At 35.4% G+C, this 576,716-nt stretch overlaps 2 protein-coding genes, 1 non-coding gene and 2 pseudogenes across 4 annotated transcripts; 4 read left to right on the top strand and 1 right to left on the bottom strand.

Moving 5' to 3' along the window:
* Window positions 1-36,704: 36,704 nt before the first annotated feature.
* LOC105716919 (transportin-3-like) lies at window positions 36,705-44,732 on the top strand (annotated as a pseudogene).
* A 529-nt stretch (window positions 44,733-45,261) lies between these two features.
* On the top strand, window positions 45,262-45,846 carry LOC105716936 (RNA polymerase II subunit A C-terminal domain phosphatase SSU72-like). Its single transcript, XM_064384712.1, has one exon. The coding sequence runs from the start codon at window positions 45,262-45,264 to the stop codon at window positions 45,844-45,846; it is 585 nt and encodes a 194-aa protein (XP_064240782.1).
* A 177,067-nt stretch (window positions 45,847-222,913) lies between these two features.
* On the top strand, window positions 222,914-504,425 carry HTR2C (5-hydroxytryptamine receptor 2C). 2 transcript variants are annotated; one of them, XM_012451777.2, is made up of 5 exons: window positions 222,914-222,969; window positions 328,978-329,083; window positions 333,333-333,646; window positions 435,567-435,767; window positions 500,953-504,425. In XM_012451777.2, the coding sequence occupies exons 2-5, from the start codon at window positions 329,049-329,051 to the stop codon at window positions 501,777-501,779; spliced, it is 1,377 nt and encodes a 458-aa protein (XP_012307200.1). In that variant the 5' UTR covers window positions 222,914-222,969; window positions 328,978-329,048; the 3' UTR covers window positions 501,780-504,425. The 2 variants fall into 2 exon arrangements, with proteins under 2 accessions (XP_012307200.1, XP_012307201.1); XM_012451778.2 differs by having other exon boundaries at window positions 222,946-222,969; window positions 328,982-329,083.
* On the top strand, window positions 239,130-239,256 carry LOC135269384 (small nucleolar RNA SNORA35). Its single transcript, XR_010337673.1, has one exon. It is a non-coding gene; the product is annotated as a small nucleolar RNA SNORA35 (small nucleolar RNA).
* LOC105716906 (heat shock cognate 71 kDa protein-like) lies at window positions 359,999-361,917 on the bottom strand (annotated as a pseudogene).
* Window positions 504,426-576,716: the final 72,291 nt, after the last annotated feature.

The raw sequence follows: 576,716 nt of genomic DNA, 5'->3' as shown, positions 1-576,716 counted from the left end.
CTATTTTTGCTTTTGTTGCTTGTGCTTTTAAGGTCATATCCAAAAAATCAGGGCCTACACCAATGCCAAAAATCTTTTTCCCTATGTTTTCTTCTAGTAATTTTATAGTTTTTGGTCTTAAATTTAAGTCTTTAATCCATTTTGAGTTTATTTTTGTATATGTTGCAAGGGTCTAATTTCATTCTTCTGAAAGTGGATATCTAGTTGTCCTAACACCCTTTACTGAAGAGACTATCCTTTCACCATTGTGTGTTCCTAACACCTTTGTCAAAAATCAATTGACTTAAGTGTGGATTTATTTCTGGGCTCTCCATTCTGTTTCATGGATCTATACATTTGTTTTTAATGCCATTATCATACTGTTTTGATTAATATAACTTGGTAATAGATTTTGAATCAGGCAGTATGATGCCTCCAGCTTTGTTCTATTTGCTCAAATTTGTTTTGGCTATTTGGATCTTTTGCAGTTCCATATACATTTTAGGATTGTTTTTTCTATTGCTGTAAAAAATACCATTGGGATTTTTCTGTTTCTTTCTTTCTTTTTTGGGGGGGCGGGCGATGGAGTTTCACTCTTGTTGCCCAGGCTGGAGTGCAATGGTGTGATATCGGTTCACTGCAACCTCCACCTCCTGGATTCAAGTGATTCTCCTTCCTCAGCCTCCTGAGTAGCTGGGATTAGAGGCATGTGCCACCATGCCCCGCTAATTTTTTTTTTTGTGTGTGTATTTTTAGTAGAGATGGGGTTTCTCCATGTTAGTCAGGCTGGCCTCGAACTCCCAACCTCAGGTGATCCATCTGCCTCAGCCTCCCAAAGTACTGGGATTACAGGTGTAAGCCACTGTGCCCAGTTACCATTGGAATTTTTATAGGAATTGCATTGAATCTGTGGAAAGCTTTGGGTAGTATAGATATTTTAATAATATGAATTCTTCCAATCCATAAACACAGGATATTTTTCCATTTCTTTGTGTCTGTTTCAATTTATTTCATCAAAATTGAATAGTTTTCAATGTATAGACCTTTTACCTTTTGAGTTAAACTTATTCCTAAGTATTTTACTTTTCTGATGCTATTGTACGTAGAACTGTTTTCTTAACTGCTTTTGGATACTTCATTGTTTGTGTATAGAAATGCAACAGATTTTGTATGCTAACTTTATATCCTGAAACTTTACTGACTTAGTTCTACCATTTCTTTTTTGGTGGAGTATTTATGGTTTTCTATATATAACACCATGTCATCTGCAAACAGAGACAGTTTTACATCTTCCTTTCTGATTTGGATGTCTTTCATTTCTTTTTCTTGCCTAATTGCTCTGATTAGAACTTCTAGTACCATGTTGAATAGGAGTGGTGAGAGTAGGTTTTTTGTATCAATCCTGATATTACAGGAAAAACTTTCATGTTTTCACCATTGAGAAAGATGTTGGCTGTAGGCTTGTTATACAGGGTTTTTATTATATTGAAGTACATTCCTTCTCTACCTAATTTGTTGAGAGTATTTTCATGAACAGATATGGAATTTAATCAAATGCCTTTTCTGCCTCTATTGAGGTCATCATGTGATTTGTATCTTTCATTCTGTTAATGTATTCACTGGGTTGGGCCTGTTTACAGGCTTTATGGGGACAGGCGTGGAGCCTGAGTTCATGGAGGGGTGCCTGAAGCCTTTTTCCATGGGGTTTGGCCTATAATCTGGGCCAGTGAAAGCCATCTTGCACTGGGTATGCCTGGAAGCTGGGTTCATGGGTGCTATCCTGAGCCCTGGAGTTGCAGTGGCCAGCCTGGAGCCTAAGGCCAAGGGAACCAACCTGGCACTGAGGTAAGCCTGAAGCCTGGGACCACAGGAGTAAGCCTGGAGCCTGAGTATTCAGGGGCTGGCCTACTCTTGGGGTGGGTCTGGATCCTGGGTCTCCTGGGGCAAGCTTGAATCCTGAAGCTTGAGACCATCCTCGGCTGGGGCAGGCCTAGAGCCTTGAGCCACAGGGGCCAGCTTGGAGCCTGAGGCTGAGGGGGCTGGCTTGGTGCTGGGTATCATTAAGACAGGCCTGGTACTAAAGTTTGCAGTAACATTGGATGCTCACTTCACTCTCTTTTCCCCATGGGGAGATGATATGGTTTGGCTGTGTCCCCACCCAAATCTCACCTTGAATTGTAGCTCCCATAATTCCCACGTGTTATGGGAGAGACTCAGTGGGAGATAATTGAATCATGAGGGTGATTTTCACCATACCGTTCTCATGGTAATTATTAAGTCTCACAAGATCTGATGGTTTTATAAGGGGAAGCCCCTTTTGCTTGGTTCTCTCTTTGCCTGCCACCAAACACGTAAGACTTGAATTTGCTTCTCCTTGCTTTCCACCATGATTGTGAAGCCTCCCTAACCATGTGGAACTGTGAATCCATTAAACATCTTTGTCTTTATAAATTACCCAGTCCCAGGTATGTCTTTATCAGCAGCGTGAAAACAGACTAATATAGGAGAGTATCTCTCTCCATGCTGTGCTGCCTACACTTGGGGGAAAGGTGATGTGGGCAGTCTGAAACTGTCCTTCTTACCCTCTTCAATGCATTTTTTCCTATTTATTTGTTTCTTCTAGGTGTTGTAATCTCTCATCTGTATTCCTTAGCGTCTATGAAGGTGTTTTCATGTGTGGATAATTGTTCAAATTGAATCCTATTCCACCATCTTGCTGATATCACTTCTGAGGTTGTCTATTCACAAAAACCACACCAATAACATGTTTACATTTTAGGGAGCATCTGGTTATACTGCAAGCCTAAAATTGTGTGTTTAGTAGCCTCACTACACTATCTTCTGAGTAGGTAATTGAGTATCAATGACTAAGACTGTATTTATATCAATGCCTGTGACAAGTCTATCTGCCAATTTTGCAATATGGAGACAAAGTTGTGATATTTACTCTACACAGGGAAAAAAAAAGGAGGGTAATGTTTTCATGCTAAATTACTGTCATATTAGCAAGCCACTGTATTTGTATCCTTATAATGAAATAGGCTCATCCTCCTTTTTGTGCTCCTGCTATACTTTATTCCAGACTCATGCAAAATAGTATAAATATAAGGTCCATCTGTGGTGATACCTCTCTTGTTCTTCCAAATGAAAGGCCACTGAAGAATGTAATGTGGGTATGGAGACTACGTGATATTTATTACTGTCTTCTGCCTTTGTTATAGATGCTATTTAACTTTCCTTCAAATGAATAATATTTCTTACATATCAACTCTATCTTCACAGTTGTGTCATGCACTTTCTAGGGTTTCTGACAGAAGGATGCTGAAAAGATCATGAAATCCAAGGTGGTATTTCCTCTCATGATGAAAGATTGTATATGTAGTTAATGACACACCACAGGTATAATTAAGAAAACATAGCCTCTCAATGAGAGTTATCACAGAGAGGTGGCATTTTTCCAAGGTAATAGCACTCATGCCATTTATTCAGATAACCCATCTGGATCCATCTTTCCTTAACAGTTAGTGCCCTGTAAAACTGGCATATTTTATAATGGATGGGCACAATGCCATACAAACATATGGACAAAACTGTAGCTAAGCCAGAGATGCGTAACTGGTAATTTGTCCAATAAGCCTGGATTTCTGCTAGAATTTCCAATACAATTGTCTTCTACTAGTTTATGTTTCGAATCAAAAGAATGGCAGTTTTATAGCCTCAGAATTCAAGTTTAAACTCAGAGGCTAGTAAAGTTAATAGACGGAGAGAGAGAGATCATATAAATACATTTCTATGTGAGTGTCAACTTAAATCTGAGAATGAAAAAGTCAAGTTCACAGGGAAAAAACGATCTTTGCCTTATATGGTGGCCAATTTTTCTTCAACTTTAGTATATAGTTAAGCCTTATCCATTCACATGCTTCTTTGAAACCCCAATTTAAGTGTTACATTTAGGTAAAATTCTTCCACTCACTCAATTGCAAGCTGCAAAGGAAAATAGGCTTTTAGAAAACTGTTCAGCTTGCAAATGAATTATATGCAACAAAAGATTCACAAAACTTGTAAGAGACACCTGCAAAAATGAGAAACTCAAGATTATGGCTTCCTGCTTTCCAATCTCTTCTAAAGTAATACCACACACACATTAAAAAAAAAAAAATGGTGAAGAATGTATATACAACTCATTTTCTGATGTTATTGAAGTAGTTGTTTCCTATCCCCACTGACCAGATATTTTGATTCAGTTAGTACAGGTGGGGGTAATTATATTATGTTTCAGGAAACTTCATTGTTCACACGCTTGAATTATTTTTGAAGAATATTGTCAAATAAGATTGATTTCAATATTTAAAAAATGTTTACTTGGGGTTTCTTACTGGCCCTTCAGTAGCAAATCCAATAATATTTTTACCTTTTTAGAAAGAATTTCCCATGTTTTCTGTGTGCCCTTGTCAAAAGTCCCAAGGAGACTGAGCGTAATAAAATAATTTTTATCTTTAAACTGCATTTTAATTAATTTCTCCTTTAGAGAAGTTTCAATTTGTCTCTTTTGGCCTGTGTGACTTCACATAAATGGTTTATGCCATACTGTTTAATTTTCAATTTATTATTTTGTTATGGCTTTAAATTAGGATTAATAGGGAAGAAAATCCACAGATATCATTTTTATGGTTTATATAAAGATATGAGGGTCAGAATCTGATCTTAGGCTCTCTAGAACCATTCAACCTGAGGAATAGACTGTGAAATTCTTGATTGACAGTCTATTTGCAGACAGCACAAACAGAAGAAATGAAACAGCCAAATGACAGGCATATATTCAAAACATTTTAGACCACACATTTAAAAAAATTTTAAATACTATATTTTGCTTTTCACCATCATACTAAAAATTTAAGCTATAAATTATAAATTAACTCGTCAGTCACAATAGAGCAATAATACAATTGGTCCAAGCATTGTGTTGGCAAATAATGATTTAATAATATATTTTGATTAATAATTTTATTCTATATTTGTCTTCCTGACTTTTCTATATCAACTCAGAAGGTTTTTAAATTTATTTTTATTTTATATCTTTATTTTTGAGCCAGAGTCTCACTCTGTTTTCCAAGCTGGAGTGAAATGGTGCAATCTCAGCTCATTTCAACTTCCACCTCCCAGGTTCAAGCGATTCACTTGCCTCAGCCTCCAGAGTTGTTGGGACTACAGGCATGCATCACCACGCCCAGCTAATTTTGTATTTTTAGTAGAGACAGGGTTTCATCATGTTGGCCAGGCTCATCTTGAACTCCTGGCCTCAAGAAATCCATCTGTCTCAGTCTCAAAAAGTGCTGGGATTACAGGCATGAGCTACCATGTCCAGCAGAGATTTTATTTATTTTTATTATTAAATTTGACATATATTTCTTAGAGTTCAGATTTTATCTGGGAAATGTCTTTGATAAATAAAGCATTCACAAAGCATAATGAAATTACCATACTTCTGAAACTACATGATTTAAGCATTTAGAAATAAGAGAACTGAAGGAAGAGAGTCAAGGTTTTTTTTTTTTTCTTATTTATGTAGGTATTTCACCACAAAATTCTGAGGCTAGGAATCACTTTAGGCTTGTTTGTTTGCTTTTTAATTCTTTCCTTCTGAGGCTACCATCTTCATCAAATATTGCAAACTTATTTGGTATCTAGTGAATTTCCTACTAGAGATCTCAAACAACTTGATGCCATGCCATATATTTTGTGCTGAGGTTCCACAAAATGAATATAGTTTAGACATAGTGTCAAGGGTCTTTGAGTGGTATGTTGCAATTGCCTTCTTGAGATGCATAAAACATACAATAGGAATGTTCATTATACTTGTTCTTCAGTTTATAGGCACTTCCAATATTGTTAGCCCCTTACTTTATCTCTTTTGCCATTAACTTATTTTGTATCCAGGTTAATTTCCATAGACTGTCACTTGATTATCTTTACCATATTTTCAACTTCCTTTCTTCTTTATACTTGCACTGTATTCACTGGCAAGAAGCCAATTTTGCCAGGACTACCAAATGTACTTATGCAGGTAGTTCAGAGGTTGTGTGGTTCAGACCACCAAAGGCCCTAACACAGTCCCTAACCCATATTCATTTTGTGGAACCACAGCACAAAATATATGGCATGGTATCAAGTTGTTTGAGGTGTTGAGTAGGAAATTCACTAGATACCAAGTAAGCTCAAGACATCTGATGAAAATGCCATTTTAAAAGTCCAGCCTCTGCAAAAGAAACAGTCAATAGAGTGAATCGGCAACCAACACAATGGGAAAAAATCTTTGCAGCCTACCCGTCTGACAAAGGGCTGATATCCAGAATTTACAATGAACTAAAAAAGATTTACAAGAAAAAAACAAACAAGCCCATTCAAAAATGGGCGAAGGATATGAACAGATACTTTACAAAAGAAGACATACATGAGGCCAACAAACATATGAAAAAATGCTCATCATCACTGGTCATTAGAGAAATGCAAGTCAAAACTACATTGAGATACCATCTCACGCCAGTTAGAATGGCGATCATTAAAAAATCTGGAGAAAACAGATGCTGGAGAGGATGTGGAGAAATAGGAACACTTTTACACTGTTGGTGGGAGTGTAAATTAGTTCAACCACTGTGGAAAGCAGTGTGGCAATTCCTCAAGGACCTAGAAATAGATATTCCATATGACCCAGCAATCCCATTACTGGGCATATATCCAAAGGATTATAAATCGTTCTACTATAAGGACACATGCACCCGAATGTTCATTGCAGCACAGTTTACAATAGCAAAGACCTGGAACCAGCCCAAATGCCCATCGATGATAGACTGGACAGGAAACATGTGGCACATATACACCATGGAATATTATGCAGCCATTAAAAACGAGGAGTTCACATCCTTCGTAGGGACAAGGATGAACCTGGAAAACATCATTCTCAGCAAACTGACACAAGAACACAAAATCAAACACCACATGTTCTCACTCATAGGCGGGTGTTGAACAATGAGAACACATGGACACAGGGAGGGGAGAACACACTGGAGTCTGTTGGGGGGAGGGGGGGACAGCAGGGGGTGGGGAGTTGGGGAGGGATAGCATGGGGAGAAATGCCAGATATAGGTGAAGGGGAGGGAGGCAGCAAATCATACTGCCACGTATGCACCTATGCAACAACCTTGCATGTTTTTCACATGTACCCCAAAACCTAAAATGCAATAAAAATAAAATAAAATAAAATTAAATTAAAAAAAGTCCAGCCTCTGAAGAATTATTTGCCGCACTTGTACCCGGGTCTAACTTTGTACTCTGTACTATCAACTGATTACTGAACATGAGACAAAACTCACACCAGCATACCAACTGCCGCCAATACAGATTTACAGTCTCCAACTTAAAGAGAGGCACAATAACAACAAATAATCTTTTTACGTTCACCGAACTTTCTCTCCCATTCTCCAGTGTCTATTTTCCATGCTGTTCAAATTTCTGCTTTACCATCTATTTCCCTCCCTTTGATCAGATAAATGTAAATTTTTCTTCGTTAAGAAAATACAAGAAAGGTGTTGCATTAAGGTGTTGCCATCAGTTCTGGAATATTATGTGTATATTTTTCTCCTCCCCACTTTTTAGAATCAAAGCAATACCCTGCATCCTTTGTAACAATAATCTTTCCACCAATAATCTGCCTCCTATTTCCCCTCCTCATTTCAGCAACCTATCTTTATTATCCTCCCTCCTTGATCTTCAGCCTCTTCCATTTTGGCTCCTTCTCATCACCATTTATATCTTCTTAAACCCCTTTCCATGTAAAAAAAAACAAAAAATCAATTAAACAAACAAACAGAAACCTTTCATACTTTCCATGTATCTCACACTTGTAACAACCAAACCTCATGAATGGGTTATCTAGTCTCATGATCTTCATTCACTTACTTCTTCCTTATTCTGGGAAGTCTTTCCTTAAACTCCACTACCCTCCGGCTCCAACCACTTCTACAAAATTGCTTGTGCAAAGGTCACCTAGAAATTTTTCATTGTGTACCTAATGAATACTTCTCTGTATTTACCTTATTTGATGTCTCTGTTTCCTCTGTCAATGCTGATCATTCCCTTCTTCTCACATTGACTTCTTTAGATTCTATGATCACTTTATCCTAGTTTTTCTTCTCTAGCTGCTTACTCACGTTCTTTCAGAGGCTCCTTATTTCCTCTCTGCCTGTTAAATACTATTGTATTCAAAAATTTTTTCTAAGTCCTCTTTTTTATTCTGCACATTCTCTCTGAGCTATATCATCCATTTCCGTACCTTGAATATACTGATGATGCCTACATCTATAACTGCAGCCTACATATCTGTCTTCTGTTACAGAGGCAAAAATGCACATCTCTCAAATGGACATGTTCACTTCAGTGCTTCACAGATGGGTAACATGTCATATGGCTCATATTAAACTCCTTCAACTCGGGCTTCCCATTAGGATCCTCCTTCATTTTAATAAAATGAACAGGGTCTTAAGCCAACCAGTAACCCCCATGAGAAACTTGGCTTCTTTGTCTTCCTCATCCTTCCTCCATAATAGTTCACCAAGCAGTCATTTGTCCTGTTTAATATCTATATAATCAGTCTCTAACTTTCTTCCATTGCTTCCAATGCCTTAATATACTTGTTTCAGCCTGAATTATGCCACCAGTCTTTTCCTCTATATCCACCGTTGCCCCCAGCTTTTCCCCTGTCAGCCAAGGTCAGCATTTTTCTTTTTTAATTGAGACAGGATCTCACTCCAGTCCAGGCGCATGCCACCACACCCAGCTAATTATTAAAACATTTTTTGGTAGAGACGGGGTCTCGCTATATTGCCCAGGTTGATCTCAGACTCCTGGGGTCAAGCAATGCATCTGGCTAGGCCTCCCAAAATGCTGGGATTACAGGTGTGAGCCACTGCACCTGGCTCAAGGTCAGCATTTTAAAATAGCATTTTAATAAGACTCCTTATTCCTCAGTTCCTTAGACTTGCTGCACTCTCTCTCATCTCCAGGTCTTTGTTATTCCCTCTATCTGGAACACTATTAACCACCACCATTCCTTCCTCCATTCCTAGCTAATGCCTTGTCATCCTTCAGAGCTCACATTTTCTGGGAAGTCTTTCCTGAATCTCAAAGTATGCTTCAGAGGTTTCTCTTAGCACTTATCTCATTTACAGCACTTAACACCACAATTTTAATTATCTATTTAATTGTAAAATTTTCTGTTTATCTCTCTCAGATTTCACATGGTTTTTGGTCTGTGTCTACCTCTCCAGTCTCTTGGCCCACATTCTCAGCAGAGAGGTCTATGTCCTAGCTACTCAGACATTCTTTCATTTCCTGGATCATTACGCTCCCAACCATGCCTGAGTCTATGCCCTCGATATTCTTATGGCTCCCAATTTTCCCCACTCCCATTTTCCTAGTTTATTCCTTCTTATCCTTCATTTATGGTGATAAACTTCACTTCCACAAGAAACCCACCAGATTGTCACTGACCACACTGTTTTGCCTTTATAGCATTTTTCAGAGTTTAAAGTTATATGTATCTACGATTTATTTAACTATTGTCTATATAGTACATAAAACAAAGTTCCAAGAGATCTCTAGTCCCCATCATGTAAATTGATTAATTAATGAGAAATTACATATAATCCATGTCTGCAGAAATATTCTGTTTAATAAGTAAATATGATCAAATAAGGGTGACATGCTAAACTCCAATCAAGCATAAATACCATTCTACAGATTAACACATCACCTGTGAAAAATGTACATGTTTCTGAGGGAATAAATGCATAGGACAAAACCTTTTTTTTTTTTTTTTGAGGCAGAGTTTCACTCTACCACCCAGGCAGTAGTACAGTGGCACGATCTCGGCTCACTGCAGCCTCTGCCTCTCAGTTTCAAGCAATTCTCCCACCTCAGCCTCCCAAGTAGCTGGGATTACAGGTGCTCGCCACCACGCCTGGCTAATTTTTGTATTTTTAGTACATATGGGGTTTCGTCCTGTTGGCCAGGCTGGTCTCGAAATCCTGACCTCAGGTGATCTGCCTGACTCAGACACCCAAAGTGCTGGAATTACAGGCATGAGCCACCATGCCTCACTCATGGGACAAAAACATTTTCACAAAAGTTAAAAAGGAGACAAGAGCGTCCAGGTCATATATGTAGTACTTAAAGAGACCACCACTAAGTAGAGCATCAAAGTGTATTTTCTTATTTGTAAAATGAGAAACATACTAGCACCTATCTCATAGGATAGCAGTGGAGATTAATGAGTACTTTGCATAATGCATGTAACTACATAAGCAATCAGTAAGTGTTATGCACTCCATTTTCTTCAATGAATATTAATTGGAGTGAGTCAAGCAACATAATGGAATCAGACACTCAAGATAAGTAAAAAGGAAACTCCAAAGTATGGTGAGAAGATGCTGGATAAAAACTCCAGCATCTGAATTTGGGACTCACTTCGAATGCTGAAAGCAAATCCTGGGGACTTAAGTCATCTCCTCAAAATCCTACTGTGCTTCCAGACTTGATTATCTTCAGATAGGGCTCATTCAAGGGAAGTCAGGATAAATACTTGACATTTCTCTTTACACTTCCATTTTCAGGATGGTACAAATGGGAACAACTCAGACCAAGGATCAGGCTTTTTTAAACTAGGCTTTGCCTTGAAGAATTTCATAATCTTACTAGATAGGGCTTCATTTTGGTCACACTTCTTGTATTTTTAAGTAGCCTCTAGCAGTGGGAAGTAGTCTTAATGAATGTCTGACACCATATGGTTGTACATGTGTGTATATACCAGATTACATATACAGGTGTTATTGTATTATGCCTTGCTTTTCACTTATTGCCATTTGGAGAGCTTTCTATATGAGTGTATAGAATTCTGCTTCATTTTGTAAATAGATATATATTATTCTATTGTAATGATGAATTTTAACTTAAATTAGTATAACCTCATCACTATCAATAGATCATTAACAGTGCTTTGCTATTTCAAACAATGTTGCAGTGAACATACTGGTAACCATATCTTGCCATACTTTTGTGAGTATAATCAAAGAGTAGATTCTAAGCAATAAATTTGCCGGGTCAAAGGTATACATACACATATATCTTTAAATTTTTAAGTGCACTTAGTAGCTGCTTGTTGAATGAATATACGGTGACATTCACTCAAGCAGAGAGCAGTTCTTACCAAACAACCGAGCTTGCTGGTGCTTTGATCTGGAATGATTATGGAATACATATATCAAAATATTTTGATGTGGAGGTGGGAAGACTTCTACATTTGGCTCACTTTAGGGTAAGTTTTCTTTTTACAGTTTGTAAATTTACATAAATGGTATGTGTAACTGACTACCCAGAAATAGTTCAAGCTCAATACTGCTTGATTAATCTGCTATTATTGAAAATGTTTCACTACCTCTAACTTCACCTACTTTTTAATATTTTCTTTACCCTTCCTGGGGCCTGTATGACTAAAGGAAAAAGAAGATTCTATATAAATTTGAACATCAGCTCAGTTCTTAACAGTTTTCATGACTTATTTTTGAAAGAATGCTTCACCACCCACACACACTTCATCCCTATATTTACTGATGCTCCCAAAATCTGAGCATCTTCATTGAATGTCATGAGAGAATTTCTTGTACAATTTGCATAGTCTACATTCTCAAAGTTATATGTCATTTGACTAGGTTGAAATAATTTGAAAAAGTTAGAAAGCAGATAGAAAGTTAGCAAACCTATCTATTCAAAGAAACAGTACATCGGGGCAACTGTGTTTTTGTAGCACATTCTATTTAACTAGAAGTTAATTCTGACAGACTGCCAGGAGAGAGAAACAAAGAAACGTTACAAGAGGGTAAATAAAAGATCTGAATCTCATATCAAAACAATCTGCTAATAAACACCGAGTCTCTAGAGCAAAGCAAATGAGGTCACTTTCTGCCATGGTTTGAATGCGTAGCCTCCAAAATTTAGGTGTTGCCAACGTGATGGCATCAAGGGATAAGGCCTTGTAAAGGTGATTAGGCCCTGAGGGCTCCTCTCTGTCTTTAATGGGATTAAGGCTCTTATAAAAGTGACTTCACACAGCATTCAGCCTCCTGGACCTTCCACCTTCTGCTGTGTGAGAAAACAGCATTTGTTCCCCTCTAGAGGATGAAGCAATAAGGAACCATCTTAGAAGCAGAGAGCAGTTCTTACCAGACAACTGAACCTGCTGGTGCTTTGGTCTAGAACTTCCCAGCCTCCAGAACTGTGGGAGATTAGTTTCTGTTCTTTATGAATTACCCAGTCTCAGCTATTCTGTTATAACAGCACAAACAAAGACACCTTCCCTTTTTCCATGTATAATATCATGGTGCCCTTGGTGATTTCTTTTACATTTCAAGGCTAACCTTAATTTTCCTTTGAGTCTGATTTCACTGAGAATGGTGAGTGTTTGGGGCATAGAAATAATGAGGTAACATTTATTGGGGAAAAGCTCTGTGATGTTCTCTGAGTTCTGTCTCCCTTTGGCACATGGGTACATCCTGTATAGCAATCCTACCCATCCTTACTGAGTATTATTGACAGTTTGTGCCTTCTACCACTATGGGTTTCTTGAGGAAAACAGGCTCTAAGTGTCTGCTTCCCCCAATTAGAGAGGGTGTAAGTCTGCAATTTTTCACTTTAGCCACTAGATGGCAAATGTGCAACAGTAAGCCAAAATGCGCCTGGGTTTTCAAAATCCCCCAAGGGAATTCTAATAGTTCGAGGATTAAGGCAATGAGAAGTGAAATATTGGTGTTTTAAGGCATAAGGTAATGACTGTCTCAGTGAAATAGGGGGTAAATTTAACACAACCCAATGCAAACATAATGAAGACATCTCCTTGGCAATTTGTTAACACATTCTTATTGACAAGCATTCAGATTCTCTCATTGCTTGAGAAAACTGCCTGAATTTCAGAGTATAATTAGTGGTTTAGAACAAAAGTCATATACTGCGAGTGAGTAATGGAGTTTCTCTTGGTTGTATTTCCAGGTTCATTTATGAGCTACTTGTGCAGACCAAAATGGTCTCATCAGGCTAGATATACTTAGATTTCTAGATTTGTTATAATTCTTAAAGATTTCTTAAGAATGTCTAACTTGTTTATATATCTTCATTTCATTAGACCCAGTAATTCCACAGCTGGGAGACTATTCTGAGAAAAAAGATGCCAATTACAGAAAAGATATTTACAATCTGATCTTTAAAGTGTTATGATATCTAAACATCAGAAACAACTGAATTGTCTAATACTAGGGGAAAGGTTAAGAAAAATGTTGCTGTTTCCATGCAATGGAATTTAATGCTTCTATTTAAAATAATGTCCAGTAAATTTTCTAGTAATACAGAACATCTTTATAGTGTAAAAGATTAGAAAACAAGATTTAAACTGTCTATCTGGTATATTTAAAAATAATATGCTTAGAAGAATGACTAGAGGAAAATACACTAAAACATTATTCATCATCTCTGAGGGATGAGCCCGTTAATTATTTTTTCTTCTTTCTCTTTTTCCTTATTTCTCAAATGGTCTATAATTTTTCTACATGTTCTATCATGAACATGTATTATTTTTAGCCTGAAAAATAAAGCAAATATGCAAAAAGGGGAAATGTATTTTAAAGGCAGTTCAGCACGTTGAGGACAGAATCAAAATATGACAGAAGTTGCACATTTAAATTTTTCTCTAATGATCTGTTCTTAGGGGTGATAACTGAGGAAAGAGGGGACATAAAGAAGTGGCATCTTGAGGTAACTAACTTCCACCTGTTCAAGCAAAGTTGAATTCTTCCTCTTGGCAAGAGTAGTCGTCGCTCTCTCCAGATATATGTGAGTTTATTGCTAGATAAATCATTTCTTTCACTTTTTTTTTTAGGAGACAGTCTTGCTCTGTTGCCCAGGCTGGAGTGCAGTGGTACAATTATGGCTGCAGCCTCAAGCAATCATCCTACCTCAGCCTCCTTGAGTAGGTGGGACTACAGGCACACACCACCATGCCAGGCTATATTTTTTAAAATTTTTTGTAGAGATAGAGTCTCCTTATGTTGCCCAGTCTGGTCTTGAACTCCTGACCTCAAGTGATGCTCCCACCTCAGCCTCTCAAAGTGCTGGATTACGGGCATGAGCCACCATGCCCAGACTATTTCTAGATAAATCTGAATTGGTATGGAATAAGAGGTAGAGTGTCATCGCCCTTTAAATTATTGTTATAAACTTGTACTTTCATTGCAAATGAGTGAACAATTATATTTGTTTTTTCTTATTATGTCTTTGTCTTGTAATCTCCTTTCATTTATTAATTCATTTAAAATAATTATTAAGCACCTACAGACAGTCAGACATCGTGCTAAGTACTGAGGACACACTAGTGAATGAAATAATCCTTGAGGGACAATGATAATAAACAAATAACCAAACATATATATAATTTGGAAGAAAGGTAAGTTATTTTTATATATATTTTTAAAAATTCACATTAAATGTATTCCAGTTGAGAAAAAAAAATTATTTTATGCAATTTCAAAATTCTAAGCAACCATTCAATCTAATTCTTTATATATATATTGATTAAATTGAGTTTATGATGTTTGATGTTTAATGGAGTTATTCAACATTGTCAACTTAATATAAACAATTTGCTACTATGATTTTTAAATTATTATTATAATTCCAGGCATTTTCCTGGAATTATCTTTATGATTCTCTTAAGAATGTATTAAACGATACACAGCTTTCTTGAATAAACAATACCCCAAAGTAGCTGGTTCAATAAACTACAGGTCTACAGTCTGTTATCCATGATTCCAATATCCAAAAATACTCTGAAAACTGAGTTGTATTTATTAAGCGTTTGGTGGAAAAAGCAGATGTTACCTCAATTAATCTGACTACAAAACCTGATCTGGGCTGATGTGAGGGTGATTATATTTTTATCTACCCCATTAATATATTCATACATTTTGCTCCAGAAATATTTATTTGATTAATGTGGTACTGTCCCAGAGCTGATGGATGATATTATATAATATACAGCATATATACCCATTACCTTTCTAAAATTCAAGAAAGCCTAAATTGTGGAAGCACCTATCCCCAAGAGTTTCAGATAAGTACTTAAGGACCTAATGTCATCTTCATAAGTCCATTCGAACCCTCCTCCACTTATTCAAGTCATAAAACGAGTCATACAGTGTACCAGCATTAGCAAATAAGTTGCTGTGCATTGTCCTAAGCAATTCATAACACTTTTGGTATTTTATTGCCTTGGATAATAATGGAAAGGTGAGATAGCAGATAAAAAGCTGGTTTCACAATACAGAATTGAAGAAGCCACCAAAAATTCAATAGATAAAGGGCACAAAAGGCTTAAACAAGTTCATAAAAAAGATGTACCAGTTACTTTAAACATACAAAACTTCCTAACTCCACACATAATAAGGGAAATGTAAATCAAAGCTTTCAAATACCATTTTTTACATCTCAGTTTGGCAAAAATTCAAAAGCTTGATAAGTTGTTTGGAAGGTTATGGGAAAATATTTACTGCTATACATTGCCAATGGGAATGCAAAATGGTACAAACCCTATGGTGGAGAATCCAGTAATATCTATCAAAATTAAATATGCATTTAGCCTTTAAATTGCCAATCTTCTAGGCTTTAGTCAACTAATGTTGGGGGAAAGGCATACACAAATTTATTAATGGTGGCATTATGTATGATCACAACATACCCAAAGCAACCTAAATGCCCACACTTGGGAGATTACTTGAATGAAATATAGTACATTGAAGCTATGAAAAAATAGGAAAATAACAATTAACTAATATTGAGTAACATCCAGAATATGTGATTAAGTGAAAAAAGCAAAGTGTACATAGCATATATTACATTTTGTGCAAGGATGAAGTGATAATATGAATGTATGTGTGTGTGTGTCCTTACTTTTGCAAAAACAGATACAGGAAAAATAAACCAGAAACTAAGTAAATTGGCATCTACAGCAGATGGGTGGTGATGATGTAAAAGTAATGGAGAAGAGAGTGAGATTTCTCAGACTATTCCGTGTGTATATAGTTTTGGTTTTCAAACCATATTAATGTTTTGTGCATTTAATAAATAAAACTTAATTAGCAAGAGTAATAAAAGTTAAAATTAAACTCTAAGATAAGCAAATTGATTTAATTACTAATCAAATTGATAACAAAACCACATACATGGAGAACTAATCTAAGCAACATTTGAACATAGTGCCCTGATTATCCTCACTGGGATATATTCTAAAGACATAAAGAACTGTAAAGACACTGCCCTGACCCTCCACAGCAAAGCAAGACCCAGTCTGAAAAGAAAAAAAAAAAAATTGAAAAAAAGCATTTTACAAACAGCATCATAATAATTGCTTTAATCAACAATATTAAAAATCATCAATGAGCAAAGGCTTGAGGAAAAAGACAGTCACATAGTCTAAAAGTATCATGTGAAAAATTAGTTACTAATTCCAAAGAAGAGAGATACCTCTACAAGAAAAATCTGCTGGGCACTGCATTAACCAAGCGATCTAAATTTAAACTACCAATAAAGGAATAAAATTACTTTGTTTTGTGATGTACTAAAGAGGACAAAACATCATCTATGTGGTATTTCTGTCACGTTTAACCTAAACCCAATCATGAAAAAAACAATGAGACTAGTCCAAATTGATAGATGTTATGCCAAACAGTTGGCCTGAACGCCTCAAAAACATCAGTTTTGTGAAAGAAAGAGAAAATGGCTGGGCATGGTGGCTCACACTTGTAATCCCAAGATTTTGGGAGGCTGAGACAAGAGGCTATGCTGAGCCCAGGAGTTCAAGACTAGCCTGAGCAACATAATGAGACCATGTTTTTACAAAAAAATCAAAAAATTAGCCAGGCATACTGTCTTGTGCCTGTAGTTCCAGCTACTCGGGAGGCTGATGCAGGAAGAGTGTTTGAACACAGGAAGTTGAGGCTGCACTGACCATCATCACATCACTGCACTCCAGCCTGGGTGACAGAGTGAGACCCTGTCTCAAAAAGAAAAAACAGAGAGAGAAAATAATGGTTGGAAGGCTATTCTAGATTAAAGAGTTTAAGTAAGTATGATAAACAACTGTACTTCATGATCTATGATTGGATACTGGATTAAGAAATAAAGATCTATAAAAGACAATGCTGGGACAATTGATAAAGTATAGTTATGGATTGTATATTAGATAACAGTATCATATCAATGTTAAAATTTCTGAATGTGAAAATTGCATTGTGATTATGTAGGAGAATGCCTTTTTTTTTTTCTTTATTTTGGTTGTATTTCAACCAGATATTTTATTGGTCTGGCAACTGCAAAATATACAAGTTTCTGAAAGGTATCTCCTGTTTGAAATTAGCATAGCTTTATGTCCCAGGTCATTAATTCAGGCAAGTACACAGAACACAGAGAAGTCATAAGTCACACATAGGTGGCTCCCAAACCAATTAACAACTAAACCTAATCTATACAGTTTTCTATTTGTCAGGATCCCTTATACATATTATAGCACATCTGCTATCAAAATAATAAAAAAAATAAATTTCAAGTACTACTAACGAAAATATTATTGGTGTGGTTCCAAACAGTTTTTCTTCTTTCCCAAAATCAAGAGCTTTGCCTGTGGTCTCAGGACAGAATAGGGAGAGGGGGAGACTCACTCAAAATAAACATGCAAAGTTGAAAATATTGGTCCCAGCTATTTTTTTGTGGGGTGGGGAGTTGGTAAGAATCAGTAGACACCAAAATTTCATGACTGTAGCTCAAACCCACCTCCCACCCAATGTCCCTTCAAAAGGCAGATCACTGGCTTGCAAATTAGGCAGTCTGCTCCTTTCTACAATATCTCCCCTCCCTGTACAGATTCATGTTCCCCCTCTCCCTATCTAGGCCCTTCCCAAACTAAAATACTGTGTTAGGCCAAGGAGAATGTCTTTGTTCTTAAAAGATACATAGTAAAGAATTTGGGCGTGAATTTTCATAAAATACAATACTCAACTTGCAAAGTAAGCACTAAATACACAAGCAGGGGGAGAAAAAGACATATATAGAGGGAATGAGAATGCAGGAAAGACAGGGGGCATAAATGTGGAATCATTTTCCATTAATAACTGATAAATCTAGGGGAAGGGTATGTGGTAGTTTATTATATTATCTTTGCAACTTTTGTATAGGCTCAAAATTTTGCAAAATAAAAAGTGGTGGCAGGAAAATATAGGTAGGAGATATATGTATTATGCTGAGTAGCCTCACTACCAAATGGTATATTACAATTAAAGCAAGGCTCAGGCTGCATTCTGCCACACCAAAAAACATTAACAATCAGGCAAAAAAAATGTTATGCAACTTGTTCTCCCATGTTCTTTGAGGTCCTCATCAACTATTTTCTTAGCCACTGGCACTTTGCATGAAAGTTTTACTTGGAAATGAGTGCACAAACATACTGATGGCACAATCAGCAGGTCTTCTAATCACATCAGACAATAAGTATTAGGTATGGGGGATGTGGGTGAAGGGTTGGCATCAGTTCAAATATTGTCTTGGACATGGTAGAGGATGGAAGGTGGGAAAGGAAAGAAGCATGAGAAACTATCTAATGGGTACAATGTACACTATTTGGGTGATGGTTACACTAATAGCCTGGACTTCACCAGTATGCAATGTATCCATTTAACAAAGCTGCACTTGTACCCTTTAAATCTATTTTTAAAAAGTAAATAAAACCAGGGACTTAACTCTAAGTAGTTTGAAGTTGTTAGTTGGCTGAGTTCACCAGATCCTCATACACAAAACTGTGGTTTCTAGCCAACCACAAAATTTGGACTATTTTAATTTCAACAATGAAAAATTATTTTGTATTCTAATTAAAGAACCCTATTTTGTACATTTACATAGAAATATGTGAAGAACTTGGAGCATGTCCTTGGAATTATAACTACTCACCATAGAAATGTGGATCCCTGAATAAGAGTACTTCAAATGTTAATTAGCTCTACCTTGGTTACAAATTAATATTGACCATGCCTATGTCTTTATCACATTGTATTAGTATATACCAAAATGTTTTAAAATAAATTACAGACAAATTAATGTAGGCTCAATGTCTTTCTTTCTGCAAATAATTATATTTTTAAGTACAATATTTGCTGACCTTGGTTGTTCATATTCATGAATTTATTTATTTATTTATTTATTCATTCATTCATGAATCCACTCAGTCAATATTTAACACATTCATTCAGTGGTTGTTATGTACTAAATATTGTTCTACATTTTAAAGAGGCTACAGATGGAGATCAGACATAGTGCTTGCCATCAAACTAATGGCTGATACTGAGGTGTTGATATAGTTTGGCTGTGTCCCCACCCAAATTTCATCTTGAATTATAGCTACAATAATTCCCACGTGTTGTGAAAGGGACCTAGTGGGAGGTAATTGAATTATGGGGATGGGTTTTTCTCATGCTGTTCCCATGATAGTGAATAAGTCTCATGAGATCTGATGGTTTTATAAAGGGGAGTTCCCCTGCACATGCTTTTTTTTTTTTTTTTTTGCCTGCTGCCACATAAGACGTGACTTTGCCTTCCACCATGATTGTGAGGCCTCCTCAGTCATGTGGAACTGTGAGTCAATTAAACCTCTTTCCTTTTTAAATTATGCAGTCTCAGGTATGTCTTTATTAACAGTGTGAGAATGGACTAATACAGATATATAATGTCCCAAGCCCTAGAAAGAGTCAGGGAATGTTTCACAGAAAAAGTGAGCTTTGCTCTGATTCTTCAAGGATAGGAAGACAGGCAACAGGTGGATAAGGTGAGGAAAGCATACCAGGAAAAGGAAATTTGATGGGCAAAGGCACGATAACAAAAAAAGGGTGTGGCAAATTCCAAGAAAGTTGAATAGTTTGATGTGGTTGGAACATATGCTGCATTAAAATAGGTTAGAAAAATAAATTGGGGTCAAATTGTGATTTTCCTTTTTGTGTCATCTTAAATCACTTCATAACTTTCTCAAACAAATATTTTGAAAATTGCCTGTTTATAAGAATCACCTGGAATTTCTAGAAAAGACAGATTCCTGTGCCCTGGCCATGGAAATTATGTTTAAGAAGTCTAGAATGAGCCTTTGGCAAGTGCTACTTTTAGCTGACTCCCCACACATGTGGAGACTCACAATAGGGCAAGTTTGAGAAATTATATTTTATACCAATTTTATCCCATCTTTTTCTACCTGATATACTGGGCTTCCACACGATATCTGACTTGAGAAATAAACATGAGTCCACTGATTTTTGTATTATTATATTTTAATTTTGTTTCTGAAATCAGTGCTTTAGACATTAGAAGGGGAATGCAACATACAAATTCATGTTTTAGAAATATATTTGGCAACAGTGTGAAGGATATATTGGATACAGAAAAATAGAGCAAAGAGCCATCTTAAGAACCCTCTATAATAGATTAGGTAGAACATAATGAGGTCTTCAGGTCACTTGTTAGCAGTCGGGGAGAGGATGAGAGGATAGATTTAGAGTATTTTATAAGGTAGAATGGATAGGACTAGCTTTGAGTGTAGTGAGGTGTGAGTGAGAAGATTTTGAGATGACTCCTAGAATTTTAGTTGGGTGATCAGGTGGATGGTGAATCCACTAACTGTGAAAATGAAAATGAGGCAAAGTGGAAAGTTCTATATGACAGCTCAATTTGAAGTGACTCCAGTACATATAGGTAAAGTTTTCCCATGGGAAGAAAGTTGAAAATAAAGGTCTGAAACTCAGGACAGAGGGGCTAAAAATAAACAAATTTGTTGGTCATTCATTTCTAGGACAAGTGTTCTTAAACTAGTATTGAGAGTATATAAAAAACTTCTGCAAATGTATGCAAAATTGTATGTGTGTGTGTGTGCATATATATAATCTTGCTTTCTTTGTAGTTACATAATTTGATTTAAAAAACCATGAATATCAGATAAAAATTGTGTGTGTGTGTGTGTGTGTGCATATATATAATCTTGCTTTCTTTGTAGTTACATAATTTGATTTAAAAAACCATGAATATCAGATAAAAATTGTGTGTGTGTGTGTGTGTGTGCACGCGTACTCACAGATTTTTCTGGGGAGATGGACCTAGATTTCATCAGATTTTTAAAAATTCCTTATCTCCAAACAAACATGAACTAATCAGTGATTCATAAACTTGCACAAAGTTGATCATTGTTTGGACTTGGGTTATTTTGTCCTTGCTTTGGGGTGTGAGAACTCACTTGGACTTTCCCCCATGATGTAATATATATTTATAATATTACACAAGTAAGAAATGATTTTTTGTATAAAAATCACATTATTAGTAGTATAATCCTTGGGGATTTCTTCCTATGTGTTTTGAATTTCTGAGATTACTTGGAAGAAAATTTAAGGATTAACTTATTTGACTGGTTCCTCAAATTAAAGAAAAACTCAGTATTCTAATTTACTAATTAATCTAAATTTCAAAGAGGTGTGCTTAGAGTGGGCTTACTCATAACTTAGAAAAGAGTAGAAGAGCTTACTTTATTTCATATTTTAACCTATGAATAAAAATGCGTTTCTGAAAATAGATGTTTTCCATCTTCCTTTATTGAAGAGACTTCTTTGTTGGGAAATTTTTATTCTTTGATCTGTTTGTTATGATTATTATTTTCATTATTCTTTGAGACAAGGTCTCACTTTGTTGCCCAGGCTGGAGTGCAGTGGCACAATCTTGGCTCACTACATCCTCAACCTCCCTGGGCTCAGGTGAATCTGTTTGTTACTTAAACTGCTATTTTCACCTTCATTGTCAGTTCACTACAAGCAATATTTTATAATAAGCTTAAATACATTTAAAGCTCAATGTTTATATTTAATAGTAAAAAACGGGAATATAATACAATTTCCAGTCTTCAAATATTGAAGAGAGTACCAGTTTCTGTTAATATGAAGTAAGCACACTTCACTCTGGCTCCCCGCACTGAATGCAAATAAAATCCCTGGGCAGATTGAGTGGAGTAGCTACTGGGGCATCTGAAAACTAAATGGCACCAAAAAGATTGTGGTAAGAAGTAGGAACTGAAATAATAAATGATGTGGCACTGAGTTACTTTTTTTTTTTTTTTCATTCCTATATATCCTGACTTCGACTCATGCAGTCTGTGTCCTGGAACTGCACCAAATGCAGACAGAAAGAAGTCCAAGGGAAGCCATCTCTTTCTGGTCTGAGTTAGGAAAGAAAATGACTAAGGTACAAGAGTGGATTGTATTATCTATATTTTTACCTCCAGGCCTAGCCTGTAAGCAAGCTTCATTCCTGGTGCTGCAACCCTATGGTAGGGTGCAACAGCAGGCAGGCAGGCAGACACCTAAAACTCTGTGGAAGGAAAATCTTACCAGAAGAATGGTGGCCCAAGGAGTGCGGGGATAAATTCTGTTGCTTACTTTCTCTTTTTACTTTCCTATCACTTGGCCCCAGAGACAGAGACAGATGCAGGAAGTTTGTGAGAAAGCAGAGAAAGAGAAAACTGTGGCTTTCTAGTGAGATGACCAAAAAACATGGCTTTGTCAGATGGAGAACATGGGAGAGACGAGGGAGAAGGAGAAGCTCAAGAATGGGATCCCACAAAGTCGCCAATCAATTCTAGACTCATATTCAAATTGTGCACATATTGATATAATAATACATAGCATACTAAAGGTCTCAGACTGATCCTGGGTGGTACACGTAGTGGAAAGATCTGAATATCCCTGCTAAAGCTTTCAAAACTGAATATATATTGGAACCCCAGTGAAGTGAAGGCAAGTTGAAACATAAGGCCTGTACATAATTGGCTCAATTATTTAAAAAAAATCTTCATATAATTTATTTAAATACTTCAAATCTTATAATATCAAAAATGCCCAAAATGCAATCTAAAATTACTAAATATACAAAGGTTATGAAATTCTGACAAATTCTCCAGAGAAAACACAATAAACAGACATCAACTCTGAGATGACTCAAATGTTGTAATTATTCAACAAACACTTTATAGCAGCTATTATAACCATACTCCATAAAGTAAGTGCAAATAGTCTTAAGAGGGATGGAAAGACAGAAAGTCTCAGAAGAGAAATAAAAGACAAAATATCAAATGTATCCTTTAGAACTGAAAAACACAGCAAGAAAAATAAAAATATTACCAAACAGGGTCAATAGCAAAAACCAAAAATAGCCACCTATTTTTCCATGTAATGGTGGGATCTGAAAAACTGCTCCTCTATAAAGGCATTTAAGGCGCAGGCAAAAATTATCAAAATTAACTATTTCAGAACTCTGAAAAATAGAGAAAGATTTGCATCAATCTAAGGTGTATTTATATAAGAAAAATTACCAAGTTCATCTTGGTAAGAATAATTTTGTGCCATTTTAACATGCCTCTTTTCAATCTCCTTCTCCCCAATTCTGTGGTAGCATTGAAAACCAACAGTCTTGTAATTATGGTAGCTATGACAATCAGTAGCCTAGAAACCACTGGAGAGGGGAATATTGAGTTTGGTGCTCCCCAACAGGTCGCATTCCTAGAGAACTGTTATTATTTGACCTGTGTGGCAGTTCCCTCGTGCTCTCACTCACAGGAGTTCTATCTATGTTACCTAACTCAAGGATTACTCAGGGCAAACAGCCCTTTCCCTGAAAGCATATGCTGAAAGCAATCAGAGATAATTTTCTAACATCACAGCTGCCTGACATGGTGATAATAGGGCAAATAAGGACAGATTTTTAAAACTTTAAAAAACAGGGGCAGTGGCTTATGCCCATAATTCCATCACTTTGGTAGGCCAAGGCAGGCCGGTCACTTGAGATCAAGAGTTTGAGACCAGCCTGGCCAACATAGTGAAACCTTGTCTATACTAAACATACAAAAAAATTAGCCAAGCATGTTGGTACATGCCTGTAGTCCCAGCTACTCAGGAGGAAGAGGCAGGAGGATCACTTGAACCTGGGAGTCAGAGGTTACAGTGAGCCAAGATCATGTCACTGTACTCCAGCCTGGGTGACAGAGCGAGACTCCCTCCAAAAAAAAATAAATAACAAAAACAAACAAACAAAACTTTAAAACTTGGGGAATGAGATGTAAGGAGCTTTGAAAAATTCCAAAATATTCTTAGGACCCTAGAAGACCATGCACATATGCTGGGCTGTGCACATGTTCAAGGAATACCTGAAAAGACCCAAATCTCTTACCTCTGACTGACCTTGAGGCTCTTCACAAGCAGTAAGTAAAAGTTAAGGGAAGGAGGCAAGATTCCTGCCTGGGAATTTGAAAGATCCTGCAACACACACACAGCCACTTAGCAATTAGTTGGGGGTAGATACGCTGGTTCTAACCATTTAAAGAAATCTCTACCCAATCACTAGATAGCTATGAAACTAAGCAAAGATTCCAGTAGCTACACGAGAAAAAAAACATAAACTTTACAGAGTTAGTCTAGGAATGTCACCAAAAAAACCCACAAACAACAATGAAGCTAAAAACAAATATCCAAAACAACAAACCCTGGAAGGGAGGGATGTGAATTACAGAATTGCTATTATTATGTTATTTATTATACACAATTTCAACAATAAAAAATTCACGAGACATGTAAAAGACAGGAAAATAAGTCTCAGACACGGGGGAAAAGCATAATATGTATTAACTGTCTCTGAGGAGGCCCAGAAGTTTTACTGACTAGTCAAATTTAAATCAGCTTTAAATATATTCCAAGAACTGAAAAGCAGCATTTATAAAGAACTAAATAGGTACATGAGAAGGGTAACTGACCAAAGAGAGTATATCAATGAAGAAATACAAATTATAAGAAATCAATCAAATGAAAATTATTGGGACAAAAATTATAATAACCGAAATGGAAAAATACATCAGAGGGGTTCAAGAGTAGATCTGAGTTTACAGAAGAAAGAATCAACGAACTCAAAAACATCAATTGAGAATACCTACACAGAAGAAAAGGAGGAAGAAAAAGTGAAGAAAAATGAATAGAGCCCCAGAGAACTGGGGGACACCATTAAGCATATCATCATGCACATAACGGAAAGAGAGAAAAGAAAGGAGGAGAAGAAAAATATTTCAAGGCCCCCAAATTTTCCCAAATTTGTTGGAAATCATTAATCTGCACAAGCAAGCTCATGTGAACTTAAAGTACTATGTGAGTGTTTTTATCACGAACTTGTGTTGAACTTTGTCAAATGCTTTTTCTACATCTATTGAGATATCATGTGAGTTTTGTTTTCTAAAAAAAATTGTAAGATGATTCACATTTTACACGTTAAATCAAATGTGCATTTCTGTTTTTAATGTTTTCATTTTTAATTTTTGTGAGTACATAGAGTAGATAAAGACAATGTGGTACGTATACACAATGCAGTACTACTCAGTCACAAAATAAAATGATATCCAATCATTTGCAACAACATGGATGGAACTGGAGATCATTATGTTAAGTAAAATAAGCCAGACACAGACAGACAAACATTGCATGTTCTCATTTATCTGTGGGATCTAAAAATCAAAACAACTGAACTCATGAACATAAGGAGTACAAGGATGGTTACCAGAGGCTGGGAATGGTAGTTGGCAGCTGGGAGGAAAGGTGGGGATGGTTAATGGGTGCAAAAAAAAAATAGAATGAAAAAGACATAGAATTTGAGTGCAAGGTGTCTATAGTCAATGACTCTGCATTTCTAAGATAAATACCACTTGAGCATGGACTCACATGTTCTTACCAAGATTTAGTAGATTTTTTAAATTGATATTTTCCCTACTTCCTGTATTACCACAAGATGATTTCCATAGACTTTAAATGGTTATTGTTTTTAAAAAATAATTTTTAAAGTTAAGAATGTTTTGCTGGGAGGAAAGACTGTAGAGCTCCTTATGCACCATTTTGTCTCAGTTGATTTCAATTCAATGGAGAAAGGAGAGCCTTATCCACAAATGGTGTTGGAAAAATTGAACATCCATATGCAAATAAAGTGAATCTCAAGCTATACCTCACATCTTACACAAAAATTAACTGAAAATGAATTCTAGATAAAAATGTAAAACAAAAAATTCTAGGGCTGGGTGCGGTGGCTCACTCCTGTAATTCTAGCACTTTGGGAGGCCAAGGCGGGCGGATCACAAGGTCAGGAGATCGAGACCATCCTGGCCAACATGGTGAAACCCCATCTCTACTAAAAATACAAAAAAAGAAAAATTAGCTGGGCATGGTGGCACATGCCTGTAGTCCCAGCTACTTGGAGGCTGAGGCAGGAGAGTTGCTTGAACCCAGGAGGTGGAGATTGCAGTGAGCCAAGATCATACCACTGCACTACAGCCTGGGCGACAGTGCAAGACTCCGTCGCAAAATAAAAAAAAAAAAAAAAACTCTAACACTGTTAAAAGAAACTGCATAAGAAAATATTTATGACTTTGGGTTAGGTAGAGTTCTTAAATATGGCTGCAAAAGCCATATTTAGACTTTGTCAAAAATTAATCTTATTTTTCCAGCAAAAAGACACTTTTAAGGAGTTGAAATGACAAGCCAGCGTCTTAAAGAAAATATTTGTGAACCTCATATCAAACAAAAGACTTTTATTTGGCATATGTAAACAACTCTCAACAGTCAATGTTTAGAAAACAAATAAACCAATAAAATAATGTGAAGATGATGTAAACATATATTTCGCTAATAAGCTATACAGATGACAAGGAAGCACAAGAATAGAAGTTCAATGTGATTCGTCCTCCAAGAAATGCAAATTAAATTCAAATGTGATATCACTACACGTTTATCAGAATGGAAAAAAAAAATCTGAAAATGCTTAATTCTTGTGAAGATGCAGAGCAACTAGAAGACTTTTACATTGCTGGTAGGAATGCAAAATGGTACAGCCATTCTGGAAAGGAACTTCTTGTAAACTGAAATGCACAATTACTGAGTGACACATAAATGGTACTCTAAGTATTTACATTAGAGAAACAAAAACTTGTGTTTACATAAACCATGTATCAGTGTTGAGAGTGGGAAGAACTTGGACCTTTCATACACTGATGGTAGGAATGTAAGAGGGAGCAGCCACTTTGGAAAATAGTATGACGGTTTCTCACAAATTTAAAGAATTATTACTTTTTCCAACAATCCACTCCTAAATATAAAACCAAGAGAAATGAAACTATGTCCATATAGAAACTGTACACAAATGTTCATAGTAGCTTGATACATAATCAACAAACTAGGAACAATGTAAATGTCCTTTAAAAGGTAAACAGAATGGAGAAACAAGCAGCAGTATGGCAATTAAAAGGTCTGAACTATTATCTATAAAACAACATGAATAAATCTCAAAGATATTATGCTGAGTGAGAGAACCCAGTTTCAAAGAGTTATATATTTTCTATGAATCCATTTATATGACATTTCAGAAAAGCCAAAACTATAGTAACAGAAAGCAGATCAATGGTTTCCGGGGCTTAAGGGCGAGAAAAGTCTTTGATTACAAAGGGGCTGCATAAGGGAAGTTTTTGACGTGATGAAACTATCTTGTATACTAATTGTTATGGTGATTACAAAATACATTCATATATTAAATTCAGAACTATACAACAAAAGTTGTTCTATAGTATAATTTTTTAATGTTTTAAGCAATAATTCTAAATTTTAACTGGTGTATTAAGCACATTGGAGGGGAAAATTCTATAAATCTGAATTATACTAATAGATAATTTACATACTGGATTGTGTCAACAAAACTAATAATGTTTCCAATATGCTGAAATATCATACATTAAACATGCAAAAGATATTTTTCTATAATTGTACATGATCCCAAGAGGATTATTTCAGATTTTATTCTTGCTTTGTGTTGTCTTGTTCTTATGCAGTAAAGTTGAAACTGAAGACATTCTGCCCATTGACATCTGATAATAGGTTTTCATAAGCAGTTGTGCCCCACCTTAGACAATCGAGATATGGAAAAGTATCGCAAGTACAAAGCCAACTAACATGAATTTTTAGTTAAGGAAATAATTTTTAAAGCTAAATTAGTGAAAAGTACAAACCAGGTACAGAAGAAGTTGCTGGAGATGTTTTACAGTGTGGAGAAGAACTTCTAATTCTAGAGAAGTGATTCTCAAGAGGGAAGGGCTGCAAGAGGAAGAGAAGAGAGAGATGAGGGGGACATATCAAAATCTTGGGGTTGGGGACATGTTCACTTTGAAAACACAAAGCAAGTTCTAAATTATCTTTGTTTTGTTATAAATTTGAAATTTTCAAATAAAACAGTATAGGTATGAGATTTTTCTGCATGGATTCTAGGGCATGTCTTTGGTAAACAGAGTCAGCTCCATTATCTCTCATTCTGAACAGTAGTAAAGCATCATAGGTCAGCCCCATGGTGTTACAAAGTCCATGGCAACAACAAAGATTTGTTCAGCATGCTCTATTTCCTAAGGTACTTAGCAATTTTTTAAAAAAAATTAACAAGGAATGAGAAAAGAAAGATAATTTTCATTGGCAAGAAAGATAATTTTCATTGGGATAAATTCAGTTAAATAGAAGTTGGCTTCTTCAGCATTCTTAATGGACTTTTCACTCTGAAAATATGAATATTTGTATTGGCATTCAAACATCATATTGCCACAAAATCAAGCTGATGAGAGGGCGGTGGCCACAAAATGCAGATCTCAGGCCCTGTCCCCATTAATTCTGATTTTGCAGTTCTGAGATGGAGTCTGTGATGAGGGTCTAAGAAACTTACCATTTTAAAAGATTCTTCTATGATTCTTATGTAGATAGCTAGCAGACCACAATTTTAGAAACACACATTTAGAGAGTAGTTGCTCATTTTATAAAACAATTGCTACTTGTCACATATTTTTATTAGATTCCTTTAAAGAACAAACTTTCTTTTGAAATTTCAAAATAATTACATGTATTAATTATATTAATTATATGTATTGCCCCTACATATACATACTTGTCTTTCCAAATAAAGGTCCAATTCAGTACAGCTTTTGAGGTTGCATGAATATTATTTTGTAGCCATTGAGCTTACTTGTGACTTTGGAGCCCTTAGCAAAATATAAATCTCCCTTCCTCATTATAAAATCCTATTGATATAATTACCTCCTTCTTCATTTTACCCTGTGGTTTAGCATTCTAGCCTTCATGTCAATCATTCTTCGTTTTTTCATAATTATAAAAACTTTTCTATTATGATAAACTAATTTAATTAATTCTTGTTATTTAATAAAATACAATAAATTCAGAGGCTGGGAAGGGTAGTGGGAAAGTGGAGGGGAGATGGGGATGGTTAATGAGTACAAAAAGTAGTTAGAATTAAATAAGACCTAGTATCTGATAGCACAACAGGGTGGCTATAATCAATAATAACAATTGTACATTTAAAAATAATGAAAAGAGTATAATTGGATTGTTAGTAACACAAAGGATAACTGCTTGAGGGGATGGATACCCCACTCTCCATGATATAATTATTGTGCATTGCATGCCTGTATCAAAACATTTCATGTAACCCATAAATATGCATACCTACTATGTACCCACAAAAATTAAAACGATAAACTAAATGTGAGTACAAATAAGTTCTGTCAACAGACAAAATTTCAACAAATTTAGTTTAAAGATTTAATTGGCTTTTACTTGTGATTCTAGAATAAGGCAACACCTCAGTCTATAAAATGAAATATATATTCCAAGGAGCTGCACAGAGGAGGTTGGTTTTATAGGAAGAAGCAGCTGAAAAAAGCAAAAACAGAATAAAAAGTGGATTGATCGTTTCTAAGTTACTTTCCTTATGGAGTTAAAAATAGGGATCTTTCTTTTTATGCTGACTCAAGTTAATTAGACTCACCTGGCTTTTTCTCTTTTATTAAACCGGCCCATTTCAAAGTTTAGTTTGGTTACATGGCACTCAGCACAGGTGACTCCATTCTGGTTTGGTCTGGTCTGCTTGGACCTAGAGCAGGAGCCCAGTCCAAAACAATGACCTCCCACAAACTGTGAAATCAGTGAAGTCACAGATCTTTTCTGGTGTCCGGTTTTTATATATTTCTGTATTGGGATGGATCACTTCTGACAAATTTTCCATCTATAAATTTCTCATTCTTTAATTTGTTTTGGACAAAGTTAAACTGTTCCTTCAAACTTTTTATTCAAAGTGTTATTATATAACTGTAAACAAGGTACAGTATTTACTAAAAAAATTATTATTTTTGAACTCTCTGAGATGATAATCTACAGTCTAAAATAGCCAAAACAAAATAAGAATTCAAACCTACTAATCATATAAAATCTAATACATACAAATTTATATAAAAGTCCCATTTCCCTCATCTCGTAAAGCTTATTTGCTGCCCTTAACAAATCTTTTTAAGAATCAACCAAGTGAGAAATAATATTATATTGGTATAAGTCTGCCCCAAGGCTGAACCATTTATTAATTTTCTTTACAATAAATAACAAAAATTCCTTCTGTTGTCAGCGGAACTCTTATTCAAACACAGGATTTGAGCTGTGGGATTAGAGCTATCAATGCTGCCTCCAGGAAATTACCATGATCTTGAAGTTCTGGTGAACTGTTTCCTGAAGATACTGCCTCAAAGTGTTGATGTAGTTACCAAGGCAAGAAAAATGTTTACTATTTTGAGGAAATTTTCTAGAAACAAAATGTATTTTCCTTTTGAGTCTATAAACTCTTCAAGAATATAGTTTAAAATTCTGATCAACATACCTACCAATGTCAGAGTTAGAGAAGATCCAGGAAAGAACCTTTAAAGTGACAGAGGGTCTGGAGGGACATCCATTACAGTTAGACTAAAACAAATGTGACTCTTCCAAGCTGATGGCTGAGAGGAGAAACATAAATTTTTGAAATGAATAAAATGATGAGCTCTCTCAGAAGTGAGGACTAATTCTTGAAGCATGAAAGAAGTAAAAATAATAGCTAGCGTTTATGGACTGCTTGCTGTGTGCCACTTATTTTTCTAACAATTTATTTTCTTATTTAATCTTTGCAGGAATCTTAGGAGGTAGATTCCATTATTATAGTCACTTTAAAGGTTAAGGACCTAAACCACAGACATGCTTAAGTAAATTGTTTGAGGTCAGAAAACAAGCCGCAAAGCCAGAATATAACCTAAAAATTCTGTTTCCAGAATGGGTGTGTTGCAGCACTATACTATACTGCATATTACTAATAGATACAAATAAATACTATGTTACTCATTATTTACCTATTCACTCAGCAAAAACCTCTGAGCTTATACTATGTACTGGGAACTGTGCTTGGTGCTAAGGATATAGAGATGAACAAATTAAATTAAGAGAAGGAGACAAATAAATCAATGAAAACTTTCATGATGGCTTGATACAGTCTATGGAGGAAAGGGAAGGTACAGCTTCTTCCTTAAACTGAAAATTATTAGTTCTCTAAAACTGGGACTAAATGCGCCTACGTGGAGAAGGAAGAGTGGTAGGAAAAATGATTAGAGAGATAGAGTAATCATTATCATAAAGGGTAGTATGAGAGTTTAATAAATGTGGACATTATCTTATTGTTTACAGGGGACCAATGGGGAGGAGTTTAAGCAGGGATCGTATTTGTATTTTAGAATGATTACTCTCACTGCTGTTGTATGGAGAAAAGTTTGGAGGGGGCCAAGGGGAAGTAGGAAAAGCAGTAAGGAAGATGTTAATGTTGTCTAACAAGAGATAATAGTGGCCATTAATAAGACAGGAGCAATAAGAATGAAGAGGAAGGTAGATGAATTACAAACATATAAAAGGTAAAATTCACAGGGCTTAATTAGGTGAATGTGCTTGACATAATGCTGTAGTGCTTGGGTGGCATTAGGCTTCAAAAGAAGGAGCACAGGTAAAGGGGGAAGGGGCGTGTGTATGTGTGTGTGTGTTTGTGTGTGTTGTGGGTAAGGTGGAAAAATAAAGAGATCACTTTGTAACATTAGGTCTCAGTTATATGAGATAAGCAGGTCTATATACTGGTCTGTATTTTTGCTACAGATACAGCTTTTGGAGCCATCACATATGAATGAGTGTGGTTGAGTTTCCTCAAGAAGAATGCATAGAGGATACTGTCAAAACTCTTACCCTTAAGACAGTGGTTTGCAAACTTAGCTGAGTCTCAGAATCATTCTGAGATTAGAAAAAAAGAATGTACATTCCCACAACTTGAGATACTGATTTAGTCCATCTGATGTAGGACCCAGGAATCTTCACTTTAATGGGTACCTTAAATGATGCTAGTGCAAGTGAATTGCAAAATACAATTTGAGAAAAACTAAATAGAAAGCTTAATGTGTAAAGGAATAAAGAATCATTAAGTGTACTAAATGAGAGATATTTTGCTTATTTGCAGTCACATTGTTCTGTCTATGTCCATTCTTTGGAAAACCCACGGAAATGCTATTACATATGACTTACATTTAGTATTCCAGCTAACTCTTCAAAAGAAAATGTAATTCATATTGATATTACAGAATTAATTCCTGTGATTATTCTTTGATACTAAGTAATTAAATTCAGAAGTAATCGCTGTTAGGGCAAATAAGCTATAGAAAAGTCTGTTCGGACTTAAACTGTAGTTTTCTTACATTGTACCATTACAGCACCAACAAAACAATTTTCCATCTACTGATAAAAGTACTTTATAGATCTACTTCCAGGTAGTTCTGAATTTTTTCAAACTGAAGTCAAATTTAAACAAAGCCATCTTACAAGAATTTGTTTTTTAAATTTGATGGACATTGCCATCAAGTGTTATATTAACATGACTCTATTGACAAAATCAAGTATATGATAAGAAGGTATCAAAAATATTACTGATTCAATTTAGTCCAGCACCACCTGACAATCCTGGAAAACATGAGAAACAAGGAACATTAATTGCTGTTCACACACAGTGACTTATTATTTCTGTTGTACTTGAAGTTCTAAATGTACAATGTAGAAAGATGGCAAGGGGAAAAATAGGCCTAATGTTTATTTTAAATCTGAGTAATTACCTCGTTGGATTATATATTATAGCATTTGTTGTAGGCAGACTTAGAAGCTCACAAAAGATATATATTTAGTGTATTATTTTGCCTCATGTTAAAATTTGCCATTAGAAACAGTTCTTTTATTTTGCTTTACAAATGTGAAATTGATGTATATTAATACTTCTTGGATTTATCTCTAAGTTATATTTTGTGACTAATACTTTATAATAGAAGCTCTTACAAGGATCTTAACAGAAAATACCATTTTGAATTAAGAAAATGCACAGATGATTATAAAGAAAGATACCGCATTGACATTTCTTCCTTTGTAACAATTTGCCACACTGATAATATAATCATTTACTGTGCAAGTAGGCCTTATGCAATATCATTAAGGTGAATATTTGGAATAAAATCTAGGGGGAGAAAAGAAAGTGTGTGGTGAAGCAATATGCGAAATGTCAGGCTATTTATTCATTTTCCTTATAAAGGTAACCAATTTTAAATGGAAACTTTCTTAAGAATGCTTAAAAAGAAACTTGCCGTTTGAACAAACTAAAAGCCTAGATAATCATGGTACTTGCTGGAAACTTAGAAAACTAACTGAATCATTTAATTATTTTGTTTCAATTAATTTATCACAAAAGAATAAATAAGCTAAAAAGTGGGAATCTGATGACAGATCAGAGTGGGACAGAGTTGAAAAGAAATTGAGTTGATGGTGAGGGACAGAGTCCTGTGTTCCCACAGAAACTTTCATTGTGCTCATTATAGTAACTTCTGTTGGTTTTGGATTCTCTTGTTTTCCAGGACTTGGAAGAAGAAGTACAAACAGCCACTCAACAGGATAAATGGAGACATGTAACCTAGGAAACCCTAAAATGTTCTAGTGGGGCCTGGAATCAGTTGGACAGCAACACTAATAAGCTAAAGGAGGAGAGAAATGTTTATGTTCTAAGTGACAAAAAATAGTTTACATAGCATGCATATATGTGAGCATTGACAGGCATAAAAATTTGCATATGCATCCCTAAGAGCACTTACAAAACAGCATATACATATAAGTGAAAATACTTTAACAGAGCACTTCCTGATAGAGTAAAAAAAAAAAAAATAGACAAGGACAGATAAGAAGTGCAATATAGTAAAGATTTCCTCTTGCCTTTTATAGGTCAAAACCTCACCCAACAATTGTTCAGATTATGCATTTCCATAAAAGATAATGGCAATGATATTTATAATCTGTTGCTTCACAATATGTTTCAACGTCAGGGTTATTCATTTGTAGTCCTTAAAATGTGTTATCAATTTAATAGACTAAAAAACTTCAAGACATTTTTAAAAAGATTAGCATGAACGGTAAAATACAGGGAAGTCTAATTTGCTATGTTTAATTTAAACATTATCACAGAAAAAAATAAGTAATAATGTTGAGTGACACTGAAAACCTATTTGATAAAATTGCAAATCAATTCTTAGTTAAAAGCAGTGAAGTTTTTCACAGATTAGAAGGAATCTGTCTTGACATAATAAAATATATATTCTAAACATAAAATAAACAATAACTTACATAAGAAGAACTACAACCACTCCCATTAAGTCAAGAGAAGAGAAAAGATAATGCAATACAGTGGCAGTTTTATTATTGGATATTAATATATAATATGCTAGAGATTCTTTCCAACATATTAAGATTAAATAAATAAATAAGAGGTATAACTATCAATTATCATTAGTTGCAGATAATATGACTGCATACCAGGAAAACACACATAAAAAAAGAGCCATTAATTTATTGAAGTACTATGTATAAATTAAATATGAAAGATCAAAAGCTTTTCCATATATCAAAAATAAAATTTATAAAATACGACAAATAAAAATAATCTACTTCACTTTAAATACACAAACATACACACACAGAGGACAGTTTCAAGATATTAAACTATAATGTGCTAGACTCATGACAGAGACCCAACAAGATTACAAATATGAAATAAGTATATTTGAAACTAAAAATGACAAGAGTCAGGAAATATATATGTGTATATATATATTTTTTTTTTGAGACGAAGTCTCACTCTGTCACCCAGACTGGAGGGCAGTGGCACAATCTTAGTTCACTGCAACCTCTGCCTTCCAGTTCAAGCGATTCTCCTGCCTCAGTCTCCCAAGTAGCTGGGACTACAGACAGGTTAGTGCTACCACACACAGCTAATTTTTGTATTTTTAGTAGAGACGGGGTTTCACCATGCTGACCAGGATGGTCTTCATCTCTTGACCTTGTGATTCACCCACCTCAGCCTCACAAGGAACTGGGATTAAAGGCATGAGCCACCATGCCTGGCCAGGAAATATTTTTAAGAATAATACAAATTAGTGGCAGGCTTTCAAAACAAACCATAAAAGGGAAGAAAATACTTAAAACAATATTGTTGCAAGAACAAAACTCTGGAATGGAGTAGAAAGGCCCCAAACAGACGAAATTACATGCAAGTTTGTAATATATGCTAAAAGTAGCCTAAAATCAGTGGGGAAAGGGAGGATCATTTAGTATGTGGTGCTGGAAAAACTAAATATAAGACAAAGAGTAAAACCCTTCATAATATCATATATTCAGACAACTTACAGGTAGAATAAAAAGATGAAGATTTAACAATAAAAACTGTAAAGAACCAGAAAATATTGGTAAATATTTATATATAAAGAAGAGGGCAATGGACTTTCTAAGTATGGCTTTAAAAGCAAATCAATGAAAAAAATGACAGACGGATTACAGTATATGAACATGCTAAGCAGCTTTGTGATGTATGTCCAGAAAAGAAAATCAGCAAGACATAAATGCAAATGACTAATGGGGAAATATTTGCATAGCACAAGGTTGCTATGTATTGTACATGCAAAGCACTATCATATTATTATTATAAATACAAGAGAGAAAAATGTAACTCAACGAAAAAATGTCCAAAAGCCATTTACATATAATTTAAAAAAAGAAAAAAATACAGAAGACCAAAAAATGGTATAAACTTGCTTGATTCATTGTTTCTCAAATACAAATTAAAACAGACTGAATAATTGCCTTTCACCATTATATGGGTGGAAGGATGAGGAAGTAGGTTATCGGATATGCTGCTGATTCCAGTATAAATTGGTATGCACTTGCTGTGGAACAGTTTGGCCATATGCATAAAAATTATATATGGTCATTGATTGAACAATTCTACAACTAGAAATTTACTATAAATAAATAATTCTATTAAAAAGACAACTTTAAACAATGTGGTTGTTTGTACATTTATTATTAAATTTTAGTAATTCTTTATGTGTTCTGGAAATAAGTTTTTGTAAGATACAGCTTTTGCAGGGCAGATCCAAGATGGCCGAATAGGAACAGCTCTGGAGTGCAGTTCCCCGTGAGAACAACACAGAGGGTGAGTGATCACTGCATTTCCAAAGGAGTTATTACTGCCCACAGACCAGGAGACTTCCGGGCTGAAAAGAGCCAAGAGTTTCCAGTATGGCTGTTTCAGCCGGTGCAGTGGGTCGCTACACAAATCTGAGCATCCATTTCAAGTGGCGCCTGGAACACCTGGGAGACAGAGACACCCATTCAGCTGAAAAAAAGGAGGCTGAAACAAGGAGCCAGGTAATTTGGCTTGGAAAGACCAGCAATCTGAAATACTCTGGATTGGGAGTTTCACAGCAAGTACAGCTGGACCCGAGATGGTCCAGCTCTGTGGGGGGAAGGGCATCTGCCATTACAGAGGCAGTCCACCACTACTAAGGCAGTCCACCATTACCGAGGAAGTCCGCCAATACTGAGGTAGTCTGCCATTACAGAGGCAGACCGCCATTACCGAGGCAGTTCTAACTATACCTCCATAAACAAACCACAAGGAAGTTCACATGGCAGCTGGGCAGAGCCCATGGCAGCTCAGCAATGCCTCTGCTGGAAGACTGTGACTAGGCTACATCCTAGCTGGGCAAGGCATCTCTGAAAAAAGGCAGTGGCACATCAGGAACTTACAAATAAAGCCCCACCTTCCCAGGACAGAACACTTGGGGTTAAAGGTGGTTATGAGTTCCGCTGCAGCAGACTTAAACATACCTGCCCAGCAGCTCTGAACTAAACAACGGAGCTCACAGCTCAGCACTTGAGATCCTATAAGGGTCAGACTGTCTCCTCAAGCAGGGTCTGAAGTGGACCTCCAGCAGTCCTATAGCAGAGAGTCCTGACTGTAAGAAGGAAAACTAAAAAACAGTAATAAATAACTTCATCATCAACAAAAAGGACATCCACTCAGAGACCCCATCCAAAAGTCACCAACTACAAAGACCACAGGTAGATAAATCCACAAAGATTGGAAGAAACCAGGGCAAAAAGGATGAAAACACCCAAAACCAGAATGCCTCAGTTGGCACTGATTCCTCTCTAAAACATCCCTATCGAGTGTTTCTCTGGCCTCTCCATAACTATATTTAGTAACTGGATGACAGAGCAGGAGCATCGCCATCTTGGACAAGCCTCTCATTCTAAAAGTCCACCTTAATAAAAAAAACTATCTGAATCCAAAGGACATCAGCCTAATGCCTAAGCTCAGCATGACCATAAACCACAAATAACATCTCCAACCAGCAACATTCCAAACTCCTCCCCTACCAGAGACATGCTAGCCCCTCCCGCTCTGGCTGGAAAGATGTCTCCCCCAAGATAACCTCCCCCCCTCCCAAAGAGATTCCAACCCTGTCATAAACTTCTCCACACACATAAACATTCCAAGCTTGTGATTAGCCCCGTCACCCTAAAACCAATATATACTCTTAGTCTGTAAGAGAAAGTGCTCCTGACTGAATTCAGCCAGGAGTGCCTCTCAGGTTTTAACTAAAAATCCTAAGGGCAGCCAGAGAGAAAGGCTGGGTTACCTACAAAGGGAAGCCCATCAGACTCACAGCAGATCTCTCAGCAGAAACCCTACAAGCCAGAAGAGAGTGGGGACCAATATTCAACATCCTTAAAGAAAAGAACTTTCAATCCAGAATTTCATATCCAGCCAAACTAAGTTTCATAAGTGAAGGAAAAATAAAATCCTTTGCTAACAAGCAAGTACTCAGAGATTTCATCACCACCAGGCCTGCTTTACAAGAGCTCCTGAAAGAGGCACTAAACATAGAAAGGAACAACCAGTACCAGCCACTCCAAAAATATACCAAATGGTAAAGAGCATTGACACAATGAAGAAACTGCATCAACTAATGGGCAAACAACCAGCTAGCATCAAAATGGCAGGATCAAATTCACACATAACAATATTAACCTTAAATGTAAACGGGCTAAATGCCCCAATCAAAAGACACAGACTGGCAAACTGGATAAAAAGTCAAAACCCTTCAGTGTGCTGTATCCAGGAAACCCATCTCACGTTCAAGGACACACATTGCCTCAAAATAAAGGGATGGAGGAAGATTTACCAAGCAAAAGGACAGCAAAAAAAAGCAGGAGTTGCAATCCTAGTCTCCAATAAAATAGACTTTAAACCAACAAAGATCAAAAGAGACAAAGAATGGCATTACATAATGGTAAAAGGATCAATGCAACAAGAAGAGCTAACGATCCTAAATATACATGAACCAAATACAGGAGTACCCAGATACATAAAGCAAGTTCTTAACAATCTACAAAGAGACTTAGACTACCACACAATAATAGTGGGAGATTTTGACACTCCACTGTCAATATTAGTCAGATCAACGAGACAGAAAATTAACAAGGATATCCAGAACTTGAACTCAGATCTGGACCAAAAAATCCTAATAGACATCTACAGAATTCTCCACCTCAAATCCACAGAATATACATTCTTCTCAGCACCACATCACACCTACTCTAGAATTGACCACATAATTGGAAGTAAATCACTCCTCAGCAAATGCAAAAGAATGGAAATCATAACAAACAGTCTCTCAGACCACAGTGCCATTACATTTGAACTCAGGATTAAGAACCACACACTTTTCAAAAGAAGACATATATAAGGCCAACAAACATATGAAAAAATGCTCATCATCACCGATCATTAGAGAAATGCAAATCAAAACTACTTTGAAATACCATCTCATGCCAGTTAGAATGGCAATCATTAAAAAATCTGAAGACAACAGATGCTGGAGAGGATGTGGAGAAATGGGAACACTTTTACACTGTTGGTGGTATTATAAATTAGTTCAACCATTGTGGAAGACAGTGTGGCAATTCCTCAAGGACCAAGAAATAGAAATTCCATTTGACCCAGCAATCCCATTACTGGGTATATATCCAAAAGGATTATAAATCATTCTATCATAAAGACACATGCACACGTATGTTAATTGCAGCTCTGTTTACAATAGCAAAGACTTGGAACCAACCCAAATGCCCATCTATGATAAACTGGACAGAGAAAATGTGGCACATATACACCATGGAATATTATGCAGCCATAAAAAACGATGAGTTCATGTCCTTTGTAGGGACACAGATGAATCTGGAAACCATCATTCTCAGCAAACTGACACAAGAACAGAAAATCAAACACCACATGTTCTCATTCATAGGCACGTGTTGAATATTGAAAACACATGGACACAGGGAAGGGAGCATCACACACTGAGATCTATTGGAGGGGAGTAGGGGAGGGACAGTGGGGGGTGGGGAGTTGGGGAGTAATAACATGGGGAGAAATGCCAGATATAGGTGATGGGGATGGAGGCAGCAAAACACATTGCCATGTATGTACCTATGCAACAATCCTGCATGTTCTTCACATGTACCCTAGACCCTAAAGTGCAATAAAATATGTATGTATATTTGTAAAATTAAAAACCAAGTAAAGCACATACAACAACTTTGACACTCATATAATCTTATTACTCAAAACATGAAAACACTTACCAGGGCATATGATATCTTATATGACTTGACAGTTGTTCACCTCTAGGAACTCATCTGTGCACCTCTTTCCCTACTACGCTCCAGTCACACTGGCCTTTTCTTCTTTTTGCCCAAATTCACATAGCACATTCCCATCTCAGAAAATTTGCTCATACTCTTCTTTCTACCTAAATACTCTCTCCCCACACTTCACCTGCCTGGCTCCCCGTCATCTTTCTGGCTTCATCTTGAAAGTTACTTCCCATAAAGAGGCATTTTCTGACCATCTAATCTAAACTGAATCATTGCACCTATTTCATTCCCTCCTAGAATATATTTACATCTTTATTTGCAAGCTTATTTGTTTAATGTCTGTCTCCTTTACTAGAGTGTAGTATTAACTGAGGTAAAAAACCAAGTTTTTTTTAAAACTATACTTTAAGGTCTGGGGTGCATGTGCAGAATATGCAGGTTTTTACATAGGTATACACGTGCCATGTTTGCTGCACCCATCAACCCGTCATCTACATTAGGTATTTTTCCTAATGCTATCTCTCCTTCCCCGAGACCCCCACCCCACAACAGGCACTGGTGTGTGATGTTCCCCTCCATGTGTCCATGTATTCTTATTGTTCAACTTCCACTTATGAGTGAGAACATGTGGTGTTTGGTTTTCTGTTCTTTTTAAATTGTATTCTTAGAACTTTGAAAATTATCTGGTACAAGGCACATTCTCAATAAATGATGGCTGAAATAGAAAGACATACTTCAAAGAAATAAATAAATATACTACCTTTTATACAAGCCAGAGAGGGGGTATACTCCAGAAAAATAATCTAAAAGGTACACAATAATTTTTTGTTATCAGAATTGGTCAGATCCTAATTAAATATCAGAGCCATAAGAAACAACTGTGACATCTGAGGCAGGCAGCAACAAATTCAATCAACTCTACAGAAAAAGGTACTATGAGAAAAAAGAAATAGAGGAGGAAAAAAGAGGAATCAAGGAAGCCCTAAAACATTAGCCTTTCTGCCCTTGACATAGGGTGTCTGGCTTTTTCATCATTACTGGCTGCCATGAAGTCTGGCTTAGGGCCGGAGACAACCTCACCACTGTGCTAGTGCAACTAGAGAATCCTGATTGAGGGAAAGGTGATGCTTCTTTAGGCAATAAGCTTAGTATGTACATTTACTTTTTTTAAAAATAGGTGATTTCTAAAGCAGTTTTAAGTTTACAGTAGGAAAAAAGAGCAGAAAGTACGCAGTTCCCTATACCTCCTTACTTTCTTGTCAGTTTTCCCAATTATTTACATTTTGCACTGGTGTGGTCCATTTGTTACAATTGGTGGGCCAATATTGATTGTACATAGTTCCAGTGTGTGAATCAATGTTTATATTTTAAATTGTGGTAAAATATAGATAAAATTTCCCATTTTAACCAGTTTTAAGTGTACAGTTCGGTGACATGAAGTACATTCACATAATTGTGCATACACGACCTCCACCCATCTCCACAATCTTTTCATCTTACAAAACTGAAACTCTGCACTCATTAAATAACTCCTCTTTCCTCACAAACACCATTCTACTCCTGTCTCTATGAATTTGACTACTTTAGGTTCGTCAAATATGTGGATTCATACAATGTTTGTCTTTTGTGATTGTCTTATCTCACTTACCATAATGTCTTCAATGTTCATCCATGTTGTAACATGTATCAGAATTTCCTTTGTTTTTATAGCTGAATAATACTACTCTGTATGTAAATACCACATTTTGTTTATACATTCATTCACTAATGGACATGTGATATGCTTCTACCTCTTGGCTATTGTGAAGAAAGCTGCTAGGGACACGGCTGTACAAATATCTGTTTGAGTCCTTGCTTTCAATTGTTTTGGGTATATACCCAGAAGTGGAATTGCTGGATCATATATTATTTCTATTTTTAATTTTTTGAGGAATGGTCACGCCATTTTCCATAGTGGCTGCATCATTTTACATTTCCAAGAGCACTGCACAAGGGTTTAAATTTCTCCACATCCTTGCAGTCTTCACTTATTTTCTGTTTGTAAAAACATATATATGTTATATATATATTTTTTTAATATACACACACATACATACATATCAAAGCCATGATGGGATACCACTTCACACACACTAGGATGGGTTTTATATATAGATATAATATATATATAAATGTATAAAAATTTTATATATAAAATATATCTCTATATAAAAGAGTCACGCTAGTGGGTGTGAAGTGATATCTCATTATGGTTTTGATTTGCATTTGCTTAGTGATTAATGGTGCTGAAAATCTTTTCATTTATTTATTTCCTATTTGTATATTTGCTTTGGAGAAATGTCTATTCAAGTCCCTTGCCTATTTTTAAATCCAGTTGTTATTGTTTCTGTTTTTGAGGTATAGGAGTTCTTGATATTCATTCTGGATATTAATCTCTTCTCAGATATATGATTTGTGAATACTCTCCCCAAGTGTGTGGGTTGACGTTTTGCTCTTTTGATAGTGTCGTTCATGCACAAAAGTTTTTAATTTTATATAATTCAATTTCTCTATTTTTTTCTTCTGCTGCCTGTCCAAGAAATCATTGTCAAATACAATGTCATGAAGCTCTTCATCTATGTCTTCTTTAAGAATTTTATAGTTTTAACTCCTATTTTACGTCTGTGATCCATTTTGAATTAATTTTTATATGGTATAGGGTAAGAGTCCAATTTCATTCTCTTGTGTGATTATACATATTTTTAAAAACCATTTTAGCCCTCTGTACTTTAATGGCCTTAAGCGACATATTTTGTTTGTGTTTTGAGACAAGGTCTCACTCTGTTGCCCGTGTTGGAGTGCGTTGGTGCAATCACGGCTCGCTGTAGCCTCGACCTCCCAAGTTCAAGTGATCCTGCCACCTCAGCCTTCCGAGTAGCTGGGACCATAGGTGCCCGACACCACACCCCACGCCTGGCTAGTTTTTTGTATTTTTAGTAGAGACAGTGTTTCACCATGTTGCCCAGGCTGGTCTAGCATCACGATGCTCAGGCGATCTGTCGGCCCTGGCCTCCCAAAGTGCTGAGAGTACAGACTTAAGCAACTTTTTGATAACTCGGCCTAAGTTACAGCTCTGCATCTGAGATTTATTTCCAAACAACCTAACTTTGAAGATGAAGAGAGCCATGAGGAAACACAAATGATATATAGTTTGATAGTTGGTAATTTGAAGGAAAAATTCTAACAATTGGAGTTTTCAAAAGCAGAAGAGAGAGTTTGGGCATTAATCTGGAATTTGATTTTGCAAGGTGTTTTTTCAGTTGAGTTTTCCTTTTTTATCTTCTCAAAATTATTTTTCCTTTTAGAAATAAGTTTTCCAGGAAACCACCTCCCCTCCCACCACTCTGGGCAGGTCACAGCCATCTGTTTTTAAACCTCCCTGAATTTTCCTCACACCCCCAAACAGGAACACCTCAGGGTGGCCTTCAGAAGGGTGGAGTCTCACTCTGGTGGCGGTGAAGGGCCCTCTGACACCACGGAGGTTTCTGATTGTGGGGCACAGTCTGGTTTTTGTTTTCTTCCAGTCTTTTAATTAGAAATGACAAACCTGCATGACAGGCACAGTGTAGAAGTGTGGGCTATCGAAGCAACCTGCTGCGGCCCAGCAAACTTGGGTACATTCCTCAGCACTAGTGATTTGCTTGTGGAAGTGTGTAAGTTGTGTGTCATGGTGACAGGCTCCCACGGTTGTATCTATTGGCAAACCCTTTAAGGATTTCTCTAACCATTGACACTGTGCTCTTAGATCGACTTGCAGTGGTATTTAGACATAGCAATTCTATTGTGGAAAACAGACTCATCGGTGCCGAAAAGTCATACAGAAGTATAGCCTGTTTTATGCGAGACTCTAAATAAGCACGGGGCTCATAATCAGATTGCAAAGTATTGTTGCAGGTGCCTGCACTTTGCTGCTTACTGTGTAGGCAAAGGATCTGCTGTGCTGCTGCAACCACTAGAATGATGTACGTGGCATACATTCACACAGATGGTGAATCTGTGTGAATGTGTGCCACATACATCAGCATTCCTGTTTCCTATACCTTGGCATTATCCTCATGGATGAGTATGGCATGGAAGAAGCCTGTCAGAAGGGACCACTAGACATGCTCCAGGCACTATGCATCCCCACCTTTCAGCTCCTACAACAGCAGAATGGTCTCCAGAATCACTCTGACACTGCAGATGACCTGTTCAGGCTATCCACCAGGTAAACTCAGTATAGCCCCATAACTTTGCTGAGGAGCCAAGTAGTCATCCCTATCTTAGTTGGCCATTGCCTCTAATAGCCTGGACTACTGGGATGCCTATAGTAACCTCATGAGGCTCCTATAAGAGCTAATCGTTGCAAGAGTAGCCAATGATCACGAAGAGTTTGAATTATGAAAAGAACTGATTGGACAGGAGGTGGACTGGCTTGGACAGCAGCTGGACTGGCTTGGACAGCAGCTTGTCAGCCAGCTACTCCAGACATGCCGCTTTTGTCTCCCCACCCCATACCTAGATGTGGCCGAAGTGCTCTGGGAGAACATGTAGGTGGACAGACTGACTTTTTGGTGGTGGTTATAGATAAAACCATTTTGTAATGGTTATCGACTCACCGCAACCTCCACCTTATGAGTTCAAGCGATTCTCCTGCCTCAGTCTCTCGAGAAGCTGGTATTATAGGCATGCACCACCGTGCCCAGCTAATTTTGTATTTTTAGTAGAGACGGGATTTCACACTCCTGACCTCAGGTAATCTGTCCGCTTTGGCCTCCCAAAGTGCTGGCATTATAGGCGTGAGCCACCGCCCCGGGAGGGGAGAAAGGAAAATAAATAAATAAATAAATATGGCTGGGCTGCACCTTGTGGAGAGTGGGCTTGGCTACGCAGGCGCCAGACACCAACCGTAACCGAATGTGTTGCCCAGGCCTGCATGCCCATTTACACATGGCCGGGCACACGGGGCGTGTGAGGAGTTGCCACGCATACGTCACGCCACATACGACGTTGCCTGAGACACGGTCGCCATCTTTGGTTGACATTTCGCTGGTACTGAGGCGCTGTGGTCGGTAGAAACTTAAGTGTGAGTGTCCTGGGTTGTGCCGTTGCAACTATGTCATCGTTACCGCTGCGGGTGGCAGTGGTGTGTTCGAATAACCAGAACCGTAGCATGGAGGCACACAACATCCTCAACAAACGAGGATTCAGCGTCCGGTCCTTTGGAACAGCAACTCATGTGAAGCTTCTAGGACCAATACCTAACAAGCCGAATATTTATGATTTCGAAACCACATATGATGAGATGTACGAAGATCTTCTCATGAAAGACAAAGAATTCTATACACAGAATGGTATTCTGTTTATGTTAGACAGAAATAAGAGAATCAAGCTCCGGCCAGAAAGATTCCAGAATTGCAAAGATGTGTTTGATCTGATCATCACTTGTGAAGAGAAAGTTTATGACCAGGTGGTGGAAGATCTGAATTCCAGAGAACAGACTACCTGCCAGCCAGTGCATGTGGTGAATGTGGACATCCCTGACAGCCAGGAAGACGCCATCCTAGGGGCATTCCGCATCTGCGAGCTCTGCCAGTGTATCTGGCAGTTAAAGGATGTCGAGAATGAAATTGATGACCTGCTGCAGGCGTTCGAGGCGAAGACTGGCCAGACCTTCCTGCACACAGTCTGCTTCTACTGATGTGCCAAGCCTGGAGCCCGCCGCTGGTACCACTTGCTGCTGCTGCCACCACCACCATGGCCAACGTCACCACTGCTGCTGCCGCGACTGTTTCCTTTGCCGCCACAGGCCTCTTGAAGCCATCGTGTTGAACTTACTTTCGTTCATACTTTTTACTTGCTGACATTTGTTTTTACCTTTATGTATTTGGCTGATGGACCATAATATTACCCAATGAAATTGTACTTGTAAAATGAGAGGAGATAGATAAATTCCAAGTTTCTTCTATCCCACTTTCAGTTATGAGGAGGATTTTGATTATAAAGTGTTGTTGTTGCTTTCCTTTAACCAATGACTTTGGGAAGAGCTGCCAGGCCTTCTTACGCACGGACTTCCTCACCCCAATTTTTGAGTTGTTAGTTGTCTTTTTTTTTTTTTTCTGAGACAGGGTCTCATTTTGTCACCCAGGCTGGGGTGCAGTGGCAAAATCTCAGTTCAATGTAGCCTCAATCTCTGAGACTCAAGGGATCTTCCCATCTCAGCTCCTAAAGTAGCTGGGACTACAGGCGCGTGTCACCACGCTAAGCTAATTTTTTTCTACTTTTTAGGTAGAGACAGGTCCTGAACTCCTGGCCTCAAGTGATCCTCCCACCTCAGCCTCCCAAAGTGCTGGGATTACAGGCGTAAGCCACCATGCCTGGTCTGCTTTATATATTTTGCATATACAGTCCTTTATCAGATATGTGTTCTGCAAAGATTTTCCCTCCGGCCGTCACTTGTATTTTCATTTCCTTCATAGATTCTATAGCAGAAAACAAGTTTTAATTTTAATAAACTCAAAATTTCCAATTGTTTCACTTGTGTGTCATGCTTTTGGTGTTGTATCTAAAAGCTACTGCCAAACCAAGGTCATCCAGATGTTCTTATATGTTAACTAAAATACCATTCTTATGTGTTTTATACTTTCTATTATTTTCTAAAGAAAATGCTTTGGTACTTACTCTGGAGATTGAATTGAGAGTGTATGTGAGTTGTTGCCTTATACAATACATCACTTTGAAATTCAGTTATATATAAAGGTATGACGTGAGTGTAATCATATAATTACAAATATATTTGTAGGTCTATAATGACATATATCTGTACTGACTGATAGTTCTATATACATATATTTTTACAAGGTGATCAAAATTTTAGAACCAATTATCAAGAAAAACTTTAAAATTATCTGATTTCAAGATATATAGGTCCAGCATATTCATAACACTTATATGGTGACACAGAATATGAAATAATCACATAAGGTAGCTATACAACAATTGTTGAAATTGTTATATCAAAGAAACTAAGTTATCAAATAGATCTTAGTTTTATTGTTTTCACTGTCCTCCAAACTAAAATTTGTAACACCTTTGGCTTAGTAGGAAAAAATCATCTCTTGGGTGTAAGACTGTAATGGTTAATACTGAGAGTCAACTTGATTGGATTGAAGGATACAAAGTAGTGATCCTTAGTGTGTCTGTGAGGGTGTTGCCAAAGGAGATTAACATTTGAGTCAGTGGGCTGGGAAAGGCAGACCTATTCCTTATTTATTTATTTATTTATTTATTTATTTATTTACTTTGAGACAGAGTCTTACTCTGTCGCCAGGCTGGAGTGCAGTGGTGCAATATCGGCTCACTGCAACCTCCGCCTCCTGGATTCAAGGGATTCTTCTGCCTCAGCCTCCCAAGTAGCTGGTACCAGAGGCGTGTGCCACCATGCCCAGCTAATTTTTGTATTTTTAGTAGAGATGGGGTTTCACCATGTTGGCCAGGAAGGTCTCGATCTCTTGACCTCATGATCCGCCCACCTCGGCCTCTCAAAGTGAGAAATGCCTGATGGAGGCAGCAGTGGAGGGGGATGGAGACAGCAAACCACCATGGCATGTGTGTACCTATGCAACAATCCTGCAGGGTGCAGGACATGCACATGTACCCCAGAGCCCAAATACAATTAAAAAAAAAAGAAATAATGAGTAATAGGAAAAATTACTATTTTGAAATTAATATTTTCTCTATTACTCTTTAATTTATAAATATTAATTTTCCCTATTACTCTTTATGTAAGATAGCATATTTTAGTTGTAGAATGAAATATTAAAACGTGTTGAAGCTTGAAGCCAGTTATACTAAAAATAAAATTGACATACTATTTATTTATCTTTTAATAGCTCATACTCAGATAAATATTATTAAGAAAAATGAATTTTATTTCAAATGGTAGAAGAAAAGGAGGATTGTGTTTTACACATAAAGACAAGTAAGAGCTACTTTTACATCTGGGTCATTCATGCAAATTCCCACGATCAAAATAACCAAAAATAATTAAAATGGGCTTTATGGTCATAAAGTTAAAGTCTAAAATGTGGGCCATCATTCACCATTTTAAAAGGCAAAACTGCATAATCTCAAATTGCTATGTCACTTCTTCATTCTACTGGTGACTCCAAGGTAGATTTTGCTCTCTTTGTCAACCTAAATTTGCAGACAGTTTTCCTCTGCAGCCGTCTATCAACTTAATGGTCCAGATGTTGGTGAATTTTTCCTGATTTAAGTCAGTATGCCACTTTTAACAGAAACTTTATTACCATAACATTGATTATTCTGCAAATATTCAGTCCAAATATTTCTATTTGGCAGTTTTTGTGAATCTTCAGGTAGATTTTTTTCCTTTTAAATTATTTTGCTATTGTCAAGGTTTTTGAATAGTTAGAAATGAATTTGAAGTAATACTATAGGGTTATGTACCAGCTAAAGATGTGGTATTTACTGAACCCTTTTGCTAGCGATTCTTAAAATACATTTTATTCCTCACTGTCAATTTCACCACTAACTTTGCAACATTTAATTATGTCATCTAAATATTCTCTGGTTGGAACTACAATTGAAATTTTCTTTTCTTTTAGGGAGGATAATAAGTGTTGTTTAGATGCCTTGAAGTTTCATAGTCTGATCTGATTATAAAATGGAAAATGCTTTTATTTCCTTTATGAGCATGATGAAAACATTTTGAAAACTGGAAAAAATGTAATCAAAATGGATCGTTCAGGATATAATTGGATTCAAAGAACAATAGGAAAGCTCACCTATTGTTAATATAACATCAAGAAAGTTCCCCAACTGATAAGGAAACATTTTGTATCTTTGTAGCTAAAGTGATTTGCTGCTTAGCTGGAAAGCAGCATTTTTGGGGGTTTTTTTGTTCTTTTTTTTTAACCAATATTTTGTTGCCCAAATCTGCCTTCTTCCCATGAGATAGGTCATGTAGTAATTTATGCCACCCAGAAGAATAGATAGAACCAATATTCTGTCTGAAAGCCACTGACTTAAGAGAATACCCATCCCTTGCTCTTTGGGATTTGAAGCAGGAATCACAATAGTTAATATAAATAAATAAATAAAAACCCTTATAGGAATTTTTATAAGAGCAGACAAGAAAAGAAAAAAACGTGAAATTATACTGGGTTGCAAAAACTTAACTGCTGGTCAATTGACTAGGAATGGATTTAGGCTTATTCTTTTTCTTTCTTCTATGTCTCACGTCATTAGATAACTACATATGATGTAAAAAGCACTGATACAAAGTAAGTTGACGATAGAAACTCTTGGAGATAACTTGAAAACTCTAAATAGCATTTAAATCAGCAGGCCCTAATGATTGGTGACTAAGGATTCTAAAGGCAATGGTGCATGTTATTGCAAATCTCTTTGCTGCTATTTTGAGAAAGTTGCTCAGAACAAAACTGCCAGAAGTCTGAGATAGAGCTCAGTGCCCAATTTTACTGAAAGGATGATCTTGGAAAATTGTAGACCTGTTAGCATAACTTCAGTACCTAGGATGATAGTGGAAAAAGTCATTATACTATCAACTTGAATATCCTACAGGGGCACAAAATGCTGAATAATGAGCAACATGATTTCACAAAGAACAAATAACGTCAGCACATTTCATTTCTTTCTCTACCAAAGTAATATCATTTATAGAGAGGGAGGAAAAATCATTATGTGCCTGCAAACACCATTTAAGTTTTTCCATCTAACCAAGTCTTAATTTTCCCTATGCTTTTTTCTCTAAGGCTAGTCTTTAGAGTAGATAGTTATGGTGCTATTTTAGAAACGTTGGGGCAATTTTGCTGCTCTCCAAAACAATTAATATTTGGTTCTTTCCCTTTAAACTTGAGACTTTTTGACACTACCCACAAGCTCTGTGACTTTGAAAAAGTTACTAAACTTCTCTGAGTTTATTTCCATATCTGTAAAAGCTGAAGTTCCTTTTTAGTTCTCTGGATCTATTACTGAAAAGAGGTATTATATTCAAGATAACATTTCAAGTTGATTCATTAAATACAAGAGGCTTATTAAAGGAAAGTGTAAAGTTATACAAATACTGTGACACAAACACAAATGAATAGAAGTAAAATTATGATGAAGATGATGATGATGACAATGAATAATAGCTAACATGATGTAATGTTCACTATGTGTCAGGCATTATTTCGAGTTTTTACATATTAACATTAAAAAGACAAAAGACAAAGAAAATTACTTAAGTGGAGAGAATGTGCAACCTACACAATTTAAGAATATAATAATTGAAACTAGTGACAGAAGTAAGCAAAATCCACTATGAAATCTGTCTATACTTGGCTTGACTAAATCTTTACTACTGAACTACATTTAGTTTAGGATTCTGTGGTTGAAAAAGAATGCAGGTGTTATACAGTTGTTGTTTTAGAGGACTTCAACTAAAAGGAACTAAATATATCTAAGAGGCTGTAAAGAAATTTAAGCCATGATTTTTCTTTGAGGGGAGGAGAGAGGGAGACAGGAAAGTGTCTACTTGCTTTGTAAAAATAGCCTAGGGCAGACTAAATAAAATAGGGAAAATGTTAACCAATTAATTCAGTAAATATTCATTTCCTATCTAATACTGCTTGCTATTGTGTTAGAAAAAAACTCCATGGCCATATCTCTGCTAACCAAGAGTTTGTATTTTGACTAGGAAGACAAAAATAACATAATCATCTAAGGCTGCATAAGATGCATTTATGATCCAGTGCTAAAATGAATAGTGCAGACAATAAATGAGATCAGTATCTAGAGAAGAGAGCAATGAAGGTAGGCCAAGCCATATGTATTTTCCCTAAAGGTTAGATTTTCCTTACTCTCTGCTTCCTTCGCCTTGCTCATAGAAGTCCTCTGCGTTGACAGAACCTCTGGAAAACCTTCTCTGAACAGCTATGCCCTCTCCAGTCCCCACAACAATGCACACATACAATTGGCTTAGGTGCCCATTCTATACTCCTTCAGCATCTTGCACGTGTCTGCAACTCAGTTCTTCTCACTCTGCATTATAACTGCCTATTTCCTTGTCTGTGCCCCTCAATAAAATGTGAGTTCCATGAGAGTAGGCACCAGTTTTTATTTATTGCTCTGTCATCTAGTGCATGGCTTAGTATATATCAGGAAATTAATTAATATTTGAGGAGTGCCAACAGCGTTTTTTCGATTACATCTTGATAACAAAAAGTTGCCAACAAATTTCTCTCTAAATTCTCCAACAGATAAGACTAATTAGTCTGAGATCCTGCCACGACAAATTCATGAAAACATTTATGATCATTTATGTACATTCCAATCTCTTCAGGTTTATTTCTTACCTCTCTTTTCTTCTTACCATATGCCACAGTCACAAAGAACTATTTGTGGTTCTCTTCAATGTTCTTTGTTCTCTCTAATCTCTCAGGTTTATGCATATACTTTCAGAATACACTCTTCTTTCTCACCTGTTCCTGCTGGCCCTGTCCCTGCCACCTTCTTCATCTGGTTATCTCCAACTTATCTATTAAGTCTCTTTCAGCTCACCAACCTGAGGAAATCTTTTCTTGACAATTCAATCTCCAGTCCTTACACTGGGTTGATTGGGTTCATTTTGGTGCCCCTGCTCCATGTTCCAATGCATATGCTACCCATCTCTTAATAAATTATGTGAGTTTCTTGAGCTTCCTTGTTCATTCCTTTACAAGCAATGCTTAGTGAAGGATTTGACACAAAATAAACTCACCATAAATATTGGGAGATGGAATGAATGAATGGGATTTGAAAGCTTTGTGGAGGTGTTGAATATAGCTAAAAAATATTGATGCATTAATATACACCAGTATCCATTCTGTGTACTCATATATTAAATCATGAAGTCATCTCAAAGGCATTATAGAATAAGTTACTCTTATTATCTCAATTTTGCAAATAAAGAAGTGGAGGCACTGAAATCTAAGTAATTTGTCCAAAGTTATACACAGCTGTCAAGTAACAAAGAAAATGCTATTAAGTACTACATCACATTGTCTTTGTACTTACGTTTTACACTGGTCCATCAAAGATGAAACAGATTGGGAATGAGAGAATCAAGGCAGAAAAGTGCTACAGATGAGCAAGTATATGTAAGCTGAATAATAGCATTTAATATGCAAAAACAAAAAACGATTGGGAGAATAATCTGATATTGTTTGGAATGTTTGTATTGGGAAGTAGTGGAAGACAGACTTGGATAGATAAGTAGGTAGGTTGTAGATAGGATATAACATCAAAATATAGAGTTTAGACTAGAGTACACAAGAAGGGGTAAGAACACAGTGTGTTCTTGAGTAAGTGAATAACATAATAGAACCAATTTTGGGAGGGGTAAAACAAGGGGATGTGCATAACCAACAAGATTGGGGAAAACTGCCAGCTAGTTGGGGTTTTCAGCTCAGCATTACCCTGGTAATGTCACCAATGTTCAAGGTCTAGTTCTTATACCAAAAGGTTTATAAAAATCTATGTGCCCCAAAGCTTATAAGATTCTTATGTGACTTATTCAAACAAAATAATTAGCAACTAAATTTTGAGCACCATCTCTATAACAGTCATTGTATCAGATTTTGGGAAACAGTGATGAAGGAAAGATGTGGTTGCTGTCCCCATGGAGTATACTAGGTTAACTGTAATCTGCATAAAGTGATATGTGTCATAAAAGTGGAAGAAGAGATCAATGTAAAAGATATGGGAGTTCGTTACTGGTCTATGATACCAAAGGAAAATGCCTGGAAGAGGTTACAAAGAAGCAGAGAATCAAAGAATGACTAGAATTTGGTTAGACAAGGGTGAAAAGGAGGAACTCTAAGCAGAAAAACATAACACATAGAAAGTACTTGAGATGGGAGAGATCATATCACGTTCAAAGATTTGAAAGCTGCTCTGTATGGCTGGAGCAGAGAAGGAAAGTGACACGAGATGATGTTACAGAGGAAGACATTGAGAATAATTTATTTTTATGCTAAATGTTATCAGAAATTAATGAAGGGCTTTAAACAGTTCAGTGATCAGTTCATATGATTTGATTAATTTAAAAAAAAAAAAACCCTTGTCCAGTTTCCCCTTCCAACAGATTGATAGACTAGATGAACTGCCTGGCCCTCAAATTCATACTAACTAAAAATGCTGAATTAATTTTTTTCTGTGTGTATTGGTAAGAAACATGGAATACACAGTTTAAAAAAGTCAAAAATTAAGAAAAGTAGGAAACTAAAAAAAGTGAGTGAAGCACATTCTCTCCACTTAAGCAATTTTCTTTGTCTTTTGTGTTTTTAATGTTAATATGTAAAAATTCTAATGTCTGACACATAGTGAACATTACATCATGTTAGCTATTATTCATGTCATCATCATCATCTTCATCATAATTTTTTTCTATTCATAATACTTTACATGGATGAACCTGGAAACCATCATTCTCAGCAAACTGACACAGGAACAGAAAATCAAACACCGCATGTTCTCACTCATAGGTGGGTGTTGAACAATGAGAACACATGAACACAGGGAGGGAGCATCACACACTGGGGTCTGTCGGGGGGAAATAGGGAGGGACAGCGGGGGGTGGGGAGTTGGGGAGATAGCATGGGGAGAAATGCCAGATATAGGTGATGCGGAGGAAGGCAGCAAATCACACTGCCATGTGTGTACCTATGCAACAATCTTGCATGTTCTTCACATGTACCCCAAAACCTAAAATGCAGTAAAATAAATAAATAAATAAAAAGAAACTACCTTTGCCTACCAGGTGGACCTAGGTGGGCCCATATGACTCTTCTCAACAATCAAATGTAAGATTGAATGATATGTCACTTTTATTCTTTATCAGTTAGGAGTCGGTATGTCTTTTCTGCACCCTCTATACTTTCTTCTCCTCATCTTCTAGCCACGTTTTGAGGATCCCAGAGGCAAGCCATGGAAAGAGCCTTAGTTGTTTAATCAATAGCCAAGATATTGCCAAAGAGGAAAAATCTATAATGATCATAAACATAAAATAAGGCTTTTTAGTCTTAGTGCAAGAATAGATAAGTTAACTAAAATAATCGAGCAGAGATTTTAGAAACAGATGTATCTGTGACTGAAAATATTTTATGAAAATCCTGTCAGTAGGAAAGAAAAACAGATTTCACAATATGTAGTTGAGACCTTTGGTTAAATATGTGGGAAAAAAATGAATTGGACCTCTACATCATGCGATATACTAAAATTAGTTCTAAACTACAAAATATTCGTAATTCTAAACCAGGAAGCATTTTAACACAATATAGAAGAATATCTTTATTACCATGTGAGAAGTAATAATTTCTTAAATGTGACACAAATCTTAATAATTTCATAAAGTAAAAATCTAATAAATTCAGCCACATTAAAATTAAGAACAGCTATTCAAAATACAACATAAAGAGAGAAAAAAAAGACAAGACAAAAAAGAGAGCCAAGTATTTACAATATATATGAAGGAATTAATGTCATATATATGCATATATATATACATATATATATAGAATTCCTTTGAATTAAGCAAAAGACAAAGCTAGAAGAAAAAAATAATGAACAAAAGACCTTAACAAGCACCTTATGGAATAGGAAACCCAAATAGCCAATAAACATATGAAAATATGCTTAGTCTCAGCATTAATTAGAGAATATTGCTAAATACAAATTTAATGAAATAATATTTTATACTATCAAGATTGGCAAAATTAAGAAATCTCTTAATATCAAATGCTGACTAACATATGGGTCAGTGGGAACTCAAATACCCCTGGTGAATGTTGCTATGGTCTGAATGTTTCTTGCCTAAATTCATTATGTTGAAACCTAATCTCCAATGTGGTATTACAAGGTGGGAATGTTAGAAGGTGATTAAGTCAGGAGGTCTCTGTCCTCATGAATGCAATTAGTGCCTTTAGAAAAGAAACCTGAAGGAGCTTATTAGGCCCTTTGCCCTTCTACCATGTGAGGACACAGCTAGAAAGCACCATCTTTGTAGCATAGAGCAAGCCCTCACCAAGGGCTTGATCTTGGCAACAAGATGGAAGTACCAACACTTAATCTGTTGATGCCTTGTTCTTGGACTTCCCAGCTTCCAGAATTGTGAAAATAAATTTATGCCTTTTGTAAATTACCCAGTCTAGTGTTTTCTTATAAAAGAATGAATGGACTGAGACAGATGTATAAACAGGCACAACAGCATTGAATATCTATATAAGACGCTCATACTACTATAAAACAATTCCTCTTCTAGGAATATATCCTATTTTTTCCCTTTTTTTCACTTCCATAATCTAAGCAAAGTAGGAATATAACATAGAATAAGGGTTTCTGATCTTAAAATCCATAGTTAGAATGTAAAGGCCATGTGAACTTGAATGGGAAAAAATTGCTTCTTTATTTTTAGTCCTTAAATGAAATCTACCATTTACTTTATTTATTTCATTTGTTTATGAATGTAGGCAACAAACCACAGCGGTCTTAGCAGTACCAGTGACTTTGTCACCAAAGAAACAAAAATATTTTTGTATCACATTACAACTATTGAAGATAACTGAGTGCAAATGTCCTTTAATTACTACTTCAAAACCAGGGAAGTTATTCGACCTATCCCTAGATCTTGTTATTTAATGGATTAATAAAGAAAGATATTTAATACTATATAAAAATTTAACATTTTTATAACCATATTTTAGTATAATTGGTGTCTTTTATAGTCCTGTTATTTTATTTTATGCATTTAAAAACTTAATCTGAAAAGGAAGCGAGTAAGTTTTACCAGATTTCCAAAAAAAGTCCCTGGTGCAGTTAAAAACCCCATTCTATAAAACCTCGTACGCAAAATGCACAAAACAGGACTGTTTAAAATAGAAAAAAAATATTTGTGACCCAAACGCCTATCAACAGTAGAATGTACAAATGCCTTGTGATATTTTCATACTGTATATGAGTATTTTGCTGCAGTGAAAATGAATGATTTATAATTACACACAACAACATGGATGAATTTCAGGAGAGCAAAAAATGGAAGTTACAGAAGAATGTATAGTATATGATTCTATGTGAAAAAAATAAAAAAACAAGCAACCTAAGCAACGAACATGTAGTGAAACTATAATGAATGAAAGGGGACAATAAGCGCAAATATCAAGCTAGTGAGTTACTTAGAGTCAGAAAGAAAAGTATGGGATCAGAGGAAAAAACATTAGAAACAATGTTCTTTATCTTAACCTGGGTGGTAGGCACATAGATGATTATTTGCCTTAATCAACTTGGGCTTCTATAACAAAATACTATAAATTGGATATTTTAAAAAGCAAACATTTATATCTCAAAGTTCAAGAGGCTGGGAAGTCTGAGATCTGGATACCAACATGGTCAATTCTGGTGAGAGTGCTCTTCCAGGTTGCAGAAAGTGGGCTTCTCCATGCATACTTACATGGCAGAAAAAGTGAGCAAGCTCGCTGGGGCCCTTTTTACAAGGGCACTAATCCCACCATTCATGAGGGTTCTACCCTCATTGCCTAATTTTCTCTTAAAAGTCCCACCTTCTAATACCATAACTCTGTAGGTTAGGATTTCAATATATGAATTTTTGGGGAACATAGCCATTCATTGTATAATATAATCATAGAATGATTACAATTTCCACGGATTTCTTTTTCTTTTTCTGTTCAATGTTTACTAAAAGCAATTTTTAAATGTACATAGTTCTGTCTGCTTTGTGGAGAATAGAATGAATGAGATCCATAGTAGAAATGGTCAGCCTTTTAAGGAAGATGCTGTGGTTTGGGCAAAGGTTTGGGTAGTAAGGAGGCATAGAGAGAAGTGGTCACATTCAGGCTATGTCTTAGAAGTAGAAGGTGGAGGTTGGTGTTAAAGGAAAGAAGAAAAAAAGGAGAATTTGCTGAGAAAATTTGTGGAGGTACAGCTGTTGCATATATGGGAGATACAGTACAAGGAATATGTTTAAAAGAGAAATGAAGAGCTCTGTTTCAGATCTAAAATTTTGAGCAGTCGATGAGACATCCTAGCAGAAATATCACTAGGCAGTTGCTATTTGGTATTTGTTACATAAACAGAAACAGAAGAATCATACATTATTCAGCCAGAAAATAACCCTGAGTTCATTTTCCACTCTAAATTTGAAAAAAAAAGAAAGAAATCCTGTTATTTCTTAATGTACATACCTCTCCAATGATTATAGATAAGTTTGGGAATTGCCAGCAGCAATTATTTCTTTTAGGAATATCTCTATTTTTCTTCCCAGTAAAATGCCAAATCAAGGGATACTTCCATTTGAGATTTTCTCTCTTGAATGAATTTATTGTTTTTTATTTTTTAATTTTTTAACTTTTATTTTTAAATTTTAAACTGACAAATTATGCTTCTATATATTTATGGAGTATAAAATGATGCTATAATTTCTTTTTCATTATGAGTTATGCTTAGCTTTTTAAAATTATTTTTTATTTATTTAAATTTATTATTGCTTTTACCTTTTTATTGAGGTATATAAACAGTAGAGCGTATTAATCTTCAAAGGTATAATGCAATCATCATATGTATACACTATGCTATCACAGCTTCCATGAAGACCTTGGAAATTTCTGTCATCTCAGAAGGTTTGCTCTCAGGTTTCTTGCTTAACTCCAACCTGCAACCCAATCCCCTCCAACCAACCCCCATTCCCAGGGTAACTGCTATTCTGGTACCTTTGTCTAGGTCTTGGTTTTGCCTTCTTTTGAATCTTACAAAAATGGGATTATACAGTATATAGTCTTTTTTGCCTGGCTTCTTCTTTTGTTCTGCCCAACATCCATATTGTTACATGCACCAGTACTTTATTTTTACTGTGTAGAGATTGGTGTTATGATTTCCAAATACGTGTGGAATAATTACATCAAGTGAATTAATATATCCATCACCTCAAATAGTTATTTTTTGTGGTGAGATCATTTGAAATTTGCTCTCAGCAATTTTGATATGTACAATACATTAATATTTACTGTATTCACCATGATGTGCAATATATCTCAATGTAAGGGAAAAGAAATCTTATTTATCTATCATCTCCCACTCCCCTAGCCTCTGCTAGCCACCGTTCTCTTCTGCTTCTTTGAGTTTGATTGTTTTTGTGGAGAAAAGGGAAAGTTTGTACATTGAGTGAATTTAATTTATTTACTGCCTTTATTTAGAACGCCCCATTTCCTCCTCTCTAACTTCCAGTGCTACTTCACATTCTAGTGAGGTTACAGTATCTAATTTATAATACCTTATATTGGGGTTGGGCTTTAGAGATTACAATGAGCTTTCACACACATTACTTCATTTACACCTTCTACTATTTCTTTGAGATAGTTTGGAAAAGTGTTATTATTCCTATTTTTAATATGAAGCAATCAAGACACCTGGCTCTAATGTGTTGCCTAAGGTCATATTTACTAAGTGGCAAGGCATAAACTCAACCCAACGTCTGCTGACTCCCTGTGAACTTGTGTTTATTTTATATCTTATACTGGTATGCACGTTGAGAAAAAACACCAGTTCTTGTCTCCTGGGTAATTATACTCCAAAGACATTTGCTCTAAGTTTTTAGATTTGCATAATGAAATTAGCAATTAGAATGCTTGCTCCAGGTAACTAACCTAACATCACCAACATTGCAATTAAAATGAAAAGGGGGGCTATAGTTACTCAGGATTTTTTTCTTAAAATAATTTCAAAACACTCCCCTATATATTATTTGCTACCTATAACACTCTTATAAGCTGCCATGGCAGATAACAATATTATCATTTAGTAAATAAAAAAATGAAGCCAGAAAAAGGTGAAGCTAGCTTCAAATCAACTACTAATAGATCCCCATGATTCCCAAGATCTAGACATTTTGCTAGACTCTACTGTTATTTATGATGGAAATTTTCTTTGCAAAATTCCTACATCATGTTAAAAATTACACTGAAACAAAAGTATATTCTAGGTGTTTTAAGCAAAATGTTAATGCTTAAATAGACAGCTATGCTAAATAAATTATCAATTGATATATTCAATATGAAGAGCATTGTCATAGGTAATAACTCCTCAAATAATAGAGTATATTTTAATGTGTTAACCAAATATAAAATAATTTTTATTTTATTTTTTTCAAGAAGCATTTTTGTCCCCATGCTACAGTTGCTTTACAGATAATCTCATCAAGAAAACCTTAATTAAAACACTTCCCTGCTTAAGCTTCTTCCAACTAACCTCTGGTAGCCTGAGTTTGAAATACTGTTTTGAGTGGTTATTTAGGGTGGAAATGACAGAGAACTTTCTTTCTTTCTTTTTTTGCCTTAGATATCACTCCCATGTTTTAAGTTAAATTTTCTTTTTTTTTTTTAATTTTTTTATTGTATTTTAGGTTTTGGGGTACATGTGAAGAACATGCAAGATTGTTGCATATGTACACACGTGGCAGTGTGATTTGCTGCCTTCCTCCCCTTCACCTATATCTGGCATTTCTCCCCATGCTATCTCTCCCCAACTCCCCACCCCCCGCTGTCCCCTCCCCTATTTCCCCCCAACAGACCCCAGTGTGTAGTGCTCCCCTCCCTGTGTCCATGTGTTCTCATTGTTCAACACCCGCCTATGAGTGAGAACATGCAGTGTTTGATTTTCTGTTCTTGTGTCAGTTTGCTGAGAATGATGGTTTCCAGGTTCATCCATGTCCCTACAAAGGACACGAAGTCATCCTTTTTGATGGCTGCATAATATTCCATGGTGTATATGTACCACATTTTCCCTGTCCAGTCTATCATCGATGGGCATTTAGGTTGGTTCCAGGTCTTTGCTATTGTAAACTGTGCTGCAATGAACATTCGTGAGCATGTGTCCTTATAGTAGAACGATTTATAATCCTTTGGATATATACCCAGTAATGGGATTGCAGATAAACTTATTCAGAATAAGGCTTTTGAATTCCAGGTAGAAAAAGATACGATGAAACTTTATGCATTTATATATCAAGAAATATCAGGGAATTCTGATGCTTTAAGATTAATTTGGAACAAATTTTATTATTTGGAACTGGGAGATTCAAGAAAGCCAATATACTGTGGCATATCTCTGGGAAATCTTTTAAACTTTACTTTTAGAGTGTGAAAATTTTATTATGAATGTTATTTTTTTCTGGGCCAGAAAAGCTGTCTTTTCCTGGCTTTGGTGACATTTATATACCTTAGAACTAACCAGTATTATTAATAAAGAAACAAAAATACTTTTTCCAGTATGACACTTTTTTTCCTTTGCTTTTTGGTGGTATGCAAACTGCAAGCTATTTAATATACTCAAAATTCTGTTAGTAAAAGCTATCATTAGCATTTTGAATGCCTTTAAAAATCCTGTGCAGTCTGATGGTGTATGTATGAGATTATAATAAAGTAAAAGAAATTAATAATGTCTTTCTATTCATAGGCACTATATCTACAATGACAACTACAGGTGGGTAAATAATCATGAAATAGTTTTATTTAAGCAGGCAGAACATTTTGATATGGAGCCTGAGAAACAAATAATAACCTCAGTTCCTCCAATGTTGTGCTAGGTATGAAAGGTGACACTATAGGATAAGACGCCTTGCTGGGAAATTCCAATTATTATTGAAGTGTACAAAAATGCATTTTTCCTTACTGGTTATAAAAATAAACTTGAGCTATCCCATGGCTTAAAAAGGAAGATGTAGAAAAAAGTCAAGTTTTCAACTTTAATATTAAAGTTAGGCTGGATATATAATATTAAAGTTAGGCTTATACCTGTAATCTCAACACTTTGTGAGGACGAGGCAGAAGGATCACTTGAGGCCAGGAGTTCGAGAACAGCTTGGGCAACATGAGGAGACCCTTGACTCTACATAAAATAAAATAAAAAAATTAGCTGGGTGTCGTGGCATGCACCTGTAGTCCCAGCTACTCTGAGAGGATAACTTGAGCTCAGGAAGTGGAGGTTGCAGTGAGCCCAGATCATGTCACTGTACTCCAGCCTGGGTGACAGAGCAAGATATTGTTTGTCTCTCTCTCTCTTTCTCTCTCTCTCTCTATATATATATATAAAATATACACACATAAATATATATAATTTAATACATACTTATCACACATATATAATTATATAATTATATTTATGTATATATATTATACATATATTTCATATATTTATACACACCACAATTTCTTTACCCATTCATCCATCAAGGGACACATATGTTGTTTCCATATCTTGGCTCCTGCAACAAGAATGGAAGCACAGATAACTCTACCAGGTACTGGTTTCATTTCCTCTGGGAATACATCCAGAAATGGGATTGCTAGATTATATGGAAGTTCTATTTTTATATTTGGAGGAACCTCCATGCTGTTTTCCATATTGGCTGCACCACTTACATTCCCACCAACGAGGGTTCCATTTATTTTCACATCCTTTCCAACACTTACTATTTCTTGTCTTTTTGATAACCATCCTAACAGGTGTGAGGTGGTATCTCATTGTGGTTTTGATTTGCATTTCTCTGATGATTAGTGATGCTGAGCCACATTGTTTACATGTGGCCATTTTTATGTCTTTGAAAATTATTCAGCCTTAATAAAGAAGGAACTCCTGCCTTTGTGACAACATAGATGAACCTACAGGACATTATGCTAAGTGAAATGAGCCAGAAACAAACAAAACAAATGCTGCATTTCACTTATATATGAAATCTTAAAAAGCTGACTACATAGAAACAGAGAATATATAGTAGTTACCAGGGGTGGGGGAAATAGAAAGATATTGATCAAAGAGATCAAAGTTGCAATTATGTAGAATGAAGAAGTCTAGAGATCTAATGTGGAGCATGAAAGCTATAGTTAAAAATATTTCATCCAGGAAATTTGCTGAGGAGATTTTAGGTATTGTTATCAGAAAAATAAAAAGATAACAATGTAAGGAGAAGGGTAAGTGAATTTACTTGTCTGTAGTAATTATTTCACTATGTAGATCAAAGCATCATATTTTACACTTGAAAATATATATACAATTAACTTTTTTTAGAATTTAACTTTAAAGATAAATTTAAAGTGTCATACTCCAAATATATGCATATAAGTAGAAGGGAAGATAATTCAATATTATTTTGCTACTAAATCAGTGTAGGTTCCTCACAAGGCTAAAAAACAGCAAAGTCAAAATGAAATGGTAGAATTCAATCCACCAGAAGATACGGAAAAATTCCCTCACTATGACCAAGGAATATATGGGTACAAATGTATACTGTCAGCAAAATCGAAATGTTTTGAAAAAAGGGAGTATTACCAAACAGTACTTACCTTAAGAAATAACATCAGTGCTGTCATCTTTTTAGACAAAAGGGCTATTTCTCTAAACTATTTCATTTTTTTTTTTTTAACAAGAGAGTGGAATAAAAACAAACAACTGCAGCCATTTCAGTTACTTAAAAGAATACTTCTCTTCTGTCTCCTGTTATTTTATTGGGACGTTTAATTAAATGCTACAATCCTAAAATGGATATTATCATAAGTCTCATTCTAGTGACAGATACTATAGGCTATATAAGTAGATATCATGATCAGTTGTAGACCTTCTTGCTTTGATGGCATACTTAATTCTGATTATGCAAATTGTAATGGCTACATTTTTGCATAATGTAGTTGGAAAAATACATGGTATCATATTTATCTATCGTGATACCATATTCTCCCTTTGAGTATGCAAATACTGAGTAAATGGCAGTGATTTTCCTGCTTAGGTTTGTTTCCTGTTTTATAAATGTAGTATGCTTCTTTTTCCAAATAGGTAAAAATTTAACAGTTCATAGTTACTTGTAATGATGTCAGAAATTTTTTCCCTCTGTCATGTGAGTCACCCTTTTTAATTTAAAAAGTAAGCGGTTTTATCTCAAAAAATAGAATAGCTCAAGGTGCATAATAAGTAGCATTAGCTTGAAGAAAAACATGGCAGTTATAACACCCAGATAACTTGTATTTTCCAAGACAAATTTGGTATACACTTTTTTTGGCAGAAGCATGTTTTCTTTTCTTTTGTAATCATAGAAACAAAGTTGGTGTCCCACTGCTATCAATGCTGGGAGGAAGAAAAATCTAAGAATATTTATAACGAAACAGTATTTTAAGGCTTTTCTTATGCACATTGTGGGTTTCATTTTATGAAAATGTAGAATTTGTTGACCTTTGCATTTGATTGCTGGTGTTTTCATTAAAATTGAAACCTTCAATTCTTATAGAGCTATTTCATAATATCACTGGTTGGAACTTAGATGTGATTATGTCATTGTCTCTCTAAACTTAACACCTACAAAACAGAAAAGTTCAATATAATAATATTCACCTCTCTATCGAATATAATTGACTTTTTCTGACATCAGCATGGCAAAGAGTAATCATTTTTCTTTTGATGTATTTCTATGTAATAAATCTATTTATTTGCAGCTCATCATGCAAGCCAGGAGAGAAATTAAATTTCATTCCTTCTTCAGACATGAATATGCAGATTTGATAGTGGCCACATTTGAGAACAAGTAGACCTCTTTAACATAATAGTTTTACAGTCAGCTCTTTGAAACAAAGTGTTTTCTTCTTCCTTATTTTTCTGACAAAATAGAACTTTCAAATAGTTAAAATAATAATTCATACACATATAAAATTAACACATGACAAATACTTGATTAAAATCATTCACTATTGTGGGAACCAACAAGGTGGCAAACTGATTCTAAGAGAATCTGGAGAGGTAGGTTTTTATAAGCAAATTAATAACAGAAAGCTAGGATATGATCATTAAATTAGAAACAAAACTAGTCAATGCTCTTCAAGATTCATAAAAATAAACTTGGGGGAGTTATTTCTTATCGAAGAGAAGTAATTTTTATACCTGCCAGGTATACCAAGTTTACTTGTTACATGTAGCTTTACTAAATAGGGGAGCTTCCTTTTTTTTTTTTTAAATGAACTGCAACTAGAAAAGAGATAAATTCGGGAACTTTAAGCTATAGCAAGCAGTGAGTCAAACTACATACCCTAAATAATCCTGTAGTGGGCCTGAAAATTATTGCCTATATAATATTGCAAAGACATTCTGTCACTTTCCTTTTGCCTTATTTTCTAGTATTGGGTTAAGTTGCTTAACAATTCTCTCTACATACAAAGCTTGAACAAAATATCAGAAGACAAATTCTCCACATTTAAAATACATTTGACTTTCCAAATGTTCACAAATATGTCATTCTAACCATGGCTTTCTAAACAATCTATTTGGTCCAACAAGTGAAGTAGGGACAGCTTCCTTGAAAGAAACATAAAGGAAATGGGTAGCTGAATATGATACACAATAATGTGAGCAAAAAGGTCAGGCTAATAAAGTGTGTCCCCTCCTTCAAATTCAGTATAATTTGTTGTTTTCTTTGTGGTGTAACATGTGTTGTTGACTGCAGAAAAGTTAACCTATAAATATAGAGCTCAGACATTCCTTCAACAGAAAATAAACTTTGGCAAGGTTCAGAAAGAAATGAATAGTATGACCTTTTACCAAAAAGTCACTGCAAAGTTCGATCTTTCCTAACAGATTTTCAGAAAGCATACCCATAGTTTGAAATATTTCAATCCCATGCTTCCCTAGTCCCTAACACACCTCTCTTCTTCCTCACAGTTTCCGTTAAAGAAACATAGGAACTCACAAAGGCAAGAATTTTGTCTTTATTTATGTGCTCCCAGGACCTACAACCAAAGCTTGATCCATAATAGGTACTCAGCAAATGTATAGGAATGGATTGATGTGAGGGTGGATGAAAATAGGAATCATAGACATTGATAGTTCTTTCCCATGCTGAAGTCAGCCTTTTCTCCTCTGAGTTCAGACAGGTGAGAGTCCCATCTTCTTTTTTGCCATATGTAGCTATATTAAATATAAAGAGTATGTTGCCTAATCAACACACATTCATGATTGTCCTTCCTTCCTTCTTTCTTTCCTTCCTTCCTTCCCTCCATCCTTCCTTCCCTCCTTGCTTCCTTCCTTCCTTCCCTCTTTCCTTCCTTCCTTCCTTTTACTCTCTTTCTTTGCAATGCGAGGCCTTCATCCCCAAGAAATAATAAATCTGATCCCAAATAATAACTCATAACACAAACTTTAAGTTCTAACGGTTTTAATGGGAAGGAAAGGAGAAGACAGAACAAAGAATGGAGATACTAGCATTCTAAAATGCAGAGAGAGGAAACACTCTTCTAGTCATGTTGGGGACTATATAGGAAATGCAGTTGTGGAGCTCTGATGAGAAGCCACCTATATACAATTTGCCAAAGACTGACTTTGACTCTCTATGTCAAGCTGATTTTACAAGGACAACTATTACAAATTATTATTGACGGTACATGGTATCCAGAATACATAGCAGCATATTTTACTTGAGAAACTTCAAACATACACAATTTTTAATCCCTTCTGCAGAATCCTAATGTTTGAGATTGCAGACATAGAAAATAAAAGAACCAAATGAAAAGATTTGTACCACGTGTATGGAAAAAAACAAACAAACAAAACCTTATCTACCTTGGATAATGAATTCAAGTATGAAGTTTTTTGTTTGTTTGTTTGAGATGGAATCTTGCTTTGTTTCCCAGGCTGGAGTGCAGTGGTGCAATCTCAGCTCACTGCAACCTCCGTTTCCCAGGTTCAAGTGATTATCCTGTCTCAGCTTCCTGAGTAGCTGGGGTTACAGGCACGTGTCACCGCACTCTGATAATTTTTGTATTTTTAGTAGAGATAGGGTTTCACCATGTTGGCCAGGCTGGTCTCCAACTGCTGACCTCAAGTAATCCACCCACCTCAGCCTCCCAAAGTGCTGGGATTACAGGTGTGAACCACCGCACCCGGCAGAGGTTTTTTTTTTTAATTAGTCAAGTAGTACACATTGCTAACTCTCTGACATCTGGTTCTCTTGTACTTCTGGGTACACAGAGGACTATATGCTCCCTTAAAGTGAAGTGTGATCATGCAGACAGTTTTGACCAATGAAACATGAATGAAAGTAACATGTCATTGTTAGGAGCATTTAGGAGCTGGTGCATGACTTTCAAGTTCATTTTCCTTTTCCACAGAATCATAGAAACATGCAAATACACATGCTGGTAAGATTGAAGCAGTCTGGAATAATAAGCCCTTCACCTTCAGGAAAGCCGCCCTGCAGAATTTTCCAGGCCAACAGTGGACTTCACGTAAATGAAAATAAAATTCAATAAGCTGCTGAAATTCTGAAGTAAATTGTTACCACAGCATAACTTAGCCCGACCTGACTAATGTAGAGAACATGATGTAGAAATAAAGACATGAAGGCAAATTTGCCCAGCTATGTGGTTAGAAAGATTGATACCCTTTTATTAATGTGAAAGTATGGTAAACATGTCAGTGTCTTCCATCTGAGATTTTCATTTTTTTTTTTTTTTTAGTTAAAAAGAATTTATTAGACAAACACACCAATAGATTGAATCTAAGGGTTTGGTTGGAACACCACTGGGCCATTTAAAGCAGCAGAAGCCCAAAGCCACTAGATACAAAGCCAAGCCACATTTCCTGAAAATTTGTGGAAATAAGAAGAGTCCTGCCCTATTCCCTCTCTTTTACTGACGTCTGTGATTCTGATACCTGAGAGGACTGGAAGGAAATGTTTCCCACTTTTTACAAAAATTCAACTTCTTTGTTACAGAGGAATTGTAACACTTGAATTACCTGTTAATACAAATGGAATATTGCCTTTGAGAAACCAACAGTTATTGAAGAAGTATTTCACAACTTGTAAAATGAATAAAATAATATTCTCTGGTAAACTGCATTTTTTAGTCTCACCTGGTACCAACTGTCTGAAAGTTGTAATGGGTTGTTTGGAGAACATTCTTCTTCTTTAGAATAGAATAAGAGTCTAATTAGCAAATAATAGATAATTATATAATATGTACACTCAAACCTTATGAGAGTCGAATGAACATTGTCTTCAGTTAATTTTGGAAGAAAGGGGAATATTTTCAGTCATTTCTGAAAATAGAACTGAATATTTCAAGATCAAAATTGGAATGTGTCATAATCACAAACAGTGTGCTTCACTTTTAAGCCATTAGTCATTAAACTTAATTGTTAATGTCATAGGCTACCAAGAAATAGCAACGAATATGATGTCTATATAGACCTCAGCTGGCCTCAAGTAATCAAAAGAAAATGAGAATGAAATGCACATGGCATGGTTGGAATCTCTGGGTTTCTGAGATGTGGTTACAAGATTATATTACACAGAAAACTAAAAGAAGAGTTTTCAGGGAAAACTAGCAAGGTAATTTCACAGAAGTAATTTTTTTAAAGGAGATAATAAAAGCAGCGGTTAAAATGCATGTCTATGTATTAGGTTCCTGAAGTAGAATCCATTATGAACATGATAGTTCTTCCTATCCAACAAATATTGTTTTCACAGCCCCTGACAACCTTCTGCTTGTTCAACGCCATGGAGAATCTATTTGGAACAAGAATTGCTTTCCAGTCAGAATCCTGGATGCAGATATAAAAATGTTGAGCTTGTGTTTTTAAAAATTAGCCCAATTGTCCACGTGTAGTGTGTGCAGGTAGAGCAGCTCTCCCCCAGCTTGGTTCACTGTTGGGAGCCCAAAAATCTCTGGGATAGGCATATTAGCCAGGACTGAAGTTTTAAAGTGTCAAATACTGCAAATCAAAGTAGGCAGTTTCACATAGAGACTTAATGATATTAGTTAAGCCATCACTTCCTTCATTATAATTTTTATGCCTTTGGGGCCACTGTGTGGTTCGGTTCAAACTGTTCTCAGAACTTGCAGTGCAGCAGACCCGTGTCTACTTTAGCAGTAAGTCTAGCTACAAAGCCAAATCATATTTCCTAGCACAAACTTCTGGCCTACTCAGAAAAACAAGGTGCCCCCAGCAAAGAGAGATTTTCTTGAGTATTACCTAGCAAAACTGTCTTTGAGGACTGCCTCGCAGTGGGAGTCTTGATTTTGCTTCAAGTTCCATTGCTGGGTAATTTTTTGGGGAAATGTAACATCTGTTTAGCAGAGTATCTCTCTGAGTATTTAAAAACCTTTTGACACATCGAAGAGCCAGAATTTCTGTCTGCAAGCATGGGAAATGGAACAATATGAATTAAGGGATTCACTGAATCAAGGAAAATTGTAGATTCAGGAAGGGGGAAAATAGGATGATAAAAAAAAGAGTAGAATAATGGCACAATTTCCCTTCCTAGCAAGAATGATTTCAAATCAACATTGTAAATGAAATCGTGCAACTATTTTCAATTCAATTAAAACAAATATTTATGAAATTTTTTTGTATGTATCACCAACTGAGCTACGTAATGATATCCCACTGCCAAAATAACTCATGTGACCAGGGACAATTATTTTCCAAAAAAAAATTCAGTTAGGTTATTTCAAATTTAATATAGAAAAATTCATCCTTTTTGGTGATATAATTCTATGAAATTTGGCAAAGGTATATACTCATATAACCACCCCCACAATTAAGGTTTAGAATACATTCATCACCCAAAAAGTCTCCTCATGCTGTTTTGTAATCAGTTCCCTCCCTCCACCTCCAGCTCCTGGCAAAAACTGACCCTTTGCTGTCCCTATAGTTTTGCCTTTTCGTGAATATATCATAAATGTTATCATATGGTATGCAGCCTTTTGGATCAGGCTTCTTTCCATATACCAAAATATTCTTCGATTCAACCACATTGTTGCATATGCCAATAATTTGTTACTTTTTGTTGCTGAGGAATATTCCATTGTATAGATACATGCCAATGTGTTTATCCATTCACCAGTTGATGCACATTGGGTTGTTCTTAGTTTTTTAGGTAATTATGAATAAAGCTGCTTTATATAAACATTTAAGTAGATATCTTCACATTACCATATGCTTTCCGTTCTCTTGAGTAAATATCTAGGAGTAGGATTGCTTCATCATACAATTAGTATGTGCTTAATTTTATTCAAAACTGCCAAATTGTTTTCCAAAGAGAATTTCCTATTTTCCATAAAGAGTAATGCCTGAAAATTCCATTTATTCCACAAACTCACCAGAACTTAGTATTGTCAGTTTGTTAAACATTTTTGCTTATTGTTGTTGTTGTTTTTGTTAGCTATCCTAACAGTTGTATATAGTTGTATCTCTTAGTACCATTAATTTCCATTAATCCATTGCTAATGGTGGTGAACGTCTATTCATGTGCTTTTTGCTATGATTATCTCTACTTGGTATAATGTTTAAGTATTTGCCCATTTTTGATAACAACTTTACTGACATGCAATACATATATCCAGTCAGGCATGGTGTCTCATGACTATAATTCCAGCTATTTGGAAGGCCAAGGTGGAATTTGAGACCAGCGTGGGCACTATAGAGGGACTCTCTCTAATATATATATATATATATATATATATAAAATCCAGGCATGGTGGCACATGCTTGTACGCCCAGATACCTAGGAGACTGAAGTGGAAGGCTCACTTGAGCCCAGGAGTTAGAGACTGCAGTGAACTATGATCACATCATTGCACTTCAATGCAGCTGACAGAGTGAGACCCTGTGTCTAAGAAAATAAATATTCACATATCATATAATTTATTCATCTATGGTATACAATTCAATGATTTTTAGTATATTCAGGTTGTGCAACCATCACCATAAACACTTTTAGAATATTTTCATCATCTCAGAAAGAAATCTGGTATCCTTTAGCTATCACTCTACAATACTTCCACAACCCTAGCCCTAAGCAACCACTAATCTACTTCTTGTCTTCATTTATTTACCTATTCTGGACATATTTAATATAATTGGAATCATATAATATGTATGGTCTTTTGTAACTAGCTATTTTCATTTAATCTAGTGTTTTCAAGGTTAATCCACATTGTAGCATGCATAGCTACTTCATTCCCTTTCATGGTTACTGTTCCTGTGTATGAATATACCATGTTTTGTTTATCTGTTCATCAGTTGATGGACATGTGGGTTGTTTTAAGTTTTGGGCTGTTATAAATAATGCTGCTATAAGCATTCATGTACACATTTTTGTATAGACATAATATTTTCAATTATCTTGTGTACATGGTTAGGAGTGGTAGCTCTATGTTTAACTTACTGAGGAACTACCAAACTGATTTCCAAAGCAGCTGCACCATTTTACATCCCCAACAGAAATGAAAGATTGTTGGAATGTTCACACATTTTCTCCAACACTTGCTAATTTCCTTATTCTTAAATTATAGTCATCCAAGTGGATGTGAAGCAGTATCTCTGTGGTTTTTATTTGCATTTCCCTGATGACTAATAATGTTAAGCATATTTTAATGTATCTATTGGTCACTTGCATATCTTAGTTGGAGAAATGCCTATTTAAATCATTTTAAAGTTTATTAATAGAGTGATATGCTTTTATATTACTGAGTTGAAGAGTTCCTTAGTTATTGCAGATACAAATCATATATATGATTTGCAAATATTTTCTTTCATTCTGTGGGTTGTTTTTACTTTCTTCATAGTGTCCTCTGAAGCAAAAAAGTTTTTAAATTTAAATTTTCTCAAATTTAATTTTGATGAAATCCAATTTATCTCTTTTTTCTTTTGTCGTTTGTGCTTTTGGTGTCATATTTAATAAATCATTGCCAAATCCTAGGTCATGAAGATTTACCCCTATTTTTTTCTAAGAGTTTTATAGTTTTGCCTCTTGGATTTAGATCTTCGATGAATTTTGAGCTAATTTTTCTTTACATTGTGAGATAAAGTTCCAAATATATTCATTTGCTTATGGGTATTCAGATGTCCCAGCACTGTTGTTAAAAAGATCATTATTTCCTCATTGAATAGTCCTAGTATTTTCAACAAAAACCAATTAACCACAGATATATTGTGTGCCAGCTGTCCCCAAAACCATCTTCAATCTTTATGATTTTCTAGAAGAGATTATAGGACTCAGAAGCCCTACTATACTCATGTTTACAGTTTATTACAGTGAAAGGATACAGATTAAAATTGGCAGAGATTAAACACTCATGGGGTGAAGTCCAGGAGAAACCAGGATCAGGCTCCCCTATGTCCTCTCCCTGCAGAATCACACAGAGAGCTTAATTATCTCAGCAATAATATGTGACAACACATGTAAAGTGTTGTCAGCCAGGAAAGGTCACCTGAGCATTGGCATCCAGAGTCTGTATTGAGGATCAGTCATGTAAGCATGCAGCACTTTTATGACTGACTTCAACTATGCAGACTCCAGGTACAAGAGCAAAAACCAACATTCACCATATATCACACTGTTAGCATAAACTGTCTGTTCAAACTGCCAACATACATCTTCTAGGAGTCAGTAAAGTGGCAGTCCTGAAGACAGGCAAATTTGGGGACTATTTGAAGTTTGAGCAACCCAGGCATTCTGAGTTAACACTTTCCCTTATACACAGGTTTATTTCTATAGTCTCATTTCTATCACACTCATCTATGCCCATCTTTATACTACCATCACATTGTTTTGATTACTGTTGCTTTGCAGTAAGTTGTGAAATCAAGAAATGCAAGTCTTTCAATTTTTTCAATTTTTTTCTTCTAGTTCAATATTTTTTGGCTATTCTGGATCCCTTCAGTTTTTATATGAATTTTAGAAGCGAATTTTTAATGTACACAAAAACCCCAGCTGAAATTCAGAAAGGAAATTGCACTAATCTGTGGATCAACTTACGGAGTACTATCATCTTAAAAATATTAAGTCTTCTCATCCATGACTGCATGATTTTTTTCCATTTTTTATATGTTTAATTTCTTACTTTTTTTAGTTTTCAAAGTATGTGATTTTTTTATTTTTTAGTAAACTCTCTCCTCAGGATTTTATTATTTTTGACACTACAGTAAATGGAATTAAGTTTCATTTTCAGATCATTGCTACTGTATAGAAATAAATTTGATTTGGGAATATTAATCTTATATCTTGCAATGTTCATGAAGTTGTATAGTAGATCTAATAGTTTTATAATGGAATTCTCAGGATTTTCTATATACATTATCATGTCATCTGTGAATAGAAAGTTTTACTTCTTCCTTTTCACTCTGGATGCCTTTTATTGCATTTTCTTCTCTAATTGTACTAGCTAGTACTTCCAATACAATGTTCAATAGTAACGGTGAGAGCACACATCCTTTTCTTTGTCCTGACCTTAATGGGACAGCATCTAGAATTTCACCATTAAATATGATGTCAGCTTTGAGTTTTTCACTGATGTCCTATGTCAGGTTGAAGAAATAACCCTCTTGATAATTTACTGAATGATTTTATCATGAGGGGGTGTTGGATTTTGTTATGCATCTGTTGAGATGATCATATGTCTTTGTCTGTTCCTTTTTTTTTCTTTTTTCTTTTTCTTCTCCTTTTTTATCTGCTATAACAGAATACCACAGACTAGGAAATCTATAATGAACAGAAATTTGTTGGATCATAATTCTGGAGGCTGAGAAGTCCAAGATCGAGGAACCACCATCTCGTGAGGGTCTTCTTGCTGCATCATTCCATGGCAGAAGGGCAAAGAGCAAAAAGAGGGCAAGAGAGAGAAATAGGGGGCTAAATTCATCCTTTTATAAGGAACCCACTACTGGAATAATAATTCCTCTCTCACAATAACATCATTAATCTATTCATGAGGACAGAGCTTCCTGGCCTAATCACCTCTTAAACGTCCCAACTTTTAATACTGTTACAATGTCTGTTAAATTTCAACATGAGTTTGAGAAGGGACTCACGTTCAAACCATAACATTATGTGGTTTTTGGACATTATTCTCTTGATGTGGTATATTGACACATTTTCATATACGGAGCCAACTTTTCATTTCTGAGGCAATTGGGTTGTATAATCGTTATGCTGGATAATATGCTTCATTTATTTAGGTTTTGCCAATCTTCTCTGTTGTTTCTCTATCCTCTGTTTCATTAATTCTAATTGTATTGTTTATTATTGATTTTCTTCTTTTTGCTTTAGATTTTACTTGCTATTGTTACAAGTCTACTTTAAAAGATTCCGTACTTCGCTATTGTTAGGTAGAGTGTTCCATTATTGTCAACTAGATTAAATTCATTGATAGTATACTGCAGATTTTCAACATTTTTTTCTATCAATTTTTGAGAGAGAATATTCAACTTTTCAATTATAGTTGTGGATATATCAATTTGTCCTTTTGGATGTATCAATTTTTGTATTATGTATTTAGAAGCTCTCTTATTAGGTACTTATATTTTAGAATTTTAATTTCTTAGGAAATCAATCCATTTGTCATTATGTAATATGCTTCATTCTCCCTATCAGTCTCACTGTACTGATTTCTACTGTCTGATACTAATGTATCTACTACAGTTTTCTTTGGAGTAGAATTTGAATGTTATATCATCTTCTATGCTTTTACTTTTAGCCTATTCATGATTTTAACTTCCCAGGTACTTTCATGCAGATTGCATGAACTTAGGTCTTACAGTTTATCTACTCTCACAATCTCTAACTTTTAAAGTACTTAAGCCATTTCTTTTAAGCTAATAATTAATATGCTTGGATTTAGATCTAGTATTTGTCTAGCTGTTTTCTATTTATGTTGTTTTCTTTATTCCTTTTTTCTTTTTTTTTTCCCCCTTGTCTGGAAAAAATTAGTAGCTTTTTTAAAATTTTTCTTTCATCTGTACCATTAGCTTATTATATTTATACATCTTTTCTAATTTTCTATAGTTGCCCTATGGGTTGCAATATACTTCTTTAATATGTCATAGTCTGACTTCAAATAATATGTCACTTCATGTATAGTGTAAGAAACTTAAGATGAAATCCAATTTTTTCCTCTCTTCTCTTGTTTTTTGTTGCCATACACTTTACTTCTATATGTAATTAACCTCACAGTACATAGTTACTATTTTGCTTTAGAATATTTATTATCCTCTCAAATGATTAAAAATAAGAAAACAATGTCTTTCATATTTACCATTTTTACCATTTTTGCAGCTCTTCAATTCATTGTTTCATTCAAAGTTTCTGTCTGGTATTCCTCTGTCTGAAAACTGTCCTTAGCACTTTCTTTTGTAGCACAGGTCTACAGGTAGTGAATAGTCTTAGATTTTGTTTGTTTGTTTGTTTTGAGGCAGAGTCTCACACTGTCGCCCAGACTGGAGTACAATGGCAGGATCTCAGCTCACTGCAATCTCTGCCTCTTGGATTCAAGAAATTCTCCTGCCTCAGCCTCCCGAGTAGCTGGGACCCCAGGCATGCGCCACCACACCCAGCTAAGGTCAGGATGGTCTCAATCTCCTGACCTTGTGATCCTCCCGCCTCAGCCTCCGAAAGTGCTGGGATTACAGGTGTGAGCCACTACGCCTGGCCAGATTTTGTATTTTAAAACACTGATTTGTTTAATCATTTTGAAAAACATTTTAACTGGGTGTCAAATTCTGAGTTGACAGTGTTTTATTTCTTTCAGCTCATTGGAAATGTCAGTCAGTTTTCTCCAACATGCATATTTTCTGACAAGAAGTCTACTATAGCCTTTATCTATTTGCATTGAAAATAGTTCCTTTTCTCCAATTGCCTTCAAGGTTTTTGTTTTGTTTTGTTTTGTTTTCCATTTTTTAGCATTTTAAGTATGATATGTTTAGATGTGGTATTTTGTTCTCATTCTTAATTGTCTAATACATTCTTTTCTGAGATTCTTGGATTTGTGGTTTGATACCATTCGTAATTTGGAGGCAATTGTATCTCATTATTTCTTTAAATGCTTTCTGCCATGTTCCTTCTCCCTTCTTTGTTAAAACTGTTGCCATTGTGCCATAGTTTTTAGATACTCTATTATGTTTTCTCTTTCTTTCTTTCTTTTTTTGACAGAGTCTTGCTCCAATACCAAGCTGAAGTGCAGTGGCACAATATCGGTTCACTGCAACCTCTGCCACCTGGGTTCAAGCGATTTCCCTGCCTCAGCCTCCCGAGTAGCTGGGACTACAGGCACGCACCACCACGCCCGGCTAATGTTTTGTATTTTAGTAGAGACAGGGTTTCACCATGTTGGCCAGGATGGTCTGGATCTCCTGACCTCGTGATCCGCCCACCTCAGCCTCCCAAAGAGCCAGAATTACAGGCGTGAGCCACCGCACCCGACCTTCTCTTTCTTTTTTCTCTGTTTCAGTTTGGGTAATCTGCATGGAACTATCTTCAGGTTCATACAGTTTTTCTTGACTGTGTCGAGCCTACTGATGAGCTTATTGAAGACATTCTTCATCTCTCATATTGTCTTTTTTATTTCTAAGATTTACATTTGACATGTTTTCTATAGTTTCCATCTCTGCTGAATTTCTCCACTTGTGCATGCAATTATTCACCTTTTCCACTAGCTCATTTAATATATTACAGTTAATTTAATGTTCCTGTCTCAAAGTTCTAGCATTTATGTCTCCTCTGCATCTGGTTCTGTTGATTGATTTGTTTCATTTTTTTTTAAACTTAATGCCCAACATCATATATAGAACAGAAGAGACTGAGGTAAATGTTATTCACTCCCAGGAATGGGCATGTTTTTTCTTTCTTTCTTTTTTTTATTATAATAAACTGCATTTCTACTGCACATTTCAGAGTTTAAGTTTAATCATTCTCAAATAATCTCTTTTTCTACCTTAAATTTGAAGTTAAAAAACTCTTTTTTTTTAGAAAAAGAAAGAAAAAAAGGAAGAAAGAAAGAGAGAAAGAAAAAAAGCATGAAGGAGAGGAAGAAAAAGGAAGAGAAAGAGGGAGAAAGAACGGGAGTATTGCTTTATTGCCCAGGGTAGAATGCAGTCTAAAAGTGGGAATTGAAAACCTCTTTTATGCCAATAATTGTGCTTAACAATGGAGACGGGAAGGAATAAGGAAAGAAAATAACAAACAAACAGCCAACCAATATTTCATTTAAACCCATGAAATGCTATGCAATTATTGAGGAGTGATTTACTTCCAATTATGTAGTCACTTTTGGAATAGGTGTGATGTGGTACTGATAAGAATGTATGTTTTGTGTATTTGAAGTGGAGAGTTCTATAAATGTTTATTAAGTCTACTTGTTCCGGGTCTGAGTTCAAGTCCTGGATATCCTTGTTAATTTTCTGTCTCGTTGATCTGTCTAATATTGACAATGTGATGTTACAGTCTCCCACTATTATTGTGTGGGAGTCCAAGTCTCTTTATAAGTCATTAAGAACTTGTCTTATGATGTATCTGGGTGCTCCTGTATTGGGTGTGTATATATTTAGGATCGTTAGCTCTTCTTGTTGCATTGATCCTTTTACCATTATGTAATGTCCTTCTTTGTCTCTTTTGATCTTTGTTGCTTTAAAGTCTATTTTATCAGAGGTGAGAATTGCAACTCCTCCTTTTTATTTATTTATTTATTTTTGCTCTCCGTTTGGTTGGTAAATCTTCCTCTGTCCCTTTGTTTTGACTCTTTGTGTATCGTTGCATGTGAGATGGGTCTGGTTTTTCTTTTATTAGGCTATTAGTGCAGGGGGGTTGAAAAATCTAGTCAGGAACATATCTATGTTTGGGTTTTTCTGCTGCTGTTGTTTTCTGCAACACGCACAGCATAAAATTCCTTTGGTAATGGACTGCCATAGATTTATGCCTAGGCTGAAGACAGATTTGGCAGTGGGTATTTTTCTCTGTTGGTGCCCAATCCTAAGTTTACAACTATGTCTGCCTACTTGGTGCATGGAATGGCTCTCTCTTTAGCTCTTGCTACTCCCTAGCAATAGGTGGCTATAATTTAATAATAAGTGATAGGTTTATAGTGAAGGGTTCTAGGAAGTGGAGTCTGTGGTCCTGATCTGGACTTATACTTAAGTAGCTGCAGTGTGCCTGGGCCCGAAAGGTGGAGATTTCTCAGCGTTCACGCCCTTAATTCTCATTCCAGAAAGCCAAACTCTGCTTTGTACTTGAATTAGGTCGTATGCAGGAGAAACTCTCCTGTCTCCTGCCTCTCACTCAGTGGCAGGAGGCATCTAATGGTATTGGTATAGGCTCCTGTGCCCAGAATTGTTTCATGCTATAAGAAATTATTTCTTTTAATTCTACACTTCCATTAGCCACAACACAAAAGTTTTCCTGCCATTTCCCTATTAGCTTAAAGCTTCTTTTGGATTAAACAGAGTTAGGAGTGACATCAGTGAAAATGCCAGAGTAAGAACCTCTGACAATATTTTTCTGCTCAAAAACAAAAATGGCAAAAGTTGTCAGAAACAATGTTTTTAGAACTCTGGAAATTAATCAAATCTTTGCAGCAATCTGGGAGCATTTACTCTCAATAAAAACAACTTAATCTAGTAAGAAGAGTGAGCTGGGCAGTAATCTCATTTAAGTTTGTTATTGTGGAGAGTTCACATTATCAGGGCCCCATTTACCTCATCAAAAATAATAGTGCTTGCACTAGACTATACCATCTTTAACAGCACGATTGTATAACCAATGACTCTATTTCTAACAGAAAGAATTACAGTACTCATGGCTTTGCAAAGAGAAAGACAGTTGCTGTCTATATGTATCATTAATGTCATTTGACATCTGTTGTTGTCAATTTGTAAACCCAGTTTTCTAACTCACTAGCAAAAATATTCATAGTAAAAATGTTGAATTATTAAAATAGTTTCTGTGAATTAAAACTCCTAGTTGCTTTGCTTAATTCTTTACATATAATTTTATCTCAAGCGGAAGCAAGGCTATTAAAACTTTGTAACATAGCATACACCAACTAAAGGATATTTGATATATTTTGCCTAAATTAATGTTGAGATATTAGACAACTCTTTGTAGACAGACATTTGCAAGTTTACTAAATTTCTGCAATATATCAAATAACTTTTTGTTACAGGAATAGAAATGCATTTAGCCAATTTTGGCATTGCATAACATATCTTCTTATTGTTACCATCTCTCTTTCCCTCCTATGCTTCATTACTTCAGGAAGGAATCAATGTCATAACTGAATTGTAAAATGGAGAGAATTGAGTTCCCATTTCTTCCCAAATATTTCAGCTCATTCACATTATTTTAAAAATCAGTGTACAAACTTATTTGACGTCTAACTTTAAAATTATTTTAGCAATCCCTCTAAAATTAATATAAATATTAAAACTCCATCATGGAATAATTCCAGAGAAAAGTAATCACAAAGTAAAGAATTAGAAAAGCATCTACTCTTACAAAATAGAGTAAAACAAAGGAATCACATGGGAACATTGTAGTTCTCAGCAAATATTTTAGCAGAAACAACCACTGTATATGTATATACAACATACACACACACACACACACACATGCACAGAGAAAATTGACTAGAATTTGCCTTTAGCAATTTTAAAATTATATATATATATTATTAACATACAAATACACATATTTTTACATAGTGAAAAATAATTACACTTTAGAATCACTGGTTCAACTAAAAGTAATCAGTATTTTTATCCTTTTCTCAGTTAATGAATACTTTAAAATCTATGCATACGGGAGGTAACCCCAAACCATACATATTCTGGCATAGTCCCAGTTTTTACCACTGGATTCACAAGACTTTTATTTCAAAGAAATAAATTCCAGCCTCATCCAGAGGGAAAGAAATCACATGCAGTAGAATAAAAAACAAAGGAACTTATAAATTTAACAGCTAGATTTATTGTTTGAAGAAATGCAACTACAGATAAATATAGTATGCTTGCTTTTCAAAGGAACTACTTGGGGTTGTCAGCTAAAATATAGGATGTACAGACAAACTTTAATTTCAAATAAAAAGATGAAAATAATAGTATAAGTATGTTTCATGCCTTGTTTGGGACACATACTAAAAAAAATTTTCATTGTTTATTCTTAAACTGAAATTTAACTGGTCATCCTGCATTTCTATTTGACAAATCCAACAACCCTAAACCTACCCCAAGTGTATAAATAGGTGAATAACTATATCTTGATTTGTACTTGCTAAAATATTTTCCCATAATAAAAAGTAGTGCTGAAAATATTCCCAATTATAGCAGATTATATCAATGAGAATCCATTTACGGGAGAGTTATAGGAGACTGCATTTATTCATCACAAGATTTCCCCAAAGATTTCGGTTTTTCTTTTCTTTCTGCCATTTTCAGAAAACAGGTAAGTTATCCAGGAACAATTGGCCACATTGGCTTGTTGAATACACGGTAGATTTAGGAGAAAATATTCTAGTTTCTTAGAGAGCAGAGCAATTACACAAATGGTGTCCTTGGGTGACCATGTGAATTAAATACTTTGACATTCAAGTTGTGGCTTTTTTTCTTCTTTCCTATGGCAATTAAGCTGATTTGCAAAACAAAAAGAAATCCTACTTAAAGAGTTTAATATTAATATATTAGTCCTTCCTAAGCTGCCTCAAATCCTGTTACATATTTCTATAGATCTACACTGTAGGAGACTCATTTTTAAAAAAATATTGCCAAATGTTCTCAATATTAATTTTAAGATACTTGAAGTTATTCATTCTCATTCAGCATTCACTCAGAAGCAGCTCCCCTTTCATTTCTCAACAACTTCAAAGTTAATTTTATTTATTTATTTATTTATTTTTTGCTTAAAATGTTGAAAACTTGGCAAGAGTGTAAAAGCAAAGAGAGAACAGAGACTTTCAGTTTATATGCTGATCTCCCTAAAAGGGGCTGAATTTTGTCAACTTTTCTTTACCGTTTGCTTTTTGGAAGACTAGAGTGCTCACTGAGTCCCTTTTACAAATGAAATGTGGGGCCTTTAAAAGCAGCAGGAATAAGAGACCATTATAGGTTCCAAAGGGCAGTTGCAAGGCTGTACAGTCAGGTTAGCAGAAGATGAAGGTGGAAATTGGGACAACCAGAAGTCTAGGCAGGTAGCCTTCAGAAAAAAATCTAGAGGTAAAGGAGCTGTCTGTTTCCAGCAGGAGAAATAACAGAGTTTGCAACAAGTTTAAATGCTGAAAACCTGGAAAGTGTGCTTAATGGTGACAGTATCTCTTTTGTCTATACCTCTACCTCCCATTCTATCATTCCCTTTCTCTTTCTATTCTCCGCGTTGCCCTCACCTTGCTTTCTATTTGATGCCCTTACTTATTTTTTTCCTACAACTTGGCCATAGCTTTAAGTTAAAAGAGTACCAGCACCTTTCTGCAGTAATTTTGCTTAGCTTTCCCAGGAACATTTGGTTTATCAGACCTTTATGGAGGAGCAAATAAGACAGAACTAGATCACACTTGACACACGATTCCTCGCTGAGTTTAAAACAGAATCTTAGAATCTTACTTTTGATATTTCAATCTTGATTTATCCACAGTACAAGTTTGCCAAGTTATCCTGAGGTTCACTTGCCAGATTGTAAAACGTAATTTTGTACTCAATTTGGGAATTAATTTGGGTAAGATGTGGGTTACAAATGAGAATTTCTTGCATGTATTTATGTCATGCATTGTCATACATGTTGCTTAATATAACTTTTGAGTACAAAATACTATGTTACCCTATTTACACAAACTTCCACACCATACTTTGAAAATGACCTTTTTGTGATGTTGATCTGTTTTCATTTCCTTTTTCTAGAGCTAAAGCTTTACATTAACCAGATAAAATAAATTAAAATAGGCATTAACTGTGTACATTTTAAATGTGCATTAAATGTAAATGTTGGAAAGGTTGATTAAAATTTAAGCATTCACAGGAAAACTATTATTGTATGGAATGAAAAAGTAGAGCTCAGGTTTTCACTGAAAAGGATCAGTGATTTTCCAATGATTTTCTGTTCCATGTTCTACCTCTTTGCTAATGCCTAGAAGATGGCTGTGACTAGATGGAGATTTAGCTATTTCCCTGGTTACTAACTACACTTAGTTTTCTACTTCTTATCTGTTTTCAAGGTGTTTATGTTCTTCTTTCATAGATAATTTTTATGTTTACCATTTTATTTGATTTATGCAAGTAAGTCCAACTATTCTTTTTTCTTCCTATGAACAAAGAATGTACAAAATTCAGCTTTCTATTTGTGCATGTCAAGACAAATGCTAGAAATTGTGAGGCACCTCAAAGGCTATTTTGACCCTAAATATCACTTACTCACATTTGCCACTGAATCTAAATGTTTTTATTTTTTCATCCCTTGTAAGCTAAGACATTGAGTTGATTGAAATAGCCATGTTATCAGGGACTTGTTCACACAGTTACTCATTATCACCTCAGTGCCAAGAGTATCTTATTTCAGCAACCCAGGAGAGCTTTAAGAGAATAAAGTAGAGGGAAGGAGTGTGAATCTTGTTAGAGGGAAATGCTCCAGTAGGATATTGCAAAGAGGGGAGGTTATAAAAATTCCTCTCTCCAGTCATCTAATCTTATTACTTCAGAATTAAGATGAGTATCCTTCTTACCATTACAACTATTAAAGCATTCAATATATAGTGCCAGTGGCTACTTCCTTCCTCTTGAAGATATAATGACAGCAATCTCTTTCTCTATTTTTTATCCCCCATCAAGCCCACATGTCTTCATTTACTATAAACTAACAAACTGTATACAGTAGGAAAAACAAAACAATACCAAATTGAATGTGAGCAAAGCAAATTTATCTAAGAGAGATGATCTTAAAAATGGAGACAATGCATGATGAGAAAATCTTATTAGGATAAATAAATAGCAAGTATGGTATATATATCTAGTCTCCCAGTGAATCAACTTGAAGTTTCGGATAAGATTTTTTACCCTCAGCAAAGAATGGGTGAAAATATTGTGAGCTGATTCTAGTGACGATTCCTGCCACTAGAAGGACACAGGAAATGACTTTAGAGGGTTACAGAGGAAGGATGTTGCTTGATCTACACAGAGAAGAGAAGCAAAGAAAGAAGTAATAAGAAGGTCACAGAGAACAAGACAGTATCCCTCTTATTCCTGATTCAAGAAGGAATAAGAACTAGAAGAAGGAAAGAGGAACAGAATGTACAGAAATCACCATATCAAATTTTTGCTGAAATAAAAAGAAATAAAAGTGGTCAATTCAGTATAAAAAGCAACAGATTAAAAAGGAACTTGCAGCATTAAAATTTGTATATTAAAATATAAAATAGTATATTACAATGTTTATTTTGTTCATTTTCTAATTCTCATTTAATTCTGCAAGAGCATGCTTTCCTTAAAAAGTCATTTGTATCTTGGATGCTTCTTTAATGCTCTGGTACACGGGGAGGGAAGAAATGAAAAGATCCATCACCTTTTATAGCTAAAAAAAATAATGTTTACTAGTAAGTAAAGGATTTAATAACTACTAATGTTTATTAGAAGTAATTTATGTCTGGTAGGTTTCAGAACCAAACATACAGGGGAACACTAGAAGACAAAGGAGAAAAATCCATTTTGTGGTTGACAGAAATAAAACTGATTACTGTGAAAAAAATCGTTCAGCAAAAGTCTTAACACATTTAAAAACAAAATTGTTCTGAAAAGAGAGGCAAGATAGGGCAGGAAAGTTGAATCATGACATGCCCCACCTAAAACCCTTTAGTGGCTCAACATATTGGGCTGTGCATGACTTGGCCCTTATCTACCTCTCTAAATTTATATCTTGCTGCTCTTTCTCCTCCCACTCAACACTCCACCTCCAATACCTTTGTACAAGTTGCTATCTTATTTTGCTCCTCTCCCTTTTCCAACTCAAAGCTGGTTAAAATTTATTTATTCTTCAGATACTAGTTAGCAACATGCTGAAATTGATTTGCCTCCTATTACACCGTTAGGATAGAAAGGGAGGGAGATAGATAGATAGATAGATAGATAATATAGGTGTTAATTATACAGTATATTTAATTAATCAGGCATACAATTATTATACAAACATGCCAATTTATCAGATAGAAAACAGCTTTGGAAAAACAATTTCTTTTTTAATTTTAATTTTTATAGAGATGGGGTCTTGCTATATTGCCCAGGCTAACCTCAAATGATCCTCCTGCCTCAGCCTCTCAAAGTGCTAGGATTACAGGCATGAGCCACAATACCCGGTCTGAAGAAACCATTTCTTATTTACTCTTGCTATCTGACAGAATGAAACAGTACAGATGGGATGAACATATATTTTAAACAAAATAACAATATTATTGTGTTCTCGTTGGAGTTTGTCATTCAATATTGTCATTGAATATTTTCACTATTCCATACAAAATACTATAGAAAGTTCATTGGGGAGCAGGTATGGTCTCATATTCAAGCTCCTGTACAAAGTACATGGTAATGACGTGGCTGACTCAAATGGCTTGAACATAGTCATCTTTGAATAGACAGCTGCAGAAGATACGCAATGCAACTTCTTTCTGGATAATTTCATGTGTTAAAAATAAATGATTCAGAGGTCCCTACCACTGAGTTGGATGATACTTTATTACTAAGTACTTAATACAGGCAGACCATTTTAATCTCTTTACACAAAACTGACCATGAAGATTTGGAACAATTTGCAATTAGAAGCAAATAGTTTAATAAGAATAAAACTGTTTTTTGAACAAAATAAGCACCAGACAGTGCTAAACATTTTTTAAGGAAGGCATGACATATGTGTATAAACTTTGTTTATTTTATCCACTTTTTTCCACAGTGTATATCATATAGTGTTATTCAATCGTATTTGTTAAATGAATGAATGATGATTGATTGTCATAGAAATTAGGAACCTATAGATATAAAAACCTGCCCAAGATCACACAGCTAGTAAGTAGGGGACTACAGTCATGTTTCATGCTCAAAATATTCTAGATTTTTTCCCAAAATGCTTCACTATGCTGCCTTCCTATTATGTGGTCGTCAGATAATAATAATAAATTGGTGTATTGTCTTAATTGTATACAATATTTCATTTAAAATATGCTTGTGTATGCTAAAATGATCAAATCTTCTTTGCCTGTCACTATTAACACTTCATTATAATTATTCCTTAGACAGTATAACCAGAGAGCATATAATAGATTATAATTTATCATTCAGGAGACGGGTCAAATGGATGACATTATAAGCTTTCATGTGTCTCAAAAAACACTTTTACTGTCACCAAAATACATTTAAGAGTGTGTTTTTGGAGTCAATGGTCCTGTAGAAACATAGCTATTTATATCCTCTACATAAGGGAAAATGATCAAATGCACAATCAATCCACATACATCATTTACTAGATATTTAATTATTGCTTCACTTGAAGTACCGATTAATGCTGTGTAAATAAAGGTTAAACAGCCACACTGACTACCATTGATTTCAGCAACAAAATAACATTCAACAAACAACTGAGTGATTGTTATGTGTGTGCCAGATACTGACTCTACTTGGCACTTTATATCCCTCAGCTCTGTAATTTTCATAGCAATTTTAAAAAAGTAGATACTATTATTGTCATCTCTATTTTCAAGATTAGGAGTTTCAGACTCAGAGAGGTTAAGTGACTTGCTTAAGATCAAACAACTAAATTGTAGAATCAAAGTGGAATTTAGTAAAATTCTTTGGCTACATGAACATACGTTTTTAAAAAAATTATAGCCACTACTCCCATTATAATCTGAGCTCAGGTTGAGAGGCCAGATAAAGAAAAACATGTATATAAAGCTGGTTTTTGATACCTTAATATTATTTGCTGAAATTTTAGACTCATTTATACTATTTAAATTTTGCTCTAAGCAAGGGCTTATGAATTAATTACTCCTTAATATATTTGTTCTTCCTAATTGTAGCATTGTTTGTTTGCTTGTTTTGTTTTGTTTCCTAAGGGCAGGGTAACCAGACTAACTGGGAGATAGGGTTTGATATTTTTATATATTTAGCTGAAAGATACAATAAACAAATATACGAGTTCTAAATATACAAATCCCATGTAAAGTAGAACAAAGAAATTATATTAAGCTATCATGTACAAATTCAAATTAATCTATCATTTTACTTAGAGTACAAGACAAGATCAAATTTTGGCACAGACACTAAAAAGTTCTACTGATGACTCCCAGCGAAAGTGTATTGTTTTCATTTATGTCTAAATTTCCTCCTGAAAGGTAAGAAATGTTTTAATCAATTGTGTTTTAATGAGAGTTTTGTTTCCATCAAGATGTTCACAAACGCTTAATTTAAGAGATAATTTAAAATTATACTGGAAGGAAATAAAATGATTATATTAAACTGAGAAGTGTTATTTGAGTTTTTGGATATCTACAGTGTATCTGGTCTTTTAGACTTTTAGATACTACTGGGCATAGATACAAGGAAAAGAAAATCAGTATGTCAAAGACTATGCCTGCACTCTCATGTTCATTGCAACACTACTCACAATAGCCAAGATATGAAATCAACCTAAATGTCCATCAATGGATGAATGGATAAAGAAAATGTGGTATGTATACACTATGTAATACTATTTGGCCATAAAAAAGAAGGAAATCTTGTCATTTGCAACAACATGGATGAATCTGGAAGATATAATGTTAAGTAAAATAAGTAAGGCACAGAAATGCAAATACTTAGGGATCTCACTCATATATGTGTAAGGTTTGTTCTCGCCGAGTTTAAAGTGAAGAAACTGAGGCCAGCACAAGAAGATCCCGGACGAGGTTCTGTGGCCTGACAGGAGGGGCCGGAGAAGTCGCACGGACTCCTCTCAGACATGGGGTTTTATAGGGAGTGAAATAGCTTGATTGGTTGTGGGAGAGCAAGACTGTCACTGGGTAGAATTACAAGCCTTCAGCTAGGACTTGGCTTGCCGTTGGTTAGAATTACTCGGCTGCCATTGGCTAGAAAGGCTCGGCTGCTATTGGTTAGAAAGACTTGGCTGCTATTGGCTAGAAAGAGGCTAGGGTTGCAGCACCTTGTTTGCATACTGGGCTTTTTAAGGGAAGGTCAGGCTGTGCAAGCATGGGAGAAGGGAACATACCTGAGCATGTCTGAGCTTGCCTGAGCTCATCCGGGCTTTGGAAAAAAAGGGGGGGGTGTCTGCGTCCACGCTCCTGGCGAGGCTACTGGCCTTACAATATGGAATCTAAAATCGTTAATTTCATAGAAGCAGAGTAGAATGGTGGTTACCAGAGGCTGGGATTGTAATAGGGGAGTGTCAGTTGGGGAAATGTTAGTCAAAGGATACATAATTACAGATAGATAGGAGGAATAAGTTCAAGAGCTCTATTGTATCAGTCCTCAACCATTTTGGCACCAGGCACTGGTTTCATGGAAGACAATTTTTCCACAGATGGATGTGGGAAAGATGGTTTCAGGATGAAACTGTCCCACCTTAGATCATCAGGTATTAGTTAGATTGTCATAAGGAGCAGGCAACCTAGATCCCTCAGATGCCAACTTCACAATAGGGTTCGTGCTCCTATGAAAATCTAATGTCACCACTGATCTGAAAGGAGGCAGGTCTCAAGTGGTAATGCTTGCTTGCCCACCGCTCACCTCCTGCTGTGTGGCCTGGTTCCTAACAGGCTACCAATCCGTACCAGTCTGCAGCCCAGTGGTTGAAGACCCCTGTTCTATTGTACTGCATGGTGACTATAGTGAATGACAATATATTATATTCTCAGAAAATGCAAAGAGAGTGGATGTTAAGGGTTCTGACAACAAAGGAGAACTACATCAGGCAATGCATTTGTTACCTAGCTAAATTTAACCATTCTACCATATATATACATTTCAAGACATCATGTTGTACACAATAAATACATACAACTTGTATGTCAGTTTAAAAAAATAATTTTAAAAATAAATATATTTAGAAATTGATCCAGTTCTGATACTTTGCCTCTGTACAAATTTGACCAAGTTCGTTTTACTCACTGAGCCTTAATTTCCTTATCTGATAAATGTGGATAATAAAAGAACCTACATTACTCATCAGTTTTGAGGATTAGTGATCATAAAATGGTGCTTAGCACACTGTTTCAACCATAGTAAGCAATATATAAATGGTAGCTAGTCTTATTAGTAGACACAAAGTGTTTACAAACACTATTTAATTCCATTGCATGTGTGTCTGTATGTTTAACTCTATACAGGAGGTTCTCCTGCTTTACATTACCATTTAATAATATAATAGTGAATCAGTTAGCTTTTGGTGTGTAACAAACAACGTCAAGATCTCAGTGACAAACAATAATAAGCACTAATTCATGCATCTGACACTAGGCTGGGAAGTTCTACTTGTCTGGATTTGCTCATCTGTCTGTGGGTTAGCTGGCTGGTCACTAACACAAGTGGGGTGGGTAGGATGTGTGAGCTCTGCTCCCTGACTCCTTTCCTCCAGTATATGGATTAGCAAACCAAACTCAGTGTACTACCTGCTTTTGTAACTAACATTTCATTGGAATACAGACCTTCCCATTTTTTAGAGTATCGTGTATGGTTGTTTTTGTACCATAACAGCAGAGTGAAGTCATTGCAACAGAGAACATATGATCCATAAAGCCTAAAATATTTATTACCTGGCCCTTTCCCAAAAAAGTTTGTCAACCACTACTCTAAAAGGCTAAGCCCAGGTATACCCTCCTGCTGATAATAAAGAAGGAAAAAGTAAGCATCAATCCATACATCCTTTTTTAGCCCTGTTTGTGTCCCATTGGCTAATGCCCAATTGACCAGAGAAAATCACAAGCCTGAGACAAGAGTCAAGTGGCAAGGCACTGCAGTAACATAGTAAGGAAATGGACACAGAAGGTGAAATGATTGGGGCCAATAATGCAATCTACCCCAACTAATTTTCATAGTATTTTTAGGAATATTCACAAGTGAGTACATATTTGAAACTTGCTACTTTCTCCTACTTTCAGCAACACTTTGTGTACATAAGGAAGCAATAATCTCCCCTGGTAGTTGACAAACTTTTTTATCAAGGGACCATATGACCCCTATTACAACTACTCAAATCTATTGTAACATTGAAGGAGCCATAGACCATTTGTAAACAAATGGATGTGGCTGTATTCTAATAAAGCCTTATTCACAAAACAGACAGGCCATAGTTTACCTACTCCTAGTCTACCCCATATAGAGAATAAGAAAATTGGGGCACAAAGTACTTAGACCAGTCGCCCAGGATCACACAGCTAATAGATGATTAAACAGGATCAAGAGCTACAGTCACAAAGTGGCCAACTCAGCAGATGTAATTAATATGCTTGGTCCACACAAAGTTATAAAAAGATTTGAACTATTTGGCAACATGCAAAAATTGGGAGAATTCACATAAATACCTGGCTGTCAAGTTTTCTTAAAGATTGGAACGTACAAAAGTATTGGACTCATATTCTCACAATACAACAATTGGTTAGAGCCAAGTAACTGCCATCCCATTAGACGTACTCTCAGTTTCACCATTTTTGTGACCCTGCATTTGGCCCAAGTTATCCATTTACATGATTTCTCTGGCCCCTGTGGGCGTATAAATTTACTGCCATAGCCTTGGAGCCCAGGCACCCTAATTTTCTAGTTCCAGATCTTTTCTTCTTGACTACTTTATCTGGCCAAGCCACTCGGATATGGTGAGTTTTAGGTTTTAAAACTTGGTTTTAAATTTTAAGAACTCCTTTGGCTATGAAGAAGTATTTTCCTCCTCTATGGATTTCTGGAGATGATCAGATTTTCTGATTTAATTAGTTTAGAATCCATAAAGATGTGTTTCAGAGAAGTGATTTGTGACCAAATCTCTCCTTTATTACAGTAGAAAGTATAATTTGCAGTGTCTACTAGATGATTTTAAACTGTGGATTGTCTTTAATAAATATTTCTTAGCACCTGAGCTAGAAATATTGGAAGAGAAAGTGAAAAAAAAAAGTGATTTAAGAGCAAGTGCTCTTTGCATACACTTCTGTGCCTATCTTATTAAAATTTTATGGTCATTATTAAATGAATTTTAGGCTTGAGAATTATTTGGTGCCAAGACAGTTGATAGATTCATATTCACAGAGATTCCTTGTCTTCATTTGAAAATAGGTGAAAGCAATGACATCCTTAGAAAATTCTACCTTGTGCACTGAGATTTGTACATGATAGGTATCTTCTGCTAAGTAGCTTCCTTTGTTCAGGAGTTCTTAACAAGCACTTGATTATGATTAAAGATAGTTCGCCATACACATTTACATCGTACAACAAATACCTGTAATAACAACTCCCAAAGGCTTGTACTGGATCCCATATTACAGACTGAAGGTCGTACCTGTGGGAAAGAAAAGAAAATGGAATGAAACTATCATTAATTAGCTTGTATTATAATAGCAGTCAGCATGCTAGGTGCTTTACAGATCTTTAGCTTAATTTAGTCCACAAAACAACCCATTTGAATAGGCACCTTTATAATTCCCGTTTCACAGTGGAGGTAACTGAAGTTCAGTGTGCATAAGTAATCTGCCCAAAGCCATGCTAAGTGGCAAAGTAGAATTTTTAAAATTTATTTTAACTTAGATGCAAGGGATATATGTATAGGTTTGTTACATGGGTATGTTGCACCCAGATAGTGAGCATAGTACCCAATAGACAGTTTTTCAACTCACATACCTCTCTTTACCTTCCCGCATCTAATAGGCCACAGTGTCTATTGTTCCCATGTTTATGTGTATGTGTAGAGCTGGATTTTTCATGCAGGCCTGTCAGGTTACTGTGTAGTGTGTTACTTGGGGATAGAATAATTGTAATGGATGTGTCTGGTAGGCAAAAACTAAAAAATATAGTGATGGCTTTGTATTTAGCTAGCTAGCTCAACAAGATCAGAGCAAGGCCCAATCAGGGCTAAAGGTAATGGTCAAAGATAAAATAAGGAAAGCTACTATAAGGCTTCCATATTACAAAAAGGTATCTCTTTGTCATTATACACAGAATGAGGCTAGTGCCGTTATGCTAACTCTGGCAGTCAAATTAAAAATTCTTGCTTTGGGAGGTTTGTTCACAGAAGTGTTCCCAATTTGCAGAATTCTAATAAAAGGCTTTCAAACATTCATCAGTCCAGTCTAAGCTATTGTGGCATTCTTTTTGTCAAGGATTTTGAGTGAGATTATTTGCCTGTGGTTATTAAGGCACTTGTAGAGGCATAAAAAGTAAGCTCTCTTGAAAAAGGATTTAACTCATTAAATTCTGTTCTTCCTGACATACACACTTGGATTGTTCTGTCCTCTCCTCAGAGAAAATTGATGCATATTCCCCTTGCCCTGCAAAACTACTGGTAATTGTGCTGACAGAAAATTTCTAAGAATGCCTCTTGGCGTGATATAAGGTGAATTCTTACATAAAAATAAATAGAAGATATTTTCCAAAGAGCGATTTAAGCGGTTGAGTGCAATTTGCAACAAGATTTTGTACACACAGTTGCATGTCTAATTCAGCATGAATATTGCATGTGGAAAGCATCAGATGTTCAAAAAAGATTTTGTGCACAGACCAACATTCTCATCACCACCCATTTTGTCATTGGTGTTAATGACCCTAAAGGTGGGCATATAGCTTGAGGTATACTTCTTGTTGCATCAAATTCTTCCTTAACATTTAAAACAGTTGCTCTATAAAAACAGTGGAAGGTCGCTTGATTAGCTAGCTATATTCAAATGGTGATTATCATCCAACTTTTTATTTTTGTTTTGTCTACCTATGTCTTTCTTCTTCATTGTATACTGATTATTTTTAATATTTCTGTAACTCATTTTCTATGTTTCCTGATCCTTTCCAAGTTACTTTTATTACATTAATAATATCAGAAGAGTAAAGCAAAGCAACAGAGCGTACATACAACAGAGATTTACATATGTAAGTTTTACACTGCCTACTTGAGGCCATCTTAGTTAACTGATACCAGTTTGTTGTTGTTTTTGTACATGAAACTTGAAATAGAAGAAAAACTCAAATCTTAATAATACACTGAAATTAGGATGCTTGGATATTTTTGCATATGTGACATAATTAAAACCTGGAACCTTAGCTACAAGGGAGACTGGAAATGTAACACAATTTTCCAGCATCTGCCATTCAAGAAGATACTTTAAGAGTTGAAACAGTTATTGAATAAATCAGCAGTCTACCATATCTGCTATATCAAAAGGCTGGAAAAAAAACTTACCACAGTTCCAGTTTTAAAAAATTGAGGAATGGAGGTTACTTTAAGAAGGGGTTTAATACTTATAAATAATTTAAGCATACAAATGAGTTATTTAATAAATCACTATTAAAGCGCTGGAACATTTTGGACATACACTTAATTGCTGTTCATAAGAACTCAATATTCAAATAATATTTATTGAACAATTACATTATTAAAGGAATTGCGTGAGAGTGGTTAGACATGGTTCCTGTCCTTGAGAAATTTACATTCTAACAGCTAATATAAGAGCTAGGAACAATTAATAATACAAAGTAAAATGTGCATGTATTGATGGAGTGTTAACTGCATTAGTGAGGACTCAGGAAAAGTTTCAGGAAGCATATGGCATTTGAACTTGGCCTTAAAGAATGTGTAAGGCAAAGAAAAGTCAAATTATTACTTGTAATTTTATAGCATTTCTTCAGTCTACAGAATACATTTACATGTATTTTCTCATTCCACTTTCACAGCAATTACCTCATATAACTAGTGAAATGTTTTCCCTGTTCCATAGATAAGGAAATTGAAGTTCAGACCACACATCTGCGAAGCAGCAGAGATGAAAAATGAACTCGTCTGTTTCATGCCAATCCTACTGATGGACAATATCACATTGGCACTACCGCAAGGATTTAGAAACATAGGAATAAAGGAATGGGTATTTCAGGTAAAGAAAGCAGTATGAACAAAATTACATTGGAATGAAAGTTGTTATTCATTAGAGACTGCAAGCAATTTAGTTTGGCTGGATTGTAAGGGACACAAAGTAAAGAGACAAGCTAGGAACAGTGGGTGGAGGATAATTGTGAATATCAAACTAAAGCATCTGTAGGCATTAAGCATACGATTAAACTTTTAGAAAGACATGATTACTGCAGTGATTTATACAAAATCATGCATCAATTTGTAGGATTGAAATGCAGTGTGTGAACGACCGGAAGACAGAATAGGAAGAAATAGGATCTCATAATTGCCTAGGAAAGAGCAATGAGTGTAAATTAGTCTGGTTGAATTATGAATCAAGACTTTCATCTGTAGCAACATGATTAACTAGATGCTTTGACACACACCTTAGCAATCGCCAAAATACAGAGGTGATGGATAAAATCTAATAAATATATTTTTCAAATCAACACATAGCTGAGCTCATAGCAAAGTAAGGAAAATGCCCAGGGATTAAAACTGAAGTGACAGCTAGAAATAAAAAATGATACACCGAAGTTGAACCTGCTAGACCCCTGGGAGTATTTGCCAATCTTGTTAACTATAAGGCTTGTTTTTTTAATAATCCACTACCTAGGAATAGGTGACACATTCTTGGGCTCATAGAAGGTATAGAGCTGGAACTGAATCTCCTCATACCTCAAAACCTGAAACAACTCAGTGAACGAGTAGATTGGGGAAAAAATCTACCTAATGGCAAAGGCAAACAAGGAAATTAAACTTAGCTCTGAGTACATAAGAGCTCCCTGAGAGAAATATCTTATCAATAGGACTAACCGTATCTGGTTTTAGGGTTTTAATTTATAATAGTTGCATGATCCAGGAAATCATAAACTGAGAAATTAATTTAGCTTAATCCTTGGTTGGTAGTAAACTGGGGTGTCTTTCAGAATCAAGCACACATTTATGGAGGTATGGACCCTCACACCAGGATTTCCAGGATTCCCAGGATTCCACAGATAAAGTCACAATTGATCATGCATTCATAATCCAAAATTATCAAACATATGATACAACTTAAGGCAGTGGCAGTGGTTGAGACAGTAACTGCAACATGATTTTTGCTTCTGCATAAATTTCCTCATGCATACACACACTCACACAGCAACTAGGCTCATAACAAGAGTAATCCATAGACAACAAATCCAGGTGATAAGGTATCACCTCAAAATCAAGAATATGAGTGAATGGGGCCAAATCATTTAGCAGTAAAACCCACAAGGGAGTAGCAGTTGTGTGGGAGACATTAAAGGCAACATTTGGCAAACTCAAGATCTGGAAAACATAGAAATCACCAAAAAATGCTCACTCTCAGAAGAATGCTTCTGTATTCAAACTGGAGCACTCTGAAGATAGCTGTGACAACAACAGTTGAAACTGAGAGGGGCCTTTGCAGGTTTCAATGTAATCAATACAAGGAAACCGAAAGGTGCTAGGGTGTCCTGTGCGCTCAAGGCTTTGGAAATGCTCAATGAAAGAACTCTCCCAGAAGACTGTAACCCTACACAAAAAAGAAACTACTGGGAGTAGAAGACAAAAGTATCATGTGAGAGGAGTTAGACATGGACACAGAACATTCATATAATAGTGAAGAAAAAGGAAAAGAACCGGCAGTGCATACTACTGAACGCAGTGAGCTTTTATTACCTTGCAATATAACAGAAGAGGAATTCCTAGGGCAATGAAGCTAGGGAAGCTACTCCGACCCACTCCAAGAGCCTCCGTTGTGAAAGTGTAAGAAACCCCATGTCACTTAAGCATGGGCGAGAAAAAAGGAGGGTGATTGAGCCCTGTATAAAGATATGGTAAGAAAAAAAAAGGATAATGATCCACAAAACACACTAAGAAAATGATGACATATGAGAAAAAAATTTGGCCACAAAGCTGATGAACCTACTATTTCAAGCTAAATGCAATTATGAAAAAAATTAGAGCAGAACAACACACATGAGAATTAGAAAAGTTAATAAAGGAGGTAGCTAGCCTGCTGTAGCTGACAAAGCTCAAGTAAGAATTTTACAAATTAAAAAATTAAGAAAGATCACAAGGAACACAAAAGAACTAGAGAGAAGAAAGTGAAAGCAAAGACAAACATATATGAAGAAATATTTTTTCTTTATTTTTGAAAGTGATGCATACTGACAATAGATGAAGAAAATGCAACATATATGCAAAAGGAGAGTTAGCTGCATGTTCTCACTCTTAAGTGGATGTTGAACAATGAGAACACATGGACACAGGGAGGGTAACATCACACGCCGGGGCCTGTTGTGGGGTGGGGGGACTAGGGGAGGGATAGCAGGGGGTAGGGTGATTGGGGAGAGATAGCATTAGGAGAAATACCTAATGTAGATGACAGGGATGGGGACGGGGTGGGGGTGATGGATGCAGCAACCCATCATGGCATGTGCATACCTATGTAACAATCCTGCATGATCTGCACATGTATCTCAGAACTTAAAATATTTTTTAGAAAAGAAGTGTTAGAAGCATAAGAGCAAACAGAAAACTATAAATACTAAAAACCATAACCAAGAGTACTTTCCTGAAGTTAAACAAGATTTGAAGTTACAAGTTACTTGAGATAATCAACCCTGAGTGACTAATGTAAAGGTATATTCTAGCAAAAGTTTCATCTATTGAAAATAAAACATCTTTTGGGAATACAGGTAAAAATACCAACCAAATGGGTTTTAAAAATTATATTAGCATTAAACTTGTTGACTACAATACTTTAAACCAGAAGTTCCTAAAGTAATTTAAGAAATTCAAAGAATTTAAGAAACACCATACAAATTGTGGTGAATATGCAAGAATTCAGGGAATACTACACCTACAAGTTTTTCCTGGATAATCTACTGAAGAATAAGCTTCACACTACCAAAAGCAATATTAAAATGGTTGTGAGCATTAAATATATTCAGTTATATGACTAACATTGAATAATGGGGATAAAGACAAATGGATATATGTAAATGATATTGACTCTTCCAATTACTATATATTGCAACTATTTAAAATGGTGAGGAGAAGTAGATTCAATGTTTAATTTAGGGATATAGCTGAAATTTAGATGATCGGGGAAAGGAGATGAAAAGAAAAGGATTTTACCTATTTTTAATAGTGCTTATTGTAAGAAACAAATAGAAGAAAGTATCTTGAAAGAAGAGACTAAAGATAGTATATAAGGGAATAATCTAATGGCAATTATTCAAACAAAAAGTAAAATCTTCATAAATACCAGCATTAACACCTAAGGGGGGAGAGAGAGGGAGAGAAAGAAGTGGGACAGAGGGTACAAAAAACTGTCTAGAGAAAAACTTTAGAGCTTGATAAAGAACAGAATCAAGACTAAATAATAACAGTTATTAATAAATACAAATAATCATGACTCACAAATTAAAGGAACACTATATTTTAGATTGACTAAAAAGTAGTATCAAACCTACACTTTATACAAAGACACATCTAACCATAAAGAAATCAAAAGGTTAAAAACAAAAGGTGCCAGTTTTCATACCTAACAAAAGTAAAAGAGAGTAAGAGTCAAGAACTTGATAGCTAATGAGCTAGAATTCAGACTAAAACATGAGACAAATAAACAATTAAATCACTAAGTTTACAACTCAGAATGATGAGGCATGAATATCTGTGCATAGAATATAAAAGCAACATTTTCTATAAATAGGAACTATAGTTGGTACAAAGAAAAATAAACACAAACAAACTAATACTAGGATGTATTAGTATGCCAATATCCAATTCATATGAAATGGGCACAAATTTAGAAAGTACAAAGAAGACGTAAACAGCATAATCAATATCATATAGGTAAATATTATCCCTTGTGCCCTGAATTATAGAGAACCTTTTGGCGTGCTTATAAAACATTTGTGAAAACTGACTGCATGTTAGAGTACCTTTAAAATGTCAATAATTCGAAATAATCAAAATGTTACAGACAGAATTCTCTGTTGTCATAAAACAAAAAAATAACAAAATATGTATTTTAATTACCTAAAAATGTTTAAAAACATGCCAGTAAACAATTCTTAGGTCAAAGTAGAAATATAAAACAATAATTGGAGAATTTCTTGTAAATTGCAATAATGAAATACAGGAAAAGCAATTATCAGAGGAAAATTATGCAATTCAATACCTATATAAACAGAACTGAAAAATAAAAATTAATAAATTACTTAAATGTTAAAAGACCAGAGCAAAAAATAAAAAATAAACCAAAAGAAAAAATAAGAAAATAATGATAAAATCAGATATTAATAAGTTAGAAGATAGAAAACTGTAGAAATCATACATAAAAAGCAAGCAAGCAAGCTAGTTCATTGGAAAAAATTCCAAAAGATTGATCCATCACCAGGTGACCTAATAAAGCAGAGAAAGGAGCCACAAGTGCACATAAGCAGAAATGACAAGTGGAAAATAACTATCAATTATTTTACGTAAGACTGTTTTGCACATATCTATGCAATTCCATTTTAAAGTCTAGAAACATAAATAATTCCTTAAAAATATAGTTTATAAAGTTTGAGTAAAAATAAAAATACTATACAGACCATTTTTCATAGACAAATAGAAACAGTTGTAAAGAATTCACCTGCAATAAAGCACTAGACCTATATGACTTCCCAGGGGAAGTTCCATTAAGACCTTTTAAAGATCTGTTCATCTTAATGCTTCCAAAACTATTGAAGAGCATGTAAAAGGAAAAAAAATCCAAATTCATTTTATGTAGCAACTATAATATTAATATCCAAATGAAAACTATAGTCTGCTATCACTTATAAATATTTGATGCAAAATTCTTAAATAAAACATTAGCAAACAGAATCCAGAAACACATTGAAAAGTAACACCTTATTTGGGATTACATAACTAATTGGGGTTTATTTAAGAATGTGGTTTGTAGTTTAACATGAAGAGATAATTTACACAATTGTCATATTAATAGAATTAGAAAGAAAAAAGCACTATCATCTTTATAAGAAACCTAAAATCTATATCACTGAATTCAGCAGCCATTAATTTGAAGTATTTCTTGTTTGTTTGTTTTGAAACACAGTCTCACTCCATCACCCAGGCTGGAGTGCACTGGCACAATCTCAGCTCACTGCAACCTCTGCCTCCCAGGTACAAGCAATTCTCATGCCTCAGCCTCCCAAGTGGCCAGACTTACAGGTTCATGCCATCACATCTGGCTAGTTGTTGTATTTTTAGTAGAGATGGGGTTTTGCTATGTTGGCCAGGCTGGTCTCAAATTCATGACCTGAAGTGATCCACCTACCTTGGCCTTCCAAAATCCTGGGATTACAGGCATGAGCCACTGTGCAGAGCCAATTTTTGAAAATACTAAATTAATCTGTAAATCAATGAATACTTTAACACACATGGCATCAGTCCCCAAATCAGTGTATTTCTCAATTGGTAAACACCAGCGACATCCCCCCTAAAGTACGTTCACTATCTGCAGCACTACTCACTTAGCATTAGATGCATTAGCCAATGTAGTTGTAAAACAGAAAGCAATTGCTATGTCTGAATCATACTGCAGCTTTTTTTTTTTTAAGTTTCAATGATAGAATTGGATCCATTTTCTTCACACATTAGACCAGGATAAATTCCAAATAGCTCTGATATCTATTTATTAAAAATGAGTCAGGCTCAGTGGTTCATACCTGTCCTTTCCCCAATGTATATATCCAAAAGAAAGAAAATCTGTATATCAAAGAGATATCTGCACTTTCATGTTTATTACAGTGCTATTCACAAAGGCCAAGATATAAAATCAACCTACATGTCCACCAATGGATGAATTGATAAAGAAAATGTGGCATATATACACAATGAAAAATTAGTCAGCCATAAAAAGAATGAAATCCTGTCATTTGCAACAAAATGGTGCTATAATCACTCACATATTACTGATATTGAGTAATGATGCTATAAACTAGGTGAAGAAGAATTTGACAATATCTAGCAAAATTACATATATGCATTTTCCTATTGAACCAAGAATGCCACTTCTAAGAGACAGCCCCAAAATATACTGCCAAATATATGAAAAGGCATGTACAAGGCTATTCACTTAAACATTACTTGTAGTATCAATGAACTGGATGCAACTCAAATTCCATTAATAAGTAATTGACTGAATAAAGTGTGATACATACACACAATGGAGTGCTACACAGAGTTTGAAATTGAAATGAAGATTTCTTTTTTACTAAAGAGTGATCCCAACAATATAATATTGAGAGAAACAGAGAGAGAAAAAGAAGAAAAGAATAAATAGATGAAGGGAGAGAGAGCAGAAGGAAGAAGGAAAAGAGAAAGAAAAGTAAGAAAGAAAGAAAGGGAGAAAGGAAGGGGAGGAGACACAGATATGATATACTACATTTGAGAATGGAGACAGTAGATATAGGTAATAGATGCATTAGGATTAGATTAATCAAAGTTCAATGATATGGAGATACTAAAAAAATCCTAAATTTATTTTTGAAAAAGATTACCTAGAAAGACTGGAGGAGAGAATAGGAAGGGCTCAGATATGAAAGTTAAATCTCTCAGAATGTACCCTCATTTAGAGTTTTGACTTGGGAATCATTTAATTCTTTTTTCATAACTGAAGGAAAAACTAAATAAAAAGTTAAAAAAGAAATTCTTATGTCTTTTTTTATAATTGAAGGAAAAACTAAATAAAAAGTTAAAGAAATTCTTATAAGTCAAAAACAAACTAAAATAATGAGGCTAATTATATATCAAATGGATGTCCTCACCTACACAGGGAAAAATAATTTCAAGCAACCTTACAAAACAGTATTTTGAATGTAGATCCCTATATATGAAAGGAAAAAAATAAAAAATCTTCAACTATTTTTAGCTGTCTTACTGTTGATTATTATGTTAGTATTACTGCTTTGAATCTGTTGTATATTATAGAATAAAGCAAATAAGCAATGCTATCCTGGGTGACAGAGTGAGATTCTGTCTCAGAAAAATAAATAAATACACACATACAGTCACACACATACATACACATGCATACACAAGCACACACACACACACACACACACATATATATATATATACATATATATATATATATGTATATATATATATATACTTTCTAGCTCTTTTCACTGAAAGAGACCAGAAGAAATGGCAGTGCTGTAGTAATGAACACCCCTAGATCCCGGATTGTGGTATTCAAAGACCATCTTTTATTAAAAGAGTTCCTGGAAGAAATGGTGTTTACAGATCTGAGGAATAAAATATGCAAAATAAGCCCAAATGACTTGTCCAGCTAGAAAATTAGGAATTTTTTTTTTTTTTTTTTTGAGAGAGAGTATTGCTCTGTTGCCCACGCTGGAGTGCAGTGGCACAATCTCAGCTCACTGCAACCTCTGCCTCCCAGGTTCAAGTGATTCTCCCACCTCAGCCTCCCCAATAGCTGGGACTACAGGCGTGTACCACCATCCCCAGCTAATTTTTGTATTTTTCGGAGAGACACGGTTTCACCATGTTGGGCAGGCCAGTCTCGAACTCCTGATCTCAGTTGACCCAGCTGCCTCAGCCTCTCAAAGTGCTGGGATTACAGGCATGAGCCATCATGCCTGGCCTTGGAAGTTAGGAAATTTTGAAAGACTACTGGTGTTGCTTCAATAAGACACTGTCCTGAGATGAGACAATTAGTTTATCTCAGGGGATAATGACAATTAGTCAAAATACAGCAAATAAGTAAAAGTCCATGTGTTCATACTTATACATTTAAAAATGATTATTGATCATTTTAGGAGATTGTTGAGTCACCAACGCATTATTTTGAAAATTGGCAGAAAGGAAAGAAGCATTTAGCCTGCCTTTCACATGCTAACAATTTCAAAAGAGTGAGACCATTAATGAGGGAAAGAAGTTTCTCTTTACAGATGAATTCCAGCTAATGAATTCAGAAGAAACAAAATTTTAAAAATCACTATTTTGCAATACCTAATGAAATAATGGATATGGGCAATAACCATAAATGACTGCTATAATCTTTTGTTGAAATGTTGACTGCAAACTTTATATTGGTGTTACAGGTTGAGTTGTATTCCCTCCAAATTCGTATCTTGAAGACTTAGTGCTCAGTATGTAGCAGAATGAGCTCTTATTTGGAGTTAAGGTTGTTGCAGATGTAATTAGTTAGATGAGCTCATAGTGGAGTAGCATGAATCCCTAATCCAATATGACTGGTGTCCTTATAAAGAGGGGAAGTTTGGAAATTTGGAGAGACACATACAGGGAGAACACTATGTGAAGGTGAAGGCACAGATTGGGGTGATGTCTCTACAAGACAAAAAATACTCAAGATTTCCAGAAAACCATCAGAAGCTAGGCAAAATGCTTGAAACAGATTTTTTTCTCACAGCCCTCAGAGGGAAACAAGCCTGCTGGCAACTTAATCTTGGACTTAATTATCAACCAAGAATTTATACTCATAAACCACTGTTGAAAATGAGTGTCAAATAAAGAGATTTTCAAACAAAGAAAAAGTGATATATATTATTCATAGTAATGTGCTGATAAATTTTTAACCACTGCCTGTGGAGAAGGGAAGTGTTACCAATATATAGGTCACTGAACACAGATTTGCATTAATACACCATTTTTGTAGTATTTCCAACATACAGATAAAATAGATAAAAACTATCTCAAGACCATAGATAATAAAAATGTAGTAAAATAATTCAGAAGATTAAGTTTTAAATATTTATTATCTTTCTTTTAAATACAATTGATTTAGTTGCAAGTATATCTAACTTGAGTTTTAATAATGGCTGTGTTTTACAACCAGCTTGCAAAATTGCTGAAAAGCTACTAGTTGGCTCTTGTTAACTGATACACACCAGCTCATGCACAACACCAGTTATTACCAAGAAACGTTTAGTAGAGGAACGTGTAGAGAATGTTAATCCTCTCCAAAGTTAGTTCTAAGATACAAAAGGAATGGTTTGCAAAGAAATTGATAGCCATATGAGAACATGTAGACAAATATGGATAATTTTGCCTACATTAGTGGATAACAAAACAAGACACAATCCAAAATCAAGCTCACAATAATAATATAAAAGATTTGAGAAGTGAAATTCCTTAAAATTTTCTAGTTCTTGTGTAATTCTGGAGAAGAGAGACATTAGATTTTGATATGTGTTTCATGTTAAACTTCTAATAAAAACTATTATAAAGAAACAGAATATATAACTGTTAAACCAATAAAGATGAAAAGTTAACTGAGCAAACAAACAAAATAGCTTGATCAAGGCATGGAAGGAGACCAAAATAAGCAGAGAAATGTATGCTAAATAGAAAAGACAAATTTTCACAACCTATAAAATCCAATGATGACAGTAATCACAACAAATATAATTGGAATGAACAAACCAACTTTTAAAAAGTATGCATTCTTAGACTGGGCTTTGTAAAAATGTAGCTATATGCTATTTGCAACAGACTTACTTAAAACATAAGGACATGGAAAGAACCAAATTTAATGAATGGAAAAATATATACCAGATAAATGCTTCTGAAGGAAACTCAAAGTAGTTAGGTTAATCTCTCTGTACCTAAGTGTTCTCATATTGGAAGCACACTTAAAAAAACAATTATCTTATAAGGTTGTATTGAAAAATTTCATTGAATTAATATATAAAAGCACTTACAGTATAGCCTGTAATATAGTGAATGTTTGATAAATTTAGATATCATTATTATTCTGTCACACACATTGAACACTTTCAAAAATTAGTCATGTATCTTAACATATATCAAGTAACCCATATCATAAACCATCTTAACTACAATGCAATTTAAATACCACTGCTAAAACATCCCATATTTGGGGGACATTTAATTACAGTAACAATAACATATTTCTAACTAATCCATGAATAAGAGAAGAAATCATCATGAGAATTTTGAAAATGCACAAAACTCAAACATGAAAAATAATGAAAGATAAAACTCACTGAATGCAACAAAGATTATATTTACGGAAACTTGCAACTTCAAATACTTTTATTAGGAAAAGAGAAAGGCTAAAACTAATTAACTAAACAATTAGAAGTTGGGACAAGAAAAATAAGCAAACCTAAAAGTGTCACTAGAAGAAAATGAAGGTAAGAGCAGACATCAGAGAAATAGAAAACAAAAAGACACAATTGAAAGAATTAACACAACCAAAAAAATGTTCATGAAAAAGCATAATGAAGTAGATAAACCTCCAACAAGATCAATCTAGTGAAAAAGGGACCTAGCTACATTTAAGGTAGAGATTTAAAATATTAACATAATGCTATAGAAGTATGTCAATGAATTTGAAAATTTAAATAAAATAGGCAATGTTTTAAATATTAACATTTTAGTTAAATAACACACAATGTAAAAATAAAAAGTTAATATTTATTTAAATATATATATATATTTAACATAACAGTAAGTGCAGAAACAACCAGTTCAGAGCTCAAAAGGCAGCTCAGAGGCATTATCAGAGACGCAGGGCTGTATCCTTCCATTCTAACATCCTTGTATATGGCTACCGTCAGCTCATCATTGAAAATGGAGTTCTAGTCGTCTGGTCTAGTTTCAGGCCAGCAGATGGAGAAAAAGCAGAAGAAGCCAAAGAAAGGCTTTCTCTCTCCTAAACTAGCTCTCTTAAAGAAGTCATCCTGAAAGTACCATGCTGCACTCTGATTTGCATTTCACTGGCCAAAATCTAGTCACTTGGCTACAAGGAAGAATGGGAAAATGTCCTTTGTTCAAGGTTGCACCGTGTTCATTTGTATATTGGAGTTCTGTTACTTAAGTGGAAGGAAAGTATGAATGATTATTAGAAACTATAACACTTAAAAAGGAAAAAATAGACTTAAAATAGGAAGTTTAACAGATCTAGCCGGGCGCATGCAGTGGCTCACACCTGTAATCCTAGCACTTTGGGAGGCTGAGGCAGGCAGATAATTTGAGGTCAGGAGTTCCAGACCAGCCTGGCCAACATAGCGAAACCCTGTCTCTCCTAAAAATACAAAAATTAGCTGGATATGGTGGTGCACTCCTGTAGTCCCTGCTACTCAGGAGGCTGAGGCAGCAGAATTGTTTGAACCCAAAAGACAGTAGTGAGCTAAGATCGCACTTCTGCACTCCAGCCTGGGTGACAGAGCAAGACTCCATCTCAAAAAAAAAAAAAAAAAGAAAGAAAGAAAGTTTAACAGATATCCATTCCATTAAATAAGCTAAATCAGTAGTTTAAAATCATTTTCCCCAAAAATACGCACACATGAAATACATACACTAGCTCTAGATAGCTTTACATAGAGTTCTACCTAACACCTAAGATAAAAAATTAAAATTTTTACCCATTATAACAGATAAGAGAAAAAGCAAACCTCCTTCTCAACTCATTTTACAAGGTTAATATAACTTCATACTGAAACCAAAATACAGGGACTGCATAGAAAAGGGAAATTACAGGTTAATCACACCAAATAAAGATATAACTATTCTAAATAAAATATTAATAAGCTGAATACAGCTTTATTTTTATATGTGTATATATATATATTTATCTACATGTTACATGTCAACTTAACTCTAGAAATAATAATAAATGGCATTAGACAATAATATACCAAACTGCCACATTAAAGAAAAATATGTTCACGATTAGGAGAAAACTCATTTGATATAAATCATTTAACAGGAATACAATAGATCTTGGCAAAGCAGAAATCAAAGGAAATGTGAAAGGTACACTACAAGCAAAAGATTTTAGGGGATGGGAAAAATGGGGAGATGTTAGTCAAAAAAAACAAGCTTTCAGTTAAATGAGTAAACTCTAAAAAGCTAATATACAACATGATGACTATAGTTAATAATACTGTATTGTTTGATGAAATTTACTAATAAGGCAGTTTTAGTGGCCACGTATACACACACACACACACACACACACACACACACACAAACGATCAGCGATAATATTTGTGCTAATTTGACTATGATAATCAGAACACAATGTATACACATATAGATCATCACATTGTATACCTTGGATAGGTACATTTTTGTTAGTTAAATATTTTTATTTTATTTCCAATTTTTAAGTTCAGTTGTACATGTGCAGGATGTGTGGATTTGTTACATAGGTAAATGTGTGCCATGGTGGTTTGCTGCACAAGTCATCCCATCGCCTAGGTATTTAGTGCAGCATCTATTAGCTACTTTTTCTGATGCTCTCCCTCCTCACCCCACCCACCCTCCAACAGGCCCCATTGTGTGTTGTTCCCCCACCACCACCCATGTATCCATGTGTTTTCATCATTCAGCTCCCATTTATGAGTGAGAATATATGGTATTTGGTTTTCTGTACCTGTGTTAATTTGCTGAGGATAACAACTTCCAGTTCCATCCATGTCCCTGCAAAGGACACAATCTCATTCATTTTTATGGCTGCATAGTATTCTATGGTGTATATGTACCACATTTCTGTATCCAGTCTTATCATTGATGGGCATTTAAGGTGATTCTATGTCTTTGCTATTGCAAATAGTGTTGCAATATACACACAGGTGCATGTATCTTTATAATAGAATGATTTATATATTCCTTTGTGTCTATGCCCAGTAATGAAATTGCTGGTCAAATGGTATTTCTGCTTCTAGGTTTTTGAGGAATCGCCATACTGTCTTCCATAATGATCAAACTAATTTACACTCCCGTCTACATTGTAATAGCATTCCTTTTGCTCCACAACCTTGCCAGGATCTGCAGTTTTTTGACCTTTTATAATAGCCATTTTGATTAGTGTGAGAGAGTATCTCATTGTGGTTTTGATTTGCATTTCTCTAATAATCAGTGATGTTGAGCTTTTTTTCATGTTTGTTGGCCACATGTATGTTTTTTTTCTGAGAAGTGTCTGTTTATGTCATTTGCCCACTTTTTAGTGGGATTGTTTTTTCCTTGTAAGTTTGTTTAAGTTCCTTATAGATACTGGATATTAATTAGACCTTTATCAGATGCATAGATTGCAAAAATTTTCTCCCTTTCTGTAGGTTGTCTGTTCACTCTGATGATAGTTTCTTTTGCTGTGCAGAAGCTGTTTAGTTTCATTAGATCCCATTGTCAATTTTTGCTTTGTTGCAATTGTTTTTGATGTCTTCATTATGAAATCTTTCCCATGCCTCTGTCCTGAATGGTATTGCCTAGATTTTCTTTTAGGGTTTTTATAGTTTCGGGTTTTACATTTAAGCCTTTAATCGATCTTGAGTTGATTTTTGTATAAGACGTAAGGAAGGGGCCCAGTTTCAATTTTCTGGATATGGCTTGCCAGTTCTCCCAGCACCATTTATTAAATAGGGAATCCTTTTCCCATTGCTTGTTTTTGTCAGGTTTGTGGAAGCTCAGATAGTTGTAGGTGTGCAATCTTATTTCTGGGTTATATATTCTATTCCATTGGTCTGTGTGTCTGTTCTTGTACCAGTACCATGCTGTTTTGGTTACTGTAGCCTTGCAGTATATAATAGTTTGAAGTTACTTAATGTGAAGCCTCCAGCTTTATTCTTTTTCCTTAGGATCGTTTTGGCTATTTGGGCTCTTTTTTGGTTCCATATAATTCTCAAAATAGTTTTTTCAGATTCTGTGAAGAATGTCAATGGTACTTTAATGAGGCTAGCATTGAATCTATAAATTGCTTTGGGTAGTTTGGCCATTTTTACAATATTGATTTTTTTTAAAAAAAAAAAAGAAAGAAAATTCGTTTACTATTGAGTTTTACAAAATAATAAAGATTTCAGAAGAACTGGCTCTCAAAAACAAACAGGTATTTTAAGAAATGCAAAATTATCACAATTACAGTCAGGTTTTTCATGGTAGAGAGACAAGTTTTCTTGTACAATTATGAATGGACTTCACAATTCAGTATTGTCAATTTTGGAATAAAGACATGTGTCACAGTGTTCATAGCAAAATTGCTTTAAATTTTAAGAACTAAGAAAAAACACTTAAATGTCCATCAATAGGGGAAGAAACAAGTTATGATTGTATTCATGCAATGGAATATTATGCAGCAATATAAATATTACACAATTATACCTACCAATACAAATGCCAAAAACAGAAAAAAGCAAATTGCATAAAAACTCATAATAGATTCACTTAAACTAATTTTAAAAACATTTGTAGTAGCATTATTTGGAGATGTATATATGTAGTACAAGCATAAAAATAAATACAAAATTCAGGATTTTTTTTGAAGGACAGCGGCAATTGAGAGGAATAAAGGGGAATGTGACTGGAGAGTAGAGGGTACACAAGTGTTTCAACAGTATTTGTACTGTATTATATATTTTTTAACTTTTTTAATTTTTATGAGTTCATAGTAGGTATATATATTTATGGGGTACACAAGATGTTTTGATACAGACATGCAATGTGTAATAATCACAACATGGACAATGGGGTATTCATCTGCTCAAGTATTTATCCTTTGTGCTACAAGCAATCCGATTATACTCTAATTTTAGTTATTTGAAAATGTATAATTTAATTATTGACTATATCACCCTGTTGTGCTATCAAATACTAAGTCTTAATCATGCTAACTATTTTTTTGTATCCATTAACCATCGCCACCTCTCCCTAACACCCCAACAACTACCCATCCCAGCCTCTGGTAACCATCCTTCTTCTCTCTATGTCCATAAGTTCAACTGTTTTGATTTTTAAATCCAACATGTAAGTGAAAACATGTGATGTCTGTCTTTCTGTGCCTGGCTTATTTCACTTAACATAATGATCTCCGGTTTCATCCATGCTGTTGCAAATGACTAGATTTCATTCATTTTTATGGTTCAATATTACTCCATTGTATATATGTACCACATTTTCTTTACTCATTCATCTGTTGATGGACACTTACGTTACTTCCAAATCTTGCCTATTGTGACCAGAGTGGCAACAAACTTGAAAGTGTACTGTATTATATTTTAAGCTCCTTAGTTGGAACTCGGATGCTCATTACATTATTCTTCATGCCTTTTTGTATGTACAAAACATACATAATGTATTCTTATTTGCAAAATGAAGTGTAAATTGTGAGATTTTGATATAAGGGATAGGATTAAGAATAAGCTGTTGGATTTGGCCAGGTCACTGCTTATCTTTCAGAAAGTAATTTCCACAGAATTATAGTTAGAGGCCAGATTTTAAAGGTCAAAGAAATGTCTTCAAGGCAAGGAAGTAAAAGCATTGAGTGCATTTTAGTATTTCTAGAAGTTTGCTCCAAAAGTATCTATACAATTAGAGGGTAGGAAAGTCAAGGTATGGATTTTTAAAGCTAGAGATTGTAGATGTAAGCTGAAGAAAACAAACAAATATTTGAGTAGGAAATAGTCCATATCCTTAGAGTGATATTTGATGGGCCCAGATAGTGGATTCATTCAATACGGTGGAAGTTTCACCTTGAGAAAGAGTAGAGCTTCTACTCTGAATGTCTAACAGTAGAGACAAGAGAATAAAGATACAGACACAGACACTGATTACAATTGTTGAGCATCACATATTTAAAAAATAAAAATAATAAAAAATAAAAAAATAAAAACTTCTGGGGATGAAGGGACCAATCTTTAAAGGAGTAAATTAATAACATTTATCAAACAGTCAAAATATGACTATTGTATACATGCAAATACAAACACACAGGCTATATTTATGGGTCTACTTGTTTCTTAAAATGATAAAACTTCTCATATAGCACAATCTATAATGAGATTATAAATCCTTTATAATGAGAGTATAAGTCCTTTTCCTTAATACAAGCATAAAAATTATTTCTCTTAGATAACTTTATTCAGACAAAAATGTATGTTGGTATTTAAATAATGCCATAGTACTTGTGGTACCGTGCACACTTCCTATTAAATGTAAGGTCCTTGGAAGACTCTGCGTTCGTTTTGAGATTTTTGCCACTAGATGGTGATGCTGAGAAACAAGGACTTCAATAAGGTCTCTGATAACAAGCACTTTCCTTCAGGGGATTTTCATCAGATTATGAACTGTTTATCCCTGTTACAATAAATATTGCTCTGGCTTTACTATCCAATTATTAAGTAGCCAATTCTATGAAGGGAATAATAATAAGCCACCCCAAAATATGTCACTTTGACATAAGGATTATTTTGAGCTGAAAGCAATTAAGAAGCAACAAACACAGAGCCCCTTGACCTCCCTCATCTGCCTAAAAGCAGAAGGTAAATTTCACTTTATAAAGATATTCTTCCTTCCTTCTCCAATGCAAGTAGAGTAGCGACCTTTATCATGGGAGGTAGAAAGCCAGCACTGAGATGGGTCCACATAAACAAACCTTATTAAAATAATTCTTATCTTCCATTAGTTCCCCCTTATATTTACCTTCCCACAGTTTTCCAGCCCTATAAGTTTAAATCTCTTTTCCTTTATTTTGTCACTACTTCACAATTTATCATCCTTTGTTAAAATGATATATAAATTCCTGGGTTCAATCACTTCTGTGAGTCTTCACTTCTTTTCCACAAAGGCCCCCATGCATGTAAAAATTAAAATGTTAACATTAAATAAAAGTTGTAGGCCTTTTCTTCTGTTAATCTGTCTTTTGTCAGTTTAATTTATAGGCCCTAGCAGAAGAGCATATTTCCTTTCCAAATGTATACTAACAGGAGAAAATATTTGTAAAAGTTCTTGGGCATTGTGACTCTTCTGAATTTTATTTTGAGTACTCTTTGGTTATTGACCCATTCCTTCCCAGGGGTAGCCATAATTTTCCTTTGTCTATATATTTTGTGCCATTTGTCATAAGAAGAAGAATTACATGGTGGAACACAGGCAGAGGCCCTATAAGCCTGCTGTTCAAACTGGTCTCATAAGACTGGTGAATTTGTGGTTTAGACCAGTGTCCATTTGGACACTGTGGGTCACCAATTAATAAATAATTGAGATTCTCCTTCTGTCTAGTTTTATGTCCTTAGAGTTAGACTCAGACCCAGTAAAATCAATCTCTCTCTCTCTCTCTTTTTCTGATTTTCTGCCTGCCAGGGGTATAGGTTGTCAGGCCTGCATGTACAGGAGGCCGGACATCAGGCTAGGGGCCCAAGACACATGCCTACTCATTGTGCCAGCTCTCAGGGGATTTTGTCTAAATAAAGAATATCAGTGCATAGGGGCCCTTGTAATCTCTCTCCTCATTGTCTTATTAGTGTTGAGAAAGTTCCATTTCAGTGTTGCCTGACCAGTATCAGAGATTAGCTGGTCCATGATTACAGGCATCTGACTTTCATGGAAGACTGGAGATACACATTTTCACAAACACCATTCATACTGCCCATGGCAATGGGAATCTTAGCTTTCTTTCTTTCTGGAGTGACTTTGAGTCATGGGAGTACATCTTTTACACACTCTTCGAGGACTTATTTTGCATCCATGGTTAATCCATAAAGGGCTCATTGGTTTTAAGTCATAAAAATGCTTTTTGGTTTTGGTTTTGAGTCACATTGGAATAGATATACCTTTAAAAAAGAAAAAACTTGGGGGGTGGTTGTGGAAGGGTCAGAAGAGTGTCATGGTTGTCCTGAAAAACTCTCTTAACAAGCTAAGGAGGCAGAGATCAGACTTGGAACAAAAATTAAGAATTACAAAAATCACCCTGGCTTACAGGGCATACAAATTACTTATGTAAATGCTGACAGGTAGAAAATAACTGGCCAGGCCAGGTGCAGTGGCTCATTCCTGTAATACCAGTACTTTGGGAGGCCAAGGCGGGTGGATCATCTGAGGTCCAGAGTTCAAGACCAGCCTGGCCAACATAATGAAACCCCATCTCTACTAAAAATACAAAAAATAGCCAGCCATGGTGGCAGGTGCATATAATTCCTGTTACTTGGGAGGCTGAGACAAGAGAATTGCTTGAACCCAGAAGGTGGAGGTTTCAGTGAGCCGAGATCACACCATTGCACTCCAGCCTGGGTGACAGAGCAAGACTTCATCTGAAAACAAACAAATAAAACAAAACAATAACAACAAAAAAAGAAAATAACTTTGGCCGAGGCAGGTAAATACTGGAAAAGATTGCTGAAAGAGAATGATGGAGCTCTCACCATTAAAATATAATCTCAAAGAATAACTATTCATATAAGGTATTAGCTATTGATGGATTATTTGGGATATTTAATATTCAGAATATTTCATACTTGTATGAATATTAAAGACAGCAAGGAAAAACTAAATGATCTTTTAATTTCTTTTTCAGTACCATGATTAATACATCTACAAAGCTTTGTGCTCCGAAAAGCCCAGAATAGGCAAGTAGTCCATTAAAAGTTCCAGGAAGATATTTTCAAAATTTAATGACTTGAGGGAAAATATTGAGCCTTTGAATTAAATCAAACTGTGGCTGCCTCTAAGACAAATATACTTTACTTTTTATTAATCTTGCAATCTATTTTCGTCCTCCACAACAATGTAGTCCAGCAACTTCTATTTCTTAGCCCAACTGGAGATGGCATTACGTGTTACTCTGCATTGCTATAATGGAATACCTGAGATTGGGTAATTTATAAAGAAAAGAAGTCTCTTTGGCTCACAGTTCTACAGGCTGTACATGAAGCACAGTGCTGGCATCTGCTTCCAGTGAGGGCCTCAGGAAGCTTACAATCATGGTGAAAGGTGAAAGAGAGCCAGAATGTCACATGGTGAGAGAGGGAGCAAGAGAGAGAAGGAGGAGGTGCCAGTCTCTTAAACAACCAGATGCTGTGTGAACTTACAAAGTGAGAACTCATTCATTATCACAAGGACAGCACCAAGCCATTTATGAAGTATCCACCCTCATGACTCAAACACCTCCCACTAGGTCCACCTCCAGCACTGGAGGTCACATTTCAACATGTGATTTGGAGGGGAGAAAATATCCAAACCAAATCAACATTATCTTTAAACAATTCCCATATAAATGCAACATAGAATTTGGAGTACTTACTAAAATAATGTTGCAAAGCTCCAGACTACTGCTACTCCAAATCAAAAATTTACCTCTATGATTTAAAATTTCTATTTAAAATTTCATAGTATTTCTCTTAAAGCTTTATCAAAACCTGGCTTTAAAAGAGAAAGCTTCATTGATGTTTGTTTCCAAGCTTATGAACATAGTTTCTATATTTTTTAAAGAAATGTAAATTTTCTCAGCCTTGAGCAAGTAGAGTGAGATTTCTCTTACTTAATTAGATTGAATTTTAAAGGTGGGCCCAGTAGAAATTACTAATTTTCCCGAATCACATGATCTATAATCGTGGTAGCTGATACCAGATAATACAAGGACCAATACTACATTTCCAGTCAACTGAAGATAATATCAGGAGTTGGGATGAAGTCTGCACGTCGATACGTTTTTCTGTTACAAACTTTGTGATGATGATGATGTTGAAGACCGTTATAATGATGATAATAAAACTAACTGCCATTCATTAAGCACATTATTCATGTATCAGGCACTGTGCAAGATGCTTTACATCTGCTTTTTCACATATGTGGGTGCTCTCTCTCACATCACAACAGTACCCGTCAGCATTTTGTCTGACTTTTAGTAGAAAGCTCATAACATATTTTTTGCCCACATTATTCACATCGGCGTTATTGATATAAGGTGGGTCTATCACATTCTATGCAAATAAATTATCTCATAAGAATTAGCCTCAAATCAGCCTTTTAGCATCATCCAGAATTGATCTTTAAAAAAATCCAGCTTCGTAATATAATTTTCGTAGGAAAAATTCATCTGTTTAAAGTGCACAATTCACTAGTTTTCAGTATATTTTCAGAGCTGTGCAACTGTACCATAATCTAATTTGGGAATGTTTTCATCACCCCAAAAAGAAACTCCATCTGTACCCATTAACTATCCCTCTCCATTTTCCCCAACAATCCCCCATCCCTAGGTAACGATTAATTCACTGTATATACAGGTCGGCCTTTTCTGGACATTTCATATAAATTGAATCATACAATATGAAATCTCTTGTGACTGACTTCTTTCACTTAGCACAATATTTTCAATGTTCGTGTGTGCTGGAGGATATATCAATGCCTCATTCTTTTTATTGCTGGAGAATATTCCATTGTATGGATAGGCCATATTTTGGTTGCATTTACATTAACATACTTTTTTTCCAACTTGGTCTGTGTGACTTTTCGAACTTCAAGTGAAAGGTGGATGGTTTCAAGACAATTAAACAGAAAAATGCAGGTCCAACTCAGGAATGATGATGTTAGTTAATAGTTATGGTACTTTTCAAGGTGTAACAAAGAATACAATTGGAAGATTATGTGGGACTAAAATATTAACACTTTTTATTAACCTACTCATCTTCTAATTTCCTTTTCCTTTCTAGATAGCATGGGGATTGATATTACTAAATGTATATATACGTAAACACACACACACACACATATAGTATTACATTGGCATTCTCAAATATATGTATTTCATGTGCATATATATATTATTACTATGTATATATTTGGTAATACCAATCACATTACATATATACACACACACATGTAATCATTTTAAGAGAGCACTATATAAATCGCCATTTAAATATGTAAATTCATTGGAATGTTTTACATGAATATGACTCTTAGCTTGATACTTTAAGTTTTGATTTTTGAACTGCTGGTAAACTTGGTGTTAAAGGTTTTCCTGGGTGACAGTATCATATAAAACATCTTATAATCTGTATTGAGTGAATAACATTTTAATTTCAAATGAAATTACATATAAATGAAATAAATATATAACAGGTGCAAAGTTTGCAGCATAAATTGAAAAATAAGTGGTGTTATTTTCTGCTTAGACTGTAGCGTCCTAAAAAGAGATAAGAAGACACAGAGGTAAGTTTAAAAAATGTTTTTTAAAGTTTGTGGCTTTTTTCAAAAATTGTTGTAATCAACACCATGCTCTTTTTACCAAACTTCATATTAGACTGGAAAGTGATATACAGGTATGCCTTGAAGATATTGCATGTTTGGTTCCAGATAACTGCAAAAAGGTGAGTCACACAATTCTTTTGGTTTCCCAATGCATATAAAAGTTATGTTTACACTATACTGTAGTCTATTAAGCATGTAATAGCATCATGCCTTAAAAAATGTGCATACCTTAATTTAAAAATACTTTATTGAAGACATACAAATGGCCAATAAGCCATATGTATGAAAAAATACTCAACATCACTAGTCATCAGAGAAATGTGAATTAAAAATACAATGACCTGTTATCTGATGCCAGTTAAAATGGCTTTTATCCAAAAGACAAGCAATAACTAATGCTGGCAAAGATGTGGAGAAAGATGAATTATCCTACACTGTTGGTGGGAATGTAAATTAGTATAACCACTATTGAGAACAGTTTGGAAGTTTCTCAAAAAATTAAAAATAGAGTTACCTTATCGTCCAGTAATCCCGCTGTTGGATGTATATCCAAAAGAAAAAATCAGTGCAAGGAAGAGGTAGCTGCACTCCCACGGTTTTGTTTGTTTGTTCTGTTTTTGAGACAGGGTCTCACTCGCACCCAGGCTAGAGTGCAGTGGCCTGATCAAAGCTCGCTGCAGCCTAAACTTCCTGGACACGGGTGATTCTGCTGCCTCAGCCTCTCAAGTAGCTGGAACCACAGGTGCTCACCTCCATGTCTGGCTAATTTTTGTGTTTTTTGTAGGGATGGGGTTTCACCATGTTGCCCAGGCTGGTCTCAAATTCCTGGGCTGAAGCCATCTGCCCACCTCAGGATCCCAAAGTGCTGGAATTACAGGTGTGAGCCACAGCACCCGGCCCTGCACTCCTACGTTTATTGCAGCATTATTCACATTAGACAAGATATAGAAACAACCCAAGTTTCCATCACGAATGAATAGCTTTAAAAAATGTGGTACATATACACAATGAAATATTATTCAGCCATAAAATAGAATGAAATCCTGTCATCATGTTCTTAATGGCATCTAGAATAGTGTTTCTAGAAGATTTGCAATTTACTTTGTCCAGGTTTATCAGAGAAATCACTATCTATTGCAGCAACAGCCTTACAAAAGTATTTCTTAAATAATAATACTTAAAATTCAAAATGACTCATTGCTTTACGGGCTTCAGAATGAATGTTGTGTTCACAGGCATGAAAATAACATTAATCTAGCACATTTCCATCACAGCTCTTTAGTAACCAGGTGCATTGTGAATAAGCAGTAATATTTTGAAAGGAATCATTTTCTGAGCAGAAGGTCCCAACAGTGAGCTTAAATTATTCAGTAAACAATGTTGTGAACAGATAAGCTGTCTTTCAGGCTTTCTTGTTCCATTTACAGAGCACAAGCAGAGTAGATTTAGCATACTTCTTCAGTACCCTAAGATTTTCAGAATGATAAACAAGCATTAGCTTCAATTTACAGTCACTAGCTGCATTAGCCCCTTACAGTGACTTACGGTCACTAGCTACATTAGCCCCTAACAAGAGTCAGCCTGTCCTTTGAAGCTGACTTCTCCTCTATAGCTATGGAAATCCTAGATGGCATCTTCTTGCAATAGAAAGTTGTTTTGTCTACACTAGAAATAGGTTGTTTAGTGTAGCCACTTTCATCAAGTATCATAGTTAAATCTTCTGGATAACTTGCTGCAGCTTCTACATCAGCACTTGCTGCTTCACCTTGGATTTTTATGTTATAGAGATGGCTTGTTTTCTAAACCACATGGACCAACCTCTGCTAGCTTCAGATGTTTCTTCCGCAGCTTCCTCACCTCTCTCAGCCTTCATAGAATTGAAGACAGTTTGGGTCTTGCCCTGGATTAGGCTTTGGCTTAATGGAATATTGCGGCTGATTTGATCTTCTATCCAGACTGCTCACACTTTCTCCAGATCGGCAATAAGGCAGTTTCACTTTCTCATCATTCATGTGTTCACTGGAATGACACTTTTAATTTCCTTCAGGAACTTTTTGTTTGCATTTACAATTTGGGTAACTGGTGCAAGGGGCCTAGCTTTGGGCCTATCTCAGTTTCCAACATGCCTTCCTCACTAAGCTTAGTAATTTCCAGCTGCTGATTTAAAGTGAAAGATGCACACTCCTCCTTTCAGTTGAAAACTTAGAGGCTACCGTGGGGTTATTAATTGGCCTAAATTCAATATTGTTGTGTCGCAGGAAATAAGGATGCCTGAGGACAGGGGGGGAAAGGGAATAGGCAGTCAGTGGGGTGGTCAGAACACACACAACATTTAAGTCTATTGTCTTGTTTAGGCACGGTTTGTAGCACCCCAAAAGAATTAGAATAGTATAAGATCAATGATCACAGATCACCATAACAGGTATAATCATCATGAAACAATTTGAAATATTGTGGGAATTACCAAAATGTGACAGAGACACGAAGAGAGCACACACTGTTAGAAAAATAGCACGAATAGACTTGCTTGACAGAGTTGCCAAAAACCTTCAATTTGTAAAGACTCAGGATCTGCAAAGTATAATAAAGTGAAGTGCAATAAACCGGGCTGTGCCTGTATTAGAAAAGTACATGCAAATATAAAGTAACAAAAGCAACATTAAATAAAATTATTTGAAATTATGTAAATTTCAAACCAAAAGTTACACACAAAGAAATATGTGGGCAAAGCATTGTGAAAAAAATAGCTGTACAGATTAACACTACAGTAGGTGCTTGGAGGAAACACAACACATGAATAATCTGTTTTATTTTCCTATGATGTTTATTTTCTTATGTGTTAAAAAAAAGTCTTGTTGAATTCAATTTAAGAACTTCTTTTTTGAGACAGAATTTTGCTCTTATTGCCCAGGCTGGAGTGCAATGGCATGATCTCGACTCACCGCAACCCCCGCCTCCTAGGTTCAAGTGGTTCTCCTGTCTCAGCCTCCTGAGTAGCTGGGATTACAGATGCCCACCACCATGCCCTGCTAATTTTTGTATTTTTAGTAGAGATAGGGTTTCACCATGTTGGCCAGGCTCATCTGGAACTCCTGACCTCAGGCAATCCACTTGCCTCAGCCTCCCAAAGTGCTGGGATTACAGGCGTGAGCCACTCCACCTGGCCTCAGTTTAAGAACTGCTACTATGTCCTTAGGAAAGTCATTCTTTCTATAAATGAGGTTCATTTCTCCCATATGTATTAAACAGCTGATATCGTTCACACCCTTTTGGCTATATATTGGTTTTGGGGACTGGGTGACTAATATTGTTTTAAAATATGATTATATCTAAACCACATAGAAGGTTTGGTTTTAACTTTGCTTTATATCTCAATACATCACCAAAGTATATAAGTCTTATCATGTTTCTTTGTTTCAATTCTCAAAATTATAACTTAATTATTTCCAATATCTTTCATATATTTAAAATTCTTCAAAGTACTTTATCACCACAGGTATGCATTTTTAGATTAAATAAACACAATCTTCTAGGACAGTGTTTTTCAAACTTAGCTGCACATTGTCAACATCTGGAAAGCCTTAAGAATTCAGATGTCTTAGTCACACTCCTAGAAGGTTTTATATAATTCATGTAAAGTGTAGTCTGTCATCAGGATTTTTCATAGTACCTTAGGTGTTCTATTGTACAACCAAAGCTCAGAACCACTGTTCTAAAATTTTACATTAAAAAGTCAAGTTTCTGCAGCAACTTTATGACTAGCAAGATATGACATAACAATATTGTCCTACTAAGTCTTATATTTTGGAGACCCACCAAAAATAGGAATTGAAGATGACAGAGTAAATCTTGTCTGCATGTGATCTAGTCGTTTTGCTAGAAGACCCAAAATTTCAATCTAACAATAGAAGTGAAGGTTGTTGTTGTTGTTCAATTAGCTATAATTAAAATACTTTTAAAAGACAGAAAATTCTGCATCATTATTCAACAATGTGAAGCTGTTTATTAGCACATTCTTGCTTTAGATTCATAGGGCAAAATTTTAGAAGCTCATTACTTCCCCTATGCCATCTGGATAAGTGCCACCAGAAGGGATGTGGGTGGCAGTGATAATATGACTTAAATAGAAAATTTCAAGTGGCAGGTAACTAAATCAAACTAAATCTTCCCAGAGTCTCATTTTTATTGAAATAGAGCTATATTAACTGAAGCATAATAATAAACTCTAATAATTTTATGCTAGAGAATGGCATACAGTTTTAAAAATTAATTGTATTTTTATTTTAAAAATATTTTCTCGAAGTACTTAATAAATTTGCTTACAAATAAAGGGCTTATAATAAAAAGTAACAGATTCTTGCTCACCGATGATAAGCACTTTAATTGTTCTTTTGTTGGTTGCTTACATGCTTCTTAATTTGTCCAATTTGATAGATAAGGATTCCGTGTATTTTAAAAGAAAAGCAAACATATATGCAGAAGTTAGTTGCATTTCCAAAATACTTTAATTGCCAGCAATTACTGCTTAAATGTAACACTAACTCTATTTCTAAACTAGCGAAGAAGACATCTTGATTTCAAACTGACTTTTCTATGAAAAACTCTACTTCTGTATATCTTATTGCATCTTTTTGAATTATTGAAAGCATATATTTCTTCTGCTCTTGAAAGAAGTCTTTTGTTTACCATAGGCTTTCTCTTCTGCTAACTGGTGCTTAATTCTTATCTTATAATTAAGTAGCTATCCTCTAATGTACAGCATGATGACTACGGTTAATAGTAATGTATAGTTTTCTTGAAATTTACTGAGTATAATCTTAAGTATCCTAAACACACACTCACACACACACACACATACACACACAGAGAGAGTAACTGTGTGGTGATGAGTGTGTTAATGAATTCAGTGTAGTAATCATTACACAATGTATGCATATATCAAATCATTATGTTGTACATTTTGAATATATATAGTTTTTATTTGTCAATAGTACTTCAGTAAAGACAGGGGAATAAAGTAACTATCATTTGTTTATTTACCTAATGTAGAAACTGTCTTTTGCTTCTTATAGCTTACCAAAATCCAGTGGTGAGATAACTGTGGTTCACTTTCCATATGATGATTATTGTTTTCTCTAATAAGAGATCATTTTCCCCACTCCGGAGGTTTGGTTCTTTCTCTTCCAATAAGATATCACTACTAGGTTTGTACTGCTTAATTAATCCACATAGAAAAGTCATCTCTCCACAAGTTTAGCAAGATTTACATTCTTTTCACACTTTCCCTTAGCATATGGTCTAAAAAAGTTTCCAAATTATAAATATTGATCAATTATGTGTTCCTGTGTCATGATCAGCATGAATTTTTTTGTTTCACACATACATGCACACACATACCCCATATATGTGTATGTGATATTCAGTAAAAGTCAAAACATTTTGAAACCCAATATTCCAGAACATAAACTTTAAAAAGCATGTAAACAAGGAATCCATTTTTCTAATGTTATAACCATTTTTTTGCAAGAGTCAATCAAGAAAAAAATCTGCAAGAGAAGAAGAAACAACGTAATCCAGTAGAGCTATAGCCAAGTAGAGGAAAAAGGATTAAACTTTAATCCCTGCAAATATATGAAAATAGTGACGGTGACAAAGAAAATAGGATGAAAAAAATTAAAACCCATGAATACTGTCCACCACAAAACTAGGTTAAAAACTTTTCAGCAAATACCTAAAAATGAGTTGTTAGAAACAGACTACCAACAGCTTCAAGGCCCACATGGTATCACTGCAGAAAAATGTAAAGGCAAGCAAAAGAGCATATCGCAGACTTGAAAGCAGGAGAAATCCCAATCACTATAGGTTCTCACTAGAAAGTATAATGGGAAAATTTGAAAACAGGCATTAAAATTGGGAGAGATTTTTGTGCACTCTTATTCATATACTTTATAAAGGCAAAATGTCTTTCATAAGATCAGAAGGTTTTGTGACAGTTTAAACCTGAAAAACTATTAGAAAAAAAGAAAAAAAAAACAGCTGAATCTTTCCTGGGGACAAAGCTTCACACAGAAGAAAACCCTTCCTGTAGTGGTAGTGGGATGTAGAATGATGCAGATGCTTTAGAAAATAATTTGACAATTCCTAAGTAAGTTAAATGTGCAGTTCCACTCTGCTATAAACACAAAAGAATTAAAAATGTTCTAGAGACAACAGATGCTGGAGAGGATGTGGAGAAAGAGGAACACTTTTACACTGTTGGTGGGAGTGTAAATTAGTTCAACCATTGTGGAAGACAGTGTGGCGATTCCTCAAGGACCTAGAAATAGAAATTCCATTTGACCCAGCAATCCCATTACTGGGTATATACCCAAAGGATTATAAATCATTCTATTATAAAGACACATGCACATGTATGTTCATTGCGGCACTGTTTACAATAGCAAAGACTTGGAACCAACCCAAATGTCCATCGATGATAGACTGGACAGGAAAAATGTGGCACATATACACCATGGAATATTATGCAGCCATTAAAAACGAGGAGTTCACATCCTTCGTTGGGACATGGATGAACCTGGAAAACATCATTCTCAGCAAACTGACACAAGAACAGAAAATCAAACACCGCATGTTCTCATTCATAGGCAGGTGTTGAACAATGAGAACACATGGATGCAGGGAGGGGAGCACTACATACTGGGGTCTGTTGGGGGGGAGTGGGGGGGACAGAGCGGGAGTGGGGAGTTGGGGAGGGATAGCATGGGGAGAAATGCCAAATATAGGTGAAGGGGAGGAAGGCAGCAAATCACACTGCCACGTATGCACCTATGCAACAACCTTGCATGATTTTCACATGTACCCCAAAACCTAAAATGCAATAAAAAAAACCTTAAAAAATTTAAAAAAAATAAAAGAAAATGTATGTCTATACAAAAACTTGCACATAAATATTCATAGCAGCATTATTCATAATAGTCAATAAGTTAAAATAACTCAAATGTCCATCAGCTGATGAAAGTATAAACAAAATGTACTATAGCCACACAATGGAATATTATTCCATCATAAAATGGAATGAAGAAGTGCTTATACTTAAACAATTTGGTTAAACCTTGAAAACATTATGCTAACTGTAAGGAGTCAGACACAAAATGTCATACGTTGTATGTATCCATTAATATGAAATATCTAAAACAGGCAAATAAGTAGAGACTTGAAGAAGATTGGTTATTTCCAGAGGCTAGGAGGAAGAATGAATAGAAATGACTACTAAAAGGGATAGGGTTTTTTTTTTTTGAAATGATGAAAATATTCTGGAATTAATAGCGGTCATGGTAGAACATCTTTTTCAGTTTACTAAAAGCTACTGTATTGTTCACTTTAAAAGGGTGAATTTTATAGTGTGTGAATTACATCTCAGTAAATATACCAAGAAAGAAGACACTTCAATAAAATTATTTTAGAACATGAAAGATTCAAAAAATAAATATATCTTAGACAAAAATAATAAAGCCATAATAAAGAGAAGAAATAATGTTAACTTTGGCCTACCACTCACTCCTTATACGAAAATCAACTCAAAATTGATCACAGATTAAAAGGTAAAGTAGAAACTATAAAATTTTATATATATATATGAAAATACTGAGGACTGAGGACCATGCATAAATTTCTTAGACTTGACACCAAATGTATGATCCACAAAAGGGAAACTTGATAAATTATACCTCATGAAGATTCAAAATGTTTGTTTTTAAAAAGATAGAAAGATGAAAAAAAACTAAAAAATGGGAAAAAAAACATTTTCAAATGACATAGCCAACAGAAGACTAGTATTTCAAAAATATAAAATGTCTCAAAATTCAATAGTTTAAAAAATATAGAAAAAGAAAAAGAATAAAAGACATACATATGTTTTGCTGGAAAGTATATACAGATGCCACGTAAGCACATGAACATCAATATAGCCATTAGGAAAGTGCAAATCAAAACCACCATGAGATATCACTATATGGCTATCAGAATAGCTAAAATGAAAATAGTGAAAATACCAAATACTGGTGAGGATGTGAAGAAATTGGACCCATCTGCTGGTAGGAATGTAAAATGTTACAGCTACTGTGGAAAATAGTTTGACAGTTTCTCAAAAAACAAAACATACAACTACTATATGACCCAGAAAATGCACTCCTGGGCATTTATCCCAGAGAAATAAAAACTTATGTTCACACAGAAATCTGTACATAAATATTTATAGTAGTTTTAGTCACAATAGCCAAAAACTGTAAATAACCCAGATGTCCTTCAATTGGTGAATGAATAAACAAACTCTTTTACATCCGTATTTTAGAATACATACTATAATAGAAATGAATGAACTATTGATACAGTCAACATCTTGGATGAGTCTCCAAAAAATTTTACTTAGTAAACGAAAAAGTCAATCCCAAAAGCTTACTCACTGTGTAATTCAATTTCTATAGCATGCATTCTTGAAATGACAAAACTGTATAAATGTAGGACAGATTTATAGTTGTCAGGGTTAATTAGGAGTTGGAGGTGAGAGGGTAAATGGGTGTTGCTATAAAAAAGTACAACAAGAGGGATCCTGTGCTGATGGAAATGTTCTGGATCTTAATTGTATTAATGTCAATATTCTGGCTGTGATATTATACTATAGCTTTGTAAGATATTACTAGTGGAAGAAACTGGATAAAGGATACACAAGATCTCTCTCAATTGTTTCTTAAAACTGCATGTATCTACTAATTACCTCAAAATAAAATATATAATTTTTTAAGTGTTAAAAGACATTTTTTCAATGGCATTGTGTGAGCTTTATTTGCACATGGATTCAAACAAACTCTAAATCAAAAATAAATTTATGTCAGTGGCATGTCAGAATTCAAATACTGATTAGGCATTTTATTATATTAAGGGGTTATTTAAAATGTTTAGTTGTGATAATTGCCTTTATTTGGTGTTCAAAAAAGTTTTTATCTTTAGGGATTCATACTGAAATGTTTATGGATATAAAGATATAATACCTATGATTTGCTTCAGAATAATATGAGATGGTAGGGAATAAATGAGAGACAAAACAAGGCTTACCATGAGCTAATGATCGCTCAATCAGTACAATGAGTACTTGAGGGATTAATAAAATATTCTACTTTTTTGTTTGTTAAAACTTGTCCGTAATAAAAAGACACAGTTTTAATGAACTAAGCAAAACATTTCATTTCTAAAATCCAGAGGGTTTTAAAATTAATCGTTTATTAGGCTTTATTGTACAGCCAATGAGTCTTGCGCAAAATCAAGAACATACACTAGACAAAAAAAAAGAAATTTTATAAGAAAGTTGCTTGTAAAGTACAGTCTCCTCCCTGTGTCTTGTATGTATCATATCAGTTTCAACTGTGCATAACTTGTTTTCCCAGCCTCTTATATTATCCTTCTTGCCAAGTATCCAATTAGCAAAATTCTATTGTTCTGCATTCATCATGATAATAAATGATTATGTCTATTCATAAACTTCATAATTAGTTTAATATTAAATTCACAACAACAATAAGCTATACTGGAACTTTTTCCTTAAAGAGCACACTGGCTTGAAAGCAGTGTGCTTTATGTTCCTAAGGTTATGGAGGTACCCAGGTTTAAGCCACTCTGAATCATTCAGATCTTATTCTTCTTCACAGGCTCAGGAAATCTGCCACCCTATCACACTGAGAAGGTTAGCTAAATTAGCTATTCTAAGGAGGTAAACCTACCAACAATATAGGGGGAATAAGGCAATAAAAGGTTACTCGTAGTGAAAATGCCAATGTGACATTTTCATTACAGAGCCAAATTCAACTGAATCCTGTTTCAAATACTGAAGTAGAGAAATGCATAATTTTATCTTAATGAAGTTTGTACACTTGGCTAAGAACATTTATCAAGATGTGAATCCTCTCTTTTTTGTTTTGTATTTTGTTTTGTTCGAGAAGGAGTCTCACTCTGTCACCCAGGCTGGAGTGCATTGGTGCAATCTTGGCTCACTACAACCTTTGCCTCTTGGGACTAAAGTAACTCTCCAACCTCAGCCTCCCGAGTAGCTGGGACCACAGGTGTGAGACGCCACACCTGGCTAATTTTTTGTATTTTTGATAGAGACAGGATTTTGCCGTGTTGCCCGGGCTGATCTCGAACTCCTGAGCTCAAGTGTTCCACATGTCTCAGCCTCCCAAAGTGCTGGGATTACAGGTGTGAGCCACCACACCTGGCTCAAATCCTCTATTGCTTTAATAAGGTAACATAGCTCTGCATTTGGGGTTAGTGATTCCTCCAGAATGGTTAGAACTTTTGAAAATTTTGAGATACTCTAGTCATATTTCCATAGATAAATTTAATTTCTAGATATTTTTTGCATTGTGGTACAATGATGAATGAAGTCTTCCAAATATTTTATATTCTAAAAGACATCAACCTTGCCAGACATTTAGGAATGAGTGCCAAAGAATGTTAAAAACCTGGACACAGATTCTATGAAGAAAAGCCCAATAAGAGTAAACATAGAATATAAAAGGTAAAAGGTCTTTATGTTTCCCAAGTAAAAGGTGGACCCTGGAATAGTTAGTGACCTCTACTAGGGTAAAGAAATTCATATTATTAATGAAATCTGGAGAGAGTTAGCTAAAGAATCATTGCCAATTGAAGAAGTTAGCTGATTCCTTGTAGGAAAGACAAAAAAGAAATACACTGAGTTTGTGAAATGAGCTCACAAAAGATCAGTAAAGAAGATATAGAGTAAAGTATGTATATCTCTTTCTCTCAAAAGATAATGTTGGCTTACACATATGTCACACTTTGAAGGTTCTCAAGAAGGCAGTCTTGATAATTCACTTATTTCTAATTATTCATATTCTTTCAATGGGTTTTTGCCATCTCTGTTCAATGTTCTCCTGCCATCCCCCAATTGTGTAATATAGTGTAAAAGATGTATTAAATTAAACAAATAAAAATTTGAAAGATATTTAGCAACGGTGTATTTTGGTTCTAAGCAGATGTACATCCATTTAATGAGTTTTCAGTACTTGGGCATGTTAGGTTATTCTGCAATGGATTTAGGTATCTGTGGGTTCTTGTAACCCAATTACTATAGTCAAAATTGTATAATTTGGTTAAAAGTCTTCCTCTGCATAGGGCAATAAATTTTATGGCATCCAATTCATCCCATGCAACATTATCAAAGCAAAAAAAATCTGATCAATCAATGTATCAGTTTGTTGTACTTCAGATTCTGTGTAAACCCTTTTACTGCAGTGTGCAATAGTTTAAAAAAAGATTTCATAGATTTTGGACTTGTTTCAAATCATCTACATAAACATGACAAAAGTTAATCCATGGATTAAGGTACAAATCTTTTTAGCAAATCATCCATTCCCCTTTGATTAATTTCTTCAGTAATGGATATTTTAGTCTGTAGCTTTCGGTTACAGTGAATATCAATATCTACGATTTTGCTCCTAAATCTTTTCTTGCATCAACTGTGACTCTGTCAGAGAACTGAATAAAAATGAAAAAGGTAAGTAATACATGAATATAATTGAACAGAATCTGTTGCAAGGGTCACCTGAGATCCATCTCAACTCCTGAGAGAGGCAGTGCAGGCTGATGTGAGAGCATTGACTTCAGTGTCAACATCCCAGCGTTCTACCCCGGGGATTTTTACCAACAGTTTTGTGACCCTAAGCCAATGACCTTACCTTTCAAGACTCGAGGTTCTACATGTAGGAAATAAGAGACCTTGATTTCCAAACCCTAACATTCTGTAAATATGAGAATATTATGTTTTCCAGTATGTGATCTGGTAATTCTAAGAAAATATAACATTAAAAAATTGTAAGGCACTATCATTGGTATCATCTTTATGCTTGAACATTCTAACCTGAAAATCCATCTTAAAGATCTACTGCATGATTGCATACATTATAGAGGAAAAAAAAAAGAAGACCCTTCAGAGAAGATTAATTAGTGGAATATAGTATATACACATATAATACAGATATACACATGTATATATACGTATATAAATGCATTTCTAGTACAGAACAAATGATAAATATCATGAGACAAGTAGAAATAAAATCTTTTGGAAATACAAGGAAGTTATTACTTTTGACTAGCAAGATGGATAAGAACTTCATGGAAAAGGTATTTGAGTTGGATCTTGAAAGATTTTATAGCTGGCAAAAAATAAAGAAGATAGAGGGAACTGGATAAATAGAAGATGACTGGTGGGAAAGTGAGGCCTACCCTGCAGGTGCAGTTTAGTGCACTGAAATTATTACAATGATAAGAAACTGGAGGCAGGGAGATTAGTTATTTTTTTATAAAAAGCATTAGGTTTTGTTCTGTAGATTTTAACTTAGCTTTCCTACAGAGCATACTCAATTATTCTTGATACTCCCGTGTTAGTCTTTTCTTTATTTGTACATATTTCTCCACATTACTTAAATGAACTCTGCTTGAGATACATACATTCATTATTATATAAATAAACTTGATTTTTTTCCATTTATTCTTTCAATAACAAAATGTCATGGGTAAAATGAGATAAATACATGAAGGCAATTTGAAAAGCAGAACTGCTTTATAGAAACAAAGTATAGTGATCTATTTTCTATGATAAAAATTGTCTTTCTACATTGTCATGTGGAGTGTTACTTAGTCAAGTGTGTAGTTGGAAACGATTTCTGTTGTTCATATTTTAAACTTTATTAGCCCTCTTAGTTTAATCAATACATAGTGGCAAAGATTTTTTTAAAGCACTTTGCAACCTAGGAGTCCTGGTCCTTCTTCCTCCTAGCATAGAAAAAAGTCTTCTTCACCTGAAGTGAAGCAGGCCACCCAAAATATTAGAGGAAAGCAACCACTGACTGAAGTTTAAACAATATCGTACACACAGTTAACTACACTTGGTCTTGGAGTCTGTCAGACCTAGATGTCAAGGAGATCTTCTCGTATCCCATTATTCCTAGTCCCACAGTCCTTTTGGAGAAATAGCATTCTATGCTATCCACTAAGAATGAGCCTATCCTAAGGCATGTTCACTTTTACCCTACTCTTTTTTATTTAATTTTTTTATTGATTTACAATAATTGTATATATTTAAGAGTACATGTGATAGTTTTATTTTTTCTGTTTTTTAAATGTAAATTTAAGGGGTACACATGCAGTTTTGTTGCATGGATATATTGCATAGTGGTGAAGTTTGGGTTTTTAGTGAAACCATCACTTGAATAGTGTACATTGTACCTATTTAGTAATTTCTCATGCCCCACTTCCTCCCCACCCTCTCACCTTTCTGGGTTTCCAACGTCTATTATCCTATAGTCTAAAACTGAACTAATATTGTTTTCTTTACTCTGGTTGCGAAGTCAAAGATTTTTGTAGGAGAATATGACAAATGTCATTTTCTCAAATGCTAACAATATTTGCTGTAAGTGTATGTGTATAAATGCGTGTAGATGAGGTAGATGGCCTTCTTGGATCACCTCTTCCCTGCCAATTAACTCTAAAACCTTGTATCTGTTTTTCAAACAGTTCAACTTCAAAATTCTGAACAAGTTTATCTGATGAAAAAAGCAGTACATTCAGCACAAAAGGAAAACAAAATGATCTGGAGAATGCGGTTATCTATACAGAATGGATATTAATTTCAGGACCCCAAAGCCATTTGATGCTACAAAGCACAGATATTGAAAGAGCAGAGTCTTCCAGAAGAAGCCACTTGAGTGGTTTTCATTTTTGACTTGTTTGAACACCCACACTTTCAAGAACAAATGCTCTAAATCTTTGAATATTTCTAAGTGTTTGGAAGTTCACAAGCTTACAGCCAGGATGGTCTGGGTCTGAATTTAGGTCAGGGCCTCTTTTTGAGAGACAATTCATCTTCTACATCTCCTTTGTGCTGTTTTGCCAGAACTTAGAACTGATAAAGTGCACAGAATTTTAAGCCACAAATATTACAGAGTTGTTTCTGAGAAACTCAGATATCTTCTTTAAAATTGCTGGCTCCTCTAGCATAGATGGTGTTCATTGTACTGAGATGAGTACTCACTGCTCTATGGATTTATTAGAAGAGCTCCAGAGTGCTACATTAGTTAGCACTTTAGAAATGATTTAATTACACCTCAGTATTCTTCTCAGGTACCTGTGGCATTTTTTAAATGTCTTAGCCACAGAAACAAGTACTCACTGAATGTCAGCTAAGTGAAAAGCATTGATCCAAATATTGAACTAGAATGATCCAAGATGAGCTTGAGATGTGGTCTTTCCCCAGGAATTTACACTCTGAGTGAGATAATGAGGCACAGATATCTGAGAGAATATCTGTAATTCCAGTAATACATGCTAAATATCTAGATGAATACTAACCATATGTTCTATTGGCACTCCAAGGAGATAAAAATAATACTCCATAAAGCTGAAGAAGGCTTCAAGGAGAAAGAAAAGTCTAAGATGAGCATTGTAGGATTTGTAAAGGCCACAGATAGAGAGATGAGTGATCTTAGTGGACGGTAATTGTGACAAGCAGTCTCTAAAATGGCCCTCACTGATCCCCACCTTCTGGTACTCATACTTTCATGTTATTCCTTTCCCTTAAGTGTGGGGAACACTTATTGGCTTGCTTCTATTTAATAGAATATGGCAGATGTGATGGTATACCACTTCCAAGAATAGGCTGCAGTGTGGTTTCCACCCTGGAGATGTCCACTCTTGCTTATCTGTCTATTTCAAAAACCTTGCTCTAGGAAAAGTTACATTTTTTTTTGTGAGAAGGCCCACGCAGCAAGAAACTTATACCTGCAGACAATAGCCAATGAGTCCCTAAAGCCTAGTAACAGCTGCAGAAGTGAACTTGAAGCAGATATGCTCTCAGTTGACCCATGAGATGACTGCAGCCTGGCCAACACCTGGATTACAGCCTTTCAAGAGACACTGAGCCAAAGGTGACCAGCTAAGCTATGCTCAGATTCCTGGCCCACAGAAAAAGAGCTAATAAACATTCATTGTTGTAAGTTTTAAGCTTTGGGATAATTTATTATGCAGGAATAGATAAAAAAAATATAGGATTAGACTTGTAATAGTTTAAACCAAAGTTCAGAAGTTTAAGAAAAAATAAAACGAATCTCTGTAACTAGGCTTGGCACAGTGAGAATATCAGTTTTTTGCTTTCTTTTGCTTTTTCTTATTTTTTTTAAGTGGGTACGTCCATGTAAGAGAATAATACAAAGCAGAGATAATTTTCTTTGTCCTAAGGACCAACATAAGAAAATAAATTGGCAACTTAAGCAGTTTAAAGGTTGCAAATTTTAATAAGTAAATACCAATTTTGTAAGCACCTAGAGAAATAACAAAATCAAGTTTGTTAGAAGTCACAGAAACAAAAAAAAGAAAAAAGTTTTACTATTTTTAATGCAACTTTATTTGTGTTCATTAAAGAAAAACTTAGTTTTCTTCTCTTTATCTGAAAAAATAGCAAACCATATTTTGTTTTATATTGATTATTTTTTGCTAGCACTCACAAAAGAACAGAAAAATGAAATGCTTGACATTTGCTTCTTCAATGCTGCTGCTTAAAGAAATTAAACAACCAGGCGCAGGACAAGAATAAAATGAAAAAGAAGGCTTTTTTACTAAGCTGAGTTAACCTGTTGAATAAAATTTCTTAGGCAGTCAAGAATTCTCTAGTACATGCCCAGCACCAGAGCCCAAGATGCAGATTATATCTGATTTATAAAACATAACTTCAGGAAGGGTGATTCCATTAAAATTCCTGATATATTTGCCAAAGTTTAGACTCTGTGATTCCTGGGAGAAGTCCAGGGAAGGCAGGTATTTACCAAATCTTATTTTTGTATCTTACTACTTGCTGATGGTGCCACGTTTTCCTAACTTCAGTTACAGCACATTGATTTTTATGTTTTGAACTATCTAATCCTCACAGACAGAACAGCATGACAGAAATTCAATTACATTTCAAATTGATGATATACTCTGGGCCAAAGAGTTAGAACCATGTCTTGGTTGCCTCAGAAGCAGCACATCACTAGGAATGTAGAAGAGTTAAGAAAGGGTCTTCCATGTTGAAAGAATATGTCCCACTAGTTTAGAGATACTTTGGCCAAATTTAAGACTGGAATAAGGGTGGTTTATATCTTAGTTCATCCAGAACTGCTGTTGTAATTATTAAAAAAAAACTTTAGCTCATTCATCACCAAATACATGCTCCACTAATGGACCCACTTATTGCTAAAACTTAGAAACTAGTAAAGCATCACTTTTACTCTTCCTCCCTACCAGTGTTAAATATCATTGCCACCTGGTGCCCTGGCATGTGTTATTCTCAGTTCTACCTCCAATTCTAGGTACTTATCCTTCTTTCAGTCCCCAGGTAAAGCAAATAGCCCAAAGATAAATAAAATACTGTTATAAGGCAACATTTCCTTTTTCTTTATTTTTTTCCTTAAAACTGAGTTCTGCAATCCTTACCCATAAACACTATATATTTCCTGCAAACTAGAACATGCTGTGGATATTCAGAATAGTTATTGGGTTAAAACTGCATATATAAAATGCAAGTTTAACTCAATAACTAAGGCATACCTGTCTATCTCTATATGACAGGTATGCCTTATATCACTACCCACCTCATCCGATATCATCCTTGAGAATGAACAAAAAGAATAAAAAGTCCCTATCTTTGTATTTATATACCTATTGTCACCATGACATTTCAGTAATGGTAATTCCCTTCTTATTACTGTGATGAAACCCATAATATAATAGAAAGTTAGAGTTTTGAGGTTTTGCTATCTAATACCTTCCTTCAAAAAAGGTCAAGTAACCTTTCTAAGGTTACAGAGAAAAAGTCTGAGTTATCTGGTTCCCAGTCTAGGGCTCATTTAATTACATCATTTTCCATCACAAAATATTTAGCAGTTAACTAATTTAGAATTCATGAAAATTTCAGGCTACGTATTATTCCATTAACAACTCTCAGCCTGACTTCCCTCAGGCTACTTAGTAAATGAAAATACTTGCTGTTTTTCTCATTTATTCATGCATTGATGCCACAAATATTCATTAATCCACAATCTATGAGACAAAAATTATGTTTGTGATACAGAAATGAGTAAAGCATACTCCCCTGTCCTATGTATCTTTCCTGATAAATAAAATGGTTGCTTCATTTAATTTTTTGCCACCAGCTTTTTAAGCTACTCTAATAAGAGGAAGCCAAACACCTAAACATAGGGATTTTAGAAGTTCACAGAATATTATTTTTCTTAATCCACTTTAAGTGGCTTCCTCTTGATAGAGGAGCTAATGTCAGACTAACCGAGACACTATGAGGGAGGCAGAAAAATATAAACAGCTATGTGTAGGCCTCAGAGAGACATAAAAAGCTAAAACTTGAAGGATAACATTCTAGAGAGAAGAAAAACACATTAAGGTGATCTGTGCATTCTTAGTAAATGTTTCCCTTAAGACATTTTCCAGTTAACTGTGTGGTACTTATGGAGGCTTAACAAGATGCTAGATTATGTGTCATTAGCACTGATATTTGAGATTGTATCAATAGTGTCAAGTAAGAAGATAAACAGTAAGGACTGAAAGGAATCAATAAAAGCTGAGAACCTCCCAAATTTAACAAAAGACATAAACATAGATTCCAAAACCTAACTGAATCTCCAAAAAGGCTACTACATGCTTCCACCCCTGGCTCCCATAGCTGCACATGAATGCACACTTTTAGTTTAACCCTGGAGGTGCCCATACACATGGAAACAACCTAAGCCCGGTCACCAGCCCAGATGGCTTCTGTAATGGTGTACATGCAAGCTGACAGACCCCAGTGTCATATTTGCACCCATAGTCAGGCCCAACCCTTGCCTTTGACCTCAGTCTTCATGACCATGCACAAGCCTATAGCTGGCCTCTGCTGCCATGGATGTGCCTGCAGATGACTTCTGGAATGAAGCATGTGCACTCAACTGACTCTGGCCTCCACTATAACTGGACCAGACACCTATCACTAGACAAAGAAATACAGCTGATAATCCCCCTAACAACCTTACCAAACTCTGAAGCCCCCCACAGCTCTTACAACCAAGGTCTATGCAGGTATCAACATCAGAGACCCCAGTTGCTTAAGCTGACAAAACTCAGTGCCCTACCCCTAGAACTGGAGCCACTGTGCACACCCATACTTGGTGCCTCACACAAGTAGAAACACTACCACAGCATTCCCCAGTATGTCTCTCCTCCACTACTTCTCAGGTGAAGATTTTTCTTAATCAGAGTCAGTCCATAAAGTCTGGAAGAAACAATTGCTTCTTCATATTCACAGACACTTGCATAAAAATACAAGGTTCACAAAGAATCAGAAAAACATGACACCACCAAAATCACAATAAACTTTTAGTAACTGATTCTAAAGAATTGGGAATATACAAATTGCCTGACAAAGAAATCAAAATAATTGTTCTAAAGAAACTTAGAAAATTATAAGACAATACAGATTTTAAAAGTAATGTAGACAGAAAAACAATGCAAGAAAAAAAATAAGAAGCTAAACAGAGATTGAAAAAATTACAAAATAAAAATTTTGAGGCTGAAGAATACAATGACTGAACTTTAAAAAATGCAACAGCAAGCTTCAATAGGAGACTAGATCAAGTACAAAAATAATTAGTGAACTTAAAGACAGATCATTTGAAATCATTCAGAGAAGAAAAAAATAAAAAATAATGAAGAAAGCCTATGAGATCTATGGAATAACATAAAGAGAGCCAATTTTCACATACTAGGAATTATAGAAGCAGAAGACAAAAAGAAAAGAACAGAAAATTTATTTAAAGAAACAATGGTTGAAACCTCCTTAAATCTAAGAAAAGATACCTTAAGGTACACAAAGCTTGGAAGTCTCCAATCGAATTCAACACAAAGAAGAGTTTACCAATACAAATTATTAACAAATTAACAAACATCAAAGACAAATAATTCAAAGGAGGAAGAGAAAAGAAGCATACTAAATACAAGAGAGCCTCAATATGGCTATCAGCAGGTTTCTCAGCAGAAATCTGGCAGACCAGGAGAGCTTGGGATGATTTATTCAAAGTGATGAAAGAAAAAGAAAAAAAAACTGACAACCAAGTGTACTTTACCCAGAAAAGTACATTTAAAAGTAAATGTACTGCCATTCAAAAGTACTGCCATTCAAAAGTACTGCCATTCAAAAGTAAAAAACGTGGAATAAAGACTTTCCAAGACAAACAAAAGCTGAGGGAGTTCATCACCACTAGATCTGTCTTAGAGGAAATGCTAAAGGTAGTTTTTTAAGCTGAAAGAAAAGGATGCTAACTAGTAACATAAAAGTATAAGAATCATTGCAAAAGTAAGCACATAGTAAAACTTAAAATATTATAGTACTATAATTATGTTCTATCAATCTAGTATAGAGGTGAAAAGATAAATCTATTAAAAGCAACTATAACTACAATAATGTATTAAGGAATACACTTTATATAGTGACTTAAAGTGTGGCATCAAAACAAAATGGTGAAAGGGGAGTAACAATGTAGGGTTTTATGCAATCAAATTTAAGTTGTTATAAGCTTAAAATAGCCTACTTTGAGAAAAAAAAATGTTTTATGTAAGTTTCATGGTAATCACAAGGCAAGAACCTATTGTAGACACACAAAAGATAGAAAGAAAGGAATAAAAATACACTACTACAGAAAATTGTCAAACCACAAAAAAACGATAGCAAGAGAGGAAGAGAGAAACAAAGAATCTACAAAATAGCCAGAAAAGAGTTAAATGCCAGAAGCAAGTCCTTACCTATCAATAATTATCTTGAATATAAATGGATTATATTCTTCACTCAAAAGCCATGAAGTAGCTGAACAGATTTTAAAAAACCAACACCCAACTTTATACTGCCTACGAGGGACTCATTTTATCTTTAATGACACATAAATCCTAAACATGAAGGGAAAGAAAAAGATATTCCATACAAATAGAAACCTAAAGAGAGAAGAGGTAGCTATACTTATATCAGACAAAATAGAATTTAAGGCAAATAATGTTAAAAGAGACAAATAAAGTAGTTACATAATAATAAAGAGGTCAATTCATCAAGAGGATGTAACAATTGTAAATCTATATGCACCCAATATCAGAGCCTCTAAATATATAATGCAAATAATGAGAGATCTAAAGGGAGATATAGGCACAGAAAGACAAATACTGCATAATCTCACTCATATGTAGAATATAAAAAAGTTATTCTTACAGAAGTAGAGATTATAATGGTGGTTACCAGAAGCTGCAGTAGTTACAGGTAAGTGGGGTTTGGGGAGATATCGATCAAAGGATACATAGTTACAGTTATATAGGAAGAATAAATACAAGAGCTCTATTATACAGCATGGTGACTATAGTGAATGACAATATATTGTATTCTTAAATAATGCAAAAAGAATAAGTGTTAAGTGTTCCTGACATGAAAATATAACTGTAAGGTAATGCATTTGTTAGTTAGCTAGATTTAACCATTCCACAATATATATTTACTTCAAAACATTTTATTTTCCATGATGAATGCATAATATTTTATGTCAGGTTTTTAAAAATAGTAAAAAAAAATACACAATGGTAAAAAAGCATATTCTCTTAGATAAATGATATTGGGAAAACTGGATTTCCACATATAGAGAATAAAATTGGATCCTTATCTCAGAATATATACAAATGTCAACTTAAAATGTATTGAAGAATTAACTTCTTCCTAGTTCAGTCTTGGAAGGGTGTATGTGTCCAGGAATTTATCCATTTCTTCTAGATTTTCCAGTTTATTTGCATAGAGGTGTTTATAGTATTCTCTCATGGTTGTTTGTATTTCTGTGGAGTCAGTGGTGGTATCCTCCTTATCATTTCTGATTGTGTTTATTTGCATTTTCTCTCTTTTCTTTTTTGTTAGTCTCACTAGTAGTCTATTTTATTGATTAAAAAAACAGCTCCTAGATTCATTCATTTTTTTAAAGGGTTTTTCGTGTCTCTATCTCCTTCAGTTCTGCTCTGAGCTTAGTTATTTCTTGTCTTCTGGAGCTCTGGAATTTGTTTGCTCTTGGTTCTCTGGTTCTTTTTGTTGTGATGAGTTGATTTGAGCTATTTCTAGGTTTTGGGTGTGGGCATTTAGTGCTATAAATTTCCTTCTTAATACTGCTTTAGCTGCATCCCAGAGATTCTGGTATTTTGTCTCTCTGTTCTCATTGATTTCAAAGAACTTCCTGATATATGCCTTAATTTTATTATTTACCCAGGGGTAATTCAGGAGCAGGTTGTTCAATTTCCATGTAGTTGTGTGGTTTAGAGGGGGCTTCTTAATCTTGAGCTCTAATTTGATTGCACTGTGATCTGAGAGACTGTTATGATTTCAATTCTTTTGCATTTGCTAAGGAGTTCTTTACTTCCAACATCACTGATCATTAGAGAAATGCAAATCAAAACCATAATGAGATACCATCTCATGCCAGTCAGAATGGCAATTATTAAAAAGTCAAGAAACAACAGATGCTGGCAAGGTTGCAGATAAATAGGAACACTCTTACACTGTTGGTGGGAAGGTAAATTAGTTCAACCATTGTGGAAGACAGTGTGGCAATTCCTCAAAGATTTAGAACCAGAAATACCATTTGACCCAGCAATCCCACTACTAGGTATATACCCAAAGGAATATAAATCATTCTATTATAAAGATACATGTACATGTATGTTCATTGCAGCATTATTCATGATAGCAAAAACATGGAATCAACCCAAATGCCCATCAATAATAGACTAGATAAAGAAAATGTGGTACATATACACCATGGAATACTATGCAGCCATAAAAAGGAATGAGATCATGTCCTTTGCAGGGACATAGATGAAGCTGGAAGCCACTATCCTCAGCAAACTAACACAGGAACAGAAAATCAAAGACCCCTTGTTCTCATAAGTGGGAGCTGAACAATGAGAACACATGGACACAGGGAGGGGAACAATACTTACTGGGGCCTGTTGGGGGAGGGTGGAGGAAGGGGAGCATTAGGGAAAAGAGCTAATGCATGTTGGGCTTAATACCTAGGCAATGGGTTGATAGGTGCAGCAAATCACCATGGTATACATTTACCTATGTAACAAACCTGCACATCCTGCACATGTACCCCAGAACAAAAAAAGGAAAAAAAAAGAATTAAATATAAGATCTGAAACTGTAAAACTCATAGAAGAAAACATAGGGGATGGTGAACCACAGTAAAACCATGAACTAACTCATGCCTGTAATCTCAACAATTTGAAAAGCTGAGGTGGGCAGGTGGCTTGAGCCCAGGAGTTTGAGACCAGCCTGGACAACATGGCAAAATCCTGCCTCAGTAAAAAAAATATATAAAAAAAATTAGCTGGGAATGGTAGTGCACGCCTGTAGTCCCAGCTACTTGGAAGGTTGAGGTGGGAGGATCACCTGAGTCTGGGGAGGTCTAGGCTGCATTGAGCTGTGATCATGCCACTCCACTTCAGTCTGGGAGACAGAGTGAGACTCTGTCTCAAAAATATAAATAACAAATAAATAAATAAATAAGAAAACATAGAGAACAAGTTCCACAGCATTGGTCTTGGCAATGATTTCTTGACTATGACCCCAGAATCACAAACAACAAAAGCAAAAATAGATAAGTTGGGACTACATCAAACTAAAAAGCTTCTTGATGGTCAAGGGTATAATTAAAAGAGTGAAAAGGCAACCTATGAAATGGAAGAAAATATTTGCAAACCGTGTATCTAGTAAACAGTTAATATCCAAATCATATAAGGAACTCCTTCAAATTAATAGCAATTAAACAGCCTGATTTAAAAATGAACAAAGGACTTTAATAGACATTTCTCCAAAGAAGACATATATAATGGACAATAGTTATATAAAAAGATGCTCAACATCATTTATCATCAGAGATATGCAAATCAAAACCATAATGACATATAACCTTGCACTTGCTAGGATAACCATTATCAAAACAACAGAAAATAACAAGTGTTAGAGAAAATTGAAACCCTAGTGATGAGAATGTAAAATTGTGCAGCTGCTATGGCAAACAGCATAAAGGTTCCTCAAAATACTGAAAATAAAACTACTGTATGTTCCAGTGATTGCACTTTTGCATATAGATCCAAAAGAATTGAAATTAGTATCTTGAAGAAATATTTGCAGTCTCATGTTCATTGTAGTGATACTTACAATAGCTAAGATATGGAAACAACCTATATGTTCGTCAATGAATGTATAAAGCCAATATGGGCAGGGTGCAGTGGCTCATGCCTGTAATTCCAACACTTTGAGAGGCTGAAACTGGTGGATCACCTGAGGTGGGAGTTCAAAGCCAGCCTGACTGACATGGAGAAACCCCATCTCTACTAAAAATACAAAATTAGCCAGGCATGGTGGCACATGCCTGTAATCCCAGCTACTCGGGAGGCTGAGTCAGGAGAATTGCCTGAACTCAGAAGGCGGAGGTTGCGGCGAGTCGAGAATGTGCCATTACACTCCAGCCTGGGCAACAAGAGCGAAACTCCATCTCAAAAAAAAAAAAAGTGGCATATACATACAATGAAATATTATTCAGTCTTTAAAAAGAAGAAAATTCTGATACATCATGCTGCAACATAGATGGACCTTGAAGACAGCATCCTACATGAAATAAGCTAGTCACAGAAGGACAAATACCACATGATTCCACTTTTTTGAGGCATCTAATTTAGTCAAATTCATAGAAGCAGAAAAATAAACATAAAACAACCAAAACAGAAAGTAGAATGGCCTGCCAGAGGCTAGGGAGAGGGAGAAATGGAAAGTTGCTGTTTAATGGTATAGAGTTTTAGTTATGGAAAACAAAAAGATTTAGTGGTCTGCTGTACAATATTGTGCTCACAGTTAACAATACTGTACTGTAGACTTAAACATTTATAGAGGGTAGAACTCATACTGTGTGTGGTTTATTTTTTTTTTAACCACAATAGAAAAAAAAAAAAAAGATGTCACTTATTAAACCATCCTAAGGCCTATAGAGCTATTGCCAAAATTTTTTATTGAACACCTACAGTATATTAAAACCCATCAAAGAGATTTGCAGAGTTTTTCTACTCATTTTAAGAGTGTTTGAATATCTCTCAGCTGGTTTTAAATTATTTTTTTAATTTTAAAAAAATATTGTAACGCTAAACTGTGATGAAAGTAATCATTTTTCTAACCTAGCATATTTTAGAGTATAATTCACCCGTCAATCTGAATTTATGCCTTCAAGATTTTAGTAAATAATCTGCAAAAGCATCTTGTTATTGCCACATGTGAAAGAGGATTATTACTTCCTAAAAGATGCTTAAAACATTTTTGGCTCCACTAAGTGGAATTTATATCTTTGGAATCTCCATTGCTCTTAATTGAAAACTCCACTTTATTAGAATGGTTTTAAATGCTAAATCCCAAACATGGTTAACCCTGATAAATTCATTTACTGAGAATATAAGATTAAAGAATTTTCTCCTCCTTTTGCACTTATATCTCAATTTATTTGGTTTTGGCTGTAACGGTTTAAAATAATAGGCATTTCATTGACTTTGCTGTTAATTTATTCCAATCTCTAAAATCCTTAACTTCTGACATTATATCACATTGTCCTATTCAGTTGGAAATGGTTTTTTGGAAATGCTCTAAACAAGATGAGCCTGTATCAAAGAAGTAAGTAAAAAATTAGAGTTGAGTATTGATTGAGATATCTGCTTCATGTCCATTAGGAATAATTCACCTTTGGAAGATTCTCTGAATTTCTGGATTTGTATCTCTTATAGAGCTAAATACATTTCTTATCCTTGAATGGATTATAATACTAACTCATAGATATGGTTAAAATGTTTTGTGACTATTTTAGTCAGATTCCAAGGAGGAACCTTAAAGTACAGGAAGAGATTAGACAAAACAAAGAAAGAAAAGAAACAGGATTAGATCACAAGACAATTCTACACCCAACCAATGAATATGCAAGTAGATGTTGACTTTTTAGTTTATGTATATTTTATATCTAACCTGATCTAATTGTGTTTACCATAGTATAATAAGATATAATTGTCCCTATAGCAAGACCTTTGAAATTGTAATTATTCCCAAATGCTAGTGTATGAACTAACATTTTGTCATTCTATGGTGAAGTTTTAAAAAAGTTAACATGCAGGATTTGTTACTGGTAACAGTCTGAGTTAGACAATTGGGGAAACTGAAGCCCAGTGACATCAATTTATGTGCCCAAAGTATGTAGCCACCAATTTATGTGCCCAGAGTGTGTAGCCAACGAGTTAAGTCTGTTGATTCCGAGATTCCTACAGATTTTTGATACTTACATTGCTGTCAAAAAGTTACAAATATAGTCCATTCGCTTGAGTAATTGTTATTAATGATAGTATATTGCTTGGCAATGGAAGAATAATGGAAAACTATTTTCCAAAAGTATAATTACTTCTTTCAAAAAGATGCATATGTCACTTGCTACAAAAATTTAAGTCATATTGATTGAATTGTATAAGGTTGAAGTATGATTAATCAGAAAGCATTAAAAATTAATCTATAGAAATTAGTGGGGGGGAGTTTGTACAAACCCAATACACTTCATTTTGTCTCTGCTTTGAAAATTTTTGCAGATTGAATTGTGAGTTTATGTTGATTAATCGGCAAACCACAAATTCTTTCTATAGGCAAGGCTGTATTCCACCCATGCTGATTTTTGAAATGCTGACAGGTCAGTCCTACACTTCATTTTGGGTAATAGAAGGCTAAGAAAGTCAATTAACAGTACCACTCACAGGAAAAGTGGGCAGCAAGGTTGACTGGCTGTGAGAGGGCCAAATTTATTCAAATGGAATACATTTAACAGCATTTTTGACTAAGGAAGAAAAACGTAATCCCAATTTTTAAAATAATTATATGAATTGGAAGAGAGCACTACCATGCCCTGCTAGGCAAATAGTACAGAGAATTCAATATTCCCAGGTGTTCCCAATTGCAGCCTTTTAAAATTGGGCATTATTTTTGTTCTATCAATAATGGCAGCCTATGACTAGCAGTTGACCTTCAGTACACTTTCTCCTGGACCTTCGTACTGGGAGGGAATATGTTCCCATAAACACCCGTGTTATGCATAGTGTTGATAGTAATTTCACTGATAGAACACTGTAATTGTAGAAGGAAGAAAGCCTAATAGATACATACATGTGACTGCTCTAGGGACCAGAAGTTCTCAGAAGAGTCTTAGTGTAGTTGAATAGATACAATCTTGCAACTGGAAATGTCAATTGGATAATGGTGGACCTGTTCATTCATTTCTAGTAAACCAGAATGCAATATCAAAGAGAGATTTCCTGTAAAACAGTGCTTTGAAATCAGATTGTTGATTTTAGGAACTTATTACCATGGCATTTACCTAACTCTTTCACTTAAGAAGCTAGTTAAAATAGCGTAAAGTATAGTGGATCCCACAATTAGATTGATTTTGACATAACCATGTCCAAGATTTTGTGGTAGCAGAACAAATTGTGTCTCTATTCATTTCTAGCCTGGCACAAAATAAAAACATATGTTACAAACAAAATTAAAGGAGAAAAACTTTTGCTTGCATATATTGTGTGGTCTAAAGCACACTTTGTAGAATATTAAATTTGAGCTACCTGTGACCTCATTTTGAAATATGCAGAAGAAAACAGTGGCATGGATACTGCCAAAATAATCATTTATTATTTTTAAGCAGTTACTTATTTTCATTGGAGGGATATTTTTAAAGATTTTTTTTTTGTTTGTTTATTTTTAATTTCAGTGTCTTACACCTCATCACTGTTTCCAGTTTATACATGGTTATGAACCAAATGGTTACAGTAATTACCAAAAGTCAGAGAAAAAATATCAAAGGTCTGGGGAAAATTGGCCTTAGGAACTGAACAGATTGCGTTTTCATTTTCTTACATATATGGAAAAGTTGGCTACATAAAATAGCCAGATTACACAAATATTTTACTGTTAAAGAAAAAGAAGAGCAACAGGTTCTCTCTTTTCTCTTTTCTCTCTCTGTCTCTTTTCTCCACCCCTATCTCCATCTCTGTCTCTCTTTTTATCTTTCTCTCTGTCTCTATCACACACACACATGTACATGAACACACACAGATGCTCATTACTCTTGATCTCACTCAAGGATCAACAACTTATAAGAATGAATTTTATAATTCCAATAGATATGGAATATTTATGAATTAATAATTCTAATTAATATCATTTGCTATTTGTCTTTGGTAATGGAGAACTTAACCAAAGTTCTTGGGATTTTTTTAAAAAACCAGTGTTAGAAAATTAGTTCATATTATATCGTATACATTTCCATGAAATACAAGGTAATCATATTTTTTGTTAATATTTCAGATATAGTTAAGTTTGATCCCACAGGATGCTGGTATCTTACATGTTACACTTTCCAAGTACATGATCCAAATGTGATTTCTATGGAATTGCTTACTTTTGGTGGCTCACTTGAATGAATGCTTATGGTAGATAACAATTTCCCTTCTAGTGAACAAAAATAACTACTGCTCATAAATCAGATTGTCTACAGCTTTACTTTATCTAGAGGTAGTATATTATCTGAATCCGATACCGCTGCAAGAAAAATCCAAACTGTTCTGTTTCTAAATTAAGTGTGTCATGGTTATTTTAGACTGTGCCCTGGCTGTAATTTCAAGAGCATCAGATCTATATGATGGCAAATAATTATTTTGGAGGAAATATTTACAGTTTTAAAGAGATTTTGATAATCAGCCTATAAATGTGGATGTGGTTTCATAAAATACATGCTATATTAAGAGGAATGTCTCAAAAATTTTACCTGGTATGATTGTCATTAGGCCAAGTCATGCTTATGTTCTGAAATATTTTGTTTTTTCCCCATGTGAAGAAACAAAAATGAGAAAATTAGATTGCCCAGATAAAACAATTTTGTTAGGAAATGTTGACTTTATATTGAAAAAAAATCATATAAATTCAGATTTCAGTACTTAATCTATGGATTAACCCTTGTTGTAAATATTACCAACTGAGCTCAGAGAATCTTGATTTTTAAATCGTATTTGGGATTATTATACTAATGGCAAACATAGGTGAAAATGAAAAGAGATGAATTGAAAAGAGAAATGTCCTGGAGTGTCATCTGAACTTGTCATTAATGTTTTGAAATATATAGCTTGATTTATATAGCAAAACATTGGTATGCAGGAAAAAAAACATCACCCAAAGAAGAAGTCATAACAACTCAAGTCAGAGCTATAGGCAAGGAGGAGAAATGGAAAATTAGCCATCTTACAAATAATTAATATAGACAGCCTTGAAATTAATATGGATTCAGGGATTACTATTGTTCTTATCAAAAATTAGCAGGTAGAAGTAAAGTATGTCAATATATTTTTCAAAGCAACTCTAGTTTTCTAACCACAATTTTCATTTTTCCCAAGCTCTATATTTCCATTTGTTTGAAATAGCTTTGGCACTGTTTCTGACAAGGTGTCTGTGATTTGTGTGTGTGTGTGTGTGTTGTTGTGGCCAGGAGTTGGGGAGGAAAATGAGAAAGAATGTGTATGTGTGTGTGAGAGAGAGAGAGTGAGAGAGAGAGAGAGAGAGAGTGTGTGTGTGTGTGTGTGTGTGTGTGAATGTTTTGTTTTGTTTCCGGAATCCCTCAGTGTGGGTTGGCAGCCACAGATCCAAATTATCTTTCAACAAAATGCTGCCAACTAAATTGTGTTTAGAGTCAGCCTTAACTTGTGTTCCAAGAGTAGTATTGTAGAACCTTCCAATACCTTCACATAGTTTTTAAATATCAATCTGCAATTACTTCATGCTGTTCATTGATACAAAAGTTTGAAAGAAGTTCAATATATTTTAATTAAAGTTATCAGAATCCTCTTGTATATGATGGTAATCCTGGGAGTAACTCTCATCAGTGTTCCCCTGTATATGTCTAAAGGTTGATAACACAGGCTTGTGACTCACAAGAAGAAGAAGTCAAATATTGAGCTGAGTGCTGGCACCAACTGCAGTGGATGATTTATGAAAGGAGTTTCATTTGTAGTTCTCAAAGGCCTGTTATGGCTTTTAACAAAGCAGTATATCCTTTTTTCTTTTTCTTTTTTTTCTAGTTTGAGCTATGACATTAAATATTCTCTTTTAGACCCTTAATCAGAAATCATCCTTTTTAGTTAAATTGATACGACTGCATTGGTTGCTACAAACAAGCCTGACAATTTCCTCTGATGAAATTTGAAATGTTACGTAAACCATGGGTTTGTCTTTTTTAATTTAGTAAATGAAGACAGAGATAAATCTATGGAGAATCCAAATGTGTCAGGTGGCAAAGAACAACTTGAGAATTTGCATGTATAAAATGACCTTTCAAATAATTAGAGTGAATAAATTATGCTTCACCTTTACATAGAAGGTATTTCTGGAAAGCATTTATTTTGTTGGAGAAAAAGTAAAAATTAAAAATTTATTATAAAAGAATTTGAATCTCATTTTCTTATTACAATTGAGCATCAGGAGTCCTGAACTTGACAGACTCCATTTTTTCCATGCGTATCCAAACCACATAAAATAAGCAAACAGTGGCTGATTCAAAGTTTGGCCTTACACGTTTAGAACAAAACTATTAGGTTGATGCACACGTAATGGCGGTCTTTGCCATTAACAGTAATTTAATGACACATTATGCCATTACTTTTAATAGCAAGGACTGCCATTATGTTTGCACAACCTTTATTTATTTAGTTGCTTTAAATACTGCCTAAAATTCTACCATTAGCTCCGTATTGTTTAAGTATAACTAGACTTCACAAGAACTGGATTTAGGCCCATATTTACAACTCCTGAATCACGTGCAAGTTATTCAATCTTTCTAAACACTGCATTTCCTTATCTGTTGTCAGAATCAAAAGAGAATATCTTATGTAATTATTTTCATGTAAAGTGTAAAATGCAACAAAAACGTAGGTTTTGTTATAATTATTATTTTTGGTTAAGGCATTCTAACTCATAGTTTTAAATCCTAGAAAAGGGGTTACATTTTACTATTACAAGTCATTGGCCATTGCTGCCATTATTAACTACACATTTTGATACCAAGCAGAAAACTTACATTATTACATTAAATCTATTTAATTCTCACCCACATTTGCATGAGATAGTAATATTATTATTGCCATTTAAACATAAGGAAACCAAGACTTTGAAACATCTGGCCAGATAGACACCTGCATTTGAATTTTAGGTTCATAATAGCTGTTTTACACTAAACAGTTGTTTAACTATTCTCAACTTTAAAATATATTTATGTTATAAATAGATAAGCATTACAAGTTTTTAAAAGAGTGGGAAATAAAGATATATAGTGGTTTTTAAGAACTACAAGACAATAGTGGTAGTGGTAGCAGTAACAGTGATCACTTGGATCAGGCCAGCCTTGCTGGCCCCTTCTCTATCCCCCCAACAGAGCATCTAGAGCCATACTGTCCAAAAGAACTTTCTCCAATGATTGAAATGTTCTATATCTGTGCTGTCCAATAAGGCGGCTGTGAGCCCCATGTTGTTATTAAGCACTTGAAATATAGCCAATGCCACTGAGAAACTTATAATTTTTAGTTAATTTTATTTTTCATTTTAATAGCCACATGTACCTGGTGGCCATCATATTGGATGAGGATCTAAAGATCAGGAGATTCATTATTTCAGAAACAAATGAATAAAACAACTCTTCATTTCCTAATAAAATATTTGAAAGGGCTTGTATATATTACAGACACTTATAATAACTGATAGATTACACATTTTTCTTTTATTTTTTCTAGATAATCAAGATACTATAGAATAATGAAAAGAACAGTGGACCAGAAGAAAAGTGCCTGAGTACTACTTCCAGACCTGGCACAAGGTAGCTGTATGATCTTGAGCAAGTACCACACCTTCCCAGGCTTTACTTTTCCCTTCCTACTTTGCTAACTCTATAAAGATCCTTCAGTGACCAAATTTTACAGGACTTAATTACATATGGATTGGTTTTATTTCACAAAATACTAATATACACTGTCTCTTTTTTTTTGCTTTTCACCAAACCAAAAAAAAAAAAAAAAACCCACTACTTAATTCAAAAAAAAAAAAATTCTTAGTTTTGCTTCTGTTGACATCTGGAGTAATAACTTTAATATTTCAAGTTCCAAGTAGACTTACCATGCAGACAGGCTTCTCATTTTTACCAGGTATTAACTGTATTAATACATACATTATTTAACCGAAACTTATTCTTTTTTATCTCTGTAAATAGTTTATTTCTGAGGCCCATTTATAATGTCCAAAGCAGTAAATCTCTATTAGAGTCTTTTCTGTATATTACTTACATTATTATTTCGCCATTATGAAGTACTCCTAAAAAGGTGGCCAAAGAACACAAGTAAATCCTATATAAAATCCTTCCTGACATACACAGCTTCTCCTTAATAAGTAACTTGTGTCTTGTCTGATGTTGCCTCCATTATGCTATTTTGCTTGATTTTAGCTAGCACACAATGTCATTTAATTATCATTTTTGATGTTCCCTAGTCTAATAGCAAACACAAAATAGGCATATTATTATTAAAATGACTTCACCACAATATATATTATCCTAGAATATGTCACAAAGTGTTGCCATTATTATAATCTCCGTATAGTTTGATAATTGTTACGTAAAATAACATTTGAATAGCAACCAACAGTTTACAACGCAATTTTGTCATTCCTTTGATTCTTCTCAACAATCCTTGATGTAGGTTTTATTAGTCACATTTTAAAGATGATGAAATTGTATATCAGAGTAGTTACATCTTTTGCACAAGATCGCATTGTTAGTAATTTTTAAAAGATAAATTCAAACCTAAGTCAGTTCCTTTTTATACTAATATGAACTATTTCAGGAAAATGTATCAGGTATCTCAAATATCACAAGATATTGTAGTCAAGTATGACTTACCTTTAAGCTTAATGTAGGCAATTGCATCTTTATACTGTGAAACCAACAGACTTCTAAGGACCTCTTTGTTTGATTTACCTTATTCTGAAGATCCAGTTCAATAGTTTTACTGTAAAAAGAATTTCTGCCTTTTTTTCAGGGTTTTTTTTTCTCATCAAATGATTTGCATCCCTTTTCTTGGCTTCCTTGTTGAAAACTTTGATTAAATAAGTTTCACATCCCATCAAATTCCATACAACACATATTTTTATTTCTAGATAAATGCATATTGTAAGAAAGGAGTTAATATTGTGTCATTTTCAAGCCTAGGTGAGATAAAAAATAGGGTATTAAACACTCCACTATCACCACAACAACAGCTATCAATATACATGTGTGGATGTTTGTGTGTGATTTTTTTATATTGCAATCTGCATAGAATTCTCTGGGCTACCGTAAAAAATTCCAGAGTCTTCATAAAAACTTGTGGCATTCAGTTTAGTTTATAAAATAAAATAATGAGGAGAAACAGAGAGTGATATTATAGCTTATTAGTAAAATCAGACTACTCTGGATTATAATTTTAACACTGTTTTTAATGTGTCAATAAAATCCTGTGAACATTGGTATCTTGCTAAACTTCAAATTTGAGACATTCATTTCTAAGCCTTGGATAAAAATAAATTTAATTTCTCATAAATAAAAACTAACAATTTTTATTTCTAACGCACATTGGCATATTTTAATTTATGTGTAGTTTCTTATAAGCTTATTTCCTATTGTATATGACAAATGTATAAAATATACAAGAGTCTTAAAGGCAAACAATAAATATTCATTTTTCAGTTTAAGGAACAATTGAAGTTTTTAAATAGGCTCTTTTCCTTTTTAAAAATATTTGTGCTAATAAAAATCAGAAACTAGTTTCTGGGTAATGAATGTAACATTGCTTAAATGTAAACTATAAATATTAAAATATTATATCCCATGGCTAGTCAGAAAACCTAGAAGCCCAAAACTAGAAATATAAAAGAAAAAGAGTGAAAGTAATATTTTTCTTTTTCTTAGAATTTTTTTAAGCAGAGGGTAAGGAAAAAAATATCTATGGTGGACCCAACATATTAAATATTTTAATTTGCTTTTCTCCCTCTCTCTCTCGGGCAGTCTGTAACCAGTAACTGCTATAATTAAAGTAACCTGCCATATTTTGTGTCTTGGAGATACTGACTTCAGTTTTTGTAAATTTTTAAAACAAAATTGGATTTCTATTGTAAGAGCTATTCTGTATTGAAACATAATACAATGCATTTTGTTCTGTGCAGAGTTTGTATAATAAAGTACTTTTTGTATAGGGACATAGTCTAAGTCACAGTGATATTCCACAAAGAAATAATGCAGTGATCCCTAATATCTGTATATCGCTTAGAAGGGGTTTCATTTGCATTATTTCATCAAGCCCCTACAGCAACATTATAAGGAAGGACAGTTATTATTTATTCTCATTAGCAGCTGAGGAAACCATGGCTCAGAGAGGTGAGGAAATCCAAGAGAATTTGATAAGTAAGTGAAAGAGCTGGAATTTAGTATGCACTCTCTGGAAGTTAAGCCTGTATCACAAAAAGTCTGGATTGTAGATTATTGAAATTTAAATACCTTTTTTTAAAAAAAGCCTTGTGCAAATGCCCTAAGCCCAATTGCTATTTCACTTGTTTTATAGAATGTAGGTGATCTTTTTTTTCTGTTTCATTAGCTAAATAATGAATTTAATTACATTAATAATTTAAAACATTATGTTTGCCATGCTTTAGAACTGTGCATATTATTTTAACCTCTTCCACTGAGATAATTGGTAAAACTGACTGTGGCATATTATTAACTTTTTGTGCTTTTATATAAATTTTTACCTAACTAAGTGTGATTGAGAAATCAAAACATGGCACAATAATAATCTAAAAGTTAAAGGAAAAAGAACAATGCTAAGTAACAAAAATTCTGTGAAAAAGTAAGACCCTGTAGCTAATATCAAAGGTAAAATGCTTATGATATAAAAAACAGTTGCAATAGACTTTCTACATCCATCTACCTTTTCTACAGTGATAAATATTAGACATATCTGTGTGCAGTTTTAGAATATGACAACCAGATGACAGATTCTTTAAGATAAATTTAAAATCAAATGAGAAATGAGACTTCTATTTCTGATACGGCAGTGTAAGGAGTTCCGCAGATCCATTCCTCAGTGAAACAAGCATAACTGGTAAAATCTATTAAACACACACACAACCATTAAAAGTCTCTGGAAATTGTCCTAAGGGCCTACAACAAATAAACAGTTATTCAGGAAAATCCGCTAAAACTTGGTGATAACAATAAGAGTGTGTTACATTTGAATTGTGAACTGCTCCCTCTCCCACCATTACCTCAGCTTAACAGAAGTTCACATCTGGGCTTGTGTGAGTAAGAAGATGGTTTTATTTCTCCTCTCAGTTCCAATTAAAGAATAGGGTACCTCACCAGGAAAGGCTGGTCACTAACTAATATTTCTTACCCTCTCCAAATCTATGTTGTAGAGGCTAAATTCCTACAGAGTGAAGCCAAGAGATCAGGGGCTTCCTTCCTCCCCAGTTTTCAGAAACAGACTAAGAAATTTGGTTCCCCAGTTGCCATCTATCCAGCTTGCTAGAAGGACAGAGTTTTCACAGTGACTGAAGAAAGTCAAAAAAACAAGAGACTATCACTCTAGACAAACTGTATGAGTGGCTGAGAGATTTTGTGCAGAGGAAGAAGCGATCAATAAGAAAGGAGAACTTCAAAATTCTCCGCCAAAGAGCTGACTACTTGAAAAGAGTGTGGGGAAGTTGAGGTCTTAGGGCATTCTAAAAAAAAATAGCTCCTCTTAGTTAAGAGCAACAAGCTAATCTATAGACTGGCTAGTTCACCAGAGAAAGATACGGAAAAAGACAAACAGAGCCCTTCTGATGTCAGAACAAACCACCAAAACTATCTCTGCCTAAATTTAATGTGATCAGACTGTAGAAAAATTTATAACACAGGACACTGTGAACAACAATAAAGAAATCTGCTGAGAATTAGTGCAAGCTAACACCTGTGTGTGATAGCAAACAAGGCAGACTGTGGAAAATAAAGATCAGTGAAAGAAACAGGGCTAAACCACTGTCATACCATGATGACTGTGCATGCCAAACGTTTGCCTCTGAGGAATGATAACGAAGTCTTCCTATAAAAAGGCAACAGACACCATTAAAATAATCTATTCAAGTAACTAAATAAAAAACAAGCAAACAACAGCAAAAATAATTCCCTGAGAGGCGGGAGGAGTATCAGAATTCATATTTGGTACCTTACATTACCTAAAGTAGCCAGTTGTCAACCAAAATATTACAAGACTTGCAAAGAGACAAGAATGTATGATGGATACAAAGGAAAAAATAAAACAGGAAACGTCCTATGTCGGGGCCGAACTTAGGATTTAACAGGCAAAGGCTTTCAATAAAAAGTATCTTTCAAAAATGAAGAGAAAATAAAGCTACTACCAGAAAAGAAAACTGAATTTGTTACTATTTAACCTGTCTTACAAGAAATACTAAAGTACATTATTCAAGCTGGAAAGCAAGAAACCCCAGAAACTAATTTAAATCCTTACCAAAAAAACCCAGAGAAATATAAATGACTTTGAAATTGCGTATTCCTTGTCCTTTCTTTTCTTAATATAAAAGCAATTGTTTTAAATATGCATATAAGTATACGTTTGGCCATGTAATATTAAAAATGTGATATATTTACAATAAAATATTAAGTTGGGTTTGGTGGTATGCACCTGCATTCCCAGCTACTTGGCAGGCTGAGGTAGGAGGATTGCTTGAGCCCAGGATTTTGGTTTAAGCCTAGGTAACATAGCAAGACCCCATCTCTAAACAAAAAAGTTAATATAACAATTCATGAATATATATTTATTATTTCTTCTCAGCTTTCTTAAAGGGTATAAAATTATCATATAAAGTATAATGATAAGGTGATATTCAGTTTATAACATAGTTACCTATGTATATCAATAATAATACAAAAAAAGACTGCTAGATATAGGAAAGTCTCTTTATATTACTGTAATTAAGTTTGTATGATTCTGAACTAGATTATTTTAAGTTAAGATGATATCATAAGCCCTAGAGCAACCACTAAGTAACTAACTCAAAAATACATATTTAACACCATTAAAATAATTAAAATATTGCATTAGAATATATTCATTTAAAGTAAAGGAAGAAGAGAGAAAAATCATAAATCATATAAAAAACAAAAAGTCAAATGTAAAATAAAAGCTTAAAAAAATCCAATTACATCATTAATAATATTTAATGTGAATGTATTAAACAATTCAATTAAAAGGCAGAGATTGCCAGACTGGATTAAAAAGAAATGCAAAAGTATTCTGTCTACAGAAGATAGACTTTATTTTCAAAGATTCAAATAGTTTGAAAATGAGGAGAGAAAAAAGTCATTCAAATATTAACCATAAGGAAACTGCAGTTACTGATATTAATAATCAGCCAAAATAAAATTTAAAATGTTACTAAATAAAGATACTAGCCTGGGCAATATGGCAAAACCCAGTCTCTGCCAAAAAAAAAAAAAAAAAAAAAAAAAAAAACCAACACAAAAATTAGCTGGGCATGGTGGGGCGTGCCTAAAATCCCAGCTACCCGGGAAGCTGAGGCAGGAGGGTCATGAGCCCAGGAGGTGGAGGTTGCAGTGAGCAGGGTCAAAATAAATCAAAGACGTAAGTGTAAGGGCTAAAAATCATAAATATCTTAGGAGAAATCATAAGTGAAAATCACTAGTAGTGATTTTGCCAATGATTCAAATCCTTACCAAAAAAAAAAAAAAAGCAGAGAATACTGGTGTAAGTCATGTGTAGTTATATAAACACTATGTAATTTTTTTTTTTTTGAAATAGAATCTCATTCTATTGCCCAGGCTGGAGTGCAGTGGCATGATATTGGCTCACTGCAACCTCTGCTCCCCGGTTCAAGCATTCTCCTCCTCAGCCTCCCCAGTAGCTGGGATTATGTGCCACCATGCCCAGCTAATTTTTTTGTATTTTTAGTAGAGACAGGATTTCACCATGTTGGCCAGGCCATTGTCAAACTCTTAACCTCAGGTTATCCACATGTCTTGGCCTCCTAAAGTGCTAAGATTACAGGCATGAGCCACTGCACCTGGCCAAAAACTATACAATTTAAGTTTTTTACCATAGATGTTTTATCAATGACACACACCTATCATAAAATTGGTTAAATCAAAATTGGTGAAATTGATTTAACCGATGACTTACACTTTTACCTATAATTTACATAGTTAGGTGTAAATCATCTTAGACTAGAAAGCAATTTCTTAGTTATGACATTAAAAGCACAAGCAACACAATTAAAAATAGATAAATTGAATATTATCGAAATTAAAAACATCTGTGCTTCAAAGAATACCATCAAGAAAGTGAAACATCACCCACTCAATGCAATAAGCAATAAAAATCATGTGTCTGGTAAGTGTCTAGTATCCAGAATATGTGGATAATTATTTCAATTCAATAATCAAAAGACAAATAATCAAATTTTAAAAGAGCCAAGAACTTTAATCGACATTTATCCAAAGGTCATACACAAACGGATAATAAGCACATAAAAAGATGCTCGTTATTATTAATTAGGGTAATGTAAACCAAAACCACAATGAGATACCTTTCCCACATACCAAGATAGCAATACATCTATCCTTTTCTCGCTCGGTTCTTAGGGGGAATGCTTTCAACTTTTCCCCATTCAGTATAACGTTGGCTGTGGTTTTGTCATAGATGGCTTTTATTATCTTAAGGTATGTCTCTTGTCGCTGATTTTGCTGAGGGTTTTAATCATAAAGGGATGCTGGATTTTATCAAATGCTTTTTCTGTGTCTATTGAGATGATCACGTAAGTTTTATTCTTAATTCTGTTTAAGTGACGTATCACATTTATTGACTTGCACATGTTAAACCAACCCTGCATCCCTGGTATGAAACCCAATTGATCATGATGGATTATGTTTTTGATACGCTGTTGAATTCAGTTAGCTAGTATTTTGTTGAGGATTTTGGCAGCTATGCTCATCAGGGATATCGGTCTGTAGTTTTCTTTTTTCATTATGGGTTGGGTGTTAGAGTGTTACTGGCTTCACAGAATGATTCAGGAAGGATTTCCTCCTTCTCTATCTTTTGGCATAGTTTTGGTAGGATTGGTACCAATTCTTCTTTGAATGTCTGCTAGGATTCAGCTGTGAATCAGTCTGGTCCTGGATTTTTTCCTGTTGGCAATTTTTTTAAATTACCATTTCAATATTGCTGCTTGTTATTGGTCTGTTCTGAGTTTTTATTTCTTTATGGTTTAATCCAGGAGGGATGCATATTTCCAGGAATTTATCCATCTCCTCTGGGTTTTCTAGTTGTGAGTATAAAGGTATTCATAGTAGCCCAGAATGATCTTTGTATTTCTGTGGCATCAAATATAATATCTTCAATTTCATTTTAAAAAAACCTACATTGAATTGTACACTTTAAAAAGGTGAATTATATGGTATGAAAATTATATCTCAGTAAAGCTATTTCTTAAAGGAGAAATAAAAACACTATCCAAGAACAGAATGGAATAGATAAAACGGACAGAATCAGAAAGAATAAATGCTGAGAAGCATGTAGAGTGCCTTAAAATCATTAAAATCTTTCTGATCTGTATCATATACAGACTACTAAGGAGTTTAAATATATTTACATATTCCTAAAATTTAGAGAAAATTTCTAAGATATACAACTATAGGATTAATAATGCATTTTTACCTCCAGTTTCTATAAAATGTATTTTACTTATTCATCCTCATTTTTGCTTGGCTCTATGCATCTCCCCCTTCAGTCACCACTATTGCCTTTATACCTTCATAGTTGGAACATGACAATTTAGCAGAGATAATTATTATATTATTTAGAGGAATTATTTTAAATTTATGATTTCACAAGTACTAGAGCCATGCTACTTCTAAACCATTACTTTGTCATTACTGTCATCAAGGGTATCACAGGCAAAAACTATAGCTAATGTTAAGAATGACAGTCTCAGCATACAGCATGGATGTCAGGTAACAAAATATTTGCTGTTACTCCTGCCACTGATGCTGCTACCTTCATATTAATATTTACTAAAATCTGATAAAATTTTGAATGAGCTACTTGGCTCCTCATTCTTTTTATCTGAGGCAATGATGGAACACTTCAAAAATATCTAAGAAGTATTTAATTATAAGTTTCAATTCTGATTAAATAGCTTTGATTAAAAAGTTTAATTCTGATTACCCAATAACCATATGCTACTTTAACTCCTTTTCCAACTCATTTTCAAACCACCACTACTTTTCCATCCATATGTCCTGTTTTAATTTAGCTAAAATTTCATATTCTCAGTCTTCTACTCACATGTAAAAAATAATAGGCATGTATATTACAGCTACCTGTAGAAGTCATTTTAATTGTCTCCTTACACCTAGTGAGTTGATAATGCTTATGTTTTTATTTTATCAGTGCTTTTTTGACACACATAAATATTTGTTGAACTATAACAATCCAAAATGCAAACCAGATCTCTTATTATGAGTAAATATACCATGTTTGGTGTCACACTAACAACTAATTTGGGTGGTGAGAAGTAACTTCAAAATTTTAACTTATTTTTTATTTTACTACTGTAACATTTTGTCTAAATTCACTCTGTGTTCCAGTGACATGTTTCTGTGTCAGAGATATCAAATCCTAAGGGAGAAATAATCTAACAAGCAGTTAGGGGATGAAAAGTCAATAAATTCTCATCGAATCAATCACAAAGTATCAGCAAAAATCAAATATGTTTCTGGAAATCTTTGACAGAGGGAGTGACAGAGAGAGACTGAGGGGAGTTTGGAGATGTGGGAAAGAAAAGCCAATTTACATTCTAAACTACAAAGTGGGGAAAGGCAGTGAAAGGCTCAAGGAAATTGGATTGATCTAGGTCCTTTACAGAAGAACCTGTGACAAGGGACTCAGGTTCTGCTTTCCCCAGAAGCTCCAAAGATGAGGAAGCATGTCTTCTCCAGAAAGTGTGGATTATAATTTCTAAAATGTTGAGAAAAATTTAGAGCATAAGATGACAAAATTTACAGTGAAGCAGTCCAACAGCCTTTTAAGTGTCAAGCAATTACAAGAAAATGAGGACAAACTGTGAAAACAAATCATGAAGCTTTGTATCAGACTTATCAAAGAAACTATATGCAGCACCAGAAGCATAAAAATCAATCAGAATAAAAACAGATGAAGGGAAGTAAATACACTTTTTAAAAGATTAGAATAAAGAATAAATGAAGTGGAGTTTATTTTTAAAGTTGAGGAATTTAATAAAGATAAGTTGCACATTCCATGATGCCACCTGTAAGGTTTGTTCTCGCTGGGTTTAAAAAGGAAGAAACTGAGGCCAGCACGAAAAGATCCGATGAGAAAGAATTTATTCAGGCTCCCGGGTGAGGTTCTGCAGTCCGACAGGAGGGGCTGGAGAAGTCGCACGGACTCCTCTCAGGCACGGGGTTTTATAGGGAGTGGAGGAGCTCAATTGGTTGTGGAAGAGCAGGACTGCTATTGGGTAAGGTACAAGCCTTTACCTAGGACTTGGCTTGTTGTTGGTTTGAATTACTCAGCTGCTATTGGTTGCTAAGACTCGGCTGCTATTGATTGTTAAGACGCTATGGTTACAGCACCTTGTTTGCATACTGGGCTTTTTAAGGGAAGGTGAGGCTGTGCGAGCATGGGAGAAGGGAACCAGCCCGAGCATGTCTGAGCTTGCCCGAGCTTGTCCGGGCTTGTCCGAGCTTTTGAAAAAGAAGGGGGGGTGTGCGTCTGAGCTCCCGACGAGGCAACCGGCCTTACACCACCTAATAATATTTCTTGCAGATACTAAGATACAAGGAAAGCACTAGTAGCTCACTGCACACCCTTTCAACTCTTTTCTAAAAGCAGCAAATTATTTGTACTTATCTCCAAAATCTTTTGCTCAATTGCCTTTGTTAATTCCTTTTAAGGGAGGTGGCCAGAGTTTCAATTGAATGTGGACTCCAGAGCTACAATAGTTTTTATTTACATGACTTGATAGGCAACTTTTATGCTGCTAATGATTGTTACATTTTTATGCATAACTATGTTGCTAAAAGATGGAGACTATGTATTTTACCTAGTGTCTTCAAACCTAGTTATAAGGCTTTAATCAACAGTTGATGATGGTGATGAGGAATAATGATAGAGACTATGTAGAAATCAAAACCCTGATGACATTTTATTAGTCTTGTGATATAAACAGTGAGTTGAATAGCTACAGATAATTTTATGACCTGTCAGCGTGGAAACCCAAGCTACTATCTCAGGATATATAGGCTGTCTAGGCCAATAAAATGGATAATAAATACAGATATTTCTGCATAACCTATTTTTCCTTAAAACATATTTTATAGTCATGAATCATCCAAACGATTGCTTTAAATCTTTATTCCATTCATTGCACCATATGAGTGAGAAAAGCTCACCCTAGGCATTTATGATAAAGATGAAGTATTATGGCCAAAATAAGTAAGTTTCATAAAAAATTAACGGTAAATTCCAGGATAACTTTTAGGGTATTGATTTAAATCTCAGCTTGCTCTACGGTATCTCTCAAATGAGTATCTGGTTCAAAGTTATACTTTCTAATTTGATGTTCAAAAAGACACATAAAAATTTCCCAGAATACCTTTACCTTAACCAATAAATAGCAGCAATTATTTACCAGTTAATTCACTAGAAATTAATAAATAATCCCAGCTAACAAAATGTGCATTTGTGCCAGCCAATCTATGAATAGTAGAAGCAAAACAAATCATCCACTAACCAACCTGGCTGATGGGCCAATAAAGTTGAATTCCTGCCTTAAAACTGTGCCTCCCTTTGTAGCTGAGTAGCAAATTTACATTGAATAATTACTTTTCTGACTTCCTGCCCAGATAAAATTCTGAATTAAGAAAATAATATGAATCTTAAATATGGGTGATCACCCTTAGATCGTGGCTTTCTCTTTTGTAATTCTCATGGAAACAATGGATTTCATTAAGCAAATCTAATGCCTCACCAACTCCTTGAACTTCTGAAGTTTATGCATGTTCTTCCACAGGCTATTCAGCTAAAATGAGTTTATGATAAAATTGAATACCATTCCTTTCATCCCATCCATAAAAAAAAATCCAATATTCTTGCTTATATTTTTAGAGAGGATCCACCTTCTACTAAGCTAAAGCTGTATCTTGCTTGGGGGAAGTTCAATGTGACTGAATCAATTTGCTTACAGTTATTCTAGAAAGCAAAGTATCACTAATGAGTTTTGATATATTTGAAGAAAGCCACTACTGTAATGCATACTACTCATGAGTATACTCTATAGACAGCTTAAGTGTTTTTTTATTTAATGTAATTTAATTTAATTTTAAGTTCTTTAATTTAAAAAGGCTGAGAATACCCGAGATCAGAATGCCTCTCCTTCTACAGGTGATCACAGCTCCTCATCAACAAGAGAACAAGGCCTGATGGAGAATGAGTGCATTCCATTAACAGATTTAGGCTTCAGAAAGTGGATAATAAGGAACTTTAGTTAGCTAAAAGAACATGTTCTGGCCCAATGTAAGGAAACTAAGAACCTTGAAAAAAGGTTTGACGAAATCCTAACGAGAGTAGACAACTTAGAGAGGAATATAAGTGAATTAATGGATCTGAAGAACACAATACGAGAACTTCACGAAGTATGCACAGGTTTCAACAGTCAAATTGATCAAGCAGAAGAAAGGATATCAGAGGTCGAAGACCAACTTAATAAAATGAAACAAGAAGGCAAGATTAGAGAAGAAAGAGTAAAAAGGAATGAGCAGTCTCCAAGAAATATGGGACTATGTGAAAAGACCTAATTAAGGATTGATAGGTGTACCTGAATGTCATGAAGACAATGAATCCAAGTTGGAAAATATTCTTCAGGATATTATTCAGGAAAACTTTCCTAATCTAATAAGGCAGGACAATACTCAACTCCAGCTAATCCAGAGAACACCACGAAGATATTCTTCCAGTAGAGCAACTCCAAGACACATAATCGCTAGATTCACTAGGGTTGAAATGAAGGAGAAAATTCTAAGGGCAGCTAGAGAGAAAGGTCACATTACCCATAAAGGGAAGCCTATCAGACTTACAGCAGACCTCTCACCAGAAACCCTACAAACTAGAAGAGAGTGGGGGTCAATATTCAATAGCCTCAAAGAAAAGAATTTTCAACCCAGAATCTCATATCCCGCCAAACTAAGCTTCATAAGCGAAGGAAAAATAAAAAATAAAATTTTTCGCAAACAAGCAAGCACTCAGAGATTTCATCACCACCAGGCCTGCTTTACAAGAGCTTCTGAAAGAAGCACTACAAACAGAAAGGAACAACCAGTATCAGTCATCCCAAAAACTTACCAAAACGTAAAGAGTATCTCTATAACGAAGAATCTACATCAACTAATGGGCAACATAGTCAGCTAGCATTAAATGACAATATTGAACTCAGAAACATTAATATTAATCCTAAATTTAAATGGATTAAATGCCCCAATCAAAGACACAGACAGGTAAATTGAATAAAAAGTCAAAACCCATCGGTATGCCGTATCCAGATCTATTTCACAAGCAATGACATACAAAGACTCAAAACAAAGAGATGGAGGAAGATTCACCAATTAAATCTAGAGCAAAAAAAAAAAAAAAAAAAATGGGAGTTGTAGCTCTCTCACAAAATAGACTTTAATAGTAACAAAGACTAAAAGAAACAAAGAAGGACATTACATAATGGTAAAAGGATCAATGCAACAACAGGAGTTAATGATTATAAATATATATGAACCCAATACAGGAGCACCCAGATACATAAGACAAGTTCTTGATGACTTATAAAGAGACCTGGACTCCCGCACAATAATAGCGGGAGATTTTGACACCACATTGTTAATATTCGACAGATCAATGACATAGAAAATTAATAGGGACATCTATAATTTGAACTTAGACCTGGAATAAGTAAACTTAGTGAATATTTATAGAATTCTCCACCCCAGGTCCACAGAACATACATTTTTCTCAGTATCATATTATACCTATTTTGAAAGTGACTGCATAATTGGAAGTAAATCACTCTTCAGCATTTGCATGGCATTTCACAGACTTAAATGAAATATTGGTTGGCTGTTTGTTATTTTCTTCCCTTATTCCTTCCTGTCTCCGTTGTTAAGCACAATTATCGGCATAAAAGAGGTTTTAATACCTATTTTTAGATTGCATTCCAGCCCGGGCAATAGAGCAAGAATCCTGTTCTCTCTCCCCCTTTTTCTTCCTTTTTCTTTCTTTCTCTCATTAAAAAAAAAAAATTAAGTTCTGGGATACATGTGCAGGGTGTGCAGGTTTGTTATAGGTAAACATGTGCTATGGTGGTTTGCTGCACCCATTAACCCATTACCTAGGTATTAAGCCCCACATGCATTAGCTATTTATCCTGATGCTCTTTCTCTCCCTTTCCCCGACAGGACCCAGGGTGTGTTGTTCCTCTCCCTGTGTTTATGTGTTCTCATTGTTCAGCTCCCACATATAAGTGAGAACATGTGGTGTTTGGTTTTCTGTTCCTGTGTTAGTTTGCTGAGGATAATGGCTTCTAACTCCATCCATGTCACTGCAAAGCATATGATCTCATTCCTTTTTATAGCTGCATAGTACTCCATGGCATATATGTACCAGTTTAAGTGGTTTTAATTGTTGACCAAGTTCTGATATTCAAAGCTTTCTACTTTATACTTGCATTCAATTCAAGAATAAAACATTTAAAATTGTCATTTATTTTCACTTAAACCATGATAGTTGACAAAAATAAGTGATTAAGATAGCAGAAATCGATGGCCAGGACAGCAAGAGAGTTCATCTATCACATCCTCAATTTCTGCCCATAGACAATAGGAACACAAACAAAAATACTCCTTGCTCTATTCAACTACAGTAATACATCTCTCACGTGAATAAGGGAATATAAATATCTTTTCTGGATATCCACACATTAGAAATTTTGACCCAAATTTTAAAATAAAATTTGTCCTTTCAACAAGGACAAATGCTGTCCTTACAGCATTCTCTGTAGCTTGAAAACATTTGTTCTTAAATGACTTCTGCATATATTTTCTCCTTCATATAAGGAATCGTAGTCACTTTCGCAGAGAAAGCCTTCTTTTACCACTTTTTCAGGCCTTTCCATAACATTTGGTGGATAAAATCAAGAAAGGAAGATGATTTCTTTTCCAGATTATTATATACATATAATAAACATGATTAAAGTAAATTTTACACTAAGTTAGTACCTTGTTGTCTTTGTTACTTTTTACTTATGTATGAATTACTACAAAGCTATTTGTGTTTTGTTTTGTTTTGAGACAGAGATTCGCTCTGTTGCCCAGGCTGGAGTGCAGTGGCTCAATCTCCACTCACTACAACCTTCCCCTCCCGGGTTCAAGCGATTCTCATGTTTCAGTCTCCTTAGTAGCTGGGATTATAGGTGCCAACCACCATGCCCAGCTAGTTTTTGTATTTTTAGTAGAGACAGGGTTTTGCCATGTTGGCCAGGCTGACATCAAACTCCTGACCTCAAGTAATCCACCTCCCTCAGCCTCCCAAAGTGTTGTGATAACAGAGACAAGCCACTGTGCCTGGCCACAAAGCTACATGTTGTTAAACACAATTCAGTTTAATAAGCATTCATTGAGAACTACTGAGTACAAGGATTCATTGCAGCTGTAAGAAAAAGTAAACTGTAGCTCCTGTTTATGTGATACTCTCCATCCATTAGGCTGGTGCAAAAGTCATTGTGGTTTTTATCATTGAAAGTCATGACAAAAACCACAATAACTTTTGCACCAACCTTAATAGTAAAGTAATAAGACAAGTATGCAAATGACTACAACAAATAGTTGATTAAATTAAGTGCCAATAGAGAGGAAGGGACAAAGTTCCAAAGAGGCTCAAAGGAGCAAGTTTGGTGCTTGGGTTAGCCTCAGAAAATACAGGGACTTTGACAAGAAATAAAGACAATAAAGGCAGATGGAACTGCATGAGCCAAAACATGAAGATAAGAAATTGCAAAGTGGGTGTGAAAATTCTTAGTAGAGAACAAAAATAAAGATTTGAGAATAATCTTCTGAGGGACAGAATATAAAGAAGGGATGCTGGGAATGTCAGCCCATTGGTATACATGTTTTTACCATAAATTCATTCCTCATTCAGAAGTGATGCTGTATGGTATATCATAGTATTGACTAAGTTATGCATAAATTCATAGAAAGTGATGCTGGCAGAAGCATAGCAGGTAATGAAGGAAAATCCACATCTGAATTATGTTTCTATTACAATGACGATGACTCTCTGTCCACACCCCCTCCCCATGCTGATGAAAAATGGCTGACAGAGTCTCCAAGACATGGAGGGGGCTTAGGATTAGTCACTGCTATTGGTTGCCTTTGAACTCAACAGTGATGATAAGCAAAATTGTCTTGGAAAGTGAAAGTCTATGTAACTGAGCACATCCATAATCTCCATCTCTGCTACCAAGATAATTTTTCTCATGGGTCATTTTAAATAACCCATAGAGTGACTGGGGTTAGAAATTGACCAACATCCACTACATGGGTCATGTTGTTTACCTGATTACTGAAAGACTCCTCTGCAGTAAATGCCTTTTGGTGAGAATTCACACCAGAACACAAATATCTGCACATTTAAAACTATTCTAAGAGCTCCATTCAAATTTCTCTTCCTCAAACATCTTGTATTTAATCCTTGAAATTTGTTCCTGTCGAGTCCCTGAGCATGGACAATACCTGTTGTCCATGAATTAGTGTAGTTACATTCTTCAGGCCATTTTGCTCTTCAGGCAAACTGGACCTTCAGATACGGGCTTAGAGTTCTGCCCTCTAAAAGGACTTCCATTCCCATTTTCCCTGAGTGGAGTTGTCATGTGAAAATTATTCATATCTGCTTTGTGTTAGCATACTGTGCAGAACTGTGCATAAATCTAACTTGGGTTTTCTTCTCCTTAGCCAAATGATCATGGTGGTTTCCTCACAAAGCTATCAAAGTACGTTGAAGAAGAAGTGGAGGCAAAGAGGAATACGTGCTATTGGGATGTAAGTAACATGTTCTTGCAAATTATTTGTGACTAAAGAGCCAGTTTGAGAGTGATCCTACATATTTCACTTTTATTTGATGATGGAGGACTGGAGCACATAACTAATTTCATGTCTTGGTGTATCAGCTATTATCTTTTTTTAATGATGGGAAGCTCCATGTGCATAGTTACATGGTTACATAGTGATGTCCCATAGTCAGTCATTCTCTCTCTACCATGACTGCTGTATGGATGGTAGAGATAGAATGGCATTGGATGCTGTAATGGAAGTTGTCGGAATGCCTTAGAAGAAGTTCCTTTTAAGTCGTTTTAGCAAACTGGTAATATATAATAGGGCATTTCTCAAGCACTCCCATTAATTAAATAGCTTTCCTATAAAAATTGAATAAAATAAAATTGTAAGTAAAATATTTCTTTATGATGGCAGTAAATAACACCACCACAAAACCCCTATATCTACAGGAATATATTGGGTTTTATTTAATGCAGTAGTCTGCATAATTGCTTTCATAAATAAAGCAAAGTTGAAGAAAGATATAGTCTGAAATGGAAAAGCTAGCACTGTCTTGGCCTTCCAGGGAATGTCCTGTCCCAAGTAGTAGTCTCCTAGAATAAATATAATTCACCACAACGGCTGTCACTACTTTTTACTCAGAGCTTGGCAAATAATATATGTATGCATTTGGATGAATATGTAGAGCTTCCTAATACACTTTCGACTGACATTTATCCATCATAAAATACTGAGAAAAACTCCCTGATGTGATAAGAGAGGAAAATCTATATAGGACAAAGCTTCACATGAAATAGCTGGAGTATTGAAGATTATATAATTCAGGAGACACTGTTGGTTCCTCTTATCGCCTTTGTCATATTTTCCATTCATACACAGCTTAGTGATTTTCTAAATGATTCTGGTTTTGAAAGCCAGTCTTGGACCCAGTATTTTCCAAATATCCTTTTAACGTATGGAAGCAGGAGAGAAGGAAGCCAAAATTTCAAGTTGTAACACTACTATAAAAAACTGATCTCAATCCAAATTTTTCATAAAGTGATTCTGTGTACTGTTTTGTCTTTATGTGTGAAATGAATTGTTGATGTGTGAAAGGATCAGAACCTTCAGCAACAGTCATTCAGATATCCAGACTGGAAGACATGGCTATTTGGGCAGCCCCGAACTTTTCCTTAATTTATACCAACTTCCTTGCAAAACATGCCACATTGTGAAAACCCAGCGGGTATAAATCTGTTGTGAGTATAGGAAAACTCCCGCTGGCACAGTGGATGTTTGTTTTCAGATAGAAAATTGATTGAGGAAAAAAAATCTCCTTTTCTGAGCGACTTTGCATCAAGGAGACTAGGTGATGCAGAACAAAAAAATTGTATATTCACTGGCTGTGTCAGTACAAATGAAAGTGTCAAACTTATCTTTTGGCAATGTAAATTTACTCTACAGGCAAATAAACTGCAATAATATCAACAGGCCTCACATAAACTGAAGAAAATTGCCTTCCTAGAGTCATATATGCCAAGCCTGATTCAGAACATGGCACGTTGCCTGGGAATTGTTTTTGTCTAGGTGTCCTTCACTCATAAAGGTTAGCTGCAGGTACACGCACAGTTACTCCTCAGCCTGATGATGTAACAGAAATATGATTTATGGATCAAGTCAAGTAAGTTAATTTTATTAGAATGCTAAGAAAATAGGCCTTTCTGAATTAATTTCTGATTAATAGGCAATTGAATCTAACATTTTTTATGTGGATCTTATAGCTATAAAGTTTTCTGAAATATGCTGGTTTACATTCCCACATATCAGGCGTAGGGTAGACGGTCTTGCAGGACTTTCTGATTTCTATCAGTGATTCATTAATTTTGCCATTCACACGTTCTACACCAAGATTGCCTTCCAGAAGCATAATACATATTAACTCAATTAATCTTCACAAGAACTTTATAAGGCAGACCGTACCATAAACTACACTTTACAGTTGAGGATAGTGAAGCAAGAAGAGGTTGAACTCAGGCAGCTAAACTATATCATGCAACCTCTCAAAAGCATAGTACACAGTAACTCAGATGTCAAATACTGCATGGCTTTATTTATTTCTCCCCTGGTTTCTAGAACCAGTTTTCAAGTCAGAATACCATGCCATCCTTTAAGTTGCCATTGTTTGTGTTTGTTTGTTTGTTTGTTTTTGTTTTGCTTTGTTTGTTTTTATGGCTTTTTTTTTATGGAGTCTCGCTCTGTCACCCAGGCTGGAGTGCAGTGGCACTCTCTTGGCTCACGGCAACCTCCGACTCCCAGGTTCAAGCAATTCACCTGTTTCAGCCTCCCAAGTAGCTGGGATTACAGGTGCCTGCCACCACGCCTGGCTAATTTTTGTAGAGACGGGGTTTCAACATGTTGGCCAGGCTGGTTTCAAACTCCTGATCTCAAGTGATCCTCCTGCCTTGGCCTCCCAAGGTGCTAGGATTACAGGCATGAGCCACCACTCCAGGCCCTAAATTGTCATTGCTTCTTATCACCCAATTCCTGGACATTGTCACGTGTTCCCCGAAGAAATAGAAAGTATTTAAATACTTTTTCTGTATTCATCTGTATTCACTCTTCACCCCTAGGTCATCATACACAGTGCTACAAGATTAATTTTTCTGGAGGGCAATCTGATTTTAGTGCCTAAATATCTAGCTGCTTCTTGCTCTATTCCTTTGCTCCAGCCAAACCCATATACTACTTGTTTCTTTGTGTCTTGGTCAGTTAGCCTCTGTTTATACCATTACATGCCATTGGAACACCTTCTTTTCTCTATCTGCTGGAAACTAATACCCATATTTCAGGTTGCATCTTTAGGCTTCTCTGATCTCCATAAAGAATCTCAGCCCACACCTACTATCTCATTACACCAAACATTCAGAAACCATTCAGTGTAAGATTTAGCTTTCTGCTTTGATTTTGTAGGTAAAAGCTGAATTTAGAATTGATGTTAATGTTCAACTGAATATTAATTAACCCAAAAATATTCAGTAGATTTTTTTCTTTATTTAAATTCCTTCTTCTGAAAGTGACAGAAAATTCAGGTTAATTTACTATTAATTTATGTTGTCTTTTAAAGATTACTGTCTTAGCTATCCAGAGTCTACTTCTCTAAAATTATTATATTTTACTGCACGAAAATTATTTGGTACTAATAATTGCTTGTCTTTAACAGTCCCCTTTAAAAGTTGAACTGGACCATTTAAACATGTTTAAATTATTGGCAGTATATTCATCTGTTCTATGAAAAATGCTCCTTACCTAGAGAAAGTAGAATCTAGAAATATGAACACTTCCAGATTTTCCAAATTTGAGGATGGCTATAAACACAGATATTTTAATGTGCATGTTTTATGGGGGATGGAAAATTCAGAAAAGTGGTAAAAAGAAAATGGAGTGACTGAAAAAACAAAATATAAACAACATCCATTTTTACTAGTCTTCATTTAATGATAAGCAAGGTACCCACAATCTTATAAAACAATAAGAAAATCAGGACCACATTTACTGTTACAGAGGAATTCAACAGAAAATACTTTCATCCTGTGAATAGGTGAAGTAAACCTTAAACATTTTGAGAAAAGATCAACACAATGAAACCCCATTTTCAATGAAGAGTTGAAATGTAATTGCAAGAGCTTTCTTTTATGAGAAGCTTTAACTTAAACTAAATGCCTGCAGTTAATAAACCTGATTTATTTAATGCAAGATTATCATAGAAACATTGACAGAAGACTGAAATGTCATAAAAAGCACCACCATTAGCTAATGAGGTCTTCACACCTAGAGACAAAAGAAGTAACAATTAAGTTATGCATTCTCAAATGATCTGTCACTCCCACAGGCTTAATTTTCCCATGTAGTATAAAATATCTGTGATAAACAGATTTGTCACAGTCAATTAAATAAAAAGAAAGATAAAAGTCCTCCAATAATATTCTGGAAAAAAGTACCATGTTTTTATATTTTAGCATTACTAAAGTTCATGTTTCATTTTGAAACTGTCAGGAAAATAATGAAAAGTGCTGTGTGAAAAATGTGGTCTTTAAATTAAGTTTTCCAGAGATGTATTAATGAACTTGAAAAATTCAAAGTACAATATAAAAGGCACAAGGCAAGTTACACATAGGGCAAGACATTTCTAATAACATACTTCAATAAAAAGTAGACATTACTTTTTAAATATTTGCATTACTGAAATTTTTACAAAAATTTTTACAAAGATATGTTCAATTAGCAGCAAATCTGCCTTCTCTGTCTTCCATATTCTTGTAATTTAGAAAGTTTATCCAGAGTCTATATGGAGCTTGTAAAAAAATCAATATAAACAGGTTTTTCTTGAATGAATAGAAATCTCGTGCTGGTTTTCCTTGCTTTGGGTAATGAATATGCAACTAGAAGTGTAGTAGCTTGTCTTTTTTATTTTTCACTTTAAAAAATGAAGAGAAAGTATGTAATAAACTTTTTTGTGTATGTAAACTATATAATCAAACATTGGGGTACTATTTTTCTAATCAGTTCAGATTTTCATATCAAACAATATCCCTGTTTACCAATAGGAAGTGTTTTATGGATAGAATTTTGCCAGAAACTTAATTGTTAAAATTGAAATAATATAGGGAGTACAGAGATTCATAGCATGCTTTCAGTACTGGATGCAAACATAAGCATTACATTTTCAGAAATTAATTATTCAATTAAGAACATGTTTCTACTTAACAATTAAACTGCTTCATTACAATTTTTTTCTACCTAAGAGGATACTTTTTCTCTATTCTTAATTAAGAAAGCAAAATTCTCTTCTCCTGATAATGCTTTTGATGTGGCAGCTATTTGCTAGCTGTTATTGGACATTTAAATTCTCTTCTTATCTTAAGCTTCTTTACTTCTTTACTACTTTACAAGTTGTTGATACCATAATGGTAAAGTTTTTATAAGGTGCTAACTCAGCAGGAAAACTTCAAAAAATATTTTAAAATATGTTGAACACTGGCAAAGTGGGGAGGAAAGGTTCATCTAAAATGAGTATGGAGTTTTAAAGTGAGCTTATGAAGCAGATTAAAGCAGTCAGAACTTGCAACAGTGGAAATTAATTAGTTTCAGATTTAAGGAAAAAATTCTGTAAGAAAGTGTAAAAGAACTTGAAATAGGAAATGAGTGGAAGTGACCTACATTTCCATATACAAATCAAGTCGCATTCATCTACTTCTTCTGAAAAATTCACATAATTATCAACTATTAATCTAGAATTAGGCTTTGGTCATATACATAAAATATGATCATGAGTCACAATAGTCCCACCACAAGATAGACCACATGTGCAGTATGACATGCAATTCTTGGCACCATATTTTAAAAACAGGCATTTCCAGAGTCAGGCAACTAACATTGTGAGGTAGATGGACACCCCACAATATTTAGGCTGAAGAAAAGGAATTTAGCATACACTTGATACCTGTGTTCTAGTAACTCAACTACCGTATAGGAAAAGGAATGTACTGGTTCTGTTAAGCTCCAGAGGATGAATTTGAAATAAATGTCAGCTCAGTGTGAGGAAACATCCTTTAAACATCAAAAATATAAGCCAAGGAACAGACCGCCTTCTGAAATAACCAGTAATTCAACACTGGCCATGACCTAGCAGAGACTGAAAGACAATGCATCAAAGATGCAATGATTCAATAAGAGCAATAACACTTGATTGTTGTTTTGAAAAAGGAAAATTTATAGGACTATCTACAGGATTGCTCTGAAAAGGCCCAAATAATCCCATATGGTTTATTAACTTAAAGAAATTTTGAAATCCCTTCCCACTGTCAATATAAAAATGCATTTTATGAAGAGGGTGATTCTGGGAAGATGATGTTGCAGGAAGCATCAGAAGTCTGACTCCACCTACACAATTGCACTGGCAGAATCCAATGTAACTATTTTGAAACTGTAGAGTCTATCATAAGATTGCAACTTGAAGAGAAGGTTTGGATGCTAAACTGTGGGTAATTTTGGTCAATTTCAGCTCTTTACATAGTGGTTTAGCTACATATCCCCTGCCTCCAACCCCATGGTAGGCAGCTGTGCACAGATTCCTCAAACAGCCTGTCTTTTAGGAAACTGGATGTGCAAAATGGACTCTGTCCTCCAACTATCAGGGATCTGGACTCTGACCACTGATTGCTGCTTTTGATCAACTAGTTACAAAGAGGAGAGGTGTCATTATTGTCCTTTTTCTTTTGTTGCAAGCCCTTCTCTGTCTGGCTGAAGTGACTTCCAGAGTATGGCCAGTAACCTTTTTTTTAACCCCTTCATTTTAATCTTTTTACTCTTTTGGGAGGCAGACAATAAAACACTGCATATACAGAGAAAATTAGAAAGTGACCATGCATGCCCAGAGAAAGAGGGAGACTCAGAATAAACCAGAGAAGACCGTAAACCATCATTCTCAGCAAACTGACACAAGAACACAAAATCAAACACCACATGTTCTCACTCATAGGCGGGTGTTGAACAATGAGAACACATGGACACAGGGAGGGGAGCACTATACACTGGGGTCTGTTGGGGGGGAGGGGGGGGACAGCAGGGGGGTGGGGAGTTGGGGAGGGATAGCATGGGGAGAAATGCCAGATATAGGTGAAGGGGAGGAACGCAGCAAATCACACTGCCACGTATGCACCTATGCAACAACCTTGCATGTTTTTCACATGTACCCCAAAACCTAAAATGCAATAAAAAAAAAAAATTATACATCAAGCTGATCCTCAATGCAGAGGCAGTCTACAATGAGTAAAAAGACAATAAAAACAATAACAAAAACAGAAAACTCAAGAGAGGGAGACAATATGATTTACAGAGTTACTACATTATTATATTCAAATGTCCAGTTTTCAGCAAACAATCACAAGGCATACAAAAAAGCAGAAAATTATGGCCCTTTCATAAGAAAAAAATCAATCAATCAACAAAACTGTCCCTGAAAAATACCTGATGACAGATTACCAGACAAACACTATAACAACTATCCTAAAGATGTTCAGAGAACTAAAATAAGGTGTGAAGAAATTCAAGAAAATAATGTATGAACAAAATGGAAATGTCAATAAAGAGATAGAAAACCTAAAAAGAAGTCAAAAAGGAATTCTGGAGCTGAAAAAGATGATTGCTGAAATAAAAAATTCACTAGATGAATTCAAAGATGGTATTGAGCAGGCAAAAAGAAAGTTTCAGCACACTGGATAATAGGACAATAAAAATTATGAAGACTGAGGAACTGAAAGAAAACAGATTGAAGAAAAGTGAACAGAGTCTAAGAAACCAGTGGGATACCATCAAGCAGACCAACTTATAGGAATCTCAGAAGAAAAGAGAGAGAAAGGAGAAAAGATGATATCTGAAGATATAATGGCTGAAAACTTCCCAAATTTGATGAAAGACATATAGATAAACATTGAAGAAGCTCAAAAAACTCCAAGTAAAATGACTTGAAGAGACTCACACTGAGACATATTATAATCAAACTTTTGAAAGATAAAGATAGAGAAACTTGAAAGCAGCAAGAAAAATTAACTCATCACATACAAGCGATCCTCAATAAGATTATTAGCAGATTTTTCATCAGAAACTTTGGAGTCCAGAAGTCAATTGGCTGATATAATTAAATTACTAAAAACAAAACAAAACAAAACAAAAAACTGTCAGCAGAGAATCCCATACCAGGCAAAACTGTCTTTGAAAAGCAAGAGAAAAATTAAGGCATTCCCAGATAAAAGTTGAGAAAGTTTGCTACCACTAAAACTGTCCTGCAAGTAATGCTTGAGAGGGAGTCCTACAGGGTAAAATGAAAAAAAAAAAAAAAAAATGAAAGAGTAGCTCAAAGATGTATAGGCAAAGATCTCAATAAAGTAAAATACATGAGCAATTATAAAAACAAAACTAGTGCTGATATAAGTGGTTTGTTACTTCACCTTGATTTCTACATGATTTAGAGATTATACATTAAAAAACAATTAGTCAAAAAGCTAACATTATTGTAACTTTGGTGAGTAACATCACAATTTGTTTTCTATATAATTTAAGAGATCAATGCACTTTAATTATTAGTTTATGTTTGCAGGCACACATGTATAGATATGTAATTCTTAATTTTAACTACTGAAAGAGAAGGGGACAGAAGCAGAGTTTTTGTATACGGTTGAAATTAAGGTAGCATAAATTAAAATTAGAGTGTTACAACTTTAGGATGTTAAGTGAAATCCCCATGGTAACCACAAATAAAAATACCTATATAACGTACACAAAGGGAAATGAGAAAACTCAACTGAACACAAAAGAAGACAGTAAAGCAAACTCAAGAACAATAAAGCTAGAAGGCATGTAGAAAAAAATAGGAAAAGGTGAAAAGCAACTATATTCTTATCAGTAGTTACTTTAAGTGTAAATGTATTAAACTCTCCAATCAAAAGACAGATGGTAGAATGAACAAAAAAATCAAAATTCATGATCCAATTATATACAGCCTATAAGAGATTCACTTTAGATCCAAAGACACAAATAGACTAAAATTGTGAAAATTTCACAACAGAAGTTGAGAACGACAGGAAAAATGTAGTCCATAAAATAATAATCAAGAGAAAGCAGGGTTACTATATTAATATCATACTAAATGGGTTTAAAATTTTAAAAACTTATAACAGACAAAGAATAATGCTACATATTAATAAAAGGTTCAATAAAGCAAGAAGATATAGCAATTATAAACATTTACACACCTAGTAAAAGACCATCAAAATATATAAAGCATTAAAATGACAGAATTGAAAAAAGAAATAGTTCTACAGTAATAGTTGGAAATTTGAATAACTTACTCTCAGTAATAAATAAATCAATGAAAAAGAAGTTAAGTAAGGAAACAGGACTTAAAAAGTATGGTAAGTCAACTAGATGTCATAAACATTTACAGAACACTCTAACCAACTGCAGACAACTGCTGTGGAAGACAGTATGACAGTCCCACAATAATTTTTTAAAAATTACCATATGATCTAGCAATTCCACTTCTGAGTGTATACCCAAATGAATTGAAACCAGAGTCTGAATGTGGTATTTATACTCCCAGGTTCATAGCAGCCTTGTTCACAAAAGCTAAAATATGAAAGCAATCTAAACATCCATCATCTGATAAATGGATAAGCAAATGTTGGATATATGTAAGACGGAATATGACATAGCCTGAAAAAGGAAGGAAATTCTAACCTATACCACAACATGGATGAATATTGAGGACATTATGCTACATGAAACAAGCCAATCACAAAAAGATAAACACTATATAATTCCACATATATGAGATACTTAGAGTAGTCAAAATCATAAAGACAGAAAGCAGAATGGTGCTTGCCATAGGATAGGGGGAGGCAGGGGTAGGAAGTTATTGTTTAATGGGTAAGGGTTTCAGTTTTACAAGACGAAAAAGGTTATGGAGATGGATATTGAGGATGGTTGCACAACATTATGAATGTATTAATATTTAATACCATTGGACTGTACACATAAAAATGGTTAAGATAGTAAATTTTCCTTTATGTGTATTTTACCACATAAAAAAATGGAAAACAAATATATTTTATGAAAAGTGAGCATGAGTAGCTTGCAAAGTTACTTCAAGACATGAATCACTTCTTTTTGCAATTTGACCATTATTCTTATTTTGGTAAAATTAGACTTTTCCAGATTTATATATATATATATATATATATATATATATATATATGTTATTTATTTTTTTTTTTTGAGATGGAGTTTCACACTTGTTACCCAGGCTGGAGTGCAATGGCGCAATCTCGGCTCACCGCGACCTCCGCCTCCCGGGTTCAGGCAATTCTCCCGCCTCAGCCTCCTGAGTAGCTGGGATTACAGGTACACGCCACTATGCCCAGCTAATTTTTTGTATTTTTAGTAGAGACGGGGTTTCACCATGTTGACCAGGATGGTCTCGATCTCTTGACCTCGTGATCCAGCCGCCTCGGCCTCCCAAAGTGCTGGGATTACAGGCGTGAGCCACAGCGCCCGGCCCAGATTAATTTCTTTTTAGGCAGTTGGTCAACAGATGAATGATATTTAATTACATTAAGCTTAGATTTAAAAATTGACTTCTGAAGCGAAGAAGGTACTTATCTGCACAGCATTAGGAAACTTTAATTTTCTGTCTTCAAATATTCCAAAATGTTTTTAATTTAGCAATTTTTGACAAGTTCTTTCAGGAAACTCCAATGCTCAGTTTGCTGGAGACAGACTAGTCTTCAGTTATTTATGGATAAAACCAGAGCCAAGTACTGCCTGGGAGAATTTAGCCTGATTTACAGCTTTATGTCTATCATTATTGCTACAATTCAGTCAGTTTATTCTTTAAGGTGACCATTTTAAACAAAGGTAAATATTAATATGAAACAGAAAGAAAATCAAGGAATGATTTGAATCACAGAGAACATGAAGCTCAGCCCCCTCCAACTCTTAGACAAATTCTACTTGATCAATAGTAATGTTAATACACATATTTAACCCCAACTATGTTCTAGATCTTTGCAGACACTGAAGCTACAAAAATAACAGTTGACTGTCACTATGTACCCATGCAGCTCAGTGTAGTGAGAAAGACAAGTGATGACAGTGATGTGATGCAGTATGTGCTACAATAAAGGCAGTTACTACGGGACCATATAAGCATAGAAAACAAGAGTGAATAAAGGTGTTAGAACAGAGGTCAAGCTTGAAGATAATTAGGTACACAGAAAGAGAAGACAGTTTCAGACGGAAGGAAGAGGATACAAACAATCAGAACATGCGAAAGAACATGAGTTGTTTCTACAATGTAAGTGAATTTGGAGAATACATATGGAGAAGTGATAGGAGATGAGGCAAGAGATACAGTCAAAGGCCAGAACAATAAGATATTTTTCAAGCAATAAGGAAAGGAGTCCCTGTTAAACAAACAGTGCTGGGATAACTGGCTAGCCATATGCAGAAAATTGAAACTGGACCATTTCCTCATACCATATACAAAAATCAACTCAAGATGGATTAAAGACTTAAATGTAAAACCCAAAACTATAAAAACCCTGGAAGACAACCTAGGCAATACCATGCTGGACATTGTGACAGGCACAGATTTCATGACAAACATGCCAGAAGCAATTGCAACAAAAGCAAAAATTGACAAATGGGATCTAATTAAACTAAAGCGCTTCCGCATGGCAAAGGAAACTATTAACAGAGTCAACAGACAACCTACAGAAAGGGAGAAAATATTTGCAAACTATGCATCTGACATACATCTAATATCCAGCATCTACAAGGAACTTAATTTACTAGAGAAAAACAGACACCCTCATTTCAACAATTTACAGCAAATTTACAACAGAAAATCAAATACCAGCATGTTCTCACTTTTAAGTCGGAGCTAAACGATGAGAACACATGGGCACATAGAGGGAAACAACACACACTGGGGCCTATCGAAGGGTGGAGGGTGGGAGGAGGGAGAGCATCATGAAAAAATAACTAATGGGTAATAGGATTAACACCTGGTGATGAAATAATATGTACAACAAACCCCAAGACACAAGTTTACCTATATAACAAACTTGCACATGCACCCCTGAACTTATTTAAATGTTAAATTAAATAAATAAAAGACTTTCTTAAAAAAAGTTTTTTAAAAACTCATACTTAGGATTTTAAACTTTATCCTACACGTGCAAATGGGACTTTAACTTAATTGTTTTGTGCTGGTATAACAAAATATCTGACACTGGGTAATTTCTATTGAGCAAAAATTTATTTGGCTTATAATTCTAGAGGCTGGGAAGTCCAAGATTGAGGGGCTGCCTCTGATGACAGCCTTCTTGCTGCATCATAATATGGTAGAAAATGTCATATAGGCAAGAGAGGGCTGAACTCACTTTTATACCAACCCAATCTCTACAAAACAAACTCACTTCAAGAGTAATGGCATTCATCCATTCATGAGAGTAGAGTACTCATGATCTAATCACCTCTTAAAGGTCTCATGTCTCAATACTGTTGCATTGGGGATTAAGAAACACATTCAGACCATAACAGACCCACAATCAGACTTTAAGCAGCAACCATTTGAAAGGTCACTTTAGAAGCAATGTGGAGAAGTGACTTGAAGAAGTGGGACTGGAAGCAAGAAGAGGTTCTTGGACACTAAAGATGTAATATGCCAAATGAAGGAGAACATGTAGCTGAAGCAGAGCAACAGCATTGGAGATGAAGAGAAAGGGATTTATTTGGTCAGATTCTGATAAAGGTGCGGTGGCTCACACCTGTAATCCCAGCACTTTGGGAGGCCGAGGCAGGTGGATCACTTGAGGTCAGGAGTTCAAGACCAGCTTGATCAACATGGTGAAATCCCATCTCTACTAAAAATACAAAGATTAGCCAGGCATGCTTCTGGGTTCCTGTAATCCCAGCTACTTAGGAGGCTGAGTCAGGAGAATTGCTTGAACCCAGGAGGTAAAGGTAGCAGTGAGCGAAGATTGCACTACTGCACTTCAGTCTGAGTGACAGAGTGAACAATTGTTCATCTTCCATTGATGCTTTTTCCACCTACTCAGTTGCTTTTGAAAGACCTTTTGAGGTTTTGAGGTGCCTGCAAAACATGCATATATTTTAGTAGAAGAGTTCAGTAGGAAGTTGGAATTATAGACCTGGAGTTTAACATTCCTTCCTCAAAGAGGATTTTTAATTACCCAGGGTTGGTATATTCAAATAGCTGTATAGTTTAATGCATTTGCTGTCATGAAATACATTTCCTTCGTCTGATGATGACATACTGCAATTAAGCAAGATATTTATTATAATAAAATGTGCATAGAATTATAGTGCTTAAAAAACTTTAGAAATTATTATAATCTTGTTTTTGTTTTGAGTTGAAAATTTCATCTAATGCATTCCCAGAAACACAATTTTTTTCATCAAAATCTTTGGGATAGATGACTAACAATTCCCTTGAGAACATGGTCTAGCATCTCCCTAAACTGATAGGAAGATTTGGCTAACCTCAGACTATATCTTTCATGCTGTAAATGTAGTTCCTTCCTTCTGATCTTATCCTAGTGTAAATTGGGAACAGCTGTTTAATGCTAATAGCAAAATTAGCAAATTTGAAGTTGTTGAATTCAGGCTTTAGATTTTAACTGAATTATGAGCTTGGAAATATTTATGAATTTAAAGCAGAAAAATATAAACTAGATTCATCATGATATTTCTCCAATTGCATGGAAGTGTGATAAAAGAGTTGAAATAATTTTTGGCCAGGTCAGGTAGTTCATGCCTGTAATCCCAGCACTTTTGCAGGCCGAGGAGGCCGGATCACTTGAGATTAGGAGTTGAAGACCAGCCTGGCCAATATGGTGAAACCCATTCTTTGCTAAAAATACAAAAAAATTAGCCAAGCATGTTGGTGGGTGCCTGTAATCCCAGCTACTCTGGGGGCTGAGGCAGGAGAATCGCTGGAACTCGGGAGACAGAGGCTGCAGTGAGCTGAGATCGTGCCACTAAACTTCAGCCTGGACGACAGGGAGAGACTCCATCTCAAAAAAAAAAAAGAATTTTCAACAATTTATGTATCAAAAGCACTGTCATAGAATTTATATTCTATGAATCACAAAGTGGTTAAATATAAATTTTTGGACAAACTATCTGAAAGTAATTTGTGCACCTACAAATCTTATATATAATGTGTTGTCATAAAAAATGAAAATGAATCACTATTTACATTCCTCATTGCAATATCAGCCAATCACAATCTTCAGAATCTACAGTATTGTACTCACCTATAAAATCTATATATGCTAGTTTATGTGCATTTTAAATAAAATATTAATAAGTTATAATAATTTTACACAATTCCAAAGGGTGAATATAATAGATTTTTGCAGTCCTAAAAGCTGTCTCTGCTTGTGTTTACTCATCCTTACATCCACTAATTTCAAGGATGGGTAATAAAGGAAAATAAAAATGAAGAAGAAAAATAATTTCTTGACTTTAATGTCATTTATTCCCTCTTGCTGATCCTGACTAATTAAGTTTGAGTAAAAATATTTCCCATCTTCTAAATCTATCCAGCAGTGTTTTTTCCTAAGAAAATTACAGCTCTCTGGCCATTGTTCACTAAAGCTGGCCACTTCCAACCTCTTACCTGCTTAAAAAGTCCAAAGGGGATATAGGGGGAACGTAAATTTTATGGCTGACCTATTTCAAATGTAGTAGTTTTGTTTATTTTTAAATTTAAGTGGTGTTTATGGTTTTGCAAGTAGGCCAAACAGTAGTGCAGAGAGTGAATAAAAGAAACGCATTTCTCTTGAAAATGCCCCATGAAACAAAAGTCCACATGGAAGACAAATACATATACTACCAATATAAAAAATATCATGTGGATGAATTTATTTGCTATATAAACTTATTGTCTCCTAAGTACGTGAAATGTGGGGAGTAGAAGGGATACATAAATAAAGCCAAAAAAAAAACCCAACAAAGAAACACATGACCATGGTAAATATCTCTAGATCATTACATGACTCTACCAAATGACCTTTATCAAGTAAATTGCTTAAATGTATCTAAGAATGTCAGTACTAGTATGATAGACCTAGGTATATAATCCTAGCTTTACAACATACTGCCGTGGTGACTTTAGTTGGGTAACAATCTCTAATCTTTGGTTTCCTCATCCACAAAAGAAGGATATCAATGTCTATCTTGTAGGTTTGTGTGATATCTAAATGTCATAATGCATGCAAAATGCCTAGCACATAATACTAAATTATTATAATAATTATTATAGCTTCATTGCTATTTTATAAAACCTACAGTCTTCTAAGTGCCTTAGTTTTGTTGCTTATTTAGTACTACATTTTCCACTGTTCCTCTATGACTGCAGTATTCTTAAGTACATGATCATACATCTGAAGCACTCCCACACCAACCCATATACAAATACCTCACTACTAATACAATGTTTTAGTAGCACATCCATATGCATCTGCCAATATTCTTTTCTTCAGAGAATGTTCTTCATGTCAACTAAGAAAAAGACTTTTGAATTCTAAATCACTCTTGGAAATGACCAAGGTGAGGTGCAATCCCAGCACTTTGGGAGGCCAAGGCGGGTGGATTGCTTGAGGATAAGAGTTCGAGGCTAGACTGGACAACATGGTGAAACCCTGTCTCCATAAAAAAATTTAAAAATTAGCTGGAGATGGTGGCGTTTGCCTGAAGTCTCAGCTACTCATGAAGCTGAGGTGGGGGGTCACTTGAGCCTAGGATGGGGGTGCTTAGATTGTGTCACTGCAATCCAACCTGGCAGCCTGGGTAACAGAGTGAGACCCTGTCTCACAGAAAGAAAACAAAAAGGAGAGACCAAATTATTATAGCTCACAACATGTACTATTATGAAAGGAGTAATGACTAACAGCATCTTTGAAACCTTTTTCTTTTTTTTCTTTTTTTTTTGAGACAGAGTCTCACTCTGTCACCAGGCTCCAGGCTGAAGTGCAGTGGCACAATCTCGGCTCACTGCAACCTCTGCCACCTGGGTTCAAGCGATTCTCCTGCCTCAGCCTCCGGAGTAGCTAGGACTACAGTCGTGCGACCACCACACCCAGCTAATTTTTGTATTTTTAGTAGAGACGGGGTTTCATCATGTTGGCCAGGATGGTCTCGATCTCTTGACCTTGTGATCCACCCACCTCGGCCTCCCAAAGTGCTGGGATTACAGGCTTGAGCCACCGCGCCCGGCTGAAACCCTTTTCAAACTGCCGTCGCAATCGGTGACACATTAAAGATTGGCATCTTAAGTCTACTGCTTCTGTTCCACCTACCAAGTTGTTAATGCTGAAATTAGCTCAGTGTTATTCCACAGGAAACAGATAGAGATGACAACAGATAGAATAGGACTATATGCAGCTATTAATTAAAGCAACAGATCATCAAAAACTATATTTGATAGAGCATTAAAGCTACTGAATATGCCAAATTCCTATTAATAATCCAATACACATTATATTTCTATCCACCAAAGGATAAGTTCTGCAATAATTAACTATTCTTAAAGGTTGAACTAAATTTTAATCTTAGAAGCTTTATCTGTCTCTCTAGATTTAATAGTTAACAATTTAGGAAATATGATGTTAATTATTGCTCAATGTTTTAAGATGACCATGAGTAAAACAGAGGTAACTATTACTAAAATAAGCTATTATCTTTATGAAAGCTTCTAAAATTCATGTCTCCTATAAGATGTATTACATTTTAGTTATTTCTCTTGAATTTTTAGTTTAGTTCAAATTTAAACTCAAATTGTTCAACTTTATTGAGATATAATTAGCAAATAAAAACGGGATATATTCAAGGGGTACAATATGGTATTTTGATATATGCACACATTGTAAAATGATTGCCACAAAGTAATTAATATAATTTGCATTTTAAAATTTAGAAACCAAAATTGGAGGCCGGGTACAGTGGCTCATGCCTGTAATCCTAGTATTTTGGAAGGCTGAGGAGGGCAGATCACCTGAGGTCAGGAGTTCAAGACCAGCCTGGTCAACACAGTGAAACCCCGTCTCTACTAAAAATACAAAAATTAGCCAGGTGTGGTGGCACGTGCCTGTAATCCCAGCTACTCAGAAGGCTGAGGCAGGAAATCACCGAAACCTGGGAGGCGGAGGCTGAAGTGAGCGGACATCATGCCACTACACTCCAGCCTGGGTGACAGAGCAAGACTCCATCTCATAAAAAAAAGGCAACCAAAAGTGGATGGTGGTGATAGTTGTACAACTCTGTAAATATGTTAAAGCCACTGAATTATATATTTTAAAGGGGTAAATTTTATGATTTGTGAATAATATTTCAATAAAGCTGCAACTAAAAATTAAAGGCCTGGCTGGTCACAGTGGCTCATGCCTGTAATCTCAACACTTTTGGAGGCTGAGGCGGGTGGATCACTGGAGGTCAGGAATTTGAGACCAGCCTGGCCAACATGGTGAATCCCTGTCTCTGCTAAAAATACAAAAATTAGTTGAGTGTGGTGGCGCATGCCTGTAGTCCCAGCTACTCAGGAGGCTGAGGCAGGAGAATCTCTTGAACCCAGGACACGAAAGTTGCAGGGAGCCGAGATTATGCCACTGCACTCCAGCCTGGGCGACAGAGCGAGACTCCATCTAAAGAAAAAAAAAAATCAAAGGCCTGTGGCATGGTGGCTCACACCTGTAATCCCAACGCTTTGGGAGGCCAAGGCAGGTGGATTGCTTGAGCACAGGAGTTCAAGATCAGCCTGGGTAACATGTTGGGACAAGCAGCAAAGGAGAAAGGACGTACAGAGTGCCTACATAAATTGGTTATGAGTAACACATAAACAAGGAACAACAAACTGTGGAAGGCCGCAGGAGGCCTCTGAGGAGGAAGGCCTCTCCATGCCTCATGTTCCAGTGCAGGGTGACCTCAGCTCTGTTACCTTAGGATGACACATCAGTTCTCGCTCACTGATTCACTCCACCATCACTCCACCCCTACTCTATAGATAAAAGTGATTGTCATCAATAAATAATGTGGATGATCAGAGCTTGGGGCCTTCACTGTCTCCTCCAGTAATGAGTGATGGCCCCCTGGTCACACTTTCTCTCTTAATCTGTCTTTTTGTCATTCCTTTGTCACCACCGAACTCTGGGTACCCACAGGTGTGATGTGGGGCTGGTTCCCTACAGTAACATTCTGAGATCCTGTCTCTATAAAACATTTAAAAAATAGCTGGGAATGGTGACACTTGCTTGTGGTCCCAGCTACTTTAGGGGCTGAGGCACTGAGGCAGAAGGATCACTTGAGCCAGGGAGGTCCAGGCTTCAGTGCACCATGATTGTGCCACTGCATTCCAGTCTGGGCAACACAGTGAGACCCTGTCTCAAAAAAAAAAAAAAAAAAATAGAAATTACGGTTGAGAGTAATAGAAAAAAGTCCCTGAGAGAAAAAAAAAGTTATCAACTGTGTTTTGTAAATTTAAAGATATAGGATAATTTCAACAAACTTTTCAAGCATGTTAAAGATATTTTCCACATTGGCATTCACCTTAAGTAAAATCTAGCTGAATTGCAAATGATCAAGGTTTAATTGTTAGTGTCTATAAAATCATAGAAAACAAAAACACCAGCTGTTTCAACTGGCCTTACTTTTCTGTCATCATTTGGAAGGCATGGGGATTTCAGAGGAAAGAAGAAATGGGAGGAAAACAAAGAATGAATTAGCATTGCCCAAGATGGTCTACAGAGTTTCTATTGCTTATCTTCTTCTTTCTAAGTTCAAATCTGAAGCTATAAAACAAACAAACAAACACAGAATATGCATAAATCACTTTCAAAGGACAATGTAGAAGTAGGGGCCATAAAGTCTAAGAAACAAAGTATGGAATGATAAACTAAAGACCACATCAACAGAAGCCATTTCAAATTAAAATAGCAATTTATACTTCCTAGAATCAATCTAAAATCAAGACTATATTAACAGTCATACACTTTCTAACTTGAAAATATGGCACAAGTATTGAAGTTTTCTATGCCTTCTTAAAGATGTTTAAATGCAATTGGCACTATGTAGATATGCAAATTTAGCTTTCTCTTCTCTTAAATTACTAGAGTGAATTATCTGAAATTTCTTATGCTTAACATGTGGTTGATTTACCTTCAAATTTGATTAGCTTTTGACTTCTGGTCCGGTTATTAGATGGAGGATTTATCATGGAAGATATAAAGAATACCAAGTTTTTTGAGTCTTTGCTGGGAAAACTTCCATATACATGTTCTATAGTTATTTTCTGGTAAATATTCTATAACTGAGAACTCTTACTAAGTCTTACAGGTGTTACCCATATTAAGGAAGACAAAAAACTTAATGAATTTTAAATTCATCTAAGAAATGGCCTAAGTAAATTCAGTCCTCTCTATGTGACAGAATTTATTAGCCTATTTGAATGAAAATGTAATGGAAGCTTAGGTTGTCTTCTGGGTTGATTGCAATGTATTAAAAATACTGTTTTCCAATAATGTCCAATATTACATTTTTGGAAAAGTAATTGTATGTTTTATGCACCAGTGGTTGGAACACAAATGAGAAATTGCTGCTGTTACTCATGTAATGTTGACTTCTAAAGATAGAGGGACCTATAACTCTATAAATAGCTGTAGATGAAGAATAAACAGGCCACTTATAACAATGGACTCTGCTGAGGAGAAAGTTGACAAGTCTAATAGCCCTAACTTGAAAGTTAAATCATCTTCAAAAAGAAAAAAACAAAACTTGGAAAATTTAAAAATAAGTGGAAATTAAAACACTCTTGAACCACCGTTGTGTCAAAGAAGAAATCAAAAGGAAAATTAGCAAAAACTTCCAAACTGGGGCAGGGCATGATGGCTCACACCTGTAATCCCAGGACTTTGGGAGGCCGAGGTGGGCAGATCACTTGAGGCCAGGAGTTCAAGAGTAGCCTGGCCAACACAGTGAAACCCTGTCTCTAAATCAAAGAAGAATGAAAGAGAGAGAGAGACAGAGAGTTTTTTAAAAAAGATAAAATTGTCAAACTTAGCTAGACTTACAGAGACAGAGAGAGACCCTAAACAAATAAAATCAGATATGAAAGAAGAGAAAGTACAACTGATGATACAGAAATAAAAAGGATCATAAGAGACAGTTATAAACAATTACATACCGACATATTTGAAAATGTAGAAGAAATTGACAAATTCCTAGAAACACCCAATCTACTAAAACTGAACCATGACAAAACAGAAAACTTGAACAGATAATAACAAATTAGGAGTCTGGGGCCAGGCATGGTGGCTCACACCTGTAATCCTAACACTTAGCAAGGTGGAGACAGGAGGATCAATTGAGCTCAGCTGGAGTTCGAGACCACCCTGGGCAATATGGCAAAAGTTGGTATCTACCAAAAGTACAAAAATTAGCCGGCTGTGGTGCTATGCACTTGGAGTTCCAGCTACTTAGGAGGCTGAGGTGGGAAAATCCTTTGAGCCTGGGAGGTGGAGGTTGCAGTGAGCTGAGATCATGCCATTGCATTCCAGCCTGGCAAGTAGAGTGAAACCATGTCTCCAAAACAAAACAAAACAAATTAGGAGACTGAATCAGAAATCAAAAATCCTCCCAACAAAGAAATGCCCAGGACCTGATGCCTTCACTGATGAATTCTATCAAATATTTAAGGAAGAATAAATACCAATCTTTCTTAAACTCATTCAAAACATTGAAGAATGGGAAACAATTTCAAACTAATTTTATGAGGCCAGGACTACCCTGATACAAATGTCAGGTAAAGATACTAATAAAAAAATACAGCTACAGGCCAGTGACCCTGATGAAAACAGATGCAAAAATTCTGAACAAAATACTAGCAAATCAAATTAAACAGCACATTAAAAGGATACATCACAATCAAGTTCCAAGATGGCCGGTTAGATCCAGCTCAAGATTGCAGCTCCGAGTGAAAGTGCAAAGGGTTAGTGGACGCCGCATTTCCAGATGGATTTTTATTGCCCACAGACTAGGAGATTCACAGGTGGAGGAGCCCCATGGGTCACCAGCGTGGCTGTTTTGGCCGGCGCGGCTAAGCTGTTCCCAGTGCAGAGTAAACGGGATTGTGTTCCCACTTAGCCAGCAAGGGGAGCTGAAACAGGGAGCCAGGCCAGGAGATTCCCGGGCAAAAAAAGGGCCACGAATCTCAAAGCCGCGATTTCAGTGGCGCAGTGGGTCGCCGCACAGGAAATCACACAGATCCCGGCACCTATTCAACAGGCGACCAGGACACCTGGGAGAGGGCTGACCGTTCAATGAAAAAATAAAAGGCTCTGAGGCAGGGAGCCAGGAGATCAGGCCCAGCTGGTCCCACCCCCACAAAAACGAAAACAAAAACAAAAAAACAGCAATTGGAAACGCTCTGGGTTGAGAGTTTCACAACAAGCACAGCTGAACCCAGGATGGTCCAGTTCTGTGGGGGTGGGGCGTCCGCCATTACTGAGGCAGCTGCCTCCTTGTGGGGAGGGCAGCCCTGAAGAAAAAAAAAGGCAGCAGTACAGCGGAAACTCATAAAGCCCAAACTCCCTAGGACAGAACACCTGGGAAAAAAAAAGGGGGGTTATGAGTTCTGCTGCTGCAGACTTAAATTTACCAGCCCAGCAGCTCTGAATGAACAATGGAGCTCACACCTCAGCACCCGAGCTAATATAAAGGACTGTTTCCACAAGCAGCTCCCGACTCCCGTATATCCAAAGAGTCACCTCATAAAGGAGAGCTCAGACTGACATTTGGCAGGTATCCTTCTGGGACAAAGCAGAAGAAGAAACTGGTACCAACCTTTACTGTTCAGCAGCTGCTGCAAGTGATCCCCAGGCAGGCAGGGCCTGGAGTGGACCTCAGCAGTCCTACAGCAGAGATGCCAGACACTTAAAAGGAAAACTAAGAAACAGAAATAACTTCATCAACAACAAACAGAATGTCCACTCAGACACCCAATCAGAAAGTCAAAAACTACAAAGCCAACAGGTGGATAAATCCACAAAGATGGGAAGAAACCAGCGCAAAAAAGGATGAAAACACCCGAAACAAGAACACATCTCCTCCTACAAGGGATCACAACTCCTCACCAGAAAGGGAACAAGACTGGATGGAGAATGAGTGTGATGAAATGACAGAATCAGCCTTCAGAAAGTGGGTAATAAGATACTTACGTGAGCTAAAAGAACATGTTCTAACCCAACGCAAAGAAACTAAGAACATTGAAAAAAGATTTGACGAAATGCTAACGAGAATGGACAACTTAGAGAGGAACATAAGTGAATTGATGGAGCTGAAAAACACAACACGAGAACTTCGCAAAGCACGCACAAGTTTCAACAGCTGAATTGACCAAGCAGAAGAAAGGGTATCAGAGGTCGAAGATCAACTCAATGAAATAAAAGGAGAAGGCAAGATTAGAGAAAACAGGGTAAAAAGGAATGTAAACAAAGTCAACAAGAAATATGGGACTATGTGAAAAGACCTCATCTACGTTTGATAGGTGTACCTGAATGTGACAAAGAGAATGAATCCAAGCTGGAAAATACTCTTCAGGATATTATCCAGGAAAACTTCCCCAACCTAGCAAGGCAGGCCAATATTCAAGTCCAGGAAATACAGAGAACACCACAAAGATATTCTTCTAGAAGAGCAACTCCAAGGCACATAATCGTCAGATTCACCAGGGTTGAAATGAAGGAGAAAATGCTAAGGGCAGCCAGAGAGAAAGGTCGGGTTACCCACAAAGGGAAGCCCATCAGACTCACAGCAGATCTCTCAGCAGAAACCCTACAAGCCAGAAGAGAGTGGGGGCCGATATTCAACATCCTTAAAGAAAAGAACTTTCAACCCAGAATTTCATATCCAGCCAAACTAAACTTCATACGTGAAGGAAAAATAAAATCCTTTGTGAACAAGCCAGTACTCAGAGATTTCTTGACCACCAGACCAGCTTTACAAGAGCTCCTGAAAGAGGCACTACACATAGGAAAGAACAACCAGTACCAGCCACTCCAAAAACACATGAAATGGTAAAGAGCATCAACACAATGAAGAATCTGCATGAACCAACGGGCAAAACAGCCGGCTAGCATCAAAATGGCAGGATCAAATTCACACATAACAATATTAACCCTAAACGTAAATGGACTAAATGCCCCAATCAAAAGACACAGACGGGCAAATTGGATAAAAAGCCAAAACCCATCAGTGTGCTGTATCCAGGTAACCCATCTCACATGCAAGGATACACAAAGGCTCAAAATAAAAGGATGGAGGAAGATTTACCAAGCAAATGGAGAGTGAAAAAAAGCAGGAGTTGCAATTCTCATCTCTGATAAAATAGACTTTAAAGCAACAAAGATCAAAAGAGACAAAGAAGGACATTACATCATGGTAAAAGGATCAATGCAACAAAAAAAGCTAACGATCCTAAATATATATGCACCTAATACAGGAGCACCCAGATACATAAGGCAAGTTCTTAATGACTTACGAAGAGACTTACACTCCCACACAATAATAGTGGGAGACTTCAACACACCATTGTCAATATTAGACAGATCAACAAGACAGAAAATTAACAAGGATATCCAGGACTTGAACTCAGACCTGGAACAAGCAAACCTAATAGACATTTACAGAACTCTCCACCCCAAATCCACAGAATATACATTCTTCTCAGCACCACATCACACCTACTCTAATATTGACCACATAATTGGAAATAAATCACTCCTCAGCAAATGCAAAAGAACGGAAACCATAACAAACAGTCTCTCAGACCACAGTGCAATCAAGTTAGAACTCAAATTTCAGAAACGAACCCAGAACCGCACAGCTTCATGGAAACTGAACAACTTTCTCTTGAATGTTGACTGGATAAACAGTGAAATGAAGGCAGAAATAAAGATGTTCTTCGAAACCAACGAGAACGAAGACACCACATACCAGAATGTCTGGGACACATTTAAAGCCGTCTCCAGAGGAAAATATATAGCAATAAGTGCCCACATGAGAAGAAAGGAGAGATCTAAAATTGACACCCTATCGTCAAAATTGAAAGAGCTAGAGGAGCAAGATCAAAAAAACTCAAAACCTAGCAGAAGACAAGAAATAACTAAGATCAAAGCAGAATTGAAGGAGATAGAGACACGAAAAACCCTTCAAAAAATCAATAAATCCAGGAGCTAGTTTTTTGAAAAGATCAACAAAAAAGACCACTAGCCAGATTAATAAAAAAGAAAAGAGAGAATAACCAAATAGATGCAATAAAAAATGATAAAGGGGATATCACCACAGATGCCACAGAAATTCAAACCATCATCAGAGATTATTACAAACAACTCTATGCACATAAACTAGAAAACCTGGAAGAAATGGATAAATTCCTGGACAGTTGCCTCCTCCCAAGCCTAAACCAGGAAGAAGTCGAAACCCTGAATAGACCAATAACAAGGTCTGAAGTCGAGGCAGCAATTAAGAGCCTACCACCCAAAAAAAGCCCAGGTCCAGATGGGTTCACAGCCAAATTCTACCAGACATACAGAGAAGAACTGGTTCCATTCCTTCTGACACTATTCCAAATAATCCAAAAAGAGGGAATCCTTCCCAAATCATTTTATGAGACCAACATCATCCTGATACCAAAACCCGGCAGAGACTCAACAAGAAAAGAAAACCGCAGGCCAATATCCATGATGAACATACATGCAAAAATCTTCAATAAAATACTGGCAAGCCGATTACAACAGCACATCAAAAAGCTTATCCACCATGATCAAGTAAGATTCATCCCAAAAATGCAAGGCTGGTTCAATATATGCAAGTCTATAAATGTAATTCACCACATAAACAGAACCAAAGACAAAAACCACATGATTATCTCAATTGATGCAGAGAAGGCCTTCGACAAAATTCAGCAGCCCTTTATGCTAAAAACCCTCAATAAACTAGGTATCGACGGAATGTATCTCAAAATAATAAAAGCTATTTACGACAAACCAACAGCCAATATCATACTGAATGGGCAAAAACTGGAAGCATTCCCTTTGAAATCTGGCACTAGACAAGGATGCCCTCTCTCACCACTCCTATTCAATATAGTACTGGAAGTTCTAGCCAGAGCAATCAGGCAAGAAAAAGAAATAAAGGGTATTCAATTAGGAAAGGAGGAAGTCAAATTGTCTCTATTTGCAGACGACATGATTGTATATCTAGAAGACCCCATCATCTCAGCCCAAAAGCTCCTGAAACTGATAAGCAACTTCAGCAAAGTCTCAGGATACAAAATCAATGTGCAAAACTCACAAGCATTCCTATACACCAATAACAGACTTAAAGAGAGCCAAATCAAGAGCGAACTCCCATTCACAATTGCTACAAAGAGAATAAAATACCTAGGAATACAACTAACAAGGAACGTAAAGGACCTCTTCAAGGAGAACTACAAACCACTGCTCAACGAAATAAGAGAGGACACAAACAGATGGAGAAACATTCCATGTTCATGGTTAGGAAGAATTAATATCGTGAAAATGGCCATACTGCCCAAAGTAATTTACAGATTCAACGCTTATCTCCATCAAACTACCAATGACCTTCTTCACAGAACTGGAAAAAACCACCTTAAACTTCGTATGGAACCAAAAGAGAGCCCGCATAGCCAAGTCAATTCTAAGCAAAAAGAACAAAGCGGGAGGCATCACACTACCGGACATCAAAGTATACTACAAGACTACAGTAATCAAAACAGCATGGTACTGGTACCAAAACAGAGATATAGACCAATGGAACAGAACAGAGGCGTTGGAGGCAACACAACATATCTACAACCATCCGATGTTTGACAAACCCGATAAAAACAAGCAATGGGGAAAGGATTCCCTGTTTAATAAGCGGTGTTGGGAAAATTGGCTAGCCATGTGCAGAAAGCAGAAACTGGACCCCTTCCTGACACCTTACACTAAAATTAACTCCAGATGAATTAAAGACTTAAACATAAGACCTAACACCATAAAAACCCTAGAAGAAAACCTAGGCAAAACCATTCAGGACATAGGCATAGGCAAGGACTTCATGACCAAAACACCAAAAGAATTGGCAACAAAAGCCAAAATAGACCAATGCGACCTAATCAAACTCCACAGCTTCTGCACGGTGAAAGAAACAGTCAATAGAGTGAATCGGCAACCAACAGAATGGGAAAAAATTGTTGCAGCCTACCCATCTGACAGTGGGCTGATATCCAGAATTTACAACGAACTAAAACAGATTTACAAGAAAAAACCAAAGGAGCCCATTCAAAAATGGGCGAAGGATATGAACAGATACTTTACAAAAGGAGACATACACGAGGCCAAAAAGCATATGAAAAAATGCTCATCATCACTGGTCATTAGAGAATTGCAGATCAAAACTACATTGAGATACCATGTCACGCCAGTCAGAACGGCGATCATTAAAAAATCTGGAGACAACAGATGCTGGAGAGGATGTGGAGAAATAGGAACACTTTTACACTGTTGGTGGGAGTGTAAATTAGTTCAACCATTGTGGAAGACAGTGTGGCGATTCCTCAAGGACCTAGAAATAGACATTCCATTTGACCCAGCAATCCCATTACTGGGTATATATCCAAAGGATTATAAATCGTTCTACTATAAGGACATATGCACACGAATGTTCATTGCAGCACAGTTTACAATAGCAAAGAACTGGAACCAACCCAAATGCCCATCGATGATAGACTGGACAGGAAAAATGTGGCACATATACACCATGGAATATTATGCAGCCATCAAAAATGATGAGTTTGCGTCCTTTGTAGGGACATGGATGATCCTGGAAACCATCATTCTCAGCAAACTGACACAAGAACACAAAATCAAACATCGCATGTTCTCACTCATAGACGGGTGTTGAACAATGGGAACACATGGACACAGGGAGGGGAGCACTATACACTGGGGTCCTTTGGGGGGAGTTGGGGGGACAGCGGGGGATGGGGAGTTGGGGAGAGATAGCATGGGGAGAAATGCCACATATAATTGAAGGGGAGGAAGGCAGCAAATAACACTGCCACGTATGCACCTATGCAACAACCTTGCATGTTTTTCACATGTACCCCAAAACCTAAAATGCAATAAGAAAATATTCATACATTGAAGTATTACTCTGCCTTTAAAAAAAAGAAGGAAATCCTGCCATTTGTGACAAGGTTGAACCTGACGGACATTATAGTATGTGAAATAATTCAATAATAGAAGAACAAAGACTGCATAATTTCACTTCCACGATATATCTAAAATAGTCAAACTCATAGAAACAGAGACAAGAACAAGGGAAGGCATGGAGTTGTTTAATGTGGTATAAAGTTTCTGTATGCAAGATGTATTAGTTCTAGAGATCTGCTGTACAGCAGAGTGTGTAGTCAACAGCACTGCATTATTCGCTTAAAATTTGTTAAGAAGGTAGATCTCATTTTAAGTGTTCTTACCACACACACACACACACACACACACACACACACACACACAAGAAAATCAAACAAAGGGAAACAAGGAAATTGTTGGAGGTGATAGATATGTCTATTACCTTGATTGCGATGATGGTTTCACAGGTATATGCAGATGTCCAAGTTGATCAGCTTCTATACATTAAATATATGCAGGTTAATGTATACCTATTATAACTCAATAAAGTTCTTTTTTAAATAATAAAATGTCATAACACTTTTATTAAATGATAAGATGACTCTAGTAAATATATTTTATTACTAAGAATTATTGCACTTATGAAATATTTCACAATCCAATTCCTAGTTTAGCAAGAAACATTACAAAGCCAGGAAAGCTAAGGTCTACACTAGCAGCCATCAGTACAACTGTCACAGAAAATAAGGAAAAGTTATTCAATATTGTAGCATTCTTCATTTTAATAACTTTTAAAATTCATGGTTCTTCACAAAGGTAATGGATTGCATTTCATCTATAATAGGGCTTGGTCTACTTTGATTTACATTTTAATCTGGTATCTGATCAAATTATCTCTCTGTAGTCATCATTTTTTGTACCACATGGTATTTTCACTTTCTTAGACAAGCAATCAGAGTTTAGATTGCAGCAAAGTAAGAATTCAAGCACTTAAAAAGTATTAAGGATAGAGATGATTGAATTGTGGCACACTATCTGCAAAAACATAGAAGTGACTTTTTCAGCCGGGCACGGTGGCTCAAGCCTGTAATCCCAGCACTTTGGGAGGCCGAGGCGGGTGGATCACGAGGTCAAGAGATCGAGACCATCCTGGTCAACATGGTGAAACCCTGTCTCTACTAATACAAAAAATTAGCTGGGCATGGTGGTGTGTGCCTGTAATCCCAGCTACTCAGGAGGCTGAGGCAGGAGAATTGCCTGAACACAGGAGGCAGAGGTTGCGGTGAGCCGAGATTGCGCCATTGCACTCCAGCCTGGGTAACGAGCAAAACTCTGTCTCATTAAAAAAAAAAAAAAAAAAAAAAAGAAGTGACTTTTTCAGACAAAATGTCTCTTTAATAAATCCAATATTGTACTTTAAGCCTCTTTTCTGTTCAAACGCAGCCAACAGATGAACCAGCATATTCAAGATCAAAACCACTGGTTAATTTGTGTACCCATTTGGGATTTGGTCGCTAAATCACCTGGTGTTAACTTCTTCCTAGAGCAAAGCTTTCTTAATTAAATGTTTTGATTAGCTTTGTGAAAGATATTATACCTACAGTTGGTTCTTCTACAAGTTTCCAAACCATATGCACCTATATCTATTTTTTGAACCTTCAAATTTAAAAGATTTCTAGCCGTGGTTACACTGTGAAGTTATAAATATTACAGATTACACAGCATGTAACTGAATGCTAAGTTCAGAAGTTCTAACTTAGATCATTAATTCTTCCATTCTTCTGGAAGAGAGTGAGGGAAACTATACTCATTCTAGTTTTACTATATTAATACAGTTAATAGCCAGATTAGTGACATGTGCTTCCATGGAAATACTCTTTTTCTTGCTTTAATTTTTGAAATATTGCCTTAAATATCATCTTTGTTGTGCACAAACTTCCAGGCAAACTTATATTTTGAGTTTCCACTAGAGCAGACATGTAAGAGGATAGAACAAATAGAAGAAAACTCTCACCCACTCCAGGGTAAATTGTCACTGTCAAGATTAACATAAGCCAGACTTTTTTGTTGTGGTTGTTCCTCCAGAGGGTTTTAAGATCACGTGCTTTCACTTGATTCAACAAAATATTAGGATCATAAAATGTTAATCACCAGACACAATTCTCAATGACCACACACTTTTTCCAAAAATCAAAACAATGTGGCATAGATTCTGAAGGCAGTTTCAAAAGAGATGTTAAGAAATATTTTGACAAATCATAGCGTCACTGAAATATATGTCTAGTCTTTGAAAGGTAAGCCACTTTTAGATATACGTTTTACTGTAATGTTTTGAATATCGTATTACTTGATACCACAAACTTTAAAAAAATTAGAAACTCTCAAAATATCAGGACTACTAATATAGCCTAACCATTTTACTTTGTACAAATCAGACGATAGTAATACTGCTCGCACTGTGTCACTTGGCTTGATAGAATATGATAGGTACTTCTCTACATTTTTCACTTCTTTCTTTGTATCTTTGGAACTTCAGCTAAGTTATATTGATGATAAGGTGTTTCTGAGGTCATAATGAAATAAAAAATGCATAGACAAATTAACAATGATAGATTAAACTATCTAGTCCCTAATATATCAGTGCTTTTCTTGATTATTGAGCGTAACACTCTAAAGGATAAAGGCATATTTTTGTATCTTATCTTGGTAGATGAAGAATGCTGGTCAAATTGGAAGACCAGCAAAGTTGAGTTCTCTGGCAAATCTTGCCTCACAGCTTTGCTCTTTCACCAAGTAAGCATTCATTACTGTCCACTACAAGGTCACCTATTAAAAGTTTACTATCATTTTCCTGGTAATGACTACAAGATGCATGAACAGTAAAAATAATCTCGATTCGAAAATCACAAGGCCAGAAAATAAACTTTCACTGAGGCAGTTCTACTTCAGGGCTGCCTTAGATGACAATAGGCATCTAATCATCATTATATTGACTTTCGCTTCAAATTAAGCTCCACCTGGAGAGAATGAAATATTTCTATACTTGTCTATATATAAAATGTGTATACACACACACACACACACACACACACACACATATATGGTAAGAAAATGTTTGTTTACCATGTTATTTTTCTTTAGTTTTTGATGACAGGAAATTGGCTATCATTTGTTTTTTTTTGTTTTTTTTTGTTTTTCTGAGATGGAGTTTCGCTCTTGCTACCCAGGATGGAGTGCAATGGTGCGATCTTGGCTCACCGCAACCTCTGCCTCCTGGGTTCGGGCAATTCTCCTGCCTCAGCCTCCTGAGTAGCTGGGATTACAGGCACGCACCACCATGCCCAGCTAATTTTTTGTAATTTTAGCAGAGACGGGGTTTCACCATGTTGACCAGGATGGTCTCGATCTCTTGACCTCGTGATCCACCTGTCTCGGCCTCCCAAAGTGCTGGGATTATAGGCATGAGCCACCGCGCCCGGCCTATGATCTGTTTTTAAAGCATCATCTTAAGTGAAATTTTGTTATTTCAGCCTTTTAAATGTGTAGAGACTTGGCCCTTCAAATTTGTTGGTGAGGAAAAAGGAAAATTGTTAAGCCAAGAAGCATACTGAATACGTATCACTTTTGTATCATTTTAATGTCAAAAAATTGTAAGTCTAATCACTGTAAGCCAGGGACCATCTGTAGTATTCTAGACTTACAAAGAATGATAGTATCCTAACATGATAATAAGCTTCCCAGAGATTATTTTCCACTGAAGTCAGTAGCTATCAAGTGCAACAGGCTCAACAAAAGTTTCTTGTGACTTGCCAGGAGGCTGCTTCTTTCCTATGACAAAGCTGAATCTATGGCCAGTCTGCAGTACATAACTTCTTTTGTCTTTGTTTTTAAGAAAGTTCAATATTCTATTTATGTTATAAAATCAGACTAAGACAACATTTACTCATGCTACAAGATTTCGGATTGGAAAGAGCTTTAAATGTCATTCATTAGCCACGTGTTTTTCTTTTTCTTCTCACATAGTTCTCCTTTGTACCATCCCCACTAAGAGATTAACTTCTATAGCATTCAACATCTCAATATTGGAGAACTCACTACCTCCTGAAACAGCTTATGCCATCTTTGGTCAGTTCTGAGTTCTATAAAATCCTCCTCTAGAACCAGAAACTGTGGATTCCACCATTAAATTCAGTTTTATTCTTTTCGGAGTTTAACGTTTATAGTTTCATTCAGTTCACAAATATTTATTGAATGCTTAGTTTGTGTCAGACACTGTGCTAGACACTGATGTAACAGATACAAATAAGATATGAATAACAAACTTAGGAAATAAATTAAATCCACTGTCGTTAAGAAAATCCCTTGAATATTTGAAGTCTGCTAGCATGTATCCCAAGAGTCATGTCTTCCAGAGGATACAAACCCATCTAAGATGATTCCAGCACTCTACTGACCTGATCATTCTTGTGAATGAACTCCAGCATTCTGATAAATGAATTCCAATCTTCATTCTTAAAGTATGTGCCTGGAAATACCAAATAGAGCCCAACTGCATTTTGATTCTTTTTACGAAAGTTGCAAAAGCTCAATACAAAATTATGTTTCTCAGCAACCAGATCACACTGAAGGCTTGTTGATCTTGATGCAAACTAAAATCAGTAAGTATTTTTTCACCAAATGTTCCCAGCTTCAGTGACCTAAATTTGTGCAGAAAAGTTTAGGACTCAAATTAAGCATCTCACATTTATTACTATTAACTTTCATCTTGGTCAGTTCAAACTGTCATGATATTTTTGCATGAAGGGCCAATTTGGTAAAAATCGCTTTTATATTTGTATTCAGGTCATTGAGAAATTCAAGTTTTAGAAATCCGGCCCTTCTTGACCATTCATCTTAACCTCTTTTGTAACAACAATAGTAGTTATTACTGTTGCTTATATTTTTTTGTGCAAAGTATTAGGACAGTTGTGGAAAAAAGAAGAGAAGCTTATGGTTAATGCTTGCTCCTGAGATCCTTATAATTTGGTTGAGGAAATAGTTCTTACAAAAAGAAAAGAAGGAATTAAGTAGCAATGCACGATGGAGTACCTTATTTGAAATATTGTAATGATATTGATTTATAGACGAGAGAAACCAAGCCCATTACATAGATAACTCTGGAACAATGAAATGTTTGGTTGCATGGTTATAGCCCTAATTACTACAGGGATAGGAAGTAGAAATCATAATGGTCTGAAAGAGTCAGAATAAGATATATAGGTAGCAAGCCTACTGGGCTTCAGGGACCAGTAGTCTTGAGCTAGGAATGAACAAGAAATCACTGCTGTCCAGGACTTTTAATCTCAGTTTAATTTAAACAAAAAGTCCTAATTGCCATCTTTGTAACCCTAAACTGGAAAAATGAAATGCATGCCCATAATACAAAATGCATTCATCATAACACTAATGTGCTCCAAGACAACATATATTTTGACATACAGAACTGATGTCAAAGTAGCTCCTAGTTCTTTCTCCTCCTTTTTGAGGTTACGAGATTCCATCCCCAATCCCTATTCAAACTTGCATGCATGTTGTTATTATTTTCAAACATATACTTGATTACTAAAAACCACACAAAATATATATTTGATTACTAGAAGAATGTCAGATAAAATTAATTAAATAAGATTATTTTTCATAAAAGAAATAAGTACTGTTTTTTAATAGTGATATACCTTTTTTTCCCCCTTAGAAGTGGCAGAAATATGTGATGGGGCCTTCCAACTCCCCCCGAAAAGGCTTCCAGTATTTTTCTCTTTCCTTCAATGAGAGTGTCAGAGAACCAGTGTTGATTGTTGTTTTTCTCTAAAACAGAGAATCTTTCCAAACAGAAGTTGCACTTACAGAAAGACTGACGTGATCAGAGACTGCCCCCTGCCTTCCTACACAGAACAGAGTGTTACTGCATATTTTTTATTAAAAATAATCCTACCAACTTTAAAAAGACTTTGGGTATAATAAGCTATCTATGTCTAAGATCTTTTTCTCAGTCTATGACCATGTTTAAGGAACAGTAAGGGAAAAGCCTGTTGTGTTAGATGCCATAAAAGTTGATATCTAGGTATGGCATGCCTGGATGATGGACATTATGAATCAGATGCCGGGTTTTTACGATTAAGTAGTAGCAATAGCAAATGCCGAAAATATAATTTGATACAATTGTATTGCTACCAAAAACATATCTGGCTATATAATTTGCTCTAAAACTGGAAAAATATGAGTAGAAGGATTATCAGAATTCCTTGCATTTATGTCCTGTGGTAAACAAGAAAAAAAAATCCCCGGTAGAAATTTGTGTAGCTTCTTTTGATCTATGAAAATACCTGCCTTCGAGAATTTTGCTGGAATCTGGTTACTCATTTTTTAAACCTGTCTATCACCCTTTAGGTATGTTAAAATAGGGCTCTCTGGTCAAGAGGGGAAATAATAATGAGTAGATAAGTAAACTTTCCAGTCAGTTACAATTACTTATTTTTTTAAAAGTTCCCGAAGTTTCAAATGATGTGGAACTTTTTCCCTACGTAGTAACAATCTTCTTTAATTCTTTCCTGAATTTTTAAATCAGTAGTTTTGAAAACATATGTATTTGTAGTAGGAGGAAAACCCTCTGGTTCGAAAGTTGTAAAAACAGGTTCACATCCTTAGAAACCTGAGAATATTTGGAAACCGTGTTCCGGGGGGCATTGGGGATTTTCATCAAACCGGAGGAATTCATTGTAAATAACTCCTCTTTCCAGGGACAATTTCCAAACACCTGAGGAAGGGAAGGGAAAGTAGTGAAAATGCTGGGCTGACTCCCCCGGCCTCGTTAGGCAGGAGTTCCAGAAAACCTCTCTGGCAACTACAGAGCGACAGAATGCGCCAGCATGTGCTTGTTTTGAGTTTGCTTCTCCAGTCCTAAAGTGCGCCCAAAATTTCTCCTCACGCTGTATTCTCCGATCTGGTGTTGCCAGAATCTCCAAACTGTCGGACCTTGCAGCGCTCTGCCAAGCCGCAGCCTAGAGAACCTGTAGAGGCAGTACGTGCCGCAAACGCCAAGAAAGTGGAGCCTTCGGTCCCGGCCGAACCCGGTACCCGGAGCCTCGCCGCGTACCGCTTCGGCTCAGTCTTACAGACTCCGGGCCGCTCGGCGAGCGCCGCTCAAAGGCGAACTTGCCTGCCTGTTTCTACCCGAACTCCGAGGCCCAGACAAGCTTCAGCAAGCCGCGTGGCTAGCTAACTTTCTCGCTGCTGCTCCGGGAACCTTCCCAACCACCAAGTGGGCTTCACACCTGGTCTCTCTCGGCACTTTTGCATTTCAAGAGAAGGAGAGAACAGCCTTAAGAGCAATATATATACATATATATATACACACACACACACACACACACGTACACACACACACATATATATATATATATATAATAAAAGCTATCATTATCATTATCCTCATCCTCATAATTGCTATTATCATGGTCCATTTCTCCAAGCTGGTTCCCCCGGGAGCTGGGGAGACAGAACAGTTTTTGGAGGATGCTATCTTGCACTCTTTGCTCGGCAGATTTTGCCTTAGCAAACATATCACAGGGATTTATATTTACATTTTTTGAAGTAATATAAATGTCTCAGCCTCCGACAAAATAAATACAAGTCCTGCCAGGAAAGGCAAGACGAAGCACTCCACATTCATAGAGAAAGGGGACACTTGGGGAGTTTTTAAAAATGAGTGCTTAATTATTTAAAGAGAAGACATACGTTTTATCTTCGATATTTATGAATTACTGTTTGCTACCAAAGCATTTTTTAAGATGAGAGCGTTATGCAGTCGGTGGACTTGGCAGCGCTGTAGCCGCCACCTGTGCGCCATCATATAGTAGCATTCAACAGATGCTTCAAGAAAACTGCGATGGGTTTTTGCTTTGCGAAACAGAACTTGGGTGTGGACAGTATGTTCAATGCCAAATTAAATTTCAGAGCCTGAATTCAGCGGCGATGGAGGAAATCAGAGGATTTCCAAAATGTCCCTTTTGTAATAGACCGGACAGTTCCTTTCACAAATCTGGAAACGGAGGCACAGAGAGAAATAACTGGTCCTACGGCATCCAGAATAAGGAAGGGGGCCTGACCCTTATCGTTGCTCCTACCTACTTCTCCATACCTAACTTTTGGAGCTATTGAGACAAACTTCAGCCTTCAGAGCGGCCGGCCGCTCCCACCTCTTTTGCGTTCTGCGGGATTCGGACCTCCAAGCCTAAGGCTTCCCTGTAGCCTCATCTATACAATTGCTGCGCTGCCGTCCGGTCCTAAACAGCCAAACTGGACTCTCTACCTTTTGCTTCGGTCCAGCTACCTCCGACTGGCGAGGAGCCAATCTCTACTTTTCTACACCCTGGTCCTCGGTACCCGGCCGCGAAACCTCGGCCGTCACCCGGGACCACCACCCCCGCTAGCGCCTTCGTTCCCTCTTAGGAGAGATCTGCTTCTGTCCCCACTCTCAGTGGGATCATCTCCATTACTAAGCTTGGTTTTGGTGCCTCTGAGGAGTCTTGGTCAAGGCAGCCCCGTTCACCCTTCTGAGCTGCCGCCAGGACACCGCAGGCACCTGCCCGGCGGCGCCTGTGAGCCTGTGAAAAAGAGCTCTGCCTGCCGGGTTGCACTCGGCATCCCAGCAGCTGCCAAAAGAGAGCCTTTGTGGCTCGCCTCTTGCTACCTCAACCTTGCATTGACAGCCCCCCTCCTCCCTCGCCCCGCAACTACTGGGCAACCGACTGGCTGTGGGCCCAAGTCCCTGTGCCAGAGAGATAGGTTCAGCCCCTTGGAAACCCGTAAGAGTTGCCCTCAAAGTGTCTTTCTAACGAGGCCTGTAGGGTCTAGAAAGGAACTAAACTGTGCCTTCCTGGGGCTCGAAGGCCAAGATCTTTCCTTTCCCCTTTGGGGTTAGAAGAAAGACGGGGAGGCAAGGATGGGGAAGTGGACCTTATAGCAGGGTTGTGGCCTTTGTGCATTCACCAAATGTTTGACCCGCTGAGTGCCTCAGTTGCTACTATTGGAGAAATGGGCAAGAGTCGGAACAGAGGCCCTTGAAGAGAGTTTCAAAGCTTGGTGAAATTTGCAAGACTTGGAAATACTGTTTGTTGAAATGAAATGTACAGGGGTGTGTGTGTGTGTGTGTGTGTGTGTGTGTGTGTGTGTGTTTGGGGAGGGGTATGCTGTGAATCTTTGAGGGTACCTTCGCTCTCCCTCTATCCAGTGCCATGGCTGATCCTTGTTCCCCCCGACTCTCCAGGCCCAGTGAATTAAGTTAACCATCACCCCCACCCCCACCTCCACCACGGGGTCTCGCGCCCTCTGCCAGCAGGCTTCAGATGCACTAACAGTCCGGTCCAAACAGGCCCGGGGGCAACGTAATGCTGATCTCTGATTGGCTTCTCTTGGCTCCTCCCCTCATCCCGCGTTTGGCTCAAGAGCGCGGTGCAGATTCACCCGCGCTAGGCAGGCGGTCTGGTGCTCGCTGAGGACGCTTCCTTCCTCAGATGCACCGATCTTTCCGATTCTGCCTTTGGAGCGGCTGAATTGCTAGCCTTGGCTACTCCATTGGACTGCCTTTCCCCTTACCTGCTAATTGCTTATGAACTTTTCTTCTCTCTGTCTCTCTGTCTGTACCTCGTTGTCGTCGGAGTCGTCGAGATCGTCGTGGCACTCGTGTGATGGCCTTCGTCCGTTTAGAGTAGTGTAGTTAGTTAGGGGCCAACGAAGAAGAAAGAAGAAGCGATTAGTGCAGAGATGCTGGAGGTGGTCAGTTACTAAGCTAGAGTAAGATAGTGGAGCGAGAAAAGCCAAACCTAGCCGGGGGGCGCACGGTCGCCCAAAGGAGGTCGACTCGCCGGCGCTTCCCATCGCGCCGAGCTCCCTCCGTTCCTCTCCCTCCGCCGAGGCGAGAGGTTGCGGCGCGCAGCGCAGCGCAGCGCACCGACTGCCGCGGGCTCCGCTGGGCGATTGCAGCCGAGTCCGTTTCTCGTCTAGCTGCCGCCGCGGCAACCGCTGCCTCATCTTCCTCCCGGACGCTAGTGGTAAGTTGGAGCCCCGGGCGGCATTGCTAGCCGAGACCCTAACGATTTAGGCGGGGGATGGGGTGGGGAGCGGGGACAGGTCCCGGATGGCTGCAGCCTGCAGGACCGCACTGGCCCTGGTGGAGGTTGGGGGGAGGGACTCTGAACGCGCAAATCGCGTGGAGACTGAGTCTCTGGAAGAAGAGGGGCGCTTAGGTTCCACGGAAGGAGCACTGAAGTCTCGAAGGGGATTGGGAGCGGGGGCTCGAGATGAAGGCGCTGGGCAGAGGCGGGGGTCTAGAGAACCTGGCGCGTGGGAAGCCGAGACAGAAACGGAAGGCGGGGGTGGGATGTCAAGAAGTGAGGAGGGGGAGGAGAGAAAGGAGGAAAACTGAACGCAATGTCGCTGAGTAGAGGGTCGGGCTGCGGAAGGTGCAACTGAGTTGGAGGACCGACTACAATGTTAAGAAATCCGACTGCAGGGAAGTGGAAAGGGGGCGCAAGGTTTGGGACAGTGCGGACAGAGGGGGAACTAAGGATCCTTTATTATGTTCTCGTTGAAAACCGACCCTAATTTTTCGGAGGGTCTCAGAGAACATCCGTAACTCTGGGGAGATACACACTGCGGATCTGAGTCTCGGTCTAATAACAGCTGTTAGCTGAATTTGAACAGCGCTGCTGATGGTCACCTAAGCTTAACAGGAGAGGATAAGGGCATCCAGTGAACCTTTTATTATTATTATTAGCTTATCTGAGTCATTTGGTTACAGTTTTATATTTTGAAAAGGATTGCGGAAAAGTCTGCAGCGCAGCCTCTTATTCCTGTCCCTTTACTCAGTTTTACCTGACAAGCATTCTTTACAACGTACCTCGGAATTGCTAAACATGAGAACAGGTTGCCGTTCCTGATGTCACATAAAGTTCGTCATTGCAAAACGTGTCTGTGTGTCTCTTTTCTGCGCCATGCCCTTTGCCTTTTGCTTCCTGTTGGGTAGTATGTGACCTAAGGTGACAGACACTTGCATTGTGTTTGAGAACCCTGTATTTTAAGCGACAGCGTTCCTCGACTCAAAATTCAGATAGGGACATTCGGCAGTTAAAAGATACCTAATTTTGTCGGGAATCACTGCTAGTATCGCGCAGCTTCTTCATTAATATTTACCAGTACATGTCCCATCCAAGGAAGCTTCTGATTGCTGAGCCACTAAGTGCATATGCCCCTTACCACATACCTTTTAGGCAGGCTAACCAAGGGACGCTCATACACAGTTGAGCTAAGATGATTGGGTGGGGGGATGTGGGGATAGAAAATGTTGCGCAGTGAGTAACCTCTGAGCTCCTCAGTTTGCAGACAATTGCGTCCTCACACACACAGTAATGATAAAAGACATCTGGGTTCTACAGTTTAATTTTTTCATGAAGAAGTTTACATATGTATCAGCCATTCTAGCAAGCAAAATATGAGTGCAATAGAAACAAGGTGTTACTGTGTAGTTGGCTACATATGTGTAGACAAATCACAAAGGCCAGCTGACATGTCCCACAGAAAATGATATATACCGCGATCATTGCATCTCTTCTGCACTACTTAAGTCATACTGAATATTGTCTTTTCTGAAGAGTATTATTTCTTTAGCACCTGGTTGTTTTGGAATAATCTACAATCACCCTCCACCCATTCCACCCACAGGTGGGGGGAAATAAATAATTTTGTCCATATTTTGGGGAGGTAGGTTATAGAATATTTAATTATAGTTTTCATTCCCTAAATAAATTCTTCTGATCCTCCTGGGGAGAGAAGAAAGTATTTGCTTCATAAACATGATTTCGTTCCTAATAGCATCTATCATCTACAGCAACAAGCCCAACGCAAGTCCTGAAATTCGGAAGGTGGATAAGGTTTGTGATTGCAATGTCAAGGTAGGATTTGGGGTGCTTTAGCACCAATAACAGTGTTTTTCTATCTGCATTATCTAGAGAGGGTTATTAACCCTTTCTATGCTTTCCTGAGGGGTTTATCTCCATCTAGAGGTGGCATGGATGACATTGATGACTTTTTCAGATAACGTAACAGGCTTTTGTGCAATATGAATTCATCGGAAGCGAGGTGAGAACTGATATTTCTGAGAACCTTCTGGATGCCATACGTGGATCCAGGACTATTACATATGTATATTACATCATATAGTCTTCATAGCCAGTCTATGAATGATGAAGATATTATCCTCCATTATTTTTGGTGCCATTAGATTTTTCCCCTCAATTTCTCAAGGTATTCTCAAAAATTAATTTAAGGCAAGAGAATAAGAAATATTTATTTATGTTTCCGAGGCTACTTGGGAAGAGCATGTTTACTTCTGTAGCAATAAAAGTAAAATCTAAAAAGCCTAACATTCTAATGGATTAGCCCAACATTATAATTGAGTAAACCTCAGTAATTTTACTGTTCCATGTATTTCCTTCAAGGAAATGTCATCCCTCTCCAGCTAAGGGAAACACAAAAATTAAAACAAAATTTGGAGGAGAGATTATCAGTAACCAACATTAAATATCCTCAGCTGTTCTTATTAAATTGTTCAAGGTTTGAGATTGAAGGAGGCTGCAGTTTGCTGAGCCCACTGGAAAAGAATTAATTCTCAGGTTCTATTGGCTCCTGAAGCTCCAGACTCTGTCCAGTATTATTAAAGAGCATCTTACCACCTCACTTTCATAGCAATGTAATATCTCACAAAAGGACGATGTATGTGCACTGAGATTATTTGTATGTGCACTGAGATGTATGTGCACTGAGTAAAGCATCTGATATGGCTTAGTGTTGTCTAGTGGAAGAACTGCTAAATTATGTCACTCTAGCTGCCTGGGTAGCCATAAGCAAACTAGGAAAACTTCATCATAAATTAAAGTTAATAATATATTATTGTGATATTTTATGTCAATATCATATATAACCCCACCTGATTGTTGTGAAACAGATGGGTATTAAGCACTTTGAAAATTTTAAATTATTGCACTAAGCAACATTTATTATTTGTTTGTTAGCATTCTAGGCTACCTATGTTATTTTACCTACGTATCGTACTGTTGAACCTCAAAAAGAAATCACCAATCAACAGCATAATGTGTGTTCAAGTCATGGATCTCTCCAACACTGTCTTCTTCAAGACATTTTAAGAAGGCTTTTCATATAATGGGAACATTGCTGCAAAACAGTCTAGTCATCTCCATTCTAGACAAATAACATTGAAACCAACCAAGTGGTTAAGTTGCATCATCATTTGGCAAGTCACTAGCAGATTTAGTACTAATGCTCACCTACAACTATTTGCCAATCACTTCTGACATTTCAGTGCACAAATGACATAGTGAAAGCAGGATTTCAAATAAGATATACATAAGATGGAATTTTAATTCTGTTTTTGTGTCCTTCTATCCGGCATCTCTACTTCAACCTTGATATTCATTCCTCCTCTCAGCTGTGGCTAAGACTGTGCCATCTGCTGTTTCCTAAAATACTTGCTTATCACAGCATTGTACATATAGCTGGCATTTGATATAGTCAACCTTGTTAATTACAGTTAACCTTATTCATAGATGACCACTTACATGGTCTAATTTGAGAGGCACTAGAAAGGAATTCTCTAAATGCCTGGTCCCTAAACTAGTAGCCTTCATGGTTTTCCATATAACTTGAAATTCTACATTCGGGAATTCTCCTCTTTAATCTTGGTCATTGTCTCCTTTAAATACAAGTACCCCCTTGGGTAACATATTGTTATTATTATCTACTAAGAACTATGCATAAATTTATTGAAAGCTGTTAGAAAGCCTTTAGTATTGCATTGTCCAGTGCAACAGTCACCAGTCATATATGGGTATTTAAATTCAGAGTTGAATTAGCATTAATGGCAGTGTGTGGGGGTGAGCTCAATGTAAAAATATAAAGTGAAAACTGAACACCACTGAAACCAAAGACAATGTCAACTAATGTCTACACAAGGGTAACAATGAATGAATTGGCTAGGATTTCCTTTATTTTTTCATAAAACATAATATATTTTTTAAAGTCATCAGTAAATGCCTCTGAATAAATGTCACCGTTCTCAAATCTTTTACAAGTGTATTTTAAACATATGTATCTCTTATTTTATCTCAGGAATTAAGATTCACTGAATACTCTTCAAGTATAGCTTCCCGTAATCAAAGTAGTAAGACTTGCCTAAGTTAGCAAGTCTTCATAAGACAGGTATAAAACATGATAACAATGGCCAGTATTTATTGACATTTACCATGCACTACACAGTTCTAAGAGGTTTACAGGTATATACTCATATAAGCCTCATGACTACCCCATGAGAAGGTACTACTACTATCCAGTTTGCCGTTAGGGAAACTGAGGCATACAAAGAAGTTAATCTGCTCAAACTGAATGAACAAAACCAAGCTTGAAACCAGGCAGTTTTATTTGAGAGGCCGTGCTGTTAAACAACAAACTATTGTCTCTGTTTAGAAATTGACTAATTTTTCTTTCATACTGTAACAACTGGTCTTTGAACAGAACAAATCTGCATGTGGATGTGAGGATATTAATGGACAATGTCCATTAGTCCTCGATATGCAGCTTGGCAAAGCAATGAGATAGACATGCAACATTTAATGTGGAGATTCAGCTGCCAATAAAGAAGTAGAGCAAATGAGAAAGTGCTGTTAATGCTGAGAGACTGAGGGACAAGAAGCTGAGTGAAGCTCAGGGGAGTTACAGAGATAATACTAAGACAGAAATGAAGTCAGGGAAATAATGTTATTGTATGTAGAGATGACTGGACAGGCAGATGTTACTACTGTGAGTTAGACTCACAGGTTTCTACTACATGTAACATCACAACAAAGGCCATTCATATTTGGTCTTTTACATAAGACTGCCCACTTGAAATTCAAGCAGTAAAATAGAAGCCCTGGATGTCTGAGTGTTAGAAGGATCATTAAAAATCATTTATCTCTTTCTGTGCTGATAGCACTCCCGCAAACATGGTGAACATTCCTAAAACTCACAAGACTTTCTTTAAAAAGTGTGGCTAGCACCAACCCCACAAAGTGAAAAAGTACAAGAGGGGCAAAGATTCCCTGTATGCCCAGGGAAAGCAGCGTTATGACAGGAAGCACAGTGAATATGGTGGACAAACTAACCCGATTTTTCGGATAAAGGCTAAAACTACAAAGAAGATTGTGCTAAGGCTTGAGTGCGCTGAGCACAACTGTAGATCTAAGAGAATGCTGCTGTTAAAAGATGCAAGCCTTTTGAACTGGGAAGAGCTAAGACGAGAAAGGTCTACGAGATCCAGTTCTAAGTGTCATCTTTTGTTTTATTATAAAGACAATAAAATCTTGAGTTTGTGTTAAAAGAATTATCATGTATCAGAAGGTTTCAAGTGTTGTCTTATCCCATTTGCCATGTATTTCCTTTTCACACTAGATTCAGGAAAAGTCATTTGATAACTATGACTTGGAAAATAAGTGCTATTAAAAGGAAGTGCCAGTTTTTTTAGTTTACTGATCTGAGTCCAGGTAGAAAAATCATATCAGAGTACAATAGTTAAATTAAACTTATTTCAGGGTAGAAAGACCATATTTAGAAAAATTCTAAATATGCTTAAAGTCTTTTTTAAAGTGGGTTTTTAAAAATCCAAAACCAAACCAATTACTTCCATTTGTTACTTCCGTTTTAAAATGACAAAAAGGGCCGGGCGCGGTGGCTCACGCCTGTAATCCCAGCACTTTGGGAGGCCGAGGCGGGTGGATCACGAGGTCAAGAGATCGAGACCATCCTGGTCAACACAGTGAAACCCCGTCTCTACTGAAAATACAAAAAATTAGCTGGGCATGGTGGCACGTGCCTGTAATCCCAGCTACTCAGGAGGCTGAGGCAGGAGAATTACCTGAACCCAGGAGGCGGAGGTTGCGGTGAGCCGAGATCGCACCATTGCACTCCATCCTGGGTAACAAGAGCGAAACTCCGTCTCAAAAATAATAAAAATAAAAATAAAATGACAAAAAAAAAAAAAGAACAAGATCTGTAATTCAAAATTGCTTGAAAGACTGGAGATATTCAATACTGTTGTATGTAGCTTACTCTCCCAAACATATCTATATTCTATCTGATCTTCAAGGTCTGTTTCAAGCCCCACCTCTTGCATTAAGCTTTTGTTGACTAGCTCACATATATGATAAATGCCTTGCCCATAGTAGGTAATGAATTAACATATCTTGATTGGTTGTATTGCCACTTTTAGCAACCTATGTTCCAATAGTAAAAGTAAAGGTGAAAGAAGGTGAAGGAAGAGCTAAAATAGAATTTTTAGCACATCTGCACAATAATATTCAAGAATTCAAGGCATCTAACAGAATAACAGTTTTCCCTGAAATGATTTCAGGTAATTTCTCTGAACATATTTTAGGGCAATAAAAATATAATTCTTCTTAAATTAGTTTAGCTAAAGCTTAGCCCTAACACACAGTTTTATTTTCCATTTCACAGTGAAATACATCATTATATATACATATATGAGAGAGAGACCATTTCATTGACAACATGCATCACTATAGAATTCTCTTTTTATTAGCAAACTGAGTTCTGTACTCATTTTGTGGTATGGGTTGATGGCTCAGAAAGAAGCGTAAGTTTTCCTTTTAAAGTAACAATTCCTGAGAGGGGGATAGGGAAGAAAAAAATAACAATTCCTAAATGCCTTTGTAGCAAATAAACTTGTAAAAAACAGCTTTATTTCCTTACTTTTTATAATGTTAAAGGAAATCAGACATTAGTATTAATGAATTGTTTTGAATGATCACATCATGAGTCTATTAGTTTTCTTTTTAATCTTAGATTAAACAGTTAATTTAATGCTTTGTGGCTTGTAAGTAGATTGCTCTAGAATTTTTAGTTAGTCAATGACTCCCAAAGGTCTAATAGGCCCATATCTTTTATTTTAAAATGTAATGTTAATCTAAAATAGATTCAGAAAGATGTTGATTACTTCATTCTTGAAGGAAGTAAAACAAGGAAGATCTCGTATCTCTCCAGCAAATATTTTTTGAACCCGCATTTTGAAAAAGCAGAAATGAGCTGATTTCTCAATAGATTTATTTATTTAGTCATTTCATCATGCCGCTGTATCTATTTTTAAAATCACTATGTAAATGGAAAAGAACTTGTATGGTAGAATTATAAGCCCAAATGACTCTTCATTGATACAATGACTTGCTCTCCAAAATGTTATTTAAATTAGCAAGGGTAGATTCTTTAGTTTGGAGGATTATTACCCACCTCTCATTGGATAACTGTCTATGTCAAATTTTCCTGCTTCTGTTGCCAAACCTCAGCCAATTTCCTAAATTTCATGTAAGTATACCTATAAAATTCACTGTCCATATTTATCTTCCTAATTAGTGAAATGTAAGTTGAAGATGAATAAAGAAAAGTCTGTAAGAATTATGGAATTTCAGCAATAGCTTAATTGAAATTCAGCAAGGGAATTTCAGTTGAGGGCTTAATGTACATTTAATACTTTGTTGGATGCTAGTGAGGTGATAAATATCTTCCACAATACTTCCCTAAAGAAAAAAATAAGTACTGTCAGACAGTAAAGGCAATTCAATGTAATAATACAGTTTTGCAATTTATGGTACAGGCAATGTTGATTTCTCTTTCCTACTCTCTCACTCAGGATGAATGAAGAAAAAGTGGTCCAGTAATTTGCTTAACTTGGGCCCCAGTTTCCACAACTCCAAAATGAGAGGCTTATACTAGGTAATCTTTTTGTAAGGATCCCTCAAACTAACCTCTCTGTTATAAACAGATACAGAATACAGAAACCACTGAGGTTAAATGACTTACTTCCCTAAGATTACAAATATAGAGTCACAAATTGTGTAATATATAAAATGGGGAAGAAAATATGGAGAAAACTCCCACAAATAAAATAAAATTTTATTTTATTTATTTCACCACCACTTTAATGGCAAAAATCACAATTACTTTTGCACCGACCTAATTCAGAATTTAAAAGTGAAAAACATTCAAATGCTGAGACGATAGTACATTGTTATAAAGTAATTTGACTTATTTAACCATAGATTTGTACTTTATGGGTAAATGACATTTTCAGAAGAGCAGCCAAATTTGTACAAAAGTAGTGGATATTCTGAGTCTCTTGATTGAGAATAAAGCAACAAGATCAAATAAAAGTTCATTTGTTTCTGTAGTATGATACAAAGTACATTTATCACAACACTTATAGTGTGAGAAATTATTTAAAAAAAAACTCTATCCCTTCTCCCAGATTTCTTTGATTTCTCATGACAATTGAAATAATACTTGTCCTTCCTACCTTGTATTCATTCGTGGATCACTTTTCTTCATTATTTCCCATTTCAGTCCATTAATATAGCTTCAGAATTGTTTCTGAAAAATGTTGTTCAAATGTACTAACTTTTAAATTCCACTGTGATTATAGACTCTTAACGTTAGTACTTGAAAGCTCACTTCAGACAACTCCCTATTCAATGTTTGAACTCTGCACTTCTCCCACTCTCATTACAATGGCACCAAATAATGCTGCCCAACTCCTGGGCAGAGCATACATAGGGCTAAAAGTTGCCAGCTACCAAAGTAGCTGCCGAATATCAGGATGAAACCAATGGACTATTAGGTGGGTTATGAAGTAACAAGCTTCAGCTAATGGGGAACACTGGGAAATGACTGCAGACAAATTTAGAGAAAGATGTACTGTTTGATTGGAGGGGGTGAGGAAGAATATCATGCAAACTATAAAGCCAAGAAGCAATGCTTAAAATGCAAATGTGTCATAATTTTTTGTGTGCAGTGTAAAAAGACTACTGGTCATATTTAAAAAATCACCTAGGTTACACTCACATATGTAAGAACACCAGAATTTCCATTTTAAATTTTAGGAAAATAGACATAACTGTTTGCACCTCTTACAGGGCACTTAGCACATTGTATTACATTGTTTTTTTCCTTGGATATGGAGTCTTGCTATGTTGCCAAGGCTGACCTTGAACTTCTGGGCTCAAGCGAGCCTACTGCCTCAGCCCCTGAGTAGCTGGGACTACAAGCGTAAGCCACCACACCCGGCTTCTATTGCATTTTATTTTTGTTATTTGGTTTTTAACTCTTGCTTTAGAGCCAGGCCTGGTGTTAAAGGTTTAAGATGCATCATCTCACTTTTAAATTTGATTTTTATCTTTCCTATTGGATTATAAATTCACATAGAACAAAGATTATAATTTATTCATGTTTATACTCCCCAACTACCGTTTGCATATATCATTACACATTGTGGTTTCTCTCAATATATATTTGCTGAATAATTAATATACAAAAAGACACAAGCACTGTGGGAAAGGTATTTATAGTACAAATTTAGAGTTAAATGACCTAAGTTCTAGTTTTTTACAAGACTCTATGTCTTCATCCGTTAAAGAGAAAAGCAGACTGGATGGTTACTGAGATCATTTCAAAGGCTACAAACTTATGAAAATACCAACAGTTTCTAGTTCTGAAAATCCACTTCAAATAATAATACTCTGATAGTTGATTTTATAACCCAGAAGATTAGTGGTTGTGACTCTTCAACTACATAAGAAATCCTTATAAAATCTCAAGTCAATATTCACTTTGGGTCTCAAACTTCGCATTCACTCCAGTGCCCTACATTTGAAATGATTCATGTCTTAAATATTACTGAGTGAGTGCAAATGTCTCTTCCTTTTGTCTTTCGTTATTTAAAGTAAATTTAAGATATCTTTGGCTATCAATAATAAAAATTTTAGGTGATTTATAATAAATTAAATGTGCAGCTACAAACTCTACACAAAAGAAGTTATTTAAGTATGTGATAGGACAGTAACATTCTGCTGCCTTTTCAGAAACCATTATGCTGTATCTTATAGTTAATCTAGTATATAAAAAATGAACTTCCTTAGGACATAGAAATGTTATTAAAAACAATTATCATTTTTTTTCTTAATAGGGTTTCTAGAAGATTTCTAGACATCTTGGATGGTAAATCATACCATAATAGATATTTTACTTTTAGGGGGAATAGAGATGGGTGTAAAACAGTTTTCCATATTAAAATGTTTAATAAATATATAGAAATTGAAAAAGAAGTAAAGGTTAAATGGATCAAAATGCTTTGGCAAAAGGCATTTTGACATGAAAGCAATTCATAAATGTAAACAATTCTAGTTATTTGTATTGTCAACCTTTGAACATAGATAGTTACTCATAGTAAAGAATGTTGGAAATATTTATGTTTTTCAGTTAAAAACTTTTCATTATTTTAATATCTATAGCTCTAAAGGCTTCAGAAAGAGAGATTACAAATAACATGTAGAGAATTCCAAATTTTTTGATCTTACTACAGATTCACTAATGCAGATACATTTTTTTGAGATTCATCCTAATATCTATTTTACATTCTCTTTTAACTCTTTTCATATTTTTTATCATGTATTTTTTAAATTTTCATCATTTCCTGTTGTAGATTTTCCTCAGCCTAAGAGCAATTCTTACATTCTCTCTCCTGTTTTTTCCTCCCTCATTTTTATCTTATTTTCTAATGAAGGCAACATATAGCTAAAAGTGTTCAATAATGCAATCACAAAATATCCTTATTATTGATATATCTGCTTTTTACACCATAATACAACATTTTTTTGTAGATATTTTAGAATTTGTATGTATTTTTCTCATATATCCCTTCATTTGATTTCCAACATAACTTCCAGTTAGTTAGGTCCAGTATTACTACTTGGATTAAACAAATGAAAAACCAAAGGATAAGAAAGGTTAAATTACTTTTGTAAAGTCACACAGTTAATTCTACAGCCCAATTCAAACAAACCTACAAGTTCTTATTCAAAATTCCATTTCTTTTATTTTTTTGAGACAGGGTCTCACTCTGTCACTCAGGCTGGAGTGCAGTCATGCGGTCATAAATCACTGCAACCCCAACCTCCTGGGCTCAAGTGATTCTCTCACCTCAGCCTCTTAAGTAGCCAGAACTATAGGTGTGTGCCACCATACCATGCCCAACTTTTTTTTTTTTCGTAGAGATGGGGGTCTTGTTATGTTGCCCAGGCTGGTCTTGCACTCCTAGACTCAAACAATCATCCTGCCTCTGCCTCCCAAAGTACTGGGATTGCAAGCATGAACCACCATGCTCGGCCTCAAAATTTCATTCTATTTCCCGTACTCTCCTCTCTCGTCATGTCATAGATATTTAGTTCCAGAGAACTTTAGATGCTCAGAAATAAATGATACAATTAGGAAGTTAGATATAGATGTGTGTGTACATATTTTTGTATATATGTGGAGAGAGTCATGTTACTCTGAGATGTTTAAAAAGCATGATAAATGCTTGGTTTTCTACAAAGAAGCAGACATTCATTTGCATGTGGTCAAGATTTAAATAAACAGACTGACTAGTGAGCAATATGACAGATTAAAACATAAAAAGAAAATCCAAATCATTTTCCGCAGAATGTATTAGAAGGCTAGCTATCTGGTTGCCCTTTAGCCAAACAAGACTTCTTCAAAGTAAATCAAGCCCTGTTGAGTTCTGCCTCAAATTTTTCAAAAGAGTGCTTCAACTTATTACGAGTTCTCCTTTACTTTTATGACAATTAGCCCTATCCCTTTCACATTTCCTGTGATAGGCCAGAGCCCAGATAACGGAGGGTAACTTCTGCATTAAAAAGCAATTATTTTTCAATACTTATATTTAAAGCAAACATTTCTACCTTACCCACACACATGGCATTTTTTTTTTTAATTAAGATACAGTCTTGCTCTGTCACCAGGCTGGAGTGCAGTGGCCCGATCTTGGTTCACAGCAATCTCCAACTCCTTGGGTTCAAGCGATTCTCCTGACTCAGCCTCCCAAGTAGCTGGGATTACAGGCATGCACGACCATGCCCAGCTAATTTTTATATTTTTAGTAGAGATGGGGTTTCACCATGTTGACCACAATGGTCTTGATGTCCTGACCTCATGATCCACCTGACTCAGCCTCCCAAAGTGCTGGGATTACAGGCATGAGCCATCGCGCCCAGCCAACATATTTTTTAAAAATACAAGTGCTGATAAACAATTTAATATTGTATACCTTGGATTTAAACATTTAAAATATACTGTACATGTGGATAAGGTAGCAATGTTTGCTTTAAATACAAGTACTGGAAAAACAATATTTAGGAGAAAATTTTAATTAGTATAAAAATTGATAAAATAATTGAATAACTTTGTCTCAAAGTTAGTTTTAGTGGAGAATTTTAAATGGGAGTTCATTAATATCTTGCTGAATATCAATAATGTGAATGCTGAGTTTATGGTTTAGCTTCATGATTAGAAATTATCTTATTCCTTTATTATATTTTTAGGTTAAATCAAATACAGGCTATTACTTTATAAAGGGTTTCAAAGGAAACAAATTCTGGACAAACATTCATCTACAGGGCTTTAATTATATTTCATATGATCATTTTGCCCCTGTACTAGAACCTTTCTTTTTTGAGGAATATTCGATTTCCTCTACTTGTATTCAGCACTCCTTTGAGTCTGAGGGCGTGAGGCAGGAAGCAGGAAAAAAAGTTATTCATAGCTTGTTCATGACTTTTACCAGTGTTCCATTTTGATTTCCAATTACTCCTCCCTGGAAAAATACCGAGATACCTTACCACTATCTTTAATGAATCTAAAGCTGTACCATATATGTTGCTATAAGATAATTTCAAAAGAATTATTCAAACTTTTGTCCTCAGTCAGATCTTAACTTGTGGTACTCTAGCCTGCTCTTGATCTGTCTGAGTAATCTTGTAGATTTCTATCATGTCATCATCATTTAAGAAATATTTTTTGGGCCAGGCACAGTGGTTCATGCCTATAATCCCAGAACTTTGGGAAGCCGAGGTGGGGGGATCACCTGAGGCCAGGAGTTTGAGACCAGTCTGGCCAACATGACGAAACCCCATCTCTATTAAAAATACAAAAATTAGCCAGACTTGGTGGTGGTGTGTGGCTGTAATCCTAGATACTTGGGAGGCTGAGGCAGGAGAATCGCTTGAACCCTGGAGTCAGAGGTTGCAATGGGCTGAGATAGTAATCTTGTAGATTTCTATCATGTCATCATCATTTAAGAAATATTTTTTGGGCCAGGCACAGTGGCTCATGCCTATAATCCAAGAACTTTGGGAAGCCGAGGTGGGGGGATCACCTGAGGCCAGGAGTTCGAGACCAGTCTGGCCAACATGGCAAAACCCCATCTCTATTAAAAATACAAAAATTAGCTGGACGTGGTGGTGTGTGGCTGTAATCCCAGATACTCGGGAGGCTGAGGCAGGAAAATCGCTTGAACCCAGGAGTCAGAGGTTGCAATAGGCTGAGATCGTACCATTGCACTCCAGCCTAGGTGACAGAGTGAGACGTCATCTCAAACAAAAAAGAGGAAAGAAAAAAGAAACATTTTTTGAAGCTTAATTATATCCAACATTGTAAAAAACACATGTTAGAGAATATAGCACTTGTTCTTAGAGTCACAGAACTGTCAAGAGAGGATTTAGCAAACATTTTACGGTTCCTACCATTGTGAAATTTATCTTTTATTTGGGAAGATAAACTGTATTGGCATGCAACAAAAATCAAGACATTATATAGTGAAGGGCCATCTTGTGTAGAACATAAAAATGAAGGAAAAGAAACAACTAAGGGAATTTTATTGGCATAGATAGGAAATGAATTGCGAACAAGTAGGGTGTGAATTGACACAGAAGAAGGACAATATTCCAAAGGGCTGTGGGATATTCATGTTTCATGGCATGAGAAGAGGTAAATTAGGAACAAGTTAGTGGGAGTGAGAGTCACTTCTGATATGAATATATTTAAAATAATGGTGAGACATGCACCATCAGATATTCTCTGGAGAACGGAAAATGTGATACTGGACTTCTAGAGATAGGTCAGCCCTGGAGATCAAAGAATTTGGAACAATCCATGCTACACTGGTTTAGATAAATTTCAAAATTTTCCAAAAAAGAGGAGATTGTGGACAGAAAAGAAAAGAATGGAAGTCCAAAAATTAAGCATTCATTATTTAACGTTTTTGGTAATATTTAAGAATAATATTTATCTGGGAATACTAATAATGAAACTTTTCTCAGGTTTTTTCCCCAACTTTAGACGTTGTTACATTTAACGATTGTTAAAATTCTGCTCTGGGCAAGATATTTGACTGAGAACTTCAGGGCTTCCCAGAAGAAAAAGCAATACTTAATTCTGATCTTTAGTAGTCTGAAGTCTAGTCAGTGGCTGGAGATCAAATATATGAGCTCTACATGAAGTATTTGGCAGAAAAAGGTTACTGTTAAATTCAGAGAAGATTCTAGGAGCACAGTAAATAGAAAAGAGATTGCATGGAATGAAAATACTGATACGAAAACTTCTTTATCCCAAAGCCCCAAGAAGAAATGTAAATTTGAATCAACCCTTTTGAATGCCGTTTTCACTATCGCCTAAACGTAGAGTGGCCAAATCTCTTTTTGACTGACTCACAGAGATTTTCGGATTGAAAAGACTTTTGTTCAACAACAAAAAAACCCCTCCGTGAGTCTGGAGTCATTCATATTCAGTTCTGTTGTTTTTATATCCTTAACTTAATAAAAATAAATAAATCAGCAAACAGGAGTTGAGTGCCTTTTGTGTGTTTAGCAATGGATTAGCTTAGTTGAATGATGCCAATAGAAATATGTAAGGTACCTTATATAGTTAGAAGTCATACGAATTACTTGTTATCAGCAAGCCCTTAGATGCCTGAATTACACCTTGGTTTATGTTACAAGTAAATAATCAGCTGTAGATAGACTTTTAGTTAAAATTAATAGTCTGAATGTCACATGACTGTTAGTTCTCAATGCCAAAATAGTCATCCATTTTTTCAGATTATTTTTAGGAATACCAGCAAAGTACTTTAGAATTCCTAAATGCATGGATGATGTTATGAAAGCAACAGCACATTAAATACTAAGCACTCTAAGAAAACAAGAAGAAATAAAGCATACTGATCACATTTGTAAGTGACTTAATATTGCCTATGTTTTAAAAATGAACAAATTAAGGCTTAGAGAGGGTTCCTGATTTGCTTCAGGTCATACAGCTAATTATTGGCAAAACTGCAGAGAGAACTTCAATTTCCTAACTCTGAAATCAGGTTCTTTTCCACCATGGTCCACTGCCTCTTGAAGGCTATGTAGCATATTAAATGAAAGCCTTTAAAAATTTGACTACATCATACTGTCCTTGAGAATCATGTCATGCTTAATAAATTCAAAATGAACAGAAAGTACATTTGCATTTTTGGCTTCAAAAATTAGAAAGTGAATACAAGTATGTGAATACTTTTAAAATTATGACTTTTATTCTTACTGACATATAGGTAGACGATATATATGTGTGTGTTATATAATATACATATATTTCACAGTGAGAAAGAAACACACAAAGACAAATAAGAGTATTTTTTGAAGTTTAAATTAGATGACTGACCAGTTGACAGGCCATGTGCTCTTATTTATGTTAGCCTTTATTTCTTAATTTATTTGAGCAACCGAAGTCTGAAAGATCTCAAGGCTGGATGCTTCCTTTCTATAAATTACATCTCTTAAAACGTACAAATGCAAGCATGAGTCACTAGCTACAGAATTCCAGCTTTAATCCATTATGTCATTTTTATAAGGAAACCAGTGACCTTCATGTGGTTTTTAAGGACAATTTCTCTGTGAACTACAGACTCTGTGAAAGATGAAGTCATAACACGAACAATCAAACAAGTTCAGTGGTATGATCTAAAAGTAAAAAATGAAGTGCATTTTATAGATTGAAGTCTGTTTACCTCTGTGATTATTTTTCCATGATTCACTTGCATGTGTGCTTTGCATATATTGTATTGATTTGAAATTAAATTGAAACATTCACATATGTTACAATCATATTTTAAATAGTTAACTTTCATTGAGGTGTGCACAAAGAAACAGTGATGAGAAGGAAAGTACATACCCCAAGATAATACTCAATGTATGTTTTGATTGGTAGTTTGGATTTTCTATTTACTCAAACTTCTGTCAGAAATTTTAAACTATAGTATTACTGAAATTGTTATTTACATATACCATTCCATCTAGTAAATATACAGCAGAATCTCTGAGATAGGAGAAAGTCTAAGAACGAAATCATGGACACTTCTAATGAAAAGGAAAGAGAAAGGGAAAGAACTAACAAATACTGAGCCCCGACCATATCCTACTCAGTGCATGTTGTAAAGTACATACATAATCTCATGTAATTCTCACAACTGTAAGAAAAAAGAAATGGAAACAGAGAGAGTTTAAGTCATGTGCCCAAACACACAGCTGATAAGGCATTGAGCCAAGATTCAAACTCAGGTCTGTCTAATTACAAAGGTTGTGTGTTCTTTTTCCATGGTACCTTGATTAACAGCCTTAAGGTTTAAAAATATGCCAAATACTCATGCCCAACAACATGCTCTCAGTATAACATTTACTTAGTCATTTACAATGTTTTTGAGGAACTAAATAGAAGACAAGTAAGGAGACATCAATCATATATCACCTTCTACAAATCAAGAATGTGTGTATTTTCAAATATCACAGTTTATTATTAGAGGTGAAGGAAGCTATTTACTAATAGAAATAAATATAGAAAAATTATGCAAAATGCTATGTAATATTAGTAATTGGCAATTAAATAGGAAAATAAAAGATGAATCACAATATTTAAAAAATATTTAAAATGTTTTAAAATATCACCTTAAGAATCACATTTACTAGGAAATAAAAGGCAGTTAAAACAACAGAGGAAATATTTTGACTGGATATTCCATGAAATTACTACTGTCTTTATACTTTTGCAGCATAATAAGTAATTGTATTTTAATCTAATTTCATATATAGTCATTTAATCTAATTTCATATATAAATAGTCATTTATTTCTTTTTCTTTTTTTTTTTTTTTTGAGATGGAATTTTGCTCTTCTCACCCAGGCTGGAGTGCAATGGTGCAATCTTGGCTCACCGCAACCTCCGCTGGTTCAAGTGATTCTCCTGCTTCAGCCTCCCAAGTAGCTGGGACTACAGGCGTGTGCCACATGCTCAGCTAATTTTTGTATTTTTAGTAGAGATGGGATTTCACCATGTTGGCCAGGATGGTCTTGATCTCCTGACCTCACGATCCACCCACCTTGGCCTCCCAAAGTGCTGAGATTACAGGAGTGTGCCACCATGCCTGGCAGTAGTCATATATTTCTATAATTTGACAAGTTCAAATCTAAACATGGCACTTGCATTTTAAATGGAAAGTTTAAATCCAATTTTTAAGATCCATTTTATGTATTCTTTAAAATGTTTTCTTCTGTCATATAACTTCAGATTGATAATATATTTTGTATTGATTTTTTTTCTGTAATTTTTACAGTAAAGCTTGTCATTTCAAGTTTAGTAAATATTACTAGTTTTGTTTGTTTGTTTGAGACGAAGTCTTGCTTTGTCACCAGGCTGGAGTGCAGTGGCGCAATCTCGGCTCACTGCAACCTTTGCCTCCTGGGTTCAAGTGATTCTTCCGCCTCAGCCTCCCGAGTAGCTGGGACTACAGGCGCGTGCCACCACACCTGGCTGATTTCTGTATTTTTAGTAGAGACGGGGTTTCATCATGGCCAGGATGGTCTCAATCTCTTGACCTCGTGATCCGCCCACCTCGGCCTCCCAAAGTGCTGGGATTACAGGCGTGAGCCACCAAGCCCCGGCCTACTAGTTTTTTTTTTTTAATAAAAATAAATCATACTAAACAAATCTACTGCTATAGATTTGTTAATATAGAGTATATTAAGAATCAGTTTCCAAATACTATTCAGAGCAAAAGCCTATAGAATATCCAGAATCTGTCAGTAGTTTTTTAAACTCGTTTCTGAATTCATTAGCTTTTAAACTCTTTATTTATTTATTTTTTTTTTTAAGAAAATCACTAGTGGTCTATATGCTGGTACAATTTAAGCAAGAAGAGAGTTGAGAGGAAGAGATAGGCTTGCAAATCAAGGTACAGAATTGCCCAAAATAACTTTTAATTAATATCAACTGTGAGTAGAGAAGTTAAAATGAAATATCAAACACAATGTTTGCCCATGATAAAGAAGGTATGGAGTTTCTTCTTCTTGGCCATTTATTGGATACTTCCAGACTTTACGTTTTCCTCACCAAAGAAGTCACTAGGACCCATGGTACAACGTTAAGATCAATGATGAAAAAGAGTCATCCTTAACGGGAGAGTTTGCATCATTCTGATTATACACAAACATTGATTAATTGCTGATGTGAAAAGGGTCAAGATAAAAATTGATCTTTGAATGTATCTTATTCAATATTTTAATACTTCATAATGCTTCAGTCGTTTGCCATATGTCATAGCTTTAATTTTTCTTTTTTTCTTTTTAATGTCCTGCTCCAGCTTCCACATCACTATAAAATGTTAATGCATTTTTCATACATGTGTAGAACATCAGATTTTAGGATTATTATTAAATCTGAGACGGGGCACAGTGGCTCACACCTGTAATCCCAGCACTTTGGGAGACCGAGGCAGGCGGATCACCTGAGGTCAGGAGTTCAAGACCAGTCTGGCCAACATGGTGAAATCCCGTCTCTACTAAAAATACAAAAATTAGCCGGGCATGGTGGTGCGTGCCTGTAATTCCAGCTACTCAAGAGGCTGAGGCAGGAGAATCTCTGGAACCCAGGAGGCAGAGGCTGCAGCAAGCCAAGATGATGCCACTGCAATCCAACCTGGGCAACAAAATGAGACTCCGTCTCAAAAAAAAAAAAATCTGGCCTTTCATGAATCTTACATGTTTAAAATGTTTACACTTTTATTATGTAAAATTAATATATTCCCCGAATTGATTTTATAACAATACAATCAGACCCTTTCACAAAGGGTGCCTTTTCATAACTCTCTGTTTCATTAAAGTTGAGGTTTTTTTTTTTTTTTTTTTTTTTGAGACGGAGTTTCGCTCTTGTTACCCAGGCTGGAGTGCAATGGCGCGATCTCGGCTCACCGCAACCTCCGCCTCCTGGGTTCAGGCAATTCTCCTGCCTCAGCCTCCTGAGTAGCTGGGATTACAGGCACGCACCACCATGCCCAGCTAATTTTTTGTATTAGTAGACACGGGGTTTCACCATGTTGACCAGGATGGTCTCGATCTCTTGACCTCGTGATCCACCCGCCTCGGCCTCCCAAAGTGCTAGGATTACAGGCTTGAGCCACCGTGCCCGGCCACTAAAGTTGAGGTTTAATAAGATCCTGTGTTCTCATATTTAAAAATCTATCTTTTGAAGATCAGCTTTTTTTTTTCTTTTTTTTGAGATGGAGTCTTGCTTTCTCGCCCAGGCTGGAGTGCAGTGGTGCGATCTTGGCTCACTGCAATCTCCACCTCCCAGGTTCAAGCAATGCTCTGCGTTCGCCTCCTGAGTAGCTGAAATTACAGGAACCCACCACCACACCCAGCTAATTTTTGTATTTTTAGTAGAGATGCGGTTTCACCATGTTGGCCAGGCTGGTCTTGAACTCCTGACCTCGTGATCCACCCTCCTCAGCCTCCCTAAGTGCTGGGGTTGCAGGTGTGAGCCACTGTGCCTGGCGAGATCTGCTTTTTCATTTGAAGTAATGGCTTTAACCCCAAATCACTTTTAAAAGTTTCATATACTATCCAATTTGCCCTTTTTAATATGTAGAATTCAGTGGTTTTTAGTATACTCAGAGTTGTATAATCATCATCACAAGTTAGAATATTTCCATGACCCCCAAAAGAAACCCTATACCCATTTACAATCACCCCTCATACTTCTTCAACTCCCAGCACTAAGAAACCAGAAATCCTCTTTTTGTCTCTGTAGATTTGCTTATTCTGAGAACCTACAAACTTTGAACAGATGTACTTGCTGGGAATATCAGAGAAGTTGTTTGAGATTAAGAAGGATTGGCAAACAAAATAAAATTTGTGGTTAGGTTTAGGCAATAGGGTTTTGATTTATTTGGCTAAGTCCTTAATTTTTTCACACTTCAGAAATGAAAGCAATAAAATTTTGTGTCTGAGCTTCTGTCATCCTTACTTTGGCTATTCAATTTCATTTTAGCATTGCAAAATCAATAAAAAGGAAGTCATCCTCTAAGTATTCTTCTTCACAATAAATTGATTCAGAAAAGCTAAGTTTCAAACTCAGGAAAGTTAAATTTCTGGTCCATTTCTTTCATTTTTTTTTTCTCATTCCATCCAATCAAGATTTGCCGAACCATACTACCCTTTCCAAAGAAGAGGCATTTACCTCAAAAAACTTTTGTGTACATGCTATTTGCAGTTGAATGTCATAAGCAGTTGACTGAAGTGTGCCATCTATTTCTTTTCTAAATCTCTGATATGGAAGACACTTCTTTAAAATTACACTTATTTAGAGGACTTTTATGAAATAAAATTGCCTGTCATTCTAACTGGCTCTGAATACTTCTCTTGCAATAGTAGGAACTTTCGCTGGTATGCATTTTGGCCACCAACATCACTAATAAAAAAAAGTTAATAAAATTTGAATACAGAAACTGGGATTTTCTACATAAAATCTGATCTTTCATTAGTATTTAATATACTTCCCATTAAAACAATAAATCTGATATGTATTCTTTAATATACTTCCCATTAAAGAATAACTCTCATAAAACCTAATAAAATATGAAAATAGATCCTATTAGTTACATCCTCAAATACATATTTTAATATTTTTCTGAAATATATAGGCTCTTTACACACTAGAACATAATTGCTTTTGTTATCTGCGATGTGCTAAATGCAAGGTAATGGGCAATGCACCATTTTGTATTAAAAAGATTTCTCCTGTAGTTTTTTTCTGTTGTAATTACTCTTTTGGTTGACCACATTAGGTTGAAGTTCCAATCATTGTTCCAAGTATCCACATCATTGCTCTATTTGACATGACACGGTAAGTTTAAAAGATAGTATCCTGTTAGACAAAGATTGAAGTTTTAAATAATACATGATAACTTGAAGAGAAAGTTAAGAAAATTTAAATTAATAAATTAAGAGGGTCAGGCGTGGTGGCTCATGCCTGTAATCCCAGCACTTTGGGAGGCCAAGGCGGGTGGATCACCCGAGGTCAGGAGACAGAGACCATCCTGGCTAACACAGTGAAACCCCGAACTAAAAATACAAAAAATTAGCTGGGTGTGGTGACACGCACTTGTAGTCCCAGCTGCTTGGGAGGCTGAGGCAGGAGAATCGCTTGAACCTGGGAAGCGGAAGTCGCAATGAGCCAAGATTGCACCACTGCACTCCAGTCTGGGCAACAGAGCGAGACTCTGTATCAAAAAATAATAAAAATAAAAAATAAATTAAGAGGATGAGGCAAGGGGATATGTATGCTTTAAATAGTCTATAAATAAGACTCAGTGAAAGAAGAAGAATTAGTTTGAACAAAGAAAGCATGGAAGATACAAAAAAGGAGCAGAGCATACTGTATGGTTCCATTTACATGAACTTCCATAACTGGCAAAAATAATCTACAGTGATAGAAGTCAAAAATTAGTTTCCTGGAGCTTGGAAGGTGTTGACTACAAAGAAGCAGGATGATGGAAATGTTTTATGTTTTCATCAGAGTGGCAATTACACAGGTGTAAACATTCATCAGAACTGGTCAAACTCTACATTTAAAATATGTACATATTATTATATGTAAATTATATTCCTTAAGGTAGATTCCTTAAAGAGCCACAGTAGGCAGTAAAGGGTACTATTCAGTCCCTCTGTGGTCCTGTTTTAATCCTGAATGAAAGACAACCCCCTTCTTTTTAAATGAGCATGAACATCCATGAATATCGAAAAGGGTGCATTAAGCTCTTTGTAATGCCTGCATTTCCTCATCCTACTCAGGATTGACTACTGGCATTTTAATGCACAGTAATGTAGGTATTTCTTTGACAGACATTCCACTTTAAATACCTATGTTTTCCGTATTATTTCAACTGAAGGAGAAATAAGGCAGCAAAATTATCCATTAAATCTTCACAGGGTTCTTATGACTTTTAAAGAATAATTTTGAATTGAAACTACTATTTTATAGCATCTTTTCTCAGGGTAGGCTGAAAACAAAATAACAATAATTTCTGTAGGAAAAGTAGGATAAATCTTCCTTGAATAATCACAAAATTACACTTAATGTCACTTCATAAATCAGTTATAAATAGTATCAGAGGTAATAGGAATGCATATGTGAAATTTAAAAGTATTCCATGCGCGATTTTTGTGGAATGGAATGGCATGGTGTTTGGACAAATATGTAGAGCAAGGTTTTGGTCAGGCACATCTATGTTTTCTATCTAGAGTCACTCGCCTCCAAAAAGAAAAAAATCAGTCACTGTGGAAATTTTAAAAATGATACTTTGGTAAGAGGGAGAGAAATTTGAAATAACAGGACATTAATAATAAAATAAATCTCAAATTTACATATAATTAGCTGAGAGAAAAAATAGGAAAGGAGAGGGTATGATAGATGCAAAATGTTAATATAAAGAATGTTGTAATCAGGAGGAAGGGAAGAAGCAAGTGAGGCTAAAACGAGAGACCAAAATTGAGAAAAAATTTGATTTCACTCAAAGTTCTTCATACTTTTGCAAAATTAATTAAAATTGTAGAAATCAACACTAAAACGTTAGACCTCAGAAAACATTTTCAGTTGATAGTTCTTGGAGAAATTTTTTTAAAGAATATCTGATTGAATAATTTTTAGTGACGGAGCACCAATGTTTTATTGAAAAATGTCCCGATCCTCCTCAAAAGGGGAAAAAACATAAATCCTTCATGAATAAATGGCATAATTACAATCACAGTTCACATTGTTCTGACTGCAATAGTCATAATTCACCACTAGGGGGCTGTAATTCCGTTCTTAGCAGTTCTCGGTCCACAACCTTTTCCTTCCTTCCCAGGGTACTTGAACAGTTAAGTTAGGTAAAATTAAGTGGGAGCTGCGACGGGTATAACAGATCATTAACGTGTATTGAGATGATCTCATGCGTTTATGCAATATAATGTATAATTCTTACTGAATAGAATAATACCTCGGTCACCAGCTTCTCCACCAAGCATGGTGTCTCATCATTGCTCCAAGATTGCTATTAATTTTGTGCCTCTGCCTCTTCAAACAAATTAGGTAGAACCAGTTTTATCTCCCTTTTTCCCAGGAAATTATTTTTATTTACTATAAGTCTTCTACTGTTTCATGAAAATTGAAGGTTACTGTGATCACGTGTTCTTGCACAGTCATTTCAATAAATCTTTGCACTATTTGGAGCTGTAAGAGAGGCAAAAAAAATGTTGGTTCAAATTTATAAATACTAAATGTATTTTCTGAAATGTAGATTAAAACAGCAAAGTTTTAATCCAAGTTATTTTTCACTTATTTGAAGTTAGAACTATTTTTTACTTTCATAAGGAATGAAAAATACAATTTTTTGGTATAGTACTTTGTATCTTGCATGATGTAAGGGGTAGTCACATTAAATTATTTAAATGTGGCTTTAACATTTATCAAATATTTTATGTTATACTTCAAATATGTTAACTTATGTTGGTAAGTTTGTAAGCTAATGAAATATTTTAATATCCTCAATATAATAATTAACATTTCCTATGTATTTCTCATAACTTTAATGATCTTTGCATCACTCCATTTTACTTACTTGGCTGAGTGCAAGAGTCATCTTTATATTTTTAAAAATAATCCCTGTATTTAAAAGTTTTTTTGGTCATGTATTACATGTTTTGGGAAATTTTTGATGCTTAAAATGTGTCAAATGTTAACGTCCTTGTACCAAATTTATTTGTCCTACTGCAAAAATACAGCTGGCTAATAATTTGTTTCAGTCTTGTTTTTGCATTTCAGAATAAATATTGGCAACTGATGGTCTTACAAAAATTGATACAGAAATGGTGATTTTCAAATGTTGTTTCCCCTTCCAGGGTCTAGTATTGCTTTAGTACCTATTGATGAAATACTATTTACTCCTGCTCTGTAATTGTTCTATGTGAAATGTTTCAACTTGACGTTTGACTTAGAATTTTGCTGATTCATTTGGAATTCTTAGCTAATGTTTAATTTCCTCTTTAGCAGAAGGACGAACACTGACATACCTCCTACAGGAATGGGGTCTCGATCCAGAACCCAAGAGAGGGTTCTTGGATCTCCCGAAAGAAATAATTCAGGGCGAGTCTGTAAAGTGAAAGCAAGGTTATTAGGAAGTAAAGGAATAAAAGAATAGTTTCTCCATAGACCGAACAGCCCTGAGGGCTGCTTTTTTTTTTTTTTTTTTTTTTGAGACCAAGTCTTGCTCTGTCACCCAGGCTGGAGTGCAGTGGTACAGTCTCGGCTCACTGCAACTTCCATCCCCCTGGTTGAAGCAATTCTCCCTGCCTCAGCCTCCCGAGTAGCTGGGATAACAGGCACCTGCCACTACACCAAGCTAACTTTTGTATTTTTTAGTAGGGATGGGGTTTCACGATGTTGGCTAGGCTGATCTTGAGCTCCTGACCTCAAGTTATCCAGCCGCCTCGGACTCCCAAAGTGCTGGGACTACAGGTGTGAGCCACAGCACACAACCCTGGTTGCCCATTTTTATGGTTATTTGTTGATGATACGCTAAACGAGAGTCAGATTATTCACGCCTCCCCTTTTTAGACCATGTAAACTAACTTCCTGTTGTTGCCATGGCATTTGTAAACTGTCATGGCGCTGGTGGGAGTATAGCAGTGAGGACTACCAGAGGTCACTCTCATGGCCATCTTGGTTTTGGTGAGTTTTAGCTGGCTTCTTTACTGCAACCTGTTTTATCAACAAGGTCTTTATGATCTGTATCTTGTGCTGACCTCCTATCTCATCCTGTGACTTAGAATGCCTCAACTTTCTGGTAATGCAGCCCAGTAGGTCTCAGCCTCATTTTACCCAGATCCTATTCACAATGGAGTTGCTCTGGTTCAAACGCCTCTGACATACCTGCTGTACTAATCTTTTGTTGTTTTAAATTCATTTTATATAAATTAAACTTCTTTCTTCTGAAGCTTATAGGCATCAGCCTTACTAATTTTCAGTCATTCATTATATGTGAATAGTATATGTACTCTGCATAGCACCTTACTTATGGAGTTCTTACTGTATTTTTCTCAATGTTTGCTTTTAGGGTTATCAGCCAACACCCGCGAGCATCTATAACAGGCCAAGCAACGCCATCCTTTGAAAACAACTGTAAGTATACACAAAAGTGTGCCTTGAGATTCTTATTTTGAAATAATGTTCAACTATTATATTTAGGTGATTCTTATTATTTTGCTAGTGTAGACCTACGCCTGAACTAGTAAAACATATGCCATTAAGGGCCTAACATGTTTGAAAAAGAATATTATGTAATTGGTAAACAGCATTTTAATGCAACCTGAAAAAAAAACCTCAGCTTATTTATTACTAAGTAATGTGTGATGTAGACCCCCTTACTAAACTGTTAACTACCATCCCGGATTTATAGTAAATAAGTATAAAATACAATAGTATAAATTGGGACAATTAGGTTAGTAAAGACAAAATTAAAAAATTCGATTTTCTCCTTCAGTGACAAACTTTTTTTTTTTGAGGTGGAGTCTCTCTCTGTTGCCCAGGCTGGAGTGCAGTGGTGCGATCTCGGCTCACTGCAACCTTCGCCTCCTGGGTTCAATCTATTCTCCTGCCTCAGCCTCCCAGGTAGCCAGGATTACAGGTGCATGCCACCACACCCAGCTACTTTTTGTATTTTTAGTAGAGACAGGGTTTCACCATGTTGGCCAGTCTGATCTCGAACTCCTGACCTGAGGTGATCTGCCCACCTTGGCCTCCCAAAGTGCTGGGATTACAGGCATGAGCCATCACGCCTGGCCTACTTTCAGTGGCAAACTCTTATATCCATGATTGTGGGTGTAGGAAATCTAGCTATTGTTTCCTATGATAAATTTGAGAAAACATAGATCTTCAAAATACTCTCAATAATCGCACATAAAAATCTCAGGAGTAGAGGAAGGGAGCAGAGAATTGTGTTTCTCAAAAGGGGGTATCAGTTATAAATGCTGAAAAACACGGATCCAGATAATGGAACACTCCACATTCTACAGCTGTCCAGAGCATGATTATTTGATTGGGTAAATATATTACAAGTTAAACAAGGTAGATTTAAATTGGATTCCTTATTTTAGACTCCAGACGGCACAGGGAATTCTCAGTTAAATTTCTGATTGTTCTCATAATCATATACAAATATTTAATACCACAAAATGTTTTTAGAATGATAGTTTTGGAGGAAGAACTGATACGATGGTATAGACTAACTCATTTTTGGCAGTAAAATTTTAACAGAAATTTTTAGTATAACATTAATATATATGCATTATATAAAAGAAGTGAAAAGTCGAAGTCTATCAAAATTTGAGAGAGGATAGGGATGGAATAAGGTTGGGAATGTCTGCTGCACACATTATTAATGATCAAAAAATAAAAAAAGCAAGAAAACAGTGATTTTACATCAAGACAGTTGCATCAAAATGGCTGCATTAAAATGTAACCTCTTTCAGAATAGCCAATATCAAATTGTTATGTTTTATTTAACTGCTCACCATTTAAGATGATGGCAATGGTGACTTTCTTTGTTTAATATGTATTGAAAAGAGTTCCTGATGCTCTCAACAGCTTTCCAGAGGGGGAGAAAAAATTTAAAAAAATAAAAATATTATAAGCGACATTCAAAAAGTATAAAATGTAAGATTTTAAAGAATCCCCACAGCTGTCCTGAAAGCACACAGGAAGTCACTCATTCTAAGTGTTTGTGAAGATCCAAGTTTGCTTGCAGATGTTTTCACTGCGTTGGTGAAATAGGTTAACCTGGACATGCAGGTAAGTTTCTACTCTGAGGCTTCAAACAATATTCACACAAGACTCTCTCATATATATCATTGGCATGGTAAGCCTTGTCTGGTAATGAAGACCAAGGTCAGCCTTACTAGAATGTGAAGTTAGCTAATTTCATCTTTATTGTCTTCCGTTCAATGCTATTCTGTCCTTACCACGTTGTTTTTTTTACCTCTATGTGCCAGATATTCACAACTCCATAGCGAGTACTCCTTGCTTCTCTCCCAGGCCTGTGCACCCCTCTTAGTATACACACCTGTTGACACTTTGCTCTTATCCAGCTATTAATTAGAGAAGATTTGATACACAAATTCATCCTAATGTGGCAATACCTTACAAGTCCTACCCCACCTAGAGGGAGGGATAGTTTAACATGTGGTTCCCAAAACTGAATCCCTTGATGAGCTGAAGGGGAAAATATGCCTCAAATCTCATCAAGTAGGTATGTAAGGCCTTTGCTTACTTCGCTTTTCTGTAAGGCTGCCTTTGTCAGGGTATATCAGTGACATGAAAAAGATATGTACAATATATTTATTATAGAAGGCTGGAGCATGGTTATTTATTGTAAATAATGTTGGTGTTGTTAAATATATTAATTCTTACTGTAAATAGAAGAGTAACAAGAGTTTTATGAAAATATGTATACATCCATAGCCTGATATTCTTTGGGCTTTTGATATGCAGGTCCTTGGTGATTTCTGTGGCTATTTTATTTTTGTTTTCTGAGATGGAGTCTCGTTCTGTCACCCAGGCTGGCGCGCAGTGGCACAATCTTGACTCACTGCAACCTCTGCCTGCTGGATTCAAGTGATTCTCCTGCCTCAGCCTCCCAGGTAGCTGGGATTACAGGTGCCTGCCACCACGCCCAGCTAATTTTTGTGTTTTTAGTGGAGACAGGGTTTCACCATGTTGGTCAGGCTGGTCTTGAACTCCTAACCTCAAGTGATCCAACAGCCTCGGCCTCCTAAATTGTTGGGATTACAGGATAAGCCACCACGCCCAGTCATCTGTGGCTATTTTAAGCTATATAATCCAATAAAATTTTTTTTTTTTGAGATGGAGTCTCACTCTGTTGCCAGGCTGGAGTGAAATGGCGCAATCTCGGTTCACTACAACCTCTCACTCCCTGATTCAAGCGATTCTCCTGCCTCAGCCTCCCGAGTAGCTGTCATTACAGGCATGTGCCATCATGCCCAGCTAATTTTTGTATTTTTAGTAGAGACGGGGTTTCACCATGTTGGCCAAGATGGTCTCGATCTCCTGACCTTGTGATCCACCGGCCTCAGCCTCCCAAAGTGCTGAGATTACAGGAATGAGCTACCTCACCCAGCCTCAATAAATCTTTTTTTTTTTTTTTTTTTTTTTTTTTTGAGACGGAGTCTCGCTCTTGTTACCCAGGCTGGAGTGCAATGGCGCGATCTCGGCTCACCGCAACCTCCGCCTCCTGGGTTCAGGCAATTCTCCTGCCTCAGCCTCCTGAGTAGCTGGGATTACAGGCACGCGCCACCATGCCCAGCTAATTTTTTTGTATTTTTAGTAGAGACGGGGTTTCACCATGTTGACCAGGATGGTCTCAATCTCTTGACCTCGTGATCCACCCGCCTCGGCCTCCCAAAGTGCTGGGATTACAGGCTTGAGCCACCGTGCCCGGCCAATAAATCTTAAAAAAGAAATTTGTCCCTACTATCATTTGAACTTAGTAATACATTCCTTAAAGGCTTACTTATGCTACCTATGCTACTGTGATATATATGTATATATATATTTATATCACAGTCAAAGTAACAATTTAGGTAATATATTCAATGTCTCCTGTGATCAGTTGGACAACTGTGCTCCTCCTGAGTTGGATAAGGTTTGTAATATCAGTAAGTATCAAAGGTAAACATTATTTATTTCTGTAAAACCATGTCAACATTTCAAGCTTTTCACAGAAAAGGTTAATGTAATGAAGAAATAAAACACGTAAAACACATCCATTCGTTCTACATTGTTATACTTGTCACTCTCTTGACACATTAACAATTTAAGAATTTTTATCTTTCGGTTATGTGGTCTTGTGTTACTACAAATCAATGCAAGTTTAATTAACAGAATCTGTTTTCAATATGAGTTATTTGATATAGAACTGAGTATCTATTGCAAAGTTCTTTACTTTAGGTTATCAAATTACTTTAAGAAAAACATAAATAAGCTGGGCATCGTGGCTCATGCCTGTAATCCCAGCAGTTTGAAAGGCCAAGGTGAGAGGATTGCATGAGCCCAGGAGTTTGTGACCAGTCTGGGCAATATAGTGAGACTCTGTGCACATAAAATTTTAAAATTAGCCAGGCATGATGGTGCAAACCTCCAGTTCTAGCTATTTAGGTGGTTGAAGTGGGAGGCTTGCTTGAGCCCAGGTAGTCAAGGCTGCAGTGAGCTGTGATCACACCACTACATTCTACCCTGGGTGACAAAGCAAGACTCTGTCCCCCCCCCAAAAAACAACAAGCACAAAGAAGAAAGAAAAGCAGAAATACAGAAATAGACCACAACAAATAGCAAATATTGCTTACATTGATAGACAATTCCATCATTTCACTTGCAATTTATTGTAGTTATTTGTTTTATTCACAAATATTTTAATTTTACATCTTTAATTTAAAAATGAAATATATTTTATTACTTACCAGCTCTTAATCTGGTTGATGTAAATAATATATAATCAAATGCCTGTATCAACAAGTCAAACATGTTCTGTAAATACATACACCTGCTATGTACCCACAAAAATTAAAAATTAAAAAACAACTTATGAAAGGAGCAGAGAATTGAGTGTGTTAAGTAACAGTAATTTATTCTATGTACAGTACATGTATTTTATATCACTTGAACTAACATGGTGTCTTGCACATAATATACATTCAATAATGTATTCAATAATTCGTTTAATAATAGCTATCAGAAAAACTGTATCATGAAAAAATAAAAATAATAGCTTTCAATATTATCATGATAAAATAACAACATTTCTAGAAGAGAGGTACTGATCAGGAGTGCATTTTAGTAAATGAGCATACACATTTAAAGCACAGGAAAACCTGAGCTGTATAAGATATTTCCACATTCTGTGCAGTTTTTGCTTTTGTTAGTCAAAAACTTAAGTGATCCTTTATAATTATCAGTTCAAATCAAAACACATGGGATTAACTAAGTACTTAAAGAACTGATCATTGTATTTTATAACCTAACTTAGCCAACTGATAGCTTTTAAGATTATCTGCCACACATATTTTTCACTCAATAGTCTGTGCCAAAACTCAACAAGACTAACAACATAGTTTTGCATGCATCCTTTCTAAGATACTGCAAATTTTGTGAAATAAGTGAAAGTTACTTTGTTTTGGAAATGGAAGTAGCCAAACAGTACCAATGTAGTTTCAAAGTTACATGTTCATCCATATCAGATAATAAGAGTAAAATAATTTTATATGTATGTTTTCTGGTTTTCAACGTATGTCTTTCAAAAATCTGACTACTTTTAAAAATTATACATTTTCAAAATGTTACTATCTTCTTAAATATAAAATATAGGTATAACTTAAGTAACTGTACCAAGTAAATTAATCATGTCCTATGAGGATATTATGATTAAAGACTTTATAACACAAGAATATTGATTTTTATTTCACTGTTTGAAAATGTGGGCCGGGCGCGGTGGCTCAAGCCTGTAATCCCAGCACTTTGGGAGGCCGAGGCGGGTAGATCACGAGGTCAAGAGATCGAGACCATCCTGCTCAACATGGTGAAACCCCGTCTCTACTAATACAAAAAATTAGCTGGGCATGGTGGCGCGTGCCTGTAATCCCAGCTACTCAGGAGGCTGAGGCAGGAGAATTGCCTGAACCCAGGAGGCGGAGGTTGCGGTGAGCCGAGATCGCGCCATTGCACTCCAGCCTGGGTAACAAGTGTGAAACTCTGTCTCAAAAAAAAAAAAAAAAAATGTGTATTAGTCTTAGCTTTCGTACATATGACTGTAATTTAAAAGTAGCATAGATCTTTCAAATAAAATACAGACATTTTAATGGTGCGGAAGCTTTTATGTGCTGTGTGAAGTGACTATTTGCATATTACATCATGTTTCAATTGCATTTTGCTCTTATTAAAAATGATTTTGCCTCCAGCAAAGTAGTACAATGTGTACGTAAAATTTCTAACAATTGCTTTTAGAGATAACCACTGTGTAGATCTAAGTACAGTTGTCCACTTAGTTCTCTCATAACAAGTCTTTAGAGATACTGATAAACTAATACTAAAGTGATAATAAAGATACTATCAAAATATGAAAATCAAATCATATATGTGTGGTATATCCACTAAATATATACATAAATTAATCTTATAATTATTTGCGCTTCCATTGAGTATTCTCAGTGACTTCATAGGGTTTTAATTGTGTAAGAGAGTACTCTCAATGTGTTGCAAGTTTCTTAGCATGGCAGGGAACTGCATTGTTATTTAGATAGCAGGATTAACAAGAAACTGAGTCATCCTTGAAAGGCTACCTCTCCCTTATCCCCCATAACAAATTTATTACTAACTGCAGTCAGTTTTCATTCCTAAATATCTTCACTCCATTTCTACAAACATCATACCTGTTTGGCTTTCCATCATCTCTTCAGTACTGGAATAACTTTCTAACTAGTTCTCCCAATTACACGTTTGCACTCCTAAATCCATTCTCCCAATTCTTATTGCTCCTAGGAAAAATGCCAAAATCTTTATAACGGTTTATAAAAGAGAACCTGATCTGACTCCTGCCTCCCTTTTCAGTATCGTATATTCCCTCACCCTGCTCATGAATAGTTCGGCTCCACTGATCTACTTTCAGTTCCTTGAGCACATGCTCTCTCTGATCACAGGGCCTTGCTAGAAATTGTGCCTTCTGTTGGGAATATTACCTTGCATTCCCTATCTCTCCTAATACATCAACAGTTACACCATAACTCCTATATAAGCCTTCAAAGCATAAGCTCAAAGGCATTTTTTTTCTGGGAACAAGGAAGACTTCCTGCCCACCTTACCCCCTAACACAAGGTGAGCATTCTGTTATATACCCTAATAGATAACACCATGAACCTTCCATCATAGCACTTATTACAGTTGAGATATATATATATATATATATACATATACATATACATACATTTTTTTTTCCTGAGTTAGAGTCTTGCACTGTCACCTAGGCTGGAGTGCAATGGCATGATCTTGGCTCACTGCAACCTCCGCCTCCTGGGTTCAAGCGATTCTTCTGCCTCAGCCTCCTGAGTAGCCGGGGTTGCAAGCACCTGCCACCATGCCTGGCTAATTTTTTTGAATTTTTAGTAGAGACAGGTTTCACTATGTTGGCCAGGCTGATCTCGAACTCCTGACCTCATGATCCACCCACCTCGGCCTCCAAAGTGCTGGGATTACAGGTGTGAGCCACAGAGCCTGGCCTACAATTTATAATTATACATTTATTTTTGTGATTCCTATCTCCTCCACTAGATGTTAACTCCATGAGATCAGGGACAATATTTGCTTTTTCTCAGTATTGTATTCTTAGAATCTAACACACTACCAAGGATATACCAATGATTTTTAAATATTTGTTGACTGGATAACTGAATAAACAAATAGGCATTAACTATGAAAAAGTCATTTTTGTAATTTTTGGTGATAGTTGGTCTGTGGCTGTTCAATTGCAGAGGATATTTTTCTACCTTCCCCCCAGTGGCAGCCGTAAATATTGCAGCCTGGTGAAAAATGAGAAGTCTCAGTAACTAAGACCTCAACAAAGGGTTGCAGATGTGAGCTATCAACTCATAACTGACAGCAGTAAAAGTACTGCTATGATTTTAAATGTAATATTAGCAATACAAGCAGATGAAACTTATGAATGCCCAACACCACATTTGCATTATTGAGCAGTCCAGAAAAAAATTTTGAATAAGTTTTTCTTGCCCTGTTTCATGCAGCAAGAGGTTCATGTTCACATTTTGCGATATCAGAAAATCAAATCATATTACCGCTATGCTTTATTAAATGAGCAAACTCAAATATTTGTCAAATGAGTTATAGCATAATTTTTAAAGTTTTAAGATTGTTGCTAATAGGGCTTACACTTCACACTATGTGTGTGTGTGTGTGTGTGTGTGTGTATGCCTAAATGTAATATAGTATGAATATATTGCCTGAATATATGACTATATGGAATATAGATATCGAATATATATGAATATAGTTAAAATATGGTGTTAGTAAATGAATACCTTGTTCAGTGATATAATTCTTAGTTCATATGTTCTCCCGGCTAAGCTTTCCTATTTCTGCTTTAATATTACATTATACTTTATATGTATTACACGGAATTGCACTTGGCTATTTTGCAATGACCCAAGTTTGCGTTAAATTCCACATATCTACCATAACTCATACATTTTATTATCCTGGCCATGTTTCCATTTTTTCATCTGCTAAAAGATTGATGATTTTAAGACAGCATAATGAGTGCTAGACTAGTACAGCCGGTCTGGGGAGAAATCTGAGTTGTGGATTTTTTTTTTTTTTTTTTGGCGGAGGAATCTTGCTCTGTCGCCCAGGCTGGAGTGCAGTGGCACGATCTTGGCCTCATTGCAACCTCTGCCTCCCAGGTTCAGGCGGTTCTCCTGCCTCAACCTCCCAAGTCGCTGGGACTATAGGCATGAGCCATCATGCCCAACTAAGTTTTGTATTTTTAGTAGAGACGAGTTTTCACCATGTTGGCTAGGCTCTTCTCAAACTCCTGACCTCAAGTGATCCACCTGTCTCGGCTTCCCAAAGTGCTGGAACTACAGGCATAAGCCATGGCGTCCAGCCTGAGATTCTGCATTTTTAACAAGCTCCCAGCTGTCTATGTACTACACTTGGAGTCACAAGGTAATGAATCAGGGGATGAGAAACTTTTGGAAAGAGCTAGCTGGTAAATATTTTGGATATAGGAACCATGTGGGTTCTGTCGGAACTACTCAGTTCTGCCATTGTAGCTTGAAGTCAGCCACAGACAACTTGTGAGTGAGTGGGGCTGGGTTCCAATTAAATTTTATGAACACTGAAATTTGAATTTCCTACAATTTTCCTGTATCATGATATATTATTTATCTTTTGATATTTTTCTCAACTGTATAAAAACATATACATCATTCTTAGCTTGTAGGCCATACAAAAAACAGTCTGTTGTTTGCCAACCACCCTGCTATGGCATAAGATGCCAATGGATAACTGTTGTAGAAGCTGGAGGGGAGGTAGAATGTGACAGAATAGGCTTTGAAGAAAGGACTACAGTTGAGCTAGGATGTGAAGAAGGAAGGCTTTTTATGGGCAGACAAGTAGGAGAAAGTGTAAGATAAAAATATAAGCCAGCAACAACATTAGTGTGTTCTTTGAATTGAAGGCATTGGATTGTGGCCAGAGAAGAACAAGCCCTTCTAAGTTGAGAAGGCTGAATGAAATGGGGGTCCCTTAAATGCATTTCTAAATGGTTTTAAACGTTAATGAGTAGTGGTGTCAGGTGAGCATGCAGAATGAGCAGTGGGGAATGCTAATAAGTTCTACATTTTGGAACTTCAAGTCAAGAGAGGACTGGACTACTGGGAGGGAGAAAGAATAGAAATGACTGAGGAAACCAGGAAAAACTGCACTTGAAAGGTCAAGACTTTGAAAGTGACTACAAAATGCTCTCAAATGAAAGCTTTGTGGAATCATTTATATAAATGATCAGGGCTTGCAAATTCATTGATGAAATGGGAAATATGTGTCATATAGCCAGGCAGAGCAAGCCTATCAAGCCATTTTTCCATTGCTACAGAGCACACAGCAGATTAAAAAGGGAAGCTAAGAACTGAGGATTGAAGATTTGGATTGAAATCTTGATCTCCCCAGATGAGGATTGAAAAATGATCTCCCCAGATGCCTCAGTATCTGACTGACATTGCTGATAAGTTACAGAGTAGGCATACATGCTGAGAGGTAAAATAAGCATATGGGTTTTATAAAAGATGTTTCTATTAGTTCTCTGGAGGTGGCAGTGAAGTGAGATAATGAAATATTACAAAAAATCACCAGAGCCGGAAATTATGAAAAATGGGATATCAAGTATAAAATTAACAAAATCCAGTGCTTTTGGAAACTCTCTTCTTCCAATTATTTTTCTATTTCCCATCTCATTCTCACCCATTTCCCCACAGGATGCTGTTCAGTTGTTTTGGAGGTGTTTCATTGGAATACTGGGATTAAGATTTGCTAAGAACCTACTATAAAAAAGCATGATAAAAAAATCTCATAATCCAATAAATGCTGATTTTTACTACCATTTAACAGATGAGGAAAGACAGGCTTGGAAGCCTACTTTATTTATCCAGATCCCCTCCAAAATAGCCAATACATCTGCCAGTAGATATGACTTACTTATAACCCCGAGTAAAAATGGGTAGCAGAGCAAAGGGAGAATTTCCGCTTTTCCACAATAAGGGAATGCTAATTAATCTTCCATATGTACAGGAAAGATTTGTCTCTGGCTTTGTTCAAATCACAAACAATTACCTACAAGTTTTGGTCACAGCATTTTAGATAATTTTTAAATACTGGCTAACCATGAGAGAAAAGGCAGTAAGGTTTTATTAATGTAAGTTAAAAAAGATAGCAAATATAGACATGGTAAACTTACTAGTTTTTTTGGATATTCAAAGGACCTGTGATCAGATTTCCCACCAAACAAGAGAGATGTTAAATATAGTTATAAATTATCATGTATTGAGCATCTCCTCCATGCCAGGCACTATTGGAAAGTGCACAAACTATTTCCTTTAATTTTCACAACATTCCAGTGACAGTGGTTATTATTACCTATACTTAACACATGAGGCCTAGGGGCTTAAGTGAGTTATCTACGGTCCCCTGAGTCCTATAGGTTTGCTGTGGTGTCAATCTAGTAATATTAAGTACCTAACACATACCCCTTCACCTTCCACCATGAGTACATGAGTGGAAGCAGCCTGAGACCCTCACCAGATACAGATGCTGGCACCACACTTCTTATACAGCCTGCAGAACTGTAAGCCAAATAAACGTCTTTTTAAAATAAATCACTGAACCTTAGAGATTCCTTTATAACAATACAAATGGATTAAGATAGAAAGTGAGAAGTGGCTTTTGAGCTCAACATTGAAGACAGAATAGAATTTAGAATTTGGAGTGGGAAAGAGAAAGAGTATCTCAAAGCGTGTGTTGGAGTAGGGGAGCTTCATGAAAAGCTTGGAAACCAATGAGTGTTGAATGAGGCAGGGCTGATGGTCTGTGGCCTTATTGGGTTATTCTCAGTAAAAGGAGATCAGCTGGAATAGGTAGGGCGACAGCAACATTCAGCAGCTCTATCTTCATTAAATGTTATTATATCATGCACCGGAGAACATAAAGTTCTAAGTTCACTTTGGGTGAATGTTATATAAATCCAAGATCATTATTTTTGATTCTTCATATTAATAGGCAATCCATTAAGTGTGTGTTCGAACCAAAAATGAGATAACCAAGGAGATCGTAAGAGGCAGATGCTGATTTGGTGGTTTTGATATTTACAGTAGCTCTTCCAAAGAGAAACTTCTATTAAGTGCTTAGAAATATGGGACTGACCAGCCTAGGCAACATTGCAAAACTCCATCTCTGCAAAAAAAATAAAAAATAAAAAATTAGCCAGACATGGTGGCACATGTCTATAGTACCAACTACTCAGGTGGCTGCAGTGGGAGGATTGCTTGAGCCCAGGAGGTTGAGGCTGCAGTGGGTTGTGATTGGGCCACTGTACCCTATCCTGGGCAACAGAGTGAGACTCTGTCATGCACAAAAAGAAAGAAAGAAAGAAAGAAAGAAAGAGAAAGAATATGGGACTGGAACTCTCATCTTTGTCTCATAGTTTTGATGCTGTGGTATTGTGCTAATTACTACACCTAGAATAAACATCCCCTGCCACCAGGTGGCTACAGACAGAGTTATGCCATGTTTTCAGGAGCTTAGGATTCCAGTGTGGTGAAAGCTTTTCTAAGTCACAACTTTTAAAAACTGACAATGGGGAGAAATACCAAATATAGGTGATGGGGATGGAGGCAGCAAACCACACTGTACCTATGCAACAATCCTGCATGTTCTTCACATGTACTCCAGAACCTAAAGTGCAATAATACACACACACAGACATATATATATATATATATACCTGACAATCTATTTAATGTTCTACCTACTATCTAGACAACCTTTTAGGAAAAGTCGACTTGATTCATCTCTTCTCAATATTCATAGGTTTAGGGAATTAATTTATATTCCCAAAGGGGGACACTAAAGCAAATAAAATTCATATGATTTGTATCCAGTTTCTACTGAATTCATTGAATTCTGTCATTTAAAAATAATTTTTATTCATGTTCCATAATTCACTGATTTAAATTCCTTATGGCAGAGTTATAGTTGTGAGAAGAGATGTTCACTTGATTAGAGGAAGAGAAGGATGGCAAGGCTCTTTAAAGCCTTCAGTGGAAAGTCAGAGGCAATTTGAGTACCAGTAGTTGGCAGAGTACCGATCCAGCGTCTCTGACTTCATTAAACATTATGATATCATGGCCCAGAGAACATAAAGTTCTAAGTTTTCTTTGGGGGGAAAATTACATAAATCCATGATTATGATTTTTGACTCTTCATATTAATAGGTAATGCATTAAGTATGCATTAGAAACCAAAAGGATGTAACCTGGTTTTAAAAAGACAAAACACTGCAATGAACATGTCAAAATACTCCTGTCACAAGGAAAGGATGTTGCTCATTGCCCTAAATTATTTATAAGTTTTCACATAATTAGCTGTAAACATCTGACTTATAGAAGAGTCCAGAATGAGTAGTTGATGTTGATAAATGAATTTCATCTTTTTCCCCTTCTTCTGCTTGTGCTATGAAGGTTATAATAAAGAATGAGTGGACTAAGATATCTGGAAAATATATTCTTAAATATTAGATTAACTAAGGTAATTATGGAGAACTAATATGTGATAAGCAATATGACAGGAATTACTGGGGTTGCAGAAAAGCATTGGCCAAGATCTGTGATCTTCATTTTAAATCTTATTGGTGAGATAAGATTAACTAACATAAGATAAAGAAAAAAAATAGTGTGCTCTAAGAAATAAGGTTTATACATATACAAAGTGGTGAGGAATTAATGATGCCTGCATTTCAACAAAAGATCCTTAAGGAAGTGCACTTATCAACTGGGATGACTTGTATAACCATTTTCCATCATTATCTCTTTCATCTCATTGCATAGTCTTCTTCGTATGCCCCATGCAGGACCTTGTACATGGCAGGTGCTCCATAAATATTTGCTGTTTGATCAAGTAATTTTTTGACAAGGGTACAGTAAAAGCAACCAAAAACAGACATTTTGGTTTTATTTCGAATAGTTATCCTGAGAAAAAAAATCTGTGTTGACCATAATAGAGTAACTTATCATTAGATCACGGAATTGGAAAGTCAAGCTTATAAATCTGCTTTCTAAACAGTGCAGTGCCCACTAGCTCACCCTCACAGCCTTTAAGAAGGAAGGTCAAAACTGGAATGCCTAGTGAATCCTGAAAACAATTTTAGTTCACTAGTCTGAGTCAATTAGACATGAACTATAATATCAAGATTTTATGTGGCTAGTAAACTTTTCAGCAGAAATATTTCTCTAAGGTTTGGTATATCTAAAATTTGATGTAAGTGTTTAAATAATGTGAAATTACTCTCTTTTTTAAAAGCAGTATTCAAACAGTGTTTATTTTATATCTAACAAAGGCAGGAGTCTTTTATGTTTATCTATCTGTCTATGTATCTGTATATATATTTTTAATTGAGATGGAGTCTTGCTCTGTCACCCAGGCTGGAGTGCAGTGGTATGATCTTGGCTCACTGCAACCTCTGCTGCCCACATTCAAGTGATTCTCATGCCTCAGACTCCTGAGTAGCTGGGACTACAGGCATGTGCCACCATGCCAGGCTAATTTATTTTTATTTATATATTTTTTTATTTTTAGTAGAGACAGGGCTTTGCCATGTTGTCCAGGCTGGTCTCTAACTCCTGACCTCAGGTGATCTGCCCACCTCAGCCTCCTAAAGTGCTGGGATTAGAGGCGTGAGCCACTGTGCCTGGCTGATAGCCTTATATTAAGGAACTATTGTTTGTTTAGACATGCTCCTCTTAAATTTCAGTCCTCCAAATAAACAAAAAAAATTTAACAGTATTTGTTGCAACTACTAGTTGGCAAGTACATAATTTTATTGAGATAAGGTTAGGCATAATTAGAACAGTAGCACATCACCAAAGGTAGGGATAGAATAACAGCCACCAACAGAGTAAAAACTTTGGTTGAATTTCTTGTAGGTGAATTATGTCTACTACAAAGTTGCATTTTGATGTGTATGCACATTGAGAGCAATATAAAAATTTAGGATTAAGGCTATTGGTCATACTTACATATAAAACAATTATTTCGGGTACGACAACTGCTTTTCAAAATTGTGGAGTAATGAACATGTATTTTTCAGAATGATGAATTAGATGTAACCACAACTTCACAAGTGAATTGTCCAATGTAAACTATTAAAACCCACATTTAATAAACAATTAGTCACATGTTATTTTTCATCTGTTTATATTTAAATCTGTGAAATAATCTGCATATTTAAGAGAGTATCTATACTCTGGTTACCCAACAGTTTGGAAATGAGTATCCATTGGAAAAACAGAAACATGGGCTAATTCATATCTTTCCCCTCAATTTTCTATTATTCTAGAATTTTAGGCAAGAAAATATGTCCTTTTATGAGTCACAGAAAAGCCTGTGCACGTTAATATCTGGATTATACTTTTTCCCCTACTCCTAAAGTGGGTAATGCTTACTTTTAAATTGTTTTTCTCGTCTTCATTTTTCAAAAGCCATTAGCCAATAAGGGACTAGGATATCACTTGTAGTTCCCATTTTGCAGAGAAGTTTCTGGTATTTGATTCCATTCTACTTTGAAAGTCTGAGAAAAGTTCCAAACCTCAACTTTGGAGATGAAACTTCCTCATACAGGGAGGACAGGCAAAAAAGTAATGGAATATTTTATACCTATTGTATTGACAAAATTTTTAAAATTTGAAAAAACCAAGCATTTGTGGGAACATGAACCAACTGGATCTCTTACACATTGCTAGTAGAAATATAAATTTGTAAAATTACTTGGAAAAAGTTGCATTATCTCTTAAAATTGAATATTCACAATATGTATATGATGTTTTGTTTTAATAATTAATTAATTAATTATATCAATAGAGCCACGAATGGAGATGACAATGGTGATTCATACACCAAGGGTTATAATTAATCCAGTTTTGTGCACTAGAGGCCAGACTATTTCTAGAATTCAAGGATGGCTGAGCACCTAAACAGCATCATTTGGTAAGGCAGCATACCAGGTTAGAACAAAAGTCAAGGGGGTATAGAGAAAGGCACTCGTTTTGGTGGGAACACTATTAATTTAGAGTAGGCTTGGTTCATAAAATTTTATCTATGAATGTTTGTTGACTTAATGAAGCAAAAAATGAAGAAAAAGGTAATGATTATTTGCCAATGTCTGCTTGAGGTGGCAGATTTTCAGTCATAATCAAGAGAAAAAATAATAGGTGCATCAAATTGATAGTTTTCTGTTTTTTACATTTGGGAGAATGTAAGTTCCTTCCAGAGGCACAGGAAAGATGTGTCATTGTCCTTCAAAAAATTCAAGGATAGTGATCTACAAATTTTTTGTCAGGAAATATTAGTCAATTTTAAATAGTCATTCAACATATATGCCAATGTAAAATAATTGGATCTAAAACAACTTTTCTTTTGTAAGGGGAAATTATAAGAATAGAAAATTGTAGAATTATTAACTGAAAAATTTCCTAAAATTTTTTTACCAGATCCCCACAAATGATAATTTGAAAAAAAAAATGAATAGGTATTGGTGAGTATGGAGATGTTTAGTTATGACAATAGCTATTAATTATTAAATATTTAACAACTAATGTCAGGTTGTGTACGAGACTACTAGACTTTGCAATTCTCACAGCAGCCAATGAAGTAGTTATTACTGATTCCATTTAATATATGTGAAAACAGAGGCTACAGGAGCTTGAGTGAGTTTACCAAAGTCCCACAGCTAGTCAGTGACAGTGCTGGGATTCTGAACCCAGATCTGCCTGATTCTAAACTCACATTTTCTTCACTGAAAGTTGACCTATGTTGGCAGTCACCATATTGAGTGAATGAGGCAATGGGTTCTGAGATGTCTCTGGTCATCTACCCACTCCCTCCCTTAAGCTTGTTATTCTACATAGAGCCTGGGGCTCCAACCCCAGCTCTGCTGTCTACAGCACTGCCAAGTGACCCATTGGGCTCCACCTTGACCAACTGGGCATCAAGCGGTGCAAAAGCAAATCCCTCTCAAGCTGGGAGCGTCACACCGTGGACTACTCCTGCATACAGCTGGGTACATATCTTCTGGGTCCTATGACCTGCCTAAAAAAAAGTGAGAGAGTGGAGAGACAGATCCAGGCAGCTCAGTAACTGCTATTACCAGAAAAATGTGACTATGTCCATAACAGGTTAGTAGAAGATATTCAGTAAATATTATCCTCGCTATTACATTATTATCGTCATTACTAGCTGTGAAGCTTTTAGCAATTTACATTAACCCCTCCTAGACTCAGCACCCTAGTCCATAAAATAAGATTGAGACTACTGGAATGATCTAAGATTGTCATGATGATTACATGACAAGCTAAATCCATTTAAATTTCTGGGCAATTTGCTCATTAAGTGTTAGTAAGACAGAGAGACAAGTGGTTTTCTCCTTTTAATGTGATGAAAATGAGATTATAATTATCTTGCAGATGATGGCGCCCATGTATTTGCCCCACATGTCTACTAGCTTCCTGACAAGCTAGGCTTCCCCAGCCTCTTCATTCTCTGTATATAAGCAATCAGCTTAGACCTAGTGCTGAGATAGAATTCCCTTTCCAGTTCTTTCTTACAAGTTAGAGCTATATTCAAGACTCATTCCTGGCCCCTTTTTTTTCCATCATGATACCTTCAAATACTCAAGTCCTCACTAATCTCTCTCTCTACCACATAATTTGACAATGATCAGTTTCTCATTTATTCTGTTCATTCACCTTGTTAGCTTATTAGCTAATTGGTAAACTTCAAAAGCAGGGTCTATCTTCTCATAAATCTTAGTACTTACTGCGGCACCTATCCCAGTGCCTTTCATAAGGTAGAGGCTAAATAACTTGCTGGATAAATTAATGTAAGTTATCTATGAAGTTAGCCATCAATTTTTGTAACCAAAACTGGAGAAAAGCTTTAGAAGATTCAATGTCATAGTTTTAGCACCATATAAAACAAGACACTGCTTTATGTGATAAAATACAGACTGAAACTCATTAAAAATTTAGAAAAGATTAGTTTATGACAGATGAATCCATGATAAGTTAAGTGAAAAATAATTAATTTGAAGGAAGACCTCACCTGATACTATTCTTGTGTTAAAATTATGGATGGTAAACTTGCCTTCCTAGGAAATATATTTAGGGGATCCTCTCACAGAAAAGACATGACCCTCATTAACCCAAGGTCATATTTATGTTCTGATCATTAGGTCAAGATAGCAAAAGAATGTACACAATTTGCATTTCATTTACAATCTTACTATTTTCAGACAATTGAGACAAAAATGTATCAATTAAAAAATATATAACTTAATAAATATTGATTGATATGTAAAACAGCAAAAAAATGACACATCTTTCCTGACATTTGGCAAGGATAAATATAATGACTTATCCTTACCATATTTCGGTATATATTTTAAAAATTATAATTCTTTCCACTATAATCTTTATCAATGCTATTGAACCAAGAATAAAAGGAATATGAACATCAAGAATGTGGGTGATATGGAATGGGAGTAGAAGATTGGCCCATGCCTTTATATAAACCTCCTTGCCTTGATGTTTCAGAGACTGGCCTCCTTTTGAAATAAAAATAAATACCTTCTTTCATAGAAACATGTCAAGGTAGAGTGTTCACGTGATCTAATAACCTTGCAAGTGAATGTCTATAATGATAGTTTTATTATTTTCTCTTTATTATTTTAATACAGAATGAGTTCTATTTTAATATACCTTCATCCCTTACCCATACACATAAATATCCCAATGATAACAAGATGTGAAAAGGAAATCTTTTAAATAGATTTTTAAAACTTAATTTCTTAAACTAATATAGTCTTGGGGCTCATCTTAGAGATCCATGTGGGTAGGTGAGAATCTGTCAGCATAATGTCTTTTTCTCAGAATTTTTTCTAAAGGAAGCATGCTATTTTGTTTCCCTTGTTATTATTTTTGCTTCTTTCTCCTGCTAGTGTACTTTAATTTTATTTGGAACTTTGATGATGGAAAAGTATGATTATTTAGATTTTATAGTAATATAAAACACTTTTTGTGAGAAAGACTATGAATTCTCTTTGATATAAACATCTGCCTGTAGTTGAATGAAGTATTATTTAGGATATAATATAGTATTCAACAGGAAAAGCAATTTGTCTAAAAAACGCTTGTTTCCTTGTTGAGTTTACCCTCTTGCCAGCCTGATGTATCTTCACTGCCTATTTGTTCATTGTTACTGTCAGGATAGCAAATTTCTATCTAGAACAGATGGTGTAACTGCCATTGTTCAAATGCTTCGAATTCATTCTGCTACAGGGTATTTTTATCATTAAACCTCTAATTAGCAGTATTAATAAATTGAATCTATGGTCTATTCTGTCTGGGATGTCTGAACATTTATTAAATATCTGAACATAAAAATGCATATTATTTTGATATGAAAATTGTATCAAAACTTATTTGATTATTTCTTAACAGAATCAATGTAAAGATATATTTTATTAAGTTAATATGTTCAAAGGCATCATTCTCTCCATATATATACACACACACATATGTATGTATATGTACATATATATACACATATATATATATGTGTGTGGGTGTGTGTGTATGTATTCCAAGCAGATAAAACTACTGTTTAAACACCTAGTGATCTTCCATTTTGGAGAGGTAATAAAAAAGCATGTTAAATATACATGTATGTGTATATATATATATAGAGAGAGAGAGAGAGAGTATGATGGTAGGTAAATGCTGTATAATTGTAGCAATTAATCACTAGTTCTATAAATTTATTAGTTGATTAATTGTATATGAATCTATCATAGAAGGTACTTGTTTCCCTTACTAATTCCTCCATTACTTATCTCAATAGAAATAAAAAAATCTTGATGTGTGTCTTCATACTTTTGAATAAAGTGTTTAAATTTAATTCTGTTTTTAAATTACAAATTTGGGGCTTTTTATCTACAGGTTCTAACAACATGCCTCCTTCATCCCATGTAGAAAGCCATCATACTTCATATTTTACCATCAGGAAGGAATTAGAGGCAAGGCTAATTTTTTTGCTCTCCATCATACTTTCAATATTAAAATGATTAAAACTGGACCAACAACCATTTTTCATTTAACTTTATCCTTACATAAAGCTTTAAAAAGGAAGGCAATAAATGAATATTTTCAGAAATATTAATAACTTTTAAACAAATTACACTCATGTAAGAATTCAGTAAATAGAATTCTGCAACTTATTATGATTTTTCAGTGATTACTACTTTAGAAATAATTTCATTCAATGTAGTCTATATATTGTGGCCAGGTGTGGTGGCTCACACCTGTAATCCTAGCACTTCAGGAGGCTGAGGAGGATGGGTCACTTGAGTTAGGGAGTCTGAGACCAGCCTGGGCAATATGGCAAAACCTTGTCTCTACCAAAAATACACAAAAATTAGAAGGGAGTGGTGACGCTTGCCTGTGGTCCCAACTACTAGGGAGGCTGAGATGGGAGGATCCCTTGGGCTAGAGGAGATAGAGACTGCAGTGAGCCAAGATCATCTCACTGCATTCCATCCTGGGTGATAGAGTGATCCCATCTTAAAAAAAAAAAATCAGTAACTAAATAGAATTCTGCAACTTATCATGATTTTTCAGTGATTACTAAGAAATAATTTCATTCAGTGTAATCTGTAAATTATAAACAGTATCCAATAGTTGGACAATTTTACAATCAGCAATGATTCATTCTCATTTAACAAATGTTGAATAAGTCAACAAAGATTAGGGTGACTATACATTGTACTTTTCCTAGGACAGTCACAGTTTATGCTTATTGTACATGTATTAATTATAATCTCTAACTCTCAAAAGTGGCCAATCTAGATGTTAAATTATATAGTCATTCTTATGCACTCAGGTAAACCTGAGTGTTATGTGCTTATATATATATATATATATATATATATATATATATATATATAAAACTATAAACAAATGCTGCTTACCTGAAGAAGCATACAAAACTTATTAATGACACAAGATATATACATAAAATTCTTAAGTGTGTTTTTTTATTAAAAGATTCAACTTTTTTGGGAGGCCGAGGCGGGTGGATCACGAGGTCAAGAGATCGAGACCATCTTGGTCAACATGGTGAAACTCCGTATCTACTAAAAATACAAAAAATTAGCTGGGCACGGTGGCGCATGCCTGTAATCCCAGCTACTCAGGAGGCTGAGGCAGGAGAATTGCCTGAACCCAGGAGGCGGAAGTTGTGGTGAGCCGAGATCGCACCATTGCACTCCAGCCTGGGTAACAAGTGTGAAACTCCGTCTCAAAAAAAAAAAAAAAAAAAAAGATTCAATTTTTGGTATAGCCAGTAAGCACTGTGAAAATTCAGTGAAGAGGTATAAGGTTATGGATTAGAGTGGTTAAGGCTAATTTAATGGAGTTGCTGTACTAAAGGACATTGTGGGCATGAGGTCACATAGTTACAGGGATGAAGATGAATATGGTTTATAGCTGATCAACAGTGGAAATGACTTAATATAAAGAAGAGCATGTTAATAAGAATAGTAGGTAAGGACTCAGAAATTCTGGTCTCTTGTTCTTCTCTTCCACTGGCTAACTTTATATCATTGAGTAAATTACTTCTTCCTTTTGACTTTAGTTTTTTGATTTGTAAAATGAGGGATTGAATTGGATTCAGCCATTCATCAGTGTTTTTACGGTGAGATTACTTTTTGCAAGGCACTCCACTAAGGACTATGTAAATGATCTTTCTTCAAGTTCCTTTCCTGCTTTCATTTTTATGGTAGTTACTTTTGTCACAATTATCTCCAATGATATAGTTGTGGCCAGTTTAGAATCTTGTGCTTCTCTGTCAAAGAAGAACATTTCTTGTAGGTACATGATTTTAAGCCAACAAATATTTGCTGCATTAAATTGAATTGAAATTTTTTCTTGCAAGTACCCTTTGTTTCCTAATTGGATTAGAACCATATTTTCATTCCCTATGACAGTGGTAGGGGACTCTGCCAGGAGAAGTTGGCTTTGTGTATTTTTCAGATGGTGAAAATAGCTGTTATGTTAACAGGTAACTGAGGCTGCAGCCAACTCAGCTGGGAAGCATGAATGTTGTGCAATGTTGTTTGTTTGTTTGTTTGTTTGTTTGTTTGTTTGTTTGTTTGCCCTTCTCACAAATGAAACCAGTTTCACATTTGCTCTACCTCCCCAAACTAAAGAATCTTGCTGTTAACTCGAGTGCTAATCACCGAACAGGAAAGATCAGGCTCTCTGGAGTAGAGTTACTGGCACTGAACAGCAGGGACCTCTAGCAACTCAATGAAGCTGAGATGTCTTCTGTGAATCCAGCTGATTCAAGACTACAGGCCCACTTCCCAGTGCAGGCTTTCCTATTTTGGAGGGAGTTGAAAAAGTGACCCTAAAACACTATTATGTATCATACGTCACTTTTGATACACACTGATGCTTCCCTCCACTAACTGGATAAGTTGAGGATAGACCTAGCCTAAAAGGAATCTGATGAGCAAAAGAAAATTATTTTTACTTGTCAAATAAATATTCATTTTGTACTTGAAAATTGTGGCATGATGAAAGTGTTATATGCTTATCCACAATTAAATCTGAAGCATTCTTAATATATAGTATTAATTCTTCTATCTTTGTCACCTGTCAGAAATCAGAGACAGATCTTATGTGTGTGTGTGCCAGGACATAGTTAAATCCAGGTGGAGTCTAACTCTGACTACTTCTGACTAATGCATGCTTTTCACATTGATACTGGTGGTCATGAAGCTAGCAGTAGGGAATTAAATGGAGAGAATTTAAAACTTTATCAAGACAAGTTGAATGAAAGCTGGAAGTAAGAAAAAATAGGAGTTATAATAAATGTTTGAGCATAAATGAGCTACAAGGAAAGCAAATAATTGTGAGGGTATTTATTTTCTCTAGATTGCACGTTTACACACGGAACACCTTGTAAACCTTGCTACCAGGGATTTCCTCTCACTTTTGGTGTGGTTTGGCATTGGCAGGGAGACTGAAGTTTTTTCAGGAAAATATTCTTAGTATCTTTTACTAATTTTTAAAAAATAAGTGAATTTTAAGTGTTAAGAAATTTCTACTAGCTTTCCACCCACTGATATTTTTTAACTTTCAGTGTTTTTTTTTTTTTTTTCAGAAATACATAGTCCTTTTGGTTTAAATCTGTAAATATACCAAGGCAACTATTAAAAGTGTTAAATCCAAGATATGAACAACTGAAAACTAACTGATAGGAGCTAGAAATAGGGTTGTAAGCAAATGATTGGGAATCTGCCTTTTCAGACACACTGCATGAGGAATACAAATCAGTCTTTGTTTCATTCTGCCAGTCATATTAGTATATTCTACGCCCTCAATCTATAAAGCACTTAAAATGTTGAAAACTTTTGACTAAACAGGGAGAAGTAGGAAGAGAAAAAGCAAAAAGCATATGGAATTGCTTGACAATGCGCTGAAATATTAAACTGCAGACATCTCTACGTGTATGTGTAAAATAAAGACCGATTTTGAAAGTAGATTATTTATTTTAAAAATGTGCTAGATTATTTCAGGGTCTAGAAGCAAACACGACTTAAACCTCTACTTATTGTGTACGTGTGTCTGTATGTGTTTGTATTTAATCACCATTGTGGCAAAATAAGAGCATGATCCCAATTCTGTGCCTCATCCCAGAACTTTTAGAGATTGTTGACACCTTACAGAGCCATGGTAAAGGGTCAGGTGCAGGAAGGAAAATTAAAATGCAAACTCACACTGACATGCAGAGTGAGTAACCAGTCTTAGGAAACCTGAAAAGCCTTGACATTGAGCAAGGCAAACTGGGTTTTAAACAGGCAATGGGAAGGCTTCGGTTTTTGCAATTGAAAAAAGAAATTGGCTAAAAGAGAGTGAGTGTAAAAACTAAAAGAAAGGAAGCTAAATTGAGACCTACAGGGTGGTGGGTATCTCTTTTTTTTCCTGATGAACTATGAAACTTTTCTGGGACAGAAAGAATAAGAAGATAGATCTCCACCCATTGTGGTTCAGGGTAACTGATTGGGCTCTGTAATAGAGCTATAGGTAACTTCATTTAATGTGGAAAGAAATGATTCAGGTTAAACAACATGCTTCACTGATTTTTCCAAACAAACCTACTTAAAGAATTTGAGAAACAGGGAATTTCCTCTCAGATAAGCTAGTGAAAACCTACTCATGCCCCAAACAATGTAGTAAAAACAAATTGAGAGCAAGCAACAAAATAGCTTGAGAGTTCAATATAATGTAGAAATTCGTAGTTTTTAAAAAAGCGTATCAGTTTTAATAACTTCAAATAGGAATTTAACAACATCTGTCCCTGTCCATCTTGGAAATGCAGAGGCCTGAGATGTTATAGAACCAAGATCTTTAGGTTAGTAAGCATATAGATCAAATATGTTGTAAATGGAATCCTCGTACAACTTTAAACCTTCTTAAAGTGAACATTTGTAATATGTTTTTGACCATTATGAAATACTTTGTCAACTGTTTCGGTAATATTCTGCAAGAAGAATGAATAACCTTAATGATCTCTAATATTTCTGGTTTTGCCTTTGCTTGAGCAGTTTCATAAATGAATATTTTACTTGGCACATTTTTTTGTTATTAAAAGAAAAATTATGGCTTCACTTGTTACAAAAAGTAGTTCTATAAATATTTTCATCAAAGTTTTAAATTCTCTATTTATGTGACAAAACAATGTGAAATAAATATTTCAAATTCCATTTATTGTTGAGTAAATTGAAAATATTGCTAAATTCCATTTACAAATTCTTAGAAGAATTTGGTTTTTAAAGGAAAACATCATGATCAGTGTGTAGACATACTTATTAGGACACTCTTGGTCTTTTTCAGAAAATTGTACTCTGCCATAGTGTAAAGAATCCTGGTGTGTTTGGGTAATATTTTCAATCTAAAACCTAGGAGGCAGGTGCTCACATGTCCTCTTCCATGATTGGAAAATACAGGGAGGAGGCCATAGTGTTACCACTGTTACCATGATTGATTTCATTGGGATAGAAGATGGACCAGCTGGTTGTAATCAATGCATTGAGGACTCTCTCAGATCAGCAGAACTGTTAAATTTTAAACTCCTCAAGGTAGAACACAGTGGTAATGTTTTGAAATTTAAATATTTGGAAATGCAAGCTACTTTTCTTAGGCCATTTCTTCTAAAGAACACAACATAATGTTTAAGCCATGTGTTGTTCACAGATTTTAATGTTGCAGTGATAAAATGTATACTCCATTGGCAAAAATAAATAGTGGTAAAGGGACTGAGATTCTTGATTTTTAACTTTGTATTTAACCTTGTATAATTCTACCTGGAAAGTGTTTGTAAAAGTATAAATAGATGTAGGAAGATTACCATATGATCAGTGTATTTTACAATCTTTGTGTCCTTGAGTTTGAAGTATATTGCAGGTTAAGGTTAAGCCAGGAAATAAGATTGCTTTATAGAACTTTATGACTTACAAAATTTACATTTGAAGAAATTGTCGTATACATGATAATGAATCCTTGAACCATGAAGAAATTGGAATATACATGATGACGTATCCTCAAACGATGAAAAGTAGAATTGGATTTTGTCACTGTCTACATCTCTGCTTAAATGGCTTTTACACACACTTTAAATGAAAACAATGAAACACAGATGTCATTAAGAGTGATTATTGATTAGAAATAATCCAGGGAGGCTTCTTATATGACATGGAACACTAGTTAGATTAAAGTACACAGATGGGCCATTAGGAAGTTGAACATTAAAGACTTTGCCAATCACATCTTATCATTTGCCACACTGCAGGCAGAAATTTATCCACATTTTCATCTTGTAAGACTCAAATCTCATAGTACACAGAAGGTGTGTGTTACAGAGTGTTTTCAAGCCATGCCATGCCACAATGAAGCTTAACAGTAAATGCTTAATGGTTGGCTCTTGCGGTATCAAATTGGGCATGTTTTTAACACTATTGACATTCATTTTGAATTTCTTATTCAACGCAATGGCACAAACATCCTTTGAAGACTTACTAAATAACAGGCACTAGGCTAAGCATAATGAAGTATAAAGCAGATTCCGTGCATTCAAGTAGCTTACAGTCTCAGGAGTAGAGATTTCCTGACCTCGTTTCAAAAGTAAGACACTTCTATCTTATGCATTTGAGATACAACATCTTCTATTTTATTGTGCTGTCTCTCCTTGTTTCTTTTCCATTCTTTCTATTCTTTTTTCTATTCTTTCTATTCTCTTCTTTCTCTCTTTTCTTTCTTTCTTTTTTCTTTCCTTTCTTTCTTTCTTCTTTCTTTCCTTCTTCTTTCCTTTTTCTTTCTTTCATCTGTGTCTTGCTCTGTCACCCAGGCTGAAGTGTAGTGGCACAATTGTAGCTTACTAGAACCTCAAACTCCTGATCTCAAACCATCCTCCTGCCTCTCCTTGTTTCTTAAACTTGAATAATTGTTTATTGGTAGTAGATTTTCTGCATATGCTGATGCCATTGGACTCTGTTGACATATAAAATTCACAAATAGACTCATATATTTTCTCCTAAACTAAAACTGTTTTCTGCTTTTGCTTAGCCCTTTCATTTTAGAACATGAAATCAGTTACCCCTGTACTCAGTTAGAAGCTCTTCTGGTGTGGTAACCTTGATTAGTATGTTCTCCTTTAAAAGTGGAGAACCAGTTCTGTGAAATACTGAACATGGTTTTCTGACTAGCTCTCATAGTGAGGGTTTTCTTTTGTGATTTGATTAGATTTTGAAGTTTAAAAAAAGTCTATGTCTTTCCAAACTTAGCTAGACGCAAGTAGTCCACGATATAGGATCAACAAGGGATAAATTAATTTTCTTTCAACACTTACTTTCAACACTTTACTTTTTTCCTCATTAAAGTTCAAATTGCTCTCAAGAGAAGGGAAGTATGACTACATTTCCCAGCAGATGATAATGAAAAAATATCATTGAGAAAGGATGTTATGCCATTTTATTTTATTTTAAGTTCCTGGGTATACGTGCAGGATGTGCAGGTTTGTTACACAGGTAAACGTGTGCCATGGAGGTTTGTTGCACCTATCAACCCATTACCTAGGTATTAACCCCAGCATGCATTAGATTTTTATCCTGATGCTCTCCCACCCCTTACCGCCCTGCAAAAGGCCCCAGTGTGTGTTTTTCCCCTCCCTGTGTCCACATGTTCTCATTGTTCAGCTCCGCTTACGAGCGAGAACATGTGATGTTTGGTTTTCTGTTCCTGTGTTAGTTTGCTGAGGATAATGGCTGCCAGCTCCATCAATCCTCTGCAAAGAATATGATCTTGTTCTTTTTTGTGGCTGCATAGTATTCCATGGTGTATATGTACCACATTTTCTTTATCCAGTCTATCACTGATGGGCATTTGGGTTGACTCCATGTCTTTGCTATTGTGAATAATGCTGCAGTGAACATAGCATGCATTTATCTTTATAATAGAATGATTTATATTCCTTTGGGCATATACCCAATAATGGGATTGCTAGGTCAAACGGTATTTTGTTATGCCATTTTATTAGGAAGTGGCCTTCATTCAGGCAATAATAAAATAAACTACATTAATTTTTATACATTTTTGGAAATATCAAGGCTACATCTTCATAGCTTAATTCCTATTACTGTGCCCTATATGAAAAATTATGCAATCTAAAAGGAGGGAATTTCTATAAATTCAGACTTTGAGTATTTAATTAATACTATGTAATACCATCATATCAAAAGTTTAAAAAACTTTCTCAAATATCTTATTTTGAAATTACTGTAGGAATATACAAGTTAGTATTTTATATGTAACATGAGTAGATGTCATTCAGATTAATAAGTGAGATATATTATATTTATGTATGTTTTTATTCATTTTTTGATGTATTTACTTAGGCTTAAGTGTTGTTGCTTGGATTTTGTTTTGTTTGTAGGGCTGTACCTGAATGATAACATTTTTCTAGCTTCTGAGTTTACTTAGAAAAATGTATAATGTTGTAATTTAGGGCAGTGGATTTTATTAGTTTTTATAGAAATTAGTTTGTAACAAATTAGTTTTTTATAGAAAGATTTCTTAGACTGATTATGAATTTTCAATTTACAACTGACATACATAATTGTTTTCTTGTTAACAATAAGCTTTTGCCACCAAATAATAATTTGATAATTATCTTCCAATGCTTTGCATATTGATTTTATTGATGAATAAATCAAGAAAAAAAACAACAAATTTTGCACAATAGAATCAATTTTCTACATAAATAACTTGAAAATAGGCAACATGATTTTTTAAAAGGAGAAACAATGTTATTAGTGAATTGAATGTGAACTTTGTGATATCAGATCATTTTTGCTTTTTTGGGGTTCACAGTTTCATTCTATATAAGTGAAGCTTCTAGATAAATGAGTTAGCAGATTACAGAGCATTCAAAATATATTAGGTTGGTGCAAAAGTAATTGCGTTTTTGCCTTTTTTGCACCAACATAATATATGTCTTATTGTTTGCAAGAGCCATGGAATCTAGGTTATTGATTTGTGTCTTAAAGGAAATGGGTATAACAATCTTGATTACTTTGTAATCTTCATTTTATCTTCTTCAATATATATGCTAGTGTTTTTAATGCAAACTTCTTGTTGCCATAAAGTTTTATCAGCTTTCACATATTATTTATGAATATGTTGGAATATTTTTCAAGTGAAAATATGAACCACAGATAAATTCGATGATTTAACCTGGGCAGTGTGTGGATAGTAACAGGGAGGGAAGGAGTCTTTGAGCTTTGACTTTGTGTCCTCTCTGCAAAACCCAAATTAATCCGTTTTAACAGGATTAAGTTCTCAGTGTCAAAGTACTTTGCTAGGAAATTATCAAAGCACAAGTTAATTAGAACACAGAGCTACTTACATGGGCTGACAGTTATTAATTACATGTGCTTGGTCTGGCTCAATTTCGGGCAATTCACTGCTAAAACAAAAGGTTTCTCTTAGTTTTTAGTCTTATAGAGAAAAAACAATCCCACACAGTACCAACTGCAAAATAATTGCTGTATAAGGTATAAAGAAGACATATTTTAGATTTAAAATTTTTGGCCAGTGTTTTTGGTCATTTCATTCCCTTCACTATATATGCCAACTCTAACTACAGTTAGTGGAACAGTTTGGGAGCTTGTGTGTTTGCCTAAGTAAATAGAGTGTTCAAATTTGATGTAGCTACTGGGAGATAACTATGAGTGTGCCTTGTTTTAGGATTAGATAATTTTCTGGGAAGGGCCGTGCATGATGGATGGCTCATGCCTGTAATCCCAGCACTTTGGGAGGCTGTGACAGGTGGGTCACTTGAGGTCAGGCGTTCAAGCAGTGATTGCTCCATTGCAGCCTGGGCAGCAGAGTAAGTGAAACTCCATTTAAATAAACAGACAAACAAAGATATATTTCTGAGAAGTTCTGTGTAACTATGCTTTTGTTAGTCATACTCTAAGTGTATAGGAAATTATCGAATGAGGTTTATGAGCCTTGTAGATGCACATAGTGGGATTACTAGAACTGCTGCATTGTTTCCTTTTAACCATTTCTCCTCACACTAAAATAAAATTAGTAACTTATTCTTAAAAATTCGATTTGTCTTCTTTCTTTAGTGGTTTATTAGGTTGTCAAATCACCTACTTATGGGATCTGAAGGTTTTGGTGATTGAGCCTCTGTTGAGAATCACATGCCTCAGCTAATAAACTAAGTACTGCTAGAGGCAATTATTTTGAGGTAGTTATTTTCTCACAATTGAAAATATTAATAATTAGTGGCATCATACTGTGGAAAATAAACGAAAAGTGAGACCATAGTAATTAAGTTCTTAGTTCTTAATGCTGAGTTTCTTTCTTTTTTGTAGTTATTTCAAGCGTTTTATTTATTATTATTGTTATTTTTTATTATACATTAAGTTTTGGGATACATGTGCCGATTGTGCAGCTTTGTTACATAGGTATACACGTGGCATGGTGGTTTGCTGCATCCATCACCTTGTCATCTACATTAGGTATTTGTCCTAATGCTATCCCTCCCCTATCCCCCCACCCCCTGCTATCCCTCCCCTAGCCCTCCACCCACCGACAGGACCCAGTGTGTGATGTTTATGCTTAGTCCGTGGTCATGATGCAAGTGGCTGAGAATATCATGGTATTGCCTAGACATACAGTGAAAAGATGAATCAACAGAGAATGAGGGCTCAAAAAACCACCATAGTGCATTCTCTTTGAAAAGCAGGTGGAGAGAAAGGAATATAACATTTTTCAGGAAGGGATTGTGGGCAACTAGAAGGAAAAGACACATGAAGACAATCCTAAACACAAGAAAAGGCAGAATTTCATACCTCTGTTGTTTGGGGGAAGGAGGACAGAGAGCATTTTTGAATTGGCAACAGTAATCCCTGTTCTACTGAGTGCTGTAAAGCCACTTCGCTATAAAAGGGAGATAATGAAGTATGAAGAAGCTAAAAAAAATATATAACATAGAAAAAGATGCATAAATATCAAGTTGTGATAGGAATGAAAAATATAGAAGAAAATAGCTACATTAAGACACACATAAAGAAAAAAAATGCCTTAAAAAAACAGTATGAAAAGATAAATCTATACAGGAGGAATTACCGAATATGAGAAAATGTAATGAACATGCCTGAAACACAGACAGCAGTTTCCCTGGGTAGAGGAAGGGAGTGGTTGGTGGGGGAAGTGGAAAAAGGAGAGAAAAAAAATTAAAAAACACAAATATCAGTAAATGACAAAGAATTAGGGAAGCAAACTGCCTCAGTTGGAAATTGATTTCCAGAAGCATAAAGGATAAAGTTAAAGGGGGAATTTAAGAATTTAGAGAGTTTAAGGGGAATCTTGAATAATTAATTAGAATCAGACAACTAAGGGCAACATATTTGAAAGTAGATACATGCACTGTGTGCTTAGTATAAGAATGCAAAAGGCAAGTTGATAAAAATACAGAAGATTGTGGTGGTTTATGCAAGTTCAGGGCAATAAATAAGAAAAAGACATTTTTATGAAAAAAGGATATGAACCTTTTCTGAATGATCTTTATCAATCATCAGATAGGATCATTATTCCAAAACAAGCATTAAAAGGTTTTTAAAATGCAAGAAATCTAGGAAGGTTGATGGATGATTGTGAATGAAATAGGAACAGGAAAAGAGAAAATTGGATTTGTGAATATTAAGCACCACAAAAGATGAGTTTGCCTCTTTTCTATATATAATCAAAAGGTCTAAGGATTTTTATACTTGAATTTAAAAGAATTTATGCATGTTATTTATGTTTTCAGATTAACTGCAGTGTATCTTAAAACCATTATGGAAGTAAATATTGGATCGATTAATTAAATTTTTACATCAATTCAGATAAAAAAGAGTTTAATTTATTGACATATATCATTTGAAATTGGTAGGTAAAATCATCTAGGTTGTTACAATTATTCAAAGCATGTTTAGATTTTTGTGATATTCTTAGAGACATCTTTGATTTGACCATATGTTTGAAAGTTTTATTTTTAGTGCATACCACAGATACGTTAATAAAGGCTAAATTGCCTTTAATTTTAGGTTCCAATTACTGTCTTACAGAGCTATAATAAATTTAAATAAACTTTACATACCCATGTTAGGGTACGGAAACTAACATGTACCAAAAGTTTAGTTAGGTGATAATTTATTGATTGCCAACTATATTCTACATACAGATACTTTAACGTCAATAGATCTTGGATCCAAGAGAACAGTAGTGCATACATTTAAATTCAGGCTTTATTTTCTCCCTTTTTGCCCCCAATTATTTCATTTTTTTAGGTATTTTCCACATATGATTATGAAAATTACAGTACTAAATCTATAGTGTCTACTACACTTTTCAAGCACTTGGGAGAATAGTATACTTTTATTTGTCAAATTCAGATTTTTTCAATACTATTTAAGTGTTATACAGAAGATATTAGGAGTTGGTCCAGGTGCGGTGGCTCAGGCCTATAGTCCCAGTGCTTTGGAAGGCCGAGGCGGGCGGATCACCTGAGGTCAGGAGTTCAAGCCTGACCAACATGAAGAAACCCCGTGCTACTAAAAATACAAAATTAGCAGGTGTGGTGATGCATGCCTATAATCCCAGCTACTCAGGAGGCTGAGGCAGGAGAATCACTTGAACCTGGTCGGGGAAGGTTGCAGTGAGCCCAGACTGCGCCATTGCACTCCAGCCTGGACAACAAGAGCGAAACTAAGTCTCAAAAAAAAAAAAAGAATTGGGAGCAGATTTTGTACATTTGCCTATTGGCTGTTAATACGAACAGTAGTTTTTATTTTTGTGCTTTTCTTCTTGATGATGAATTGATTTTGATGATTCCCAATACAATATGGTACAGCAGGCTTTCTTTCAGTACAAAGAAACACAGTGTTTATCCTACTGTTAATACTGTTAATGCAGTTTTCTCTGAAGAATGCTTTGTTTCTTCTGAATTGGGGCACATCAGCAAGGCTTTAGGCAATAGGAATATATGAAATTCTTGTGGTCACAGAGCAAAGGTTATCTTTTGTCTTTTCTCTGTTTTTATTTTATTTTTGTTTTTTGTCAGAGTCTCACTCTGTCGCCCAGGCTGGAGTGCAGTGGTGCAATCTCAGCTCACTGCAACCTCTGCCTCCCGGGTTCAAGCAATTCTCCTGCCTCAGCCTCTCGAGTAGCTGGAATTACAGGAGTGCATCACCACGACTGGATAATTTTGTATTTTTAGGAGAGACAGGGTTTCACCATGTTGGCCAAGCTGGTAACGAACTCCTGACCTTAAGTGATCCACCTGCCTCGGCCTCTCAAAGTGCTGGGATTACAGGTGTGAGCCACCATGCCTGGCCTTTTCTCTGGTATTAAAGAAGATCTGTATAAAATCACCATTCAGTCATTTCTAATTGAACAATACGTGAGGAGTAGGAAACATGGTTTCATTCATATACAGAATTTTGCATGACTTCCTATGAAATAGAAATCGCATGTGCCTGAAGTTTCAGTCTATTTTGACAGATCTGGAGAATTAACACAAAGTGGATAGCATAAATCTCTAACTTGACTGCATTTAATGTCTAAGTCATTACTTTATTGCAAAGTACCATATAATCAAAAATTAATGTTTACTAAACAGAGATGAAAGCAAAATCCCTAAGTCCAATTTGCAGATCATTTAGAGGGTAAAAGAAGCCCCAGGTGGTACTCAGTTTAATGTATTAAGAGGATTCAGAAATCATTTTGAATATTAGTTTTTTGTTGATTTCAACACATTATTTCATGCTTAAGACTGTTCAATGCCTTCCTCTCTCAACTCCTTATCATTACGTACAAGATGTTAATGTTATGGTCCTAGGGTTTTCTCCCTAACCTCATTCTTTGTAACTTATTCTGTTCACACTCACCTTAAAGTCATTTGTACTTGATGTTCTCTCTGGAACACCAGATTTCCATTTCTTCAAATGACTAGGTCATCCTCATTCTTCAAGTCTCCTGTCATATGTGACTGCTTCGAAGAGTTCTATCCTGACTATGCCATCCAAACTACTCACTCCCATTTCTCATGTTTATCTGTTTTATCTTTCACAGCATTATTACTTTATACAATTTTCTTATTTGTTCACTTTATTATCTCTCTCTCTCTGCCCCTATATTGTAAACCCCCTTGTAGACAGGACTTCATCTGTCTTGCTCAGTTTGCTTTTTACTGAAGTAAGTATAATAAGTAATCAAAATAGCTCTCATCCAGCTGCTCTATTGAATTTTAAATCTGGTTCAGGGCTGTCAAATTGAACAGTGAGGCTCTTGGAAAGATTTCAAAAAGACAAAAATACAATGAAAAGATTAGAAAACAAGACCTGTGAAGAGGAGAAAATGGTGATATGGGTTGCAGTATTAACTACCCCAGAGTAAGGATCCATTGTATTTGCTCACTTTTTGCAGTTTACAGAACACTTTTGTACATATAAACTCCTTTAGTGTTTTACATAATATCTAAATTTATTTTTATCCCTGTTTTACAGGCATAGAAATGGAAGCTCAGGGAATTTAACTGACTTGTTCAAAGACAAATAATTATAAGGTATTATTTATGTTTTCTCAGTTCTGCCACCATTATCTTTTTTCCATGACACCACTTTTGGTTTAGTCTTCGAAGCACAGAATCTAATTTGGATATGATGAACAAAAATGTTTAATATTAGAGATCATAGATTCTGATAAGTTATCCCAGTTGTTCCCAGGTAAATTTGGAATTCATTTTGCATAGATATTCATCTGTATGGAATGGTCTGGAAGAGGGTAGAGGCTATGGCTAGAGGGTAAGAGACTACTTAGATATTATCTCTTCAAGCTTTAAAATCCTATAATCTTTTGGCGAAGTTTATGACTTTCAAAAGTAATCATTTCAAATTTACTTAACATTTAAAATTTGATCAAATGGTACCACTCTTTTAGCCTTATTTCACAACTGGACTTGGCTCTATGATGTGCTCATTGCATGAGCTGCGTATATTATTATTCGATACCCAGAACATGCAGTGTGAACATAATAGAGATTGAAAAACAGCCAGAAGGGTAAAACATGAATTCCTAAAGAGTAATTTTGTACTTCATGTAGATTTTTTTAACTCTCCATTTTCAGCTGTTTACTATGCTTTCAAACTCTGTTCCACAAATGAAATTTTAAACTCACAGTTTAAATTGGTATATTTCTTCTATTATAATAAATTTTTTATTCCTCTTTTATTTGTATTAAACATTTGCTGAAATTTCACACAGATAGTCAAAGTTAGCTTTCATCAGCAGTTAGAAGCATTATTTCAATAGAACTATAAAAATACATTTGGAAGAACATTATTATGCTTTTCCATCATGTTGAAATTTCTTTTGATGTCACATCAGATGCTGTCTAATTTTACAGCTTATAATTGAAATCTCCATGGTATAATTTTACCTCATGATGATATTAGTGAACATATCATCTGATGATCAGCTAACTGGATATTTCTTTAACCCATTTATTTAAAAATGTCCATAATTTCCAGGTTTTTTTGCAATGAGAATCTTTACTTCAACAATTCTAAATAAATCATATGTATTTGATTTGAAAAAAAATTCCTAAACTGTTAGAATGATTTTGTTTGGTTGGAAAGCTGCATGATTTCTGCAGTCCTGACTATATTCCTTACAATTAAAAATTGTTTATTTTTATTTTTGCATGTCCTTTCTTATATCAGGAACCAAAAGCTAAACTTAGACACCTAATAGCAAAATATTTAGAAGTACTTGTTAAGAGACCTAGTCCAAAACATGAATAAAAAATGTTATAAGTGGAAGAAAAATAACAGAAGTACACTTAACTGATAATAGAAATAGAATAAAGGTGGGAAGTGGATTTATACAGAAAGAAGAATTTTAATACATGATGATTAGAAATATTGAGGCATTTTCTGAAATATTATCAAACTGAAAATTATGGTCTAATGGTTTTAAAGAAAATATCAGAACATATTCAACACATTTTGTTTCTTCATGCCTGGCATATAGCAGGTCCTCAATAAGTATTTGTTGAAAGAATAAATAAACCAACAAGTCTTATCTGAGCACCCGTTATGTGGAGGATAAAATCCTACGACCCAGACAGAGTTTATGATCTAGTATGAGAGAGAAGAAATATAAGGAGAATGCAGAAGTGACCACCATATCTGAAAGTGTGTGATAAGAATTAATGAATTGGAAAAGGTCAGAGGAAGGCCAGATCATTTCTCATTCGGGAAACTTTCAGGGAGAAAAGGGGACTTGAGCTTGAATCAAGTGGGCAAAAGTGTTTGTTGTAGAAATTTGAGCGAATATATAAAGATTATTAAATCAATATTATTATAAGACATTCAATAAACTAAAAACAAGAATTATCATATCATCAATAAATCTTGGTATAATTATCCATTCTTAATTTCCTTTGCATATTACATTGATATAATATGAAATAGTCTAGGTTCCTGCAAGCTGCTTTGTCACTTAGCTTTTTTTTTTTTTTACTATGTTGTATGGTTTATAGGTAGCATATCCAAAATGTTTCAGTAATTACTCTGCCCATCATTTTATTCTTCGTGCTAAATTTCTAGCCTGTTATTAAAAATTAATTTAAATAATGAATGTAACTTTAGTTATGTCTAATTTTAAAATTCCTATTAAATATGCCAAACAATAGTTTATTTTTAACATTTTTCTTCCTGAGAAGATCAAAGATCTTAGTGTATTTCTTTCTATTTCCTCCTAGGACATCTTTGTGAGGAGTAGTTTGTATCAGGAAATGTTAATTTCATCAGGTTAGGGAGAGTCTTAGGAGAAAAGCAAACTGATTGCCCCACCCAAAATATTTATGCCCATCTTGTGAGTGATATGAAGATCACTTTGATTCTAAGCTAGTTTTCTCATCCCCTTTTCATGCAACTTGCTTCTAACTAACTCATGTTATCATTTATCAGATAGAACCTCGTTATGCCCATTCTCCTATTTTCCCTCCTCTCCCTCCTGTTTCTTCTTGTTCATCTTTCTTCTTTATTAAGGGTACAAGAATTGTGCAGTCTTTGTTCACCATTCTATATCCAGCTACAAACACTTTCTGTAGGCTTGAATTGGAATCCATATAAATGTTTGCTGAATAAAGCAATAACTACCCCCGCTTTGGAAAAGTCAGCCCATTTAAATATACTAATCTAAGAAAATAAGTATAGGAAGATTAAGCTGACTCCTGAATGTACATAATGCATACTAAAATAAAATGCAGACAGGTGTTACTTTATTCACTGTTCTTGCAATATTTCTGTTGCTACTTTACCGAAACTTGTCTGTCTCATACTCCTTCAACACTTATTAGCTTTGTAATCTTGAGCCAGTGAATTAACCTTCCTGAGCCTTTAGGTATAATATGACCCTAATAATAGCTTGTGTATTCGAAGGCAGCAAAATGGATTACAGAGTCTACTGATCCAACTTATGATAAATTAAGATGTGAATAAAATTTTTAAAAATCTATCTATAAAAATTATGTTGTTTTTTGCTCTTTCCTTATTAGTTACTGTAACTAATTCCACATGAAATTCCAAAACCCCTTAACCAAAAAAATAATAAAATAAGAAATAAGAAATGTATGTGTGTGTGTGTATATCTACACATACATATATATTATATATATATATAATTTTTTCACTAAAAACTCATGGTACCTACCTAGTAATGATGATTATTATCATCAGTTAGAAGTATTCAATTCATGAAATTTCTAAAAACAAACTCAGATCAAAAGCTTTGTAATACATGGTTGTATCGATAGATATTTAATGATATATTTTGAAGGGTTAAAGGTTAAGTAACCATCACCAATATCCTTTCAATTGCCATAATTGTAGAATTCTTTGTTATTGATTGGCTGGGTTTTTTTTCTGGCACTGAAAATGTACCCATATTATTATTTTATTCATTAACTAAAGTTGTAACCTAATACTTAGTTCTATACTAGGAGCTACAGATACAGCAATAAATAAGACATAATCCCTCCCCTCAAAGAGATAACATTTTGGGAGAATTAGGCAATAGAGCAGACAATTAATATACTGTGTTATAAGTGCTATAGCAGGAGTGAGCTCAGGATACTTTGTGAACACATGAAAGCTCTCCCAACCCAGCTACAGGGTAGGGGAGTCAGTCAGGGAAAGCTTCCTAGAGGAGGTGGTATCAGTATTGTATTTCTCCTGCGTATACATGTCCTTCCCAGGGAGGTTGAAATGCAAATTATTTAAACTTAGATATACAGCAAAAATTTATTGTTTGGTTATACTGGCGGCTTAATATTTAGTACTAAATGAAACTACAAAACGCATTACCAGGACTAGAGGTGGGGTTGAAAAAAAAGATACCAAGAACAAAGAGGCAGTTTTCACAAGCCTGCTAAGTAAAGAATAAGGTATGATTAGGAATCAGATGCTTACTAGTAGACTTCCTGGAGACAAGAGTTAGAAGGCTGAATGCAATTTGACAGATGACAATGCTAAGGATTTTTCTAAAAGGGCGATGTGTTTAGGTTAAGTAACAAACAAGACAGTTAATTTGAGTTGCGTGCTTTAGGTTGTTCATAGAACTGAGAAACTGGGATTGGGGCAAGTTACCATTGCACTATTTCTGTATACGTTGTAGTGATTACTTTATTATCTATTCCTAATTATACTCCTACAGTATGTTTTCAGCCCGTATTGGAGTATGGCTAATGCACTATGTTAATATTCTTTTGTTAGATACGTTCATATTACAGTTGTCAATTACTTTTTGTCGTTCCTCAAGTTCTTGTGTATTTTTGGCACACACAATCTAAGTGTGTTTTTTTTTACTGTATTTTATGAAAGTAATTTTACAGCTACCTCATGTATCAGCGCAAAATATTAGTAAATGACTTGCCTTACTACCACTCTGGATGAGATATAGCTACATCTGTCTTTTAGGGGGCTGATGGGGCTACACATTGTAGAATTCTTTTCTACTCTTAAATTCCATTGGCTTATTTGATTGGATTCCTCTGGAAAATACTATACCTTCTAAAGTTTTGTGTAAAACTCTACCCTTCTGATTTTATCTGTTACATTTGCAAAAATGACTTGCTGAATCACAGCACATTTATTTTGATTATTCCCATCCTGGCTTTCTTCATATTTCCATTATAATTTCAAATATGCATTTAATTTTTGCTTGCAGGGTAATTTTAGCCAGCTTACCTTCATTTAGGTCACTTTGTACAAGAAAATTAATTATCTCATTGTTTCATCCACTGGATTGATTTCTGCTACTGTATATACTTTCATATATACAATATACAAGCCAATAGTTTGTTCTTTTCTGTCGGTGCCTTCTGTAAAACTATGGACTGTTATCAATTAACTGATGGCTCACAGATTTTTTTCTGATATTCTCTATTACCTTTTCTGAACTTCTTGTATCACAGAATCACCTATCATTTTATTGTGTTCAGTCTGTTGTGCTTAGATGATTTATTGTCTCACTACTAATTATATAACTAGAAAAAATAAAGATAGAAAAAGAGATGCAAAGATTAATTTAATCTCCAACTTCTTTCTGTGCTGTCTGCCCTTACATTTTTCTTAGATTATTGCTTCAACATGAAGAAACAGAATGCTCATTTAATCACCCATCCATCCATATGTTAATTTATTTTTAACTGTCATTGGTACAATACTTCACACACAGTTGGTTACAAATGAATGAAGATATCAATTTGTTTCTTAATACAATAGAAGTCCGGCTTTCAAGGAGTCAGGTTCTCTTTATCCTTTACCCATAACTCTCTATAGTCTAAAAAAGGAAAGAGAAATTGAATAAGAAAGAGAAATAGAGAGTTTTTAATCCAGAGAGACAGAGTCTTTTTAAATGCAGTATTGCTTAGAAAGGCTAAGGTAAACTCAAGACTCAGGTAATTTTTTTTCTGGAATAGGTTTTATTTTGTGCAAAAATTGTCAAATATAAAAATAGTTTATGTCTGAATTTGCCATTTATCTTAGACTTTACACAGAAACCTTCTCATGGAAGATGAATGATTTTTCTAAAATCATTTTTAAATGTAGCCAATTTGTATCAGGTCTTATAACGTGAATGTTAACACTGAAGATTTTATTTCATTTCAATTTTAGCCAAAAGACATACTGACCTAGAAAAGGACATCTGTGAAAAAAACTTAAAAAATTAAATATGCTTGCATCATGTCTAACTTGGTAAAGAAAATACACAATTTATCTCAAGAAATAAATACTATATAATAATACAGTAATAAATAACGTTTGCAGTGGGAAGTAGTCTCTTCAAAAACAGCTTTTCTAGTTGTGATTATAAAATAATCTTGCAAATAAATAATTGCAGCTAGACAAAATTTAAAGGCATGCCACTTCAACATAATTTAACTAGTTGCTTTATCTTGTCACATTTCTTGATTTTCACGATATTAGTTTAAAATATAACCATTTTCATAAATTTTCCATAACCCAATTGCTCTCTATTTCCAAAATAATTATGAAGTGGAACCAGAAAAAATTGCCTCCCAGCAAATATTTACACATGTGACATTTTATGTTTTTAAAGATCATTGATATTTTGGCATATTTATCTTAACGACTTATTATTTTTAATTGCTTGAATTACCTTTAGAAGATGACTACTTTTCTATCTGTTTGCATGAATAGAACCCACAATAATAATATATATGAAATTTTCCTCTTTATAAATAATATATCCAAATTCAACAATACACCATGAAAAGTAAATATTTATCACCTGAGTGTGAAAATAGTGATATTAAGAAGTAACCAATTGCAATGAATAGAAGAAATCTTTTTTAATGTGATAAGCCTACTTCCCTTAGGATACAGTTTGTTCAGAGCAGCCATGAATTTGTTCCTATACTTCATGGCCCACCTAATCAAATTCTTCAAGGGAGGTAATTATTTTGTTTTATTACCCCCTTTTTTTTTTAAGGTTTACAACTTCCAGATGGAAATAGATTATTAGTAACTATGAATTAAACTCATGAAGAACAAGCTAATTTTTTTTTCTGTGTCTTCTGTAAAACTATTGACCTTGGTCAATTAATTATGATTTGGGAAGCAGTCAGTCACGTCATGAAGACCTAATCTATCTAGAATAAAAAACAAGATGCCCAGGCTTAAAATTTCTTTGTTATAATAAAATAATATTTCTGTCAATAGTAATTTTATTTTTAGAGGAAGAGCAAAACAATTTATTTTTTGTTTGCTTTGCTTTCTCCATGATCCTTGAATTAGATTTTTTTACATTTAATTTAATTTATTTTAATTTTTATCTATGTTTGCTCTTGCAATAAATACTTTTAAACAAGTACAATAAATAAAATTCCAGAATTGATCAAGTTTTTACCATTGCAAAAGATAATCTTTCATCTTGAATATTTATGAATTATCATATTCCCTTCTAACAAGGATAGCAATGACAGTTTCTAATCCTAAATAATTAACCTGTCAAATATGAAATGCTAAAGGGATAAGTCAAGAGAATATATAGAAGTAGGAAATTCGAACTAAAATTGTTTTCATCTTTTAGTTTGGAAATATATAGGAAATTGCTGAATTCTATCACTATCATCAGGGAATAGTCAAAGTAGAATTTTAGTATGTGCTTATGGAATGGTGGGTGGATGGGTGAAGATTATAAGAAATACTAGACTAGACGGTTTCTATTTTAACTCTTGTAGTATGCCATATATAGTGCAGCATTAAGGTACTAAAATATCTACCCTGTACTCTCCCATAGTAAGTATGATAAGCTATGAAATCTTAAGGTGGAAATATCCACAACTCTACACAAATATAAATAATTGAATAAGCAGATAAAGAGGGAGAGAAGGGACAACTCTGCTATTTAGAAAAATTCCAGGTAGACAGAACTAGGGAAATAGAAAATCACCATCAAGCAAACACATGGTAACCATTGTTGCAGGCAAAGTTCACTAATATGTGCTGAAATCAGAGTGGGCAAAAGTTTTAGGAGAAGCAGGATATTAACATAGTTTCAAAATATCTCCCTCAGGTTATCTATTTGATTACTATATTAGTTTGTTCTCATGCTGCTAATAAAGACGAACCCATGACTGGGTAATTTATAAAGGAAAGAGGTTTAATTGACTCACAGTTCCACGTGACTGGGGAGCTCTGGGGAAACTTACAATCATGGTGGAAAGGGAAGTAAACACATCCTTCTTCACTTGGTGGCAGGAGAGAGAAGTGCAGAGAAAAAGGGGGAAAAGTTTCTTATGAAACCATCAAATCTTGTGAGAACTTACTCACTATCAAGAGAACAGCATCATGGAGGTAACCACCCCCATGATTCAGTTACCTCCCACCAGATCCCTCCCACAACACATAGGGATTATGGAAACTACAATTCAAGATGAGATTTGGGAGGGGATACAGCTAAACCATATCAATTACAAAGAGGGTAATGTAGCATCATAGAATAATAATCAGCAGACTTCACTTTAACCAAGTAATCAAGGTTATCACAACTAGTAACAACACATAGTGACAGTTTGTATGCTCCCCCTACCTCCTCACCACCATATAATGCACTGAGAAGAACATAGCATCACTTCTGTAGTATTCTTGCCCCTGCAAACAAAGAATAACTCCAGTCAAATTGTTAGACAAACCCAAACTAAAATATTATACAAAATAATTGACCAGTACTCATTAAAAGATAAAGGTTATGAAATACAAGGGAAGGCTGCCAAACTCTCAAAAGTTGAAAGAGATTAAGGAGAAACAACAACTAAATAAAACATAGGATCCTGGAATGAACACTGGACTAGAAAAAAAAACTGGTGAAAATCAAGTGAGGTTTATAGTTTAGTTAATAGCTATCTGTCAATAATAATTTCCTGGTTTTGATCATTTGTTTATGGTTATATAAGACACTAGGAGGAACTGGCTGAAGAGTGTACAGATACTACTATTTTTACAATTTTTCTCTAAGTCTAAAGCTATTTTGAAATAAGAGGCAAATAAGCAACCAAACAGAAAGGCAGAAATACTCTCTGCACTGTCCATAGCACAGGCTTTATCAAATGATATGATGAATTTGAGATGTTATGTAGATATGAAGTGAATTTACATAGGTAGCAAAATCGGTATATCTATTTAATGGACTTTTTACCATGTGTGGATATCTTTACGCCACAGCTACACAGTGAGATCACAATAACCAGTATGTCAGCTTGAAGAATAGGCGCATATAGTTTTATCTTCTAAGATTCAAATTATTATTCATGATTTGTTTGAAGCAAATCAAGGCTGAGATTGTAACTCTGGAATTTTTAACTTACAATTCTTTTACTCATTCTTCTTTTCCAAACATAAAACATTTTTATTTCCCTTTTAATTCATTATTAGGAGAAACAAGATTCTTGAAAGAAATCTCTCCTATGCATCCAGCAATAAATGTATTCTACTCCACCATGGACTATTTATTGACTTTATTACAAGTCCATTATCTGTTTTCGTTTTTACTTCTCCAAAATTGCTAATTAGAACACAACACAATCATTTGCATCTGTAGAAACTTTGCATTTACACGACTATTTCTACATGGTATTATTTCCATTGAGTTGTATTTCTTTGTGACTTTCCAATCCATATTTCACTGATTCATTTGGTGCATAAAATTGCATGTGATTTTTTAATTACTATTATAATATTTTACTTTATTTTATACTTAACCTTTAATATTGCACACTGAGAAGCCTTATAATAGATTTGAAAAAAAAAATGCCCTTTTAAGGATTTCTATACGTTTGAAATTACATGGATCAGGGAATAAGGAAAACTGTTAAATATTTAACATCTTAAGAAGTCATTAACGTTACCAAATTATAGTGAATGGTGGTATATTATATTTTTAATGTTTGTGGCCTCTAAACCAGTAGCAAGTCTCTTTTAGATAATTTTGTAAACCCCAAGGTTGTGTATTCTATTTAAGATTATTTATACACCCATGTATTGATTGGGATATGTCTACAAATATGGTTCGTTTAGGATGGATCTTGTTAGTTGTTAGAAGTTAGTAGTCAAATAAGTATTCCCATCCCCTAAGCTTCCAGGCTAACTCATGTCTCCCTAACTTTGGCTACAGGCCCAAGCAAGCATCTATGTTTAAAGTGATCCTGAAAGTATATTTCCTGAAATCAGAAGTAGAGTGATGAATTATCTGGTTTGAATAGAAATGTTAATAGATTAATTAAGTTGATTGTGATAAATAAAAAGATAGAAAAGATGACAGCTACTTTCATCCAGTGAACTAAAGCAAAAAGGGTGGAGGGAAGATGATAGGGTAAAGCGTAATGAAAAATTCAAAAAATGAAACAGACAAACATTTGTTTACCTCACCCAAATTCAAAACTAGTTTACCTTTTAGTTTCCCCCTCCCTATATCCCTATCCTGGGTGTGATGAAGTTGCTTGAGAGTGGGTCAAAATTAAATAGAATATTATTTTTTAAGAAAACAAAGAAGTGAATAGAATTTGAGCATAAAAAACAAAAATCTTTGGGTGGATAATGGATATCTTTATTACATATTAATGTATTTTATTCCTCTGATTATTTAGATTAAGGGTCAGCAAACTACAGTCTATGGGCTAAAGATTATCTTCTGCCTGATTTAGAAAATAAAGTTTTATGGGAGCACAGCCACATCCATTGGTTTACACATTGTCTATTTCTGTATTGGCGTTATAATGCAGAGTTGGATAGTTGTGACAGAGACCATTTAGCCCAGACTAAAGCATGTGTTATTTGATCCTTACAGAAAACATTGACTGGACCCTGATATGGAAGCTTAAAAAACAAAAATCTTATCAAAGCATTTAAAACTCAAATACAAATTATCTTGGACTCTTATCCTTTATGTAACCTTTACTGGCAAGGCGCTTGATTCATCCACCTTTGAATCCCCAGTGCATACCTATCAAATGTTTGCTGAGTGAAGTAGCTTAATTCACTTTCCTTCAGCAGGCATGTTTAGGGCACCTTTTATTCTGTCTTTTGTCTGCAAACTCCTGCTGCACTTCTCGTTTGCGCTATTTGTTTAATACATACATTATTGCTTTATGATCACTTCCACAACATAGTTTAGCACTTATGTTTGTTTTATTTATACCTACTTTATCAACAGAATTAAATTATATGCCCTTTTGGGCAGGAATCGGGTACTCCTCATTTCATTTTTACCTTTTACAAATTCATCACGTAAATACACAATAATTATTTTGCTAATTAATTTGAACAGTATGAGTGAACCTGTAAAAAAAAGTCTATAATATCCAACAAACCATTCCAAAAAGGAACACACTTTTTTTTTTTTTTTTTTTTTTTTTGAGGCAGAGACGCCAAGCTGGAGTGCAGTGGTGCGATCTCGGCTCACTGCAACCTCCGCCTCCGTGTTCAAGCAATTCTCCTGCCTCAGCCTCCCGAGTAGCTGGGACTACAGGCACACACCACCACGCCCAGCTATTTTTTGTATTTTAGTAGAGATGGGGTTTCAGGATGTTGGCTGAGATGGTCTTGATCTCTTGACCTTATGATCCACCCGCCTTGGCCTCCCAAAGTGCTGGGATTACAGGCATGAGCCACCGTGCCTGGCCAGAAACACATTTTAAGGGAAATGAGTGTATATATGATATGAAGTAAAATTTAGTTTTACTCCAGAATGTCAGCTAGTAATGATAAAAACAGAACTTGAATGTAATAATTTGTTTAAAGAACAAACCAATATTGGTGGATAATAACTTGCTCTTCTTTGCTTATTTACTTTCCACCTAATGTTAAGACTAGAAGGCAATATGTGTACACTTCGCTGTTTTATTTTTGTGGTCTAATGTTTCCTTTATTTGGTTATCAAATAAGTTTTAATGATGTGAAAAGAATGCATTCAGTGTACAGAATTTGTCTGTGCATATTTCAGTTACCCAATGCCAAGATTAGACATTCAAAGAATAGGTTTTATATACTTAATCCTAGCAGACTTATGGCAGTATGACTCCATGGTACCTATGATCTCCTTGGATACTCAACATGAGACTCGGTTAAATACATATACTTTCATATTCTTTATCAGCAGCAACAACAGAAAAGATTTGCTTAATCCTCTCATTCTTCTGAAATCAACACTTTAACACTTTTCAGGGACTCTAAATATATATATATATATAAATTTTTTTTTTTGAGACAGAATCTCACTCTGTCACCCAAGCTGGGGTACAGTGGTGTGATCTCAGCTCACAGCAACCTCTGCCTCCTTGGTTCAAGCAACTCTCCTGCCTCAGCCTCCTGAGTAGCTGGATTACAGGTGCAGGCAACCATGCCTGGCTAATTTTTGTAATTTTAGTAGAGACGGGGTTTCACCATGTTGGCCAGGCTGGTCTCAAACTCCTGACCTCAAGTGATCTGCCTGCCTTGGCCTCCCAAAGTACTGGGATTACAGGTGTGAGCCACTGTCCCCGGCCTGGAAACCTATAAATAACTATTTTGACACTGCATTCTGACCTCCTTTTGGCATCCACAGATCTCAAATCCTTGAGCATTTCAAGGACCACTAACTACTGTAATACCCAACTGTGGTTTTGTTCTTGACTTTCATTTAAATCTGCTGTGAAAACACACACAACAAGCAAGTCTTACATTTCCTAGGTCCCACTCTTTTAAGGTTTAATTTGCAAATTAACTTCAGAAGCTGTATTATTCAACTTCTTAGCCCTTTCAAATAGAATCTTGCTGCCAAGATTCTAGCCATGTCAAAGTCTTTAAACGTGTGCGATACATTGGTATGTATTACACGGTCAATATGTTATTTCATTCTACATTGATTACTCTGTCTTGGCAATTGTCTCTTTCTTTGGAGCTAAAACAAATGCTGAAGTAAAATAATGGCAGAGTTTTTCAATATTCAGCAGGAATAAAAGGTGAAAAGCCTGCCTTTTTAAAGTAACCAACAGCTTAAGTACTTCACATAATACTTCTTAATTTCACATTTATAAGAGAGAATGTTTATGCAGGTATAGGGTTACTGAATATTTCACTTAATTTTGTTGACAACGATATTATTATTATAAAATTACATGAAGTTTCTTTTACTGGAAGAAACTATAAAATTCAGTAAACTCCCCTAAACTTCAGTTAATTTCTTCCATATGCAAATACATTCACAACTTTAAATCTATTTGAAGTAATTTAGTTCTACAGTGTGTTCTTTCTGTTTCTCTGTTTATCTACCAACACACACACACCAAGATGTAGATCACAAACACATAAAAAGAAATTGTTCCCTTGATTTAGGACTTGAAACAAAATCAAGCCTTAAGATGAATAAAATTATTTGAAAATATCCTCTAGGTATTTGCACATATAATAATCCCAAGGGTTTTACAATACAATGAAATACACTTTTTTTTCTAAATGACTGTGTAGGCATATGCAGAATCCATTATGCAATAAAGGGACCAATAACTTCTCCTTTCACTGATAATAATTCATGTAGTGTAATAAACAATACTAATCTTGCCAGGAGATGGCAACTTATTCATTTTGAAATTATCAGTGAATTAGACAATATATCTGTTTTATGTTACAAATAAATGAAGAAACATAGAGTAAGGGGAAAAAATAATCCTAAAACAAAATGTATACAATAGTATTGCCCTTGATTTAAAAGTACTTGTGTAAGTAACAGAAAATCGTGATGCCTAATGCAAATGTCCCAGGTTTCAAAAGACTTGCTAAATCCATTGAAAGAGTACTCAATACTCTATAACAAAGAAATAAATAGGTATACAGCTCAATTATTGTAACATGTGCTAAACATGGATTTGCTTGATGGAGTCTATTCTGAAGAACCCACCTTAGTCATTTTAGTGCCGTAGGTCTTGCCTTCACAATTAGATTGTGAGCTCTCCTTCATCACTATTACGTCTTTTTTTTGTTTGTTTGTATCTCCCATAGTACCTAGAACTGTACTGATCCTTAATCGGCAGCCAACAATTGCCTATAGAACCTAATGAAATATTTAGTGTATTTGTTCCAGCAACACTTTCAGCGCTGTTTCATTGAGGAGACGGGATAATAAACAGGATGGTATGATATGAAATATGCATTGACCTGGATTTTTAAATGAAAAATGAAAGAAATTAAAATAGTAAAACTTAACTGTTAAAAATCTCTATGTAAGATTATAGTCACATGACTTATGAAGCTCTGAGCAAAAATATGGCAAGAAGGAAATAATACCTAACTGGCATTTATTCTTGCAAAATAAAAAAGCTCTCAAACAATTAAATAGAAACCAAACACACATTTGATAAAAATTATTTTTATCTCACTATAAAGGTTTTTGTTTGCCTTTGTTTGTTTTTAGTGGATTGATTTTATATGATGCTAAGAGCTCTGAAACAGCAGGGCTGTTTTCCCAATGTAGCCCCCGCTGAGTGAGAGAAATGTGTTTCCAACTCTGTGTTTGCTTTTAATTATTTATTTACCAGTTTGCCCTTTTTCCAGAAGGTAATAAATCCACTTACCTTTTACGCATTTTGTCTGTTGAACTAAGAGAATAGGAAGGATCTTTGTCTCAGAAGGAAAAGGAAATAGACTAGACTGCAGGAGTGAGCGCAGCCCAGGCAATCTAGTAATGTGTTAATAGTAACCAGTAGGAATAATTCTGACTAAATCATTTCCACTAAATAGTTTAGCTGGTGAAGAAGACTGACAGGAGTGAAGGCTCAGAAGATTATTTGCTAAAGACCAGTGTTTTGCATTTGGTAAAAGTCCCAGCAAATTATGGTATCAGTGAGGACTACCCTAGGTGTCTCTTTTTCCATCTGGCATACACCCGTGCGAAATATTAAGATTCAACAATAAAGCTTTTATTCTCCTGCCACAATCACTATGGCTGCCACCAGTTGTGAAAAATCACCTCACTTTATTATCGTTTTTTTCTTCAACTTTTATTTTTACATTCTGGGGTACATGTGCGGGATTTGCAAGTTTGTTACACATGTGAATATGTGCCGTGGCAGTTTGCTGCATAGATCAACCCATCACTTAGGTATTAAGCCCAACATACACTAGCTATTCTTCTTGATGCTCTCCCTCTTCCTTCCCCCCACCCCCAGACTCCAGTGTGTGTTCTTTTCACGCATATGTCCATGTGTTCTCATCTTTCAGCTCCCACGTATAAGTGAGAACATGCAGAGTTTGGTTTTCTGTTCCTCCGTTAGTTTGCTGAGGATGATGACTTCCAGCTCCATCCATGTCTCTGCAAAGGACCCAATTTCATTCTTGTTATAGCTTCATAGTACTCCATGGTGTATATGTACCACATTTTCTTTATTCAGTCTATCATTAACAGGCATTTAGGTTGATTCCATGTCTTTGCTATTATGAATATTGCTACAGTGAACATATGTGTGCATGCATCTTTATAATAGAACAACCTGTACTCATTTGGGTGTATATCCAGTAAGGGGATTGCTGGGTCAAATGGTATTTCTGTCTTTAGGTCTTTGAGGAGTTGCCACACTGTCTTCCACAATGGCTGAACTAATTCACATTCCCACCAACAGAATCACCTCACTTTATCCAAGTGCTTCAAGCTGTTCTGTAATTTAAGGTGGAATTTTCTACAATGCCAAAATTATTCAATTTAATACTGTTGATGTTCATGTAAATTTTTGGTTAATTTTTAAGAGCTTGATTGAAATATCAAAAGACAGAATTATAGCAAATTTAGTTCTAGATCTAATTGGCTTTTCTTCTCATTCATGGATCTCAAATAGAACAAGGATTCCCACTGTGCAGTGGCAGAACAGGAAGTTTTATAAGGGGGTACAAGGTAACAAAACAATAGAAAAAAATGATTAGTTAACATCAGGTTGCTTCAGGTTACTTTTTTTTTTTTTTGTAAGGATTTAAGCAGAGGAGATCTCCTTATTACTCTGACTCAGGTAGATTGGAAATATCCTGTTTTTAGGAAAAACTGGTCTGTTTTGGGATCTGTCTGCTTCCTTAAATTTCCAGTTTGATTATTTGGCATTTAGCATGAGTGACTCCATTTTTGTTTGATCTGCTCTGTTAGGGCCAAGTGCAGTAGCTAAATCCAAAACAGTGGACTCTCATAATTTTTGTTTAACAGAGTTATAATTTAAATACAGTTGGCCCTTGAACAACATGGGTGCTCAGAAAAATGAACCCCATGCAGTTGAAAATCTGCATATAACTTTTGACACCTCAAAACCTTAACTAATAATAGCCTACTGTGAGTGGAAGAGTTACTGATATTATAAACAGTTGATTAACACATATTTTCTATGTAATGTATTATGTACTGGATTCTTACAATAACTAAGCTAAGAAAATGTTACTAAGAAAATCATAAGGAAAAGAAAACATCTTTGCTAGTCATTAAGTGGAAATGGATCATCATAAAGATCTTCATTCTCATCATCTTTTCATTGAGTGGGCTGAGGAGGAGGAAGAGAAGGGGTTGGTCTTGCTGTCTCAGGGGTGGCAGAGGCAGAAACAGTGGAGGAGGTGGAAGGGGAGGCAGGAACACTTGATGTAACTTTTATTGAAAATAAAATCTGTGCATAAGTGGACTTGTGCAGTTCAAACCCATGTTATTCAAGGGTCAGCTGTATTTGGTTAGTTGCTGATGTGTCTTTCTTCTACGCAGGTATACCCTTGTAGGAAATTAAAGCCCACTTTCTGCATTATTTTCTCTTTAAGAGAGATTTTTCTTCGTAAAATTTATTTTTTATCACTCAGATATGATACTGCCTCTCTTCCATCTTTATCATTTACAACCAAATTATATCTTGAATAGAATCTGTTTATGAAAAGATGTGCTTTCTTGCTTCATGCTGCTGAAAAAAGAACCACAGTGATAGTAGAGAAAGGAACATATTTAGTTATCAAAAAATACAGTAAGGCAGGAAAAACATGTAAGTATTAAGAAGAGGCAATGACTTAGCTGCTAAAAAGATTGAAAACACAAACTACAATTGTAAATTTTGAACTCAACTGTTCTGAGCTTGCTTTCTTTGCTTCAACTGTCTCTGTATAAAATGGAATAAATATAGCTAACCAGCCTTCAGGGATAGTTTTAAGGTAAGTTGCAAAAAATAATAAGGTGCAGTAGTCACAGAGATTTTCTAGAGAAACTGAAGTGAAAATCAAGCTGAGTACTTAAGATATAATTTTTAAAAACTATGAGAACAATCTTTTTAAAACTCAATTATTTTTCTTTATGATTGTCTAATTTTGTCATATTAATGTTGGCAAGGTGCCATATTATGTACAATGAATAGAGAACTTGAGTTCTGAGCACAGATTACATTTTAGATTTTGTAATAACATTGAGAAGATTCAAGATAATGAGCTTTGTGTTTGGTTATTTACATAAGTAGTTGAACACTCACTTTTATTTCCTTCTTGACTTGATTTTTAAGGCCATTTATATTAGATCTTTCTTAATTCATGCACGTTACTTTTTTCTTTTAAGTATAATCCATTATATAGTAACTTTTAAAATGTTTCGAAAAAAATTCAAAACATTTTAAATGCAATAAATAGCAAGATTGGATATTTAAATTCAATGGGGAAATCTCAGGAAATGTACTCTAAGTTACTTCTCTATGCTGTCTTGAATAATCTTTTACTTATTTTTTGTTAAAAATTACTTAACAACTATAGCAGTAACATAGATAACAGAGCTGGCTTATAAACAACCTTGCATTATATTCATTTTCTGCTATATTTTGTAACATCTTGCAGCCTTTGGATTATCAGAATCATTGACCCCTTAATCATCTGTTTGTTTCTTGAATTTTAAGGGAACTCTGGGCACTATCAAAATTAGGGAAACATAATACCACATTCTAGGAACCTTACTATATTCCAACCCATAAGCAACAAATTTAAATACTAGATTACAGGCTGATCTTAAAAACTATTTTTATATAATCAGTTTTTTTTTTAACAAAAATCACCCTAGAGAACAACAATAAAAATTGATTATTTACGCATAGCTCTAATTTTGTTCTCTGTAAGAGGATACTTGATTTCTTATTGTTTCCATAAGACATTGAAAACAGGACTTAAATAAATTTTCAAGGAAGGGGTTTCTATAGTTATGAGTTTTTGTTTGTTTGTTTTTTAGTATTAGGTACTAGATACATTAGGTAACTGTAATCTGACATAAGCAATTGAATTATCTTTAGCTTATTTTATCTTTGCTATTGATCAACTCAACATTCAAAGATTTGCTACCAGTGTCTTACAAAATATGTACTGGCAGTATTTTGAGAAGCCTAAAATAAACGACAAAAGGACTAATTTGCTGAATTTTGGAAGCATATGAGAATATTTAAGTGACTTATGACATGTTGAGGCTATGGAAGTTGGAATTGAAGATGTGGAACTGGGTGGAATTGAAGTCACACGTAACAGTGATTTCTAGGAAGCCAAGGAACTAAACCGTACTCAATTAGTTTTTCCCACGAGCCCAGATTGTGCACAGACCCTCTTCCAAATGTGTTTCACAAATCCAAGGCAGCTATAGAGGAAATCAGAATGTGTGTCCTGATTATGACCTGGAAACATGACATTTACTGAAAGGCAATGATATATTGATTAACTGTTTAAACATTTCTAGAAACGTACAGACTCATTTAATGCTTACATTAAAGTAATTTTAGCAAAATCCATTTACATGCTTTCTTCTTATGTATGGTAAAAATTATTTTCTCTAAACATGGTAAAAATGATCACCTATATCTGCCCATGTCTTAGAAGAGAAAGTACATACAAAAAAATCTGCTTCATTAATATTGAAGAACGACATATGTATATATTCACAATACAAACATACCTTTGATTTACTAAGACAAGTAAAAAATGGAAGTGTTTTGATTATAATAGACTCTCAGCTACAGGTCCTGTCACTTTTTCTTTCTTAACACGTCTTCCTTTGTAGATGATATTGTTTCTAAAGCAAAACTATTTATGAGTTTATCCTCCCAGCATAGATGCCTGATCTGTTCTCCTTTTAGCTTAAAATTATTTCAGTAAGAGCTTTACACAATAGGCTTGAAGGTAGTTACAGGACATGTCTTTAGAATATTTGAAATTAAAAACTGGAGGAGGATCCAAGATGGCCGCTTAGGAGGAACTCGGGAATGCAGCTCCGAGAGAAAGCACAGAGGGTGAGTGGACGCCGTATTTCCAGACTGATTTTTACTGCCCACAGACCAGGAGATTCACACGCAGAGAAGCCACACGGGTCGCCAGCGCCGCTGGCGCCGCTGGCTTGAACGGCGCAGCCGCTGGGCCGGCACCCTGAGGCAACGGCTCACTGTACAGAGTGAGAGAGTCTGAGTCCCCTATAAGCCAGCAAGGGGAGCTGAAACGGGGAGCCAGGCCAGCGCCACGAATCTCAGAGCCGTGGCTTTAGCCAACGCAGCGGCTCCGGAGGCAGATCAGATGAGACGGTGTCCCCTCTTACCCAGCAAGAAGACCTGAAACACAACTGAAACCGGGACGGTCCAGCTCTGTGGAGGAGGGGCGTTCTCCATAGGCACCCTGCTGTTCTGTACCAAGGCAATCCGCCACTACAGAGACTCCGTCACTACAGGGGCGGGCCAACATAGCGGAAGCAGTTCTAACTACACCCAGAAGTTCACACGGAAGCTGGGTGGAGCCCACAGCAGCTTAGCGAAGCCTCTGCAACCTGAGTGTGACTAGGCTGCCACCTTGTGGGCAGGGAAAACAGCAACCGCACAGGGGAACATCATAAAACAGTAACTCCCTGGGACAGAACACCTCGGGGGAAGAGCAGGGGGTTTATGAGTTCTGCCACAGCAGACTTAAAATTACCAAAAGCAGAAAGACAACAACTACAAAGTCAGCAGGTGGAAAAATCCACAAAGATGGGAAGAAACCAGCGCAAAAAGGATGAAAACACCCAAAACCAGAACACTTCTCCTCCTACAAGGGATCACAACTCCCCACCAGCAAGGGAACAAGACTGGACAGAGAATGAGTGTGATGAAATGACAGAATCAGCTTTCAGAAAGTGGATAATAAGAAACTTCCGTGAGCTAAAAGAACATGTTCTAACCCAATGCAAAGAAACTAAGAACCTTGAAAAAAGACTTGACGAAATGCTAACAAGAATGGACAACTTAGAGAGGAATATGAGCGAATTGATGGAGCTGAAAAACACAACACGAGAACTTCGTGAAGCATGCACAAGTTTCAACAGCCGAATTGACCAAGCAGAAGAAAGGATATCAGAGGTCGAAGATCAACTCAATGAAATAAAACGAGAAGGCAAGATTAGAGAAAACAGGGTAAAAAGGAATGAACAAAGTCAACAAGAAATATGGGACTATGTGAAAAGACCTAATCTACGTTTGATAGGTGTACCTGAATGTGACGAAGAGAATGCATCCAAGCTGGAAAATACTCTTCAGGATATTATCCAAGAAAACTTCCCCAACCTAACAAGGCAGGCTGAGATTCAAGTCCAGGAAATACAGAGAACACCACAAAGATACTCCTCTAGAAGAGCAACCCCAAGACACATAATCATCAGATTCACCAGGGTTGAAATGAAGGAGAAAATACTAAGGGCAGCCAGAGAGAAAGGTCGGGTTACCCACAAAGGGAAGCCCATCAGACTCACTGCAGATCTCTCAGCAGAAACCCTACAGGCCAGAAGAGAGTGGGGGCCGATATTCAACATCCTTAAGGAAAAGAACTTTCAACCCAGAATTTCGTATCCAGCCAAACTAAGCTTCATAAGTGAAGGAAAAATAAAATCCTTTGTGAACAAGCAAGAACTCAGAGAGTTCATCACCACCAGACCAGCTCTACAAGAGCTCCTGAAGGAGGCACTACACATAGAAAAGAACAACCAGTACCAGCCACTCCAAAAACACACGAAAAGGTAAAGAGCATCAACACAATGAAGAATCTGCATCAACCAAAGGGCAAAACAGCCACCTAGCACCAAAATGACAGGATTGAATTCACACATAACAATATTAACCCTAAATGTAAACGGACTAAATGCCCCAATCAAAAGACACAGACTGGCAAATTGGATAAAAAGCCAAAACCCATCAGTGTGCTGTATCCAGGAAACCCATCTCGCATGCAAGGATACACAAAGGCTCAAAATAAAGGGATGGAGGAAGATTTACCAAGCAAATGGAGAGCAAAAAAAAGCAGGAGTTGCAATTCTCATCTCTGATAAAATAGACTTTAAAGCAACAAAGATCAAAAGAGACAAAGAAGGACATTACATAATGGTAAAAGGATCAATGCAGCAAGAAGAGCTAACGATCCTAAATATATATGCACCTAATACAGGAGCACCCAGATACATAAGGCAAGTTCTTAAAGACTTACAAAGAGACTTAGACTCCCACACAATAATAGTGGGAGACTTCAACACACCACTGTCAATATTAGACAGATCAACGAGACAGAAAATTAACAAGGATATCCAGGACTTGAACTCAGACCTGGAACAAGCAAACCTAATAGACATTTACAGAACTCTCCACCCCAAATCCACAGAATATACATTCTTCTCAGCACCACATCACACCTACTCTAAAATTGACCACATAATTGGAAATAAATCACTCCTCAGCAAATGCAAAAGAACGGAAACCATAACAAACAGTCTCTCAGACCACAGTGCAATCAAGTTAGAACTCAGAATTCAGAAACCAACCCAGAACCGCACAGCCTCATGGAAAATGAACAACTTTCTCCTGAATGTTGACTGGATAAACAATGAAATGAAGGCAGAAATAAAGACGTTCTTCGAAACCAACGAGAATGAAGACACCACATACCAGAATCTCTGGGACACATTTAAAGCAGTCTCTAGAGGAAAATATATAGCAATAAGTGCCCACATGAGAAGAAAGGAGAGATCTAAAATTGACACCCTATCGTCAAAATTGAAAGAGCTAGAGGAGCAAGATCAAAAAAACTCAAAACCTAGCAGAAGACAAGAAATAACTAAGATCAAAGCAGAATTGAAGGAGATAGAGACACGAAAAACCCTTCAAAAAATCAATAAATCCAGGAGCTGGTTTTTTGAAAAGATCAACAAAATAGACAGACCACTAGCCAGACTAATAAAAAAGAAAAGAGAGAATAACCAAATAGATGGAATAAAAAATGACAAAGGGGATATCACCACAGATTCTACAGAAATTCAAACCATCATCAGAGATTATTACAAACAACTCTATGCACATAAATTAGAAAACCTGGAGGAAATGGATAAATTCCTGGACAGCTGCCTCCTGCCAAGCCTAAACCAGGAAGAAGTCAAAACCCTGAATAGACCAATAACAAGGTCTGAAGTCGAGGCAGCAATTAAGAGCCTACCACCCAAAAAAAGCCCAGGCCCAGATGGGTTCACAGCCGAATTCTACCAGACATACAAAGAGGAACTGATACCATTCCTACTGAAACTATTCCAAATAATCCAAAAAGAGGGAATCCTTCCCAAATCATTTTATGAGACCAACATCATCCTAATACCAAAACCTGGCAGAGACTCAACAAGAAAAGAAAACTACAGGCCAATATCCATGATGAACATAGATGCAAAAATCTTCAATAAAATAATGGCAAGCCGATTACAACAGCACATCAAAAAGCTTATCCACCATGATCAAGTAGGATTCATCCCGGGGATGCAAGGCTGGTTCAATATACGCAAGTCTATAAATGTAATTCACCACATAAACAGAACCAAAGACAAAAACCACATGATTATCTCAATCGATGCAGAGAAGGCCTTCGACAAAATTCAACAGCCCTTTATGCTAAAAACCCTCAATAAACTAGGTATCGATGGAACGTATCTCAAAATAATAAAAGCTATTTACGACAAACCGACAGCCAATATCATACTGAACGGGCAAAAACTGGAAGCATTCCCTTTGAAATCTGGCACTAGACAAGGATGCCCTCTCTCACCACTCCTATTCAATATAGTACTGGAAGTTCTAGCCAGAGCAATCAGGCAAGAAAAAGAAATAAAGGGTATTCAATTAGGAAAGGAGGAAGTCAAATTGTCTCTATTTGCAGACGACATGATTGTATATCTAGAAGACCCCCTCATCTCAGCCCAAAAGCTCCTGAAACTGATAAGCAACTTCAGCAAAGTCTCAGGATACAAAATCAATGTGCAAAAATCACAAGCGTTCCTATACACCAATAACAGACTTAAAGAGAGCCAAATCAAGAACGAACTGCCATTCACAATCGCTACAAAGAGAATAAAATACCTAGGAATACAACTAACAAGGAATGTAAAGGACCTCTTCAAGGAGAACTACAAATCACTGCTCAACGAAATAAGAGAGGACACAAACAGATGGAGAAACATTCCATGTTCATGGTTAGGAAGAATTAATATCGTGAAAATGGCCATACTGCCCAAAGTAATATACAGATTCAATGCTATCCCCATCAAGCTACCAATGACCTTCTTCACAGAACTGGAAAAAACCACCTTAAACTTCATATGGAACCAAAAGAGAGCCCGCATAGCCAAGTCAATTCTAAGCAAAAAGAACAAAGCAGGAGGCATCACACTACCAGACATCAAACTCTACTACAAGGCTACAGTAATCAAAACAGCATGGTACTGGTACCAAAACAGAGATATAGACCAATGGAACAGAACAGAGGCATCGGAGGCGACACAACATATCTACAACCACCTGATCTTTGACAAACCTGATAAAAACAAGCAATGGGGAAAAGATTCCCTGTTCAATAAGTGGTGTTGGGAAAACTGGCTAGCCATATGCAGAAAGCAGAAAATGGACCCCTTCCTGACACCTTACACTAAAATTGACTCCAGATGGATTAAAGACTTAAACGTAAGACCTAACACCATAAAAACACTAGAAGGAAACCTAGGCAAAACCATTCAGGACATAGGAGTAGGCAAGGACTTCATGACCAAAACACCAAAAGCATTGGCAACAAAAGCCAAAATAGACAAATGGGACCTAATCAAACTCCACAGCTTCTGCACAGCAAAAGAAACAGTCAATAGAGTGAATCGGCAACCAACAGAATGGGAAAAAATTTTTGCAGCCTACCCATCTGACAAAGGGCTGATATCCAGAATTTACAACGAGCTAAAAAAGATTTACAAGAAAAAAACAAACAAGCCCATTCAAAAGTGGGCGAAGGACATGAACAGATACTTTACAAAAGAAGACATACATGAGGCCAACAAGCATATGAAAAAATGCTCATCATCACTGGCCATTAGAGAAATGCAAATCAAAACTACATTGAGATACCATCTCACACCAGTTAGAATGGCAATCATTAAAAAATCCGGAGACAACAGATGCTGGAGAGGATGTGGAGAAATAGGAACACTTTTACACTGTTGGTGGGAGTGTAAATTAGTTCAACCATTGTGGAAAACAGTGTGGCGATTCCTCAAGGACCTAGAAATAGAAATTCCATTTGACCCAGCAATCCCATTACTGGGCATATATCCAAAGGATTATAAATCATTCTACTATAAGGACACATGCACACGAATGTTCATTGCAGCACAGTTTACAATAGCAAAGACCTGGAACCAACCCAAATGCCCATCGATGATAGACTGGACAGGAAAAATGTGGCACATATACACCATGGAATATTATGCAGCCATTAAAAACGAGGAGTTCGCGTCCTTTGTAGGGACATGGATGAACCTGGAAACCATCATTCTCAGCAAACTGACACAAGAACACAAAATCAAACACCACATGTTCTCACTCATAGGCGGGTGTTGAACAAGGAGAACACATGGACACAGGGAGGGGAGCACTATACATGGGGGTCTGTTGTGGGGGAGTGGGGGGGACAGCGGGGGGGTGGGGAATTGGGGAGGGATAGCATGGGGAGAAATGCCAGATATGGGTGAAGGGGAGGAAGGCAGCAAATCACACTGCCACGTATGCACCTAAGCAACAACCTTGCACGTTTTTCACATGTACCCCAAAACCTAAAATGCAATAAAAAAAAAAAAAAAAAAAAAAAAGAAATTAAAAACTAATCATCCTAATTCAATAGGACAAGTATTCTGATCGACTTTTGTGCATCACCCACACATTTTTGTTTTAAAATTTTTTTTTTAGCTCTTAGAGACTCTGTGAGGGAAGCCCTCCTCTGAAGGACCAAAATTCTATAATTATTTTTAAAAGTGTATTTATGGCTAGATCTAAATTCAAGATAAGTGGGTGTAGAACCTAAAAAAGCATAGACAGGGGAAGTAAAAATAAGTGTTACAGTATGTGCCCAATAAGTAAATTCTACTCCATATATTTTCTTCTTACATATTGTCTAAATCTGGTGTCACCAAAATGGGTACCAAGAATTATTTTCTTTACCTATAATATTTCATAAACATACTCTTACATAACCCACCTGCTTAGGAGGATCTAAAGCACAAAATGGAAGAGAGATTATATAGCCACAGTGTTTCCTTGGAATTATTAGATACTTCAAGTAAGTGTTACATACTTAGGGCCAAAAATTAACTTCTACTTCAACTAAAATGTGTTTGTGTGTGTGTGTGTGTATGTGTGTATGTGTGTATATATATGTATTATATATAATTTAACATTATATATAATGTAATATATATAGCGTGTTTATATAGTTCAGATTATTTTTGAAACAAGTGATTTTTGTAGGGTGGTGGGACTGCTGACATACCAAGGCAGGAATTGATACTTTCTTTCAAATGATTTACAGAGGTCAAAAGTATAGATATATGTGTTATATAATACTGTCTATAATATATGTTCTACACTTGTGTCAATTTTTGATATACAGAGGAGAATATGACTAATTTGTCTTTTTCATTGCATTTTCTATCAATAGGTTCCTTTTCTAAAGTTCATGTAATAATTTATATGTCATAGAAACTGAAAAAAAGGATAGGAATCATAGGCTGGCTTTCATCTTACAAATTAATCTAAGAACCATATACACACAATAATTTGCTGTTAATAAAAGTTTTCTCACCATGTGAAGTATTGCTTTAGTTCTATGAGCAGTTTGGTACATTAGAACTTTTTCACTGGAGAATAAAAACTTCATAAAGCCTAATTTTCCTGTAGATTTATATAAGAGTACCCAAACTCTTACTGAGACCACTTTGTGTATTACTTAGAATTGTGATGATCATATGAATTGTGAATCATTTAATTGAGCATAATAATCATTAGGCAAGCCAGTGAACCAGGCCGTTGAACAAATTAAGCTTATTACCATTAAGAGTGGTGGTGTGTGCCTGTAATCCTAGCTAATCCAGAGGCTGAGGCAGGAGAATCTCTTCAACCAGGGAGTCGGAGGTTCCAGTGAGCCAAGATTGCACCACTGTACTCCAACCTGGTGACAGAGCAAGACTCCGTCTCTCATTTCTATCTTTTAAGCACTAAGTTGAAAGAGTACTTTTACACAATAAACTACGGGTGTTTTATACCTATAACAGCTAACATTCATTTGACACTATGAACCAGCATCATTCTAAGAGTATTGTATGTATTTTTCACTGTCTCCATATAACAACTTTTTACAGTAAGTTTTGTTCGTACCCTCATTTAAAAGATGAGGAAACAATTAGAGAGGTTAAGTAATTGGCCTCAGATCACACAGCTTAAAAGTAGCAATGATGCCGGGTGCAGTGGCTCACGCCTGTAATCCTAGCACTTTGGGAGGCTGAGGCGGGCACATTACCTGAGATCAGGAGTTCAAAACCAGCCTGGCCAACATGGTGAAACCTCGTCTCTACTAAAAATACAAAAAATTACCTGGGTGTGGTGGCAGGCGCCTGTAAAGCCAGCTACTTGGGAGGCTGAGGCAGGAGAATTACTGGAACCTGGGAGGCAGGGATTGCAGTGAACCTAGATCACACCACTGCACTCCAGCATGAGCAACAGAGTGAGACTCTGCCTCAAAAAAAAAAAAAAAAGTAGCAGTGCTGAGACAACTCCTTTAGGTATTTACTGCATACAGTTTTCCATTTTTTTGCTCAGAAAATCGTCTTTTTTGTGTTTGGTCTTTATTAACTAGAAACTATTATATTAACATTTGGCCAACTGCAAAATGCATTCTTATCCTGAAGTAAACAATTAAAAACGAATTGATTCTTTTAGGCAAGCCTAGCATATAGCAACACACTTTTTATGGTTTTGCTAATCTGGTAGTGTCAGTTCAGTTTGTATAATGAATATGTATTTACCAAATTCAAATTTATGCAATATATTAAATTTATCACTATCTGTATAAATTTATGGCAGATAGATGACTAATATCCTCTATAAGCAAACCCATAGACGGCTATCATGAGTTAGCCATGTGTTTGCTTTTAGGCGGTTTGCCTGAATAAAAAATATTCAGGAGCAAAATATTTTTTATTTTCACTATAGTAGTGTTTTATAATTAATGTATGACTTTAGCTGAAGAAAATACATGAATAAAGAAAAGACTTAGAGTTCATTCCTATTTAAGTTACTGGATATAGTAACTGATCAATTCTTGGTTTTATGAGTATGCATGTAAATTATGACTAGACTTATCACACTTAAGTCATTTATTTGATTTCTAAAACATTTTGGGTCAGTAATTTTAATTAATATATGTCTAATGTGTTTTCATTTTGTAAAACAGTTTCTTCACATTTCTTAACACACTGAGGGAGAAATCAAACAGAGATTAACCTTCAAATTTTCATGTATGCCCATTGGTTTATACAGAACAGAAGGAAAACATCCCAAAATGATTTTTCTACCAAAATTATGGATGACTCTTTACAAATAAATTTGAGCAATTTTAGATAAATTTAAATGAAAATTGAATTAAAATGACAAAAGCAATTAAATATAATTATAGTTATATGCCTTGTTTTCAGATCCCAGATGCCTGATCTCCAAATTACATGAAATTTATTATTAATCTCAAGGACAAATATTAAAATGAGCATTTTGCTATGTTACTGCTAGGTTACAGTTTTTTGTTTTTTGTGTTTTTTTGAGACGGGGTTTCGCTCTTGTTACCCAGGCTGGAGTGCAATGGTGCGATCTCGGCTCATCGCAACCTCTGCCTCCTGGGTTCAGGCAATTCTCCTGCCTCAGCCTCCTGAGTAGCTGGGATTACAGGCACGCGCCACGATGCCCAGCTAATTTTTTGTATTTTTAGTAGAGACGGGGTTTCACCATGTTGACCAGGATGGTCTCGATCTCTTCACCTCGTGATCCTCCCGCCTCGGCCTCCCAAAGTGCTGGGATTACAGGTGTGAGCCACCGCGCCCGGCCCTAGGTTACAGTTTTTAATCAACAGATTGAAAACTCAGAAGATTTGGATTTGTAACATGTTGCTACAAGATTTGGGTTTGACATTTGCTTTAACGTTTTCAATTATTTTCACATTTCTACTAAGATTGACTTGCATAGCAACATGGTGTTTGTTTCAATTGTTAGGTTGATTTGTGATGGATTTGAAAATATGTAATATTCTTTAATGTGTAAATCTTTTAAAATACTATAAAACTTGCAGAATATTTCTTTTATCACTAGCATTATTATACTGTAGTCATTGACATTATTGATGTGGTCTATTATTTTTAAGGAATTGGCATGCATAGTAATGGGCTGAGGCATTAGCATTATTCATAGTAGGAAGTTCATTGAAAAGTAAAATTAAATATTCAAATGCATTATGATCTTTTCTTTAAAACTAGAAACAATTTTATTCACTTGCAACATACTTGAGCATGAGTCTAATATGTACTTGTCATAGAGCCTGTTCATAGAAAATGAATAATAACAGTACCTAAGTATTTGTCTTCTTCTTTTTCAATTATGGAAATGAAAAAGTCACTACTATGTATATTAATATGTATGAGAAACCCTTGGGCTCCTGCTAGATATAAGCAAATAAATATAAACAAGAAAAAAAGCACATACTGAGCATTTGCCTTTATAGGAGAGAAATGCTAAATCTGAAAAGTGGAGTAACTTGGATTATAAAATTAAAGTTTATCTGAAATGTGGTACATAATCATATTTTAACCTTATCTCTGCTAAAAAAAAAATTAAAAATCACATGGGTATGGTGTAACATGCCTGTAGTCTCAGCGACTCTGGAGGCTGATGTGGGAGGATCGCTTGAGCCCAGGAGTTAAAGGTTGCAGTGAGCTGTGCTCACAGCACTGCACTTCAGCTTGGGTGACAGAATGAGACCCAGCATAAAAAAAAATCATATTTCACACCACTTAGATAAAATCACATAAACATTTCAGTATCACTCCTGGGTTAAATGAAATCATGTGTAAACATTTACTTAAGCTAATTTAGTTTTAAAGGAGTACACTAGACATAAGACTTGGATAATTTACTTAGTTTCCCTGTAAAACGGGATATTCTTTACCTATAAAATGGAAATTCCCTATCTTTGATATGAGAATTGGATGAAATAGTGTAATTATATACCTAGCTGTAAAATAGCTACAGCTAATTCTCCATTAAAAATATTCACTTGTATGCATGCACAACACCAACTAAGATTTCAGATTAAGGCATCTACACATTCTTTGAAGTTTCAAATATAACTTTGGGAAATACAGCAGCTATATTTACGTATATATTCATATGTAGATATTGAGATTATTCAACTATATTAAAATATACTGTTTGTAACAGTTGTTTAGTCAATGTTTACTGCTTTAAGTTTTTATTGTTAAAAAAAAACAGCAAAGCTATGAAGGACAGTTATCTTAATTTAGCTATAACTAAGACTAATATGGATCTGGAGGTTCATCTAATTGCATCCTTAAGATCAGCAGGATTTAGTTAAATCTCATCTTCCCCATGTGTAACTGGACCTTAAAATTCTGTGATTCTCCATTAATAAGCCAGATTTTTTTCAGGGCAAAAGCTGCTTCTCAGTTGTCAAATAGACTAACTTGAAAGCTATATGATAACTCTTAAGATTGTCAAAGAACTACAACTGGCTGAAAGCAGCAATATACTCTGTCTCATTTTAGTGACCTGACTTATCTAAAAATTAACTTTAGTTTGAAGTGAACTTTAATTAATTCCAAGAAACAAAAACCAATAAGAAGTAAACTATTTCACCAAGTTATTACATTCATTTTTTATGATTACCTTCAATGGATTTTATGCTAAGAATGTGCATTAATAAATTAGATATATATGATATTAAGCTAAACTAACCTAGATTTTCAGTAAGAGATTAAGAAGCCTAAGGTTATTATGATTCAACCTTTCCTTCCTATAAATTTCAGAAAATTCACTTTGCTACTCTCTCTTCTCGGGATTTTTGTCTTCAAGGGAAGGGATTCCAATAAAATCAGAAAAGAAAAAAGGCATATATTATTTGCCATTTAATGTTCCTAAATCCTCTTGTTCTTATTACAGTAGATCTGGCATCATATAGTAATGAGGTTTTATTTTATTTTATTTATTTATTTATTTATTTTTGAGACGGAGTTTCGCTCGTTACCCAGGCTGGAGTGCAATGGCGCGATCTCAGCTCACTGCAACCTCCGCCTCCTGGGTTCAGGCAACTCTCCTGCCTCAGCCTCCTGAGTAGCTGGGACTACAGGCACGCGCCACCATGCCCAGCTAATTTTTTGTATTAGTAGAGACGGGGTTTCACCATGTTGAGCAGGATGGTCTCGATCTCTTCACCTCGTGATCCACCCTCCTCGGCCTCCCAAAGTGCTGGGATTACAGGCTTGAGCCACCGCGCCCGGCCGAGGTTTTATTTTAAATGAAAAACCTCAAGATTAAGTAGAAAAACATAGACACAAAATTCTGTATTTATTTTCAGGTGTAGGTGAAAATATGTGTGAGATTGACAGTAGTTATATATGGGGGTTAGCATCACCTGGGGTTTTTTAAACTATTTTTTTGTTTTACAAACTTTGTACAATGAACACGTATATTATTTATGAGCAGTGCAAATAAGTGATATTTTGAAACATTGTGGAAACTTTTTTTGCTACAGATTGAACCTCAAAATTCTACTTCTATAACTAAAATCTTCAGTCTCTAAATTTCTGAAAATACATTAATAAAATATAATATCATAATATATTCTAATAAGAAAGCACATCAGACACTGTCAGCTTCCAGGCTGTGCTTGATGAGTCTTTGAACTCATACCTTGTTACAGACAGTAGAGAAGAGAATGGCTGTGTTCTCAGCAGTTGTGTTTTTCCAAAGACCGTGCCTCAAGGCAATGCAGGGGCACCTTTTAACTCATGAACAAATGTGTCTGTTGGTTAAACAACGTCCAGACGCTGCAATCACAGCCCAGCAAAAAGCTTCATTACATATCTTTCCATCTATTTCATAGTCTAGTTTTCTAGGATATTCCCCTGAGAAAATCCTTAGGAAAAAAGTGAATGACATATGGTTCATTCTATGTAGTATCTGAAGGTCTGTTTCTATAGCAACAATAACAGGCTAAATGTTAGAATTTGAAACATTCCATAGCTACTATTTCTTATGTTAACAGCAAACGTTTAGGGAAACTTCAGACCTCATAGTAGTGACTTCGCACAAGTCAGTTGTTTTCAAAAATTTATTTATTTTTCTAAATCTGCAATAGTCAGGATATAAAGGAGAAATGTGTCTTCTGGAACCCCTTTTCCGGATCTGCTTCTCTGCTTCAGACAAGTTTATCTTTCTATTTCTGCTCATATCCTTCAAATTGTAAATCTAAAACTTTGAAACAATGTAATTATGATATGTAATCAGGGCCAATCAATGCCCTAAGTCAAAATGCACAGCAGGATGAGATACTTTATACTTCATGGTATCTTAAAAAATTATAACATCTCTTATTTTATTTAAGCCTTCCAATAATCCCTCCAAGTACATAAGACAGGCATTATGTTCACTCAATAGATGTGTGTATAAGTTATGGTTGAGTATCTTCCCTAAGATCATAGGTGTATTAAAAGCAGAGGCTGTTTTAGAATCCACGTGTTCTGACTCTAAACTCTATACTGTCTGCCAGACAGTTTTCTTGATACTGTATTCATTATTATGGTCTGGAAGGTGATGAATCTTAAATTCAATTCACAGTTTCATACAATGTGTTCGTAATTGCAAAATCATATTTATCTAAACCTCGAAGAAATAAGGAAGTATAGTTAGTTTGATTAGAGCTAAATATCTCAGGCCCTGGGCCAGTTGCTACATTTTGCTTCTACATTGTGTCTACAAAACAAGCAAACTAAAAGATTCGTAAATGTTACATTAACATTTTCTGCAACATTGATGTATTATCAAAAATCTAGTGGTATAATTATAAGATAACTGGTATACCCAGCAGCAAATGTTCTACATTATTTAATACATCTTCAATGAGCCAGTTTAGAGGGTTGTATGCATTTAAGTGCAAAACTATTCCTTTTTATAAAAATTAGACAAGAAAATCCAACACAATCCAACTTGGTTAATTGGAACAGCATGGCAGCAAGAGTTTTGATTAAGCCCTTTTTATTTTTAATTTCAACACTTATAGTAGTATATCCTTCTAAAATGCATAAGTCTTCTGTTCAGGTTTTTAGTCAATGATCTAATCTGTCATTTTCATCTATGGAAGAATTCCCAGGGATTCCAAAAAGTTACTAATCTATATCCATAGGGTAGAAAGGGACCTTTGGAATGGCGCAGTCTAATTTTTTTTTAATGTGTTGTACTTAATCTAACATGAGCTTGTGGAAAGGTTATTTTATGTTCTCACCTTGACATTTCTAAATTAGGCACCATTGGCATTTACATTATTCTTTTTATTTCCCCGAGCTTTGTTGTAGTACAGTGAAATAATGACTCACCATACAATATGTGATGACCTAAAATAGTTGCTGTAGCTTCCCAATGTGCCAGATGGAACTAGCTGAAGCCCTGATATCCTGTTTGATTAAATGAAAATTCAAAGTAATGGCAGTTGCCAAAGAACTTAAGGAATTATTATAATATTGACAGATTTTTTAAGTTTTTAAGACTATTTTTGATAATCGTATCTCATACTGAGTAGGTAAGAACCCTGAAAATCATCTGCCTGCAATCAAGTTTTGTCTGTAGCTTCCTAATGCATATAGAAAAAAAAAACACAATAAATAAAATTGACTAATCTAGCAAAATGCCTAAGCAGATAGGCTCCCTCTTCAACGTTTGGAATTATCCTTAATCTTGTGATATAATTACCTCAATTTTCTATAGCCATTATTCCATGCTGAAAACAGAAATGTTTTCCACTTCAGCTTTCTGAGGTTAAAAAAAAGGGACTCACTTTTGAAAAGGAAAATAAAATAATCATTTGGGCTGCAAAGTGTTTCCATTTTTGGGGCCATTAAAAAATCCATTTGGAAAGGAATAATTCATTGTAATCTACAAGAGTAACACATTTTAAATTGTAATATGCATTTTTTCCTTCATATGGATTTATTAATTATTGACAGAAGTACTCATGAGAGTTTTTAATTTGGAATGTGGAAAATCGTGCCAAATAAAGGGCTCACATAATTTGTTACTATTGCTCTATGATACGCTTTTGTTTTGTGCTTTTGCCTTTAGATCAGAATGAATATGCTCTCACAATTTGTTAAATCTTTAGAAACCCATCAAAAGGCCACTCTAGAATTATTTCCATTTGAGCTAAAGACTATTTGGATAACAGGTGACCTGAGTGGGTGTGTGTGAAATTCAAGGCATAGAAGGAAACAAGATTTGCTTACTTGAAATCCTCCTTCAGTTCAGTGCTGGAACTCCTTAATTGAATTCAAATCCTGAGCAATTGTGTTTTATTTCCTCTCTGTATTAATAAAGGCATAGAGGCATAAAAGTACCTAACATGTTCAAGGAACATAATGTAATTTGTGTTGGATGTGCTTGTTGTGTACTTGCGGGGCCCGTGTTGAAGGAGGAAATGAGAAGTAGGTTGTGGAAATTTTGTTTAAGTTCTAAAGAGTTTGGATTCGTGTGGTCAATATAGATTTCCTGAGCTGATGGACAACATGATTTTATCTCGTATGGAAAATAAACTATGGTGGCAGTTTTGAGAAAAACTGAAATGGGTAAGAGTCTAGAATCAAGGAAAAATATAGGGAGGCTATTGGAATAGTCTAGATGAAAGTTGATGAAGGCCTAGATAAAAGGAAGAGATAAATTTAGAGACATTTTGATGATTCAACTCTTAAATTATCTGGAAAAACTATGTCTTAATGAAATATTAGTTGTTGTTTTTTTCTTCTTTTTAGAGGACAAACTTCAGTTAACTATAACAAAATGATCAGCCCTATAAGACAATGAAGTACTTTCTGGAATTTTAACCATGGCACAATCAAACAGTGTACTAGACAAAAATAAAAATGCTATTTTTTTGTCACCAGTTTCTTAATGACAAAATAAGGCTTTATATTTTGAAACACCATAAGACTTGACAATTTTCAAAATTACAAAGCTCAGAAGGTAGTTCCCTCCTTAATAATAAATCACACTGACCTTTATGGTATGTAAACAATCTTGAGTACTTGTCAATAAAGGAGAAAATGATGATAATTACAAACAGGCTAAGCTTCTTGCAATTGTTTTCTGCCTACTCAAATAGAACATAAGAGAGCTCAGTCCCATGTACCCAAGGTTAGGAAAAAAGAAAATATTACTATGTCCATTTTTAATGTCACCCCTTTTCCCTTCTGTGGCTTACCAGATCATCAAAATAATCCTCTAATGCCATGGTTAAAAAAATAGGTGCCCTCAAGCACTTTTTTTTCTGTTTTCTTGAGTTTTTATGATAGATAAGATCATTTAGTACTGCTTTGAAACAATGACATTTTACAACATAAAATTACTTTTTAATCACAAGGTCTGGCCATTCTTCTCTCCTCTTTCATGTGCTTTGAATTATATTTGTACTCCAGGATAAATCAAGGTAAATAGATCCTGCATGAATAAAGTATGGGCAGAATGATTCTTTCACTGCACATATAGTAGATATTAAAGGTTAATCAGACAGTTATGTGCATGAGAAAATATCTTGAGACTGTGTATTTGGTGTTTTTTTTCTCTCTTTCTCTCTCTCTCTCTCTCTCTCTCTCACTCACACACACGTTTAGAAAGATTGACGTGAAACAGACCTAAATTAAAAAGGTCAAACTAACCCCCCTCAAATCCTGTCAACTTTCCCACCCATATTCTTGCTTCCCTGTTCCTAATTGAAATTAGAAAAAAAGTAATAGGCAAAACTGCACAATGCTGGTGTTGATTTGGCAGTGAGGATTGAGCTAAGACAGAGAAAACTAAGCTCTAGTGTTGCAGTGGCAGATTGGAGATTAGCAGGCAGACCATTCTAGGGAATGAATATAGCCTCAAGAATAATTATTGAATAGGAAAGATGGCATTTACATTGCATTTCCCTACCTGTTTCACATTCTGGTAATCATAATCTTGTGAGACTCAAATGAGATAATGAATATGAAAGTGCTTTGCAAACTGTAAAGTATCATAGATTTTAAGGATATTATACATTTAGGTCTAGGTAACAACATTTCAAAAGATATAGGAATTTTTATCTCCCACCCCCTCATTCAGTTTGTCAGCCACTCACAGATCACTTTGAAACTGTTAGCCTTAAGACGTTCCATTTTTATTATGTAACTACATAGTTAGAAAAGGTATGAATTTCACAATAAAATGTTCTTGCTGCCCAGTAATCAGACAGTTAAAAGGGTTTATGTTACCCCACAAACAAGATATCCTCCTGGGCTTCCACAAGAGTTTCCTAAAGAAAAAAATTAAATAAATAAAGTAAAAATATAAGGCAGAAAAGTAAAATGTTGGAAACACAAACCTACTAAGCCACATCTTGGAAACACAGCAAGACTTTTAGTGTCTAAGAATTTAAGAGTCTAAGAGATGGTTATATGAACAATTATGGATTAAGCCCCTTCTGTGGGCAGGGGCCCGATTATTTCCCTATTTTTGTTATTCCATACTTAATATGCAGTTGATATATACTTTTTCTACATGCAATGCCAGCTTGTCCTTGGTAGTCTTAAAGAACTTTAGTATCACAGATTTTTATTTTTATTTTTTAAATTTATTGTTATTATTATTAGAGACAGAGTCTTACTCTGCTGCCCAGGCTGGAGTTTAGTTGTGTGATTTCAGCTAACTGCAACCTCCACCTACCAGGTTCAAGCAATTCTCTTACTCCAGCCTCCTAAGTAGCTGGGATCACAGGCACGCTCCACCATGCCTGGCTAATTTTTGCATTTTTAGTAGAGATGGAATTTCACCATGTTGGCCAGGCTAGTCTCAAACTCCTGGACTCAAGTGATCTACCCACCTTGGCCTCCCAAAGTGCTAGGATTACAGGCATGAGCCACTGCATCTGGACCAGTGTCACAGATTTTTAAAAGTGAAGATGACCTTAGAGATAATCCAGTGAGAAAATAACACTCAACTAGAATGTAAGCTCCATAAAATAAGCCATTTCATACTTATAACTGTATTCCTAAACCTAATAGCTTGCAATAATACATAAGAGATGTTTATAGAGGAAATTACATGCCAGAAAGATTGAATCTTGCCCAGGTTCATAAAAATAGAATCTAGGTCTTCACTTCTAGCTCAGTGCTTTCCCCATCATGCCACACTGAGCCTTCTGAAGGATATGATGTCATCTCTGAATCAGTAAAATTTAAGTTCTAGAATAATGTTTTCTTGGTTACTAATGTGTGACTCACTCTAAATTTATAACTTTTGAATTTGACAATACTGATATATACCTGCATATTACACACTATACCTACTTCACTTGATTTTAAAATTGAACAATTTTTATTACAATTTATTTACTTAAATTTGGAACCATAGAGAAAATAAACAGAATTAGATGACCAAAATAACAGAAAGGAAATTGTTTCCTCTTTGAATAGGCAGTAATTACCAGGTCCTAATGCCACTTCTAATACCCATGAAGTTTCTTAATTATTTTGCCAACAATAAAAAATAAATAAAATTATGCATAAGATTAGTTGGTCGGTTAAATTCTATGGGGATTAAAAGCAATTTATTTAGTGAGTAATGTATACCATAGAGAAGAAAAAATTTAGCCTCTACTCTCTTAGGATGTTTTTCTGGCTGAGCCTGAGAATTAAACTGACATAAGATAGAACAACAGGAGAAAAGCATATAAGTGAATTTAATTAAAACTACATAACACAGGAGACTTAAGAAAATGAGGTCCCAAAGACATCATTAGAATTGAACACCTACATGCTGAATTGGACAAAAGTAATAAGTTGTGAAAATGTGACAAGGCAAAAGGTCTAGGGCTATGGGAGTTGTTTGGGTGGAGATGTGGGCAAGAAATAAGGGTTAGTCTGACATAGTGTGTTTGCACAGATTTCTCTTGGTAGTAACTTCTCATCCTTGATGGTAAGAATGAGACATTCCTTCTGGTATAAGGAAGATATCTTTCACATGGGAATTTCATCTCTTGTGTCTAAGAAACAAAATGAAGGTTGGAGTGATCTTGTATCTGCTTTTTTTCAAGTGTCTTTAACTCAAAATAGTCAATATGCCAGAATGGCGTATTTTTGGGGTGGCACATTCTTAACTCCTTCAATACAAAAAGGCATGTGTAGAGACTTTATTCAAAGCAATATTTAGTGTTATTTTTTTTTAAAAAATTGTATGGCCCTTTATTCTATTTGTTTCAAAATTTTGCTGCTTCAAACCTGATACTTTCCACAGAGAAACCTGTCATTGCCTTCTAGGGATAAAATACTGCCATGCAGAATATGGTGCACATATTAGACACTTAATTAATTTAGATGCTGGAAGGGAATATAATGTATCATACTTGTTAACATTGTTGACAGCAACATGGAAAGCTCATTTTATCTGATTACCAGCCTTATGCTTCATCCAGAATCCTATTTCAATATTTGATACATTTCAGCATCTTCCTTTCTTATATCAAAGTTAAACATATTGTACCAAAATTTTATCCTCTCCCATATTCCATCCCCTTAGTGGAAATTGAGGACAGTTTGTAATTTTATTCCAGGTAAGATTACTATTTACATTTAGATATCATTATTAAATCACCTCCCTTGATCTTTGTCAGCTTTAATAATTATTATAACTAAAATCTTTTAAGTTCCTACTGGGCATTATGTACTTTTACTTGATGGATTTCATATGTGTCCCACAACTCTTTGAAATAGATGTTACTTCTATTTTAAAGATGAAAAAAATCATTCTTCAAGAGAATGACTTACCCTAAATTAACTAATGACAGAGCAAGCTTTAGCACGAACATTGCAAGAAACAAAAGGATAAAGAGGACTCAATTTACAATATACAGTTGGATTTTTTAAGCTCTAGCTCCAAAGAGATGGAATAATGTTCCTGCTTCAATAATGTTTTCTCTGGTTTGCCTTTTATCTCTCAGATTAATGTGAAAAACACTCTTTTGCAAAGTATCAGGTATTTTGGTAATCTAATTTCAAGATTACCAAATCATGGTAGTTTCAGTCCTCTTCTTTGTACAGTGTAAATTTATGCTGAAAAAGACTAACCTTAATGTTTTTGCATTTTTGTAATGTGTTAGGAAATATATTAGAGGATTCTATTGTCAAAACATGTTCCTCTCTGCCTGTGTGCTTTGTAATAACTACATTCCCCTTTCCGTAAACGTGAGGTTTCAAATACACAGTTGTATGGCCAGCAATGTCATAAGAGAAGAAAGAAATAAAATGCATTCAATAAAATGAGATAAGGAACACATGGATTCCTCATTTTAATTTCTAGGAGGATATTTTTCATTTTGAGTAGCTGAACAATTTTAAATTAAGACATTTTTAAATAAGTTTTACCACCTATAAAATTCAATTATTTAAAATGTATACATGCCATTAAGATATAAGTACCTTGCATTCAGAGAAAGGATTTAAAAATTAGAAAATTCATTTAACAGGCTAACAATTTTCTTTTTTAATAAATGGAACAAGAAAGGAATATCTAGAACCAAAAAGAAGCATATTTAAAGCATTAATGGAAGAAAGATAAATGCATATCTTTAAAATGCTATAAATGAGATTAAATTGGTGATTAAAATTTGCCATTTTCTGCCAACAATAACTTTTTATGTATATTTTAACATATGTAATACTATTTTAAGTAGAAACTGAATCTTCTAAAACTGGACTACTTAGTGTCTGTAATTAGTGGGTGGCAACATATTAAAATTCAAATTTCTATGTATTTCCATATGTAAATATGCTTTTTATATTTTTTAATATGCTGCTCTTTTTAGGATTTCAAAGTTCAGAAAAATAAGGTTGCCTTGGAAATAAAATGTGTTTTTCTTTCTCTTTAAAAGTCTATTTCATGAGCTTTCTGATGTTTACATTTTATAGTAAGGACTCCTAACATTCTTCATCAAAATAAATCTTTTATCTTTTGTTTATCCAGGAAAAGAGAAAGAAATCTGTAGTTCATTTAGAGATAAAGTCTGTCTCTTGCTCACCCTCTGCCTTTTCTTCCCTCCATCCGCAATACCTTTCCTTGATGATTCTGAAACTCTATAAAATACTGGTGTGTAATAGGCTTCATCTTACATTTCTCTTTAGGCTTCTTTTAAGAAGTGGAACAGTGTAATGCATATAACTACATGAAGGGAGCAATTTGCCTCTGTTCACTTCATTCGCAGACATTCGTTAATCTAACATTATTAAACTGTACCTGGAAGATTCCCTTTCTGACAAATTGGAAAATATGTACCCATATTGATAATACCAGGCAAGCATATCTTACCGATCAGATACCATACTATGAGGTTGTAATTATGATCATATGATCAGACCAAGCATGATGGAGGTGACAACTCTGTGTCATTCTTGGAAGCCTAATGAAATGCTTAAGCTTTGGAAATGTAGACTCTATTTTTAATCCATCAGTGGTTGTTACATACTCAAAAGATAAATGATCTCTCTTTGAGGTTCTTTACAACACTTGTTGAAACATAATGATGAATATAATAGATTGAGGATAGAGATAACTTACCTTGAAACTGCTATTCATTTATACTATTATGTCATCTAGTCATACAAAACAAATACATTCATACATAGATGTACCTGAATGTCATATTTAGACTTTTAAGTCCTTTTTTTCCTGCATTCTCTAACCCTAGTCAATATAAGCTGAAGTTTCATCCTATTATGGGGGGAGAGAGGCAAAGAGACTCATCATCCATCAAACTTATGTACTGGTAAAGAAGAACAAGCCAGCGGGGCACAGTTGCTCACACCTGTAATCCCAGCATTTTGGGAGGCCGAGGCGGGCGGATCACTTGAGCTCAGGAGTTTGAGACCAGCTTGGCCAACATGGTGAAACGCCGTCTCTACTAAAAACACAAAAATTAGTGGGGTGTGGTGGCCTGTGATCCCAGCTACTCAGGATCTGAGCTACTTGGGAGGCTGAGGCATGAGAATTGCTTGAATCCGGGGGGAAGAGTCTGCAGTGAGCCAAGATCGTGCCACTGCACTCCAGCCTGGGTGACAGAGTGAGACTCTATCTCAAAAAAAGCAAAATTAAAGCAAAACAAAAAAAGAACAAGTGTTTAGGAATTTCAGGCAATGCAACATAGTAAAAGAATGACTGTTCAAAATGCTTGCCTTCTGAGAATGGTCTTTTATTACACTTAAAAATGTGTTTTGAGAATTATCTTTGGAAATAATAATATTCTCTGTACAAGTTCATTCAATTGCTAAGGCACGTGTCTTTCCCTGAAAAAAAAAATAACCCTTGCCAGCAGTGAAAATATATTTAATTAATATAAATTCCATTTTAATAACATAAGCATACAGCTTTATATTGAGAGCCCTTTGAGATAAACTGTACCAATAGATTTCACAAGCTACTCAGTTATTATTGTATATTAATTTAGTATTTTTATATATTTTCATCAGTTTTATGTTACAAGTTCCCTTGAAGTATCCTATTATATTTTCTATCATGTTTGTTTGCTTGTCACATTTTGTAAAATGGTTAGCTGACCAAGACTAAATAATTCAATAGGATGAAATTATTACCTAATCTCAAGTAAAGATATTGTTCTAAGAACTTTCGGCCAAGAGTTAAACGTAGCTGGACAAAAGCTTATACTTATTTTAAGAGGCATTGCCTATCCTGAAATTAAATGTTCTTCATAAAGTAAAAGTATGCTTTGGAATGTGCTTTATTTTCTTCTTAGAAGCCAGATATACAATAATAGAAAGTACTTCTCTTATTTCACAGCCTTGAATTTTTTAAAGTTACTTTTATTTAGTAGTTATCCTGGTTCTCTTGGCTATGTCTTGAAAGGGGGGGTATTTTTCTAAAGAAAAATAGGCAGATAATTTCTACTTTTATGAGACTATTTAAAAGCATGCTAAGAATAAATGCTAAAGCCATTTTGGCATATAAGTTATTACAGCATTTTTGCAAAAATACCAAATTTATGAAAATGAGAATGGTAGTGTGAGGATTGTATTTCTCCTCCTTATGATACATTAAAAATAGGTCTTTACAGGAAAAGGACTAAAACAAGATACTTAAAAAATAACCATGATATAAATGGTTTACTATTTTAAAAGTTTAACTTTTTTAATTATTTTATTTTTGAGACAGCATCTCATTCTGTCTTCTAGACTGGAGTGCGGTGGTGCAATCTCGGCTCACTGCAACCTCTGCCTCCCAGGTTCAAGTGATTCTCCTGCCAGAGCCTCTGCAATAGCTGGGATTACAGGCACATGCCACCACGGCCAGCTAATATTTTTGTATTAAAAGTTTAATTTATAATAGCTCTTTTTATGAAAAATATGCCATAAAAAGCTTTTTTCTTGAAGTGTAGACAAGTAAGAAGTTTATGTAAGTACATCAATAGATTGAAAGGCTAAAATCTTTCAATTAATAATGAGATGTAGTTTGATGCACTGAAATGGAAACAAGAGCAGTAATAGAATTTGAATACTACAGTCATGACATTTTAGTGACCTTCAAACTTGATGGATATTTGTTTTCTAAAGGTTATCATCATGTTTAAAAATATTTTATTAATTTATAACATTTATACCATAAATACCATTAATTTGTAACATTAATAAATTCCACCATAATGTATTAGTGAACCAGTTAACAGCAGCTATAAGATTGATTAATATTTAGACATTTATTAATAGTTTCTAAATGTCCCAGACTAATTGAATCTTCTCATTCCACAAGAACAATGCTTAATTATCTGGACTACACAGCTTATAAGCATGATATTAATAGAATATTCTTGTTTCACACCTTCAGTGTATGCAGACTGTGAGTAAAACTATCTCTTTTCATTGCTAACACTTCATTGGACTGATTACATGACTTCTGAATTTATTAGTGAAGTGCTAATTTCCTACTAGAACTGGCATAGTGTGTTTTATTACTGTGTATGTTTACATGTGCTGATACACCTTTCAGAAGATGAATCTTTGCCTAACATATATAAACCTGAAATTAGACAGTAACCTGCTGCCAGGGGGATTGTCAATCTCTGGATTGTCTAAGTGTCAGATGTCTGCCAGGTGCCATATGTTTATCTAAAACAGGTTATAGCAGTGGATTATCATAGAGTCATAGCACTTTAGAACAAAAAAGAGTCTAATCCAATTGTCTTATTTTGCAGAGGCAAAAAAATGATGATTTTGTATTAACTACTTCTACCTAGCCAGTAGTTTTTAAAAATGTTATTACTCAAATTAGCTGATGTGCACAGGTAGTGATTTTGCTACCTGATACTCGAATAGAAAACTATTTTATTTAATTTCCCCTGTTTCAGTGAAGGTTTCATCATTAAGGAAATTTGTCTGATCATCTTATGACCATAAATACAAATTCACACTCTTAAGGGCAGTTGATATAGAACAAATCCTTTTCAAAACAACAATATAAATTGAGATCATTTTGGTAACTTTCATGACAGCCCTTCCCTATTAGCATTCACCACTTTCAATATTTTATTGTTCCCAGACATGATGAAAATGAGTCTTTTACAAAAATAATTTGTTATCTAAAACTTTTTACCAGATTATCATACGAAAATTCTTCAGCTGAAGGAATAATTTTCAGCTACCCCGCTTCATAGCATGTTCCAGAAATAATTCCCTACCAGGTCAACATCCCCCAGAGCTCTTCTTCATGGACAAATAGAGAAATAGGGGAGGGGACAGTGGGGGGTGGGGAGGGGGAAGAGATAACATGGGGAGAAATGCCAGATATAGGTGAAGGGGAGGAAGGCAGCAAATCACACTGCCACGTGTGTACCTATGCAACAATCTTGCATGTTCTTCACATGTACCCCAAAACCTAAAATGCAATAAAAAAAAGAATGTATGCAATTTGATGCTACTGAGCACATACACATTTTGGAAATATTATACCCCCTATAAGAAAGTACCATTACTCTTGCTTTTAGTGGTAACTTTGGCAATTTATTGCTAGAATTATTCATCTTTAGTTCAGGCTGAAGTTCCAATGTTAGAATGTTTTAGAGACTTATTTCTGAGAGGGCCATAGGTCTATCAAGGTGGGCAGGGTTGTTATTTTTAATTAAAATAAAATGTTATGAATTATTTTAAAATGTAAGTACTTTAAACTGTCTACAATACGAAATATTCCATTTAATTTAGAAAGTAGGCAAGACTAGAAGGGAAAGGAAATTTTACCCATATTACTTCCACAGAGTATATTTATATATTTTATTAAAAGAAATTTTTAAAATAACATTTAAAAGCAGATTACAAAAGACTTATGGCACACATCAATGGATATAACTGCAAAATAAATTATATAACCTTTATGCAATTTTACATCTCCTCACCGTAAATAAAAATAGCAATACTTTTATAATGTTTCAGATAAGAACAAAATAAATTAAATAATACAAAAACTCATGAATTTCAATTTGTTTTCATTTTGAAAGACGAGTGGAAAAAATTTAAAATTATTTTAATATTTGATGTAGCTTCTGCAGCCGATGCTTTTCTTACGTTAAATTAAATTTGTGTGTAAAGTCAATGATGGAAGCATTGTTTTGAAAACTACGGTAATAGTTGAATTCATGGCATTGACTTAATTACACTGAAGTTTAGAAGAGATTATGTAAATGTAAAAGATTATTCCTGTGATTAACCCTAGCTATATTTTCTTCCAATAAGGGTTTAAAACTTGCTTTGGAAAATACCATGCAGAACAGTTCCTTAGCATGTGTAGCAAGATACAAAGTGGGAAATACAGATGAAAAACAATACTGATGAAGTTTACACTGTTCAGAAAACAATTTTGTCTAGTGTTGGTTCATAGACACAATTATATTTGTACTTTCATAATACATCATCTGTATTATGCCTTACTTAATAATATATTCATGTTTTACACATTTTATATACGTTCATTGATTTGAGAACTTGAAAGTCTTTCAAGTATCATCTCAAAGTATCCATACTAGTGCATTGTTTACAAAATGTCACTTATGTCATATCTATTCTTTAAAAATATTTGTAATTCTTTAATCAAAGAATGGATGTCTAAAATTTGTTTTTGTTTTATTAAGAATTTTGTATTGTAATTAAGATTAATTAAGATTATATTGCAAATAAGATTAATAATTAAGACTGGTTTGTCTAATTTTGAGACCACCTTAATATAATCTGTAAAATTTACAAGTATAATTTCTGAATAATGGGAAGTTTTAAAAGTATTGTTTTTTAATCAACTAAATAATGAGATTGACAATTTATATATAAATGTAAAGCGCAGTTAAGACTCTTAACCAGTGGTCTCTTAATACACAATTTATTTTATCTGCCTTCTTTTAAAAATACCAGCTCCATTCTTGGGCAATTTTTAATGTCGCAAGCTTTTTCCTTTTGTACTATGCTCATGATCTTCATTAAAATTTTCTGTATAATGGTTATAAATGTTAAAATGATCATAAATGTTGAAGATTTCCTTAAGGAGGTAGTATTTGTTACCCAAAGTCTCAGAGGCATTTCCATTTGCTTCATAAAGCATGGCACTTTTTTAAAGACAAAAAACAAACCTGGAGTTGAAATTCATGGTCGGGCATGGTGGCTCACGCCTGTAATCCCAGCACTTTAGGAGGCCAAGGCAGGTGGATCACCTGAGGTCAGAAGTTTAACACCATCCTGGCCAACATGATGAAACCTCATCTCTACTAAAAAAAAAAAAAAAAAATTAGCCAGGAGTGGTGGCACATGCCTGTAATCCCAGCTACTCGGGAGGCTGAGGCAGTAGAATTCCTTGAACCCAGGAGACAGAGGTTGCAGTGAGCCAAGATCATGCCACTGAACTACAGCCTGGGCAACAAAGTGAGACTCCATCAAAAAAAGAAACAAAGAAACAAAGGAAGGAAGGAAGGAACAAAGGAAGGAAGGGAGGGAGGAAGGGAGGGAAAGAAAGAAAGGACGGAAAGAAAAAAGAAATTTACATGCATCTGCAAAAAGTGCTACTCCAATGCTGTAGCAATTGTCCTACAGCACACACCACTATGAAGAAAAATGAATTTTTATTATCAGTTAAAGATAAACATATATAAGTAGCCATGACATAATTTAAAAATCCTCTTGTAATTTAAAAGTCAGGTTTAATAAGTAATGCACTTGATTCAGCTGAATTATGTGTACAGTACTTTTGTTACCTGGGATTAGAAAGGTATTTTATCATTTATTGCTTAATAGTTGGTAAGGTGAATTCTAATTTTAGCAGATTTTTATTCCTAGTCATAGAAATGTAGATGAGAATTGAATCCACACATCTACTTACTTTTTTTTTTTTTATTATCAACTAGTAAGTAAATGGGCGTTTTGTTTAACAAATCAGACTCAACAGAGTTAGCACTACTTGGCTGTCCAGGGCTGAGTACTAAAGAGAAAACTGAGAAAATTTGCATAGCTGTGGTGTTCCAGACCACCATTTCTTTTATTATTATTTTTTCAATAGTTTCTGGGGAACAGGTGGTTTTTGGTTACATGGATAAGTTCTTTAGTGGAGATTTGTGAGATTTTGATGTACCTATCACCTAAGCAGTGCATGTTGCACCCAATGTGTAGAATTTTATTCCTCATGCTCCTCCCACCCTTCCCCTTGAGTCTCCAGAGTCCATTATATGATTCTTAAGCTTTTCGCATCCTCATACCCTAGCTCTCACATGTAGGTGAGAACATACCGTGTTTGGTTTTCCATTCCTAAGTTACTTCACTTAGAATAACGGTCTCCAACTTCATCTAGGTTGCTGCAAATGCCATTATTTCATTCCTTTTTATGGCTGAGTTGTATTTCATGGTATATATATATCTCCGTCAAGCAATGAGTGGATAAAGAAAATGTGCTTGCCTTTATATTAGTTGAGTATTAGCTTGAGATGAATTTTATAAAAATAAAAATACGGATTAAAAGCAATAAGCGTGTAATGTTTCACTTGATTCATTCTCTGGAATGAAAGCATTAATACTTAAACAATAAATTTTATGCTTAAATATATATGTGTATATATACACATATATATGCATGCATGTTTATATATACATATATATGTATGTATATATATACACACACACATATATATAACATTTTCTTTATCCACTCATTGCTTGATGGGCATTTAGGCTGGTTCCATATGTTTTCAGTTGCAAATTGTGCTACTATAAACATGCATGTGCAAGTGTCTTATTCATATAATGACTTATTTTCCTCTGGATAGATACCCAGTAGTGGGATTGCTGGGTCAAATAGTAGTTCTACTTTTATTTCTTTATGGAATCTCCATACTGTTTTCCATAGTGGTTGAACTAGTTTACATTTCCACCGGCAGTGTGGAAGTCTTCCCTTTCCACCACATCCACACCAACGTCCATTATTTTTTTGATTTTTTAACTCTGGCCATTCATCAGAGTAAGGTAGTATTGCATTGTGGGTTTGATTTGCATTTCCCTGATAATTAGTGATATTGAGCATTTTTTCATATGCCAGAGAACCTTTCTGTGTGACTTCAAAGACAGCATCATTTCCTCCAAATGGAAGTGAGTGTAGGATTTGTGATATATGAAATGACTCATTATAACCAAACAATGTAAAGATGGTAGACCATAAAATAATATTTATTATAATTTTAATACAACATTTAATCTTTCTAAGTCAGTAACTTAATAGTTAAAAGTGGAACTATAATATGGTAGATTAAGTTTGGTTTGTGATGCAATAATTTTTTTAGATGAAATTAAGTTTGTAGTTATTGCTTGGATCATTATCTGTCATTTGTGAAATAATTCATATCTCATTTTTTTAAATTCAGAATTTATAAAAGGTATCAATTTGACAGCTCGGGAGACACACTTAATTTTTTCAAATCAAATAATAGGAACAGCAATGCTGCAACTTTCTGCGTAATCTCCTTCTAAAGCATCTGCCACGTCTATCACTAGTTTGAAAAGTCTGTTTCCTTAGTGAGGAATTATTTTGGTCAACACATCTGAGCAGCACCCCAGAAAGGCAGCCTTTATCCTCAGAGCAATAATGATGATCGTGACAGTTCTTGACTTTGGGGAGATGCAGATATATATCTGGTAAGAACTTCCAGCTTGCAATCCAGCCATTTCCTCCTCTCCGAGTAGAGGGAAAGAATTAAATATGCTAACATGCAAAAGTTCTTCCTAGCACATTACCTGTAATTTAATACGTGATAGTTTTCTTTTTATTGTTTCTTTTCTTCTCCAGAATACTTTTGAAAAGAAACTAAAACTAACACTACATGAGTTTGATATTTGACTGTTTTCCATCTGCCTCCATACCCTTCCAGATGTTTCTTTTTCAGTATCATTTTCTTCTCTCATTTTTCATTCGACCCTAACAAAAAATTATATGTAGAAAATAGAATACAATGAAAAAGTTTTAACTGAAAGACTGCATTTGAGGAAGTAACTCACAAACAAGAATAGATGAACGTTAAAGGATACCTTTATACTATAAAGAGCAAATTAGTAACTAAATAGTAAATCATTGATTCTGGGATAATAGAGCATGTGTTTGCCTTTATATTAGTTGAGTATTAGCTTGAGATGAATGTTATAAAAATATAACTCAATTAATATGGATTAAAAATAATAAGCATGAAATGTTTTGATTCATACTCTGCAATGAAAGCATTAATACAAACACAGTACTAGAAAACATTTGAGAAAAATTTAATACATTTATTGCGTCATGGGAAACATATGGCTTATACCCTAGGTTGATCCTTTTTCTGGCACTCCATTGCATCCTATTTATGGATGAGAAAGCATTGGATCATTAAACAGATATTCCTTCCGTGAGTATCAATATTTTTACTTTAGCATCACAATCATATTGATTGCAATAATCATCTTAATTTTTATCATTCTCAATCCTTATAACCCTATACTATTACTAATTCCATTTTATAGAAGAAGCAATTGAAGGTAAAAGTGATTGAGTATCTTGCAGAACAGAGTCATATGGTGAGAAAGACAGGACTTTTCCTTAAAACGAATACTAGAATACTTCCTTCTTTGGTTTCCTTGAGAATTTTTCTTAGTAGTGAAATACTAATTATACAGAAATCAATGGCAAACAAGTGTTTGTGATCTAGAAATGGGCATGTATAGGACTAGGGTAAAATGAAAATCACCTTATCAAATGCCTGATGGTAAATGTTAGAGATGACAGAACAATGGTAGTGATGAAGCCCACTTAACATAGAAATCAAGCTTATTTTGCTCTGTTACAGACTAATTTAGAAAGGATTTCTGTATGAAACTAAAACTTACCTGTTTATCATGTAACTCTTACTTTTTTGTTAATTCTCTCTCTTTGTCAAAGCAAGTTTTTAAACAATTATTTGCATTTTCTTTTGAATTATATTCTCTACCATACAGGCTGTCTTAATTCTGTGTATGTTCTTTATAGAATCTTAACTACTCAATAGTTTCTTCATTCAACATGTATTTACTGAACTCCTACTTTTTGCCAGGTCCTGTCTTAGGGAATTTAATGACAAATATCTACACCGATGGTTAGAGACATAGTTTGGATTCACTTGGTCAATTTTATTTGGTATCTTTGCATTTTTAAAACAAATTACAAGTATATTTATACAAATGAATAGATTGTTTCATAAAATGTGTTCATCCCAGATGGCCATTGCTTGTTAGAAAAAAATAACATCTATATATCTTCTTGATACAATTACTACTAGCTTGGAATTTTTGAAACCTTAGGAGAGAAGATGCCACAACCAACTATTTTCAGACTATTTTCTTGCTAAAAGAAGATTCTGCATCTTTCCTAAAAGAGAAATATTACATTTCTCCTAAATTATTATCTTCATTTTCATAGAGAAAGTGCTCCTCTCAGAAGTGACTATCAATTTTTCTCTTCAGAAGAATTTTCATACTTCAGAAGTATTTAGTTTGAATATTAGAAAATCCCAGAAAAAGCATTTTTCTCATCTTTAAAATTTGACATTTAAGGTTATATGTTTTATTTCAAGAAGAATATAATTTTAATAGCTACCAGATATCATTATCACTTTCCAGCCAAAAAGAAAGTAGAGCATTTTAGAAATACTTATTCCTGCCCACTCATTTCATAAGACGACTTCAAGTACTTCATTGACAATTAGTGAGTTCTATAGCCAACGAAATGAACAATGCCAGTGAACCTTTCCAAAGAGAATACTCATACTTAAGTTTTTCTTTTTAAAAAAATATGTAGCTTTATCTAATTAAGTAGCTTTCCCTTATCACGTATAATTAAAAGATTTAAGTATTCATTGTAAGATCTTTTACATATACATTTATTAACTAGAGACATGTGACTTGGGCATCACGAACCGAGTCAGTGTCTTAATATGTATATTCTTTACATTTTTTTTGCCTCTGCTTTTGTCATCTATTACTGTATGGGGTGGTTTGAACATACTATAATCTTTTGGTGAAACTTTTCTTTCAATGTTGAAATAGCTTTTTAAGTGCTAAGCAATATAGGTATTATAAGAATAAGTACTGTGACTAAAGAAGATAATCAGCAGAAATGCTGCCTAGAAGATAAATTTGGAAAAAACTAATTAACATACCAAACGTTAGCCCATTCCCATATCAAACTACACAGCTTGCTTTTTTCTTTGAAAGCCGATGGCTCACAGAAAATTTATTCAGCAAATATTTCTTAAGTGCCTACTATGTACAAAGCATTACACTAGGACTTTGGAGCATAAAGGCAGTATAATACAAGGAAGACTATGAAAAGAACCTTGTGAATGAAATCACATGAAAGGGCTAAAAGGATTTCAGAAATAGGAGAGATTATTTCTGTCAAGGATTGCATAATAGATAGCAACCAGTTTTTATGTTATTACAGATAAATAATATAATATTTCCTCAAGCAACTGTTTAATAACAAGCATATAAATATTTCAATATATATGTCAAACAAAAACAGCATGTTTCAGTTTTTTATGTTTGTTGGGTAAGATAGAGTGATAAAGGAAGGGATAGAGAAAGGAAAATAAAAACGGTGGACAGAGGAAAGAGATATGGAAGAAGGATAAAGGAAGTATGGAGAGAAGAGGAGCATCTCCATGTCAAGGATTATAAAATAGCTTCAGATGACCAGAATAAGAGCTCTGTGTAGAACACTCCAGGACTTCCTGTCTCTTAAAAGATAATAGGAAGTAGATAACAAAGATCTATGTGAAACATATATAATTGAATACAGACACCTTAGATCCCTCAGTGAAGAGTTATGATAAATAAAAAGAGATTAAGTCATTGACAAGGTATAGTTAGACCAGAGTTTCTCAGCCTTGGCATATTTGACATTTTGGGTCAAATATTTCTTTGTTGTGGAGGGTTGTCCTGTGCACTGCAGATTGTTTTTCAGCATTTCTGACCTTTACCCACTAGATGTCAGTAGCCACAATCTTCCAATTATGACCAGCATTAATGACTCGAGACATTGTTAAATGCCTCCTCAGGGGTAAAATCACCCCTGGCTGAGAACCACTGACTTAGAGCATAAATATTTCAGTTGTAGTAAAGGAGAAGTTTAGAAAAGAAATGACATTTACCAGACACATATGATATCCACAAAATGAACGTCATAGGAAGAACAGGAATTATGATCTAATATGGAGATATGCAGTTCTCCCATACTAAAGGTGATGTCCATGAATTATTTAAACATATCTCTGCTGAACTTGTTTAATTTGCCTTCTTTTTGAAGAAAATAGCTGTGTCGTTGTCTGTGAATAATCAGGAAAAACAGAAAGCAGGAAGGCCAGCAACTTTCCATTCATTCTAACCCTTAAGTCCTTTGTCAGTACCAGCCTGACTTTAATCAGGTGAAAATGCCAGAAAAAATTGGAATGAACTCAACAAAATATTTTGTTATAAATTAGTGAACTAAAATGTTTGAATGTCTCAGTTATTCACTGTCATAAGTCAGCCATTTTTCCTCACCATAAGATACTAAGATTAATTTTTCAGGTTGGCAATAAGGAGAGAAAGAGGTACAATTAAAAATGAAAACCAGCTGGGTGTGGTGGCTCACCCCCTGTAATCTCAACACTTTGGGAGACCGAGGCAGGAAGATTGCTTTAACCCAGTAGTCAAGCTATGATCCTGCCACTGTACTCCAGCCTGGGCAACAGAACAAGACTCTGTCTCTAAAAAAAAGAAAAATAAATGAAACAATGAGAAGAAATACAACATAATAAGAAAACATTGTCCTTTTGAGCAGTTGGCAATGCTTTATATCTGAAGTTTCTCTACCAATAAAAAAATAGGCAAATAATGGTATGGCCAAACAAAACTCTAGAAAATATTATTTAGTGTCAAACATGATTATAATTATCAAACTTTGCTATGTTTTAAAGTTTTAACGATTAATACCTTTGGATTTGCATCAGATTTTGGAATTGCCCCACTTAGCTTTTCCCTGTGAAGATAATGTTGCTCATCAAAAGAAAAAGATAATTAATGAAACTGTTTATTTTATATTTCTTTCACTCTTGAAAGCATGAGAAAGAGTACATTTTATTCCATAATTTTTTTCTTGGCTTCCATTTATTAGTAATTTTCACATGGTGAAATGCAGGTATTTTACATAGAATTTCTTTTTTATTTTATTGTCACTGTTAATATTTTGAACATCCAAAATAAATTCCATCTACTTGTGCTTTATGAAACCACAGATTATATGTATTCCAAACTCTGTTCTTTTACTCCTCAACTAAATATTTATTGGACAGTTTTAGTGCAGAAACATGCAACAAAGAAAACATACAGACAGCTCAGAGGGGCATACTGTTTTTCACTAAACACTACTTTGCATGCTTAACTACATCATCTATTATTTTGTATATCTACATAATCCTAGGTCTAGCCCAGTCATTCTAAATTTTATTTTTATTCATTTTTCACTCCTTTCAGGCCATCTCCCAAATTAATCATTTTAGAAATCACAGTCAACTCAAGGTGATTTACATGAAATACACAGATTGAGAATAATATAGTCAGCAAGGTGATTACTTTTTAGACTGTAATCATTTGCTACTCCTTGAAATAATTCATTTTCTCAACAAATGTAGTTTTCTTTCTCTGTCAGTTTTGATCCAATTCAACATATCCCTCTTGCAGTATCTAACAGTGGTCTAAAATTTTTCATCATGAAATAAAATTACAATTGTGCTACTTTGGGAAATTTTTCTTTCTATTAAATGATTTTCTTCCGCATGGCTGGAACATTTATTTGGTGCTCTGAATAGGCAAAATTTCTTTCAATTATCCAACTATGTCTTTAGTACATAATATGGATTTTCAAATTTACTATTATGTCGTATTTATCTTCAATGTCATCATGATTATCTTCCTTTACCTTTACAAGTTGATTGTAATAAACACAAAAAACTCATTTAAACATGTCATATTAATTCCTAGCACCATGATATTTATTCACTGAAATCTTTTGAAGAGCTATAAATTTTTCAATAGCAGAATTTTATAAACAATAATTTAAATATTTTCCCATTCAGTAGTAAACACTAGCTAGGAACCACCAATGCTGTGCAAATAATAGCTACAGTGAGCTAATCATTCCTATGAGGTTTGTGAGCTTTTTACTTGGTTAATTGAACAATAGAGTTATATTCTCACCCTGACTCTCCAAACTCAGTAGGAGAGTTAATATGGGGTCATTTATCTTGCACATTGCAAATATCAATTGCTATATAAATGCACAATTATAATAATAATGATGAGTTGCAGTGAGGCTTAATGTCATTTTCCCTATTTAAATATAATTTAAGATTGGATTTAGCAAGTTTTCTTTTCATTAACAACAGGAATTGTATAGTCACACTAGGAAACAAATGAATGTCACTAATGAGACAGTTTTGTTCAAGTAGCATGCTTTCGATATATGAGTCAATTCTTCAAAGTCCTATAAATGAGCATGCTTTATATATTATTGAATAGGACTATATAGGCATTAATACTTTTCTCTGACTTCAAGCAAGACCATACATTAAGCATACCAGGAAAAAATGAACATATATCTATTCTCCAAAAGCTATAGTAAAGTTTTATTCACTGGTATCTTTTATTAACTATAACGGTCAGGTCACCCATCATTTTTGGCAATATAGTGACTTTTAGGCTATGCCCATGTCTGCTTTACCATCTTACTTCTATCCCTACTTGCAAACAAAATGTATATATAATCAGTAGCATGTACTAAGATGATGCTTCAAATTTACTGAGAAACCAAAAAGAATATGTGGAAGAACAAAAGGAAGTCTTATGTGTGATACTTAAAAGCATAAAATTAGGTGTAGCAGTTACTTATGCTATTTGGGTGTGGAAAATAAGATTAAAAACTCTAAAAACAATGTTTTGCTTCAGCCAAACAAGTCCACAAATATGGACAGTAACAGAAGTAGGAGCAAAGCTGAATTAAAGTACACAGATAATAGGGTTTTTATTTTTTCATTTATCCAGTTGAAAATCATTTTATTTTCATTATTTGCTGGACTCCATTAAGGATTTACAGGACAACAAGAGGAAAATAATTTGATAATCATTGTCCAAACTATACAATGTTGATGATACTTATTGTTCATCTTTCACCTATTTTCTTCTTCTCTGTGGGCCTCGCATTTACCCTTTTATCACATAAATCTTAAAGCAAAGAAAATAATGCTCGTAGTAGTTGCTTATTAATGGATTTCTGTGAGGTTACACTGCAGGGAAAGGATTTAAAAACATAATAATCCTGCTAGTCCTTTGAGCAGTTTAGAGCACAGGAGATATTTAAAGTTTTATAGCATTCTCCTGGGAAGCCATCAGCTCTTTGCCTTTTCTCACATTTAAGATTTTAATTGCCTCAGTGTTTCAATAACAATTACAGCCTATTCAGAAATTTCCTTTTTATGATCTGACAGCTCTGGGTTTTAATTTCTGAGCAGCTTTCCTTAAGTAGGTAATACTTGTCAGCCAAAGTCTCAGAGGAATTTCAATCTGTACATTATGGAATACATTTCTCATTTATTTGCTTTTGATCCATCAGTGTTTTGACTGATTCTGTATACCATGCAAGCAGGGCTTTCCAGTGTTTCCTTTTTCTTTTGTGCCACCAATCTAGAAATGCAATGACTCGATCCCTTGACTCATTAGTTTGCATTAATCCAAACAAAGTATTTCCTACTTTTTTGGCGTAAATTTAGTTCAATTTCTATTCAGGCTTGTTCAAATCCAATAAAGTTTTCCTATTAAGATGGATTGTGGTAATGTGCAACTTCTGATTCTTTCGCAAATTTCTTTATCCTTCAGATATAACGTTAGAAAATTCTAAGCCTTGATCTCCCATTTTTATTTAGGAGAATACTAGAAAATATAAATAAAATGTAGACATTTCCTCATATCCATTTTCTCTGATAGCGGAACAGTTTTACCTAATAGAAAGGACCAGCTTTTACCTGCTACATCCTGCAGTTCCTCTGTTCTTCACCCATGTTCTCTACTAATCATTTGACGGAGACTGTACTTTTTGCTTAAGCTATCATCCTCATTGCTTCTTCTTGTACCTCTTACTTATCGACTCATTGTTCTGTAAGTCAGAAGTCCAGGGACCTTATCTGGGTTCTCTGTTTAATGTCTCCCAAGGCTGAAGTCTAGGTGCCAGCTGGGCTCAGCTTTCATCTAGAGGCTCCAGAAAAAACCTGCTTTCACACTAATTCAAGTCAATTGCGGGTTTAGTTCTTTATGGTTGTAAGACCGAGGTCCCTGCTTCCTTGCTGACTGTCAGCCAGGGGCCACGCTTTGCTCCTACAAGCAGCCTACATTTCTTCTAACATGGCCCTTTCCATCTTCAAAGCCAGCAACTGCCTGTGGAAGCCTTTTCATGCTTCACTTGGACACCCCTCTCATTTATAAGCCAGAGAATATTATCTGCTTTTAAAATGCTAATAGAATGAGATTAACTCCAGTTGGGTAATTCTTTTTGCCATATAAGACAACATACTCACAGGAGTAATATCTCATATTTACAGGTATGAGAGCTTGGGTTAGTATGGTAGAAGAAAGTTCCATTATCATGGAAAGACTTCCAGTACCCTTCAATTTTTTGACTGATATCCATAGCATTGAAATATGTTGTACTGTTCAATCCAGAACACACACGCACACACATACGCACACACTGAAGTGTTTCACCAAAGAGTACTAATTTTTACTTTGTGCAATAAATGATGTTATTTTCAAATCTCTTCTATTTCATCAAAGGAAAATATTAATTTAACTTATAAAATTTATGACCAAACCTACTACTAATGCGTTTTGTTTTGTTTTAACCAAATTGGAAAAGACAGTCACTTTCCTTTCACTTTTTGGAAGCCTATTTGTAATATAGATGTTTTACAAAACAGATCTATCAAAATTGGGTTTAAGATAACATTCGAAGTTGGGTGCGGTGGCTCACGCCTGTAATCCCAGCACTTTGAGAGGCTGAGGCAGGCGGATCCCCTGAGGTCGAGAGTTTGAGACCAGCCTGATCAACATGGAGAAACCCCATCTCTACTAAAAGTACAAAATTAGCCGGTGTGGTGACAGGCACCTGTAATCTCAGCTACTTGGGAGGCTGAGGCAGGAGAATCGCTTGAACCTGGGAGGTGGAGGTTGCAGTGAGCCGAGATCACGCCATTGTACTCCAGCCTGGGCAACAAGAGCAAAACCCTCTGTCTCAAAAAAAAAATTTTTTTTGAAGTGAGTTATCTGTTCTTTTTAATACTAATTTATCCCTTTCTCCTTTTCACATCAGTATCTTTGTCGTGTACACTTAAATTTAGTTTCAATGTGAAAAAAGAGGCTTAGGAATTCAATTTGTACTCACATAGCCTGTTCCATCCAGGTAGGAGCATTTTATTCTGTGTAAAACCTACCACAGTGTTTGCCAGTATAAATAATCACTAATAGTAGTTATTGTGATAGTCACCAGACAGCAGCTTTAAAATGTGTGTTGCCTGAACTTAAAAGGGGCCACAAAAGGGAGTCTATATATTAAGTATTAAAATTCTACCTCAATCACAATTCTTGTGATTGTTCAACAATAAAACACATATCAATGTGGTATAGTTTGTTTAATGTCCTCCAGTTTTCTTTCAGAAATATTCTTATAGTTTTTTTTTGCTTTAAGCTATGACTTTTTAATATAATCATTGCACAGCTATAGCTTTGGAACTATACTAGACTTGAGACTAAAACACAGTTCTTTTTTCCAATAACCCTGTAGCCTAATGCAAAATTGGCACAGCATGAATCTTTCAGGTCCCAGTTAATTGTCAACTTTGTGAAGAAACCCTATTTGACCAACCAATCAAAATTTAACTCTCCGTAGCTTCCTGCCTCTTCCCTTCTTTAGCACTGATCATAAACTCCAACAATATAGAATTGGTAATTATTTCTATAAGGTCTTTATTCCTCATACAAAAAGGATCATGTCAATTTTGCCTAATACCATGTCACTAGCACCTAGCACAATGCCTGACACATGGATGGCCTTCAGTTAAGATTTATTCAATAAATTAGTAATGACTATCAATATGAATTATTTTCTTTATTCCTCATTAAGTGTTTTTTGTTAGAAACCTTGCTAACATTTAGGTTCACGTGAGCTTTTTCTCAGAGTGCCACGGCTGATGTGTCATCTCTGTCATTCACGTTACTGCCAGTTCTATGGAAAGCAACTATACATCATTATACTTTGAAAGTCACCCTCTACAACTTTACAATGACAATATTGATTTTGAAAAATCTTTACATAGCTATAATTTTTATGGAAGAAGAGAAGAAATATCAAGCAACTAGGCAATGTGTTCTTTCTTGTGTCTGTATTTCCTATGATCATATGATTTTATATGACTGCCAGTTTCCTCATTAACATCAAAAGTTGCTTCCACAGATATTAGCCTATTGAATTTCTTTTGATTCAGTTATACTTTTTTTTTGGTAAGGAAGGCATGAGTGTGCAGATTTAAAGGAAAATATGAGCATAATAGATCTCTTCATTTTCTTCTAGCAGGTTGTATTGGCAGGTGATTTTGCACTCATTCATGTTCTTTTTCTTTTATAATGACATGACTAGTGTAATGAAGCATTGAGTTATTCCTTAAAGTAGAATATGAATGAATGATCCCTAACTGTAAGTAGGGCTGACATGCTACTCTAAATCATTATGAATAGATGTGAAGGCACATAATTCCACTTGCCTTTGTCAATAAAAAAGCATTATATCATGTTCTAAAGTTTGATGGAGATAATGCACCTTCCCTAATTCACTGGCTCTTCATTTTATTTTCATTATTTTATTGAATAACAAATAGCCTGCTGAAACAGAAGCCTCAAGGATGGGATCTGAATCAATATAATGGCTTTAAATGAGTTGTACATGCTCATTTTCCCCACATCTACTTCTCCTGATTTTTCTGAACTTAAAAGTAAAAATGATGCAGGTATTTGATACTTTTACACTCATTTCAAGATTTAAGAGCAAAAAATTATGATGTCTAAAAATAGATTTGCATAAATACAATCTGTAGTCAGCTTCATTCTCTTTTTATAATGGGATGGGTCATAGCACCATCTTGAGTTGAAATCTATTGCTTTTTGAAATCCAGTCAAGAGAAAAGTAGTAACCAACAATTATATATAACTGACATGTAATTTTATAAAATTAAAATACCATGTGGTAATATTTTAAACAATTACTTTCTAAAAAATGGAAGATTGTACGGTTTGTCCAGATTTTTTTCCTGTAGTTTATTCAAAATAATGAAACAAAACCAAAAATTTCAATTACTATTGCACAGAGAGAGCAATTATAATCTGTCAATGACTACCAGTCAGCCGTCCTAACATCAACTCAGAAAAAAATTCTAAAAACAAATTATTCTTACAACTTGAAGCAAAAAGTATTCAATAACTATTTTAAGTGTGTACTATTTGTCTGCTTGGAAAATGGTAGAATAATAGGAACTTCTCAAAGGAATTTCTATTCAAAATATCATTGCAGGTATTTAGATTAAATCAGGCTGGGCATGGTGGCACGTGCCTGCAGTCCCAGCTACTTGAGAGACAGAGGTGGGAGGATGGCTTGAGCGCAGGAGATCAAGGCTGCAGAGAGCTTTGATGGCGCCATTGCACTTCAGCCTGTCTCAAAAATAAATAAATAAAATAAAATAAAAACAATTTTTAAAAACTATGTTTATAAAGATGTATTACAAGTTCATTATTTTAATGACACTATAAAACCTAAAGATGTAAACATCACTTTAAAGCCCTTTTTACTATTTTCTTGACTGATTTGCCAAAAGCTGCAGATTTTAGCTGAGGATGGTGCTACAATTCAGCCTCTTTTAAAGATGAAGGTGACTAGAGAGTGTATTTATGCTGAATCTGCGACCAAAGAGTGATTTCTTCACTATAAGAAATAATTTCTCCTTTTACAGGCCATTTATTCCACATTGCAATTCATGACTTAAGTAAGTGACTTTTTTTCTTTCCCTGTTCTTGTAAATTCTCAGCGTGGTTGTCAGTCCTTCTCATTTGAATATCATGGAAACTCTACCATTTCAATTCTAGTTCAGTGCACATACAGTCAATTCAGTCCTTCTGATGTCAACTGTGCCTTTTATTCAAGGTAAAACTATTTCAAAAAATGTATTATAACCCATTTTTTACTTGGTTTTTCTCCTACTCTTTAATAAAGCCAAAATAAAACATCCAGTTAAAATAAATTTTTGCTGAGAGTTGTTTTGTTAAAAATATATTTTATCAGAGTTGCATAGTAGGAAAGTAATCAATGTTAACTGTTTTCGTAACTAATCATGTCACTCTGAACATAATCCCAAATATCAGATAATTCTATTGGCTAATTTTAGAAAATTCATTTACTCATGAAATCAACATAGACCTTTATTTTAGCTTTTGCTACTCATTTAGATTTTTAAGAACAATTTCACATATTATCAACTTTTTGGCCACACATCAGATTAAACAAAGGCCCAGAAAGATTAAATGAGTTACTCAAATAAATACAGCTAAGAAGTGAAAGTTGGACTCAATTTTCCATCTTTGGACCCCAAGGTTCTATGCTTCTTCAAATGCAGCATACTTATGTCTTCCATTAATGACAATTAAAGTCAACTTATTCTATTATCGTATGCATTTTAACCTGAAGGTTTAGAGACATAACATTAGTTTCCTGACTCAAAAGTTTTAGTATTGGCCCGGTGTGGTAGGCCATGCCTGTAAATCTCAGCACTAATTTGGGAGGCTAAGATAGCAGGCTTGCTTCAGGCCAGGAGTTCAAGACCAGCGTAGGCAACATAGCAAGACTCTATAGCTAAAAAACATAATTAAAAAATAATCAACCAGGCATGGTGATTCATGCCTATAGTCCTAGCTACTAGGGAGGCTGAGGTGGGAGAATTGTTTGAGCCCAGGAATTCAAGGTTACAGTGAGCTATGATCGTGACACTGAACTCCAGCTTGGGTGACAGAGGGAGACTCTAAATTTTTTTTTTTTTTAAAGTTTTAGTATTTTTCAGCTTCATATGTAATGGACCAAAGACTTTCTCTGGTTACTTAACTATATGGTCTAGAGAGAAAAGGCATTCTTTGGCAAATCTTAAATGATAGTCAGATACATTATTGCTTCAAAAAAGTCATTGCTTTCAAAACAACTAGTACAATTAAACAGTGTTAGCAATATCAAAGGCAGTACCATCTTGTGAATCACTTAGGTTGATCCTACTGAGCCAGAGCTAAAAAGTGTCTCCCATTATTAGAAGGCACCCATAAATGTATTCTTCCCCCTTTTTTAGATTTTCCTTTATAAAAGTTTTTTCTGTGTCATTGGATGCAGAAATATTCTTAACTACTATTTCTTTGTTGTTAATTGTGGCTTTATCACTAATAAACATCTTTCTTTTTCACTGTTATTTTTCTTCAAATTTAATTTGTCAGATATCAAGATCGCTATTTTAAACCTCCCTAGTCGAGTGTTATTCTGTCCAGAATTTTGTAAATTATGTGAAATTCACAAACTATAGTAAAATAATAATCTAGGAATATTGGTTGATGGGATTATCTCTGTACTACTTGTTTGAGTAAATGAACTGGTATGTTTTTCTACAGAACAAAATTGCCATTTTAAAATTTTTGCTGTAGTCATGGAAGTGTTAATTGTATCTAAAAATCACTTTGTTCCACTGCTATTGTTGTGAGTAAATTAAATGATCAAGAAAGCAACTGTGAGATTTAACAAAGTTTTTGCATAAACAACTTATGTTTGAGAGTAGTCTTGCCAGCATATTCTTGCCAGAATTTGTCCCTGGAAAAGCAGATTTAACATAACCATGAGGGGCTTCCAGACATCTAGTAATTAATACAGACTTTAGGACAACAATTTCTTTGCCTTTCTTCTTTCTGTTCTCTTCTTCCTTCCTTCATTTTCTTATTCCTCTTCTCCTTCATTTGCAACTTTCTTCATGCCTGGCTTTCTGCCTGAGTTCCTTCTTTGAACATTTGCAGAGCCAAGTGTTCATAAATGCATTCCAAAGTAGCTTCCTACTGCATTTAATTTTGTAGTCTACGACATTTCCTTCATTTTCTTTCACTTAAAGAGAGGCAATGAGACAATTGTATTAACAGTTATGCATAAACTACTGAGACACTGATCATCCGTGACTCTTCGGGATTTTTTGCTATCAGTAAAGCTCAGAATCAAAGGACTGGAAAAGGAACAGGAGACTGGCTTATAATCTTGGCACTGACAAAAATTAACACAAGGACATTGAACAAGTCATTTATCTCTTCTGGGTCAGATTCCTTAACTGTTAAAACAGAAGGTCAGAACTTTGCACTATGGCATGTGCCTCCTGTGGTCTCAGCTCCTCAGGAAGCTGAGATGGGAGAATGGCTTGAGCCCAGGAGTTTGATACCAACCAAGGCAACATAGTGAGATCCCTGTCTGTAAACAACAAAACTACAAAAAGAACAGAAAGTTGGATAGTCTTTAAGTACCCCCTTTCAATACTGCTCATGAGAGTATGCTTATTAGACATAGAGATTGACAGGTACAATGTTTAATGTGGAAAATTTTATCATTTCTATAAAAATAAAAGGACCACTATAAAAGATAGTGATCTGGAGTGAAAAAATATAGATATTGGGGTGCAACACATCTAAAATTGAATCCTGCTCTATGACTTATTAGCTGTATGCAGTAATTCAACAATTTATCTTTTAATCTGGTATCGCATTGTTTTCATAGTGAAGATTAAATGAGAAAAATATATAGAGAGTATTTCTCACATCACCTGGCATATAATAATAAATTAACAAATGGAAACAATTATTATGTATTCATTTTTTATAGTTGTTCAAGTTGTGCCATTTCCACAGGAATGACTCAATTGAGACTTCTTATTCTTTTTTATATCATCTTAGGGCAACAGATGGTGGCTTAGACAGTAACACTTCCCAGGGTATATCACAATGACAGATGCAGTGACATAAACTTTATAAAGTCCTCTACTAATAGCTTCTCTACTGCCAGAATGCAAGGTATCAAGCCAAAAGGTGTGTGTGAGGCTAATGACTACGTTTACACAAATATTGGCATGAGCTGGATACTTGATTCATGAAGCTAACTTCCAAATATTTGGCAAGTTACCTGTAAAGACCATTTAGAATAATTTCTGGCTTTCTCTGAGTAGCAAGTGTTTTAAGGAACCTGTAGAACTGTTCAAGCCTGCTTAAAGTATAGGCAATATAATATGATTGGCTAGATTGTCTATGGAGGCACCACATTGCCAATTCTTCTACCTGCTTTCATTACCTTAGTTGCTTCTCTATACAGATGGTTTAATTTGGACCAAAATATTTTAGTCATTTAAAATAAGACTTTAAAACTTGAGGAATCTTTCACGATACAATAACAACTGATTTTGTTTCAGTGCCCCAATACCGGCAAATGATAGAAAAAATTACATACGAACAGAGAACAGTAGTGAATATATAATCACAAATATGTTAGGCAGTTTCCTTAAAGATTGAGATAATTTGCAAAAAGTAGCTTGCATAACTTTCATTCTTTTACTTATAGAACAGATGAATAAAATCTTGGAAACATTTAGAAATTATACCAATTTATTTTACCATAAATTCTTAAGAAAAACTTGATAAGTAATGGAGAGAACAAGAACATAACCTCCACATGGACAGAGGTCTTTGCTTTATTCACTGGTATATCCCAATTGTCTAGAACATCGCCATTGCCAAGCACACGATATTAAATAAATGCATTGAATAAATGAATAATGCCTTGATAAACTCTTTGCTGATACTGCCTTCCTAAATGTGTGTTTTTTTTTAAGTCACTAAAACATGCTTTCAGAATCTTAACCCTGCCGTTTATTAGGAAAAAAGCTTACCCTCTTTGAACTTCACAATTTCTTTTTCTGTAAAATGGATTTCTGTTAACATGAGTGAAACTAACTTATCACAGTCCCTGGAACAAAGTAGGTGGCCATTAACTGTTTGTGAATTTTGTTTCATAAACACAATACCTGCATTTAAAAAAGTAGGGTCTTACAACTTTAACCTAGAAATCGTTATTTATAAAAGAAGATTTATATCAATTCTTCATATTAATATAAGGAGCATATCAATTGTTATTTACAAAAGAAATAATGGCTCTTTATGACAGTTTTTAAAATGTAGCAATAGAAGAAGCAACACTGCCTATGGTTTACTACTTAAAGAAGGACAAATATTCATGGTGATGCATACAATCTATTCTTGCTAAGCACATGCATAATTTAGTTAGCATCATATGCAGTTTTGAAAAGTAAAGCATTATTATTTAGATGTCATTTCTGTGGTCTCATGAAATATAGAATCCCTGGAATGAAAGAAAATAATAAAATACTATTTTTAACATATTTCTCTGCATAATATAAAAGGTCTGTAAAATCACTGGTAAGGCAAAGGTGTCACACCATACCTCAGTACTGATTTGCACCAAATACATTTTATTTCATAAATTTCCTCAGTAAACAGAGATTTCCAATGAGAAATAAATATTTTAATCAATGCAACTTTTCAACTTATTTAGTCCCTGATATTGAAAAATTATGCCCAGTCATGCAGGATGAAACCAATTTTGAATTTACAGAGAAACTCATAACACATTTAAATACCATAATATGCATATTAGATGTGCAGCTGTCAGAACACCTTATTTACAGTCAGTTGCCTTTCTCTGAATAATCATATTGTTGTCCTGAAAGATATTTAAGACCTTTGCCAAATTAGAGATATGGCCTCTATTTAGTGAATTTTCATCATTGCACCTCCCCAGGGAGAGTTTAGATGAGAGAACTCATGTCGTTGTCAGCTGCAGTTAAGTGGAAGGGATGGTACTGATCCAAATACTTCAATAAATTGTTATTGGAAATGTGGTTTATCCAAAGACCATTTTTTTCAAAATATATTATCGTTATATTCACTGGAGAGAAAGTCATCAAAGATGAAAGATACATGTATCATTTTATGTGATCAAGAAAGACTAATTTTTTACTACGGAAAATACATCATTCTCATTATTTTAGGAGATAATTAAAATAATGTTTTTGTTTCTTTTTGTTTTTAGCAACTGGACTGGTGACATATAAAATGCTAAAAATAAAAGTGGGGTTGAGTATTAAAAATGAAGTCTTCCATCTTTGAGAAAACTTTAAAGCACATCTTATTTATAGTTATAATTTATTTTGAAAAACTTTCAAACATAAACAGTCATAGAGGCAGTACAGTGGTCCTCCATAACACTGTCACCCAGATTCAATGATTATTAAAATTTTGCAGCCAATCTATCCCTTTCTCTTTCCCATTCTCTTTGTTGAATTATTTAAAATCATTTCACATTGCTTCACTATCTATTTCTAAAATTGTGGCTACATTACTGCAAAACCATGATGCAATTACCACCCCCCAAAATTTTAAGCATAATTCCTTATTATAATCTACTACTCCAGTCCATATTCAAGTTTTCTTAATAGTCTCAGAAATATCTCATTTTTTTTCTTTTTAAAATGTACTTTAACATTGGATAAAACTGTAGAACAACATGTTGACATTTTAGCAAAATTGCCTACAGTTGGTCTATATTATAGAACAAGTCTGAGTGATAGAAACGGTCTCCATGGCATTCAAGTGGGTGGAACAATCGTGACTGTCTATATATAGAATCTTTCAGTGAGATGTAGAAACACATGTTGTATGAAGCATCTGTTATTTGACAAATGGGTTATTTTATCCAAATTTTCAGTGATCAGTAGGTCATAGATTTTTAATATTAGGTAAGTTTTGAAAAGCATGAAGGAAAATATTCAATCATTCAAAGGGCTTTGAATTATTGTGAAATAATTTATGAAAGCATGGTGCTTTGGAGGGTGGTTATAATAAAATGTGTGTAGTTGTAGCACCTTTGTTTTCATTCCTCACTCTCAAAACACATGTACACACACACACACATGCACACACACACACACAGTCATGAGAAAAAGGATTTGAAGATTTGTTAGTTTGAACTTTCTGACAGGTTTTATTTTGCAAATTGAGTTGTACAGAAGGTACTCTGAGAGGATAAATTGAAGTATTCTCCACAAATCTAATCAGAAAATTTAAAAAGTGAAAATAAATTACATGTTATTTGTGGTCTGATATTTTAGCCTTGATTACACTGAGGGGAGTTATAAGATAGGCATATCTGTTTCGCTAAATATTGACACCATCTGATATAAAGCTCATAGAACTGGGACAGGAAATCCTATTTTGAAAGTTCTCACATTGAAATACTGTTTTTTTCTATAAATAAACAAAATGATAGAAGAGTACACAAAGCAATAAACAGATTCTAGCTGCGAATTAAATCACTAAAGCAGAAGACAAGATTTAGATAGCTGCAAAACTGGCCATTACTTCTTATACTTCACTTTTCTGTAAAGTATTCTAGGCACAAGATTTTTTAAAATAAGAAAATCACCAATAAATAATTTTGTTTAAGATTTTTAAGAGTCTGTGTGGTCTTTTTAGGAATGAGAAATGTATTCAAGGATTCATTTAAGAAAGTAGATAAAGGCATGGTACAGAATACCTAAATATTAATTTGTGGGCTGTGTAGACGGCATTATGAGAATACTCAAGTTGAAAGTCATTTTCTCGTTCCTTTCAAACAAGAGGCTTTTCGGGTGAATGTTTTGTTTTATATTTAATTAGCAATAACAAGTAGGATTTAATTGTAACCAAACTTAGCTATTTAGAAGTATCTTATTTGTAAGACAGTATAGAATAATGTCAGTCATTTATGAAGAAAATCCAAATCACAGCATTTCAGAGCAAAAACAGATAGAGGTCCTCTATCGCAACTTCATGTCATGGATGAAAACAGTAAAACTCAAAAAGGTTGAGTGACACACATCAAGTAAGTGATAAGAGTCAGGACTAGAACTCATGTCTCCTACTGCACAGCCTAATGTCCTTTGTGCTAACTACACATGTTTAATGGCTGGGGTGTTGAATACTAAAATTAATTATACATTATATAAATTATTAATTATGAAAATTAATTTTTGTTGTCTCAGGTTTCTGTATTCATGACATATTTGAATTTAACACTATTACCCTTGTATTTCTAGCTATTTCTGAATTTTATGAGTTATATACATTTTATATCAATAAGCTATAAAATAATAGCAGAAGTTGCTTCTTTTTTCCAGATGGGACAGCAAAACCAGAAACTGACCCTTCAACTTTGAAGTAGCTTTTTGTTTGTTTCTTTTCCCTTTATATAGGATGTCTTGAAGCCAAGAACAAAGAGCTGTTGGAGAGACGAAGAGTTAAGAGTTCATTCAGCTGTCCAGATGTATCCAAGTACCTTGTGTAATTTGGCAATAAATACATCTGGGCAACTGACTGAACTTTTCGCTTTTCATAACTCAGCTGGAACCCTCCACAACCAGAAGGCCCTGTTATATAGTGAAAAGTTTGTGATCTCTTAATCTAATGAAATGGGAAGTGGGAATTGCTTGTGGGTGAAGAGACACCATTGTAAATGCTGGTGGGAATGCGTTTTAGTATGCAACTAAATTGATTTTTAAGTATCTTGACATAAGATAAAGAGGATTTTTTTTCTAGCTTGCAAAATTAAAATCAAATTAACAGAAAATTTTGATCTGCTTCCATCAGTAACACTTGTGATGTGCTTAACTCACCAGTACAAAATGACTATTTTATATTGTGATGGAGAGTAGCTGGCAAACGCCGGCAAATATTATTTGTATATTACAATATTTTAAAAATATCTAACCTCAAGCTATGGCTATGTACATGGATCCACCTAATGTATTTCCCTCAGTCACTCTTTATCTCATGATGCAATTTAATTTTATTCATAGCAATTATCACTATTTGAAATTATCCTACCTCTTTGTTTAAATGTTCATTTTGTGTATCTTCAGCTAGAATGTAAGCTCCGTTGGAGCAGGGGCTTTGTCTACCTCAGTTACTACTACATGCCCAGCGTCTGGCATACTGCCTGGCACATAATAAGCAAACAATAAATATCTGAATATATAAAACTACTGTTAAACAGCTTTTGGTCCTGCAGATCAATTGGAGTTGGTCTTCAACACAGAGATTTAGCATATGGTTTGCTCCATTAGCTCTGCTCTCTGACAGCCTTCAGTCTATTGTGGTATGTGCATACTTATGCTGAGATAATGCCTGGATAGTTCTGCTACCACCTATGGAGAAAGCAGTTTCAAATTGCTGGGCATTCTGCCCACTAAGGCAAATTCTCTCCATGTCTGTTACTACTATCACAGAGCGATTTGCAATAGCTACTTTAACTCTATCAATTGGGAAGTGTATGTTTTTTAAGTATTATTTTATGTAAATGGAATAGGTCTAGCTGTGAAAAACATAATTTTATATACTGTAGAGTTTGAGTTAACTGTTGTGTTAATTCGCACATAATTTAACAATAATTACTCTCATGGAACATGTCAAACACAAGCAGAGGTATTTAGTAAATACAAATGAGGGGAAAATATATACGTTTTTCCATTTGAATTCCAAGTATAGGAAGAATAGGTAAATCTATTTAAATAACCATTTAACACTATCTTGGAGGGGAGGGAATAAAAGTAATGAGTAGTCTTTAAATTTGTTGATGATAATAACTGAAAACCTTTGGATCAAAATAATAAAAACTATCTGATTTGACTATAGTTAGCAAAGGTAAGTTTTTAGTATGACAAATGTATGATTTACTGGACAATCACTAGAGTACATTTGATGTTGAAAGGAAAATTTCCTACAACATTCATTATTCCTAAGGATAATTTTTGAAATAAATAATTTCCCCCCAAATTGTTGTAAATCTGTGCCACATTAATATAGTCTTCCCAGGACTAATCTGAATATTTATGGCTAATTCATTTTGATCTAGCCATCTGCTAAAAGCTCAGCGGGTTTAATAACTAGAGGCATAATTTTTGGATTATGAGTCATAATTTCTGAACACTGAAAACTGATAAATATCAAGCTTCTATATGTATTATTATTTTTTCAATTTTTAAATGCTTTGTTATAAAAAGACAGAAATGATCTAGTTGACTATATTCTACAATTTTTTTTGAGACAGTGTCTGTTGCCCAAGCTGGAGTGAAGTGATGTGATCAGGATTCACTGCAGCCTCGACTACCTGGCTTCAAGTGATCCTCCCACCTCAGCCTCTTGATTAGCTGGGACCAGAGGCATGCACCACCATATCTGGCAATTTTTTTGAATTTTTTGTAGACAAGGGGGTTTTGTCATTTTGCCCAGGCTTGTCTTGAACTCCTGAGCTCGAGCAATCCACCCACCCCGACCTCCCAAAGTGCTGGGATTATAGGCATGAGCCATCATACCTGGCCTATTCTACATTATAAAAAAAATTAATGTGAAATTTAGTCTTTCAGTTTGACAGGATATATGCTGCATCACTACAATGTGCTAATGGAACTTCCAGAAATCTAGTGTAAACTATGTCTTTTCATGGGTTAATCTAGACTCTCTAGTTTTTGTTAAAACATGAGTAGAAATGCTGGCTTTTTTTTTTTTTTTCTTATCAATATCATGTTTGACCAGGTCTAGGAAAGAAAGAATAAAAAATAATATGAGCATAGAAAACGCAATTGAAACATGACCAATCTCTCTTTAATGCGAAAGCATAGAAAAAAATAATGGTAAAAATGAATTATAAATTATTAGCTTTAGAGGATGCAAGGCAAGCGTTTTCAATAAAGTTGTAAGCTTCCATCCTCTCCAAGCACAATTTGCGCATAACCACAGCTCTCCCTTTATTCTTAGATAGTATCTTTTGACTTCACATCTTAAATCTCTTACCTTCCCATCAATCAGCCAATTACTTTGTACCCAGCACTTGGCTAAGGATTGTGAATGTTACATGGAAAGTGTTTTGGTTTCTTTGGTTTTGTTAATTTTTTTTGAGACAGAGTCTCACTCTGTCACCCAGACTGGAGTGCAGTTGTGTGATCACGGCTCACTGCAGCCTCCACCTCCTGGCCTCAAGCCATCCCCACACCTCAGTCCCCAAGCCCACCCCACAGTAGTTGGGACTACAGGCCTGCACCAGCACATGGGGCTGAGTTTTTTGCAGAGATGGTGTCTTGCTATGTCCCACAGTTTTCAACCTATTTTTAATTACTTTTACTCCAAGATGATTATTGATGATAACTTCTAAGTATTTCTGTGAGTGATACTGATTCTGATAGTTTGCAATTTATTTCCAAATGTCCAGTGGAGACTTGATTTTGGTTCAGTTGTTTTGGAGTGTTCACAGTATTTTGAATGACATATGCTGTGTGATACATGGCATACAGGCATATGAACATACATTTCATAGGCATGAATTAAATATAATACTTATGGTATGGAATCACACTTAAACTTTCACATTAATTAAGGTTATTCTGCTATATCTTGTGTAAAATTGTACTATTGAGAATTATATGAAAACTAATGTTTCCCATTTGCCTTAGCAACTGTAGTTACTGTTATTGATGCCTGAAGATCTTACAGTGCTTTAGAGAGAACACGAAAAGTTCTGTGATTTATGCTGTAGAAAGGAATGAGAGATTGATCTGAGTGTGTATTTACTGATACTGATCTTATTTCTATGATTTAATCTGTGATTTTCTCTTCATACTTGAGATAGCTAATTGGTTTTAGGTTAATCAATCTTTTTCTGCACACAAAATAATAAATATGCATGCATACAAACATTGACATATAAACACACAAATACTATATATTATAAGGTTGGTTATAAATTATCAATAATTTATAATTACATTTATTTTATACTATAGTGATGATTATATTAATAATATAATTATAAATTATAACACATTAAATTATTAAACCTAGTTTCTAGGAGAATATTATAAACTCTCATTAAAAATTAGTCAATTATTTCATCAATTATCTCACAAGAGATTTTTAAAACATTTCCCAAAGCACAAGCCTTCCCAAATTTGAAAACTTGAATTTACAAGTATTCTTTTTGTGTTCAAGTGACTTTGAAAGTTGCATTACATAGACAAAAAAGTTCTATATATGCAGATCAAAAAGTTTCATTATAATTGTTTTGTTATGTTTTTCAGTTTCTTTTGTTGATTGATCTTATCCAAGATTTAAGAAGTTTTGCATCACTTCCTGTTTTAGTAGAATTACTCACAGAACATTTCTTATTGAAAAACATCATCATCACAGTGACCTGGCCATTTGAGGAAACATGTAATGTAACATAATTTACTTTACATGATTCATATAATTTATTCCTATCACACCATGTTCCTAAACTTTTACCACCAGTTCAGGCGTATTTTCTATCATGTCTAGTCAGTGTTCATGCAAAGTTTAACAGCATGGGGAGACATGATTTTGCCTACAAGTAATTTTAGTTAATAAATTGGAAATCTATATGTGTAATATTTTTTGTGATTATTACTCATTCTTCTCAATAAAATTGAAACAGAAAAATACATATTTGATGTTTAATCTTTCTGTTTATATTTCTCAGGAAATATACATGTAAAAAGCATAACAAAACTGGCTAATTTTTAAAGGAATATAATATTTTGAGTAACAGGAATGGAATTCATCCATAGATAAAAATGTGGCTAATAAAGTGATTCATAAGATGATTATTATATCAAGCTTGTTTTCTTATACTGTATTGGAACACCACATATTTTACTCTATCTTTGAACCTTTAAAAATTGTACTAATATTTGGATACACAAAAAATAAATATTGAAAACCATTTTAATACTTTTAGCACAAGGAAAAGGGAAGCATTTTGATTTATTGAGAGCTAAGAAGCAGGATGGGAACTTTTGGTTTCCCTCATCATTTTTTCTGTCACTTATTTTCAGACCTCCCAGAGAAAGAGATGTGTATGTTGTCTGGCAAAATTTTAAGGTTCAGAATTGGCCTGATCAATGGTCAGGCTGATATCACTCTCTCTCACACACACAGAATATTTTGAGTTCCTAGATATCGGAAGGCCACATTTTATGTATTACTGTAGGGGATGATTTTGAGATTGACTTTTGTGTTGGTAGCACTGATAGAACTGACAAATGAGAGCTAAAGAATGAATAAGGCAGAAAACATTAAATATGTATCTTCAGTGACAAGGATAGTGCTATTAAATGAGATGGGAAACATAGGGAGATGTGATTTCTTCTGGTTAAATTTTACTTCCAAATTTCTAGAAGATGCTAGTAGCACTAAAGAAAGCTTATTAAGGTAGATTTTCATGAGTGTATTTCTTTTTTTTTTTTTCAATTACACTTTAAGTTCTGGGGTATATGTGCAGATCATACAGGTTTGTTATATAGGTATACACATATTTACAAACTAGACAAAACAGATAATCTTTCAGTGTTATTCTATGTTCTCAATCTATTCAATTCTCTTTCTCACCCTCTCTCTCTCACATTCACACACATACCCCTAAATTCTTTTCATTGACACCCGAGTGCATGTGAATTTAACAGTGTCATGATCCTGACTCTTAAATAGCTTTATAATTTCAGAAAAGAATACAGTTAGATGTTTGGTGAGGGTAGAGAGTGTAATCAAACCCTAATAGAAAATGCAGGAAAGAGGTTCTTAGTAAATTTGCATCCAGTCTACTTTTGGCCAACACTTTAACATATCAATTATAGTGACTGCTAATTGATGAATAACCCACTATGTAAATATTTGGTTGGGTTTGATGCAGCAAATAACTCTGAAAAACAGCCTACAGAAATAAGAGATATTCACTCTGAAATTCTTTGATAAGTTGTTTGGATTTCATGTTTTCTGCCTAGTACTTTAGAAGATGTCTTGTTACTTCTTAATCCACAAAAGAAACTAAAGACTTTTGTTTCAATCATCTAATGCAACTAACTTTTAGTTTGCAATTTTCAGTATTATACCATGACCCCTCTCTGTAACATTATCTGTTGGCTACTAACTGATCAGTACTAGAGTGGTTGCTATATTTAATACAGTAAATTTAATCAATTCATTTATTTGGTGTAAACCTGTTGCTGCCTTATGAAGAATGTTGGTGGTTAATGCAAAAGTATAAAGAGAACTATGTTATTGCAGTTTTCTTCACTTTGAAGCAATCAAAACTAGAAATGTTTAAGATGTGTTCAGTTTATAGAATGCTTAAAACTTGCTTTGGTTTACCCTGTTGCTATAAGATGAAACCTTTTTATTCTAGACCTGCTATTTAATTATTAGATCACGTATTTTCTCTCAATGGTTTGGAAACTAAGAAGAATATATTCTTAATTTCTTTCTTAAAATACTGATTTGAAGCCATGTGTACTCCAAGAGGGGGAAATTTGGTAGAAACCATGTATAAATAAAACATATAGAGTAAATTTTTAAAAACTGTGACAATCAATAATTGAAAAATCTGCCCTATTTGCCGTATTTTATGACTTACACAGTATAACATGCTTGCCTGTTTGTTGAATTAAGTAATAACTGTTTCTTATCACCAATTAAGTGTATTTAAGTTTATTTAGTTGGTTTCTATGTGAGTTATTTGGACTTTTAACTGATTTTCTCTTTCTTCTTTTTCTCTCTACAGAAAGGATGAATCTAATCTGTTAATTTCCTCTTCTCAATTTTAAACTTTGGTTGCTTAAGACTGAAGCAATCATGGTGAACCTGAGGAACGCGGTGCATTCGTTCCTGTAAGGATATTACCAATTATTATTTTAGTAAAAAGATAACTTTGCTTGGTTGGTTGTTCAACATTTAAAAAATGTTTCTTTATAACCAGCTATATTTGCATCAATCTGCATAAATAACTTGCATTCCAAAAGACTAATATTATGGGTGTTTCCTACTCAAAAATAATTAATGGGAAAAAAGCAATAATTTGGACTCTAATAAGCACCATATCTCATGTATTTAAACAAGTAATATAATGATAATGCCCTCAATTCAAATAATCCCAATGTTCATGGTTACTTTTTCCATGGGTAAAGCTTAGAAAGGAAAAAGTTTCTTTCCTTTTCCTTCTTGCATGAACTGAACAGTTAGGAGAATGAAATGCCTCTGGTTTTGTGAAGGATAGTTAAGGTAGCAAAAGAAAGGTCAGAAATTAAGGAGTAGGGACTTGGCAATGTAGCAGGGTGGGAAAAAAAAAATGTCATCCTCAGAAGTCTTGATGCAATGACCCAGTAGTTGCAGTCAATAGTATGCAACATAAAGCGAGTAGGTAAAGAATGAGATTCAAGTAATAGGCAGTTCTACATTTGATCTAATTCAGGCATACCTTCTTTTCACATAGTAAAATGTTGGAGTGATTTCTTCCAAACCTACTTTTTGAGGAACAGGGCATAGGAAAAAAGATCCAAAGCTATGTATACTCTGATAGGTATAGTTGAGAAACCCCAAATCTCCTTGCTCCTAGGTAGTCTTCTTTATGATTCTTGTAAAGAAGCTCACTCAGAAAAAAGTTTACAGTGTGGTGCATATAAATTACAGCAACATTGGATCCACTGCCATGTGCATCACCGTGGCCCATCTTGGGTGTGATTGTTGTGACGATAGTCACAAGTACGCAAGATTCCAAGAGAGCTAGAACAAACAACTGGGAAAGAAAAGTGAAGGACAGTGATAAAGAAGAGAAAAAAATGTTGAGTATGGGAAAATGAAAGGACAAGTATTCCTACCCCATGAGCCTGTGCCAATTTAGTATATAGCCATTGGCCCATATACCAAAGTATAGGGCTGCCATAAAGGGCACCAGATTATTCTGCTATGAAATTAATTAAAGAATTCATATACTTTTTTAAAAAAATTCTGTTGAGAGAAACAAGAAACCATTCCTGTCTTCTAACAATGCCCATTGTCCTAAGTCATACAAAAACTCAGTAGATTTTAAATGTATTCATCTTTTTAAGTTAAGTTATTTTGTTTATCTACTAAGAATGTAAAATTATATTTTCATTAAAACTTTAGTAGCAATGAGTAAATTATATGCATTTCAGAGGGAAATTATGACTTTCATGTGTTTCCATTGAGATTCCTATGAGCTTAAAAACAATTAGCATAAGCTTTCAGAGCAAGACCTAAAGTACTCCTCTTTTGTAAAAGGACTTTATAATTTCACTGAGCATGTATTAAAAATTAGTTTTAATTATAATACAGCCAATTCTTCATTACAAAACTGTAGAATGAAGTGTTAAACTTTAATAAAAATTATGAAATCTTGTCCATAGGTAGTGCTCAATAAAAATGTATTAAACTGAATTTAATTGAAACCAGGAAAGTGAAGCATATAGTCTTTCAAGATTTATCCTAACACCATTACCTTATTTTGTAATTCACAACAGACATGTTTAGATGTGACAAGACTACTTCCTTCAATAATTCAGCATTTGTCTCATGGATTTTTTAATTTTGAAAAAATATTTCTGACCAGTAAAGATAGGCTAGATAACTACTTGAAACAGTCCAAACTCAAAGATACTCAAATTCATAATTCGACACAATTTTTGTGTATGTTTTTGTTATGCACAATTTTGTCCTGTACTCCTCTACCATTTTTAGAGACATATGAAGGAATTTCGATGTTTTCACAGTTTACTTAGAAAATTTGAAGCAGACTACATATTCCTCTAGGACCTTATTCTATAGGTTTAAGGATAAATATATTTGTCATTCTGCAATCAACAACTGAATAAGCAGTTTAGTATTTGAGATCAATTTTTGTGGGACTACTTGTCATGATCATCAGCTAATTTAAAACAGAACATTGTTTTTTAAAATGCCAGGAGGACAAGTGTTTCATCAACTAGGCCAGAAAAGACCCTGGAAAATGTACTGGATTTAAGATTACTTTTCTGAGTCCAGTTCTTCACACATAGATATAAATTCAAAATAAAATCGGGGCTTAAATTATCCTGGCAAACTTTGAAATACTTGAGTTGGGATATAGCAACCATAAAATACTTTTGTTTAACTATGAAGGCAGACAGAAGGTAAGCTCCAGCATTTACTGAGGGCCTATTATGACACAGGTATTATTTTTAAGTTTGACATGTATCATTTAATTTTCACAACAATCATTTGATAGAGATCATCCTTGTATAGATGAAGAAGTTGATGTTCTGACAGGTTAAGTGACTAGTCAAAAATTATTGAGGTCATATAGCCAGGACATTAGCCACGTGTCACATGCAATAAATACAGTGACAGAGTAATCAAAGCTGAGAACAACTAATTTGCTTCTATTTATTTGGTCCTTTATTTCAATAATTTTTACTCATATTAATCACAGACTAATTATGGTATAGATTTTGGAATCCTGTATTATTTTTGCCTATTTTCTTTGTTCTGGGAAAATAATGCATTTGGAAGAATTTACTGATTACTTCTCATTATTTGATAAGAATTACGATTTCTCTAATAATGGTAGTAAGCAATGAGTCAATTAAATCATGTATATATTTTCTCCGCCTGGAGATACTATCTTCAGTTCAAAGAACAAGTGATTGGGATAATGACATAAAAATACTTAACATGGAGAACACATAGACTCTGAATGCTATATCATGTGTTCCATCTCCCTAATTTCGGAAAGAATCTTCCTTTGACTATCTTGCATAGAAAACAATATAGTATATATTGTGCAACCAGAGGCAATGTTATCCTCTATAAATAATATCAAAGTTGAATAACCACTACATATAGGAAAGGCAACCTCGTGTTGCTGTTTAATATTCATTAAATAACTATTACGACACATGGAATAAACATAAATTAGTCATTCACAGATAACATTTCTTGGTTTTAAGCAGGAAATGTTGAACATGCTAGACTGTCTTGTCTATTTTATTTAAGAAAAAACTGTGTAGCTTTATCAGACATTTTAGGAGCTTACACTTTGAGAGAACACTTATGTACGTAACTTGAATAAATCTCATGTCGCCGGGGGCGGGTAATAATTTAGAATGTGCAAATGACAACCCCATCTATCTCTTGCAATAGCCTGCCACCTGGCCTGAAATTCTTACTGGTAGAATATACCTAAGGACCATCATGAGAAATGTACATTTTAAATGACTTAAGAGATTTAATTCCAGTGCATGAAAAGTCACAAATCCATAGGCATTAATCATCACCACAAATTATTTTCTAGCCTAGAACATGGCCCAGAACATATAAGACAAATGTTAAGAAACAATTGAACCTGCATAATGCCACTTTGCAAATGTGAGAAGGTAGAAAATGTTTTAAAAAGAAATGAATGGGTACTTTTGTCAAAATCCACTGTACCTCTTTCAGACACTTGCCTGAAGTTGGTCTGATGGCAACTTAATTCCTTCTTAGCTTTGGATCAAAAGATGGCAACTTCCAATTTCCTTGTTAGGGCAATGGATCCTTTAAGAAAATCTCCCTTCATCCTGTTACCAGCTGTCTCAAAACATATCTAAAGGAATTAGTATTTTAAAAATATAAAGAGTAGGCTATTACAGCAAATCAAGCAATACTATGGTTTCAGATCTCAGTAAAAATTTAAAACATAGACTTTGAAATCAGTGAGACCTGAGTATGGATCCTGGCCCCACCACTTACTGGCTGTTTTGGCTTGAAAAATTTACTTATCCTTTCTGAATCTCACTCAGTCTTCTCATCTACATGTTAGATATAAATTAGAACTGACATTGTGAGGTCATTTAATAAGATCAAATGAGATTATACATATACATTTCAGCAAACTAAGTGCCTAACTCATGATAATTACTCAATAAAAGTTAGTGTTTTTTGGAGAGAAAGAGGAAATAGTGAGATTTAATTAAGAGAGTAGAAATGATGATGATGATGATGATGATGACAATGATCTTTGAAGAAGCAGTTGTTTTGCATGAGAAACATATTGTATATAAGCAATATAATATGTACCTGATTGGTTTTTTTCTTAATTTTCAGTGTGCACCTAATTGGCCTATTGGTTTGGCAATGCGATATTTCTGTAAGCCCAGTAGCTGCTCTAGTAACTGACATTTTCAATACCTCCGATGGTGGACGCTTCAAATTCCCAGACGGGGTACAAAACTGGCCAGCACTTGCTATCGTCATAATAATAATCATGACAATAGGTGGCAACATCCTCGTTATCATGGCAGTAAGCATGGAAAAGAAACTGCACAATGCCACCAATTACTTCTTAATGTCCCTAGCCATTGCTGATATGCTAGTGGGACTACTTGTCATGCCCCTGTCTCTCCTTGCAATACTTTATGGTAAGTACAATTTTATTCACTTTTCAATCTCATATTATGTTATAAGTTTGTGCCAGGTGTTATAGTAAACACTCATAAAATTAATTATTTCACTTGTAACGTCTGGAAAAAGAAAAAAGCAAATTGTGTGACAGAAGGAATTGGATGTATGTATCATATTTATTAAATAAATCAGTAGCAGCCTTCAAAAAGCAAAACACACACTTTATAATATATTAAAATCATACATAGTTGCTCTCTTGCTTAGTGTCTTTTTAAACAATGAATGAACAGTTAGTTGCCTTACAATGTACTGAATGGAACAGTAACAGAAACATCTTTCAACCCCTGTGTTCTGGGAAGTACACATACCTACTACCATCTCTGATACAAAGAAAGAAAAACAGGCTCATCCTCTTTAATAAATATATTTTAAAAAATCCTTTTTAAAGCTTGCAAACTAAGTGCTTGGCACAAAGTAGGCACTCAATAATAGATATTCTTCTTGTTGATGGAGTCTATGATTTGTGTTATTACAAAGAGACAAGAGATAGCAAATTAATTACTAAGTATATAAGTGCAAGTTCACATTATCACTATAAATATTCAGGCATCGAAAGTTTCAATATATTGATTTTAAAGAGGTTTTTTAATTTTTCTTTTGATTTTCTTCCATCCCCTCATTCTGTTCATTTTAACCTAAGGTTTTGTTTCTAGCTAATATTTATGATGAACAATCAAAATTGTTTATGCGATTCTACAAATTATCTTTACTAGGACATTGGAGAGCCCAGTTTGAATTTAATTGCTAATATGCTTATCTCACAAAGAAGTAAAATAGACTTCCAGTTGTCTGGAGTGTATCATGAAATTAGACTAGAAGAAATAATGTTGAAAGTGTATCTACTTGTTGAATCCTAAAAGAAAATAAATACATCTAGAAAATAATCTCTCATGAAATATTAAAATTAATTAGCCTGTTCTAAACCTACAGCAATAGTAGATTATCTTAATAGGCATTTTATAAAGTGTTCTCAGAAAATATGCCTTTCTTATTCTTCATCGAGTTTCAGTGATGTATTTCCCTCAAAGCACCAGTATTTTATTGGTTCAGTGGGCATTTTAACACTCTATTGCTCCAAAATTAAGAAAAGATTACTGGAATGAAGTGAAACTGTGATTTAGAAAGTATACTTTGTTCTGTCGTGTCTGTTTTGCCAGGTTCTCCCCTTAAAAAAAATGTGAGTGGCCAAATAATGGTATTAGCATAAATCCAAGTCTCTTAACATATCTATTTTCCTGCCCAAATAAACAAAAAACAATAAGAAAAACTAAAAACTACACAATACCACCATTAAGTGTAGACAACATTCAAATTTCAAATTACCTGTAAGTAGAAAAACAAAAAGGAAATCACATTGAACTATCTATTAGGCTCTTACCCCATGCTGTTATGTAGAAGAAGAGTACTCCAGGAAAAACAGCATGAAATAAACTAGGGGAAAGCTATTAGGAAGGCTAAGATTGATCTAAAATCACTACAAGTGGCTGGGCGTGGTGACTCATGCCTGTAATCCTAGCACTTTAGGAGGCTATGGCAGGCGGATCACTTGAGGTCAGGAGTTTGAAACCAACCTGACCAACATTGGGAAACCCCAGCTCTACCAAAAAAAAAAAAAAAAAAGAAATACAAAAATTAGCCAGGCCTGGTGGTGCTTGCCTGTAACCCCATCTGATACAGAGGCTGAGATGGGAGGATCACCTGAGCCTAAGAAGGCTGAAGCTGCAGTGAGCCGTGATCGTGTCACTGTACTTCACCCTGGGTGACAGAATGAGACCCTGTCTCAAAAAAAAAAAAAAAAAGAAGAAGATTAAAACTATCAGAAAACTCAGAATAGAAGGGAAGTTCCTCAACTTGATAAAGGGGATCCACAATTATCCTTAAGCAGACACTGTACTTTATGGTGAAAGATTGAACGATTTCACCTGAAGTTCAACAATAAGATCAGAATGTCTACTTTCACTACTCTTACTCAACATCATACTGCAGGTTGGAAAGAAAGGAATAGAACTGTTTTGTTTGAAGATAGCATAATGTCTACATAGAAAATCCTAAGGGATCTACAAAGAAGCTCCTAGAAATAACAGTAGCCTGCTTCTAAAATGGCCCTGAATGATCCTTGCCACAATGATCCCCTCTCTGTTGGTGTGAGAATAGAGCAGAAGTGATTGGATGCTACTTCTGAGATTACATTAATAAAAGACTGTGACTTATTTCTTGCTTGCACTTTCTCTCTTGCTGGCAATCTCTCTTGCCCATTCACTTGCTTGCTCTGATGAAGCAAGCTGCCATGTTGTAAACTGTCCTATAGAGAGACCCACAAGGCAAGGAATTGAGAGAAGCCTCCAACATCCAATGTGGATCCAAGGCCTTCAACCCAAAAGCCAGCAAATTATATGAGCCACATGAGTGAGCATAGAAGTGGACTTTTCTCCAGTTGAGCCTTAAGGTGACACCTTGGCTGAAAACTGTCAACCTGGCTGACACCTTGATTTTAGCCATGAAACATGCTGAAGAAGAGTATATGATATGACCTGATGCTTGATTCACAGAAACTGTGAAATTATTAATGTTTTCATAAGCTACTAATTTGGGGAATAATTTGTTATGCATTCACAGATAACTAGTGTAACTATTAAGTAAGTTTAGCAAGCTCTTAGGATGTAAAGCCCATATGCACAAATAAATTGTGTTTCTATATAGTAGTGATGGAAATTGGAAGTCAAAATTTAAAAGAGTACCATTTATAGTATCATAAAAATCATAAAATCATAAGTGTAAATGTACCAAATTATGTGCAGGACCTGTATGCTGCGATCTTCAAAACACTGATGAAATAAATTAAAGACCCATGTAAATGGAGAGATCTATTCTGATTATGGATTAGAAGAATCAATATTATAAGATGTCAGTTTGCCCCCAAAGGATCTGTATATTCAACACAATTTCAACCAAAAACCTCAGCAGATTTTTTTTTAATCAAAAAGCTGTTTCTAAAATTTATGCAAGAAGGCAAAAGAACTACAATAGCTGAAACAGTTTTGTAAAACAGCAAAATTGGAGAACGCATGATACTGGAATTTAGGACTTACTGTCAAGCTACAGTAATCAAGAAGAATGGTATTGTTGGAAGGAAAAGTACATATATAAATGGATATAAATAGAGGATCCAGAAATCAACAAATATAATCAATTAATTTTTTTACTAAAAGGCATTTCAAGGAAGAAAGAATAGTCTTTTCAACAAATGTTGTTGGAAATCCACATTCAGAAAAAGAATCTGAATTCATATTTCCTTATACAAAAATAAACTCAAAATGGAATATAAAGCTAAATTTAAAATGCAAAACTACTAAAATTCTGGAAGAAAACAGAAGAAAATCTTTATGATATTGGGTTAGGCCAAGAGCTCATACCTATGACATCAAAAACCACAAGCCATAAAAAGAATGGGTAAATTGAACTTCATCAAAATTAAAAGCTTTTGCTCTTTGAACAACAGCATTGAGCAAATGAAAAAAAGCCACAAATTGATAAAGAATATTCAGCAGTAACATATCTAGTAAAGAATTTGCAAGAACTGTCAAAATGAAAAATAAATGGCTAATAAAAAAAGTTATTTGAACAGACACTTCACCAAGGAAGATATGTAGCTATCAAATAAATATACAATAAAATGTGAAAAAAAAAAAGAAAAAAAAAAGCCACTTGCTGGGTGTGGTGGCTCACGCCTGCAATCCCAGCACTTTGGAAGACTGAGATGGAAGAATCGCTTGAGCCCAGGAGTTCAAGACCAGCCTGGGCAACATGGTAAAACCCCATCTCTACAAAAAGATACAGAAATTAGCTGGACATGGTGGTGCATGCCTGCAATCCCAGCTACTTGGAGGCTAAGGTGGGAGGATGGCTTGAGCCCAGAGCCCAGGAGGTTGAGGCTGCAGTGAACCGAGATCACACCACTGCACTCCAGCCTGGTTGACAGAGCAAGACCCTGTCTCAAAAAAAAAAAAAAAAAAATGTACTTAAGAGTCTTACAGTAGAGAGGCTCAAGAGCAGACAGTTACCCTGCAATATGGCAAATAGGATGAAAGAGAACTATAAGATCAAAAAAGGTGGTCAGTGTAGTGTCAGAAAGCTTCCAGAGGAAGTGACATCTAAGTGAGGATCTAAAAAATATGCAGGAATTAACCTCATTACAATCTTAGTGACAGAGTGAGACAATGTCTCAAAAAACAAAACAAAACCTCAAAAACATTTGTAGTAATTAACCAAAAGGATAGTCATCATATATCTTTAAGGAAAAAATAAAAAATCATTGCTGTTCTAAATCTATTTTCCTTATACACTGAAAGCAACCCTCAAATTGCCCCTTACCATTACATGATATTTCAATATATGTGTTTTCATTTATATAGCTACTGTTTGCAGATTAAAGATAGGTTATAAATATGAGCCCATTTAATTCCTATATAGATAACAGACTTTAAGGCTGAAGTTAGGTAATAATGAAGATTTGAATTTTCAAACATTCTTATTGGTTTAGGAACTCAGATCACACACATTTTTCTTGTGGCGAATTGGTATGTTTTTGTCTGAGTTGATGCATCTGTGTGTAAGTGCAACTACCTCCAGAACTGGCTAACTTAAACGGTACCTTCAGAGGTAGTGAAACGTGAATCATCATTCCACCCCATCAGTGCATTTCAAGTAGCAATGAACTCTTGAAAAAAAAGAATGATAAAGAATTTTGCTTCTGCTAAATTCATCTTGAAAACACTGAACCTGTAACATTTACCCTGCCATTGTTCAAATAATTTTTTTCCAGCTTCTTTTTCCCATCCTGTTACCATGTCATTGTATGTGTATGAGGTGTCACATTTAATCTGTTCTGTCTTCTATTACTTTGAAGAAATTAGATATATATCTCAAATCTTTGTAAATAAATCAATTACATAAAGATATATTATTCAGCTATCAACACTGTCTAGAGGTGAGTCTTTAAGAAAGTTGTATATAATTATTTGTATGTAGCTTTGCAGGAAACTACAATAATCATAGCTAACAGTTGTTTTTCCTTACATGCCAGGCACTGTTTTAAGCACTTTACATGTATTTAATCATTTAATTCTTACAAACCATATGATTTAGATTCTGTTGTCATCTATAGTTTACATACAATTGAACAGAGGAAGAAGTTTTTTTGGTAATTCACAGAAGGTCACATAATTCGTATATTGTAGAGCAGGAATTTTAAACTAAGGCTGTGTGGCTTTTGAACCAATGTGTTTAAACACTACAATAGATAGCAGAGAAAATATCACCCTCTTTGTCAAAGAGACAAACCTAAGTAAATACCTACAAAGAAAGGTAGCAGACACAATGAAAACATCAACATGTCCAGTTTTAATCAGACAGCAAGTTCATACACATAAGAGGAGGAGGTAATGAGACTGAATATATATGAAATTATTGGACTAGAGCTGGGTAAAGAGAGTTCAGGAAGACTTCACAGAGATGGTGAAATGTCAAGAGCTTAGCAGTTGTTTTCATTGTATTTTTTTTATTATTATTTTTGTGGAGATGGGGTTTTGCTATGTTGCCCAGGCAGGTCTCAGACTCCTGAGCTCAGGGTTATTTTAAAATTCTCACAAAAACATAACATTATAGACTTGAAAAGTGAAGATCATTCATTTGGCAATCATTTATTGAGCACCTACCTATACCAAGCACACATCTAGGTTCTGTGTCTTGTGCACAAAACAAATTTCTGCCTTCATGCAGCTTACTTATTTCTCATTTAGGCAATAACTTGCCCAGGGTCACATGATTAGACTACTAGACAGCGAAGTCAAAATTGGACCCTAGATCTTGCTGATTATAACACCATATTCTTGTCATTGTAGCATGTTAACACTCGAAGTTTACATTTAAAAGGCAGAAGAAGATTTTGGGGAGGATGTGGGACATGTAAGCTTAATTAGAGGAAAATTAAAACTCAGATTGCTCCCTAGAATGCCAAGAAGGTAAGTATGCTGTTTAAAGAAATGCTTCAAAATGGGCAGAAATGAAGGTAGTTTTGTGAGTTGGATCAGTGCCTAAATGTTCATTCGGTGTCATTCAGGTACTTACTCCACCATATGCTTCAAAATGACTATTTAAAAATAATGAGGCATTTGGTTGTCATTGAGGTACTTAGTTCACAGTATACTTCAAAATGATTATTCTCACTCCCATAGATATGTAACTATTTTTGCAGTAGTGTATTTCCACAATGGCCTCCGATCTCTAGTTTGAAAATATTGTTATTGCTGTAATTTTCTCCCCCTTCAAATTCCTACTCACTCCAAACTTCTGGGAAGATCGACTATGATAGGATTCTTACCTGAGTTCTACTTTTCATTAAAATAGAAAAAAAGCAAAAATAAAACAACAACAAAACAGAACTAATTTCAAAAAGACTAAGACCATTAAACTTAAGAGATGCAAGCTGAGACCCGGGAACAGATATATCAGATATATAACAACGTCTTCAAATTGCTAATGCAAGTGAGCATACATCATTAGATGTATTAATGTTCAGACACTTTTTAATATAATGATACAGAAACTCTCAGGCTTTAGCTATTTAGACCATGAATAAGTTAGAATGAAATAAACCACTTAAATCAGCAATTTTTGGAATAATATCTTAGACAGCACATATTTATTTTAGTACAACAAAGGCATGCACAAATAAGAAAAATATTTAAATATATTTGAAAAGGTATTATGTAATTTGTGAAAATCTCAGTATCTCTTATGCAATAAGCTGCATTTTTACTTACAGCATTATTATTTTTCTTGCCATTCTTAGAGTATTTTCAGATCCCCTTCCAAGTCACCTAGCAAGTGTTCTCCAGGTACTCTTTGATTCTCTCAAATGAAAAGCTCATGCCTTCTGGTCCACTGTACCAGAATTTTAAGGCTCATGATCCATAACTAATTCACTAGTGCAATACAACGAAGAATATCATAAACATAGAGTAGCTGACATAGCTCTATAGATAAACATAGAGTAGCTGACAAAGCTCTATTTTTGCATACAGATTGGCAAAATTCCCGAGGGGTATTATAATGCTGCATTTAATTAGCTACCACTAAAGTCACAATATCACCCTATTCCTCACCCAACAGAAGCCAACCACAGATGTTCCCATCCTTTGTTACCAGACTAGCACCTCTTCTTTTCATCACTCCCAGTTGAATTGCTAATCAGCTTCATCCACAGTCAACTTTAGGAACCCAAGAAATTGTTTCAAAATATTTCTAAGTTCCATAGTAACAATTAGATCTTCTAGGCTCATCTCAAAACAAATAAACAAACAAACAAATCTGTTATTAAACTTGTATTGTTATATAATATTTGATAACTATTAAAAAAATACATGATTCAGGGACAAGATGGAGTAGACTCACTTTTCCCTGATGATCTCCTCTAAATACAACTAAATAAATAATTTGATAGACATTTATAAAAAGGACTCTGAAAGTGCAAAGAAGATGAACTGGCTGGGGAACTCAGTACTTGAAGAATGACATTGTGGTGACTTCCCAATAGTTTCTTTTTATCTCCAATGTGTCTTGGTCTAGGTACTGGAGAGGCCTGCAACTCAGTATTACTAACAGGTATAGACAAAACCAAAGAAACCAAAGCATGGACTTAGAAAACGACTCATATTCAGTGATAGGGTGGCCTTATCTCCCAGTAGTAGCGGAAACAGATCTGGGTGCAAGATAGAATGCATTCCCTCTAAGATTAAGGTGAGGATATCTATTCTCACCACTATTATACAACATAGGACTGAAAGTTGTTTTAAGTCACCAAGTTTGTGGTAATTTCTTACAGCGGTTATAGGAAACTAATATATGTGTCTTCCTTTGTTGGATAGCCATCGCAATAAGGCAAAAAAAGGCATATGATAAGAAAGAAATAAGTAAAACTGTTCCCATGTGCACATGATGTAATTGCTTTTGTAGAAAATCTCAAAGAACCTACAAAGAAACTCCTAGAATTAGTGAGTTCAACAAGGTCACCAGGGTATAAAATCAACATGCAGAAGTCAATGACATTTTTATGTTAACAATGATCACATAGAAACTCAAAATAAAATTCAATATTACTTATGATAACTTAAAATACTCAGGTCTAAATGTAATAAAATATGTGTGAAATTTGTAGTTAACATTACAAAATGTTGATATATGAAATCAAAGACCTAAATAAATCAAGAGACATACACTGTTCATGGATTGGAAGAGTCAGCATCGTAATGATACCAGTTTTTCCTTTATTAGTTTGTTAGACCTCTATAACAAACTACCAGAGACTGGGTGGCTTAAACAACAGAGTTATTTTACCAAAGTTTTGGAGGCTAGAAGTCAGAGGTCAAAGTGTTGGTAGAATTAGTTTCTTCTAAGGTCTCTCTTCTTGGCTTTGTAGATGACCATCTTCTTCTTGTAACTTACACATGGTCTTCCCTCTTTACTATGCCCACTTTTCTTCTTCTTAGAGGATACCAGTCATATTGGATTAGGACCCACCCTAATAACCTTATTTTAACTTAATCACCTCTTTAAAGGCACTACCTCTAAATACAGCCACGTTCTGAGGTGCTGGGGTTAGGACTTCAACATATGAATTTTAAGGGGACAAAATTCAGCCCATAACAGTTCTCAAATTTATTTAATGCAATTTCTATCAAAACCCCAGAAAGGATTTTTAGACATGATCAAGCTTGTTATAAAATTTATATAGAAAGGCACAGGTATGTCCTTGAAGAGCTAAAACAACCTTGAAAAAGAAAAAAGTGAGAGGAATCATTGTACCTGATATTAAGGATCACAAGACAGCTTCAGTTATCAAGACAATATCACACTGGCAGAGGAAGGAACACAAAGATCAATTGAACAGAACAGAGAATTCAGAAATATACCCACATAAATATGTCTAATTGATTTTTGACAAAGGTGCCAAAGTAATTCAATAGAGGAACAAATGGTGCCAAAGAAATTGGTCCTCCATAGTTAAAAACAAATGAACTTTGATCTAACCTGATACCTTATACCAAAATTAAAACAGATCATAGACTTAAATGTAAAATGCAAAACTATAAAACTTTTAGAAAAAAATTGCAAAATTTTTAGATTCTAGGGCTTGGTAGAATTCTTAGATTTTGACAGCAAAATTCCAATACATAAAATTTAAAAAGCTATAAATTGGACTTTATCAAAATGAAAAACTTTTGCTCTGAAAAATAGCCCTTTAAAGGAATGAGAAGACAATCTACAGAAGGAGAGAAATATTTGCAAATCAGAAATCCAACAAAAGAAGAATGTATTAGTTTCCTGTATCTTCTGTAAAAAAATCCACAAACTTGATGGCCTAAAACAACAGAAATTTATTCTCTCCCTGTTCTGGAGGTCAAAAGTCTGAAATCAGTATTATTAGTCTGAAATCAACTTGTCTATAAGGTCATGCTCCCTCCCTCCAGAGACTCTAGGAGAATATCCTTTCTTTGGGAATTTTAGATTCTGGTGACTACCGGCATTCTTTGGCTTGTGGCCACATCACTCCATTCTCTGCCTCTGTAATTACATTGCCTTCTTCTCATCTTTCTGAAATTTGCCTCTGCTCCCCTTTTATAAGGATACATGTGATTGTATTTAGGGCCCACCTATGTAATACAGAATGATCTCTTCATCTCAAGATCCTCAACTTAATTACCTCTGCAAAGACTCCTCTTTATTGCCGTACAAGGTAACAAAGGTTCCAGGCATTAGGATATGGCTATCTTTTGGGGAGTAATTTTTCACCCTACTATAACTAGTATGTAGAACATATAAAGAACTTTCCAACCACAGCAGAAAAAAGGTAAAAATTTATTTAGATAATGTGCAAAAGACCTAAAGAGACATTTCATTGTACAGAATATAAAAGATGCTTGACATCAATTATTAAACATTAAGGAAATGCAAATTTTAAAAGTGTTGTCAATCCTAAAACTTTTAAAAGATCACTTGAGGCCAGGAGTTTGAGATGGGCAACACTGCAAGATCCTATGTCTATAAAAAACTGGAGAAAATAGCTGAATGTGGTGGTGTAGTCCCAACTACTTGGGAGACTGGGGCAGGAGGATTGCTTGAGAGTTTAAGACTGCAGTGAGCTGTGGTCAAACCACTACCCTCCAACGTGTGCAACAGAGCAAGACCTCAAAAAACAAAATGAAATAAAAACCACCCAAAACCACTATGAGATACTACTCCATATCTATCAGAGTGGCTAGAATAAAAAATAGTGACAAAACTAAATTCTGCCAAGGCTGTAGAGAAACTGGATCACTCATGCATTGCTGGTGGGAATGTAAAATGGGACAGCAGCTTTGGAAAACACTGGCAGTTTCTTACAAATCTAAACAAACAATTACTAAACAATCCAGCAGTTGCACTCCTGGGCATTTATCCCAGAGAAACGAAGATTTGTATTTACACAAAAACCTGTCCACTGATGTTTATAGCAGCTTTATTCATAATAGCCCCAAACTGGAAACAACATTTAACAGGTGAACAAACTGTGGTACATCCATACCATGGAATACCACTCAACAATAAAAAGGAATGAACTACTGATTCTCGCAACAACTTGGATGATTCTCCAGAGAATTAGGCTGAGTGAAAAATGCCAGTACCAAAACATAACATGCTGTTTGCTTCCATTTATAAGTCTTTCTACGACAAAATTATAGATATAGAGACCGGGTTAATAGTTCCCAGGATTTAATGATAGGGAGCAGAGAAGGAAAGTGGATCTGGTTATAAAAGAGCAACAGGATAAATCCAGTGATGTTAATAATGTTCTGCATCTTGGCTATATCAATGTCAATATCTTGGTTGCGTTATTTTACTGTAATTTTTCAAGATGTTACCATTGGAGGGAACTGAGTAAAGACCACATGTGATCTCTCAGCATCATCTCTTGCAACTAACTGCATGTCAATCCACACTCGCCTTTAAATAAAAATTTCAATTAAAAAATATATATGTAAGGCATATATAAGTTGTGAAGCAACCCAGACTCATTTCATACTAAGACCTGGAACTTCCATCTCTCAGGGGACCTTGACCTCTCTAGTGAGGAAATATATATATATATATAAATGTATAACAATACATATATGTGTAATATAATAATACTGGCAGCAGAAAATAGATACTACAGACAAATTGCTATTATTTTAGAAATTACATCCTTCAGTGAGGACAACGTTTATAACTAAGGTTATAAAAATTTTAAAAAAAACTGGAGTAAATTGTCCTTGTCATCATTCTATTATAGATTAACACAGTTTTTAATTAAATCGTGAAAAAGAAACCCTATTTTCTATAAATAATATTCTATAGACTGCCACAGCACCATCAACCCCCAATTTATATTTCAATCACATCTCATATATTTCCAATATAATTTTAATTTTTTTGTGACCAGTTTAGCCACAAATTCATAATCTTCAAAAACATAATGAAACAACAAACAAACAAAGAACAGGAAAATTCCAAAATGTATAAGGCCAAGTTGTCTTTACCTTTTCTTTGTAAATTCTACTGCAGCCAAACGAGTACCTAAATCGTTCAGGTAAACTGAACATTCTGTGCCTATGAACTCAACTTGAAATTCTATAGTGATAGGACTCCAAAAAGCCACCCAACAAAAACTAAAATCACTGAATGTTTATATTCACCAACATAAATTTTTTTTCCTTGTGTGCTTAAAATCGCCAATGTATAGGTATCAAATAGTTCAAACGTGTTTAATTGAAATTTGCTAACAGGATTATGTTATATTCTACAATTTTAATTTGCAAGCACCATTTTACTATTTAACAAAAACAATACCTAGCCTAAATATTTCTGCTAATGCATATTAGGAAACCACCTCTCTATTTCTTGCCAGCCTACTAAGATTCCTGTAAAGAGATAGGTGTGTGTTCTCCACATTGTAAGGTTAGGAGGAATAAAACCTTAGAAAACACAAACACACATACACACAAACACACACACATGGAAATAATAAGCCTTTGCTCAGCCACATGTTTATGTAATCCTATGCCTCTTTCTTCTGTAAACAAATTTGCTACCCAAAGTTTTAATAATAATGATCACACTCATACATAGTGAAATTACATCAATTTATTCAACTCAATGTACACAATTAAATATTATCACATGTATTTTGTTCACTGGAAAAGACAATATGTTATCTCAGTTTATTTTGGTTTTTAAACACCAGTATGTAAGTCTCAAAAGGAAATAACATTTACAATAATGGTGAATGTCCAACTTAAAGGTGTTTGTTACCTGGTTGGGCGTGGTGGCTCATGCCTGTAATCCCAGAGGTTTTGGAGGCTGAGACAGGAGGACCATTTGAGGCCAAAAGTTTTGGAATAGACTGGGCAACATAGTGAGACCCCTATCACTACAAAGAATTTAAAAAATAGCCACTCATAGTGGCATGCCAGTAGTCCCAGCTACTTAGGAGGCTGAGGTGAGAGGATGAGTTGAGCCTAGGAATTTGAGGCTGCAGTAACCTATGATCATACCACTGCACTCCATCCTGGGCAACAAAATGAGAACCTGTCTTTAAAAAAAAAAAGGTGTTTTGTTATCCATTAGGTCTTTCAAAAACATATGTTTTTTTCTGAGATTTTCAAGTATATAAGCCTTCTATGCCAGTTATCCTTTAACAAAACAGAAGAAGCACAAATATTACTAAACAAATTAATGCTCCATTAACAAGCAAATCACCAAAGGAGAAAAAAGAACACATTTAAATCAAAATCAGTACTGATATGTAGTAAGTATTACATTCATACACAGATATTTGGACTTACTGCCCCATGTTAAAGATTCCATCACAATGTGCAAAACAAATATTAAAAATCTGGATGGTACCCTCACTTTGGAAATTGACAGTCATTCATAGACACAGATACATTGGGAGTAAGGAGAGGGAAGCAACTGGAAAAATATCCTTTCCAGTAATAAGCAAAAAGTAACAGGCAAAAAGAAATGTTAACTATTTAAGTCAATACTTGCCAATCTATGTAGCTTTGCAGGATTAAACTGCAATTTATTATTATTATTACACATTTCTATGTGGTTTTGAAACAGATGTTCCACAAAGGAAGCGTCCTCCAGCAAGTTTCTATAGCCTTCTTCTTGGGTAATTTTTGCCTACCAATATTTGAGGCCACAAAATGAAAGTAATTTCTTTTTCAAAGGAACTCGATTAATTTATACAAGTACAGGGAGTTCATTCTTGAACTTCTGATTCTTTATCTATACATTATCATATAATATGTGCTATTGAGCCTCATGATGCTTTCATATCTGTTATTTAATTTACTACAATGGAAATACACAATCCCACATCCTCTTTTTGTTTTCTTTTTTGAGACAGATTCTTAGTCTGTCACCCAGGCTGGAGTGTGGTGGCACCATCACAGCTCACTGCAGCCTTGACCTCCTAGGCTTAGGCAATCCTCCTGCTTCAGCCTCCTGAGTAGTTGGGACCACAGGTGCATGCCACCATATCCTACTAATTTGTTGTTGTTGTTGTTATTTATTTGTAGAGATAGCGTCTCACTGTGTTGCCCAGGCTGGTCTCAAAGTCCTGGGATCAAGCAATCCTCCCACCTCGGCCTCCCAAACTGCTGTGATTACAGGCATGAGTTACCACATCTGGCCCACATCCTTTTTCTAATAGCCATAATTTCTTTTCAGACAACAGCATATTTATAATCATTTGCAAGACCTCAACCAAACTAGACATACAGAGGATATAGGAGACATAGGTTTCTCACTTCATTACTAGCATGCAACCCATGCAATCAAACATCTGTGCCAGAAGTAGATTTTAGGTTACTTTGTTATGGAAATGCATTATGCATTCTTTTCTTAATTAGAGGAAGTGCTTTCAGAAATTGAAAATCACATAATGTAATTAAAGCCATTTTAATGAATTAAAGCAAGTCAATACCAATATAATTTTAAGACATTTAAAATTCTTTATAGTTTTTTGCTTATCTTTCTAAGTTAGGGCTAGCAGTAATAATTACCTAAATACTTAATTTGAATCCTTTGAGAATGTAAATGTATTAGGCTTGGTTTTCTGTTCACCTGAATCAAAAAACCCGTGAATCAGAATAAGTCTGGTAGCTAAAATTCCTGTGGAAGTTATAAAAGGGTTGCTTTTTATTAAAACGTGAGATTATCTATGTACAAAGGAAACTAACCAACTGGTTAAGTATGTTCATGGGAATTTGGAAGGATTTGAGTACTGGAAGGGAGAGAACTAAAATTGTTGACTAGTAACTATGTAAAGCCCTAGACTACAATCAATTCATTTCACTTTTACATTAAAAATAAATACATTAAATGAGAACATACTATTTCCCCAGGCATTCTGCAAAGAATTTCGCATGTGTTAACTAATTTAACTCTTCCAAAGGAATGTGCATTATCTATTTTTTCATATTTTAAATAAAGGAATGTATAGAAGAGTTAAGTAATACGTCCAAGACCTTAGAACGTTTCAGTAGCACAACTGATTATTAAGCACAGGCCTAACAAACTCCAAAGCCCTTGCTTGTAGTCATTGCTTCATGTTATATGTCACTTAGAATGTTCCTTTAATGAATAACTACATTAAAACATAGAACTGCCTAACAAGTCACCCTCTCCTCCAAAAAATTACTCTCTCTCTCTGTCTCTCTCTTTGTATCTGTCTCTCTCTCTCCATATATATATATATAAATATATATATGAGAGTGAATTATCTTTGAAATTTAGTTATTACATTAAAATGGAATATATGCTTATAAATCTTCCTGAAGTGTTTCTAATTTTGTCTTCATTTCTTTTGAAGAATTCCTTAAATCCTAATCCCCTTTTGCTAGAGATGTACGCCTTTTTATAAAGGGTAGATATTGTCAAACCTAGAGTCCAGAACTACATTTGGGAAGGAAGGTTTGGGAATAGATCTAGAAAGTATAGATCCATCATATTTTCCACTGTCATCCCTAGGGATTTTCAAGAATTCCATCAAAAGTTATTCTATGGAGTCTAAGTTGTCCTAAATGTTCTGGAAACATACACAGTTTATGAAAATAAACATGTAATAAACAGAATCTCCCTGATTTTTTGAAATGGTTAATGAATGATAGAAGACAATCTTCTCATATATATTAAATATCTCCAAAATTTGTATAACCAGAATTCATTCTCAAAGTGAAATAATGTTCTTATGTGAATAAAGGTAGTACCACATCCCTAGATAGATGACATATTAAGCTCTAGGGCATTGGAACAGATTGTTCTAGTGGCTCTTTGGCTGAATTTTGCCTGCAGATAAATTTTGTTTTGACTTAGCCAACACTTTTTAAACTGTATAAGTTGAATACCTTTTAAGACTGAGTTCTAACTTTGCTGTGTTTTCTACCACTCCCCATCTTCTTAGACTCAGCTGTCCTACCCACTGATACTACCTACCTGGTCCCTGAAAGTGTTTACATTTGTGACAGGCATCACAGCTATGAGCACAGAAGAGATAGCTTTCATGTTGATACTCCACATTAACTGGCTTGTCCAGCCTTCCAGAAAAAGTATACTCATTTTCCGCTAAGTACTTCTAGAAGTTCCCAGGGGTTCTCATATATGATCATGATGCATTGCTGCAACTCCTCTGGGCTTTCATGGAGCACACAAGTATCCACCATCACCTGCCATCATTTACCGTATCTGCTGGGCATCCATCATCTGCCATGGGTATCCATCATCATTTGCTCAGCATCTGCTGAGTACCGCCATGTCTGTTGGGCATCCACAGTCTCCCACCAGGCATTGTGGTCTCCGCGGATGCTTTGCCATTTCACCACCGGTGCCTTCCATGAGAATGCTGGTTACCTCTCCAGAGTGCTGTCACCGAGGGCTGCCAAATCTACAAACCCTCAAGAGACCACATGATGCTGCATTTGTTTCAGTCTTCGCTGTACTTAGCTGTGTTCTTGAGTAAATATAGGAAAATGCCCCTTTATAACTGTGGCACACTTTGTTATCTAAACATTGAAAAAGCAATACTTGTCCCTGTCCCCTTCACAGAGTCCCTCTGTAAAACAGCTATCTCTTATCTTTCTTTTTTACTTATGGTTGTCATCTACTGGGCATGCATATTCCATTGAGCTGATCTTAAGTCTATATACTGATGCCTTAATTCTTGTCCTCAGGCATTCACCAAAAACCTTCCCTCTGAAAAGCTTAGCACTAACTGGTCAGTCTTGTGTACTTGTATATACCTAGCATCTACTCCTATATCTGGTCTTTTTTTTTTTTTAATGGATAAATGAAGACCTCCTTCCTCTTTGCAAATCAGTTCATGACACCTCATCTTCACTTGTGAAGATCTTCACTTGTGAAGGCCCACACATCTTCATTTGTGAATCATTAATTTGGGGTTGAAATGTCTTCTCCCAATTTGCCCTTTCCCTTTACCAATATCCTTAATCACTTCACTGCGGGCTATTTATCCTAGAGAAAAAATTTATTTACTGGGTAAATTTCAATTCTAAGTATAAAAAGAATAATGGCATCAGTATATTTAAATTATAATGAAGATGTCCTGATTTTTGTTCTTATATCTAGAGTCTTCTACCTCTGGTTATCGTTTGCTGTTTCTCTCTTCTATTCTCCTTAGAAATGTACAAGTTTTACATGTTAATTACTGGTTTAATTCTCCAATAAATACACAAAATAAATAAATCATGTAATTTTAGTTAACATTCCAGTTCTGCTTGCAAAAATAATTTTACTGCAGGCAGATAGGCAGTACTGTCAAAGCTAAATAATAACAGCCAACACCTGAGTTTTTGCTCAGGGCCAGACATTGTTCCAAGTGTTATACATGTACTATCCTTATTTAATCCATAAAGAAAACAGTGCACCAAAAGTTCAAATACTATCAGTGTTCTACTGCCAACTATGGGACACACCTCCTACGTTTTCTTCGTTAAGAGGAGACATCCTCTGTCTTCTCAAGTAAGATTAGAGTTTCCTCTGGAGTGTCCAGTACTGATGATTTGAAGATTCTCCTCATTTTTTATTTTTCTTCTTAAATCTCATTCCTTCATGGAATGTTTCTCTCTCTCTTTCTTTCTTTCTTTCTTTTCTTTCTTTTTCTTTTTCTTTCTTTCTCTTTCTTTCTCTCCCTCCTCTTTCTTCCTTTCTCTTTCCTTTTTCCTTCCTCCTTCTTCCTTTTTTCCTTCTTTCTCTTTCTTTCTTTCTCTTTTTTCTTTCTTTCTTCTCTCTCTTTCTTTCTTTTCTTTCTCTGTCTCTTTTTTCTCTCTCCTTCCTTCCTTCCTTTCCTTTCTTTCTTTCCTTTCCTTTCTTTTGACAGGGTTTCACCATGTTGCTCAGGCTGGTCATGAACTCCTGGGCTAAAGCAATCTACCCACCTCAGCTTCACAAAGTGCTGAAAATGCAAGCATGAGCCACCATGCCCAGCCTTGGAAACTTTCAGTGATTTTTATATTATCTGCTAATGTGCCAATTCCTAGAGAGCTAAGTCTCAGCCCTGACATCATGGACTTTCCCCCCAAAGCCTGTATGTCTATCCCAAGAGCCTTTTGACTGGGTTCAATGATGATGGTGAAGGAAATGATTATAACAAGAATTATAATAGCTAACTTTAATTGAACACTTACTCTGCCCATTTATCTTATTCCATCCACACAACCAATGTATAAGTACAGTTTTATATTTTTCCCACTTTGCAGATGAGATTAAATTGAGGTACACAATTTTACCTCATTTTAGGGCCACAAAAGGCTAATATTCATCTTCATATCAGTGGTATTTAAAGGTTCCGTTTTCCCATAGCCAGAATTCTATTTCTGCCACCGACCCATGGAAATGTTAAACATACTATATTCCAGAAAAAAAAATATGTTGATTCTTGCTTCATGTCTTGATATAGCTCTAGAAACAGAGTAACGTAACTAAGGAAATAGTCTTTTCTATATCTAAGGGTAACTTCTCCATGCCTTACTATAATACTAACAGTTAACAGTTCTTGTACACTTATTAGTACTGTACATTATCCTAGCCGATGCACACTGTTTTAGAACTATAGCTTTACTCAAAATAATTTTGTTTCAGTTCAGTTCAGACTCTATTAACACCCGCCTAAGGCAGTTTGAAGGCCCAAATTTTAATGCCTCTGCTATCATGCGATTAGAAATGGAATTAAAGAGAAATGGGAGGGATCATATATTCAAAGACTTGAAGAATTTTCATGCTTATATGCTTCCAAAGACAAAAGCAAGATAAATGGTAAAAGATATAGAAAGAATCAGCTTAGGGTTCAATAAAAGCTCTATCTTTCAAAGAGAGGACACCACCAGCCATCACTAGTGGTTATGCAAGGAGTTTATGACTGGAATAAGAGCTTGAATTAGATTTTTTTTAGGTTGGCTTTTATGTCTTAAGATTCCATAATTAAGATACCTAGTTATACCACTTTGAATAAGTTACTCAAAATCTGAAAGTATCATTATGAAGGTATAAGTTTAGTGCTTTTGTCAATGATAGGGAGATGAAAATAAGAATTTCTATTTCATACAACAGTGTTACATTTCATATGTGCTTTTATGCTCCTATAATCTTTACAATCAGTTTGGTTAGTCCCAGCAAGAGATCATAGATGAAAAACCTAATAATTAATTACATATTAATTTAATAACTCAGAAGACATCTTTTCCTTGTTGCCATCTAAGTGAACATTAAAAAAAAAATTTGCTTAGAATGAAAGGACTATATACCCATAATCCTCACTCTTAAACATTACGTGATAAATAAAAATAGCCTACTAAGCTTTTATCTTAAAGGGCAGTAACTCAATGTTGAAAGATGTCTTTCATATGTCAAATAGATGGCTCAGGCCTGTAATCCCAACACTTTGGGAGGCGGGCAGATTACGAGATCAGGAGATCAAGACCATCCTGGCCAACATGGTGAAACCCCGTCTCTACTAAAAATACAAAAATTAGTTGGGCATGGTGGCTCGTGCCTGTAATCCCAGCTACTCAGGAGGCTGAGACAGGAGAATCACTTGAACCAGAAAGTCAGAGGTTGCAGTGAGCCGAGATTGCACCACTGCACTCCAGCCTAGTGATAGAGTGAGCCTCGGAAAAAAAGAAAGAAAGTTCACGTTTTTCTGTATATACTTCTAACAGAGTGCTTGAACTGTGTAGTAAATGGTTCACTGGACTAATCATTAAAAGTTAGTTTTTTTCTTTTCCTCTTTAGTCAAATTTCCATACTCCTTGTATGCTGAAGTCTGTTATGTGTTTCAAATAAAACATATCAAAAATAAAAATACTTGCCATTAAGTTATTTCGCATTCGAAATATAGTAAATACAAGCTGCTTACTCAATGTTCACATAACATCAAATCCCCAAAGTAAACATAATGAATTAAGCTTTCCTGTGACCCAATGCCATTGTTTCTTTTTAAAGAAGAGCATCAACAAGACAATCAAGAATGAGAATGATTTTCCAATGGGGTTGTTTCACTGAGAAATACTTAGTAACATAGATATTGGAGATAGAATTTTTATTTTCATCCTGTTTATTTGTATTTTTATTCTGTAGTAACATGTTATGGGATATACAAGTCTTTATGGGAACATGTACAATTACAAATTAGCCAAGCCACTGAAGATTTTATATTGTTGCTTTTTATGTAATTGTAAGATCATAGCAATTGTGGATTTTTACTCTATTTCAATGAAGCAGAAAGAGTATTCTGAGTTAGTACTTAGAGTACATATAGGATAATTAAATCAGGCTGTCTTCTGCAGAGCAAGAGATTTTCTTATTCTAGATCAAGTTCGGTCTTAGAACATAAAAGTCTTCACTGGCTAAGAAAAAAACTATTTTCTCCTCGAAATTCTGTAGAACAAAACTTTAAAGGGGAATTAATTCCCCTTTAAATGAAAGAAAGTGATTATCATTGTAATCAACCTCAGTGTTCTGTTGAAGGGCAATTGGAGTAAATAATTAAGATGACAAATTATGTCCACTAAACATTATAGTATAATTTGTTTGGATACTAATAGAAAGGAAATTGTTCGATAGAAAATTATATAAAAGCTAAATATTAATAAGTTAATGATATACTTAAAATTTGGTAGTTTCATAGCCTTTAGCAATAATTCTGGCTAAGAAATACTCTTTTTTAACTAAGTCTTTTTGATCAAATGACTCTTAAGTAATGTTATACTAATATTTTGATTTTGGTAAGTCACTGGTTGTCTCTACAAACTAGATTCTCTTTTATAAATGATTAACTTTTATTGTGTACCTATCTTGATAACTATTTTAACCTATAATATCTCACTTAGCATCTACTTCATAGGTATTTGTGAATATTAAAAGCCAAATGTGAAAATATTTAGTAAATTTTAACTTTGTATACAATTTTAAGGTTATTATTTTTATTATTACATTAAACCAAACTACTATCTACAAGCAAAAAGATATTATACATATAAAAATGTAAATTACATATTTTTACATGTACCGAAACAAACGTTCTGGAAGTAGTATATTGGTTCAAACATAATGTAATATAACATAACATAACATAACATACATGTATATTTTCTGAGTTTAAATACAACAGAGTAAGGTAAGCTTCTTGTCATTTAAGTGGAATAGGAAAATTAAATGGTCACTTCCCCAAACTTATTTCATTGAAAAATATTAAGGCAATTTTTGAAGAACAATGTTTCATAAATCAACTCTTTAGCATATAATACTATGACAAGTTACTCAATTGGCTTTTACTATGGATTATTCACCTGAAAGTTTCATTTTCAGTGACTCATAATATTGTTTATACATCATTGTAAGCTCTATTTAATTAGTTACATAAATGACTAAACAAAAGATGGCAACTGTAGTGAGAGAATCTAAGACTGTACTTAATTGTGTTGTAAACTATTCTAACAATGAAATTAAGAGCTGTCCAATTTATACTTTGAAGTAAGCAAAAGATCTTACAAGAGATTGCAAGTGCCATTATATGACACTTCTAGCCTTATCTCATGTTCCCTAGCAATGTTTTTTCAGAAAAGTGTTAAAACTATTTGAAAAAAAGCAGTTAATTTGACAGTACACATAGGTGATAATTAATAGAAAAAATAAAAGAGTAAATAAAGAAAAAAGTAGTGGAACAGCAAATTTAAACCTAGACTCACCTTACTTTCTTACCTATTGCCTTTTTTTAATTCAGTGACTACTAGAGCAAAGCTGTGGCCTTGATGAAATGATTTTATGCTATGAGTACAATCACAATAACAAGAATAAAGCTAATAATAGATATAGGTACAGTATATTGGGTTCCAGGTATATGCCAAGCAATTAAGCATAACATAATTAAGTAAGGTAGTTATTATTACTCATTAAATTCTTTTTTGGATTTTTTTAACTATGTTTTTATTTTCTTTTACTTGCTTTTTTTATTATACTTTAAGTTCTGGGGTACAAATTTGCTCTTTGTCATTGCCTTTCAACTAAACTATGAAGTATCTAGGTGTGTATCTCTGCGTTTATCCTAATTGGTGTTCATTGAACTTTTGGATGTGTAAATTAGTGTTTTCTATAAAATTTGGGAAAATTTAAGCCATTGATTCTTCAAATATCTTTTCTGTGTCTTTCTATCCTATCCTTCTGGACTCCTGTTATGCATAATTTGGTGGTGTCTCACAGGCCTCTGAGGCTCTGTCCATTTTCCTTTATTCTCTTTGTTCTTCATATGGGATCATCTCTTTTGACTTATCTTCAAGTTTACTGTTTCTTTCTTATGCCTTCTGAAATGTACTATTAAGCCTATCTAATGAATTTACCATTTCAGTTATTGTGCTTTTCAACTTCAGAATGTTTGGTTTTTTTAATAGTAATTTGTATCTCTGTATTGATTTTCTCTATTTGGTGAGCATTATCATCATAGTTTTCTTTAATTCTTTAAAGATGGTCTTCTTTAGTTCTTCAAATGTATTTATATAGCTGATTTAAACTCTTTATCTGATATGTCCATCATCTGGGCCTCCTCAGTACACTTTCTATTGACTTCTTTTATTCCTGCCTATATGCCATACTTTCGTGTTTCTTTTCTTTTTTCTTTTTCTTTCTTTCTTTCTTTTTTTGTTTGAGATGGAGTTTCACTCTGTCTCTCAGGCTGGAGTGCAGTGGTGCGATCTCAGTTCACTGCAGTCTCTGCCTCCCGGGTTCAAGTGATTCTCATGCCTCAGCCCCCATAGCAGCTGGGATTACAGGTGCCTGCCACGACACCCGGCTATTTTTTGTATTTTTAGTAGAGACAGGGTTTCACCATGTTGGTCAGACTGGTCTCAAACTCTTGACCTCAAGTGATCCACCCACCTTGGCCTCCCAAAGTGCTAGGATTACAGATGTGAGCCACTGAACCTGGCATACTTTCCTGTTTCTTTGCATGTCTTGCAATTTCTTGTTGAAACTGGGACATTTTAAATAACATATTGTAGTGACTTTGAAATCAGATCTACCCCAATCTCTAGTGTTTATTGTTGTCTATGAGATTTGATCCTCTTTCCTGCTTGCTTCAGTTACTTTCCTAGAATACTTCTATAGATTCTGTATTCCTTGCAGTGTGTGGCTGCTGTTTTCTCTGGTAGCATTTTTCTTTGATATTTGTTTTTCTTTTTAAGCCTTACTTCTTAAGAGTTGCCCCTGAATAAGCATTGTTTGTAGTTAGCTAACGATTGTTCAGAATATTCTATTAAATGCTATGAGCCAGTTTTTCTTCCACCCTGTTCCAAGGAGATTTTTGTTGGAGGTTGCACCTTCAAATTTCAGAGAATTTACAAGTTAATATTAGCTTTTACTTCCTGCTTGAGTCTGGCATCAAAGTTAGATAAAAATGAGTTGTTGATGTCCTCTCTGAGCTTTCTTGGGAGCGTGTGCAGGCACACGCATTTGTGCAGCCTTTTAGAGCTCCTGAAATATGTTGGAGCATTTTAGAGTTCCTTATGTTGGTCCTTTTCCCATTACCGACGTATTCCTTTTAAATTTTTAGCCAGTTTCTTGTTTGTTACAACTGAGTTCACAGGCTTAGGAAACTGCAATGTTATTGAATTCAACTCCTGTTACTGTTTGCAAAACTCTGGAGATAAGACTTTTTCTGAAGAAGTGAACTCAGAGTCAGGATAAATAGCCCAAAGCCCTAGGAATAATGTGTTTCAAATAAACTATTGGAAATACCATTGAAATATTGAGTGTTCTAAGGATGGGGCTTTACATGAAGTTCCAAAACAAATCAGTCCCCACTTTACTGGGTGCCAGCTTTTCATGGTTACTATGCTCCATTACTGTGGTGAGAGGGAAATAAAAGTAGCCCCAGGTTAAAACAACATAGATCCCACTGTTCTAACCGAAGTTCGGTAAACCTTTTTTAAATGAATATCTTTTAAACTAAATCTGTATCTTTGGTTAATTTCCAGAATTCGAAAACAGTTGATTTTTGTAGTTTTGCAAGTATTTTTATAGCTTTTGTGAGAGAAAGAATTCACCAAGGTTCTCATCCTGCCATTCTAGAAGTCCTGCTCTGGTAAGTACTTCTTAATACACCTTGAATTATAATGACGTTTTAAACATAACACCATAACAAGATTCTACCATACAAAGTTAAAATGATTACTTCATATCATCTGCTACCTAATCAGTATTCACTTTTAATAATTGGCTCAAATTAGGATATAAACGAGCTACTTCATGTAAATTAGGTTTCAAACAAGATTCACATTTTGCATTTGTTTTTTATGTAACTAGGTTTTTTTGTATGTGTGTTGGTGGGGGGCTTGATTCTGAACTTTAGGAGAGGAAACATTTTTCAGAGGGAGACAAAAAGTCTAATAAGTACTTTAATTGTGGGGGAGACTTGTACATGTTTATGGGATCAAGGGAAATTATTATAGTTTCTGGCTTAAGAAACAGCCCTACTCACGTCTTGTCCAACAAAAGCTAATAATTCCAGGTTAGCCTAGGGCCCAAAAGATGCAGCAAAAGCTGAGACTGGGAAAACAATAAATTTAGAAAGGGACAAGGTCAGTGAAGAGAGTTGGTAGGGATATAAAATTATTAGGCAAAGCATCAATAATGTAACTTGCATTTACTTTGGGATGCCAGACTCTTGGTGAATTACTCTTTGTTGTGAGCTATTTCACCATTCTGCATATTTACATTTTTCCTTCAATTGGTTAATACTAAGGGATGGTGGAGTTGAAGGCCTACCTTCAGTTTTCAGCTTTTCCATTAACTGTGTAATCTAGGTTCAGTCACTTGGCTTCTTTGAGCCTTTGTGAAATGAGAGGATTTGGTTAGATGTCTCTAAATTTGACTTTGTCTCAAAAATATGATTATTCTAAGGCCTTTCTTAAGCAGGTATATGGAACAAGTTAAAATTGTTTTCAGTAACTGAGCTTAACATTTTTGTTTTCCTTACCCTGAAAATCAGGTTCACAAGAACTTCTTTCCCTCTTTCCCATCATAACCAGTTTTATGGAAAAAACCTTAAATCAGAGTTAAAAACTGGTACACATGATATTAGTAAAATGGAAATATTTACCCTTCTTCCCACTCAAATACCAAAATAAAGCAATATTACTGCAACATTTTTGTAGTAAGAGCCAGCTTCTTAAGGGAAACTATATGAAAAAATAGCTTTGTGGGAGTTAAAACAAAATAATGTATTTGATTGGGAATAGCCAAATGCATATCATGTGTCAGTTTTCCAAAAGTTAAATTTTAAATTTTAAATTTTAAAGTAATCTTGGTTAAATTAGAATACAGACTCTTAAATCATCTAAAAACAGACAATTTTTCAGATACCATGGAATCATATCTTTTATCAAGAATAACAGTTATATTTATCAGTGCACTTTTAGGATACTGAGCAGATATTTTGGAGCTCACTTGTGCTGAAAAATATGATGAATTTATTCCCAAAATTGCAATTGCATATTTTCTATATTACATATTTTAGTTAGAAAAATAAGGCAACTGCAACCACAGAATCTATTCAGAAACTAGAATTAAAAAGTTCCTTTAGAAACTGATTAAATACACCATACCATTTTCAAAACACCTTTCACTTTGTGCGCTTAGCTTTGGCTTCTAAATCCCTTCTGAAACAGATATCTAAATGAAATTAAACCTTTATTTTACCTAGAGGCCTCCCATCCCATCCAACCCTGTGTCCAAATGCCATCATTTTTAACACTTTAAGCAGTCACTGTGAACACAGAAGCCTCTAGGATAGAGATGTTCTAATAATTATCAAGGAAAACAAAAATCATTGTTAAACTATTATAACACATGGGTCAAACCACAAACAATACAGACATTTATTGAGTGTCTGCTCTTTGTCAGCACTGAACAAAACAGAGTGGAATGTCATAATGTATTAATCCCAATCCCTGCTTATGAAGGAGTTTATAATATAATTACGTGTATGCATATGTGTGTTTGTGTGTATTGCTGGGAGGCAGAAATTTATATAAAAAATAATGAACAACATGAGGTTATGTGCTAATGATGGAATGCATTGAATAAATAATAGGTGGTTAAGAAGTTCAGAAGAGGTACATATCTCCCTAGTCAATTGGTAAGAATAGGGCTCGCAATGGTACAAATTAAATTATTATAATAAAGTAGATGGGATATTTTCCCAGCTCCCAAATTGCCACATAGATGATTGTTTTCATACTTACTTTACATTATAGTCATAATGCCAACCCAACTTTTAAGGGAAATAGAGAAGCCCAATTTTATTGTAGTTATACCTTCATGATGGCATTTTGTCACTAATAATTTATAAAAACTGCAAGTGCTTATATCTCTGTGACTTTTAGAGATATATTCTTAACATAGTGTTAAATTATATATTTTTGTGCCTATTTTAAATAGTTTTATTTAAGACATTGATTTTTCCACCTATAATACAGTGCTTATAAAGTGCAATGTTATTTCCCTTTCCTGTGCACATGTTCCATAGTCAAGTATTGAGAATGCCCAGTAACTTACTATGGCAGTTGAACTTTTAAAAACTGCCACAGAATTTGCTGCAAAGGTAGGTCCTTCAATGTTTTACATGTGTGGAACAATGCTACATCTATATTTATGTTGGCTTAACCAACCTCTTCAATGGTGTGTCCTGAAGAAGCACCACTAGAGGGAGGAGCTCCAGCACCAGGGAATCTCCCATTCCTTCTGCACCCTGGTGCAGCTTGGTAATGATGGGGTTGCAGACTTTCTCCAGCTCTTTCTGTTGATGTTGAAATTCTTCCTTCTTGGCAGCCTGACTCTTATCAAGCCAGTTGATTATTTCATTACACTTGTCCAGAATCTTCTGTTTGTCCCTCATCGTTAATCTTGCCTTGAAGCTTCTCATCTTTGACACTTGCTTTCATGTTGAATGCATAGGACTCAAGTGAATTACTGGATGACACTTTGTCCCTCTGCCTCTCAGCTTCAGCTTTGTACTTCTCAGCTTATTGGTCCATATATTCAATGTCTTCCTTGCTCAAACGGCCCTTGTCATTAGTGATAGCAATCTTTGTTCTCTTTTCCTTTACTCTTGTTCACAGCAGAGACATTGAGGATGCCATTGGCATCATGACCAAAAGTGACTTCAATCTGAGGAACACCATGGGGTCAGGAGGTGTGCTTGTGAATTCAAACTTGTCAAGCAGGTTGTCATCCTTGGTCATAGCACACTCACCTTCATAAACCTGAATCAGCATATCAGGCTGGTTGTCAGAATAGATAATGAAGGTCTGTGTCTGCTTGGTAGGAATGGTAGTGTTATGCTTGATGAGGACAGTCATGACTCCACCAGCAGTTTCAATACCAAGGGAAAGAGGAGTGACATCCAAGAGCAGCAAATCTTGAACATTTTCAGATTTGTCTGCAGATAGGATGGCTGCCTGGACAGCTGCACCATAAGCAACAGCTTCATCAGGTTTGATGCTCTTATTCAGTTCTTTTCCATTGAATAAGTCTTGGAGAAGCTTCTGAATCTTGGGGTTATGAGTAGAACCACCAAGCAGGACAGTATCATGAATCTGACTTGCCTAGTTTGGCATCTTGAAGGGCTTTCTCTACAGAGCACAAGGTGCCATGGAGCAGGTCAGCATTCAATTCTTCAAATCGGGCACCGGTAATGAATGTACATAAGTTGATTCCTTCATAGAGAGAATCTATCTCAAAAAAGGCCTGGTTGCTGAAAGAGAGAGTATGCTTAGCATGCTCACAAGCAATACGGAAGCATCCTACAGCTCTCTTCTCACTGATGTCCTTCTTATGCTTGTGCTTGAACTCAGCAATAAAATGGCTGACAATTTGGTTGTCAAAGTCTTCTCCACCCAAGTGGGTGTCTCTGGCTACAGATTTGACCTCAAAGATTCCATTCTCAATAGTGAGGATTGACATATCAAAGGTGCCACCTCCCAGGTCAAAGACAAGCAGGTTTCTTTCAGCTCCAACCTTTTTGTCTAAGTCATAAGCAATATCAGCAGCAGTTGGCTCACTGATAATTCTAAGTACATTGAGACTAGCAATAGTTCCAGTATCTTTGATAGCCTGATGCTGAGAGTTATTAAAGTAAGGTGGTACTGTGACCACAGCATTGGTGACAATCTTTCCAAGGTAGGCTTCTGTAATTTCTTTAATCTTTGTCAGAACCATGGAGGACAGTTCCTCTGGATAGAAATTTTTGGTCTTTCCTTTGTATTCTACTTGAACTTCGGTCCTGCCAGCATCATTCACCATCATGAAGGGCCAATGCTTCATATAAGACTAGACAACAGCATCATCAAATCTGCGTCCAATCAGATGTTTGGCATCAAAGACCATGTTAGTGGGGTTCATTGTGCTTGATTCTTTGTGGCATCATGGATCAATCATTCAGTGTCCATAAAGGTGACATAGCTTAGAGTGTCCAGTTTCCCTGAACATTAGCAATTATCTCTATTTTTCCATGCTGGAAAACACCCACACAAGAATATGCGGTGTCAAGATCAATGCCAACTGCAGGTCCCTTCGACATGGTTCCTGGCGTGTAGGCCAGGCTCTGACTACAAAGAAAGACACAGAAACCACCAGAGCTGCAAGTGTGTTCAATGAGCTATATTTACTTCTTGAAGGGGAAAATAGATGTGGTTTAAAATTTCAGAGCAAATACTATGGAACCAAAAAATGATGGCAAAAACATTATGATAAAAACTCACTGATATACTGACAAACGTATTACCTCAACTATCATCTGCTGAGTTAAAACATAGCACCAAAGCATAAGTAAAACGACAATGAATAAAATGACCAATAAATGTACTAATGCCCTTACAAGGGCCCCCTGTAGTACTTATTAATGATAATTAAGAAGTGTTGTGATTAGGTACTGAAAAGTTGATCTATTGTCATACTCTTTCTGAAGATTTTTCTGATTGCCTTTCTCTGCATTTATATTTCATCTACTTCTAGTCCAGTTAGTTTTATATTTATATTTTAAGACATGCTTTACTCTGAACAATTCATAAGGTCTAATAGGAAAATGACCTTTGAAGGCACTTTCTGGGATAATGTGTCAACATTTCAGGGCACCAAATATTTATTGAATTCCCAATTTGTGTTAGGTATTGCACTTGGCATTAGGAATACAGAGGTGTGTACCAGGGCCCTAGCCTCCAAGAAAATGTTTCGCTTTTAGAAATATATTTAAATAGGTTATATAGTGTAAAATTTTCTAACTTAGTGTGAGTAGACAAAATATCCAATTTTCAATATCGACTGAATAATTTATGGAGAGTTTTCTATTTGTATTTATTTATTTGTTTGTTTGTTTATTGAGACAGAGTCTTATTCTGTCACCCAGGATGGAGTACAGTGACACAATCTCGGCTCACTGCAACCTCCACCTCCTGGGTTCAAGTGATTCCCCTGCCTCAGCCTCCTGAGTAGCTGAGATTGCAGGTGCTCACCATCATGTCTGGCTAATTTTTGTATTTTTAGTAAAGACAACGTTTCCTCATGTTGGCCTGGCTGGTATCAAACTTCTGACCTCAGATTAACCACCCACCTTGGCCTCCCAAAGTGCTGGGATTATAGGGTGGAGAGGTTTATAAATCAGTACTGTCCAAATTCAGTGACTCTGACTAATGATAGCTAATGTAAAGCTGAAATGTCCAGTTCCAATGAAAATCCTGAGGCAAATAGTGATTTTGCTATATTCCTTAAGAGACAGAATAAATTCCTGTAGAAATACATGATGCCTCTATTTATATAACAGAAAATGTTTGGAAGAAAATAAAGTGCTACCCCTACTTGTGGGTGGTGCTGTCACTGTACAAATTAGTATCTTCCTTTTTCTGAAGATATTTTTTAATAATGAAAGTAGAATATATTCGAGGTGCCATGTCAATTCATCTGTCAATTAGCATGAAATACCATTAACTCAATGGTATTTTCCAAGGTGTTGTAGTGAAGTTGAACTTGAGTTTTGGTATCAGATGAACATAGGTTTCAATCTCTACAATCTCACCTTTTATAAATGACCTCTTCTAAATAAACATTTTCTCACCTATGTTAACAGGGAAACAGCATGGTATTGAGGGTTAGAGATTAAGCTCATAAAGTATCTGGATCTTAGTACATGTGATATTTTAATTATTAATTATTAACAAAATTATTCTTAGGAATCTATTTTATTAGAATGTTATTTTAGAAGCCCTGAATAAAGGTGATCAGGCAAATTATATTTACATTCACATGATAGAAACATTTGAGAATCTGTCCTAGTTGAGTGGTAATATAGTAGGATGAGATCAAGCAATGAAGAAAATAAAGAGAAAATCAACATTTTCCAAAATAACAGGCAAAAACTGCAATATATCATAAGTCAGCTTACAAATGGAAGTGCCTTCCAGCCCACAGTGCAGTATTGGATTAGTGTTTTTGTATGCAACATATATGTTATAGTATGGACAGAAATGATCGTATACGGTTAATTTCTCCTTTTTCGTGTCAAAAAAAAAAAAACCTTTACGTCTGCCATTATATTATAGAAACAGAGCTACCTAGATGAAGCCTCATTTGTAAGAGACCATGACTGACCCTTGGGACACAGGTGGAGGTCTGTGCTATTGGCCCAGGAAAATTTGCTATTCCAAGTCAGTGATAGAAAACTTAGTTCCTGGCCACTAGTACAGTTCCCATCTTGATTCTCTTTACTATCTTTTTGGACTCTTCATAAACAAAAGAAATGGAGAATAAATATATCTAGGGCCAAGTGATAAAACAGAATTAAAAGTTCTGTATATCAAGCTTATGCCCTTTATTATAGACTGACTAGCCTCCCCAGGATTCCATTTTAGAAGATATTTGGCAAAACATCAAATTGCCTCTTGGTGCAGTACCATTTTTTAATTGTCTTTAATTGCCTAGACCTGAATTTAGCTCAGTACAGTAGATGTCAGGACAGTGGAAGCTCAGGCAGAAGTGTGTCATCTTGTGTGGGGGGCTGCAGCTGATAGCTTAAATATTTGATGTATTCATAACATTTTTTCGATATATCTCTGAACAACCCTGTAAGGTGAATATAATAGGCAATTTTCTCAAATTTTAGACAGGAAAACTAAATTTCAAAGTTACAGAAAGTATGTGGGAAAACAGGTATTAAAAGAAGCCTTCCTTCTCCCTTCCCTACAGCCATTAAAACCACAGAATATGTTTTCTCTTGTGTCTTTCAGGGTGGAAACAAAGTTAAGCACCTGTTAACAGTACTGATGTTTTGCATATAAGTTGGTGCCAAAGTCATTGCAGTTATTGCAATTACTTTTAAATGTAAAAGCTGCATCTCTAATGCAGCTTTTTATTCTAAGTAAAAATTGTTTCAACTCAAGCAGGGTAACAGTTTCACATGGACATTAGGGCCATTTAGATTCACATTGCCACTACTCTGGAAGGCCACTGGAGTATTTTCATAGTCAGATACTAGCAACTATCTCAAATAACAAGTCTATACTTGGATTACAAAATCTTTTCAACTCAAATTCTTGTTATCCTTTGTTGCATGTCAACTTATTTGCAGAATTGGAGACACTGGGTACAAGAAGATACTTTATTTTATAAGTTTATTTATGAATGAATTCTGTTCTATGTAAGATTATATACTAGGTTTTTTGAAGTTACACTATCAAACAAGTATATTGGATGTAATGCATGTGCGTGTGTGTGTGTGTGTGTGTGTGTGCATATGTGTATATGAACTGTCAGCCTTTTGTATCTGGAAATTCAACCAACTATAGAACAAAAATATTTTAAAAACAACAAAAGTAACAAAACAATAATAAAAATAATACAAATAAAAACAATACAATGTAACAAGTATTCACATAAGATTTACATTGTATTAGGTATTATAAGTAATCTAGAGATGATTTAAAGTATATGTGAGGTGCATAGGTTATATGCAAATATTATGCTATTTTATGTAAGGGACAAAAGCATTTGCAGATTTTGGTATCTGAGGGTGTTCTGGAACCAATTCCTCATGAATACTGGGAAATAACTGTGTGTATGTATATATGCATGTATGCATGCATGTATGAAATTATCAAAGAGCTGGCAATAAAGTAAGGAATTGGAGAGTAAAATCTAAATGAAGGATGCAACCCAGATATGGGCAGCTCAGAACTGAGGCAACTATTGTCTTGTGGAAATTTGCTAAATGAGGGAATCTGAAAATATGCAGACAAGGATTCAAATACAAGGTTATCCTCCTTTAAGATGACACCCTAAAGAACTATACCATAAGTATAAGGATAAAACAGAAGTAAACATAAACTGCAACCTCACACCTAGGGTCTGCAAGAAAAGGTGCCTTAGAATTGAGGGTAAGAATAAACCTGTCCCTGATCATTTAATTTAATTTAATTTAATTTAATTTCATGATCTTTGTTTTTTTATTACATTTTAATTTTGGGGGTACATGTAAAAAACATGCAAGATTGTTGCATAGGTGCATACGTGGCAGTGTGATTTGCTGCCTTCCTCCCCTTCACCTATATGTGGCATTTCTCCCCATGCTATCTCTCCCCAACTCCCCACCCCCCGCTGTCCCCCCACTCCCCCAACAGACCCCAGTGTATAGTGCTCCCCTCCCTGTGTCCATGTGTTCCCATTGTTCAACACTCTTCTATGAGTGAGAACATGCAATGTTTGATTTTGTGTTCTTGTGTCAGTTTGCTGAGAATGATGGTTTCCAGGTTTGTCTATGTCCCTACAAAGGACGCGAACTCCTCGTTTTTCATGGCTGCATAATATTCCATGGTGTATATGTGCCACATTTTTCCTGCCCAGTCTATCATCGATGGGCATTTGGGTTGGTTCCAGGTCTTTGCTATTGTAAACTGTGCTGCAATGAACATTCGTGTGCATGTGTCCTTATGGTAGAACGATTTATAATCCTTTGGATATATGCCCAGTAATGGGATTGCTGGGTCAAATGGAATTTCTATTTCTAGGTCCTTGAGGAATCGCCACACTGTTTTCCACAGTGGTTCAACTAATTTACACTCCCAACAATAGTGTAAAAGTGTTCCTATTTCTCCACATCCTCTCCAGCATCTGTTGTCTCCAGATTTTTTAATGATTGCCATTCTAACTGGCATGAGATGGTATCTCAATGTAGTTTTGATTTGCATTTCTCTAATGACCAGTGATGATGAGCATTTTTTCATGTTTGTTGGCCTCATGTATGTCTTCTTTTGTAAAGTATCTGTTCATATCCTTCACCCATTTTTGAATGGGCTTGTTTGTTTTTTTCTTGTATATCTGTTTTAGTTCGTTGTAAATTCTGGATATCAGCCCTTTGTCAGATGGGTAGGCTGCAAAAATTTTTTCCCATTCTGTTGGTTGCCGATTCACTCTACTGACTGTTTCTTTTGCTGTGCAGAAGCTGTGGAGTCTGATTAGGTCCCATTTGTCTATTTTGGCTTTTGTTGCCAATGCTTTTGGTGTTTTGGTCATGAAGTCCTTGCCTATGCCTATGTCCTGAATGGTTTTGCCTAGGTTTTCTTCTAGGGTTTTTATGGTGTTAGGTCTTATGTTTAAATCTTTATCCATCTGGAGTCAATTTTAGTGTAAGGTGTCAGGAAGGGGTCCAGTTTCTGCTTTCTGCATATGGCTAGCCAGTCTTCCCAACACCACTTATTAAACAGGGAATCCTTTCCCCATTGCTTGTTTTTATCAGGTTTGTCAAAGATCGGATGGTTGTAGATATGTTATGTTGCCTCCGACGCCTCTGTTCTGTTCCATTGGTCTATATCTCTGTTTTGGTACCAGTACCATGCTGTTTTGATTACTGTAGCCTTGTAGTCTAATTTGATGTCCGGTAGTGTGATGCCTCCTGCTTTGTTCTTTTTGCTTAGAATTGACTTGACTATGTGGGCTCTCTTTTGGTTCCATATGAAGTTTAAGGTGGTTTTTTCCAGTTCTGTGAAGAAGGTCATTGGTAGCTTGATGGGGATAGCATTGAATCTGTAAATTACTTTGGGCAGTATGGCCATTTTCACAATATTGAGTCTTCCTAACCATGAACATGGAATGTTTCTCCATCTGTTTGTGTCCTCTCTTATTTCATTGAGCAGTGGTTTGTAGTTCACCTTGAAGGGGTCCTTTACGTTCCTTGTTAGTTGTATTCCTAGGTATTTTATTCTCTTTGTAGCAATTGTGAATGGCAGTTCGTTCTTGATTTGACTCTCTTTAAGTCTGTTATTGGTGTATGGGAATGCTTGTGATTTTTGCACAATGATTTTGTATCCTGAGACTTTGCTGAAGTTGCTTATCAGTTTCAGGAGATTTTGGGCTGAGATGATGGGGTCTTCTAGATATACAATCATGTCATCTACAAATAGAGACAATTTGACTTCCTCCTTTCCTAATTGAATACCCTTTATTTCTTTTTCTTGCCTGATTGCTCTGGCTAGAACTTCCAGTACTATATTGAATAGGAGTGGTGAGAGAGGGCATCCTTGTCTAGTGCCAGATTTCAAAGGGAATGCTTCCAGTTTTTGCCCATTCAGTATGATATTGGCTGTTGGTTTGTCGTAAATAGCTTTTATTATTTTGAGATACGTTCCTTCGATACCTAGTTTATTGAGAGTTTTTAGCATAAAGGGCTGTTGAATTTTGTCGAAGGCCTTCTCTGCATCGATTGAGATAATCATGTGTTTTTTGTCTTTGGTTCTGTTTATGTGGTGAATTACATTTATAGACTTGCGTATATTGAACCAGCCTTGCATCCCCGGGATGAATCCTACTTGATCATGGTGGATAAGCTTTTTGATGTGCTGTTGTAATCGGCTTACCAGTATTTTATTGAAGATTTTAGCATCTATGTTCATCATGGATATTGGCCTGTAGTTTTCTTTTCTTGTTGAGTCTCTGCCGGGTTTTGGTATCAGGATGATGTTGGTCTCATAAAATGATTTGGGAAAGATTTCCTCTTTTTGGATTATTTGGAATAGTTTCAGAAGGAATGGTACCAGTTCCTCTTTGTATGTCTGGTAGAATTCGGCTGTGAACCCATCTGGACCTGGGCTTTTTTTTGGGTGGTAGGCTCTTAATTGCTGCCTCGACTTCAGACCTTGTTATTGGTCTATTCAGGGTTTCGACTTCTTCCTGGTTTAGGCTTGGGAGGAGGCAACTGTCCAGGAATTAATCCATTTCTTCCAGGTTTTCTAGTTTATGTGCATAGAGTTGTTTGTAATAATCTCTGATGATGATTTGAATTTCTGTAGAATCTGTGGTGATATCCCCTTTATCATTTTTTATTGCATCTATTTGGTTATTCTCTCTTTTCTTTTTTTTTAATCTGGCTACTGGTCTTTCTATTTTGTTGATCTTTTCAAAAAACCAGCTCCTGGATTTATTGATTTTTTTGGAGGGTTTTTTGTGTCTCTATCTCCTTCAATTCTGCTTTGATCTTAGTTATTTCTTGTCTTCTGCTAGGTTTTGAGTTTTTTTGATCTTGATTCTCTAGCTCTTTCAATTTTGATGATAGGGTGTCAATTTTAGATCTCTCCTTTCTTCTCATGTGGGCACTTATTGCTATATATTTTCCTCTAGAGACTGCTTTAAATATGTCCCAGAGATTCTGGCATGTGGTGTCTTCGTTCTCATTGGTTTCGAAGAACATCTTTATTTCTGCCTTCATTTCACTGTTTATCCAGTCAACATTCAGGAGAAAGTTGTTCAGTTTCCATGAAGCTGTGTGGTTCTGGGTTGGTTTCTGAATTCTGAGTTCTAACTTGATTGCACTGTGGTCTGAGAGACTGTTTGTTATGGTTTCCGTTCTTTTGCATTTGCTGAGGAGTGATTTACTTCCAATTATGTGGTCAAATTTAGAGTAGGTGTGATGTGGTGCTGAGAAGAATGTATATTCTGTGGATTTGGTGTGGAGAGTTCTGTAAATGTCTATTAGGTTTGCTTGTTGCAGGTCTGAGTTCAAGTCCTGGATATTCTTGTTAATTTTCTGTCTCGTTGATCTAATATTGACAATGGTGTGTTGAAGTCTCCCACTATTATTGTGTGGGAGTCTAAGTCTCTTTGTAAGTCATTAAGAACTTGCATTATGTATCTGTGTGCTACTGTATTAGGTGCATATATATTTAGGATCATTAGCTCTTCTTGTTGCATTGATCCTTTTACCATTATGTAATGTCCTTCTTTGTCTCTTTTGATCTTTGTTGCTTTAAAGGCTATTTTATCAGAGATGAGAATTGCAACTCCTGCTTTTTTTTGCTCTCCATTTGCTTGGTAAATCTTCCTCCATCCCTTTATTTTGAGCCTTTGTGTATCCTTGCATATGAGATGGGTTTCCCGGATACAGCACACCGATGGGTTTTGGCTTTTGATCCAATTTGCCAGTCTATGTCTTTTGATTGGGGCATTTAGTCCATTTACATTTAGGGTTAATATTGTTATGTGTGAATTTGATCCTGTCATTTTGATGCAAGCCGGCTGTTTTGCCCATTGATTGATGCAGATTCTTCATTGTGTTGATGCTGTTTACCATTTCATGTGTTTTTGGAGTGGCTGGTACTGGTTGTTCTTTTGTACGTGTAGTGCCTCTTTCAGGAGCTCTTGTAAAGCAGGTCTGGTGGTGATGAAATCTCTGAGTACTTGCTTGTTTACAAATGATTTTAATTTTCCTTCACTTATGAAGCTTAGTTTGGCTGGATATGAAATTCTGTGTTGAAAGTTCTTTTCCTTAAGGATGTTGAATATTGGCCCCCACTCTCTTCTGGCTTGTAGGGTTTCTGCTAGAGATCTTCTGTGAGTCTGATGGGCTTCCCTTTGTGGGTAACCCGACCTTTCTCTCTGGCTGCCCTTAGCATTTTCTCCTTCATTTCAACCATGGTGAATCTGACGATTATGTGCCTTGGGGTTGCTCTTCTAGAGGAATATCTTTGTAGTGTTCTCTATATTTCCTGGACTTGAATATTGGCCTGCCTTGCTAGGTTGGGGAAGTTTTCCTGAATGATATCCTGAAGAGTATTTTCCAGCTTGGATGCATTCTCTTCATCACCTTTAGGTACACCTATCAAACGTAGATTAGGTCTTTTCGCATAATCCCATATTTCTTGTTGACTTTGTTCATTCCTTTTTACCCTGTTTTCTCTAATCTTGCCTTCTCGTTTTATTTCATTGAGTTCATCTTCGACCTCTGATATCCTTTCTTCTGCTTGGTCAATTCGGCTGTTGGAACTTGTGCATGCTTCGCAAAGTTCTCGTGTTGTGTTTTTCAGCTCCAGCAATTCACTCATATTCCTCTCTAAGTTGTCCATTCTCGTTAGCATTTTGTCAAATCTTTTTTCAAGGTTCTTAGTTTCTTTGCATTGGGTTAGAACATGTTCTTTTAGCTCATGGAAGTTTCTTATTATCCACTTTCTGAAGGCTGATTCTGTCATTTCATCACACTCATTCTCCATCCAGTCTTGTTCCCTTGCTGGTGAGGAGTTATGATCCCTTGTAGGAGGAGAGGTGATCTGGTTTCAGGTGTTTTCATCCTTTTTGCGCTGGTTTCTTCCCATCTTTGTGGATTTATCCACCTTTCGATTTTGTGGTTGTCGACTTTCTGATTTTGGTAAGTTTACGTCTGCCGCAGCAGAACTCATAAACCCCTTTTTTTCCCCCCAGGTGTTCTGTCCCAAGGAGTTAGGGCTTTATGAGTTTGCGCTGCACTGCTGCCATTTTCCCTGCCCACAAGGAGGCAGCCTAGTCACTCTCAGCCTGCAGAGGCTTCGCTGAGCTGCTGTGGGCGCCGCCCCACTGCCATGTGAACTTCCCTGCAGTCCTGTTTATATGGGTGTAGTTAGAACTGCTTCCACTATGTTGGCCCGCCTCTGTAGTGACGGACTCTCTCTGTAATGGCAGGTTGCCTTGGCGACGGCAGGTTGCCCCGCAACTGCAGGCTGCCTCTGTAATGGCGGACGCCCCTCCTCCACAGAGGTGGACTGTCCCAGGTTCAGTTGTGCTTGCTGTGAAAGTCTCAACCCAAAGCATTTCCAATTGCTGTTTTTTTGTTTTTGTTTTTGTTTTTGTGGGGGTGGGACCAGTCGGGCCTGGTCTCCTGGCTCCCTGCCTCAGAGCCTTTTGTTTTTTAGTTGAATGGTCGGCTCTCTACCAGGTGACCTGGTCGCCTGTTGAATAGGTGCCGGGATCTGTGTAATTTCCCGTGCGTTGACCTACTGCGCCTGCTGAAACCGCGGCTCTGAGATTCATGGCACTTTTTTGACTGGGAATCTCCTGGCTTGACTCCCTGTTTCAGCTCCCCTTGCTGGCTAAGAGGGAACTCATTCTTGTTTACTCTGCACTGGGAACCGCTGCACCAGGGCACCAGCCAAACAGCCATGCCGGCCAAAACAGCCACGCTGGCTACCCATGGGGCTCCTCCCCCTGTGAATCTCCTGGTCTGTGGACAGTAAAAATCCATCTGGAAATGAGGCGTCCACTCACCCTCTGCGCTTTCACTCGGACCTGCAATCCTGAGCTCCTCCTAACCGGCCATCTTGGATCTCCCCTCTCCCTGAACATTTTAAACCATAAACCAGAACTCACAGTGATTTGTCATCCAGATTCATATCAACTAGGTTGTTCAGAAAGTTCAAGCTATAAATTTTGTTGGTAATAATTTTGGAATGTATATCCCTAAAGGTCTGAAAGAAGCAAATGCAAATATTCTCTGAAAAGCAACCCCATTCTGAAAATAATTTTCCAAAGAGAATAAGTAGCTCCTTGAGAAACAGCAACAATTAGGCACACACGAGTTCAAGGTACCACTGAAAAGAGGCAGAAAAACAACAAATATAATAAATATACCTGAAAAACTTCAGATATTATATCAGCAGATATTACTACTATCAATAAAGAAAAACTATAAGATGAAAAATTTCAACAGGGCACAATGTCTATAAAAATGGCCTGGATTATCTGAAAAAGAACAAAGTGGATCTTCTAAAAATCAAAAACAAAACCAACAACAACAAAACTAGGAGCAAATTAAGAGTAGTTTAGACAAAGCTGAAGAGAGAATTAGTAAACAGAAAGTTATTAGAAGAAAATGTCAAAAATGCAAAAGAGAGGGGGATGTAGAAAACATAAGAGAGATTAAGAAATATTTAAGATAGGCTGGGTTCAGTGGCTCATGCTTGTATTCCCAGTACTTTGGAAGGCTGTGGTGGGAGGATCACTTGAGGCTATGATTTTGTGACCAGCCCAGGTAACATAACAAGACCATGACTCTACAAAAAAAATTAAAAAATAAAATATTAGCCTGGTGTGGTGGTTTATACCTGTACTCCTACCTACTTGAGAGGCTGAAGTGGGAGGACCCCTTCAGCCCAGTAGTTCGAGGTTACAGTGAGCTTTGATTGCATTGCTACACTTCATCCTGGATGACAGAGCAAGACCCCATCTCTCTATATGTATTTATTTTACCTTATTTTATTTTGAGACAGGATCTCACTCTTCAGCCCATGCTGGAGTGCAGTGGTGTGATCACAGCCCACTGCAGCCTTGATGTCCTGAGCTCAAGTAATCCTCCTGCCCCAGCCTCCTGACTAGTTGGGACTATGAGTGTATACCACCAGACACAGCTAATTTTTAAATTTTTTCTAGAGACAGTATCTTGCTATGTTGCCCAGGCGGGTCTTGAACTCCTGAGCTTAAGTGATCCCCCACCTCAGCCTCTGAGAGTGCTGGGGTTACAGGCATGAGCCACCAAATCCCAGCCAACCCTGTCTCAAAAAAAAAAAGTAACATACAGAGAAAAGTAACAAAATATCTAATTGGGCTTGCATAGAAACAGAGAAAGAGATTGGGTTAGAGAGACAGTATTTGGAAATAATATAATTAGAATTTTCTGGAGCTAATGAAAGACATCAAAGATTTAAGAAGACCAACGATTACCCAAGTAAAACAAATAAAAATAAATCTACACCTAGATATGTCACAGTAGAACTGCAAATAACCAAGAACAAAATTAAATCACAAAAGCAGTCTGAGAAAAATGCACATTACTCAAAGGGCACTATTAGACTAATAGCTGACTTCTCGAAAAAAAAAAAAAGCCTAAATAATATATTCAATATGTTAAATGAAAATAACTGCAACCTTAAAATTCTGTATTCAGTGAATTTATCATACAAGCATAGTTGTAAAATAAATACATTTTCAGATAAAAACAGAGGAGCTTTCTAACCAGTAATTTCTGTTTTAGGAATCAGAAAAGGAAGTATTTCAGGAAAAAGGAAAGTAAATCTAGATAGAAGGTCTGAGGTGCAAAGAAGAATGATAAGCCAAGAAAATGATGAATGTGTGAATAATTCTAATGAAATACTTACTTATAAAACAAAATTGGTAGTATTTTGGGTGGGCATGGCGGCTCATGTCTGTAATCCCAACACTTTGGGAGACCAAGGTGGGAGGAATGCCTTAGCCCAGGAGTTTGAGACCAGCCTGGGCAACATAGGAAAACCTTATCTCCACACAAAAATTAAAAGATTAGCTGGGCATGGTGATGCATGCCTGTGGTCCCAACAACTTGGGAAGTTGAGGTGGGAGGATTGCTTGAGCCCACGAGATCAAGGCTGTAGTGAGCTGTAATTGTACCACTGCACTCCAGTATGGGTGACAGAGTGAGACCCTTTCTGAAAAAAAAAGGTGTCAAAATAGTGTCTTAAGAGAGTAAATTTTCTTTTATAAGAGAGTAAATTTTTTAAGAAAATGATAAAATACAAGGCAAGAGTAACATAATTCAAAGTTGAATTTAAATGTCCCATATTCATTGTATTGTCCAAGAGAAAAATACTGATTAACTTCAGACTTCATGAAACACATACACACATATTTTAATTTGTAAAATAACCAGTAAAATTTAAAAAAATGTAGACAACTTTGAAAGAGAGGCAAACAGAAAAACTGGGATGTTAAAAAATGAATAATATAAAAAGGGCCAGAAAGGAAAGGAAACAAAAATAAACAGATTAAGTAGACTGCATTAAATAAAATAGTAGCTATAAATGTAATGATATCATTATTTACATTAAATGTAAATGATCTAAAATTTCAGGAAAAAAAGTCAGACTGGATTAAAATAACAAAATAAGATAAACATAACAACAAGACAAAATGAAATAAGACCAAATAAAAATGAAATCTAAATCAATGCCACCCACTATAGACACATTTAAAGCATAAGGATACAGAAATACTGACATTAAAAAGACAGCAAAATACACCATATAATTAATAGCTGATGGTATAGCTACTAAAATAGATAAAATAGCTAAGACATTAAACAAAAGTTACTGGAGACATATATGTTAACTTTATAGTTATACAAAGTTCTATTCACCAGGAAGATCTAGCAATTTGAAATGTGTATTTATGCAATAGCATGGTTACCGAATATACAAAGTAAAAGCTGAAAACAAATAGATAATTTCACTAATTGACAGAACAAGCTGGAAAAAACATCTAAGTTTATAAAGTATTTGGAAAACATGACTGACAAAATTGAATTGACTATATAATATTCTGCACCCAAATGCAGAATTCAAACTATTTCCATGCATACAGGGAACATTGACAAAATTTGACTGTTTAGTAGGCCATTGAGAAAGTCTCAATAAAATTTATGAAATTTAATTCATACAAAGACTGTTCTCTGACCATAAAGCATATATGTTAAACATCATGTATAAAATGAGAACTAGAAAATTAGCAAGTATTTGGAAATTACTAAACATTTTGATTGTCCATGAATCAAAAATCATATTGATAATTTTGTAAACTGAACTATAACAAAATCTAGGTATCAAAACTTGTCAGATGAATCCAAAGCATTATTTAAAACAAAATTCACAGACTTAAATGCATACATTAACGAGAATAAGGCTGAAAATGAATGAGCAAAGCATATACCTCAAGAAATGAGGAATTGCAAATTAAATTAAACCTTAAGAAAATAGAATGGAGGCAATGATAAAGACATGAGCAGAAATTAATGAAGTAAAAAATAAAACTGGATCAAATCAAACCAAACATTCGTTCTCTGAAGAAAAAAAAATGATAGACAAACCACCGACTAGATTAATTAAAAGAGAGAGAAAGAGAAAAAGAAAGAGAAGGTACAAACAGTGAATATCAGAAACTGAAAAAAAAAAAAAAAAGGATCTCACTGAAAATGCTACAGAAATTAACATAACAAAATTATATTATTATATTAACATAACAAATTATAAATAATTTTATGCCAAAAATTCAAAAGTTAGAAACTTGTACAAATATCTAGAAAAAACAAAACTTGATAAAACTGGCAATCATAGTTTGCGAGGTCTGTCATAAGAAATTACCACACACCTGGTGGCTTAAAACAACAGAAATGCATTCTCTCATAGTCTGGAGGCCGAAAGTCCAAAATCGAGGTTGGTTCTTTCTAGAGTGTCTAAAGAAAAAATCATCCTAGCTTGTGATAATTGTTGGCAATCCTTGGCAGTCCTTGGCTTGTATATGCATTACTTCAATCTCTGCCTCCATCTTCACATGGCCTTCTTCCTGTGCATCTCCTGCTTGCTTAAGTTACCTTCTTATAAAGAGACTTGTCATATTGGATTTTGGGCCCACCCTAATCCAGTATGATTTATCTTAAGTAATTACATCTGCAAAATTCCTATTTACAAATAGAATCACATTTTGAGATTCTAGATAGACATGAATTTGGAGGGACACTATTCAACTCAGAACATTGACTTAGTGGGTCACAGAAAATATTGTTTTTATAGTCATTAAAAGAACCAAATTTCTTTTCACTATGACAATTCCAGAAGTAGATGGCTTTATGCGGCTGGAGAGTTCCACAAAACATTAAAGAAAAAAAAATGTCCAATCTTATACAAAGCATTACAAAGAAATGAAAGCAAAATGTCATTCCCAATTTTATGAGTGTAGAATAACCTAGATATTAGTGAGAAAAAAATACAAGAATATCTCAGTTATCAACATAGCTGCAAAAAATTCTTTAAAACATTAGAAAATTGAAGGAAACTACTTATGAAGAGAAAAATACATCATGACCACGTTATGTTTATCTTAGGAAAGCAAAGTTGGTTTAACATTAGAAAATCAATTAATGTGTTTCAAAGCTTTAACAGATTAGATTTGCAGACTGATATGGAGAGGATGGACTTTTCCGTAAGTGGTACTGGAAACATACCATATCAATATGTAAAAAAAAATCAGACCACTCCATCATACTATACCCAAAATAAATTACAATTGCATTATAAACCTAGATATAAAATACAAAATTATAAGGATTTCAGAAAATGATATAGGATAACATTTACATGATTCTGCAGAAAATGAAGGATTTCAGAAAGCAGCAATTTTAAAAAGCAATAAATCTGACTACATTAAAATTCAGAACTTTGGTTCATCAGAAAACACCCTATGGTGAATTTTTTATGGAAATTACACCTCAATAAAAGGTGGGGAAAATCCAAAAAGTGTATGACATCTGGCAGGGTCAAAAAATAAGCCACAGAGATGGCAAACATATTTGTAATACAAGTCCCCAGAATAAGATTAGTAACCACAGTGTGTGTGTGTGTGTGTGTGTGTGTGTGTGTGTATACAAGTGTATATATACGTATATATGAAACTGATTAATTAATAAGGAAATAACAAACAATGTAATTGAGAAAAGAACAAAAAATTTCAAGAGGCAGTTTACAAAAGAAATCCAATTGGCCAATAAACATTTGTAAAGGTGCTCAAATTTAGTAATCAGGGAAATTAAAACCGCAATTAAATGCCAGTTAATAGTCACTAGACTGGCAAAAATTAAAAGTGTGACAATACTTATGCTGGCAGACGTATGGAGCCATAGGAACTCTTATACACTTCTGGTGGAAGTGTAAATTGATACAAGCTATATTGAAAAGCAATTTAGCATTATATAGCAGTAGAAAAATGTGAACCCTATGATCCAGAAATTCCATTCTTAGGTATGTAGTCTACAGAAAGGCTTACTCTTGAGCACCGAGATCCATATAAAAGAATTATTTGTAGACTATTGCTAGTAATTATCCCAAGCTGAAACAACTAAACTGTAAAAGCAACAGCAAAAAGGATACTGAAATTGATGCCTTTAGTAAATACAATCAAGTATTGTGCACGTGAAGAAGCTGAGGCACAAAGAAATGCAACTGTTTACCTCAAATCACAAAAATTAAGTGGCAGAGATAGGGTTTGCCTCCAAGCAATCTAACACTAAACCTTTAGCTATTATGTTATACTCTGCTGCCTCTCATGAATTTGTTATGGGTAGAAATGAATAAAATTAGGTTGAGCTATATGAAATTGATATTTTTGCAGGTTAAGGAGTTGAATATTAGCGATTTGATATGATTCAGCCTAATAGTTTAAAAGTTTTGAGCCCAATTGACTTGAAATCACATAGCCCAGTGTAACAGCCTACTTCTCCCTAGGGGTCTAAGTTTCTAAGTTGTGTTTTATCAGTCAAAAAAAGGTGGGATTTTTTGTTTGTTAGTTTGTTTGTTTTGCTTTTTTCCCCTAAAAGTCATTATTGCTAAAGTATTTTGGTTAATTCTTTCCCCTGGTTTTCATTTTACTAAGTGACTGTGGCACAAAACACAGGAAACTGAAATGCAATCAATTACGATTTTCTACATCTGCCAAGAAATAGAGTCTTTAGCATACATTCGTACTAATTACCCACTTTTGGCCAACAGAGAGTTTCCAATTTCAAAGACCCAGATGAATCTTTTTCTGGACCACACTATATCCTGAATAAGAGGGAGCCATCTCTCCTTGCGCCTGGTTCCCCAGAGGACTCTATACAACACGAATCTACCAATAAAGTTGAAAGTGCTTTCCAAAATTTTATAGAAGGAAGCCAATTGTTGCAGTACACATTGCATCAATTTGCATGCAGAAAAATATGTACCAGAACTGTGTTTTAAGGTTCTAAGAAGGCAGTAGAACACAGAGTATGAAAAGAAGGTCATCAAAATTGGGTGCCAGAAAATATTTATGATTTCACAAGCCAGAAATCTGTTGGGTATGGAAAAAAATGAACTGAAAGTTTATAAATGCTTGAGAGACCTCATCCAAAATGCGGGAGATTGAATGAAATAGATTAGAAAAGGAAAAGTATAAAACGGCCATTCAGTTTTGCTCTAAATGGTTGAATGCCAGGGTTTTCTTTTCATGTAGAAATAAAGATATCAAAGCTAAATTAGAAATCCTCAAAATATTCCCTGGAATAATGGGGAAATTAGTTTTTCAATACGTGTTGAGTTTAGATAAGGGTTTGAAGAATGACAAAATCCTGTTAAAGTTCAGGGATCAGTTCTGCATTTTTTTACCCAGTAGTATTAATCAAACGAAGAGAAAACTAAGTAATTTCCTGTTCCTGCCCCTGCATTTCCTCTCTTCTATCTCTGGACCAATTACAGATTTTGACTAACCATATACGCTTTGCATTCTAATAACATTTTTACCCTTCATGAGATCAGATTCTTTTTTTTTTTTTTTTTTTTTTTGAGATGGATTTTTGTTCTTGTTGCCCAGGCTGGAGTGCAATGGCACTTTCTCAGCTCACTGTAACCTCTCCTACCAGGTTCAAGCGATTCTCCTGCCTCAGCCTTCCAAGTAGCTGGGATTATAGGCGCCCTCCACCCACCAAGATTATTTTTTTGTATTTTTAGTAGAGACGGATTTCACCATGTTGACCAGGCTGGTCTCCAACTCCTGACCTCAGGTGATCTGCCCACTTCAGCCTCCCAAAGTGCTGGGATTACAGGCATGAGCCACTGCCCCTGGCCCCATGAATATGAATTCTAATAACATTTTTACCCTTAATGAATATAATCTTCCCAATTCAGATGAAATGAGGTATAGTTACAAGAAAAGTCAGGGACATTTTTTTTTTCAGACAGGGTCTTTCTCTGTTGACCAAGATAGAGTGCTATGGCATAATCACAGCTCACTGAAGCCTCAATTTCCCAGGGCTCAAGTGATCCTCCCACCTCAGCCTCCCAGGTAGCTGGGACTACAGGCACATGCCAACATGCCCAGGTAATTTTTGTATTTTTGGTAGAGATGGGGTTTCACCATGTTGCTCAGGCTGGTCTCAAACTCATGGGGTCAAGCAATCTACCTGTGTCAGCCTCCCAAAGTGTTGGGATTAGAGGCATAAGCCACCACATCCAGTGGGATATTTCTGGAAAATATTGTCAATATATCACATATTCAAGTTTTCATCTTCCTACTTTAACTTATGTTTGGCATGAAATGACTTTACTAATGTCAGTCTTTTCAAAGTAAACTGAAAGAACCATTAGAAAAATTACAGTTCTCGAGAAAGCTGAGACCTCCTCCTTAGTGACATTATCTCAAGAAGAAAATTATTTGCTTCACACTTTTGGCCCAGGGATAATTCTATAGGAAAGAATTTCAACAGTTTAATTACCCTTTTGTGATAATTTAAAGAGAAGACGGGGAGGCGCTGAGGTGTTTGGGCGCCAGGCAGGGTGACGAGAGTGGCCTCCCACAAACAAGCTCTCTTGAGAAAGCAGGTGGAAGGCCCTGTATGATCCTCTCCCCTGCCCTTCCTCATCACTAATCCAAAGTCAGTGTGGGTGGCCGAGGCTCCTAGCGCCTGGACGTCTATCTCAGGCCAGGCCCTGAGTCAGGCTCATCGCGTCGCCCAGGAAACAGCCACATCAAATTTATCCTATTTTACCATGCAGAATACTTGTTGGAAGAGAAAAGAATACTTTTTTTTCTCCTACCAAACTAAAGTCCATCTGATGCAAGCAAAGGCCTGAAGAGGGAAATCTATTGTCTAGAATCCATTAGGATCTAAATATTTGACTTTTTTTCTAGATGCCAACTTCCTGATCTCAAAGGGAGCTACCCTATCTGGAAAGATCCTATTTTGATTTTTTAAAAAATCATAATGGGGTTAATTAGAAGTGAAATGAGCAGAGAGATCCAAGATGGCCAGTTAGGAGAAGCTCGGGATTTCAGGTCCAAGTGAAAGCACAGAGGGTGAGTGGACACCGTATTTCCAGACGGATTTTTACTGCCCACAGACCAGGAGATTCACAGGCAGAGGAGCCCCACGGGTCGCCAGCGCCGCTGTTTTGGATGGCGCGGCTGTTGGGCCTGAGCCCTGGCACAATGGTTCCCAATGCAGAGTGAGCGAGACTGAGTCCCCTCTTAGCCAGCAAGGGGAGCTGAAATGGGGAGCCAGGCCAGGAGATTCCCAGGCAAAAAAGCGCCATGAATCTCAGAGCTGCGGTTTCAGCCGACGCAGTGGCTCCCAGTGCAGAGTAAACAAGACAGTGTCCCCTCTTAGCCAGCAAGGGGAGCTGAAGCAGGGAGCCAAGCCAGGAGATTCCCAGGCAAAAAAGTGCCACGAATCTTAGAGCCGCGGTTTCAGCCAGCACAGTGGGTTGTCGCACAGGAAATTACACAGGTCCCAGCACCTATTCAACTGGCGACCAGGTCACCTGGTAGAGAGCCTACCGTTCAACTAAAAAACAAAAGGCTCTGAGGCAGGGACCCAGGTGACCAGGCCCGGCTTGTCCCACCCCCACAAAAACAAAAAAACAGCAATTGGAAACGCTCTGGGTTGAGACTTTCACGGCAAACACAACTGAACCCAGGATGGTCCAGCTCTGTGAAGGAGGGGCGTCCACCATTACAGAGGCACCCTGCAGTTCCCGAGGCAATCTGCTGTCGCCAAGGCACCCTGCCACTACAGAGAGTGCGTCACTACAGAGGCGGGCCAACATAGCGGAAGCAGTTCTAACTACACCCATATAAACAGGACTGCAGGGAACTTCACACGGCAGCTGGGCGGAGCCCACAGCAGCTCAGTGAAGCCTCCGCAGGCTAAGTGTGACTAGGCTGCCACCTTGTGGGCAGGGAAAAAGGCAGTGGCACAGCGGAAACGCATAAAGCCCTAACTCCCTGGGACAGAACACCTGGGGGGAAGAAAAGGGGGTTTATGAGTTCTGCTGCTGCAGACGTAAACTTACCAAAATCAGAAAGTCAGCAATTACAAAGTCGACAGGTGGATAAATCCACAAAGATGGGAAGAAACCAGCACAAAAAGGATGAAAACACCCGAAACCAGAACACCTCTCCTCCTACAAGGGATCACAACTCCTGACCAGCAAGGGAACAAGACTGCATGGAGAATGAGTGTGATGAAATGACAGAATCAGCCTTCAGAAAGTGGATAATAAGAAACTTCCGTGAGCTAAAAGAACATGTTCTAACCCAATGCAAAGAAACTGAGAACCTTGAAAAAAGATTTGACAAAATGCTAACGAGAATGGACAACTTAGAGAGGAATATGAGTGAATTGCTGGAGCTGAAAAACACAACACGAGAACTTCGCGAAGCATGCACAAGTTTCAACAGCTGAATTGACCAAGCAGAAGAAAGGATATCAGAGGTCGAAGATGAACTCAATGAAATAAAATGAGAAGGCAAGATTAGAGAAAACAGGGTAAAAAGGAATGAACAAAGTCAACAAGAAATATGGGACTATGTGAAAAGACCTAATCTACGTTTCATAAGTGTACCTAAAGGTGACGAAGAGAATGCATCCAAGCTGGAAAATACTCTTCAGGATATTATCCAGGAAAACTTCCCCAACCTAGCAAGGCAGGCCAATATTCAAGTCCAGGAAATACAGAGAACACCACACAGATATTCCTCTACTAGAACAACCCCAAGGCACATAATCATCAGATTAATCAGGGTTGAAATGAAGGAGAAAATACTAAGGGCAGCCAGAGAGAAAGGTGAGGTTACCCACAAAGTGAAGCCCATCAGACTCACAGCAGATCTCTCAGCAGAAACCCTACAAGCCAGAAGAGAGTGGGGGCCAATATTCAACATCCTTAAGGAAAAGAACTTTCAACCCAGAATTTCATATCCAGCCAAACTAAGCTTCAGAAGTGAAGGAAAAATAAAATCATTTGTGAACAAGCAAGTACTCAGAGATTTCATCACCACCAGACCAGCTTTACAAGAGCTCCTGAAGGAGGCACTACACATAGAAAAGAACAAGCAGTACCAGCCACTCTAAAAACACACGAAATGGTAAACAGCATCAACACAATGAACAATCTGCATCAATCAATGGGCAAAACAGCCGGCTAGCATCAAAATGACAGGATAAAATTCACACATACAATATTAACCCTAAACGTAAATGGACTAAATGCCCCAATCAAAAGACACAGACTGGCAAATTGGATCAAAAGCCAAAACCTATCAGTGTGCTGTATCCAGGAAACCCATCTCACATGCAAGGATACACAAAGGCTCAAAATAAAGGGATGGAGGAAGATTTACCAAGCAAATGGAGAGCAAAAAAAAGCAGGAGTTGCAATTCTCATCTCTGATAAAATAGACTTTAAAGCAACAAAGATCAAAAGAGACAACTAAGGACATTACATAATGGTAAAAGGATCAATGCAACAAGAAAAGCTAACGATCCTAAATATATATGCACCTAATACAGGAGCACACAGATACATAATGCAAGTTCTTAATGACTTACAAAGAGACTTAGACTCCCACACAATAATAGTGGGAGACTTCAACACACCATTGTCAATATTAGACAGATCAATGAGACAGAAAATTAACAAGGATATCCAGGACTTGAACTCAGACCTGGAACAAGCAAACCTAATAGACATTTACAGAACTCTCCACACCAAATCCACAGAATATACATTCTTCTCAGCACCACATCACACCTACTCTAAATTTGACCACATAATTGGAAGTAAATCACTCCTCAGCAAATGCAAAAAATGGAAACCATAACAAACAGTCTCTCAGACCACAGTGCAATCAAGTTAGAACTCAGAATTCAGAAACCAACCCAGAACCACACAGCTTCATGGAAACTGAACAACTTTCTCCTGAATGTTGACTGGATAAACAGTGAAATGAAGGCAGAAATAAAGATGTTCTTCGAAACCAATGAGAACGAAGACACCACATGCCAGAATCTCTGGGACATATTTAAAGCAGTCTCTAGAGGAAAATATATAGCAATAAGTGCCCACATGAGAAGAAAGGAGAGATCTAAAATTGACACCCTATCATCAAAATTGAAAGAGCTAGAGAATCAAGATCAAAAAAACTCAAAACCTGGCAGAAGACAAGAAATAACTAAGATCAAAGCAGAATTGAAGGAGATAGAGACACAAAAAACCCTACAAAAAATCAATAAATCCAGGAGCTGGTTTTTTGAAAAGATCAACAAAATAGACCACTAGCCAGATTAATATAAAAGAAAAGAGAGAATAACCAAATAGATGCAATAAAAAATGATAAAGGGGGTATCACCACAGATTCCACAGAAATTCAAACCATCATCAGAGATTATTACAAACAACTCTATGCACATAAACTAGAAAACCTGGAAGAAATGGATAAATTCCTAGACAGTTGCCTCCTCCCAAGCCTAAACCAGGAAGAAGTCGAAACACTGAACAGACCAATAACAAAGTCTGAAGTTGAGGCAGCAATTAAGAGCCTACCACCCAAAAAAATCCCAGGTCCAGATGGGTTCACAGCCGAATTCTACCACACATACAAAGAGGAACTGGTACCATTCCTTCTGAAACTATTCCAAATAATCCAAAAAGAGGGAATCCTTCCCAAATCATTTTATGAGACCAACATCATCCTGATACCAAAACCCGGCAGAGACTCAACAGGAAAAGAAAACTACAGGCCAGTATCCATGATGAACATAGATGCAAAAATCTTCAATAAAATACTGGCAAGCCGATTACAACAGCACATCAAAAAGCTTCTCCACCATGATCAAGAAGGATTCATCCCGGGGATGCAAGGCTGGTTCAATATACACAAGTCTATAAATGTAATTCACCCCATAAACAGAACCAAAGACAAAAACCACATGATTATCTCAATTGATGCAGAGAAGGCCTTCGACAAAATTCAACAGCCCTTTATGCTAAAAACCCTCAATAAACTAGGTATCGACGGAACGTATCTCAAAATAATAAAAGCTATTTACGACAAACCAACAGCCAATATCATACTGAATGGGCAAAAACTGGAAGCATTCCCTTTGAAATCTGGCACTAGACAAGGATGCCCTCTCTCACCACTCCTATTCAATATAGTACTGGAAGTTCTAGCCAGAGCAATCAGGCAAGAAAAAGAAATAAAGGGTATTCAATTAGGAAAGGAGGAAGTCAAATTGTCTCTATTTGCAGATGACATGATTGTATTTCTAGAAGACCCCATCATCTCAGTCCAAAATCTCCTGAAACTGATAAGCAACTTCAGCAAAGTCTCAGGATACAAAATCATTGTGCAAAAATCACAAGCATTCCCATACACCAATAACAGACTTAAAGAGAGCCAAATCAAGAACGAACTGCCATTCACAATTGCTACAAAGAGAATAAAACACCTAGGAATACAACTAACAAGGAACGTAAAGGACCCCTTCAAGGTGAACTACAAACCACTGCTCAATGAAATAAGAGAGGACACAAACAGATGGAGAAACATTCCATGTTCATGGTTAGGAAGACTCAATATTGTGAAAATGGCCATACTGCCCAAAGTAATTTACAGATTCAATGCTATCCCCATCAAGCTACCAATGACCTTCTTCACAGAACTGGAAAAAACCACCTTAAACTTCATACAGAACCAAAAGAGAGCCCACATAGTCAAGTCAATTCTAAGCAAAAAGAACAAAGCAGGAGGCATCACACTACCGGACATCAAATTAGACTACAAGGCTACAGTAATCAAAACAGCATGGTACTGGTACCAAAACAGAGATATAGACCAATAGAACAGAACAGAGGCGTCGGAGGCAGCATAACATATCTACAACCATCCGATCTTTGACAAACCTGATAAAAACAAGCAATGGGGAAAGGATTCCCTGTTTAATAAGTGGTGTTGGGAAGACTGGCTAGCCATATGCAGAAAGCAGAAACTGGACCCCTTCCTGACACCTTACACTAAAATTGACTCCAGATGGATAAAGATTTAAACATAAGACCTAACACCATAAAAACCCTAGAAGAAAACCTAGGCAAAACCATTCAGGACATAGGCATAGGCACGGACTTCATGACCAAAACACCAAAAGCATTGGCAACAAAAGCCAAAATAGACAAATGGGACCTAATCAGACTCCACAGCTTCTGCACAGCAAAAGAAACAGTCAGTAGAGTGAATCGGCAACCAACAGAATGGGAAAAAATTTTTGCAGCCTACCCATCTGACAAAGGGCTGATATCCAGAATTTACAACGAACTAAAACAGATATACAAGAAAAAAACAAACAAGCCCATTCAAAAATGGGTGAAGGATATGAACAGATACTTTACAAAAGAAGACATACATGAGGCCAACAAACATGAAAAAATGCTCATCATCACTGGTCATTAGAGAAATGCAAATCAAAACTACATTGAGATACCATCTCATGCCAGTTAGAATGGCAATCATTAAAAAATCTGGAGACAACAGATGCTGGAGAGGATGTGGAGAAATAGGAACACTTTTACACTATTGTTGGGAGTGTAAATTAGTTGAACCATTGTGGAAAACAGTGTGGTGATTCCTCAAGGACCTAGAAATAGAAATTCCATTTGACCCAGCAATCCCATTACTGGGTATATATCCAAAGGATTATAAATCGTTCTACTATAAGGACACATGCACACGAATGTTCATTGCAGCACAGTTTACAATAGCAAAGACCTGGAACCAACCCAAATGCCCATCGATGATAGACTGGGCAGGAAAAATGTGGCACATATACACCATGGAATATTATACAGCCATCAAAAACGATGATTTCGCGTCCTTTGTAGGGACATGGACAAACCTGGAAACCATCATTCTCAGCAAACTGACACAAGAACACAAAATCAAACACCGCATGTTCTCACTCATAGATGGGTATTAAACAATGGGAACACATGGGCACAGGGAGGGGAGCACTATATACTGGGGTCTGTTGGGGGGCAGTGGGAGGGTCAGCCGGGGGTGGGGAGTTGGGGAGAGATAGCATGGGGAGAAATGCCAGATATAGGTGAAGGGGAGGAAGGCAGCAAATCACACTGCCACGTATGCACCTATGCAACAATCTTGCATGTTTTTTACATGTACCCCAAAACCTAAAATGCAATTAAAAAAAATCAAAAAAATAAAAAATAAAAAAATCAAAGAGAAGACTACTTGAGATTTTAGCTGTGCCACAAACTGCCAAATATTTTAGTGTAGGTCTTGTTTTGTTACTATGTAAGAGATTTAAGATTAATGTTTTATCATACTTTACACTTACAAGGAACAGAATATCCTCGGGCTTCTCACTGACTCTGGCATACACCCTATAAAATATTGAGGCAGATATTCCCAGTGCTTCAATTTCTCATTGGAATTTAAAGCTTTTGAAAGTTTCATTAATTCTTTCTTAATTGATTCCTGCAGGGAGGTTAATCTATTCCAGGACTTTCTCAGAAAGAAAAATATAATTAAATAATTAACAGTAATCAGAAGTGATCTTAATTGTGAAGATTAAAAAAATGCTAACAACCTCTAAAAATTAAAAAGTGGTCTTTGAGCTTAGAACACAGAGACTATAGAGATTACAAAAGGAAATATTGCTAGCACACCCACGACTAAGGTCAATACTGATAAGAATGGTAAGAAGTTTGTCTCTTATCCAAGGACTCTTATACACTCAAGATTCCTTGTATTTAAAATGGGGATGATCATAGTATGTGCCTCATTGATATGAGGACTAAGGCACCTTAGGTAAGTCATATAAGGAATCATGTATGATGACAAAGAACTTGTAACAGTGCCTGGCACATAGTAAGCGACATGTAAGTATTGCCTACTATTATTGTAAAATAATATGGTTAGCATTCTAAGAATTTTGGTTTTTTTCCTATCAAGTTTTTATATTTATCTGCAGGTACTTCAAGTGTCTTTTGAACAACGCTGAGTTAGGTTTGCACATCTAAGCGTTTATATTTTGGTTACATTTTGCATAAGAAAAATTGTTTATTCTGAGATAGACTATAAGTGATTGAGTAGTCTGTCATATTAGAACCTAAAAATATCTATACACTATATGGAGTTAGATGTCTGTTCCCTTTTTATGGATTTCTAGGGACAAGATACCACTTTTTTTTTCAGGGTAATCGAACACCTTACTGTATTCAAGAAGTTCCACAATAGTTTAAATGCAAATATCCAGTTATATGTCCTTCCAAATCCTTAGTCCTACTCATTTTATTATATTTATAATGCATTTTAAATGCAATTTCTCTATCATATGCATATGTTTGAAGGAAATAAAGTTTAAAAATACTATTACAATGAAATGTTTTACAAAATCAAAAAGATTCCTAATCCCAGCCAATTAACCACTTAGGTTAGGTAATATTTAAGTTGACCCACGTCATTACAGCAAAAATAATTTTCTACTTTATGGGAATTCATTGTGATAGGATGTGTGATAGACAAATAGATAGATAAACTTTCATTCTATTTGTAAAAATTTATTTTAGAAGTTGAAACATAAGGACTTAAACCAATGTACATGTCTACTAGAGGCATAGGGTAGAGAATGAATACTCCTTTCCTTTCTCCCATTTAGAAAATAGCACTACTATGGTGTTTGTTTCATCTGCACTTAAGGAATTACATGAAGATTTAATCACAAAAAAGAGTATTTCGTCCATTTCTTCTTATTCACAAGTTTTATTACGGAAACATTGTAACTATTCTTTATGCTCAAGATTATTTAGTTCATCACTGGAACATTTGGAATTTTTAAAATAAGTAAATGAGAGGTTGCAGTGAGCTGAGATCATGCCACAGCACTCCAGCCTGGGTGACTAGGGGAGACCCTGTCTCCAAATTAAAAAAAAACAAACAAAAGGTTTCATATATTTTTCTAGCAGTATCAAAGAAGAGAAATTGACAAGACCCTTTTAAATTCTGAATAAATACGGCTTTCTGACCATGGCAATTAATAGTACCATGAGCACACCAACCAAATCCATAAATGGGTTTATATAATACATAATAATTCAATCATATTATAAAAGTGATCAAAGGATTTACAGAAAAATTGGTTGGGCGTGGTGGCTCACTCCTGTAATCCCAGCACTTTGGGAGGCTGAGGCGGGCAGATCACAAGGTCAGGAGTTCAAGACCGGCCTGACCAACGTGGTGAAACTAAAAATACAAAAATTAGCTGGGCATGGTGGCCTGTAATCCCAGCTACTCAGGAGGCTGAGGCAGGAGAATTGCTTGAACCCAGAAGACAGAGATTGCAGTGAGCCAAGATTGCACCACTGCACTCCAGATTTACAGAAAAATTGAATGGACCAATACATGTATCATGTTCCAGTACATTAATCTGAATGTGCTTATGAATATTCAGATACAAGCATATAAATGAGTATAGGAGGCGAGTGCAGTGGCTTACACCTGTAATACCAATACTTTGGGAGGCAAATCACAAGATCAGGAGTTCGAGACCAGCCTGGCCAATATGGTGAAACTTCGTCTCTACTAAAAATACAGAAAATAGCTTGGAATGATGGTGCATGCCAGTAGTCCCAGAGGCTGAGGTGGAAGAATCACTTGAACCCTGGGGGCAGAGGTTGCAGTGAGCTGAGATTGTGCCACTATATCTGAGCCTGAGCAACAGAGCGAGACTCTGTCTCAAAAAAAAAAAATAATGAGTATAGGAATGCATACTTGCATAAAATATGCATGCTAACACATCAAAATTGACAGAGTAGTCTCTGAAAATTTTCTTAGCCCCTCTTTAATCCACAGGAAATGAAAGTAAAATTACTTTAAGAAGAGATAATCCATTGCATTGGTATGAGGAAGAGGGAGGGTATGAGGTAGAAGAAAGAAATGAATTCTTCCTCTCTTCTCAGAAAACACTGGAAATTTTCCTCCCACTTCCAAGTTTATAACTATTTAATGTCAAAACTATAAGTAGGAAAATGGGATAGCTTGAGCCAAATTTTTTCCAGTATTTGCCAATTAGAGATAAGAAGTAAATTCATTCATTCATTCATCTATCAGTTTAGATACTGAGTATTTATAATAGATGCTGAGTTTACAGTGATAAACAAAAAGCATAGTCCTTACCTTTAAGGAAATTAAAATCTTGTAGAGAACCACAGACAATGAACACACACACACACACACACACACACACACACACACACACACACACAGAGAACTATTATCTAATGGCTTAAATAATTATACAGTGGCTAAGGAGTTTGGAAGATTTGAGTTTACCAGTCCGTATTTCCCATGCCTAAACTTGATATGTGATCTTTAGATGGTCATTTTCATTCATTATAGTCACAATTCTTAAGAATGTGAGCATGTGCATCAGAATTATCTGATATTTGGATCAGCATTTTAACATGCTCCTCAGGTAATTATGATGCACTCTAAAATTCAAAACTCACTGTTCAATGTGATCGTTGTTTTAGAAAGACAGTTTCTACTACTAAGCCCCAGAGTCTATCCATTATTGTCCAGACATATAATACTTTTCTTTTTTGTTTGTTTGTTTTATTTTTATTTTATTTTTATTTTTTTTAACAAATACCCTATTATGGTAAGACAAATATGTTGCCACTATAAATCCATTTGGTAATAGTTTTGTCTCCCTATATCTTGAATTTTGATGCCTGTAGAGACATAATTTTTGCCAAGCTGTGGTCTTCTTTACTCCAATCCACCTGTATTTGTCCTGAGGTAAATTCTAGTGAATACCATTTAATATAAGGTTTTCTAATTATTATGAGTTCAGTTTCACTAATTGGTCAACACTGTGCCTTGATTTTCTAACCTAAGCCGCAGTGTATATAAACCAAACATCCGTGGGCACAAAAGTGTCTTCAGATTTTACTTCCTGGCCTTAGAGTAATTAAAGAATAAATTCCTTATTGTGCAATCAGGATTAAATAGGGTTAATGTCTGTAAAAGAGCACATTGTTCCATAAGGGTTCTCACTTGGGAAGTTGGCATCAAGTATTTAATCAAGCTAAAGAAAATTTTGCCAAGGCAGACAGTGAGTGACTGAAATAACCCTAGTCAGACTGAAATGAACTCTGTTCTCATAAATGGAGTACCTGGCTGTAGCCAAGAACAGTATATATGAAAAAGAATAATTACTGGGATTTAAGGACTGAACTATCAGCAATTAGGGAACAGACAATGTCTGATTGGGAAACTATAGTAAAATTAATTTTGTACTTATTACCTATACCAGATGTTCTGGTGTGCATGTGGTAAAATAGAGGTCTTTGGAATTCACAAATTTTGGTAAGAATATTTGCATCCTTCATGTGGTTTCAAACGTGTAAATATAAATCTTGCTGCAGATTAGTAACATTAGTATTAACATTGCCCTGTTAATATAATCTCATTGAGCCTATAAGAATGATTTGGACAGCTTCATATTCCTCAGATAATTAGGAAGACAATTACTAGTTTATAACTAAAGTCTTAGTACTAAAAGAGACCTTAAAATTCAAAGTACTCTGTTCCTTCATTTTACAGATCTGGAAACCAAGGCTCAGTGAGGTTAATTGATTGTTCTAATGACACAGAGCTAAGTATTATAAAAGCCAGGAGTGGAGTCCATAGCCAGGGTTTGTCCACTGAACCAGACCACAGTCATTTACAATCAAGAGAACCCTAGGCACTTAGGGCTTCCCAATAATACCTGGCTTCGGTTATGCCAGGAACATACTAATCTGAGAAATTCATGGTGTTTGGGGTTCTAATGTCAGTAAACAATGTAATTCTTTATTTTCCCTAGGATGTGTGTATTCTAGCATGCTTTAGACATTCATGCTTCAATGTCTAAAGCTTTCAGTTGCATATAATAATTTTTAAAATGTGGATGTTAGCAGAAGGATGTATGACTTAAGGGATTTAACTGACGTTTCAGACTAGTGGTAGGTTGCCTACAAAGAGAAATTTCAAATAGGACTCATATTCTTTAAATTTAGTTAAGTGAAAACCCATCATGTTTTCTCTGCAATGTTTAAAATGTTATGGTGTTTTAATAAACACATAATTTAAAAGCACGTAGTCATCACATAAAAATACTACTTATCCATAATATGCTATTACAGGTCACGGTAAAGACAACACATTATCTTAGCACTGAATAAAAATCTTTCTCATTCTATACAGATCTACCTTATATGTCTAAATCCTTGACTCCTAAAACATTAGGAAATATCTCTGGTTAGTTAAGTAGCTGATTACTGAATAAAGTATTTTGATAAAGTTATTTCCATAAGGTAAAACAGCTAAACAGCCCATAGCATGCATACACACACACACACACACACACACACACACGCACACTTAGGTGCCCCAGGTACGAGTGACAAAGCCATAAGATATGATTCCTAACCTTGATGTTTCCAGCAAAAAGATGAAAAACAATGTAGAGTAGTCTAGATAAAGTGACAGAGATACAATAAGTGTCACGTGAAGTAAGAGAAGGGAGAGATGACTAAGAATTAATCATCAGGGAGAGGCTTCACTGAGACATTTTCAAACTCAAATGACATTTTCTTGAGTTCAGTTGCCACTACTGAATTTCAAGGGTTGGAAAACTTTTAGGTTATTTTCAATATGTTCTCCTATCCATCAATATAACATGTTGTAGAGAAATCATTTCTGCCACAGCTCACTAATACCGAATGCTGCTCAAAATTATAAAATAACAATAAGATAAATCTCAGCAATATGAACTCTTTGGCAATCATTGTCATGATTTGTATCACCCCTTGTGAGTTACAAAGGGTTGGCATGAGCCTTAAGTCCAAGGGTCACTCAAAATCCCTCATCTCTGGAAAAAAAAAAGAATTACTTTAATTACAAAAAAAAAAAGTATTTTTAGGGATATTTCAAAAGTTTTAGAACATATGCGTTCTTACCACAATGGGCAGAAAAATAAGCCTTTTTCAATATCTTATAATATACCATAAATAATCCATTAACTAAAATGGAATAACCAGTAGTATAAACTTGAATTAAGCAGTAGATGCATTTATTCAAGAAGTTATTACTAGGTAAGATACTTTCTTTGAATTACAGAATTTGCTAGGTTCTAGAAAGTAAAAGTGAGTAAGTCTAGGTCAGTGCTTTCAAGGAATCATATAATTATAGTTTGTCTATTTGCATACAAATCATATAATTTGTCTATTTCTTTGTTTATATACATGTACATATTCCACCATGATAATATTTGATAAATGCTAAACTAGAGGTATGCACAAACTTCTAAGAGGAATATATCAGCTCAGAAGTCTGATTCACTAATTTGTTCATTTATTCATTTAATTAATATGATTTAGGGTCCACTATGTGTGAGGCACTGTTCTAGATCTTTTCTAGAAAAGATGACTTTTGAGTAGGGTCTTAAGGCAGAAAAGAGGAGATAAGGCTTAACTTTATAGACAGTGGGGATGACTTAAGAATTATTGAAAATGTAAGAGTGAGATATCATCAGAGAAATTAACCCTTTGAGTCAATGTCAGAGGAAGCTGGAAAAGGTGGGCAGATGTTAAATGATAATATGCTTTGAATTTCAACTGAAATTAGAGTACATTTGGAGATTATTGTTTGGACCATAGAATACCATATTTTTCCCATTAAAACTTTTTAAAGTCATAACAGAAATAATATGATTTCTATTTTAGAAAGATATATTTTGTAGGATTACTTGATTCAGGTAGAGGAAGACTGAAGGCATTTATCCTTTATGCACATCCATCTTTTATACATTTTCTCAAGCCTTCTCAAATCATCATCCTATCTGAAGGACATTTATGCCCTGGAAGTAACTCGTGGCATCAGACTGACCTTGGCTGCACTTCAGATTGATGGAGAATTTAAACATTAGCATTTACTTCATTGGTATTTTTTTGGCTAGCCATATATATGTCTTCTTGGCTGTCCTTATTTTTCTCATATATTATGCCAAAGAGCATCCAGACATCAGTAGCTGGTCATAAGCTGAAATGGCTCCATGTGTTACTGCAACATTTACATAAAAATAGATATTACTAGCAGAACCTTTACAGTGTGGTCCTCGCCTTGGCAATAAAGACAAAGACCAATCTGGCTTCGAAATCAACTCACAGTACTGGTGATTATATAATATATACTGATGTATCCCACAGGAGCAAGTTTCTATAGCAATTTATTCAGCTGTCTTATCACAGAAGCGACTCACATCTCACAATAAGATATGATTCAATAGTCTCTCTGCGCGTGCGTGTCAGCCAATAATGCTTAGTCAGAAGGACTCAAGACAACCTATGAAGCAGCAGGGAATATAAGGCAGCAGTGAAAGAACTTAGAGAGCCCATTAATAGGAAATGGAGAGCATTTGGCACTCTTTATTAGGAGTGGGGAGAAGCAGACCTGTACATTCACATAGCTACCAAGGCCTAATTCAGGATTTTTTTCCCTCAAATGTTATTTCTGGTGTTAATATTTTTCCTCTGGCTTTTCTATGTTGCCTGAGCATACAGTATTAACCCATAAGCATTTAAAAATACTTGTCTAGATCATAGAAGAGGTTCCACTCAGAATTGTACATGTTCTCCCAAGGTTCATTCATCATCAGTGTATGCAAGAAAATGTAAGCACTAATTTACCTGGAATCTAAGGATAGAAAAAACACAACATCATTCATTAGTTGCCATAGATAGATGTGATATCCTGATGTGATAAAATGAACTCCAATCAGAAGTAGTTTTTGTGCATGACTGACCATTAGGGATGTATTTGCTGGCCTGTTAGCATGGTATGTTTTAATATAGATTTTTCTAATTTTATGAGTTAAATCTCACCAAATTAAACACTGACTCCTTAATGGAATTTGAGCATTTGGGGACAGCTATAACCAATCTGACAAATTCTAACCATCAAATAACTTCTTTGGCAGGAAAGCCTGGTTTGAATATACACATTATAAAGGTATTCAATTGAATAACTTTAATTGATTCAGTCTTTTAAAAAATTTATTTTTAATATTTTTGAATACATGTAAGGTGTGTTCATTTATGGGATATATGAGATCTTCTGATACAAGCATACAGTGCATAATAATCACATCAGGGTGAATGGGATACCCATCACCTCAAGCATTTATGCTTTCTTTGTGTTACAAACAATCTAATTGTAATCTTTGAGTTATTTTAAAATATATGATAAATTATTGTTGACTGTAGTCACCCTGCTGTGCTATCAAATACTAGATCTTATTTGATTCAACCTTTTAATCAAATGGTTTAATTAAATCATTTTAATTTAATTTGAATGATTTAATTTAAATATTAATTTGGTTACATTTTCAAAACCACAAAGAAACAGTCTTTGATGAAAGTAGTAGTGCAATGAGATATAGGGGCAACAAAGAATTCTCCCACACTTGAAAAAGATCCATTTGTGAAATTCCTGCATCATCTTTTTGAGAGATCTGCTTAATAAATTATTTTAAATTGAGGCATTTAATTCTGGAGTCAGCAACAGGGATTTTTTAATAGAATTATGGGAACCATTTAGCATTGACTAGGGTGTATTCATATGTGATTTTAATTGCATGAAGTTCCAAATATAAGATCATGAACTTTCTTATCTATCTCTTTTACTTAACAGATGGGGTCTCTGGAAGCTAGCTGCAAAGTCCAATCTAATGATACTGTTACACACTTTGATGGGAAATCTTAGATGAGAAGAGGAAATTTTGCACTAAATTTCTGTGGCATTTCCTGGCACTCATATTAAAATTATCAACTACATAAATACAAAAAAGTAGCCATCCCATCTTAGAATATGCCACAGAGTTTCACAACTTGACTTTTTCTCAGGAATATTTCCAGAAAGCTAAATTAATTGCTAGAAACTTCTCTGACTACCCAACCAAACACAAGCTGTTATGAAGTCCATTTTGACAATGAAGGTTTCACGAAATTTTGCTCATGATGATGCCTTTAGCTTTATATTTTCTGGCCTGATTTTACTGACATGCTATGCTTAGATTTTTTTTGTCCCCCAAAAAATATTATAATTACTGAAAAAAATATTATAATTACTCCATTTTCATTCTTCCTTTAAGAAAAATAAATCAAGCCACTTAAAATTACCTATTCACCTGTCTTTAAAAATATTTAAAGGAACACCTAAAATGTGCTGAGCTGTGTGTTGGGTGCTGGAGATTTAATAGTAAACATATTCTCCTTGGTTTTAAGGAGTTGTAATTGAGGAAACCGACATGGCAGCTAATCATTTTAATAAAAGGTGCGACAATTGTAAAGCCAGATCTATGCCAGAGTTTTTTGTGAACAAAAAAGGAAAATAACTCATGAATGAGAGGACAGTTGCAAGAAGGATTTGTGGAGGTAGTTACACCTAAGCTAGTGATATTATGTCTCATACTTAGGTTTTTCTAGTCTGAAAGTCCACATTTATTCTACTATATTACATTATAGTAGAAGTTGTACAATGCTGAACTAACAATTAAATGTGTCTGAACAATAAGTTTCTCAATCTAAAAATAATATGCTTCTATTTCCCATAAGCTTGTTGAGATAACAAGAATGAAAATCATTAAGAAATCGTTCTCCCCAAGATGATGTAATGCTAAAATTGCATATGATTACTTTGTTTCTACAAAATTTTGCAAGAGCCAAAAGACTTCAAAGTGATCAAAAGAAATAAAATAAACATTTAAAAATTCTTCAGCTTTAGTACATGTATTCTGGAGTAAGATAATGTTATCTACTTTTGAAGAAGGATAAAACAGCATTTTTTTTAACCTTTCAAATGAATGAATGCTGAACAGTTTTCAGTGATCTTAAGTGGCAGATAATCTAGTCTTTTGCTCCATAGCATCCTGTGTTAGTTGTCCTTTTAATACCTTCAGCTAGTATTTCCAGGGACTTGTTACAGTGACATAAATTTTCAACAGAAAGCAATTCAAAAAACGATTAAAGTCCTTAGTCTGGTGTCTGCTTCCTCTACATTCTTTCCCTAGGCAATACAACCACTTTCACTATTTGTGCTACTCTTATTTATGCTACTGTTTGTGGATGACACTCAGACATAAAATCCACACCACAAGCTTTTTCCAGACTTTATCTTCAGATGTTATGAAGATTTTTTATATCAAGAGGAAGGCTTAGCTATTGATGAAAAAGCACGTCAAAGAAAAAAGAAACTGGTCAGTGTCCTGGGAATGAAATATAAAGGTTGAGAGTCAGGTATGTAGCCAGATAGTTCATTTAATCTGCAGGAAAGAAGAACAGGAACTAGGCTTTGCCATAGGTATAAATGGATTAAATGACACTTTTTTTCTATTATGTCTATGCAGGTATTTCCCATGGAGTGCCATGATTGTTCCATTTTACTCTGTAGCCATGTTTTCTTGCCTTTTTGGCTTTTGTTTTCTTCGTGCTGGATTATCAAACTTTGACACATGGCCAATTTGTTTCTCAAGCTGTAGACATACACCTTCATTCCCTGGCTAAACTTTTTTGCTTCCTTGACCAGAACTGAGGCCCTTCTCTTGTGATATAGTGCTAGAGTCAATCCATTATTGCAACTCTGTACCTGTCTCCACCCCTTTTCTTTTGACATTTCCTGACTTCAATTTTAATTGTGAAGCAATATTTTATTTCTTTTTAATCTTAATGTTTTGTGGGTATATTGTATATGTATAGATACGGATATAGATATACACCTACATAAGCACCTATATATATAGGGGGGTGTGTTTGTGTGTGTGTGTGTGTGTATATATATATATATGATACATAAGATATTTTGATACAGACATACAATGCCTAATAATCACATCAAGGTAAATGGGATAGCCATCATCTTAAATATGTATCCTTTCTTTGTGTTACAAACAATCTAGTTACATTCTTAGTTTTTGTTTTTTGGTTTTTGGTTTTTTTTTTTTGAGACAGTGTCTCGCTCTGTCTCCAGGCTGGAGTGCAGTGGCACGATCTCGGCTCACTGCAACCTCCGCCTCCCAGGTTCAAGCGATTCCCCTGTCTCAGCCTCTCGAGTAGCTGGAAATACAGGCATGCACCACCACACCCAACTAATTTTTGTATTTTTAGTAGAAACGGGGTTTCATCATGTTGGCCAGGAAGGTCTCGATCTCCTGACCTCATGATCTACCCGCCTTGGGTGTGAGCCACTGCACCTGACCCATTCTTAGTTATTTTTAATTATACAATAAATTGTTGACTGTAGTCACCATGTTGTGCTGTCAAATACTAGATCTTATTCATTCTTTCTAACTATATTATTGAACCCATTAACCATACCCACTTCTCTCTCCCCTCCCCCAAACCTGCTACTCTTCCCAGCCTCTGGTAACTGTCGGTCTACCCTATCGCCATGAATTCAATTGTTTTAATTTTTTTAACTCCCATTTATAAGTGAGAACATGTCAAGTTTGTCCTTCTGTGCAAGGGTTATTTTGTGTAACACTATCACCCCCAGTTCCATCCATGTTGTTGAAATGCCAGGATCTCTTTTTTTATGGCTGAATAGTACTCCATTGTGTATATATACCACCTGTTCTTTATTCATTATCTGCTGGTGGACACTTAACATTACTTTCAAGTCTTAGCTATTGTAAACAGTGCTGCAACAAATATGGGAATGCAGATATGTCTTTCATATACTGATTTCCCTTCTTTTGGGTATATACCCAGCAGTGGGATTGCTGGATCGTACAGTACCTCAATTTTTAGTGTTTGGAGTAACCTCCAAATTGTTCCCACAGTGGTTGCACTAATCTACATTCCCACCAATAGTGTACCAGGCTCTCGTTTACTCCACATCCTCACCAACATTTGTTATTGCCTGTCTTTTAGATGTAAGGCTTTTAACCAGGGTGGGATGATACCTTATTGTAGTTTTGATTTGCATTTCTCTGATGATCAATGATGGTGAGCCCCTTTTCATATGACTGTTTGCCATTTGCGTGTCTTCTTTGGAGAAGTGCCTATTCAAATCTTTTGCCAATTGTTTGCATTATTTTACTAGAATTTTCCTATAGAATTGTTTGAGCTCCTTATATATTCTGGTTATTAATGCCTTGTCAGATGCGTAGTTTGAAAATATTTTCTCCCAACCCATGGCCACCACCACTGGGACTGCACTAGGTTAGACATGAAGCCAGCACAGCAATGGGTCCTGCCCAGGTCCCGCAATGACCACTGCCTAGCTACCGTCTATGTTCACTGAAGGCCCAAGGGTCCACAATAAGCAGGTGACAAATCCATCCAGGCCTGTGTCTTTCCCTTCAGGGTGGTGAGTTTCTCTGGCCCTGGGCAGGCCTGGAGTTGCTGTCTGGGAGCCAGGGTCTGGAGTCGGTTACCTTAGGAATCTACCTGATGCTCTATTCTATTGCAGCTGAGCTGACACACAAGCTACAGGACAAAGTTCTTCCCATTCTTCCCTTCCCTTTTCTCAAGCAAAGGAATCACTCCCCATGGCCACCACCACCCCATGCACGTGGTGAGTACTGCCTGGCTGCCCCTCGTGATCACTCAAGGCCCAGAGGCTCTTCAGTCAGCTTGTGGCAAATGCTGCCAGTCTAGTGCCTTTTCTTTCAGGCCAGTGGCCTCCACTATGGCTCAAGGAAGGTGTAGAAATGCTGTCTAAGAACCAAGGCCTGAAACTGGAGACCCCAAGAGCCCACTTGGTACTCTGCCCTACTGTTACCAAGCTGGTACCCAGGCTACAAGACTCTTCTTTCTTCAATCAGAAAGAGTCTCTCCCCATGACCGCCACAGCTGGGAATGTGCTGGGTCACTACTGAAGCCAGCAGGGCTCTGAGTCTCACCCAAGGCCTATGGCAAGTTCTGCTTGGCTACCACTGCTGATTATTCAAGGACCAAATGTTCTTTAGTCAGTAGGTGATGAGTTCTTCCAGGACTTGGTCCTTCCCTTCAAGGCAGTAGATTATCTTCTGGCTTAGGTGTGTTAAGAAATGTCTTCCAGGAGCTAAACCTGAAATGGGGGCATCCGGACTCTGCCTGGTATCCTATTCTACTCTGGCTGAAATGGTATTCAGATTGCAGGGCAAGGTCCTCATTCCTCTCCCCTTTCCTCAAGCAGAGGGAAGGAGTCTTTCCCAGAGCTGTGGGCTGTAGTGCCAGGGATTAGGGGAGGAGTGATGCAAACACTCTTGGCCACCCCACCTGATATCTCACTAGCTCTCATGAACCCCAAGTGCACTGTCTCTAAGCCCAGCACAGCACCAGGACTTGCCTGATGACCTAGACTGCCTTTCAAATGTATTTAGGACTCCAGGGCACTTTTCCCCATGGTGGTGGGACTTGTCAGACAGAACTCAGGTTCTGACCACCGGGATGGACAATTTGCTTCCAGCTAGGGCTAATCTAAATGCTCTCTCAGTGTGCGCCGGCTGATTTCTGCCCCATGTTGCTTACCAGCACTGAGTTTCAATGCAAAGGCTCACAATCATTGTGTTCTCCCTCCAACAAGCATAAAGCTTCTTTCTCTGCACCAGGTGACACCTGCCAGAGGATGGGGGCAGTGGTGGTGGTGTAGGCAATTCAAGACTGTCTTTCCTAACCTCTTCAGTGTCTCTTTCCTTAATATGATGTTAAAACCAGGTACTGCGATCACTCACCTAATTTTTCTTTGTATGATGGTGCTTCTTTGTGTGGATAGTCATTCGACTTGGCGTTCCTGTGAGTGGGGGACAATTGCTGGAGGCTTCTATTCAGACATCGTGTTCCACCTCTCTGAAGCAAGACTTTTATCAAATCAAAAAACTTCAGAAAAATTCCTACCCCTCTCGCCAAAGTGATTAAATGATAGTGATAGTTCAGCTAAAGTGTATAGTTTCTGAGTTTTAAAACCAATTTATATATTTTATATTCTGCTACATTAAATGTACATCAATAAAGTGGACAAAAATGATATGGTAAGGCTAATTATGTCATTGAATGGGCAATTGTGTTCTTCGAAGGCTTGGAGTTCTTGAAGTTCCCAGGTAAGCCTCTGAGCTGCTATGATTTGAGGGGCACTGCTAAAATTGTCTTTCTTTCCCACATCAGGCAAAATGTCTTCCTATCACCTGTCACTCCTAACAGTGCCAACAATAGTAATTTAACTTTAATTCAAAGGGCCTACCAGGCACAGTGGCTCACGTGTGTAATCCCAGCACTTTGGGAGGCCAAGGGGGGTGGATCACAAGGTTAGAAGTTCAAGACCAGCCTGGTCAATATGGTGAAACCCTGCTCTACTAAAAATACAAAAATTAGCTGGGCATGGTGGTGGGCACCTGTAGTCCTAGCTACTCAGGAGGCTGAGGCAAAAGAACAGCTCGAACCTGGGAGGAGGTGGTTGCAGTGAGCCAAGATTGTGCCACTGTACTTCAGCCTGGGCAACAGAGCGAGATTCCATCTCAAAAAAAAAGTGCCTAATTAAAACAGAAGTACCATTAATAGGAGAAAGAGGTTTAAAGTAAAGAAATGGCCCAAAGGCCAGTTTTTTTCTTTTCATGGTTTTCCTCAGACCCCACCCAATATGTTTTTTTTTTTTTGGAAGATTAACACACTAATGTTTATAGAATGCTGCAAAGTCTTTGTATAACAAAAGAGACCTACATACTCCAGTGGCAATAGTAATACAGTATCATGTTCAAAGAGCATATAGATGTCACATACGTGGAGTATTCCTATCAGGGAAACCCTTACATATTCCCTCTGTTACCTTTACATGGCATTTCTCCTTCTATTATTGCCTGCAATATCTGCCTTAGTGAAAAAACAGCGGTCAAAGCAGTATGTTCCCACTGCAGGCACTCATTACAAATATTTAATTCACTGATAAATCTATTAGCATATTAAATCTGCAGCTTGCCTACCAAGGGTAAATGTTTTGTGTTAGTGTTTATCTAAATGCATAGTCTGAAAAGATAGGGGGCAAGTTATTGCAGGAAACTTCTTTGTGGGAAACTGTTGCTTTCTGATGAGCCACTACTACCTGTTGCCAACGTGCGCTTTCATTAATCATCCATTAACAACCATCAGTTTATCTCCTAAACATTCAGGGTTCCTCGTGGTAAAATGACCATTTCGTCCTAGTGTCACCTTTTTCCTACTGCTCTATGCAGCCACAATTTTTGAGATTTTTTTAAATTTTTAAGTTCTGGGGTACATGTGCAGGTTTGTTACATTAGCAAACATCTGCTATGGTGGTTTGCTGCACCTATCAACCCATCACCTTGGTATTAAGCCCAGCATCTATTAGCTATTTTTTCTAATGCTCTCCCTCGCACCCAGCCGCTACAACAGCCCCAGTGTGTACTGTTCCCTCCCTGTGTCTATGTAATCTCATTGTTCATCTGCCACCCTTTTTTTTTTTTTTGAGACAGAATCTCACTCTGTTGCCAAGGCTGGAGTGCAATGGCACGGTCTCATCTCACTGCAACCTCCGCCTCCCAGGTTTAAGCGATTCTCCTGCCTCAGCCTCCCAAGTATCAGGGACTACAGGTGCGTGCCACCACACCTGGCTAATTTTTCTATTTTTTAGTAGAGACGGGGTTTCACCATGTTGGCCAGGCTGGTCTTGCACTCCTGACCTCGTGATCTGCCCACCTTGGCCTCCCAAAGTGCTGGGATTGCACACATGAGCCACCGCGCCCGGCATCTGCTCCCACTTTTAATCTCACTACCTTCTCTTCTGCTTCTTTACTATTTTATGAATGATTATCTACCTACCTAAATTGTTTTTCAGTAGAAAGGAAACATTATATAGAGTGGCAGCCATCCCAAAACTCTGTGATTACCCCAAATTTGTTTCCCCACCCTCTACATGGATTAGACACTTAACAACCCTACATTATGAAAACCAAGTTATATTCTATGAAGATAACCTCCAGTAGCTCAGACAGAGCAAGAATATTTAAGCAGAATGATAAAAAGACTATCCTGGGCTGGGCTTAGTTGCTCATGCCTGTAATCCCAGCACTTTGGGAGACCTACGTGAGTGGATCACTTGAGGTCAGGAGTTTGAGACCAGCCTGGCCAACATGGTGAAACGCCGACTCTACTAAAAATATGAAAATTAACTGGGTGTGGTGGCAGGCACCTGTAATCCCAGCTACAAGGGAGACTGAGGCAGGAGAATTGCTTGAACCTGGGAGACGGAGGTTGCAGTGAGCCGAGATTGCACCACTGCACTCCAGTCTGGGTGACAGAGCAAGACTCCATCTCAAAAAAAAAAAAGAAAGGCCATCTTGTTAAACCGAAATAACCTGGTAGTGAATTGAAGTAGCTGATACTAATTTTCAATCTTCCTCTGAGTAATACCAGTTTATCAATTGAATTATTATGGTAAACAATGGATATTTTGTCAAGTAAAAATAAAATATCAAATAGCATAATAAACATTTGCATGCATTACCAGACAAGTGGCCTTTAATATTTACATTTATGATTAATTTTAAAAATATGACACAGACTTATGAAGTAGAAAAGGACTTTACAGTTTGGTCTGATTAAATTATTTGCACTCATAAAAAGTCATGCTACCATGCTTATAAATATCTATCCTCCCAATAAAACCCTTATATACAACCAAAATGTATTTCACAATCTCCTTTATTAACACATAACACTTAAAACTCTTCCCTTGATGATTAAATAATGTCAAAAACACACTTGAAAAACAAAGATTTGGAAATTTTTGATAACATTTTGGTGGAGGCAATCCATCAATAATTTCACAAATTTCTTCCAGAGTAGAATAAAACAGTCAAGCCAAAAATCCTATTTCCATCTTGGAGTCTCACTCAGCCAATCGAATTCAAATTCACAAGTCTAAAGTACCAAGATACAGTCCAAATTGGAGTACCTGGACAGTCCAAGAAAGCTGTTTGTGATGGTACATTAGGTGTCTTCAATGGTATTGATAGTCAATCCTGAGAGAAGATGTAACACAGTGAAGATTTTAATGTAGAGGAATCTGAAACTGAGGTGAGATCCAGAAAGCCAAATGTAGATATTCTGCTTCCAGACAGAAGGATAACTTATGTCTCTGGTCAGCCAACAATCTTTTTCTGTAGCAAGGGCGCTGGAACAGCTAGCCTTCAGGAACCTAAGCAGTGAGACCAGCTGCTAAACAACCTGGCCACAGAGGGCAAGAGTCATTTGAGAAGAGCTTCTTATATACTACTAGGTCTTCTCTCATTGGTTGAGAATCTGGGTGGGGCTGATTATGCCAATAATCAGGTGAATTGTGATATTATTGACCATGTAAGTAAGTACTGACATCTGTGTTATTACATAATCTATGTAATTATGCCACACATTACAGAGTACAAAGGCAGATTGTAATGTCATGAAGTTTACAGTGTACCAGGAGATATAAACAGAAAATTACAATACAATGCATATGCTAGGATACAGATATATGTAGGGTATTACAAGAAGACGTAGCAAGAAGTAATTAACTCTGTGTGTGGAGGTTTAGAAAGGGCTTCCCAGATAAAGTGCTGTCTTAGATGAGTCTATGGGTAGGTGTTTACCTTGTTGGACAGGAAAGAGGTTTGAAAAAGGTGTATATTACAGATGTCATTACAGACAAGACAGACAAAAGTATACAAAGGCACAGAAAAATGAAAGGGGAAAAATAGCTAGAGATGAGGTTGGAGTAGAAAGCACATGTCAGACTTCAAAGTAACCTAATTCTTCATGACATAATACGACCTTTTTACCCAAGTTTTATTCTTAATGAAATGAGGAAATATTTGCATAAGAATACTTATAAGTCATCACCAATATTGTATTTCCCTAAAAGCTATGGAACACAATCTATTAAAATTCTGTGTAGATTTACTTTAATAATTCATGTCATCATCATAAGGACTTTTCTGTGAAGTCATGGAACCTAAAACTATAATTTGTATACATCTAGCCAGTGTTAACAACTTGTAGAACATGAGACCAGGAAGGAGGTTTGTAAAACTAGTAGCAAGTCAAAATGTGACTTGAGTACTACTAAGAAAAAAGGGTGATATTAATCAACATTTATTAAGGTTATGGAATTATTAATAGAATATGAAAATTTTAATGAAACACAAATTGTCCTGATCCAAACTGGAACCATGCATTGTTCAAATTATTTACTGAAAGAAAGCCTGCATTCATCTATCAAGTTTCACAGAACATCTAATATGTAGTATTAGATGTATATATGTTATAGTATATAGTACTATAGCATATAGCATTATAGCACATATATAATACATATAATACTTTATACATAGTATAATGTATATCATATAATAAATGGCATTCTGCTTTATAAGCATTTTTTTTCCCTGCTAAAATAAAATTTTACTCATCCTCAGCAGGTTTTGCTAAGAATGTTGAGTAAGGTGCCTTTTCTGTACAACTTTCATTTTTCTCTGCTTTGACTTGTCAGCATTACTTTATTTCAACCTATTTGACTATAAGTTTTCATTATGTCTCCTTTTCTTTTTTTTTTTTTTTTTTTTTTTTGAGACAGAGTTTCGCTCTTGTTGCCCAGGCTGGAGTGCAATAGCGCCTTCTCGGCTCACCGCAACCTCCTGGGTTCAAGCGATTTTCCTGCCTCAGCCTCCTAAGTAGCTGGGATTACAGGCATGTGTCACTACGCCTGGCTAATTTTTTGTATTTTTAGTAGAGATGGGGTTTCACCATGTTGGCCAGGATGGTCTTAATCTCTTGACCTCGTGATCTACCCGCCTCGGCCTCCCAAAGTGCTGGGATTACAGGCGTGAGCCACCGCGCCCAGCCTATTTCTCCTTTCAAAATCAATGTATTACGTTTAGAAGGGCTGAAGAGTTATTTGGGTGATGCCTAGAAAGAGATATTGCTACTTCTAACAAATAGGCACCCCTTTCTTCTTGATCCTTTCCTCCAACCACAGGCCACAACTTAAACTGTTTCTTTCGAATTACCTTCGAGTAACAGAGTATGTAAAAGTGCTGGTGACAGTTTTTAAAATCTTGTGCAAATCCTGTAAAACCTAACAGAAAGAAATCTAAAATCCTACCAGAAATTAATGAGCATTGAATGGATAGTAGAATTTTGAAACATTTGTAAAAACTACATTGAAGGATCTAGAGTTCAAAACAATACCAAAGCTCTGGCCCCTAAGCCAGGATGAGGAAGTGGTAAAAGATCTTGAGTACCGCCAACCATAGTTCCTACATTATTGGTAAATTTAAAAAGCTGGAGGATGAGAAAATCTGTAAATCTCTATTAACCTAAGAAATTGGCAGAGGAGAAAGTATAGGATACTATATAGATCGAGTATATGTCAGATAAAGCAGCAATAAATATTTTTAAAAGCAAAACCATCTGGCAAATTTAGAAACCGCATGACTTTTATGGCTACTCTTAGAATTTGCCAAAGATTAAGAATTGCTCCCCTCTGTGATCGATATTCTGCTTCTCAATGTAAAGCCCTTCCATCCAACTTTTCAACACTTTTATTCACAAATATCACTCTACGATGTCATTACTGATCTCCTTGCATGTCTGTCTTTCTACTACACAGTAAATTCCTACTTACAAATATATAAAAATTCAAATGAAATGCAATACAAATTGTAGGAACAGGACAGAATCACAACTTTGAAGATGATGGATGATAGATAAATAGATAGATAGATAGATAGATATTCAAATCCAAATTACCAACTGCATCATTTTGGGCATTTAATGTCACCAAATCTCAGTGTGTTTGTTTTTTTCTTTTTTGTTTTAATGAGATAATCTATGTGAAGTTTCACAGAAAAAATAATACTTAAGTAACGCAAATTTCTTTTACCTCATGATTTTAGGGGTTTTTCAACATATAAATATGGTACTGCAGTAAGTTAAACACCATAAACTATAGTTCATGCTGGCAGAAGCTGAAAATAATTTAATAAACTTCAATGCATATTTATAATAAATACTTTTCAAATATGAAAATGGAAAGGCCATTCCTTACTATATGACAAAGTAGCAACCAGTATAATAACACAATAATGTGTGGGTATAGGAATAGGCAGATTAAGCATAAAAAGAAAGAAAAAAATACAGCAATAAGTCCTACTATGAGTGAAAAATGAAGCATCAAAATCAATGATAAAAGAAAACATGTTAGATAAATTTAGCTTCTCATCTCATCTCACATACAAGAGTAAAATTCTAGGAAGATGAAAATGTTGACTACTTAAAACCTATTTAAAGAAAAACAAGAAAAAATGGAATCAAATATTTATTCAACTATATATTTACCCAGCATCTAAGATTTTAAAAAACCATAGATGATTACACAAATGAGAAGACTGACAGATTTACATGTAAATATAAAAGGTTTATCTATGATAACATTTGTTAACGTAAAGCAGAATGGGTCAAAATAATTGCAGCAAACATGAACACAAGCAAAATGTAAAGATAAAGACAGGTATAAAATATTTGAGACAATTTTAAATAAGTTAGAATACTATATCATAAAACGTGTCTATGGATTTTTTAGAACGGTGTATAATGCACTCCCTATATACTGGAAAATGAATAGAGATATGATATTTACATGTTCTCATTTATACTTATTTTCAAAAGCACCATTCTCTACATTACTCTAGTAATATGCTTTCATTGTACAGAATTTTCTACAAATGCAATTTCTAAATTCTGTGAGAGTATGGAAATTTAAAATGTGATTATAACACAAAAATTACATTGGTGACATCAGCAAAAATGGCTAGCTAAATACTTTCAAAATTCTCTCCTTCATAAAAGCAATGATAATGTTTACAAAAATTCTCAGAATCAACTTTTTCAGGACTTTGAAAATTAGCTAAATGCTTGCACCAACCCAGAGTGTGTTTAAGAAAATGGCTGAATATTGTTAAGAATAGCTATCGTGTGACATTTTGACTTGTCCTACTTCCATTCCCCCTTCAAGCTCCGTGGTAACCTTAGAAACCAACATCCTGCAATCATGCTGAAAACTTGCAGCCTGGCAGCTACTGATGAGGGAAGGGAAGGGATAGAATGAGGTTGTAGCTCCTTCAGAGCCTCATTTCCAGAGAATTTTCATTTTTGACTTGTCTGGTAGTTCCCTGGAAGCATTAACACAAATCCTCCAAAAACTACCAAAAAACAAAAGTGGGGAGATTGTTTTTTAATTATCTTTATGAAGCCAATATTATCCTGATGCCAAAAGCAAACAAGTACATCACAAGAAAACTACAGACCCAAACCCCTTACAGCTATAGATTAAAAAATCCTGAACAAATTACTAGCAAACTGAATCCAGCAGTATATAAGAAAGATTGAACACTGTGACAACAGTGTTATCTCAGAAATGCAAGGTTGGTTCAACACATGAAAATCAATCATTATAATACACTATATTAATAGAGTAAAAAACAAAAACTACCTGATTACTTCATGGACACCCAAAAAAACCATTTGAGAAAATCCAATATACTTCCATGGTAAAACAACAAACTAGGAATAGAAGGGAATTTCCACAACCTGATCAAAAGCTTTATGAAAAATGAGGCTTTGTGTAAAATGAAGGACACATGTATATGAAGTTTGTTGTGTTTATTTGATTAGATAAGCTTCATTACAATTGAAAACAGAGAGTCTTAGTATCTAATGAAATTAAACTTCAGGTATTCAAGTTCCTCATGAGATTTTCTTAGTGCTTTGAGTGAATTGCTTTTTAAATCCTTTTCTCTTTCAAATAGTAATGTCTTTCAAGGAAGCTAATGACTATCCTTATTAATATGTTTATTTTATGCAGCAAAAACAGATACCTTTTGTGTGCCTGGATTATTTTTTAAATTGGACCCTAATATACATAGCATTTGCTCTATTCCTGATAACTTCAAGCAACAGCATTGAACATACGAATAAATCATCTCCATCAATCAATACATTCACCACATCTCAGCTTCACCCTTCCTAGCTCTCTAGGTCAGAGGTTGGCTAACCACAGCCTAAGGGCCAAATCCTGCTGGCTGCCTCTTTTGGTAAAAACAGGCATACTAGAATAAAACCACGTCCATTATTTTAAAGATTTTCTATGGGTGATTTCATCCTGCAATAGTAGAGTTGAGTAGTTGCAACAGAGACCGTATTGCCCACAAAGACTAAAATAGTTCCTATTTGGCCCTTTACAGAAAATATTTGCTGTTCTCTGACCTAAGATTCATTTGCAAAATCCCAATTTTTTTATTTGTTTGTTTGTTTTGTTTTATGTATTCATTTATTTATTTATTTTGTTTCGGCCTTCTTCTCTTAATTGCTGCAATTTTTAAAATGTCCTTTCTACTCCAATGTGCATTTATTTGACCAATTTATTAACTAAGTTTTGATCATATAATACTACTCATTATATGATAAAGCCATGAAAACAAGTATAATTTTACCTTCTGAATCATTATCTCCTTCTGCCTAGTATATTTTAACAACTGAATATTTATTAAATACAAAAATAAATGCTACATGGGAAAATACTTCAAATTTATTTTGGAATAAGAAAGAGAATAAATCCATAAATTTGTTAAATGCTCCAGTTCTCCTAAAACCCATTTCAATATTGTTCTAATTATACTAACAACTTGAGTAATTTATTACTCTGAAAATTACATTTCTGTTATTAAATATAGTAGTTACTGTCAACTGAAATAAACGCATACATTTAGAAAAGGAGAGGAAAAAATTTATTTCTTATAAAGGGTTACAGCATTTGGAAGAAGGAGAGGTTGGGGTAGGACCTTTATGATGAACAGGTTAGCTAAACATACATACTCAACAGATTACAGGAGTATCTATGAATATTCATGAAAGGGGTTGTGACATGCATATTGAATAAACACACGTGTAACATATGACCCATGTTTACTTTGGAATAAAGACTTAACTTTTACATGTATTACAATTAGGCCCCCTACATCAAAAGGTCTTTTTAGGACATGCAGGTGCACAAATGCACAATCTCTGTAAACTAGCCAGATGCAATTCATAGTCAGTGGTCTTACCTGGAGAAAGCTAATGAAATCAGTCTCTTGTTCAGTCAAAGCTGTAGTTATAGCTTGTGGAACACTGGCTGAGGGTCAGCCTAGTCCGCAGCTGGTGGAACTGAAAATTGTTTTAATATCACTTGTTTCAAGCCCAGTGCTTGGTTTGCTGCTAGAGAAAAAGAAAACCTTTGTGACAGTTAGAACATAGTTTATTCTTTAAGTGCAGGAATGTGTGACTTAATCTTCGCCTGCCATGTCCTTAGATCCTATTTATGATCTGATATCTTATTGCCACGTAGAGTCTGTTTGGTCAGTCTTATAATCTCTATTTTAACATTAATGCTGGTCAGTTTTTGTGTCAAAACCACACAAGGGAGGGGGTATAATAAGATGTGTCTGAATTTCCATTCTGTCATGGCTGGGAACTCAGTTTTAAGGATTTTCTGGATTCCTCTTTGCCAAAAGAGGGTCTGTTCTGTCAGTGCGGGGCATAGGTTTTATTTTTAAATTTTTAAATTTTTAACTTTTTATTCTTTGGGGTACATAGTAGGTATATAAATGTTATAAAATATTATAAATAAATATTATAGGGTACAAGAAATGTTTTTTTTTTTTATTGCATTTTAGGTTTTGGGGACAAGAAATGTTTTGATACAGGAACAGAATATGTAATAATCACATCATGAAGAATGGGGTAGGATTATATTTTAGTTTACATTACTTTAGTATTACACCCCTGAAACACACGTTTTTTTTAAAAAAAGTAAATTTGAAAAAGTTTTAGAGAAATCTTAAAAAATGGCAATAATTTAATTTTAAACCACAAATTTATCAGTCATATATATATGACAGATATATAGAGAACACAACTTTATATATATAGTGTTTAGCTATTGATATGGTTTGTGTGTCCCCACCCAAATCTCAACTTGAATAGTATCTTCCAGAATTCCCACATGTTGTGCAGAGACCCAGTAGAAGGTAACTGAATCATGGGGGCCAGTCTTTCCCATGCTATTCTTGTGATAGTGTGGTGGTCACATTGCAGAGCCCCAGAGCCTTGCGTCTCATTATGATGCTTCCAGGCCTGTGTTTTTGGCAACTAACTTGTGATACATCTGGGATAGCTTTGGCGAAAAATTGTGTGCAGTCCATCAGGGGTCTTCCAGCCATAGAATTGCCTCTACTGTAGTACAAGAAGTCTGTTTATATTATTTAGAATCAAGCAATACAGGTTGACTAAATTGGAAGTGGAGCTGGGGAATGTCTGTAACCCAGAAAATAGCTTGGTACATGTAACAAAAGGAGATTTTTCTCCTTTTAATTGGTGGGAAATGATATTATTTAGATATGGAGTTTAAGTTCAAGTAAGAGGTGGGTTATTGGTTAACAAGATTTTAGATCATTTAGGCTATTTGTAATCACAGCCAGTTCATCAGGAAAAGAAGACCAAGCCAGAAGAGGCTTTCATGACAGCATTCACACAGAGAAGCATCAATCAACATCAAGTCTTTCAGCAGAACCTGGAATTTCATGGTGCAGCAGTTCACCTTCACATGGGCAGGGAGGTTGAACATCCTGCATAGTGCTGCCAGGAAATCCCTATTTCATACTAAGAGGGGAATGGCTGGTTGCATATGTAGGATGTCCCATCTCCCAGCCCACTTCGTCATGACAGATACCAGAAACACCACTCTGTTTCACTGAAGAGCAATAAAATCTGGGTGTCATGGAAACACAGATGCTAGAGCTGCATCAGTAGAAAGGCATTCTGACAAATGTATTTAGTGGAGAGTAGAGTAGTGACTGCTATGACCTTGGTTCATAAGAGGCAGTGGGTATGTGAGTGGATCTTTAAGCTCAGGGCCGGTAGATCTGCATTAAACCATATTAGCAACAACACTGGCCACACAGATAATGCCTCCAGAATTGTGCCACCTACTCTCAGAGCTACACTGAGTTAGGGGGATTTAATAGTTGGGTATATTTATTTAGGCTAGCAAGAGCCAAATACCTAGAGGTAGAAAGAATCCAATTCTTACTTGTGGAAAAAAACAGATTATATCCTGAAAAACAGCCTAGAATTTCAAGTCTAAGGGTCAAGGTAAGATAGTAAATTTAAAAATGAGTCTCAAAGTCAGAAGAAGGATATTTGGGAGGAGTATTCCAGAGAAGAACCAATAATTCTAACTTGAGCAGAAACAGTCTATTATACTTTGAGGCAAAAATCAAGTTACAAAGAAGTAGGTGTGATTGCAAAGGGCAGATTAGTGGCATGTCCCTCCAAATATTTCAGAGATATTATTGATGTCAGCTGCAGTATCCAATTATATCCAGGGATATCTGTCAAAAGCAAGGTGATCGGAAATATCAAGAGCAGGGCCCAGCTCTTAAAAACATAGGACAAGATTAAAACAGTAACACAAAATCCAGCCAATCCAAGTGGGTCTTCTATTTCTGGATTGGTATAGGAAGGATATAATTTCAGAATAGAAATAGGCCATTTAAATGGAATAAGTTTAGCCTTATAAATAATAAATAATTGGCTGTTATACTTAATTTTCCATTTTCACTTTAGACTGCTAAAATTTCACCATGGATCTTTATATGAAAATGACTAATCTGTAGGAGATGCTACTGGCAGAGAATCAATTCTGTCAACAGCACGAACTTGAGTTGTATCCTGGGATGCTATCAAGTTTTCCACCGACTTTAAATTAGGGACATGTTAAACATGCCATCTCCAAAGACTCTGAAGTTCTAAAAAATATTTATTTGCATCCCATTACTGGGTATATATCCAAAGGATTATAAATCGTTCTATTATAAGGACACATGCACACGAACGTTCATTGCAGCACTGTTTACAAGAGCAAAGACTTGGAACCAACCCAAATGCCCATCAATGATAGACTGGACAGGGAAAATGTGGCACATATACACCATGGAATACTATGCAGCCATAAAAAACGATGAGTTCGTGTCTTTTTTAGGGACATGGATGAACCTGGAAACCATCATTCTCAGCAAACTGACACAAGAACAGAAAATCAAATACCGCATGTTCTCACTCATAGGTGGGTGTTGAACAATGAGAACACATGGACACAGGGAGGGGAGCACTATACACGGGGGTCTGTTGTGAGGGAGTGGTGGGGACAGCGGGGGGGGGGAGTTGGGGAGGGATAGCATGGGGAGAAATGCCAGATATGGGTGATGGAGCGGAAGGCAGCAAACCACATTGCCATGTATGTATCTATGCAACAATCTTGCATGTTCTTCACATGTACTCCAAAACCTAAAACGCAATAAATATATACTTTTTAAAAATGTTTATTTGCTATGCATTCGAAGCTGGGATGAGTTTCTAGTCAACTACCCTGGCTTTGGCATTCTTCACAGTGGATGGCAAGTGGGCCAATCTTAGGCTGAAAACCAGGCTGATTCAGGGTTTGGGATTCAGAGCATTTATATCCCTTTATTTTCTTCAGCAGCACAGACTCTCCACTGGAATTAGGGGCTCAGTGAATAGTTCAAAAAATTTGTGGTTTCACGTCTAAGGACTCCAAACTTCCATGCAAATGTATGAGCACACTGTTATGTAAAACACCCATTTCTGTGGAGTCTATAGAGTTAGCCCCTCTTTGATCACTGATATTGATAATGTGTGGCTTTCACCTTTAATTCTTAGTCGATCTGTTTGGAGGCTTATCAGTTTTATTGATCTATACCAAAAAAAGTGCAGCATTTTTTCATTGAATTTTCAGTACTATAGTATTGTCTCCATTTTATTCATTTCGACTTTTATATTATTTATTTATTTCTTCTGGTACTTGGATTTCATTTTTCCTTTTTTGTCTGGCACTTTAATTTGGAAGCTTAGATCAGGGATTTGAGCTTTCTTTTCTAAAATAAACCATTAACATTAGAAAATTCCCTTTGAGGACTGCTTTAGCACCATCAGACAAGTTTTAGTATGTTTTATTTTCATTTTAATTTACTTCAAATTATTTTAACTTCATTTACCTTTATCTTTTTGAAACATGAATTATTTAGAAGTGTGCATTTAATTTGCAAATATTTGAACATTTTTAAGATATCTTTGTTATTTGTTTTCAGTTTAACTCTGTTATACTCAGAGAACACACAATGTCTTATTGCAATGATTTTAATTTCTTTAGGTTTATTTTATGAGCCAGAATATGATCTTTTCTGGTCAATTTTCCACAGTTCTTGATAAGAATGTGTATTCTGTTGCGGATGGTGTGTTTTTCAATGTCAATTAGGTCAAGTTTGTTGATAATGTTGTTCAGTTTTTTTATGTCATTGATAATTTTCTGTATGCTTTTCTGTCAATTACTGAGGAAGGGGTGTTGAAATCTTGAAGAATAATTGTAATTATACTTTTGATTTCTGACTTTTGTTCTACCATTGTTGTACTTCATGAATTTTGAAGCCCTGTTATTACATTTTAAATGTTATTATATTTTAAATATATTGTAAATGTTTAGGACTGTTTTATTTCCTCGGTGAATTGATACTTTATCATTATAAATGGTCTCTGTTATCCCTCATGATATTCTATGATCTGCAATACTTTAACTTTTATTAATATAAAAATTCTAGCATTTGTTTAATTAGTATTTGCCCAGTATATATTTTATCCATACTTTTACAATACTGGTTGAATATCTCTAGTCCAAAAATCTGAAATCTGAAATAACATAAAATCAAAATTTTTTTTTTTTTTTTTGAGGCAGGGTTTCTCTCTGATGCCCAGGCTGGAGGTCAGAGGCACAATCACGACTCACTGCAGCCTCAAGCTCCCAGGCTCAGGTGATCCTCCTGTCTCAGCCTCCTGAGTAGCTGGGACCACAGGTGTATGCCACCATGCCCAGCTAATTTTTTAAAGCATTTGTAGAGACAGGATCTCCCTATGTTGCCCAGGCTGGTTTCAAACTCCTGGGTTCAACTAATCTTTGCACCTCAGCCTCCCAAAGTGCTGGATTACAGGCATGAGTTGCCACAAACAGCCTAAATACAAAGCTTTGTGAACACCAACATGATGCCACAAGTAGAAAATTTCACACCTGATCTCATGCAACTGGTCACAGTCAAAATGCAGTCAAAACTTTGTTTCATGAACAAAATTATCTAAAATATTGCATAAAATTTACTTCAGGCTAGATATAGACTATATATATATATATATGAATTTTACATGTAGACTTGAGTTCCATCCCCAACATGTCTCATTACATATATGCAAATACTACAAAATATCAAAATATCAAAATCTGAAACACTTCTAATCCCAGACATTTCAGGTGAAGGATGCTCAGCCTATGTAACTATCTATATTATTACATTTAAATTTGTAGAGTTTCTTATAGATAGCATATAATTGTGTCTTGTTTAATTGTATTCTCAATTTTAATCCAACACGGCTATCTCTTTCCTTGAATTGATATGTTTACACCATTTACATTTAATGCAATTATTTATTTGTTTAGACTTATGTCTACCTTTTTTTTTTCTATTTATCCTTTGTCTTTTCCATCGTTTGTTTTCTATAGGAGTGGGAAAACATTCTTTTGTTTCCTAATTCTGATTTATTATGTTTTTTCCTTTTTTTTTTTCTTTTTTTTCTTTTTTGAGATGGAGTTTCACTCTTGTTGCCCAGGCTGGAGTGCAATGGCGAGATCTCAGCTCACCCCAACCTCCGCTTCCTGGGTTCAAGTGATTCTCTTGCCTCAGCTTCCTAAGTAGCTGGGATTACAGGCATGTGCCACCATGCCCAGCTAATTTTTTGTATTTTTAGTAGAGACAGGGTTTCTCCATGTTAATCAGGCTGATCTTGAATTCCCGAGCTCAGGTAATCCACCCACCTCGGCCTCCCAAAGTGCTGGGATTATAGGGGTGAGCCACCTTGCCTGGCCTGTTTTTTTCCTTTTATTTAAGTATTTCAATTTTATTGATCTATTGGATTTTCTACTATATTTCTTTGTACAGGTTTTTTGTTTGTTTGTTTGTTAAGTGACTATGCTGTGGATGAAAATATATCTTATATTTTGGATAAGTGTCCCTTATCCAAAATGCTTGGGACCACAATGCTTTGGATTTTGAATTTTATTAGATTTTGGAATATTTTCATTATATTTATTAGTTCAGCATCCTTAATCCAAAATTCGAAAATCCAAACTGCTCCAATGAGTATTTCCCTTAAGCATTATCTCAGTGCTCAAAAAGTTTTGAATTTTGAAGAATTTGGGATTTCAGGCTTTCAAATTAGAAATATTCAACCTGTATATACATATTTTACCAAGTTTCTTACAGTTAATATTTTATCACTCCAAGTGAAAGATAAAACTTAAAACCATGTGTGTTCCTTTATCCTTCCTTTTTTTGTCTTAGTTGTGATACGGACTACATCTATGGGCACTGAGAACTTTATCGGGCAACGTAACAAAATTTTTGCTTCTGAGAATCATATGTATTTTAAAGACTTAAAATAAGAAAAAATGCCCATTATATTTTCTAAGATATTTATTGTTTCTGTTGTTTTTCCCTTGTTCCTGATGTTTTTATATTTTCCTTTAGTATAATTTCCTTCTTCCTGAAAAACATCTTTTAACATTTTTTAGAGCAAGTCTCCAGGCAACGAATTTCTAGTTTGCCTTTACCTGAGATTCTCTATTTCACATTTGTTTGTGAAATTAATTTCCACTGGATATAGAATTTTGAAATGATATTTCCTTTCTTTCAGCCTTCTAAAATTGTAGTTATACTACCTTGGGGTTTTCATGGTTTCTGATAAAAAATCTGAAGTTATTTAAATCCTTGTTCTTTCTATGTAAAGGGTCATTTTTCTCATGCTACTTTCAATGTTTTCATCTTTATTTTTTATTTTGACCAGTGTGATTATGAGGATCTAGGTATAATGGTTTTTTTTTTTTTTTTTTTTTTTTTAGTTTAAACATTTGAACTTTACAGAACATCTTAAAGCTCTAAGTTTTTTTCCACCAAATATGGCATGTTTTGGACCATTATTTCTTCAAATAGTATTTCTTTACCAACTTTTCTCCTCTCCTTATAAAATTCCAGTGATGCAAATGTTAAACTTATGGTTATTGTCCCTCCAGTCCCCACTATGTTCATTTATTTTTAATTTTTTCTCACTGTTGCTCAGTTATATAAGTTTATGGATCTAACTTTAGTTTTTATGACTCTTTATCTGTCATCTCTACTCTTCTGTTGAGCCCATCCAATGATATTTTCTCAAATATTATAGTTTTTTCAGCTCCAAACTTTCAGTTGGTTCTTTTTATAAATCCTACTTATTAATTAAGAACTCTTACCTTCCTATTCATTTCAAGAGAGGCCCCCTTCCTTGACTGAGCATGATTAGGGTAGCTACTTTGAAGTCTTTGTCTACAAATTTCAACACTGATGTTATCTAAGGGTTGCTGTCTTTGATTCTCTTTTTCCTTAATAATTTTTTTGAGATTTTTCTAATTCTGCGTATATTTGGATAAAACATTTTGTGTCTTTCACACTTTGAATACTATGTCTTGAGATCTGGGTGTTTTATTATTGAGATAAAATATATATAACAAAATTAACTATTAACCATTTAAAAGTATTTTAAATGTGGTATTTAGTACATTCATAATCATGTCCAACCATCAAATCTATCTAGTACCAATATATTTTATCTCTACTTCCAAAAAAAGAGTTCCATATCCATTAAGTAGTTATTCTACATTGCCCCATTCCTCAGCCTCTGGAAAACACTAGTCTCTTATCAGTCTTTAAGGATTTACCTATTCTGAATATTTCAGATGAATGAAGTCATACAATATGTGATCTTTTGCATGTGGCTTCTTTCACTTAGCATATAGGGCTTTCAAAGTTCAACCATATTGTGCTATGTATTTGTAATTCACTCTTTTTATGGCTGAATAATATTCCATTTTATGAATATAGTACATTCTGTTTATTCATCTCTCAGTTGATAGATATTTGTGTTGTTTCCTCCTTTTGGCTGTGGTGAAAAGTGCTGCTATAAACAGTCATGTGCAAATATTTGCTTGAGTATCTATAAATAGAATTGCTAGGTAATATGATAATTCTGTGTTTGACTTTTAAAGAAACTTCCAAACTGTTTTCACTTTATCACCAACAATGCATGAGGTTTCACTTTATCACGAACAATGTATGAGGTTTCCAATTTTTTCTCCACATCCTCACTGAGACTTGACAGTTCTCATTTTGTTTTTGGTTTTGTGTTTATGGTCAACTTAGTGGGAGTGGAGTGGTTTCTCATAATGGTTTTCATTTATATTTCTCTAATGACTAATGATGTTGAGCATTTTTTCATATGCTTGTTGGCCATTTGTATATCTCATCTGGAGAAATGTTTATTCAAGTCCTTTCCGCATTTTTTATTTGCAAATATTTTCTTGCGTGCTGTGGGCTGCTTTTACACTCTCCGATAGTACTCTGATGCAGAAAAAAAATTTAATTTAATTATGTCTAATTTTTCTATATTTTCTTTTCTGCTAATGTTACTGGTGTCATATCTAAGAAATCATTGCCAAATCCAAGGTCACTAAGATTTACCCCTCTGTCCTTTTTTGAGAGTTTGTGCCTTTAGTTTTTATATCTAGCTCTTGGAACCATTTTGAGTTACACTTTGTGTACGTTGTGAGGTGAGGGTTCAGCTTTATTCTTTTGCATGTGGATATCCAGTTTTCCCTGCACTATTTGTTGAAGGGACTATTCTTTTTCCATTTGAAGGTATTGTCACAAGCATAAAACTCAGCTTACCATAGATGAATAGGTTGATTTCTGGCCTTTCAATCCTATCATATTAATCTATGTCTATCCTTATGCTAGTACCACTTTGTTTTGATTATTAAAGTTTTCCAGTAAATTTTGAAATCAAGAATTCTGAGTCCTAAAACTTTGTTTTCCTTTTGAAGATTGTTTCGGCTATTCAAGATCCCTTAATATTAAATATTAATTTTAGGATTACCGTTTCCATTTCTGCCAACAAACACATTAGGGTTTTGATAGGGACTGCGTTAAATCCGTAGGTCACTTTGAAAAGTATTGTTATTTTAACAACATTAAATGTTCCAATCCATGAACATGGCCTAACTTTTCATTTACTTAGGTTATCTTTAATTTCTTTCACAGTGTTTTATCGTTTTCAGAGTATTAGTTTTGCACCTCTTTGATTAAATTTATTCCTAGATATTTTATATTTTGATGCTACTTTAAATGGGATTATTTTCTTTTTCTTTTTTCTTTTTTTTTTGTTTTTTTGAGATGGATTCTTGCTGTGTTGCCCAGACTGGAGTGCAGTAGCATGATCTTGGCTCATCGCAACCTCCACCTCCTGGGTTCAAGCAATTCTCTGCCTCAGCCTCCTGAGTAGCTGGGATTACAGGCACCCGCCACCATGCCTGGCTAAGTTTTGTATTTTTAGTAGAGACAGGGTTTCATCATCTTGACCAGGCTGGTCTTGAACTCCTGACCTTATGATCCACCCACCTCGGCCTCCCAAAGTGCTGGGATTACAGTTGTGAGCCACTGTGCCCAGTGGGATTATTTTCTTAATTTTATTTTTTAGAGTTTTGAGTCAGTGTATGAAAATTATTTTCCTTGTTGATCCTAGATCCTGAATTATTTTGCTAAATTGTTTTATTAACTTTAATAGCTTGTGTGTGTGTGTGTGTGTATTAATCAGGATTTTCTATATATAGGGTTATATCAGCCTGGGTAACACAGAGAGACTCCATCTCTACAAAAAAATAAAAACATAGCCAGGCGTGGTGGCACATGCCTGTAATCCCAGCTACTCAGGAGGCTGAGATGAGAGAATTGCTTGAGCCCACAAGGTGGAAGATGCAATGAGCCATGATCACACCACTGCACTCCAAACTGGGCAGCAGAATGAGACCCTGTATCAAAAAGAAAGAAAAAAGATCATGTCATCTGTGAACCAGCATAGTTTTATTTCTTCCTTTCCAATTTGGAAGCCTTTTATTTCTTTTTCACTGACTAGAATTTCCAAAGCAATGTTGAATAGAATTAGGAAAAGCAGGAAGCTATCCTGCTTCTCCAAGATCAGAAGCTATCAGTTTTTCACCATTCATTATTATTAGCTGTATTTTGAAAATATAGACTCTATCATGTTGAAGAAGGTTCCTTTATTTCTAGTTTGCTGAGTGTTTTTACTGTGAATGTAGGTTGGATTTCTTCAGATCTTTTTTCTGCATCTTTGAGATGATCATTTGTCCTGTCCTTCATTCTATTAATGTGTATTATAGTGATCAATATGCAATTGAAGCACCAATGCAATCCTGGGATACATTACACCCAGTCATAGGGCATACTTTTTTTTTTTTTTTGAAGCAGAGTTTTGCTCTTGTTGCCCAGGCTGGAGTGCAAAGGTACTATCTTGGCTCACCATAACCTCTGCAATTCAAGCAATTCTCCTGCCTCAGCCTCCCAAATAGCTGGAATTATAGGCATGCACCACCACACCCAGCTAATTTTGTATTTTTATTAGGGACAGGGTTTCACCATGTTGGTCAGGCTGATCTCAAACTCCCGACCTCTGGTAATCTGCCCACCTCAGCCTCCCAAAATGCTAGGATTACAGGCGTGAGCCACCATGCCTGGCCTCATGGAGTATACTTTTAATATACTGCTGGAAGTAGTTTGCCAGTTTAAAAATATTATTGAGATAAAATAGCTTAAAATTTACTATTTTAACCATTTTTAAGTGTACAGTTTAGCGACATTAATTACATTCACAATGTTTTGCAACCATCACCCCCTATTTATCTCCAGAACGTTTCACCATCCCAAATTGAAACTTTGTACTCACTAAAAAATAACTCTGCGTCCTCAGCCCCCACCCGCAGTCCCTGGTAATCACTACTCCACTTTATGTCTCTGTGAATTTGACTATCCTATGTACCTGACATAAGTGGACATGAAAGTTTCCAACTTTCATGACTTATAGCTTAAGAGGAAGATGCAATTTCTACCATGAGAGGTAGCTAAAACTCCAATTTAAAAATCTTTAGTGTTTTTTTTTTTTTTTTTTTTGGAGACGGAGTTTTGCTCTTGTTACCCAGGCTGGAGTGCAATGGCGCGATCTCGGCTCACCGCAACCTCCACCTCCTGGGTTCAGGCAATTCTCCTGCCTCAGCCTCCTGAGTAGCTGGGATTACAGGCACACGCCACCATGCCCAGCCAATTTTTTGTATTTTTAGTAGAGACGGGGTTTCACCATGTTGACCAGGATGGTCTCGATCTCTTGACCTCGTGATCCACCCGCCTCGGCCTCCCAAAGTGCTGGGATTACAGGCGTGAGCCACCGCACCTGGCCCAAAAATCTTTAGTTTTTTGGTTGGGTGTGGTGGCTCACGCCTGTAATCCCAGCACCGTGGGAAGCCAAGATGGGTTAATCACTTGAGGCCAGGAGTTAGAGACCTGCCTGGGCAACATGCAAAACCCCATCTCTACAAAAAATACAAAAATTAGCCAGGCATGGTGGCCAGTGTCTATAGTCCCAGCTACTCAGGAGACTGAGACAGGAGGATTGTTTGAGCCTGGGAGATGGAGGTTGCAGTGAGCCGAGACAGTGTCACTGCACTCCAGCCTGGGTGACAGAACCAGATCCTCTCCCAAAAAAACAAAAAAAGTCTTTAGTTTTTATGTCCTAAAGATCCTGAGGAAATTGCAGAACTGGAAGGTAAAGGAGCACCTAGGAAAAGGTAGAGATAGAGAGAACCATAAATTTTTCTCTGGGAAGCTATAAACCCTGCCTAAATCGCTAGCTGGCCTTTAAATCGTGCATGCCTGGGACATCCTGCAAGCAGCCTAAGAAATGATAAGTGAACTGAATTGACATTTGAGTTGTAGCTCAAATGACAGAGATTGCAGTTTGAGTACAACCAAGCTAATTGCCAGAAAACAAAAACAAAAACAGAAACAAAAACACCAATACACTTTGGAGCAATATAACAAAATCCAGCATCTTGACAACATAGCATTCACAATGTTTATTTTACAATCTAAAATGTTTCACTTTAGGAGGAAACTGGAGAAGACAACTCACTCACATACACACTAACACACACACACACACAGAGATATACACACACAACTTTTAAAATACCTATCCTGAGAATACTCAGATGTTAAAATTCACAGAGAAAGATTTTATTGCTGCTATTATATTTGTATCAATAGCATCCAAGAAAACATGCTCATAATTATTGAAAATGGAAAACCTCAGAAGATAAATAAAAAGAACGACAACAATTGAATGGCAATTTGGGAGCTAAAATATAACATGTGAAATATAAAATTATCCCAGATGAGCTTAACAGAGTAATGGAGATGACAGAAAAGATAGCCAGTGTATTTGAAGATAGATCTATAGAAATCATCCGAAACAGAGATCAGAGAGAAACATATTGAGGAGGAAAAGAACGGACTCTCAGGAATCTGTGAAACAATAGCAAATGCCCTAACATACCCAGGGAATGAGAGGGAAAATGTAAACAAAAACTATTTGCAAAAATAAGGACTGAAAATTCCTGAAATTTGGTGAAAGCAATAAGTTTACAGACACATGAAGCTCAGCACATACCAAGCATCATAAATATGAATTCTAATGGTTAATCTAAGAAAATTTCATTATCCAAATATGTATGAATAATTCATAAAGATTGAAGCAGCAACATTTATAATGGAAAAATGAAAAATGGCAATTTTACTGCCTTTAATAGATATCTAAGAACACGTTATATACTGGTGAAGGTTGAGAATGTTACCAACCTAAACAAGAGTATTACAGAAACAATAGAACTTCAAAATAAAATAATAATGAGTTGTACAAAATCTCTTACTAATGGGCAATAATATTCACATTCAAAGTAGAGGGGTTTGCTCACTGCTTCTTTATTATCAAGAATGAAGCACCAGTTGATCAGTCTCTATCTTGACATATCCTTCAGCCTATTCTGGAAGAAACCGAAAATGTCCAAAGGAAGGATGCTGGTCAACGAACCTTCCAGAATATTTTTTTTATTGCATTTTAGGTTTTGGGGTACATGTAAAAAACATGCAAGATGGTTGCATAGGTGCATACGTGGCAGTGTGATTTGCTGCATTCCTCCCCTTCATCTATATTTGGCATTTCTCCCCATGCTATCTCTCCCCAACTTCCCACCCACCACTGTCCCTCCCCTATTTCCCCCCAACAGACCCCAGTGTGTAGTGCTCCCCTCCCTGTGTCCTTGTGTTCTCATTCTTCAACACCCATCTATGAGTGAGAACATACGGTGTTTGATTTTCTGTTCTTGTGTCAGTTTGCTGACAACGATGGTTTCCAGGTTCATCCATGTCCCTACAAAGGATGCGAACTCATCGTTTTTGATGGCTGCATAATATTCCATGGTGTATATGTGCCACATTTTCCCTGTCCAGTCTATCATCGATGGGCATTTGGGTTGGTTCCAGGTCTTTGCTATTGTAAACTGTGCTGCAATGAACATTCGTGTGCATGTGTCCTTATAGTAGAACGATTTATAGTCCTTTGGATATATGCCCAGTAATGGGATTGCTGGGTCAAATGGAATCTCTATTTCTAGGTCCTTGAGGAATCGCCACACTGTTTTCCACAGTGGTTGAACTAATTTACACTCCCACCAACAGTGTAAAAGTGTTCCTATTTCTCCACATCCTCTCCAGCATCTGTTGTCTCCAGATTTTTTAATGATCGCCATTCTAACTGGCGTGAGATGGTATCTCAATGTAGTTTTGATTTGCATTTCTCTAATGACCAGTGATGATGAGCATTTTTTCATATGTTTGTTGGCCTCATGTATGTCTTCTTTTGTAAAGTGTCTGTTCATATCCTTCGCCCACTTTTGAATGGGCTTGTTTTTTTCTTGTAAATCTGTTTTAGATCTTTGTAAATTTTGAATATCAGCCCTTTGTCAGATGGGTGGGCTGCAAAACGTTTTCCCATTCTGTTGGTTGCTGAATCACTCTAATGACTGTTTCTTTTGCTGTGCAGAAGCTGTGGAGTTCGATTAGGTCCCATTTGTCTATTTTGGCTTTTGTTGCCAATGCTTTTGGTGTTTTGGTCATGAAGTCCTTGCCTATGCCTATGTCCTGAATGGTTTTGCCTAGATTTTCTTCTAGGGTTTTTATGGTGTTAGGTCTTATGTTTAAATCTTTAATCCATCTGGAGTTAATTTTAGTATAAGGTGTCAGGAAGGGGTCCAGTTTCTGCTTTCTGCACATTGCTAGCCAGTTTTCCCAACACCATTTATTAAACAGGGATTCCTTTCCCCATTGCTTGTTTTCATCAGGTTTGTCAAAGATCGGATGGTTGTAGATACGTTGTGTTGCCTCCGAGGCCTCTGTTCTGTTCCATTGGTCTATATCTCTGTTTTGGTACCAGTACCATGCTATTTGATTACTGTAGCCTTGTAGTATAGTTTGAAGTCCGGTAGTGTGATGCCTCCTGCTTTGTTCTTTTTGCTTAGAATTGACTTGGCTATGTGGGCTCTCTTTTGGCTCCATATGAAGTTTAAGGTGTTTTTTTCCAGTTCTGTGAAGAAGGTCATTGGTAGCTTGATGGGGATAGCGTTGAGTCTGTAAATTACTTTGGGCAGTATGGCCATTTTCAGGATACTGATTCTTCCTAACCATGAACATGTAATGTTTCTCCATCTGTTTGTGTCCTCTCTTATTTCGTTGAGCAGTGGTTTGTAGTTCTCCTTGAAGAGGTCCTTTACATTCCTTGTTAGTTGTATTCCTAGGTATTTTATTCTCTTTGTAGCAATTGTGAATGGCAGTTCGTTCTTGATTTGGCTCTCTTTAAGTCTGTTATTGGTGTATAGGAATGCTTGTGATTTTTGCACAATGATTTTGTATCCTGAGACTTTGCTGAAGTTGCTTATCAGTCTCAGGAGATTTTGGGCTGAGACGATGGGGTCTTCTAAATATATAATCATGTCGTCTGCAAATAGAGACAATTTGACTTCCTCCTTTCGTATTTGAATGCGCTTTATTTCTTTTTCTTGCCTGATTGCTCTGGCTGGAACTTCCAGGACTATATTGAATAGGAGTGGTGAGAGAGGGCATCCTTGTCTAGTGCCATATTTCAAAGGGAATGCTTCCAGTTTTTGCCCATTTAGTATGATATTGGCTGTTGGTTTGTCATAAATAGCTTTTATTATTTTGAGATACATTCCATCAATTCCTAGTTTATTGAGGGTTTTTAGCATAAAGCACTGTTGAATTTTGTCAAAGGCCTTCTCTGCATCAATTGAGATAATCATGTGGTTTTTGTCTTCGGTTCTGTTTCTGTGGTGAATTACATTTATAGACTTGCGTACGTTGAACCAACCTTGCATCCCCAGGATGAATCCTACTTGATCATGGTGGATAAGCTTTTTGATGTGCTGTTGCAATCAGCTTGCCAGCATTTTATTGAAGATTTTTGCATCTATGTTCATCATGGATATTGGCCTGAAGTTTTTTTTTCTTGTTGAGTCTCTGCCAGGTTTTGGTATCAGGATGATGTTGGTCTCACAAAATGATTTGGGAAGGATTCCCTCTTTTTGGATTATTTAGAATAGTTTCAGAAGGAATGGTACCAGTTCCTCTTTGTATGTCTGATAGAATTCAGCTGTGTACCTATCTGGACCTGGGCTTTTTTTGGGTGGTAGGCTCTTAATTGCTGCCTCGACTTCAGACCTTGTTATTGGTGTATTCAGGGTTTCTATTTCTTCCTGGTTTATGCTTGGGAGGAGGCAACTGTCCAGGAATTTATCCATTTCTTCCAGGTTTCCTAGTTTATGTGCATAGAGTTGTTTGTAATAATCTCTGATGATGGTTTGAATTTCTGTGGAATCTGTGTTGATATCCCCTTTATCATTTTTTATTGCATCTATTTGGTTATTCTCTCTTTTCTTTTTTATTAGTCTGGCTAGTGGTCTGTCTATTTTGTTGATCCTTTCAAAAAACCAGCTCCTGGATTGGTGGATTTTTTGTAGGGTTTTTTGTGTCTCTATCTCCTTCAGTTCTGCTTTGATCTTAGTTATTTCTTGTCTTCTGCTAGGTTTTGAGTTTTTTTGATCTTGCTCCTCTAGCTCTTTCAATTTTGACGATAGGGTGTCAATTTTAGATCTCTCCTTGCTTCTCATGTGGGCACTTATTGCTATATATTTTCCTCTAGAGACTGCTTTAAATGTGTCCCAGAGATTCTGGTATGTGGTGTCTTCATTCTCGTTGGTTTTGAAGAACATCTTTATTTCTGCCTTCATTCCGTTATTTATCCAGTCCACATTCAAGAGCCAGTTGTTCAGTTTCCATGAAGCTGTGCAGTTTTGAGTTAGTTTCTGAATTCTGAGTTCTAACTTGATTGCACTGTGGTCTGAGAGACTGTTTGTTATGATTTCCATTCTTTTGCATTTGCTAAGGAGTGATTTACGTCACATTATGTGGTCAATTTTAGAGTAGGTGTGATGTGGTGCTGAGAAGAATGTATATTCTGTGGATTTGGGGTGGAGAGCTCTGTAAATGTCTATTAGGTTTGCTTGTTCCAGGTCTGAGTTCAAGTCCTGGATATCCTTGTTAATTTTCTGTCTGGTTGATCTAATATTGACAATGGGGTGTTAAACTCTCCCACTATTATTGTGTGGGAGTCTAAGTCTCTTTGTAAGTCATTAAGAACTTGTCTTATGTATCTGGGTGCTCCTGTATTGGGTGCATATATTTTTAGGATCATTAGCTCTTCTTGTTGCATTGATCCTTTTACCATTATGTAATGTCCTTCTTTGTCTCTTTTGATCTTTGTTGCCTTAAAATCTATTTTATCCGAGATGAGAATTGCAACTCCTGCTTTTTTTTGCTCTCCATTTGCTTGATAAATCTTCCTCCATCCCTTTATTTTGAGCCTTTGTGTATCCTTGCATGTGAGATGGGTTTCCTGGATACAGCACACTGATGGGTTTTGGCTTTTTATCCAATTTGCCAGTCTGTGTCTTTTGATTGGGGCATTTAGTCCATTTGCATTTAGGGTTAATATTGTTATGTGTCAATTTGATACTGCCATTTTGATGCTAGCCGGCTGTTTTGCCCATTAGTTGATGCAGATTCTTCATTGTGTTGATGCTCTTTACAATTTGGTATGTTTTTGAGTGGCTGGTACTGGTTGTTCCTTCCTATGTGTAGTGCCTCTTTCAGGAGCTCTTGTAAAGCAGGCCTGCTGGTGATGAAATCTCTGAGTACTTGCTGGTTTGCAAAGGATTTCATTTTTCCTTCACTTATCAAGCTTAGTTTGGCTGGATATGAAATTCTGGGCTGAAAATTCTTTTCTTTAAGGATGTTGAATATTGGCCCCCACTCTCTTCTGGCTTGTAGGGTTTCTGCTGAGAGATCTTCTGTGAGTCTATTGGGCTTCCCTTTGTGGGTAATCCGACCTTTCTCTCTGGCTGCCCTTAGTATTTTCTCCTTCATTTCAACCCTGGTGAATCTGATGATTATGTGCCTTGGGGTTGCTCTTCTTGAGGAATATCTTTGTGGTGTTCTCTGTATTTCCTGGACTTTAATATTGACCTGCCTTGCTAGGTTAGGGACGTTTTCCTGGATAATATCCTGAAGAGTATTTTCCAGCTTGGATTCATTCTCTTCGTCACATTCAGGTACACCTATTAAACGTAGATGACGTCTTTTCACATAGTCCCATATTTCTTGTTGACTTTGTTCATTCCTTTTTACCCTGTTTTCTATAATCTTGCCTTCTCGTTTTATTTCATTGAGTGGATCTTCGACCTCTGATATCCTTTCTTCTGCTTGGTTGATTCGGCTGTTGAAACTTGTGCATGCTTCACGACGTTCTCATGTTGTATTTTTCAGCTCCATCAATTCACTTATCTTCCTCTCTAAGTTGTCCATTCTCATTAGCTTTTCGTCAAATCTTTTTTCAAGGTTCTTAGTTTCTTTGCATTGGGTTAGAACATGTTCTTTTAGCTCACAGAAGTTTCTTATTATCCACCTTCTGAAGCCTAATTCTGTCATTTCATCACACTCATTCTCCATCCAGCCTTGTTCCCTTGCTGGTCAGGAGTTGTGATCCCTTGCAGGAGGAGAGGTGTTCTGGTTTCGGGGGTTTTCATCCTTTTTGCGCTGGTTTCTTCCCATCTTTGTGGATTTATCCACCTGTCAGCTTTGTAGTTGCTGACTTTCTGATTGGGTCTGTGAGTGGACGTCCTGCTTGTTGATGATGAAGTTATTTCTGTTTCTTAGTTTTCCTTCTAACAGTCTGGCCCCTCTGCTGTAGGACTGCTGAGGTCCACTCCAAGCCCTGCTTGCCCAGGGATCACCTGCAGCAACTGCAGAACAGTAAGCGTTGCTACCAGTTTCTTCTTCTGCTGTCTTTGTCCCAGAATGATACCCACCAAATGTCAGTCTGAGCTCTCCTTTATGAGGTGACTCTTTGGATATATGGGGGCCAGGGAGCTGCTTGAGGAAACAGTCTGTCCTTTATAGGAGCTCAAGTGCTGAGCTGTGAGCTCTGTTGTTCATTCAGAGCTGCTGGGCAGGTACGTTTAAGTCTGCTGCAGCAGAACTCAAACCCTTTGTTTTCCCATGTGTTCTGTCCTGTGGAATTAGGACTTTATTTATGAGTTTCTGTTGTGCTGTTGCCTTTTTTTTTTTTTTCAGGGCTGCCCTGTCCACCAAGGAGGCAGCCAGTCACTGTCTGCCTGCAGAGGCTTTGCTGAGCTGCTATGGGCTCCGCCCAGCTGCCGTGTGAACTTCCCTGCAGTCCTGTTTATATGAGTGTAGTTAGAACTGCCTCGGCAATGGTGGCCCACCTCTGTATTGGCGGACTCTCTCTGTAATGGCGGGCTGCCTCGGCAATGGCGGGTTGCCTAGGCAATGGTGGACTACCTCCACAGTGGTGGAGTGCCTCGGTAATGGCAGACGCCCCTCCCCTACAGAGCTGGACCATCCCGGGTTCAGCTGTGCTTGCTGTGAAACTCTCATCCCAGAGCGTTTCCAGTTGCTGTTTTTTTTTTTTTTGTAGGGGTGGGACCAGCCAAACCTGATCACCTGGCTCCCTGCCTCAGTGCCTTTTTTTTTTTTTAGTTGAACCATCAACTCTCTCCCAAGTGTTCCAGTCGCCTGTTGAAAAGGCACCGGGATCTGTGTGATTTCCCTTGCAGCAACCCACTGCGCTGGCTGAAACAGTGGCACTGAGATTCATGGTGCTTTTTTGCCCAGGAATCTCCTGGCCTGGCTCCCTGTTTCAGTCCCCTTTTTTAGTCAGCTGAATGGGCGACTGTGCCTTCCTGGAACTCCACTGCCAGCTAAAAGGGGACCCAGTCTGCACCAGGAAGTGCCATGCCGGGGCGCCAGCAAAACAGCTGCACCAGCCAAAACAGATGGGCTGGTGACCCATGGGGCTCCTCTGCCTGGGAATCTCCTGGTCTGTGGGCAATAAAAATCCATCTGGAAATGCAGCGTCCACTCACCCTCTGTGCTTTCACTGGGAGCTGCAGTCCTTAGCTGCTCCTAACTGGCCATCTTGGATCTTCTTATCCCTTCCAGAATATTTTAACAACCACATTTCACCTTTCTTTTCCTTACTTCCCCAAGAAAACAAGATTGTGAATTGTTTATTTATCCTGTAAGGTAGTCAAACCTACTAAGGTTGCATAGGAGAAAAGCCCAGTATCTAAGATAATTCTCACAAGTCTAACAGACTAGAATATGATACATCATAAAACAATTCACCAACAGAACATTTAAAAGTTGGTTTTTTTTCGTGATTCAGTTGCTAGATTCTAACAAAGTTTTGTCATTACAAAAACTTTAAACTTTTAATACTGCTCCAGTGTGGAAACTTTAGCACTATTAAATATAACTCAGATCTCAACTTTTCAACTTAGAACACCAATGTTAAAAACAATTTACTTGGAATGTTCTGCTAATTCTGGCACCAGCTCAAATTCAGACTTTATGGCACACCAAAGACTATCATCAAAATGGCAACAGTAATTCAGCTGGTAACTGTTAGAAGTAAAAATAACAAGAGTTTCTGTCACTTACTAATCTTTTCTTCTAGTATCTAACAAAATGTTTGGCACATAGAAAACAAATAGCTAACATAGGGTAAATTAAGGAATAAATAGGTAACATAAAAGTAATTTATGTGAGAGAGAAGTTTAGTGTTCTGTCTCTCCACAAGAGCAATAAAATGACCTGGAAACAGTTGTCAGAATCAACTACTATGAAACTCAAATTTCTAACCAAAAAACTAAAACAAACAACTGAATGCTAAATAAAGAAGAAACCCACTGTTTTGCAGTAAGAGAGCACTGTAGCATTTTAAGCAACCTGCCACCATATCCCATTTACAGATATGCAGCTAATTTGAAGATGAAAGCCTGCACTCCTGATGCATGTTGCTAGTGCCAAAGAAATACAGATCTTTTCCTCAAAGAAATGTGCTTGTTTTTTTATACTTCTTTGATGGCTCCCTGAAGGACTGGGACAATAACTTGCCTTTGTGTTGTCTGACTCAGAGCATTTCCAGGGCTTAGACGATGTTCTGGTTGGAGTTTGCCAGAAGTATTAAAAGACAGAAGCACTGTTTGCAGCAGACTAGGACAAGTAATACTAGACCACACAAACAAGAAACAAGTTGAATGGCCTGGGAAGAAAGAGGCTGAGAATGGAGATATGTTGCAAAAGAAAACTTTAAGTCAGTCAAATATAACAGAGAATGAAAAAAGCCACACATGACATGCCTAAGGATGCCAGAATACTTAGAAATAGCTTGGAAAGACACTATTCTTTCACCTATAGCTGGGCTGTCCTTCAGCCTCTGAGATTCTGCTCAATCATAAAGTTGAGGCTAAAGTAGAGTTATAAACAACCTTGTTAAGCATTGAAGGAAGGTCTCAAACAGAGCCAACCTGCAAAAATTAAGAAAGCATTTATTCTTTTTTTGATTTGTCAACTGGTATTTAAGAAGCCTCTGTAAAAGTGCTAGGTAACCACCAAACTAACAGGATGCTGATTTCAGCTGCCACAGAAGACCAAGGTAAAAGAAAATAGAGTTTACAAAACTAGTTTTGAAAAATCACTAGACAGGCAAACAAAATCAACCCACAACAAGTAGCAACAACTAACTTCAGGAAGGGAGGGAAATTGGATTTACAGAGCTGCCACATTGTAATATTAAGATGTCCAAGTTTTACCAATATTAAAAAGCATACGAATAAACTGGAAAGTATGACCTATTTTCAGAAAACAAAATAGAAACTAGTCATGAGGAAGCCCAAGCATTGGACTTAATAGATCAACTATCTCAAATGTGCTCAAAGAGCTGAAGGAAACCATGGAGTAAGAACTAATGCAAACCAGAAGAACAATGTCTCAAGGAACAGAGAATATAATTAAAGAGATAAAATTGTAAAAACAAAAAATAGAAATATGGCGGCTAACAATTATAATAACTGAAATGAAAAAGTCACAGGAGGGAATCAATAGCAGAATTTAGCAGACAGAAGAAATAATCACAGAACATGAAGATAAGTCAGTTGTGATTATCCAGTGCAAGGAGCATAAAAAGAAAATAATAAAGAAAAATGAACAATGCCTAAGGGACCTTTGAGACACTATCAAATGTACTGATATATGCACAATGGGATTTCCAGGAGATGAGAGATAAAAAGGATCAGAAAAAATATTTAAAGAAATAATGGCCAAAACTTTCCAACTTTGAAGAAAGACATGACTATAAATCTAGGAAGTTCAATGAACTCTAAGCAACAATTATTCCAAAAGATCCAAACCAAGGAAAAGTATAATCAAATTCTTGTAAGACAAAGAGAGAATCTTAAAAGTGGCAAGAGACAAGCATCTCATCACATACAAAGTATCTTCAACAAGATTAACAGTGAATTTCTCTTCAGAAATCATAGAGGCCAGAAAGCAGTGAGATGGCATATTCAAAGTGCTGAAAGAAAAAGTTGTCAAATAAATGCCTTAAATCTGGCAAAGCTGTCCTTCAGAAAATAGAGAAATTAAAACACTCCCTGGGGGAAAAAAAAAAAGCAAAAACAGAAACAAAATATCAGAGGTAGTTAATTACCAGTGGACCTACTCTAAAAAAAATGCTAAAGGGAGTCCATCAGGATGAAATGAGAGGACACCAAAAAGTACCTTGAAGGCATATAAAGAAATAAAAAACAACAAAAGTAGCTACAAAGCAAATATAAAATCCAGTGGGATTGTAACATGGGTTTGTTATGCCTGTTTTGATTTTCGATTTCATTTAAAAGGTAAATACATAAAGTAAGAAATATAAATCTATATTAATGAGCACCAGATGTGTAAAAAATGTGATTTGTGACAATAATAACACAAAAAATGATGAAGCTGTAAAGAAACAAATTCTTTGTATAGTATTGAAACTAAGTATCTATAATTAAAACTTGATTGTCATGAAAGAAAGATTATAATTACCACCCCCAGGTTAATCAAAGTAAAAAATTAAAACAATACAAAGAGAATGAGACAAGAAGAGAATTCTTACAAAAAAGTCAGTTAATCACAAAAATATCAGTTAAGCACAAATGAAGGCAGTGACAGAAAAAATTATAGTATATGTTATAGATAAAATGGTGCAAGTATATTTTCTTTACTGTAATTACTTTAAATGTGAAGGAAGTATATTTTCCAGTTAAAAGCAAAATGGATAAAAATACATAATTCAATTATATTCTTTAAATTAAAGACTGACTTTAGACATAAGGACACATGTATGTTGAATACAAAAAGATGGAAAAAGATATTCCATACAAATAGTAACCAAAAGAGAGTTGAGGTGGCTAAACTTGTCAGACAAAATAGAACTTAAGAAGAAAGTTGTTGTGAAAGACAAAGAAGACAAAGAAGAACATCATCTATTGATTTCAAGCCATCAAGAACATATATATAAACATATATGTACTAACATCAGAGCCCAACAGTTACAGGAATTGAAAAATAAAAGAATTAAAGGGAGAAAAAGATAGATCTATAATAATATTTTGAGATATGAATACTCAATTTTCAAGCACAGAACAAGATAGAAAATCAATGAGAAAATTAGAGGACTTGAACAGTATAAAACAACTAATTCTAACAGACAGATATAGAACATTCCATCTAACAACAACAAGAAATACATTTTTTCTCATGTGCACATGGAACATTCTCTGGGATAGATCATATGTTTGACCATAAATCAAACCTCAATATATTTAAAATATTATTATTATTCAAAGTATCCTAATACATTAAAAATATTCCTCAAAGTTGAAGTCAGCAACAAAAAGAAAACTGACAAATTTGCAAATTTGCAAAAATTAAACAATATTAAACAACCAATAAGTGAAAGAAGAAATTACAAATTAATTCAAAAATATACCACAATTTTTGGTATATTGTTTTTATTCTGCCATTTTCAATTAAGTTTTTATTCTGCCATTCTCAAAATGGCAGAATATAAACTTCATATACCAAAAGTTATGGTATGCATTAAAAGCTGTGCTCAGAGGGACATTTATACCTGTAAATGGCTACATTTAAAAATAAAAAGAACTCAAATTAATGACCTAACTTTTACACCTTAAAAAACTAAAAAAGAAGAGCAAGTTTAACCCAAACTCACAAAAGAACTGAAATGATGTAGATTAAATTAGAAATAAACAAAATAGAGAATAGGAAAAAAATAAAGACAATAAAACCAAAAGTTTTTCTTTTTTTGAAAAGATCAAAAAAGTTGACAAATCTTTAGCTAGACAGACTTAGGGAAAAAGAGAAGGCACAAATTACTGAAATCAGAAATGAAAGTGGGGGCATTACTACTAACCTTACAGAAAGTAAAAGCATTGGTCGGCCAATCCTCCTGGTGTGGTAGCTCATGCCTGTAATTCTAGCACTTTGGGAGGCCAAAGTGAGAGGATTGCTTGAGCCCATGTGTTCAAGACCAGCCGAGGCAACATGGTGAAAACCTATCTCTACAAAAAAAACTTAAAACCAAGCCAGGTATGATGCCACATGTCTGTAGCCCCAGCTACTCAGGAAGCTTAGTTAGGAGGATTGCTTGAGCCCAGGAGGTTAAGACTGCAGTGAGCCATTGTTGCACCACTGCAAACTAGCCTGGAAAATGGAGCAAGACTCTATCTCAAAAAAAAAAATTAAAAGGATTATAAAACAATACAATGATCAATTATACTCCAGTAAATTAAATAATTAGATTAAGTGGAAAAATTCCTAAAAACACACAGGCTACCAAAAGTGACTCAAGAAGAAACAGAGAATCTGAAGAGACCTATAACAAGTAACAATATTGACTCAGTAATCAAAAACCTCTCAACAATAAAAGCTCAAGATGACATAGTTTTGCTTTTGAATTTCACCAAACATTTAAAAAATTAATACCAATTTTTCTCAAACTTTTCTAAAAAATAGAAAATGAGGGACATTTTGTAATATATTCTATTAGACCAGCATCATCCTAATATCAAAGCCAGCTAGACATTACAAGAAAACTATAGACTAGTGTTGCTTTTTAATATGAATGCAAAAGTCCTCAATAAAATACTAGCAAATGAAATTCAGCACCATATTATATACCCATTATTAAATGGGATTTATCTCAGGGATGCAAGAGGGATTTAACATACAAAAACTAATCAATGTAATGTATCACATTAACAGAATGAAGGTATACGAACCACAAGACTATGTCAATTGATGCAGAAAAAAAAAAATTTTAAATCCATCACTTTTTTATGATAAAAAATGTTCAACAAACTAGGAATAAAAGAACACTTCCTTGACAGGCATTTATAAAAAACAAGTACAAAAATAAAAACAAAACCAAGTCAATAGTGAAAGACTGATTTTCCTCTAAGATCAGGGAAAAAAAAACAAAATGCCCACCTTCATTACTTCTATTTATCATGGTACTGAAAATTCTGTGTAGATCAATTAGTCAAAGAAAGGAAATAAAAGGAAGAGGAAAATTTGAAAAGAAGAAATAAAATTATTTATGTTTGCAGAAGACATGACCTTATATATGGAAAATCCCAAAGAATCAACACAAAACATAGATCTAATAAATGAATTCAGCAAAATTGCAGGACATTTGTAGTTCTATGCACAGCGATGAACAGTCCATGAAAGAATTTAAGAAAACAATTCTATTTACAACAGCTTCCAAAGAAACTTCAGTTGATAATAGCATCAGCCACAAAAAAGAATTAAGTATTGATACATGCTACGAAATAGATAAACCTCAAAAACATTTGCTAGGTGAAAGAAGCCAGACACAAAAAGTCACAAATTGTATGATTCTATTTATATGAAATATCCAAATTAATTAAATCCATAAAGATAGAAAGCATATTAGAGGTTGGCAGGGGATGGCTGAGGGGAGAATGGGGAGTATCTGCTTAATGGGTATGCAGTTTTCTTTTGGAGTGATGAAATGTTTTTGAACTAGAGACAGGTGCTGATTATGCAATACTGTGAATGTACTAGATGCCATCGGACTGTACACTTTAAAGAGATTAATTTTATGTTGTGTAAATTTTACCTCAACAAAAAGTATGTCACACTGAAGGTATCATTATCATGATCATCATCATCATCACTATGGAAAATAATGTTTCCTAAATTTCGCTTTCTTGAAAAGGTTTAGATTGTGTGAGGAAAATATAAGCTGACTAATATTTAAGACTATAGTCAGTACAATTTGGATGACATGTTCTTGTCTTCTCTCTGTTCTCTTTCAGATTATGTCTGGCCACTACCTAGATATTTGTGCCCCGTCTGGATTTCTTTAGATGTTTTATTTTCAACAGCGTCCATCATGCACCTCTGCGCTATATCGCTGGATCGGTATGTAGCAATACGTAATCCTATTGAGCATAGCCGTTTCAATTCGCGGACTAAGGCCATCATGAAGATTGCTATTGTTTGGGCAATTTCTATAGGTAAATAAAACTTTTTGGCCGTAAGAATTGCAGCGGCTATGCTCAATACTTTCGGATTATGTACTGTGAACAACGTACAGACGTCGACTGGTAACATTTGCGTTTGATCGGGTTCTTCTATTTAGTAATTATTCTTAACCTATTTATCTGATATTTAGGTTAACAATAATGAAATGGATGAAATGTGTATGAATATGTAAATATAAAGTTTCCCTTTATGCTGCTAAATTATTTTATAAGTTAGTATGCCAATGAATTCTGCAACACAGATACAAAATATTTGAAATATTTTCAATGCTTTGAAGATGAGAAAAATATAAAGTCAAAATTAAAGTCTAAATTTTAAAAAATATAACATTTCAATTTTACATTGAAAAGCCACATGTATCCCAGAATATTAACTTTAGTATTTTTATTCTAAATTCTTATCTTTTTCAGTAGAAAAAATAATAATGCAATCTAAATCTTGATGAAGTAAATACGTCTAAATTTATTTTGCTATGAGACCTAAAATGTACAATTTTCCCTCGGTTTTAATTGTCTTCTTGAATTCTGGGTATACAAAAAGAAAAAAGTTATTCATTTCTTTAAAGATTTGTAGGAGTTTAAAGGGAAAGAAATGATCAATTATTGCTTATACTTGAGGTATTCATAAGTGCTAACATTAAAAGAAATTTAACCAATTGGAATTTAGGGGTTTTACAATCCTCTTTTCTTCCTCTTCTAGTTGGAGTTTAACTTATGTCCCATTAAATAATTTTTCTTCAAATTTATATTTTTGTAAAAGATTCCGGTAAAGCATGCAACAGGATCAAGACCTCTATTTAATCTTCACTAATATCATCTAAATATTTTGACTCTGGGTTTATTGATCAAATAAAGTGAAGTTTTAAGATTGTTCTATTGTAGATTGTTCCATCGGTATATAGCACAGACACCTTTGAATAAACAGTCATGAAGCTTGTCCCAAAAGAAAAAAAAGAAGTTACATAATAGTTTGACTTACAAATTCAAGGGTTCACAGATTTTGCCCCAGCTCTTTGGGATCAAAGAGTTCATCTAAAAAGATGCCAGCTTTTATGGTGCTTTCAAAGGAAATACACAGGTAAATATTGGTGCATCAGCTTCTAGTAATGACAGACTGAGTAATTTGCAATGACTCTTGTGCTAAAGACAATTAAACACATGGATAAAATACTAAAATCCCTGAGAAGCTAATGAAATAGAAATTACTATTGGCTAAGATCCAGAAAAAGACAAAAATCCAAGAAAAATGATTATGACTTCTGGTTCACTTTTCCCAATGATGCATTATAAACCTGAAGATGAAGATGTGACTGACAGGTGGTGACGATCATTTCAGTCTCATAAGCAAAGGAGGACTAAAGTAGGAATACGGAGTCTGGCAAGGGCCAACCAACCTGAATTTAATTCTGGGATCACAAAGAACCAGACACTAGGAATAAGGATAGACCAAGATTAAATCACCATAGATACGGAATTCAGCCCTGGTTCAAGTCATCTATGTAAATGAGAGAAATCTTGGGCCCTAAAATTGGATTTAGATGATTTCATGTTGTTCAGGATTCTAATTTGGGGACATACACAAAAAAAAACCATCATCCTAGGTTTCAACTTATTTCTTTCAATAATTTTCAAATGCTGTCACTGAAATACAATGATAAGCAGATATGTGAAGAGACAATTCAACATGAACCAGATATAGGACAATAAAAAATAATAGAAATAAACCTACAAACACTTCAAATAATTGAGTTATCAGACATAGACTTTAAATAATTATTTTAAAGAGCACATGGAAATTGCATGCTGATCTTAAACACTTCAGCAAGAAACTGCAAACTATAAACAATGACATTAAGATTCTAGAAACACCTAGAAAATATAGAGCTTAAGCATAATATGAAAAATGAATGGCCAGGTACAGTGGTTCACACCTGTAATCCCAGCACTTTGGGAGGACAATGCAGGCGGATCACTTGAGGCCAGGAATTTGAGACCAGCCAGGACAACATGACAAAACCCTACCTCTACTAAAAATACAAAAATTAGCCAGGCGTGGTAGCACACACCTGTAATCCCAGCTACTTGGGAGGCTGAGGTGGGAGGATCACTTGACCCCCAGAGGTCAAGGGTGCAGTGAGCTGAGATCATACCACTGCATTCCAGCCTGGGCAACAGAGTAAGACTCTGCCACACATGCACAGAAATTAATTAATTTAAAAAAAAAAAAAACACCTAAGAACTCTGTGGCAGAGTAGACACGGCTAAAGAGAGAATTGTTGGAGACTAGTAAGAAGAAACTATAATGAATAAAGCGTGGAAAATTGAAGGATAGAAAACAGAAAATAGTATAAAATGGGGAAAGTTCCACAAGGAGAGAGAAGAATGGCAGAAAAGCAATATATGAAAACTAATGGCTTTCAGAATTGTTGAAAGACATTCTCACATTTAAAGAGCTCACCAAATCTCAAGAAAAATGAATAAAAAACAATGAACAGCTAGATCCATCATAAGGATGTTGAAGAAATAAAGAAAAAGCATTGCAGTGATAAGATGAATGAATGCTTTCTAAACATCAATAATGAAAGTCAGAAGATGTTGGAGTATAGTGTCAATGCACTGGAAAAGAAACAGGATGCTAAACTAGATTTATATATTCAGCAAAATTATACCTAATGAATCAAGGTGAAATAAAGACATTATCAGAGAAAAAAAAACCTGAGAACATACCAACAGCAGATTTCTACTTAAGGAAGTACCAAAGTTTGTTCTTAGAGCAAAGGGAAATGGCAACAAGTGGAAGGTTGGAAATGCAGGAAGCAATTAAGAGCAGTGAAATGGTAAATGTGGGGTTAAATATAAATAAATATTGACTGTAGAAACCAATAACAATGTCTCTGGGGCTCAGAATATTTAGGGAATTAAAATACATAAGACAATAGCACATAAGTAAAAAGCATTGAAGGGAAGCTGCTTTCATTGTCCAGAATAAATATAAAAACGGCATTTAATATTATGCTTTGATGAATAAAGCATGGCTTGTGCATTCAAGGGTAACCACTAATAGAACCACTAATAGAACTGAAAATGAATGTTTAATTTCTGAATTTACAGAAGATTATTATAAAATAATAAATATTATCTGGGTATAGCAGCATGTGCCTGTAGTTCTAGCTACTCAGAAGGTTGAGGTGGGAGGATCACTTGAACTTAGGCATTTTGAGGCTGCAGTGAGCTATGATCATGCCACAATACTTCAGCCTTGGTGAGAGAGTGAGATCCTGTCTCTACAAATAAAAGATAAAATGAAATAATAAAATAAATCCCAAAGGAGGTAATAAAAGATAGAAAAATATAAAACACAAACTAAATGGCAGAATTAAAACCAAATGTATCCCTAATTATATTAATTACTAAGTATTCTAAGAATGTCATATAGGCTTTCAAAAAAATAAGAGAACTATATGTTACAAGAGCCATATATAAAGCCTAAGGAAAGTAAAAGGATAAAAACAAATAGAAACATTCCTCCATCCAAACACTATCCAAGAGAAAGACTGTGTAGCTATATTAATATTTGTCAAAAAAGATTTTCACCATAAAACAAATACTCTAGAGAAAGATTACTTAATGATGAAAGATTCAATACATCTAGAAGACATAACATAATAATTTTGCATGTACATAATAATAATATATATATACACATATTTAATGTACATAGTATGTACAATACAAAGCAAAAGAGGACAGAACTTCAGGGTCAGATAGAGAAGTCTACAATCATGGCATACATCTTAGCACATCCCTCTCAGCAATTGTATGAAAACAATTAACAAACCTGAACTCAATAACAAGTGAAGAATGCATATTCCCATCATTGCACAAGAAATATTTATCAAAATTGACCACATGTTTATCCATAAAGTAATTCCTCATTACATTTCAAAGGGTTAGAATAATAAATTGTTTTTTCTTTGAAATTCAAAGGAGATAAAAATGACTTCAAAATAGTAGAAAAATCTTCATATATTGGGAAATTAAGAAAATGTTTCCAAACTTTGACCTAAAGGATTTCAAATCCATTGATGATTCTTCCCTAAACTATTTATTGCTAAGGTGATACGATGATAATTTTTCTCACTTTATCCTTCTTTTTTCCTTTATTTGTTGGCACTTTACTGTAAGGAAGGGTTTTCCCTCCAAGTCTTTGTTATTTATTAGTTCATGTTGGTAGGGACTCCTCGATTCTTTTGTATTCAGTGTAAGATACGTGATTCATGGCCAGGTGCGGTGGCTCATGCCTGTAATCCAAGCACTTTGGAGGCCAAGGTGGGCGGATCACCTGAGGTTGGAAGTTCAAGATATATGATTCATTATTGCCCTTAATTATTTTGATGCTCAAATTGTCTCATATTTTTCTAAGAACTCCTTTTGTATCCTGAGACTTTGCTGAAGTTGCTTAACAGCTTAAGAAGATTTTGGGCTGAGACAACGGGGTCTTCTAACTATACAATCATGTCATCTGCAAATAGAGACAATTTGACTTCCTCTTTTTCTAATTGAATAGAATTTATTTCTTTTTCTTGACTTATTGCCCTGGACAGAACTTTCAATACTATATTGAAAAGGAGTGGTGAGAGAGGACATCCTTGTTTTGTGCCAGTTTTCAAAGGGAATGCTTCCAGTTTTTGCTCATTCTGTGTGATATTGGCTGTGGGTTTGTCATAAATAACTCTTATTATTTTGAGATACGTTCTATCGATGCCTAGTTTATTAAGAGTATTTAGCATAAAGGGCTGTTGAATTTTGTCTGCATCTATTGAGAGAATCACGTGGTTTTTGTCTTTGGTTCTGTTTATGCGATGGATTACGTTTATAGATTTGCATATGTTGAACCAGCCTTGTATCCCAGGGATGAAGCCGACCTGATCGTGATGGATAAGCTTTTGGGTGTGTTGTTGGATTTGGTTTGCGAGTATTTTACTGAGGTTCACATTAATGTTCATCATGGATATTGGCCTGAAATTTTCTTTTTTAGTTGGGTCTTTTCCAGGTTTTGGTATCAGGATGATGTTGGTCTCATAAAATGAGTAAGAGAGGATTCCCTCTTTTTGTATTGTTTGGAATCGTTTCAGAAGAAATGGTGCCAGCCCTTCTACCTCTGGTAGAAATCAGCTGTAAACCCGTCTGATCCTGGACTTTTTTTTGGTTGATAGGCTGTTAATTGCTGCCTCATTTCAGACCTTGTTATTGGTCTATTCAGGGATTCAACTTCTTCCTGGTTTAGTCTTGGGAGAGTGTAAGCATCCAGTAATCTAACCATATCTTCTAGATTTACTGGGGTTTATTTGCATTGAGGTGTTTGTAGTATTCTTTGATGGTAGTTTGCATTTCTGTGGGATTGATGGTGATATCCCCTTTATCATTTTTTATTGCATCTATTTGATTCTTCTCTCTTTTCTTCTTTGTTAGTCTGGCTAGCAGTCTATCTATTTTATTGATCTTTTCAAAAAATCATCTCCTGGATTCATTGATTTTTTGAAGGGTTTTTTGTGTCTTTTTCTCCTTCAGTTCTGCTCTGATCTTAGTTATTTCTCATATTCTGCTAGCTTTTGAATTTGTTTAATCTTGCTCCTCTAGTTCTTTTCATCATGACATTAAGGTGTCGATTTTAGATCTTTCCTCATTTCTCTTGTGGATATTTAGTGCTATAAATTTCCCTTTAGACACTGCTTTAAATGTGTCCCAAAGATTCTGGTATGTTTTGTCTTCATTCTTATTGGTTTGGAAGAACATATTTATTTCTGCCTTCATTTCATTATTTATCCAGTAGTCATTCATTGTTCAGTTTCCATGCAGTTGTGCAGTTTTCAGTAAGTTTCTTAATCCTGAATTCTAATTTGATTGTACAGTGGTCTGAGAGACTGTTGTGATTTCCATTCTTTTGCATTTGCTGAGGAGTGGTTTGCTTCCAATTATATGGTCAATTTTAGAGTAAGTGCAATGTAGTGCTGAGAAGAATGTATTTCTGTGGATTTGGGGTGGAGAGTTCTGTAGATGTCTCTTGGGTCCACTTGGTACAGAACTGAGCTCAAGTCCTGGATATCCTTGTTAATTTTCTGTCTCGTTGATCCATCTAATATTGACAGTGGGGTGTTAAAGTCTCCCACTATTATTGTGTGGGAGTCTAAGTGTCTTTGTAGATCATTAAGAACTTCCTTTATGTATCTTGGTGCTTCTGTATTGGATGCATATATATTTAGGATCATTAGCTCTTCTTGTTGCATTGTTTCCTTTACCATTATGTAATGCCCTTTTTTTTCTCCTTTGATTTTTGTTGGTTTAAAGTCTGTTTTATCAGAGACTAGGATTGCAACCTGTGCTTTTTTTTCATCTCCATTTGCTTGGTAAATCTTCCTCCATCCCTTTATTTTGAGCCTATGTGTGTCTTTGCACATGAGATGTATCTCCTGAATACAGCACACTGATGGGTCTTGACTCTTTATCCAGTTTGCCAGTCTGTGTCCTTTGATTGGGGCATTTAATCCATTTACATTTAAGAGGTTAATACTGTTATGCATGAATTTGATCCTGCCATTTTGATGCTAGCTGGTTGTTTTGCCTGTTAGTTGATGCAGTTTCTTCATAGTGTTGATGGTATTTACAATTTGGTGTATTTCTGCAATGGAAGCTCAGTATGCTCCTTGCTAATAGGATATCATTGCCTATCTATCAATACCTTTAATCTCAATCCAAGAACACAGGATTCTTTTGCTACTTTCCCATTCTTTATTTTTCCTCATTTTCTCACAGTGAGTAATTTTGTCCCAAAACAATTGATATATTTATTGTTCATATTTTCTATATCCTACAACACAACAAATTAATTTCAGAATTTCTATATCCATACTGCTACCAATAAATGAAATGCTATGTTTAAAATTTCATTGTCATTTTATCATCAGAATGTTTTCCACCAACAGCATATAGTCAAAGCATTGTTCAAAATGCTAGGATTAGTTTGAATTTTTTTTCTCTGTGGTTCTGATACCCATTGTTCACATTTAAAGATTTTGTTTCATTTTTGCATGTATCCCCAACCTTCTTGACTTTATTTTTAATATGTAAAACCTTAATATGATGCTTCAATGGTTAAAACTATGCAAATAACATACTCAGAGAAGAGTCACTTACTCTTCTATTCCTTGGTTAACCCATTCATTCATTTCCAGAATTCTTGAGTTTATTTTTACAAAAAGATGATTATACACAAATACACATATTGTTATTTTTCCTTTCTTAAATAAAAGATAAAATGCTACATACAAATTAATATTTTGTTCTGGTTTGTTCTTTCATTTGGTATTATGTCCTGGGAATCACTCTATCGATTGATAATAAGATGATAGATATACACCTAACTTTATCATGTAAATGGCCTAAATACTCCCATTGAAAGCTAAATTCATTCTATTTTTTTTTACACTCACTAGTAATGGATTGCCTAGATACATTTTATTTACCCAATCTTCTTTGTATAGTCATGTAAGTTGTTTCCAATATTTGGAAGCAACCAATAATTCTACTTGGAATAATTTTGTGTGTGTGTGTGTGTGTGTGTGTGTGTCCCTCTGTGTGTGTGTGTGTGTGTGTGTGTGTATGTCTGTGTTTCATATTATTGGAAGTTTATCTTTTAAATAAATTCTTGCTCAAATGTATTCAGAATTTATCTTCTAAATAAATTCTTAGAAGTGGAGTTGATTGATCAAGGGGTATATGTAGTTAGGGGTTGAACCATTTTGCATTCCCACCAACAATGCAAGAAAGCCTCTTTTTCCCCAAAACCTTGGTAATGAAGTTTATTTTCAAACTTTTTAAATTTTGCAAATCCCATAAGCAAGAAATGTTACCTCCGTGTAGTTTTGATTTGTATCTATTTTATTTGACTGAAGTTCATATGATTAAATGTATGAAAACCACTTAAGTGCCATTGCTAAATTGGTTTTTCAGGGTTCTTCTGCTCATTTTTTAACATTTTTATTTCTTAATTTTAATAGCTCTTTCTAAATTATAGATACTAACCATTTTACATGTTATAAATGAAAACATTTTCTGTGTGCCATTTGATATAGTTATGGTATTTTGCCATGCGAAATTATTTTATTTTCATGTAGTTCATCTTATCAGATTTCCTTTTTATGTTGAGAGTAATAGCAACAAATCCTTTCCCCTAACTCAGATTGGACAATAAATCACCCATATTTTTCTCATTCTTTTACATTTAGACCTCTAATACATTTGGAGTTTATTCTTGTATATCGTGACATACACGTTCAATTTTTGTTTCTTCAAACTAATTTTGTCTCATGCCGTTTATTTAAAAAGTCCATCTGTCCTGTGATTTGAGATGCCATCTTTATAGTATATTAAATATTCTTATATATCTGGGCCTATTTCTGAAGTTTACATTCTATTCCACTGCTCTGTCTAATCAAATGCCAATTTCACAATTTCACACTTTTAATTTTAAATGTTATTACATAAATGTTATTATCTGATATTGTTAGTCCCTATTCATTAGTCATTTTTCAGAGCTTGTGTAGACTATTGAAAGTTTAATTTTCCATATTAATTTTAGCATTATCTTGCCTTGTTCTACTCCAAAAGCCTGGATATTTTATAGGGATCTCCTTAGATTTATAATTCCGTTTAAGAAAAAGTGAACAACTGAATTTTAAAACTGCTTTCTCTAATCTATATACTAATTTAGGTGGTGGCCACTCTGTCTCCCAGACTTTACAACCAAACTTATATGTCACTCTCATGTCTTCCTTATCAATATTTATAATGCATCTCATAAGAATCAGTTAATTTTTTAGCCTTACCACATGATCAAATGTGACTACATAATTGTTTAATTTATGAATTCTCAAACTTTTGGTCTCATGATCTTTTTATACTCAAACATTATTGAGGATTCCAAAGAGTTTGGCTTTATATGAGTTATATCTATCAGTATTTAACGTCTTTGAAATTAAAATTGAAATTTTTAATTATTTTTGTCTAAATTTATTTAAAATAACAATAATAAACCCATTATATGTTAATGTAACTAATTAGCTCTATGAAAAACAGCTATATTTTCCAAAACAAAATCAGCAAGAAGAGTGACATTGTTTTATAGTATTTTATTTTTTTAATTTGTGTAAATTTAAGGGACACAAGTGCAGCTTGTAACATGGATACAGAGTGTAGTGGTGAAGCCTGGGCTTTTAGTGTTAACTGTCACTCAGAAAATGTTCAATGTACCCATTAAATAATTTCTCATCTCTCTCACCATATACAAAAATTAACACAAGATGGATACAAGACTTAAGTCTAAGATCTGAAACTACAAAAACTCTAGAAGAAAACCTAGGAAAAAACTTTGCTGGACGTTGGCCTCAGCAAAGAATTCATGACTAAGACATCAAAACACAAACAACAAAAACAATAGTAGACAAATAGGATTTAAACTAAAAAGCTCCTGTGCAGAAAATAATCCACAGAGCGAACAGATAACCTGCAGAATGAGAGAAAATATTTGCAAACTATGCGTCCAACAAGGGACTAAAATCCAGAGTCTATAAGGAATTTAAACAACTCAACAACAACAAAAGAGAAATAATCCCATTAAAAAGTGGGGAACAGACATGAACAAACATTTTTCAAAAGAAGGCATACAAATGACCAACAAGCATATGAAGAAAATGCTCAACATCACTGATCAATAGAGAAATGTTTTACAGTTTTTCAAGATTCTTTAATCATCTGACTTAATAGAAGATAGCTAGATTCTCATCTCTGTTTTTTCACCTAATTTATTGCAACAAGTTGCTGTGGTTGAATTATGTGAAGAAAATACATATCCTCACAAAGATAGGTAGCTTTTCTACAGGAAAGTATTTTAATAATGTGTTCAGATAATTGTTGTCATTCTTGTTTGTCAGTGTGCTAAAACTCAGCATGTAGTAGCTACTTAAGTTCTGTGGCAATGTACAATCAGAAACCAAGTATCTGACATTTTTTATATACTGTTGCATTAAAATCCACTAATGTATCTTCAAATGGATATATCAAATGGGTATTTTACCCATGATTTATATTGTAACATCAGGCATAGGTCATTAAGAAAATAATTGGTTCACCGAGTTATGCATATTTTCTCAATGTTGGTATATTTCACTATACACATACATTGATAATCTTCATCAATCTTAATGGAAAAATCTCAAGCTATTAGGAAAGTTCAAGCTCCAAGGGATGAATAGACATTTTCCAAGAATTACACTATTCACTTGAAACCTCAGATTTTATCATTGGTAGCAAATAGCATCTGTTTTTTGCTTGACAGGCTCAAGTCATCCATTATTGAAAAAGTAGCTGCCAAATACCCAAGTCTGAATAATTCTAGTGTGTCTGGCAGTCATTCTTTCAAGTAAAGATGTTAGTCTATAAAAAAATAAATAAATAAATACATGGCTAGTTTATTTTGCAACTCTAACAATTGCATAGGTACTTTTTCTCAAAGCAACCATTTTGTATTAGTATGCAGAAGATGCATTCTTCCTATGCTTCCATTTTCTCACATAGGTTCTTAAGAAGATGTATACCCACATGTTGAAACTTAATAAAATTAATAATTTTTACTACTTCATGAAGGATATTCTTAAGTAAAACTGATTTTCCCCCCAAAACTACATAGTGATAAAGAACATAACTTCTTAGACAGTTCAGTGTCACTTGCTTGATTCATGCCAAGGCACCAGCAGTTTCACCCACCATTACATTGGCATGATCAGTAAAATTGCAAACACAATGAAAACAGCAAATAACATATTAATATTTCTATAGAAATACTTTTGACTTCATTAAACCATTGAAAATGTTTCAGAGATACATAAATGTCCATGGAACACACTTTAAAAACTAGATTTCCCTGGTCATTAGAGAAATGCAAATCAAAACCACATTGAGATATCATCTCACGCCAGTTAGGATGGCAATCATTAAAAACTCTGGAGACAACAGATACTGGAGAGGATGTGGAGAAATAGGAACACTCTTACACAGTTGGTGGGAGTGTAAATTAGTTCAACCACTATGGAAGAGAGTATGGCGATTTCTCAAGGATCTAGAAATAGAAATTCCATTTGACCCAGCAATCCCATTATTGGGCATATACCCAAAGATCTATAAATAGTTCTACTATAAAGACACATGCACACGTATGTTCATTGTAGCCCTGTGTGCAATAGCAAAGACCTGGAACCAACCCAAATGCCCATCAATGGTAGACTGGACAAAGAAAATGTGGTACATATACACCATGGAATACTATGCAGCCATAAAAAATGATGAGTCTGTGCTCTTTGTAGGGACTTGAATGAATCTGGAAGCCATCATTCTCAGCAAAGTTACACAAGAACAGAAAGCCAAACGTCGCATGTTCTCACTCATAGGCGGGTGTTAAACAATGAAAATACATGGACTCAGGGAGAGGAGCATCACACACTGGGGGCAGTTGTGGGGGATAGGGGAGAGAGGGGAGGGTGGGGAGGGATAACATGGGGAGAAATGCCAGATATAGTATGCACGTAAAGTTAAACAAATAAAAAAAAAAAAAACTAGGTTTCCAATTCTAGCTCCTTTTGTGGCATTTGATATAGTCAATGATGTTTTCTTCATAATTCTCTGTTTCTTTGCTAGCTATGACAATTTTCCTTTGGTTTCCTTTTCTCCTATCTCTCCATCTGCTTCAGTTCATTTTCTTCATTTTCTACTTTATCCCTGTTCTTTCCTAGGATTCTGTTCTTTCCAATTGCTTATATATTTTCCCGGCTTGTATCATCCACAGAAATAATTAATATCTATCTACCAATGACTCTTAAATAAATATTTCTATTTATTTCTGTCCAGATTATATTCAGATCTACAGCTTGAGCATGTGGGACATGTTGGACACATCTCAAGTGCCATTCTCCAAGATTGTACTCATCACTCCTCTCCTATCTCCATATTCTTCCTAATCCTGCATGTTTGTTTCTCTAGTGGCCAGCAATAACATTTCCCATTTATCTAAAGAGAAACCTGAGAATCATTTTAGATACCTTCTCTTTCTCCCCCATAGCCAATCAGCACAACCTATTTTCAGTATATCTCCTATATTCTAGTCTCTCATTCTTTTAGTTACTTTCTTAGTTTAGACCTCTATTGTTACTCATTTATGCACCCACATTCCTTCTATTCTGTCTCTGAAAGAGATGCTTCTCAACATACAGAAAGCACGTCTTCACTTCCTTAAGTGTTGGGAGTACACCCAGGGCAACAGGAACTGAAAGTTCTCCAAATCTCTATGCCTAATTCCTTCAAATACTGTTTTCTCTCTTTCTTCTTTGATGCCTTATTGACTTTCCTAATCATCCTACTTTTGCATGTTGGCTCACCCTTTCCCTAAACCAGGCCCATTTTCTGTTGCTGCATACAATTCTCTACAATATTCATGATTTAGTGATTTAGATACCCAATAAGGTACTGCCTAAAGGAATTTTGTTCACTTTCATGACTCATTAATAGCCATGGTTCACAAAATCAACCCGTGACCTCAGAGTATCTTTTGTGTCTCATCTTTTAGCAACATTCTAAATATCATTTTCACCGTAGTTCAGTAGTTCTAACCTTAACTATCTGTAAGTAGAAATTAGGGTTATCTATGAATTTTAAACCTTGAAAATCATTCAGTATAACATACACAATAAAGCTCACAAGCCTTATGTATATAGCTTGACAAATTTTTGCAAATATCTACACCTCTGTAATGAACACCCAGAAAAAATATAGAACTTTCCAAATATCTGGAGGACTATCTGTTCCACCTTTTCTGTCAGTAATCTCCCATGGGTAACCACTATTCTGACTTCTATTACCACAGTTTGGTTTTGCCTGTTTTTGAACATCATATAAATGGAAGCAAATAATAAGTACTATTTTATGTGCTCTCTTGAATCCAACTTCTTTCAATGAATATTAGGTCAGTATTTACCCAGGATGTTACATTTATCAGTGATTTTTTTTCATTGTCATATAGTGTTTCATTGTATAAATATAGAAAAATGAATTTACCTTCTTACTGTTGATAAACACTTTATTTGTTTGCAGTGTTTGGCTGTTACTAATAAACTTGCAATGAACGTGAGTGTCCATGTTTTTTGTTAGGTAGAAGCATTCATTTCTGTTGTGAATACATCCAAAAGACAAATCTGAGAATCAGACTCCTTAAGTATATACATCAAAGATTGTTCAAAACTGTTTATATCAATTCACAAAACCATCAACAATATAAGTGATGACAGAATTGTAAGACATGTAAGAAAAAAAATAATATTTTCCTAAAATTAGTATTGTCAGTCTTAATCAGGAGCCTGCAGACTTTTTCTTTAAGGACCAAATAATAAATATTTTAGACTTTGTGGGCCACATATGATCTCTGTTGGATATATTTTTAACAACCCCTTGAAAATATAGAATAAATCTTAGCTCATGTTCCATATAAAATAGGCTACAGACCAGATTTGGCCCATGAACCATAGTTTGCCAAACCCTGGTCCTAATAATAGTGTTCTGGTAAGTATATACTGACATCTAGTCTTAGTATTTATCTTTAATTCCCTACTGCCTCATAAGGCTGAGCATTTTTTGTTATGGTTATTAAGCATTTTGACAGACATCCTCTTTTATGATGTATCTTTTCTACCATTTGCCTATTTTCAATTTAATTTTTTTTATTGACTTCTAGTGTTTTTTGTATTGTCTAGATATGAGTCCTTTGTCAGATATGAATACTGAAAATATTTTTTCCCAATCTGTGCAGGCTTTAAACTCACTTAAAGTTCAATTTGTCAGTGTTTTCTTTAATGCCCAGTGGTTTTTGTATCTGGTTTACAAAAAATGTTCCTATCCAGAGTTCAAGAGGATATTCAAGAGGATAACCTCCTCTGTTTTTGTTTTTGTTTGTCTTTTCTTAAGAGCTTAATAATCTTAGCTTTCACATTTAGGTCTAAGAGCCATCTCAACTTAATTTATATGTCTGATGTGAGCCAGAGATTGATTTTTTTTCCCCATATGGATATCCAGTTGACTCAGCATCATTTATTGGAAAGATTATTCTTGCCCACCGAATAAGAATGGCGTCATTCTCATAAGCTAGGTTACCTTATGTATGTTGTTTCTACTGGGCTATAAGCTGTGTTATATTCATCTAATATTCTGTCCCCGTACTAGTATTACAATGTCCTAATTACTGTAGCTTTATACTAAGTCTTGTTATCTAGTGGAGTAAGTCTGTCAGCTATGTTCTTCTTCAAAATTTTCCAGGCTAGCCTAAGGCCGTTTCATTTTCATATAAAACTAAAATTAGCTTGTTAATCCCAAAAACAAAAGGTGCTGTTGTTTTAAAAATGATATTGCATTAAATCTATAAGTCAGCTAAGTGAGGATTTGTCTTAATACTACTATGGCTTCCAATTCATGTACATATGGATATGTACATGTAAATAATCTACTATTTACTTAGGCCTTCTTTAATACTCCGCTATGTTTTATTCAATTAGAGTTCTTCCACATCTTTGTTAGATTTATCACTAGGTATTTTATTTCCTAGGATGCTATTATAAATATTTCCACTTGCTTGCTGCTAGCATATAAACATAAAATACATTTGACATTTTCACATTTACTTAACATTTCTTGGAGTTTGTTAACAGATTCATTAGAATTTTCTACATACCCAGTGGTGTCACTTATGAATGAAGACAGATCTATTTCATTTTCTTCTGTCTTAAAATTTTTAAAATTAATTGTTCTTATTTAATAGCACTGGTAGGACTCAAAAAATAGTGTTTAATACAAGTGGAAGTAATAGAAATAGACATCTTTTTCCTTTTTCTGAGTGGAAAACTGCTCAGTATTTCAACATTAAGAATAATATTTGTTAGTTGAAAGTTTTGTAAAATGCCTTTCATCAGATTAAGTTCCCTTTTATTCTATATATTTTGTGTCTTTTCTATCATAAATATGTGTAACTTTTCCAAATCCTTTGTTCTGCATCTACTGAGATGATGATAGGATTTCTTTCTTCCTTTATTGTGTTAGCATGGTAAATTGTATACAGTTTTGAATTATATCTTGCATTCTTGAAATAAATTCCACTTTGTAATGGGCTTCTTTTTCTATATCATTGAATTATTTTTTATATTTTAGTTAGGATGTTTTAACCCATTCCGATGAGAGATTTTCCTTGTCATTTTACTTTCTTTAGTGGTGTCCTTGTCTAGTTTTGATAACAGGGTATGCAAGCCTCATAAAATGAGTTTGAAACTGCTCCTTTTGCCCTGCCTTCTAGATATGTGTAAAGTTTGCATTTTTTTATTTTTAAATGTTTGGAAGAATTAATTAATGTAGTCATTTGATACTGTAGCCATCTGAGCCTGCAGGGTTGTTTGTGTCTGTGAGTGTGTGTGTGTTTGTGTGTGTGTTTGCATGCATGTGCACATATGTGTAAAGGTTCTCAATTATAGATTCAATTGCTTCAACATGAATGGTAATACTAATATTTTCTTTTTTGTATGTTAGCTTTGGTAAATTGTAATCATCAAATAATTATCCATTTCATCTAAAGTTTCTAATTTATTGGCATGAAGTGGTGTAATTACCATCCTTTTAATGTCTGTATAATGTGTAGTGACTTCCTCTTTCACCCTGAGAATGGTTATCTCTGTTTTCTCCTTTTGTGTTTAGTTTACTAAGAGTTTATAAATTTTTTTAACTCCCCCAAGAAATATCTTTTGAAGTCATCAATTTTCTCCATTGTTCGTCCATTTTCTATGCCATTGACATCTAGTTTTACCTTTATTATTTCCTTCTTTCTGTTTACTTTGGGTTTCATTTTTCTCTTTTTTAACTTCTTTTTTTTTTTTTTTTTTTTGAGACAGAGTCTCACTCTGTCACCAAGCGCCAGGCTGGAGTGCAGTGGCACGACCTCGCCTCACTGCAACCTCCACCTCCCAGGTTCAAGCAATTCTCTGGCCTCAGCCTCCCGAGTAGCTGGGACTACAGGCACGTGCCACCACACCCAGCTAAATTTTTTTGGATTTTTAGTAGAGACGGGATTTCACCATGTTGACCAGGATGGTCTCGATTTCTTGACCTCGTGATCCGCCCGCCTCACCCTCCCAAAGTGCTGGGATTGCAGGTGTGCGCTACCGCGCCCGGCCTTTTAATTTCCTAGGGAAGAAATTTAAATCAGTGACTCTGGGCCTTACTTAATTTCTAATATACACATTTAAATCTATAAATTTTTCTGTAAAATCTACTTTAGTATTTCATAACTATTGACATGCATTTAAATTTCAGCTCAAAATATTTACTAATTCCCTTTTATAATCCATGGATTATTTGGAAAACTGTAGTTTAATTTTCAGACTTCAGGAAATTTTCAAGGTATCTTTCTCATTGAATTGTAATTAATGCCAAAATGGCCAGAATATATACACTATATGTTTCCATCATTTGACTTTTATTGTCATTGCCCTTTGGCCCAGCATGTGGTTTACCATGATAAATGTTCTATGTCTACCTCAAAAGAATATATATCCTGATGTTGATAGATATCATAACAGAATTTGTGTTTTATAAATTTTCTATGTGTATTTTCTAGTTACTGCAGAGTTGTGTTAAAATCTGTGACAATCATCATGGATTTGTTCATCTTTCCTTTAAGTTTTTTTTTAACATTTACTTTATAAATTTTGAGGTTATGCTACTTGGTTTCTTTAATAAATAAGATTATATCTTCCCATAGAATTGACACTTTTATAGTTATGAAATATCCCTCTTTATCTCTCCTACTACTTTTTGCCCTAAGATCTACTTTGTCTGACATATCAGCTTTCTTTCAGTTAGTGTTTCCATAGCATAACATTTAATATTTTTTAAACTGTCTCTGTCTCTATATTTTTAAGTAATTCACTTATAAACAGCATATAGTTATTTCTTAATCTGAAAGTATTTCATTTTTAATGAAGTTTTTAAACCATTTAAACAATATACTTTCAATTACATATATTGATTTTTATTAGTTTCTTCTGTGTTTCTTTACTATTCTTTCTTTTTAAAAAAGATTCATTTAGAGGCCAGGTGCAGTGGCTCACGCCTGTAATCCCAGCACTTTGGGAGGCCAAGGTGGGAGGATCACCTGAGGTCAGGAGTTCGAAACCAGCCTGGCCAAAATGGTGGAAATCCCCAGCTCTTAAAAAAAAAAGATTCATTTAGGTATATTTGATATAAGATAACTTGCACTTTAAAAAATGTATAATTTGAGAAATATTAAAATATGCATAAACCCTTGAAAACATCACCTCACTCAAGATCATAAAGGTAGCCGTCCCCATCAAAAGTTTCCTTGTGCCCACTTGTAATACTTCCCTCCTTCAATCATACTTCACCATCTCTGAGCAATCACTGATCTGCTTTCTGTCACTATGCAGTAGCTTGCATTTTCTAAAATGCAGTAAGTACACTTTAAAAAATGATTTAAGGTATACAACATGATGTTATGAGATATACGGAGATAGTAAAAAGGTTACTGTGGTGAAGCAAATGAACATCTTCATCATCTCATATGGTTACCTATTTTTGTGTGTATATCAAGAACAGCTACAATCCACTCATTTAGCATGAATCCCATACATAGTATAATTTTATTATCTATAATCATCATGTCGTACATTAGATCTTTACACTTGTTCAGCCTACATATCTACCACTTTGTACTCTGACCTGTGTCTCCCCATCACCCAACTCCCACTGTTTTATTCTCTATCTCTGTATATTTCAATTTTTCTTTAGATTCCACATAGAAGTGAGATCATGCAATATTTTTCTTTCTGTGTCAGGCCTATTTCATTTAGCATGTCTTCCAGGATAATTCATGTTGTAGCAAATGGCATGATCTCATTCTGTTTTAGGTCTTAACACCATTTCATTGTGTATACATATGTGCCACTATTTATTTATGCATTCATTGATAGATTCTTAGATTGTTTCTATATCTTAGTATTGTGAATAACGCTGCAAGGAGCATGGGAGTGCACATATCTTTACAATGTGACAATCTCATTTCTATTTTTAATATTTTGAAGAACCTCCATAATGTTTTCCAAGATGGCTATACCAATCTACATCCCCACAAGCAGTGTACATATATTGCCTTTCCTACACACACTTGCCAACTTTTGTTATATTTTGATTTTTTATAATAGCTGTCCTAACTGGTATGAGATGGCATCTCATAATGGTTTTGACTTGCATTTCCCTGACAATTGATTGATGTTGCGCACTCTTACATACACCTGTTGGACATTTTTATGTCTTCCATAGAGAAATGTTTATTCATGTCTTTGTCTACTTTTTAAATGAGATATTTGTTTTTCCATTATTGTGTGAACAAGTTCTTTATAAATTTTGAATACTAACCCTTTACCAGATATATGGTTTACAAATATTTTCTCAATTCATAGGAACCATTTCATCTTGTAGATTATTTCCTTCATGTGCAGAAGCTTTTGAGTTCAATTTAATCTCATTTATTTATTTTTTGCTTTTGTAGCCTGCACTTTTGGTATGATATCCAAAAAAATCATTGCCAAACCCAACATACAAAAGCATTTCCTTAATGTTCTCTTCTTTGAGATGTATAGTGTCTAGTTATACTTAGGACTTTTATATATTTTGAGTTGATTTTTGTGTATGACGTCAGATAAGGGTCAAATTTCATTTTTTGCATGTGGAAATAGAGTTTTCACAGCATAATTTACTGAAGAAACTATCATTTTCCTATTGGGTTTTATTGGTGTCCTTGTCAAAAACTAATTGACAATTTGTGTTCAGATTTATCTCTGGGCTCTCTAATATGTTCCACTCGTCTACATGTCTGTTTTTCTGCCTAGACCACACTGTATTGCTTACTATAGCTTTGTAATATTATTTTAAATAAGGAAGTATGATACCTCCAACTTCATTTTTTCTCAGAATTATTTTGACTATTTAGGGTATTTTATTATTCCATACAAATTTTATGACTGTTTTTTTCTGTTTCTGATAAGAAAGCCATTGGGATTTTTAAAAGGGTTGTATTGAATCTGTTTATTGCTTTGGGCAGTATGAGCATTCTTCGTATATATAATAGTTGTACATATTTTTGGCATACTTGTGACATTTTGATACTTGTGTAGAATGTGTAATGATCAAATCAGGGTTACTGGGATATCTCACATTTATATTTGTTTTGGGAACATTACAATTCTTCTCATCTGGCTATTTTGAAATATTCAATAGGTTATTGTTAACTATAGTCTCCTAACTGAACTATCAAATACTTGAATGTATATGTATCTCTGTAACCAACTTATCTTCATCTCCCTCAACTCCCCTACCCTTCTAAGCTTCTGGCAACCTGTCTTTCTATGCCTGGCTTATTTCCTTTCATGTAATTACCTCTCGGTCTACTCATGCTACTGCAAATGACAGGATTTTATTCGTTTTATGGCTGAATAATATTCCAATTGGGATATATACCACATTTTCTTTTTTCATTCATCTATTGATGGACACTAGGGTAGATTTCATATCTTGGCTATTATAAACAATGCTGCAATAAACATGAGAGTGCAGATATCTCTTAAATACATATAATTTTCTTACTTTGAGATACATACCCACCAATTCCCAACAATGGGAATGCTGAATTATGTGCTGGCTCTATTTTTAGTTTTTTCAGGAACCTCCATACTGTTTTCCATAGTGACAGTACTACTTCATCTGCCCACCAACAGTATATGAGGATTCCCCTGTGAAATGTTGTATTTCTATTGTTGTTTGTCTCAAGATATATTTTTAGTTTTCCTTTTGACCCATTGGTTGTTCAGGAGCATGTTCTTTGCTTTTCACATGTTTGTGAATTTTGTAATATTCCTCCTATTATTGATTTCTTGTTGCATGTTATTGTAATCTGAAGTGATACTAGATATGATTTCAGTGTTCTTAAATTTGTTAAGACTTATTTTACAGCCTAACATATGGTCTATCCTGGAGAATGCTCCATGTGTACCGGAGAGAAATGTGCCTTCTGCTGCTGTTGGTTGTAAAGTTCTGTGCGTGTTTGTTAGATCCATTTGGTCAAAAGTGTAATTCAAGTCCAGTATTTCCTTATTATTTGTTATCTGGTTGCTTTATTCATTGTTAAAATCTCCTACTATCATTGTATTGCTATCCATTTTGTTCCTTTATGTCCATTAATAATTTGTGTATGAATTTATGTGCTCCAGTGTTGGGTGCATAAATATTTACAATGGTTATGTCCTCCTGATGATTTGGCTCCTTTATCATTAAATAATGTCCTTTATTGTCTTTTGCGAAAATTTCTAACTTGAAGTCTACATTATTAGATATGAGTATAGCCACCTGTTCTCTCTTTTGGTACATTTGCATGGAATATCTTCTTCTATTTCTTCACTTTCAGCCTGTGTATGTCTTTAAAGCATAAGTGAGTCTCTTGTAGGCAACATAGATGACTCGTTTTTGTTTTTTTTTTCCTTCCACTCAGCCACTTTGGTTTTTGATAGGAAAATTTAATCTATTTACATTAGAGGTTATTATTGACAGATAAGGACTTGCTACTGCCATTTTCTTGTTTGTTTTCTGGTTATTTTATAGCTATTTTGTTCCTTTCTCTCTTATAGTTTATCTTTATGAATTGATACTCTTTTGTAGTGCTAAGGTTTGATTGCTTTTTCTTTAGCATTGTATGTCTGCCATAGATTTTCGTTTTGTGGCTACCGTCAGGCTTATATAAAACATCCTATAGTTATAATCTACTATTTTAAGCTAACAACTTAACTTCTGTCACATACAAACACTCTGGATGTTTACCTTCCTTCCTCACAATTTATGTTTCTGATGTCACAATTTTTGTATTGTTATAGTGTGAGTTCCTTAGCAACTTATTGTAGCTTCGTTTATTTTTGACCATTGTGACTTTCATCTTCATACTAGCAATGTGTATAATTTATGCAGTATTGGAGTATTCTAGATTTGATTATGTATGTACCTCTACCAGTGAGTTTTGTACTTTCATACGTATTCATGATGGTAATTATTGTCCCTTTGTTTCCACTTAAAGAACTCCCTTAAGTATTTCTTGTAAGTTAGGTTTCATGGTAATAAATTCTCTCAGCTTTTGCTTATCTGTGAAACACTTTATTACTACATTTCTGAAGGACACCCTTGCTGTGTATAGTATGCTTGGCTGACAGGTTTTTTGTTTGTTTGTTTGTTTTGCTTTCAACACATTAAGTATATCATTCCATTCTCTTTTAGCCTGTAAGGTTTCTGCTGAGAAATGTACTGATATTCTATTGAGGATTCCCTTATATGGACTGAAGATCATGAAAACACCCATTTCCATTAAAAGTTCCTCAAGCCCATTTTTAATACTCCCTTCCCTCACTAATACTTCAGTGTCCCTAGGCAATAGCTGACTTGTATTCTGTCACTATGTATTAGTTTGTATTTAATGAAATATAAGATATACTCTTTTGTAAAAGACTTCTTTCACTAACATAATTATTTGAGGCTAACGAATGTTGTGTGTATCAATAGTTTGTTTTTATTGCAGCATAGTATTTCACTCATGGATATATGATTTGCTTAAAAATTCTACATTTTATATACATGGTTTATTTCCAATTGTTGGATGTTATAGAAATTTATGTACAATTCTGTAGGTGGGCATATATTTTCATTTCTCTTGGATAAATACTTATGAGTAGAATGGTTGGATTTGTACAACAGGTGTACATTTAGCTTTTTAAGAAACTACCATACTTTTCCAAAGTGATTGCAACATTTAATATTCCCACTAGCAGTATGTAAGAGTTACAGATTCTCCATATCCTCCCCAAAACTTAGTATAGTCAGGCTTTACAATTCTTGCTATTCCAGTTGCTGTGTAGGGATAATTGTTTTTGTTTTTAATATACATTTTCCCAGTGACTTAGGATATTGAACATTTTTTTCATGAGCATATTGATCTTTATTAATCTAGGGTAAAAGTGGTTATTTTCCTCACTTTCATTAGGTTGCTTGACTTCATATTATTGAGTTTTAATTGTTATTTATATATTCTTGTTAAAATTTTATTTGATGTGTTTTTTATTTTTTATTTTATTCATTTATTTTTTTGAGACAGGGTCTCCCTCTATCGTCCAGGCAGGAGTGCAGTGGCACAATCTCGGCTCACTGCAATCCCCACCTACTAGGTTCAAGCGATTCTCCTGCCTCAGCCTCCTGGGTAGCTCAGATTACAGGCATGCACCATCACAGCCTGGCTAATTTTTGTATTTTTAGTAGAGACAGGGTTTCACCATATTGGTCAGGCTGGTCTAAAACTCCTGACCTCAGGTGATCCACCCTCCTTAGCCTCACAAAGTGCTAAGATTACAGGCATGAGCCATTGCTCCTGGCCCCAATGTGTTTTTAAAAATATTTTCTTTGTCAGTGACTTAGCCTTAAATTTTTTAATACTCTCTATGGAAGAAGAAAGTTTTTGTCATAAAATATAAATTATTAAGGATTTTATTTTATGTGTCATGCTTTCGAGTCATTTAAGAAATATTTGCCAAACCTCTGGTCACTAAGAATTTCTCCTATATTTTATCATAGAGCTTTATACTTTTAGCTCTAATATCTGCTTTTAAGATTTAATTTTACATGTATTCTTTAATTTTTTTTAGGTACATTAAATGCTTTGAAACAGGCATGCAATGTGAAATAAGCACATCATGGGGAATGGGATATCTTATGTCTTCTCAAGCATTTATCCTTTGAGTTACAAACAATCCAATTATACCCTTTAAATTATTTTAAAATATTTAATTATTATTGACTATAGTCATCCTATTGTGCTATCAAATAGTAGGCCTTTTTCATTCTTTCTATTTTCTTTTTGGATCCATTAACCATCCCCATCTCTCCCCAACAGCCACCAACTACTCTTCCCACCCTCTGGTAACTATCTTTCTACTCTCTATGCCCATGAGTTCAATTGTTTTGATTTTTAGATCTCACAAATAAGTGAGAACATGTGATGATTGTCTTTCTGCACCTGGCTTATTTCGTTTCACATAATGATCTCCAGTTCCATCCATGTGGTTGCAAATGACAAGATCTCATTCTTTTTTGTGGCTGAATAATACTCTATTATGTATATGTACCACATTTTCTTTATCCATTCATCTGTTGATGAACACTTGGGTTGCTTCCAAATCTCAGATATTGTAAACTGCTGCAACAAACATATAAGTGAGATATCTCTTTGATATATTGATTCCCTTTCCTTTGGGTATATACCTGACAGTGGGATTGCTGGATCATACGGCAACTCAATTTTTAGTTATTTGAGGAACCTCCAAACTGTTCTCCATAGTAGTTGTACTAAATTACATTCCCACCAACAGTGTTATGAGGGTTCCCTTTTCTCCACATCCTTGCCAGCATTTGTTATTGCCTGTCTTTTGGATATAAGCTGTTTTAAATGGAGTGAAATGGCATCTCATTGTAGTTTCAATTTGCATTTCTCTGATGAGCAATTATGTTGAGCATTTTTTGTATGCTTGTTTGCAATTTGTATGTCTTCTTTTGACAAGTGTCTATTCAAATATTTTGCCCATTTTTTATTGGATTATTAGAGTTTTTCCTATAGAGTTCTTTCAGTTCCTTTTATATTCACTTTTTAGTGCCTTGTTAGATAAGTAGTTTGCAAATATTTTCTCCCATTCTGTGGGTTGTCTCTTCACTTTATTGATAGTATCCTTTGTCGTGCAGAATGTTTTTAACTTGATGTGGTCCTGTTTATCCATTTTTGCTTTGGTTGCTTGTGCTTTTTGGGTATTGCTTAAGAAATCTTTGCCCAGACCAATGTCCTGGAGATTTTCCCCAATGTTTTCTTGCAGTAGTTTCATAGTTTGAGGTCTTAGATTTAAGTATTTAATTGATTTTGATTTGATTTTTGTATATGGTGATAGATGGGGGTCTAGTTTTATTATTCTACATATGGATATCCAGTTTTCCCAGCACCACTTATTGAAGGAACTATCTTTTCCCCATTGTATATTCTTGGTGCATTTGTGAAGAATAAATTCACTGTAGGTGTGTAGATTTATTTCTGGTTTCTATATTCTGTTCCCTTGGTCTGTATGTCTGTTTTTATGCCAGTATCATGCTATTTTGGTTATCTTAGGTCTGTGGTATAATTTGAAGTCAGGCAATGTGATTCCTCTAGTTGTTTGTTGTTGTTGTTGTTGTTGTTGTTGTTGTTGTTGTTGTTTGAGATGGAGTTTCGCTCTTGTTACCCAGGCTGGAGTGCAAATGGCGCAATGTCGGCTCACCGCAACCTCCTGGGTTCAGGCAATTCTCCTGCCTCAGCCTCCCGAGTAGCTGGATTCGTCTAGTTTTGTTCTTTTTGCTTAGTATAGATTTGGCTATTCTGGGTCTTTTTTGGTCCCATTTAAACTTTAGAATCTTTTTTTCTATTTCTGTGGAAGAATATCATTGGTATTTTGATATTGAATTGAATCTGTAGATTGCTTTGGGTAGTATGGACGTATTCACAATATTGATAGCTCCAATCTATGAACATGGAATATTTTTCCATATTTTGGTGTCCGCTTCAGTTTCTTTGATCAGTGTTTTATAGTTTTCACTATAGAGATTTTTCACTTATTTGGTTAATTCTTAGATATTTTATGTGTGGCTATTTTAAATGGATTACTTTTTTTTTCTCTTTCATATTGTTCACTGTTGGCACACAGAAATGCTACTAATTTTTGTATGTTGATTTTGTATTCTGCAACTTTACTAAATTTATCAGTTCTAATAGTTTTCTTGTGGAGTCTTTAGGTTTTTCCACATACAAGATCATATCTTCTGCAAACAAGCATAATTTGACTTCTTTCTTTCCAATTTGGATGCCCTTTATACTTTTCTGTTGTCTAATTGCTCTATCATGGACTTTCAGCACTAAGTTGAATAACAGTGGTGACAGTGGGCATCCTTGTCATGTTCCAGATCTTAGAGGAAAGGCTCTCAGTTTTTCCCCATTCAGTATGATACTAGCTGTGTGTCTGTCATGTATGAGTTTTATTATATTGAGGTATGTTTCTTCTATCCCCAGTTTTTGAGGATATTTATCATGAAGTGCTGCTGAATTTTATCAAATGCTTTTCCAGCATCAGTTCAAATGATCATATTGTTTTTGTCCTTTGTTCCATTGATATGATGTATCACATTGATTGATTTGCATGTATTGAACCAGCCTTGCATCCTGGGGATGAATCCCATTTGGTCATGATCAATGATCTTTCTAATGTATTGTTGAGTTTGGTTTGCTAGTATTTTGTTGAGGATTTTTGCATCAATATTCATTGGAGCTATTGGCCTGTAGTTTGTTTGTTTGTTTATTGAGACAGCATTTCCCTCTTGTTGCCCAGGCCGGAGTGCAGTGGTGTGATCTTGGCTCACTGCAACTTCTGCCTCACAGTTTTAAGAAATTATCCTGTCTCAGCCTCCCGAGTAGCTGGGACTACAGCCATGCACCACCACAACTAATTTTTGTATTTTAGTAGAGACAAGGTTTCGCTATGTTGGCCAGGCTGGTCTTGAACTTCTGACCTTAAGGGATATGCCTGCTTTGACCTCACAAAGTGCTGGGATTACAGGAGTGAGCCACTGTGCCTGGCCAGTTTTATTGTTTTCATGTGTCTGTGTTGGTTTGATATCAGGATAATGCTGGTTTTGTAGAATGAGTATGGCAGTATTCCCTCCACCTCTATTTTTCGGAATAGTTTGAGTAGGATTGACATTAGTTCTTTAAATCTTTGGTAGAATTTATCTATTAAGCCATCAGGTCCCAGGGTTTTCTTTACTGGGAGACTCTTTATTATGGCTTTGATTTTGTTACCTGTTATTGGTTTGGTCAGGTTTTGGATTTCATCCTAGTTCAATCTTGGTATATTGTACATGTCTAAGAATTTGTCCATTTCTTTCAGATTTTCCAATTTATTGGCATATAGTTGCACATAGTAGCCACTAATGATTCTTTGCATTTCTGCATTATTAGTTGTAAAGTCTTCTTTTTCATGTTTGGTTTTATTTATTTGGATCATCTCTCTTTGTTTCTTAGTCTGGATGAAGGTTTGTCAATTTTTTCTAACATTTCAAAAAGACTCCTTTTGTTTCATTGATTTTATTATCTTTTAATTTCAATTTCTACACTTATTTTTATTATTTCTTTTCTTCAGCTAATTTTGGGTTTGGTTTGCTCTTGCTTTTTTTTAGTTCTTTAAGGTGCACTATTAAATTGTTTATTTGATGTTTTTCCTCTTTTTTGATGTAGGCACTTATAGCTATAAAGTGCCCTCTTAGTGCTTTTTTTTGCTGTATCCCATAGGTTTTGGTATGCTTTGTTTCCATTATCATTTGTTTCAAGAAATTTTTCAGTTTCCTCCTAAATTTCTTCAATGACCCACTGGTCATTCAGGAGCATATTGTTTAATTTCCATGTACTTGTATAGTTTTCAAAATTCTTCTTATTATTAATTTCTAGTTTTATTCTATTGTGGTCAAAGATGCTTGGTATTATTTTAGTTTTTTGAATATTTTAAGACTTGTTTTGAGACCTAACATATGCACTGTCCTTGAGAATGATCTATGTTCTGAGGAAGAAAATGTGCATTCTGTGGGTCTTGGTTGTCATGTTCTGTCAATATCTATTAGATCCATTTGGTCTGTAGAACAGGTTAAGTCTGATGTTTCTGTGTTGATTTTCTGTCTGGAATATCTGTCCAATGCTGAAAGTGGAGCGTTGATGTCTCCAACTCTTACTGTACTGGGGTCTATCTCTCTCTTATTGATGATTTCTGTGCTGGTAACAATAAAAGTAATTTGTCTATAGTTTACTATTTTTGTGATGTCTTTTTTTTTTCTTTTTGTTTTTGTTGTTGTATCAGGATAATATTGATCTCATAAAATGAGATAAAGGATGTTATCTTCTTTTCTGTTTTTTGCAAGAGTGTTTGAATGATGGATATAAATTCTTCTTTAGACATTAGATAAATTTCACCAAAGACATCATCTGAACTTGGGCTTTACCTAATGGAAAGGTTTTTTTTTTTTATTTTTTTTTTATGACAAATTGAACCTCTTTACTTACAGGTATTTTCATATTTTGTTTGTATTTGTGAGTCAGTCTTGGTGACTTGTATGTTTTTAGGAATTTTTCCTTTTCGTATAGATTTTCAAATTATTTGGCATGTAATTATTACAAATATCCCCTTATAATATATTTTATTTGTCATATCTCCTCTCTTTTTTTTCTTTTTAACTTTTATTTTAGGTTCTGTGGTACATGTGAAGGTTTATTACATAGGTAAACTCATGTCACTAGAGTTTGGGCTTGTTGTACAGATTATTTCATTACCCAGGTATTAAGCCCAGGACCCAATGGTTATCTTTTCTCCTCCCCTTCCTCCTCCCATTTATTCACATTATTGGTAATTGGTGATTTCACTCTTTATTCTCGCTAGTCTTGAGGAATCAATGTTAGGGATCTTTCAAAAAAACCTTTCATTGATTGATTTCCTTTGTTGTTTTTCTATTCTCAAATTTATTGACTCTGATTAATTTTTGTTATTTCTTTCTTTTTGCTTACTTTGGATTTAGTTTGCTCATTTTCTAGTTTTCCTTGAAGGGGAAGATAAGGTTATTCACTAAAGACCTTTCTTCCTTTTCAGCATAGGCATTACAGCTACCAGTTTTTCTTCTAAGCACTGCTTTTACTGTATCCCATAAGTTTTCTTCTGTTTGTGGTTTTAGTTTGTTTATCTCAAAATATTTCAAAAATCCCTTGTGATTCTCCTCTGACTCATTAGTTACTTAGGATTGTGTTGCTTAATTCTCACATATTGCAAATTTCCAAATTTCCTGTTGTTGATTTCTACTATTTTTCCATTGTGGTGGCAGAATAGGCTTTGTATAATTTCATCCTTTTAAATTCATTGAGAATTGTTTTGACTTAACATATGTTCTATGTGGAAAATGTTTCAGGTTCACTTGAGAGAAATGTGTACTCTTCTGTCATTGGGTGAAATGGTCTATAGATGTCTCCTAGGTCTAATTGGTTTATGTACTGTTCAAGTCTTCTATCTTTTTGTTATTCTTCTGTCTGTTCAATCTATTGTTGAAAGTTGGGTATTAAAGCATCTAGCTATTACTGTGGAATTGTGTACTTCTCATTTCATTTATGTTAGTTCATTTCATGTATTTTGTGGTTCTCTTATTGGTGAACGAATAATTTCTACTGTTTGGAAAAGTTGATTTTGGCAATATTTCCCAGTGTTCTCATTGTTTCTATGAATAAGAGTATTTTCCAGCGTCTTTATTCCACTATTCCTACTTGCGTACCTCCAGTTATATCATGTTGTGCTTTAATCTCTTTTTGTCTTCATAATCAAAGTGGGTTTCTTATAGAGAGAATACAGCTGAATAGTGTTCATTTATACAAACTTATAATTTCTACCACCCATATTTATAGTTTTTCAATACAATATGATTATTGATATGGTTGGGTTTAAACTGAATCTTTTGCTATTTGTTTTACATTTGCTCTATCTGTTTTTTTGTTTCCTTTTCGTTTGAATTTTCTTTTATTTTACCACTTTTTCAATAGTCTGTCTTTCCTGGGCCTCCTTTATTGAGTTTTCATCTTCTGATCAGCAGTTGTTGCTTTAAGGTTTTTTCATATCTTGTAATTTTTAATTGTATGTCCAACATTATGGATTTTATCTTATAAAAGCCCTTGATTGTGCTATCTTTTCTTCATGAGCACTAAATTTTATGCTAATTAAAACTTAATTTATCAGCATAACACCTGAATACTGTCTCAGATTTGTTTAGAAGAAGACCATTTTATTTTTTCTTACAGGTAGAAAATATTCCTCACTCCTAAGGCATTGAGTTTCTTTTTTACTTTTTGTCCAGCTTTAAGATGTAAGCAACAAATAAAAAATGCATATATTTGAAGTGTACACTGTGACGAATTGATAAATATACACATCATGAAACGACTACTACAATCAAGCTACTTAAAACATCTATCACCTTACAAAGTTACTTGTTTGTGTATGTGTGATGAGAACACTTAAGATCTACTCTCTTAGCAAATTTCAAATATACAAAAGTGTTAACTATAATTGCTGTGCTGTATATTAGATCCCCAGAATGGATTTATCTTATAAGGAAAAGTTTGTACGTTTTGACCAATATCTCCCCAGCCCCCAACACCAGCCCCAGAAAATCATTATTCTACTCTCCGTTTCTATGAGTTAGACTTTCTCATATTCCACAAATAAGTGAGATTATATAGTATTTGTCCTAGGTCTGGCCTATTTCGTTTACCATAATGTCTTCTAGGTTTATCCATGTTGTCACAAATCACAGAATTCTCTTCTTTTTAATGGCTAAATAATTATCGTGTGTGTGTGTGTGTGTGTGTGTGTGTTATTTTCTTTATCCCTTCATCCATTGTTGGACACTTAGGTTGATTCCATATTTTGGTTATTGTAAATAGTGCATCAATAAACATGGGGGTGTAGATATATCTTTGACACGATGATTTTATTTTCTTTGGGTATATACACAGTAGTGGGGTTGCTGGAAGTTCTGTTTTTAAGTTTTTGAGGAACCCTTCAAACTGTTGTCAATAATGGTTGCACTAGTTTACATTTCTATCAAAAGCGTGTAAGTGTTTCCTTTTTTCCACATCCTCACTAAAATTTTTTATCTTTCATCTTTTTGACAATAACCATTCTAACAGGTAATAGGTGATAGCTCAATATGGTTTTGTATTTTTTGCTATTGGTTCTTGTTTTTTTGTTGTTTTGTTTTGTTTGTTTGTTTATTTTTGAGAGGGAGTTTTGCTCTTGTCACCCAGACTGGAGGGTAATGGCGTGATCTCAGCTCACTGCAACCTCCGCCTCCCAGGTTCAAGCGATTCTCCTGCCTTAGCCTCCTGAGTAGCTGGGATTAAAGATGTGCACCACCATGCCTGGCTAATTTTTGTATTTTTAGTAGAGATGGGGTTTCACCATGTTGGCCAGGCTGGTCTCAAACTCCTGACCTCAGGTGATCCACCCACCTTGGCCTCCTGAAGTGCTGGGATTACAGGCCTGAGCCACCATGCCAGGCCTCACTATGGTTTTGATTTGCATTTTCCTAATGACTTAGGAAGGTTTAGCACTTTTTCATATATTTGTTGGCCATTTATATGTCTTCTTTGGGAAAAAAAAATGTGAGTGGTATGAATTCCCTCTATATTTTTGATATTCATACCTATATGTGTTGGTTCAGGCTGCTATAACAAAACATCATACACTAGATAGCATACAGATGATAAGCAAAATTTTTTTCTCATAGTTCTATAGGCTAGGAAGTCCAAGATCAAAGCACAGGCAGATTTGTGTCTGGTAAGGGCCCACTTTCTCATAGTCTGCACCCTCTTTCAGTGTCCGCACATGGTAGAGGAGGTGAGGGTTTCTCCAGGGTCTCCTTTATAAGGGTATTAATTTCATTCATGAGGGAAACTGCCCTCATGCTCTAATCATTTCCCAAAGGCTCCATACCCTAATACCATCACCTTGGAGGTTAGGATTTCAACATGTGAATTTGAGTGGGACACACACTCAGACTGTAACATCTTGGTATAAAACATATGGTTTGCAAATATTTTTTTTCATGCCATTGGTAGGTTTGCTTATAATTTTGTAGATTGTTTTCTTTGCCATGCAGAAACTTCTGTTTAATATCATCCCAGTTGTTTATTTTTGCTTATTTATGTTGCCTATGCTTTTGGTGTTATATCTAAAAAATTATTGCCAAGACCAATGTCCAGGAACTTTTTCCCTATATTTTTTTCAAAAGTTTTACAGTTTCAGTTTTTACATTTAAGTCTTTAATTCATTTTGAGTTAAGGTCTGTGAATAAGATAAGGATACAATTTCATTCTTCTGCATTTATAGAGCCAGTTTTCCCACCACCATTTATTGAAGACAGAACCCTGTCCCCATTATGTATTTTTTGCGCCCTTCTCAAAGATTATTTAACCATATATATATGTGGACTCATTTCTGGGTTTTCTATTCTGTTCCATTGGTCTATGTGTCTGTTTTTATGATAGTACCATAATGTTTTGATTACTATATATAGTTTGAAATTAAGACATGTGATCCTTACATCTTGATTCCTTTTGCTTCTTATTTATTTTTTCTTTTCACTTAATCGTGGCTATTTGGAGTCTTTTGTGGCTCCATACAAACTGTAGGATTGTTTTTCTTCTTCTATTTTTGTGAATAATGTCACTGGAATTTTAATAGGGATTGTGTTAACTTTGTAGATTGCTTTGAGTAGTATTGACACTTTAAAAATATTAATTCTTCCAATTTGTGAACACAGAATCTTTTTTCATTTATTTGTGTCTTCAATGTCTTTTGTCAATGTTTTATAATTTTCAGTGTACAGTTATCTTACCTCCTTGGTGAAATTTATTCCTAAATATGTTATTCTTTTTTATGTCATTTTAAATGGGATTTTTTTCTTCATTTATTTTTCAAATAGCTTACTGTTGCTGTATAGAAATGCAACTGATTTCTATAAGTTGATTTTGTATCCTGAAACTTCATTGACTTTATTAGTTATGATAGCTTTTCAGTAGATACTTTACGGTTTTACTTATATAAAATCATGTCATCTGCAAACAGAAACAATTTTACTCCTTCCTTTCCAATTTGGCTGCCTTTCATTCCTTTTTCTTGCCTGCTTGCTTGGATTAGGACTTCCAGTACTATGTTGAGTAGAAGTGACAAGAGTGGGCACCCTTAGCTTGTTCCTCATCTTAGAGGAAAAATTTCACCTTTTTGTCATTGAGTATGATATTAGCTGTGGGCTTGACATATATACTTTATTATACTGAGGTATATTCCTTTGATACCTAATTTCTTCAGAGTTATTATCATAAAATAATATTGAATTATGTCAAATGTTATTTTTCTGAATCTATTGAGATCAATTTTTTTTATCCTTCATTCTGTCAATGTAGTGTATCACATGTATTGATTTGCATATGTTGACCCATCCTTGTATCCAAGGGATAAATAACACTTGATCATGGTGTATGATACTTTTGATGAGCTGTTGAATTGTTTGCTGTTTTTGTTTGTTTGTTTGAGAATTTTTGCACCTATGTTCATCAAGGATGTTGGCCTGCAATTTTCTTTTTTGTTTTGTTTTCTTATCTGTCTTTGATACGAGGGTAGTGATGACCTTGTAAAATGAGCTTAGAAGTGTTCTTTCATCTTGAATTTTATGAACAAGTTTGAGAAGATTTGGTGCTAGTTCTTCATAAAATGTTTGGCAGAACTCACCAGTAAATCCATGTGGTCTTGGGCTCTTCTTTGTTGGAAGGTTTCTGATTACCATTTAATCTCCTAACTCATTATTGGTATATTCAGATTTGCTATTCCTTTAAGATTCAGAAAGGTTGCATGTTTTAAAAGAAATGCATTCATTTCTACTAGGTTATCTGATTTGTTAACCTATAATTGTTCTAGTAGTCTTTTATGATCCTTTGTATATTTGTGGTATCATTTGCAATGTCTGCTCTTTTATTTATAATTTTATTTATTTGACTTCTTTCTCTCTCTGGGTTAGACTAACTAAAGTTTGTCCATTTTCTTTATCTTTTCAAAAATCCAACACTGTTTCACTGAAATTTTCAATTGTCTTCCTGTCTTTATGTCATTTATTTCTGTTCTAATCTTTATTATTTCCTGCCTCTCACTTTGAGCTTAGTTTGTTCTTTTTGTTCTAGTTCCTTGGTATACAGTTAGAATATTCATTTGATGTCTCTCTTTTTATTAATGTGGGCATTTATTACTATTTACTTCCTTTCAGAACTACTATTGCTGCATTTCATAAGTTTTGGTACATATGTTTCCATTTTTGTTTATCTGAAGATGTTTTTTAAATTTCCTTTTGATTTTGTTTTTAACCCATTGGTTGTTCAGGAGTGTGTTTAATTTCTATATATTTGTAAATTTTCCAATTTTCCTCCTGTTACTGATTTTTAGTTTCATACCATTGTGGTCAGAAAATATATGTGATACAATTTCGACCTTCTTGAATTTGTTAAGAATTGTTTTTCAACCATTGTGGAAGACAGTGTGGTGATTCCTCAAGGACCTAGAAATAGAAATTCCATTTGACCCAGCAATCCCATTACTGGGCATATATCCAAAGGATTATAAATCATTCTACTATAAGGACACATGCACACGAATGTTCATTGCAGCACAGTTTACAATAGCAAAGTCCTGGAAACAACCCAAATGCCCATCAATGATAGACTGGACAGGAAAAATGTGGCACATATACGCCATGGAATATTATGCAGCCATAAAAAACGAGGAGTTCACGACCTTTGTAGGGACATGGATGAACCTGGAAACCATCATTCTCAGCAAACTGACACAAGAACACAAAATCAAACATCGCATGTTCTCACTCATAGACGGGTGTTGAACAATGGGAACACATGGAAACAGGGAGGAGAGCACTATACACTGGGGTCTGTTGGGGGGGAGTGGGGGGGGGACAGTGGGGGGTGGGGAGTTGGGGAGAGATAGCATGGGGAGAAATGCCACATATAGGTGAAGGGGAGAAATGCAGCAAATCACACTGCCACGTATGCACCTATGCAACAATCTTGCATGTTGTTCACATGTACCCCAAAACCTAAAATGCAATAAAAATATTAATTAATTAATTAATTAATTAATTTAAAAAATTGTTTTTCAACCTGACATACGATCTATCCTGGATAACATTCCATGTGCACTTGAGAGGAATGTGTATTCTGTTACTGTTGGATGTAAAGTTCTGTATCTCTCTTTTAGGTGCATTTAGTCTATAGTGTTTTTCAATTCCACTGTTTTCTTATTGATTTTCTATTTGTTGATCTATATATTGTTAAAAGTAGGGTGCTGAAGTCTTCTATTTAATTCTAATTATTGCATTCCTATTTCTCCCTTCAGTTTTGGTAATAATTGTTTATATATTTGTGCTTTAAAGTTGAGTGCACATATATTTACAGTTGTTATCATCTTTTGAAGAAATCAACCCTTTATCATTTTATAATAATCTTTGTCTCTTATGGCAGTTCTTTTAGCTAATTTTAGACTTACATTAGAGTTGTAAAATAATAGAGTCCCTTTATATCCTTCATCCAGCTTCACTAAACATTAACGTATTGTATACCCATAGGACAATTATCAATAATAGAAAATCAATATTGTGAAACTGTATTATAAAGTACAAATTTTGTTAAAGGTTACACAACTTTTCATTAATGTCTGCTATTATTTTTTATATCTTAACCAGAATATCACATTGTACTTGGTTGCATTGAGCTGCTTTAGAACCTTCCAATAAATCTAATAAGTTATCTTTTGATTTTTATTTAATTCCAAATAGTTTCTAATTTCCCTTGTGATTGCCTCTGTGACCCAAAAGTCACTTAACAATGTGTCGCTTAACCTCTTAATACTTGAGAGTTTCCCAAGTATCTTGTGTTAATGTCTTATTTAAATACTTTTTGTCTGCAGCACACGGTATTTTTTTTGAATCTTTTTAATTTTATTGATACTTTAAATCTCTAAACCAAAGATCTTTCTTAAAGAATGTTTCAATTGCACTTAAAAATATGGAGGCTATTTCCAGAAACTTTTGCTATTGATTTCTAACATAATTCCACAGATATAAGGGAACAGATGGCAAATGATTTCAATCCCTATTAGAACATAATTTTGTTAGAATTGTTTTACATCCTAGCATATGTTCCAGTTTTTCCTGATTAACAGGTCATTAACACTTTAATAGAATTGTATCTTGCAATTGTATAAAATGTTGTATAAATGTTAACTATGTTCAATTGATCCATAGTACTATTTAGGTCTATTATGTATTTTCTACTTTTCTGTCTCTTCATTCTATTAATTTCTTAGAGTTTAGTATTGATAACACCAATTATATATATTAATTTATCTATTTTTTCCATCAATTCTGTCAGTTTTTGCTTCACGTATTTTGGAGCTCTGTTATTAGGTGCAAATATATGTTTTTAATTACTATATCATTCTGCTATTAACCCATTTATGTTTATAAATATCTCTCTTTGTCATTAATAATATTCATATGATTACATATATTTTCTCTGAAATTAATATACCTACTGTAATATTTTATGCATATAATTTCCATGTGATATATATTTTACTTCTTTATTTTTAGCTATAGATTTCTTTGTAGTTAAAATATATTGTATGTGAGCAGCTTAGAATTTTTATCTAATCTGAAAATTTTTTTTTTGTTTTTAAAATTTTTTATTTCCATGGCTTCTGGGGAATAGGTGGTATTTGGATACATGAGTAAGTTCTTTAGTGGTGATTTGTGAGATTTTGCTGCACCCATCAATTGCACAGTATGCACTAAACCCAATTTGTAGTGTTTTATCCCTCACCCACCTTCCACCCTTTCCCCTGAGTCTCCAAAGCCCATTGTATCATTCTTATGCCTTTGCATCCCGACAGCTTAGCTCATACAATGTTTAGTTTTCCATTTTTGAGTTACTTTACTTAGCATAATAGTCCCCAGTTCCATCCAGATTGCTGCAAATGCCATTAATTTGTTCCTTTTTATAGCTGAGTAGTATTTCATCATATAGATAAATATATGATAGTATATATAGCATGTATATAATAGTCCCCAGTTCCATCCAGATTGCTACAAATGACATTAATTTGTACCTTTTTATAGCTGAGTAGTATTCCATCATATATATATATATACACACCACAATTTCTTTATCCACTAGTTGATTAATGGGAATTTGGGCTGGTTCTATATTTTTGCAATTGCGAATTGTGCTGCAATAAACAAGCAATAGCTTTTGATTAGTTAGTTAACTTACATTTAATGTGGTGGTTGATTTGCTTATTTTAGATGTTCGATTTTGATATTCATTTTCTACTCATTTTACATCTTTATTATTCCTCTGTTCTTCCTTTCCTGCCTTTTTTTGTACCATGACATAATCCATATATCATAAAACTCATTATTATAAAGTGTATAATTAGTATTGTTTAGTATATTGACAAAATTATACACCTGTCACCACTATCTCATTACAGAACATTTTTATGACACTAAAAATATTTTAAAATATCTTTATTAGGAGCAATTCTCCATTTTCTCCTCTCCCCAGCTCCTAGCAACTTCTTTATTTTTATAGATTTGCCTATTCTGGACATTTCTTATAAATGAAATCATACAATATGTGGCCTTTTTCATCTGCCTTCTTTTAAATACTATAATGTTTTCAATTTTCCTGTATTGTAGCATTTACTAGTATTGAATTCGCTTTTTCCTTTTTCTTTATTTTTCATTGTTTAGTGAAATACAATTCACATAACCATACAACTCACCCATTTACAGTGTACAAGTTAATGATTTTTAGTATATTCATAGATGTACGCAAATATGACCACTATCAATTCTAAAACATTTTTATCACTGCAACACAAACACTATGCACTTTAGCTATTACAACTCTACCTACCCAGAACCCCATGCCTAAGCAAGAACTAATTGACTATCTATCTGTCTCTATAGATTTGCCTACACTGGCAATAGTTGGGATTTTATGTAGTTGCAATCATGTAATATGTAGTCTTACGTGATTGACATATTCACTTAGTATAATGTTTTCAAGGTTTATTCACATTGGAGTCTGTATCTATAATTATTTTTACATGATGAATGAATACTCTTCTGTAAGAATATATCACAATTTTTTTTCATTCTGCTGATGGACTTTGGGGTTGTATCTAATACTTTTTATCATAAATAATGCTGCTATGAACACTCATGAAAGATTTTCTTTAAATACCTGTTTCAATTCTCTTGGGTATATAACTAGAGAATTTCTGGGTCATGTGGTAACTGCTAAATTGTTTTCCAAATGCAGGAGGACTCTAACTTCTTACAACCTTGTCGATACATGCTATTGTCTATAATTATGATTTAGTCAGCCTACTGTGTGTAACATGGTATTTTATTGTGGTTTTGGTGCACACTTCCCTAATAGTTAATGACATTGAGCATATTTTCACATGCATATAGGCCATCTGTATATCTTTTTTGGAGAAACGTGTTTTCACATCTTTTGCCCAATTTTAATTGGATTATCTATCTCTTAACTACTGAATTGTTAGGATTTTAAAAAGTATTCTGGATGAAAGACATATCATGATTTCAAAGTATTGTCTCCCATTCTTTTAGATGTCCTTGATGATATCATTTGCAGTGCAAAAATTTTTAATTTTGATAAAGTATTTTACCTTTGTTTTTGTGTCATATTTAAGAAAATATTGTCATATCTGGAGTCATGAAGATTTAGTCCTATGTTTTCATCTAAAAGTTGTACATTCTTACACCTTACTTTTAGGTCTTTGATCTATTTTGAGGGTTTTTTTGGTGAATGGTGCAAGATATGGGTATAATTTGATTGTTTAGCATGTTGCTATTCAGTTATCCTAGCACCATTTGTTGAAAAGACTATTCTTTCCTTCATTGAGTGGTCTTGACACTGTTGAAAATCAGTTACATAGACACCATGTGTTTACTTGTAGTCTCTCAATTCTATTCCTTTATACATATGTCTATACATATGTTAGTACCACCTGGTTTTGAATACCACTGCTTTGTAGTGGATTTGAAAATCAGGAAGTGCGAGTCCTCATACTTTGCTCTTTTATCTCAAGATTCCTATCACTCTGGCTACTCTGGGTCCCTTGCAATTTCATATGAATTTTATAACAGGCTTGACAATTTCTGCAAAGAAGTCATCTGGGATGCTGATAGTAATTTTGTTGTGTCTTTAGATAACTTTGGGAAGTATCATCATTTTAACTATTTTAAATCTAATCCATGAGCATGAGGGTTTTTTTTTCTGTTTACTTAAATTCTTTTTTTTCTTTCAGCAATATTTTCTGGTTTTAAATATATTAACACAAATTTTTTATTTCTTTTGTTAAAACTATCCCTAAGTACTTTTATTTTCAGTTATATTATAAATTGAATTACTTTCTTAATTTAATTTTTGGATTGCTCATTGCAAGTGTGTAGAAATATAATTAAATTATGTATACTTATTTTATACCATGCAACCTTTCTGAGTTCATTTATTAGTTCTAATACTTAAATGGATTCCTTAAAATTTCTATATACAAGACATGTCATCTGCTAACAAAGATAGTTTTAAATTCTTCCTTTCTGGGAGCAGCGGTGGCTTGGGCCAGTTGTCCTGGCACTTGAGGAGGCGACGCTATGCTTTTGAGGCTAGGCTGGGAAACATAAGACCCTCTCACTCATTTAAAAAAAAAAAAAAAGTCTTCCTTTCCAATCTAAACGCATTTTCTTTTTCTTGCTTAATTTCCCTCTGTAGAACCTCTAGTACAATGAGAAATAAAAGGGGCCAGAGTGAACATTCTTGACTTGTTCCTTATCTTAGAAGGAAAGCATTGAGTCTTTCATCATTAAGTATCATGTTAGCTGTGGGATTTTCATAAATGCCCTTTATCAAGTTGATGAATTTCCTTCTATTTCTATTTGATGAGTAATTTTTATCATAAAAGGGAAGTAGATATGTTTAAAATTCTTTTTCTGTATTTATTGAGGTGATCATGTGTTTTTTAATTCTATTGATATGATACATTACCTTAGTTGGCTTTAAGATGTTAAAGCAACCTTGCATACCTAGAGCAAAGCCCACATGATCACAGTGCATAATTTTGTATGTGTTGCTGGATTCAGTGTACTAGTGTTCTGGTCAGTGATTTTGTGTCCATATTCCTAAAAATATTGATCCATATTTTTCTTGTGTTGTCTTCATCATGTTTTGGTATCAGGGTAATTCTGGCCTCATAATTTGAGTTAAGAGATATTTCTTTCTCTGCAATATTTTGGAAAACTTTGGGAAGAACTGGTATAAATTCTTCTTCAAACTTTTTATATCTTTATGTAACTTTTTATATCTTTAAATTTTTATCACTGGTAAAGTCATCTTTATGGCCATAAGTTATGAACTTTTCATTGTGCATAGTTTTTGGTTAGTAGTCGGTCTGTTTACTTGGTTTATATTGAGTCACACTGTCTGTTTTTGAGCCATTTTTGGTAGTTTGTATCTCTCTAAAAATTTGACCATTTTAACTATTATCTCATTTACTGCCATATAATGGTTAATAGTGTCCTATAATTCTTATTTCTGAAAGTTCAGCAGTAATGTCCCTGCTTTCATTTTTTAACCTAATAATTTAACTATCTATCTATCTATCTGTCTATATATCTGTTTATCTATCATCTCTTAGTCAATCTAACCAAAAGACTGTCAATTTTGTTGAGCCTTTCAAGAATCAGCTTTATTTTCATTAATTTTCTGTATTAATATTCTCTATTTTATTCATTTCTGCTCTAATCTTTACAAGTTTCTTCCTTCAGTTTGCTTAGTGTTTAGTTTGATGTTTTTCTTCAAGTGTCTTAGATAGAAACTCAAGTTATTGACTTAAGACTTTTTATTTTTTAATACAGGTATTTAAAATGATAAATAAACTTCTAAGCTCTGTATAATTGCATCCAGTAAGTTTGGATACCGTGTGTATTTATTTTTATTCACCTAAAAGTATTTTCTTTTGTTTTTTTCTTTTTTAATTGACAAGTATATATTAATTATGTACAATATAATGTTTTTAAATATGTATATGTTATATAATTATTAAATCAAGCTAATTAATATATGCATTACCTCACATACATATCCTTTTTGTGGTGAGAACACTTAAAATCTACTCTCTTATCAATTTTCAAGTATATGATACATTGCTATTAACTATAGTCACCATGTTATACAATAGATATGTAGAACTTATTCCCCCCCTTTTTTTTAACTGAAATTTTGTACCCTTGAAACAATAACTATTCAAATCATCCTAGCTTCTGGTACGACTATTCTACTCTCTGTTTCTATGAGTTAGACTTTTATAGAGTTCACATCTAAATGAGATAATGTGATATTTGTCTTTCTGTGTTTGGCTTAATTCATGTAGCATAATGGTCTTCAGATTCATTCATTTGTCACAAATGACAGGACTTCCTTCTTTTTTAAGGATGAATAATATTTCATTGTGTATATATTCTATAGTTTCTTTAGTTTGATTTAGAAATGAACATTTAGTTTGATTCCAAATTTTGGCTACCGTGAATAATGCTGCAATGAACATGGGAGTGCAGCTGTCTCTTCAACATATTGATTTCATTTCCTTAGGATATATATCTAGTAGTAGGATTGCTAGTTTATATGTTAGTCCTATTTCTAGTTTTTTAAAAACCTCCATACTGTTTTTCATAATGAATCTATGGAATGGGAGAAAATGTTTGTAAACCATACATCTGATAATGTGTTAATATTCAAAATATGTAAGGAACTCAAACAATTCAATAGTAAGGAAACAAATAATCCAAATAAAAAATGGGCAAATGAGCTAAATAGACATTTCTCAAAAGAAGATACACAAATGGCCCGCATGTATTAAAAAAAAAAAGCTCAACATTACTAATCATCAGGGAAATGCAAATTAAAACTACAGTGAGATGACATCAGATACTGTTCAAATGGCTAGTACCAAAAATACAAAAGATAACAATTGTTGCTGAGGATGTGAAGAAAAGGCAATCCTTGCACAATTTTGCTGGAATGTAAATTAGTACAGCTACTATGGAAACCAGTATAAAGGTGCATCTTAAGGTATTTTTTAATTTGTCCTATGGTTTATTCTTTGTTCCATTAGGTATTTAGAGCATGTTGTTTAATTTCCACATATTTGTGATTTTCTCAAATCTCATTCTGTTATTGATCTGTAATTCCATTTTATCATGTTCAGAGAACATGCTTCATATTCTTTATCCTTTAAAGTTTATTGAGGTTTGTTTTATGACATAGCATATAATCTAGCCTGGAGAATGTGCAAGGTGCACTTTAGAAGAATGTAACAGACACTGGGCCGTAACCAGAGAGTGGAGAGTAGGAGGAAAGAGAGAATCAGGAAAAATAATTAATGGGTACTAAGCTTAATACCTGGGTGACAAAATAACATGTACAACAAACCTCCATGACAAGAGTTTACCTATATAACAAACCTGCACATGTACCCCTAAAAGGTTAATTGTGTGTATATAAATATAATAAAAACTATGTAAAATAGTCATGAACTATATAACTGTATTTTTACTGTTCCTTTTCTATGTTTGGATACACAAATATGTTACAATTGCCTACAGTATTCAGTACAGTGACATGCTATACAGGAGTCTAGGTGTATAGTAGGCTATACCATCTAGGTCTGTGTAAGTACACTCTGTGACATTCACACTATAACAAAATCACCTAACAACACATTTCTCAGAAGATGTTCCCATCACTAAGCCACACACAACTGTAATTAGATTTTCTAAAAACCAAATTTAGATCTTCGGTTTTATATAAATAATTTTGATTTAAAAGTGGATATTCATTTTTGACATTCATGTCTTCCTCTTTAATTTTAAATATTTTTAAAAAATTTTTCAAAAATATATGGAAATAATATTAACTTAAAATTGTACACTTGTTTTAATATATATTTTTATAAATGTTTCCATTTTAATCATTTAGATTATTACTGTCAATTGAACACAAATTATGTAAAAATATTTATTACATCTATATAATTAGTGATGTAGCTAAAATGAATGCAAGAAAAATAAATTTTACCTGATAAATATATTTTTAAAAAGAATGTATATTCTGCTGTTGTTGAGTAGATTGATCTACAAATGTCTTTTAGGTCTAATTGATTTATAGTGTTGTTAAAGTCATCTATTTCGTTGTTCATTGTTTGGCTAGTTGTTCTTTTAAGTCATAAAATGTAGTATTGATATGTTCAACTATTGTTGTTGAATTGTCTAATTATCACTTCACTTCTTTCCATTTTCGCTTCATGCATTTTGGTGTTCTGATACTGGTATATAACTGTATACAATTGTTATATCTTTCTTATAGATTGACCCTTTAGCATTATAAAATGTTTTGTCTTTAGTAAACTCTTTTGTTTTGAAGTTTAGTTTGTCTGATATCAATTAATATACCCTCTTTAGCTCTCTTGTGATTGCTCTTTGTATAATTTATTTTCCATCTTTTAATTTCAATCTATTTGTATATAAATTGTGCCTCATGAGTACAGCATTAATTGCATTATGATTATATTCAATCTTACTTGCTCTTCCTTTTGATTAAATTTTTAATCTATTCACATTTAACGTTATTAGTATATAGTTTGGTTTAGGTCTGCCATGTTAATTTTGTTTCTCTACGTCTCATGTCTTTTTTCCTTGTATTCTTCTTTTACTGCTTGCTTTTACAATAAGTGGATATTTTCTGATATAGCATTTTAATTTATTTCTTTTTTCTTTTTTTTCTTTTTAACTTATTTCTTTCATGGCAACTCTAAGGCTTACCATATATATCTTATCAGAATCAGCTTGAGATATGTACTAACTTAATTCCAATAAGATTTAGAAACATTACTCCTATGTTACTCTATTCCTTTTTTCCCTTTATCAAGTATTATATAATATATATTACATATGATACATATCACATGAATACATTTTACAAACACAATAGTTTATTGCCATAATTATTACTTTTTGTAATCTTATGTCTTTTAAAGAATTTCAGAGAGGAAAGAGCAAGTTTATATTTATGTCTTTTGCTTTATTAATTTTATTTTAGATTTTTTTCTATGTGTTCAAGTTACCATCTAGAATCATTTATTTAACCCATTATTGCTTTGACCCCACCTACATCTTTTGAGCTATCATTGGCAAATGTGCTACATTTCTATATGGTATTTAGTCAAGCATACATTATGTCAACTTAAATAACAAACCAAGAGAAGCTCTCTAAAGGAAAAGATGTATATTTGGGAATACAGCATTGTAATGGAAATATGCATGCTATAGTAAACAATGTGCATATTTAATGAGATTAACTTTTTTAAAGTAAAAAATGAGAAGGATTACATAATTGTTTTCAAATAATTATTCTTGCTTACAAAGATCAGTAACAAGGATGATGCCAATCTGAGGTTAGATAGGTAGTTGCTGGGTAGATGTCATTGCAGAAGTATTTTTTTTGTGTAAAATTGTGATGGTCTTTGTACAAGTTGTGGTTTTTACAGACTTTTATGATAGTTTTGTTATCATGTATACAAACATGAGAATGCTCTCTTCATAGCCTTTCCTGGTTCTTTTTGTCAGTGGTTCATTAATATTAACAAATCCATTTTGATTATGGCAAGTTTCACAATTGTACACATTTTTAATACAACTGTTTTCAAAATTGGTCAAGAAAAGGGAAATGTATGCATCTATACTGTCTTCTATAACTAAAAATTACATTATAGGTATTCTTTGTATTTGTATATTGGTATTATTGTCAGGGGTCACTTGTCTTCAGCTCAAGAACTTCATTTAGTACTTTTTGTCAGGTAGGTGTGCTACTAAAATTCTCTCAGAGAATGTGCTTATGTTGCTATTGTTTTTAAAGATAGCTTGCTGAACATAGGGGCCTTGGTTGACATTTTCTTTTTCTGCATTAGGCATTTTTGAATATGTTATCCCATTACTTTCCACCTTCTATTGTTTCTGATTAAAAGTCAACTTTATTTTATTGTGGTTCTATTGTAAGGGATGGACCCTTTCCTTTGTTGCTCTCAAAATTTTCTCCATGTCTTTGGCTTTCAGTATTTTAACTAATTTATCTATGGATCTCTTTGTATTTTTCCAACTTTTACTTAATTGACTTTCCTAGATGTGTAGATTATTAATTTTCCATAAATGTTGGGAGTTTTTAGCCATTTTTTCTTTAAATATTTGTTCTGTTCCTTTCTCTTTCTCTCCTCTCCTGTATTTCCATTATATGAATTTTTGCTTACTAAATATTGTCTCATAGTTTTCTGAGACTTATTTCATTTTTCTTCATTCTTTTTTCTCGCAGCTCTTTGGCTTACATAATTTTTATGATTATATCTTGAAGTTCACTAAGTCACTCATTCATTTTTCTGCTCATTCAAATCTACTGTTGAGCTCCTCTAATTATTTTTCTATCAGTTATTGCGCTTGCCAACTTCAGAATTTTTATTTGCTTCTTTTTGTAATTTCTAACCTTTGATATTTGCTATTTGATGCTACCTTGTCATCATAGCTTCTTGTCTTTCTTAAGCGTGGTTATCTTTAGTTCTTTAAACATATTTATAATAGCTGTTTTGAAACCTTTGTCTTTAATCTGACTTCTGGTTGCTTTTACAAGCACTTTCTTTAGTGTTCTTTTATTCCAGTGTATGGATCATGTCATCCCATTTCTTAGCAGTTTTCATTTTTTGTTGAAAATTAGACATTTTAGATAATATATTTTAGAAACTATGGGTCCTTACCCCTCTCACTCCAACTTGTTATTGCTATTTGTTTTTTATTTAGTAATTATTTTCATGATTTTAACAATGTCCATCTCCCCACCTCCTATAATGTTAAACCTCTGATGTGACTCCTAAGGAAGGCTTCTTAGCCTTTGGTATGCCCAAAGTTTTGGCTGGGCTTTCTTTGACCGCCTCCTTCCTTGAACACATTCAACTGTTAAACTCCACTAACAGCTGACCAGTTGCAGTATTGCTTGCTATTTATTTATTATTTATTTGAGATAGAGTCTCACTCTGTTGCCCAGGTTAGACAGAGTTCAGTGGCATGATCGTGGCTCACTGCAACCTCCATCTCCCAAGTTCAAGCAATTCTCCTACCTTAGCCTCCCAAGTAGCTGGGATTACAGGCATGTACCACCACTCCTGGCTAATTTTTGTATTTTTAGTAGAGACAAGGTTTCACCGTATTGGCCAGGCTAGTCTTGAACTCCCGACCTTAAGTGATCCACCTGCCTTGGCCTCCCAAAGTGCTGGGATTACAGGCGTGAGCCACAGTGCCAAGCCTGCAGTACTGTTTTTAACAATGCCCTGGACCCAAATTACTCTACAGACTAATCTAATCAAATTTAGACTCCTTTGCAGAAGAGTCCTGAGGTCAGTATTTGAGATTTGTCCTGACTCTAGGCAGACTCTTCCCAACTGTTACCTTCTCTGTTTGTCTACTTCTCTGCCCATGCAAAATCTCTGGACCATTGCTTCTGGAGCTAAGAGTGGAACAATTGCAAATTTCTTGCTGAGAGACACACCCACTATAGGAAGCTGGACTCTCTGTGGGTAGGAATGGGCAGTAGCCTCAATTATTTTTGGTTTGCCTGTCCTAGTGTGAAGCTGCCACCTTATGGGCCACAGTAGAGGCAATCAAGGCCCCAGTGTTCTCAGCACAACATGCCCAAGTAGAGACTCCATCTCATAAGTCAAGACTGAGTGAGGAGATGGAGTTGCCAATTCTTGGTTTCATTCACCTAATATTTAGCCTTAGTAATAGATTCAGGAGGCAGAATGAAAAATTCTGCTCTTTCTAGAAAGAAAGCCCTCCGCCTGGGAGGGAAGGGAGACCTGTACTTTTGTCTGTACTACTCTAGAGTGCAGTTTTTGTCTCACTGCTTGGAAATCTCCATTGTTTTTAAGTTTCCTTGGGCTTGAACTTCTCCACGCTCCATTGCAAATGAAGCCAGTTTTTCTGGGAAGAGATTAGAAGCTATTTGCTTTACAGCCTGCTTCTTCTCCGAGGCAAAATTTCCAAGTCACAGCTCTAGAGCGGAGGCTGGAGATAATGATGTTCTTCTCTCCGAGTAATAGTCCCAATCTAGAAGTTCAGTGCTAAATGAAAGGGGTAGGCAGTAGCCATAGGTCTTTAGGCTTGCTTCTCTTGAGAGGAACCTCTTGCATTTTCAGGTGGGAAAATGGCAATTTGGGACCCAGTATTTTCAGCAGCACCATAACCAAGATGGAGCTTCTACTGTATGAGTAGAGATCAAGTAGAAAAGTAGAGTGCCCATTTCTCAGCTACACTCACGCAGATATTATCCTCAGCAACAGGTAGCTGGTAGTAGAATGAAAAATGCTGATGCTGTGCCTCTCCTAAGAATGTAAATCCTTGACTGGGAACTGGGTATAAGGGGAACCTTGTTCATTGGCTGTACCAGTCAGAGTGAAGTTTCTATCTTTCTGCATTGGGAGTGGGGAGGAACAGGGTGGGTTACTGAGCTCTACTAGATTTCCTTGAACAAATGTTTCTTCATATTTTCGCATGTCCCCAGGACCATTTTCAGAAACTTTATTGTTCTTCTATAATTTCCCCTAGCTTTTGTGGAGAATAAATCTGTGGAGTTCTTCATGTTGTCATGCCAAAAGTTGACCTCACTTCATCTTTTTTGTCTTCATAATATTCAATTCTATGGATATACCACATATTTACCATCAGTTCACTGAACATATTTTAAATCACTTAGTTAAAGTCTTTTTCCCAATAAGCCTAATATCTATGTTTTCACAGAGACAGTTTTTACTGATTACTTCTCTTCCTATGTAAGAGCCATACATTCTTATTTCTTTGAAATTCTCATATATTTTTATTGCAACTTGGACATTTTAAATATTATAATGTGGCAACTCTGGAAATTAGATTCTCATCATTCACCAGGATTGGTTGTTTTCACTATTTATTGTGGTGGTTGTTGTTTACTGAGTTTCCTGAAATAATTCTGCAGAGCATATATTCTTTGTCAATGAAGTCTCAGCTCCATTAGCTTAGAGGCTAGCTGATAATTGGACAGAGATTACTTTAATTGCCTGGAACCAACAAATCTCTCAGTGATTGCCAAGGAGGTCTGTGTTCTGTTAGGGCACATCTTCAACATTCAGCCAATCCGTATGCAATTCTGCCATGGGCTTCCCTTGCTTGGACAGAGCCTCAAGGTCAGACAGAAGTGAGAGCTTAAGGCCTTCTCAGGTCTTTCCTAAGTAATCCCACTGTTGGGGGAATGCATACCATCCCACACACGTAGGTGTTTTTTTCGATTATGAGGAACCATGTTGGAGCTTTTCAAAGCGCTTCTGGACATTTTACTTCTCACTTTTTCCTTTTATTCATTTTGCTTAGTCTATTGTTTTCCCCAAATGTAAATAATTTCCTCAGGCAGCTAGAATGTTAAAACATTTGCCAGTAAATGTTTTCCAGAAATGCTCCTCAGGGAGAAGTTTTTAGCGCTGGTTGTAAACCAAGTCAGATCAAACGAAATAAGCCTTTTGTGTTGGTTCTTCCAGGACACCACCAGAAAAGTCAAATAATGACAATTTTATAGGTGTGACGCTTTCAGAAATCTCCAACTCCATTTTGCTACCCTCAGCACCAGGAGGGTCAGCTGTTATTTTTCAAGACTGACACTGATCTGGAGAGCAGAGGATAGGAAAGGAACGGTTCTTAGTGATATTGAGACATTTATCATGAATGAATGTTTCCATGTTGCTACAAGTTTTGGGTTTTTTTTATAGTTCTGATGATGTTGATTCTATTTTTCCAATTTACTGTTACTTTTATAGAGAGGCAAATTTTTGAAGGGACTTACTCTAACATTTTCCCAGATGGCACTCTGCTTTTTACTGTTTCAAATAAATTTGTTAGTATGCAATTTCAATTCCATTATTAGCATTTTAGGTATATTTGAATTTTTTTTTAATTATTGAGCTAGAAAATAGAGTATGCTTCTATAACTTATCCTATTATACTAAATGCTCATCTCTATTTACTTCTTAGAACAAAAAATATAAGAACTTTTAAAGAGTATAGTTGCATTTACCATTCCCAGTATTTGTGGGTTATTGTCAAATATATTACATGTGTCTACATTATAAAATGTTGTAATTTTTGCAGTAAACAGCATCTTTGTAAAATAAAAAGAATTGTACCTTATTTTATACTTAACCATATAGTCACTTAACATCTCTTGTTCCCTTCGTTATTTCTGGTTTATATGACTACCATCTCATGTCCTTTCCTTTCAGCCTGAAGGACTTACATTAACATTTCTCATAGTGCATATCTGCAATCAATAATTCCATTTTTGGTATCTGAAAATATTTTCATTTCACCTTCAATTTTGAGTGATAGTTTTACTGGACATAGAATTGTTGGTTGACTGTTATTTTGTTTCATCACTTTGAATTTGATATTTGAGTGTGTCCTGTCATTCATATTTTCTTGAGATAAGCTGATAATTATATAATTGTTTCCTTGTATGAAATATGTCTTTTCCTATTTCTGCATTTTAAATTTTCTTACTCTCTTTTAAAATCAGCAGACTGTGATGTTTGCAGGTGTAATTTCTCCTGTTTATCCTACTTGAATTCATTCATCTTTATGGAAATGTGGGTTAGACTTTTTCATCAATTTGTGAAGTTATTGCCCACTATTTCTGCAAACATTTTTTCTTCTTCTTTCTTTCCTTTCTGTCTGGGACCCAAATTATACATATATTAAGCCACTTAATATTATCTCAAGTCTCAGGCTTAATTCATTTTTTGTATCATTTTATTCCCTACTCACTGATTCTTCTAGCCTTTGAAATTGCAGTTGTCTCATCAAGTGATTTTTTTTGTTGTTGCTATTTTGGTAATTTAACAAACATTATAATTTCCACTTGGTCTTTATATAGGTGCCATTTCTTTATTGATACTGTTGTCTTTCCTGTGATTAATACCATATTTGCCTCAAACTTATTGAACATATTTAAAATATCTGTTTTCACATTTGGATCTTTAAATCCAACATCTGTGCCCGATCATGGTCTATTTATATTAAATTCCCCTTTTACTGTTTATGGTTCCCACTTTCTGTTTCTTTGTCTATATCTAATAACTTTTGATTGAAAACTGGACATTTTTATACACTGTGACACTCTGGAGTTTGTTTTTTCTTGTGAAGATGATTGTTTTTTTCTTCTAGTAGGGATTTAACTTCCTGAACTCAAACTGTAAAACCTGTGTTCCCCACATTGTGCAACAGGTGACACCTCTTTTCAGTTTTCTTGACTTCTAATTGCTTTTTTTTTAGTGTGCTCCTCCCATCTTTCCTCTGTGCCTATGGAGTTTAAAGATTAGTCAAGAATTGAGGCAAAACTTATAATGAGATTTAGTGTAGATTAGAGAATGCATTCACCCAAACACACAAATTGGAAATTAGTAAGGGAACTCAGGAAGAAAGGGAACCACAGACAGACTGTTAAATCTAAGTATAAATTCATGTCGTATGTCCTGATCAGAGGGGGAGATCCTTAAATGTATTGTCATTTAGTCTGGTAATAGCTGTTGATTTTTTATAAGAATATATTTTTTTATCAGCTGCGGAAGTACATTTGTCCTAGTTTTCAGAGAGTTCTTATCAGGAATAGATACTGACTTTTGATAAATAATGTTTTAAATTCTACTGAGGTTATCTAATAATATTGTTTTTTATTTTATTTATCCTATTAATGTGGATAATTTCTTTGACTGGTATACACTCTCAAAACATCCTTGCATTCTTGGGAAAAATCTAGAGATTAAACCCCTATCTGATCATAATATGCTTTTCATATATTGATGGATTTCGATTCCTAATATATTACTGAGGATCTATGTATCTATGCACATCAATGATTTTGTTCAATAAATTACTTATCTTGCAAAGTCCTTATCAGTTTTCCATATCAGAGTTATGCTGAAATCATAAGATTGGCTAGAAATGCATCCTCCTTTTCTATTATCTGAAACCGTTCATGTAAAATTGGTAACATTTCTCTCTTAAATATTTGACAGAATTCACCAATAAAGCCATTTGCATCTGAATTCTTTTTTTAGAAGGGTTTTCAAATGTGATTTAGTTACCTTAGTAGATGAAGAGCAATTTCAATTATCTGTTTCTTTCCATTTTGTTTTACTTTAATTCATAGGCAGTACAATAAGGCAAAACATTAAATAAGTAAAAATAAGAAACAAAACAAAATTATTTTACTGGAAGATTAAAATAATTGTCTATGTGAAATTCCATTTGACCCAGCAATCCCATTACTGGGCAAAGGATTATAAATCGTTCTACTATAAGGACACATGCACACGAATGTTCATTGCAGCACTGTTTACAATAGCAAAGACCTGGAACCAACCAAATGCCCATCGATGATAGACTGGACAGGGAAAATGTGGCACATATACACCATGGAATACTATGCAGCCATCAAAAACAATGAGTTCGTGTCCTTTGTAGGGACATGGATGAATCTGAAAACCATCATTCTCAGCAAACTGACACAAGAACAGAAAATCAAACACCTCATGTTCTCACTCATAGGCGGGTGTTGAACAATGAAAACACATGGACACAGGGAGGGGAGCATCACACACTAGGGTCTGTCGGGGGGAAATAGGAGAGGGACAGTGGAGGGGGAGTTGGGGAGAGATAGCATGGGGAGAAATGCCAGATATAGGTGATGGGGAGGAAGGCAGCACATCACATTGCCATGTGTGTACCTGTGCAACAATCTTGCATGTTCTTCACATGTACCCCAAAACCTAAAATGCAATAAAAAAAAATAATAATTGTCTATGTGAAACTTAAGGAATCTACAAAAATAAAAACTTTACTAATATCAATAAGTAATTTAGCAAGCTTTCCAAATAACAGATCACATAACACAAAAAATAAATTGTATTTCCATATACTCACAACAAATAATTGAAAAATTAAATAATATATATCTGTAGTATTATAAGAAATAATACCCTTAGAAAATACTATAAACATAGCTTAGAGAAATTAAAGTAGAATAAATAAACGAAGTGATATTATATGTTCTTGAATTGAAAATCTAAAAATTAAAATATCTATTAATATATCTAAATTAATCTATAGATTTATAATCCAAAATAATCCACTTCAGGCTACTTGCAGAAACTGAAAAAATGATTTATTTTTATTTATTTATTTATTTTTAATTACTTTGAGACCAAATCACTCTCTGTCGCCCAGGCTGGAATGCAGTGGCACAATCTCGGCTCACTGCAACCTCTGCCTCCTGGGTTCCAGCGATTCTCCTGCCTCAGTCTCCTGAGTAGCTGGGACTATAGGCACACACCACCATGACCGACTGCTTTTTTGGATTTTTAGTAAAGATGGGGTTTTACTATGCTGGCCAGGCTGGTTTTGAACTCCTGATCTCAGGTAATCTGCCCGACTCAGCCTCCCAAAGTACTGGGATTACAGGTGTGAGCCACTGTGCCTGGCCTGATTTTAAAATTTATAAGGAGAAGCAGAGGACCTAGGAGAGTTAAAATAATTTTGAAAAAAATAAAGTAGGAGCATTTATCTGATTTCAAGACATACAATATAGCTAAAGTAATCAAGAGAGTGCTTACTGGCAAAAGAGTAAAGAAATAAATCAATGCAATTTTTTAAAAAAAAATGCAGAAATATAGTCACACATAAACAATCAGTTTTCCAAAAAAGTGCCAAGATAATTAAATAAGAAAAAATTGTTTTTTCAATAAATGTTCTGAGGCTTATGTACAAATTGATATAAAAGAATTAACCTTGACCCCAACCTCATAGTATATACACAATTACTTTAAACCAGAACATAGATCTAAATATAAAATCTAAAAGCAAAATTATTACAGATAAAATATAAAAGGATATCTTCACAACCTTGGCATAGGCCAATATGCTTTGAATAGAAAACAAAACATATAAATAATGAAATTAAAAGTTGACAAATTGGACTTCAAAATTAAAAACTCCTCTTTGAAAGATGACAGTGTTAAGGAAATAAAAAAAGACAAGCCAAAGACTCAGAGAAAATATAGGCAAGATATATCTGGCAGAAGAGTTTTATCTAAAATGTATAAAGAGCTCTTAAAAATTTAATAAGTCAAACAACTCAACTGAAAATGGGAAAAATCTTGAAGTGATAGCCTTTATAATGAGCAAAAGCAGTCAGAATGTAAGTGTAGATCTTGTATGATTCCATTTATGTAAACTCCTAAAACAGGTAAAACTATTCTATACTGATAAGTAAATAGTCACTTATTGAGGTGGGGAAAATTGACTAGATAGAAAGACAAGAAAACTTTCTGCAGGCTTGAAAATGTTCTATATTTTAATTGGAGTGGTGATTTCACAGTTGCATACATTTGTAAAACCTCATGTAAAGGTATACTTGAAATCTATGTGTTTTTATGTGCTTGTGAATTATATTTCATTAAGGTATTCATATTTCAATAAATCTACCTTACTTATCTACCTTATTTATGTATTTATCTACCTTATTTATTCATTTATTTGAGATAGAGTCTTGCTCTATCTCCCAGGCTAGAGTACAGTGATCCAATCTCAGCTCACTGCAACCTCTGCCTCCCGGGTTCAAGTGATTCTCATCCCTCAGCCTCAAGTAGCTGGTATTACAGGCATGCACCACCACATCTGGCTAATTTTTGTATTTTTAGTTGAAATAGGGTTTTGTCATGTTGGCCAGGCTGTACTCAAACTCCTGACCTCAAGTGGTCTACTCGCCTCAGGCTCCCAAAATGCTGGGATTACAGGCATAAACCACTGTGCCCAGCCAGATTTATTTTTCATTTTATTTTATTTTATTTTATTTTATGAGACTCAGTCTCACTCTATCACCTAGGCTGGAGTGAAATGGCATGATCTCTGCTCACTGCGACCTCTGCCCCTCCCAGGTTCAAGTTATTCTCCTGCCTCAATCTCCCGAGTAGCTGGAATTACAGGCACCTGCCACCATACCCGGCTAATTTTTGAATTTTTAGTAGAGACAGGGTTTCACCATATTGACCAGGCTGGTCTCAAACTCCTGCCCTCAGGTCATTTGCCTGCCTCGGCCTCCCAAAGTGCTGCAATTACAGGCATGAGCCACCTTGCCCGGCCAAGGTTTATTTTTTAAATGAGTAAAGCATCAACAGTCTGTGGGACAGTGGCAAGTGCTCTAATATGCATTGATCTCAGAATGGGAGGAAAGACAAACTGAGGACATAAAATGTTTGAAGTATATAGAAAGTGTACATTCCCTCATATTTTTTAAAGTCTAGTAATAACTCAGTGAAAAAAAATTATAACAAAGTGTTGTCGAGTTGTGCCATATTTAGAAAGAAATTATATGAAAACAATGACACATTTGTTGGGGGGTGTAAATGAACTTATGCTATATTGTATTATTCTTACATTATATATGAGGTAGTAGATCATGCAACTTACCATAACTGATCATAGTATTTCTTTTTAAAAATATCTGTAGGTTATGTAGTGATATACTCTCTTTTATTCTTGATACTGGTAATTTGTATTCTCTCTCCTTCCTTTTTCTTGACGTGTCTTGGTAGAGATTTATCCATTGTGTTAAACTTTGCAAAGAGCCAATTTTAAGTTTGTGAGTTTTCTCTATTATTTATCTGTTTTCTCTTTTGTTGATTTTTGCTCATTTATCTGTTTCCTTCCTTGTATGTATGATGTAATTTCCTCTTCTTTTTTTCAAGTTTCTTACTGCAGGAACTTAGATTACTAATTTTAACCATTCTTTCTTCTTTTTGAATATTGACATTTACTGTTAAAATTTCTTCTAGGCTGGGTGTGGTGGCTCACGCCTGTAATCCCAGCACTTTGGGAGGCCAAAGTGGGCAGATCACCTGAGGTCAGGAGTTCAAGACCAGCCTGACCAACAGGGTGAAACCTTGTCTCTACTGAAAATACAAAAATTAGCTGGGCATGGTGGTAGGTGCCTGTAATTCCAGCAACTTGGGATGCTGAGGCAGGGAGAATTGCTTGAATCTGGGAGGCAGAGATTGCAGTGAGCTGAGATCACGCCATTGCACACTCCAGCCAAGGCAACAGAGTGAGACTTCATTTCAAAAAAAAAAAAACTTCTAAATACTGCTTTTGCCCTACCCACAGATTTTACATGCTGTGTGTTCAACAAATTATTCTCAAATGTTTTTCCAATTTTTCTTGTGATTTCTTTTTTGTCCCATGAGCTGTTTAGATGGTTGTAATTTGACTTTCCTGTTATTTAGATGGAGTGTGGGAAATGAGTGGTCAACATCTTATTTGTCGTTAATTTCTTACTTAATTCTGTTTCTATCTGAGAACATACTATATAAGATTTCAGTCTTTAGAAATTATTGAGAGATATTTTATGTTTCAGCTTATGATTTACCTTTGTGGGTATTCCATGTGAACATTTTAAGGAAGGTATATTCAGAAGCACTCAGTGTAGTGTTCTGTAAATTTTAATTACATCTAACTGACAGAGTTCATATTTTCTTTATCTTTACTTTCTTTTTCAACCAGTTACTGAGAAAGGAATGTTAAAATTGTCAATGATGATTGTGGATTTGTTTTTTACTTCCTTTAGTTCTGTTAAACTTTGCTTCAAATATTTTGAAGGCGTGTCATTGGGGGAAACACATTTAGGATTGGTATGCCTTACTTTTGAAATTGTCCTTTTATTATTGTGAATGCCCCCTTTCATCTCTGCTAATATTTCTTGTCTTGAAATACACTTACAACCATGCTACCTTTCCTGTAATAACTATTCACACAATATATCATTTTTCATAATTTCTAATTTTCTACTTACATATGTCTTCATAAAGTTTATCACTTTTAAGACAACTGATTATCTTTCCTTTTTATCTTAATCTGAAAATCTCTGCCTCCTAACTGAACTATTTGGATCAATTACATTTATGTAATTGTCAATATGACTGGATTAAGGCTGACATCCTGCTCTTCATTTTCTTTTTGTTTCATTTAATTTTTGTTTTCCTGTTTCTCTTTTTCTGCCTTCTCTTCTGCTTACCAAATACCTGTAGCATTGCATTTTAGTTCCTTTATTGACTTTTTAGCTGTATTTTTAAGTTATTTTTATTTACGTAGGTGCATTTAAGGATTGTCATCCAATATCTTATCTCATAAGCATCCTTAATTTTAATAATGTACTCATTTTGCACTTTAGACTTTAGACACGTAAGAAACTTAAAATGTATAATTTGATTTTTCAAGCCTGTTCTTTTTGTTACTGTTGTCATGTATGCTGTTGCTACATATGTCATAGACACAGCTTTATAATCAACTTATTTGTGCTTCAAAACCTTACCTTTTAAGAAATTAGGAGAAAATAAAAAGTAGTCTATTTACTTACATGTTTACCATTTCAGGTGCTCTTCTTTCCTCCAGCAGTTCTGAATTTCCACCTGGTATCATTTTCAACAGCCTAAAGAACTTCCTTTAGCATTCTTTTTTTCCCCAACTTTAATTTTAAGTTCAGGGATCCATGTTCAGGATGCTCAGGTTTGTTACATAGGTAACTGTGTGCCACGGTGGTTTGCTGCACAGATCGCTTAGGTATTAAGGCCAGCATCCATTAGCTATTCTTCCTAATGCCCTCCCTCCTCACCCTCCAGCAGGCCCCAGTGTGTGTGTTGTTCCTTGCTATGTGTCCATGTGTTCTCATGATTCAGCTGCCACTTGTGAGAAGACAGGGTATTTGGTTTTCTGTTCCTATGTTAGCTTGCTTAGGATAATGGCTCCCAGCTCCACTCATATCCCTGCAAAAGACATGATCTCATTCCTTTTTATGGCTGCATAGTATTCCATGGTGTATATGTACCACATTTTCTTTATCCTGTCTATCACTGATGGACATCTGGGTTGATTCCATGTCTTTACTATTATGAATAGTGCTTTAATGAACATACAAGTGCATTTATCTTTATAATAGAACAATTTGCATTCCTTTGGGTATATACTGAGTAATGGGATTGCTGTGTCAATGGTATTTCTGCCTGTGGGTCTTTAAGGAATCACCACAGTGTCTTCTATGATGGTTGAACTAATTTACACTCTCATCAACAGTGTAAAAGCATTTCTTTTTCTCTGCAACCTCACCACCCTCTGTTGTTTCTGGACTTTTTAATAATCACCATTCTGACTGACATAAGATGATATTTCATTGTGGTTTTGATTTGCATTTCTCTAATGATCAGTGATGCTGAGCTTTTTTTTCAAATATTTCTTGGCCACATGAATGTCTTCTTTTGAGAAGTGTCTGTTCGTGTCCTTTGCCCACTTTTTAATGGAGTTGGTTGTTTTTTTCTTGTAAATGTGTTTAAGTCCCTTGTAGACTCTGGATATTAGACCTTTGTCAGGTTGCAAATATTTTCTCCCATCCTTTCGGTTGTCTATTCATTCTGATGATATTTTCTTTTGCTGTGCAGAAGCTCTTTAGTTTAATTAGATCTTGTTTGTCAAATTTTGGTTTTGTTCCAATTGCTTTTGGTGTCTTTGTCTTAAAATCTTTGCCCATGCCTATGTTCTGAATGGTATTGCCTAGGTTTTCTTCTAGGGTTTTTATAGTTTTGGATTTTACATTTAAGTCTTTAATCCATCTTGAATTGATTATTGAATATGGTATAAGAAAGGAATCCAGTATCAGTTCTCTGCATATGCCTAGCCAGTTCTCCAAGCACCCTTTATTAAATAGGAAATCCTTTCCCCATTGCTTGTATTTGTCAAGTTTGTCAGAGATCAGATAGTTGCAGGTGTGCAGTCTTATTTCTGAGATCTTTATTCTCTTCCATTGGTATATGTGTCTGTTTTTGTACCAGTATCATGCTGTTTTGGTTACTGTGGCCCTACAGTATAATTTGAAGCTGAATAACGTGATGCCTCCAGCTTCGTTCTTTTAGCTTAGGATTGCCTTGGCTATTCAGGCTCTTTTGTGGTTCCATATGAATTTTAAAATGTTTTAATTCTGCAAAGAATTTCAATGGTAGTTTAATGGGAATAGCACAGAATCTATAACTTACTTTGGGCAGTTATGGATATTTTAATTATTTTGATTCTTCCTATCCATGAGCATGAAATGTTTTTCCATTTGTTTATGTCATCTCTGATTTCTTCGAGCAGTGGTTTTTAGTTCTCCTTAAAGAGGTCTTTCACTTCCATTATTAGCTGTATTCCTAAGTATAGTATTACTTTTGTGGCACTTGTGAATAAGAGTTCATTCATTATTTGGCTTTTGGCTTGTCTGTTGTTTGTGTATAGGAAAGCTCTATCTCAGGCAAGCTCCAGCCTGTTGCTGGTGGCTGACTGGAATTCCAAACCAGTGGATCTTATCTTGTGAGATGCCATGGAAGTGGGGCCCGCAGAACAATGCTGCTTGGATCCCTGGATTCAGCCCCTTTCCTAGTAGTATGTACAGACTTCCCACCTTGCCTGAGTTGCAGACACCTTTGTTGGGGATCCTGGGATTGGAGTATGTAAAGCTCCTGAGTCTCTGTGTTTGCCTGAGTAGCTGCTTTGCTGAGACTCCACAGAGCTCTGTGTGTTGGACCCAAAGCCCTGGTGGTGTAGGTTCACAAGGGGATCTCCTGATACATGGGTTGCAAAGATCTGTGGGAGAAGCATGGTTTCCCAGGGTCGCACGATCACTCACTGCTTCCCTTGACTGGTGGTAAGGGTTCAATTGGCTCTGTGTTGCTCCCAGGTGGGCCATTGCCCCACCCTGCTTTTCTTTGTTCTCCATCTGTTGAATTGTTTCCCTGATCAGTCCCAAAGTACCTGAGTTCCTGGATATTTCAGTTAAAGATACTCTATTCACTCATCCCTTTTGTTCCTCTCTGTGAGTGCCATAGACTGCAGCTGCTTCTCATTGACCATCTTGCCCCCCTTGCATTATTTTAGTGAAGTTCGGTTGGCAACAAATTCTCTCAGTTTTAGTTGATGTGAAAAACTCCTAAATTTACCTTCATTTATGAAGTATACAATCACTGAACATAAAATTCTGGGTTGACAGATGTGCGTTTGTTGCTCTAGTTTTTACTTTATTCTCTTTAAAGATGATTTTATCTTCCTTCCTCCATGGTATCCGATATTACATCCTTTAATATTTTTTTTCTCTCATTAAGCCTCATTTTAATGGGTCTCAAAATTCTCTGACAGATTTTGATCAGGTTGTTTCCATTAAAAAGTACTAATTTTAAAAACTAATAACTTAAAACTGCCAGATGTGAAAAAAGGGGGTCCACAAAACATTCTCCTTTTCTTCTGAAGGTTTTACAATGCATTGTTATCATTAACCTATCTTTTACTATTAAACTTAAATGGCTAATTAAAACAAACAATCCTGAGACCATTCTTCCATCACTGATTAAAACTGGGGTGGCAGGTATTAGGAATAATACTCATCTAGACTTCTGAGCTTTCTGATCAGACTTGGTGACCTTGTCAGCTCCAACAGCCTTCTTGCCCCTTGCTATGATGACACATCATCGTGATATGATGTGTATCTCATATCATGAACAACAAAATGACCCAGAAAAGGATGGTCTGAGATAGTGTCAACACACATGGGCTTGTCGGGAGTGACTTCAATGACAATGACTGCAGCATCACCAGATTTCAAGAACTCCTGTCAGCCTGAAGTAGTATGGTCTTCTAGGTATTCTTGAAAAAAAACTTCCTCTCCATGCAAAATAACCCATGGAAATAGCTAATCCTGCACGTTAACAATAATTTCCCTGTTTTCATTTTGATGTTTGTCAAGCTGTCCTAGGAAATGCATTCTATAAACTCTTTTGTATCATGGTTTATTAACCATCTCTTGGCAGTCTGTTCCTGTCTTCACTACAATTGTTCTCTCTATAGTCACCAATGACTTCTTTTTCAAAGATAGAGAAAATGTTTCAAATTCTAGACCTCTCTGTGGCATTTGAAGCTGTTAAGGATGTCTTCTTCAGAATACTCCTTCCCTTTGTCTGTAATGATATAACTTTTCATTTACACTGAATTGTTGTCATGTGACTAACACTCATTTTGCAAATTTTGGTGCTGGTAGTTTTGATCTTACCAGAAGATGTAAAAAGAAGTTTTTCAGACCAGTTTTACACACATACTGAGAATGACAACTATCTAATGACTACTATCTGGCCAATAATGATTATAAGACACTATGGGTTGTATGAAGCATCACAATTTCAAAGATGCTAAAATCTGAAAGAAATGTGCCTCTTAGAATCATTGGCATATTACCTTATGTTTTGGAGAGAACTGATCTGTGTTGCTTGAATTCAAGGCTTTAAGAAACAATGTAAATGTTTTTATACATCCTCTGAACTTACCTGTTTTATTAATAGGCTTTTAAGAGGCTGAAATGAGATAATGCATGTAAAGTATGTAATGCAGACAAAGTATCAGAGTCAGTACGCACCAGAATGAGCACTCAGCGAATGATAGTAGCTGTAGTTGTAGCAGCAGTAGTAGTTATAACAGTAGTAACATTATTTTTTGAATAAAATAGTAGTGGAAATAGCACGTGATATTTTCAGTAAAGCTTTAACTTAACTATGTTTCTGAATTCAATCTTCTAAAATGCTAAGTAAGACTCTTATATGTTTACTGAAGGCATTCTTCCTCTCAGAGTTTAAGTAACCTCAATAAATAATAACCACTTTTCAGAGATTTCCAACAACTGAATTAGAAAATGCATGTGAAATATATTTGACAGTTTATTAGTTGAAGAAGTACCTGAGATTTGCAGCACAACATGAAATATAACTTGTCTTTGCTGGTTCTAAAATTCTAAGGAAGATGACTTATTGAAGTTAACCTCAGAAAGTTCACTGATTCTACCTAATCATTTCTTTTATATTTTTTGTCCAAATTAAATAAAATAATATATGAAAGCATATAACAATTACGAAATATTTGGCTTAATGTGTGACACATAAGAATCCCTCAGTAAAAGGTAGTTATTATTATTGGAATTATTGTCAGTGACACCTGATATTTTCAGTGGTAGTTCATGTCTACTTTTCCGTTTTGGTCAAATCAGGAATTTCAAAAATATTGAATATTGTCTCATGATATTTGCTAAATTTACTTAATTTTTCTGAAGTTAACTTCATCAAATACCATGTGTCTTTCAGAATTTTTACTAAAATGAATGAGATGATGAATTTAAAGTGTTTTGTTGCCAGTATTGTTGTTGTTTATATTTACCACACATGATAATATTGCATGAATTACTATTGGTTGAAATAAAAATGCTAAGAAAGACTTTACACATTTGCTGAACTTAACTCTCTAGTGCTTAAATAACTTAATCCATTAACATAGAACAGCAGTTCTCAAGCTCTTTGGTGTCAGGACCTCTTTATACTCTTCAAAATAAATGAGGATTCAGAAAGAGTTTTTGCTTATGTGGCTTAAATCTATTGTATTAGAAATTACAACTGAGAAATGTTTAAAATACTTAGGAATAATTTTATTTGCAATAATAATAATAAACCCATCTAATGTTAACATAAAAACATATTTTTGAAAACGAACTATAATTTCCAAAACAAATCAGGGAGAAAACAGGCATTATTTTACAGTATTGAAAATATCTTTTATTTATTTGTTTATTTATTTATTTTAGATGGAGTTTTGCTCTGTCCTGGCTGGAGTGCAGTTGCAGGATCTTGGCTCACTGCAACCTCTGCGTCTTGGGTTCAAGCAATTATCCTGCCTCAGCCTCCTGAGTAGCTGGGATTACAGGCATGTGCCATCACATCTGGCTAATTTGTAATTTTAGTAGTGGTGGTTTCACCATGTTGGCCAGGCTGGTCTTGAACTACTGACTTCAGATGGTCTGCCTGCCTTGGCCTCCCAAAGTCCTGGGATTACAGGCGTGAGCCACTGCACCCATCCCAGTTTTGAAAATTTCTTTCAATATCTTGTTTGACAGAAAGAAAGCTAGGTTCTCATATATGTATCCACATTCAACTGGTTATGATACATTGTTTTGTTTGAAATTTATGAAGAAAACGTTGTTTTAAAGACAAACAGGAAAGGAAAACCTAGTAATCTTTCTAAGAGCCTCAGAGCCCCCTAGGGTCCTTGAACCACACTTTGAGAACTGCTGACACTTACCTTTTACTTTTTTTAAGTATTGAATAAGACAATGTGTGCAACATATATGGTTATTAATGCTGCTTCTGTTGTTGCTTTTTATAATTTCTTCATATATTCGAAATAACTTGAATTTCTTCATGTTTTGTTGATTGCATTCATGGTTTCTAAAAACAAAAGAAAACTAACAACAGTGCAGATTTGGTAAAGCAGCTAAGCTGCTTTGTCAAATAATACCTGTCTTATAAAGTTTTGAACCAAACTGAGACAACACATTCTACATCTGTAATGTCAGTAATACGCATGGCTTAGTGCCTGGCACATAGAATACACTCAATAAATGGCAGCGATTAGAATCACCCTTTCCTCAATGCACAAAAAATCACACAAATAGATGCCAGGGATAAAATTGGACTCTTCTACCCAATAACAGCTTCAGCTCATCTACAGTGACTTTGCTACCCTCTCTTATTGTTCCTTGACAAGGTCTACTTTAGGCTCAAGAGTCCTTTAGACAAGTGAATAAATCATTTAACAGAAGTGAGCTAACATTACTCCAGAGTTGGTCTCTGAGCGATGCAAACTTCCACCAATCTTATGTCCTGTGTGTGATGTCTTCCCCAGAAACGTCCAAGTGTGTCTAGAAATACTTAGAATATATTCAGTATTTCCTGTGGGAAATTGAAGGTACATCTGCCTAAGTCATGATGCTTCCAGAGTGAAAGCAAATTCTCCAGATCGAGTCTCTAGCCCCAGGCTCTAGTATCCAAGGTGCTGGGTGGTTGGCAAGGGAGGAGACTGAAGAGGGAAATGCCACTCCTGCATCCTTTATTGCTTTTGCTGTAAGGAACTTGGAAAGGTATAATGGAGTTTCCTACCGACACTTTGTAAGAAAGTGGCCTTCTTCCCTACAGTTATATCAAAGTGGTGGTTGAATGTTCCTACTTAGGGATCCAAATTTTTTTTTTCTCTGAAAGGAACCACTTCCAAGGTTAGCAGTGGCCAATCAGTTTTGGAGACTTTTTAAATCTGAGGTTTAACAGTGATGTTACTCTTTCTCTGAAAGGACCTCTATATCTTCTTTCCTCTTTTTCATATTTAAAAAAATTGTTGGTCAGGTGCGGTGGCTCACGCCTGTAATCCCAGCACTTCAGGAGGCCGAGGTAGGCAGATCAAGAGGTCAAGAGATCGAGACCATCCTGGCCAAGATGGTGAAACCCTGCCTCTACTAAAAATACAAGAATTAGCTGGCCATGGTTAACACGCACCCGTGGTCCCAGCTACTCAGAAGGCTGAGGCAGAAGAATCGCTTGAACCCAGGAGGCAGAGGTTGCAGTGAGCCGAGATTGCGCCACTGCACTCCAGCCTCGTGACAGAGCAAGACTCTCTCTCTCAAAAAAAAATTATTCAACTTTCTGCTTAATAGTTGACTTTCAAAGATTACAAAAGTAGAATTATAAAATAAAGCCCATGAACTCATCATCCAGCTCCAAGATTTATCAGCTTGTGGACTGTCTTGTTTCGTCCATACTTTCATCCATTTCTCCCTCCAGTATTATTTTAAAATAACTCAAAACATCATAGTACTTCATCCGTAAGTGTTTTAGTATGTATATCTAAAAACGAAAGAGCTATCTTTTTGCATAAGCACGATATCAATACCTCATCTAAAAATTAATGAGCAGTAATTGTTTAATATCATCCAAAGCCTAGTCATTGTTTAGATTTCTAATTGTGTCATGAAAAATTTTAACATGACTTGTTTGCATCAAGATCCCAAGAAGAGCCATATATTATAATTACTTGATAGGTCTTTTAAGTATCTCTTAATGTGTGAGTTCTCTCTCTAACATTTTCTCTTGTAAATTTTTTTAAAGCAACTCTTCCCTCTTTTAAAAATCTTATATTAACTTACTGCAGACTAACCTACCACTAAAATATGTCACTAAGGTTAAGCCAATACTGATGTCTTTATGGCATGCTTGACCTATGCTGCTTATAGAGATTACCTTTTATTTATGACTTTTCAAATAACGATTCTAACAACACAGTCCAGCAGCTTTCTTAACTGCTTTTTTTTTTAACACTTAAGAAATATATTCTGTGTGGTTTCGCTATACTCTATATTCCCAAATTCCCGTTGAAATTTCCCCAGGCATTCCATCACACTTAGTGAAAAATCACTTTCTCTTTTCTCTTCTAATAATTGCCACTCCACCCCATCCATGGTGCAAAGGTCTCTTCATAAGGATCTGGTCATGCACTACTTGAGGAGACTTACTGTTTGCAGTGCTTCCTAGTTTTCAGTCTTTCCTACTTTCCTGAATGGTGTGCCTAGGTTCAGAGCTATAGATAGGCATGGACCAATAGCCAAGGAAATCTTGCCATTTCTATTGCTGTTTCCTCCCCCTGTCACTTGGCTTCTTACTCTAGGAAAAGACCAGTCATTTTAGAAATTCCATGTCTGAGGAAGAAGACTTAAAGATCACTTTCAAAACACCCTCTTCCTTCTATCTTCCAGAGATTAAACATCAGTCAACATCTTCAGCAAGCTCTAGCAAAGAAACGTTGACCCCTTTTTCCCCTGTTGATTATCTGTTCAGACACTCTATACCTGACTAGGGATATTAAAGCAACTTGAAAGGGCTTTCTGTTTGAGGTTTGTCACAGTTGCTCGTGTGTTCCCTAAAGTCAGCAAAGATCTCAGAGAATGCACTTCTATCTCCCCTCACAGTTTGTGATGTAGACACCTACCAGCCCAGGATTCCTAATAACCTCTGATGGAATCCCACAAGTACAATCTGAACTTCCCAGGCTTCGACTTCCTGTGGACACAACAGAGGACAACAATCTCCATCTCTATTTATTATCTATTTATCTCTATGCATTGGTGTAGGACCGCTTCAAGACCTATCATAGTTATTTCTGAAAGCTTCCAGATTTCTTACTTACGCTCAGGCACAAGATCACCTTCTGCTCCCAACTCCTCATTGATAGTTTCTGCCTGTGGGCCTATTTATTGAAGGAAATGCTTCCCTAGAGTACTGCCTTTCAGTATTCTTAAAAACAAAAATGCTCAAAATTCCACGCAGAAACTGGAGGACTGCATCTCTCCCAACTCTACATTTTACCCTCTCTTGACTTTGAAACATTGCTTATGTCCAGAGACTCAAAATAAAACAAACATACTTGCTAAAACGAGAATCATTTCAGTCTCTGCTTATTGACTATTTCTGCATAGTGATCAGACTCAGCCCAGTCAACATTAAAATTTTTCATTTTAACATTCAAGAGTCCTTTAGACAAGTAAATAAATCATAATTGGCTATTATTACTATTAAAGGTGGTATATGTCTCATTTTTGTTGAATTTGGAAGATGCTATGCTAAAGAATGATTGGCTTTATTAATGTCATCAAGTACAGATGTGAATTTATTCATTGATTCAACAAATAATTATTGAGTGCCTTCTATAAGCCAGGACGATTCTTAGAACTAGAAATTCAACAAAACTTACACAGTCCTCTCTTTGACACAACCGTGTCTCATATAGTTCAGTTCAATGATGGTAATTCCATGCCTTCTACAGAATTTAGGAAGAAGGCATTCCTAACATGAAAAATGCCATCATTTTCTGATGCCATACTGCTACTGTTTCATGTGACTATCCATTATTCCATGAATGGCTTTCAACAAATATCAGGTCTGAATTTCCTCCCATAAAATGCCTATTGATGTATGCCATTGAGTAAATCTCTTCAGTCCTTCAATATGCTACAACGCCCTTCTTTTTCTTCAATATGCTGTAACAACCTTCTTTTTTCTTCCTTTAGGTGTATCAGTTCCTATCCCTGTGATTGGACTGAGGGATGAAGAAAAGGTGTTCGTGAACAACACAACGTGCGTGCTCAACGACCCAAATTTCGTTCTTATTGGGTCCTTCGTAGCATTCTTCATACCACTGACCATTATGGTGATTACGTATTGCCTGACGATCTACGTTCTTCGCAGACAAGCTTTGATGTTACTGCACGGCCACACCGAGGAACCGCCTGGACTAAGTCTGGATTTCCTGAAGTGCTGCAAGAGGAATACGGCCGAGGAAGAGAACTCTGCAAACCCTAACCAAGACCAGAATGCACGCCGAAGAAAGAAGAAGGAGAGACGTCCTAGGGGCACCATGCAGGCTATCAACAATGAAAGAAAAGCTTCGAAAGTCCTTGGGATTGTTTTCTTTGTGTTTCTGATCATGTGGTGCCCATTTTTCATTACCAACATTCTGTCGGTTCTTTGTGAGAAGTCCTGTAACCAAAAGCTCATGGAAAAGCTTCTGAATGTGTTTGTTTGGATTGGTTATGTTTGTTCAGGAATCAATCCTCTGGTGTATACTCTCTTCAACAAAGTTTACCGAAGGGCATTCTCCAACTATTTGCGCTGCAATTATAAGATAGAGAAAAAGCCTCCTGTCAGGCAGATTCCAAGAGTTGCCGCCACTGCTTTGTCTGGGAGGGAGCTTAATGTTAACATTTATCGGCATACCAATGAACCGGTAGTCAACAAAACCAATGACAATGAGCCCGGTATAGAGATGCAAGTTGAGAATTTAGAGTTACCAGTAAATCCCTCCAGTGTGGTTAGCGAAAGGATTAGTAGTGTGTGAGAAAGAACAGCACAGTCTTTTCCTATAGTACAAGCTACAGACGTAGGAAAATTTTCTTCTTTAATTTTCCTGTTGGTCATAACTAATGTAAATATTGCTGTCTGAAAAAAAGTGTTTTTACATATAGCTTTACAACTTTGTACTTTACAATCATGCCTACATTACTGAGATTTAGGATTCTATATTTACTGTTTATAATAGACGGAGGCTAACTTATTTTGATTGTTTGATGAATGAAATGTTTACTTTTGCCCTCCCTCCCTTCTTTCCTTCCTTCTTTCCTTTCTTCCTTCCTTTCTCTCTTTCTTTTGTGTATATGGCAATGTTCATGTTCATCTCAGGTGGCATTTGCAGGAGACCAGAATGAGGCACATGCAGTGGTTTTATTTTAACCACACCTAAATTAACAAATTAAATGGAAATTTGTTCCAGGTTAACAGTAAATATACACTTTAAATTCCTGCTCTGCTCATCTACACACATAAACACAGTAAGATAGGTTCTGCTTTCTGATATATCTGTCAGTGACTCAAAGGCAGAACTTCGTCTTGTTGTTCATATAGGGGCAAAATTTGACATTGTCAGAATATTGTGTTGGTATTTACTGCAATGTCTGTCCCCAAACATAGTGGTATTTTAACATAGCAGCTGGTTAACCAGGACTACAGAAGTGGAAGGATGATGAGATACAATACACCAAATAGCTTTTCACTTCTTAAAGACAATGTTCAAATTCTGATTATTACAACAAGCAAACTGAAATTAGTGTTTTCATTCTGGTCCTTAGTAAATTCCTAACTACATGATTAAACTGGGAAACGAGATCCCAGAGTTATTTCCCAATACAGATTCTACATCAATTTTGATCTCAGCATGCTGGAAATTTGTGTGCTTCACACAAAGTAAAATTAGTATTTTGAGCCTTATTAAAATATTTTCTTAATTATGGTACCTCTATCTATAGGACCCAATTTAGCAGTCCATTTTTGAGTAAAACTTATATTGGAAGTATAGATGGTAGAAACTTTGGAAGTTTTACTTGATTAAGGACTACAGAACTGGGCCCTTAGAATGTGAAAAAAAGTTATTAAAAAGACGTTTTTACCAAACTCTGAGGATAGCAGAAATACAGAGTTTCCATTTGGATTTTAAACAAAATTTATCTCATTTTCAGATCCTTCCAAACTCTCTAGTGCAGGAAAAGGCTGCAGCTAATTTGTGAAAGTGGCAAGCTCTTCATTGCACTGCAATTATGTACCAGAAGTTTAAATCTTTGTTAAAATATAGTGTTGTGTTACAGTAAGCGTTGGCCATCATTTCATTCATGGGCCTGCTGCTCTCTAAGAATTCAGTACCATTTTAATAGTTTATTAACCGTGAAAGGTTTTCAAGCATTGCTAAAGTCAAACCATTCAGTCTATGCTGTGTGCAGAGTATACAAGTGTTTCTAGTGACAGTATTTCCATGTGTGTCCATTTCACACAACTGTGGATAAATTTTCGAAGAATTCATGATGCTAGTTCTTACGCTTGACAGTTACTTACACACCTGAGAGTGTGCCTCTCAGTATCTTAAAATCGGTGAATGAAAAATCTGAATTTCTAAAACCCCTTGTCTGTGTTCTCAACACACAGCATAGATAAATCCAATAGTCTGCCACAAGAGCAGTGGGAGAGCTGCTGTATTCGAGGAAACTTATACAGTCTCTATTTGATTTGCAACACTGCCAAACATCAGTCAATTGCTTGAGCATGCCCAAATATAACATGAAAGTCAAGTCTACCTGCCTTGCCTGTTAGGTCCGTTGAAGTGCATGTTAAAATAATTACATGAAACAGAATGAGATGATTTAATTCTTACCAAAATGAAAATGTCTGAAGAAACACAGCATGCATTTAGCATGAGTTCTGCACATACAGATGGTGCCCTGCATGTATGCCATGTATGTTGCATGAATCCATCGATTTGTATTAAGGTAGGGCAGAATAGCTGATAAAAGAAGAACTGAAGAAAAGCCTTCAGCAATCGTTAAAAAGACAGTGCATTCAGATCTGAAGTAGTATGAGTGTTAGAAAAAAATTGGAAACATCTGATTTCTGAACTAGCAGGGCAAGCTCATAGCACATGTTTTACAAAGAAATAAAATATAAACCACAGATTTCCGAAAGTACTAGCAATAAGTTGAATGAGAAAAGCTTATAGCACATTTGTTAATGATTCTTATGTCATCAAATAGTAGTACTTAATAGTACCCAACATGGTAATTATCCTCATCCTCAAATTGTGTGCTATTCGTAAGTTCTGTGCAGTTTGGTATGAAGCAAATATACTCATTTGGATATAAATCTTATCCTTCAATGTTAAATCTACAAACTTTTATAAACGTTTTAAAGAAGTCCATGTGATAAATATAAAGGTGATGAATTTACCATCAAACAAATCATTTTGATGTATTATTATATATGTATATCTGTGTAAGACACGTGCAACAGACTGCCTTATATTACTTTCTGTAATTCCTCTCCTTTGTCAAATGGTATTTTTTGTGAGTGGTTGCAAAGTGTTGTCTTATTCCTGATTCCTGTATGTCATTCACTCCAGGTTTTGTGAGACTTCCTATTAATTTATTAAATTTATTAAATGTTGGCTAATATGTCACGTCTCTTTTTCCCCCTGAATCTTTTGAGGGAAATATATACCACTTGACTTCATTTTCTTTCCTTTTTTTTTTTTTTTTTTTGTAGAAAGTGATTTATTTAAAGAGAGAGAAACAGGAAAAGGAGAGAGAAAAACAGCTAACTCTCACACTGAGTGAGAGAATCCAGAAAGATGGAATCCAGGAGAGGAAAGCAGCTTCCACACTGAATGGAAGGGAATAGAGAGGGATGGAGTTTAGGAGGAGAAGACAGGCTTCCACGAGAGAGTGTGGAAGGGGACTCCAGAGGGGAAATCCAGGAGAGAGAAAAAGAAAGACAGCTTCCACGAAGGGAGTGTTTGTGGAAGCAGACCCAAATATGGAGTCCCTTGACTTCATTTTTAAAGAAAATGAAACCGAATCCTGTAAAATAAGTTGACAAAAACAAGTACAACCAGAAAAGATCACTTTTTTCTATAATAAAGCATGTACTCAAAGACTACAGCATTAGAGGAAGAGGTGTAAATGACAAAACAATATCAACAACAGCATCGCCAATTCCTCATGAGCAGAATAACCGCACTCCCAAATTGTCCTGCCTTCCTTAGTTAAGCAGAGACTGGGGTTGTTCACATGCTCTCCTTGCTATAGGTGTCAGTACTGCCTTATTCCCACTAGACTCTAAGCTCCTCAAGGACAGAAAGGACTGTGTTTATCCTGTAGACGGTTTTGTCTCCAACATTTAGCAGTCTCTCTACATTCAACAGGTATGCATTGAGTATTAATATTTGCAAGTACCAGGCTTGGTGGCTCATGCCTGTAATCTCAGCACTTTAGGAGGCTTAAGTGGGAGGATCATTTGAGTTCAGGAGTTTGAGACCAGCCTGGGCAACAAAGCAAGACCTCATCTCTACTAAATAAAAAATAATAATTAGCCAGGCTCTATGGTGCGTGCCTGTAGTTCCAGCTACTTGGGAGGCTGAGGCAAGAAGATTGCTTGAGCCCAGGAGATTGATGCTACAGTGAGCCATGATCATGCTACTGCACTGCAGCCTGGGAGACAGATCAAGAAGGAAAAAATGAAAGAAAGAAAGAAAGAGAGAGAGGGAGGGAGGGAGGGATGAAGGAAGGAAGGAAAGAAAAGAGAAGAAAAGAAAAAAAATTGCAGGAATTGTGTTATCTGTTCCAGCTGCTAAACTAGGTCTTATACCAGCTCTTTGGTCATGAAGTGTGGCATGATCACCTTAATTTACCTCTTATCTCTACTGGCTTTGGATACCTCCAAAATCATCACAGACAGGATACTAAAGCAACTCTCTTCCTCCATATCTGGAACCAGGGATGATAGATTACATTGACCTTTTCTTTCAACATATATGCTTTCCTGATGCTGGGTGAGCCTAGGCAATACTGGCATGACATAATTTCCCTATGAAAAAAAGCAGTAATAACTCATTCCTCTGCAAGTCTGAATAGGTAAGTTCCTATGAGTGGGTCAAGAGATAAAGGTTGAAATGCCACTTGAAACAATAGGTTTACTGCTGCTCATGGCCAGAATATCTTATTCTGCTAAATCTAGGGGCTACTCTAGCCCAACACTGAAGCAATGGAGAGACGCGGAAGTTTCTTGATGGCCCAGTCTTGGAGTTCCTACTACCAGCGGAAGGGAAGAGGGCAGGAGAACACTGAAGTGCCTCAGTCTGTAGCACTACAAGGTCTTCATGGTCTGAGGAGACAGAGAAGAATGCTTCTTGCCATCGAGTAGCAATAGGTTTCTTTTATCCATGTAGTTTCCAAATTCTTGGGCCAAAGCAATTTACAAGGTTGAGGCCAATTTTTCCTTGTATATTCTCCCCTAGACATATGTAAACCCATCTGTCACCTGGAGCAGCAGTCCCCAACTTTTTGTCATTAGGGACCAGTTTCTTGGAGGACAATTTTTCCATAGATGGTGGGGTGAGGGTGGGAAATGGTTTTGGGATAAAACTGTTCCACCTCAGATCATCAGACATCAGTGAGATTCTAATAAGGAATGTGCAACCTAGATCCCACACGTGTGGTTCACAATAGAGTTTGCACTGCTATGAGAATCTAATGCTGCTGATCTGGCAGGTGTAGTTGCTCAGACAGTAATGCTCATTGGCCCACCGCTCACCTCCTATGGTGCAGCCCAGTTCCTAACAGGCCACAGTTGAGTACCGATCCTCAGCCAGGGGTTTGGGGACTCCTGACCTAGAGGGCTAATTATATTAGAAAGAGATATTTTTGTATATCAACAGGAATAGGTGGCATCATAGTGGTTCTCAAATATTATGTGACCTATAGCACTCTCAAAACATAAATAGCTCTAAAACATACGTTGGGTCCCCTGGGATATAAATTCTCAGATGAAGACAAGTGTGCAGGGTGTTTATTGGGAAGAGATCTTGAGATCTGCATGCATGGGAGAAGGAAGGAAAGTAAGATTGGGAAGAGGTAGAAGTTGGGCTGTGGTAGAGTTACAATAAGGATTTATTTCCCTTTTGCCTTTAGAGGGAAAAACATAGGATTCTATCTCATTTTTTTTGAAACTTAAATTGAATCTTGTGAAGGAAGTTCTCAGAGACAAACACACCAGAAAGTACCACTCTTCCTGACTAATTATGCAAAGATTACAATTGCCAGAGGCAAGACAATTAAGAGAAATGAACACCAAAAAAAACAATATCAAACTTAGCAGAGCCCCATGGGGAGCTTTGAATCTAGGATAGCCTTCAGAATTATTACAAGTTGAGATGAGAGGATGTGTTATCCCATTCTCATATTGCTATAAAGAAATATCCAAGGCCAGGCGCAGTGGCTCACGCCTGTAATCCTAGCACTTTGAGAGGCCGAGGCAGGCAGATCACGAGGTCAGGAGATCAAGATCATCCTGGCCAACATGGTGAAACCCTGTCTCTACTAAAATACAAAAATTAATTGGGTATGATGGCATGTGCCTGTAGTCCCAGCTACTCAGGAGCCTGAGGCAGGGGAATCGCTTGAACCCAGGAGGTGGAGGTTGCAGTGAGCTGAGATTGCACCACTGCACTCTAGCCTGGCCACAGAGCAAGACTCCAACTCAAAAAAAAAAAAAAAAAAAGAAAGAAAGAAAGAAAAGAAAAGAAATACCATGACTGGGTACTCTATAAAGAAAAGACGTTTAATTGCCTCACAGATCCACATGACTGGGAAGGCCTCAGGAAACTTAAAATCATGGCAGAAGACACCTCTTTACAGGGCAACAGGAAGAAGAATGAAAGCAGCAGGAGCTACCGAACACTTATTAAACCATCAGATCTCACGAGAACTAACTCACTATCATGAGAACAGCATGGGAAAACTGCCCCCATGATCCAATTACCTCCACCTGGTCTCTCCCTTAACACATGGGGATTATTAAGATTACAATTCAAGATGAGGTTTTGGGTGGGGACACAGCCAAACCATATCAGAGGGCCAGGTCTCTGCACCTCCACCACCCCCAAAAGAAATGTGTGATCTTATGCCAGGCCTCTTTCTTCAACAAAAGCAACTACCAAAAAGCATTTATTTCTGAGAGCAATCAGCTCACAACATCCTAGCACCTGGAAATAAACACCTCTTCCCTGAAGGCAAGATCTTTGGCAGGGAAGCTCAATATCCATAAAAATGTATTGATTGAGTAGAAAAGGTTCACCACAACTATTTGTTTCTAGAACACTCCACCATATATATGGGGGTTTCTATACCAAAAAAATCTCCACTTCTCTGCAGACACCAACTGGGTGTCCTACAATTTACTCCAGTGCTGACACTGTTCAGAGTTAGCACAGACCCCGTGGATTCAGAGCTCAGTCCCACAAGACTGCTCCTCACTCCAGATGCCAGTTGCAAATACTGAGTGCTCAGGATACCCACTCTTCTGTCCAACTTGGTTACAAATCAGAGGTTCCCACAACTCTCTCCTCAGGTTTGATAACTTGCTATACTGGCTCCCAGAACTCAGGGAAACACTTTTTTCACATTTACCAGTTTATTAAAAAGGGTACCAATGAATAGCCAAATGAAGAACAGAGGACAGGGTCGAGAATGGCCTCGAGTGTGGGGGCTTCTGTCTCCCATGGAGTTAGAGCGCACCACAGTCCCAACAAGTGGATGAGCTTGCCAACCCAGAAGGTCTCTGAACCCAATACTTTAGTGATTTTTATGGCAGCCTCATCATGTAGGCATGATCGATTATTAACTCAATTTCCAATTTTACTCCCTTCCCTGATGGATAGGTGTTGGGGCCAAAAGTCCCAAGCTTCTAATCATGACTTGGTCATTAACATCCTCCATTCTGAAGGTATCAAGGAGCCCAGCAAGAGTCACCTCATTAGAACAAAAGTCACTCCTATCACCCAGGAAATCCCAAGGGACTTAGGAGCTCTGTGTCAGGTACTGGGTGTAGAGATCAAAAATATATACTTCTTATTTCCCAGCCACTTCATTCACCACCGACATAAAACATCCTGGTTGGCCGCCACTTCAGCCAAAATCAAAACACACAGAGGTGAAAGGAAATACATTTTTTCTGTGGTTTATCCTCATAGTAAAAGTGCTCTCGATGCAGCATCTTACTAAGATTCTTAGATTTTGAATTAATCTGAATAGTTTAGACTAAGTCACAGTAAAAAAAAAAATCACAAAGAGTCAGTGACTTAACAAAAAAATGCTCATTTCTTGATGACACTGCATGTCCAATTTGGATTGCTGGGAAACCTCTCCTCATTATAGTTACTCCAGAAGAAAATGCCAATAGAGCCAAGTGCCTTGGAAGTACCTTTGCTAAATGCAGCTGAAAAGCACACACTCGTATATCTACACATTTCTATCTTTATATGTGCTTCCACATAGCAGAGAGAAGAGAACTTAATGACCCCATTTTGTTCACTCAAGCTAACCCTACCTTTAAGTTTCAATTTAATGCTAATTCTATTCATGTCCACATGCTTTATCTATAACATTATTTCTGTCCTTAACTTTATCTTTAAAACTGTCCCTTTATTTAATCCTACCTCTGCTCTTAACTTTGTAGTTCTAACCCCAACCCTAAAAAGTTCCTTTAAATTCTAACATTATCTCTAACTATGATTCAATTTCAAAACCTACTAGGACACTGTATAACAGAACAGGCAATAACTTACGTGAAAGCTGATTCTAGACTCTAAAATATTTTGATATCACTGTGTGGTTTTAATTAGAAGTTTACAGGCCTTCCTCCCTCCCTTCCTCCCTCCCTCCCTCCTTTCCTTCCTTCCTTCCTTCCTTCATCCCTCCCTCCCTCCCTCTCTCTCTCTCTCCTTCTTTGTTTCTTTCTTTCTTTCTTTCTTTCTTTCTCTTTCTTTCTCATTTTTTCTTTCTTGCTCTGTCTCCCAGGCTGCAGTACAGTGGCATGATCATGGCTCACTGTAATATCAATCTCCTTGGCTCAAGTAATCTTCTTGCCTCAGCCTCCCAAGTAGTTGGAACTACAGGCACACACCATAGTGCCTGGCTAATTATTTTTTTATTTTTAGTAGAGATGAGGTCTTGCTTTGTTGCCCAGGCTGCACGCTATGCAGGAAATAGATTTCACAATGATTATGCCCTAGAGGGCAGCCAGAATCCAGAGTTGCTCCAATATATTATCTAAAATGTCCAGTTATTCATAAAAAATAAGACGTGCAAAGAGATAAGATTGTATAACCCCTGTTTAGAAAAAAATGAGGTAATAGAATCAGATCTCGAGGGGTCCCAGATGTTAGACTCAGCAGAAAAAGACTTCAAAGCTGCTATTATTAAACCATATCTAAGAATTTTTAAACTATCACAATATCTACCTAAAAAGAGAATATCAATAAAGAGATAGAAATTATAAATGGAAACCAAACAGAAATTCTGGAGTTGAGAAGTACAAAAACAAAATTGAAGCATTCACTAAGGGAAGTTTGGCAGTTCTTCAAAAGATTAAACATAGAGTTACCATTTGATCATCCAATAACAACATTATTCATAATAGTCAAAAAGTGCAAACAACCCAGATATCCATCAACTGATGAATGGAAAAATATGGTATATTCATAAAATGGAATATAATTTGGCAACAAAAAAATGAAGTACTAATACTTGCTACAACATGAATGAATACTGAAAATAGGCTGAGAGAAAGAAGTCAGACATAAAATGCTACATATTATACTATTATGTTGTAGGTGCCAAGGGAAAAACTTCCTCTTGGCTCTCTGAAGTTTCACTAAAAAAATCAACCCACAAAAGGTATATTTTTTGGTGAAAAGACATACAAATTTATTAATGTGTACACAGGAAGCATCAGAGAGTGATTACATAACCCCCCATGGAGTGCAGGAAAGCTTGTTTAACACATCTTATTTTGTTGTTGCTGTTCTTCTGTTTTAAGTGTTTAGCAGCCTAAAGCTATGGTTTATAGTTTCTGTCTCCAGTGAAAAGGGGAAAAGAGGGATGTGGAATGGGCTTTACTGGCCCAACCAGAAACAAACTAAGAACTCGTGACTGTATTCTTTCCCTTGGACACCCCTGTAAGAGGTTACAGAAAGAATGGGGGTTTGGTTCCTGGCCAAACAAGTTATTGGAGGGAGAGAAGGAGATGCCTGGCTAGCAAAGGTGGTCTTGTTATGTAGATGAAACCTCAGAGGTAGCAGCCCTCAAAGAGAATAGATGGTAAATATTTCCTTCAGACCTTTAAAGGTGTCAGACTCTCAGTTACATATTTCCTAGATCCAGACAAGGGAATTTGCTTCAGTGCAAATTCTCTATGGATGCACATCCTACTCATAAAAGACAGTTTTGTGGGTCTATTTGCCAGCCCTCTTCACAGCCATCTCAAAATATGTCAAAGAAATGTCTTTTGGGGAAAAATATTTTTATTTCCTTCAATGTTTGTATAAAATATCTAGAATTGGAAAGTCTATAGACATAAATTAGATTAATGGTTGCCTAGGACTGAGGGTGTGAACCTGAATTAACTGTAAATGGGCAGGAGGGATTTTATTGGGGCAAATTAAATATTCCAAAATTAAATTGTACACTTAAAACAAGAAACTGGTGAATTTAATGATGTGTAATAAAAATTCAAGAAAGCTATTAACATATATAAGCTACTAACATATATATATTTATATAACTACACACACACATACATATATTGTATGGGAAGAAAAAAAAATTTTCCCCCTACCCTTTGTTAACCAAAAATAAAATTGTAAGGCCCCCTAACCATCTGAATGGACCCCTTCTCTTAACCAAGGGCATTCCAGAGTTACCTGAAAATCTAGTTCAGGCCTTGAAGAAGAGGGGGTTGGACACGCTTCCTTATACCCCTCCCACATTAACATCAACACAGACCTTAAGCGTGATAACAAACATTTACAATCTATTCTCCCTAAAGCCTGCTACTTGGAGGCTTCACCAATATGATAAAACCCAGGTCTCCACAACCCCTTATTTTAACCCAGACATTCCTTTCTACTGTTAATAATTCTTTCAACCAATCAGAAACTTTTTAATCTACCTATGACCTGGAAGCATCTCTTCCTTTGAATTGGCCCGCCCTTCCAGTTTGAACCAATAGAACCAATGTAAATCTTATAAGTGTGAAAGGAAAATATCTTGGGGCCTCAAAATCCCTAAGCTAAAGGGAAAATTCAAGCTGGGAACTGCTTAGGGCAAACCTGCCTCACATACTATTAAATATCACCCCTCTGCTCACTGAGATAAATGCATATCTGATTGTCTCCTTTGGAGAGGCTAATCAGAAACTCACAAGAATGCAACCAGTTGTCTCATTTGTCTCTTATCTACCTATGACCTGGAAGCCACCTCCCAGCTTCCAGTTGTCCCATTTTTCCAGACCAAACCACTGTTCATCTTACATATGTTGATTGAAGTCTCATATCTTCCTAAAGTGTATAAAACCAAACCACACTGTGACCACCTTGGGCACATGTCATCAGGACCTCCTGGGGCTGTGTCATGGGTGTGCATCCTCAACCTTGGCAAAACAAACTTTCTAAATTAATTGAGACCTGTGTCAGATTTTCAGTATTCACATTTTGGTAACCATGAAGGGATTCTGAGTGGGAGTGCCCCTGACCTTTGACACATCTCCTATTGGTGCTTGGCACCAGCTTGAACTATCTTTATGGCACAAACCAGCAGGATGACTTGCTGAGGGCTGGAAGCACCCCCTCCAGAGAATCACTGCTCTCCCAAAATGTGGTGGAGAACTAAAGTTTATTTTGCTGTACAACTCCATTTTGGAGTTTTACTTGCTTCCAACCAAAGGAAGGCAAGTATTTTCTCCTTCCATGATGATGGAAGGCAGGTAACTCTTTTATGAAGTTTGAGCTCACTTCCAACAGGGAAGATAAGATTTTTTGTTTGTTTGTTTGTTTGTTTGTTCCTGCTTCTAGGATGGTAGAGAGCAGTCTTCAGCCTGAGACCCATTCCTAGGTAAGTAAGTGAATTGGAGCTTTCCTTGGCTAAAGTTGCAATTAACAACCAGCTGGTCTTAATTTCTCCTTACCATCAAAGTGCTCAGTAATCATGTATGTTGTGTGATCGTTTGTTTTGCTTAACTGGTTTGTTGTTGTTGTTGTTTGTTTCTGTTTTTCTGTTGTTGTTTTAGCCTTTTTCCCATTGGGTTTGACCAACTCTATCCAACTTGATCAAATTCGAAGGAATGTTGCAAATTATGGGGAATGAGCCCTCTTAAGTGGCTAAATTTCCACACACACACACACAAAAGGTGGTATGATAGGGGTAAAAAAATGGCCAGCAAAAGGGAAAAAAAAAAAAAAAAGGAAAGATTTTAGACTTCAACGATTTAAGGGGGCTTTATTTACATAACAAGGCCACCTTTTTACTTTTAATTAAGCTTCAAGATGTGTGTGTGCGTGTGTGTGTGTGTGTGTGTGTGTGTGCATGCTTGTATTTAAAAGGTCTTCATATTTTCATTTTTGTTTTTTCTCTTCTAGGATCTTGTCTTTTTTTGAGCATCTTGAATTTACTAAGTTTACCATAACTTCTAATCTTGTGGCTTTAAGCGGTCTAGTCCACAGGCAGTAAGGTTTGTTACTGTCTGTTTCAAAGCTAAACTATAAACTAAGTTTTTTGCAGAGTTAGTTTGCCCTATGCCCAGAAATAACCAAGGATAGCTTGGAGGTGAAAAGCAAGATGGAGTCAGTTAGGTCAAATCTTTTTCACTGTTTCAGTTATAATTTAGCAATGGTGGTTTCATGACATTAAATGATGACTATTGCAGTTTTCATACGTAATCTAAGTAAACAATTAAAAATAAAATAATTAGGTAAATGGAATGGGATAAATACTTGTAGACAAACTTGTCATAATTTAGAATCTAAAGTTATATTAAATTAAATAATAGATATTTTATTACTTGGGTATTTTCCAATAAAAATATATTTGAAGGAAAACATTCTTTCTAAAAGATCTGTCCTTTAAAAAAAAAAAGGTAAACAATTTTGTCTAATTCAAAGCATATATAAAGGTCATGTATAAAACAAGGTAAAAGGAATCAGGAAATAAGAGAGATGTAAAGAAAGTTATTAAAATAAAGAGACATTTTTTGGGTAAGAAAGCTTAAAGAGAAATAATTTTATATAAGAAAAAATTTTGTATGGTGAATTTAGTCCTAGAGTAAAATGACTGGTTGTTTAAGAAAGGAATGTTCAGGACAAACCAAAACGTCCAAGCATGTCATGAATTTTCTGTGTAAGTCATAGTAAGAGAATTTATTTTTTAAAAAAGTTCATATGATCGAGTCGTCATATTATTATTAAGTTTTGGTTTGCTTAGGAAACAAACAGATTAAATTTTTTTTAATTAAGGTTATTACATCAGTGTATCTCTCTGTATGTGCCTTTAAAGTACGTGTGACCCTGGGTTACAGGGCTTTGACTCCTGGGTCTAAAAAGGACACCAAATCCTGCTGCATTTTACACACTGAATTAAAACCCCATCTTCAGGCCCTGTAGAAGATGCCAATCAAAATCAACTGCAGAAATTAAACTATGAAACTCCAGAAATTAAAGCTATTCAGCTCTTCAAGGCCCAGGGACTATCACTGAAGAGGTGGGCATGTGAATTTGTAAGGGCCAATTTTGAGAGATAAAAGAAGTTCAGTTTCTCTATAAATTAATCATTGTATTAAAGACACACTGATGCAAAACCAGCATATGGGCCCCTGTGTCAGATTAGCAAGGTTTTCTTGCAGCATTGAGCAACTCCTTAATAAAGGTTATAAAATGCTTATGGAAGTTAGATATTATGGTCAAGATTAAAATTTTATAGATTGTTTATGAAATTTTAAAAAATAAATGCAATTGGCTTCATACTGTTTTTATTAGGCTTATCGTTTGGAAAATTAAGTCTCCTCTCTCCAAGAATGAAGGTTTTTGCCTTTTTTTGAAATTCTTGAATTATCACTTTGATCAAATGAATGACTCATTTTACAATGACCTGTGATATCAAGCGTTTTAAACCTTTGATATTTGACAGACTTTCCAAAATCAAATTATGGATTATCTCTTTTTCTGACCTAATTAATCCTTTAAAATATTAAGTTCCCTAAAGTCCAAAACTGACATAATTTGGTTTATTTGGTATAAAAATTATACAGGGAATATTGTCAAATATGCGATTGTGTTTGGTTTTTTGGGGGGGCTGTATTTGTATAAATATGTCATAGGTATGTGTTCCAAAATCATGGGAAACTCCTATAATTCTGATATGACTCAATGTACATTATCAGTAATAACTGTTATGTTATTGTGTGCCACAGAGGTAATGAATTTTCTTGTCAATGATGTCTTTGAAGATGGCTGCCCTAAAACCTTTTGTCATCCATGGACAATTGTTGTCTTATTTTGGTCCTTCATAGAAGGTAGGTTTATAATCAGCTATAAACTCTAATGGTGCTCTTGAATACAACTTTCTGACAGCTTTGGAGATCATGACATCAGAATAAAAGAAAAACTTTAAGGACTCATGGAGAGCTAAAATGTTCATGAATATCAAGTAGAACAGGAATTAACTGCATTGACTAAGCTAATAGAAGACTGAAATAATTTTTTTGACTTCTCACTTAAAATTTTGCTGATCCTTTGTTTTGTTTTTTCAGAACAAAGGAAACTTCTTTTCAGCTATTAACAGCTTTTACGGTGGCTCACATCTGTAATCCCAGCACACATGGAGGCCAACGGGCAAGGACAGCATGGGGGGACCGCCCCCATGATCTAATCACTGTCCACAAGTTCCCTCCCCCAACACATCTGGATTACAATATGGATTATAATTCAAGATGAGATTTGGGTGGAGATACAGAGCCAGACCATATCAAATGGTCTGTATTACTTTTTCATGTCTCATCATTTTATTCATAATATGCATTTATCCTTCCCATTTTTTATGAGTGCTGGCATAATTTCTTAGACTTTGATTTACTGATTTTATATTCTGAAATATCCAACATGTTATTGAGTGTATTTTAAAATTTATATATTTTATCTGAATGTCGTTATTTCTGATTTCAGATTGCTTCCTTTTTATGGATGCAAAGCCCTCTTGTCCTCTTTAACTGTGCTACTATGTTGGTTAAAATTGTTATTATTTTAGTTAATGTACTGGTTACAAAGTTGCAGCAATTTTGAATCATCTGTGCCTGTCTTAGTTTCTGATAAGCCTTTTTCGTTTTTAGTGAAAGATTGTATAGTATGTGAGATTTACATTTCTGGAATGCATATATCACATTATATCAAAATATGTATCTTGTAATTGAATTTTATTAGATTTAGAAGGGACCTGTCAGCCTAAGGATTCACACAACACAGTCTCTAGTACTTTCAATGGTTTCTTTTTACTATGTTTTCTGGGATAGCCCTAGGTTATCTGGAGCATCGCCCAGGGCCACCAAGTTGTGTGATTCTGGCAGTGTAAGTGAATAGCATCTCCTGGAGTTGTGCAGCAGAAAATCCACTCAGCTTTGTGTGATGGCTATGGCATTGTACCTCCTATTTAATTGGCATATTTGTTTTCATTAAAAATCCACTGTATGTAAGGGTCTTACTTTAGTTATTATGCATTCCCATAGCTGAGTATCTTCCCAAAATCTGAAATGCCCCCCTATTCTATGTTAGACTCCACTTAGTTTATTGACTATTTATAAAATGAATCAGATAAAAATTTCAAAACACAAAGAATCAGAGCCATCAAAGAGTTTTTATACACCTCCCTTTATTTTTTACCTAATGATTAAATATTCCTTTCAATGCTTTTCAAATCTCTGTTAGTGAGGTTTCTTTCGTTTTCTTTCCCAGAAGTTGTGATAGTTTTCTATCTCCTCCAAATTGAAGGAACTGATAAAGAGAAGGACAAGCCTAAAGTCAAGCTTCATAGACATAAGCTGCTAATTGCTTTGAAGGAATAAAGTCTTCTAATCTTGACATTTTTAACCTTTTCTGAGGCAGGATTAATGGACAATAAGGCAATTCAATTTTTGCATTTTACATTTCATCTCTTTTTAATGCACTGAAAGGCAGATATTTTTTCCTGTTCCATAATAGAACTATGAAAAAGTTGTATGCATACATGAGTTCTTGGCAACAAGATACTTAAGAATTTTGCTGATTAATACATGCATCCATTTCCTGCTCTTGGATCACAACATGTGTAAGTCATCTCTTGGGATCTAATGGTCAGAGACTTCTGATATTATGCTCTAGGAGTACTAGTGACAGTTTATAAATCCCATCTCTTTCTAAGAGACAGATTAACTTCTACATGGCCAACTTCCAAAAACTCTTGGTCTCTAAGGAGTATTATTTAAGGGTCTTCTGAAAGATTTTAAGTGTTAGAGTGAAGGATGTGGCCAACTCCTTAGTATGCTGATACTGATTGAGTTTTCTATCCATTCTTCCCAACCAATTCCCTCCAAGTGTTTTTTACTAGTCCCTGGAATTACCTCCTTTGAGGGTTTTTCCTTTGCATATTTTGGATATCAAGGTGATAACAATGCCCCTATACTTGGTCTCATATTGTATATAACTTTGAGAAATTTGAGGTTACTATTTGCAATGTTCCCTACTTTCTAGTATTTACCCAGAATTTGCACAAATTATTATATTTCTTGATATGGTTTGGAATTGAGTTGCCGCCAAATCTCCTGTTGAATTGTAATCCCCAGTAATGTCAGAGGCAGAGCCTGGTGGAAGGTAATAGAATCATGGGGGCAGGTTCTCACGAATGGTTTCACACCATCCCTCTTGGTGCTGTTCTCGTGATAGTGAGAGAGTTCTCATGAGATCTGGTTGTTTAAAAGTGTGTAGCACCTCTCTCTCTTTATCTCTCTCTCTCTATTCACTGCTCTGGCCATGTGTCATGCCTGCTCCCCCTTTGTCTTCCACCATAATTGTAAGTTTCCTGAAGCCTTCCCAGAAACCGAGCAGATGCCAGCATCATGCTTCCTCTATAGCTTCCAGAACTGTGAGCCAATCAAACCTCTTTTCTTTATAAAGGACTCAGTCTCAGGTATTCCTTTATAGCAATGTAGGAATGGCCTGATACATTCCTTTAAAAACAATTGGGGAGGAAAAATGTATGTAAAATGTGAGATATAACTGTGCACAAGAAGTTCCACACTGTTTTTATTAAAGCTGCCGCAGATAGAGTCCACAAGAAATAAACTACAGAAATTAAAATTACTAAATAGCACATTTTGTAAATACACTATATTCCAAGTATATTCATGTCAATCAAATTTCAATACCATTGGAAAAAACCACAGCAAAATGTTATATGCTATATATTTGAAAATATTTTGTATTATTATAAAAAACAATTATACCGGTTATAAGAAATGTATTGATACCTTTTTAGATAAGCACAATAAATATCATCCACTTTAAAATACTGTTATGAAATAAGCAAAAAAAAAATGTCTACGACTATACAGTCATAAATTTTGAACACAAATGATTATATTTTACTTATTCGTTATGTCACTAATAAATTATTTTCTTATTATGCAAAGTTGACAATTCAAAATAGAATTATTAAAACATATTACATGTGATTAATAGCTACTTCCTGTATCCACGGAACTATTGGAATTCCTTGAAGAGTTTGTCTGAATTACCTTCAAACTACTTTAAGACTTTCACTGGCAAGTAAAAATCGATTACAATAACCTCTGTAGTTGTCCAAACATCTTCCACATGAGGCTTTAGGAAAGTTAATCGAAAAAAAGTAACAATTCGTACTTAATATTGAAAACATATTGTTACTGTTATACAATCAGATCCATTATATAACAGGCCTGAAACACTCTGGTGCATGCTAATGATCAAGTTTTCACAAACATTGCAGCTACGCATTTTATGAGGTGACATAGCTTCACACTGGACAGAGTTTACATAATTGATTAAACTCCATATACAACAATGACACTGCATTTAAACAGTGTTCTTGACACAGCTTAGCCCATTACCCTTGAGTCCACTAAGATTCACAGGGCTGCTGCTGAAGAGCCTAAGTGCCCTGAAGGGTCCATAGGACTTGTGGGGAACTTTTCAGGTGTGAACTGCCCTAGAAACTCTCTCTCTCTCTCTGACTACCAATTTCCCCTTAGAAACTACTCCCTGATATTTTAAGCAATAAAATATCATATTTTATTAAGGGGACATATTTTTAACTAAGTTATACAATGTGTTATATGCTAAGTGTGAGTACTATGAAAAATTTAAGAGGACTATAGAGGGTTGTGGTGAAGGGGTACAATTTTAAATAGGGTGAAATTCTATGTAAGGTCAGTGAAAGCCTCACTGAGAAAGCAATATTTGAGCAAAGACTTGATGGAGGTGAGGAATGATCCATGGGGATCTCCTGGGAGAGCACCATTACAAGCAGAAGAAAAGCAAAAGCAAGTACCCGAAAATAGGAATGCATCTGAGGTGTTTGGGCGTAGCAAAAAAGATGGTATGACTGGTACACAGTGGGCCAGAAGGAAGCTAAGAAGAGATAAAGTCAGAGAGGTAACAGGAGACCCAGTCATGCAAAATCTGAAATGATGTCGGCTTTTAGTCTGAGTGAAAAGAAGAGCCTTTGCTGAGCCATAATATAAGTTTATACACCTGCCTTTTTGGGTATTCCTCAACACATACCTTCACAAAAGGCCCTGTGTTCATAATGTAACCCTGTATATGTTAGTTCTTATCTACCTGTAATTACTATGTATGGTCATAACGCTTTCTTATGGTAGTAAATGGTTATGGGAAATAGACTTTTAAAAGTCAGTTTTATACAAGGCAATCCTGAGAGATGGGCATCTGAATTTCAAGAAGGAAGAGAGAGAAGCAGACATTAAAAGTAGGCATACCACCAAGGGATTAGGATGAAATATAGGAATTAGAAACTGGGGCTTCAATCCCTGTCTGAGGAAATAATCTCCATCACCAAATGAAGATAGAAATGGACTCACCTCGTGTTGCTAAGTAAAAGTCTGCTCTCTCACTGACAGGACACTGAAAGTCACTTGTCTATGGTCACAGGCAAAACTGAGCTGCTCACCTCAAGCCACAGGCAGATAAAAAAAGTCCTCCTTAAGAGACTGAAATGCCAGTTATTGAGGGTATAATTTCCAAATTTTGTGTGATAGGAGTAGGATGGAAACCATGAGATGGCAGACTAACAAAAAATTATTGAATTCTGTCAAAGAAAGTCAAAAATAACCAGAGAAGCATTTCAAAAATGTCCACAGAAGAGAAAAATTTCTAATGATAGGTTCAAAGGCAAAAATTATAAAACATGTACGCCACGAATAACCAAGAGACAGATACAAAATCAATAATGAGGAGAAATTACACAAGGACCTACAAATAATAGAGCAATACAAAAGCAACTATAGAATGTGTGTGTTTATTTTTTAGAAGATTTAGAAGATTTATAAACATACAAACAGTATATGAAGCAAAAATAGTCAGACATGTAAAAGAACCAAAGAGAATCTTATGAATAGAAAATATAGTCACTGAAAAAAAAATAGTGCAGGTAAACCATAGACTAGACTGAAATGAAAAGACTATTAGTGATTGGCCAATTGATCAATTTCCCTAAGATAGTGGAGAGGAGTAAACAAATGGGAATTAGGTAAGAAAAGACACCAGACATGGAGTATAGATCGACTGGCTCCAAGATATAGCTAAAAAAAATTTCAGAAGGAACAAATACACAGAATAAGATAGAAGTATTTTTTTTAAAAAGATAATAGCAGAAAATTTTAAATAAACTGATGAAAGATGATATCCTTACGTTAAAATGACTTACTAGGTCACAAGGTTGAATATAAAAATGTATGCAGAGCTAGTAATGTACTATATGGATAAAGTTCTCATCAATAATTAGTAATTACATAACATAAAACATTTTGATAAAATAAAGTCAAGAACTAAATAAAATAAATTTAAAACCACAAAAACATTTAATGGATGAAGAATTTTTTTTTTTTATGAAAGAAAGTAGAAAATATCTTTATTCAGCAGTGATTCTCATTTATGCACCAAAAAGTTCACAAACTTAATCAACTTATCATAATGAACCTCCCAGGGGCAGTCAACAAGAGCATTTATAAGCACAGCAGGTAAGTTTCCCAACAATAATGATATTATACTTCTATCTGCGTAAAGAATAGTTTTAGCAGCTTTATGTTTCAGACAGGTTAAGCCCATAAATACACAAAAGTCACAATGACAAAATGATAGTTTATCAAATAAGATTCTCCTGTGATATTATCTAATTTCATCTCAGAAACATTGAAAATGTGAAAAAGGTTCTAATCCAAGTGAATTTCTTTCTATTTCATAAATATGATCCAAACTTTTTTTTTTTAATTTATTTATTTATTTATTTATTTCTTTATTTTTTTAATTGCATTTTAGGTTTTGGGGTACATGTGAAAAACATGCAAAATTGTTGCATAGGTGCATTCATGGCAGTGTGATTTGCTGCCTCCCTCCCCCTCACCCATATCTGGCATTTCTCCCCATGCTATCCCTCCCCAACTCCCCCCCCCCGCTGTCCCCACCACTCCCTCACAACAGACCCCCGTGTATAGTGCTCCCCTCCCTGTGTCCATGTGTTCTCCTTGTTCAACACCCTCCTATGAGTGAGAACATGTGGTGTTTGGTTTTGTGTTCTTGTGTCAGTTTGCTGAGAATGATGGTTTCCAGGTTCATCCATGTCCCTACAAAGGACGCGAACTCCTCCTTTTTAATGGCTGCATAATATTCCATGGTGTATATGTGCCACATTTTCCCTGTCCAGTCTATCATCGATGGGCATTTGGGTTGGTTCCAGGTCTTTGCTATTGTAAACTGTGCTGCAATGAACATTCGTGTGCATGTGTCCTTATAGTAGAACGATTTATAATCCTTTGGATATATGCCCAGTAATGGGATTGCTGGGTCAAATGGAATTTCTATTCCTAGGTGCTTGAGGAATCGCCACACTGTCTTCCACAATGGTTGAACTAATTTACACTCCCACCAACAGTGTAAAAGTGTTCCTATTTCTCCACATCCTCTCCAGCATCTGTTGTCTCCAGATTTTTTAATGATCGCCATTCTAACTGGCGTGAGATGGTATCTCAATGTAGTTTTGATTTGCATTTCTCTAATGACCAGTGATGATGAGCATTTTTTCATATGCTTGTTGGCCTCATGTATGTCTTCTTTTGTAAAGTATCTGTTCATATCCTTTGCCCACTTTTGAATGGGCTTGTTTGTTTTTTTCTTGTAAATCTGTTTTAGTTCGTTGTAAATTCTGGATATCAGCCCTTTGTCAGATGGGTAGGCTGCAAAAACTTTTTCCCATTCTGTTGGTGGCTGATTCACTCTAATGACTGTTTCTTTTGCTGTGCAGAAGCTGTGGAGTTTGATTAGGTCCCATTTGTCTATTTTGGCTTTTGTTGCCAATGCTTTTGGTGTTTTGGTCATGAAGTCCTTGCCTACGCCTATGTCCTGAATGGTTTTGCCTAGGTTTTCTTCTACGGTTTTTATGGTGTTAGGTCTTATGTTTAAGTCTTTAATCTATCTGGAGTTAATTTTAGTGTAAGGTGTCAGGAAGGTGTCCAGTTTCTGCTTTCTGCATATGGCTAGCCAGTTTTCCCAACACCACTTATTAAACAGGGAATCCTTTCCCCATTGCTTGTTTTAATCAGGTTTGTCAAAGATCAGATGGTTGTAGATATGTTGTGTTGCCTCTGATGCCTCTGTTCTGTTCCATTGGTCTATATCTCTGTTTTGGTACCAGTACCATGCTGTTTTGATTACCATAGCCTTGTAGTCTAGTTTGACGTCCGATAGTGTGATGCCTCCTGCTTTGTTCTTTTTGCTTAGAATTGACTTGGCTATGCGGGCTCTCTTTTGGTTCCATATGAAGTTTAAGGTGGTTTTTTCCAGTTCTGTGAAGAAGGTCATTGGTAGCTTGATGGGGATAGCGTTGAATCTGTAAATTACTTTGGGCAGTATGGCCATTTTCATGATATTGATTCTTCCTAACCATGAACATGGAATGTTTCTCCATCTGTTTGTGTCCTCTCTTATTTCTTTGAGCAGTGGTTTGTAGTTCTCCTGGAAGAGGTCCTTTATGTTCCTTGTTAGTTGTATTCCTAGGTATTTGATTCTCTTTGTAGCAATTGTGAATGGCAGTTTGTTCTTGATTTGGCTCTCTTTAAGTCTGTTATTGGTGTATAGGAATGCTTGTGGTATTTCTTAGCCTCTATAATTGCATAAGCCAATTCTGTGTGTGTGTGTGTGTGTGTGTGTCCCCATGTAGTTCTGTTTCTCTGAGGAACCCTATTACATTTCCTTCACAACCTTCAGAAAGAACACCTTGAATTTAGCCCAGTGGGACTCAATTCAGACCTCTGACCTTCATAACTATAAGAGGATAAATTTGTTTTAAGTCACTAAATTTGTGCCAATTTGTTACAGCAATAGTAGGAAACTAGTAAACATATGTACTTAGGTCAAATTCTGAATTGTATTGTATAGTTATTCTTTCTATATGCCTAATATTTCAGTCTGCGGTCATTTTCCTTCTATCAGAAATAGTCCCTTTAACAACTATATTAGCTCAGACCTGCTTGTGATGAATACTCTCAGGTCTTATTCATCTTTAGCTTTCAAAATATTACGATGTGTCTAGCTGTAGATTTCTTTGTACTTATCTTGGTTGCAGTTTACTGAGCTTCTTAATGGGTAGGTTTATATCTTTCATCAGTTTCAGAAATCATTGGCTATAATCTTTTTGAATATTGTTTCCGTCTTATCTCTACTCTTCAGACCTTAATTATTCATATGTTTGACCTATTAACATGTCCTACATATCTCTTATACTGTCATTTTTTACCCATTTTATATTTCTCCCTATACTTCAGTTTAGGTGTTTTCTATTGACCTAGCTCTTGTTTAACTAACTAAACTCTCTCATATCTAATCTGCTGTTAAGTCTATCTATTGAGTTATTAGTTTCAGATATTATATTTTTCAGTTTCAGAATGCTCACTTAATTATATAAAATTCAATTCTAAGATAAAATCATCCAGTCTTTATTTGTTCGTCATTGTCTCTTTTAAATAGAAAATTTCATGCATATATTTTAAAGTATTGGTTCACTGATTTCATTATCTGGATGACCTGTGAGGGTGCTTCTATATCTTGACTATCTGTCACATGAACTTGCCACTTTCTATGTCTCATAATTTTTATTGCATGTTCAACATTGTTAACTAAAGGACCATACAAAGTCTAAATGATGCTGTCTTGTACCATAGATGGTTTTCACTTTCATCTATGAAGCTAATGGGATGTGGGAAGGGGGTAGGGAAACGATCATGTCAATCTAATAAGGGATTGATCTGATTTTTGCTCAGTTTCGTTTCTGTAAGGTGCATTCTACTTTACATCACTAATATTCCTATGGCACATCCTTCTATTGTTTTCAACTAAAACCTTGATGGAGATTTGTATCCTCAGCCTGAAAAATTGTTAGAGATTCAGTTTTGCCATTTAGAAATGTTCAGCTTGAAAATTTGACAAATGTCTTGAGTAGAGTTTGGTTATGTTTTCAGAGAAAAAGAATGCTAAAATCTCTGCTGATCTGTTTGGCCTTGTAGAAGAGGAAAGATTTCTTTTCCTCACCTATTGTTAAGTTCATGTCTGAGGCCCTTATAACAAAAGACAGATTAATATAAGAAAAGCATACACATTTATTTATTATTAGTTTTATGTGAAATGGAAGCCTTTAGAAATGAAGAGTCAAAGAAACAAGTAAGCTTGTGTATTTTCACGCTTAGGTTTGATGGAGAAGTGGATAGTTATGAAAGGTATGAATGGACAAAATGGGTATGACCTAATGGTAATAAACCAAGGAGACATTAGCAAGTCCTGTCTGTTCAGCTTCTTCTTGGCCTGTAGGTAAAGGACAGGACCCTTCTGGAATGAAGGTCTTATGACTTGCTTTCTGGCTAGGTAGGCCAGGGAATTCTTTGTGGCTTGCTTCAGAGAAGAAAAGTGAGAGAAGGTGAGAGAGTGACCTTCCTGCCTTGGTTTTCTCAATTTCCTTCAGCTTAAAATATTTAGTATACCGAGTTGCCATATTTTGGGGTGGCATATTCTGAGCCCCAACAAGGGCAAGAGGAAGGTGAGTGTGCCCTTCTTGCTTCTGTTGTTTTCTCAAATGCCAAGGTGCCATATTGTTGGGGTAGCATGTCTTGAATCACATCAACCCCATAATCTGCATTTGTAAACACTTAGTAAATCTAGTTTCAATAATAATAAATGTCTCTTGGCAAAAACAGGACCATAAAGTCTTAGTGTCCATTCATCGCTCCTTCTAGGCCTTTCAGCTCTATTCTGTTTTTATTTTGCAGGCCCTTCTTTCTGGCTTGTCTGTTTTTCCTAAATGCCATTAGACTGCAGAATTTTTTACTTTTCCCTTCCGAAGCATTTAGATTAGCTATTTAACTTCCCACAGGGGATCATAATACAGCAATGTCTGTGTACTTGAGGCCTCTCTAATTTACCATTTTGTCACCCCAGCCCATGTGACCAATAAAAGCTTTACTGGTTTCTCTTTCCCCAGCAGTTAAATTTTGTTCATGCTCAGAATCAGCAAATGACCCCAGTGAGAAAATGATGACCAGTAATCTGCTCACTTATATATAAAGATTTTTACTCTCTGAAATTTGGTCAAATTTGTGATCATTGTTTCCACAGTTTTCTAGATTCTTTTAGTTATGGTCAGTGGAAACATTAACCTGCTGTGACATATTATAGGCTGCTCAGAAGTAAAAGCCCCTTTATTACTTTTTGAAACGTGATTATAAAAACAAAACTTACTGTGGGTAACATAATTATTGTACACATATGCAGTCAGGGAAAAGGGTCCTTCTAACTAACTCCATCCTACTTAATCCCATATATCACAGATTATCATCATCATTGTTTTCTTATACGCCCTTACAAAATTTTTCCACATATATACATACATATGTGTATCAGTACTATGTGTAACCTTTATTTGTAAAAGATACTACATAGCACTAAGTGTTTTTTTACTCAGCTTTATATTCCAAGAGGTTTTTAATTCAACTATGAAATTTAGAGCATTCTATGGAAAATTGGGAAATGCAAAGCTGTTAGAGGTATTTGAACCAGAGAAACTCCATCTTAAATAATGGCTGGGGGAAATAAGGCTGAGACCTACTACTGGGCTGCATTCCCAGGAAGTTAAGGCATTCTAAGTCACAGGATGAGATAGGAGGTCGGTACAAGATACATGTCATAAAGACCTTGCTGATAAAACAAGTTGCAGTAAAAAAGCCAGTGAAAACCCACCAAAAGCAAGATGGCGATGAGAGTGACCTCTAGTCATCCTCACTGTTACATTTCCACCAGTGCCATGACAGTTTACAAATGCCATGGCAATGTCAGGAAATTACCCTATATGGTCCGAAAAGGGGAGGGAGGCATAAATAATCCTCCACTTGTTTAGCAGATAATCAAGAAATAACCATTAAAATGGGCAACCAGCAGCCCTCAGGGCTGTTCTGTCTATGGAGTAGCCAGTCTTTATTCCCTTACTTTCTTAATAAACTTACTTTCACTTTACTCTATGGACTCACCCAGAATTCTTTCTTACGAGAGATACAAAAATCCTCTCTTGGGATCTGGATCTGGACCCCTTTCTGATAACAAGGCTACTTATTTAGTTGCAGAAAAATGCTAAAATGTATTTAAATAGTCTTCTTCTGCTGTAAATTTAGGGGTTTTCCAGTATTTTACTAATATAATTCTGTAGTAAGCATATATGTGTGTGTGTGTGTATATATAAATATATATACATACACACACACACATATATATATATACACACACACACATACATGCTTGTGTGTGTATGCTTTTGAATACATGATAAAGTAGAGATGGAGAATAATTAGCTAGAAATAAAATTCTGACTCATACTACAGTTTATGTATTTTTTGTATTGATAATTATTAATTGATTTTCCTCTAAAGAGATTTTACCAGGTTTTTCGATGCCTCCAATTTCTTGCCAGCACTGTGACTGTAACAGTGTAAAATCAATCTTTTCACTATTACAAATGTGATAAATGAAAATGTTATCTCATTTCTGTTATGTTTGAATTTTCCTATTTGGAGATGACACCATTAATTTGTCACTTGAATATTTCATTGCTGATATCAGATTATTAGTCTATAATTATTTGTAAGAGAGAGTTGCTCCGTTTCTATTATGTGCATTCCAGATATTTTCTCAATTTTACATTTCAATTGCAATTTGTTTATGAAAATTTTTTTGAGCCCTCCAACCTCAGCCTGTTACCCAATTCCAAAGTAGCTTCCAGATTTTTGGGTACCTTTTCAGCAGTGCCCCACTCTACTGGTACCAATTTACCATATTAGTTCATTTTCATGCTGCTGATAGAGACATACCTGAGACTGGGCAATTTACAAAAGAAAGAGGTTTAATGAGACTTACAGTTCCACATGGCTAAGAAGGCCTCACAGTCATGGCAGAAGGCAAAGAGGAGTAAGTCACATCTTACATGGAGGGGATCAGGCAAAAGAAAGAGCTTGTTGAGGGAGACTCCACCTTATAAAGCCATCAGATCTTGTGAGACTTATTCACTCTCATGAGAACAGCTTAGGAAAGACCTGCCCCCATGATTCAATTACCTCCCACCAGGTCCCTCCCACAACATGTGGGAATTCAAGATGAGATTTTGATGGGGACACAGTCAAACTATATCAATGCAGAAGTGAATACAAAAGACACATTGTTAAAGAAAAAAATGATTCAATGACCCTTGTTAAAGCACAGTAAGGTAGACTTTATTCAAGACCATTGCAATGGGTGTCAAGATCACTGTAATAGGGTTTTGCAGTAGGGGCGAGATATTAGGCTCAACTCCAAATACAAAATGGAAAAGGGAGAATTTATAGCCTAGGAGGAGAGGGCAGTGAGCAGTCAATAAATGAAAAATTACTAAGAAGAAACATAAGGGGTAAGAGGAGATTCTGGCTAAACTGGTATAATAGAATTCTTGGTGAAGGCAAACTAGGGTATCAGATATTACCTGGAGGATGGTGGAGGATAAGGAATTTGGTCAGATATTGAATTTAGTCAGATTGAGTGTAGCGGATTCTGTTAAACCAATTTGACAGGATTTCCATGAAAACTAGACAATGCGCAGGACATGAATATCCAAAAGTCAAAACCTAGTTGGGAAGAAGATTCAGAGAAGCCTGAATAATGTTTTGTAAAAGAGAGACTCTGTCAGATATTGTAAGTAATTTAATGGCAATAAATTAAATAATATACAAAGAACAATTATTGGAAAAATATAGATTTCACAAATTGATTCAAGAAAATTAAGAAGCCTGAATATTCTTATAATTGCAGCCATACACCATGTAATGACATTTTGGTCAATGACACTGCATATATGACAGGAGTCCCATAAGATTATAACACAATGTTTTACTGTACCTTTTCTATGTTTAGATATACAAATATTTACCGTTGTGTTACAATTGCCTACACTATTCGGTACAGTCACATGCTGTACAGGCTTGTAGCCTAGGAGCAATAGGCTATACCATATGGTCTAGGCATGTAGTAGGCTTTACCACCTAGGTTTGTGTAAGCACACTTTATGATGCTCACATGATGATGAAACTGCCTAAAAATACATTTCTCAGAGCTTAAGTGATATATAACTGTATTAGGGAAATTTAAGTAGTAGTGTAAGAACAAAGAGACAACTTTCCCTTCTCCCTCTAAAGGTTCATTGAAAAATTCACTCACAAAAGGCAGGTTAACAGGAGAAATAGCAAACAAAGTTATTAGCATCCATAGGAGACAATCGCGGAGTAATTGCCAATATCCAAATGGGGTAGGAAGGAAGGAGGACTTCATAGGGGGAAGGAAGACTGGGAAGATGGGGAAGGATGGATGACTTTAGCGGGGTAGTAAATTATTTCTAGAGGAATCCAATGGGCTTAAGGAACATACATTGGGCTGGGCGCAGTGGCTCACGGCTGAAATCCCAACACTTTGGATGGATCACGAGGTCAGGAGTTTCATACCAGCCTGGCCGACATGGTGAAACCTTGTCTCTACTAAAAATACAAAAATCAGCTGGGCCTGTAATCCCAGCTATTCGGGAGGCTGAGGCAGGAGAATTGCTTGAACCAGGGAGGTGAAGGTTGCAGTGAGTCAAGATGGCACCACTGCACTCCAGCCTGGGTGACAAAGCAAGACTCCATTTTGGAAAAATTTTAAAAAATAATTAAAAAAAAAAAAAAAGAGCATACAATGACCTGAGACAAAGTCTCTTGGGCCTGGCAGGCAGACAATGGCTTGTTACAAAAGTTTGTCCAGATGTGTTGACAGACTTCAGTCTATCTTGCTGCAATAGGAGTTCGGTTAATGAAAACTCAGGGAAAAGACCAGAAGTAATTTTTTTTTCCTTTGGTAGGTCCCGACTTTAGGCAGATAAGGCAACTTCAGAGAATAACTTTGTCTCATGCTTCGGGAGAGATAAAGGCTTGAGACACAGTAGGTTGAGGGAAGGTCAGAGAGACCATGAAGCTTCAGTTCAGCATGTTAGCAAGCCATATTTTGGAGTATTGGTTTCTAAGCCCCATCAGTAGTTAAAAATATTTATGCAAAGGAGACACCAAAAAGTTTTTAGGTGAGATCTAGTCAACATTCAAGGAATAACTTTTACACAGCCTTACACAAACTCTAGAAGAGAATAAAAAGAAAATACTCTCCCACTCATTCTATATGGCCAGTATAAATATGATGCCAAAGCCAAACAAAGAACAAGGAAATAAAATTTCAGGCTATTCACACTCATGAATATCCATGCCAAAAATCCCAAGCAAAATAGTAATAAAATAAATCTGGAAGCTTACAACCAACATCATATTTCACAACCATTGTTTTATCAGTTAAAAGTGAAGTTAGTTTAACATTATTTAACCTATAAACATTATTTGCTGCATTGACAGATAAAAGGAGAAAACCAATATGATCATCTTGTAAGAATAATAATTTTTTCTCAAACCTCCTGAGTTTGTAGTTGAAAAGGACCCTTATTAACAAAAGACAGATTAACAAGAGAAAATAGGCAAAAATGTATTGACATGTATACCTTGTATATAAATGAGAGACCCCCAGGGAATGAGTAATTCTCAAAGAGGTTACTTCAAATTTCAGCTTATATATCAACTTCGACAATGAACAGTAAATTTTTAGAGAGGTGATGAGGCAAAGAAAAAAGATATTAAGTCTCTTGAGGCAGTAAATTGTGGCAAGACAAACAAATGGTATACAAAAGCTAGGTTAGTAAATCTTGCTAATGGAGATTCCTTTGGTGTCATCTTCAGGCCCATAAAAGTTCTCGAGTTGTCTTCAGTGGTTAATCTTTGTCCTCCCTGGTAGAGACAGAATAGGGAAAGGACACCTTTTGTTCTTATAAATTTGTGTCCTGCTTTTAGACAAATAAAGGGACAGCAGAGAGCTTTTCCTACATCTGTCTTCTTGTCTTTAGCTCAAAGCAATCCCTATGCCAAAGAGGCATAATTTGGGGGTGACATATTTTGGTCTCCTACAATCTCAATAGATGAAGAAAAAAACATCTTCTAGAATCCAACTTGCAGAAAACTATGAATAGAAGGGAACTTCTTTTGTCTGATAAAGCCTATCTACCAAAACTATATGGAAACATCATTCATAAGAGTATAACATGATAATCACTTTATTTAAAATCAGGAAAATGTCAAGGATGCCCATTATTACTGTTTTTATTTAATAGAGATCAAGAGGTCCTAGCTAGCATCGTATGACAAAAATAATTATAAGCCTTTTTTTTTTTATTTTTATTTTTCCCAGGGTCACACTCTGTCACCCAGGCTGGAGTACAGTGGCATGATTACAGCTTACTATAGCCTTCACCTCCTGGGCTCAGGCAATTCTCTTACCTTAGCCTCCTGAGTATCTGAGACTACAGGCATGCACCAGAATGCCCGGCTACCTTTTTATAGTTTTTGTAGAGATGGGTTTTGCTATGTTGCCCAGGCTGGTCTTGAACTCTTGGGATCAAGCGATCCACCTGCCTTAGCCTCCCAAAGTGCTGGGATTACAGACATGAGCCATTACCCGTGGTCATAACTATAAGATGTAAGATAAGTCAATCAACTGATATTCAAAATAATATAATTTCTACATTGAAAACTCAAAACAAGTTATAGATAATTATTTTTTAAAATAAGAGAATTTAGCAAAGTGGCTAGGTGAGTAAACCAGAATCAATGTCACTTATTTTCACCAATAATAAATATGTAATAAAGTAATTACTTAAAAAGATGCCATTAGCAATTATATTGTACCAAATATATAAAGTAGCTATAAATAAATACAACAATAGTTGTAGAATTCTGGTATGGAGAAATTATGAAATTCGTCGAGAAATATATAAGCACAAAGAAATGGAGAGATAAAAAATACGTCAGTTCTGCCCAAATTAATCAATAGAGTAATACAGTTCCAGTTAAATCCCAACAGTGTTCTTTATGTAACCTTTCAAGATAATTTTAAAATTACTATTGAAGAGCAAAAAATCTGAAACAGGTAGGACACACCTAAAGAAGAAAAATAAATTTAGAGATATTGCCCTATAAGGTGTAGTCTTATTGTAAAGCGACAATAATTAAGACAGATGCAGCTGTTTTAGACCTGATACTTATAAAATTTGTGAGGGAATGGAAAACTTTAGAAGAATAAATAATTTAAAATAAAAAATAAGAATGAAAGCAAATATAAAAAAAGAAAAATACGAAGAAATTACAAAACTTAAAAATCTGACATATGCCACAAACATTGCAAAACCCACAACAATACTATAATCTTTTAATAATAACCAACTCTCTAGTACTTTTTTCCTGCTTTTTTGGGAGGGATTTCAAACTCTTTGATTAACTGTTTTTATGACAGTAATTTTGTAATGTTCTTTTCTATAGAGAAAGCAGAAAGGTCTCTCAGTCTTAGCAAGGTTCATGAAATGTTTAAAAATTTATGATAATCTAGAAAAATTATTTCTCAATTTCACATTCGTATGTAGTAATGTCATATAAGTTTCACCATTGTCAAATTTAAAAAAACCTTTATAAAATCTCATAAATAAATCATAATATTCTAGGGCATGTCAAGATTTCTTGTACAGTGACCAATGTTGCATTATTTAATTGACAACACTTATTCAGAATAATTAAAAGCATTTCAAAATTTTTGCTGTGAGACATTGAACTTCATAATTATGTAATAAAATTACTCTTACATACACTGATAACTGATAAAGAATAAGGATTTTATCGATGGAGTATTTGATCCTTTAGGCCATTTTGCTAGCTTGTTGGTAATTTGTCTATTTCATCTGTAAATGACAGGCTTCATCAGGACAAGATGCATCAAATACAAGACATAATCCAATATTTAAGGATGAATGAAATATGCAAATTCACAGATTTTTATATTACTGTTACATGTTTGTGCCCTACAAGTACAGGAGATTTGATGATTTTTTTTTATTCCGATGGGAAAATTAATATATGGTGCATTTCTAATTTTGGATGCTGGATTATCTAGTATATTCTTGACAAGAGAAAACATTGGTTTAATTAGGTACTGATGACTAGTGAATTCTCTACTTACAATTTCATACAACTATAAAAGGAACCATAACCCATAGACAAAATTCTGATATTGCACCTTTCAAATATGGGTTGTCTTACAATGCCTAAATAGCTCCATTGTCAAATGCCATAGAGGGCATTCACATTGCATATAGCTGCTGGCTTCACATCTTCCTTTTATGATACCAGGTGAGTCAATACTATATGCAATAAAAATATTCTCATGGAAAATAGGAGTATTCCTGGAATACTATGCAATATTATACAATTCATACATAATAAACATTCAACAAAATTAGCAGCTATTTATGATTAAAACTTACAGCAAGTTAGAAGTAGAGGAAAATTACCTGAAGTTAATAAGCTTAATAAAGAGCTTCTGTGAAAAGTCTACAGCTGACACCATACCTATAAAATCAGGAACAAAGCAATGATGCCCACTTTCATTACTCTTATTTAACATTGTACTGGAAGTTCTAGCCACTGCATTCAGGCAATAAAAAGAAATAAAAGGAATACACATGGAAAAAAAGAAAGAAAACTATCCTTGTTTGCAGATAATATGACTATACAGAAAGTCTAACTAAATCTACTGGTAAGTAATTCCTAGAATTAATAAGTACACTCAACAAGGTCACAGGATATAAAATGAACAAAAAAAAGTCAATTACATTTTAGTAAGAATGAACATGCAGAAGAACAAAATTAAATACATAATATTATACAAAATCACTACAAAGAAAACCAGATACTTAGGTGTAAACTTAATAAAATATGAACAGGATCTGTATGCTGAAATTACTAAATGCTTATGAAAGAAATTAAAGAAGACATAAAATATACATAAAGAAATATACCATGTTTGTGGATTGAAAGGCCTAACACAGTACAGTTGTTAATTTTCCCCACATTGATATACAGGTTTAATATAATCCCTATTAAAATCTCAGCAAGTCAGGCATGATGGCTCATGCCTGTAATCCCAGCACTTTGGGAGGCTGAGGCGGGCAGATCACTTGAGGTCAGGAGTTTGGAACAGCCTGGCCAACATGAGAAACCCCGTATTTATTAATAATACAAAATTAGGCAGGCATGATTGTGCATGTCTGTAATCCCAGCTATTCAGGAGGCTGAGGTGGGAGAATTGCTTGTATCTGGAAGGTGGAGGTTGCAGTGAGCCAAGATAGTACCTCTGTACTCTGGCCTGCATGACAGAGCAAAACTCCGTATCAAAAATGATTGTAAAGCTTATATAAAGAGTGTCAAATTGGCATTGGAAAAAAGAAAAAAAGAACAGAATTGTGTAACTAGATAGATAATCCAGAAACACACTCAACTGTGAATGGAAATTTAGTATATGATACAGATGGCATTAAATCAAAAAGGAAAGATGGATTTCTTAATAAGCGGTATTAGGATAACTCAATTTTCATAAGAAACACAAAATTATTCCATTACTTACAACACACATGCAAGTAGTAAAAGAAAACATAGGAGACTTTTGCTATCACCTGGAAGTAGGGAAAATGTCCCAAATTCTGACTCATAATTTTAAAACAATGTGATAAATAATTTTGATTAGAAAATAAAAATATTTAATGTGAAAAGAGCACCACAGGCAAAATAAAAAAAAATTAGTGAAAAACTGAAAAGAATGTTTTCAATTTCAAAATGCCACAAAGAAAGATTACCATCTCTAATATATAAAGATCAACTAAAAATTAAGGAGAAAATAATTCTATAGAAAAATAGGCAAAAGATATGTGAAGAGACAGTTCACAGAAAAAGAATGCAAATGGCCTTCACCACACAAAAAGGGCCTTAAGCGAGTTCACATTAGAAGAAATACAAATTACATGTCAACTTTTTATTATGGAAAATTTCAAACATATACTAAAATAGAAAAAATAGTATATTGAACCCCATGTATTCATCACTCAGCTTCAAAAATTATCAAGAGACACGTGGCGTATGTTGTAGTGAGCCATCCAGATCAAACCTCCTCCTCAATTTCAGGACAGAAGCAACCATTTCTCCAGTAGTTGAGAGTGTTGATACCTGAAAACTGTTCACTGAGTTCATCTCCAGGAATTATCCTCAGCTTAAGAAAGCTGCCTTGTTCAATATCATGCCACCTTTCTGAGGACGACCTGCATCCAATGATGGTTAACAAGGGGATGTAAACTCGCAGTCCCTTGCTTTCTGGGAGCTGCTAAGGTCTTTCTCACATAAGCATGATAGTTTAACTTCTCCCTCTGCCCAATCCTACTTCCAAAAATCCTGAGTCTGTTTCCTGGAGAACCAACCTGCAACAAATATGAATTAAAATACATTGAGAAGTAATTTCTCCTCTATCAGATTGGCAAAAATCCAAAAATTTGTCAACATACTCTATTGGCAAGGCTGTAGAGGAAAGGCATTGCTAGTGGGAAAGCAGAATGGCACAATTCATTTGGAAAGGAACTGGCAATATTTAGTAAAATTTACGATCTAACACAGAAAGTACCAGTTCTAGCAAACTATCCCAAAAATGAACTAGCAAAAATGTGGCATGATATACACACAAGGATATTCTTTGTATCACCATTTGGAATATGCAAAGTCTGTAATGGACCCAAATATCCATCAATAAAAGAAATTTTTGTTTATTTTTTAAAATTAATATTATTTTAATTGACAAATCATAATTATATATATTAAGGGGTTACAATATGATGTTTTGATATATGTATACAATATGGAATGATTAAATAAAGCTAATTAACATATCTATCACCTCAATTTGAATACTATTTACCTAATGAAGTACTAGGCAGGTAAACAAAGGACCACAGAAGAGCACTATGGAAAGATGGCTAGATGTAAAGATTCACTATATTTATGAATCAGGAAGACCCAATATTAGAAAGCTGTTAATTCTCTCCAAATTGATCTATAAATTCAATACAATTCCAAATGAAATGCTAAAAATCTTTTTCTCAAAATATCACAACCTGATTCTAAAATTTATATGGAAATAAAAAGGTCCTAGAATTGCCAAAACAACTTTGAAAACGAACAAAATTAGAAGACTTACACTACCTGCTTTTTATCCTTTATTATAAAGATAGACAAATAGATCAATGGACCGGAATAGGAAGTTCAAAAGTATATACACATATATATGGTCAACTCATTTTGAAAAAAGTTCAAAGACAATTCAGTGAAGAAATAATAGTCTTTTCAACAAATTTTACTAAAACAAATTGCATATTCACATAGCAAAAATTGACCTCAATTCATAATTCATACCATGCATAAAAATTAAATCATTGGCCAAAATGTAAAACCTTAAACTGCAACCTTTTAGAAGACATCAGAGAGACACTTTGCAATATTGGCTTAGAAAAAGATTTCTTAGATACAAAACCAAAAATATGATATATAAAAGGACAAACTGACAAATTGGACTCCATCAAAATTAAAAATGTATGCACTTTGAAAGACATTCTTAAGAGAAGAAAAAGACCAATTATGGAATGGGAAAATATATTTGCAAATCACAAATCTCATAGAGGACTTGTTTCTAGAATATATAAAGAACTCTCAAACCTTAACAATAAGAAAACAACCCAATTTTTGAAAAGATAAAATATTTTAACAGACCCTTATTTTGAGAAGACATATACAACATAGCAAATAGGCACTAGTGTAATGAAAGTTAAAACCGCAATACAATAGACCCTAGACAGCTATTCAGATGGATAAAACTGAAAAGACTAATCATACCAAGTTTTGGCAAGGCTGTGCAGCAGTTGGAACTCTCATACACTTTTGGTTTGTATGTAAAATGATCCAAATTCTGTGAGAAACGGTTTGGCACTTTCTCAAAAAGTTAAACATATGTCTACCATATGATCAAGCCACTCCACTCCAAGAGAAATGAAAGCATATGTACATACAAAGACTTGTGCACAAGTTTTTATAGCAGCTTTACTTGTCATAGTGAAAACCTGAAACAATCCAAAAGTATATCAAGTAAGTGGATAAAAAAACTATGACATAACCAGATAGTGGAATGAAACCTAGCAATAAAAATAATGAACTTTTGATTGATAGATGCTATGACATTAATAACTTGAAATAATTATGCTGTGTGAAAGAAGCCTGAAAGAAAAAAAGAATACACAGTTTATGATTCAATTTATAATATATAAAATTCCAAAAAATGCAAGTCATTATAAAATGATAGTAAACAGGTTAGGAATTGCCTGGCATATGGGGAAGGCAACAGTGGAGGGAGCAAGGAAACTTTTGTAGTGATGGATATGTTCACCATCTTGGTTGTGGTGATGTTTTTACTGGTGTACACATATATCAAAATATACCACATTGTACAACTTAAATATGTGTAGTTTACTGTATCTCAATTTTATTTCAATAAAGCTTTTTAAAAATAAGGACAGAGAAAAAAACTAAATTCCATATCATATATTCATTATGGAAACATTACTCTGTTACACACATCTTTAGGCACAGTAAGAGTAACATTATTATTTGAGGTTAGCCAATTTAATATATGTGGAAAAGTCAGTTGTCCATATATATGCATATACTTTTGGGCTTCCTATTCTGATCAATTGATCTATTCTGTTTTTTTGATAAAGCATCAAAAACGGGTAGTATTAGTCTTCTAATTTTGTTCTTTTACAAAGTTGTTTTGGAAATTCTAGGTCCTTTTCGTTTCCATATGAATTTTAGAATCAGCTTGTGACATTCCAAGAAAAAGTCTTTTTCATCTCCAAATATCCCTGGTATCACGGCCAGAAATGGAGTTTAATTATTCTGCCACTCTTTATTAAGGAGAATGTGCAAAAGCTGCTGTAAACATAGCTACCTTGAAAGGAAGACAGCATCCTGATGATGGAATTGCTTTCTGATTGAAGCAATCTGGTCCCAGAGTCCTCATTTTCATTACTGCATTATAAAAATTATTCTTCTTAAGCCACTCTACCCCTACATTCTAGATAACCTGCTAACATTGTGGCATATTTTATTTCAGGACATTACCCAAGTGGATACTGTCAGGCCTCCAAGTCCAAGCCTGGCCATTATAGCCTTGGTGACCCGCACGTATGCTTCTGGATGATCCCCAGGTGGCCACAGAAAGAAGTGAAGCAACTTGTTCCTGCCTCAACTAATTGCTCTCCCCTGCAAACTGCGACCATTATTCCTGCTCAGCCTTGCAAAAATTTCCCCCTGGACATTGGGTTTCTCAAGACCCCCACCCCTGTAACTATGTAATTTACCATACCCTCCTCTCTGCCTGCAACCAATAACCCCCACACTTATGATCATGCCTGTTTGTAAAGAATAACACCTACCCTTGTGACCATGCATCCCGTGACACCCTTCCCCTCCCCAAGTTAGATTACCACCTTTAACTGACCATTTGCCCCAACCTATATAACCAATCTCCTTTCCTACCCACTTTGCCAAACTCCTTTCTCGGACTTGGCATGCTTGCACCCAAGAGCGAAATAAATGGCCTTGTTGCCCACACAAAGCCTGCCTGGTGGTCTCTTTAAGTGAGCAACGTGCCTAACAGATGCAAAATACATCTATTTACTCTTTCATATTGATCTACCAACATATTAAATACATAGGACACATAATGGAACAAAAGAAAGTCCCTGCCGTCATAGACCTTTCACTGTAGTAAAGAAGACAGAGAAACAAAATGAATGACTGCCCCGCTGTGCATTTTAGATTTTAGATAGGATGGTCAGGAAATTTCTCTCTGACAAGTCATATTTTAGCAAAGTCCTAAACAAAGTGAAGGAGTGAACCATATGAATATTTGGGGAATAGTATCTCATCCAGAGGAGACAAATACAAAGACCCTGAGGCAGAAGTATGTTTGCTTTATCTGAATAGCCACAAATAGGTCAGTTCGCCTTGAGCAGAGTGAATAAGGGGACGTGTTCAGAGAAAAAGTTGGAGAAGTAACTAGTGGCAAGATCATGTGGGGACTTTAGATATTCAGGTTTGGAATCTGGGGGTCATAAGAACTGTTTTCAAAAGATGATTCTGGTTCCTGTGTTGGATATACTGTAATGGGGTAAAGGTTAAAGCAAGTTACGCATTACTGTAATATTCCAACTATGGTGAGAAGTGAGAAATGGTTGCATTCAGAATATATTTTGCAAGGTAAATTTGTTGATAGATTGGATATCAGGTATGAGAAAGAAGAGAGTGAAGATTAACAGAGTTGAATGTTTGATTAACTCCATGTTTCATTAATGGAGTGAATAGTGCCACATTTTACTGAGATGGGGAGCACAGAGGGGAAGCAGATTGGAAATGAGAGAACCAGGCATTTGATTTGAACATTTCCATGTACATATGGATACAGCGATACACACACATCTACATATATGCAAATATACATATATTTACACACATATACATATATACATAGATAGATGTTTCAAAAGACAGCTAGATCTCTGTTAGTGCTTTTTGCCCTCCACAAAGTTTTAGAAAGCTCTTCACATCAATATACATAAATAGATACCATTCTTTTTAATGTCCTCATGATATTCCATGGTATGAATAAGCCATAATTTATTTAAGCATTTCTAAACTGATAAGCATTTAAGTTACTTATTATTTTTTCTGTCAATATAATTCTCTAATATTTCTACTTCTACACGTATCATCATAACTTTTGTGGGCATTTTGTGTGATTTCTACAACCATTTAGTCAGAATTTTCATGATTATTAATAATTATCTTGAGAGAAATAATTTTCCGTTATTTTTTCTAGCATCAATACGGAGACCAAATATCTGGCTTTATCATATTCCAACCAGGAAAAAGAGACCACTCTGGATCTTTCAAGCAAAGGAAATTTAATACTGGCCTTTGTTAGTCAGAAGTTGAATGTACTGAGAAGCCAAATAGGAAAATGTGAGACAATGCAGAGATACGAAATGACAGGAAGCCATGCTTACCCCTATGGAAGAGTGACAAAGGATAAGAAGCTATTATTACCAGAGCCCAGAATCTGGGGCTGTACTGCGAAGGCCTAGAACCAAGGCTGGAACAGGACCATACAGGAGGAAACCACTCAGTGGCATATGAAGCCAGGCCGAAGAGTCGGCCATCGTTAGAGATGCCAGAGGAAGTAGAGAGACGGCAAGAAGTACTCTGTCTTCTTCCCTCTTCATACTCAAGCACCTCAGATTTATCCAACCTGCTCAGAAAGGAAAGGGCAAAGACGCCTAGAATAGACAACTCGTTTTGATACAGAATAAAGCAAGGAAATGGGTTCTATAACAAACAACTAAAGCATGGATGAAGGCAAATATTATAATTAATGGCTAGCTGTATCCAACTATGTAGAATGAAGAATTCATCAAACTTTTCCATCACTAGATTAGTTCATGTTTATAGATCGGTGTTCTACTTAATGAGTTGATTTCTGAGATTCTTGATACCAGGAAGACAGTGTCCTAGGGAGTAAATATTTACATTGCTATATTAGCAAATTCCCCTAACAATTGTGGATTAATAAAGAGCCATTAAAATTTTTAACACAAAAACAGAAATTGAGGAAAGAAGAAAAGGAGGAAGGAAACAACAGAAAAAAAATTATAACATGTCATTAGAGAATTTATTTTCTTGGCTAGATTCTTTGGGGGATTACTCTGGTACCCAAATTACTATATTCCCAAATATGAACTAACATTACCTCCCAAAAAAGAATGATTGTGACTGATTTGAAGATGGAGTTTCCCGAAGCCTTAATTTAGAGTGGCATGTCTAATGTGTTAGTACTTGCCAAAGCTGTTTGACACATACCTTATTTTGTCTGGAGAATAGTTTGGATAGACAGCTCATCAGTGTTTATTGACAGGCATTAACTTGGTTAGGAACTTGCCCGAACAGTATTTTATTTTTCTTGGTTTTATGCTACAACAGCCTGCTCACAACATAAGTCAATTTTTTTCGTAACTCCATCTAACATTTTATACTATGGTTGAATGACAGAAAAAGTTTCTCTGTCTAACACTTATAACAACTCCAGACCTGAATTCTATGTGGCTTTCTGATGTTAGTTGAAAGACTGACTTATTTCTTTATTATGTGAAAAGATATTCCATCATGTAGGGATTGATGGAGGTTCTATTCTTAAGTGTTGAAGGAATTACCTAGTTTCACCTTATATACAGCAGGAATTTTACATCAACACAGGCAAACTGCATGTTTGGTAGACCTTTCCTGGCTATTAAGTATCAAGATGAGACCAAAAAAAAAATGAAATTCTGCAAAACAGGGAATCTCAAATGCCTGTCTACAAACCTGTGCACAATCAGCGGTCTCATAACCACAAGGAAAATTTGTTTTAAAAAGAACCAGGGGAGGGAGGCAGAGCAAAATGGCCAAGTAGACCCCTCCAGTGATCATCCCTCCACAGGAACATCAAACTGAACAACTATCTACACAAGAAAGCCTCTTAATAAGAATAAAAATCAGGTGAATGATCACAGTACCTAGTTTGAATATTATATCCAGGAAAGAGGAACGGAAGAGGGTAGGAAAGAAAGTCTTGCATTGGCTACACCACCCCTCTCCTATACCCTCTGAGTGCCATGTGAGGAGAGAATTCATGTGCTTGGGAGAGGGAGAGCAAAGTGATTGTGGGACTTTGCACTGGATTTCAGTGTTGTCCTAACACAGCAGACCACAACACCAGGCAGAGTTCTGCCATCACCTACAGAAGGAGTATTTAAACTAGCCCTGGCCAGAGGGATATCCTCCACTCAAACCATAGAAATCTGAGTTCAGCTAGCTCCATGACCATCCGACTAAAGAACCCTGGAGTCCTGAATAAATTTGAAAGGTAGTCAGGCCACAGGATTGCAGTCTTTAAGTTAGCCCAGGTGTTATGCTGAGCTTGGAGCCAGTAGAATTGGAATGCACACAACCCAGTTAGACACCAGTCGTGGCAACGAAGGGAGTGCTTGCATCACTCCCACCCTAATTCATTACGGTGCAGGTGGAGAAAAACTTCTGCTTATGTAAAGGAGAAGGAAGAGTAAAGAGGATTTTTTTCTTGCAACTTGGGTATTAGCTCAGCCAAAGTGAAATAAACCACCAAGCAGATTCGTAAAGCCCCTAACTCCAAGCCCCAGCTCCTGGAAAACACTTCTGGACCCACCCTGAGCCAGAACAGAACCTGCTGCTCAGAAAAGAAAGATCTAGTCCTGGCAGGATTTACCACCTTCTGTCTAAAGAGCCCTTGGGCCTTGAATAAACATAAGTGGTAGCCAGGCAGTAGTTACTATGAGTCTTGGGCAAGACCCAGAACTATGCTGATTTCAGGTGTGACCTAGCACAGTCACAGTTGTGGTGGCCATGGGAGTGCTTGCATCACCCTTCCCCCAGCTCCAGTCAGCCCAGCACAAAGAAAAAGTCCTCCTGTTTGGGGGAACGTGAGGGGAGATACTCTGCCTGGTAAACCAAGGAAATCTCCTAGATCTTGCCCAAGCCCACCAAGTTGATACAAGTCTGCAAGAGTTGCAGCGTTACTGGGTGTGGGGCACCCTCTAGTGTAGTGACCAAAAACTTAGATCACAAGGCTCAATTCCCTTTGAATACCTGGAAAGACTTCTCAACAAAGATGAATACAAACAAACCCAGGATGGGAATATTTGAATAAATATCTAACTCCTCAATGCCCAAGCAATATGAATAAAATTGGAGGAATCACATTACCTGACTTCAAATGATGCTACAGAGCTATAGTAACCAAACAATATGGTATTGGCATAAAAACAGACAAATAGACCAATGGAACATAACAGAGAACCCAGAAACAAATTCACACACCTACAGTAAACTCATTTTCAACAAAGATCTCAAGAAATCTCAAGAGCATACACTGGGACAAAGACAATCTGTTCAATAAATGGTGTTGGGAAAACTTGATATCCATATGCAGAAGAATAAAACTAGACCCCTAACTCTTGCCATATGCAAAAATCAGGTCAAAATGGATTAAAGACTTAAATCTAAAACCTCAAACTATGTGACTACTACAGGAGAACATTGAGGAAACTCTCCAGGACATTGGTCTGGACAAAAATTTCTTCAGCAATAACCCACAAACACAGGCAATTAAAGCAAAAATGGACAAATGAGATTACATCAAATAAAAAAGCTTCTGCACAGCAAAAAATACAATCGACAAAGTGAAAAGACAACCCACAGAACAAGAAAAAATATTTGCAAACTACCCATCTGACAATGGATTAATAACCAGAATACATAAGGATCTCAAGCAACTCTACAGAAAAAAATATTTATTGGTCTTTATTTTTTTCATGTGGATTTAAGTTGCTGTCTAATGTCCTCTCAGTGCTACCTGAAAAATTCACTTCATTATTTCCTGTAGGTTAGCTGTGTAAGACACTAATACTCTCAGTTTCTCTTTATTCAGGAATGTCTTAATTTCCCTTTAATTTTTGAATAAAAGTTTTCCTGGTTATAGAATTCTTAGTTGACAATTTCAAGTCCCTCTTGTATGTCATGAGTCACTTCTCGCCACTTTCAAGAATCACTGTCTTTGGTTTTCAACAGTTCAGTTATGATGTCTTTAGGTGTGAATCTCTTTGTGTTTATCCTCTGAAGTTTGTTGAGTCTCTTGGATGGGTAGATACATTTATTTCATCAAATTTGGGGAGATTTCAACCATCGTTTCTTCAAGTACACTTTCTTCCTTTTTCTCTTTCCTTGCCCTCTGGACTCCTGCCTGTTATGCATATATTAATATGCTTGATTGTGTCACATAGGTCTCTAAGATTGTGTTTATTTTTCTTCATTTTTTTTTCTATTCCTCAGACTCAATATTCTCAATTGACCTATTGATGTGGTTTATTATTGTTGTAGTTCTTTCTAGTTTGGTCTTGAGGTCTCTCTGTTGAGAGTGGCCATAAGCCAAGATAGCCATTCTCTAAGTGATCCCTGACTGGGAGAAAGTTAGGTTCAGGTATGTTAGTCAGGTGAGACAGAATGAGGAGCTAAAACCAAAATACATGAAGCAGATAAATTTTATTATTTACAGATCCCAGAGAGGTTAGGGGTGCTGATGGGTAGTGGGGGGAGACAGAAAATTTGGAGGCAGCAAGGAGTTCAACCAGCAGGTAGGGAGACAGAGAGAGAAAGAGGACCTATGGGACCTTATGCCTAAGGTCCATGGGCATTATCCCTTAGGATTTCCCATGGGGAGTGTGGATTGGTTAGTTTAAAGAAAGCACACACAAAGGAGGGAACTTATTAACATGACTCTGGTGTCAACCATTAAATTTTATCACGGTTGGCTGCTGTGGGTGTGTTGGGTTTTGTGTCAGTGAAATGAGGGATGAATAGGCTATATTAAAAACAATCACATAGGGAGGGGAAATTTTAACTAGAGCAAAAGGGATAGGGTATGACTGGGTTTCAAATAATTTATGTCAGGCCCAAAAATGAATGCCCAAGAAGCAACTATATCAAACAAATGTATGACACTTATATTTAAGTTCACTGGTACTTCTTTCTGCCTCCTAAAATCTGCTGGTGAGTTCCTCTAGTAATTTTTTTCATTTCAATTATTGTACTTTTCAACTTCAGAACTTCCTTTTTTTGTATATTTTCTCTTTGTCAATAGTCTTTATTTGGTGAGACATCATTCTCACATTTTTCTGTCATTCTTTAGATATGGTTTCTGTTAGTTCTTTGAATGTATAGAAAATTACTGATTTAAAATATTTGTCTAGAATGCTCAGTGTTTCAGTTTTCTCTGAGACTGATTTTACTTAATACTAATCTTGTGTTTGGGACATACTTTCTTGTCTCTGTGCATGTCTTACAGATTTTGTTGAAAACTAGACATTTTGAAAAATATGAATTGTCAGGTTTGGAAATCAGATTCTCCTCCAATGTTTGTTGCTATGATGTTTAGTTCCTTTCCTGAATTTATTCTATTAAGTCTGTATTCTTTGGCACCTGTGGCCATTATATTTTGTGTTTGGCTAGCTTAGTGGTCAGTTAATTATTGAACAGAGTTTTTCTTAAATTCCTGGAACCAATAAAAAAGATATAAAATAATCATAACAAGTTATTAATTCAAAAGGAATTGAAAAATAAAGAGATGAGACAAACAGAAAGCAAACAACAATATGGTAGATTTAAACCAACCTAACAACAATCCCATTCAGTTTAAATCAACTGGATTAAAAAAATCAGACTCAAATACATGATATATACAAGAAATTCATTGTAAATATAAAAGTATAGGCTACAAAATGGAAAACACTGTTATGAAAAAAAGTAATCATAATAAAATAGGAGAGGCTATATTAATATCAAAGGAAGCATCAAAACAGAATATTACCCAAGATTTAAAAAGACATTTTATAGTGATAAAGGAGTCAATTCATTGAGATGACAGAACACCAGTAAATGGGTACACAACTAACAGCAGCGTTTCAAAATACCAAAAGCAAAAACTGACAGAACTGAAAAGAAAAACAGACTAATCTATAATTATAGTTGGAGATTACAATATTTTTCTTTCTATAATTGATATAATAAAGTAGACCAAAATCAATACATATGCAGACAATTTAAACAACACTAACAACCAGAGTTACCTGACATTTGTAGAACATTCAGACAAGCACAGCAGACTTTACATCCTTTTCAAGTGTACATGAAACTTTCAGTGAGAGACTACATGTTTAGCCATAAAATATGTATGAACTAATTTTTAAGATTGAAATACAATGGAGTACATTATATAACCACTATGGAACTAAATTTGAAATCTATAACAAAAGGATATCTGAAAAAGAAATCCCCTAAATGTTTGAAATTTAAACAACACACTTGGCCAGGTACAGTGGCTCATCCATATAACCCTAACACTTTGGAAGGCCAAGGAGGGTGGATCACTTAAACCCAGGAGTTCAAGACCAGCCTGAGTAACATGGCGAAACCCTAACTCTACAAAAAACATAAAAATTAGCCAGAGGTGGTGGCATGTTCCTGTAGTCCTAGCTACTGGGAAGGCTGAAGTGGGTGGATCACTTGAGTCTGGGAATGCCAGGACTGCAGTGAGCTCAATCTGGCCACTGCACTCCAGCCTGGGCAACAGAGCCAGACCCTGGCTCAAAAACAGAAACAACACATTTTTATTCTGAAGTTTTCAAGCTCATTTTTAAACAAATACATTAAGATCGTAGATTCATTTAAATGATAATATAATAAAAACAAAACATTTTATTTATTTAACATGTAAATCAGAATTCACTTGGAAGAAATACATTGATAAGCTGTTGGGGGTGAATCCACAAGGTGTCTGCTGAAGTGCAAAAATTTGTTCCTTAAAGGACCTTCTAAGATGAGCAGGTCCATACAAATGTGGGGCCCTTTTTATTTGAGCATTTTTGATAAACTCCCGCAAAGATGTTCAGGGTATGATCAAAGAGAAAAGTATTTGAAAGTGATATAGATGAATATAATCCAAGAGAGGCAGGAGACGGAAGCTTTCTACCATGTAAAGAATTAAGGAATATAGAATCCCATAGGCGGATTGGCCAAGAGGGGTCTTTGGAAAATGAAATGTCTAGTATTAGTTTTTAATGAATTGCTGTGTGCCCTCCTCAGGCTCCCACAAAACCTAAAGGCTTCTAACACAAATCATTGATATGCTTGGTATGTTACAACTTGTGAAAATCAAAGCTGGTATCAAGCTGTGTAATCTATTAGACATGCTCTTGAAACAGTGTTAGCACACACAGACTGGAGGACAATTGAAAATTGGGATAAAATACTTATATTTGCTAAGCTATTAGATAATATTTCATTTCATATACCATCTTGATAACTTGGCCAGCTTACTTCACTCCTGATAGAACTGGTCAAGTTTGCAGTACATAAAGCGAAATGCATGTTTGTCCAAATATGATCAAGATGAAATTTTTAAATTGTCCAGTCCACTGATCAAAGGTAAAGCCTCTCTTCCCTGATATACAGAATCTTCTCAAATCTCTTGTCACTCATTTTATGCCTGGGCTCTGGCAAGGCTAGTGGCTCATGCCTAGTTGGGAGGCCAAGGTGGGAGGATCACTTGAGTCCTGGAGTTGGAGATCAGTGTGGGCAACATAGTGCAACCCTGTCTCTGTTACAAACAAACAAAAAAGGCAGATGTGGTGACATGTACCTGTAGTCCTAGCTACTTGGAAGGCTGAGTGAGATGGAGGATCACCTGAGCCCAGGAGTTTGAGGTTGCAATGAACCACAATCATGCCACTGCACTCTATCCTAGGCAACAGAGAAAGACCCTGACTCAATAAATAAATTAATTAAATGAAACATACCTGAGCTCTAATGCAACATGTTTCGTCATCTTTTTTTGAAAATATCAGCCAAGACAGAAAGTTGTACCATGTCTCATGAAAACAGCTCCCTCAACGTTCATCTCAATATTTCTCACATTAGATCCAATCCATTGACTGACCAGAGAGGGGACAGATATCATGCTATCTCCTTCTATCATCACTGTCTTTATCCTCTGTCAAGTCTATGTATGAATTCCAAAAGTCTTCTACTTTACTCTATTGAAAAACAAAATCTCCCATATTAAATAACTATAGAAAAGAGATAAAAAGGATAGAAAACTCTCCCTCTCCACAAAGCCTGGATTTCAAGAAGAAAACACCGCCTTAAACTTCAGTCCTAAAATCTTTCACATTAGGCACTCAATCTAATCCCTCTTGAACATTAGGAATATATTAACTGATCATATCTTTGAATTTCTGCTCTAACTATCCTAAATCTTACCAGACACATGTATGAGTCTTCTAGAATAAGAGGGAGATTAGTGCAAGGCAAAGAAAAAAACTATATTAAGATACATCAAAAAGTGTTCTGCTGGTTATAATAGTGTGTGATTTCCTAAAGTGATGACTTTGAAGCAGATATTACCAAATCTATACATTCTGCATGATTACTTACATAATTACCCCTACTATTTTACTTTTTCATGTTATAATGCATTATTATTTAGAGAAATTATGTTAGTCAAAATCTCGTAAACCTGATAACTTTGTTATATTTTTGCCATCAGTCTCACAGCAGTGCCCATACCACCCATTCCAAATCAATGCTCCTCACTGTTATCAGAGTGATGCTTCTGTAAAACTAATCATATAGAGTTGAAACTCCTTGAATTACTTCCTTCTCCATCATTGACATTTATGTCTTCAACCATCACATGTTTATGACCTCCAAAACTTCAGCTCAACTCTTTCTACTGTACTTCAGACCCATATTCAACTGTCTACTGGATATACTCAGCTGGAAGTCAACATGTTCAAATCTAACGACTGATTATTTGTTCACCATACTAAACAATTTTAAGTTCTCAAAATGCATGCACACTTTTGCAAATGCCGTCAATTCTGGGAGGAAGTTCCAACCCAACAACTACCAACTCTCACTCCTATGTCTTTTCCTTACTGACCCTTATAGCAACCTGTGGGTTCATTCATAACATTCTTTAACATATATTGAGTACTTTGTGCCTAATGCTTTAAATGGATTATCTCATTGTACTTTCAAAACAACTCTATGAGATGGATACTATTATTATCATCATTGTACATATGAGAAAACTAAGACCGAAAGAGTAAGTATTTTTGCTTATGTCATATAATGGATAAAACCAGGGATGGGAATCCAACCAGACAGCCAAACTCCAGAGCCAGAGAACTCAGCCCCAATACTATACTGTCCACCCTTTACATAATACGTATCATATATCACATTTCCTATAATTGTGATTTTACTTATATGTCTTCTGAACTAAATTTGAGAGAAGAGACAACGACCATCTGGTTCACCATTTTATCCACTGTACCATAAACAATTCCTAACATGTAATAAATGTTCAATCAATGTGTGTTAAGTGTATAACTGTAGAGTTGAATCAATGAGTGGCTCCTTTAATGTTTTCTGGGCAATCCTGCTCAACTTAGCACTTAGATAGCTTGAATTTACAAACAACAAAACAAAGCAAAAACCTTTAGGCTAACAGCTTAGTTATATATTCTTTTTTTTATTATTATTGCATTTTAGGTTTTGGGGTACATGTGAAGAACGTGCAAGATTGTTACATAGGTACACACATGGCAGTGTGATTTGCTGCCTTCCTCCCCATCACCTATATGTGGCATTTCTCCCCGTGCTCTCTCTCCCCAACTCCCCACCCCCCACTGTCCCTCCCCTATTTCCCCCCCCGACAGACCCCAGTGTGTGATGCTCCCCTCCCTGTGTCCATGTGTTCTCATTGTTTAACACCCACCTATGAGTGAGAACATACGGTGTTTGATTTTCTGTTCTTGTGTCAGTTTGCTGAGAATGATGGTTTCCAGGTTCATCCATGTAAAGTATTATTTATTATGCATTTTATAATTTTATGGTGATTATGATACATTATCAGCCAGAGAATAAAATGATTAGTAATAGATAGCTAAAGATTTATTCAATAATAAGAATCTCCAAAAAAATTAAGTACGAACAAAAAATAAGCTTTAGAACTACCATACAACTTTTAGAGGTTATGTGTTAAAAATCATACATTGCTGACACCCAGTGGAAATCAGATATAAAGCAAGCTTTACGTAATAATTTTCATTTCCAACTATAAAATTAGTGGTTAGACTATCTTTATTTGCATCTTTCAATTTATGCTTTGAATTTATAATTTTACATTTTATGTACATAACACTCATCTTAAGAAATTTCCAAAAAAAATTGTTTATTAAACTATCACCAAGAAACAACAACGCCAATGTTTTTAACACAATTTTAAACTGAGTTCCCTATAACAATTGTGTTTCAGAGGAAGTATTCTGACATATTGTCTATTTCTTTTCTCTAGTACATGACAAGTTATATCCATATAATATTAAAACTATGAGTAGCTGGTGACAGGATCTGTACCCAAACCTCAGCATCACATAATATTCCCACATAACAAATCTGCACATGTAACCTCTCTATCTAAAATGAAGGTTAAAATAAAAATAAAAATTTTAAAAATGGAAAAAATAAGAAAAAGCAAATTTTATATTTTTATAAGACACTATACAGAAATAAAAGTGACCTATAATCACATTCAGATATATGTATGAAACTTGCAAACATAATTAAATTAGTCCAACATAAGGCAGTACTTCTGTATGATGCCATTTAAATAAAGTTTAAAAACAACCAAAAAAATACTATGAAGGAAGCAAACAGTAGAGGAAGTTGTATTCAATTCACGTAAATACCATCTAATAATATTTTGCATTTTTCTAGTGCTTTAATCTTTTCAAAGTATTTTAGATGCCTTATATGATACTTTAATATAACACAAGAAGGTCTCTTCCCTTTCTTATGATACAACACAGGAAGTTCTCTTCTTTTGTGAGAAAATTAATATGCAAGCATTAAACAACAGACTCAATAATCCCCTCTAATATTCTCATGTCTTGATTGTTTAACTGCCAAAAGCACTGTATCATTTTGCTGCTTGTGAAGTACATAAAAACTTCTAAAATGACAACAGATCACTAGCACCGGTGTCCTGAATTTTGCATCTTGCTAAAGGTTCAAGCAAAGACTTTTTCAGTGTTTAATGCTCAGGTGAAATTGTCAATTAAAAACCAAAACCACATTCACAAGACAACTGGAAGAAATGTGTATTGGCACTGGTAGATAGCCAAAAAAATGAGAACTTCTGCTTTGATATTTTAGCTTTAAGTGAATCTCTAATGATTTTAGGCCTTAGCAGAGTGGTTCTTAAACCATTGCATTGTACTGACCAGTAAAATTTCAAAAATCTTGAGAATTCTGACATAGGTTTGTCACTTTCAAAATTCTTTTCCAGGTATGGAAATTTTAAAAACCATACCTCAAGCCATTATGTCATTCCCTTAAAGCAGATAATTTAATATATAAAATGTAGGAATAATATAATCAGTATCTAAAGGGCAATGTTTCATAAGAAATGACAATTAGCAATTATACCATTTTATATTTGCCACTTTTCACAGACAGGTGAGAACATGATTGTTTTTTTAAGACAGGAAGCAAACGCAGAAACCAAACACATGGTTTTTTTGTTGTTGTTTTCTCTTTTTTTTTCTTTTGCAGCTGCAAGGAATTTTAGCCAAATTAGAGAGATCTTGTTTCCCATAATTTGGAATTTTCAATATTAGAAAATTAAGAAGTTAAGAAAGAATAGTTAAGAAAGACTACTGGCTTGAGGTTATTATTGCTCAGGAATGCTACAGAGTAAAATTTTCAGTGTAAGGAGCAGTTAGGTTAAAAACTCTTGTTTCCATTTGAATTTTTCTCATTGGGGATTTCTCTCTAAAGAGTCTTACTCAAAACCTCAGAAACTGGTACAATATGACGGGCCTGGGGCTGTTTTCTCATTAAAAGGACGCTGCTCTTAAGAAACCTAAGAGCATCAGGTAGAGGTCCAGGAGAAAGGAATTTAAAGTGGAAAGCTCAAACAAGCTCTGTTTTAGACTTACAGTAGAAGCTCTGATGTTTGATAGGAACACATTCCTTGGTGTTATCTTTCTGATGCCTTAGGGAGCAAGATTTTGGAGCCTAAAATGAAACCCTACCTCTTACTATGTTGTGTGACCATGGGGAGATCACTTAAACTTTTCAAGATTTGAGCTTCTTATATTTAAATGCTTTGCATATATTAGGCACATAGTAATTGCTCAATATAAGGTTACTATAATTATCCTTATAGGTATGGTAAGATCTGAGGGACATAAATTAGAGTGTGATGCTCGGGGAAAGAGAATGCTTAGGTGACAAGGACAGAGCTCAACAGAACCAGGATAGGTTTGGAATCAAAAGAGGCCTGGTTTTCAAAGTAGACACCTTAAGAATACACAACCTAATTTCAACAATGACCATGTCGCTCAAAACATTATTGGAACTACTTTTTAAGGACTTTCTTTAGAGCTTATTAACCAAAGACACAATAAAAGGAATTCTGCCTGAGAGCTACAGTTCAATTTTGCTATTAACCAGCCTGAACATTCACTTATAATCCAGCCCTCACTACAAGTTTTTTTTTTTTTTTGGAAGTTTTCTCAACTCTGAAGATAAAGTTTTCCTACTTGGAGCTTATTAAAAATTTGTGTGATTCTAAGCATAACTGCTCCTCCTCTTTATCACGTTTCTCTGCCACATTTGAAGTCATTATTACATGGCTTCTCTTTCAAAGAAGTACCACCATTCATGACATAATTTTAAGAATAAACAATTTGGTTCATGAGAGCAAAAGAATACATGATGTGATCTGCTTTGAAGCTATACTATCCTGCATTTCTTAAGAATAGGATGCGCGCCTGTAATCCCAGCTACTTGGGAGGCTGAGACAGGAGAATCACTTGAACCTAGGAGGCTGAGGTTGCAGTGAGCCAAGATTATGCCACTGCACTCCAGCCTGGGTGACATTGTGAGAGTGAGACACCATCTCAAATAAAAAAATTAAAAAATAAAATAAATTAAAAAAAAGAATAGTTGTTATTCTACTACTGCAGAACATTCAATTAACTGTTAGATGATTTTTTTGACTGAGAGTTGAAAACCCCAAAGACACTAAGAAAGGAATGCATGGAACATGTATAGAGAATGAAAATTGGTCCAGGGTACCTGAAGCAAAATGTCTATTGAAGCATGATGGGAGATAAATGTGGAGATTGGGTTGTGATCTTATTGTGGAGAACTTTGAATAGCAGGCTGAGGTATTGTCCTTTGTTTAGTGGGTAATGAGAATCCATTGAATGTTTAGAGCAGGTAAATAACATTATATAATGAGTCTTTAAGAAACTTAACCTCAAATATTTTCATTAGGCATATTAGAATATGAAGAGACTGAATACAAAAATATCAGTTAGAAAATTGTTAAAATAAGCCCAGGAGATGACCCAGTACTAAAATAATACTGAATCTTGGTAATAGAAAAGTAGGAAAGGGTAGGGGAGATAATGTGGGGAAAAAAACACTAGACGTCTTATAACTTAGTGAATTTTGGGCTTAATAAAGAGGAAAGAGTCAAAGATTAGAGTGGCTGGATGTATAATGCTGTCATTAACAGAAACTGGAAATCAGAGGACAGAACTAATAAAAGGCAGAAAAAATAATGTTTTGAAAATTCTTGTTTTGATGAGTAAGTAGATGCACAATGGACAGCTTGAAATGCAACATTGGTTCTTAGAAGGGGAAGTGAGAATTGAGACATTCATTTCATAGACAACTATGCAGAGATACTTTTGAAACTATAAAAGTTAAGAAATGAAGATAAGAAAGCCAAAAATAGAACTTTGGAGGAATACTCACATTTAAAAAGTGGAGAAGAAAGGAAAACCTTAAAGAAATACATTCCAAGTGGTCAAAAATAAGATTATGGTAACAATTTTATAACTATACTCTCTGCCTCTACTTTGGGCTTCCTGGCCTTCTTCTACATGAACTAGTAGAGTGATATTTCAGTGTTAGAATCTGACTGTGTCATTTCCCAATTTAAAGTAGTTCAGAGGACTTTAGCATCATGTGGCTTTGGATTCTAAATTCCCATTGGGGTGTTGTGAAAATATCACATACATATGTCATTAAAGTCTCGAAAGGAGAGAAAAGAGAGAATGAGGGAAAGAAGCAATACTGTAGAGATAATGGCAGATAATTTTTCAAACCTGAAGAGATATATTAAACTACAGATTCAAGAAGACCTATAAACTTCAGGCAGGATAAATAAAAACATATCACTCCTAGGTACATCATAGGAAAACTTTTTAAAACCAATGATGGGGAAAAAGTGTCTTAAAACAAACTGGATTTGCAAAAAGTATTCTTTTCTACCAAAGCAGCAAAAATAAGAATGGCAAGTAACTTCTTAAATTAAAAATGAAAACCAGCAGCGAGTGGCATAATTTCAAATTACTAAAAGTAAAAATGGCCAGGAGAGAGATCCAAGATGGCTGATCACTAGCAGCTCGGGATTGTAGCTCCAAGAGAAAGTGCACAGAACGAGAGGACGCCACACTTTCAGACCAATTTTTGTTACCCACGGACTGGAAGATTCCCAGTGGAGGAGCCCCACGGGTCGCCAGGATGACTCTTGTGGCCGGTGTCGTGGTTTTGCCAGCGCCCCTGTGTGGCGGTTCTTGGTGCAGAGTAAATGGGACTGATCAATGTTTGGAGCTCTGGGAAGGCAGAGTCGCCCATTTACCTGATTGAAGAGGGGACTCAAGAGGGAGGCCACACTGGAGATTCCCAGGCAGAAAAGCACCACAAATCTTGATGCCGCTGTTTTGGCCAGCGCAATGGGTTGCTCGGATTTCGGCGCTGGGAATCAGCAGGTTCGACGTCCACTCAGAGACCTAATTTGAAAGTGGGCAATTATGGGGACGACAGGTGGATGAACTTGCAATGAAGGGAAGAAACCAGCGTAAAAAGGCTGAGAACACCCAGGATCAGAATGCCTCTCCTTCTATAGGTGATCACAGTTCCTCATCAACAAGAGAACAAGCCCTGATGGAGAACAAGTGTGTTCCATTAACAGATTTAGGCTTCAGAAAGTGGATAATAAGCAACTTTAGTGAACTAAAAGAACGTGTTCTAGCCCAATGTAAAGAAACTAAGAACCCTGAAAAAAGGTTTGACGAAATCCTAACGAGAATAGACAATTTAGAGAGGAATGTAAGTGAATTAATGGAACTGAAGAATACAATACGAGAACTTCACGAAGTATGCACAGGTTTCAACAGTCGAATTGATCAAGCAGAAGAAAGGATATCAGAGGTCGAAGACCAACTTAATGAAATGAAACGGGAAGACAAGATTAGAGAAGAAAGAGTAAAAAAGAATGAGCAAAGTCTCCAAGAAATATGGGACTATGTGAAAAGACCTAATTTACGATTGATAGGTGTACATGAATGTCATGAAGAGAATGAATCCAAGTTGGAAAATATTCTTCAGGATATTATTCAGGAAAACTTTCCTAATCTAGTAAGGCAGGACAATACTCAACTCCAGCTAATCCAGAGAACACCACAAGGATATTTCTCAAGTAGAGCAACTCCAAGACACATAATCACTAGATTCACTAGGGTTGAAATAAAGGAGAAAATTCTAAGGGCAGCTAGAGAGAAAGGTCACGTTACCCACAAAGGGAAGCCTATCAGACTCACAGCAGACCTCTCACCAGAAACCCTACAAACTAGAAGAGAGTGGGGGTCAATATTCAATAGCCTCAAAGAAAAGAACTTTCAACCCAGAATCTCATATCCCGCCAAACGAAGCTTTATAAGCAGAGGAAAGAGAAAATTTTTCACGAACAAGCAAGCACTCAGCGATTTCATCACCACCAGGCCTGCTTTACAAGAGCTTCTGAAAGAAGCACTACAAACAGAAAGGAACAACCAGTATCAGTCATCCCAAAAACTTACCAAAACATAAAGAGTATCTCTATAATGAAGAATCTATATCAACTAATGGGCAAAATAGCCAGCTAGCATTAAATGACAATATTGAACTCACAAATATTAATATTAATTCTAAATTTAAATGGATTAAATGCCCCAATCAAAGACACAGGTAAATTGAATAAAAAGTCAAAACCCATCGGTACGCTGTATCCAGATCCAGATCTGTTTCATAAGCAACGACATACAAAGACTCAAAACAAAGGGATGGAGGAAGATTCACCAATTAAATGGAGAGCAAAAAAAAAAAACAGGAGTTGTAACTTTCATCTCTCACACAAGAGACTTTAATAGTAACAAAGACTAAAAGAAACAAAGAAGGACATTACATAATGGTAAAAGGATTGATGCAACAACAGGAGTTAATGATTATAAATATATATGCACCTAATACAGGAGCACCCAGATACATAAGACAAGTTCTGAATGACTTATAAAGAGACCTGGGCTCCCGCACAATAATAGCGGAAGATTTTGACACCACGTTGTTAATATTTGACGGATCAACGATGTAGAAAATTAATAGGGACATCTATGATTTGAACTTAGACCTGGAATAAGTAAACTCAGTGAATATTTATAGAATTCTCCACCCCAGGTCCACAGAACATACGTTTTTCTCAGTATCACATTACACCTATTTTGAAAGTGACCACATAATTGGAAAATTGGAAGTAAATCACTCTTCAGCATTCGCATAGCATTTCACAGACTTAAATGAAATAGTGGTTGGCTGTTTGTTTGTTATTTTCTTCCCTTATTCCTTCCTGTCTCTGCTGTTAAGCACAATTATCGGCATAAAAGAGGTTTTTAATACCTATTTTTAGATTGCATTCCAGCCTGGGCAATAGAGCAAGACTCCTGTTCTCTCTCCCCTTTTGTCGTTCTCTTTCTTTCTTTCTCTCATTTAAAAAAAAAAAAAAAGAAGAAGTTGGTAGGAGAGCATGGCTTACACCAGCTTTGGCGTCAGACTGACATACACAGAGGTACGAGGGAGGGGGGAAGCCATCAGAAAGACAGAAGGACAGGACCAGGGCCAGGGCCAGGGGAGGGTGTGTGAGACCTGGAGTGCCTGCGGTAACCCATGATACAAGGAACAGTTTCCTTCTTAGTTACACATAAAAAGCATGAAAAAAAAAATGGCCAGACTATAATTCTACACATAACAAAAAATAATCATTAAGAAGAAAAGATGTTTTGAGGTTAAAAAATCCATAGGACTTTATCCTTATCCCAAATGGGGCAGACGGAGCCTTAATTTTAGGCCTCATACCACTGCTGATCACAAGATCAATATTTTAACAATGCATTCCTATATGCCAACAACAAATGATGAAGTTTTAAAATGTCATTTGCAGCCAGGTGTGGTGGCTCATACCTGTAATTCCAGCATTTGGGGAGGCTGAGGCAGACTGATCACTTGAGCCTAGGCATTTGAGACCAGCCTGGGGATTCTATCTCTTCAAAAAAAATTTTTTTTAAATAACTGGGCATGGTACTGTGTGTCTGTAGTCCCAGCTATTCAGGAGCCTAAGGTGGGAGAATCACTTGACCCTGGGGAGGTTGAGGCTGCAGTGAGCCAGAATCATACCACTGCACTCCAGCCTGGGCGACAGAATGATACTCTGTCTCAATAAAAAGAAAAAAAAGACAACATATAAAATATATATCATTTGCAATGGCACCAAAAGGTAACAAATACTAGTAACTCTAATGAATAATATGCAAGAACTCTACACAGAAACCTATAAAACATTTGAGAAAGAAATGAAAGAAAACCTAAATAACTAGACTGTTATACCACGTTAATGAATTGGAAGACTCAATATTATAATTATGAGACTCCTCCCCAAAGTAATCTGTATATTCAGTGCAATCCCAATACAAATATCAGCAAGTTTTTTTTGTGGAAATTGGCAAACCAGTGCTAGAGTATATATGGGAGTACAAAGGGTCAAGAATATTCAGACAATTTTGTATAAGAAACAGAACAGCTGGAGGGTTTATACAACCAAATATCAAAACCTATAAAGCTATAGTAATTAAGACATTGTAGTACTGCAAAAAGATAACGAAATAGACCAATGGAACAGAATAAAGTCCAAAACAGATCCACATTTATTAAAACACCTAAATTATGAAACATGGTGGCACTGAAGAGAAGTAGGTAAAGACTTCTTTTTTTTTTTTTACAATAAGTTGTGCTATATCAGTTTATATCAATTTAATATGACAAACAGAAAAATCTTTGTCTTTACCAGAGATACAAGTTAATTCTATGTAGACTGTAGATCTAAATATAAATAGTAAAACAACAAAACTTGCAGAGGAAGTAGCATTTTGTGTCCTTGAGGTAAGAAAAGTTTTCTTAAACAGGATGTATAAAGACTAACCAAAAAGGAAATGATTGATAAACAACATTAAAATTAAGGACATCTGTTCATTGATGTCACAACAAAGAGACTACTAAGGTAAGCCTCAGTATGAAAAGATATTTGCAACACATAATTAGCAAAGAATTCATACGCACAAGGTAGAATATAAAAAACTCAAAACAATAAATAATAAATGACAGATATACCAATATAAAATTAGGCAGAAGACTTCAACAAGTATTTTGCAAAAGAATATGGCCAATAAACATATAAAAAGTCCTTAATCACATTACTAATAATGGAACTTCAAAATAAAAACACAATGAGATACAATAAAAAAAATCAGAAAAAGAAAAATCTAAAAATCCAATAATGCCAAGTATGAGTGAGTATGTAGAATAACTAGAACTCTCGTGCATGGCTGGCAGGAATGATGAATGTTACAAACACTTTGGTAAAAAGGCTGGCTGTTTTTATAAAGTTAAACATACATTTACCATGTGACCCAAAAATCCACTCCAAGATATTTACCTAAGAGAAATGAAAACATACCTGCATACAAACAATTGCATATGAATGTTCACTGAAGCTTTATCCATAATAGCCATAATAGCCAAATGCAGGAAACAACCCAAGTGTCAACGACATAGAAAATTAATAGGGACATCTATGATTTGAACTCAGACCTGGAACAAGTAAACTCAGTGAATATTTATAGAATTCTTCACCCCAGGTCCACAGAACATACATTTTTCTCAGTGTCACATTACACCTATTTTGAAAGTGACCACATAATTGGAAGTAAATCACTCTTCAGCATTTGCATAGCATTTCACAGACTTAAATGAAATATTGGTTGGCTGTTTGTTTGTTATTTTCTTCCCTTATTCCCTCCTGTCTCCGTTGTTAAGCACAATTATCGGCATAAAAGAATGAATTGGTAAACAAATTGTATATCTAAACAATGGAAGACAACTTAAAAATAAAAAAGAACAAATTACTTATACATGCAACAACATGGATGAATATCTAAACTACTAAGAAAAGTGAAATACACTAGATTCAAAAGACTGCCTGCTCAATGATTCCATTAAAATGACACACTGTAAAAGACATAACTGTAGTGACAGAATACAGATCAGGGGATGCCAAAGCTTAGCGATGGTGAAAGGAGATTAAGTAAAAAGGGTCACAAGAAAACTTTTGGGGATAATAAAAATATTCTATATCATAATTATGATAGTATTTATATGGGTGAAAATATTTACAAGGCTTATCTAAATGTATGCTGGAAATGAGTGTAATTTCCTATATTTAAATTAAATTTCAAGAAAGTTTATTTCCAAAACTAAACAAAAAAGTGCTAAAGAAGATAAAAAGTAACTAATAAAATTCTGACATTAAATGTTATTAAATCAGCAATGAAACACTCAGTGTAAGTGATTATACCTTGAAAGATAAAAAACTATTCATCAAAGACACAATTAAGAGGCTAAATAGGCAAGAACACAATGTGGGAAAATAGTCACAAAACATAACCAGCAGGGTGGTATCATGAAACATTCTCCCTTCTGTAAAAGCAATGAGAAAACTCATAAAAATGGTCATCATCAACATTTTTGAAACTCCAAATTCATCAAAAGCTTACAGCAATACAGGGAAGATTTACTCAAGAAAAATGGTGAAAGTTTGGTAAGAACAGTGAGCTTTGGAAATATTTTGATTTACACAATTCCTATTCCCCTCTCTCAAGCTCTGTGATACCCTTAAAAATTAACAGCTAGCTATCGTGTTGAAAACTAGTAACCTGGCAACCACCAGAGGGGCAGAACAAAATTGGAGGTCCTTCAAAGCCTCATTCCCAGGAAAGTGTTACTTTCCATGACTGTTACCTCCCTGGAATATTTCAATTGTTGCCTAACTTAATAGAACCTGACTCACAGCTTGCCCAACACTGAAGTCTTTTCCCAGGGGAAGTTTGATGGAAGCATTTAGAGGTAGTTTGAATTTGAGCCTGCCTGAGGAGGGTGAAAAGAGTTTAGCAAATGTTATGCTAACCAAAAACGAAAAACTGAAGAATAAGATATCCATAAGGAATTTGAAAAGTTCTGACATATTCCTGGGAATTCAGAAGACCACAAGCATGTGCAGGGCTATGTACATACCCAGAGACATGTACATGCTCAGGAAAGACCTAAAAAGGCCCTAAGCTGTCTTTTCTGTCTGATCTTGAAGCTCTGCACAAGCAACAAGTATAGGCTAAGGTAGATTTATCAATTACCTGGCCGAGTATTGTAAATTTGACCCTACATGCGCACATAGCATCTCAGCAAAAATGAGAAGACTATTCGTTCCAGATATTTAGGGGGAAATTTCTGTTTATTCATCAGCTTATAAGTCAACTAGCTAAGTGAGCAGAGAGTTTAGTGACTATGCACAACAAAGAATATAGACTTTACAGATTTAGTTCAGTAAAGTAACTGAGAAGCAGTCAGCGGCAACATTAAAAATAATAACAAAAACCAGCACTGGGAAGGGACAAAAATCTGATTTCTGGAGTAGACACATTATGTTAATTAAAATGCCCAGTTTTGAACAAAAAATTTGAGACATGCAAAGAAAAGAGAAAATAAAGCTCTACACAGGAAAAAAGGAAATCACAGAAACTATTCCTGAGGAAGCCAGACATTGGACTCACTAGACAAAAATGATAAATCAGCTATTTTAAACATGATCAAAGAGTTAAAGGAAATCATGTTTTCAAAACTAAAGGAAAGTATTAGAATGATATTTTACCAAATATAAACTCTCAATAATGAAACAAAAATTGTAAAAAGCCCAAATAGAAATTAAGGAGTTGAAAAGTACCGTAACTGAAATGAAAAATTCATCAAAGTGGCTTGACAGCAGAATTTAGCTAGCAAAAGAATCAGCAAACTTGAAGAAGAAAGTTGGAAGACTCATGCTTTCTGATTTCAAAACATACTACAAGCCTACACAAATTAAGACAATGTGGCACTCGTTCAGACTTAGGCATGTAGATCCAAGAAACAGAATTGAGAGTACAGAAACAACCTTTAAATCTCAGGTCAACTGATTTTCAGCAAAGGAGTCAGAAAAATTCAACAAGGAAAAAGTAGCCTTGTGAGTAAATGATACTAGGACAAATGGATATCAACATGCAGAATGATGAATTGGATCATCATACACAAAAATAACTCAAATTTAATCATACATATAAACATCAGAGCAATAAGTGTAAAAATCTTAGAATAAAATATTGGAGTGAATCTTCATGACCTTGATATGACACCAAAATTACAAGTGATAAGTGATTAATTACAGTTTGTTTTCATCAACATTAAAGATGTTTGTACTTCAAAGGCCACCATCAAGAAAATGAAAAGACAGGGGAAAAATTTTTGCAAATAATATAACTTATAAGTTTTCATTTGAACACCTATTTTCAATTCTCTTGGATATATACCTAGGGATATATACTGGAATATATAAAGAAAACTTACAACTTCACAGTAAAATGACATGTAACTCAATTAAAAGTGGGCAAAGGTTTCAAATAGGCATTTCTCCAAAGGACATATACAAATGGGCAGCAAGCCCTTGAAGAGATGTTCAGTGTCATTAGGCATTAGGGAAATGCAAATAAAAAACACAGTTATATAACACTTCACACCCACTAGAATGGCTACAATCTAAAGGAGAACAGTAACAATTGTTGGTAAGGAAGTGGTGAAATTAAAACCCTCATTCATTGCTGGTGAGAATGTAAAATGGTGCTCACTTTGGAAAAGAATTTGGCAGTTCCTCAAAAAGCTAAAAAGAATTATCGTCTGACCTAACAATTCTATTCTTAGATACGTAACTGAGAGAACTGAAAATAAGCATTCAGACAAAAACCTATTCATGAATATTCACAGAATTATTATTCATAATAAACAAAAAGTGGAAACAACCCAAATGTTCATCAACCAACGAATGGATAGACAACATGTGGTATATCCATATGCGAGATTATTATGCAGCCATAAAAAGGAATAAAGTACTGATTCATGCTACAACATAGATGAACCTTGAAAACATTATGCTGAGTGAAAGAAGCCAGACATAAAAGGTCACATACTGGAAGATACTATTTATTTGAAATGTCCGCAATAGGTAAATCTACAGGCATAGAACATAAATTAATGGTTGCCTGTGGCTGAACAAGGAGTTAGAGAAAGGGAAATGATTGCTAATGGGTAAAAGTTTATGTTTGGAGTGATGAAAATGTTCCAAAATTAGATTATGTGACAGTTGCACACTGTGAAAATAAACTAAAAATCATTGAATTGTACATTTTAAATAAATGATCTTTCTTGTAAATGATATCATAGTATAATTTAATATTTAAAAACATTTAAAATTTGTTTTAAAATAATAAAAGACATGCATATCTATAGAAACAGCAGAGAATTAAAAGATAATAGCATGAACACCTTTAATCCAATAAGCTCAATGTTCTACATTGAGTGGTATAAGTATCATTCTTCGATTTGATGATCTTATTAAATTACATCCAGAAAGTAAAGATGACAAACATGGAGGTTATGAAGATGCTGTTCACTCTGGAGCCCCTAATGAATGATCTGCTGTCTCTTTTATTTATAACAACGTTAAATTGTCTTATAGCTTGAGTATTATACATTAAAGTACAACAAGCTGTAAACTTGGGTTTTTGTGACGTAGGAAATGGTCTTCATCTGTACTTTGATCCTCTGATTTCACATATTATAACCTAGTACTTTATTAGTTTAAAAAGAAATTGAGGTCATTCAAAGTTTAAGCAATTCATACTCTCTGAACACATATTGCTATTTTCATTCCACCCACAATGCACAGGGCCACAACACCACGACTTCTGCCCATTCTCTCCAATGAGTGTAACAGGGTCACAAGAATTTGACAGCCAGACACTCCAAGAGGGTGGCCCAAGGTTATAGCCCCTCCTTGAATGTTGACCTAAGTGGGAGATAAGATTTAGATGGTTTATTCTTCTGTGGACATAGTTTAAAATCCTAAACTTGTCATTTTTCTCTTAATGTTGTATCAGCATGCTACCCTTTCAAACTCGAATTTTCATTTTAACTGCTTAGGAATAAATTCATCCTTTTGTGAAAATTAAAAAAGAAATACTTACAAAAATATACTTACCCAAACTGACTAAATATGATACAGGAAGTCTAAATGGTCTTATCATTACTAAAGATTTGAAACAATGGCTTAAATTCTTCCCACAAAATAAATGCTAGACTTAGATGGTTTCTGTGTGTATAATATCACACTTTCAAGGAATAGGTTATTCAAATATTATTCAAAGTCTTCCAGAGACCAGAAGAGAAGGGAACACAGTGTTATTTTGCTTCTGATTTTAAAATAAAACAGTTTAAGTAAGAACTTATAGATAAATCTCACCCATGATCATAGATGCAAAAATTCCAAAAAAAAAAAAAAAAAAAATAGCAAACAGAAACCAAAGGTACAGAAAAATATTTTATATATCACAATTTCAATAGATACAAACCTTTTGGTAAAACTCAAATTAAAAAAATTAAAAACTTTATCAAATGAGGAATAATATGGAATTCTGCTAACCTGATAAAGAATATCTGCCAAAAAGCTACAATAACTATTATTCTTAATACTTAAAAGTTTGAAGCATTTCTTTGAAATCAGGAGGAAGACAATAATACCTCTTATTGATGCTTCCATTCAGTAGTGTAGTGCATGAACCAGCTCAGCAGTAAAGCAAGAGAAAGAAATAAAAAGTATGAGGTTAAGAAAGGAAAACTAATACTGCTCGTAATCACTATGACATACAGTTAGCTGTCTGACAAAAATGTATGACTTTTTTCCCATAGTGTAGGGTTTTCTCAGTCCCCTTACAATTTGGTGGGGCCATGCGACTAATTCTCACTAATAGAATATGAATGTAGGTGATGTGTGCTACTTCTTGGTCAAGGTGGTAGGTGTGCTTCCTGTACACTCTTTTAGCTGGAAACAAAGGACTCCAAAGCCCTAAGAGATGGTAAAGATTCAAAATGAAAGGTGACTGTCCTTGAGTTGCCAAACGGAAGGCTAAATCCTGAACATGCACATTGGACTTTACATTAGTGACTAACTACTATTGCATTAAGACACTGGGATTTATGGGTGTATCTGCCAAAAGAACAACTCTTACCTTAACTAATGCATTCATAGAAGATATAATTATCTATAGAGAAAATGCAAAGAATATATAAATGAATAGAAATAATAACCATTTTGCAAAGGGAGTGAATGAAAATCAATATATAAAAATCAATTTTCTGTACCAGCAACAAATAGAAAAACATAATTAAAAAATTATTTCAATAGCAGCAAAATATTAAAGTGTCTTGGAATACAGTAAGTAAAGTTGTGAAAAATCTTTACACAGAAAATGATTAACTTTATTGCAATAATCAAGAAGATCCAAATAAATAGAGAAATATATTTGTTTGTGGATAAAAGTGTTGAAATTAAAAATATGTCAATTCTACTAAAATTTATACATAGATTTAATGTTATTCTAATAAAAAATCCAACAGTTTTTCAAGGAACTTGACAAGCTGATTCTAAAATTTTTATGTAACAGCCAAAGGGCCAAAAATAGCTAAGACAGTTCTGAAGAAGAACAAACAAATGGACAAGGAGGAGGAGGAAGGGGAGATATGGTATAAAAACTTGCCCTACCAGATGCCAAGACTGATTATAAAGCTATAGAAATGAAGACAGTGTGGTTTTACTGCAAAGGTAGAAAAACTGATCAATGGAATAGAATAGGAAGCCCAGATTCAATTTCATTCATATGTGATAACAACATATGGCAAAGCACTTTGTAAGTTACTGGGGAAAGAAGGGATGGCTGAATAAGAACCAATTAAAAATAATAATAAAATTGGATCCCTATCTTACACCATTCCCAACATTTAATTCAAGGTGGATTAAAGACTTAAATGTTAAAGACAAAACTTTAAAACTTCCAGAGGAAATATAAAAAGTATACTTAAATGACCTTAGGCTAAGCAATGATTTCTTATACAAAGCAACCAAAGGACTAACCATGAAAAAGCATTCTCAAAACATCTATTTTTTATTTCCAAAATGTTATTGTATTTAATTTTACATAGGATTGTAACTGCTTACTTGATCGTTTACTCCACTAAGCTGTCAATTACTTGAGAATAGAGACTATATTCCATTTGTTTTATTTTCTCCCTTACCCTGGCATGTGTTAGTTGAGGATGTGAGAGATGATAGTTTTAGGAAGCAGTGGTTAGATTTTACTTTTCTTTTAATATGGCACTCTAGGGCTTTTCCTTCCCTGACAGCTACCCAAGTTTTATCTCCTTGTTAGATATGTGAAGTCACATTCACACAGCTATAACGCTATCCTCCTCATAAGCCGTGTTTTTCATTGCCCACTCTTGGTCATCTTCCCCATTTGTAAACCCTTAGTCCCATATCCCATTCCTTCATGACCTGAACTTCTGGGCTTTCAAAGGGAACAATTAAATAAAAAATAAAGCTCTATTAAAAACTAAAGAAAAAAATCCATAAGACATCTTTCCCAGTATTATTTGTTCATTTCCTAATTAGATCTCCTGAGGTTAACCTCCAGAGGAGAGATTATAAAAGTGCAATTACAATTCAGAGTGAGAGGACTACGTGACTGCAGACCAGTCTTAGATCTGGAAGAGATCTTCCTGAGATAATCTGGTCTAACTATGCTTCCAATGTGAGAATTTCTTCTGTCACATTCTTGATCTTTAGTGAAACTGCTCAGCTGTAATCCTTCAAACAAAACACTTCTGGTGACAAGGGGCTCATTGCTTCACAGAGAAGCCTGTTCCATTTTGTTTTGCCCCATCTCATTAATCTAAATCTAGAGAAGGGAACACACAGCCTTTGGGCAATAGGAGCTCATGTACATTATCAAAATTTCCATATTTCTGTAGGTGGTTTCCCAAAGTATTTTCTTCAGAAAGTTTTTCAACATAACGCCTTAGATTGCATAACTAATGACAAACACAGAATGCCCCAAGCCTCTTGTATACAGAAAAGCAACTAGTAGAAGCTAGTCACCATTACGTAAAATCTGCATTCCAAGAATATCGAGTCATTTGAAAAGACAAGAGAAATTGAATCATAAAAATGGTACACCAGTCACTTTGTAGGGTATGTCAATAATGCAATTAACAATGAATCAGAGAAGAATAATTAAGGCCGCTTTGGAAAAAAGTCTAAACAAGACATAAGGGCAGAGTGTCAAACAGTTTCATTAGAAGAATCAAAATATGTCAAAGTTGGAAAGGCATCCTAGAGATCATATAATCCAGCTGTATTATACAGAATACTAGTCCTGCAAGAGATTCTGAATCAGGAGGATTTCATGGTAAGTATGTGTAAAAACCTACATCATACTAACTTCCCCTCTAGAGGTGTCTAGATGACATTAACATGTTACAAGATCTTTATGATTGAAAGAAACCTATAAACATTGTTTAACTTAGGGCATTCCAAACATATGTAGCTAATCACCCTTTTATTTAGTAATAACTAGCAAAATATTAATGCATCTCAAATATACTCCAAGAAATGCTAATCTAGTTAGATTTTCTCATTGTAAAGATGAGGGAAAAAAAGACCCAGAAAGTTCTGTGAAATGCCTAAATCAACAAAACTGCTTAGTAGCAAAGCCAGGACTACAACTCAGGTATTAAACCAGTTTATAAGTCTGGAGCTTTCAACCACTCCTGCTTTCGCTTGACTGGCTGACTGCTGTTTGTTCTTTCTTTCCTTCAGAAAGCCTTAGATAAGGCTCGGTTATGTTCTCTTCATATGTATTTCAGTGTGGCTGAAAGACAAATGAGGTAAAGAAACAGAGAGAGAGAGAGAACCAAGAGAATGAAATGGTGGAGAAGCATATGCACTCAGAGATAAGTGACATAGTGAAGAACTAATGAGGGACCAGATCATGAAGGGCCTTGTACCTCATGCAGTGAAATTTGTCTTTATCAATACAGCCATAGTAACACACAGAAAGATTTAACCAAGGGTGTTATATAATTGGATTTGCATTATAGAAATTTGCTCAGGGGAAAAATCCACACTGTCACAGAAGGAAGTTTTTATTGTGCTCAAATTTTCCTGGGGCTTAATTTCTATTGTCTTAACCAGTGTAGCCCCTGGTCTGAGTGTGGAGGGATTATGGCAATCTAAATAACTCAGGGATTAAGGTATAAGAGTCAGTATAACAAAATGGCACAGCTGACTCAAGCAGTAATGTGAATCACCCAAGTCAGTATTTCAGTTGGAATAGTTCAAAAGGAAACTCACACTTTCTATTTCTGCAAGATAAGAGATTAAATGGGAATAATATTCTAACTAAAGAAATGAAAATTTTGAATTTTCTCTCATAATGTACTTGAACTCTTCAATCTTAGAATCAATTGTCCACCAAATTTTCTCAACCACTTTTACCTCAAGACATACATTGAAGAAGCTCATTACCACAACTGTGTTGAAGATCCTGCAATGACTGTAATGTGGTGACCCTCATGACCAATCTACCTGAAGAATGTTCATTTTACAAGGAATTATTGTCATGAAAGCGGTCAACTGTACTAGGGCCCTGTCCAGCTTAATTGTCATGGAATCTATATAACTCTGATGTCATATGACCATTCTTTGGTGCCTTAAATTCTTTGTCATCTTCAAGTCCCTATAAAATCCCTAAAATAATTATACAAGAAACAAAAATAATATGAATAATGCAGTACTTTCTATGTGCTAGACACCACATGCATTATCTCATGCATGCACAAAATGAGTTAGATATCATTAATATCCCAATTTGACAGACGAGGAAATGAGCCCTTAGAAAGATTAAGTAAGTTGCCCATTGTCACACAGTTGTTATACAGCACCTAGTATGTGCTTGAAACTGTGGCAGTCAATTTATAAGCACACCATCATTTAACCTTCATACCGAACTACCAAAAGGTAACATTATTCATATTTTACATGTGAGGAAACTGAAGCTCAAAAAATTGATTGAAATTGTCAATGATTATACAAGTAGAAAGATGCAGAGGTAGGATTCGGATCTAGATTTCTCTGATTCTAAAGCTGTATGCTGTGCTTAACCACTGGTGGTTTCCAGGTATTCCCTATAGAACGCCATAGCTCTGCATGCCTGGGTCAATGTGACTATGTTAAAGGGAGGACCTGGCAGGAATTGCCGAAGGGAGACTGCATTGGTCAGTTCTCACGCTGCTAATAAAAATATACCCGAGATTGGGTAAGTTATAAAGAAAAAGAGTTTTAAGGGACTTACAGTTCCAGATGACTGGGGAGGCCTCACAATCATGGCAGAAGGCAAAGGAGAAGCAAAGTCATGTCTTACATGGTGGCAGGCAAGAGAGTGTGTGCAGGGGAACTGTCCTTTATAAAACCATCAGATTTCATGAGATTTATTCACTATCATGAGAACAGCATAGGAAAAACTCGCCCCCATGATTCAATGACCTCCCTCTGGGTCCCTCATATGACATATAGGGATTATGGGAGCTACATTTCAAGATAAGATTTGAGTGGGGACACAGCCAAACCATATCACCTACAAAGGGATTATGCCTTTCTTTCCCACTCCTCTTATAATGGTGCCACTTCGGGTTTATCCATTTTCTATTTTAGTGTTAAGACCACCAAACCCACACCAGCCACAAAATCCCAACCATGACCAAATCTCTCACACTAGAAGAAGGGAAAAACAAAAACTTTTCAAGGGTATATATAGTGTTTCAAAACATGTTGAAATCTGAAGTCTTTATAAAGTGATTTTACTCATTTGCCAAAGGTTTTGCTTTGTTATAGGCACCTTGTCACAGCTGTTTCATTGTCAAAAAATGAGTAAAAGAACATTCTAGCTATTATCTTTGCCTCCCCTGATCTCATCTATTTACATCCATGGAAAATAGAGGGGCTGAGTGACTGAGTTTAAAAACGTACTAATAGTTTATTTGCTTGGTTAGCTGAAATACAGACTAAAAGATAGCCCACTGTGAACGAAATGAAAGTGCCTGATCTCCCTCCATTTAATGTAGAGGAAGGAATCCAAAGGCTTAGGGAGATTGGAATGGTGGAGTCGATTAGTTACTTTAGATCTACTCATCCCAGCTTGGAAGGTCCAGAAGATATACCCTTGACCAATGCCTTCTGAAATAGATTTGTGAGGGCAGCAAGTGCATCTTCGAAGAGCTCTGGATCCAATTATTCCCATTGTATTTAAATTTTGTAGTTGAGTGACTATGGTCCCTACTGTTAGATCTGACATACAGAGAAGAGCAATTACAGGGCTCTTCAAACTGTTGAAGAGCCCCTGTGCCCTTGTGACCATGGGTAACACCGTCAGTGGCAATTTGGAAACTTCCTGTGGATAGAGAACTGGGTGGACAGCTCATGCAAGCATGCCCACGCTTCCCTCACACCTTTACTGAGATGGGAGGTGTCACACTGGCTGTGCATTCATGGTGGGCCACTGCTCTGCCCAGGGATTCTCTGCCCTTGAATCACCACACCACCAGATCCCCCACAAATATGCCCCACAATCCACTCTGACTCTGGCAAGCACAGGGGACCAATAGGTCCCTGGAGAGTTTCAGGACTCCTGGAGATCTAATTTTAGGTAGGGGTCACCCATAAGGGACAGTAACACAGCGCACCAGAGTCCCCCTTAGGACAAAGGAAACACAGGTGTGGCACCAGTCACTGAAGCGGGTAGCCCCAGCAGCCAGGAATGGATTTGGAGAGGGAGTCAACTCCCACTCCCCTAGTCCACTGTTTTGGATACAACAGAGGTTCTCTGAACTGGTTGCCAGTGCATATGCACTTGGAGAAAGTGCTTTTTGCACTTCACATGGTAGCTCCATCCCCACTGAAAATGAGCCCACACAACTTGGGCTTGCATGAAGAATGAGGCCCAACTCACCCTCCCTACACAGAATGGCAGTGTCTTGGTAGTGGAGGGCAAACAAACCACAAGAGTTGTTAGACCAGAGGAGGAAGCTCTGCCCCAAGCTCATTTTGATGAAAGTGTTACAGTAGGCAGCTAGTCAGGCATGAGAAGGGCAAGAGAGGGCTCCCTTTACACCCCACCAGAAAAGTCAAGTCACCATCAGGTGGTGGTCAGACAGTTGTTAACTGTCCCTTTAAAATAGTAATTAGACACAGCCAGCACCAGGGGAAGGCAGTTTCCCTATAGATAGGAAACACATGAAACTGGTGATCAGCACTTTTCATCTTCAGGAGTTGGGCGAGCGGGCTCACACATGCACATTAAGAGCAAAATGGCAGATTTTAACTGGCATATAACCCTCCAAGGGTGTTCCACCAGAAAGGAATGCAAGACACCAGAAGTAAGCCAGCATAGAAAATCATAAGTCCAACGTCAAACGGGGCACTTTACCTCCAAGTTGGCTGCTTGGCCCTCTTCCAATTGTAATTTACTTTCTTTTCATTCCTGCTCTAAAGCTTTTTAATACACGCTCATTTCTGCTCTAAAACTTGCCTCAGTCTCTTCTTCAGCCTTATGCTCCTCAGTCAAATTCTTTCTTCTGAGGAGGCAAGAATTGAGGTTGCTACAGACCTGTATGGATTCACCACTGGTAACAACAGCTGCCAGAGCAGTATATCTGTGCCTCCTATCCTTTCACCAGAAGCCAAAAGACAACGTCCATTCAAACTGAAGGTCATGAGCCCTGGAACAGGGGCATGATAGGGAAGAAGATCACTTTCCTGCCTGCTCAGGAGGAAAAGCTGGTGCACTCTCACCTTCCCAACCCTACAACTGAGACTTCAGCACACTCCAACACAATCTCCCAACCACCACCACCTGCCCCCACATTGGGGCAGGTGTTTCTACTAATTAGCCTACCTAAGGACAAACTGGATCTTACTCTTAGGAGTCACCTACAGACTGAAGCCTGAAATGCACCACCAAATAACATGCTTCCAGAAGGGCATAGTGCTAGTGCATAAGATAAGCTTCCTGAGACCTCCACACCCTCAGCCCTGCAAGAGATAGTGTGTTGGCTCATATGTTCAGTATGTGGCTTCAACAAGCAGCGCAGGAAAAAGAAAGGAGAGAAAAGAGACAACTTGTTTGGAAATCTAAGTCCTCTCTCAATTAATGAGTAAAGGTTTTCACCTTTTTAAAATTTGTGAGTTATTTTGGCTAAATGAGTGACTGATGGTAACCTGGGATTTGACATTTGGCAAACGTTCCAAAATTAAATTATAAATTGTGTCTTTTTCTGACCTAATTAATCTTTTAGGCATTAGGTCCCCTAAAGTCCAAAACTAACATATTTGGTTTATTTGGTATAAAAACCATATGACTTAGTGTATGTTATCAATGGTTATAGTTGTTATGTGTTGTTGTCTGTGAGAATGGCACGTCTGCCAGGGTCTCTTGACCTGCAAGAGGGTCCCAATACCTGGAAGAGAGAGTGCACAGAAGAAAAGAATGATAGACAGATGGGTCTGGAGGACTGACAAGGGGATATCTCAGTCAGCAGTTTATTTCGTGCACAGGGTCTCATTATACACTTTTCAGCCCTCAATGGCTGACGTCAAATCATTACAGCAAAGGGGAACAGAACATTGCAAGCCTGGGGATCAAGATAAAACTAGTACATAAAGATTGATCCAAAAAATCATAAAACAAACAGATGACCTTTTCTACTTACAGGAATAAGATAACATTTTACAACTGTCAAAGCAAGCAATAAATCTTGAGGACAACAATTTCAAATGGCATGCGAATAGTCACAAGCTTCAGTGAATACTTGGTAAACAAAGTGATAAAACTAGCCCAGTACAAAAACTTCAAGAGACACAATGTCTAATAAAACCACACAGCCTTCACCCAGCCATAATATTAGGTCAGTGAGCTAGAGATAGACTTTTGCAATATCAAACTCCTTTCAGTTCCTTCTTTCCCTCAGCTCAACTGCTTCCATGGGGGAGAAACGTGTCTGGGCTCAAACTCCATTATGGCGGAGACACTTAGGGGTCTCAACGCTGGAGTGATCCCCACAGTTATGTAAAATTGTTACATGCCACAGAAGTAACCAAAATTTCCCTTGTCAATTGTGGCTTTAATAGTGGCAGTCCTAACTAAAACTGTTTGTCATCCATGGACAACTGTTGTGTTGTTTGGGTCCTCTTTAGCAGGTGGTTGTATCATCAGCTATACAACTCTAACAGGTGTTCTTGAATGCAGGTTTCTAATAACTTTGGAAATTGTGACATTAGAATGGAGGAAAAGACTTTCAGGACTCTCATGGAGAGCTGAAATGTTCATGAATATCTAACATAACAGGAGTTAACTGCATGGACTGAACTAATAGAAGATTGAAGTAATCTTTTTGACTTTTTGCTTAAAACACTGCTGATCGTTTGTTTTGTTTTATAGTCCAGAAAACTTTTCTTTTGAGCTGTTTACAGCTTTTAACAATTGATTAAAGTATACTCATTTAAAGAAAAGTTGAAGCGTATTTCTCTCTACCTGATTTCTCCAAATTTGGAAATTAGTGAATATTCTTAACTTATGGCAATATAGTTATTTGTGTAAGTGCAATAATTATCTGTTTTCTTTTGCAACGGGACACAATTGGAGAAACTGTTTTACCAAGGCTTTGGCTGAAATGGCATGCTTTCCTTTAAGGAATCAAATCTGACATATAAAGCCAATAAAAGCCCCTTGGGAAAACAGGCCTCATACCTTGTTTACACAGTCCCTGTGCAGAGTTTCTGATCTGTGGTAAGTAAAGAATGCCACTTTCCAACAGGCCCAGGAGCCCCAAGTTATCTTAGGATCTCAAGAGGAGAGGAATTTATCCAACTTATAGGTATCTGGGGATAAACACCAGGGGTCAGCTTTAAAAAAGTCTTATCCGAGATTCCTTTTATGGAACAAAGTTCTACCAAAGCCAATTTTAAAAAGCCTATATGAAGGCTGGGCATGGTGGCTCATGCCTGTAATCCCAGCACTTTGGGAGACCAAGTGGGCATATCACCTGAGGTCAGGAGTTTGAGACCAGCCTGGCCAACATGGTGACACACTGTCTCTACTGAAAATACAAAATTAGCAGGGCATGTTGGCACATGTCTGTAATCCCAGCTACTTGGGAGGCTGAGGCAGGAGAATTGCTTGAACCTATAAGGCAGAGGTTGTGGTGATCTGAGGTTGCATCATTGCACTCCAGCCTGGGCAACAAGAGCAAAACTCTGTCTCAAAAAAAAATTTTTTTAGCCTATGTGAAAAATAACTATTTTGGCTTTACTTTATACAAATAATCAGGCCAAGTATAATAAAGCAAATCAGTCTTATCATGATTTGTCTTTAGTAAAAATCGGTGACTGGAGAGAGAAAAAAATTGTTTCAAAAACTATGGTACACCTGGTATTAGATTATATTCTCATTAGTTGTTTTTAAGGTTTTTTTCTGCAACTTTGACTATGTATTCCTTTGAACCAATCAGTGATCTCTGCAGCTCAGAAGAAACAAGAAGGACAGCTAATGTAAAAATCCACATCAGTATTCTAATCCTGGATATGTATTATAATCGGCTAGCAACCCTATGTCAGCTTGGTTCCAACAATTGCCCAATTCATGGAAAACTTTCTTATTTAGATTACTTGGGGTCATTTCACTTATTTTGCTTTACTGTTGTGGAATATATTGCTGTTGTACTCTTTGTGTAGGAGTGTAGGATAAGCTTACTCAATGTTTTCTTACACTGAACCCTTATTAATCTTTCAGATATCATATTTTGTCAGAACTCAGAATTAGGAATGGCCCTCACCATACTGACTCTTTCTGAGCTCCTCTCTATCCCAAATACAAGAGATCCTAATAGGCAGATATATCATCGCCCCATTCAGCCTGAAGAAGTTACAGAAGATGAATCTTCGTACCTCTACAACCCTCAGGTTTAAGGGTTCCCTTGTAAAAGGAAGGAAGAAATATGTCAGAGGTGTTTATACCAGAGCGACTCCATCTTGAATAGGGACTGGGTAAAATAAGGCTGAGACCTACTGGGCTGCATTCCAAGGAGGTTAAACATTCTTAGTCACAGGGTGAGATAGGAGGTCAGCACAAGATACAGATCACAAAGACCTTGCAGATAAAACAGATTGCAATAAAAAAGCTGACCAAAACCTGCCAAAAGCAAGATGGCAACAACAGTGACCTCTGGTCATCCTCGCTGCTCATTATACATTGATTATAATACATTAGCATGCTAAGAGACATTTCTGCCAGCGCCATGACAGTTTATAAATGCCATGGCAACGTCAAGAAGTTACCCTATATGGTCTAAAAAGGGGAGCAACCCTCAGTTCCAGGAATTGCCAACTCATGAATAATCCACCCCTTGTTTGGTACATAATCCAGAAATAACCACAAAAATGGCCAACCAGCAGCCCTCAGGACTGTTCTGCCTATGGAATAGCCAGTCTTTTAGTCCTTTACTTTCCTAATAAAGTCGCTTTCACTTCAAAAGAAGATTCAAATAGTATATATAAAGCACCTAGCACCGAAGCTGTCTTATAGTAGACACTTGATAAATGGTACTGCTCTCCCCTTCAAGCAGATGACTAACTCAGTCTGGATAGCTATATATTTACACTAGCACAATGTCTGGTATCCAGTATGTGTGCAATAAATGTTTAACTTGATTGAAGGATGAGTGAATGGATGGAAGGATGTCTGGTTAAAGTGATGTATAAGGTGTCAATCACTGATTTATCAATATAAAAATATGGATGATGCTTAGGTTTTACTAGTACAGCCTGAAAGACTAATCAGAACTGATGGTGGCTTTCAGGAGTGGCTACATAATTACCAGGCAATGATGAAGAGTAAAATATGTGGCCTCTTCAGAAATTATTAAGAAATTCAAGATGGCAACAGCAGATCATTAAATCATGTTTGGGCCCCTTCCAAGCATGGGGCCCTGTGTAATTGCACACGACATATACTCAGGAAGCCATCTTTGCTCACTTTAGCCCTGCAGTAGAGTCCTGAGGGACGCCTTCTGTGCCAGGTGTTAGTCCTTAGTTGCTAGATTTTGGGAAGTCCTAGGAGTAAGGATTCAAAGTGAGGGGCTGGGGCAGCCCCAGGTGGCAGAAGACAGATGGGCAGGAGGGGGTGATGACTTAAGCCACTGTCTGTGTACCAAGCATTTGGGAAATATTCAATACCTTGAAACTCCCTCATAATGCAAAAAGAAAAAAAAAATAGAGTTCAAAAAATTTAACTTCAGCTGGGTATAGTGGCACACACCTGTAGACCCAGCTACTTGGGAGACTGAGCCAGAAGGATGACTTGGGCCCAGGAATTCAAGTCGTTTAGGCAACATAGCAAGAACCTGTCTCTAAAAAAAATCAATTGTGATCACTAAAAAAATCAGGAGACAACAGATGCTGGAGAGGATGTGGAGAAATAGGAACACTTTTACACTGTTGGTGGGAGTGTAAATTAGTTCAACCACTGTGGAAGACAGTGTGGCAATTTCTCAAGGATCTAGAAATACCAGTTGAACCAGCAATCCCATTATTGGGTATATACACAAAGGATTATAAATTGTTCTATTATAAAGACACATGCACATGTATGTTCATTCTGGTACAGTTTACAATAGCAAAGACTTGGAATCAATCCAAAAGCCCATCAATGATAGACTTGATCAAGAAAATGTGGCACATATACACCATGGAATACTATGCAGCCATAATAAAGGATGAGTTTATGTCCTTTGCAGGGACGTGGATGAAGCTGAAAACCATCACTCTCAGCAAACTGACACAAGAACAGAAAACCAAACACTGCATGTTCTCACTCATAACTGGGTGTTGAACAATGAGAACACATGGACACAAGGAGGGGAACATCACACACTGGGGCCTGTTAGGGGGTAGGAAGCTATGGGAGGGATAGCAAGGGGTGGGGAAATTGAGAAGAGATAACATTAGGAGCAATACCTAATGTAGATGATGGGGGAATGGATGCAGCAAACCACCATGGTATGTGTATACCTATGTAACAATTCTGCACGATCTGCACAGGTACCCCAGAACTTAAAGTATAATAATAAAAAAATTAAAAATTAAAAAAAATTAGGCTTACACTATTGTAATATTAATAAACTTACATATCTATCAGGTCAGGAGTTCCAGGGGTCTTTGTGCAGGGTCCAATCTATACATATTTGGTGCCACTTGATTCCATTTTGTTGGGGCAATTCTGATTGGGGCTTCTAGGTTTATGGTACAGAGTTCAGAATTCCTTTAATTAGTAGGGCTTGTTGTACATGCACTAAACAAGGGAATGGGAATACTAGGTTTCCAAGATGCATGCAGCCTCTCAGGATAGGGTTGCCTGCCATATCCCTACACCCCTCAACTCACTAAGGACAACTTCAGCAAGCTCTAGTTTGACAGTAATTGCCAATCATATTGCATCTTAAGTCACACTATCACAAGAGTTTTAATGTTTAACAAGGACAAGGCTACTTAGGGAAATGGTGGTACATCCTATCATTGATTACAAGTGACAGTAAAGGATGATATTCTGGTTTACACTTCAGTTTTAGCTTTTTTTTTCATCTTTTAGAGATGATCAGTGGCAATGATCAGCACAGCTGTAGCTACCCTTCCCATGAGCTTACCTCTGCATTATATTATTTTAGCATTTTTTATTCTAAAATACTGCTATAAATCAGTGCTTTTCAAATTGAGTGTACAAATGAATCATCTGGGAATACTCTTAAAATGCAAATTGCTAAATGAGTAGGTCGGGGTTGGAGCAATTCTAATAAGCTCCCAGGT

This window comes from Aotus nancymaae, unplaced genomic scaffold (assembly GCF_030222135.1).
Source record: "Aotus nancymaae isolate 86718 unplaced genomic scaffold, 86718_ANA_hifiasm-v0.15.2.pri h1tg000004l, whole genome shotgun sequence".
NCBI classification, from domain to species: Eukaryota; Metazoa; Chordata; class Mammalia; order Primates; family Aotidae; genus Aotus; species Aotus nancymaae.
This window is presented reverse-complemented; position numbering and strand designations above follow the sequence as displayed.

Bases quoted from the DNA above. Each gene is read 5' to 3' on its own strand.
- HTR2C (XM_012451777.2), top strand. From the start codon at position 329,049: ATGGTGAACCTGAGGAACGCGGTGCATTCGTTCCT. The intron at 333,647-435,566 runs GTAAGTACAATT...GTTCTCTTTCAG, and splicing joins TCTCCTTGCAATACTTTATG to ATTATGTCTGGCCACTACCT. The intron at 435,768-500,952 runs GTAAATAAAACT...TTCTTCCTTTAG, and splicing joins TGTTTGGGCAATTTCTATAG to GTGTATCAGTTCCTATCCCT.
- LOC105716936 (XM_064384712.1), top strand. From the start codon at position 45,262: ATGTCATCGTTACCGCTGCGGGTGGCAGTGGTGTGTTCGAATAACCAG.